This window comes from Schistocerca gregaria, chromosome 1 (genome assembly GCF_023897955.1).
Source record: "Schistocerca gregaria isolate iqSchGreg1 chromosome 1, iqSchGreg1.2, whole genome shotgun sequence".
NCBI lineage: Eukaryota > Metazoa > Arthropoda > Insecta > Orthoptera > Acrididae > Schistocerca > Schistocerca gregaria.
In genome coordinates, this window is record NC_064920.1 from 243858858 (window position 1) to 244435573 (window position 576716).

The 576716-nt window shown below is 43.8% G+C and overlaps 1 protein-coding gene and 2 pseudogenes across 1 annotated transcript; 1 reads left to right on the forward strand and 2 right to left on the reverse strand.

Moving 5' to 3' along the window:
* Window positions 1-15414: 15414 nt before the first annotated feature.
* Window positions 15415-414601, reverse strand: LOC126340731 (zinc finger protein 236). The gene is made up of 12 exons (XM_050001718.1): window positions 414357-414601; window positions 404763-405005; window positions 394949-395380; window positions 394456-394845; window positions 389996-390328; window positions 381681-381895; window positions 367044-367404; window positions 354308-354582; window positions 184576-184761; window positions 147056-147209; window positions 24386-25836; window positions 15415-18458 (listed from the first exon to the last, which is right to left on the reverse strand). The coding sequence occupies exons 1-12, from the start codon at window positions 414597-414599 to the stop codon at window positions 18323-18325; spliced, it is 4419 nt and encodes a 1472-aa protein (XP_049857675.1). The 5' UTR covers window positions 414600-414601; the 3' UTR covers window positions 15415-18322.
* Window positions 85466-85582, reverse strand: LOC126291487 (5S ribosomal RNA; annotated as a pseudogene).
* Window positions 380547-380664, forward strand: LOC126291357 (5S ribosomal RNA; annotated as a pseudogene).
* Window positions 414602-576716: the final 162115 nt, after the last annotated feature.

Sequence of the window (576716 nt, forward strand, 5' to 3'; positions counted from 1 at the left end):
TCTCGTTTCAAATCACGCTCCGGAAGTCGATGACCTAACCATGACTGACTTGTTTGGGTTCCTGAATGTACTCTCTTAACCCCACCAGAACGGCGCAGTCATCAAGTCCGATGTGGCACCGTGTACTTAATTCACTCTAATGGCTTCGTGAGCTAGTTATCAACTATCTTCTTCCCTTCCCCGCGGACTTTGCTGCACAGTTTTTGTTAGCCACTTCATTATACGGATTTCATGTTTCAATTTCACCTCCACTATGTGAGTCTATTACGTCTGTTTTTCACGTGTTATTCCTCCTGTGGAATATTTTGTAATAAACGATTATGTAAGTTACCGATATTTCAATTCAGTATTTAGATATGAATCCATTCAACCCTGTTGTCACTATTAGTTTCGACAATTACCACACACAATTTACTTGTCAGGGGCAACCCTTTTTCAATCCGTTTCTACCGCACACAGTTCATCAAACATCTGTCAGTCGGAGAGAGGCGATCTGCATATTTACCTTGTTCATTCGATTCAGATCAAAGGCAATGTTTAGGTTTAGCAGCAGCTCGCTGGAGTCTTGTAGTGTGTTTAACCGAGTGCTTGAAGTTCATCAGTTTGTGCTGTGCTGCTCTGGCGATAGTAACTTGCTCGTAAAGTTGTCCAAGCTGTCAAAATGTATGCGAGAGTCGAAAAGGTGCTTAAGGTTCTAATTTATGGCTATTGTTACCAAAGTGTTGAAGTAGCGGTGCTGAATGGAACCCTGATGGTGTGAAGCTCTCATGATCTATCTTTGGAAATGTTACAGCAAAAATCAAGAAACAGAAATATAAAGAATGAAATCCTCCGACTAAAAGAAAAGCAGCTGATGAGGAAAACGCAATGAAAATTTCACCAGTCTTAGCAAACAATTTAAATGTCGCTACAAAGTAGCTTGAATGTGCAATTGGAGTCCCCAAATGGTTTTTACGAAAACTGCAAATGGATGTATTCTTCTTTGCAAGTTTTATTCACTATTGAAGCGTCGTTTACAAACCAATAATGCCAACGTGATCTACTGTTCAGTTGAGAGTTCACTCCGTCTCAGAGACGTGGATAAACAATTAACTTGGTCTGTCGAAGTCTGGTGCGAGTTTTTCAAGAAGCGTGCTGATGGTCCCTATTTGCGACGAGGCTCTAAAAGGGTGCAAGCACAGACCTGCTGCCACTGTTATTGTAAGACTTCGCACCGGACATGAAACTATCTGTGTGGAACCAACATGGCGGAATTTCATGAAGTTCCGATAATTGGCGGCGCTATGCGTAACCTTCAAAATGGCATATGTAACAGAGGTGCATTAAGTTTCTTATGGCGGAAAACCACTTTTGAACAGTTCATTTCTAACCTAGAACAGAGATACGTAAGTTTTATTTGTAATGGTACGAAAATTATCAGCAAGACTAGGTCACTTGTTAACGATGAGTTCATATGTTTGGGAAGGCAGCAATAGAAGTCAATTCACGGAATGTGTTTTGCAGAGTACGTGAACAGGGTTGTTACTCTTATTTACCGAAAACGAGATAGTGGATTTACTCAGTGACAACGTAGAGTTATTCCGAAAGTATGACTGCTATACAGCGCAACTGTGCATCTGGTGTATGACTGTGATTGCGTATAGAGTAGGGGAAATAATACAGATAAGGTATGAAGTTGAGAAATGTTTACAAAATTATTTGAAGGTCCTGAATTTCTGTTTAATATTCGTGAAATAAAGGGGCGTGCACGTTGCATGGTAGCCGCCGATCACCCTCAGAGACCGCGCTGCCTGTTGTTAATACGTACTCTGACAGATGACCCCTCACTGTAAGTGAACTACTCGAGGTTTCTGTAACCGATAGCAATACCACCTGCATGTATTCCGACAAAATGCTCATGGAAAGTATCCACGAGTGTTACGTTGCGTTTCTCCCAGCTGTATGTAATGCGACACTTATGAACTCTGTTCTGAGCATTTTAAATGTGACTTGTCGTTGATAAAACAACATAAAATACAAAGAAAGGATAAGTGTGAAAACTATCTGGTACACGCTCTCGAAGATGCAGACGGTGATAATGATGACGAGGATGATTTTAGAGGACCCTTAGGCATTTGTTCAGGATTCTTGTTAAATCTGAAAATACGCATTTGGTAAGTCGCACAATGACGTGTCTTTCAAGCTATGATACGCTGACGAAATACTTCATACCACCCGTCATGGACGCAGCTATTAATCGTTACTGGAAGGCATAGACAACTAAGCCGAGGTCACATGAAACCACAAGCTGCGTATGACAAAGTATCTGTACCAAGAAACAATTTTCTGACCGCTAGAGAGGTAATAACGAAACCATCCACAGTACTCGGATCATTCCCAATAGATGACCTGCGTGGTTTAGGCTAACGTAGAGGTCTCTAAATGACGACTCGTATTCTTCCTGCCGTCGGAAGGTCTCGAAAGGGGTTCCCTCAGTCTCGGACGCTAAATCAGAACTTACTTCATCGCCAGTGTGGCGCCATATGTAAAGGGTTTGTTCCATGGTAGGTATTACGGCTTCTTTATTTTGTGAGCTAAAAACTAAATGTAGAGTGGTCAATATGTAACAGTGCTCTACTTGTTCTACATGAATGGCCGTAGGAGGATACTCACCAGCTACATACAGTAGTAGTAATAGTTATCATTTAAATAACTTTAACATTGATCTAAATATTATTTGAGGGTTCAGTAGAGGATACTTTCTCATCGTTGCAGAACGAAACAGTTATCAGATAGCAGCAGCTTCCTGACGACTTGTCCTGCTCAAAACCAGACATACACATTCCTCATCTCCTGTTCCCCTACTCCATGGTCAAAGTGCCTGTCATAAGTTGGTATCTTTTCATAACATCTCCTTCATCGATTGCAAGACCATAATCAGGGGAGAAAGACGTTCGTAAAAAAGCGAATCATATGTGGAACTAAAACATGGCAAAAGTTAGCGAATTGTGTGTGTGCGTACGCATATATATATATATATGACAGGGGGAAGGGCAGCTTTGGTCATAAATTTTTAAACTGTTTAGAGCAGATCGATACCACCTACTGTGTAACTAACTTCAGTGTAATCATATCGAAGTCATGATGATGGTTCAAATGGTTCAAATGAATCTGAGCGCTATGGGACTCAACTGCTGTGGTCATCAGTCCCCTAGAACTTAGAACTGCTTACACCTAACTAACCTAAGGACATCACACACATCCATGCCCGAGGCAGGATTCGAACCTGCGAGCGTAGCAGTCGCACGGTTCCGGACTGCGCGCCTAGAACCTCGAGACCACCGAGGCCGGCTGTCATGATGACATATCGTAAATAAAAGCGCACATGATACCACGCTGCTATTATAAATAACAAACCGTAACATCTGTAATGGCAACGTGGTACTATGGGCGATTTTATTTACGATGAGTCATCATCACTAGGAAATAATTGCACTGAAGATAGATAAACAGAAGATGACATCGATTTGCATTAAGAAAATTAAATATTTACGACCGATGAAGAGCCAAAGAATCTGGAACACCTGCCTAAAATCGTGTAGGGTCCCCCTCGAGCACGCAAAAGTGCTGCAACACGACCTGACATGGACTCAACTAATGTCCGAAGTAGTGCTGGAGGGAACTGACACCATTAATCCTGCAAGGCTGTCCATAAATCCGTAAGAGTACGAGGAGGTGGAGAACTCTTCTGAACAGCACGTGGCAAGGCATCGCAGATATGCTCAATAATGTTCATGTCAGGGGAGTTTGACGGCCAGCGGAAGTGTTTAAAAACAGAAGAGTGCTCCTGCAGCCACTCTGTAGCAATTCTGAACGTGTGGGGAGTCGCATGGTCCTGCTCAAGTCCGCCGGAATGCACAACGCATATGAATGGATGCAAGTGATCAGACAGGATGCATACATACGTGTCACCTGTCAGAGTCGTACCTAGACGTATAAATGATCCGATATAACTCCAATTGTACACGACCTACACAATAACAGAGCCTCCACCAGCTTGAACAGTCTCCTGCTGACATGCAGGGTTCATGGATTCATGAAATTGACTCCACACCGGTACATATCCATCCGCTCGATACAATTTCAAACGAGACTCGTCCGACCAGGCAACATTTTTCCAGTCATCAACAGTCCAATGTTGGCGTTGACGGGCCGAGGCGAGGTGTAAAGCTTCGAGTCGTGCAGTCGTCAAGGGCACCGGAGTGGGCGCTCGGCTCCGAAAGCCCATATCGATGACGTTTCGTTGAATGTTTCGCACGCTGACACTTGTTGATAGCCCAGCATTGAAATCTGCAGCAATTTGCGCAAGGGTTGCACTTCTGTCTCGTTGAAAGATTCTCTTCAGTTGTCGTTGGTCCCGTTCTTGCAGGATCTTTTTCCGGCCGCAACGATGTCGAAGATTTGATGCTTTACCGGATTCCTGATATTGGCGGTACACTCGTGAAATGGTCGTACGGGAAAGTCCCCACTTCATCGCTACCTCGGGAGATGCTGTGTCCCATCGCTCGTGCGTCGACTATAACACCACGTTCAAATTCACTTAACTCTTGATAACCTGCCATTGTAGCAGCAGTAACCGAACGAACAACTGCGCCAGTGACTTGTTTGTGTTATATAGGCGTTGCAGACCACAGCGCCGTATTCTGGCTGTTTACATATCTCTGTATTTTAATACGCATGCCTATGTCAGTTTCCTTGGTGCTTGGAGACGACTATATAAACATGTCACGTAATTAAGCTTGATAAAATAAAATACCGCTAATGAAAGCCTCTCACTCCGCCACAGTTATATGTGGCTAGTTGATCGCCGGCGAGAATCAGATAGACCACACGGTCACAAACTTAGTAAAAATTCATATAATTTTTGGGTGGAACTGTATGTGCCACAGGAAACTATACAAGTTCTACAACACTTATCCCATTCATGGTGAAAATGGTTGTTGCTCATTATTACTTTGCCTCTTTGTGCAATTACAAAATTTTTATTGGGATGCTGGAATGTACAAACTCGAAAGAGAACGACATAAGACTTACCACAAAGAATTTCAAGTCACTACAGCGACAGAAGTTTGGAGAGGCATTTAATCTCTCATTAATGTGTCCCTTAACTTACCCTCTCCTCCATGGCCCCCTCCCCCCATATTCGTTCCGAGAAGCTCCAACAGGGCCACCAACATCTCCACAATGCAGTGTTAGGATCTCTATCAATAGCGGTCAAGGAGAGTTGTCATGTGAACTACGTAATAAATGGTGCCTCTTATCCTTTGTTTTTAATGACGTTCTTGCTGCCAGTCACATATACATTCATGCAGAGTTCCACAATTCCTTGGAAGATGTGTCGATTTTGCCTCACAGATTTGTTATTTCAAATTGTGAAGTTTGATTTTACACACGCAACTGCGTCTCACAACAGTTTGTAAAATTAACATATGGAAGTGACTACGACAACTCACAGTGAAACTTTCCCTCCGTATGTTAAGAATGACTGAGCTGATAAAACTTCTACGTTACTTGATCTTCAAACTCCAAAGTGAAACTGAACGTACTGAGACAGTTTTCTCTTTACTTAGTTTGAACATTACTAAACTGACACGCAATATTTTAGCGCAAAGCAATCTGACTTTCAATAATCCCTACAAAAGAATAGCCCTGACTAACAATAACCTATACCCTTCATCACTTACCTCAGCAAAATCTTCGTTACTCGAACTACTCCAATACAGCGAGCGGTAACACTGCCAGCTAAATAAAAGATTCTAACTACTGTAAGCACTAACTACTGATAGGTATATAGTTCGTAAATTAAAGATTTTGGTAGAGAGCAAAAAATGTATTTACCCTAATAGTGTTCAAAAATCATAATATACCGTATATATAATTTCGTGACATCCAGTTTAATAGATTTCCTTTTTCTGACGGACACACGTCCAGATCGTCCGCTCATATTATCATCTCAAAACTCTGGCATCTCTCTCCCCACCTCCAGCTGCCCAACGCTACGGGCTGTTCACATCCAACTGTCCAACACTACACTGGCGAATAACTTCCAACAACGAGTCCAACCAGCCACAGACTGTACACAGCGCAGTCAACGATTTTAACACAGAGCGCTACGTGGCGAAACAGCCTACATACAGTAGTTAATGAAACTTTTTGTGCTCTGAAAATTGTCCTTCGTGAATTTGATGAGCTCATTATTTCACATAAAAGTGCTGAGTATTTCGCAGTAGAAAAAGTCTTCAGTGCGTGTATGTTACACTTCTCAGAAAAAGGTGGACGCACCTATTTCAAAATAATCTGTCGGGTAGAAATTTCAATGGCATATTTCAACGTGAGTTGTATTTGTTCTCTATAGAAATTTGTGTTCCAGTTTTAAATCAAGTATTAAAGGTCTACATGCAAATTTTGGTTTGTTATTTTGTGCTTTCCCTAGCCGTTTAAACATATCCTTTACATGCTATTTGTATTTGAATTGAAGGATAATGACAACCGCCTCTATGTTTCGTGTGAATATTGCTGTGTCTCATTTTATGTTGCGGCTATGAATGACTACATAACTTTCACAGGGCTATATCGTACAAACATGCCGAGAAGCTTTTGTGTGTTATTTTACACACTGAGGAGACAAAAGACATGGGATAGAATATGAATGCATACAGATGATGTGATAATGGCCGCACAACTGTAATTATCGGACTTTAAAAGTTGGAGCTGGACGCATGGGACATTCTGTTTCGGAAATCTTTAGGGAATTCGTAATTCCGAGATCCACAGTGTCAAGAATGTGCATGGAGAACGCAGAGACCGACGGCTTTCTCTTAACGACCGAGTGCAGCGGCGATTGATTAGTGTTGTCTATGCTAATAGACAAGCAACACTGTGTGAAATAAACCCAAAAATCACTTTGGGATGTACAACGAGCGTAGGGCAGTGTGGGGAAATTTGACGTTCATAAGCTATGTCAGCAGACGATCGAAGCGAGTGCCTTCGCTAACAGCACTACATCGCTTGTAGTGCCCCTCCTGGACTCTTGACGATATCGATTGGATGCTTGTAGTGCCCCTCCTGGACTCTTGACGATATCGATTGGACGCTAGATGCCTGGAAAACCGTGGTCTTGTCAGATGGCACACAATTTCAGTAGGTAAGAGCTGATGACAGGGTTCGACTGCGGCGGACCCCACGAAGCCATGGACCCAAGTTGTCAATAAGGCACTTTAAAGGCTGGTGATGGCTCGATGGAATGAGTTGGGCCCACTGGTCCAACTAAACCGACCACTGACTGCAAACAGTTATTTTCGGCTAGTTGGAGATTATTTGGAGGCGTTCATGGACTTCATGTTCCCACACAACGATGTCCAGTAGCTGGGTCAGAACTGTTCATTACTGGCTTGGAGATTATTTGGAGCCGGCCGGTGTGGTCGAGCGGCTCTAGGCGCTTCAGTCTGGAACCGCGCGACCGCTACGATCGTAGGTTCGAATCCTGCCTCGTGCATGGATGTGTGTGATGTCCTGAGATTAGTTAGGTTTAAGTAGTTTCCAAGTTCTAGGGGAGTGATGACGTCAGATGTTAAGTCCCATAGTTCTCAGAGCCATTTGAACCATTTGATTATGTGGAGACGTTCACGGACTTCATGTTCCCACATAACGATGTCGAGTCACTGGGTCACAACTGTTCATTATTTGGTTTAAGAATATTCTGGACAATTCGAGTGAATGATCTGACCATCCTGATCGCCCGACATGAATCACATCGAAAATTTAAAATAAACATAATCGAGAGGTAATTTCGTGCATAACATTCTGCACCGGCAGTATTTTCGCAATTATTGACGGCTATAGAGGCATCATGGCTCAGCATTTATACAGCGGGAGTCCAACGACTCCATGTCACGTCGAGGTGTTGCACCACGCCGGGCAAAAGGAAGTCCTACACGACATTAGGAGGTGTCCCATGACTTTTGTCTCCACAGGGTACTGTTCTTGAAATGAAAACATATGGTATGATGTAGTTCAGAACGTAGTTCTATGTGGAGACAGTGTTGGAGAAAAAGTTTTTTTTTTTCCTACCGCATCATAATTAGTTTGTATATTCAGACATTCAAGGACAAGAGATTATCGATGAATGTGATGGAGGGAGGTTAGCAGTGATGCTTATTCCATTACGCGGTAGGCAACTCAGCTTTTTTCCTTGTAGTAGTTTAACGTCGAGCTTCCGTTTCTATACACCACTAAGCATGTAATCAAGGATACATAGAAACATTTGTCATTGGTACGTATGTCTAGGCTTCCATCTTCTATGTTATTTTACTACTGAATTTACTCCTTGTGCTGTGAAACGAACTACGTATTGCATGTGTTTTGCTGTGTTAATTTACTCCTTTTTTTTTTTTACTCAGAATTATTTTTATCCGAACTGGGTGACTGCCTGAAAAGGCGCGGTTTCAGTCCCATTTGTGTATATACTCAGACTGTAGCCTGCGCCTATCGCGCTTAGTGTATGTAATGCCATTTGCAATTCATCTTCGCTGTCTTGTATCATAGCTTGATCATTTGCGAATAACACTGTGTTATTACGTACATTCCTCTATTATTCATGCGTGATGGTATTTTGTCTCTGTTCCACTCTCTGATCATGTCTTTTATACAGATATTGCATAATGTTAGTGGCAAGGTAAGCTCTTATTTTACTCCATAATTTGTATTTCAGGTTTTATGTCTTCCCACGTGTCAATTAGAATTCTGGCGTTGATATACAGTCTTCTTGCGATTTGGCTAAGGTGTTTAAGGACTCCTCTTTTTTCCATTATTACTGACAGCTTATCTGTGTGAACTATGTTAAATGCTTTTTCATAACCTACAAATGCTAGATGAGTTTCCACCTAGATATGCCGTCACCTAGGTGGAAATTCATCCAGCATTTGTGGATTATGAAAAATGGTTTGGCGGAATTCACGGAGATAAGCGATGGACGATAATGGAAAAAAGAGGAGTCCCTAAACATCTGTCCCGAGAACAGGTAGCCCATTTCAGATATTTCGGCCGTGACGTATCGTATGAACAAAATACGGACGTACAGAAAAGTTTAATAGTTACCAGTCTATATGTGGCACAATAAGGAGAACGCTTGAGCGTAAACAAGGAAAGAAGAGAACTGAAATTTTATAATGTCATGGCAGTTCCCACTTTATTATATGGGGAAGAATGCTGAACACTGGGAAATAAAGACTAACAGCAACTGTAAGCATCAGAAATGAAATTTCTAGGATCTGTGAAAGGCTGCACTAGAAAGAAAGCAGTAAGGAAACAATAAGGGAGGCAACTAAAAATCAAAAAACGCATCCAGTACAAAGAAAAACAGAGAGAAAATGTACTTCGTACCCCGAAACAAAGAGCTAAATTATCATTGGACTACAAATCATGGGGCGAGAGAAGTAAACAGTCTGATGTACGCAGCATGCCAATTTGTCTGCACTCACTGCTCCTGGTGCTTCTGCCAAGCCGTAGATGGAATTTTTTCATGTCTGTCATGTTCCAGAATTTACCTTTAACGTTATGTAAGGAAACCACACTGATTAAGTCATGACTGAGCCGTGGTAAAATTTGTTGTTTTGAAGACCGCGCCGCAGCGCGTAGTGTGAAGCAGTCGCCCTTCGTTTCTGGCAGTGGCGCCGCTATGGCAATCGGAACTCTGGTGTCTCCCTCTGGTGGGAAATGGAAAAGGTAGCCTGTTCACGGGCATTTAAGGGGCGCTATGAGCTCGGCAGGGGAGTTCGTCAGTCGCAGTGAGGCTAGGTCAGCCTCGCGTCCCCAATTGCTGGCCTGTCTCTCAGAAATGGTTCAAATGGCTCTGAGCACTATGGGACTCAACTGCTGTGGTCATTAGTCCCCTAGAACTTAGAACTACTTAAACCTAACTAACCTAGGGACATCACACACATTCATGCCCGAGGCAGGATTCGAACCTGCGACCGTAGCAGTCGCACGGTTCCGGACTGCGCGCCTAGAACCGCGAGACCATCGCGGCCGGCGCCTGTCTCTCGTTCGCATTTTTGCGGCAGTTAGTGTCTGTATGTCGTCGGAGTGCTAGTATGTCTGTCGTTTGGATCAAACTTTAAAGACAGAAAATGAGAGTCTTGCCACTCGGCCAGTAACAGAGCTCAGCTAGTGGTCGCCTAGTCGGGGCTGAGTTCCCGCATCTGACTCTGCGCCTGAGGCCGCCAGGCTGCTCGAGTTCCTCGGGCAACGGTCATTGGCGTTTGGATCGACCGGTTGGTCGGTGGCGCACTGAGACACAAGACGACTTGTCCGCCTTGAGCGGCGGCGCGTGTGAGGTCCCCGCTTGAGTCCAGTGGGCCGCGCCGTATAGAAAGTGGTAGTGGCTTCGCGATCGACACGAGAGCAACAGAGCCAAACCACGACGTCGGGCTGGCTGGGGCGAGCTGCGACGCCGTGAGACGGGAGATCGGCGCGCCTTCCTGCGTCCTTTGAAGCGGCTGGCAGCGGACGGTTCGGATGAGCGTTGGGGGTGCTGCGCCAGGTCTTCGCCAGGAATCGCAGTGTATTAGAAGTTAAGTGAGTGGAGATGTGTTGTTTCATTTACTTGTTAAATTCTCCTTGTTTTCTTGGTGAGGTCACCAGCCGCTTTGTTTTGGGGTCGTACCACCATTCTTCTCCGTTTGCCCACCCGCGGGAAGGTGGTTATTTATGAATTTGGTGGTCCGTTTTTCCCTTGTGGAGTAGGGGCGGGTTAGAGCAATCTGCGGTTCTGGTTGTTCAGTAATCCCCCTGTCAATCTGCCATACGTTAATAGCTGTCTCTGTCATGTTTGTCGGATTCGGTGTTAACGAATTTATTGCTTAAAGTGTAAAAGCCAAATTCGTGAAATGTGTTTTTATCTTGCATATCAGCTTGAGAGGCGGTATATATGTAATGTAGAGCATGTTTGTACATTTTATGTAGGACTGCATTTCATGGGTTTTTATTTAAATGGTAATTTTAGTATATAAAGTTGCTACCCTTCCACCATAAGAGTTTTCTTTTAAAAATAAGTTGCACTTTCAGTGGCAAGTAATTTTTTTTAAATGTGAGTGTTTTTTTGTGTGAGTTGTTAAAAGTTTTAGTTTACAGTAATCTTGTGTGTTGCAGATTTGCAACAGTGTTGTCTTTCAGAGGTTGTTGTCATCGGTCGTGACTACGGCCGTGTTAAAAGGGAGCGGCAAGCTTCTCAGCCCGAAAGCTCATACTGTCAAAAAAATAAAAAAAATTTAAAAAAATAAAAAAAATAAAAAAATAAAAAAATAAAAAATAAAATAAAAAAATGAAATAAATAAATAAATAAATAAATGTTATTTCTGTCTCTGAATAAATTAATACTTGATATTTAGAGAGTGTTTTCTGATTATAAGTTTTAAATCTTTTTTTGTTAAAAAAGAAAGGGCTTTTAGGAGTAAAATTTCCTTTAGCATAATGCAGCGCGTACAGCAACCGTGAAATGTACAAAAAATAAACCATTTTTTCAGCATTCGGTTGCAAGGTAATTTTTACTCGTTTACCTAGGTTTCCATTCCAGTAATGGAAACCTAAAATAAATCTTATAAGATTATGCGTCTTTATTGTTTTAATTTTTAATCTGTGACATGACCAGTGTTTGGCTCTAAAAATAATTTAATTTTTTGTTCTGAAGAAGATTCCATTATTGGAATGGAAACCTAGGTAAACGAGTAAAAATTACCTTGCAACCGAATGCTGAAAAAATTGTTTATTTTCAATAAAATTTCCATTTGTTGAAATTTAATTTGTTTTCATTAGTTACCTACTGGCAACTACTTCCACGCTCACATAGTGTGATTAAATGTGTTAATGTTCTTGATGAATCGTTAGTAAATAAAGTAAATTCTCAAGAAAAGGTTTTGGAAGTAAATCCACGGTTCAGTGACACTGGCACAAATCCTGGCGAGGATTTATAACGAGTTCTACCATCTATACACTGAGGTAACAAAAGTCATGAGATACCTCCTAATACCGTGTCGGACCTCCTTTTGCCTGGCGAAGTGCTGCAACTCGACGTGGCATGGACTCAACAAGTCGCTGGAAGTTCCCCAGCCTCTACAGCCATTCACGAACTGACCTGTCGACAATGTCCCATAAATGTGCGATGGGAATCATGTTGGGCAACCTGGACGGCCAAATAATTCTCTCGATTTGCCCAGAATGTTCTTAAAACCAGTCACGAACAACTGTTGTCTGGTGACACGACATCGTTGTGTAGGAACACGAAGTCCACGAATGGCTACAGATGGTTTCCAAGTGGCCGAAAATAACCATTTACAGTCAATAATAAGTTCAATTGGGCCAGAGGACCCAGCCCATTCCATGTCAATACAGCCTGCACCATTATGGAGCCACCACCAGCTTGCGAAGCGCCTTGTCGGAAACTTGGGTCCGTGGTTTCGTGGGATCTGCTCCACACTCAAACCCTACCATCAGCTTGCTGCGCCTAAAGGGTGGGGTTGGGTTGTTTGGGGGAAGAGACCAAATGGCGAGGTCATCGGTCTCATCGGATTAGGGAAGGAAGTCGGCCGTGCCCTTTCAAACGAACCATCCCGGCATTTGCCTGGTGCGATTTAGGGAAATCACGGATAACCTAAATCAGGATGGCTGGACGCGAGATTGAACCGTAGTTCTTCCGAAGCTGCGCCAAGAATAATCACAGGCGTGGATTTGGGAAATTCTTGTAAATTTCTCGCAGCTGTGGTTGGAAGGTAATAGTTAAGGGACAGATTGGCACATCGTATTGCAGGCGCGGGCAATGTTGATATTTTGCAAACGATTCTGCAAGACAGGTTTACGACACCGCCTACAGGCAACAAGACACGGCCCAGCGGGCACTGTATACAAGTATGAAGTAATCAGGGCAGCACAGAGCACTGACGTGCTGTGGAGAACCCGTAAGTCGCAGTAACAACAGCGCCTAGTGACGTGAGTGTGGGTGCCAAAGTGGCTGAGGAAAGCTGACGTTGTAATTATTAAAGAACACTCCACTTGTCCCCTCCAGAAGAAGTCAAAGGCATTGGGAAGAGATATACGAGAAGCCGAGAAGATAGCTCGGAGGCTCAAATCAGGCAGTCGTGTTGCCATTCTGCCCGCCTCTAGAACTGGAGAGATTGATGATTGTTTAAGTTGCGGGCCAACCACGACGACCTTTTTGTGGTGGATATCGGCTACCAACCGGGCCGCTGAAACTAGCTCCAACCTCCGCTGCGTGGGTGCGTCATAGCTGTGGCGGGGCGCGCCACACCTTGAGTTGCACCGGCGCGAGGAGCGAATGGGCTGCTGGCCTCCTCTCTCTAGGTGACGTCATCCGACGGGTTGCAAGCTGCCGACTGCAGGAGCGGGGCCTGGACGCGATCTCGAGGCCACAGTGGTGCAGAGCTGTCTGCGGTCACTGACAGCATTGCCCTGGGTGGACGGTCGGAGCTTCTAAGGCTTACTACAACGACGACTGCTTCCCTGCGACGCTCTGTATTGGGTCCCGGAGCCACGCGTGAGGGATCAGTCAGCCGTGTTCCGGACCACGGGGGCAACCAACACGAGAGGCAGCCACTTAGCCGTGGCCTCAGGAGGAGCGCTATGGCTGTGAGGATGGGCGACCCAACCCAACGCCGACACTGCTGATCCCGACATCGGCATCGGCGTTGATCCGCGCCCGCAGGCTTTGCGGCGCCATAGCCGAGTTCAGCGGCGGGCCCGTTGCGTACCCTCGATGACACTCTTGCCGGTGTTTCTCTGCACGATTAGGTTTGAGTCACCTCTCTCACCCAAATCGTACCTCTCTAATGTTCTGGCGTATTACAACCACTGAGCTCAAGGGGTTGTAACAATCTGGTGTCAAGAAGTGGTCGATCCGCTTTCCAACGCAATACGTTGTGTCGGAAAGATTCCCTCCACGTCCTACAGTACGTTTTCGTGAGAGAGTTGGTTTTGGTGAGTGGTGAGTGAGGCAGTGTCAGATGACGTAGTTGTTGGCTCAGTATAATGTGGTGCGGTGAGTCTGTTATTTGTGTTATTTTTTATGTATGCTCTAGTTGTCAGAGTCACTTGTGTGAGCAAGGATACAAAATGTTAAGAATTACTTTTGAGAAACCACAGGAACCGGTGGTGTTATTTTTGTTCAGAGGTAATGGTGGACGTGATAATTAAGTGCCAGTGAGGTGTTCATTTTGCACTTTGTCTGGGCACAAGTTGCCATGTACCAGAGCTGTAGCAGATGTTTGTTTGTTCTGTATGTAGGCGTTGTGGTCATCTGTGTAGTATTGTGCTGAGCGTAGACGTGTGATGATTGACAGGAGGAATTAATTTGTGTTTACGGAGGATGGTGGTAGCTAGACGTCTGCTAGTATAAGTCGATATGGGTGGACTTAGGCACACGCAATGCATTAAAAATCAAGTCTCCTTATGTCGAACTAACACATTCAAAAACGGCAGACAGCCACTCATTTCCCGTTCCAGCGTAAATTTGATACTTTCATGAATGGAGTCAAGATGCTCAACAAACTCCATCAATTAGTTATCGACATATCTTCAGAACACTGTTGGTTTTAAAGCGACAGACCTGAGCACTTTTTCTTCGAAATCCGCCAAAATTAGCTATCATGGGTGACTCTGTTCAAAATATTTCTTATCAAACAAAAAGTAAACCGAGATTAGTGTATGCTTAAATAATGCGGTTATTTTTTCCCACAAACTTGCTGCTTTCTTCGCAGACTATGAGCATAATTAAAATAAAAAAATTCTGTGTACTTAAATGTTAATTCTTGGAAGGGTGTATGAAATTCTTTTCGCGAAACTTTGTTGAGTAAATCTGGGGAACTAACATTTGAAGAACTGACCTAATGCGTCGACGCACATCGCACGCCGTGATCGTAAAGACAAGACCAAGCTCTGTCGGAGGAATACAAACAATCATTTCTCCCTTACTCAGTTTGTGAGTGGAACAGTAAAGTGAGAAAAGTGAATAAATAGCATTATTCATCATACACTATACAGCGACCTGCGTAGTGTGTGTGTTTGGTTGTAGATGGATCTACATTATGGCGAGATATTCGAAAAATACCTTGTAACGAGAATGAAATTTTCACCCTGCAGCGGAGTGTGCGCTAATATGAAACTTCCTGGCAGATTAAAACTGTGTGCCCGACCGAGACTCGAACTCGTGACTCAGGAAGTTTCATACTTTGTAACAAATTCCCCGAAAAAATTTCGACAATCAGATACTTATATTCTCAAAATCTTATTATATTATTAATTTTCACAACAGTTCATAGGAATGATTAGTCACGGGAAAGGAAATTATTATTTTAGACGTTTAGTCTATGTATTTAAACGTTTTATTCACAAAATTCTACATTTCATAGCAATGAATAACGAGCAATATGAAAGACACAATATTTAAAGGTTGAACTGTTACAAAATAGGTCGTTATGTTATTTTCAATTGGACTCTGTTGCACTTCGGCTAGTTGGCGATAGTCGTACGACGACAAGTAAGAGGGATCACGGCGTACATTGCTGTTGATCACTACTGGAATGTCTCCTCGGTGGAAGCTGAAAGGCCACTGCTTCTTCCAGCGCTGGAACACTTTTGAGAAACAGCTCTAGACAGGAGGCAGTGCTAGAAAGGCTGAAGCGCAATTGTTTGTAGCTGTCAACTGCAGTGACGACTTCAGGGAACCTTTGTAGTAGATGCGTTTCTATGAGCAGCCCGCATGCTGCCTATACTATTATGAATGAAAGACATTACAAAGACGGCGATAGAATATATATTACATGGAGTTCTGCCCGGATGCTGATTAGCCACAAAAGGTAAAATGAGAACAGCGTCAAAAATCCATTCTTTAGCAGGAAGTATCAAGTATAATAATTTGCGTTTACTTTAAAAGCTGAGTTTATAAACACTAGTGGCATTTTAACAACGATGTGCTATTCTGAAGATATAAAAACGACATACATTTCGGAACAGAGTTTGAGTTGTCCTTTGATATTCACAAACGAACTTTACCCCCTCCGTCTGAACATTTTTCTTAAGACTGTGCGTTATAAAACAAACCTATTTACCACTACCTCATAACCACACTTACTATTGTAAATTTAAACATGCAGTTGACTGACCAACGTCTGTTGAAGACATTCATATATATATGTAACACGTCTACGTTTTGATAGATGGAAGTCAAACATTTGCCGATTCATATGCATTTCATACGGAAGGGGCAGGTGCTGCCTGTAGCAATCGAGGTAGTAAAACAACGAAGGCCAATAGTTTGGGCGCATCCATCAATGAAATGGGAGTTCTATCCTGACTTACTTCAAGCGACACGGATTCTTGACTGATGGCATGTCGTCACGTTTCTATTCTAACTGACGCCTCAATTTTTGCACACAATGAAAGACAAATGAAACTTTCTGGCAGCAAGCGTAAATAAAATCTCTGTTCTGAGTATCTTCTGATATAGCTCGAATTATTTTTTTTATTTTCATGGATAGTAGATCGACAGCATACACAAGCCCCATAATTGATTGCCTCCAGCGTCGTGGAATGTCTTTGACACGTAACGTACAATTACCTAACGTTTCAGCCAGATATCGATTTCACGTAACATAGTGCAGCCAATACCGTAATTTTACGATTCATTTACTGCTAGACATACTAAATACACCTACTCGTGTTAATATCCCTGAGTCAGCAGAATTTTCGAGTCCAGTTCTCAGTCTCGTGTACGCGCCAAATAATAGTAAAGTTTATTGGAAAACGGGAGGTCACACAATTCATAGTGACATAGCAGGTTTCGTAGAGGATTGCTTCGTTTAAGTGACCCATCACACCTGATATATGGTGGTTTTCGTAGGTAATTTTGCATCATTTTGATCAAACCACACATCAGAGTGACTATACAGAGTATAAAACTAACTCGGCATAGACAACTGAATGCAAATGAAAAGTCTATATTTTAAGAATAAAGAATTAATTTAGTCATATAAAATCGTTAATTACCTCCAGTATATTCATCACTGGAAGATTTTAACGCCATATCAACCTTTACGCACAGTGAATGACTTGCATCAACGAAATTATTATTACAATATTTGTAATGGGGAAAAGTAGTTGGTTTTAAATGTCACCAATACCAATGTCTTTGTCTAGCAAATCCAATCTCAATACACAATTATAAATGGTGATTATAAACCAAATTAACTGGTATTCTATGAAGAACATCATTTAAAATCCTTAATTGCGTATTTTTGGCGTTCCATCAACATACCTCTTGGAATGCGTTTTTACACCTAACTAATCACGTAAATAGCGGTGTCTTAAAAAATAAAACCGCTTCTGAGAGAAGTGACGAAAATTGCTGCTCTCTTGTTTGAATAAGGCCGAGTGTCAGTCAGTACCGACGGCTCCGTGATATTTCTTATAAATTTGTGACTAGAAAGATGTTAGCCACGTTGACTTGAGAAGCAGGGTTTTTATTTTTTATTGGAAACATATGACTGAGTGTTTCTTTTTTTAAAACTGATGTAACAACCAGTAAGCAATACCTGCTGTATAGACGGCCTGAGACTTTCCACCTTAGACTGCACAGCCGATCAGAAAATAAGTATTTTTAATGAATGTGAAAATGGTTGTACCTCCACTTGATGCGTTATCCAGACAAATTTCGACATAAAAAGTGTTGGCACTGGCCACGAATGTCACAACCTCAATAAGACGACTAGATCAGACGTCGAAATATTCTGCACGCAGAATGGAGTCATCAATAGGGCGAGGAACCCCGCAAATAAACCATCACAAATCCCGCTAACCACTGAAATCACACGAGTTTCCCGTTTTCTGATGCAGAAATGACCGATCCAAACAACGACTTCAGTTGCGAAAAAAGAAGAAACTTACAGAGCCAATCCCTTTCAATGAAGTTTATTTAATATCGATGATATTTTCATTGCGGAGATTCACGTCTCCTTTTTTACGAAGACGGGCTGGCTTTGAAATATCGCTCACATAAAACTAATACACGCTGCTGTCGGCTGTAGTGCTCGACTGATAATGTTGCTGTTTCCCAGATATTTCTGTTTCGTATTGACTGACGGATCCCCTCGCGTGTTAACGAAGAAAATAAAGCAACGGATTGTCTTTCACTGCACGTACTCTGACGACGTGCGTCATGACGTGGGGACGTCGCATTAGATGTCACTCCTACGATGAGGTTGTTCGCAGCTTAGTGGCGTCACCGCTGGTCAGCTGGTTCGTCCGTATCGCTGTCTTCCACTTTGATGCCGCTGCTCGCTTGTGTCTCATTGCTTGATGCTGTGACAGGACGCTCCGCGTTGTCCATTGTGGTAAGGATCCTCGCAACGCCACTCCTGCATACATAGACGGTAAATAAAAAAACGTTAGACATATGTTTCTGTTGGTAGCGTTCTGTTACATAGATCAATAAGGAATTCAAAAATATACGTAGTTTACAACTGGGCACTCTTGACCTTTCCGTCACATGTTAGAAAACACTTCCAGCTAACTGGACAAACATTAAAGACCAGAAACAATATATGTAGTAAAAACAGTTACCAACCCCTAATTTAAAGATTTTTTTGTTAACAAGTGTTTTTGTTCCATGCCGTTACGAGATTGTGTTCATCATCAGCACTAGTGAACTTTGAGCTCGTATTTGAAATAATTTCTGATTCTGTCTTAATGAGCCTTTAGCTCTTACTTAAAAGCCGGCCGGAGTGGCCGAGCGGTTCTAGACGCTACAGTCTGGAACCGCGCGACCGCTACGGTCGCAGGTTCGAATCCTGCCTCGGGCATGGATGTGTGTGCTGTCCTTAGGTTAGTTAGGCTTAAGTAGTTCTAAGTTCTAGGGGACTGATGACCTCAGAAGTTAAATCCCATAGTGCTCAGAGCCATCTGAACCATTTGATATCTTACTTAAAACCACTGATGACTTTGTCTTGATGACCTTTCATCTCTTAATTGAATCAGGTTACAATTACTTCTTGGTGGGCCTTCAGCTCTTACTTTAAATAATTTATGATTTTTGCATTGATGGGCCTTTAGTTCATATGAAAAATATTTTGTGACTTTGTCTTAATGGATTCAGTGTAGATGTCTCCTGAATTCGAAACTGCATTTGAATCATTATTTGTGTAAACGAAAAGCGCTTGCTGCGCAAGAGACTGTTAAAGATGTGTCATATGTAAAACTGCATAATGACTCGTCATGGCTAGAGTCTAAACTTAATTTCAGGACAGGTTTTTACGGACCTGACGCTTATTTTGCTAAAGGTGTTTTCCACTAGTTCATTTCAAGGCTAGTGGCTTGTTCGCGGTGTCTGATGAGGAAGGCTAACCGCGAGTACCAAAATCCGCTAAGCTACAACTGTTCAATTGCTTATGTGTACTTCATCGATAGTGACCGAAATTTCGTAATTTTCAGAATGTTCATAGATAACTTGAATTTGAACTTTTAAAATCTCAGACTGCAAAGAGACTCATATATTATGCTCCTATGCAGTGCTTGCGATACAGACTGTACTAACAGTTCTTACAACATTGGGCGAATCACTGACTCGCAGAAGCGTGCGAGAAGAATACAGAAGCAAAAACGAACTCTCGGTAACAGAAATTGTGAAACGAACTGTAATTAAACTGTTTACAAAAATGTACGAGGCAGAAGATGATAAAACTGTGGTTATAAAGCAGTGACAAAATGAATCGGTGAACGATAATCTATAGTGACGGTGGTATAAATATGAGAGACGCAAATAAGTGCACATCTGGAATAAAAGAAACTAAACCTTAAATTTGTGTGTATTTCAAGTATTACAAGTAATTATACCACTCTAATAGTGTCGTACAATTGTTCAATGTCTCAATGCTGGAGTGCTGAAAACTGTCCAACAGAGACTGCTGTACCAAACCCATGAACCTTGCAATTTGGGGGGCAGGAGTCCCTACAAAGAGTCCTATTATGCCTCGGTTCATATCACCGCGTCACAGACATAGCAGGTCCGCCACGTGGTGCTCACTATTAGTTCTTCGAGAAAGGATCTTACCGGGTCTCGATTAATATAACTTCCAGTCCCAGACCTAGAACGTTCGCCACCTATCACCCAATCTTCCAGTCACTGGAAAACGACAATGAAAAGTAAGAAAAAAGCGAACGAAAATATTAAATGTATATTCATTGTATATAAAAATGACGAGCTAATGATTATGTTGCGATTTTAAAAATGTTGAGATTCTTAATTAGCAAATTATGAGGCTCAATAGGATATAAAATGAAATATTTATGACATTTTCCGCGTGTATGTAACTTAATCATTTAATGAGCAAAAATGTACAAGATCACATAGTTTTAGCCATGAAATATTTAAGATTTGGCTATGGGCAACAGTGTAGGCTATCACACAGAATAGTTGAACATATTTAGCTAAGTAGCTTGTTTAAGCTCATGTGGATTTCTTTGTTTACTTGAAATATTTAAGTTTAATTTGTGAGCAATTTTGTTTTCTCTCGTGGGTAGCGTAAGTGAACGTACATAGTTGAGCATCCTGTTAGACTCTTGTAACTTTCGCAGTGAAATATTTGAGATTCCATCATTTATCGAGGAAACAAAAATGGAAAACTTAAGTGTTGTGGTTCCTTCTGCACTGAGGCCAGTGAAACAAACTTTCACTGTCCCCAGTCCGGAGGGCTTATTGTAACTCCTCATATACGGCAGTAAGTCGTAATTTAAAGATTTTTTAATAATAGATTTAAGAAATTTGCTCCAAATAATTCGTCGAATGCGAATCACCTGCAATGGGTACACATGTATTACCCAATTACGACATACAAAAAATTGTGCCGGGCGAGGAGTCAATCTCATATTTCCCACTTATCGTGGGTGGCGGCCTTAACCATTACGTGCACGCTCCCTGCCCCGATGCAAACCTCCATATGCTGCTTTCCACTTCCTTATATCGTTGTCTCCCTCTACGCTCGCAAAATTACTTGCAGCTCTGGTAGAATGACAGTACCACAAGGAATCGAGACCTTTTTTTCATAGTATGGCTGGTCTCGGCTTATGAAACAAATATTCTTTGACAATCGATCAAGTGCAATGGCTATAGATGTATTACCCAATTGTGACTTGAGAATTTTGTGCCGTACAGGGACTCGAAGCGGAACATCCAGTTTATTATGAGTGGTCGCCTTAACTAATTCAGCTGTCCATGCCCGCTCACCAGACCGACTCAAAAGTCCATATGTCGTTATCTACTGTCTTATATCTGGGTTCGAGTTCACATCTATCACAAATTTTAATGTGCCACAATTGCAGCTGATGTAACAAAATTCGCATTTATCGAATAATTTGGAACAAATGTCATGAGACTGTGACACGGTCTTCGAACTAAGTGTAATGAGACTGGTGCTGATTCAACATTACCCACATGCTTGTTTAATATAAAATTTATTACATGTGCGAAATGGAAAGACAGAACGAACGGGAGAGAGGATTTCCAGATCAGAAATGATCGAAAAATGAGGCAATTCATATTTAATTGTAACACGAAGATTAAACAAAAACTATTTGTTATAATCGAACTGCAATGAGTAAAAATATACTTTATCTGATCAAAAGCATCCGGACACCCCTATGAAATGCGGAAATGACCACTAAATGTCACGAGAGACAGATTTGTGAGTAAAAGCTGGAGGGGAATGTTACAATAAGTAGGAAATCCGGGTTGAATCCCCGTTCGGCACAAATTTTTATACGTCACAGTTGGGTAATGAATTTATATGTGTTGCAGGAGGTGTTATGAAAATTGGAATAATATCCCATACAGATGCTGATTGTCAAATCATATGTACTATCCGGCAACTACATACATCAAAAAAAGTTTTGCATCACCCCGGTTCCCAGACCTCCTGAGATAGACGTTCACTGTGGATATTGTATTACAGACACAGTCCTTCTGACTGTTCAGAGATGTCACTAAACCCACCCAGAGTTGTAAACAACCACGCATTAGCAGCGCCTATTAGATGGAATGGGTCCGACAGTCGATCAGTTCCAGTTATTCCACCAGGAAGGAGGTACACGGCTCGTGTTGTCTGTAGTTCAACCATGCCTAGACGGTCAATACCGGCGTTCAAATGCTTCCGCATTGTTATTTTGTGCCAGGAAGGGCTCTTAACAAGGGAAGTGTCGAGGCGTCTCGGAGTGGACCAAAGCGATGATGTTGACATGGAGGATATACAGAGAGACAGGAATTGTCGATGACATGACTAGTTCAGGCCGCCCAAGGGCTACTACTGCAGTGGATGTCCGTTACCTACGGATTACGGCTGGGAGGAACCCTGACAGCAACGCTACCATGTTGAATAATGCTTTTCGTGCAGCCACAAGACGTCGTGTTATAACTCAAACTGTGTGCAATAGGTTGCATGATGCGCAACTTCACTCCCGACGTCCATGGCGAGGTCCACCTTTGCAGCCACGATACAGCGCGGTACACACGGGCCCAACATGCCGAATGGATCGCTCAGGATTGGCATCACGTTCTCTTCACCGATGAGTATCGTATATGCCTTCAACCAGCCGAGACGGGGCATACGACGATAAAAGTAGACTCGATTCCTTTTGGTCGCGTCATACACCCTGAGCTGTAATCAAGTAATGTTGCGAACTTAAAGGAGACGTATATAAGATTACGACATAAGGAAGCGGACAGTGACATGTGGAGGTCCGGATAATACCGGGGAGCGTACGTGGAATGGATGGCCGCTAGCGATAAGCGCAAAATCCGCCTTCAAGTGCCAGTCCAGCACAAATTTTCGTATGTTACAACTGGCTAATACATCTACAGCCATTCGCATTTATCGGATAATTTGTAACAATATTGCATACAGCTGCCAGTCTTCTACGTGGGTCGCACAGGATCAATAAATCTGAAGAACGAGATTTTTTCACCAGACCGTGTACAGCTTTTATTTTTTTTCGCATTACCAGTTTCAGGCGCTGTCCATTGCCAAGTGTGCCAGAAAAAATAGAAACACACAAAAACAGCTGAACACAAATAAGGTAACTAATTTGACGTACTATTACACAACGATAATATTTACCTCGAGTAACATACGTGGTACATCGTCGCCATTAATTTAAAAATCGCGTTTTACTCATAAGCGTCCTTATTTAAAATATGAAGGTACAAGACATGAAAGTGCTCAATAGAACAAAAGTATTATCACTTAAATGTCACGTCCAAATTATTTATATTTCTATATAAAACTTTTTTCACATAGCTATTAAGAGACAGATATATCTTTGAACTCATAACCAAGCGATGTGGAGCAGCGGTTAGCACAGTGGACAGCATTCGGGAGGACGAAGGTTCAATCACACGTCCGGCCGTACTGATTTAGGTTTTGCGTGATTTCCCTAAATCGCTCCAGGCAAATTCTGGCATGGTTCCTTTGAAAGGGCACGGCCGACTTCCTGCCCTACTCCGATGAGACCGATGACCTCGCTGTTTGTTCTCTTCCCACGAAACAACCCCCCCCCCCCCCCCCCCCAAATCATATTGATTGTTGTAAGATGCGTGTGCTTTTATCTTCTGAATGACAGTTCAAAATTTTCGATGCGAATTGCACTTTTGACAGTTCGTTGAGTGAGTGCAAACAGTATGTTTCCTAGGAAATATTGCAAGGTTTGTTTTCTTAGTACTTCTGGCTGGATGTAAAGTTTAAATAGCGTGGAAATACTTTTGTTCTCATAAGCTGTTTCATCTCATGCACCTTTATATTTTAGATGACGAAATGGCGCGCGAATTTTAAATTAATGACGACAATGTAACGACATAGGTTACTCGAGGTAATTATTGCGTTGTGTAATAGTACATGCAATTAGTTACATGATCTGTGTTCAGCTGGTTTTTACTACGGTGGGTTGCTATGTTTTCAGACACACTTGGGATAGGCAGTGCCTGAAACGGATAGTATGAAAAATAAAAAAAAAGAAATTGTACACAGTCTGGTGAAAAGTGTCGTTCTTCAAAATAAGCTGCTAACCGTAAAATCATATCTAATAAATTTAGTCTAAAACTTTGGTATCCTTGATTATCACCTGTGTCAGTATAAGAACGTGTTAATATTTTCTCATCCAGCTTTTTAACCTGCTGCATCCTGCATCCTCAAGGACTTCAAAATATATGGACCTGGCGATACCAGTAACAACTGCAGTATCTCATAAGAAAAAAAAGTAAAATTACTTTTGATTAGATGATACCTCTGTGGAACAGTACCTTGTCTGACTGATATAGTCCTGATGATCACTTGGCGTTCCACTCATTGGTGTTGTCAGCGAGGCCACAGATGTTGTAGCTGTCACTGAAGACTGGGCTGTCTTTTGGAGCGTCACACCCAAAGCTGGCCTCAGAAGTGGTGGAAACTTTTTTCCTGTTGCTGGAACTGATGCTGTTGCTTTCTGTAATTGGACGGCTTTCTGAAGTGGCTGAGATTTTACTATAACGTTTCTTGTAAATTTTGCCTGAGTCTCGCCTTTTGAAGAGATCGTAGCAGGAGTGATCAAAGATTCTTTGGTTGCTGGTACTGAGGACAATGTCGTCAAGGATAAAGGTCGTATTTTTTTACCGACAGAAACGTTGGATGCTAACTGTAGCTGAGGAGTACAGATGACAGATGGTGAGAGCTGGATCACAGAAGGTGTTAGGGTCCTGGGACTTTCGGCACGTACTGTCACTAGTGCTGGACTAGCAGTACCCTTGGGCTGAATGGTGGCTGCAGACTTCTGAAGGACGTTGCCCGGCTGTGACAGAATGAATGCTAACGGTGCCGGCTGTACCAGCAGCTGTGGCACCTGACAGCCAGTTGTGGCCCGAAACGTCTGCAGCTGAGGAACAGGCACTCCAACCAGTGGACGCGCAGCTGTAGCAGCCGTAGAATTTCTGATGGCTGGAATGGCTATTTTCGGTTGTATTTGTGTCGTCACCGTCGGTACCACCGGGATCTGAATCGACAGTGGAGAAATTTGGAGTGGGGGAGGTACCGAAGGAGTCAGTTGACGAACACTGCCAACGGGATGCTGTGCCGCCGACTTTGTCGCAGTCACGAGGCGTATTCTGTGCTTCGCCTGCGCCGTCTGGGATGTCGTCTGATGCCCTGGCGGTGAGCAGTTTGAAGCTGTTGAGGTAGCTGACTTCGGTGTCGAGGGCTGCAGTTTCCTTTTGGGCAGGGACTGCCCCACTGTTTGTTCCCCGGGTTCCAGCAGAGTCCGATCGTCAGAATGCAGTGTTGTGGGCTCTGATTTCACTTTCACAGACGAGACCTCTTCGTTGGCCGGCTGGGCAGTCAGATCACCAGGCTGCAGCTGTTTGAGGTGGTTGGCAGATCCACGAGAAGCGACGCAGCTCTCGGGCTCTCGCACAGTAGGTAGTGCGGCTGGGTTCGCCACTGGCGGGTCTTGAGAGCTGCCCGCGGACTCGGGCTGCCTCTTCCGCTTCCGCGGGCGACGCTCGAGTGGATGGTCGACGGAGACTGGGTCGTCGGCGCGCTGGTAGATGCCCGTGGCGTACGACGCGGCGCATTCGCTGTCGGGGAAGGCGTTGGGGTGCGCGGCCACCAGGTGCGCACGGAAGTCGGCCGCCAAGTTGCAGCCCAGGTCGCACAGGTGGCACTGGTACATGTACTTCCCCTGGTGCTTCGCGGTGCTCAGCACGTGTTTACGTAGGTTCTCCTGCGAGCAGAAACAGTTAGGGTTGAGAGATCGGTGTAAGAATAAGCCAAACATCTGAACACGTATTATCGTATTCTAGTATAAAGTGGCAGTAGATCACAGTACCATCAACAACAATTCAACACGGCGATTACTAAAATCTAAGATATCTTTGCAAAACAATTTGGGCATCCTGTTGAGCGCTATCTGCATAACAAATCAAACATTAAAAATGTTTAATGTATATTTTCGGGAATACGTTTGTCTCGGTAACCTACTGGGTGACCAGAAAGTCACTATAAATTTGAAAACTGAATAAATCACGGAATAATGTAGATAGAGAGGTACAAATTTACACACATGGTTGGAATGACATGGGGTTTTATTAGAACCAAAAAAATACGAATGTTCAAAAAATGTCCGACAGATGGCGCTTCATCTGATCAGAATAGCAATAATTAGCATAACAAAGTAAGACAAAGGAAAGATGATGTTCTTTGCAGGAAATACTCAATTTGTCCACCATCATTCCTCAACAATAGCTGTAGTCGAGGATTAATGTTGTGAACAGCACTGTAAAGCATCTCCGGAGTTATGGTGAGGCATTGGCGTCGGATGTTCTCTTTCAGCATCCCTAGGGATGTCGGTCGATCACGATACACTAGCGACTTTAGGTAACCCCAAAGCCAATAATCGCACGGACTGAAGTTTGGGGACCTGGGAGGCCAGAATGACGAAAGTGGCGTCTGAGCACACGATCATCACCTAAAGACGCGCGCAAATGGGTCTTTCACGCGCCATCTGTCCGACATTTTGTGAACTTTTTTTTTTTTTTTTAATGAAACCCCATGTCATTCCAAGCATGTGTGTCAATTTTTACCTCTCTGTCTACATTATTCCGTGGTTTATTAAGTTTTCAAATTTATACTGACTTTTTGATCAACCGGTACATAAGAGATTGACATTCCAAGATTACAGGCTAATGTACGTGCAAATACGCCGTTGCAAATGCGAAATTCTCGTACTTTAACAGCCATCAGAATGTTAACTGCAAGCCGAACGGTCTAAGGCGCTGCAGTCCTGGACTATGCGGCTGGTCCCGGCGGAGGTTCGAGTCCTGCCTCGGGCATGGGTGTGTGTGATTGTCCTTAGGATAATTTAGGTTAAGTAGTATGTAAGCTGTGGGACTGATGACCTTAGCAGTTAAGTCACATAAGATTTCACACACACTGAACATTTTTTTGTCGACTGCAAACATGCAAATGTGCATGCACTGTGTTGTACAGGTGCTGGATGTCAGTTCGTGGGATGGAGTTCAATGCCTGTTGCACATGATCGGTCAATACAGGGACGGTTAATGTTGGTTGTAGATGGTGCTAGAGTTGTTGTCTCATGATATCCCATTCGTGCTTGATTACAGTCAGATTTGGTGATCGAGCAGCCAGGGTAATATGTCGACACTATGTAGAGCATGTTGCGTTACAGCAGCGGTATGTGGGCGAGCGTTATCCTGTTGGAAAACACCCCCTGGAATTCTGTCCATGAATGCCAGCACAACAGATCGAATCACCTGACCGACCGAGAAATATGCAGTCAAGCTGCGAGGGATGACCACGAGGGACCTCCTGCTGTCATACGGGTTAGTACCCCAGACTATAACTCTAGCACGCAGATGGGTTGTTTGAAGGCCCTCAGCTGGGCTCCTCCTAACCAAAACACCGCCATCACTGGCGCCGAGACAGAACCAGCTTTCACCAGAAGACACAACAGACCTCCATCCTGCATCCCCGTGAGCTCTCTCTCTCTACGTATCTCGCTGAAATCGCAAATGGCGGTGGTTTGGGGTCAGTGGAATGCACGCTACAGGGTGTCTAGCTCGCTGTCCTTGAAGTAACCGATTTGTGGTAGCGCTACGTGGCCATTCGGCATCCGATCTTGTTGCAACCGCTCATTCTCAGTATCACCGCTGCCAGCAATCACGTACAAAGGCTCCATTCTTGCCTCATCTCTCTGCCGTATCGTAGAAGGAACGTTCAGCTTCTCGTAGCCGTATTACACGACCTCGTTCAAACCCAGCGAGGTACTCATATTGGCATATTTGCCGCCTTAAAATCATTCTTGACTGACATCAAATCGCCACCTCCAATCTCAAAGGTGCCTAAAGCTCACGACCGTTACGGCTTGTATTTAAAGCAAACGTAATTTTCATCCCTGTAGTGGCACTACTAGCGCCACTCTAATGCAACTGTCGGGAAATTTGAATGGACATAATCTTTCACATGTAGAAACACGCCTGCCTACGAACTTTCGTTTATGTCGCACAACTGCTTTAGGTCTCGCGATCTTTTTTCGGCCAATTTATTTGAACTCTACTTATCTACACTACTGGCCATTAAAATTGCTACACCACGAAGATGACGTGCTACAGACGCGAAATTTAACCGACAGGAAGAAGATGCTGTGATATGCAAATGATTAGCTTTTCAAAGCATTCACACAAGGTTGGCGCCGGTGGCGACACCTACAACGTGCTGACATTAGGAATGTTTCCAAACGATTTCTCATACACTAACAGCAGTTCACCGGCGTTGCCTGATGACACATTGTTGTGATGCCTCGGGTAAGTAGTAGAAATGCGTAAAATCTCGTTTCCGACATTGATAAAGGTCGGATTGTAGCCTATCGCGATTACAGTTTATCGTAATACGGAACGCCGCGTTGTATCCAAACGTCGTCGTATCACTAGCAGTCGAGATGACAATCATATTATCCGTATGGTTGCAACGAATCGTGCAGCGACGTCTCGATCCCTAACAGGCGGGGACGTTTACAAGACAACAACCATCTACACGAACAGTTCGACGACGTTTGAAGCAGCATGGACTATCTGCTCAGAGACCATGGCTGCAGTTACCCTTGAGGCTGCATCACAGACAGGAGCGCCTGCGATGGTGTACTCAACGACGAACCTGGGTGCTCAAATGACAAAATGTCATTTTTTCGAATGAATCCAGTTTCTGTTTACAGCATCATGATGGTCGCATCCGTGTTTGGCGACATCGCGGTGAACGCACATTGGAAGCGTGTATTCGTCATCGCCTTACTGGTGTATCACCTGGCGTGACGGTATGGGGTGCCACTGGTTACACGTCTCGGCCACCCCTTGTTCGCATTGACGGTACTTTGAACAGTGGACGTTACATTTCAGGTGTGTTCATTCCATCCCTGCGAAACACTACATATCAGCAGGACAATGCACGGCCGCATGTTGCAGGTCCTGTACGGGCCTTTCTCGATACAGAAAATGTTCGATTGCTGCCCTGTCCAGCACATTCTCCAGATCTCTCACCAACTGAAAACATCTGGTCAATGGTGGTGGAGCAACTGGCTCGTCACAATACGCCACTCACTACTCTTTTTGAACTGTGGTATCATGTTGAAGCTGCACGGGCAGCTGAACCTGTACACGCCATCCAAGCTCTGTTTGACTCAATGCCCGGGCGTATCAAGGCCGTTATTACGGCCAGAGGTGGTTGTTCTGGGCACTGATTTCTCAGGATCTATGCACCCAAATTGGATGAAAATGTAATCACATGTCAGTTCTAGTATAATACATTTGTCCAATGAATGCCCTTTTATCACCTGCATTTCTTCTTGGTGCAGCAATTTTAATGGCCGGTAGTGTAATAGGCTTATATGCAACCATTACCAGCAGCGGCAGCGCTGGTGAAACTGGCGACGCGGACCCGGCAGATCCCGCGGCCGGACGCTGGCTTGGACTGTACCTCAGATTAATGTAAGCGTGACTGGATTACCGCCGGTTCTCCCTGGACCTCGAGGAGCGGCGGACATCACTGGGCAATAATTTTTTAACGCCGCGCTGCGCATCAGACAAGCAGTAACAAGAAATTATATACTCGCCATTCAAATGTATATATCCGCGGCGGACGACAATCGCCTCGCAGGCAAGCGAGGGGCGTAAGTCAGCCTCCCACGCCGCTGGACGTGGACGCGTCGCGGCCGCTCTGGGGTCCCACACGATCGCAATCGGCCGGCGTCGAGTATAAGTTTATTACTTTATCGTTCCAGATACAGGTCGCTTAATGTATATCTGGCGTCCCGGGCTCTGAGGCTAACTAGTTAGTGAAAGGAGGGAGGTTTTCCTTAACCGAACCTGTACCGTACAGCACACGCGCAGGCAGCAGCTTTTTGTCACTGTGAAGGAGGTTGGGTCTGGGGCTGCACTTGTATGGCTGAGCTGGGTTGTTCGTGTACAGTCAGAGGACTAGCTGAAGACAACGGTATCACCTGTAGTCGAATAACCGCCAAGTTTCCTATGGCTTAAGGGGAGGTTTACTATCTTTGGCCAGAAAAAAGCATGTTCTTTGAGAATTTTTTTCTCAGGGTGTATTATAGATATCAATGTCAAATTTGGTCAAAATGCTAATTGACATTTCCTCTACAAACTGGATTTTTTTTCGACAGGAAATGTCGACTACCAAAGGAGGAAGTGCCGTCGGAACGAAACAAAATTTCGATGTTGACCTCCACGCGCGGTATGTCACAGGTCAGCCGGGTCGTCTGAAATCAAAATTGAGTTTATGTTAGCGAAGTATATATGATTCTTTAGGAGTTGTACCTCGCTTAAGTTATTTGGACCATAGGAAACAAAATGGCGGCCATTTTAAAAAAAAATATCGATTTTTCGACTTCGTTGGTCAAAGTAAAAATATTAATAGTTGATGGATCGGAATAAAGGTATACAACTCCTAGACAATTTAGTTAGCTTCGTCGGAAACAAAGAATCATGCCAGTAGGTTCAGTAGATTTGAAGTTACCATACCGCGTGATTTAAAAAAAGCGCCATTTCGAGAAAAACACGTTTGAAGTTTTGACTAAACACAAATGCAATATTATGCAACGTACGTTCAATCTGCTATTCCGGGTCCATAAACTAGTCCTTCCTCTTCCTCATAGAGGGCGTTCTGCTCGATCTGGGCCGTCCTGCGCTGCCCCAGAGCCACTCGTACGGCCGCTTGAATCCGGTGGTCGTCCGAATGCTTGGCGAACTGCGGCGAATAGAGTCCCAGGGTGACGTCCATCGTTGTCCTGGTCTTCAGAATTGCTGAATACCCTCCGTTGCAGCTGCTCACTGCCAGGAAAGTCGCAATACCCACAGCCTTCGCAACAGAATGCAAATGCTTGGGGGCTTACTTCCAAATACACGCATTCTAACTTTCATTAGAACTTTGTGCGTTTCCTCCCAAGCACCTTTACAATAACTCGTCCTCCGAAAGAAAAAAAAAAAAAAAAAAAAAAAAACTGGTGCGTGGAAAAGGCGGACTTCGGGCAGGTGCATTTCTTTGTTCAACCGCGAATAACAAACATTTCCGTTCCGTGTTCGGAAAAACCGTTTCAGGAGTGGATTCTAAACACTTGCATGGATGCAAAAATGCAGTTAAAATCGATTTTTTGAACCAAAAGATAGTAAACCTTCCCTTATGGGGCCAAAAATAAGGAAACAGTAATTTGTCGTATCTTTGTCTCTCCTCCTCTTCCCAATCCCGCCTGCCTGCCTCCCTCCCTCCTACCTTCCTCCCTACCTCTCTCTCCCTCTCACTTCCTCCCTCCCCCCTTTTTCTCTCTCTTTCTCTCTCCCTGTGTATCTGTTTCGGACTTACGTCAATAATGATACTGTTGAACTCTCTCTCATATTGATCAACAGTAGACAGAAATGATCGTCACTCACTCACTCACTCACTCGCTCCTTTGGTTTCTTTCAGACGTGACTATCAAGCGCCCCTCACACTATGTGCCTCCACTTCTCCATGTCTTGTCCCGCTTCCTTCCATTCAGGGATACGCAATACTCTGCAGTCTGAGCTCACCTCAATTTGCCATCTGCTTCTTGATCGTTCACGGAGTCTTGAGCTTTCCATCTTTGTGTCAGGTATATGACGGACCTTTGTGCCAGGATCCATTCTGAGAGCAAGGCCTGTTTATTGCAAACGTCTCGCTTTGGCGGTGTTCACTGCTTATAGTTGATCGGCTAACTTAACTAGTTCTTCAGTGGACTTCCAAATCTACCTTTGTATTGCTTGGTCCAACGTTGACCTAAAGATTATTCTGTACTCTTTACTTTGGAGGACTGAGAGTTGGAGCTCTTTTCTTTAATCCATGCTTCATACAGCATACTAGTCTGAAGATTGTGTGGTAGAATTTCAGGTGTGTCTTTCCCGTCAAGAGTTTGGAGAACAGAAGTTTCTGGAAGGGAAAGTACACTTTTTTTACGTGTCACATTAATTTGACCACCTATTAAAAATTCAACAACAACCTTTTGCAGCACGAACCGCTACGGGCTGTGCAGGAAGAGAGTCAGGAGTATTCTGGAATGTACGGATAGGAATGTGGAGGTATGCTGACCTCAGTGGTGTGGCGGCTGTGCTACGTTTCCAGGTTGAGGATCCAGGCAAACTCGCGCTGGTGCTCTTTGAACGACGCACGAACATTGCTAGCTGTGTGACATGTTGCATTATCCTGCTGGTAGATGTCATCATGTCGAGGAAAAACAGACAGCATGTACAGATGGACATGGTCCCCAACGACACATGCATACTTGTGTTACCGATGATGGTGCCACCAAATCGGAGTCACTAAATACAGTTTTCCGTAATTTCTTCACGAAAGAAGACGAAGTAAATATTCCGTAATTCTAATCCAGAACAGCTATTAGCATGAGTCACATAAAAGTAGATATCTTAGGTGTTGCGAAACAACTCAGATCACTTAAGAAAGGCAAGTCTTCCGGTCCAGATGGTATACCAATCAGATTCCTTTCAGAGTATGCAGACACAATAGCACCTTAATTATCATATACAACCGCTCACTTGACGAAAGGTCTGTTCCTAAAGACTAGAAAGTAGCACAGGTCACACCAATATTCAAGAAAGGAAATAGGAGTAACTCATTGAATTACAGACCCATGTCACTGACCTCAATTTGCAGTAGGATTTGGGAGCATATACTGTACTCGACCATTATGAATTACCTTGAAGAAAATGAATTATTGATGCATAACCAACACGGATTCAGAAAATATCGTTCATGTGCAACACAGCCAGCTCTTTATTACCATGAAGTAATGAGTGCTGTCGACAAGGGATCTCAGATCGATTCCATATTCCTAGATGTTCAGAAGGCTTTTGACACCGTTCCTCACAAACGACTATTAATCAAATTGCGTGCATATGGAGTATCGTCTCAGTTGTGTGACTGGATTCGTGATTTCCCCTCAGAGAGGTCACAGTTCGTAGTGATAGACGGTAAATCATCGAGTAGAAGAGAAGCGATATCTAGCGTTCCCCAAGGCAGTGTCACAGGCCCTCTGCTGTTCCTGATTTACATAAATGATCTAGGTTATAATCTAAGCAGCCCCCTTAGATTGTTTGCAGATAACGCTGTAATTTACCATCTAGTAAAATCATCAGACGATCAATTCCAATTAGAAAATGATCTAGAGAGAATTTCTGTATGGTGCGAAAAGTGGCAATTGGCACTAAACAAAGAAAAGTGCGAGGTCATCCACATAGATAATAAAAGAAATTTGATAAATTTTGGGTATACGATAAATCGCACAAATCTAAGGGCTGTCAATTCGACTAAACACCTAGGAATTACAATTACGAGCAGCTTAAATTGGAAAAACCACATAGATAATATTGTGAGGAAGGCGAAACAAAGACTGCGCTTTGTTGGCAAAACACTTAGAAGATGAGACAAACCCACTAAAGAGACAGCCGACATTACACTTGTCCGTCCTCTGCTGGAATATTGCTGCACGATATGGGATCCTTACCAGGTAGGATTGACGGAGGACATCGAAAAAGTGCAAAGAAGGACAGCTCGTTTCGTGTTATCGCGCAGTAGGGGTGAGATTGTCGCTGATATGATACGCGAGTTGGGTGGCAGTCACTGAAACAAAGGCGGTTTTCTTTGCGGCGATATCTATCCATGAAATTTCAATCGCCAATTTTTTCTTCCGAATGCGAAAATATTTTATTGACACCCAACTACATCATAATAAAATAAGCTCGAAGGGAAATATTTAGGTGTTCCTTTTTCCCACGCGCCATGCGAGAGTGGAATGGTAGAGAAATAGTATGAAAATGGTTTGTTGAACCCTCTGCCAGGCACTTGTGTGAATTGCAGAGTAGCCATATATATGTAGATGTAGATCCGCTGTGCTTTCCATAATGACAAAATCACCCAGGGAATGCCTTGACAACATTCCCCGTCCACTTCGATGCCTCGTCTGGCCTGCACACTCCGACGATCGTTACAGCTTGTTTTCTCCCTGTCGGATGGAGCACAAAATGTGATTCGTCTGTAAAGACCACCTCTCGCCACTCAGTAGAAGTCGAGTTACGGCACTGGCGAGCAAACTCCAGCCTTCGTCGCGGATGAACAGCACTCATCATGGATGCCTGTACCAGGTGCCTGCTGCGAAGGCCCATACACAGCAAAGTTTGCTGAACAGTAGCTGTGGAGGCATTATTGGCAGGCTCTTTGTTCATCTGGGCAGTCAGTTGCTCAGTGTCTAATCGGCTGTACACATCTCCGACGTTCAAAAAATGGTTCAAATGGCTCTGAACACTATGGGACTCAACTTCTGAGGTCATTAGTCCCCTAGAACTTTGAACTAGTTAAACCTAACTAACCTAAGGACATCACACACATCAATGCCCGAGGCAGGATTCGAACCTGCGACCGTAGCGGTCTCGCGGTTCCACACTGCAGCCCCTAGAACCGCACGGCCATCTCCGACGTCTTGCATCATAAATAAATAAATAATGTACACATGTCCGCAACCGTCGTTCACCCCTGTCTATGTCCCTCGGCGCCGGTTTTGAATAGCGCCATTTTTCCATGCATGGTACACATCAACCACTGCAGCCGGGGAGCAGTTTACATGGTTAGTTTTATGTGTGAAGGTCATCACATTGTTCTTTAGCCATGTTTTCCCTTTCTATGACTGTTAGCCTCCACCCTTGCTCCGAAAGCCAATGATCGTGCCCGTTTGGACGTCCGGTATATCGCTGTGTTTCCACATTACGACAACGACTGCACTGTTTTCCGCGTCCCCCGCCACGCTTTATATGCTACGCTGAACTGCAGCTGTTGTCACCTGCCGTTTGTAAGTGGTTAGTGCACGTTGACTTCGAACATAGGCGGAAGTCCCATTAATTCGACTGCACCGTGTATATACGCCAAGGTATTTGCCGCTGGAATTGTTCTTGAAAGAGTAGTTTTGTATGTGAAGGTCACGAAATTGTTCTGTGGTCATGTTCTCCCTTTCTATGTCTATCCTCTCTTTTATTTATTAATTTTTAAACCTATATTCCGGGTGGTTTCATTTACTTTCTTGAACAGCGTTTCAGTTTCACCACTGTTATTTCCCACTTAAAAATATTCCATCTGCATAGGTCAATATATGTGGCTGTTTGTCTTTGATGCTTCCATTTGTTGCTTGTTTGGTTTCTATCACTACTTTTTCCATGACAAGGATCTTGCTTCAGTCCAGTTTTGTTCTCAAAACAATTCGATAACGAGCCGTAGTACGTCACCTTGCTTACCGCCTTCTCAATACACGTTTAACTAGGCTAAAGAGTTTCTTACGGATTTCGAATTCTACCATGATTTCCTATACCGTTTCGGTGTGCACCGAATCGTAGGCCTTCTCAATGTTTATGAACATACATTGGATATTCTTGTTGTATTCCCACACATTTTCAGTGATGGCCTTGATGCAGAACATGTCATGGTTAGCACACTGCAAAAACAGGAAAAGAAAAGAATCGAAGCATTTCAGATGTGGTGCTACAAAAGAACGTTGAAAAGTAGGTGGAGTGATAAGGTAAGGAATGATAAAGTTCTCCGTAGAATCGGGGAAGACAGAAACATATGGAAAACGCCGACAAGAAGAAGACACGACGATAAGAAATATATTAAATCAGGAAATACTATCGTATCGGAATTTTGAGCTCATTTCCCTTCCTTGCAGAAAATAATAATGAATTAAGGATGGGACCGCCTTTTTGCAAATATTTTTCTTTTATTTTTTTAACTACAAATATGTAGATAATGTTTAGGTTACGAAATATGTTATATCGGATTTTGTTGTTATTTGAATTATATAGGCACCTTACGCTGCCATCCGAAATCAGCCACAGGTCTGAATTAGCACACCATGCCATCTGCAAACATGAAGGTTGCTAGGATATCGCCTGCATTGAATTTTTGTTTCCAATTCAATCTTTAAAATATATGTTACGGTAAAAATCGTGGCATATTCCAGTTTTGGGGCTTATCATTGCAGTCAACATTGAATTTGTGTTTACAATACAGTCTTTAAAGTATATGTTATGGTAACAATCGTGGCATATGCCCGTTTTGGGCTTACCATTGCAGTATTTGCCTAAAATGTTTTCATCTTACACAATGTGAACTATCCAATTTCTTGCTCCACAGCCGAAATAAAAGGAAGAAAGGAAGTTTAGCACAAGACTCGGGTGAGAACAAGAACAGGGTCCTGCCATTTTCGAGGGATCACTCTCGACATATGTCTAAATGGATTTAGGGAAACATGAATCACGATGGTCGCGTTTGTATTTGAATCCTAGCCCTTCCAATACGGGTCAACTGCCTTAAACGCCGCTTCACTCCCACGGCGTCACCAAAGTAAAGACCTCATTAAATGATTGCTCGTCTATGTGGTATGGTCCGAATAATGGGAATACATTTAGCAGTTATGTATGAATTAATCGTAAGAGAATTCTTCACTGTTCCCTACTCGTTTGCAGTGTCCATTAAAGACTGTTGTGGTTGAAGAAGCTGTCACACAGTGCCCATGAAACATTAGACGTTCGCATATGAGCTCATAGTATTCAGAATCACAAGACGACACGCAGAATAGGCGTATAGTACGCCTATCACAATTCGGTCTGTATCCCAGGGTACACCTGCTTCATTCCCCTGTTTAGTCGAATGATATTGCAACAACTTACTGGAAAGTTTGGCGGCACTGGTCTCTTTCCTCTATTAAATGACAAATTCCTTTCAGGAGAAGTTGGAGCAAGGTAACCTTCCAGTTAATGCGAAGCCTTTACGCAGGAGGAACGAACCAACAGTTCAATTACGCAGGAGGAACGAACCAACAGTTCAATTACGCAGGAGGAATGAACCAACAGTTCAATGCGACAATTTCCGTAAGCGTTGGGAGGTGTTCAACAAAGACCGCATGCAACCCAGTACCTACTGTCGGAGACGAAAGTCCTACTGAATCATGATCAGAAATTAGTCACTGAAATGATGTCTAATTTCACTAAATCCGTAAGAAAGCCACATCAGTCAACTAGCCACAATAGGTGTCACCACCCACTTCAGGCAAATGCTCGGATCGTTCCTTTGTGAGGGCGCGGCTGATTTCTTTCCCCATCCTTCCCTCATCCGATTGGGCCGATTACCTCGCTGTTTGGTCCCTTCCCCAAAATCAACGAACCAACCAACACTCCATCACAAAGGCCCAAGCGGTCCCTAGCTAGTCACTTCCTCCTCTGCTGTTCCCCTCGCATTTTAGGTCACTCTGGGTTGAAAGAGAACGGCCTTTCAGAATCACTCCGACCATCACGAGGATACTGAAAATGAAGTCTCTTCCAGAAAGAGTTTCATCCCTCACCTGCATATCTGCACAGAGTACCATAGCAGCACTCAGCTGTCGTCTTGTTAATTTACGGCTGACCGGTGGTGCTTGAATAATATTTCCACTGCGAATGTAAATAAGATCAGGTTAAATGGATAAATATCCTTGAACACAAGTCTATTAGCACGATGACTTGCTGACGCCCACGAGACACAATTTATCAGTACTGGTCCGCACAAGAAGATATCAAAGCACAGGGAGGACGCAATCTCTCCAGACACTGATACCATAGAGGCCTTCCCAAGGGCTCTGTCGTAGTTGCAGCTCCAACGATCCGGACCCGAGGCTGACCGACACGTGAATGCTACTGGACAACGGGGAAAATTTGAAGACAAACAAGACCTGTCAGAACATGGAGATTGCCGTTTCTGAAGATCTCAGTAAGCTAAGCACAGTTCTGGAATGCATTTAAAATGAACATTTTTAATTAACATCGGGAAAGAGGGTACTAGGAAATGCGAATAAAAGCTGCTATACATAATTTCATTGGGTAGGCGAAGAATCTGAGCTGGTCAGTCAAATGTAACGAATCGTTCAAGGTAGCTTGTGTTCAAGAAAAAGGTTCAAATGGCTCTGAGTACTATAGGACTTAACATCTGAGGTCATTAGTTCCCTAGACTTAGAATTACTTAAACCTAACTAACCTAAGGACATCACACACATCCATGTCCGAGGCAGGATTCGAACCTGCGATCTAGCAGGGGCGCGGTTCCGGAATGAAGCCCCTTGAACCGCTCGGCCACAGCGGCCGGCTTGTAGCAGGTGTTGATGCATCCATAAGAACAAACTCATGTCTACTAGGTTAACTAAGGTTATACATCAGTAGAAAGAAACTTTCGCGTAGATAAACTTACGAATAGAGACAAGAGAGACTCACAGATGATTGTTACCTGTAACAAGTCCATCATCGTGAATCTAAGTGTTAAATTTAATATGCATTTAGAAGTCAAAGTGTGTGTTAGAACTGCGTAAACAAACTAAGAATAGAACAGTTGCTGTCGACGAATCTCTGATGAAGTAAACAAATGCATTCAGTGATTCAAGGAGAACAATACCTAAACTAAAGAAAAACTGACATGCGGTGGAACAAGTCTACTCCATAGCTTACAACATTTTGACGTATGAAGAACATAAGCGCAAGTGCCATTCAGTATTCTTGTATAATGCGTGGACTTGGGTGAACGTTTAGTTACTTCCTCGAGCATCTCTCAAGCACTTATATCAGCTTCTGTGTGATCAATATTCAGGACTTAAGAAATGGTTCAAATGGCTCTGAGCACTATGGGACTTAACATCTGAGGTCATCTGTCCCCTAGAACTTAGAACTACTTAAACCTAACTAACCTAAGGACATCACACACATCCAAACCCGAGGCAGGATTCGAACCTGCGACCGTTGCGGTCATGCGGTTCCAGACTGAAGCGCCTATAACCGCACGGCCACACCGGCCGGCTTCAGGACTTACATGAATCATGTACAGTATACTTTAGGCTGTCCTGCACCCAAAAGAAGACGAACACTGAAAAATCTGTGCAGCGTTTGCACATCCGCTTTAATCTGAAGTTACTATAAAAAGATTACTGCTGAAACAAGCACGTTTAATGCTACCAATCCTACACGAACATGCCCCCACCTCTCCCTCCAAAGCTATACCTCCGTATCCAAGGAGACATAAGTAGGCTTGTTCTTCTTAACCAAGAACATCGAGACGACATTTACCCAGTGAGCCAGCTGTAGCTACAGTCTTCATGTTGTCCCTTGCTTTTTCAATTTAGGCCCCAACACACACACACACACACACACACACACACACACACACACCAGCTTCACGGCCTACCCTTGCCCCTTTCTGTTCCAGACAGCTTTTATGCACAGACAATCCCCTCCTCCCCCACCCCCGTTCCTCCCTTACACTTGGCGATCCGAACGTATTGCTCCCAATCCTTTCTTCCTTATCCTTATTTCCAACTTTCCAGTCGTTACAGGTGTACAGTGTTTACTAAAAGCTGACCTCTGTGAACTCGCCAAAAGCAGCAACATCATCTACATCACTGCATAAGCCATATCAGCACGATATGTGTTTCTACAGCAATATCACAAGATACCAGTGCGGATTTCACTGCTCCAGAGGAATTATTGCTATGGTCTCCTGTGAACGACAACTGTAGGGGAAGTGCACGGTACAACATAAGCCTTTGCTATTTGTGTTCTATGACCTAGAAAAAGCCATTGATACCATTCAAGCTTACTATGATGACATGTCTGAGCAAGATCTATACGAGAATTGAAACGTCTCACAAATTCCTTTTTACTGATGGGCTCAAACAAGGATGCGTACTGGACTGGCGCCAACGTTGTTCGCTCGGAACCTAGGAGCCAAGCTTTATGAGGTATTATCCGTAAACGGAGGGCTATCTGATCAGTCCAGACTGCATTCTCAAAGGTTCACAAGTCTCACTCAGTAACTGAACTACACTACGCTGACGACAATGCTTCTCCAGCTCACACACACGCAGAGCTTTAACTGTCTGTAAATTGTTTCTGTGCTGCATACAAAGGGTTTTGCCTGACCCTCAAAATCCAAAAAGCAGAGGTACTAGCACAGCTAGCTCCTGAAACTGAATTTCGAGATTTAAATATCTCTATTTCAAACACACCTTTGGAACGAGTAGAACACTTTCTCTTTCTAGGAAGTATATTATCAACTACTTTATCTTCGGAAAAGTACGTGGAGAACAGGATGCATGCCACACATGTTTCTTTTGGACGTCTCCTACAGCGGGTCTCCCTGAATAAAGATCTGACACTATGCACCAAACTGATACTGTATAGAGCAGTTGTTGTTTCTGTCCTGCTCTATGGGTGCGAAACCTAGGCACACTATATCCGTGATCTTAATAAACTAGATGGCTTCAACCAACAGAATCTTAGATACATTATAAACATCAAGTGGAATTACTCCGTATCAAAAATCACTGTTTTTGAGAAGGCACAAATGATTAGTGCGGAAGCCACCGTTATTGGTTCCCAACTCAGATGAATTAGGGATGGCCGGCGGATAAGAAACAACATACTTCCTCGATAGATTTTGTATGGCAATGTGATCACAGGTGGATGGTCCCGTGGTGCTTCTAAATCAAATGGCTCTGAATACTACGGGACTTCACATCTGAGGTCATCAGTCCCCTAGAACTTAGAACTACATAAACCCAACTAACCTAAGGACATCACACACATCCATGCAGCAGTCGCGCGGTTCCAGACTGAAGCGCCTAGAACCGTTCTGACACACTGGCCGGCCGTGGTGCTTCTCTGAAGCTCTATAAGTACCTACTCAATAAGAACCTAAAGAGTCTAAACCCCATTAATTGGAGCGTTGCAGCAGGTCGTAAACATTGACGCACAACTTTTGCAGCCGCTGTCTTACATTTTGAGCTGGAGTGTCGGAGGCAGGAAAATGTAAAACGTCAGAGATGCAAAGTTCGCCTGGTCCAGTCACGCCCACCACCGTCTATTATGGGTAACATACGAGGCGGCATGTTTAGGGCCCGGATTGGTCTTCTAAGCCAACATAGGCATCATTATACCTGAAATGCGCTGCAGTGATGGAAATGGAGGAGAAAAATGAAAACTCGACTGTGAGTATCAGCCGACGACGACGACGATCACAAAAATAAATAATTCCTCTATGTACAGGGTGATCAAAAAGTCAGTATAAATTTGAAAACTTAATAAACCACGGAAGAATGTAGATAGAGAGGTAAAAATTGACACAATGCTTGGAATGACATGGGGTTTTATTGAAAAAAAAAAAAACAAAGTTCACAAAGTGTCCGACAGATGGCGCGTGAAAGATCTCTTACGTGCGTCGTTTGGTGATGACCGTGTGCTCAGCCGCCACTTTCGTCATGCTTGGCCTCCCAGGTCCCCAGACCTCAGTCCGTGCGATTATTGGCTTTGAGGTTACCTGAAGTCGCTAGTGTATCGTGATCGACCGACATCTCCAGGGATGCTGAAAGAGAACATCCGACGCCAATGCCTCACCATAACTCCGGAGATGCTTTACAGTGCTGTTCACAACATTAATCCTCGACTGCAGCTGTTGTTGAGGAATGATGGTGGACAAATTGAGTAGTTCCTGCAAAGAACATCATCTTTCCTTTGTCTTACTTTGTTATGCTAATTATTGCTATTCTGATCAGATGAAGCGCCATCTGTCGGACATTTTTTGAACTTCTGTATTTTTTTTTTTTTTTTTTTTTTTTTTTTTTTGTTCTAATAAAACCTCGTATCATTCCAAGCATGTGTGTCAATTTGTACCTCTCTTTCTACATTATTCCGTGATTTATTCGGTTTCCAAATTTATACTGACTTTTTTACTACCCGGTATTTTAATCGCATTATTTTATTCTTTTTAAACTTTACAAAACTATATGACAAATTTTAATATCACGAGGCGGGAGAGAAGAGTATGTCTGTTCTCCGTCCTCCGTCGCCGCCACCTGTGGGACAGAATGAAGCGCATAATTAAAAAAGTGCGTTTAATCGTCGTCGTTAAGAGGACACGCAGCTCTTGTATTTGGCGCGTCTATGAGGCTGCAGAGCGCCTTATGACGGGCGAGCGGGCAGACACAGGTACAGACAGACGCATACCACAAGGCGGCCGCAGAACACGCCCCACAGCACGCGACCCGCATCACTCCTTATCTTGCGCCGCCTCCGCCAGTTTATTCGCAACAGATTTTATTTACAAGACACGGAGCGCTCAAAGACGCGGCCGCCGCGGCTTTCCTCTGCGGGAAAGCCAATTTTCCTTAACGATTTACTGCAGTTTCTCTCCCCCAGCGTTCGCACGCACCGCGCCGGCTGTTTTTAATATCGCCGAACGCAGCACGCGCGCTCGCATATTAGGACCTAACGCAAAGTAAATGCAGGCGTCAGGTAACGCTGACTCCCTCCCCCCGTGTAGCTGGTAGGTGAATGATTGCTGCGCAGTAAAAACACCTGGCTCTGACGTGGCCTCGACCGTATTTCACTCTAATTGTTAACTGATTGACGTCCGTATTCCTCTAATTTGCTTTGGAAGCGCACTGCTGTCCAATCTACGAAAGCGGTGTGCAACAAACGTTTGAGTACTCCCATAGTAATTTTGAAGCGAAGACAGTGGTAACATTAATGGATGGCCGGCCGGTGTGGCCGAGTCGTTCTAGGCGCTACAATCTGGAACCGTGCGACCGCTACGGTCGCAGGTTCGAATCCTGCCTCGGGCATGGATGTGTGTGATGTCCTTAGGTTAATTAGGTTTAAGTAGTTCTAAGTTCTAGGGGACTGATGACCTCAGATGTTAAGTCCCATAGTGCTCAGAGCCATTTGATTTAGAAACACCACGGGACCATCCACCTGCGCTCACTTTACCATACAAAATCTATCGAGGAAGTCTGGAAAACGTGTGTTTCAGTTTTCACAGTCTGTTTCACAGGTTACTCACTGATGGCTGTACCAGTCACACGTCAACGCTATGTGACTTAAAATCACCTACTGACGTTGAGTCTCACTAACAAGCTTTAGGAGACATGCTGCACATAATACTACACTCAGGCCACAAAAGTCATGGAATGCGTAATAATATCTTGTCGGACCGGCCATGGTATGTATTCAACAAGTCCTTGGAAGTTCTCTCCAGAAATATTGATCCATGCCGCCTCTATAGCCATCTAAGTTGCAAAAGTGTTGCCGGTGCAGGATTTTGTGTACGAACTGACCTCTCGATTATGTCGGGCGATCTTGGTAGCCAGATTATTCGCTCGAATTATCCAGAATGTTCTTCAAATCAATCGCGGGAAGTTGTGGTCAAGTGTCAGGGCGCACTGTCATGCATAAAAATTTCAACGTTGTCTGGGAACATGAAGTCCGTAAATGACTGGGCTGAAAACAGTCTTCAAGTGACCGAACATAATCAGTTCCAGTAAATGATCGGTTCAGTTGACCGAGACGATACAGTCAACTCCATGTAAACCCACACCATTATGGAGCCACCACTAGCTCGCACAATGCCTTGTGGGTCCATGATCTAGTGGGATCTGCGCCACGCACAGACCCTACCATCAGGTTTTAACAACTGAAATCGGGATTCATCTGACCAGGCCACGGTTTTCCAGTCGCCTAGGTTCAACCGATACGGTCACGATCGAGGAGAATCGCTGCAGGCGGTGTCGTGCTCTCAGCAAACGCACTCGCGACGATCGTCTGCTGCCATCGCCCATTAACGCCAGATTTCGTCGTACTGTCCTAACAGATACATTCGTAATACGTCCAACATTGATTTCTGTGACTATTTCACGCAGTGTTGCTTGTCTGCTAGGACTGACAACTCTTCGCAGGCGCCGCTGCTCTCGGTCGTTAAGTCAAAGCCGTCGCCCATTCGTTGACCATGGTGAGAGGTAATACCGAAACTTGGTATTCTCAGTACATTCTTGACACTGTGAACCTTAATCCTGAAATGCCTAACTATTTCCGAAATGGAATGTCCCATGCGTCTGGCTACAATTACTATCCGCGTTCAAGGTCAGTTAATTGACCCGCCAGGTTAGCTGAGCGGGTTAACGCCCTGCTTCCTGGACTCGGGTAGGCGCGCCGGCCGCGGATCGAATATGCCCGGCGGATTAATGACGAGGGCCGGTGTGCCGGCCAGCCTGTATGTGGTTGTTAGGCGGTTTTCTACACACCCCTCGGTGAATACCGGGCTGGTGCCCACATCCGGCCTCAGTTACACGGCTCGCAGACATGTGAGCACTTTCACACTATTCCATGGATTACACTACTCGCAGACAGCTGGGGAACACTAATTCCTTCCCGGGTGGGGGGGGGGGGGGGGCGGCAGGAAGGGCATCCGGCCACACCTTCAACTAACATTGTCACATCCGGTTAACCATGCCAACCCTGCGTATCCGTGGGAAAAGCGGCACACGTAAAAGACAGAAAAAAAGTGCATAGAGTGTTAATTTCGATCGCGCGACTATAATCACGTCGCGGGCCGCGGTAGCCGAGCGGATCTACGCACTTCAGTCTAGAACCGCGCGACTGCTACGGTCGCAGGTTCGAATCCTGCCTGGGCATGGATGTGTGTGATCTGAGGTTAGTTAGGTTTGAGTAGTTCTAAGTTCGAGGGGACTGATGACCTCAGATATTAAGCCCCATAGTGGTCAGAGCCATTTGAACCATAATAACGTCGGACACCTTTTCCCATGAATGACATGCCCCGACATCCCCGCCAATGCACTGACCTTTTATTCTTTGTGTAGTTGATACTACCACCACATGTCGCACATGTCGCTATCCCACGACTCTTGTCAGCTCAGAGTAATGGGGTCCACTTCCCACTTTCAGTTCATTATACGCCATCGCTTTTTCATGGATGCGATCAGATGTATTGAGTGTGGGAATGAGTAAGGTTAACAGTCACACACGGAAGTATGAGAGAGGAAAGCGCGAATAAAGAGAGTGTAGATAGGGAGAAACGAGAGGGAAGGGGGACACAGGAGAATATTATAAAAGATCACACAGGAATGAAACGTAGAAGTACATAGATGGAACTTCACCCAGTTTACTTCCACAATTCCACTGTGGACTTGGTATCCTTTGCAGTTTAGACATTACAGTTACAGTGAAATTACAACATCCTGTATTTGTAAGACGCGTTTAGAGAACGTATAGGAGGCAGCTTGAGTGCTAGCCGCAAGTGGCGTGCAGCTTCTCAGTCCAACTAATGTGAGTGAGTGTATCGCTCGTCGGACGAGGCTACACCGCGACGCAGCGAGGTCGCGACGCGGGGGACGAGGTCTCCGAGACCCGTTCTCTCTTGGCATCACAAATCTGCATCGGCCGCAGTTTCGCGAGTCTAGATTCCAGTCACAAGGAACACGGCTATCTGATTCGAAGGAGACAGTACATTGCTGGCGGAGACGCCTGTGGACGCTTCAGATGATGTTAATGTGAAATCTGTGCGACGTTCAGGCCGTAAGTTTTACGCTGTGCAAGTTTCTCGAGATCCCGTCTGGTACTGCAGCTTTCGTATTTTACCCGAGTTGAAAGATCCGTTACCCATGCTACATACCTCACCCAGTTGTCGCAAAGAATATCTCGGTGATGAATCCAATCTCCCTTTACGCGACAATTTGTTTGATTCCGCCTTCCTCTTGTTTCTTTTCATCTCACTAGACGTACCACGAGCAGTAACGTTATCAATAATTTGTCCGATGCATTCGACGATTATTTCTCTTTATGGTTTCTCGCCTCTAGCTCTCTCTCTCTAAATGCAAATAACCTACAAACAAAAGTCTCTTCACACACCCCCACCAAATTGTTCATTTACGTCGTAGAAGAAAAATGGGAAGAGAGATTAGGATAGAACGTTCTGTCGACGACGAGGTCATTAGAGATTTCAACCGCGCATTTGGGGAAAGATAGAGAATAAAATTGGCCGTATCCGTTTCAAAGCAATCAGATTTTCTCTTAATCGATTTGGAGTTAACCGTGGAAAACGTAAATCTGTACGCCCAAACGGGAATGAATAGCGGTCCTCTGGAATGCTTTAGTGGAAAACGCCTTTCCCGGAGTACCTCCCACCTAAATACTGTTGATGTTTCGAAACTATACCACCGATCCTTTAGTCTCAAATCAGTCCAGTTTCTCTTTCTGTCATTTACCAATATCTGCTCCACACGTTCAGGAACTTGAGTCGTTCGACTCAAAGTTCGACATGCGACTTGTCTTTGAGAGCAACAGGATTCAAATACTGCCTTAAACCTACACGTATACTGTATATTGTCTGACATATTCAGCGAGGAAAAATCATTGTCTTCATGCTTCCATATACACATTAATATATTTTATCGTAGTTTCGTGGTCACAACGGAAGATACAAAATAGAAGCACTAGAAACGTTACAGTGTTCCACGAATAACCATTCTCTAAATTTAGTAAAAGCAGTTAGCAAGAACATCGTTTTTCTTAAAATGATTTTCCCTTATTTTCCCTGAAGATCTCTGTTACACTTTTGTATGTTCTGTACCTACCTGTCACGATCCCTGTCCGGATAACTGTCCGTGTTTAAAGCGCAACTTCCGGGATGAGCCCACCCAACGAGGGCCAGCGAGCTTGGATGGTTATTCTTTCGGTGGTTTACTACATACATGAATAATTTACAGAAGAATGGAAAAACTGGTAGAAGCCGACTTCGGGGAAGACCACTTTGGATTGCAGAGAAATGTAGAAACACGCGAGGTAATACTGATGCGATGACTTCATTTACCAGATAGGTCAGGGAAAGGCAACCTTGTGCTTATAGCATTAGACATAAAGCAATAATTTGACAACGTTGACTGAAACACATTCTTCGAAATTCTGAAAGTAGGAGGGGCAAAATACAGGAAGTGAAAGGTTATTTCGAACTTGAACAGAAACCAGACGGCAGATATAAGAGTCGAGGGGAATGAAAGGGAGTGAGAAAGGGATGTAGCCTATTCCCGATGTTATTCAGTCTGTACATTCAGCAACCGGTAATGGAAGTCACAGAAAAATTTGGAGCAAGAATTTAACATCCAGAGAGAGAGAGAGAGAGAGAGAGAAACTTCGAGGAGTGCCGACGACACTGTAATGCTGTCATAAACAGCAAAGGACTTGGATGAGCGTTAGATTGAATAGACAGTGTCTTGGTAAGAGGATACAGGATGAACATCAACAAGAGCAAAACAAGAAAAGAAAATGTGAATGAATTAAACCAGGCGATGCTGAGCGAATTAGATTAGAAAAAAAGACACTGAAATCTGTAGAGGAGTTTTGCTGTTTGAGCAGTAGAATAACTGATGATGGCTGAAGTAGAGAGATTATAAAATGTAGACTGGAAATGGCAAGAAAAGTGTTTCTGAAGAAGAGAAAATGTTAACATGAGTGTTAGGAAGTATTTTCTGAAGATATTTGCCTTTAGCGCAGCCATGCATGAAAGCGAAAAGCGAATAATAAAAAGTTTAGACAAGAAAAGAATAGAAACTTTTGAAATGTGGAGCTACAGAAGAATACTGAAGATTACATGGGTAAGTCAGGTAACTAATGGGGAGGTAATGAATATAACTGGCGAGAAAAGATATTTACAGCACAACTTGACTAAAAGAAGGGATCGATTGATAGACCGCGCTCTGTGACATCAGCGTATCACTAAGTTAACATTGGAGGGAAGTGTCGGGGATAAAAGCTGGAGAGGGAGACCAAGAGATGAAAACAGTAAGCAGGTGCAGAAGGATGTAGTTTGTAGTAGTTATTCGGAGATGAAGAGGCTTGCACAGGATGGAGTAACATGGAGAGCTGCAACAAACCAGTCTTCGGACTGAAGACTGCAACAACAACATTCCTTCATCCCAGAAGCTGAATACCGGGCTGGTACACAAGTCCCGCCTCATTTACACGATTAGTAGACGTTTTGCTTACTTTCACATGAACAGCTGTACAGTCAGACCGTTGGAGTTTAGAAATGGTTCAAATGGCTCTGAGTACTATGGGACTCAAATGCTGTGGTCATCAGTCCCCTAGAACTTAGAACTACTTAAACCTAACTAACCTAAGGACATCACACACATCCATGACCGAGGCAGGATTCGAACCTGCGAGCGTAGCGATCGCGTGGTTCCAGACTGAAGCGCCTAGAACCGCTCGGCCACACCGGCCGGCTCTTGCAATGGGACATAAGCTGATATCAGAGAAATAGTAAAACACTGATAACAGTGTCGATGCTACAGGAAGAGTACCTAGCAGAATATTAAAGTACTGTGCTGCACATGTTAGCCCTCTACTTACTCATATTTGTAATTATTCCTTTAGGAATGATCAGTTCCCTGGACGATTAAAGTGCTCACTAGTGAAGCGGCCGTATAAAGTGCTCACTAATAAAGAGGCCGTTTAAAAAGGGAGAAAGGAATTATGTAGACAGTTTAACATCTATTTCTATGCCATCGCTGTTTGCTGAAGTTACTGAAAAGGTTGTGCACGTGTAAGAATAATTTGCTATCAAACGTACAGATCGATTTTACAAGTGGTTTAACAACTGAAAATGCTTTATTCTCTTTTCTCTGTGAGGTACTGGATGGAATAAACAAAATGTTTCGAACGCTAGGCATCTTTTTTGATTTAACTAAAGCGTTTGATTGTGTTGATCGCAAAATACTGCTCCAGAATTTGGACTATTATGGAATATGGGGAGCAGCTCACAATTGATTCATCTCTTACTTTAATAACAGGCACCTAAAAGCCATTCTCCTCAGCGTTAAGAATGGCTAACGTATGGGTTCTGAGAGAGACGTGGTTAAATGGGGGGGGGGGGGGGGGGAGGTGGATGCCCCACGGATCAATGCTGGAGAAACTCCTGTTCCTTATTTACATAAACGATATACCTTCCAGTATTACAGGTAATTTTAAAATATTTCCGATTGCTGATGACACTAGATCGGTAGTAAAGGATTTTGTGTGCAATGTTGGCACTGCAGTCAGGACATAAGTTCATTGCTTGTTGAAAATAAACCAACGCTAAATGGCAGTAAGACTCGGTTTTTACAGCTTCTAAAACACAATTCAACCAAACCCGCCGTTTTAATTTCATAGAATGGACATATGATTAGTGAAACTGAACAGCTCAAGTTTTCAGGCGTTGAGATAGTAAACTGTTATGGAAAGCTCACGTTCAGGATCTTGTTCAAAGACTTAATGCTGCCACTATTTGAACGGTATCTAAATTAAGTGACAGTTAGACACGAAAAGCAGTCTACGTTGCTTACTTTCACATACTTATGGCATATGATATTACTTTTTGGGATAACTCTGCACATTCTCAAAGGATATTTTTGGCTCATAAACGGGGGGTTAAGTTTTGTTAACAGTATCAGCTTCTTCCCACGAATTAGCAGCTTTCAGTCATTTAATACCAAGCAGACACCCAATCTTCATTTTGATCGCACTACCTTGACTCTTATGCAGAGAGGCGTGCAGTATACTGCTGCATCCGTTTTCGATAAGCTACCAAAAGAATTTAAAAATCTGAGCAGTAATCCACGCGCTTTCAAATCGAAAGTGAAAAGTTTCCTCATGGGTCACTCTTTCCACTCTGTCAAAGAGTTCCTCGAAAAATTAAGCTGATTCCTGTGTTATATTATTGACTGTGTTTACATTAACTTATGGCTTGTCTTTTTCGTGTTCATAAACGTGTTATGTCTGTTATTACTTTCATGTTGTAATTTCATGTACTGACACGTTCCATGACCTTGGAGATTTGCTCCTCAATTTGGTACTACGGAACTGGACGTGTAAAATAAAATAAAAAAGAAGCGAAGCGGCTGGAAGGTCTATTGTTGCATACATACCCAACAAGTTAAGTTTACAACATCGATAATCATTTCACAGCAGGTCAGCTCCACTACACATGAGGGAGAGTAGATGCGGGGGGGGGGGGGGGGGTTACTCATCGCGGCGCAACGTATAGACTCGGAGCGATAATCGACGCTAATCGCTGTCCTCAGACAGCAGCGCTCTTACGCGCTTTCGTTTTGGGTCGCGGCTGACAAGAGACGACCCGTAAAGTGCCAGAGTTACAGCGCCGACCTTGCCAAGAGTAAATGAATTCCGAATGAGAAAATACGCAGTCGGCGTGAATAATTCTAACCTCGAGAGTGATTTCTGTCCTTTCGCTTCTACTAGAAATGATGGTACTGAGAAAAATGGAAGGTAGATTACGAAGCAAGCGAGAACGTATCGGGAGGGAGGAGGAGGAGGAGGAGGAGGAGGAGGAGGAGAGAGAGAGAGAGAGAGAGAGAGAGAAGGAGGGAGAGCGCTACAGAGACGAGACATAAACATCTAAACAATTCAACTCAACATTCGGTATTCGGAGACACAGCTCGACGGCGAGATGGGAGTAGGCGGGGGCAGGGGAAGCGCGACGTGGCGCTTTATCGCCGGAGTTTTCTGAGCGTTTCGCGTGTAATCCGGCGCTGCCACGGCTGTCCTTTACTCATCATTATAGCGGGCTCGGGCCGCCAGCGAGCGACGCGGCCATCCTTCCAGCCGGCGCATTTGCGTCGCGCCGATGGACTTTATAGTATTGACGCCTCGAGAAACCTCCCATTTACCTTGGCGCGTCAACCATTTATTAGCGTAATGGCTATTGCGACCGGCGTTCCTGCGGCAACCTGAGATATACATTCTATTTGCGTTTATTTTTTTCCAGACGGCGGAGCGCCGGCTGCAGATAAATTCGCCGCTCCGCAGCCGCCGTCGCCGCAGTCGCTGCCCTGGACAAATCTCCAGTCCCACACTCCTCTCTGTCTCCGGCAATGACCCCTACTCGTCCTCCGGTGCGCTCCTTTGTGTGGGAAGCCACTCACGAGCAAAGTACTGCCAGCGCCCGCCGCACATGTTTCACGCCTAAAGAAACAAATACTACGACCAGTTTCTAAACTTATTATCCTACTGACCTTCCAATTAAAACGTACGATCATACGCCTTCAACGGCGTACCGAGGACCTGGTCTGCGGAGGGGGGCAGGGGAAGGCAACTCTAATTAGTTCCACGGAGGAAGAAGAAGTAGGATCTGGGTGCTCCTCTAAATAGTCAATATCAAACTATATGGTTCCAGACACCTTTCAAAATCTCAAACATTTATTATGTGTATATCCAGCCTGAAGGGACGAAGAAAATTTGTACCAGGACGGGACTTGAAACTGGGTCTTGTGAGCAGGAGCGCAAGGTTCGAATTCCGGCCTTGGTACAAATTTCCATTCGCCGCTTCAGTATGAATATACACTACTGGCCATTAAAATTGCTACAACACGAAGATGACGTGCTACAGGCGCGAAATTTAACCGACAGAAAGAAGATGTTGTGATATGTAAATGATTAGCTTCTCAGAGCACCCACACAAGGTTGGCACCGGTGGCGACACCTACAACGTGCTGACATTAGGAAAGTTTCCAACCGATTTCTCATACACAGACAGCAGTTGACCGGCGTTGCCTGGTGAAACGTTGTTGTGGTGCCTCGTGTAAGGAGGAGTTATGCGTACCATCACGTTTCCGACTTCGATAAAGGTCGAATTGTAGCCTATCACGATTGCGGTGTATCGTATTGCGACGTTGCTGCTCACGTTGGTTGAGATCTAATGACTGTTAGCAGAATATGGAATCGGTGGGTTCGGGAGGGTAATACGGAACGCCCTGCTGGATCCCAACGGCTTCGTATCACTAGCAGTCGAGAAGACAGGCATCTTATCAGCATGGCTGTAACGGATCGTGCAGCCACGTCTCGATCCCTGAGTCAACAGGGACGTTTGCAAGACAACAACCATCTGCACGAACAGTTCGACGACGTTTGCACAGCGTGGACTATCAGCTCGGAGATCATGGCTGCGGTTACCCTTGACGTTGCATCACAGACAGGAGCACCTGCGACGGTGTACTCAACGACGACCCTGGGTGCACGAATGGCAAAACGTAATTTTTTCGGATGAATCCAGCTTATGTTAACAGCATCATGATGGTCGCATCCGTGTTTGGCGACATCGCGGTGAACGCACATTGGAAGCGTGTATTCGCCATTGCCATACTGGCGTGTCACACGGCGTGATGGTATGGGGTGCCACTGGTTACACGTCTCGGTCACCTCTTGTTCGCATTGACGGCACTTTGCACAGTGGACGTTACATTTCAAATGTGTTACGACCCGTGGCTCTACCCTTCGTTGGATCCCTGCGAAACCCTACATTTCAACAGGATAATGCGCGGCCGCATGTTGCAAGCCCTGTACGGGCTTTTCTGGATACAGAAAATGTTCGACTGCTGCCCTGGCCAGCACATTGTCCAGATCTCTCACCAATTGATTAGGTTTGGTCAATGGTGGCCGAGCAACTGGCTCTTCACAATACGCCAGTCACTACTCTTGAACTGTGGTACCGTGTTGAAGCTGCATGGGCAGCTGTACCTGTACACGCCATCCAAGCTCTGTTTGACTCATTGCCTAAGCGTATCAAGGCCGTTATTATGGCCAGAGGTGGTTGTTCTGGGTACTGATTTCTCAGGATCTATGCACCCAAACTGCGTGAAAATGTAATCACATATCATTTCTAGTATAATATATTTGTCCAATGAATACGCGTTTATCATATGCATTTCTTCTTGGTGTAGCAATTTTAATGGCTGGTAGTGTATACTTCATAGTCAGTACCCACTCGTTAATTCACGACTACAGACAGCATTCATTACTGCCGAGCCTTGGTTTGAACGATGGTGTGTTAAAGTAAACGTCGACAAGTACGAGTCCTGTTCACACGCAAACCGAGACACCTGTGCAAACACCACCTGCAGACAAATAACACTACACACACGCCCAATACGTTTCTGTAAGAAACTCAGATATCTCAGTATCTTGAGTTTGAAGATACGCAGCTCCTAGACGTCTGCGCTGCCTGCACATCATACAGAACAAAGTGGTATGTATCATAATCAACGCTCCACGATACACAAGTACCGGACACCTTCACAGAGAATACCGTCTTGAGACTCTCAAGGAGGTATTCAGAAAACTTGCCACACATATGTACAAGAAAACGAGACACTCGAACAATCCTTTCATCCTTTACCTGGGTAACTACGACCAAAACCACTGGTGGAAACTCTGCCGCCCAAAGACATTACTACTTAGGGCAAATGAACCACGTATAGATAACACCAACACACAAACATGACAAATACTGGTGGAACCCTGCAGCACAGCAAAATTAACTGTCACAGCCAGGTGTACATTAGCCGGCATACTAAAAGCAAACAAATCCAACCAAAACCAGTACACAGTGATCTATTTATGACCAATCGACCACTTATGTAACAGTTTTGGTATGTTACAGCCAGAGACGTTGCAGTTGGCCCAGGAGACTTCGCAGGGGCCCAACCCAGCAGTACTGACCACCTAATCTATGACAACGGTACAGAGCATTAAACGATACCCAAAACTAACAATCACCCTACCCTTGCATGATCTGTTGCAGATAGCAATAAATCCGCTACTGCTCTTGCTACCCGACCAGACCTCGCAGACGTTTATTTTCCTTGGTGCTTGCATTTTTATCCTCTGCCCTTGAAACAGCTACCCTTCGTTCGCTTCTCGCCCAGTACCTATTTCCTCCATGCGACCGCGTTATTGGGTAACCCTACCCAGGCGCACGTATAACATCACGGCCCCACATCCTCGATTAGTAACTAACAAATACAGAGGTGGCGGTAGATCTTTAAGATGGTCACCATGTCGGTGTGGATGTGGTGGGGCTCAACCCCCCGTTTTCCTAAAACCACTCTGTCTACAGGACACAAGTGGCCCATCAGGGCCATCCGACTGCCGTGTCATCCTCAGAGGAGGATGCGGCTAGGAGGGGCGTGTGGTCAGTACAGCGCTCTCCCGGTCGTAATAATAGTATTCTTGACCGAAGCCGCTACTATTCGGGCGAGTAGCTCCTCAATTGGCATCACGAGGCTGAGTGCGCCCCGAAAAATGGCAACAGCGCATGGCGGCCCGTATGGTCACTCATCCAAGTGCCGACCACGCCCGACAGCGCTCAACTTCGGTGATCTCAAGGGGACCGGTGTATCCACTGCGGCAAGGCCGTTGCCACCCCTTTTCTCCTAAAAAAAAGGACACTAGTTTTGTTCAAATAGATATCGCAGTCTGTTTGGTGGGATAAGGGTTCGGCTACCGAAGATTCTTTTCTGAAGGGGACGACAGGAAAGGGTGCTATGGCGCCTACCATCTTCCTACTCCTCACTGGGGTTCGCCAATGCACAATTAACAATAAATTCATAATAATATTAATGACTTCTGCCGGGTTTGGACAAAAATACATGCCTAAACATAAATGCAAATGGTAGCCAAGCCTGCAGACTGCGCTGTTGTATTTGACAGCAGACGGCACCTGTGCTGTGTCCTCAACATGTTGCAAGTGTCAGCCGTGGTCAGAATAGGGTTCTGTGAATTGGTGAATGAAATATAACGGAGAGAGTAAGTGAATTCGAACGTGGGTATATTGTTGGTGCTTTATGGTGAGCAGTACCGTAAACAAGGCGGCCGAAGTGCTCGGTGTTTCAAGAGGTACCGTATCTAAGACTTACACCGAATACAACGTAAACGGGAAAACATCATCGGCTAAGTCACAACGCTGACCAAAGTTCGTGTTAAGTGTTCGTGACGAACGCTCATTGAAGAGGATTGTGAAGAAGAGCAAGAGAACCACAGCTGCAAAAGTCACTGCAGACGTGAGTGTCGCAGTCACATCACGGTCAGCGCCAGAACGGCACGGAGTGAGTCCCACAAGCAGGGAACTGCATGGCGAGCTTGGATCCCAAAACCACTTATCAGTGATTCAAATGTCCGCCCCAGGTAGCTGAGTGGTCTGCGAAACAGAATGTCAATCCTAGGGGCCCGGGTTTGATTCCCGGCTGGGTCGGGAATTTTCTCCGCTCAGGGACTGGGTGTTGTGTTGTCCTAATCATCATCATTTCATCCCCATCGTCGCGCAAGTAGCCGAAGTGGCGTCAAATCGGAAGACTTGCACCCGGCGAACCGTCTACCCGACGGGAGGTCCTAGTCACACGACATATATATTTAGTGATGCAAATTACCCTAACTGTAAGACGTAGTGCTTAAGCCAAAAAACCTGGACTATGGAGCAATGGAAGAATATTTTTTGGCCGGATGCGTCTTGTTTCTCGCTGTTTCCAATTTGTAGCGAGTTTACGTCGAAAGAATGAAACACGGCGGGGAAGAGTGACGACTGGAGCAGCCATTCTTGCTATTCCATGGTCCCCATAGTTACTCTGCAAAGTTCACGTCATCGCCAAGGTTTAAGTGACCATTTCGCTGACATGTCCATCCCATGGCCTCGTAGTGGTGGTGCTGTGTTCCATAAGAACAGGTACCCTGTGCACACAGCTCTTATCATCGCGTACTGGTGTTCTGAGCGCGAGGACGAATTTTAGCATCTTATCTGGCCACCAACGTCACCAGGTCTCACTGTCATTGAGCCTTTGTCGTCTGCTTCGAAGAGAAATGTGCGTAACGGTATAAAATTCGACTGAAAATCATAGTGCGCCTGTATTTATGTATTTATGTATTTCGAGACGGCTATGAGCTGTTCTGAATATCAGCTGGTGTCCTAGGCCGTATTAGCATGCTAATGTGCTGTACTTTTGGTGTTTCAAAACTTTGCTGACTTTCAAGTGAAATGTAAATCACATTCCACATCACCCTCTCCATCACTAAAAACTCGGGAAGACCTACATACAAATGGTAAAAGGTGCGATAATGTGGAAGTGTAGTTTCTTCGGTCCATCTGTCAAAGTTGCCCAAATAATAGTGGAAGACAGGCATACTGATAAAAGGCGTAATACTGTACTGAATTCTGGTTTTTCGTTGTTGTTATTGTGCCGGCCGGAGTGGCCGTGCGGTTCCAGGCGCTTCAGTCTGGAACCGCGAGACCGCTACGGTCGCAGGTTCCAATCCTGCCTCTGACATGGATGTGTGTGATGTCCTTAGGTTAGTTAGGTTTAAGCAGTTGTAAGTCTAGGGGACTGATGACCTCAGATGTAATGTCCCATAGTGCTCAGAGCCATTTGAACCATTTGTAGTAGTAGTTGTTGTTGTTGTTGTTGTTGTGGTGGTGGTGGTGGTGGTGGTGGTGGCGGCGGCGGGGTCCTCTTCAATCCAAAAAATGTTTTGATGCACCTCTTCAGTCAATGCCGTGCGAATTTCTTCATGTGTCTGTAATTATTGCAACTTACATCGATTTCAAACTAGTTGCTGTAATCAAGTCTTGGTCTTCCATTGAAATGTCCCCAAACTCCTCCCCGATACATATTCATTTCCCTACCTTAACGAACTAATTATTTATTCGTTTAATCTGATCTGTTGAGGGCCATCAGGCCTTCTCTTAACGCCGGACCATGGATTCACGCATACAGTACTTTGTTACATCAGAGTTACGTAACAAATAACAATTTTAATATGACAAATAGTTTAAAAAAGATTTGAATTTCTATAGTGACAATTTGAATAAATAATATTGCTATGAACTAATAAAGTTAATACTGGAAGTACTTCTACCTTTTCAGCAGCTGCCACTAATAATAATAATAATTATTATTATTATTATTATAGTGACAGATATAAAAAGAACTTATAGGTATACAAAAAAGCTAAGATTATTGAGAAATGGGGAGGGTCTGGTAGGATGCCTCAGAATGTGTCCAACTAATAGCTTCTTTTTCCCAGTTCATTTCAGTACCTCTTGATCAATTACCTGATATAGCCACCTTATCCTCAGCGCTCTTCTGCAGCACGATATTACTAACGTTTCTGTCCTTTTATTGTCTCTACAGTTTTTAGTCCATTTCTCCCTTCCGTATGGAATTGCGCTCCCGACAGATGTGTCCAGAAAAGACTTTCTACCACTGAAACTTATGCTGATGTAAATGGGAAATGTTACACAATGAACATTATTAATGAACGCTACCAATCTACTACTCCGGGATTTTCTTACCTGTGGGATATGTTGATTAAATTTCCATCCTTATGTGAGATTATTTTCAGTTTGGAAAAAGAAACATTCCTACTACAGAGGAGTATCATTACACGATGGGTACTGAATGTGTCTAAAGTTAGCGGAGCTTCTCAGGTGGAGGTCGCCACAGAGCATACCCAGAGGACGAACACTTGCAGCTTATTAACAATGTTTCGAACTTTGAGAAAGGTCAGATTATTGGCATCAGTATGAAATCGTACCGTCAGATGGCCCTGATCACTGAATGTACTGCAGTGGTTGCAGACGTTTGGTGACGAGATGGACTCAGAAGAAGAAGGGCAGGCAAGAAGGATAGGCACGGGTCGTTCCAGAAGGATAACAACTCAAGAAGATCGTGGCATAGTTCGATTGTCACTGACGAATAGATGGATGACAACAACTGTATTCCAGACATAGGCTGCAGGCAGTATTTTGCCACCTATCGTCGGGAACAGGTTACTAGAAACCGGGTTGATATCTCAACTTAAAATGCATTGCGTACTACTGACACCACATCACAGACAACAGTGACTTGCTTGGGACTGAGTCGTCATATGGAACACTGAGCGGCATTCTGTGGTGTCTCGCTTCTGCTTCTCGTCGTCTTGCGGTCGAGTTCTCGCTTCCCGAGCACGAGGTCTCGGGTTCGATTCCCGGCGAGGTCAGGGATTTTCACCTGCCTCGAGATGACTGGGTGTTTTCATCACCACTCATGAAAGTGGCGAGATTGAACTGAGCAAAGGTTGGAAATTTGTACGGGCGCTGATAATCGCGCAGTTGAGCGCCCAACAAACCAAACATCATCATCATCATTGCGTCTGCTTGTGCTGATCAGATCGTCGGTAGCGTCTCCGTAGACGATTTGTTGGACGGTCAAAAAAAAGCAGCGAATATCGAGACCCATACCTCTCGTACTGCTTGAGTTATCGTGCAAGAAGCTATTGGATATGACGGCTTGTAGTTCCTAAAGAGAGGCTGAATGCAGACCAGAATGGCAAACCCTCTTGTCATACCCTACATGACCAGATACCTAATGGCATATTCAAGCAGGATAATGCAAGACCCCGCAACGCAGTTCAAGCCTTGAGGAACGCACGGATCCTCGACTGGCTTGCCAGGCCCCTTAATCTGTGACCCCTTGAGCTCGTACGGGAATCGATGGAAAGAAGAATACTTTCATACCAGCCTGTAACCAGCTGTGTGATTCAGAAATGGCAAGTCATGCCCATTCATGCTATAACGAATACAAGACTCTTCATGCCTGTGGGCTTTACCATTATGATGTACATTAGTACAGAAAGGTATGAGAGTTTAATGATTGAATACTTGTCACGCAATGAACATCTCCACAAAGTTCGATTAATATTAGAATGGTGCTTCATAGTGTAACATTATCCACGTTCGTCAATGTACATTAAATGTTAACATAATTATCTTGTTAAGAAAAGAACTCTTTTTTATGCCAGTCTACAGTTTATACCCTCTATACTTCTACCTTGTCATTCTACTACCACCTTCATTGTCTGATTTCCTAGTCTAATTCCCTTAGCATTCCTTGTTTTAATTTAACTACGCTACATCGTCGTCCAATATTGATAGGAACAAAGAACTTCACTTTTAAATACGAGGTCATACTGAAAAATAATGCCTCCGAATTTTTTTATTTTGTTCTCAATATCAGTAAGGTATTACACTACTTGCATATCACTCGGTCCGCTTTCGCGATTCGCTGACGCCAAGTTGCAACCCAATGCCAGAAGAGAGCCTAGATATGTAGCGTGCAACATGACGCCGTGTGAGAAACAGCGTGCTGTAATAGATTTCTAAATGCAGCAAACGTTCGTTCCCACGTGGATCACCCTCTCCTTTAGCACGACACACTAGCACTGCAAGCTGTGTAACAATACGACACCTCGGGGTCACGGTTGTCGTGTAGCTCCTCACATGGTACCGACCTACATAACGAACGCCTTCGGGGACTTCATTTTGATAGTGATGAAGCAATGCAAGCAGAGGTGAGATTGTGGCTCCGTCAACGAGGCAAACATTCTACAGTGACGGTGTCAACAAACTGGTCTCTCGTTGGGAGAAATGTGTTCGTCGCCGAAGTGAGTATGATGAGAAATATGTATGTGGACATGAAGAATGAAGATGCAGAATGTTAATAAAGTTTGTTTTATTTGAAAAGCTTTAAGAGTTTTCATCTAAAACATTCGGAGGCATCAGTTTGCAGCACTTTGTCGAACATCTCACACTTGCAGCAACATCAATAAAATTTCAAGTTATATCAGATTACTGAATTAACCACTAACACACAACTAATTAATGAATGCATCATCTGAAGACTACAGATTTTTATTAATAACGCCAGTCGTTAAGTTGATTGTATGTTTTCCATATTTGTTGACACACGATACCCACCCGTAATCATGTATTTTGGATGTTCTATTTTTATTTGATTAGATTTCTGCGCCTGTGGTCAGGGGATACGAAATCAAACATCGAGGGCTGATTTAAAAAAGAAAAAAAAACCACAGACCTTTGATGTACAAAATACCAAAATAAAAGTTACACTAAAATAGCAATATCTTTCTAATTTTTGTCCGTTTTACGATTTACCCCTCTCTGGGTACTGTCTCTTCGTGTACCAAATTAATTATTGTTGGATGCCGTTGCAAACATTCCGTGTAACCGTTTCGCCTTATGAAAAAGATCTTCCACAGAAAGAAAGACGAAGATTCGTTGTAGAAGACGTAACTAAAGACTGAAGCTTTTAATCTGCGTCGGAGCGTCCGATACTTCTGAAACATTGCGGCGTCAGAGCCGAAAGCTGTGAGGGCGGGTAGTGAGTCGCGCAAGTATACCTCAGTCGGCAAAAGCATTGCCAGAAAAGGGGAAGATTCCTGTGTCGATGCTTCGACACACAGTTTTAATCAGTCAGTGAAGTACAAAACTAAAGACTAATTTAAATCTGCTTCTACTCTTTTAGAGAGATAAGGTGTAATATTTTTTCTGTTCACGAGAATAGTCTCTTTCAGTCATACAAAGACAGTACCGTAATGTAATTCAGATTGATCCTTACACCCTATTCTAAAGATATTTAATGATGTCTCACTAATGCTTTTCTTTAATCATGTAGGCTGAAAAAGCAGCCGAGATGAAAATATCGTAGTATGGTAGAGAAAGAAAGTATAGCAGATTGCATGTTGCTTTGGGTATCGAAATGCTCATCACGGCTATGATGAAGAGTTATTCGACGAAGTCTAATTTTTAATAGCTTTTAATAGGTATGTTCTTATTTTGGCAGTAAATGAACATCGTAAAAATTTCACGACAAGGTTGGCTGGAAGACCGCGAGAGATATGTTTGAAAAACTTCCCGCGGGTCTGCTCCTTTACCTCGCAAAACGCGGATGTTGTGTCTAAAGTGTAATTATTAAAGTGCATAAGACTGTGGAGTTAGTGATAATTACTAAAGATACCAGGCTGGCAGTCCACGACTATGCATAGCCTTCTCCTCTCGAATAGAAGGAAGGGGGCCACCACAACCTCCCTAACCAAAGGTCAGGTTAAGAACAGTATCACATTGCTTCATTGCTCGAGGAATTATTCAGAGATATTGAGAGATGATTCAGATTACGAAAGCATAGTCTAACGACCACAGCTTTCATACCCGTCCGATACTAACCAAATATGCGTGAGGAAAGCTACTTCTAATCGCCAGGATTGAAACATACTGTCACGATACGGAGAGCTAGCACACAAATGCATCTTGGTGACGACTCTCTTTAGAAAACGAGTAGGCCAAATACGTGTATCGACTATCTAATTACGAGGGCTTGTTGAAAAGTAAAGCCTCCAAACCATTTGCGTGAAAACCCTTAAAGCGTTTTAAATGTAGAACCAACTTTATCAACATTCTACATCTTTATTGTTCATGTCTACATATTTATTTCTCAACTTATTCACCTTGCCGAAGAACACATTTCTCACAAAGAGAGACCAATTTGTTGATACCGTCACTGTAGAATGTTTCGCTTTTCTGCCGGAGCCATAACCTTACCTCTGTCTGCACCTCTTCATCACTATCAAAGTGAAGTCTTCGAAGGTATTCTTTAAATTTTGGAAAGAAATTGAAATCGGATGGGGCAAACTCAGGACTGTATGTAGGATGATCAATGACAGTGAACCCAAGGCATCATATTGTTGGAGATGTCTCAGTGCCCGTGTGTGGTCTTGCATTGTCATGATGGAGGAGATGGCGCTCCATGTACACACGAACTCACCGAATTAGAGACGCTACTACAGCACGCTGATTCTAACGCACTGACAAAGTTACGTTACACACCGCCATGTTACACACTACAATTTGGAGCCCTCTAGCAGCAGCGGGCTACAAATATGAAGACATGAAGGATAAAGACGCAGAATGTTAAGAAACTTGTTCTATTTAAAAAGCTTTCACTCTAGAAATTCGGAGACATTACTTTTGAACACGCCCTCGTAGAATTGTTTCTTCCATCTACATCCGTATTCTCGAGGAAGACCAGCAGTCTTACTTTTGTAAGTCGTTCTCGTGATGCATCAGGGTGTTTCAACGCTGTCTGGTAGCTGATTACAAAACGTGTGACGTCACTGGCTGTATTAAAACGACTGTACGTGACACACTATGTTACGTACCACTACAACACATTGCATATTTCTCATTATAATTTTCACTGAAATGCAATTGGCAGTGGACACCATATTTCCTCAATTCTGTTTTGGCTCAAACGTCGACAAATAATCAACGAACAACTTTCACTACGAGCCGTGCCTCCATCAGTTCTCTGACTCAGAACTAGGCAATTACTGCCAATACAAAATTTCCTGAGAATTTCAACACACGATCCGCGGTCGACAATTTTTGGTCCTTTTTGGAGAGCATCTTATAACGATCTTTCAGACGAATGAACGTACGTACTATACACGCAGTTTATCAGATCTCATTTGATAATTGGAAGGTATACCTCTGTTACTACTTGTACATTTAATTAATCTTTAATACCACACTTACCTACGCCTGTCACCTTTGAAATTCCTCGTATAATTTATTTATACTATTGAATTTTTTGTACGAAGGTTAAAGACGAAATATCAGCTTATACAGGACAAAACTACTGAGATTTCTTTTCGAAAAACTTGAACACAACATGTGACGCTCTGCAGTGAGACAGCATCAGTGAAGCTCTACAGTCGCCGCTGTGAAGGACGTGTAGTTGTGATACGGAAGCTGACACGTTCGACAGGTGATTCAGACGGAGGGAGATAGCAGTACATCTGTCAAAACGAGTCTTAAGCCATTAATGGAACGTGCGACAAGGCAGCCAAGCCCCTAGATTTATGTCCTGTTTAAACAGTGGCTTAAAGTCATGAAGAAGAAACAAAACAAGTTATGTCCCCCCCTCCCCCTGGAGATGTGGAAAAAGGAAAACAGCAAACTAAACGTGTAACGGGATTGAAAAATAAACCGGCCACCACACATTTACAACATTTAACATAACACCTTCGTCTCTATTGTTCCTCCGCGCGAAGTGGTGCAGGGGTTAAATCACCACCCGGCCACCGTCATTTAGATTCGTTCGTCTAGTGATAGAGGTTATGTTTCCGTACAGGTTATCTGTTGCTTCGAACCAAATACTTTACTCTGTAGCACGATCAGCAAATGTCGATCACACGGTACTCTGTATTACTGAACAGCTATCCCGGAACGCAGTACCAGTTGAACGTTGCCTGTCTCTCAAGGAGCATAAAAATTTAATTTTGAATACCTAGTGTAATTTTGACCGAGTTAAAAAATTTACCTCGTTAATAATTGGTGGCGGAGTGTTTATGTCTGTCAGTAGTGGTTTATCTTGTAGTGAAGTCGAAGTAGACACTCCGTGCGAATTGGTGTGGTGGAGGTTATACTTAACAGCCGAATTAAGTTAATAATTGGCTCCTTCTACCGACCCCCAGACTCCGATGATACAGTTGCGGAACAGTTCAGAGAAAGTTTGAGTCTCGTAACAAATAAATACCCCACTCATACGGTTATAGTTGGAGGGGACTTCAACCTACCCTCGGTATGTTGGCAAAAATACTTGTTCAAAACCGGTGGTAGACAGAAAACGTCTTCCGAGATTGTCCTAAATGCTTTCTCCGAAAATTATATCGAGAAGTTAGTCCACGAACGCACGCGAATTGTAAATGGTTGCGAAAACACACTTGACCTCTTGGCCAGAGCTGATAGAGAGCATCATGACTGATACAGGGATTAGTGATCTCAAGGTCATTGTAGCTAGGCTCAATACCATTTCTTCCAAATCCATCAGAAACAAACGCAAAATAATTTTATTTAAAAAAGCGGATAAAGTGCCACTAGAAGCCTTCCTAAAAGACAATTTCCATTCCTTCCGAACTGACTATGCGAATGTAGACGAGATGTGGCTCAAATTCAAAGATATAGTAGCAACAGCAATTGAGATATTCATACCTCATAAATTGGTAAGAGATGGAACGGATCCCCCGTGGTACACAAAAATGGTCCAAACGCTGTTGCAGAGGCAACGGAAAAAGCATGCGAAGTTCAGAAGAACGCGAAATCCCGAAGATGGGCTAAAATTTACAGACGCACTAAATTTGGCACGTACTTCGATGCGAGATGCCTTTAATAGGTTCCACAACGAAACATTGTCTCGAAATTTGGTAGAAAATCCGAAGAAATTCTGGTCGTATGTAAAGTACACAAGCGGTAAGACGCAGTCAATACCTTCGCTGCGCAGTGCCGATGGTACTGTTATCGACGACTGTGCCGTTAAAGCGGAGTTATTGAACGCAGTTTTCCGAAATTCCTTCACCAGGGAAGACGAATGGAATATTCCAGAATTTGAAACACGAACATCTGCTAGCATGAGTTTCTTAGAAGTAGATACCTTAGGGGTTACGATGCAACTCAAATCGCTTGATACGGGCAAGTCTTCCGGTCCAGATTGTATACCGATTAGGTTCCTTTCAGATTACGCTGATACTATAGCTCCCTACTTAGCACTCATATACAACCGCTCGCTCACCGATAGATCTGTACCTACAGATTGGAAAATTGCGCAGGTCGCACCAGTGTTTAAGAAGGGTAGTAGGAGTAATCCATTTAACTACAGACCTATATCATTGACGTCGGTTTGCAGTAGGGTTTTGGAGCATATACTGTATTCAAACATTATGAACCACCTCGAAGGGAACGATCTATTGACACGTAATCAGCATGGCTTCAGAAAACATCGCTCTTGTGCAACGCAGCTAGCTCTTTATTCGCACGAAGTAATGGCCGCTATCGACAGGGGATCTCAAGTTGATTCCGTATTTCTAGATTTCCGGAAAGCTTTTGACACCGTTCCTCACAAGCGACTTCTAATCAAGCTGCGGAGCTATGGGGTATCGTCTCAGTTGTGCGACTGGATTCGTGATTTCCTGTCAGGAAGGTCGCAGTTCGTAGTAATAGACGGCAAATCATCGAGTAAAACTGAAGTGATATCAGGTGTTCCCCAGGGAAGCGTCCTGGGACCTCTACTGTTCCTGATCTATATAAATGACCTGGGTGACAATCTGAGCAGTTCTCTTAGACTGTTCGCAGATGATGCTGTAATTTACCGTCTAGTAAGGTCATCCGAAGACCAGTATCAGCTGCAAAGCGATTTAGAAAAGATTGCTGTATGGTGTGTCAGGTGGCAGTTGACGCTAAATAACGAAAAGTGTGAGATGATCCACATGAGTTCCAAAAGAAATCCGTTGGAATTCGATTACTCGATAAATAGTACAATTCTCAAGGCTGTCGATTCAACTAAGTACCTAGGTTTTAAAATTACGAACAACTTCAGTTGGAAGGACCACATAGATAATATTGTCGGGAAGGCGAGCCAAAGTTTGCATTTCATTGGCAGGACACTTAGAAGATGCAACAAGTCCACTAAAGAGACAACTTACACTACACTCGTTCGTTCTCTGTTAGAATATTGCTGCGCGGTGTGGGATCCTTACCAGGTGGGATTGACGGAGGACATCGAAAGGGTGCAAAAAAGGGCAGCTCGTTTTGTATTATCGCGTTATAGGGGAGAGAGTGTGGCAGATATGATACACGAGTTGGGATGGAAGTCATTACAGCATAGACGTTTTTCGTCGCGGCGAGACCTTTTTACGAAATTTCAGTCACCAACTTTCTCTTCCGAATGCGAAAATATTTTGTTGAGCCCAACCTACATAGGTAGGTATGATCATCAAAATAAAATAAGAGAAATCAGAGCTCGAACAGAAAGGTTTAGGTGTTCGTTTTTCCCGCTCGCTGTTCGGGAGTGGAGTAGTAGAGAGATAGTATGATTGTGGTTCGATGAACCCTCTGCCAAGCACTTAAATGTGAATTGCAGAGTAGTCATGTAGATGTAGACGTAGAAGTGTAATCTTATGTTAAAAGTTAGACACAATAATACAAATACTACAGTTACAAACTGTGTGAATTGTCTTGACAGAGGACACGCAACTACCTGGAGCTTATTGATCCAGTATCTGAGAATGAGAGAACTTTACACCTTCCAACAAACTTTACACATAATTTCAAACCATTACAAAACTGCTTCTCGCTGATACCCCTCCTTCGCTCCCTCCTCCCCTCGCCCCACCATACACAAACTGATGCAAGGAAAAAAGTTTACAGCTTACTATATTTTCACTATTCATGCAATAAAATTTAACTGTCTGAGATGGCGTTTTAATTGGTTAGTTCTTTAGTACCGACATACTTTGTACACAATGTCTACATGTATCGCTAAATATACGCTCTAAGACAAAAGAGACGACGCACCACAAAGAAATTATCCAAACGGGTTGGATATCGGTAGATGTCATGTATATGTGCATACTAACAAATGATTGCAATTTCAGAACAATTCGAAGAGTTATTCAAGAGAAAGGGGCTTCCCAAACTGAGCAAGTGAATAACGTGTTGGTAGGCCCCTGGTCCTAATGCAAGCTGTTACTCGACTTGGCATTCATTGATGGTGTTGTTAGGGATATCGTGCCAAATTACGTCCAACTGGCGCACTAGTGTCCGGCTACAGTGCTGGCCGAGGCGGGGTTTGGCAAGCCCGAAGGTGAACAGTAGGAACTCTCGGCGTGGGCGGATGCGGGCAGGCATTATCTTGCTGAAATGTAAGCCCAGGATGGTTTGCCATAAAGGACACCAAAATGGGTCTACAATGTCGTCTACGTACCGCTATGCTGTAAGCGTGCCGTGGATGACAACCAAACGTGTCCTACGACAAGAAATGGCACCCCAAACCATAGCTCCTGGTTGCCGTGCGGTATGCTCGGCGACCGTCGGGTTGTATCGTATCACTGTCCTGGACGTCTCCAGACACATCTTCCCTCGTCTTCGGGGCTCATTTTGAAGCGGACCTCATCACTGAAGACAATTACACACCAGTCAATGAGATTCCAAGACGAAGACATGTCTGCAGACGCCGCAGACAGTGGTAGGACAGAAAAATAACTGTCGCCGGCCATACATCCCGAGTAGCAGGAGTGTTGTTTTGCAGTGACATTTCTTTTCACAACAGGATTCCTTTGGTTGTCAGTTGCGGCACCCTTACAGCACAGCGGTAAGTCGACTGCATTCTACGCTCCGTTTTGATGTCGTTCATAACGAACGATCCTGGGCTTACAATTCAGCATGATAATGCTGACAGCACAAGGCAAAACTCTCTACTGTTTGCCTCGTGCTCCCCAAACCCTACCTTTGTCAGTAAGATTACCGATTTCTTCCTATCTGAGAACGTCTGGAGCACGGCCCTCCAATCAACTGAGCATTTAGAGGATCCAACGCGCCTGTTGGACATAATTTGGCTTTATATCGCTCAGGAAAACATCCAACAACTTCATCAATCAATGTGAAGCGGAATAAGTGGTTCAAATGGCTCTGAGCACTATGGGACTTAACCCCCTAGAACTTAGAACTACTTAAACCTAACTAACCTAAGGACATCACACACATCCATGCCCGAGGCAAGATTCGAACCTGTGACCGTAGCGGTCGCGCCGTTCCAGACTGAAGTGCCGAGAACGGCACGGCCACACCGGCTCGGAATAACTGTCCAGAGGTCAACCAACGCATTATTGACTTATTTAATTTGTGAAGCTCTTTCTCTTGAATAAATAATCGGATTTTTCTGAAATTGTAATCATTTGTTTGTCCTTACATGTACATCTACCGATTTCCGTCCTATTTTGATAATTTCTTTGTTGTCTGTCTTTTCTTTTTGTCTTGGAATGTACGTGTAAAATTTTATCATAGTGAGACACGTAGTTCAGGAAATAAAGACACCATAAACACTGGGATGCCTGAAAAACTAGCTTTTGCTTAAAACAGAGCGCAAACACCGAGATTATAGTCATCCGACGATTCATACTGAGAAGGGTTGGCAACTTCCAGTAAACTTTAAGCATAATTAAAAACTTTTCATAACATTCTCCTTGCTCTAGCAGCTGTAGCTGCTTGTTTCATACACAGTAATTTAGTTTAACCGCTGTTTTCCATGTAAGTCTGTGAGGAAGTCAACTGTACCTTTGTGTTTTACTGTTGGGACTAGTTTTTCCGAGTAAATTTTAGTGCACATCTTTGTGTGAGGCAATTTTTTCGTGTAGTTTTCTGCCGCCAGAAGCGCCACTTTACTTGATCCAGTTTGAATTTCTTGACCTTTGGATACAATGCTTCAGCAGGTAATGGAGCGGCAATCGCGGAAATGAGAGGACGCGCCTGTAGTTGTGGCAATTTGTCTAATACACAGTAATTTAGATTAGTTTCTGTTCTTCGCCTACTTCTGCGAATAAGACAATTGTATCTGTGTATTTTACTGTGTAGAATAATGTTTTTTGCGTAAATTTTAGTGCATTGGCTGTGTGTGAGCTGATATTCTCTGGTAGTATAGACTAAAGGCAGCGGAGCAGCACAACGCAAATTTCTTCCAGTGACTTCTTGAGTTAGTATTACATTACGATCAACGAATACTGCTCCTGTGACCAAATCGCCGCCGACCGGTGTGGCCGAGCGGTTCTAGGCGCTTCAGTCTGGAACCGCGCGTCCGATACGGTCGCAGGTTCGAATCCTGCCTCGGACATGGATGTGTTTGATGTCCTTAGGTTAGTCACGTTTAAGTAGTTCTTTTAGGGGACTGATGACCTCAGATGTTAAGTCCCATAGTGCTCAGAGCCATTTGAACCATTTTGAACCAAACCCCCTCAAAACCATGCTCGATGTTCTGTCTCCCAGATGCAATTATATTACATAAATTTTTCAACATTAACAGTGTTTTCTTTCTTTACACGGAACAAGAGAATCTGAATTTCTGTGTAGGTGTTAGGAGCCGAGAAGCACATGTCAAATGAGGGGTTGGCTGAACGATACTGCAGTCGCGAGCGCAAGTCGACCTGACGAGCGAATCGACTGCAGGTGTAGTCGGGTCGCGCCCGCGGCAGCAGGCACTCGGGTATCGCGACGGCTGCTCGGCGGGCAAAGTCAAACAGCGTATTTTCATGCATAAGAATGCCCGCGGCGCGGTGCCGTATCTGCCGCGCGAGGAGGCGCGCGACGCTAATATCGGCGCGCGAGGGATCTCAATATTGAAACTGTAAATTTCATTAACGACAACCATAACGATGTGTTCATACGGCTGCCAGAAAGGAATTTAGTAAGAGCGTCGGCGGTTTGCCGATGGCTGCGCGCGGCTAACGAAATGGCTGGCGCGGCGCGCTGTTAATCTCGCGGCCCCAACCCCCGCCCTGGGAGGCGAGGCGAAGCGGGGAGCAGCGCAGAGGCAGGCGTCTCGCGCCGGCGCTAAGGGCGCGATAAACCACCGCCCGCCGCCTACTTTGCATTTTCAAAGCATCATCCGCGCCTCCGCATTTCCGCCACACTTATTATAAATCTTTTTAATCTGAGAATTACCTAATAACTTGGGGATTGAATCACCTGTACACACACACAGACACGCGGAGGGGTAGCTCCGCGCAGACGCTACGGCCTGGCCGTTCTCTGCCGACGCGGCTGCTCGATCGAGGCGCTGCTTTGCAACGTGGCTTATTAAAGCGTGCAAGGTTCGCAACAAAAGGAGAGATTCCTCCATGCAATCCATTTTCAGAAGTTCGGTTTCTGATTCGTTAAGCCATCTACATTAGTAAGCGACTTGAGTTACCCAATCCCAAAAATGGTTCAAACGGCTCTGAGCACTATGGAACTTAACATCTGACGTCATCAGTCCCCTAGAACTTAGAACTACTTAAACCAAACTAATCTAAGGACATCACACACATCCATGCCCGAGGCAGGACTCGGACCTGTGACCGCAGCGGTCGCGCGGTTCCAGACTGAAGCGCCTAGAAGCGCTCGACCTCTCTGGCCGGCCACCCAATCCCAGTTGCATGTCACATGTCTCTTGGATCAACTATTGATCGAATTAAAAAAAAGGGTCATAATCTATTAAGAGGTATAATGTTACGATGGCAGCGGCCTTGTCGCAAGTGGATACACCGGTTCCCGTGAGGTCACCGATGTTACGCGCCGTTGGGCGTGGCCGGCACTTGGATGGGTGACCATCCGGGCCACCATGCGCTGTTACCATATTCCGGGGTGGACTTAGCCTCCAGATGCCAATTGAGGAGCTACTCGACCGAATGGTAGCGGCTCCGGTCAAAGAAAACCATCATAACGACCGGGAGAGCGGTGTGCTGACCACACGCCCCTCCTATCCGCATCCTCAACTGAGGACGACACGGCGGTCGGATGGTCTCGATGGGCCATTTGTGGCCTGCAGATGGAGTACTATAATGTTACGATGAAGGTATTGAGACAATAAGGCTCTTATTAAATTTAAAAACTGTATACAGGGTGGTCAGAAACAGTCTGAAGAGATTGTAAGCTTCTTTCAGGGTAGCCTATGCTGAGAAAGATAAAAATTCGATACGTCGTGTCGTTTTCGAGTTAACTAGCATTGAAGATAACCAGTCAAGCTCTTGTGCGTGTACGTTCAAGCGACCCACCACAGAGGGTGTTGCCAAAAGTTTCCTTTGTTTGGTTTCCCAAATCCGAACAAGAGAGCGATACGAAAATTGGACATGGGGCATCTGACAGCTGTAAGGATTGAACCCGATCCAAAGACTGAACTGTCTCGTGTACTATCATCTACGCTATGAGAACAACTGACACTCGTTGCATCTGCCGGGCAGCTTGAATACGCGCGCGCAGCTGTGTGATTGGCTAACTTCAGTGCTAGTTAACTCGGAAATGGCGTAACGCATCAGTTTTTTGTAACAATTATTTCTGAGCACAACATACCCTGCAGCACCTTACAAGCTTTTCAGACCAGGCTGTATATGTCTTGAGACAACTCAGCTCACACAGACTGTATTCATTTTATGTTTCAGAATGAGATCACTTATCTACTTCCAAAATACTTTGCACTTTACACGTAGCCGGCCGTTGTGGCCGAGCGGTTCTAGGCGCTTCAGTCTGGAACCACGCGATCGCCACGGTCGCAGATTCGAATTCTGCCTCGTGCATGAATGTGTGTGATGTCCTTAAGTTAGTTAGGTTTAAGTAGTTCTACGTTCTCGGGGACTGATGACCTCAGTATTAAGTACCAAAGTGCTCAGAGCCATTTGAACCATTTTACACGTAATTTCAAAACTTTTTCTCCCTGACAGCACCCTCACAAAACAGCTGAAGAAAAAACAATTCATCGCTTGCCACATTTTTGCCGTTCATTCGGTCACACTTCAGCGTCAAATGGCTCAATTCGCTCTGAGCACTATGGGACTTAACTTCTGTAGTTCAAAAAATGTGTGTGAAATCTTATGGGACTTAACTGCTAAGGTCATCAGTCCCTAAGCTTACACACTACTTAACCTAAATTATGCTAAGGACAAACACACACCCATGCCCGAGGGAGGACTCGAACCTCCGCCGAGACCAGCTGCATAACCAAATACTGCAGCGCCTTAGACCGCTCGGCTAAACCGGCGCGGCTAACTTCTGAGGTCATCAGTCCCCTAGAACGTAGAACTATTTAACTCTAACTAATCTAAGGAAATCACACACATCCATGCCCGAGACAGGATTCGAACCTGCGACCGTAGCGCTTCAACATCAGGAGCGTCACTTTATTTCTTCTTTGTTAGTAACTATATTCGCAACCCGTTTTGAGACAGTATCCGCATAAACCATAAAGTGTACCTGCAAAATTATGTCACTGTACGACTGACAGCTTACATGATACGATAATATAGATATTGAGATGAGCGAAAAAGTAGCTCTTCTTAAATTGGAGCAAAAGTTTCGGAGACGTCATTGATCCAGTGTTAGACAATGATACCAGTTAGCGACTTCCAACAAACTTTAATCATAATCTGAAGCTGTGGTACTTGGGAGTTGATCCTTCAATGCTCCCACTGCTGCATGTGCCGTTAACAGAGCGCGTATCCGTGTGCAGTGGGGCCGATCCACGCGCAGCGCCCCCCGCACTGGGCGCTATACGGCTCTGAGCACTGCATCGCTTGCCCATCATCGCAGCACCTTCTTGCATATTTATTCTCACCGACAAATTCTTAACACTTTGAGTTATCATTCACTAATATAAATCCTCTTACCCCAGTGCCACTCTGTTGTGTCCGCGTGCTTCATCCAGTTCCGAGCATTTTCACTAAAATTTGACTCACAGTAATTGCTTTTTAAATGAAGATCAGTTATATTGTACTTCTGTTAAATTTCACAACTATCACAGGGCTGAAAGGCATTGCCTTCTGAAAAAAAAAAAATGTTTACTATATACGAGTACAATGAACGGAAGACTATATTACGAGAATGATTTACTGTTTCAAATAGTTCATTTTTGTATGGTAGAGCTAGGATTTTGGTTCCACACGAAACACCAGTTTGTCTGCGCAGTAATGGTTCGACGTATTTGCATCTATGCTCCTTTGCAACTGAAGGGGCAGTGAACAAAAACGAGATAAGTCAATATTTACGAAACTTGAGGAAAAGTGATTTCAAAATTTCACGTGTGGTTACAGCAATGTTACATACAATAACTTTTATTTGGCAAATTAAACGCCTTGGGCGTATCGAATGTCGAAATAGCGTTATTGGCAACGAGTTTGTATCCAGAATCAAGTAATTTCCCAAAACTGTGGTCAAATATCACTCTCTAAGAGGAAAGAAACAGGTAAGTCAAATGAAACAGACGCAATAATTACATTGAAATAACGACTAAACAAATATCTGGTTGTGATAATACAGTGATAATACTCATATCACGTGTACACTGGCGGTAACAAAAGTCATGGGATAGCGATACGTGGCCGAGCGGTTCTAGGCGCCACAGTCTGGAACCGCGCGACCGCTACGGTCGCAGGTTCGAATCCTGCCTCGGGCATGGATGTGTCTGAAATCCTTAAGTTAGTTAGGTTTAAGAGTTCTAAATTCTAGGGGACTGATGACCTCAGAAGCTAAGTCCCATAGTGCTCAGAGGCATTTTAACCATTTTGATAGCGATATGGACGTATATAGGTGGCGGTAATGTCGCAGTACACAAGGTATAAAATGGCACTGCATTGGAGGAGCTGTCATTTCCAGTCAGATGATTTGTGCGAAAAGGCTTCCGAAGTGATTATGGCTGCACGACTGGAATTAACAGACTTTGAACGCGGAATGGTGAATGGAGCTACACGAATGAACATTCCATTTCGAAAATATTAGGGGAATTCAATATTCCAGCATCCACAGTGTCACGACCGTGTCGAGAATACCAAAGTGCAGTTATTGGCACTCAGCACGAAAAGCGCAGGGGCCGAGGCCCTTCACTTACCGACGGAGAGGGTTGGGGTTCGGTTGTTTGGGGAAGGGGACCAGACAGCGAGGTCATCAGTCTCATCGGATTAGGGAAGGATGGGGAAGGAAGTCGGCCGTGCCCTTTCAAAGGAACCATCCCGGAATTTGCCTGGTGCGATTTAGGGAAATCACGGAAAACCCAAATCAGGGTGGCCGGATGCGGGATTGAACCGTCGTCTTCCCGAATGCGAGTGGACTGTTGCCAGACATATTGCTTCGAGTACACGAAGCGCTAACGGTGGCGTTTTACACTCATCTAACTAATTTGATTGTTTGAATTATCGGACTGCACTGTCGTGAACCAAACTGGCCGAAATGTGTACTAGGAGTATGTATGTACTTACATTAGCTGGATGGCTAATATTACTCACTACATTTAACAGTCGAATCACGGAGGAACACAGTCCGTAATATGAATGAAATGGTACTCAAAGTGTTAAATTACAGTGTACTTCGAATATTCTGTAGTTTTGGAATTCCTAAAACTATGTAACACCAAAAAGAAACACCTTCCAGAAAGTTTTTTTTGGCTGATACATTTCGAAACAACGCACAACACACAGTCACACATTACACTGTTTACTGTTTCAGCCTCAATTCTTCCGCTTTTTCTTCTTACTGTATACTGCGCAACTTCTTATAGCCTAGTGTGGTGTTACTGACGATTCAACGGCGCTTTGAAAGTACCTTTTTTCCAAGCCACGATGGATTCTCTTCGTCTGGTCGACGAACTCTTGACGCCTTCCTTCCTTGATGACCGTCTTCTTTATTGATGTCAGTCGTACGTACTTCAGGAATGCGGACGTATGCAATGAGGAAACCAGCTTTCGGGCTCCTGAGTTGTCAAGCGGTGAAAACCAAGAGGCACAACGTCCTCCATTTCAGATAAAGAAACAGAAAAATCACTCTCCTTGCTACTTTCCACAAGAATACTTTCTATTCTTTAGCCAGACAGCACTCACTTGCACATTTTAAAACACAATGAAACAATTCAAAGCAAGCCACAAGACCAAAGAAGTCTCATTTTTGACATCTGAGTTACATCCAGGAACCAATAACAATACTACAAACCGCTCGGAGCGTTATAAGTAACATCGCATTGCCAAGTCGCTAGCTTTTATAAGAAAACCTCGAATCATATATGTATGACATTAGCACTGCTGGCACACTCAGATCCTATCAAATATATCGTGTGATCCCGTGATGATGTTACAAACTCTTAGACATGATGGAGAAGAGTAAATGTATCAGTTTGAGGTAAGGGACCCTGGGCCGGAAAGGTATAAACGAACAGCTGACAGTGGAATACATCTACCAGTACTGTTTTTGCTAAGGTTGTAGGGTAGGCAACTTTCGGAGGTGGTAGTGTGGACCAAAACAAGAAAAAAAAGTCTAGTAAATATGGGCTGAAAAACGCATACCTAAAGAGCTATAAACAGTAGTTTATTTCGAGACTGTGACACTTATATTCTATTGAAGATCTGTTAAAGTTTATATTTTAGAGCCAATATTTACTGGACATTTTTCTATTGTTTTGGTCCATACTAATTCCTCCAAAATTGTGAAAACCAAAGGGCCTGCAGTATAAGAGAGGTCTTTCACAATATCGAAGACGAACAACCGCTCACAGCTGTTAAGGAAAGAATTTAAGAGACTTTGTTTGCCAGACTTTTATTCTTGTTTTGGTCCATAGTCCCATATCTGTACGTTTCATGCCGTACAATCTTAGCAACAACAGTATCGGTACGCGTATTCCACTTTTAGACTATCAGAACGATTTTCTCTGGCAACGTTTGTCAGTATTGCGTGATTATTCGGATGTGTTTGACATAATTCAAACCTTACTGCTGAGACAAGTGCAATATTTCATCCAAAAGCGGCGACGATGGGCGGAGTATCTTCTTTAGTAGGTACACGTGTACAGTAAGTTGTAACATGTAACATGGTCAAAGCAGTATTGCATTTCTCGGTAAGGTAGGCCACGGGTGAAATTTGAGCTCAATCGAAAAGTTTATATTTCAAATAAATTTGTACTAATCAGGAAGATATTTCATACTGAATGCACAATCGCACAATCGCAATGACCTAGTAAACAGCTGGTTCCTGAGTTCTAGTTTACCGGAGCATTTTTCCTACTATTACCACATTACACCTGTGTTTTCGCTGTCACTTCTGGTATATCCTAGTGCTACATTCACGCAAGGAACGGGAGAAAGTTTATGCCTTTACGTCTGTGCACGCGCCTTGATCACCTTTACCTTTTCCTTACAACCCCTAGGTTAGACGTGTGATGGTGGCAGCAGAACTGTCCAACAGCCTTCCTCGAATAGCTGTTTCCTTCATTTACCCATAGATTTCCGCGAGAACAAAAAGGCAGTCTGTCGAAGATTTCATTTCTCTGAACATCTTTGTAGCATTTTCCTTATGGGATATGGCGACTTGTTACGATTCTGAAAGCACATCTCTGAATTCGTTCGTCTACTGTCATGGCTACTTGACACGGACCCCAGAGGATGGAGATGTGTCCTGTGCTCTGGCGTCTTGAATTTGTTTAGCTTTAAAGATACACTTTCGCAAAATCAATCGAACAACTCAGAGTCTCTTGTTCGCCTTCCAAACTGCTGATTTTGTATCTTCGTTCCGTGTAGTACCGCTTCTTCATTTTACCCGTAAAAATTTAAACCATATAGCAGAATTCTAAAATTTCTCACAAACCTTTCGATCATATTCTGTTTTGCCTCAGTGAAAAGAATAAAAAAAAAGGAATACCAAGGTTACAGCTTACAATTCCGTTACGTTGGATGAGCTATCTGTATAAGTACTGCAATGTATTTTTTGTTCTTGACCAATTCCGGTTGAAGAAATGTGGAATTTGTCGTCTGCCATTATGGAATGTTGCTGCTTCAGCGCCTATAGTTTCATAACGTTCTGATAGGTGATGGCGCTATACGCAGCCTTCCAAGTGGCTCTGTAAAGGACGTGCGTGACAGGTAGAGAGCTGTCATTGAGTTTCTTTTGGCGGAACACCAGAGCATCGCAAGTATTCATAGGCGCTTGCAGAATGTCTATGGGGACCTGGCAGCGAGGCGTCTGTCGTCATCGCAACAAGGTCACACAAATCTGCCCGATCTCCCGCGTGCCGGCAGGCCGCACACAGCTGTGACTGCTGTAGTGTTGGAACGTGCGGACACTCTCATTTGAGGTAACTAACGGATCCCAATCAAACATGTTGCTGCTCAACTGGAGCTCTCTATTGGTAGTGTTGACACACTCATCCACCATGTAGGTTGAGTTCCTCGCCGCCTAACAGAAGACCAAAAACATGACGGATGTCCTCCACAGGAACGAGTGCGTAGATAGTGAGGAGGTTATTGATGCAGCAAGACTTTGGTTCCGACGTAGACTAGTAGAGTGGTACCACGGAGATTATGTTAAAAAATGAGGAATCACGTGGTGTATTGGTATCCTGAATACAAGCAACATGCTTTCAGAAACAAAATTACCTGTACAGAAAGGTAGCTATGATTCGACATCAAATCAACTAGCCACCTGTATGAACTGAGGATGGCCTCCGAAACCAGGCGTGCCAACATAAGCCACGATTTTCAGCCAGCTGCATCCAGTACGTTCAGTTTCTGCCGACAGAGCCTTCACATTCTCTACGAGTCGAATGAACCCCCCCCCCCCCCCCCCCCCCTCCCTAGAAAGCACAGTGCACACTAACCTTCTTTCTGACCCAGCCCACTATTTTCCAAAAGACCTCTCGGGGACATCGGCCACAGTCCTAACATGTGAAGCATCCTGTGCTGGCTCCGTTATTCTTTCAGCAGTGGGCAATATCTCGACTCCGTTTTTGAGGCGTGAGAGAACGGCCTTGTGGCCGGAATCACTTTTCGCCTTCCTTCCAGAGATTCGTAACTCCAGCACTGTTCGACATTCACCCTCAGGGCGCAGCGGTATCAGGGAAACCAGGCATCGCAATGAGCTCAAGAGGTGCTAAAGCATTCGCCTCACGTGCCCCAACGGCACCATAGCCCAAGGCATAAACTGTCGACGCTTTGTACGGAACCTTCAGTGCACAAGTCCGACTTGTACTTAGTAATATTCATCATTTTGATGTGCAGCTCCTTGTATTGGCCGTGTTTGCAGTTAAAAATATTTTGGATTTGAGGTCCGCCAGTTATGCAAAACACCGTTTTTCTTTAACACCCAAACATGTTTCGGCACCACTGTGCCATCATCGGTGGGTTTCCTTTTTATTTTGCACTGTAATATGAACATTTATGTTAGAAGTTTGTAAGGTTATGTTAATATTTAGTAGAAACAATCGATCGCTTTTTTGTATATACCTTTACATTTGATGAATGTGAAATTTACAGATCGCTTTTATGTTGTAGCTTGTCATCTGTAACCAAACAATGTTGTTTAGAACGTTTTTTGGTGGGAATTAACCTATCTTCTGGAATGTAATTTAGTTACTCGCGATGTTTTCGCGCCTATATTCGGTTATTACTTACAGTTTTCCGTGGCCAGCACTCTCATTTCCCGCATTATGTTGACATGTAGTGATGCACACGCAAGTATAGCCGGTTTTATCACAAATATCTTGATGAAAACACTTTTCCACCTCGCCAAAACACAGTATGATCGCGGTTTGTTGTGTGTCCCAGCCCAGTCGATGTTCATTTGTTCACTAGAGAGTTCGGCGCTAAATTTGAATCTTGTTTGTGTTTTATCTTTGTGTGTGCGTGTGTGTGTGTGTGTGTGTGTGTGTGTGTGTGTGTGTGTGTGTGTGTGTTTTCTGTACGCTTCTTTAGCTTTTTTGCGTTGTCATTTTTTGTGGTATTTCTTTTGTGTGTGAATGGTGCGTCTTTGTGATTTTTTTTTTGTCTACTTTTCGTATGTGTGTGTGTATGTGTGTGTGTGTGTGTGTGTATGTGTGTGTGTGTGTGTGTGTGTGTGGACTTTATCTGTTTGTGCTGTCTTTATTTGTAAAGTTCCTTTAATGTGTTGAATAGTGTGCCCTTGCAGAGTGTAGTGTATTCGTTTAAGACCTGTTTTCCCTCTGCTATTGCCTTTTGTATATGGAAGTTTTCTTCAATGGTCAGTTTGCTGTATAGGCTGTGGCTGTGTTTTAGTATTCTTAAGTGTGTTTCTATTACAAGGTGGTCAGCGAATGTACTATGGGAGCTGTTGCTTTTTAAAGCTCTGAGATGTTCTGAATATCTAGTTTTGAAGTTTCTGCATGTTTGTCCTATGTACACTGACTGGCAAGTGTTGCATGTGAGTTCATATATTCCTGATCTGCTGAATTTATCCATGGGTGTTTCTTGTGTTCTGATCTTTTTCTGTGTTGTGTTCTCCGTCCGGTATCCTATTGGGAGCCCCTGTTTCTTTAATATGTTCCCTATTCTGTGAACAATCTTGTTATCGTAAGTGCATATATGCCATTTTGTTTTGTGTGTTTGTTGTTGCTCTGTTGTGTCTCGTGTGTGGTCATTGTTTGTGTTTAGTGTTGTTCGGTGTTGGGTGAGGATTTGGTTGTGTGTGGTATGTTCCTTCCTGTACTGCTTGTATATTTTTTGATTTAACTTGTCTACCATATGTGTTGTATAACCATTCTGCACTGCTATTTGTTTTATTGTGTTTAGTTCCTGTGTGTAATTCTGTTTGTTCATGGGTGTTCTGTTTAATCTGTGGAGCATGAATCTGAAGTTTGCTTGCTATGCACACTGGCCTTCTTTCTGACCTTGCCCACTATTTCCCAGAAGATCTCCGGGAAGATCAGCCAGTTCCACCATGCAAAGCATCCTGTTCTGGCTCCGTTGTTCTTTCAGCAGTGGGCAATATCTCGCTCCTGTTTTTGAGGCGTGAGGGTACGACCTTGTGGCTGGAATCAACTTTCGCCTTCTTTCCAGAGGTTCGTAACTCCACCACTATTCGACGTTCACCCTCATGAACGTGTTGATCAGCAGAGAGGGCGCAGCGGTATCAGGGAACCCAGGCAGCCCAATGAGCTCAAGAGCTGCCAAAGCATTCGCCTTAGGTGCCCCGACGGCTCCACAATCCAAGGCAGCAACTTAAAGTCTGTCGACCCTTCGTACGGAACCTTCAGTGCCCAAGTCCGACTTGCACTTAGTAAATTTGTTTTAATAAAAATAATAATCCAGACTGAGATTTTCACTCTGAAGAGGAGTGTGCGCTGATGTGAAACTTCTTGGCAGAATAAAACTGTGTGCCGGACCGAAACTCGAACTCGGGACCTTTGCCTTTCGCGGGCATGTGCTCTACCAACTGAGCTACCCAAGCACGACTCACGCCCGTCCTCACAACTTTACTTCTGCCAGTACCTCGTCTCCTACCTCCCAAACTTTACATAAGTTCTCCGCGAACCTTGTAGAACTAGCACTCCTGAAAGAAAGGATATTGCGGAGACATGGCTTAGCCACAGCATGGAGGGTGTTTCCAGAATGAGATTTTCACTCTGCAGAGGAGTGTTCGCTGATACAGACGAGGTACTGGCAGAAGTATACTTGTGAGGACAGGAGGTGAGTCGCGCTTAGGTTGCTCAGTTGGTAGAGCACTTGCCCGAGAAAGGCAAAGGTCCCGAGTTCGAGTCTCGGTCCGGCACACAGTTTTAATCTGCCACGAAGTTTCAAACATAATAATAATAAAAGAGAGCGAGAGAGAGAAGAAAAATTCAGTATTGGGCATCAGATTATTTGTCATGATTGACTTGTCCCAATAGCTGTGAGTTAATGTCGTCTACTCCAGAGATCTTATGCCCACTTACGTCTTTCGGGGCTCGGAAGCGCATCACGTTACGCGAGACACACGTCCAGGAAGACTGTCCGAACTGGGTGTGGCAGGGGCGCAGCGACGCACGCAGCCTCAGGCCCGCGCCTCACGCACGGCCCGTTTGTCCGAATAACAAAGTGCGCGGGGCTGGGAAGTCGCCGGCTACCTGCGAGATACGGCGGAGCGGAGGCGCGCGCCTGCGCACTAAACATCTGGCCCGGCGGCCGCCGTCCATCGCCGCGCGCCGCTCTAGCAGAGCGAGCAGCCGAAGCCGCCTGCGTGAAAGCGGCGCGTAAATACGGCGGCGGCCTTAATTTTACAAAGGAAAACCGCGAGGTTTTACGCGCGGGGGGATCGGAAGTCGGGCGGCCGCTGTTGTACCAGCGGGCCGTGGCGGCGGGGCCGGCCTCTGGCGCCACGCCGCGTCGGCAGGTAACTTATATTTGGTACAGGCACGGAACCGTGAGGGCCCGCGAGTTACGAGCCGGCGCCAGAATTACTGCCAATTAAACTGAGAGGCTGCGATTTACTGATTGGCGCGCCTGAAAAACAAGTTGGCAGTGAGTAGGTAGTAAAGTTCATATCACAAAGTTATTGCCGCCGCTCGAAGATACGTCAGGGCGGGCGGGCGGTTTTATTCTCGCGTCCTCTCGGTCCGCGCTGATTACGGAAATTAATTTTATTGATTGCGGAGACAGGTTCCCCGTGTCACATATCACAGGGGTGTCTCTTTTATTTTCACAAAAAAAAGGAAAAATCTCGCCAGAGAGGACTTCACGGGAGTGTACGAAGAAATTGTTTCTCGTTGACCTCTGGCGGCGGTGGTGCAAAGAGGGTAATTACTTCCTCGTTGCTGCCGGTTGTATATCGCTCTCCCGAAACCTTACAGTCTTACTAACGCCACGAACGAGAGAATCGTGCTTTCTAAGTGACGAAATCAGTAGTGATCCATACAGTAATAGGCAAAGGCCTTCCTAGACGTGACAAGATGTTTTCCTGTAAAAAGAAACTTTTTTTTTTTTCAAATCGTCAGGATGGTTTTGGGAACATAATTAGTCTGCATGGTCCAACTACTTTTGGCTACCTGCTGTTGTTGTTGTCCAGAGACTGGTTTGATGCATCTCTCCATGCTAGTCTACCCTGTGCAAGCCTCTTCATCTCCTAGTACCTACTGCAACCTACATCCTTCTGAGTCTGCTTAGTGTATTCATCTCTTGGTCTCCCTCGACTATTTTTACCCTCCACGCTTACCTCTAATAAGAAATTGGTGATCCCTTAATGTCTTAGAACGTGTCCTACGAACAAGTCCCTTCTTCTAGTCAAGCTGTGCCACAAATTCCTCTTCTCAGTATTCTTTTCATACCTCCTACCCATCTAATCTTCAGCATTCTTCTGTAGCACCACATTTCGAAAGCTTCTACTCTCTTCTTATCTACACTGATTATCGTGAATATTTCACTTCCATACATGGCTACACTCCATACAGATACTGTCAGAAAAGACTTCCTGACACTTGTATCTCTTCTTCAGAAACACTTTTCTTGCCATTGCTAGTTTAAATTTTATATCCTCTCTACTTCGACCATCATCATTATTTTGTTCCCCAAATAGCATTTACTACCTGAAGTGCCTAATTTCCTAATCTAATTCCCTCAGCAACACTTGATTTAATTGGACTACATTCCATTATCCTCGTTTTACTTTTGCTGAAGTTTATCTTATACCCTCCTTTCAATATACTGTCCATTCCGTTCAGCTGCTCTTCCAGGTCGTTTGCTGTCTCTGACAGAATTATAATGTCGTCAGCAAACCTCGAAGTTTTTATTTTTTTCTTTATGGATTTTAATTCGTACGCCAAATTTTTCTTTTGCCTACAAAGGCAATTACGGATGTCTCTTATATATATATATATATATATATATATATATATATATATATATATATATATATATATATGTGTGTGTGTGTGTGTGTGTGTGTGTGTGTGTGTGTCTGTGCAGAGTTTAAAAGAATCTTGTAAACAATAGATTTCAGCTAGAAACTAGCGATTCTCAATGCACTACCGTTTTTTGATCAATGTATGTAATGCCTTTTGGTAGGGATTTATCCATAGTTCATTGAATACGATAGCGCATTGACAATCGCCAGTTTCTTGCTGAAATCTAGATCTGCCAATAAAATTTAAAAAGGACTGCTGAAAGCTGAAATCTAGTATTTATAAGTCAATATAAGAGTGGCTGCATGCAACAGCCTTCTGAATCGAAGGTAACCTGATGGTTTAAAAGAATCGTTAATTGTGCTCGAGTGTGTTTATAAACATATATAACTGTAGCTACACACATGAGTATGTATATAACTTCTGATCAAAAATATCCAGACACCTATTAGCAGGTATTTATACGGGATGGAGGATGTCAACTCTTAATGACGTCTTCAGTCCTGCGGGGACCACGTTCAATGAATGTCTGTGAGGGAATGGTAGCCCGCGCTGCACATTACCGCAGATAACGTTCTCCAAGCATTCGCCACCCCAAAAACCTTCCATCGGGTCGCCACAGGATACTGCTAGTTAATCATTTTTAGTCATCCACTGTCCAGGGCCGTCTCTCTTTACACTTTGAAACGTCCCCTTTGAAAAATTATACAAGACTGTGCTTAAACTGAAACACAATATTTTTGGCGCAATGCAATCTGACTTCCAAAAATCCCTACGAAAGAATGGCCCTGACTAACATTAACCTATACGTTTCACAAATCACTTACCTCACAAAAATCTTCGGTAGTCAAACTACTGCAATACAGCGAGCGCCACTACTGCCAGCTAAATAAAAGATTCAAACTACTGAAGGCACTAACTACTGATAGGCATAGTTAGCAAATGAAAGATTTTAATAAAGAATAAACAATGTATTTACCTTAATAGTCATAATATATATAGCAGTTCATGACATTCAGTCTTACAAATTACAAAACTCCGCCATCTCTCTCCCCACATCCACCACTGCTGGCGGCTCACCTCCAACTGCGCAGCGCTACGCGCTGTTAGCATCCAGCTGCCGCTGCCCAACATTACAATGGCGAGTATTACAACAATGCCAACCAGCCACAGACTGCACACGGCACAGCCAGTGATTTTCATACAGAGCGCTACGTGGCGGCGGTGTTACCAATAAAAAAACCTAAACAGCCTACTTACAACTTCCTCAAGCTTCGCTTAGCACTCACTACAGAGACGTGTACCCCACTCTATTTAACTCCCTAAGCATATACTGTGACAGCCAGACTGCTGGCAACACTTCGCAACTCACGAGTGATTTCTACCGCTGATTTCATGCGATTTTTTTACTTCGACCCTCCTCAATGCTCGACGGTCCGTGTCCCTCAGTGGAAGGGGTCTGCGTGGTCTTGGTTTAGCTGTAGTAGGTCCTTGACGTTTCGACCTCATCATCACATCACCAACAGTCAATTTGGGAAGCTGTAGAAGAGATGAAATGCCCTGACGGATTTGTTAAACATGTGACATGCAATGACTAGTCCGTTTTCAAAATCGCTGAGCTCTCCTGACCGAGCCATTCTCCTAGTACTGCTTCTCTATTGACAGCACAGCATTCCCCGTAATATTTTTCACTGGTGGGGTCCGCCTCTTGTGCGAAGTAGAGGTCAATTCCACATTACATAGGGGTGACCGGATACTTTTGATCAGAAAGTGTATTGCCGTTATGTACCAACGGACAACGAGTTCGGGTTGCCGAGCGGTTCTAGGCGCTACAGTCTGGAGCCGCGCGACCGCTACGGTCGCAGGTTCGAATCCTGCCTCGGGCATGGATGTGTGTGATGCCCTTAGGTTACTTAGGTTTAAGTAGTTCTAAGTTCTAGGCGACTGATGACCTTAGAAGTTAAGTCCCACAGTGCTCAGAGCCATTGGAACCATTTGAACCAACGAGTTCGGATTTACGGAGATGTTGTCAAGGACAAGCAGCGAGTACCTTACTTTCCGTTATTAATTTTTATTGCTGTCAAATAAGAGAATAAATAATTTAATGGTTACATTGATTACCGCTGATTCGTCATTTTCAGTAGCCCATAAATACTTCTTGGCCGATGGGTGGCTCAGACCATGTGGAGAGTCCAAACAAAGTCTCGCTAGAGATCTCTAGTTTCTTTGGCTCCGTTCGAAATTTAGTAAGCTCCGTAATTTTTTCTCATAATTACTGAATAACAGTAACTGAAATGCAGATCAATTTCTTTGAAACTGAGATCTACCAGTATGGAGATTCAGGCCAACAAGTGCAACCTGTCTTCCTGGATCTCTGAAAATCGTTCGGCACCAGTAAAGTGGTTCGAATTTAGAACTATGCTCCCAGGTTTCCGAATGGCTCAAAAAGATCTCGATGTACAGAGTCCAATACATAAACATGAAACACGAGTGATTATCAGAAAAATGGATAAAACTTGAAAACCGTATGAACGTACCTATAAATAATTTACCAGGTAAATAAATAATACAAGTGACTCGCAGAAAGTGTTGATTTCAGCGCGAAAGTATCGACGCTGGACAATGCTAAGAGCTGAGATTATTGTCTCTTTATTGATGTACACGATCCTGCCGTATGTTGTAAATAACAACGTTTTCCGCCTGGAAAATTCTTATTCTTAGTTTGTTTCTGACTTTTATCCCAGACCTTTATGTGGTCGGCATGTTAACACTTCCTAGGTAAAGCAGCTATTCGGGAATGTTTAGTGGTAGAGGTTGTCGAATGGCTCACCTTTCGCTCACAATGGCCGAAGCGGAACCCGTTCCTTATGGATTGCAAGCAGTCGATATAGTCGTGGTGGAATTGGCGCTTATACTCTTCAGCCAGAGGTGTTGAAACCTAAAGTTTCTGGAGATATGTGGACAGCACCTTTGTAGTATGGCCATATGGAACAGCAACGCTTCCTGCATTTCTGGAACGCCTAAATTCCCTCCACTCGCTTCACCATGGAAAGCGATAAAAATGCAGATCTCCCGTTCTTAGATGTCTAGGTCCGCGGAAAAGACGAGGGTTCCTTGGGTCACAGTGTGTTTCGTAAGCCAGCTTCTCTTCTCTTTCTAAAAATTTTGTCTGCAATACCATTTGAAAATCTCAGTTCCGCCATGATCCATAGGCTGTAATAAGGAGGTTTCGTTGCGTGGAAGAAACATCACTTGTATGAACTCGTCCTTTTTGTTGAAGATATCTCATGATGGATGAGTTGGTGCGACACTTAGGAGCAGTAATGTCCCCCTCCGCCCTCTATTTTTGCCATTCTTTAACTGATAAGCTTTTACAGCACTCCTTCTTCAGGCCACGAGTGGCCTACCGGGACCATCCGACCGCCGTGTCATCCTCAGAGGAGGATGTGGATAGGAGGGGCGTGGGGTCAGCACACCACTCTCCCGGTCATTATGATGGTATTCTTGACCGAAGCCGCTACTAATCGGTCGAGTAGCTCCTCAACTGGCATCACGAGGCTCAGTACGCCCCGAAAAATGGCAACAGCGCATGGAGGCTCGATGGTGACCCATCCAAGTGCCTTCCACGCCCTACAGCGCTTAACTTCGGTGATCTCACGGGAACCGGTGTATCCACTGCGGCAAGGTCGTTGCCAAGCTTTTACATATTGTACAGAAACTTCCATAACCCATTCCGTGAAAATCGTACTCCCCATTTAGTCGCTACTTTGTGAGGTGTAAACAATAAGCATCGCAGAAGTATTAATGTGTTTGAAACAACGCCGTTTCTTACTTCAACTAATGATGAGCATGGGCATCCAATGGCTACCAGTAGCATCACGACAAGCTACAGTTTATTTCAGGACCAGGTGCTGCTAATCCACGACGTGAAGTAAGAGCTTTTCTTGGCAGAGAAGTCTCATTCAGCCCAGTTTCGTCGACATTTTAAATGTTTTCGAGAGCATAACCTTCTTCCCTCAGTAAGTCCCTTAGCTTAATTTTGAAAGAATCAGCTGATGGAGAATCAGCAGACAAGTTTCCTCCTTGTGTTAGAAGCTCAGGAATGCCGTGTATTGAGTTGAAGAATTTTAACAAGCCCCATTCTCACTTTAAAATTCGACGGCTCTCCAGATTCTCGTTACATTGAATCGCCTTTTCACATAGAATGGGAGCAGCGACAGGTTCTCTCTGCGGTCTCTTTTTGTACAATCCACTTGTAAACAGCATCATCCAGATCTGTGTACGTGGCGAGCTTCATAGTCTTACAACGTGTTGACATATCATTAGACTCAAGATTAGATATAAAATCTGTGATGCTCGTGCTCAGTCTTTTTTCTTTTCTTGTATCCTTGATCTTCGATTTACCAACCTTGTGCTCATTATATAACTTGGTTGTAGATGTACCTTCTCTACACTTATATTAATCTCGTATTTATAGACGTTTACATTTAGGTAACTTATGTCGCAAGTTTACCTTAGGTGGCAAAATTGACGCAAGTGATAGCAACAGATCGTAAACAGTTACTGCTGTCGGTAACTCGGCAATGGTGCGGAGCGGAAGACCATAGCGAGGGGACTGCGGCATGCGCTGGCAAGAGTTCTATTAAGCTGTCGTTCTGTTGGACCTGCGTTCCGATAACACTGCTCAACAGTCAAAACGCTTCACCGATAAAAGTAACAATTTCTTACTCATCTGATGGCACTGATAACGAATACGTCATTAGTTTTTGAAGACTGGTTCGGGTTTCGAGGAAGTACATTCTCACGGATATGTCCGAGTGCGCAAATAAGTGTTCAGGACAACTGCAGTTGTCTGCTTATTTAATAAATATCCGTCGTTTGGCTGTCAGCTACATCGCTATTCTTATCACTAGCACTATAACGCTAACAAAGGAAAATCAATAACCTTAACAGTGTTGCCAATAAATCTAGTGGATTTGGAATATTCCTCAGTGGGAACAATCTTCCTAAATTTGCGCAGATTTTTTTTGTCTGATATATTTTCCTTTTTTCTTCTTTTTTGCTAACCACGTTTTTTAATTTTCTACCAACTTTTTTTCTGTTATAAATGACGGCCCCTCTGCATAAAATAAAAAAAATATATATTCTGGTAAATAAGTATACTTTTTCGAGCTCAGGTTTTTTGTTCTCAGATCATGTATCATACTAATTTATTTATTTATTTTTTATATATTTGTTGAGATGAAATTGGACACCCTCCAGGAGAAAAAAAATTATCTGTAATTGCCATCAATAACAAACAGAATATAAAGGGAATCAAAGAAATTAAAGAAAACGCGCTCCTGGCAGAACAGAAAAAATGGCATCGGCGTCCCGCAAACTTGTGGGTAGACGCACACTGAATCCCAAAGCAGTCAGGCATGTCCCAGGCACGTCTTCACGAAGAATATTGCATTTTTCCTGTGCATTGTACCGAGTCCTGGTATTACACAATCCACAATCTTACTGAAATCACTTTCTCATACCTGGGACACCCCAGCTGCAGGGGGGGATCGGAGAAGGCACTACCCAAAAATTTGGCATAGTATTGACGGTATCGCAGATGGTGCACGAGAAAAGTAAAGCGATCTTGCAGGAACGTCCAAGAATAAAGAACACTCTTATCACCTTCGCAGAACAAATAAGGAATCGAGAGGCCTTTTATCCAGATCACAGCGTTGGTCTTCGTACGTGTCCTTCAGACATTTGAGTCTCAACTTTATCTGTGATGATGATAGGAGCTGATGAATTGAATTAATAACTGTGCAATGGCAAGGACCTAAATACAGGTCTCCTTGCTTACTATGCAGGTGTGCTAGCCATTACATCGTCGCAGCAGTATAGGTAGTCCAACGTCCTCCCTAAGCTGAAGATATGAACTGAAGTTTGTATTAGGTCCTGGATGTGGTACGAATTTTAGTTCGTTCCTTTCCTAAGTTTCTGTCGTTACTGTAGATTATATGGTACTTGAGCATATTATTAAATACTTGCTGAGATGAAAAACATATTTCTTTACGTTAAAAATGTGAAAGATAGCAATTTTTTTACCAGCTTTTGGTGGTTTCGCTTGAAATTAATAAGCGACATTGAAAGTCACGCTTTGGTGTTTGTATTAAAAACTTTGCCAGGGAAAATATGTTGTGTAGAGCTCTATTGTAGTTACGATTTGCATTACCAGAGATGGCCGTGGTGAGATAATAGGTTACTGTGTTGTGACACATATAGCATAAATGTGTTAACACTGCGCACAAAATTGATGTTTACGCTGACGTGACACTAGACCATCAAAAAAGTAATTTCGTGCCCAAAAGAAAAAGGCCTAACAGGACTTCTGTGTTTTTAGTGGTTGCAGTGAGAATTTGCACTTTTGAATATCATCGTAGTAACGTATTGTATGAGTGAGTTGTGTGTGTGTGTGTGTGTGTGTGTGTGTGTGTTTTTTAATCTATACTGAACAGAAATGTGTCACGGAAATATGTGGACAGTTTGGTTATGTTTGTGGTTAGGCAACATTTGCCAATCAAAAAAGAAACTTCACGTCAATCGTTAAGAAAACCTATTACTTGTGTTTTGGTTGTAAAGAGGGAGACTTGGACAAGAAGAGAGCAATATGCGTTAGTTGTAATACGTTTTCTACAAACTTGTGGGACTAGCCACTCGAAAAAGATCAAGCATGCTGTTTCCTGTACCCATGATATGGTGAGAGTCGAGTGATCATTCTTCATACTGCTGTTTCTGCACAATTCTTAAAATTAAGTGCATATCCAGAAAAAAGTGGACTATCACTTATCCCAGTATCCCTTCAGCTATTTGTCCTGTGCCACATTCTAAAAAACTGCCTGTTCCACAGCGTCTCACACCTTACTCCAGCGGTTCATTTGATGTAAAGCAAGACCCAGACAAACTCGACGTACTTATGCCAATTACTGTTGTACATTCTTCGTCATCCTCTGATGCTGAGTTCACAGCCAACCTATCATCATCTAATGGCTATCTGACCATTCAGTATTCAATATGAATATCCCTCTTGTGAGGGACCTGGGGTTCGTGCAGAACTGATGACATCTAGACTCAAGCAGAAATGGAACTTGCTGAAGATGTTAAGGTATATGTTTTCAGATACGTCAAAAGACCCTGGAACTTTATTTTTCAGTGGAAAGTGATCTACTGTACTGTAAAAATGTAACTGAGCTCATGAGTAAACCTAACACAGAACAAAATACCAATGACTGATGGCTGTTCATAGATGCATCGACACTGAAAGCTGTGTTTAGTGTACAATGGTAATGTTTTGCCACCAATTCCAGTCGGTTTTGCAGTGCACTTGAAGGAGACATATGCCAGCATGGACAAACTGTTGAGAGCTATGTACTGATCAGCCAGAAAATTATGACCATCGACCTACTAACTGTGTAAACCCGTCCAGGCGATAGACGCAAGGTGCATGTAGAATCAGTGAGTGAGTGGGCGGTCTATGTGTAGAATACAGAAGGCTCGCAATCTATCTGAGTTTGAGCGACGGTAGATTGTGATGGCCTAGAGCCTCAGTCGGTCTCTGTGGACGAGCGGTTCTAGGCGCTTCACTCCGGAACCGCGCTGCTGGTACAGTCGCAGGTTCGAATCCTGCCTCAGGCATGAATGTGTCTGATGTCCTTAGGTTAGTTAGGTTTAAGTACTCCTAAGTCTACAGGACTGGTGACCTCAGATGTTAAGTCCCATAGTGCCTAGACCAATTTGAACAATTTTGAACCAGAGCCTCAGCATGAGCATTTCGGAAACTTGTCGAGTGTAAAAGGAGTGCTGTGGTGAGTATCTTCAACACGTGGCGAAACCAAAGTGAAACCATGTCGAGACATCATCGGTTCAGACTTCAGTGCTGGTCATAGTACCAGTATGCATGAACATACACTGCACTGAACACTCCTAATGGTGGGCCTTCACAGCCGACGAGCCATGAATGCGCCAATGTTAACACCATGACATTGGCAACTACGACTGCAATGACCATCGGCACCGGGTGCAGTGCCAGAGTGTTGCATGATCTGATGAATCGCGATACCTTCTTCATCATGCTGATGGGTGGGCGTGAATCCGTTGCCTTCCAGGGGATCAGCTCGTTGATACCTGTACTGCGGGACAGAGACAAGTGGCTCCATTACCTATGGGAAATATTCACATAGGCATTCATAGGTGTACTGGAGATCGTGCAATGGACCATGGCGACCAAGGAGTATCGTACACTCATTGCAGAAAACGAACACCCATTCACATTGGCAGTGGCATTTTCTAACAAGATAGTGCGACTTGTCACAAGGCCAGGAGTGTGAGGGAGTGATTCGAGGAACATATGGGCGAGTTCTAATTGACGTGCTGGTCACGCAGTTCGCTGGGATGTGATCGAATGTAGCGTCAGAGCTCATCGCCCTCATTCCCGGAATTTACGGCAATTAGGTGACTTGTGTGAGCAGACATGGTGCCAGCTGCCTCCAGCGACCTCCCAAGACCTCCTAGCTTCCATGCCACGACGAGCGGCCGCTGTTGTCCGTGCCAACGGGCTATTAGGTAGGTGATCATAATGTTCTGGTGATCAGTGTAATAATAGTAAATACATCTGGAATATTTGTGGCCGCTTCAAAATCTGGCCTTATTTCTTGGCCTCCAGCTCGGTTGCACAAAATATTACTGCTTTCTGTGCGAATGGGATTCCCGAGATAAGGTTTCCCACTACATAAATAAAGATTGTCGCCGGCTGAGGTGGGCAAGAGGTTCTAGGCGCTAGTCTGGTTCGAATCCTGCCTCGGGCATGGATGTGTGTGATGTCCTTAGGTTAGTTAGGTTTAAGTAGTTCTGAGATCTACGGGACTGATGACCTCAGAAGTTAAGTCCCATAGTGCTCAGAGCCATTTCAACTATTTGAAGGACTAATAAGAAAAATTCAGATGTTGTACAAAGATTGTACCGGCTGTGCACAAATTGGGGAAGTACGATCGTCATGGTTTGAGACCAAGAGTGGAGAACAGCAAGGAAGTGCACTGTCCCCACTACTATTCATCACTGTTATGGATACTATAATGAAGAACGTCAAGGAGAAGTCAGGCGAACTGAATGCATTTGCCTTTGCTGGGGTGAAACTGAAGAAAAAGTACAGATCATATTCGATGAATGGAAGTCTCAGTTCATAACGGCAACATCAGCAACACCAAGACAGTGGTGATGGCAATCAACAGAGATGGACAAGAGCCATTTTTTTTAACTGCTCGTTTCCTCCTGCTTCCAATAGTGAGCAGGTGACTCTGACAAGGGGAAGGCCTCAGACACGGCCAGCCGATTCTGCTCAAATTTGGCAAGTCGCTTGTTTACAACCTAAAACGAAGGAACCTAAGATATTTTGGGTCAACACCCCCGCGTTTTTGAGAAAATCGCCCCTAAAGGCTATGACGTGCAATCGACTCAAAATTGGCGGTATCGATAGATAATTCTAAATAGAGCATTTTTCATTATAAGGTATGGTGTCCGAAAACGCATACGTTTCCAGACATCGAGGTAAGAATCTTTTACAACTGGCGCTCCTATCAATCTGGAACGCCGAGAAATAGAACTGCCTGCTTCCGGTAGTGCATTGATAATGCATCTGTCTTGCAACACTTTTACAAACCAAAACACAGCGTCGGTAACTTCCCGCTTGCCATCGTTTGTGACAGGCTTCCAACTATATATTACAGCGTTAGTCGAAGGGTGTACATCCTCCATTATTCAGATTATGCACCTGAAAGATATGACACAACAAACAATAACTTGTTACTACGCTATAAAGAGACGAGCTAATTACTACAAACTACTTACAGTACTCCTCATATGTTACTTACGGAAGAACACAGTATTCATTCACAAAACGTATTTCAGTCAGCGCATTAACGATGGGAAAATCACTACATGTATCCGCGACGTACGTGGCAGCCTAATGATGGAAAACAACTCTTTCCGATTGACTTCTATAAGGCTCGTGCTGGACACCTTCACTCTTCCAGGTTCACAACTATTATATGACGAAGAGGCAACCGGGACAACATAACTCTCCCCGCGTGCATTCCGTCCCGTGCCTCGCTGTAAACAAGCGTCGCGCGGTTGGCTATCTGTGATCCCTCGTGAGGAATTCCCAGCACTCTTACTCGGAGTTGTTTTCATGTGACAAGGCTTAAGAGTTTAATACTTTACTAACTCACGGCCTTTGGGCAATTAGTTTGCCTCATCATCATCATCATCATCATAATCATTTAAGACTGATTATACCTTTCAGCGTTCAGTCTGGAGTATAGCCCCCTTATCAAATTCCTCCATGCTCCCCTATTCAGTGCTAACATTGGTGCCTCTTTTGATGTTAAACCTATTACTTCAAAATCATTCTTAACCGAATCCAGGTACCTTCTCCTTGGTCTGCTCCGACTCCTCCTACCCTCTACTGCTGAACCCATGAGTCTCTTGGGTAACCTTGCTTCTCCCATGCGTGTAACATGACCCCACCATCAAGCCTGTTCGCCCTGACTGCTACATCTATAGAGTTCATTCCCAGTTTTTCTTTGATTTCCTCATTGTGGACATCCTCCTGCCATTGTTCCCATCTACTAGTACCTGCAATCATCCTAGCTACTTTCATATCCGCAACCTCAACCTTGTTGATAAGGTAACCTGAATCCACCCAGCTTTCGCTCCCATACAACAATGTTGGTCGAAAGATTGAACGGTACACAGATAGCATAGTCTTGGTACTGACTTCCTTCTTGCAGAAGAGAGTAGATCGTAGCTGAGCGCCCATTGCATTAGCTTTGCTACACCTCGCTTCCAGTTCTTTCACTATGTTGCCATCCTGTGAGAAAATGCATCATAAGTACTTGAAACCGTCCACCTGTTCTAACTTTGGCACTCAATCCGTTTATATTTCTTTCCCACTGACATTACTTTCGTTTTGGAGATGCTAATCTTCATACCATAGTCCTTACATTTCTGATCTAGCTCTGAAATATTACTTTGCAAACTTTCAATCGAATCTGCCATCACAACTAAGTCATCCGCATATGCAACACTGCTTATTTTGTGGTCACATATCTTAATCTCACCCAGTCTATTGTTTTCAACATATGATCCATAAATAATATGAACAACAGTGGAGACAGTTTACAGCCTTGTCTTACCCCTGAAACTACTCTGAACCATGAACTCAATTTACCGTCAACTCTAACTGCTGCCTAACTATCCATGTAAAGACCTTTAATTGCTTGCAGCAGTTTGCCTCCTATTCCATAATCTCGTAGAACAGACAATAACTTACTCCTAGGAACCCGGTCATATGCCTTTTCTAGATCTATAAAGCATAGATATAATTCCCTGTTCCACAATTAGTTTGCCTACCTTAGTCTTATCATTCCTTATTGATTTACTTACTTTATTAACCCTCCTACCCGTATCAATTGAGATACGGAAAAAAACAAACGAAAAAAATAACATCAGCTAGGTTTCTTCGAGATTCAAACCCGTGTTCTCCGATTCCCAGCCAGTTGTCTTGGCCGTTGCTCTATCGATGATGGCGGGGAGATGTGTTTACCATGTGGGTACAAAAGCGGCAGTTGTAAAAGCTTCTTACCTCGATTCCTGGAAACGTTGGCGTTTGCGGACCCCATACCTGATGATGAAAAATGCTCTGTTTACAATTATCAATCCATCCCTCCAATTTTGAGTCGATTGCTCGTCATAACCTTTAGGGGTAATTTTCTCAAAATTGCGGGTGTGTTGAGCCAAAATATCTTAAAGTCCTTCGTTTTAGGCTGTACACAAGCGACCTGCCAAATTTGAGCCGAATCGGTTGGCCGTGTCTTGAGGCCTCCCCCTTGTGAGACTTTGCAACCTGAACGCACATCATAAGGTGAGGAGACAGTGAACACGTAAAGTCTGGGGTGGCGGGACGCGCCCATTAGCGCTTCTGTTAGGGAGGCGGTCGCCTCTGCACCTGCGGCGCGCCTGCGAGGCGGCGGCGGCGGCGGCGGCGGCGGCGGCGGCGGCGGCAGGTCGGTGGGTGTCTGCCCTGACTAATGTGGGCGGCTTCCCCGGCGGCCGGGCTCCACGAATTATCGGCCAATTAGCATGTCCCGCGAGTGACAAAAAGAGGAGCCCCGGCCCGTTACTGTCCCCGCTGACGTAAACTATTCCGAGCGCGCCCGTCGCTAACTATCTTTACGGCACCTCACGGAATGATTATTGAAACTGCGATAGCTGTCCACGTACGCGGCCTAAGTGCTTCGGAAGAACGGCGCCGGCCGAGGCATTTCTCGCCGAGGTGCGACGGTAGGGGCGGCGGCGAGTCGGTACTCCGCTGCCCGCGCGAGCTTCACGCCGGCACTTTCCTCCTTTTGGTGCTCCGAGAGCTGCTGCGCTCCTCGTGGGCAACTGTAAATGAGTTTCCTTCCAATGACGATAAATTTGTTGGAGGAAACATGAAATCCGACAGCGCTCCTCCGAAGTACTACCAAGGAACGCGGACTGGTTCCCAACTGAGGTAGTAGCGGTAAAATTCCACCCGCGACGGAACACTGACGGGAAAAAGAAGAACAAAGAAAGGTAATAAATACTACAAAAAGGTAAAGCACAGGAAATTCTTTCGCTGCGATGCGAAGGTTAAAATTCCGATGATGCATCACGTTATCTGCCACTGCTTCCTGCCACTACTCATAAGGGAACCTCCCCATCGCACCCCCCTCAGATTTAGTTATAAGTTGTCACAGTTGATAGTCCTTGAAAAACTGAACACAGATCAATCGAGAAAACAGGAAGAAGTTATGTCGAACTGTGAAAAAAATAAGCAAAATATAGAAACTGAGAGGTCCATGCGCAAGATATGCAACATCAAGGAGAGAGTGAGCTCAGGAGCGCCGTGCTCCCGTGGTTAGCGTGAGCAGCTGCGGAACGACAGGGCCTTGGTTCAAGTCTTCCCTCGAGTGAAAAGTTTACTTTCTTTATTTTCGCAAAGTCATGATCTGTCCCTTCGTTCATTGACGTCTCTGTTCACTGTGATAAGTTTAGTCTGTGTTTTGCGACCGCACCGCAAAACCGTGCGATTAGTAGACGAAAGGACGTGCCTCTCCAATGGGAACCGAAAACATTTGATGGCAAGGTCATAGGTCAACCGATTCCTCCACAGGAAAACACGTCTGATATATTATATACAACACTGGTGACAGCATGTACGTCACATGACAGGAATATGTTGTCGACCAACCTAACTTGTACACTTGGCGATTGGGTAAAAAGATTCTTCTACCTTGCCCGATTTAGGTTTTCTTGTGGATGTGATAATCACTCCCAAAAAAGTGATTAAAACATAAGAGTTTGTCACATAAACTGCAACAAATGAATGCAACACTTTCGATGTTTGTTTAGGTGTAGCGACCCCATACTACGGCGCAGTTGCCTCGCATCGGACGGACGGACGGACAGATAATAATTGTCTGAAAATAAAAAAAAAATTAAACTTTTCACCCGAGGGAAGACTTGAACCAATGACCTCTCGTTCCGCAGCTGCTCACGCTAACCACGGGACCACGGCGCCCCTAAGCTCACACTTTCCTTGATGTTGCATATCTTGCGCATGGACTATGTTTGTCTATTTTGCTTATTTTTTCATAGTTCCACACAACTTCTTCGTGTTTTCTCGATTTGATCTGTGTTCAGTTTTTCAAGGCCTATCGACTGTGTCAACTTACAACTAAACATGAGGGGGGGGGGGGGGGGTTGCGATGGGGAGGTTCCCTTGTCAGTAGTCGACATCGCTATTGCATGGTTGTCCGCAGGGGCCTGATTTCTGATTTGGAGAAGCAGGCTCGAATCCTGAGAGCATTTTCATTGTCAGTGTTTGACAGACCTAGGGACGATGACTGTTTGTGGTGTTAGTGGTGGTGGTGTTGGTCGTTCGTCATCGTCACATTCTACACCATTTTCCTGGTTTAAATCGGAAACCTCTATCCAAAAAGAAGATAAAAGAACTTTGCTGAAAAGTGAAGCTATGTGTCCCCGATTGTATGGTGTACCTAAAATTCACAAAATAGATTTTCCTTTAAGACCCATAGTCAGTGCCACCAATTCTCCCACTTATGAAATAGCAAGATATTTAACAACTTGTTTACAACCATTTATTGGAAAAACGGACTCATATATAAAAGACTCGCGTCATTTTATTGAAAAACTAGAGGGACTAACTCTGGCCCCTGAAGATATTCTTGTAAGTTTTGACATTGTGTCCTTATTCACAATGATTCTTGTTAACGAAGTTATGATTTTCATAGCGGATATTTTTCCAGAAGATTTGACTGTTCTTTTGAGACACTGTCTCACATCAAGTCAGTTCCAGTGGGATAATGAATTTTATGAACAACTTGATGGAGTAGCAAGGGGTAATCCATTAGGCCCTGCGATTGCCAATCTTTACATGGAGAGATTTGAACAATCAGCTCTAGACAAAGCTAATAACAAACCATCTCGTTGGTATCGATATGTAGATGACACATTTGTGGTTTGGCCCCTTGGCAGAAAGGCCTTGGACGATTTCTTTGATTATTTAAATAAAATTCACCCAAAAATACAGTTTACCATGGAAATAGAAAAGGATAACAGAATATCTTTCTTGGATGTCTTAGTTATGAGACGGTCCGATAGAAGCTTGGAATATAAAGTTTTTCGGAAGGCAACACATACGGACAGATATTTACATAAAAATTCTAATCATCATCCACAACAAAAAAGAGGTGTCATAAAAAGTCTTGTCGATCGAGCGCAACTGATATGTACACCTGAACATTTGGATGCTGAAGTGAAACATCTGAAGCAGGCTTTCGAAAAAAACAGCTACTCAAAAAAAAGAGATAAATAGAATTTTGCGTCCAAGGAACAGAAGACCAAAAGATAAGAATGAACCACAACGACAGAAAAATACAGTAGTTCTCCCTTTTATTAAAAAAGTAACAGATCGGATCGGTAAGATTTTACGAAAACATGACATAACACCGGTCTTTAAACCAACAAAGAAAATAAGTCAAGTACTACGATCTGTGAAGGATGGACGCCCTCCTCTGTCGACATGTGGTGTGTATAAAATTCCATGTACCTGTGGGAAAGTTTATATTGGTACTACCAAAAGAAGCGTAAATACGCGACTGAAAGAGCATAAAAGTCTTTGTCGACTTGGAAAAATAGAAAAATCAGCTGTAGCGGAACATGCTCTTCAACCAGGAAACCACCAAGTGAAGTTTTCGGATACCGAAGTTTTATCTACAACGTTAAATTACTATCCACGCCTATACAGAGAAGCTATTGAAATTTATAAACATCACGATAATTTTAATAGGAAAGAGGAGGCTATGAAACTCAGCGATATATGGACAGTGGCTCTACAAAATTGCTAACAATTTTTACCTTGACAAGGTGGTAATCGATAGTCAACCTTATCTTTGCTATGGATTATCACTGCTCATCACGTGTCACCTGAACCACGCCCCCCTTTCTCACAATATATAAGTCGCTCTCAGACACCCGACCAGTCAGTCGGCAAGACTCAGCGGAGCAGCGCCTCTGAGGAAGTCCAACGCAGTCCTGGACGAAACGTAAGGAGCAGAAAAAGTTCTTGGACCACGACCTCACATCCCGGAAAGTATATCAACAGCCATAAATTAGGAAGTAAGGAAAGAATGATTAGACGCACAGAATGATCGGCAAAGTAAGGAGCGCCTAAAAAAGAGCATAATGAAAGGAAAAATAGAATGGTTTGGCACATATTACGACATTTACACCTATGTTCTGCAAATGAGTGCGAAGGACATGGCAGAGACTACTTTACAGAGGAACAGGTAGTGGAATTCCATCCTGTTCTATTCGCTTACGGAACGTGGGAATTATATATGCTTCAATGCTTCAAAGCGTCCCCGCACGGTGCAGTTAACGTCACCAAAGGAGCGATTAGTGGGAGCTGCTGTAATTCCTAGATTACTAACTTAATACCAGTTCTCGAAACTTTGTAGGCAGGCTTTCGCGAGGCCATATAGTTGACTTCAAACATCTGCCAGCTCAAACTTTTTCGCAACCCCCCCCCCCCCCCCTCCTCTCACCACCACTCCCCCCAACCCGTCACTGTGAGTAAAACCAGCCCTTCTCTGTACGCGTTCAATAGCCTCCCTTAATGTTGTTAGATATAGCTCGCTACTGAAAACATAAACAGTAGTTGAATGAATAGTAGCAGAAGGAAGGAATTGCAGGGACAAGTCGAGAAACGCGTAAATAACGATATGTGTTGCAGGAGTTATGATGAAATACAGAAGATAACCGTAAAGTGACAGGAGTCATCAAAATCAACATTTCAGTTAATGATCATAACAGCTACAGCAATACATAAATCAGTTTACATTTTGCTGAAAGGAAGCTATGTGAGAGGAATATAATTCACAATAGGAGCTGGTATAAAGATAGACGAAGAACACAATTTCCATACTTACCTTTCAATGTGATCTCATTAGTCAAGGAAATAGTATCAACTGGTCAACGAAGCTTTGAGGTCTCCCGGAATATAACAAAAATAAATCACGGAGCAATCTTTACCGAATAACTGTGGGCTACGACACTATAAAAGCAATAAAAGGCTCTTCAATTGAATGCTATGAAAGGTACTCTTGGGCTTCAAAGGCGCGTACAGAATTGTACAGGACGAGGCGCTCTTGATGATATTGGAAATAGGTATGCTGGCAATGGAACGACTGGTGAACTATGTTAGCTCAACAAAGCGCGAAGAGGGCAAGAATGAAATAATGCGTTCAAGAGCTACATTAAGAATGAAACAAAAGCATGCATCGGCAGCGAATGGCACGAATCTAGGATGAGTCAGGAATAAGAAGAGATTATTACTTCCTAAAAAAAGGGATAGATCTAACATGTTATTTATTTCGCCGACCAAGTGTGGAATTCAATATTTTACTGACATTGAGCTGTATACCAACATACTAATACTATATTAAATCACCAGACACACATTTGAATGAATTCCTCACTACACAGACTGAAATCAAAAGCCAGGACGTCTTTCGAAAAAATTGTCGGTAGTATAACGAGGATAAAGGTTTGTTACACAAGCAGAATACAGTGACCGATAAAACATCAACCACCGTACTGGAGATATAACTGTGAGGCGTCAAACAGAAATGAACGGATGCACGGAGAGATCACGTAGTTTATATCAGAGATCTGCGGACATCGATTATCTTATTGTCAAACGTTTCTTTATTTTTTTTATTCCAGTCTTTCATCACAATATAAATTCCTATAATGATGACCGGTTTCAGTCAGTAATGACAATCTTCAGATCTACACTATAAAAATTATATATACCTAGTGAGCAAGCTATCTTTCAACACAATACAGTATTTCATATCACAATATACTACCATACAAACTGGGAAATGTACAGATAAAATAAGATAAAGCGTACCTGTTCTACACCTGTCCTAATGTGATAGAGCTGAATTGGCATCGTCAAAACATATAAATGCACTCAGCACAGCATCGTTATATAGATCTAAAATATGGTGTAAAATAGGCCACAACGTCCACACAGTCATTTTGCATCTGCCGTTTTTGCACAAAACCTACTGAGGTGCAGTAGCTACCAGAAATCTGTTTGCCTACATCTTTCATAGATGTCGCTTCTGTGAGCTTAAATGTATTCTTATATATCTTATTGTGGTTGCTACAATGACTACACGCAATTGGATTTTAGCCCATCTACTTTTGTCAAAGGTCCTGATAATGATGTAATGTCACATTGAAACCAGTAGCTTAATAAAGAGATTAAAGTTTACGGCTGAAAGCGTACGGCTGTTTACGTCAGAGATGGTTCAAATGGCTCTGAGCACTATGGGACTTAACATTAGAGGTCATCAGTCCCCTAACTAACCTAAGGACAGCACACACATCCATGCCCGAGGCAGGATTCGAACCTGCGACCGTAACAGCAGCCCGGTTCCGACCAGAAGTGCCAAGAACCGCTCGGCCACAACGGCCGGCTACGTCAGGGAAATGAGTCGAACATCATAATAGGAGGAACAAAGACAAGAACCTCAACCGTAACATCCTTCTGGAAACAGCGTTAAGATAAGCATCGATGAGGACATCCATCCCGTCTACAGATCAGTATGGGAAAAATATGAACACATCTGAAACAATGCAGAAAGGAGGTACGTGCCACGACAGGACAGTACATTCCTGCTATTCCCAAGTTATGTGTCAATACTCCAACTTCTAACGAACCACCAATGAAAGAACATAAATCGCAAAACATGCGGGACACCAAAGTTTATGTCGTAAATCGTGACATATCACAGATGACTGTGTTCTTACACATTATGAACCATCTCAGGATGGTCGAACTAATTGAATTATCCCTCTGCCGAATTTTAAGCGGTGGTATCATCACTGTGTTCGTGAGATACCAGTCCCAACTCGCATCTAAGGGATGCGATGGAGACATCTGTTCCTCACTAGAACCTTCCATTATATACTTCCAAGCACTGTGAGTAGCCATTGATACAGTAACGCTCGATACTGTTTATACTGTTGCAAGCATTTGTGCGCGAAGGAATCCGTGTACTAACCTCGTTAAGTCGGACACCTATCGCAAGATACTATCCTGAAAGCGAACTGGATGGAACGGCATGATCTAAATCAAACACCTTTCAGCCGCCTAATTTCCAAACTGTGATTTCATTTGGCAACCCGTTTTGGCGATTTACTACGCCATCTTCACGCCCCCTGACCGACGTGTGCGAAGGTTCCTGCCTCGGCTCCGCTCAAAATACCAGGTGATCAAAAAGTCAAAATAAATTTGAAAACTGAATAAATCACGGAATAATGTAGATAGAGAGGTACAAATTGACACACATGCTTGGAATGACATGGGGTTTTACCTCTCTATCTCCGTTATTCCGTGGTTTATTAAGTTTTCAAATTTATACTGACTTTTTGATCACCCGGTAGGAGCCAGCATTCAAATACTGGTATTTTGACCGGAACCGAGATTGGAATCGTCCCACGCGTCGGTCAGGGGGCGGGATGGCGTAGTAAAATGCCGAAGCTGGTAGCCAAATAAAATAACAGTTTGAAAACTAGACGGCTGAAAGGTGTTTCATTCGACATCCTGCACCGAACAACCGAGTCCCACAACAATGTCTGAAAAGATGGACATACACAGAGACGACGTGAGTTCTGAAAACATAGTGAGTTTGATACTTCCAAAGACGAATATACATAAGGATTTAAAAAATCTTGCATAAAGGCGACATGAGAGCTGATTCACTATGGACATTAGTTACATAGTAACCTAAACATTTTTACGTACATTCTTTTGCTACCGGATGCAACGAGATATAAAAGGGAAGTAATTATGGAATACTGTCGAATATCATTTACATTGCTGACAAAAAGTAAAGAAAAGAAGAAGCTGAACGCCCTTGCTGAATATTCTTAAAGTCCTGCCATAACTTACCGCAGGTTATGCAAAGAGATGTTTATCTTTTCTTTTCGGGAAACGTAGAGGTGACATCGAGAGCACATTAGCCACTTTCAGGTCTTCGTCAGCTTTGCCACAAATGCTTTTCAGCAACTAAAAAGGCATACGAGATATATTCTGCTCTTCAGGTCGGTAATTGCAGAGCGCGATAAAAATGCACATTCCGAGACGATGACAATTAAAGTGAAATATAGGTCTCTATGAGGCCTTCTTCAGCAGTTAACTCCGCCGCAGATGTGCTGTGCAGTTTTCCGCAGCACTTGCTTTTCGGAGAGCCGAGGATAAAGCTGTTACAGACACTGCAATAACGTAATAAGAATATATTTCGTTGTCGTCCAGTACGCGCACTCTTTTTGTTCCGTGCGCCAGCGTGTTCTCCTCATGCAAATCGTGGGTATTTCCGACACAACAAACAAATTGAGTATATCGGTAAGCAGAATTTCTCAAGTACCGCGGCCGCGGCTAGTCAAGAAATCTCCCGCGCGACTGCCAACAGTTCGTTACTCCTAAGTACGGAGCGGCGCCGTGATGTTGGTTCTTATCGAGACACGACATACGACACCAGGCAGGAGAAGACGGTGCCTCGACGCGCCACGAGTGAGACACGTGAGGAATCGTTATAGGCTAGGAGGAAACGACTGTGACTGAAGCGGCAGTAAGAAACTCTTTCCTAACGGCTCAACGCCAAGTTTATCGTCGCAGGTCTCCTGCTCCCACGGGAGACCGCGCCAGTGCTCGAGGCAGCGTGAGAATACGCTCGTTGCCATTACCCACAGACTTCCTCTACTGTCCTGACCCTAAAATCAAGCAGTGCCCTAACTAAACGCCAAAGATTATTACGTGACGAGCCAAAAGTTGTCTAGATTCACGACCCTACCGCTGACGATTGGTCTCCTACTACTGACAGCGATGATGACATTCTCATTCGAGCAAGGCAGTACGGCCGTCATCAGGACGCGTGGAATTACTACCCCTCCGCTGATGTGAGATCTGATTTTGTTCACTGTCAGTCTCTCGCTATCTGTTACGTACCGGCAGTAAAAAGGGCGCAGCTGGGGACAGTTGCGGCTGTTATGTCAACTAAGGAAGAGAAGAAGGAAATAAGATTAGCGTGGAACGTCCCGTCTACGACGAGATCGTCAGCGACGGAGCACAAGACCAATTGGGAAACGGTGGAGAAGAAATCTACCTTGAACAATTTAGGGCACTACGAAAAACATAAATCTTAGTTACCGCTCAGGGATTTGAATCGCTTCCACTAACTTAACAATTAAGCCAAATCGCTCAGTCAATCACAAACAATAATCGCCAGACTTTTAACAGCGCTATTCTGACACACGTCAACGTATGAATACCTTGGAGGGACTTCTGAGAAATCACGTTTCCACACAGCAATGGGTGACTCCTCAGATTTGTGTGAAATGAAATTATACAGAAGAGGAATTAGTTAACTTTGTTGCTTAGTAAAGAAATGTTAGCACCGCTCAAAGAAATGAACGACGAAAATTGATAATGTTAGTACTAGTTAGGATCACCAGCACATCTGTGAAATTTCGCAGATATTTCAACACATTTACAATATCCTTTTGTAAATTTACAATTATTTACTAAGCAGAAGAGATAGGCCGAATTATTAATTAAATCATGAAATTAACAAATATAAGTACACAAACAGTACTTCGCATTCAACTGTAAACTATTTTGGAATTAATTGAGAGCCTGCTTTGCTAACATGTTTTCGAATAGAGCCAAATAAATACTTTAAGAATGCTAGTGTTTCGTCTTCTAACATTTATAATTGGTACAGAATGTAGCAACAATAGAATTTAAGTTATGAAACAATTACTGATTTCACCCTATAACAAAAGATACTAACTAGCAATAGTCAAAATGAATCAGAAAATCACTTATGTTTATAAAGCTAAGCACACAATTAGATCTGGTGTTGTATTCTTTAAAACTGATGGTCAACCTTTCTCTTTAATGAATTGCAGATTGTACTCACATATGTTAATTGTGACTAGTTAAAGGTGAAAAAAACGAATTGAAGGAGGCAAATGGCAAAACAAGAGGGGAAATAAAAATATCCCAGCTTGCTTTGTCACAGGCTGCCCTGCAAAGCAGGCCATTCCTATACAACATGCTGTTGTGCAGGGCAGTCTGTATGCTAGAGGCTGGAAAAACATATTTCTGCCAATATCTCCATTCCTCTTCGAACTAGGAAGTTATAAACACCGCAGTAGTGATAAAAGTGAGAACTGATGTTACTGTGGCAAATCTGGTTGAAATCGAGAGGGGGACTTCGGAGGATACCCCAGACATACACACATACGCATATGCACTCTGCTTCATATATAGTTAAGATCGCCAATATAATACGTTTGCCACAGAACACTTGTGAATATCTTTAAATACCTGCAAAATTTCACACGCATATGGGTTTAAGTATGTAGATGATTACCACCCTTCAGAAGGACCGCTTTAGTGTAGTGGTGTCTTCAGAGCCGATTAGCCTCAAGGATTAGAATATTAAGATGTTATTTTTGTGCCAGGCCGCTGGTGGATACATTTGTCGAATAATAATATTAACATTTTAAATTAATTAAAATGGCAATAAATTAGTAATTAACTAACTCAATATGATAAAATATATGTACTTTTAATTCTTATAGATGGTGAAATTAGGAATATTTTTTGGACTCTGCAGTTCTGTTATTCCAGTTGTGCTAAAACATTGGGATAATGCTGTAGCTTGGTTATACGTCTGTAACAAATGGTTGGTTGACAGAATGAGACCTTGGGAGAAGTACTCAACATTTTTTCATAGTGAGGATGTGTTCCAGTGTATATGGAGGGGCTTGCTGCAACATTAATTCTATGTCCACCACATGTGACAATTGCTACAATGATCAAGAGCTATGACTGTGACATATACACACACCGTTAGATTCTAGATCAGCAAAATACAAAATTTAAAAGAAACATTTGTTTGCAAGTGTGACCCAACTGATCTCTTAACAACAACAGTAACATTAATAATAAGGATAACAATAAAAATTATCATTATTGCTATTACTACCATTTTTGTTGTTGTTATACACAGATGTGAGACCAGCTCTGACAGCAAATCCATCACTCTGACAACACTCAGAAATCTAGTCAGTTACTACCTATATTTTCCACCTTATCATAGATGTGGATAAAATGGATGTACAACACCCGGTCTTCTGAATCACAGGTCGAAGAGGGCGTAGCATCCAGATGACAAAGGACCAGCTGTATGCTCCTTCTAACTTGATTTCGAAGCCACTGAAATTAAACCATGCGTGTGAAGTATTATTTTGCTCTTTCTCTCTTCTAAGTGCTTATCTTTTTCTGTCAATGAGCGTGCTTTGACTATTATCATTGTAAGTAACAGACTGCTGTGTATACAATCTCGAAGGCTACGTGGACCATTTCAACAGCGGAGGGTAAAGCTCTTATAGGGATAGTGAACTGATAAGATGAGAAATGAGGAGGTTCTCCGCAGATCCGGCGAGGAGACAAACATGAGCAAAACAGTGAGAAGGAGAAGGGATAGGATGGCAGGACGTGTGTTGAGACACCGTGGAATAGTTTGTACGAGACGAGATTGAGATGCAGTGGGTAGGGGAAGAAAGTGACTGGAATACGTCCAACAAATAATTAAGAAAGGTGAGTGCAAGTGCTATTCTGAGATGAACAGCACTTAGCACTGGAGTGTAATTCGTGGTGGGCAACATCAAACCGGTCTTAAGACTGATGACAAGAAAATGACGGAGAGAGGGAGGATGGGGCAGCTTTTGGGGACGTAGTACTGTTACTCACACATTGACCATTACGGTACAGTTAGCTGTAATTATTAAAGAAGTGAGCTCAAGTACTTTCAGATGTTGCTCAGGTAGAGCACTAGCGCCAGTCTGTACCTCTTGAAACCTAAGCAAGAAGAAATGTAAGCACAACATGTTGAGAAGTATGTTTTCTCATGAACTCGAGTTTCCGCTCATCTTCATGAACAGCGACAGCGATAGATTTCGCGTTTCACGGTACGTTAGTGAATTCAAAAACCAAATGTTGTTGTAAGTTACGTAAAGTGGAGTAACTCAAATCGCTAGTAATAGCAACAGCAGCAAGAAAAGGAAATCAGTATTAAACGTTAAGTATAGTTTTTACACGGCAGAATGAAAGGCGCCGAACAAACACCATATTTCTGGAGCATTTTTCTTTAACGAAACTTAGAAATAAATAGTTAATTTATTAGTACGGAGACTATGTTCCTTCAGTTGCAAATTTTTATTTAAGAGTTTAGATCTACGGAGACTATGTTCGTTCAGTTGCAAATTTTTATTTAAGAGATCAGATCTACGGATCTACTCCTGTAAGGTATCTTATTGCAGTGCTTTCGTAAGCATTCTTTTATTATCGAGACCGAATCACAGTGCATTATATATCATGGTTGTTGTAATAATGTAGTATTTTTGTCAAGATATTTTCACTGAAGCAAAGTATTGAGCAAGACATAAATGCCTTGCGGATAATGGGCGTGGAGTATACACCGAACAGATGTAGCAACCAAGCTTGAAGCATTCACAAATCCTTGCTTGTTAGTTATCAGCCCATGCGTGCATCTCTCGATTAGAGTGCAGCCAATACATAAGTCATGTGCAGCTCATCGTGTTTAGATTGTGAACGTTTGTAAAAATATGTATCAAACATAGTTTGAAACTGTTTACTCTAATTACGGAACCTAGTATTTAAAACATCGACTTATTATTCCGTTCGCATTTGTTAGTCTTTCGTGGTTTTCCTATTTTATTTTTCTTTGTTTACTGTGACGATACGTTACATACCAGAAAGCATACAGCAGTCCTCATTGATTTTACAATAACTACGACAGTAAAATATACAGTAATTATATGTAGTGGTTCAGTTATAGGTCGTCCTTCTTTGAGTGTTCCAACAATCTGCAGAGGAGTATCAATAATTGGTAAGTCAGGAATTTAACCTCACATCACTGTGTGGGAACTCTGGTCACGAATTTGTTAAAGTTAACACAATGTATCTCTCTGTTACATAATATACTGTACAAGAATCTCAAATCCTATATGACTTACATTAATGCATAAAAATTCTTCTTGCTGCATCTATTTCAACAGAAATCTTATAAAATTTGCGTCACTTCTGGCTTGCAGCCAAAAGCACGTCGCCGTGGCATTATTTCAGTGGAAACATATGAAAATGTGGCACAAACACACCGAAGAGCAAAAGAAACTGGTATAAGCTTGCGTATTTAAATACAGAGATTTGTAAACAGGCAGAATACGGGGCTACGGTCGCCAACGAAGCAAGTGTCTGCCGCAGTTGTGAGATCGGTTACTGCTGCTACAATGGCAGGTTATCAAGATATAAGTGAGTTTGGACGTGTTGTTATAGTCGGCGCCCGAACGATGGGACATAGCATCAACGAGTTAGCGATAAAGTGGGGAGTTTCCTGTTGGACGATTTCACGAGGGTCCCGTGAATATCAGGAATCCGGTATAACATCAAATCTCCGACATCGCTGCGACCAGAAAAACATCCTGCAAGAACGGATCAAACGAAGACTGAAGAGAATGTTTCAACGTGACAGAGCTGCAACCCTTCCGCAAATTCCTGCAGGTCTCAATGCTGGGCAGTCTGCGAATCATTCAACGAAACATCATTGATATTTGCTTTCGGAGCAGAAGGCCCACACGTGTACCCTTGATGACTGCACGACACGAAGCTTTACGCCTCGCCTGGGCGCTTCAACACTCACATTGGATTTTTGATGACTGGAAACACGTTGCCTGGAGTCTCATTTCAAATTGTATCGAGCGGATGGACGTGTACGGGTCTGGAGATAACCTCATGAATCCATGGACCCCGCATGTCAGCAGGGGACTGTTCAAGCTGGTGGAGGCTCTGTAATGGTGCGGGACGTGTGCAGTTGGAGTGATATGGGACCCCTGATACGTCTAGATACGACTCTGACAGGTGACACGTACGTAAGCATCCTGTCTGATCATCTGCATCCATTCATGTCCACTGTGCATCCGATGGACTTGGGAAATTCCAGCAGGACAATGCGAAACCCCACAGGTCCAGAATTGCTACGGAGTGGCTCCAGGAACACTCTTCTGAGTTTAAGCATTTCCGCTGGCCACCAAACTCTCCAGATATGAACGTTATTGATCTGGGATGCCTTGCAACGTGCTGTTCAGAAGAGATCTCCACCCCGTCGTACTTTTATGGATTTATGGAGAGCCCTGCAGGATTTATGGTGTCTTTCTCGCCCATCACTACTTCAGACATTAGTCGAATCCATGCCACGTCGTGTTGCGGCATCTCTGCGTGCTCGCTGGGGCCCTACACGATATTACGCAGGTTTACCAGTTTCTTTAGCTCTTCAGTGTACAATGTCTTCGATTTGCTGATTTATTATCTTAAAAAAATTATGAAAAGGACGTGAAGTATATGTTAAAAAATTTGTCTAATACCTCCTATAACCAAAAACTGAAAACAAACGCAAATAATAAAGTAATTCTGAAAGATAAAGCGAAGACACAACAGGAAAGTAAGGGCAAACATTAAGATAGGTAATACAATACTAATCCAAGTAAATGAAATTTTCTGCTTGAGATGTAGAATATGAGATGACGACAGAGGTGTAATGGATACCAATACAACCACCTTCATATAGAAACCACAGAACCATCCTGGACAGAAAGAAAATGGAATGAACAAATCTAAAAGAAATTAAAGAGAAAAGAACAGTGACTAATATTATACAGAGGAGGAAAGCTCAATTAATTGGTGGTCTAATTCGAAGTATGATCTTCGAACACTAAAGAAGGGGAAAAAAAGAAAAATCGCAAGGAAAAAAAGAGAATCACAAGGGAAAAAAAGAAAATCACAAGACAGGCCAAAAACATCCGTGTTAGAAAGTGTTATCAGTGGAATAAACACAAGTTACAACCAAATGGTAAGACAGGACGACTACAACAACGAAGCGTTGACTTTAGTGAATGATGATGATGTTACGAACGTAAGAGGAGAGCCCAGTACTGGCACAAGTGTAACGTGTCGCTGCTACAGCCAATCACAAACTGCAGACGCCGGCAGATGGACGGGAAAAGGGTGGCCTTACTTTCCCGGTGCAGAGCTTTATTGGAGGGCGAGCACTGTTATTTTACAGGTGTTCGTCCTTCTAGAACAACAGCAGCAGTTATAGTTACTGTAACAAATTATGGAAGATTTCGGCACGGCTTATCCCTCTATTTCCTTGTCTGTCTTTATCGTCCTCAGTTCTCATGTAGCATATAATTCTACAGCCAACTTTCACTTTTCTATAGCTCAGGCAATCGAAACTTACTGTGCCTGACTATAGCGGTACTTCACGCTATGTGCTTTCTGTGTATCGTTTGTTTTAGTTTCTGCAAGCTGCCTGTAGGTTTCAGCAACTGACTGCAGAAAGCTGTTCATCGCAGAGTTGGCTTGGTTTCGAGAAGTAAAGGTAATTTCTGATTGTTTTTAGTAATTTTGAACTAGAATGTGTTTGGAACATGCGCTAATATCTTAATATAGCTTACCCTGTCGAATAAATGACTGTTTCCTCACAACAGTACGGCGAAATATTTTTTCGATGTAGCACTGAGTCTACACTCGAGAACGACCTTCACTTTCACATTCACAAAGAACATTACAAGAGGAACAAGAGAGTGAAGAAGAAGAAGAAGAAGAAGAAGAAAACGAAGAGGAATATGATGAAAATAATGATGCATTGACAATGAAGAAGCACCCCACAACAAACCCTGTGGCAACACCAACGTTGCATGCCATACATCAACTTGAAACGACGATTAAAAGCCAGAAAACTCGTTTCAGATGTGGATTGCCTGGATGTAAGTGTTTCACAATTGTACAATGCACTAGATGTAAAATGCTCCCTTGTTTCACAGAAAAAAAGGAACTGTTTTTTGTAAGTTCATAAAAAATAGTACAATGGTCTATATACATAGGGACTTGAAAAAGAAAGTTACGCATGTCCGACGCCAAGATCATGCGCAAAACGGGTGCCGCATTCTCAGAAGACAGTACATATGGATTGAGTGTCTTGTACCAATTCTGGTTTTGCTGCCGTCCCTTAGCGGGAGCATGACATTGTGGGAGTGAAACGGCACAGCAATTGGAAACGCATTTCGAAATTGATGTACGCAGTACAGTACGTTTCCTGTGAGAAAAACGTCTAAATTGCACACAGGTTCACCGTAGAATTCTGCAGTAAATAGACCAAATGCACTCTCGTGTCCAGCCATGTTGAAAAGGTGCCAACAATTTGAACAAGACCGCAAAGACGAGGGAAGGAGGGTAATCGACATCCATATCTGCCGCAGACGACAATCTACATATACTCTGCAAGCCACCGTACGGTGTGTGGCGGAGGGTATTCTGTACCACTAGTAGCCATTTCCTTCATTGTTCGACTCGCAAGGAGAGGGAGAGAAAAACAACTGCCTATATGCCTCCTAATTTCTAGTATCTTATATTCGTGCTCCTTAGGTGCAATGTATTTTGGTGGCAGTAGAATCACGTAGCAGTCAGCTTCAAATGCCGGTTCCATAAATTTTCTCAGAATTGTTTCTCGAAAAGAACGTCGCCTTCCCTCCAGAGATTTCCATTTGAGTTCTCGCAGCATCTCCGTAACGCTTATGTGTTAGAAATAATTCCAAAGCCAAGATCGCTTAAATACTGTTTACTGGATGACCGGCTTCAACACACTAAAAGTGCCATAATCGGATCTGAATGTAGCTTAACTTTTGAAAATTATTTGGACATAACGATACATGAGGCAGACCAGCTGATACAAAATCATTGTCACAGAAATAAAAAATAAAAAACAACTGCTCTCATGGTCATTCTGTTCCATCAGATATATAAAACCGAAATCACAACATAAAACTATTTAGTACATGACCGCTGCTCGACTAACAACGGTCTGCCTCATGTATCGTCATATCCAAATGGTTTTTAAATGTTACGCTACATTCAGATCCGATGATGGCACCTTTAGTGTGTTAAAATCGGTCATCCAGTAAACAGTATTTAAGAGATCTTGGCTTTGGAATTATTTCTAAAACAGAGTGATCGCCCCACAACGCACTTTGTGTTCAGTGCTTACGTGTCATTCGAACCCTCCGGTAACAAATCCAGCAGCCCGCCTCTGAATTGCTTCGGTGTCTTTCTTCAATCCGACCTCGTACGGGTCCCAAACACTCGAGAAGTACTCAAGAATAGGTGTCCTATATGCGATCTCCTTTACAGGTGAACCAGTCTTTCCTAAAGTTCTCCCAATATACCAAAGTCGACCATTCGACTTCCCTACCACAATTCTCACAGGCTAATTCCATTTCACATCACGCACAGATATTTAAACGACTTGACTGCATCAAGAAGGACACTAGTTATGTTTTACCCGAACATAACCGGTTTTTTCTTCCTATTCGTCTGCATTTACTTACATTTTTCCACATTTAGATATAGCTGCCATTCATTACACCGACTGGAAATTTTGTCTTGTATCTTCCTACAGTCACTTAACTTCGACACCTTACAGTACATCACAGCATGATCAGCAAACATCCGCAGACTGCTGCCCACCCTGTCCACCAAATCATTTTTGTGTATAGAGAACAACAGCTGACCTATCACACTTCCCTGGGTTCTATTACTTAAGAATTCTTCGCGTCACTCACATACCTGTGAACTTATTCCATATGTTCGTACCATCATTAAGAAACGGCAATCGGGCACCTTGTCAAATGCTTTCCAGCAATCTACCGAGTTATAGCCACAGGAGCTTCTGAGAGTGAGGGGCGAGGCAATCGAGGAAATAATTCCAAGCCACCATAAAAACAATACTCATGGTGACCTCGTCACAGAGCCAGTAGCCGGCAGTACTCTATGAGACAGTCATGTAACATCCTGTGCACCATTTGACTGGAAAGGTTCGAAAATCGATTACAGAATAAATAACTATTTCAAAAAAGTGACTTGGTTGCAATTTTCTGTATTTATACTGAATAAACAGTCACTGGTTCTTAAATACTCGAAGTGTACAAGTTTCAACAACATGAAAAAAACTTTTCTTGGCGCTGTTTCGTCGCAAAACCGAGCAGCGGGTATACAAAGCAAATGGCTATACTTTTTGCTATATATTGCTGTGATACCGATGTCGAACAACCCTGAAAATTTTATTGATATGTGAATCCGTTTCCAAGACACAGAGGATCTAAGTTACCCTACTAGTGCCCATAAAATCCGGTGTGAGGCGAAAACGTAATTTATAAGGTGACGTAACACAGAGAAATGGGCTGAAAAGTATTTCCGTTATCGCTAGAAGGGTTCGTGGGAACCTCATGTCGTACTATTGGCGCACATCAAATATTTATGCGTACATAAAATTCGGTCAGAGGTACAAAAATAATTTTGCGTTATTTCAATTTCAAATTTTACTGAGCCTTAAAATTCTTTTCATATGAGTGACATGCCCTGTAATGGAAGGGAAAAGAAGGAAACCAGCAGAAAAATGCTCCTATCGGAGTACAAGAAAGGGGAACAGCTCCTGTTTAAAAGACTTTGACTGAAAAGTGGGGCACCAGATGCCTCATTTTGTCGTCTTCCGCACCTTTAACAATATGCCCACAAATTTTGGCATACAGACATATTAGCGCTTTTTTATACAGAGATAGAAGAAAACAGGGGAAACAGACGGAAAAGTAACAAATACTGGAAGACAGTTTACGGTGGTTGTTGTACAAAAAGAGCAAAGACGACATTGGCAATGCGAGGGAGAGAGAGGGACACAGTGGCAGTGGAACATCGTTGACAGTGACGGGACAATGCTAGGAAAACGGCGGGGGAGGCAGTGGTAGCGGATGAGCAATAAGGAGAAGCAGAAAGTGCAAGTTGGTGAGAGACAGTAATAATGAGAGACAGAGGCTTTGAGAATGACAACGAGGAAAAATGAAACATTGACAGTGACAAGAGAGCAGCAATGAGAAGAACAATACAGGAGAAACATGGTGAGACGAGACATTAGTAGTAGGGCAGAACGAAGACTGGCTGTGAGAGTGGAGACAGTGAAAATGAGACAGACAGAAAGAGATAATGACAGTGAGATGGGCTGACTGAGTGAGTCAGAATGCGCAAGTGGGGGTGGATGAGTATGAGCAACTTACAGCGATGGAATAGTGCGTCTGATCGAGTTATGGTTAGGTTCAAATGGTTCAAATGGCTCTGAGCACTATGGGACTTAACTGCTGAGGTCATCAGTACCCTAGAACTTAGAACTACTTAAACCTAACTAACCTACGGACAACACACACAACCAAGCCCGAGGCAGGACTCGAACCTGCGACCGTAGCGGCTGCGCTGTTCCAGACTGAAGCGCCTAGAACCGCTCGGCCAGGAAGGCCGGCAGTTATACACTCCTGGAAATTGAAATAAGAACACCGTGAATTCATTGTCCCAGGAAGGGGAAACTTTATTGACACATTCCTGGGGTCAGATACATCACATGATCACACTGACAGAACCACAGGCACATAGACACAGGCAAGAGAGCATGCACAATGTCGGCACTAGTACAGTGTATATCCACCTTTCGCAGCAATGCAGGCTGCTGTTCTCCCATGGAGACGATCGTAGAGATGCTGGATGTAGTCCTGTGGAACGGCTTGCCATGCCATTTCCACCTGGCGCCTCAGTTGGACCAGCGTTCGTGCTGGACGTGCAGACCGCGTGAGACGACGTTTCATCCAGTCCCAAACATGCTCAATGGGGGACAGATCCGGAGATCTTGCTGGCCAGGGTAGTTGACTTACACCTTCTAGAGCACGTTGGGTGGCGCGGGATACATGCGGACGTGCATTGTCCTGTTGGAACAGCAAGTTCCCTTGCCGGTCTAGGAATGGTAGAACGATGGGTTCGATGACGGTTTGGATGTACCGTGCACTATTCAGTGTCCCCTCGACGATCACCAGAGGTGTACGGCCAGAGTAGGAGATCGCTCCCCACACCATGATGCCGGGTGTTGTCCCTGTGTGCCTCGGTCGTATGCAGTCCTGACTGTGGCGCTCACCTGCACGGCGCCAAACACGCATACGACCATCATTGGCACCAAGGCAGAAGCGACTCTCATCGCTGAAGACGACACGTCTCCATTCGTCCCTCCATTCACGCCTGTCGCGACACCACTGGAGGCGGGCTGCACGATGTTGGGGCGTGAGCGGAAGACGGCCTAACGGTGTGCGGGACCGTAGCCCAGCTTCATGGAGACGGTTGCGAATGGTCCTCGCCGATACCCCAGGAGCAACAGTGTCCCTAATTTGCTGGGAAGTGGCGGTGCGGTCCCCTACGGCACTGCTTAGGATCCTACGGTCTTGGCGTGCATCCGTGCGTCGCTGCGGTCCAGTCCCAGGTCGACGGGCACGTGCACCTTCCGCCGACCACTGGCGACAACATCGATGTACTGTGGAGACCTCACGCCCCACGTGTTGAGCAATTCGGCGGTTACGTCCACCCGGCCTCCCGCATGCCCACTATACGCCCTCGCTCAAAGTCCGTCAACTGCACATACGGTTCACGTCCACGCTGTCGCGGCATGCTACCAGTGTTAAAGACTGCGATGGAGCTCCGTATGCCACGGCAAACTGGCTGACACGGACGGCGGCGGTGCACAAATGCTGCGCAGCTAGCGCCATTCGACGGCCAACACCGCGGTTCCTGGTGTGTCCGCTGTGCCGTGCGTGTGATCATTGCTTGTACAGCCCTCTCGCAGTGTCCGGAGCAAGTATGGTGGGTCTGACACACCGGTGTCAATGTGTTCTTTTTTCCATTTCCAGGAGTGTATATACAATTTTCCCTTGTAATGGAAGCTTACGAGAGTCAGAGACCAACTGAATGTTAAAAAGAGTGCAAATATGTTTGCATGCCAAAATTCGTGTGCAAATTTTTGGAAATGCTGAGGAAAGTAGGACTTCAAACGGGACGACTTGGAGCAGGATAGACACCACAAGAATTTTCAATTTCAACCGTCTATACTTTTAAAAATAAATTCATAAAACTTTGTCAGAATGACCAGAAAGGATTCAGAATTTCCCCTTACAGTGATGGAAGTTCAAAAATATAAGAAAATAATTTTTGTTACAATTGTATTTCACCTTTTTTTCGCTTACCATTATCTGCATTTGTTGCTATAGGTACACTTTTGTTCATAAGTAAGGGAGATTCTTCTATGAATTTTGCACAGAATACAAACTAAACTTACAGGTGAATGAAACTCTAGAATTTTCCAAATCTATTAAAAACTGTGGTAAAAATGGAGATAATTAACTATAGAATTTGAGTTTTTTCTAAGCATGAAGTTTAAAATGTAACAGCACATTCGTTTTTTCATAAATTAAATAATTTTTAGAGTTTCGTACACCTGTAAGTATGGTTTGTATGCTGTGCAAAATTCATCGAAGAATATCTCTTACTTATGAAGAAACGTGTACCTAGCCGGTCGGTGTGGCCATCCGGTTCTAGGCGCATCAGTCTGGAACCGCGTGACCGCTACGGTCGCAGGTTCGAATCCTGCCTCGGGCATGGATGTGTGTGATGTCCTTAGGTTAGTTAGGTTTAAGTAGTTCTAAGTTCTAGGGGACTGATGACCACAGATGTTAAGTCCCATAGTGCTCAGAGCCATTTGAACCATTTGAACGTGTACCTATATCTACAAAGGCAGCCAATAGAAGTGAAAAAATGTAGAACTTTCACATGTAAAAAAAATTATTATTTTGTAATTTTTTTGAACTTCCACTGCTAAGATTGTGAATCCTGAATCCTTCCTGATAATGCTGACAAAGTTTTTGAATTTATTCGTGAAAGTATAGACAGTGGAAATTAAAATGTCCTGTGGCGTCTCTGCTGCTCCAAGATGGTCCATTTGACGTACTTCCCCCCTTAAACAGTGCTTCATTAGGAGCACTTTCCTGCTCACGTTCTATGTGTCCCAGTATTTTAGTTATTCGAAACAATTTTTTAATTTCAGTATGTAGTCTCTTTTGCCACGCTTTGATGACCAGCATAAACTTTTCATTCACAAAATCTTACCTGAGGACCGAGGAGGCTAGTCGACCACCCGTGAGAGACTGTCCTCTATGCACGCTATGGACAATACCGAGAAGCTCTACTGCAGTTTCAGCATACCTACATAATTCAAGCCAGACGTCTCCAACGTAGTGTTCCTCAGTGCCCCAGAAACGCTTCCGGTATGCGCAGACAGGGAGACGCGCGCGCCATCTTCAGGCCGAATCTCAGCAGGCCCGCCGAGGCTGGTAACGACCTGGCGGACAGGTGAGGAGAAACACGGCCGGCGCAGACGCCTGCAGCGGCGACGACGCGCGACCCGGCGACCTCTGGCGGCGCGCTAACGAGCCTGCCGCTGCAGCCAGCTAGCTGAGCTAGGCCCTCGCGGAGCCGGCAGCCCGCACGGTAGCCGCCCGCCTGCTAATTGCCGCCTTGATTTGCTCCGGCCGCCTGCGTAATGACGCGCGCGCCGCCTTAAATCGACGTCGCCGCGCCTGGGCGGGGCGCCGCGCGCCGCTTTCCCACACGCGAGACGCCTCGGCGCCGCGTCGCCTACACGTGTCGCGCCGTATCTCTGCCCCTCCCCGTAACGAGAGCCCGCCGCCGGCCTACGTCGCCGCTAACTGATCCCGCCTTTTTCCCGCTGCCCCGGTGTCGTCCTTCGCGGTTTCAGAGCCGGGGTCGTAACTCGGACAGACGGACGCGGACCCCTTGAGGGAGGGTCCGACCGACGTATAAACCTGTCCCGCGTCGCGAACTGCGGCCGCAGCAGCGTTAATGAAACGATCTGATTACATCCGCCGGTCGCCGCATGGGTGGAGCCGCCACCGCCGGAGCCTCGCAGTAGCAGCCCAATATATCAGGGGCGCCCCGCGTCCCGTACCCCCCCCCCCCCCCCCCCTCCCAGAACAAGCCGCGCTATCTGCGCGCCGAGTGCTTCAATCGGGACACTCGGTGTGAGCTTAATTATGGTCCCGCTGCGTCGTTTAGTGTCGCTGCAGCAGAGGAAAACTGTACGCTCCTTCTCGATTGCTGCCAGAGACAGCTGCAGAAACTTTGCAGGAATGGCTGGGCGCAGGGAGAACAGCTGTGTAAGCCGGCCGCGCTGGCCGTGCGGTTCTAGGCGCTTCAATCCGGAACCGCGAGACTGCTACGGTCGCATGTACGAATCCTGCCTCGGGCATGGATGTGTGTGATGTCCTTAGGTTAGTTACGTTTAAGTACTTCTAAGTTCTAGGGGACTGATGACCTCAGATGTTAACCCATTAAGTCCCAAATTAATTTTTTTTTAAATTTACTTTTTTATTCCTTAATTATAATGTAGAGAGTGTAGGAACCACAAGAAGTACAAAAATAGCCAAAGAATATTTATACATGTTGATATAATGGCCGCCCTCAAAATAGGACACTGGGATCTAGCAGTATCGTATAGCATACTAAACTGTATTCTAGTCTCAACTATTTATTTCTTGTGAAATGGTACAATCCACTTCACACACAGTGTTACACGGCATTTAACACGATATGTTTTTAGTTTCCCGTTGCATTTAGGTCTTACACATCTTTTTTGCGTGCTTCTTTTGCCAATCATATGACCAGTTCCATCAAACCTGATGTCTGGTATCACTCTCAACTGACTTGATGGGTATTCCATTGGACGTCCAATATTCGGTCTTCCAGTGTCCAATTTCAAGTATGTAACTGTAACAACACGTCTGAAATCCAGTAAATTCTGTGCAGTTTTCCATCTACTAGTCTGTAGAAGAGCCAGGCATTTACGAGGGCCATTTCCAGCAAACGTGTAATAGGACCCAGTGCCACGTTTTCCCTCTAATTACCGTCACATATTTTTCTACTAACCATTCATGGTGGTCAACACCTCCCATGTACTCGTTATACGACTTCAAAACGGCTGGTTGTTGCATTTGTGGCTTCTTACTTGCCTGTCTACTGTACCGCGTAGCTGCTCCCAAAGGTTCAACTTGGTCAAAATTTGTATCAATTGTAACGCATCTGTTGTCGTGCCATGGAACAAATAAAACTTCACCATTCCTGTCGAACTGGTAGTCAGAGTTTCCTCGAACTGTCTTTTTTCAGTTCGTTGCTGCTCAGTAGTGGACAGTCACCGACTCGATTCTCTATGACAGTCCCAGTTGCTCAAAACACAATTTTCTCAGATGAATCAGAAGATCTCTACTAGTGAAGAAATTGTCAAAGAACAATTTTTCAATGCGGTCCAACATGTTTAGGACTACTCTTGATCCCAATAGTAGGTCATCCCTTGCAGATTCTTCTGGATCCTTTCCACAGTATAAATCAAATTTGAAACAGTAGCCACTCGCTCCACAAAGAGACCACAACTTACAGCCAAATCTAATAGGCTTACCTCGGATAAACGTCCATCTGGAACTTATTATTTAGTAATGGGTAACATATTAATAAGTATACTTACATAATACACTGTAAATTTCAAAGTAACATCATATCCTGTAATTTGTATATAAAAGAGGGGTCGTTACTTACCTCAGCAACAAAATCTGGTAAAATTACCACGTTCTAAAAAGAAAATACATCAGCAGTAGCAGCGTTTCATATTGGAGCTTGCAGCAATACAAATAACTGAAATGATAACACCAAGTCCCAGTGTCCTATTTCGAGTACACCAAATTTTATAACAATGGAAAACAACTGAGCTAATAATGCAAGTAGTTAAAACACATTGTTGACTATAAATAATCGCAAAAACATCTTAGCCACATATTTCAAATATTACTAAATTGTCCGTGAAGTAAATACCTGTAATAACGAAAAATGTGCCTTAGTACTCAATAAACAATTAATGGTAGGATTTATTGCTTTTAATTTCCTCTAAGCATACATTTGTTATAAAAAGCATCAACAAATGACTTAGAACAGTAATAGATGCAAACTAATAATTTATTGTGTATTTATTTAGAAATATGTGCTCTGTCCTCAAAATAGGACACTGGTATTTAATGGGTTAAGTCCCATAGTGCTCAGAGCCATTTGAACCATTTTTGAACAGCTGTGTAGGAGAGCACGTGCAGTGTTCGCCGTATCGTATGAAACGCATAGTCACAATCACATGGACTTCACCATCTATAGTCGTCACTTCTCTGCATTACAGAGTCGTTTTGCTAATTGGGGATTTTGTAAGAGGTCCATGAGTAAGGGATTTTTTGCTAGCGCACTCGAGCAGATGTAATTTCGATGGATTGCTCACGCACTGCCTGCGATATGTAAGCTATAAGAGAATCTCAGACCAGAGAGCAGTGTTGTATGCAGTAAGAGCAGTGTCAGTAGCAGTAGAAGTAAGACGTAGCTTGCAGTTTGGTGTATGGAGTTGGCTGGGCCGGTCGTGGGGAGCGATGGCAGGGCCTGGGCGATGTAGTATAAGGTAAAAGCAGCCTCGCGCATATGTACAATTGTTATATCAAGTCCCACGTAAATGTTTTTAAAAATTATCTTAATAATAATCTTTATTATAAAAATTAACTTTTGACAATCATTCATCTCAATTTTAAAAAAATGGTTCAAACGGCTCTGAGCACTATGGGACTTAACTGCTGAGGTCATCAGTCCCCTAGAACTTAAAACTACTTAAACCTAACTAACTTAAGGACATCACACACAGATCCATGCCCGAAGCAGGATTTGAACCTGCGACCGTAGCGGCCTCGCGGTTCCAGACTGTAGCGCCTAGAACCTCTCGGCCACTCCAGCCGGTCATCTCAATTTAAAGAATTTACTAATTTCTCCAATCCATGTTCATCCTGATTATTGTAAATAAAAAATCAGTTATTTCTTTTTATACGTCACATATCTATCGGCCAGTATTGCACTCGTCTGTGCCAGAAAAATTTCTTATAGGAGCAGATATATATGCCTTATCCGGCGACCTTATTGAGGTAAGAATTTTCAGTTTATTCAGAATAATCTTTCAGGGCCATGACGCAGCACTGCTGACGTCCAAATTTACCAGTTTAGATTCACAGTCACTTAATTATTGCAAGGTTATAAGTAAGCCACAATTTTATTGAGAGATTAGTCACATTTTATAATTCCAAGGTTACGGAAGTAAACTGTTGGTAGGTTACGCTGAATGTGAATTATATAATTATATTTTTTTCTGTTGGGAGGTTACGCTGAATGTGAATGCTATATATAATTATTTTTTTACTGTTGGCAGGTTACACTAAATCTGAATGACATATTATATTTTTTATCTGTTGGGAGTTTACAATATACTGCAAGAGGATAAACAGTGTCATATCGACATATAGCCGGAACTGGATTTCAAGGGACACACATCCGCATCAAAGCGGAGATAATAGATCTTTCACAGCATTGATTCCAATGGTTGAAAGTATACTTCAGTAAACACCAGGCAACTAGTAATATTCTGTCCATATTAGTGTTTTAGCTCCAAACACAAGAGGGCACTGAGATGGAGGGAGCATCGTCACGTAGTAGCCACCCTATCCTTTGTACCACCAAAGGCACTTCTTCCAACAGTGGAAGCAGCGTCAAATGGTTCAAAGGCTCTAACCACTATGGGACTTAACATCTGAGGCCATCGGTCCCCTACACTTAGAACTACTTAAACCTAACTAATCTAACATCACACATAGCCATGCCCGAAGCAGGATTCGAACCTGCGACCGTAGCAGCAGCGCGGTTCCGGACTGCAGAGCCTACAACCGCTCGGCCACAGTGGCCGGTGGAGGCAGCATCACCCACAGGAAGTGCAGATATACCTCGTCTGCAACATCTACATTTACATTATACTCCGCAAGCCACCTAATGGTGAGTGGTGGAGGGTACTTTCTTTACCGTTAACTGAGCCCTCCCATCCTGACCCACTAGCAAATAGTGCATGGGAAGAATGATTTCCGGTAATCCTGTGTATTGCCGCAATTTCTCGAATTTTCTCCTCTTGGTCATTACATGAGACGTACGCACGGGAAGTAATATCTTGTCTGACTCTTTCCGGAAAGTGCTCTCTCGAATAGTAAATTTCTCCGTGATGCACAACGCCTCTATTGTAACGTCTGCCAATGGAGTTTGTTGAGCATCTCTAGAGCGCTTACGTGCCGCTTAAACGATCCCATGACGAAGCGTGCCACTCTTCGTTGGATATTCTCTATTTCTTCTATCAGTACTACCTGGTAGGGATCCCAGGTAGATGAACAATACTCAAAAATGGGTCGAAAAAGCGCCTGATAAGCCACTTCTTTCGTGGATGAGTCATATTTCCTTAAGATTCTTCTTATAAATTTGAGTGTGGCATCTGCTTTTCGCCCTGTTTGTTTTATATCGCCATTCAACTTGGTCGCTCCGGATACTTACTCCTACATATTTTACGGCAGATACTGTTTCCAGCGGTTTGTCATCAATAGTGTTGCTATACAGTAGCGGATTTCTTTTCCTGTGTATGTACAATATGTTACATGTATTTACGCTCAGGGTGAACCGACAAAGCCTGCACCATCCATCAATTCTCTGCAGGTCATTCTGTAAATCGTTACTATCTTCTGTCGTTGCTATTTTGTTATGGACAACCGCATCACCTGCGAACTGCCGTAGAGAGCATCCGACGCTTTATACTGGATCATGTATACATATTGTAACCAGTAACGCTCCTATCACACTTCATTGGGGTGCACCAGAAATTAGCATTATATCTGTCGATTTTGTCCCGTTAAGAGTGACGTGTTGAGACCTGTCAGCAAGGAAGTCTTGAATCCAGTCGCAAATCTGCTCCGATAAGCTCGTATTTTTTTCGCTAAACGGCGATGTGGGACGGTGTCAAACGCCTCCCTGAAGTTAAGGAACACAGCATCAACCTGAACGCTATTGTCTGCGGCACTGTGGTTCTCATGGAGGAATAGAGCGAGCCGAGTTTCGCAGGATCTCTGTTTGCGGAATTGATGTTGATTTTTATACAGGAAATTTTCCTTCTCCAAGAACGTCATAATTCTTGAGCATAAAGCAAGTAATTCTACAACAAATTGACGTCAACGATATAGGTCTATAATTGTGTGCATATGTCCTACGGCCCTTCTTAAAAACGGGAATGACCTGCGCTTTCTTCCAGTCGCTAGTTCTTCGTTGCCCAAGCGATCTACGATAAATTACTGCTAAAAGGCGAGCGAGTTCTTTCGCATGATCTTTGTAGTGCCTTATAGATATCTCATCTGGTCCTGACGCCTTTCCACTACTACGAGATTGTAGTTGTTTTTCTGTTCCGCGATCGGTTGAGAGGAGGGATCGTGTTACGATCTTCCTCGATGAAACAATTTTTGAAGACCTAATTCAGTATTTCTGCCTTCTCTCTATCATCTTCCTAAACGGAATTAATAAATTGATGGTTTTGACCCACTTATTGATTTTACATACGACCTAAACCTCTCACTGCTTTCCTTACACTCATTTTAGCTTCGTTCAGCTTTTGTTTTTCAGCTGGAATTTTACTTCTCTTGAATTTCAAGTGAAGTTCTCTTTGTTGAACTAGCACTTTTCTAACAACGCTGTTAGACCATGATGGGCCTTTCCCATGTTACGCGGAACACATTAGCACAGGGCAATTCTTTGCATTTGTTTTCCAAATCTTCGTCCTCATCATCGGATATTTGACGCTGAATGCTCAAGTACTCTGAAATTTGTATCCTGTCAGTCGTGCTAAGCATAAATATCTTCCAATCTTTCTTAACATTCTTTGTCAGACCCGTTGTCATACATGAAAAAAAAGGGTGCAAATGGCTCTGAGCACTATGGGACTTCACTGCTGAGGTCATCAGTCCCCTAGAACTTAGAACTACTTTAACCTAACTACCCTAAGGACATTACACACACCCATGCCCGAGACAGGATTCGAACCTGCGACCGTAGCGGTCGCGCAGTTCCAGACTGTAGCGCCTAGAACCGCTCGGCCACCCCGGCCGGCTGTCATACATGCTATCACAGCCTTATGATAACTGGTACCTAACTCTAAGTTAACCGATTCCATAAGTTCAGGTCTGTTTGTTGCCAGGAGGTCTAATATGATACCCCTACGAGTTGGTTCTCTATCTGCTCAAAAAGTTTCGGACAAGACATCCGCAACAATGTCACACGAATCCCTGTCTCTGGCGCCAGTTTTGATATGACGACACACCCAATCTATACCCGGCAAGTTGAAGTGATCCCCTATTACAACGGTACGATCAGGAAAATTACTAATGATATTTTGCAAGTTCTGTCTGAAGTGCTCTACCATTAGAGCTTCTGAACCAGGCGGTCTATAAAAGCGTCAGATTATCATTTTTGACCAATCTTTAATGCTTAACTTCACCCAGATTAATTCACAATCGGAATCCATGATAACCTCGTTAGTTTTTATCGAATTCTTTACCGCAATAAACACGCCGCCACCACTGACGACTAACCTATCTTTAGGATAAATATTCCAATCTAAACTTAGGATTTCGTTATCGTTACCGTCCGGATTCAAACAACTTTTTGTACCTAATACTATGTGTGCTTTATAACCTTCAGTAAGCGATATTAATTCTGGGACCTTGCCTTGGATGCTCCTGCAGTTTACTAAACTCATATTAACCTTTTCCATCTCCGACGTGCGACGACGAACGTTCTCTGAGGACATTGTGGCTAATTTATCAGGCAAATTCTCTTTGTCTTTGATACCAAGTAGGGGAGGAGGAGGTTCTGTAACATAAAAAAGCCTCATGTGCACGCTTGACCTATTAAAGGAAACCAAAAAGAAAATGGCTCTTAGCAGTATGGGACTTAACATCTGAGGTCATTAGTCCCATAGAACTTAGAACTCCTTAAACCTAACTAACCTAAGGACATCACACAAATCCATGCCCGAGGCAGGATTCGAACCTGCGATCGTAGCGTTCGCGCAGTTCCAGCCTGATGCGCCTAGAACCGCTCGGCCACACCGACCGGCTATTAAGGGGAACATTGCAATTCTGTACCGGATAGCGTAGGTCGAGAAATTCGAAACCGATACCGTCGCAGAGTCGTTTAACTCTCTGTTTTGCACTTTTCACTCTACTCCAAACTAGAGTACCGCGATCAACACTGGTAAGATGGTACAAAAAGACAGCTTAGCCTGCACCCTGGGTGCGATGCTAATTGCCTTCACCAGATAAACCATCCGCCGGGAGGAGCCGAGGATGCCCTCACAACTCAAGCGGAAGGTGTCATACGTGCCGACATGTGCCACTACATGCAGCTGGTTGCTCTAATTGCGCTCGGTAGCTTCCGGCAGGGCCGGCTCCACATCACGGACGAGAGTCCCCGGCAAACATACCGAGTGCACGCTGCCATTCTTTCCCGCAGTGACTGCTATTTCCCTGAGGGGCTCCATCACCCGCCTAACATTGAAACTACCAATGACAAGCATACCCACAATCTGGACTTGTCAGGACTGGGTAGGAAAATCGTCCGCTGGCCCAACAGGAGAGGCATCTCATGCTGGTTCAGATTTATCATCAACACTGCATAGCACCTCGTACCTGTTGCTAAGGCGTAGGGAGCCTGCCGCGCGAATTACTCCTTTCGCCTTCCGTCCAGTGACACGCGCACCCAACACTGTCTGACACCCACTCTCGAGTGAGGACGGACCAGCTAGATGTTGCGTATCAGAAGATACAGAGACACCCGGGTCACCAGGGGATTTCAGAGGCACCAAAGTGTTGCATGTCTCGTCCCCTGCGCCCCGATGCCGCAGCAACTTTGAACATTAGGCAGAAGTATGCCGACTGTAGCCAACGCTGCTTCCAGCTGTTTACGGACTGGCTCTGAGCACTATGGGACTTAACTGCTGAGGTCATCAGTCCCCTAGAACTTAGAACTACTTAAACCTAACTAACCTAAGGACATCACACACATCCGTGCCCGAGGCGGGATTCGAACCTGCGACCGTAGCGGTCGCGCGGCTCCAGACTGTAGCGCCTAGAACCGCTCTGACACTCTGGCCGGTGCTGTTTACGGACAGCAGCCAATTCTTCTTGTGTCCGCTCACAACAAGCACAGTTCCTAGCCATAGCGTAATGTTTAAAAATAGATACAAGATCTCAAACGGCGCTATTGAGTTTGGAATGAATGCAAAATATAAAGAGGAGAATACAGAAACACTAAAAACTGCTCTGCAAATTTCTCACTATGTCCTGAGACGGGAAACTCTTAAACAGAAATAAATTTATCTACTGGCAGTACATGTATCAACAGTTACCTGTTACTAGAATCTCTGCTTACCCGAAAGCTGCTGTACGAGATAAGTATGCAAACTGGAATGCACTGATCTAAACTATATGCTATGTGCCAGCACGAGATTTAAACTTAGTGGCGTGACATGGCGGTCTGATGGTGGAAAAATTACACTAGGAAGCCGCCTTACAAAAGGATATGCATGCAAAAATAAAAACTTACAGTAATTTGCTATCCACTAGTCTACAACAGTATAATACACAGATAAACTACCCTCCTTTGGAGCAGCACGGAAAACAACAAAAACTAAACTAAATTATTGTTTATCAGGCAAATGCTGCTGCACGCTGTGGAAGGATGATGGATCCAACGAGGTGGTCGCCAATAATTCTTGCTCACACCTTGAAACTGAACCGATACTGACAGCTTGCTGCCACCATGCCGTGGTGATTCGCCATGGACCAAGGGCGGGTATTGTGAAGTGAGCCGAGGCATTAGCAGTTCGATTTACCTTTCCATGAATGTCCTCTTTGCCTCATACATCAATAGTGGTCAATTGTTTGGTTGTGACTATAGGGTATGATGGAGGGAAGCAATGCTGAGGAGTGCTCGCTTGGTTAGTGACAGACAGAGAAAAGCAATGCTGGAATGCATTCGTTCCGACGACGTGAGCTATCGTGCACTTGCAGTGGACTTCAGTGGTGAACGGGCGTAGCACGCTTGTGTTGCCGTGGTGCTTTGAAGTGCGTCACAGTGATTGCGTTTAGTGGCTTGCGGCGTACTGGATGGAAGCTTCTGCTGCACATCGTGGGAGGAGCCATAGCTTTTGTGATACGGTAGTCAGCTGGTGACTTCTCACTTTGATTGTGAATATTCTGTGGATCCAGCTTGATTTGTCCACTTGTCGCGGAGACTTTCTTTGCTTAATGACAGACTTAGAGCAAAATGCATTCTTATACTTAAATGTATGTATTTCCAAAAGTATTGTATCTAAAATAGTAAAACTTGAGTCTATCATGTACAACATAACGCTTGACATTCTGTGGAATTTTTGTCTGAAAATGTGCGTCGACAAACATTTGATAAGGATTTGAATTTTTAATTACCATTGTTTCTATAATGCACCTTTTCTCGTAAAGTAATCAGGTAACAAATCTTGAATTTCGCAGTTTACATCTCATAGAAGCCTAAAAAAAAAAACAAGCGGAACTGATTTTTGTTTAAGATCATAGCTTTTTTAAATTAATTTTTCATTTTTTTACCTGGGACTGCTCTGTTTTTATCAAATTTCAAAGGAGAACTTTCCTCGGATGAAGGATAACGGAAAAGTACTGCACAGGATTATTCAGTAAGTAATTCTTAAGAACCATGCCAAATTTCAGGATTTTAGCTTTTACAGTTCCTGAGAAAAAGTACGTTATAGCTTGAAAAAGTCAGTTTATGGCATTCAGCATTTAAAGTTTTTGTTTCAGTTTCTGACAATGTTGCTATAACTCTAGTAACTAATGCTGTCCATATCCATAATCTTTGTTCTCTTCCTCGTCTTCCTGGAGAAATCTCTTACCCTCCCTCCTTTGCCTAGCCAAATTTTGACTTTTTACTTCTGCTACCTGAACTTTGTCCAGTCACGCTTCATCGACGCTTCTCAGTAATTTCAGTGTGAATGCATTTGGATGGACGCCTTGTCTCTAGAGGCACTGAATCCTACTACATTCCCACTACTGAACACTAGACAGGCATCACATTCAGCTATCTTCACAACAATTGATGACACAAATACTGTTTTTGGACAACGCATCCATATAAGGAGATCATAGCTCTCATTTGTATTCTGTTGTTTTGCATGCACACATTTTTTATTTAATTCAGGATTGGTTAGGTACCTAAAAGTTAGTTTTATAACATCTAAAACAAACTGAGAAACCATGTTTGTGCGTGTATCGCTTCCCAATGGCTTCTGCCTGAAGATATTCACACCACGATATGAACTCAGTGACTTTGTCAAAAATTGTTCTTTCCATTTAGAAGCAGCATCTGTAAACACTGTTATTTTAATTTCCCTGTGTCTTTTGCACATGAAATTCGACTTTCCTCACCTTTTTGCATATGTGTCCACTGTTACGTCGCATTTAGAGAAAAACAGATTGGCATATGCAAAACTAAAAAGTGCAATACGTTTGTAGCACATAGTATTCAAAAAAAGTCATGTTGTAAACAAAGGAACACGAAAAGCTCATCTTTCTCACAGCATCCTAGACTCATCTGCAGTTCCTTTTGATTGTGTGAACGAAAAATTAAGCACAAAAAATTTCTAGCGTTGAGAAGGTGTGGATCGCAGCACAGAAAGAGGGAGTGTGACAGATGCAGCCGCCCGAACAAACTTTTTTGAAACATATCTCTAGCTAGAATACCAGTATGAAACTTTGCGATATTATTCTTAAAGAATCAATCCAATAAATTACGCAATAAAAGAAGTTCTAAATTTTTTGCAATTTTTCCCTACGTCTGGCTTTAATGGTGGGCGCTGATGAATCTCCTTGGGAAACTTATTGTGATGGAGAAAACTACCAGCTTTATCACACTGTCGTTGTTTGCCATTGTGAGTTTTTAAGGAAAAAAGAGTCAACGAACGAGGTAAGTGTAGTTATTCGGACTATGATAAAATATTTTTCGTGATACTGGAGAAGTACTTAAAGTGTGCTGAGTGAGGGCACGTTTGTACCGAGATTGTCACAGTGGTTAAATAAATATTTAATTGTTTAATACACTCTTTTAAGCCTTTGATAAATTTAAATGGTTATTTTGAGTCGGTTCCTTAATCAGCACGATAGTTGCTTAAGTCCAGGTAGTAAAATTTTGTTCATTTGTGTAAATCTCAACGGGTTCCTTTTAAACTATGTGTGTTCATTTGTTCCGAGCCTTACCTTATATTTGTTTTGTGTTTTCCAGGTAGCTTAATAATTGTAATTGTAAACCCTACAGCCTGTACTGATAGCGGACGAGCGCTATGTATGTCAAGGCTTAGTGGTCACTTGTTACTGCTATCTGCAACTATTCCGTCACCTAATGCCAGTAGCTACACCGGCTCGTTCTGGGTATAATGCCTCAATTTGCTATTCCGTAATGCTTGAGACAATGTGCAACCTTCCTGATGTGTAAAATTTAATTTCTTTAACCGGCTCAGAAAGATATTCATTTAATAGAATGTTCTGCTAGATTTTAACTGTCTTTTAATTTCGTTAAGGTCTTCCTATTTTAGTTTGGACACCAGTAAATTCCGTCACTGTGAGAAACATTCGGCTCGTAGCTGCAGTAGTTTTCTGGCGTTTAAAGTTAATTGAGCGTTTCAAGGTTTAAATGAGAAGTTGCGATTGAGTTTTCTTCTCCAATGCTTGCTTGTCTAAGTCCATTGTGGATGTGATCAATTAAAGATGTAATGAACATTCTGTTTATCCTCTGGGAAATTTTATCTGTAATAAATGTGTATTAAAGTATTTCGAGTTTATTTACTAATCCAGCGCCTCACTACTCCACCATCTAGGGACTGGGTATCACCACATTGCATAACGTTGACGATACCGACCCTCGTAAAGGGGGCGTCATCTGTGAATAGAAACCCGAGCGACGTGGTGGCCAGTGCGACGAACAAGCAACAAAACCGTCTCCACGGAGGCAAGTCCTTAGGCAATAAGGCTTGCAGAAGTTGCAGGTGAAATGGATAGTGGCAATACGTGGAGAATATCCCAAACAGTCTCGCTAGTGATATGGATAGGGGCAGTTCTCGTGGGGAATGTTCCCCACGATCATCTCGCTTGCCACGTGCTGGCGACCCACCTCCCTGGTGCTGACACTGGAGTCACTGTCTTTGTTATACACTTCAAACACATTAAAACTACGATAAGTAATTACATCACTATCATTGAAACTTTAAAGGTAACTAATTTCACTAATAACACCAAAGTGAACAACGGCAGCAGTCATCCAAGTGCTAGAAAGTGAAAACGTATCTGCTTTATTAATACCGAAATTCAGTACTCCTACGAAAACACAGGGCCCCACAGAAGCGTAAGACCCAGTGCCTTGCCACTTCACTTTATTCTTCGTAATGGCAGATCCTGTACTACAACATTATCAATAGCCTTACAAACAGTAGCGTGTGAGTGCCAGCTCCTCCTATAATGTTGCATACAGGGAGCCAACTCCAAAACCTAAGATATGCAAGTCAGCATTGCTTGGTACTACCCCTGGTGCAAAAATATGGGGCTGTAAACAGAAGGGCCCGCTATATCGTCGTCTCCTGACTTTGTGTGTTCCGTTTGTACGCTACGTTATTTGTCAGTTTGGTTGTGTCACACAGTTGCAACGGACACACGGGCGAAGATCAATGAGGATACTGCTTGCTGTTATTTGTTGTGGCTCACACATTCATTCACAATGGGAGACAAGTGCGAGACAGTGCTTGTCCCTTCAAATACTCTGACACAAATAAAATATCAAATATTACTCGTTACCACTATTAGAGACAAAATCTATGGACTTTGTTTTTTGCCAACAGGCAGAAAACCTAAGATAACAACTGTTGCTGGATACTTATCGGAAACTCTGCTGTCCTCCCTCGACTGTGTACAGACTTCTCATAGTTTTCACTGCATCAGGATGAATCTGTCCCTCTATTGTGACTGCTCCCGACTACTCGGCTGTTGTGCTGGCTGCTTCCCTGACGCCATACCTTCATGGTACTGACTCCAACTGCGACTGGCTTGTTTCTGTGTGCTCGTCATTCATATAATATTTTTTTGAGCGAGTTTCTCTAGCAGCGTTGCTTTCGCCTGGTGCTACCAAAAGGTCTTCCCGATTTCTGGAAACATCCACCCTCGATTGAAAATGAATATCAAACACGGTAGCCTTGCAACCATTTTCCCCCTCTCTACGGTTGTGCATACTGCTATTGCTTACAGATGTGTCAGCACCCTGGCAGCGAGTGTGGCTGCATGTTGACAGTTACGCTCGCTCTACTTTACGTCGGCCGAATACTCCGACTGCTTATATTTCTAGATTCTGAAACTCATGAGAGTTCTTGCATTAACAAGATTTCACTGGCATAACATCAGTGTACACTCTCGATTGGCCTGTAATATGCGCAGGTGAGTAAAATGTTAGTTGCCCGACCAGATTCCAGAATAAATGGACAGGCGCAGAAATAATCCAGTTGTACTCATACTGCTGATGAACTCGTTATTCTGTAATGTAAATACGTATAGGCCCCACAAACAGGACGTGAATGAAAACAACAAATATTGGTTGGGTTGTGTGGGGGGAAGAGACCAAACTGTGAGGTCATCGGCGTCGTCGGATCAGGGAAGGACGGGGAAGGAAGTCGGCCGTGACCTTTCAAAGGAACCATCCCGGCATTTGCCTGGAACGGTTCAGGGAAATCACGGAAAACCTTAATCAGGATAGCCAGACGCGGGACTGAACCGTCGTCCTCCTAAATGCGAAACGACAAAGATCCTATCCCATCCGGAGCAGTTCTAGGAAACAGATGACTCACGTGAGAAAGTACCATAAATAGTCAAAACTGCTAATGACTAGAACTTAGAAGTGAATGCTTTCGTAATATGGAGGCGATGACAGCTCCTTCGTCCTCGCAGTCAAATGGTTCAATTGCCTCTAAGCACTATGGGACAACATCTGAGGTCATCAGTCCCCTAGACTTAGAACCACTTAAACCTAACTAACCTAAGGACATCACACACATCCATGCCCGAGGCAGGGTTCGAACCTGCGACCGTACCAGCAGCGCGGTTCCGGACTGAAGCGCCTAGAACCGCTCGGCCACATCTGCTGGCTTTCATTCGGTTGTGACACACATGCTGGAATGGGTAAACCGCATGGAATATTCCAAATTCCTAATCCCTCTCCACTTATCGCAGTTCGTAGGGAACAGGCTGAAACGAATCAAATTCTAAAATAGATTGTATCTCAAACGCGCCCACCGTTAGGAACGGAAAACTGACCCCGTTCACTATAAAAACTTGAGTACTAAATGTCGATGTATGTATTTCATTTCCTTCGTTGCCATTTCCTCTATTACTTGTAACTTGTGCTACAGCACATCAGACCTCAGTTACAGCACTTCAGGGTGCAAACTGTGAAACCAGAGTGCCCCTGTCGATTAGAAACACTGTAAGGTTTGGAAGGTACTGCTAAATTAGAAAGGAGACGATTTTATGATCGACTCTGCAACGAAAGGTAGTTCTTGGCTATCTCGTCACACCCCTGACAAGAAATAGCAGTGAAATGGTGGAAATGCATAAACGCACGCACGCACGCAAACACACACACACACACACACACACACACACACACACACACACAAATAATCAAACGTAGCACTCCACAGTAAAAAAATATTTTGAGTCAGAAAAGTACAGATCGTTAATCTTCTTGCTTGATGACGCACCTGATGTGATCTTTTTTTCTTGTGTGCACGAGTGTCCATCTGCACACAGACTGCCCACGCACATGATGTTACAGTACTTAAGACGGAAAATTCCTGCGCTGTCAGCCTGCAGTCCAGATGACTTACACTTGTTACCAAAATTTGAGTAGTACCTGCGTAGAAAGACGTAAACATCTACGTTGAGGTTCAGAAAGTAATGATAAAGGACTGAGAAAAGAGTCGGAACGCTTCTGGAGAAAAGAACGCCTCCTGACTTCAGAGTTTGTACAAGCTAGTGGCGATAACGTGAAAAGATAACCAAAAATATATTCGACTGAGAACATATCACGTTAATACGTAACTATGGTGATGCAATGTTTGTTTTTCATACTTACTTTAGCTTTTCAGACAACCCTCCTAATCTTTAGTACCGTTGTTACTGTGTAAAGCAAAATAAGTAGCACTGCAAAAAGAAAAATCCTAAATATTAAAAGCAACAACAGGGAAAACTACAGCAAGCGACTCAAAAAAATCCGCATTGTTGACGTTGCAAGCGTAACGGGGCTTCTCCTCATTATGCTAAGTCGAATGTTCAGGCAATATTTTCAACTTTGAGGTTGCTATGACGAGGAGAAACCATGAATTTAAGATTCATGATTTCCTGAAATACTTCAGGAACACATTTTTAAATCCTTGTTTATTTTGTACTGCTTGATATAACTTCGGTTCCTCCACGTGTGGGCATATCTGGAAAGACTTGACGCAATGTGAAATTCCGTCGTAAATGACGATTGTGCCATTGATTTTCAAACAGGACCATCAGGCCGACCAGGTTTTGTCAAAGTTAAGAGGGAGTATTTTTGTCTCACAAAGACCATACGTCGAGTTCTTTATTCCTTCCGTTGTCACGCGGGAACGTCATAAGGAAGGTAGAATGTTTGGGGATGGCAACCGGAACGGATTGTTCTGCCGCTTTCGAGCATAGAGATGCAGTGCCCTCAGCATAGTTAATCGGCGTAACTCTTATTACTGCCTGCAGATGGTGACTTGTTTCTGAAGTTACTCCAGCGTTTGAAATTCTCTGCAGCGTCCGCAATGGCATGTGGGAAGTATCTCGTAACTGAAGATGAGCAACACCTCCCCCTTCCCCCCCCCCCCTCTCTCTCTCTGTGTCTCTCACCACACACAAAAACACACAAGAACGCGCATTCACACACACACACACACACACACACACACACACAAGCGCGCGCGCGCTCGCTCTTCTTCCTTCACTTCTCGTGCCTGAAGCGCATGCAAAGATATATGAACACACTTTCGTACAGTTTCGTAACGTCAGCAAGTAACAAAGTTTGTGAAATATCTTGCGCTTTAACTTTTTTTTAGTGTGAGCACATTAATTATCACTTGGTCTGTCGTCTCTTAAATTATTCCTTAGAATAACCGCTGATAAAAACAGGGCCTTTGAGCTTTACCTCTGACAAAATACTAAAACGGCAGAATGCATGATGTGGTGCCAGCTGCTGTTCTAGTTTCACCAGAAATATTCTACTCCTGTGATGAACACTATTTGTCTTACGCAGTTAACATACTCTCAAGATGTATCAGGACATTAAACAAACTTTGTAAAACTGGAACTCACGCAAACTCAATCGGCAAAAACGGAAATCTTACTGCGTCATTTTGTTGTCTGTCTGCCTACCACTCCGAATGTTCAAGCTGTTCAAAACCGTTTTTTAAGGAACAGGTAGACGTAACAAGTTAAAATTTACGCTACCTATTAAGGTCTAGTGAAGCTTCTAAGGCAATGTAATCAAAAGATACAGCCATTTATGCCACTTTTTTGACACGCGCTAACTCAGTTATCAAAACGTATAGGGTTCTTTCCGTTGGCCTATAATCATGAAATTTGGCAAGATGCAACTTTTCACTGTACAAGTTAAGGAAAAAACACCAAAACAGTGAATTTGTTCTTATATCACACGAAAATAATTTTCTCATTTGTTACCTGACAGTCAGTCTGTCCACCCGGTTATAAAACTCCTTTTTTTCAGGAACGTGTGGACGTATCAAGTTGAAATTTATGTCAAATACTGAGGTATATAGTCTCTTGGTGGTGTAATAAATGTAAACTTCTAAGCCAGTACAAGCAAAAGATACGGCCATTTACGTCACTTATTTTTATTCTAGCAAAGTGATTCATCAAAACCTATAGTGAACTTCCCGTTCCTCTAGAATCATGAAATTTGGCAAGAATGAGGGTGTAGTCGCAAAAGTGGAGGAAAAAATCCGAAAATTGTGAATTTGTAATTACATCACACAAAACAAACTGTCATTTGTTATCAGACAGCCTGTCTGTCCGTTCGTCTAGTAAGCCCCTTTTTCTCAGAAACAGGCACACGTATCAAACAGAAATTTATGTCAAATACTAAGGTGTACAGTCATTCGGTGTTGTAATAAATGCAAGCTTCTGAGTCAATGAAATGAAAAGATACGGTAATTTATGTCACATATTTTGATACTCGGAAACGCACTCATCAAAACTTATAGGGTACTTCCCGTGGATCTAGAATCACGAAATTTGTCTAGAAGCGAAGTTCTCACAGTAAAAACAAAGGAAAAAAATCCGAAAATTGTTAATTTGTAATTATATCAAACAAAAAATTGTTATTTGCTATCCGACTTCAAACTTGAAATCAAAACATTCTAGAAAGTCTTGGAATCTGTGGGAATGATCTTCTTCTGTAGTGGTCAATCCAAGGATTGGTTTGCAACAGCTACAATGGCAGCTTGTCTCCATTCTGTGCGTCTTTCAGCTTTTCTCTTCATTTCTTTATAGGTGTCACATCCCACATCTTTCACGATTTGATCCATGTACCTCAGTCGTGGTCTTCCTGTGGGTCTTTTTCCCTCGACATATCCCTCTGTGATTGTGTTCAGATGGCCTGTAAATTGCACTCTTCTTTTAACAATGAAACTCCAGAAGCTTCTCTTCTCACCTCCTCTTTCCAGAACCACTTCGTTTGTGACCTTGTCAATACATTTTATTTTGAGCATGCGTCTATAGCTCCACATTCCACAAGAATTTAGCTTCTGGTCTTCCTCTGTCCCGAGAGTCCATGTTTCACACCCATAGCATGCCACACTCCACACATGATTTCAAAATTTTTTCCTGATTTCAAGACTGATGCTTTTAGATGTTAAGATGATTTTCTTCTTGATAAAAGCAGCCTTTGCTTGAGCAATTCTGCTTCCCACTTCTGCCTTGCTCCTTCCATCCCTGGTAATATTACTGCCCAGATAAGTAAATTTATCAACTTGTTCAAGCAGTTCATTACCTACATGAACTTGGACTTTCACTTGATCTTTTTTGTCGCATGCCATTACTTTGTTTTTGCTTTATTAATTCTCAACTTTATCCACTCTATTCAGTAGGACTACAAGATCTTCTTCACTTTCAGCCAGGACAGCTATATCATCGGCATATCTTATATCTATTCGTTGGCCATGAACTACTACACCTGTCTGTGAATTTTCCCTTACTTTTTTTAGCGCCTCTTCAATGTACAGCTTCCATATCATTTTTCTATCTTTATAGTCTATTCCCACTTTTTCGAGTACCTCAAACATAATATCTTGCCAGTATTACTGTCGATAATAGTAAAAAATCATCGAATGGATGAACTGTCTATATTGGTTCAAATGGCTCTAAGCGCTATGGTGCTTAACATCTGAGGTCATCAGTCCCCAAGACTTAGAGCTACTTATGCCTAACTAACCTGAGGACGTCACACACATCCATGCCCAAGGCAGGATTTGAACCTGCGACCTTAGCAGCAGCGCAGTTCCGGACTGAAGCGCCTAGAACTGCTCGGCCACAGCAGCCGGCAACTGTCTAAACACGTCATTAATTTTTTACGGATCGCGCATCCTAATCGTACCTTGCAATTTTTTTTAAGGGGTAGATTGTTTTTAAAGCAATTGCTTATTAGTTATGTGGTTAAATTACGAGCTTTGCTCAGAGTATGCAATGTATCATGGACAACTCATAGTTATTGCTTACATATGAATTTCTGGATGCAGGACGGATTACAAGCCGGCCTTTTAACAGGTGATCAAATTAATGTGACACGTAAAAAAGTGTACTTTTCCTTCCAAAAACTTCTGTTCTCCAAACTCTTGACGGGAAAAACAGAGCTGAAGTTTAACAACACAATCTTCAGGCCAGCATGCTGTATGAAGCAGAAGCATGGAGCATAGCTTAAAGAAAAGAGCTCCAACTCTCAGTCCTCCAGAGTAAAGTGTACAGAATAAGCCGGGCGGTTCTAGGCGCTGCAGTCTGCAACGGCGCGACCGCTACGGCCGCAGGTCGAATCCTGCGTCGGGCATGGATGTGTGTGATGTCCTTAGGTTAGTTAGGTTTAAGTAGTTCTAAGTTCTAGGGGAATGATGACCTTAGAAGTTAAGTCCCATACTGCTCAGAGCCATTTGAACCATTTGAAACCCCCGCGTGGAGCCTCACGGCCAACGATGCCATACGCTAATTTCATTTTTCTAGCGTTCACAGCTCCACTCACTATCTTCAAATGACAAAATGACAATCTGTAAACTCAAATAGCGGCATTAACCTACAAATAAAATATGATAATCGGCAACGCAACCCACAGCAACTGGAATACCAACATGCAAAACAAAAACGCTATGAACTTATGCACCAAACTAATACATATGTTTTCTGTTTTCGAGAACATGTGCTTTTTCAGTTGAAAGCGCTCCTGAGCATGCGCAGTATAATTCCTGTTTAAAAGACAAATTCCTTTACGTTAAATCTGTTTGGAAGGTCTACGTTATTTTATTCTGGAGGAGTTTTCTTGTCACCATAATGAGGTTGCAAACGTGATAAAATATTTCGATCGACGTTTGTGTCCGGAAGACTCTTTTCGAACATGGAACTACACAAGTCACGATTATATGGCAGCCGAAACACGAAAATCTGTGAAATTGTCTGCATTTATCCGTATGCCAACAGTTTGTAACAGATAAAATTTCTTACAATGAAACGAATACCCCTAGCTGCATACAGGCGTTGATATACGTCAACGGGGAGAGTTGAAAATGTGTGTCCCGACCGGGACTAGAACCCGGGATCTCCTGCTAATATGGCAGACGCTCCATCTATCTGAGCAACACAGAGGATATTGCGACTACAGGGACTTATCTCTGGCACGCCTCCCATGACACCCACATTCCCAAATTTATTGTACCGCAATATATTCATAGTGCCCCTGTCCATTATACTAATTACTCGCGGCTTTTTGCCGATTCCCGTAAGAGTTCGGGCACTGTTTGTGCATCCGCATGGAAGAAGATGGTCAAATGGCCGGTGAATGGAGATGGACATGTGCGAAAGAACAAATACCATCTTCATATAGACAGGGTGGCGTACGAAATGCGTTACCAATTGTTTCTTTCACAATTTGCGACGCACATTAGATATGCCGCTGGGATTTCTGCAGCAGTACCAGCAGAGCTTGGAAAAACAAATGAGTTACGAAATGACGTGTAATTTACGATACTGCCGCTAGGAGACTAGTAAGCAGCAATGGCTGACAATGGAAGACTGACGACATAGCAACAATCGGAAATTGTGTTACTTTCTAATGGAACAAAAGGTCTTGTTGTGACTCAGAAGCGTTTTCGACAACAGTTTAACACACGATGGGTTCCTTGCAACCACAGGTTGTACGATAAATTTGTACAGGAAGAAACAGTATTGGAAGCGAAGCGACCTCGGCCTAAGACTGTTTGTTCACCGGAGAATATTTAAGTGGTACGAGTTGCTGTACAGAGAAGTCCCGGGAAATCGTGTAGACAGGCAGCAGTGCAATTGGGAATATCCAGACGCTCCATTCAACGCATTCTTAAAAAAGACCTCCATATGTACCCATACACAAGACGACCTGTGCACAGAAGCTCAGTGAAGAACACAAGCAGTAGAGACTACTGTTTGCCCAGTGGGCGGAGGATAGGGAAGAAACTCTCAACAACATTTGGTTTTCAGTTTCATTTAGACGGTGTGGTTAACAAACAAAATGTACGCTTTTGGGCCACTGAAAACCCACAAGTGCTTCATGGACGACAACATTATGCTCCGAGGATTACAGCGTGGGCAGCAGTTTCCAGTCAGTGACTCATTGGACCCTTTTTCTTTGAAGAAACTGTGAACAGCGAGCGTTATTTGAGCATGCTTCGCAATAGCTCCATTCCACAGCTTCTTGCTACTGCCTTGCCCTTCAACACGCAGTGGTTCATGCAAGATGGAGTAAGGCCACATACTGCAAACACTGTGTTGGAGTTTTTACACGACCATTTCGACATGCTGATCATTTCACTCAGGTATCCAGGTCGCTTCAATTACGGACAAAACTGGCCCCCCAATAGTCGAGACCTCAATCCATGTGACTTTTTTCTTTGGGGGTACCTAAAGGAAAAAATTTTCCCGAAACGTCCACTTGATTTAATAGAGCTCAGAAGACTTATTCTTCAAGCCTGCCGTGAAATTACGGCAGGCAGGTGCCGTAGGGTGATCACTAGCTTCAGTGTTCGTTTGAAGGAAGTTAGGAAACGAAATGGTGGACATATTGAGCATGTGCTGAGTTAGAACAAATCTCCATGGACGGCTCTTCATTGTAGTATATGTTCCTTTCAGATTGTATTGACAATAAAGTTGATATTCAAAAACAACATGGTAACACATTTCGTGCGCCACCCTGAAGATAAAATTTTTGTCTTCTGCGGGCCAAAAATAATTGAATCATGCTGAAAATTTGTTTCAGTACTATTTGTTGTTCGGAAATATGAAATGTAAAACCAGGATGTACGCAGTGCGACAGCACTGCCATTTAAATGCGGTGTGTTCCAAGTTTCCCCTTGTCGACTCTCCTCACACTCAGACAGCGTGGCGTGGTGGTGGGGGAAATGTGCAGCCAGGCGGAGAGCTGTGGAGACAGCGCCTACCCTGTGTGCTAAATTCTTGGCCGTAGCTGCCCTATACTATACGCAATATTAATTCAATTTTTTTTCGTGTGATATGGATCTGCTTTCCTTATTCATCTATATTCTGGATTCTGTATTTTTAGCTATTATGTTAGAGCGATCACTGTGCATGAAGCTTTAATATGTAGGAACTCTCGAGTTTCCTACCAGATTAGTTTCTCGCGATTAAGAAATTCCTTTTGAAACTCTCTCTCCTCTAGGGTTGGCACGTGGGAGACTGGCTCGCACGTGTCCCAGCGGTGGCTCCAACGGAAAAAGCACGTAGGAATGCGACACCCTCACTCCCAATTGTCCCGTTCCCGCCAAATCGGCACCACCACCGTGCGATCACGCAGGCACTCCAGCGAGCCCGCTATGTGTCAACAGGCCTGATGTCTCTTGGGATGACAAATTTTTATCTAGGTGCACCTACTTCCACAGAAATTAGATCTTTTTCTTGCACATTGTTCTCGCTTTATAGGGAGCAGGTCATCGAGACAGTGTGTGGAATACTGCGTGCACTCCTGGCATTTGTTTCGTTTCTAGAATGAAATTTCCACTCTACAGCGGAGTGTGTGCTGATATGAAACTTTCTAGCAGATTAAAACTGTGTGCCGGACCGAGACTCGAACTCGTGTCCTAAGCCATATCTCCGCAATATCCTTTCTTCCAGGAGTGCTAGTTCTGCAAGGTTCGCAGGAGAGCTTCTGTGAAGTGTGGAAGGTAGGAGACGAGGTACTGGCGGAATTAAAGCTGTGGGGAAGGGGCGTCAGTCGTGCTTGGGTAGCTCAGTTGGTAGAACACTTGCCAGCGTAAGGCAAAGGTCCCGAGTTCGAGTCTCGGTCCGGCACACAGTCTTAATCTGCCAGAAAGTTTCATTTGTTTCGTTGTTAGGTACAGATGTGGAAGGTCAGTTAGTTTCGTTAGACACTTACGAGTGCATTCAACTTGCCAATGGTTCTATACTCCATACTTCCCCGCAAGTCAGTTTGTAATTACGTGCAATTTGCGGCGTCGTGTAGTTGCGCTCTCTTTCCGCCGGTCGGCGCCAGCAGTATGGAAATAGCGCAGTAATGCGGCGCCTGCCGTCACGGGAGACGGCGGAGGCAGGCAGTCAGCGGAAGGCGGCCGGGCGCTGATTTGCTGACGGGGGGAGCAGCGAGGCGAGGCGAGGAGAGGAGAGGCGACCCGACAGCGGCAGCCGCCGCGTCTTTGGTGGCCAATTAGAGAGCGCGGCCGCACGGCGCGCAATTAATAAACGGCCCGCGGCTGTATTTCTCGGCTGGGCTCGTCAGGCCGCCTAATGAGTGTAACCTGTCCGCCGTCGGGCGTCCGCCGTATCGTCCCGTCCAGTCGCTGCCGGCTACCGGCCCGACAGACCCCCGCCGCCCGCTGCATCGCAAGGTGGTGGCTCAGACGCCTGCCTATCTCAACTTGTCCGCTCCCGCGCATTCCTCGCTACGTAGGTCACGGATGCAGCCAGCTATGACTGGGACTACTATAGCTTGAGCTGAGTTGTCCGCCATATTTTTCCCAAAATATAGGACAGTCATATATACGGAAGGGCAGAGAAACTGGTACACCTGCCTAGTATCACGTAGGATGTAGCCCCCCCCCCCCTCTCTCTCCCGAGCAAGCTGAAATTCCGCAACACGACGTGGCATGGACTCGACTAATGTCTGAAGAGGTGACACCATTAATCCTGCAGGGCTGTCCATAAATACATAAGAGTACGAGAGGGTGGAGATATCTTACGTTGCAAGGCATCCAAGATCAATAATGTTCGTGTCTAGGGAGCCTGGTGGTCGTCGGAAGTGTTTAAGTGCACAATGGACATGAATGGATGCAGGTGATCAGACAGGATGCTTACGTACGTGTCACCTGTCAGAGACCTATCTAGAGGTATCAGGACTCCCATCTGACTTCAGCTGCACACGCCCCACACCATTACAGAGCCTCCACCAGATTGAGTAGTCACCTCCTGACATGCAGAGTCTATGGATTCATGAGGTGTCTCCATACACGTACACGCCCATCAGCTCGATACAACTTGAAATGAGACACCAGGCAACATGTTTCCAGTCATCAACAATTCAATGTCAGTGTTGAAGAGGCCAGGCGTAGCGGCGGGGCGTAAAGCTTCGTATCGTGCAGTCATCAAGAGAACACAAGTGGGCCTTCGACTCTGAAAGCACATATCGATGATCTTTCGTTGAATGGTTTACACGCTGACACTTGTTGACGGCCCAGCATTGAAATGTGCAGCAATTTGCGGAAGTGTTGCACTTCTGTCACGTTGAACGATTAACTTCAGTCGTCGTTGGCCCGTTCTTGCAGCGATGTCGGAGATTTAATGTTTTACCGGGTTCCTGACATACACGGTAGACCCGCGAAATGGTCTTCGGGAACATCCCCACTTCATCGCTACCTCGGAGGTGCTGTGCCCCATCGCTCGTGCGCCGACTATACTACAACGTTGAGACTCACTTAAATCTTGACAACCTACCATTGTAGCAGCAGTAACACTTGTTGTCTTATAAAGACGTTGCCGAACGCAGCGCCGTATTCTGTCTGTTTGTCTACTTCTGTACTAGGATACGGATGCCTATGCCAGTTTCTTTAGCGTTTCAGTGTATGTTACATACGATTCACGATGTGGGTCGGAATTTCTAATTACATGCATTGAAGAATACGTCATAAATATGGGTGGCTGTGAAACGCACAAACTATTGCAAAAATGGTTTTCGCACGTTCACATTTCAAGCCACAGCGAATGATGCGCCGTAAACCGACGGAGAGAGCACTGGGACCAGATTCATTTGGTCCAAATGGCTCTGAGCACTATGGGACTTAACATCTATGGTCATCAGTCAAATGGCTCTGAGCACTATGGGACTTAACATCTATGGTCATCAGTCAAATGGCTCTGAGCACTATGGGACTTAACATCTATGGTCATCAGTCAAATGGCTCTGAGCACTATGGGACTTAACATCTATGGTCATCAGTCAAATGGCTCTGAGCACTATGGGACTTAACATCTATGGTCATCAGTCAAATGGCTCTGAGCACTATGGGACTTAACATCTATGGTCATCAGTCAAATGGCTCTGAGCACTATGGGACTTAACATCTATGGTCATCAGTCAAATGGCTCTGAGCACTATGGGACTTAACATCTATGGTCATCAGCCAAATGGCTCTGAGCACTATGGGACTTAACATCTATGGTCATCAGTCAAATGGCTCTGAGCACTATGGGACTTAACATCTATGGTCATCAGTCAAATGGCTCTGAGCACTATGGGACTTAACATCTATGGTCATCAGTCAAATGGCTCTGAGCACTATGGGACTTAACATCTATGGTCATCAGTCCCCTAGGTCCCCTAGAACTTGGAACTACTTAAACCTAACTAACCTAAGGACATCACACAACACCCAGCCATCACGAGGCAGAGAAAATCCATGACCCCGCCGGGAATCGAAACCGGGAACCCGGGCGTGGGAAGCGAGAACGCTACCGCACGACCACGAGATGCGGGCCGGTCATCAGTCCCCTAGAACTTAGAACTACTTATACCTAACTAACCTAAGGACATCACACACATCCATGCCCGAGGCAGGATTCGAACCTGCGACCGTTGCAGTTGCGCGATTCTGGACTGGTTAGCACACTGGACTCGTATTCGGGGGACTACGGTTCAATCCCGTCTCCGGCCATCCTGATTTAGGTTTTCCGTGATTTCCCTAAATAGCTTCAGTCCCTTTGCCCTTTGAAATGGCACGGCCGATTTCCTTCCCCATCCTTCCCTCACCAGAGCTTGCGCTCCGTCTGTAATGACCTCGTTGTCGACGGGATGTTAAACACTAATCTCCTGCTCCTCTTCCTCGCATTGGTTGACAAGAGGCTAAATCGCGACTGGTTGGACCACACTACACTCTCCAATCAGCTGATTACCTTTTTCTGAGTTCTTTGGCCCATTGAAGGCGTGCATCTTTATGTGCTGCTGTCAGGAGTGGCCTTTAGCGACGTACACGACTCCAGACGTGTTTTTCACGTAGTCTCTTCACAATGTTTGTTCGGAAACTCGTTGATATTGACCTTCATTCGCCTATAGCAACAATTTCCGTCGGATTTGAAATCGATTATCACTGACAAGGCGTGTCCAGTCATCGTCGGCTAGGGTCTTTTTACGGCCACTGCCCTTACGCAGTGTTACATGGCTGCGAGTGGTAGACCGTTCCTTCCAGAAAAGTCCGCGTTGGTACACCAGGAAACTGGGCAACTCCGCTCACGATGTGGTCGTGGGCACGATCACACAAAATAGCTTATTTGTGTCATTTCGTCTGTTAACCACATCGACCTGTCTTGCTGCGTTGGCTGGCGCATATATATAAGGGGCGATACAAAAGATTTCGTTCTAAGGCTGTTCAGTCCAGAATCGGTATACAAGTCAGGAAAAATCGCCGTGAGCAGTGAAGCAATAATCCCACCGACGTAAAAGGTTGAAGATGTTCGTTTAAAAAAACACATGCTAGCTGCATATCATCCTTGACCCTTCAGAGCCTTTTTTAAGTGCTCGAAGGCGTGGTAATCACATCGGGGTGAGATCAGGACTATAGGCTGTCTCCCTCTTGAGTTGGCGTAAGAGATGAGGCTGGTCATCCATATCGACTGGCGTCTTGTCCCGAATCGCGACCGGCTCGGAACTTGGCGCACCATTCCACAGAGGTAGTTTTCTGCAGATACGCTGCCCCAACGCGCTCTTCATTCTCCGATGGTTGCCTACCGGTGCCTGTCCTTTGGACGTCACGGAAAGAATAACGGCACGTTGGACGCATCTCGTAATAACGTCGCCACAGTTCACGTTTCCGCATTTACCGCACACACGTCAGAAAGCCATGAATGCCACACTAATCCCTTGCCTACATGTCCGTGCTTATACAACTGCATCGGAGTCGTGCTATGTTGCATATACTCTGCAGCAACGCCCTCAAACGGCAACTTTCTGGTAGTCCCTTATATCATTTTATCACTGTACTCCCATGACGTACGTCAGCAGTGGAGAGTCACATGACTGTCTGGTGCCACTCCTACACCATCTACAGCCTACCAATCCAACGAGTGTTGCAATTTTAGAGGTAGCTAATATGCTGTCTGGTGGTTGTACCAGTAGCATAGACAGTAATTCATAGACACTAGCTCTCTGTTTTTATTTGTCCCTTACAAATATAAAAATGTTTACATTACTGAGAGTGTAGGCTATTCGTCATGTAGTATTTATGTGTCACATATTTTTCCGATCTCGAACTGTGTTCTTTACCGTTCCAAGATTGATTAAAATTAATTATTCAGTGGCAATGAAACAGTAATTAAAAACAGACGTGCTCCTTGCGCTCAGCCGGAAGGGAAAGTTTGGCGGAGCTCGTACGCATCCTCACGGAAAACGACACACCCAAGTAATGCGCAAGGAACGAATGAAAATCGGATGGATTCTAATTTGACTGTACTGAAGTGGTGATGCACTGCTAAAACAATGGGCTCGCATTCACTAGGGCAGTGGTTTAAATCACCGTCTTGTCATCCATATTTCTCTATATATTCTTCCGAACTGATTAAGACAAAAGGCATGAGCCTATTTCCTTTCCTTTTTTCTTCTTTTGTTCTTTAGTATATCTGTCTTATGACATGTTTCAACTGGAAGCTTTCCGACGTGTCCTGTTCTGAGTATCTTTCGCCATCTGTTTGAATGCCTCCTCTCCTAACATTATCCATCATTTCAGTTCTCCTCCTATCTCTCTCTCTCATTCCGTGCACTTTTTCGTCGATAATTATTTGTTGCAGATACTAATTGCGCACTATGTGTCCGAGACAAGACTTCTTTCTCTTTCTGATCACTTCCACTAACCTTATTTCTTCCCCTATTTTCTTCATTCTTAAGTCTGTCAATCCATTTTACATTAAGCATTTTTCTCCATCGCCATATTTTAAAACTTCCTAAATTTCTTTCTTTTTACCTGTCCATGACAGACTGCTGTTGAACGCTACACTCTAGTCATAACATGTAGTAAATCTTTTCCTCGGATCAACTAGAATTCTTCTTCTTGTAACTGCTTCTTAAATGCTGTATTTCCCGTAGATATCCTTCACTTTATTTCTTCTTTACAGTTTTTACTCCATGTCATTAAACTTCCCAAGTTCAAAAAGGAAGGACTTTACTTGTTCTGTCTTTTTTCATGTCCATCACCAATTCAAGGTCCAATTCCGTCTCCAATGGGCTTGTTGTCGACACGGCATTAAACCGTAAACTTATAACATTGATGTCCACTAGCAATCAACCTATCTGGTAAGTAAACGTTTTTGCATCAGATCTCGTATTCAGTACTCTTCCCTACGAGCGCAAGACTACGTCTGCAGTTAATTACTCGCACTCTGCCAGTGTGTTGACTGATGTTGATCAGACTCGTAACAGCGCAAGGACACATGTCAAGACGGGACGGAAAAACAGCGGCGCATTAATAGAGTATAAAAAAAATATTTTCTTAGAGGCACGAGAAGACTCGTTTCTTAAGCGTCGAGTCCCGTATTCTTCACACTCCCAATCTTCCAAAATAGAAGATGATGCCATAAGTGATGCTCGGTAAACAACCGAGGAAAAAGGAAAAAGTCACTATTTCGCTTTGGGTAACATATACGGATTGACTTTTCGATGTATAAATCAGACAACGTACACATAACGCTGAAAGAAATCGAAGTGTTACATACCAGTTCTTAAGCAAACCAATATCTCTGGAGATGTCACTTTTTTCTGTAGCTCACAAATGACACGTCCGAAAAATATATAATTAATTCGACGTAAACATACCACATTACAAATATTCCATGAGCTGCTTCCTCTAAACACCTTACTCGCAAAATGCATGAAAGGTATCAACAATAAATCAAGCTCATGAAGGTCGTAACTTTTGGAAATATCGTATCTCCTATTCTATGCAGGTATCAGCGACGTATTGTCTACAGGGAGTAGGAAAACTCCCACGCGGACCTACACTATGTGATCGAAAGTATCCGAACACCTATTAAAGGATATTAATATGGGGTGTGTCCAACCTTTGTCTTTATAACCTCTCGAACTCAGATAGGGACACTTTCAGTAAGGTGTTGGAATGTCTGAAAAGGAATGGCAACGCGTTCTTGCTCAAGAGCCGAAACCAGAGAAGGTACTGATGTTGGAAGCTGGGTCCTGGAGCGAAACTGATGTTCTAACTCATCCCAACGGTATTCAGATGCGGTCACATTCAGGTCAGGACTCTTGGATGGCCAATCCTTCTCAGAATTTTTTTCCACAAACCACTGTCTTACAAACCTTTTTTTCACAAAACCACTGCCTCACAGCTTTATGACTGGTTGCAGTTTCATGCTGATAAGAACAATCTTAGTCTCCGTACTCCATGCATAAATTTGTTCACATCCTTCCATACTTAGCGTTTTCTTATGCACAATAGGGGGAAAACCATCCATCTGATTGCCACGGGGTGTGTGTAAACCAAAATACTGTAACAACTCTGAGTACAAATTCTTTGTGAAGCCATAGTATCACAAAATCTTTCTAACATGTTTTGTAAACATAAGAGTAAGTGATGACTTGCGTGCGAGTGATATTCTGTATTATGGAAGAGACACAATACCTGTAAGTAAACAATCAAAAACACTATTTCTAACATCAACATTTAAAAACCTTCAAAAATTCATTGTGTCCGATTTTACGACTGCTATTTAATTTATAAAAGACACAAGCGAGGTAGAAAATCACGCTTGCAAACAACACGAAACATATTCATGTAAACAAATGCACTTGAAAACGAGAATCATTTATCGAAACGCGTTGTGCTAAGCAGCAAAAAATAAGTAAATGTAGCAGCTTTCATTATTTAAATCCCAAATAACTGCTCTTCTTTTTAGGATGCAATCTTTCGCTGCCATTTTCACTGAAGGTAAGGTCTTGTGGATTGTTAGGCCACGCCACGTTCATCTTCAAAATTGTTCACTGGTCAACGTTCTGACGGCTCTGCTGGGATCTTATTCTGAAATCTCCAGTTGGCTGAACACCTTCGAAAATCAGTGATGCGTTCACTTGTAAAATGATATTTTCCCGCGCTTATTCAGAAGAGATGGAGTTATTGTGTAAAAGTCTTAAGACTACAATTCATGGGCAATTTTCACAGGAAATATGGCAATAACAGGTAGTGACAGAGAGGGGAAATGACTAGGGTGCGTGAGGAATACAGGTAACTTCAAGAAAGCCATCTCAGCAGCATGACAAGAAATTCTGATAAATTTTAGTTAATAGTTGATCCACATACCCGAATAACCTTTCACTTTCCGTTAAAGAAATATAAATTTTGCCTTCTGGTTACCGGTCCTGTCCATAGGATAGGCACAATATCTTATGTTGGTAGCTCCTTATATGGGACAGCCCACACATTTTCTAGCAGCCACAGGATGTACTGAATGGTTGTCAGCTGCTGTGACCTGTGTGGAAAAGGATGTGACATGGATTCTTTTGGGTGTGGCAACAAGTGGTTCCTTATCTGTCGCTGCCATATGTTGGTCGGCATGAAATCAGCCTAAACTACAGTGTACTTACAAGGCTGCTGCAGGTGAAGGTACAATGAGGGCAGCGAAAGGGCTTGGCCCCAGTGTGAACCCGCATATGTCTGCGCAGGTGGGAAGACACCCTCGAGCTGAACGAGCAGTGCTGGCAGCGGTGCGCGCGCTCGTTCAGGTGCATCTTCACATGCCTGAAACGCAACACACCAGCGTGCTGAAAGATTTGAATTGGTAGCGGTGCGCGATCTCATTCAGACGCATGTTCACATGCCTGAAAGGCAACACAACAGCATGCTGAAAGAGTAGATTTGGCAGCAGTGCGCGTTCTCTTTCAGATGCATCTTCACATGCCTGAAACCAAAAACACCAGCATGCTGAGAGAGTAGAATTGGCAGCGGTGCACAATCTCATTCAGATGCATTTACACATGCCTGATACGTAACACAACAGCATGCTGAAAGAGTAGAATTGGCAGCGGTGCGCGATCTCATTCAGACGCATCTTCAAATGCCTGAAACGCAACATAACAGCATGCTGAAAGAGTAGATTTGGCAGCGGTGCGCGTTCTCTTTCAGATGCATCTTCACATGCCTGAAACCAAAAACACCAGCATGCTGAAAGAGTAGAATTGGCAGCGGTGCACAAACTCATTCAGATGCATCTACACATGCCTGATACGTAACACAACAGCATGCTGAAAGAGTAGAATTGGCAGAGGTGTAAGATCTCATTCAGACGCATCTTCACATGCCTGAAATGCAATACACCAGCGAGCTGAACGAGCAGTGCTGGCAGCGGTGCGCGCGCTCGTTCAGGTGCATCTTCACATGCCTGAAACGCAACACACCAGTGTGCCGAGAGAGTAGAATTGGCAGCGGTGCACGATCTCATTCAGACGCGTCTTCACATGCCTGAAACGCAACACAACAGCATGCTGAAAGAGTAGAATTGGCAGCGGTGCGCGATCTCATTCAGATGCATCTTCACATGCCTGAAACAAAATACACCTGTGTGCTGAAATGCAGGGTTGGTAGAAGTGCACATACTTGTTCAGGTACATGCCTTAGTGCCTGGGACACGATACACACTCACTCACTGCAGATCAGTCAGAATAAGAAATAGAGTAACTGGCTATGTGATTGTAGTCAGAGGGAGATGACCAGTCTGTAGACAGCAGCTTCTGAATGCGGCAGAAATGTACACCAGCTTACAAAAGCTTTGAAATTTCCATTATATACGGGTATAAGTTTGGGGTGGCAAGAAAGTACGAGACGACTTCTGTGAATCAGAAGGCAGTATCTTTTATACATTGCAGTTGGCTTTCATTTCAACAGAATCAATAACACATAAGATAAAGTAAGACTTAACAGGTTGATTGATAAATGTGGATGTTAGCTAAGGTAACAGTTATGTAAACAAATACTGAAAACATTAAATAGTGGTGGAAAGAACCTATGTCTCTGGTCGGTCTGTCGTCAGTTGGACTCAGAAAGATAAAAAAAGACAGAATATTAATTAAGAAAAAGACAAAGAGAGAGAAAAAAAAAGACGGCAAGTCCATTGTTTTGTTCGAATCTGCCATACCTGAAGGAGGTATGCTATTTCGCACCAGTCCTAATGTTGAAAGACTATGACGTTGTTGTTTATTGTTTGTGATGGACAAAAAAATCAGCATGATACGTTTCACTGAAAAATTGTGTCGGCTGTTTAATGAAATGGAAATGCTTCAGCTGATGGCTATAAGACCCACGTAAACAAAAAGAATGCTGGATGGCTCAGTGTTAGTCGTGAAAAAGAGACCCTCGAACAGGTGGACGTATTCTGCTACCTGTGAAACAGAATAGCTAAAGAAGCAATGTGCACGTTAAACATAGTAGCAAATACTGTACAAGGCAGTTTCATATGAAAAATAAGTATTTGCTAACTTCAAAAAACGTAAGTCCTGATACAAAAAAATATTCACGAAAAGCAATACTTGGAGCACAGCTCTCTGTTAGTGGACTATGGAAAAAACAGATATGAAACTATTAGAAACCTTTTGGAACTTGGAGTTACAACAGGAGGTTGATAATCACATGGGTTTTTCAAGTAAGGAATGAAGAGGTACCGATTTACTTTCATAGTTACATGGGCCATATTTAATTACCTTTTTCGAGCTCCTGTGCGAAAGAGAAAACATTAGAGAAAGATACGAATAAAATGATAAAATAGAAGCCAACATTTTTTGTCAAATAACGTAACTTCAGATTTTCATTGAGTTGCTCTCTTGTAAACTCTCAATTCCGACGACAGCTCAGCTGAACTGACACAGATATGATGTGCAGCGGCGACTTCCAGCGCAATTCTTAAGCGAGCCCGCTTTGCGAGCATTTCTCTGCACACTGTTTCCACTAAATATTTATCGTCGACTACGATGAAGTTTTCGCTAGCAATAAATGCCAAATGGAATAAAAAGCGCCGCCGTTTCCGCAGTTATCTCACTGGTAGTCATAATAACCGCGAGGACTTATTTCCTAATTCCGAGACAAAACTAAATTTCTCCGCCCACCAGCGCAGCGAATTCAGCGTAATTTTTTTATACAGCCGCGTCAGTAAACATTCGCAGCACTGGGCGTTTGTGTCGATTTTCAATAACATTAGGACAGCGAGGCGAAGAATTCGTGTCTGGACGCCATTCCATAAAGGAAAAGGGCCTCCAATGAATTCTTATTTATCGGCTCCGCTACAGTTTACAGCAATGGGGCCGTAAATATGCGACCCAACTTAATGATAGCGACGGCTGTCGAAGACGAAAACACTGAATCGATACGCGGGCCTTTCGCCTCGCCTTCGTGGAAGTTCCTTGCCACCTAGTCAATCATTTGTCTTTAAACCTCAGAAAAAAAATCATGCAGAACACAGCAGATAACTTATTTCGGAAAACACAAAGGAACTGAGTGATCACTGAGTTCTGGTGTGTGGTCACGTAAGTGATTCTGAGAGATACAGAGTCTAACTGCAAGCAGCTTGTGGCTCGATCCCACAAACAGATGCACTTTTGAAAAGCTGCTGCAATAAAAAAAAGGCAGCGATGTCGTTGTCATTAACGGCTGTGCGTGACATGCAGTGGAAATTTTACTGTCGACTCACCGTGCACTATATAGTGGCTTGTGGAGTACACTCATATAGTACAAGGCGATTTAGCTCCTCCTACCAATGTCGTTTTATGCAATATGCAATCTTATATCTTTGCTTCAGAACCACGCGCGAGATTTTCATATTTTCTCGCTCAATGAAGATGTCCTTCCTGTAGGAAACTTGGATTAGTTAAATTTTGTTCAGGGTACCTTTTTGGCTGGAGGCCACGGTTTTCGAGTTATGCAAGAAAAACGTATAAAAATGACGTTCAAATATACACTCCTGGAAACTGAAATAAGAACACCGTGAATTCATTGTCCCAGGAAGGGGAAACTTTATTGACACATTCCTGGGGTCAGATACATCACATGATCACACTGACAGAACCACAGACACCTAGACACAGGCAACAGAGCATGCACAATGTCGGCACTAGTACAGTGTATATCCACCTTTCGCAGCAATGCAGGCTGCTATTCTCCCATGGAGACGATCGTAGAGATGTTGGATGTAGTCCTGTGGAACGGCTTGCCATGCCATTTCCACCTGGCGCCTCAGTTGGACCAGCGTTCGTGCTGGACATGCCGACCACGTGAGATGACGCTTCATCCAGTCCCAAACATGCTCAATGGTGGACAGATCCGGAGATCTTGCTGGACAGGGTTGTTGACTTACACCTTCTAGAGCACGTTGGGTGGCACGGGATACATGCGGACGTGCATTGTCCTGTTGGAACAGCAAGTTCCCTTGCCGGTCTAGGAATGGTAGAACGATGGGTTCGATGACGGTTTGGATGTACCGTGCACTATTCAGTGTCCCCTCGACGATCACCAGAGGTGTACGGCCAGTGTAGGAGATCGCTCCCCACACCATGATGCCAGGTGTTGGCCCTGTTTGCCTCGGTCGTATGCAGTCCTGATTGTGGCGCTCACCTGCACGGCGACAAACACCCATACGACCATCATTGGCACCAAGGCAGAAGCGACTCTCATCGCTGAAGACGACACGTCTCCATTCGTCCCTCCAATCACGCCTGTCGCGACACCACTGGAGGCGGGTTGCACGATGTTGGGTCGTGAGCGGAAGACGGCCTAACGGTGTGCGGGACCGTAGCCCAGCTTCATGGAGACGGTTGCGAATGGTCCTCGCCGATACCCCAGGAGCAACAGTGTCCCTAATTTGCTGGGAAGTGGCGGTGCGGTCCCCTACGGCACTGCGTAGGATCCTACGGTCTTGGCGTGTATCCGTGCGTCGCTGCAGTCCGGTCCCTGGTCGACGGGCACGTGCACCTTCCGCCGACCACTGGCGACAACATCGAGGTACTGTGGAGACCTCACGCCCCACGTGTTGAGCAATTCGGCGGTACGTCCACCCGGCCTCCCGCATGCCCACTATACGCCCTCGCTCAAAGTCCTTCAACTGCACATACGGTTCACGTCCACGCTGTCGCGGCATGCTGCCAGTGTTAAAGACTGCGATGGAGCTCCGTATGCCACGGCAAACTGGCTGACACTGACGGCGGCGGTGCACAAATGCTGCGCAGCTAGCGCCATTCGACGGCCAACACCGCGGTTCCTGGTGTGTCCGCTGTGCCGTGCGTGTGATCATTGCTTGTACAGCCCTCTCGCAGTGTGCGGAGCAAGTATGGTGGGTCTGACACACCGGTGACAATGTGTTCTTTTTTCCATTTCCAGGAGTGTACCTCCATCCCTCATCAGTCATAATTTCTAGTATGTTGTTCGTGACGCTTCCTCCTATCACTCACAAAAATTTCCGACTACACGAACCACTCCCGATATTCGACCTTTTTCGGTCTCTATTGTTTGGACTATCACGCCACGTGTTTTGCCACACGGTCTGAGGCGTCTTGCACGGCCCGTGCGGCTCCTTCCGTCGGAGGTTCGAGTCCTCCCTCGGGCATGGATGCGTGTGTTGTCGTTAGTGCAAGTTAGTTTAAGTTAGATTAAGTAGTGTATGAACTTAGAAGTTTGGTCCCATAAGATCTTACCACAAATTTTACGCCAGCTGTTTGGTCAGCTATCTCGTAAACTTTATTAATTTAAATGTGCCCGTGAAGGCAATAAAAGATAAGTGACTTTTGTAAAAGTCACGCTAAAACTACCTACGTCCAAAACTTGATTCAAACTTAACACTTACAAAAAAATGGTTCAAATGGCTCTGAGCAGTATGGGACTTAACATCTATGCTCATCAGTCCCCTAGAACTTAGAACTACTTAAACCTATCTAACCTAAGGACATGACACACATCCATGCCCGAGGCAGGATTCGAACCTGCGACCGTAGCAGTCGCGCGGCTCCGGACTGAGCGCCTAGAACCGCTAGACCACCGCGGCCGGCTAAACACATACAAGCATAGTAGCTGCGCAGTCAGAAGGCCTGACGAGTACAACAATGTAATTGTTTGTTTTATGCTCTTTAAATTCACAAAATAGTAAGATAAAATTTACACAAACGACAAATTTACAATTTGTAAATACTCGACGAAGCCGGTGGCATAATAAGACCAGTCAATGAAGTCCAAAAAAAAGGTCGAATGTGGGAAATAATTCACGCAATTGCAAATTATTCCACAATGGTAGGAGAGAATTAAATGAACAACATAGGAGAAATTCTGTCCTGTGGGGGCTGAATGTCGGAGTGGGTGTTCGTTTGGAGATCACCATCGTTTGTTTTTCTTGAATAACTTGAGAACTACGGTCTCTAGCGAAAACGTATCCCAGTACAAAGTTTACTACATTAAATTTCCTGTATCAAAGTTCTGTTCATTTCTGCCGATGGTCTGGTATTTATGTCGACGTATACTCTACATGCCCTTTAGTTGGGGAGGTATTCGCAGAGGTAAATCAATGGCCCAGTTTTTAACTCTGTGTAGAGGAAGAAAGATTTTACACTTAGTAGCGTCCTATTCGGAACGCTATCGGGCTATAAAACAAAATAAATGTCAGACGATGACATCATGAGGCCATGTGAGTCTTTGTCCGTCTTACGTGGCCTACCAAGGTCTTCTTCTTTGTGTATCTAAGAAGCTACTGAAGTTTGCACTGGTCCCCTGAGGCACATAGTGATTCCACGTGCTGTGGCCAGGGAGAAGAGGAAGTTAGGGGGGGGGGGGGGGAGGGAGAGAGAAGGCTAGATAACAGGTAGCCATGAAGGAAAACAGATATACTAAACCGTCAGATTGTCTTCTGAACCGAAGGCGACTCTAAAAGGAAAACTGGATCTTCAGTACCTAAGCTACCACACGGGTGCTCAAACTGGAAATACTTTAGAACACTATCCACCACAAACCTAAGGCTAATGAGAAAAGGAAACTAATGTCAAGCACGCGAAACACTGAGATTACTTAAGACCACACATAAACTGCCACAGTACTTGTCACTTTCTCCACAATTTTTCTAGTTATGACTAATTTCTTTCTTTTTCATTTCTATTGTTCTTTCCGTTCCCTCTCTCTAACTTTTATTATTACTAGTTCTCTTTTATTGTTATAAAAATAATTTTTTATCATATTTGGTAGAGGGCAGCTTCATATGTAAATTAGTAATGATTACATGTATATACACATTCGCGCTTATTAAATGAACCTGTAAGGATAAGATCTGCTATGTATTGAATCCTCTCTATTTCCTGTATCTACGTCAAAAATTACGTACCGTTTACTTAAACAATTGTTTCCCTTTCGTGGAAGATGGCGCTCTAATCGACAAATATGAATTATGTCTTTTTTTTATATTAAGAATCAGTCCATTTGACTCACATTTCATTTGCGACGTAAATTAAAGATTTGGTTTCCGACAGTTGACATTAATGTTCGAAATTTACTTCAGTGTTGCGAATTTGATTGTGCAGTACAATATGGTTAGCTGTTTCGACGTCTGCTTAGAAACTACGCTTAGCATGATCAAGGAACAACGACGTTGATGCAGTAGGTTTCTGTTCCCATCTGGATTCTTGGTACCAGTGAGTCCCCTTGCCTCTCACCACTGGGGAGCCTGATTTCGGTGAATGTGTGTAGTATTTATAGGAGGTGCGTCCGTCTTCATCACTTCACGGACATTTCTCCTTATTACAATGGTCGTGCTTTGTATTCTGCCGGTAGCTGGGTAGCGGCCAGCGAAACAGTTACGGCGGCTGGATGGAAGCACCCTGATAGCGGGATTCAAGGTGGGGCTGTTGATTAAATCTCGATATATCGACGTACTTTCAAAAAATATCAATATGTATCGACGAAACTTATACTCTGATACATCGTTATCGTAAAGGCTATATCGAGTGCCGATATAGTTGTTTTATATTATATGGTTCAAATGGCTCTGAGCACTATGGGACTCAACTGCCGTGGTCATCAGTCCCCTAGAACTTAGAACTACTTAAACCTAACTAACCTAAGGACATCACACACATCCATGCCCGAGGCAGGATTCGGACCTGCTACCTTAGCAGTCGCACGGTTCCGGACTGCGCGCCTAGAACCGCGAGACCACCGCGGCCGGCTTTTATATTATATCTTTGACGTAATTTGCGGTAAATATTTGAAACTGTTCCTCTGAAATTGTAGTAGAACATATTTTACTTTCGCTGTGCAAAGGAGTCTTAATACTTTTTGAGCTTTCATCGTATCCAGTCTCTCTCTTTGACTGTGTGAAGGAAGTATAGGTGGCACAAATAAAAAGTTCGGTTGCACTGGGGGGAGGGGGGGGGCGGCTTGAATGGACTAACAAGATTTCCAATGTGAAGAAATAGCACACCAGCTGCACTAAAAAAATATTTTTAACGAAACTAGTGAGCTATTTTTTCACATCGGCAGTTGCCGGAACTGATGAGCAAAGATGTAAATGACAAGAATGGTCTTTGCGATGGGCTGAGACATGTGAGGGTAGCTGCTGACGCAATCGTCGCTCGGCGCTACCAAAAAAAGCGCAACATTTAACTACGTCAAGCACTTTTGACACTAGAACTGCTAGGTCTCTGTCTTTTACAGAAATGAAAAAAAAAAAACAGGGAAGTCGACATGAAGTGTTCCGGACAAATCCAATACGTGACGAAACCGAAAAACGGACCCATCGACACCTTTCATTGTGCCACTTACATATAGTTAGCATTGTTAGCGAAGTTTTCCTTTTAATTGTTCCTCTAAGGGGGATAAGCAAGCTGCTAGCTTGTTGATGCACAAAATATCTAATAATAAATCAGTACTTAACTATACATCTCTAAAACTGTCAGTGTATTTACAATGTACAGTCGATATTTTTTCCATCGATATATTGAAATAACGAATGGCATTTCTTTAAATATCGATCTAACGGATATCAGACTTTTTAAAAATATCAACAGTCCTAGTTCGAGGGCATCCACCAAAATCAAGCATTATGTTGGTTTGGGGACTGACCACAATCAACGCTGTAGGATACGGAAAAGTACGTGATCATAAGAGTGGCTTATTTACCAGAAATGTCAATGTTAAGCCATATTTTTGTAGTGTACAATCACTTATGCGACACTCAGGTAACGATTGAATATCAGTATTGACCGTTAGAACACAAAGGTTTACATTTGCATCATAACTGATGAGTCAGTTCTCAGAATGAGATTTTCACTTTGCAGCGGAGTATGTGCTGATATGAAACTTACTGGCAGATTGAAACTGTGTGGCGGACACAGACTCAAACTCAGAACCTGCGTCTTTCGTGGGCAAGTACTCTACTAAATGAGCTACCCAAGCATGGAAGTTTCATATCAGCGCACGCTCCACTGCAGACTGAAAATCTCATTCTGGAAACATACCCCAGGCTGTGGCAAAACCATGCCTCCGCATTATCCTTTCTTCCACGAGTGCTGGTTCTCCAAGTTCGCAGGAGAGCTTCTGTGAAGTTTGGAAGGTAGGAGACGAGGTGCTGGCGAAAGTAAAGCTGAGAGGATGGTGCGTGAGTCGTGCTTGGGTAGCTCAGTTGGTAGAGCACTTGCCCACGAAAAGCAAAGGTCTCGAGTTCGAGACACGGTCTGGCATTCAGCTTTAATCTGTCAAGAAGTTTGCGTCTGTTCTTCAGTCCAGAAACATGTACACTTGATATTTGTCGGTTATATCGCCATCTGTCGCAAATAGGAAACAATGCAACGTAAAATACAAAACGGTCAATTTCGTATGTTAGGAAACTAAGAATCGATAAGGAAAAATGAATATTAAAATACGTGAAATGCAGCCTCTGTAAACTAATATGATATCACTTGAGCAACGTAGGACTTTGACTGCTTCACATAATCCTGGCATTGTGACTCGTCACGATCAAGAAGCTGACCTATTGTGGGCGCAAGCATGTACGGGGTATCCCATAACACAGCCAGTATTACCTGCACCGACACGTATGTAGGAATATTAACACCAGCACGGATTTAGAAAGCATCACTCGTGCGAAACTCAGCTTGCCCTTATCTCAAACGATATCCTGCGAACTATGGATGGCAACCAGCAGACTGTGTATTCCTATTTCTCTGGAAAACGTTTAACACCGTGCCACACGGCAGACTATTGACAAAGGTCCGACATTTGGATTAGGTTCCCAGACATGTGAATCGCTCGAAGACTTCTTACTATAATAAATAATTTCGATTGTGTATAAACTATGGTTTCAATCTGTGTGGAATGTTATATGTAGTACATATGAATTCACACAATAATGTTGGACTTTAGACAATACCTACAGGTGTTTCACATACGTAATGTCATTGTTAATATTGTACACTGTCATTAATGTCACCAGACGTTTTTAGTGTCATATGATCATTATGCTATTACTGTCATAACTATTTCTTGTATGATCCCATATCTAAGATGTCGCATATAAAGTTTGTTTCCTCTCCCGGCCTCTAACTAGAGCTCCTTTCTCCTCTATAGAGATAACACTGCTAGCTATAATTATGTATTAATACTGTAGTCGTATATTTCTTCTGCACATGTAACAATAACAGTCTTGTTTGTTTAAAGTTAATTCTGTAAATGCAGTGTCACGTGATTCAAGTCGCACATCTTTCGATGCATAATAAAAACCACTACAAAATGATTTTAAAATGTCATGGGCATGCTGTAGTTAGAATATTTAAGGAGGGGAATAATTGTTTCATATTAAAAATTAAAGTGGGAAATCGTATTTACTATAAGCCGTTCGCTACAACTAGTTGGTGTCCGAATACATTTACTTTGTAACGCGTCGCACGGCGAAAGCCGGTTCGACTCTTGTTGTTGACTAAGACATTTTAAAGTTTGACTAAACACTATATATCCATGAGATGTATGATCACTTTACGTGTCGCTACAATTATTCTAAGCATTTGTTTAGATAACAGTTTGTTCCATCTTTTTAATGTAAGTTCTCTGTACAACAGATCTCATCTGAAGAAATTGTTAAAGCGACAGGACATAAGGATGCTGCACTGAACATTGGTCGCAGGTTCGAATCCTGCCCCGGACATGGATGTGTGTGCTGTCCTTAGGTTAGTTAGGTTTAAGTAGTTCTAAGTTCTAGGAGACTGATGACCTCAGAAGTTAAGTCTCATAGTGCTCAGAGCCATTTGAACCATTTTGATCCAAAGTAACGAAAAACAATCCTGTAAGATTCGAATACAGCATTTGTAGTGAGCTGCTTGACACAGCAACTTTAATTATGTTGGTGTAACGCTGCAGAGCGATGTGAAATGGAACGAGCACTTCAGTCAGGTAGTAGGGAAGGCAAATGGTCGATTTATTGGGAGGATTTTGAGACCATGTAGCTCTATAAAGGAGACAGTGTATAGAACGCTAGTGCTACCGATTCTTGAGTACTGTTAGAATTTTTGGGATCTCCACCGGGACAGATTGAAGGAACACATCGAACCAATTCAGAGGCAGGCTGCTAGATTTGTTAGCGGTAGGTTCGAACAACAGGCAAGTGATACGTAGATGCTTCGGAAACTGAAATGGGAATTCGTGGATGGAAGAATATGTTCTGTTCTAGAGACACTTGAGATAACTTTGAGAATCGGCATTTGAAGCTCACTTCCGAACGATTCTACTCTGCCAACATACACTACTGGCCATTAAAATTGCTACACCGAGAAGAAATGCGGATGATAAACGGGTATTCATTGGACAAACATATTATACTAGAACTGACATGTAATTACATTTTCACGCACTTTGGGTGCATAGATTCTGAGAAATCAGAACCCAGAACCACCACCTCTGGCCATAATAACGGCCTTGATACGCCTAGGCATTGTGTCAAACAGAGCTTAGATGGCGTGTACAGGTACAGCTGCCCACGATACAACAGTTCATCAAGAGTAGTGACTGGCGTACAGTGAAGAGCCAGTTGCTCGGCCACCATTGACCAGACGTTTTCAGTTGGTGAGAGATCTGGAGAATGTGCTGGCCAGGGCAGCGGTCGAACATTTTCTGTATCCACAAAAGCCCGTACAGGACCTGCAACATGCGGTCGTGCATTATCCTGCTGAAATGTAGGGTTTCGCAGGAATCGAATGAAGGGTAGAGCCACGGGTCGCAACACATCTGAAATGTAACGTCCACTGTTCAAAGTGCCGTCAGTGCGAACAAGAGCTGAGCGAGACGTGTAACCAATGGCACCCCATACCATCACGCCGGGTGATACGCCAGTATGGCGATCACGAATACACGCTTCCAATGTGCGCTCACCGCGATGTCGCCAAACACGGATGCGACCATCATGATGCTGTAAACAGAAACTAGATTCATCCAAAAAAATGATGTTTTGCCATTCGTGCACCCAGGTTCGTCGTTGAGTACACCATCGTAGGCGCTCCTGTCTGTGATGCAGCGTTAAGGGTAAGCGCAGCCATGGTCTCCGAGCTGATAGTCCATGCTGCTGTAAACGTCGTCGAATAGTTCGTGCAAATGGTTGTTGTCTTGCAAACGTCCCCATCTGTTGACACAGGGATCGAGACGTGGCTGCACGATCCGTTACAGCATACGGATAAGATGCCTGTCACCTCGACTGCTAGTGATACGAGGCCGTTGGGATCCAGCACGGCGTTCCGTATTACCCTCCTGAATCCACCGATTTCATATTCTTCTAACAGTCATTGCATCTCGACCAACGCGAGCAGCAATGTCTCGATACGATAAACCGCAATCGCGACAGGCTACAATCCGACCTTTATCAAAGTCGGAAATGTGTTGGTACGGATTTCTCCTACTTACACGAGGAATCAACGTTTCACCAGGCGACGCCGGTCAACTGCTGTTTGTGTATGAGAAATCGGTTGGAAACTTTCCTCTTGTCAGCACGTTGTAGGTGTCGCCACCGGCGCCATTCTTGTGTGAATGCTGTTAAAAGGTAATTGTTTCCATATCACAGCATCTTCTTCCTGTCGATTAAATTTCGCGTCTGTAGGATGTTATATTCGTGGTGTAGCAATTTTAATGGCCAGTAGTGTAAATTACGCCCGAGGACCAGGAAGATATTCGAGATCTTGGGGCTCCTGCGGAGTCATACAGACAGTCGTTTTTCCCTCCGTCTATTTACGAATGGAAAAGGAAAGGTAGTGGTACAAGGTAAAATCCAGCTGGCACCACAAAGCGGCTTGCGCAGTATGCAGATGTAGATTGCTGCAGCGGAGAGACGGCATGACGCAGACGTCGGAGTCCGGGGCCCACGCCGCTCAGCCGGCCGGACGCTGCTGGGTCCGGAGTCGCGTCTCGGCCGTAATTATTCGCGAGGTGCCCTGCGCCCGCCGCCGCCGCCGCCCCTGCTGCTGCCGCTGGCTAATTGTTATCTATGCGGCACGTGGCCGCTGCAACATTCAGCAGCCGTGACGGAGCGCCCTGGCTGGGGCTGCCTGCCCTGTCTCTGCGCCGCTCGCTAGCCGTGCCCTCGCATCTCACACGCAACACACGCACGTCACAACGCAGCCGACAACCACCTTGTGTGACTGCCAAATCATCACTAGCACGCACTGATATCTTTTTTTTTTTTTTAAATGCGCTAAATATACCACCTACGCTGCTTTTATTCCTGCATACCGCTGGCTCTGCAACACCGTGAAGGTGGCATGTAGCAAACATCAAATTCGCAAGAAGTGTGCTACATACAAAATGGAAATGAAGTCCCGTGCTTCTTGACAGAGCGTAGGGGAACGATGCGGGAGACCTGCACCGCCGACTAGGCAAGGTCCTAGCGGAGGTGGTTTACCATTGCCTTCCTCCGACCGTAATGGGGATGAATGATGATGAAGACAACACAACAACACCCAGTCATCTCGGGACAGATGAAAATCCCTAACACTGCCGGGAATCGAACTAGAGAACGCTACCGCCAGACCATGAGCTGCGGACATTACATACAAACTATTAGTATTTCAGCACAAATACGAGAATCTTACCGCGATACGAGACACTCGAGGTAACGTCCCAGCATCGTTAGACAATAAAGGCAGCGCCTTTTTGCTGTGAGCACTCCTTCTCTATCTCTCACAATCTTTACCTTAAGAATTCTCTCATTATAAGAGTACTGAAGGGCCATCTCCTTTAATTATTAAAAACCATTCAAAAGCTAAGATATTTTTCATTCAATACAACCGGTTTCAACAGTCTTAAACATTTTTTTGTAGTAACACATGTCCATGTTATGCTGACCTCATGCATGACGTTCGTCATCGCTAAAATATTTAAACGCACAAAGCGCCTTGTCCAAACAAGGTCATGTAAAAGGTATCTGTGAGCAATATGTATATAGACATGGCCTTTGAACAAGATGCTTTGTGTTTATAAATATTTTAGCGGTGAGAAACGTTTATAATGTACTGATTTTTCTCCACTTGACTTCTTGTGCATGAGGTGCATCATAAAATGAATATGTTTCACCACGAAAAAATGTTTCATACCTGAAGACGACAGCCTGATAGTTGAAACCGGTTGTCTTGAATAAAAAAAATGTTTTGCGAACTTTCAGCTTGCGTCAGTAACTTCATTTAATCAGTGGAACGAAAAACCAGTAAAGTTTCAAATTTTTACTTTTTATTCATTCGCTGATTATTTTCGAGGCGAGACCCATTTTCAAATCATTATAACATAGCCGAAAACGGCGTTTCGAAAGATGTGTCCACTGTAAATAGTCGTTGCACATTTTTTATATCTTCGGAAATGCCATTTTAAGCCATGTTATGTGACGACTTGAAAATAGGACTCTGCTCGAAAACAATCACCGAATGAATAAAAAGTAGAAACTTGTAACTTGGACTGGTTTTTCGTTCTACTGAAAAATATTTTGTGCGGGCTTGTCATATGATTGACTTTTAACTATACCTTTTCTTCTGGACCTAGTTCTACTGATGATAATAATACACTGAAAGAAAAAATGTCGCAACATCCAAAAATAACATGTAGAGTAATGAAACGTCGGGAACGCTTTTGTCTAGGTAAAATACTTAAGTGATTACCACTGGGAGATCACCGGTTAACATAAGCGGAAGATAAGCCATTGCAAATGTGAAATGCTCATACATTGAAAACCGGTGTAACGGCCAGATGGTAGAATGCAAGCAAGAAAACGTGCATGCACTGTGTTATACAGGTGCCGGATGGCAGTTTGTGTATTAGAGTTCCATGCCTGTTGCACTTGGTCGCTCAATACAGAGACAGTTAATGCTGGTTGTGGATGAGTCTGGAGCTGTCGTCAGATGATGTCCAACACATACTCCATTGTAGAAACATTTGGTGATTGAGCAGACACTTTATTGTGCGTATTGGGTTACAACAGCGGTATGTGGACGAGCGTTATCCTGTTGGAAAACACTTCGTTCAGATGGCTTAGTGAGACCCGGCACCGTAGCTCTATAGTAATAATAATAATAAAAACCTGAGTAAGCGAATCTATAAGGAACTTAAACGGCTGTCAAGTGGCGTCCGCCAAGACCAAATGCAACGAACAATCACGAACAACACAGAAAAAAGTGTGAGAGCAACTATCTAGTAAGCAAGAGGCCCCATTTCGAATTCCAACTTTCCTCGTTGATTTCAATCAATGTCCACTCGCAGCCAATGTCTGTAATTCATTTGTGTGTTTAGTAATTACTAGTGACTCCCTTGGGCCTGGTTTTCAGAGCAAAATTTATCGAAGAAGGGCTTAATATTAAAAATAGACACTCTGAGTTTCTTTTTTATATTTAGCTGAGCTGTCTATTTTGTCTTCACAGTAGCCAACGCAGAGAATACAGTTTCGCAACGTTAGGGTGTTGAAAACGGTAATAGAGTATGAAGAACTCTTGTTTTCACTGCTGAGAACACCATACTACCACGACAAAAATTCAAAGAGCGATTTATTATTAAATTAGCTTTTGACTTCGCCATTTGTTGTGCAGTCTATGAAGATTTATTCTTCAGAAGCTGGGACACCTTCGGGAGGATTTGCGGGATACATGTAAGGCAGAGAGCAACGGAGGGCCGTCGATGCTCGGTTCATCAATGCAGCGGATCGGTGTTGCGGAATATCAGTAAATGTACTTATTCTTTGTAATTTGTAATGTTTGTTTCTTTAGTCTCAAAAGGTTGCTATCGATTTGCTGGCTCAATCGATGGGCCCGTTCGATTTCTCTGTGGATACTGATAATACTCGCATGCTAGCAGTAGTTAAGTGTACGTTGTGTTGCCAAATATTCGTGGGAAGTTCCACGAAGACAAAAGCAACAGTGAAATAACGTAAGACCTGCACTATGTACTCGGAATTAGCTAATATTAATGATTGAAACGTCGTAGTGACATAGTAAATTTCTAAACTCATCATTGGAACGTTCAAGCAATTAACTCCATTTTGTCATATTCACAATAAGTTATGTGCTGTGGACAGAGACCAGGTGTTTTAAGAGATGACATTCGAGTTGCCTTCAGTGAGCCACTTCGAATTTTGTCTAATCTTAGACCTAAATAGGTCACTACAGACAAACTTCCAGTAAAGCTTTCATTATCCTTTTCCAGACAGTTTGTAATCGTGTTAATAATCAATCATATGGGTTTTTTTACCTTCGATGTCACAAATGCTACTTTTAGCTTCCTTGGTGCCGAATACATGTTGTTCTATTTCAGCTACCAACAAAAATCATCTAACAATAAAAAATTGAAATGTATTGACACTGATTTAGATGTATATGGTATTCAAAAGCTATAACGCTAGAGGCAATTAATATGAAAACTTCCTGGCTTAATGAAAAAATCAGTCGCCTTGAATGGTCACCTTTATTATTCAAATATTTGGTTAAAAGTTAATATTTGTGTCTTTTTTGCTACTATACTGAAATGCAAAAATAACACGTTACACTGAAAAAACAACATTTATTACAATATCTAAGTATTTTATTACACTTTTTCTTTAGTGGGTCCATCGACAGCAACCGTCCAGTATATATTGTTATTGTACGAGGAAGTGAGGGTAGATGAAAATTATTGTTGAAAATTGGGTCGTGAATACTGAAAGGTTGAGAAACGCTGCTCCATATTTTTGTCGTAAGCTGTTGTTATACTTCCCAAACAGCAAAACTGTATTAGTATTGTATTTTACATGCTAATGCTTGCTATTAATTGTCTGTTCGATTTACGTTACACCTTTATTTCAGTATTTGACTTTATTTTCATTTTGTGGTTGTCCAAGGTAACAGACAAATATTTTAATACAGATTTCGTGTCCTTTTCATAATCTGATAAGACTACTGCTCATCAGCAAATTGAATACACTGTATTATCCACCATCAATTTTCGTCGCTTTGGTGCCGGTTTTCATATCGTTGTTGGTACTGCATTAGTTGTACATAAATATGGAGAAAAAAGACACCCGTTGTTATTCTACCTTAACAAAGAACTTCTTGTTTACCTATTTTACAGCCCGTCGTGGAGTTTATACCTATACACAATTTATCTGTCTTTTTACAAACATGTTTAGGTACCGAAAAACAACGCATTTATGCTTTGTAATTTTAGTTACTTGCCGGTAACTACCGACATGTAGAATTTCGGACTTTCAGGTTTTATATCTGACTAGCTGGTACCCAGTGCGTTGCTGCAGCAGACGAAATAATTCTGGAAATATCGTTTGAATTTTGAAAGAGTCATCTTGTTTAATTGGGAATGATAGAAAGGACGATATTTATTTTATTGTCGATAATGAATATATTTATTCAGACTGATGATATATAAAGAAGAAGTATCAAAGCTATTTATTTTATTTTATTGGCTTTATTATTCAAGTGCTTTATGGTAGACAACATTTTTTTTGTTTTTCCGCCTACATATAACTGACCAAGCACATTCAATCAATGGCATTTCAATGGAAATTATGGGAATGCGTCGAATAAGGACATTTTCTTCTTTTGACATTCCATTAAGAATAGTTGCCTTGATGACATTCGTCATCAGTTTTTTCACAGCGAGTGTTGTTCTATTACACAATTGGAGTGGATTAATGTTCCGAAACAGAATTATTGGCACACTGGCTTTTCGATTAGATATGACTCATATTTATCGGCATCTAAACCCATAAAACGCTGAACTATTTGTTTCTGTCACATTGAAACATCTCACTACTCCCATGCTCTTTCAATTACATTTTCCGGTAGGACATACGTGCTACCTCCTGTAATTTAATTGCGCTATGCCTATAACCTTCGCGCAAGTGCAAGCAGTAAGTTGACAAAGCCTTTTCTCAATCGCATTAACGGTATCGCAGCGCATAAGATACGAACAAAAAAAAAAAAGACACAGATTTTTATATATTAGATAAGCAACATCAGTATTTTGTTTCAGGTCATAATATTGACAAAACAACAGCGCTGCTGAGTTTTACGCGTTGCCGAAGAAATATCTGGTCAATAACTTCAGACTGGATGATCCTGGGTTCAGAAATGGCGCCCACGAAACATGGGGTCTCCGTCGGTGAAGAGACATTAAACGCTAATCTTCCTCGTGCAATTTCGCTGTCATAATACCAGGCTCACAGTCGCAACAGCAGCACATGCATCCGCGCACCTCAGCGGTCGACACTCGACACCCAGAACACGACAGCTTCACCTCCAAGCACCCCCTCACATCTATCCGACCAGGTCTGTTTCGGATTTACTTTAGATTACAATGTGGAAAGCAAATGAATTAGACAAATAATAATAACAAAAATAAGAATTATTATTATTATTATTATTATGGCTACAGTAATGGACATAGTTATGGAAAAACTTTATATACATAAAATTCGTAAATCAATGTTTGTTTATAATGTGATGCGTCACAGGTGGTTTGTGTATCCTCTGTAACTGTCACGAGACTGAATGGGTTTTATTTTGCTGTAACAGTAGTTGCTGTAATAGTGCTGTGTATACATTACACATTTTGACTGCCTACCGTACTACAAACTATTCCATTTTGTTTTATCGTATTACATATAAATTAGTATCATCGATGTTCGTGGGCGTTGCTCTTTCTTTGGTATGTTTAGTGAAATTCTGCAGTGGTTTATTCAACATCTCATTCGATCTGTTAGTAAAACACGCGCGTAATAAAGTGACTACCACTAAGCGAGTTAGCTTCGACCAGTCCCAGCAGAGTAGGTTGATTTTAATTGGCATATATTTAGACAGAGGGAAAGCTTTAACTTGGATAATTTCGTGCTGAATATAGTTTGTTTACATAGAAGAACTTATCATATTGCAATATTCCAGAGTCATTGAGGGAACTTGTTTGCTTATGTCGATGAGTATTAAGCATTATTCTGTTCAAAGTGGGAATATAATTCGATAAATTATGAGAACAGTCAGTTTGTACATACTTTTTAGTTATTTCGGGATTAAATGCTACAGTCTTTTACTCGTCTCATTAGCAAGCAATAGTGTTTCTTCCCCATTCTTTAACTCTATCCGCCAAATTTCACTTTTATTTAACAGGATAATTATAATACTGCTAGATTTTTTTGCGTGAACACGATCGTTAGTGGTAGGAAGATTAATTAAGGAGAGAATCCCAGATTCAGTACGGCTGGAAGCTGCGTCAGTAATAGAGCGGAAAGCTTTCATCTTATTTTGGATGCGCAGAAAACTCGGTTGTTCCAAAAACGTGTGACTAAAATGAAGACAGACGAAAAATGATTTGGTGTTACGCATAGGTACAGGCTATACGGGGTGGTCAACAACAGTCTGAAAGCTTGTAGGATGATGTTGAGTAGATTGCCCTGAGAAATAAAAGTTAAGAAAAAAATTCGATACGTTGCACCGTTTCCGAGGTAATTAGGATTGAAGGTGGTGTCGTTCTTCGTTTTGTTTCCTAAAACCGAACGAGAGAGCGATAAAAAAAATGCACATGGGCGGAGGTAAGGATCAAATACGAGCCAAGCGCTGAGCAGTCTCGTGCGCTATCATCTACGCCATGAGAACAACTGATTGTGTCTGGCAGACAGCTTGAATTTGCGCGCGCAGCGGTCTGATTGGCTAACTTGAGTTCTAATTAACTCGGAAACAGCACAACGTACCGATTTTTTTTCTTAATAGTTATTTTTCAGATGACCTACCCTGAAACACCCTCACAAACTTTTCAGATCGTTTCTGACCACCCAATATAAAACACATATATTCCCAAACGAAGCCCTGTCATTGTAACGTATTCGAAGATGTCTAGCCAGAAAGACATTGCGCAAATGTCATTGTAGATATGTCTTCAGAGAAATGGTTCTCAGTTCACTTTCCTGGCATCTGAAGATGTATACCCCATTTGCAGTCACTTGTGGAGCAATTATATCCGCTGGCCGCTAGGATAGCGATGCAGTCGTAGACAACCCCCCTCCCCCACTCTCTCCCCTTCCCTCGCGTTCTCCGCCCACGACGCTGACGCAGCTGCTGATACTTCGTCCAGTAGATCAAAGAAAACAGCTCGTTTTATATTAACGTCTTCGTATTAATCTCAAAGCCAGATATTTCTCGACATCCACTGCTCATTACATACTTCAAAGAAGCGCGGTTATGCAATTACTGTCTTAATGTCTTACACATCTTCTCACTGCACAAAGAAGTCATGCTTGTCAACTCTAGAATATAAAATACGATATCCCAAATTAAACGCCACGTGGAAGCTTACCAAAAATAATCAGTTGAATTACTTGATCTAAAACATAAAAAGATAAGGATATTTCAGATGGTAATACGATTCGTGAGAGACACGTGTCCAGTTCACTGCCAGTTTCCTGTCAACGCAGAAGCCGAATTTCTCATTTCAATCTCGGAATGTTCTCTGGGCAGAATGGCAAGTAACAAAACACATTATTGTGAGGTATAAGTCTAGCGTTTCGTCGATGTTCCTTGGTTCTTACAACTTTGTGTGGCAATCCACAGACTACTTATTGTAACTCCTCCCCACAAAAGTTTGTGGAGCATTTCTGTATCACTTCCACGCAGACTAAACAAGTCGTGCATCTCTTCTTTGAATCTTTTCTATCTCTTCAATTAACCCTACTTCATAATGGTCGAATCTGTACAAACAATACTTAATAACTGGACCAACAATGAGTTTGCAAGTGATCTCTATCGTGCGTGAGACAGAATTCCTTAGAATTTTTACAATAAGTATGAGTTCTTATCTAGTCTCTTCACCGCTAGGCTATGTGAGCGTGTTATTGTTGTTGTTGTTGTGGTGTACTATCCGACGACTAATTGATGCAGCTCTCCACGCTAGACTATCATGTGCAAGCCTTTTCATCTCTGCATAACTACTGCAACGTTCATCCATCAGAACTTACAGTGTTCATGTCACGTCTTCCTCTAAAGTTTTGTTCCCCACGTTTCACTATCAAACCGACCATATCTTGATACCTCACGATATGCCTTCTCATCCCTTCCGTTCTCTTAGTTAAGTTTTGCCATAAATTTCCTTTGTTCCCCAATTCCATTCAGTATCCCCTTATTAGTCATTCGATATACCTAACCAAACTTCATCAGTCTTCTGTGGCACTACATTTCAAAAGCTTCTATTTTTTCACCGAGCCGTTTGTTGTCCACGTTTCGTTTCTGTACAAGGCTACATTCTACACAGGTACCTTCAGAAAAGACTTTCTATCACTTAAATTTACATTAGCTGATAAGCAATTTTCCCTTTCTCAGAAATATTTTCCTTGCTATTGCCAGTCTACATTATACAACCTCTCAACTACGAAAATTATCAGTTATTTTGCTGCCCAAACACCAAAACTCATTTAGTAATTTTAATGTTTCATTTTCTAATATAATTCCTTCAGCATTGCTTGATTTAGTTCGACTACGTTCAATTACCCTTCTTTAACTTTAGTTGATGTTCATCATATATAAATTTCAAGTCGCTACCCACTCCGTTCACCTACTCTTTCAATTCCTTTGTCGGGTCTGACATAAAGTTTTTATTTTTTCTCACTGAACTTTAATTCTCTTTCCTAATTTATCTCCTGCTTACTTTGTATACAGATTGAATAACACGGATAGACCACAATCCTGTCTCACTCCCTTTCTAACTACTTCTAGCATTTCATGTTGCTTGACCCTTACAACCACAGACTGGTTTCTATAAAAGTCGTAAACAACTTTAGCCCCATGTATTTCGCCCCTTCCATCTTCAAAACTTCAAAGACTGTAGTCCAGTCGGCATTGCCAAAAGCTTTCTCTAATTCTGCAAATGCTACGAATGTAGGTTTGCCTTTGGTCCACCTATCTTCTGAGATAAGGCATGTGGTTAATGTTATCTGACATGCTCCTTATGTTCTCCGGTTCCCAAACTGATATTCCCCGAGGTCGGCTTCTGTTAGTTTCTCCGTTCTTCTACAAATAATTCGTGTTAATATTTTGTGACTCTGACTTATTAAGCTTATGGTTCGGTAGGATTCACCCATGTCAGCATCTGCCTTCTTTAGAATTGGAATTATTACGTCCTTCTTGAAATGTGAAGATATGTTCCCTGTCTCTTATATGTCGACATCCATATTAAACTGTTACTGACATTCATTCCTGGATACTTGAATATTGTGGCTGAATTCAGTGACTGATCGCTGATCTCGCAGTCAACGATATCAGAGCTCTCGTTTATTTACGCATGTTAAATTACATCTTTTTTCTATTGAAAGTTAGCTACCAATCATTGCACGAGGCGCTGATCATCAGTAAGTTCCTCTGCGTCTTGAAACAGGTTACCAATGACGCCACCTCCCGGAACACAATTGCATCGTCTGTGAGTTACCTTACAGGGTACAGATGTGACTTGTTAGGTCATTTGCTCGTATTGCAGAGAAAAAAAGATCCTATGACACTACCGTGACCTACACCGGAAGCAAACACCGCTTATCACGATGCCTCTCCACTAACACCGGCAATCTGTTTGCTAGGAAGTCTTCAGTACAGTCACTTCTGTCATCGGACTTGCCGTATGTACGTATTTCATTTAACAGGTTACAGTGGGAAAGTGTGTCGAAGACTTTCTGGATGCCAAGAAACACAGGTTAAACGTGAGCGCTGTTTATTACCTTGTAGATCTCATGAACGAACTGAGCAAACTGGGCACCATAAGATCGGTGCTTGCTTCTGTTTGGAGTTATGCGATCTCCAGAAAAATCACTGAACGCCACCACAATATACGGTATGAGACCTTATTGTTACTGAGCCACATATTTTTTTTTGAACTTTACATTAAGAACTCCGTATTTGTAAGAAATTTCTGCGCGGTGGAACGAACTTAATTTTCTCGATGACATTAATACGAAGAGAGTACTGCATAATTTACTGTACGCCAATTTGAGACAACGGGACAGCAGTGAAATACATTCGTACTGTGGCCTTGATGGCGCGAATGAAGATCGCCAAGTACTGAGTCTACATACGTGAGGTACAAGTATCAGTAAATTTATCAGTAAGTCCATTTGTTTCTCGATGTGGTGTTGGTGGGCATTGGTCTAGAATGTTAATATCACAGTGGGGAAATGGTTAGTGCTGGTTTCAGATATAATGTGTATAGGTTAAGCCTACTGATTACGCTATCACTAGTTAATAGGTTTCTCTATTTCTGCTCTAATAACAGCTTATTGTTTTCCATGTTTCTTGCAATTATTGTAGGTTTTTCCTTATTTGCTTTATAAAAACAGTTTGTAAATCATTTTTCTTGTAATTGTTGTACTGCATTACTACTACCATTATCTGTACCTCGATTTCCTACTATCACCGTAAGTCCATCTCCATCCGCGTATGCGCAACACGTGTCTGGCTGCAGTAGAAAAGAGGCCTGTCTGTGAAACGTTATCACATACGTTGAAAAATTAATACTGTAATTGAGAAAGTAATTCTACAATTACTTATTGATTGTTGCACTGTTTACTGTTGTAAAGCACGCATGACCCTCCATGGCGTCTAGAGAGTGGGTTAATATGCAAACAGAGTGGCATGTGATGCCATCTATGACAGGCGTTTGAGGCGCCAGACCACGTATGTAGTAAGTTTCCTTTAATTTACGTCTATGGTCACAAACTTTTTGCTAACAGATTACCGGTTTCGCTCGATAATGACCATCATCAGATGTGCTGCAAACATGGGGAAAACATAAATATGCTCGCCGATTGTCTACAGCTTTAAAACAATACATAGACCATAATGAAAAGTGCTACTGACAAATATATGCATTTGTGTGCTTTTAAGTATGAAGAGGCATACCTGTTTTATAAAAACAAAATCGTAATGTACTGCAGCCATAGTGGCATCGTCAAATGTTAAATGCAGAATCAGCACCAGCATCGTCAAATACATATAAATAACATCACATGCACGAGTCACGTTGTCAATAGCACTACTGTTCAAAACAAGCTGCCGTACAGAAGCCACAAGCTGTTTGTGTTGTAAGTTCACCAGATGTCGCTAATGTCGGCATACACTAGTTTCAATAATTAATTACACAGCGAAAATAAAAGGGGATACAATAGTTGACGTCTGTAATGAGCTTATAACGTATATAAAGCATTACAGTAATAAAAAGAGAAAGAAAAAGAACACGACAAATGTACGATTGTTAAAAATAGGAAGAGTTAAGAAACAGTAGTTGACATATACTCTAGTGCTAATATTCTAGATAGTTGAATATGAATATTACGTATTGCAACTCGACAGTAAAAGTTGTATTCGAGAAAGAAACAAACGAGTGCTTATCTCTGATAAATAATGAGGTGAGCCTCGAACGTAAATATTACTCTTTCTAGTCCTCTTAATTATTGCAGGAAGTTTCAGCTACCCTACGTCGACGTAGAGTTGGAGAGACGCTGGAGAGGAGTACTGCAAATAAACTCGCGACTTTCAACGGACTCACGAGCACAGCAAGAAATCTGCCACAGCTCTATACCAACACATTACCACACGACAATACACATACAAGGCGAGTTTAGTTTCTATGGGCATTTCAATATACAGTCAGAAAACCAAGAATGCATGCTAATTTTGTTCCTAAAACCATAAAATATCGTAAAAGTAACGATATAACATCTAGTGCAGAGAAGTAAATCTCGCCAACACGAGTACTCTAGAATGAATCTTCTGTTCTACAGTAGAGTGTGCGCTGTTTTGAAACTTCCTGGAAGATTAAAACTGTGCCGGGCAGAGACTCGGATCCTGGACGTCGGCAGCGGTGGGCACTGCTCTCTCTGACTGACATATCCATACGCAACTCAAAATCTGACCTCGCACCTCTATTTCTGGAAACTATCGGCTACCGTCCAAACATCACAGATCCCCTTGTGGTGCTATCACTCCTCCGAGAGAGGATATTCCGGGTAAGGCGTGTGGGATGTGAGGGCCTATACAGTCCAGCTGATAAGAGCATTGAACGGGAAAGGCAAGATTCTGTCTTTGAGTCCCAGTTCGGCACACAGTTTTAACATGCCAAAAACCATAAACGAGTATTGTAGTAGGAGTACACTACATCTTCCAAACGACTTGGCTGAGAATCTGGGAAAACTGGAAAGTTGTGGTAAGGTCTTATAGGACCAAACTGCTGAGGTCATCGGTCCCTAAGCTTACGCACTGCTTAACCTAACTTTCGCAAAGGACAACACACACACCCATGACCGAGGGAGGACTCGAACCTTCGACAGGGGGAGCCGCGCGGACCGTGACAAGACGCCCGAGACCGCGCGGCGAGAATGTGGGGCAGCCCGTTCTGGACAGTGGGCAGATCAGGCCTGCTATGACCTGCGGTCTACTCTTCTATATCATTGCCTTCCTTTGATGCCCTGCGGACACTAACGCAGTGGATTTTGCTGCAGGCTAAAGGTTCTCCGGAGAGTATGTCCCTTTAAGTTGACGATGTTTTCTGAATTAATTTCTGACGTGGTGTAAGAAACTGGCGATGGGTACCCTCAGACTTGACTGTTGACAAAATGGTTTACCGTCTACTGTCAGGTCTCCATTAGATAATTCATCGTTGGGAAAAAAGAGTGCTGGCCGGGGTGACCGAGTGGTTCTAGGCACTACAGTCTGGAACCGCGCGACTGCTACGGTCGCAGGTTCGAATCCTGCCTCGAGCATGGCTGTGTGTGATGTCCTTAGGTTAGTTAGGTTTAGTAGTTCTAAGTTCTAGGGGACTGGTGACCTCATAAGTTCAGTCCCATAGTGCACAGAGCCAGAAAAATGAGTCATGTTGAAAGGTCAACATGTGGCAGAGATCTATCACCGTATTTCGAGTTCGCTAACTGATTTTTTTCTAGGTGATTTTATGACTACATCTAGTATTGTTGACCAGATTAGTGTATGTAAGTGTTGACGTTGGTAGCCGTGTTTGTCTGGTAGTGTACTTACAGTAAAAGCAGCATACACACATTCGCGAGTGCACAGCAGAGCGACGCAAGTAGACTCAAAGAGCCTCACCGTTAACATCTAGGCAACGACAGCACGCAGCCGCGACTCCCAATTTTTGGCGCGTGTCTGGAGGAGGCGACCTCATTACCAGAGTGAGACGCGCTGGGGCGGCAGCAAAGTCTGCTGCCAGCGTGGTTCCCTGCCAGTGGGGATCTCCACAGCCCGTTGTTACAGCATATTCCGGGTCTTACTAAGTAAGTCCCATTTACTCACATAATGTTGCATTTACTTTCTTCCGTATTCATTTTCATGCCATTTGTATAGACAGTTTCTTATATCACGAAGATCGTCGTCGGATTGTCAAGAACTCGACTGTTAAGTGCACGAGAATACAGCATGGTATAGCCTAAAATGAGGGCATCACGAGAGATGCACATGTGTATGAGATACGTGGCGCACAAAGCCGCTGGCCGCTCGTTTCAGAATAGCTCTGCACCTGCGAGCCGCCCGTGAGTAGAAGACTTCTGGATATGGAGAAGACAGGCCGTGGATTGTTCTCTACTCCTCGCCTTGCCGCTTTAAGACAATGTAAATATTTTCAACATTTCGCGGCCCTGTCAGCAACTGTATAAATATTAATTTTAATAACCAACAGCCTCAGTTGTAATGTTTACCTAGATTTACCTAGGTTTCAGTCGGGATAACCCAACCTTATTCAGAATAAAAATAACTACCGTGTGGCCAAAGTGGACATCGTCAAGCTAAAACTACAAAGCCATAAATTATCGACAGACTGTAAAAAGTTACCTGAAGCTGCCTCGGCCCCACTTCGCCACTGCGATGCGGCAGCCACGAGTGCTGTACTGGAAATGACCGTAGCGTCATCAGGCCCGCCTAGGCCTTGCGCCTGCGCATAAACTGTGTGATAGTTACTTGTTGGGACAAGACGCGAACCTAATTCCTAACCTTGAATTTACTACTAAAGTGAAATAAAGGTACAGCTGAGGAAAAGGGCGTATATGTTATCCTGTACAGAACGTACTTAGATCAACTATCTTAACATTTATGAAGTATTCGTCGGTCATGATATGAGGAAGACATCACGTGCTTACAATGTATGACCTGTCTAGGAAAATTTTGTGCTTAAGCACGAAGTTTAATCACCTAAAAAGAACTTAGGAGTGAGAAGGATAATATAAAGCCAACATCGCCATTATTATGACTAGATCTATAAAAATTTGGAGAGGTAAATGTTAAGCACTTGCTTAGCTATGGTTACAACGCATGAACATCCTATTGACAATTGGTCATGATTGAAATTATGAACAAGTCTATATCTAATGTGTAACATCCGGCAATACGGGCCATATAAAATAGATGGTCATTATGCAAGATTACTATATTTGACCTGAAATAGTCTAGAATCAAGTAAAAAAACTAATGCACGTGCCTGATTGAGCCTCATGACGAAGTTATGGTTATGAGTGACAGAAAACACTAAAGTAGGGGATAATGTGGCGGCAATGGGGTACTCAATTTGCCTTCATGGGGGTGATCCACACGTATATTGTAAAAACTATGTGTGGAACACTGCCATCTTAATTCGGGCCTGGTGACCACTGCCATTCAACTTACGGAATGACAGCGCAATTATGTTTAAAGCTAAAGTGTGACTTGGCGAACATCGCTGTAGTCAACTCACTTAAAACTATTGACCGATAGAGGTCAATTATGGTCGAAGCTAAAATGTGTCTTGGCGAATATCGCCCCAGTCAACACACTTATAATAATTGACCGACAAAGGTCAATATGTCTTAAAGAACAAGTCTAAACTATAGGAGGATGATGGGAAAATGGTTAAATTATGATGTGACTTGGCGAACAACGCTCCACGCACACCGTTAAACGTCACTGAGTAAGAGCAATTCAAACTGATCTGGCTAGTCTCAACCAAAACTTCGTATCCAGTAGATTGTGACAAGGTGACGTTACCCTCCCTTGATACTTATATGGATATGACTGCCATTAATTATGTTAACAAAAAGTTATGTACGACTAGGTGATGTATATGGCAGCAGTGATGCCATCACCAAGTCATACATAACTTTTATTCTGAAGAAGGTTGGGTTATCCCCACTGAAACCTAGGTAAATCTACGTAAACATTGTAACTGAGGCTGTTGGTTATTAAAATTAATTCAAGTCAATATGTCATCTTCTGTTGTCTTTTAAGCGGTTATCAAACAGCAACAGTAAATATTTATTTATTTAATTGAATACTAGATAATTATAACTAATTATGACAATTTGTGTCAGTATACCTGTTAAGAGAGCACTTGTCACAAGCTACCAACCTGACTGTAGCCCAGCGTATCACCGGTCAAACTGGACTGATAGCTTGAGACGCCATTTCATTTCATAGCACACTCCCAGAAAACCGGGGTCTAGGGGTAGCGTCTTTGATTCATAATCAAAAATGTCTTCGATCCCGGGTTCGATCACCGCCACTGCCTCAATTTTGATAAATAATCAACATTGGCGGCCGAAGACTTCCGGCATAAGAAGTCAGCCTCATTCCTGCCAACGTTCTTGTCAAAGACGGCGGAGGAGCGGATAGAGGTTCAGGGCACTCTCTTGTCCTAGGGGTGGGAAATTGCCCCTAAAGGCGGAAGAATCAGCTACGATCAACGACATGAGGATGCAGAAGGCAATGGAAACCACTGCATTAAAGACACGTAACGTGTATCCACAGGACGTGTGGCCTGTAGTTGAAGAAGTGTCATGATGATCTCTCCATTGGCAAAAGATTCCGGAATTGTCCCCCATTCGGATCTCCGGGAGGGGACTGCCAAGGGGGAGGTTACCATGAGAAAAAGATTGAATAATCAACGAAAGGATAATGTTCTACGAGTCGGGGCGTGGAATGTCAGAAGCTTGAACGTGGTAGGGAAACTAGAAAATCTGAAAAGGGAAATGCAAAGGCTCAATCTAGATATAGTAGGGGTCAGTGAAGTGAAGTGGAAGGAAGACAAGGATTTCTGGTCAGATGAGTATCGGGTAATATCAACAGCAGCAGAAAATGGTATAACAGGTGTAGGATTAGTTATGAATAGGAAGGTAGGGCAGAGGGTGTGTTACTGTGAACAGTTCAGTGACCGGGTTGTTCTAATCAGAATCGACAGCAGACCAACACCGACAACGATAGTTCAGGTATACATGCCGACGTCGCAAGCTGAAGATGAACAGATAGAGAAAGTGTATGAGGATGTTGAAAGGGTAATGCAGTATGTAAAGGGGGACGAAAATCTAATAGTCATGGGCGACTGGAATGCAGCTGTAGGGGAAGGAGTAGAAGAAAAGGTTACCGGAGAATATGGGCTTGGGACAAGGAATGAAAGAGGAGAAAGACTAATTGAGTTCTGTAACAAGTTCCAGCTAGTAACAGCGAATACCCTGTTCAAGAATCACAAGAGGAGGAAGTATACTTGGAAAAGGCCGGGAGATACGGGAAGATTTCAATTAGATTACATCATGGTCAGACAGAGATTCCGAAATCAGATACTGGATTGTAAGGCGTACCCAAGATCAGATATAGACTCAGATCACAATATAGTAGTGATGAAGAGTAGGATGAAGTTCAAGACATAAGTCAGGAAGAATCAATACGCTAAGAAGTGGGATACGGAAGTTCTCTAACGCTGTAGATACAGCAATAAGAAATAGCGCAGTAGGCAACACAGTTGAAGAGGAATGAACGTCTCTAAAAAGGGCCATCACAGAGGTTGGGAAAGAAAACATAGGTACAAAGAAGGTAGCTGCGAAGAAACCATGGGTAACAGAAGAAATACTTTAGTTGATTGATGAAAGGAGGAAGTACAAAGATGTTCCGGGAAAATCAGGAATACAGAAATACAAGTCGCTGAGGTATGAAATAAATAGGAAGTGCAGGGGAGCTAGGACGAAATGGCTGCAGGAAAAATGTGAAAACATCGAAAAGATATGATTGTCGGAAGGACAGACTCAGCATACAGGAAAGTCAAAACAACCTTTGGTGACATTAAAAGCAACAGAGGTAACATTAAGAGTGCAACGGGAATTCCACAGTTAAATGCAGAGGAGAGAGCAGATAGGTGGAAAGAATACATTGAAACCTCTATGATTGGGAAGATTTGTCTGATGTGATAGAAGAAGAAACAGGAGTCGATTTAGAAGAGATAGGGGATCCAGTATTAGAATCGGAAATTAAAAGAGCTTTGGAGGACTTACGGTCAAATAAAGCAGAAGGGATAGATAACATTCCATCAGAATTTCTAAAATCATTAGGGAAAGTGGCAACAAAACGACTATTCACGTTGGTGTGTAGAATATATGAGTCTGGCGACATACCATCTGACTTTCGGAAAAGCATCATCCACACAATTCCGAAGGCGACAAGAGCTGACAAGTGCGAGAATTATCGCACAATCAGCCTAACAGCTCATGCATCGAAGCTGCTTACAAGAATAATATACAGAAGAATGGAAAAGAAAATTGAGAATGCGCTAGGTGACGATCAGTTTGGCTTTAGGAAAAGTAAAGGCACGGGAGAGGCAATTCTGCCGTTACGGCTAATAATAGAAGCAAGGCTAAAGAAAAATCAAGACACGTTCATAGGATTTGTCGACCTGGGAAAACCGTTTGACAATATAAAATGGTGTAAGCCGTTCAAGATTCAGAAAAAAGTAGGGGTAAGCTATAGGGAGAGACGGGTCATATACAATATGTACAACAACCAAGTGGGAATAATAAGAGTGGACGATCAAGAACGAAGTTCTCGTATTAAGAAGGGAGTGAGACAAGGCTGTAGCCTTTCACCCCTACTCTTCAATCTGTACATCGAGGAAGAAATGATGGAAATAAAAGAAAGGTTCAGGAGTGGAATTAAAATACAAGGTGAAAGGATATCAGTGATACGATTCGCTGATGACATTGTTATCCTGAGTGAAAGTGAAGAAGAATTAAATGATCGCTGAACGGAATGAACAGTCTAATGAATACACAGTATGGTTTGAGAGTAAATCGGAGAAAGACGAAGGTAATGAGAAGTAGTAGAAATGAGAACAGCGAGAAACTTAACATCAGGATTGATGGTCACGAAGTCGATGAAGTTAAGGAATTCTGCTACCTAGGCAGTAAAATAACCAATGAAGGACGGAGCAAGGAGGACATCAAAAGCAAGCTCGCTATGGCAAAAAAGGCATTTCTGGCCAAGAGAAGTCTACTAATATCAAATACCGGCCTTAATTTGAGGAAGAAATTTCTGAGGATGTATGTCTGGAGTACAGCATTGTATGGTAGTGAAACATGGACTGTGGGAAAACCGGAACAGAAGAGAATCGAAGCAATTGAGATGTGGTGCTATAGACGAATGTTGAAAATTAGGTGGACTGATAAGGTAAGGAATGAGGAGGTTCTACGCAGAATCGGAGAGGAAAGGAATATGTGGAAAACACTGATAAGGAGAAGGGACAGGATGATAGGACATCTGCTAAGACATGAGGGAATGACTTCCATGGTACTAGAGGGAGCTGTAGAGGGCAAAAACTGTACAGGAAGACAGAGATTGGAATACGTCAGTCAAATAATTGAGGACGTAGGTTGCAAGTGCTACTTTGAGATGAAGAGGTTAGCACAGGAAAGGAATTTGTGGCGGGCCGCATCAAACCAGTCAGTAGACTGATGACAAAAAAAAAAAGTACAATATTTCTGGTTGCACCCTTACAGTACAGCCGTAAGTCGATGATATTCTGCGCCCCGTTTTGTCGTCCTTTATGGCGACCCATCCTGAGCTTAAGTTTCAGTAAGATAAAAAGCCACCCGCACACGACGAGATTTTCTGCTGCTTGTCTACGTGCATGAAAAAACCTACTTTGGCCAGGAATGCAATTGAATCTCAATGTAGGCAAGTGTAATGTGCTGCGAATAGATAGAAAGATAGATCCCTTATCATTTAGCTACAAAATAGCAGGTCAGCAACTGGAAGCAGTTAATTCCATAAATTATCTGGGAGTACGCATTAGGAGTGATTTAAAATGGAATGATCATACAGACTTGATCGTCAGTAAAGCAGACGCCAGACTGAGATTCATTGGAAGAATCCTAAGGAAATGCAATCCGAAACAAAGGAAGTAGGTTACAGTACGCTTGTTCGCTCACTGCTTGAATACTGCTCAGCAGTGTGGGATCCGCACCAGATAGGGTTGATAGAAGAGATAGAGAAGATCCAACGGAGAGTAGCGCGCTTCGTTACAGTATCATTTAGTAACCGCGAAAGCGTTACGGAGATGATAGATAAATTCCAGTGGAAGAATCTGCAGGAGAGAGGCTAAGTAGCTCGCTAGGGGCTTTTGTTAAAGTTTCGAGAACATACCTTTACCGAAAAGTCAAGCAGTATATGGCTCCCTCCGACGTATATCTCGCGAAGAGACCATGAGGATAAAATCAGAGAGATTAGAGCCCACACAGAAGCATACCGACAATCCTTCTTTCCACGTACAATACGAAACTGGAATAGAAGGGAGAACCGATAGAGGTACTCAGGGTACCCTCCGCCACACACCGTCAGGTGGCTCGCGGAGTATGGATGTAGATGTAGATGTAGATCTCCTCCCAGTTGGAAACGTTTGAAGTATTATGAGCAGGGCCCTCCAACCAGCTCGAGATCTTGACGATCTAACGAACCAGTTGGACAGAATTTGACATGATATCCCTCACGAGGACATCCAACCACTCTGTTGGTCAATGACAAACGTAATAAGTGCTTGTATAAGGGCCACAGGCGAGCGACATGTTATTGACTTGCTCGATTTATAAAGCTCTTTGTCTTGAATAGAGCATCCAACTTTTGCGAAATTTTTATCATTTGTTTGTTCGTACATTTACATCACGTCTATAGATTTCCGTCCCATTCGCATAATTCCTGTGTGGTGCAGTTTTTCTTTCTTTTTTTTCCTAGACGGAGTCATAGAGCCCAAAACTTGTTGGAGAACACAGATATTCGAATAAACAGAACAAATAGTTCAGGACATTGTGTGTAAGTGGTAAAACGTTTGGCATATGGTAGGAACTCATCCAGCTGCTTCAGTCCCGTCAGAAGGGCTGATGAAAATAACAACAATGTTTCTTTCTTTTCCCTTTTGCTTTTCACATTTTTCTACACGGTCGACACTGTTATGGATCGGTTTTGGCAGCGTTTGTTCTGGTGCATTGTAGCAAGTGTAGATTACTTCAGGAGGATGAGCAGCTACTACAACACACACACACAGATTATTGATAATTTATTAAAACTTGAGCATGGCAAATATTTCACTCTGAAAACAATTATTGTCGTCATAGCTAACAGGTATTAGATACTGTCGCTGATATTTGTAACATCTAGCACTTCGGTTAGTGCAGAATGATAGCTTCTCATCAGAGTACAATTGTCTTTACCTTAGTGTAAAGTTCTGAATAACTGTTCTCTTAATAAACAGCCGGATCTATGCCGAGGCGATACTGTCGTCGTAAGCGATGATTAGAAGGCGTCGCTGATTACATAGAGACTGGGCTGAGCGGCTCTGTGCTCGTACATAAATATCTTTTCGGTTGCAGCGGCGTAAAGAAACACATGGGGGTGTTTCCACGCCGATGTCTCTCATTCGGTGATCATGACGTACCAACTTCTGCATGAGAAATTTTTGTGCGGATCACAGCACACAAATAGCATTGTGGCCGTATGAGCTTCTTGATGCCACCACTTCCTATGGGATGGAATTTCTATAGCCTGTCTGTGTATAATGTAGATCTCACATTCAACTAAGGTAACGTTTTATAAGCAGTTGCGTACTAAGTATCAGCGTCGGGGCGTTGGTACCAGTGCAATATTGACTCAGTTCGGTGTGGCAAACCTGCTAAGGATGGCCAGTTACTCAGCCCTCGTTTTTAATCCATGAGGCAGATTTGATCCAGCACCGGCTCGCTTCCCTGTGTCCTGGAAGCATGCTATTTTGCACCCTCTGCTATCCGGATGGGTAGATGAATGTAGTAATAACTATAATGATGATAATAATACTTTTTTCTCCCACATGCACCGTTACTATTACTTGCAAGTGTGCGGAACAAGGCAAGACTGGTAAATAAAATCCCCAACTCAACACTTGTGACCTTTGCAGCATACCTACGACCACATCTACTACCCTCTGTAGTATTCCCTAAAAATTCCACTCACCTGAACAGTATTCTAGTACGTGTCATGCTTTTGTTTTGCAAGATATATCTTCAGCAGACAAACTGCAAGTTACCAGTGCCATCACTATAAACAGCAAACGTCCATTTTCTTTACCAAAAACTATGCGTGTTTGATCATTCTACATCATACCTCCACACATTCCTACTTCCACGTACGGCCTTGATTCTCCATTGTACGGCAGTCTTTGAGCCCAGAATCAACATTTTCGCTTCAGTTTAGTTATTGCATATATCAGTACCTGAGTCTTCACCAAAGACGCCAACAGAAATTTTTCTTTCTCTCACAGCTCTTACAAAATGTGGTGTTACACATCGCCCGCCCACTGCTTCAGCAGACAAGTGGAACATAATGAAGGTGACGTCATACCGCGTGGTCTTGGAAGCAGCTGATACGATGCTACTTACAAGTACTAATCAAGCAGTCACTTTGAACACTGGCGAATCGAAGCTAATCATGGAGATGTAGGTGATCAGGAATGGTAGTACAAATATCATAACAATGGGAAGAGCCCTTTTCGACTCCTTAATGGTGATACAGTCGCATTCAAAGTTTACAAACCAACAAGACACGAATATTGAGCACTGACATCGGGAGGAATGAGCGCAATTGTGTTGTATACCAAGTGCACATATTATCAAGCATCAATCAGAACGAAGTTAGGAAAATCTAATCAATGAAATCCCTACAAGACTGAGACGAGCTGGAGAGAGGAATGCTAGTAATGAGAAGCAACAATGAGCATAACTGCGCACTGCCTAACTTGCAGGCCGTAGCATCTCATCGCGTTGTGCTGACGGTGGCCGGCAGTCATCCGTGAGGTCCTCTGTGATGCACACAGACGCTGAGTGTTAACTTCTGCATGCCACAGACAGAAGTAAGGCGGGGTGCTGTTTAACAACTCTGCCCCAGCAACAAACCAGCAGACCTGTTCCTGTCTTACCAACGAGTTCTGAGGGAACTCCCCAGATCTGTTAGGTTGTCACTACCTGGCTGGTCCTAACTGCGAACTACCTCCCAGTAATGTATCCCTGCACTCCTAGCGTCAATGTCCAAACCAAGGAGCTTCTCCAAAAGTCACTACCATATTGGTGACCACCAGTAATTTCAATTTGAGTGACGTTGCCTAACACTTAACATGGCCAAAAATTTTATTTCTGAGACTGAACTGAACTGTAATAGGTTACATGAAGTGACACATGAAAATTTGTATTGGAGTGGGGCCCAAACTCAGATTCCCTTTATCACAAGTAATCGCCTTACCACATAGGATATCCGAGCACAATTCCTCCAATGTCACATATCTATCTGTTTCTTCTAATAGACCATTAATTCATTTACCCACACTCACATATCTCGAGATTCCTGTGCAGGTGAAAGTAGATAGATAGATGTATGACATATGGAAGTTTGGGTCAGTCCAGGGAGCATGCTCGGACAGTCTAAGTGGTAAGACGACCGCTCGCGATAAACAGAAAGTCCGGGTTTCAGCCTTTGTCAAGCACAAATTTTCGTGTGCCACTTCGGGTGGTATTTCTATTCATATTACAGTTAAGTCGAATTTCAGGAATAAATTCAATGTTTGATATTGTAGTTCTTCATCAAAAGTAAGTAGGAATATTGTTAAGAAGTCTTCGTTTCACTCTCGTCTGGGAGTTACACAGAAAATCTAGAGGCAGGATTTTTTATATATTTAGCTTAATTTCCCAATAAAATAATTACAGTATCACGATAGGACCAAAGTTTCTTAGATGTTTGAGAGCGATGGTATGATGGGAGTCTGCTGCAGTAGTTATTGAAAGCTACTCTTGTGGCAGTTTCTGTTTCGATTTACATTTGATCTTCCTATCTCTGGCGTTCTGCTTCTCTTTTCAACTAACGTGCAGTAAGTTCTGCTTGTAAAGGAATCTTCTGATACCGTTTGAATTTCAAGGAGAAATCTACCTTCTTCAATTTTAGTGGTAGGTATACAACAACGTGACAAAAGTCACTGGAGACGCCAAATATCGTTCGGATTCCTTTTTCCCGGCATAATGCAGCAACTCTGTGTGACAAAGACACAACTCGTTGGAAGCCCGTGCAGAAATCATGAGCCAAGATGCTTCTATATAAATGTAAATGTCGTGTGACTAGGGCCTCCCGTCGGGTAGACCGTTCGCCGGGTGCAAGTCTTTCGATTTGACGCCACTTCGGCGACTTGCGCGACGATGACGATGAAATGATGACGATTAGGACAACAGAACACCCAGTCCCTGAGCGGAGAAAATCTCCGACCCAGCCGAGAATCGAACCCGGGCCCTTAAGATTGACATTCTGTCGCGCTAGCCACTCAGCTACCATCGCGGAGATGTTACCGGTGTAGGAGTTTGCGCACGAAGTGACCTCTCGATTATGTCCCATAAATGTTCGATCGGCGGCGAACTGTCCAGAATGTTCTTCAAACCAGTCGCAAACAGTTGTGGCTCGGTGAAACAGAGCATTGTCGTCCATAAAAATTGCATCGTTTTTTAGGAACATGAAGTCCATGAACGGCTGCGCCACACTCAGTTACTACCGTCAACTCTTGCCTACTTAAATTGGGACTCATCGGGCCAGGCCACAGTTTTCCATTCGTCTGGGGTCTAACCGATAAGGTCACGACACCAGGAGAAGCGCTGCAGGCGATATCGTGCTCTTAGAAAAGGCACTCGCGTCGATCCTCTGCTGTCAAAGCCCATTAACACCAAATTTCGCATCACTGTCCTAACGGATACGTGCATTGCATGTCCCACATTGAATTCTGCGGTTACTTCACTCAGTACTACCCTCGTCTGTTAGCACTGGCAACTCTACGCAAACGACGCTGCTCGTGGTCGTTAAGTGAAGACCGTCGGCCAATTCTTCGCCTGTGGTGAGAGGTAATGCCTGAAATTTGGTACTTTCGGCACACACTATGGATCTTACAATATGAATCCCCTAACGATTTCCGAAGTATAATATCACATGCATCTGGCTTCAACTGCCATTACGCGTTCAAATACTGTTAAATCCCGTGTCTACAGTCACATCGGAAACCTTTACACGTGAATCACCTGCGAACAATGAGAGCCTCGCCAATGCACAGCCCTTTGTACCTTGTGTACGCTGTACTACTGACGTCTGTATGTGTGCATATCGCTATCCCATGACTTTTGTCACCTGACTATATGTGTCTCTAGGTCTCGATGAGTTGTGCGCGCTAAGTTAAGCTGCAGCATATCTACGGGGTAATCTTCAATCCGTGTATCAGTGGCGGATAAAGGCTGGACAGTTGTGGTAACCAGGGTGCACGGCCAGCAGCGGAAACCACGTACCGGACGAGCTGCGACTTGGTCTTGGTGGAGAAGTTGCAGGCGTCGCAGTGGAAGGAGCGCTCGTCGGAGTGCGTCCGCCGGTGGAAGGCCAGCTCTGAGAGCGACCGGCAGCGGTACATGCAGCCGGGGTGGTCGCAGGGCACCGTCTTTCCAGAGTGCACCTTCTCGTGCTGCTGCAGCGTCGTCCTGTGAGGACAAGGAAACCTTCATTGTGACACACACACCACAGGGTGAGGGAGGGAGAGAGAAGGAGGGATTAAGAACAGTTATGGTGCAGAGGGGAAGTGGGAAGGAGACAGTAAGGGGGAAGGAAGAGAGAGAGAAAAAGAGGGAGAGACAGATAGGAAGTGAGAGAAGGGGAAATACATGCAGAGTAAGGGAAGAAGTATGGAGAGAGAGGGGGACAGAGAGAGAGAGAGAGAGAGAGAGAGAGAGAGAGAGAGAGAGAGAGAGAGAGAGCAATTATCAAAGATACTCGCACAGGTTTCAGCATGATATGCACTACTGGCCATTAAAATTGCTACACCAAAAAGAAATGCAGATGATAAACGGGTATTCATTGGACAAATATATTATACTAGAACTGACATGTGATTACATTTTCACGCAAATTGGATGCATATATCCTGAGAAATCAGTACCCATAACAACCACCTCTGGCCGTAATAACGGCCTTGATACGCCTGGGCATTGAGTCAGACAGAGCTTGGATGGCGTGCACAGGTACAGCTGCCCATACAGATTCAGCACGATACCACAGTTCATCAAGAGTAGCGAGTGGCGTATTGTGACGAGCCAGTTGCTCGGTCACCATCACCCAGACGTTTTTAATTGGTGAGAGATCCGGAGAATGTGCTGGCCAGGCAGCAGTCGAACATTTTCTGTATCCAGAAAGGCCCGTACAGGACCTGCAACATGCGGTCGTGCATTATCCTGCTGAAATGTAGGGTTTCGCACGGATCGAATGAAGGGTAGAGCCACGGGTCGTAACAGATTTGAAATGTAACGTCCACTGCTCATAGTGCCGTCAATGCGAACAAGAGGTGACCGAGACGTGTAACCAATGGCACCTCATACCATCACGCCGGGTGATACGCCAGTATGGCGATGACCAATACTCGCTTCCAATGTGCGTTCACCGCGATGTCGCCAAACACGGATGCTACCATCATGATGCTCTAGACAGAACCTGGATTCATCCGATAAAATGACGTTTTACCAATCGTGCTCCCAAGGTCGTCGTTGAGTACACCATCGCAGGCGCTCCTGTCTGTTTTGCAGCGTCATGGGTAACCGCAGCCATAGTCTTCGAGCTGATAGTCCATGCTGCTGCAAACGTCGTCGAACTGTTCGTGCAGATGGTTGTCGTCTTGCAAACGTCCCCATCTGTTGACTCAGTGATCGAGACGTGGCTGCACGATCCATTACAGCCATGCGGATAAGATGCCTGTAATCTGGACTGCTAGTGATACGAGGCCGTCGGGATCCAGCACGGCGTTCCCTATTACCCTCCTGAACCCACAGATTCCATATTCTGCTAACAGTCATTGGAGCGAGCAGCAGTGTCGCCATACGATTACCGCAATTGAGAAAGGCTACAATCCGACCTCTATCAAAGTCGGAAATTTGATGGTACGCATTTCTCGTCCTTACACGAGGCATCACAACAACGTTTCAGCATGCAACACCGGTCAACTGCTGTTTGTGTATGAGAAATCGGTTGGAACCTTTCCTCATGTCAGCACGTTGTAGGTGTCGCCACCGGCGCCAACCTTGTGTGAATATTCTGAAAAGCTAATCATTTGCATACCACAGCATCTTCTTCCTGTCGGTTAAATTTCACGTCTGCAGCACGTCATCTTCGTGGTGTAGCAATTTTAATGGCCAGTAGTGTAGTAATTTCTGACAGACAAGTAGCTGCTATGGCCTGTTTTATGAAGCTTGAAATTAAAGATACACTAGATCATCGAAGGTATTCAGATACCACAACGTAATGTGGATTTGATCGCGAGATGCCACGAGAGGCGGACACATCAGTAGAAAAGGAGGCGAGGAGTAATGTGCTGTCAGCAGAGGACAGCAACTGTACAAATGGTCGGTCAGATGATTATGATGATGTTTGCACGTGGGGCGTTCAACTGCGCAGTTATAAGCGCTTGTACAAATTTCCAACCTTTACTCAGTTCAAACTCGCCACTTTCGGGAATGATGATGAAATGATGAGGGCAACACAAACACCCAGTCATCTCGAGGCAGATGAATATCCCTGACCTCGCTGGGAATCGAACCCGAAACCCCGTGCTTTGATCGGTCAGGAAAAATTAGAAACTTTGAACGTCGATTAGTCACTGGATATGTCTTGAGTAACATATCCATAAGAGACATTTCAACCCTTCTCAAACTACCCCAGTGAATTATTGGTGATGTAACCGGGAAGCGGAAACGCGTAGGAAGAATCACAACTAAGCCAGCACCAGGTAGACCCCATGTGCTGAAGGTCGGGGACAGTCGATCAATGAGGAGGAAGGCTGCAAAGAAATAGGATGAAATCAGCAAAAGAAATTCCTCTTGAGTTCCAAAGTGCTACCAGTAGGCCAGCCAGCACAATTACTGTTAGAAAAATAGGTTCAATGAAGAAGCAGCTCCTCATAAACCACACATTTCTGCAGACAATACTAAGCGATGCTTGAGATGGTATAAGCCGCAAAGGACGACGCCAGTACACAGTGGATTACTGGAAACAAGTGATTTGAAGTGATGAATCACGCTATACCTTGTTGCAATCCGACGAAAGGGTTTCAGTTAAGCGAAATCTTGGTGAATATTACACTACGTGATCACAAGTATCCGGACACCGCCCAAAACATACGTTTTTCATATTAGGTGCATCATGCTGCCACCTACTGCCAGGTACTCCATAACAGCGACTTCAGTAGCCATTAGACATCGTGAGAGAGCAGAATGGTGCGTTCCGCGGAACTTACGGACTTCGAACGTGGTCAGGTTCTGGGTATCACTTGTGTCTTACGTTTGTACGCGAGATTTGCACACTCCTAAACATCTCTAGCTGCACTTTTTCCGATGTGGTAGTGAAGTGGACACGTGAAGGGACACGTACAGCACAAAAGCGTACAGGCCGACCTCGGCTGTTGACTGACAAGAGACCGCCGACAGTTGAAGAGGGTCGTAATGTGTAATAGGCACACAACTATCCAGACCGTCACAGAGGAATTCCAAACTGCCATCAGGATCCACTGCAAGTGCTATGACAGTTAGGCGGAAGGTGAGAAAACTTAGAGTTCATGCTCGAGCGGCTGCTCATAAGCCACTCATCACGCCGGTAAATGCTAAACAACGCCTCGCTTGGTGTAAGGAGCGTAAGCATTGGACGATTGAACTATGGAAAAACGTTGTGTGGAGTGATGAATAATGGTACACAATGCGGCAATCCGATAGTAGGGTGTGGGTCCGGTGAATGCCCGGTGAACGTCATCTGCCAACGTGTGTAGTGCCAACAGTAAGATTCGGAGGCGATGGTGTTACGGAGTGGTCCTGTTTTTCATGAAGGGGCTTGCAGTCCTTGTTGTTTTGCGTGGCACTATCACAGCACAGGCCTACATTGATGTTTCAAACACCTTCTTGATTCCCACACTGAAGAGCAATTCGGGGATGGCGATTGCATCTTTCAACACGATCGAGCATCTGTTCATAATGCGCGGCTTGTGGTGGAGTAGTTATACGACAATAATATCCCTGTAATGGACTGGCCTGCACAGAGTCCTGACCTGAATCCTAAGAACACCTCTGGGATGTGTTGGAACGCCAGCATCATGCCAGGCCTCACTGAGCGACATCGATACCTCTCCTCAGTGCAGCACTCCGTTTAGAATGGGCTGCCATTCCCCAAGAGAGTTTCCAGCATCTGACTAAACGTATTCCTGCGAGAGTGGAAGCTGTCATCAAGGCTAAGGGTGGGCCAACACCATACTGAATTCCAGCATTACCGATAGAGGAACTTGTAAGTCTTTTCAGTCAGGTGTCCGGATATTTTTTATCACACAGTGTATGTGCCGTCTATATAGAGTTAACAGTGGAGTACGGAGGAGGTGGTGTAACGGTATGGTGCTGTTTCCCATAGTTAGAACGTAATTTCCTTATTGCGCTTAAGAAAACGCTAAAGCAGTAAGCACTATGGGACTTAACATCTGAGGTCATCAGTCCCCTAGACTTAGAACTACTTAAACCCAACTAACCTAAGGACATCACACACATCCATGCCCGAGCAGGATGCGAACTTGCGACCGTAGCAGCCGCGTAGTTCCGGACTGAAGCGCCTACCAGTAATGAAGGAAAAAACTAAAGGTTTACTAAGAAATGACTGCAAAATGTAATATCTAATAGCTTCCATGGGCCTGAGAAATATTTAAATAACTCACATTGACACTCGTCTACTACTTTGTTAAACAACGTGTATATGTGTTTATGTATTTCAACTAGAGAATACTTCTGCTGCTGTTTTGATTAGTTCAGTGTAGTTGTCAACTTGTGGAAGTGAGAACAGTAATGATTGTGTTTTCAAACATCATATTTTCTGAACTATATTTCATACAATGCTTTATTGTTGTAGGTACATTCAACGACATGTGTGGATACTGTCCTCGAAGTAAGTTGCGAATAAAGTTAGTAGTAAAGAAGAAATAAATTAATATTTGACGTCATATCTGGTGAACTATGTGCTGTACAATGATATATTGTTGTGGATAAATTCAGCGGCCTATGACAATACTGTACGCGAAAACTGCTGCGAATAGAGATAGTAGCAACGAAGTACTAAATTTAAACGCCCTGCGTGATGCGGCAGTTTTTCACGCATCGCGGTGTTTATGACGTGAGATCTGCTGAACTACGTGTTGTACATTGATATATTTTGCTGGTACATTCAGTGGAGTATGTGTGTCTGGGAAATGTGTCGTGAATGCAGTTAGTCATAAAGAAGTAATAAATTAAAAGTCTTGCTTCATGTGGCAGTTTTACTGCGCGAACAGCGAAAATGCAGTAAACGATAAAGTTTTTTCTGTTCATCAGTCTGTGGGGATTGTTAGTGGCAAAAAGTTTCGTAAAGGTTTGAAATTATGTGTATGTGAAATGAAAGTAGTGGACTGGATTCAGAATATACACTACTGGCCATTAAAATTGCTACACCAAGAAGATGAGGTGCTACACACGCGAAATTTAACCGACACGAAGAAGATGCTGTGATATGCAAATGATTAGTTTTCCAGAGCATTCACACAAGGTTGGCGCCGGTGGCGAGACCTACAACTTGCTGACATAAGGAAAGTTTCCAACCGATTTCTCATACATAAACAGCAGCTGACCGGCGTTGCCTGGTGAAACGTTGTCGTGATGCCTCGTGTAAGGAGGAGTAGTGCGTACCATCTCGTTTCCGACTTTGATAAGACCAGGGCGTTCCTCCCGTAGGTTGACAATATTTCGTCGTAATTAGGCACAATCTTATGGATACAGTCATCTTCCTCCCACCTACATAGAAGCCTGCTCTTCTCGTTACGGCAAAGGATGATTTGGGACTGCAGAGGGCCGGGATTTACAGAATACCTTGCCAGTGTGCAAAGCCCACACCGACCACATGACGCGCACATGATCGCCACAATCGTTCTTCGCAGTCCAGTAAGTTAGCCACAGCCGAGCATTGCATCTCCAAGGGACACTTCATGGATTATTCTGCTACGGAAATGTTGTCCTCGACGACATCCTTCTGGGATTTGAGTTATTTAGGAATCGCTGAAAATACGTTTGGCGCAAGATCTTATTAATCGTGATGGCGGCTTTCAACTGGGCAAGGCGTAGGACCTGGTGATTTATTTTATTTATTCAGAAAGAGAAAATTTTATGGTTAGTGCCACGTCTAGCGACGAATTTTTAACTCGGCATGCCCGTATTCCGACAGAGAGAGCACATGTATTATCGCCAGTACGCATGCGCCTGCGCGCCACAGATGGAGCAACATTCGAGGAGAGCGCAAAACTCGACAGGGGTCGCCCATGCAACGGATGCCTTAGCGCATGTGTCTCTGGGTCAATTTTTGGTAGAAAGTTATATGCATCACTACAGCAAGCGTCCGGGATAACTCTTTTCCGATGCCGCGAGAAGATTCTAGGCACGTTATCAGTTTCTGACGTCATCCAATGGGCGCAATGATATGTAAGTGATGGTACTGGTTGTACGGCAGCAGTCGGAAAAAAACCATGCCGTCGCAGGCATGGTGTGAATCGAAGGCGACCTACGATCTACAAAACAGCTGTGGGCGTCGAGACCGAATATGAAATGAATGTTGATCCTGCCAATATGGACCTTCTGTTTCCCGTGGCGGACATGTCAATTTTGCGCTTAGTAATGTTTCTGTCGACGTTGGCCAAGTATGACTTTCCGTCGCCATTGTCCTCACTGACTCAGCTCTATATTCACTGGCTACGACTTTGGGGATCTTTCCACCCAGAGATGTAATTGGCTATCGCACCTTCATGATAAATGAATCGTGGGCTGCCACGAGGACCAATTTACTAATTTATGTCTGTTCCTACAAGACTAACTCGCCTGAAGATGGCTGAATGGCTGTCAGCCGAAATATCACACCAATATTCAGGAATGGTAGTAGGGGTAACCCACCAAATTACAGGCCCATATCGTTAACGTCGATATGCGGCAGGATTTTAGAACATATATTGTGTTCGAACATTATGAATTACCTCGAAGGAAACGGTCTACTGACACACAGTCAACGTGGGTCTAAAAAACATCGTTCTAGCTGAGTGCTATTGACAAGGGATTTCAGATCGATTCCGTATTTCTGGATTTCCGGAAGGCTTTTGACACTGTACCACACAAGCTTGCTCGTAGTAAAATTGCGTGCTTGTGGAACATCGTCTCATTCATGTGACTGGATTTGCGATTTCCTGTCAGAGAGGTAATTGACGGAAAGTCATCGAGTAAAACAGAAGTGATATCAGGCGTTCTCCAAGGTAGTGTTATAGGCCCTTTGCTGTTCCTTATCTATATAAACGATTTAGGAGACAATCTGAGCAGCAGTGTTCGGTTGTTTGCACATGACGTTGTCGTTTATCAACTAATAAAGTCATCAGTAGATCAAAACAAACTGCAAAACGATTTAGAAAAAAAAAACATCGGAATGGCGCGAAAAGTAGCAGTTGACCCTAAATAACGAAAAGTGTGAGGTCATTCACATGAGTGCTTAAAGGAACACGTTAAACTTCGGTTAAACGATAAATTAGTCGAATGTAAAAGCCGTAAATTCTACTAAATACCTAGGTATTACAATGGCGAACAACTTAAACTGGAAAGAACACATATAAAATGTGGGGAAGGCTAACCAAAGGCTGCGTTTTATTGGCAGGACGCTTAGAAAATGTAACAGACCTGCCAAGGAGACTGCCTACACTATGCTTGTCCGTCCTCTTTTAGAATACTGCTGCGCAGTGTGGCATCATTACCAGGTAGGACTGACGGAGTACATCGAAAAAGTTCAAAGAAAGCCAGCACATACGTGAGAGAGTGTCACAGAAATGATACAGGATTTGGGCTGGAAATAATTAAAAGAAAGGCGTTTTTCGTTGCGAAGAATTCTTCGCATGAAATTCCAATCACCAACCTTCTCCTCCGAATGCGAAAATATTTTGTTGACACCGACCTACTTAGGGCGGAACGATCACCACGATAAAATAAGAGAAATCAGAGCTCGTACGGAAAGATATAGGTGTTCATTCTTTCGGAGCGCCATACGAGAATTGTGAAGATGGTTCGATGAACCCTCTGCCAGGCAGTTAAATGTGATTTGCAGAGTATCCATGTAGATGTATACGTACATCGTGGAAAGAATTTAACGTACTCCGTCTGTAATACCGAAATTTTATGGAATACTCTTTACGCCGGAAAAATTTGAAGAATCACATCATTATCATTGCACGACATAACACTGTGTGAACCGTGAGAGAGAGACAATTAGTTTCATCTTGGCCGACAATGCTGATGTATCGTCCCAATCCGGAATGAAGAGATGAGATGAAGACAGAATCAGATTCAGACTAGAAATCTACTCTGTAGGAATCAGCATGGGTTTCGAGAAAGACGATCGTGTGAAACCCAGCTCGCGCTGTTCGTCCACGAGACTCAGAGGGCCATAGACACGGGTTCACAGGTAGATGCCGTGTTTCTTGACTTCCGTAAGGCGTTCGATACAGTTCCCCACAGTCGCTTAATGAACAAAGTAAGACCACATGGACTATCAGACCAATTGTGTGATTGGATTGAAGAGTTCCTAGATAACAGAACGCAGCATGTCATTCTCAATGGAGAGAAGTCTTCCGAAGTAAGAGTGATTTCAGGTGTGCCGCAGGGGAGTGTCGTAGGACCGTTGCTATTCACAGTATACATAAATGACCTTGTGGATAACACCAGACGTTCACTGAGGCTTTTTGCGGATGATGCTGTGGTATATCGAGAGGTTGTAACAATGGGAAATTGTACTGAAATGCAGGAGGATCTGCAGCGAATTGACGCATGGTGCAGGGGATGGCAATTGAAACTCAATGTAGACAAGTGTAATGTGCTGCGAATACATAGAAAGAAAGATCCCTTATCATTTAGCTACAAAATAGCAGGTCAGCAACTGGAAGCAGTTAATTCCATAAATTATCTGGGAGTAGGCATTAGGAGTGATTTAAAATGGAATGATCGTCGGTAAAGCGGATGCCAGGCTGAGATGCATTGGAAGAATCCAAAGGAAATGCAATCCGAAAACAAAGGAAGTAGGTTACAGTACGCTTGTTCGCTCACTGCTTGAATACTGCTCAACAGTGTGGGATCCGTACCAGATAGGATTGATAGGAGAGATAGAGAAGATGCAACGGAGAGCAGCGCGCTTCGTTACAGGATCATTTAGTAATCGCGAAAGCGTTACGGAGATGATAGATAAACTCCAGTGGAAGACTCTGCAGGAGAGACGCTCAGTAGCTCGGTACGGGCTTTTGTTGAAGTTTCGAGAACATACCTTCACCGAAGAGTCAAGCAGTATATTGCTCCCTCCTACGTATATTTCGCGAAGAGACTATGAGGATAAGATCAGAGAGATTGGAGCCCACACAGAGGCATACCCACAATCTTTCTTTCCACGAACAAAACGAGACTGGACTAGAAGGAAGAACCGATAGAGATACTCAAGGTACCCTCCGCCACACACCCTCAGGTGGCTTGCGGAGTATGGATGTAGATGTAGATTTAGACAATTAGTTTCATCTTGGCTGATAATTCTGATGTATCGTCCCAATCCGGAATGAGAAGATGGGGTTAAGAGAGAATCAGATTCACGGCGAGACTAGAAACGACTAATTCCATCGGAGGGACAGTTCTCCTTCCTGGCAAGCGACGACTCAGTCTGCAATACTGAAATGTTATGGAATACTTTTAAAATTCTGAAGATGGCAGTTATAAGAGTAGAGGGACATGAAAGAAAAGCAGTGGTTAGGAAGGAAATGAGACAGGGTTGTAGCCTGTCCCCGATGTTATTCAATCCCTATATTGAGCATGCAGTAAAGGAAACAAAAGAAAATTTCGGAGCAGGTATTAAGATCCATGGTGAAGAAATAAAAACTTTGGGGTTGGCCGATGGCATTGTAATTCTGTCAGAGACAGCAAAGGACTTGGAAGAGCAGTTGAACGGAATGAACAATGTCTTGAAAGAAGGATATAAGATGAACATCAACAGAAGCAAAACGAGGATAATGGAGTGTAGTCGAATTAAGTCGGGTGATGCTGAGGGAATTAGATTAGGAAATGAGACACTTAAAGTAGTAAAGGAGTTTTGCTATTTGGGGACCAAAATAATTGATGATGGTCGAAGTAGAGAGGATATAAAATGTAGACTGGCAATGGCAAGGAAAGCGTTTCTGAAGAAGAGAAATTTGTTAACATCGAGTATAGATTTAAGTGTCAGGAAGTCGTTTCTGAAAGTATTTGTATGGAGTGTAGCCATGTGTGGAAGGGAAACATAGACGATAAATAGTTAGGACAAGAAGAGAATAGAAGTTTTCGAAATGTGGTGTTACAAAAGAATGCTGAAGATTAGATGGGTAGATCACATAACTAATGAGGAAGTATTGAATGGAATTGGGGAGAAGAGGAGTCCGCAGCTCGTGGTCGTGCGGTAGCGTTCTCGCGTCCCGCGCCCGGGTTCCCGGGTTCGATTGCCGTCGGGGTCAGGGATTTTCTCTGCCTCGTGATGACTGGGTGTTGTGTGATGTCCTTAGGATAGTTATGTTTAAGTAGTTCTACGTTCTAGGGGACTGATGACCATAGATGTTAAGTCCCATAGTGCTCAGAGCCATTTGAACCATTTTTTGAAGAAGATGAGGTTTTGGCACTACTTGACCAGAAGAAGGGATCGGTTGGTAGGACATGTTCTGAGGCATCAAGGGATCACTAATTTAGTACTGGAGGTCAGCGTGGAGGGGAAAAAAACGTAGAGAGAGTCTCCAAGAGATGAATGCACTTAGCAGATTCAGAGGGATGTAGGTTGCAGTAGGTACTGGGGGATGAAGAAGCTTGCACAGGATAGAGTAGCATGGAGAGCTGCATCAAACCAGTCTCAGGGCTGAAGACCACAACAACAACAACTCTTTATGCTGGGAAAATGTCAAGAATCATAGCATTATCACTGCACTACATAACACTGTGTGTGTGAGAGAGAGAGAATTCGTTTCATCTTGGGCGATAATTCTGATGTATCGTCCCTGTCCGGAATGAGAAGATGGGGTTAAGAGAGAATCAGATTCTCGGCGAGACTAGAAACGGCGAATGCCATCGGAGGGACAGCTCTCTTTCGAGGCAAGTGACGAAAGCACGACACACACACAAAAAAAAAAAAAAAAAAAAAAAAAAAAAAAAAAAAAAAAAAAAACTGAGAAGGTAGGAGGCGAAGGCAACGCGCAGGGAAAAATACGCGGCGGCCCGCCCCAGCATACGAAAATATTATGTAATGCCGGCAAATAAATACAGAAAAAACGAATTGGGGCAAAGGAGAGCAGAGAGGAGAGCAGGGCAGAGCCTTTTAGTTTCCTGCGGCCGGTTTTAAAGGCTCACGCCTCCCCGGAATTTATGAAGGCACGTGCCAATACTTCACGGTGCGGGCGGCGCGGCGCGGAGCGGAGCTTGCATATATCCATCGCGCCGGCCGCGTCCGCCCACAGAGCGAGCGCGGGCCAGCCGGAGGCAGCAGGCAGCTACGGCCTCGGCCAGCCTTGATTTCTTGCGGCCCTGCTACGCCGGGCGCGCACTGCTGCCCCAGCCGCTCGCGGAGACCGCTCCATGACGGATGGGGCGCGCGTCCCCCGCCCGCCAGCGCCTGAAAAACAGGCGCCCGCTCTTAAGCACCGCGGCCCAAACTTATCTCCCTCCCCCCTCCCCCCCACTCTGCCTCCCCCCCCCCCCACCACCCGCCCCTGACACCGCCCCCGTGCTCTCTCCGACTGGGGGGGATAACGTATACAACTACATCTCACCTATATCATGTATTTCATTTCCAACATGAAGGGTTTTCTCCTTCCCGGCTAAAGCAGGCGCATATATCCGGGTGATATATAGGACAAGCACACACATCGTCAACGTCAACTTCCAAACGACTTCCATTCCATAAGAAACGGGCTGACGCCGCCGCCGCAGCCGCCTCGTCCGCGCTGCGCGGCCCGGCGACCGCCGCTGCCGCTAACTTATAGACGTACAGAGGAGCGTAATCCCGCTCATTAGCATATTTAATTGACGACTACGGAGCCGGTGAAATACGCTCGCCTGCCGGTAACTCACGCGGACGTTTATGCGCAATCGCGCGTCGCCCGCCAGCGCCGGACGCGGCCGCGTCTGCTCTGTGGACGGAGCGGACGAGGGCGTGCTGGCTGTCCCCGTATCTGCCGCGGCCGACGTATATATTCGCGCTCCTGACTCGCCCGGGCTTAAATTTAGAGGCGAGCCGACTTGAGTCAGCGTTAAGGCGCTGAATCTGTATTGAGAAAACTCCGGCTCCAGTCCGCCTCCGCCTGTCCCAACAGTGCAGACGCGGACGTTATAAAGGACAACACCAATAAACAAACACTCACCGACCTCATAAAACATGTCGACCATATGTGGCTACACTACTCGACCGCCAAGAATTCTCGTTCTCATTTAGTGTTCCGACTCAGTTGCTCATTTTTAATTACATGTTTCAATCACTCAGGATCATCTTCAGATCTAAGTAGCTGCGTCAGCTACCCGTCTTCTCTACTTAGAACCACCTATTAGACTACTGCATATGATCCCGACTGGGAAATAGGTAATCTAGTTAATGAAGTGCAACTGAAACTCAGCAATAAATGAGAATTATCTTCGTGTAGAAATAGTGAAACAGCCGAACAGTTGCAAACTGGAAGGTATATTAAACCCCTTCACCATGGTTTCAGCATTTATAAAAACTTCTTCAGAAGGAGAATATGAACAACCTAAGCAAGTTAACAGTGATCATATGTATAGATACATGTATAGACAGGGTTATTCATATCTCTTTACGAATACAAACACATATTCAGACTTACCGGATTACTTAAGGGCGGTAGGACGTCAAACGGACCGACTTGAAGCAAAAGAGGCACCACAGAACATTTTAATTTCCACTGTCTATACTCTTACAAAAAAAAAAAAATCATAAACTTTTGTCAGCATGACCAGGAAGGATTTAGAATTCACACTCATAGTAGTGGAAGCTCGAAAACATAACGAAATAATTTTTTTTACTTGTGAAATTTCATCTTTTTTCCACTTACTAATGGCAGTATTTGTTGCTATAGGTATACTTTTCTTCATAAATAAGAGAGACTCTTCGATGAATTGTGCACAGCATACAAACCATACTTAAAGGTGTATGAAACTCTAGAATTTTAGAAATCTATTAAAAACTGTGGTAAAAATTGAGGTAATTTGTGTTTTCCTAAACATGAAGTTTAAAATATAACAGTTCATTCGTTTTTTCATAAATTAAATAAATTCTAGAGTTTCATGCACCTGTGAGTATGGTATGTATGATGTACAAAATTCATCTAAGAATCTCTCTAACTTAGGAAGAAAAGTGTACCTATAGCAACAAAACCCAGCCATTAGTAAGAGAAAAGATGATGAAATTTCACACGTAAATTTTTTTTATTTTCTTATGTTTTCGAACTTCCACTGCAAAGAGTGTGAATCCTGAATCCTTCCTGGTGATGCTGACAAAGTTTTATGAATTTATTTGTAAAAGTATAGACACTGGAAATTAAAATGTCCTGTGATGCCTCTCCTACTCCAAGTCGGCCCGTTTGACGTCCTACCCCCCTTAATTCTAACTCGTCAGCGTTGTAGACATTTTTATCCACCAACAATGAAATACGTTTCCTCGTTGTAGCTAAGGAGCAGTTTTCGCTCATGAATACCCATTAAGTGCGAGTGAGATGACCACTCGTGTTGGGCGATGAGCTGGATCTATAGTACAGAGTCTCTTGGCACATACCAGCCACCGACAAGGGAATTCCTTTTATCTACCAAACTTTCCTAGTAATCCACATATGTGTTCATCATCTCGATACGTTCTGGATGCGAACGTTATCACTCATCTCTGAACGGCAGCTGTTTCAAGGAATATGGCATCACCTCTGTGACCTCTCACTATCTATATTTAGTTCAACAGTCCTAAGATTTTTAACTTCGCTGTGCTGCTCTGCCGAGCGGGGTAGCCGTGAGGTGTAGGGCGCCTTGCCATAGTTCGTAGCGGCTCCACCCCGTCGGAGGTTCGAGTCCTCCCTCGGGCATGGATGTGTGTGTGTGTGTGTGTGTGTGTGTGTGTGTTGTCCTTAGCGTAAGTTAGTTTAAGTTAGATTAAGAAGTGTGAAAGCCTAAGGACCGATGACCTCAGCAATTTGGTCTCATGGGAATTTACCACAAATTTCCATTTTTGTGCTGCTCTAATACTGTCTAATTACTAATGTTAGTCCCATAGCTATGCATCCCGAGGTTGGACAATGGTTGGTCGTGAGTCTAATGGGTGCATAACGTTGAGAAAAGTTAGGAAGCGTGAAAGAAATTTTCCTGTGAGAGACAGTTTTTTTAAAAAATTTCATTTCATTTTTGATTAACTAATTTCGCCCCCTTAGGCAATATCAAACGACATCACGTCCTGATATATAAAACAATGTGGAAACAACGACATGTAATGGCGTCTCTAATAGAAATGTAACACAACTATGGTAGGTATGGATATTACAAACTCGGATATCAAGTTAGATACGTAGAACAAAAAGAGTGCAATCCACATGTGGGTTTTTCCATCACACCAGCATACTTGTACATCAGCATAACCAGCGTATCTCTTAAAAACAGACATGGCGTGATTGACATCTTAAAATCAGTACAATGAATGTCAAGTATACTGTATGTTTTCAGTTGCACCATGCTATTAGACGACCTGATATTGGAAAATCTGTTAAGGGAAAAGACCCAGCCTTGCATTCCACGAGTGTCCACGGTCAAGTGAAAGTTTTCTACACCTGTAGTTTGCAATCTGGGGCTGTAAAGAGCCACTGGCGATATCTGAAAAAAACATTACTCTTTTAATCCATTGATATAACAGTTACGAAAGCAAGAACACCTACGACTGAAATGTCCTGATCAGTTACGCAGTAACGTACAAATGATTAGGATTTCAGTAGTACAAGTGAGCTCTCATTTCACCATGGAAGAACGGGGTACAAAATAACAAGGAGGAAATGGGAGGAACTGAAAAGGAAAGAAGGAGAGGAAAACATGGTTTAAATGGCTCTAAGCACTATGGGACTTAACACCTGAGGTCATCAGTCCCCTATTCTTAGAACTACTTAAACCTAACTAACCTAAGGACATCACACACATCCATGCCCGTGGCAGGATTCGAACCTGCGACCGTAGCAGCCGCGTGGTTCCGGACTGAAGCGCCTAGAACCACCCGGCCACCGCAGCCGGTGGAGAGGAAAAAAGAGGAGGAGAGGAGAATAAGAAAACAGAAGAAAAAGAAGACAAGAAGAGGAAGATAAACATACAGACACGAAGAAGAAGAAGAAGAAGAAGAAGAAGAAGAAGAAAAAGAAGACTAAACATGTACGAAAAAAGAAAATAGGAGTAGTAAGATGAAGAGGAGGAGGAACAAGAAAAAGAATGATTAGAAACAGAAAAATCAGGATTGGGAAGAGAAGAAGAAGAGGAGGAGGAGAACGCGCAGTACGAGGAAAAGGAGGGCGAAGAAGCGATTGAAGAAGAAGCAGAAAAGGAGAAAGAAGAAGAGTACGAAGAGGCGCAGGAGGGGGAGGAGACAGAAGATGACAGAAAAGCAGTTTATAATGTAGCTGGCCGGGCCAGCTGGCTGCATCACATTACCTTCGACGACTACACTGCCTGACAAAAAGCTGAAGCTCCCAGACGACATGGTCGGATGTCAGTGTGACTACATGCGCGTACAAATCATCGGCGGGTATGTAAATGATCGGATCTGCATTCTTCTGGGATGGGTAGAACGGCCACCAGAGTTCATTTATGTTGTTCATGTTTAGTACTGGTACAAGAGCTTGGTAGGGTATATAAGGGGCGCAAACAACGTCAGATGTTGGGTGATCACCGTGGAGGACCTGAGGATGCCACAGCATACGCAGGGCCTGACAGTTGGAAACGAATTCATTGTGGGTGGAATAGTGCAGTATCCAGATGTGTTGGGCATTCAGATATGGCCGTAAGCTGATATTGGATTGTGTAGGCACATGAGAGGATCACGGCTTCAATAATCACGTCCGAGAATAGGTAATGGACTCCCTGTAACATTGTGTCATCCTGCATCATTGGACGGAGACTACCAGCAGCTGGACTGGAAATTAACTACCATGCGTGGGCTGCTATTAACACGACAACACAAATGGTTACATTTGGAGTGGTACCATGGTTGGGAAGCATGGAATGCTGATAAATGGAATCACATTGTTTTCAGTGGTGTATCGCGATTCTGTAATACCTCAGTAGGGCGAATATGGCGACGACCTTCGAATAGGTTCCATTCTTCGAATCTTTTGCGTAGGTTCAGTGGTATTAGTCCTGCCACCATCACGTCGGAAGGCACTAGGTATGGCATCAGATCACAGCTGGTATTGACTGAGGCAACTCTCACGGCACTTCCTACACTCTCATGTGATGCCTCTCAAGCGATAGTATCATGTGCCGCTTATCAACACAACAATGCTCATTCACACGTGGCATGTGATCCCATGTACTGTCTGCGTGATGTTAGGTACTTTCTTGGCCAATATGATCTCTACATATAACCCTGATAGAACATATGTGGGGTCTGCTCAGCTCAGATATCAACTCCATCCCAGTGACAGTCTCCAAGGTATCAAGGACCAGCTACAAAAGTTTTGAGTCAGCTTGCCTTTGGAGAGAATACCGCGACCTTATGACACCCTATCCCAGTGGTTCCCGACAGGTGGTCCGTGGATCCCCAGGGGCCCGCCAGCTATGTCAGAGGGGTCCGCAAGATGCTATTAGAATACAAAATATATTAATTTCGTATGATAACAGATTTTTTTGTTATGGCCGCTTCCTACATAAGCAGAGCTTTAGCGAACGCTAACTTCTGCGTCTAGCGTCTTCCTAGAGCCAACTGACACATAGAAACCGTATAAAAAGACTCTTTAATGTAGCTTTTTTAGGTCCATCATCATCGTCATCATCATCAGGTTCTTGATACTGTGATATGACAAGGTATCAATCATGTTCGATGAGTGGGAGTCCTCGAGAAAATTTCGTTGGGAACCCCTGCCCTATCCATACGAATCAGTGCATGCATCCAAGCCAAATAGGATGCAATATCTTACTGATAATTACATTCAAATTGCCAACTTATTTGCAAATCTTCTTTGTAATCACTGAAATAATCCACACAACTTCTCCACTCTCCAAGTTCTATTTTTGTTCCCTTATCCTCTTCCTGGTGCTTAAGTTTTCTTTTTTTCTCTTTTTAATCAGGCAGTGTATTTCAAACTGTGCATGCCTATTGTTAACACTAGTATTTGGTTATTTAAGCAATGCGTAGTGGTGTAAATGTTCTCAATGTTTCAACGTGAAATATTGTGTAATTACTCATATTATATATAATGTAGATCATTACTTTAAGAAACTACCTCTGTTATGGGAGAAATGTTTTGAAATGGTGTCGTGAAATTGAATTTCGCAGCATGTTTGTCTTCCCTCCTGCCCACCCAGCCAGGACAGCAGTGCTCAGGCGCTCAAGTCTGCCAGAGTGTGCACCTGGCACCATACGAGCAGCAGCAACAGCACCGCTTCCAGTTTTCTTCGGGCGGCACAACACACGAGAAGGCAACCACTTCCATGCCCCTTAGATGGGGTTGCCTGCCTTTAGGCGCTAGAGCAGCCATAAGGCTGGATGGGTGTTGAAGTCTCATACAGGCATATTTTTGATTTGCTCAAGAAAGACGTGTCTGTGTGGCACTGTGTGTTGCTGACTGGGCTGTCCTATAGGGAAACTGCTGTTTTATTGACGCACATCTTAATCTGGTATATCCATGTCATCACACCACATGAGGGTGTGAAATAATAGGGCTGAAGAAGCATAAACGCCCTTTGCTGCTTGTAATCACGTTCAAATACTGTCTAATTGTTTTGAACAGTCCCTGGTGATTCCGCCCTGTATCCAGAGCAAACATTGCAGTCGCACTATACTCGGAAGGGGTCACATCGCATTCGGTAGGATTGCAGCCCCACGATGTCAATGGAGAAGGGTTGAATTGTCCAGGAGTTGGCAGCAGTCTTGAACCTTGTCAACAACGTCGTCGCCTGTAGCACTGTGAACTGTCATTTTCGACCGTAAAATGTGTGGGAATCGTCGCACCAAAGGAAGGAGACGTCTCTTTGTCGCCCTTTATACCACCCTCTATGGCCTTTTCGTGTTTATTCTGAGCAGAGGTGTGTCTGAAATGTTTTCCTCGACCATCCATAAGGAAACAGCGTGATTTCAACACCAGGCACCGTAGTTAGCCTCCATCACAGAAGCATCAAAAGAAAGGATGAAACGTGAGTAAAGGGGATGTGACGACCTTGCCATCGTGCGAAACTTTCACGGTGGCGCTAGAGAAAGCCAACGTGACACCATTAAATCACCTTACATCTCAAATGAACTTCTGAGCTCTGGCCGCCTGCTGTTTGAAGCGCCGCCGAGTCAGATGATGACGTCACAGGGTGCCACGCTTTGCAGTATAGCAGAGGAAGATTCTAGACACCTTTTAGCCAAATGCGTCGCAAAGGGAGAAAATTATTGGGTTTCTAAAAAGTGATAATTTACTTTTGCTGCCACGTTCCTTATTATGAAACTTTGACTGTGCAGTATTACTTGCCACAGATAACCTAAAGAACACTGTTCGCAGGACAGTAGGATGTTCTCCTCTCTCTCTCTCTCTCTCTCTCTCTCTCTCTCTCTCTCTCTCTCTCTCTCTCTGTGTGTGGGGGGGGGGGTGTCTGTGTGTGTGTGTGTGTGTGTGTGTGTGTGTGTGTGTGTGTGTGTGTGTGTCTGTGTGTGTGTCACCTGTCGTAAATAGCTATTAATTTATTAACCAGCTCTATAACAAGTTGAAAGCATATTGTTCCATCAGAGACAGAGAGATACTGGCTACTTAACAACGGCAAGTCCAGATCGGGCACGCATATGGTACAGACGACAAAGAGTGGCTAATGAAGCCTGTTAAATCCGCCTCGCGACCGCTCCGCCTGCCTAAGCAGATTTATGAGGGCAGCGTGGCAGTGCAGTGAGCCCGCAGACGTTAGCGAGCAATAGGCGCATAAAACTCGTTAATGGCATCTGGAATGTGTCCCGCAGGTTTCGAAGGCGCCATTCACATGGCGGCTTAAAAGTGAAACGACGTTGTTACTGTCAGCTAATGACGCCTTATAGACTCAGCAATATACGAACGTTACTGAATAGTAAATTGCGTGCGCAGTTGACGAAACTCGACTTCAGGCTCAGCACATTCGTGATGAAAGGATCCTGGCATCGCTAGAAGACCAAAGCTAGCACAGTGGTGCCATAATCTAGCTTTCCGCATCTGTTTCCAAATTTTGTCTCATTCTTCGATTTCTACAAGTTAAAACTGTCTTTTCGTGGCGACAGAATATGAACTTTTAGTACTCTCTTGTTGGATATCTCTGACAGAACACTACAGGGTTTAATTACACGAATTGAGGATCGTACAAACATACCGCCGTTTGAGTCTCTTACAGATTCCCGTATGGAGGACATAGTGATAGACATCTCAGGGGTTGTGAAGCAGCTGAATGGGTTGAAAATAAATAAATCGCCAGGTCTTGATGGGATTCCAATTGGGTTTTACAGAGAGCACTCTACTGCATTGGCTTCTTACTTAGTTTGCATTTATCGCGAATCTCTTGCCCAACGTAAAGTTCCGAGCGACTGGAAAAAAGCGCAGGTGACGCCTGTATATAAGAAGGGTAGAAGGACGGATCCTCAAAATTACAGACCAATATCCTTAACATTGATTTTTTGCAGGATTCTCGAACGTATTCTTAGTTCGAATACAATGAATTTCCTTGAGACAGAGATGATGCTGTCCATGCATCAGCACGGCTTTAGAAAGCATCGCTCCTGCGAAACGCAACTCGCCCATTTTTCACATGATATCTTGCGAACCATGGATGAAGGGATGCCATATTCCTTGACTTCCGGAAAGCGTTTGACTCGGTGCCCCACTGCAGACTCCTAACTAAGGTACGAGCATATGGGATTGGTTCCCAAGTATGTTAGTGGCTCGAAGACTCGTTGAGTGACTGTAGGAGGATACAAGATGACATGGTCTGGATTTGTGATTGGTGTAAAGAATGGCAACTAACTCTAAATAGAGATAAATGTAAATTAATGCAGATGAAAATGGATCACGAAAACACTAGAAGGGTGGCCAATTTAGTGGGAAAATTGATATGCCGTCCAAGAATAGTTAACCTAGCGCCGGAATGAGCAGAGAGAGGCACACCATGACTAGATTATACAAAACAGACCATAAAGAACCAGTACCCCTCCCCTACCCCACACACCTCACGGTTCTTTTAAGAATAAAAGTTCCATTCATAGGCGTCAACTAGGGTGGTAGGGGGGGGGGGGGACAAGAGACATGAGGGTGCACTTAACCCCTCCTGGAATCCGGGTACAGACTTCTCACACAGGCAGAACACGGTAAGTTAAGCCTTTTCTTCAGCATGGCTGTGATGTCGGTGTCGTCCTGCATTCAGGGCGGATGTGAAGTTTTCCTTGAAGTCCAGAAATGACTACAGTAGTAGTCACGAAAGTGACAGTACAATGTCTATAGCACACTGTATCTAATTTATTTTGAAAGTAGTAGATACATGTAAGTGCCCGCATCTCGTGGTCGTGCGGTAGCGTTCTCGCTTCCCACGCCCGGGTTCCCGGGTTCGATTCCCGGCGGAGTCAGAGATTTTCTCTGCCTCGTGATGGCTGGGTGTTGTGTGATGTCCTTAGGTTAGTTAGGTTTAAGTAATTCTAAGTTCTAGGGGACTGATGACCATAGCTGTTAAGTCCCATAGTGCTCAGAGCCATTTGAATACTTGTAAGAGATAAACAATCATAAGTGAAATGCACAGTTCCTTTCATGGCACAGTAACAAAAAAGGCGTTTGTATTTCCTGGATGGAAGTTGGTGTAAAGGCTCTCACCGTCCTGTTGTGTAATAGAATTGTTAGTACGTTTTCCAACCCAAGTTTTTCGTAACTACGACAAAAAGTCTCTTCGGAATTGATTTTGTTGGCGTTTGTAGTTCTTGCATTGAAATTGTCGCCCACTCACTCACACTGTTCAGCTCACATCCGACCTTAAATTGCCTTCCGGTGCGATTAACACGCCTTGGAAATATTCTCCGAAAGGTTTCCTACAAGATCCATAGCCGGGCACCGTGCATGCCAGGGAAAGACATCGATATCTTCAAACAAATTTTGGTTGTAGCAGAAACACGCACACATGCGTTATCTTGTTGAAGCATTAGACTTTCGGTCCCTAGGTCCTCGTACATTCTAATCAGTTCTGCTTCTAGCATCTCATTGTATAAGTTGGAGTTCGTTGTAGCTTTCAGTCAATTAATGCATCATATACCTTTAGTGCAGAAGGCTGTCCAAATCATAACACTCCCATCACGAAAATTTCTGCACATTCTTACCTGCTGCTCTATTATCAGGGCACGCCAATAATATAGGAATCCATCCATTCCGTGTAAAGTAAACTCCTTTTCATCACTAATTGCCACTTTATTCCATTCTGAAGACAACGACATATATTTATCAGCAAAGTCCAATCTAACTGTTTCGGTTTGAATGTTAGAGCGGCCCTGCGGTTCTAGGCGCTACAGTCTGGAACCGAGCGACCGCTACGGTCGCAGGTTCGAATCCTGCCTCGGGCATGGATGTGTGTGATTTCCTTAGTTGAGTTAGGTTTAGTTACTTCTAAGTTCTAGGCGACTGATGACCTCAGAAGTTAAGTCGCATAGTGCTCAGAGCCATTTGAATGTTAGAGCGCATTCCTGCAGTCGGTTCTTGAATGTAGGATGTTTGTCATTTGACATAATTTGTCGCACAGGTCCGGCAGTTACTGACAACTGTAAATAGGCGACAAGATGAGAAGAATACAGGTTTGCAGCAAAGGGAACCGTTTCAGTGCCTTAAATAATTTTCTACTTAGCCCGTATTTTCTAGTCTGTCCATATCGTGAGCCCAGTAGAACAAAATAAACAGTCACTGTACTTGAACGATTCAACTTCTTGGCTATTTGACGATTAGAGAGTTCCGTTTGCTTGTAAGCACTGATTTTTGCTTTTCCATCTCATGATAATTTCTGTTTGTGTGGCATTGTCACAATCATGGGTTATGTACACAACATGAATTGTCACTAATTGGGTCTGCTTCCTCTCTGTAGTAAAGGCACATACGGACACGCAAACACCACACAGAGCCGACTGCCTTTATACCGAGTTCCACCCCCTATCATCCCAATAATTGATGTCTTATTATACAGGGTGTTCAGAGAGGAGAGACCAGTATTTTACATAGTGATAGTATAAGTAATTCTGAACAAAAATTGTTATATGAACATAGGTCCGCAAATGCTTCGTTAGGGAGGTATGGATATTGAAAGGAACTTTAATTCTGAAAAATTGATATGCACAACGTGAACGTATATGCAATACAACGGGACGGTAACGTGATTTTCTTGAGAACAATGTTACAGAAAAGTACAGTTATGTTACACATTTTTACATAATGTTTATTTACTTTGCATTTAGTACATCATGCATTACAACACGCATGTTGAAAAAGACGTACCCCATCTTCTACAAACGGCTTTAACACTTATCGTACAGATGTTGTACAGTCCACAGAATAGGTTCGAACATGCCACCACGAATGGCAATGCGCTTTTGAGCTCTAGTGATAACATGTCGTGTTGCTTGTTCAATTGCCTGTAGTTACTAATCAACTCAGCAGCGCCCAAGATGCGACGAAGCACTTCATCTCGTGTATTTACTTTTACTTTGTGCGCCTCTGATTTCATCCAACCCCATAAAAATAAATCTAAAGACGTAAGGTCATGTGATCTTGGAGGCCAGTTAATAGCACCACCATGACCAATCCAGCGATTAGGGTAGGTGAGGTTGAGATGATCCCTCACACGTAAGGTAACATGTGGAGAGGCACCGTCATGTTGAAAGTACATTCCAGTTCGCTTGGCTAAAGGAACGTGTCCTATAGTTCCACAAATGAATTTTCAAAAAAAATGCATGTACCTCTCTCCTCTCAGTCGCTGGTTGATAATAAATAGACCAATCAAAACGTTAGCGATCATGCCGCACCAAACATTTATGGCAAAACGAACTTGGAAATTGCTATCCACTGAAGTTTGTGCGTTTTCCCGTGACCATCAATGATTATTGCGTGTGTTGTTTATTCCATGTCGTGAAAACTGGGCTTCGTCAGTGGATAGTATGTATGGAAGGAAGTGACCCTTCTCAATTGCCCAGTGACAGAATTAAAGTCGCTGGGCATTGTCGCCAACGTGGAAACTTTGGACACGCTGTATGTGAAATGGATAGAGGTTTTCCGCATGTAATGTTTCCCATAACGTGTCTGTGGGACATTCATACGCAGGGACATTCTTCGTATGCTCGTACCGGGACTTCGCTCAACACTTGCGATAATTTCTTCCTGTTCTTGCAAAGTTTGTTGACGTGTACGCTCGGACGAAAAATATCTACTTAGAAGAGAACCTGTTGCACGCGAAGTGATAAACACTTCGGTAAACACCCTGCGATCACATAATCGTCGAGTCGGAAAGCGCCTGTGGTATTCTTCTCTTGCAGCGGTACACTACCGTCGCAGAAGCTATAAAGTACACCATATGTGCGTATTCCTCATTAGTGTAGACATGTGGCATTGTTAGCAACGCTTGTACGAGCACAGTTAACACCATACACTACACAGCTAACCGAACCGTCGCAGGTACACAATGTGGCTTACATGGCACAACCTCGAAATCAACAGGTGATTATACTACGTGCGTCACATGACCATAATACGTGGTAGGTTGCATAGCGTAAAGATGGTATGTACCCGTGCATTGTTTGCAAGATAATCACGTTACGGTCCAGTTGTATTCCGTATACGTTCGCGTTGTGCACATCAATTTTGCAGAATTAAAGTTCATTTCAATAACCGTACCTCCCTAATGAAGCATTTGCGAACCTTTGCTCATATAACATTTTTTGTTGAGAATTACTTACACTATCACTGTTTAAAATATTGACCTTTCCTCCCCAAACACCCTGTATACTGCACTACTGACATCAAATACGATACCATACGACTGCATTTGTCGGTATACTGGAGCTCTTATTACTGCATGCACGCAGTGCACAACTACTTCAGAAGACAATGTTAATTTTTCTACAAATATCCATGTATTTATACTGATTCCCACTACTGTGTTCCAACATGCTAACACGTGAATTGTCGCACCAAGTGTATCTGCCCAACATCCGTCCCCATTTCCCACAATGACATTCCCTTATCCTACTGCCGAACGACTTAATCACAAGTGTTTATTAAAAATTACCATTTGTCTGTGGTCAAAGGACAACCGTCTCTGTGTACTGAACCAACATTCAGTCGTCCAATTGAAGAGCGATTGTAGCAGACTCTGAAGAACACTGCTTTGCTATATCGTGGAGTACAATATTTAAGCTATGGACCCAAATACATCAATTGAAAAGAGAAAAATCGTATTTTCTGCACTAGAAGAAAGGAAAAAGTGTGAAAAATTAAGGTGGTGAAGGTCTCCACTGGAAGAAATTGGGTCTTCTCGAACTCCAGGGGGTAAAACACAGCACAACAAGCTATCACCCTGGTTCAGTTCTTGGCCATTAAAACTAAATCGCAAAAGACAATCTGTGATTGTTTTTGGATTTTTCTCACATTCATCTCGTCGAATGCTGGCCCTTGTTACACATTGCACGAACAACAAAAAATGAAGCTTTAAAACATTCAATTTTAATTATGTCACTTTTCTTTCAAAAATAGAAGACATGAAAATGGAATAAATCCAACAACATGGTCAAATATGAAATTTATCAAGCTAACACTGTTATACACGGCAAAAGTTGAATAAACAATTCTAAAACTTATTTTCTCTTTCTTCCCTTCGAGGAGTATTAAATAGAGACATATTTGGTAGTTATTTTAATTAGCAGTTGCCGGCCGGTGTAGCCGAGCGGTTCTAGGCGCTTCAGTTTGGAACCGCGTGACCGCTACGGTCGCAGGTTCGAATCGTGCCTCGGGCATGGATGTGTGTGACGTCCTTAGGTTAGTCAGGTTTAAGTAGTTCTAAGTTCTAGGGGGCTGATGACCTCAGATGTTAAGTCGCATAGTGCTCAGAACCATTTGAACCATTTGAATTAGCAATCAACAGAGATTGCTCAAGTTTTTGGTATCAAAAACAACAAATTTAAAATCTTGGCCACCACTTGCTGAGGACTGCCCACGTTCTTATATATAAAACAGCTCCTTTGTAAGAAAAGAAAGTGTTTCGCACATCTCACTGTTTACGACGTCATATCTAATAAAATTTTACAGGTGCAGTCAATGGTACAAGTGTGTACCATCTGCAGAATTTGTTGTCAATATAGTTAATAGTAAGGATGTAATACTCGTAAATTATAACGTCATACCAGATGCTGTATTTTACTGAATTAACACCGATAATGCAGTAACTAAACAACTTTCCCTCTTTCATTAACTCGTGGGGTGAGGGTGTCAATTGGAAAAAAATCGATATGGTCAGAATTATTTGTGAAGTTTATCGGAAGTCGATAACCGTTCTCATTATCAAACTCTGGGTGAATACAGTCTCCACAATGAGTGCATCATGTTCAAAAATGGTTCAAATGGCTCTGACCACTATGGGACATAACATCTGAGGTCATCAGTAGCCTAGAACTTAGAACTACTTAAATGTAACTAACCTAAGGACGTCACACACATCCATGCCAGAGGCAGGATTAGAACCTGCGACCGTAGGGCTCGCGCAGTTCCACACTGTAGCGCCTAGAACCGCTCGGCCACCGCGGCCGGCTGTGCATCATGTTATGATGCCTCAAAACATACAGGGTGTAACGGGTATAAGCGCAGATACTCTCATATATGGTACATTAATATGTACACACATTAGTGTGTTGTCCGTTGTTTTTTTTTTTCTATGCTTCAAAAAGCTTTCCCACAAACACAACACAAACTTTACTATCTGATGTTTTCTGCAAGGCCGTAACTGCACCATTAAGTGGACTATGTCTGTCAGTATAGACTAACCCTTTTGAATCCACGTATCCACACATCAACATCTTACCTGCAAACCAGGAGAAAATAATCATGAATGGCCTGTTCTTGCCATATGTACTTGCAGGTACTAACCAACCTAGAAACACACTACTCCTAACAGCTATAATTATTAGTCTGAAAATGAAATAATGTTGTTCAGTACACTGTCCTCAGTCATCAGTAGAAATATCTGCACCTATACCCCTTACACCCTGTACCTACATCTACATCTACATTTATACTCCGCAAGCCACCCAACGGTGTGTGGCGGAGGGCACTTTATGTGCCACTGTCATTACCTCCCTTTCCTGTTCCAGTCGCATATGGTTCGCGGGAAGAACGACTGTCTGAAAGCCTCCGTGCTCGCTCGAATCTCTCTAATTTTACATTCGTGATCTCCTCGGGAGGTATAAGTAGGGGGAAGCAATATATTCGATACCTCATCCATAAACGCACCCTCTCGAAACCTGGCGAGCAAGCTACACCGCGATGCCCAGCGCCTCTCTTGCAGAGTCTGCTACTTGAGTTTGTTAAACATCTCAGTAACGCTATCACGGTTACCAAATAATTGTAATATTTGATTTACTGTGTTAATTCTTTGACGTAATATTATACCCCTTACTGCGTAGATAATGATGCCACATTAAATATTTAAGTTCCGTCAACAGTTACATGAAAATCTGAAAATTTGAGTTTTGTTTACCCTAGAAGCCGTCAGACTGCAACTAGGACAGGAGACGTTTCTAACCATTTAGTATCACAGATGTTAGGTAAAAATGAGTAGATTAGGATAAACAGGAAAATATGGAGAGCAGCAGGTAACACCAATTACTTTAAAAAAAAGAGGGTGATCTACAGCAGTGTTCCAAACAGGTGGTCCGCGGACCCCCAGGCTTCCGCGAGCTATGCCAGATGGGTCCGCAAGATGCTATTAGAATAAAAAATATATTAAATATATTTCGTATGATAACAGAAATTTTGTTTTGGCCGCTTCCTGCATGAGCAGAGCTTTAGCGAACGCTAACTTCTGCGTCTAGCGTCTTCCTAGAGCCAATTGATACTGGCACACGCTAGCGCAAAACTAGAATTTGATAGAGACAAATAGATCTGCTGTAAGCCGTTAGACTGCGCGCGCTCCTTCTTTGCAGCTGATAACTGACAGTCAGTTTACACAGAAACTCGCATTTCAGACGACAATCGGCCATTGTTAATTTATTGCCAGTGCTTTCACAGACCGTGTTGTTTACGTATTCAATATTCTGTATTAAAGCAGTAGTGATTGTAAAGCGTTGTTTTTCGCGGAAGCTACAGTTCGCGTAGTTAAAAATGGACCGTCGGTTAAAGAGTGGTTCGTTGAAACGAGAAAGTCCTACAGATGAAGAGGAAGATAATGCATATGATGTTTAAGAAAAGTCAGTGACTCTCGAACCGAAGTTGTCAGTGTCCATTGAACCTAAATCGTCGGCGTCCCTTGAACCTAACCCTTCCTAGATCAGTGTTAAGCTTGCCGGAAAAATTAGAAAATATAGCTCTGATTATTTGGAAATCGGTTTTAAGTTCACTGGACCTGAGTAACAGCCTAATCCGTAATGTGTAATTTGCTATGAAAGCCTTCCGAATGAATGTATGAAACCAGCAAAACTCCAGCGCCATCTTGAAACAAAGCACCCAGAGTACGAAAGTATGTAATCAGATTTTTTCAAAAATAAATTAGGAGAGTTTAAAACATCTCGTAAAACAATTACCAAACACTGTGGTGCAAATGTAAATGAAAATGCAACCCTTGCGTCTTACGAGGTGGCTCAGCTTGTTGCTAAATGTGGGAAACACTACACAACTGCTGAAGAACTTATACTCCCATCAGCAAATACCATTTTGCAAGAAGATGCTAGGTGATACAGCTGCTGATGTAATAGGAACTGTCCCGCTCTCAAATAATACTGTTCAAAGACGAATTACTGATATGGCAGTTCACATCGAAGAAACATTGCTGGCTTGACTTGCATCAGTGACATGTACGCTCTGCAATTGGATGGAGGCACAGACATGTCAAAAATAGCTGCAATGTTGGTGTTCGTACGGTTCTTATGGGAGGACCAAGTGTTCGAAGATTTTCTTTTTTCATGCGAACTACTGCATACAACAGCAGACGATATTTTTACTGAATTAAAAAATAATTCCAATGAAGACGACGTCACCTGGAAAAAATGTGTAGGCTTGTCGACGTATGGAGCAAAGTCAACGGCTGGCAAAAAAACAAAAAAAAAACAGGTCTTATAGCTCGTATCAAAGAAGTAGCCCCTGAGGTGAAATGGACTCACTGTTGTATCCATCGTGAAGCCTTAATAGCCAAAAGATTGCCTGAACCTTTGCAAAAGATACTTAAGGAAGTAGTTCAAATCATCAACTACATTAAAACTCGACATCTGCAATCCAGATTCTTTTCTTTGTTGTGTAAAGAGACCGTCAGTGAGCATGAGCAACTTCTTATTCATACGGAAGTAAGATGGCTTTCTCGAGGTAGGATCTTGTCAAGATTTTTTGAACTTAGAGACGAGGTTCGTGTCCTCCTTCTTGACACAAAGTACGCGGATTTTTTCACTAACTTCTCTTGACTTTGCTCAGTTGCGTACTTAGCTGGTGTGTTTGAACACTTGAATGTGTTAAACTTGAGTTTACAAGGAAAAAATGTAGACATGTTCAAAGTTGAGGATAAGATTAGTGCTATGGTAAAAAAATGTCAGATCTGGGCGTCAAGGATAGAAAGCGAGTCACTAACTAACATTTCTACTTTAAAACAATTCTTGGAGGCATCACAGGGGAGTTTGCCTGACCAGATCAAGATCAATATAGCTGAGCATCTACGCAACTTAGCCACCACTTTTAGAGAGTATTTCCTTGTACCTGACCATGACGACAGATGGATTCGAAATCCCTTCAGCTGTGAGGAAATAGACAAAATCCAAGGCCTCACTGAAGAAGAGCATTTTTTCACATAAATAATACCTTGTATGAAATTAGTGTTTTCTTATTTTTCACACATGTCTACTCAATGCAATCTCAAGTGTAGTACACTTAAAAGACCAATACATTGTTTTAATTTTTTCCTGTCATTTTCAGTTCACACACAATTTTTATTTTTTTAATGAGTTTGTTATACTAAACACCCAGATTTGGAGACAAAGATTTTGAGCAATAATCAAAAATATAACAATAAAATGATGGCTACATTGAATACTTTTAAGCTCAATATTTTTTCAGTATTGAATATGTCCATGTTTTTTTTAAATACCAAAAACGTATAAAAAGACTCTTAATTTGGCTTTTTTAGGTACTTGATAATGTGATATGACATGGTACCAATCATGCTCAATGAGGGGGTCCTCGAGAAAATTTTGTTGGGAAACCCTGATCTACAGGATGAACATTAATAAAAGCGACAAATTGCAGGAACGGAACGTGACTGGAAATAAGGGAAAGAAGGTCCTATGAATATGTGTCCGGAAATGTATCTTGCCACGGTAGATGGCGCTGACGAATAGAAGTTCCTCTGACCACGTGCCATGTTTTCCTCGTGTGTTGCTGGCAGTGTGATTGACGCATCGTATAGACAGATGAAAGAGCAGAAAGGCGCCGGTCTGTACGTACACCAGATCTGGAGGACCAGATTCTACAGGATACGGAGACGAACCCAAGTACGAGCACCTGGCAAGCGGCCCTCCAACGTGGTGTAAGCTAAAGTAAGATTATGTGAATCCCGCATGACAACCGTTGCTATCCTTATCACCTGCAACGAGTGTAGGCATTGTCAGCAGCGGATTTTCCTGTACGGGAAGGATTCTGCCGATGGTTTTGGCACCAAACCATCACAATTATGGGACTTCTGCCATCTGTCCTCTTTCCGACGTAGCAATCTTTATCAGAATTGGTATTATCAATCTGCATAATCGTCGTCTGTGGGCTACAGACAATCCTCGGGGAATGGTTGAGGAGTCTCAGCTGCATCGGTCCGCCTTCAGTGTGTGGGCAGGGATTCTTGGCGAACACATATTTCTACCTGTTATTATTTCACAAGGCCTCGACGGAAGAACGTACCTGGATTCCTGCAGAATGCTCTGGTTCGGTTGCTTGAGAATGTGCAGTACGCAGCTCTGAGTTCCCTTATTTTATCATGGTGATCGTTTTTCCCCATATAGGTCGGTGTGAACAAAATATTTTCGCATTCGGAGGAGAAAGTTGGTGATTGGAATTTTGTGAGAAGATTGGTTCAAATGGCTCTGAGCACTATGGGACTTAACTGCTGAGGTCATCAGTCCCCTAGAACTTAGAACTACTTAAACCTGACTAACCTAAGGACATCACACACACCCATGCCCGAGGCAGGATTCGAACCTGCGACCGTAGCGGTCGCTCGGTTCCAGACTGAAGCGCCTAGAGCCGCTCGGCCACACCGGCCGGCCGTGAGAAGATTCCGTTGGAACGAAAAACGCCTTTGTTGTAATGATGGTCAGCCCGAATCCCGTATCATTTCAGTAACACTCTCTCCCATATTTCGCGATAATACAAAAAGTGCTGCCCCTCTTTGAACTTCTTCGATTTACTCCGTCAATCCTCTCTGGTAAGGACATCACCACTCCCCCAGCTCCCACCCCCACCCCGCGCAGCATTATTCTAAAAGAGGACGGACAAGTGTAGTGTAGGCAGTCTCCTTAGTAGACCTGTTATATTTTCGAAGTGTCCTGCCAATACAACGCAGTCTTTGGTTAGCCTTCCCCACAATATTTTCAATGTGATCCTTACAATTTAAGTTGTTCGTAATTGTAATTCCTACGTATTTAGTTGAATTTACGGCCTTTGGATGTGATTGATTTATTATGTAACCTAAGATTCCTTTTAGCACTCCTGTGGATGACCTCACACTTTTCGTTATTTAAGGTTAAATTCCAATTTTAGCACCATTCAGATATCTTTTCTAAATCGTTTTGCAATTTGTTTTGATCTTCTGATGACTTTATTAGTCTGTCGTGACATGGATGCGATGCAGCTCTGTAGTGTTTTCCGAGATTATTTCTGGTCGTTGCACGTACACGGGCCATTTCTATATACATGTTCATAGGGTCTTTTTATCTCCATTGTCAATCAGGAATCCGTTCCTGCAGTTTGTTGATTTTATTAATGTTCACCCTGTATTGACAGGAAAATGAGACTTTTGAACACAACATTCTATGGCGGTAAGATGTGAAAGATTTTAAATCAGGGAAAGAAATATCTATGAGTATTTGAAAGCTGGTATATCGAAGAATTTTAAAAATTACGTGGGCATGATAATCTACTAAATAGAGGAAGAATACGAAACACTATATAAAAGAAGCCGCAGGCTAATGTGACATCTGCTACGGAATCCAGGTGCTTCTCTCAACAATTTCTGATCGCATGTAATCCGTTAACGTGCGGTCTTTTAATTTTAAATCAAAATGACGCAGCAGTGCAGGCACTATCACATATGTAAAGTGTTTGTGGCGATGCTGTCGACGCTACCTCCGCAGAGAGGTTCACTTCCCTCGCGAAGAAGCCGACGAACATTAAAAGCTCCTGCAACCCGCAACACTGGCCGCTGTTGGCTTCCCGGTGGGAGAGGAGGTTTAAACACCGAGGAGGAGACAGACCTTTCGTCCTTTATCCCTTCCCGAGAACAGGATTAAAGGGTCACCATTTAGGCGGCAGTTTCTCGGTGTCTGGGAGCGGATTAGCCACACTTCTAGGCTCGTACCCTTTTCTCTTCGCCTCCAACAGCAGCGAGGTTTTGTCCGAACCTCAGAAGCTCCATTTGGGACGTCACCTTCGATAACATTTTGGTCTGTACGATCATCTTGTTTAGTTTCTCGATTTAAGCTTTTTCGTTATTTCATTTTGACACTATATCACTTGTTTCAGAAAGTGTGCCAAATGAAGCATCAGCAACGAAACAAGTAAATATTTCCCGACGTCACTGTCTAGTCTGCGAGTCTTTATAAGCATATGGCAGAGGGTACTTGAAATTTTACCAAACACGGGGTGTATCAAAATTAGCAGCGAAAACTGATAAAATAATATAATCAAACGGTTTACAGTAAGCGTTGCCCCGGAAGTGGGAAGTTTCCGAGATAACTGAAATTACTTCGTCAGAGGATTGATGAAAAAACCAGTGACATGCAGTTGTTCTTATCGCGGACCATCTACATCTACCTCTACATCGATACTCGGCAATGCACCTCATGGTGCGTGGCAGAGGGTACAGCTGCTAGTCATTTCCTTTCCTGTTCCACGAGAACAGAACGAGGGAGAAATGACTGTTTCTAAGCCTCTACATAAACCCTAACTTCTAGTATCTTCTCTTCCTTACGCGCAATGTATGTTGGAGGCAACAGAATCGTCCTGCAGTCATCTTCAAATGCCGGTTTTCTAAATTTTTTCAATAATGTTTCTCGAAAAGAATATCGCCTTTCCTGCAGGAATTCCCATTTGAGTTCCCGAAGCATCCGTAACATTTGCGTATTGCTCGAACCTATCAGTAAGAAATCTAGCAGCCCGTCTATGAACTGCTTCGATGTCTTCCTTTATCCGAACTGGTACGCATCCCAAACACTCAAGCAGTACTCAACAACAGGTTGCGCTAGCGTCCGATATATTCAAAATATCGACAATGAAAATGACCATCACTATCTAGATTCGCTCTACTATCCTCTCAGTCACCTGTTGTCGGTGAAGAGTGACGAAGACAGTTTCGCAAAGCATATTTCTGATAATAGATTTGCGAAAATTAAGAAAAAAAAGTGTTCCACTCATCTATAGATGTTACTGAAGATGGACGAGAGCCGAGATGGAGAAAGATAGGGCAGAAAATCGGAGCAGCATTTTGTAAAGAGGAATCACGGTCTCCCACTTCAGTGATCTACAGGAAATGGTGGAAAACATAATGAGGGAATTTCACACCGCTGTATCCGGAATGAAGCCTATGCCTTAATTCAGGGGTCGTCGAACAGCTCAAGAGCCAATACTGAATTTGTGGGTCGGCACTTCATGCCACGTATGTATCGATATTACATCCAATTGATAAGTTACATAAATTAGTATGTTATGACCCTCAAATAGACTAGCTCTAGTGAGGGGGTAATAAACTGGTCCTACATCAAGTACTGATCGTCCAAAGTCGCACACATTCGGAACACTTCGTGACGACTGATCTCTGTTTCAGATTTCTGCCACCCTCAGAAACCCCAAAGTTGTGGCATTGTAATTGCCTGATGAAGTGTTGTTATGTTGCCTATGTTGTTAGGAGATGACTAACTGATTAATAGCAGTAATTGTACATATATTTCAATGCATTATGCACTCTTAGACATAATCACGAATGTTTACAAAATGTTTTGAATGTTATTTTCCTACTGCTCACTGCGTTCTGTTACAACAACCTTAATTATTTAATTGCTCCTTGCGCCAAATGGGTACCGCAGTTGAAGATGACCATCTCTGTAATCAGAATTCATAAACCCATGTGTGTCAACATTTATACCAGTGGTTTACAAGATGGAAGGGAGGAGCAGGCGCAACCCCATGTGGTCGTGGTGGATGGGGGGATGGGGGGGGGGGGGGGGGGGAGGGGAGGACAGCTTGAGATATTTATGGGGGACACGCAGACAATTCAGAGGAAATCAAAAACATGCTACCAAGTCCTCTGAAATACTATAGTTTTCTACTACTCTGTGTCTGAAAACTCTCTTTTATGGAAGTGTGAATTGCAGATCACTGTCAAAGTTCTCGAAAGAAGCAAATAAATAAACATGGGTGGCATTAGATTTTCAGGAGTTGCAAACAAGGGCACCAGATAGAAAATGTAGCAACTGATCGGTACGAGTGTCATATGCCCGTGAGTTATCGTTGCTGGAAGACAAACAATGCAACATCCGAATACGAATGGCAGTGCCTGTGTTATTAAGATGAACATTGTATCGTATTTCTTAATAACAGAGGCACTGCAATTTCGTGTTTATTTGCCTATTCTCACGTAAAAAGGGAAATGAAGATTTGAATCCCGACCCGAAAAAATTTTTGACTGTCGATATTCCAGTATACAACCGAAGGTGGTTCATATTCATAACCGCGAATACATTTCCTCTAATAAAGCATTCCTCCCTCTATCATTGTCCAACCCTGCAATTGCTGCGTTACGTGTCTCTTGGCCATGAGGTAAGCGGCCAACTTTACTTAGCTCACAGCCGAATTTCCCACCGTTAATTAAAATTAACATTACTCTCTCTTTGAGTATTTTTGTTTGTTACTGAGCGGGAAATATACACTCTTAAGAAGCCCTTAACGTCAGTTGACCTTTCAGGATTCTGCTGTTAGTTGCCAGATGCATATTATCATAGCATACGGCTGAGAACCGCGAACCGTACATTTAATTCGGGCCGCAATTTGAAGACCACCGCATTAACCAATGCGCAAGTCAGCTGCCGAGACATCGTTACATCTGTCTGCCACTATAGGGTGGAATACCCGAGAGCAGTTCAGAATTATCGTAGATCTTATAAACCTAATATCTCGCAGTACTCAGGGCAACAGATATTTAGATACCTGCCAGTTTCTTGCGGATTATACTCTGCCTAAAAAAAAAAAGTAAAGTGAAGCTCACAGAAGCTGAGCGGGTAACGAAATCAAGCTTCACGCGCTGATGGAGTATGGGATATTATTGCAGTGAGTAAAAAACCGAGTCGAACTTGTAAAGTACTTGGTGGTATCAGCCTATTCATCAGTTCGACGTTATATCCCCTCCGTCCTGCATGCATGCACTCGATCGGCTGGGAAAGGTGTCAAAAAGCTGACGTGTCTTCTCCTGGGGCAAGGTAGCCCATAGGCCACAACTGTTGTAAATCGTACTTGATATCCTGGGTGCTCAGTCGGAGTTCACTTCCGAGCTGGTCCCACACAGGTTCCATTGTGGACAGACTGTGGATCTTCTGGCCTCAGGAGAACCTCACCATCACGCAGGCATTTCATATAGATACGTGCCATGTGTGGACGAGGATTTTCCTTTTGAAAAACGGCATCACTGCACTGTCGCATGAGAGCTAATACATGAGGACTCTGAATCTCCACAAGGTACCGCTTGCGGCGAAACAAGTACTGCATCATTGTGAGAGATACAGAGGCGAGCGAGTGTGCCGGACATACCCCAGTTGACTTGCTAGTAGCGTCAGGTCATCGTAACGCGCCTGCGCTAGCATACAGAATATTGCGCCACAATCTAAGCATGAAACTAAAATTTGAAGTAACTTTCCCAAACTTTGTGAGTGTGTGCTTCAGTATACTAATGTTAACACTGTTAAGTCTCAGAATAGTCTAATGAATATGTTTCGTTGAAAATATTATTTTAAGAAAAAATAAGTGGCGCTAAATAATGCAACTAGAAAGCCAAAAATTGTTCAGAATTTTCAAATGCATGTCAGTCAAAAGTTACAAGTCTCAACTGGATCGGTTCAATATTTTGGTCAAAATCGGCGCTCTTACGAAAAATTGTAGGCGGTTAATATTAGACGAAAATTCGTATGATAGAAAGTTCTAATTACAGCACCTGATTACATGCATTAAATAGTACAGCTGAACCAAGTTTCAAGACTTTAGTTGGGTTGGGTTGTTTGGGGGAAGAGACCAAACAGCGAGGTCATCGGTCTCATCGGATTAGGGAAGGATGGGGAAGAAAGTCGGCCGTGTCCTTTCAAAGGGAACCATCCCGGCATTTGCCGGGAGCGATTTAAGAAAATCACGGAAAACCTAAATCAGGATGGCCGGACGCGCGATTGAACCGTCGTCCTCCCGAATGCGAGTCCAGTGTGCTAACCACTGCGCCGCCTCGCTCGGTCAAAACTTTAGAGTAAATAACAATCAATACAAGGACTCTTAAGGAGGTTCCGTTCCAAAAATTCTAGCCGGCAAAGTTTAAATGCAGTTGAGCTCAAACTATCTCAGTTACTAAAGCAAACGCAACATTAATTATATAAAAATTATGAAGATTGTTACACGACAGTTATTAAATAATAAGTGTCCGAGAAAGTGGTCATTTAGATGCTGCTGCCTGCGCCTACAGTGACTGATAGCAGAGGTTCTCACTAAAAAGAGCAACATGACGCGATCGATGGGCATACTAGAGATACTGCCCAATAAATCAAAACTTTGTCGGATTTTAGCTGTGAATTCCATTTCGCGCCCTCTCTTTCTTACGTTCTCGCCGATTGTGTGCACGTATACTTCGAACGATATTTTCTGGGTGCTCGCCATTTTTGTCAGGCGGTGTAATTTAAGTCTTTAAGTAACGTAATGGTGGTGGTGGTTAGTGTTTAACGTCCCGTCGACAACGAGGTCATTAGAGACGGAGCGCAAGCTCGTGTTAGGGAAGGATTGGGAAGGAAACCGGCCGTGCCCTGTCAAAGGAACCATCCCGGTATTTGCCTGAAACGATTTAGGGAAATCACGGAAAACCTAAATCAGGACGGCTGGAGACGGGATTGAACCGCCGTCCTCCCGAATGCGAGTCCAGTGTGCTAACCACTGCGCCACCTCGCTCGGTAACGTAATCTACTTGCTTTTATGCCTAGGCCTCAACCAAGAGTACTAAGTCTTCACACCGCGCATTTCGTTTACGATCGTCTGCTGGAATGGCTCCCAAATTTTGTTTCAAAGATTGAGTTATAAATATGCCGACATCGTAAACGCAGCTTAATTTAATAACCTGCACGACAAGCAAATGTTATAAACCTTTATAATTACTCATTACTTTTATACTGCCTGATATGATGGCTTTGGTGTAAGATACCATGAAGCGAAGTAGCCACGAACGTTTGCTTCAGTGCAGGCCATAAAGGGTAGCTCTAAAACAACGTGTTAACTTTATGCTTTAGCGTCTCCATTAGTTCGGGAAGAAGCCTTTTAAATTCATGTAAACATCTTACTTGCGTTAACAACTTCAATTTTTTGGAAGCTCCACAATGTCTCCACCCCCAGTGTAGAGATTCATATCGCTAATAAAAATATTCTGAGCACTTCAAAAAGAAATATTGAACAAAAAACAGGCTGATCTTGGCTTCACTCTTCATATGATGGGTGAGTATCATTTCTTTGAAAGTTATGTGCAAGTGTACTGAACCCGTCCTCAGGTGGGATGTGCTACCCATCGTCAAGCATGTCAAACATAGTTGATGCAAATTCAGAAACGAGCTGGTACATCACACGGAACATGTCCCTCAGCTTCACAACTTTCTCCAGCAGCAGTTAACAGCTATATCTGGTGCGCAAAGTCAACCGGAGTGGCCGTGCGGTTCCAGGCGCTACAGTCTGGAACCGAGCGACGGCTATGGTCGCAGGTTCGAATCCTGCCTCGGGGATGGATGTGTGTGATGTTATTAGGTTAGTTAGGTTTAATTAGTTTTATGTTCTAGACGACTGATGACCTCAGTAGTTAAGTCGCATAGTGCTCAGAGCCATTTGAACCATTTTTTCGGTGGGCAAACCGCACTGTTTACCAAAATAGGCGTGCGTATATTAGCTGTATTAGTTGTGTTAAAGACAGTCTTAGATGAGCGGAGAAAATCGCGAAGAGATTGTGGACACGTCGACGGACTGAGAAACGAATTTCTGCACACATTTAAAATTTTGCATTGGCTTCCCTTGTGAGTCATAAATCCCAGATACGTGGGAAAGCGCCTAGGCTCGGCAATACTTATTGTGGTAGTTGTTACTGTTAACACTGTAAAAACAATGCTCCTCTTTAAAAATGTGTATTAAAACCAAAGAGATGGAGTATTCTGTCTTTGATTAAAACATTAATTTGCCCCATTGTCGACATGCTAACCCCACTATTCTGTCTGTAGTGTACACAGTAAAGAACTGAGAGGCATCAGCCACTGGCGTAGACACCAGTTTTGTAGTATATTGATCCACGTTTCCTGGCGTCACAAACTCGAACACACTCACCCCTGAACGAAGAGCGCTCTTATTTATGACTGACGTCGAACATTCCAGAACATTCTTCTATTTAATTAACAAATAAGTCTCATATTCAGTTAGAAAACGGGAACGAGAATAAGAAATATTTGCAGAAATTAGATCAGCACGCTTCGACATCCTAACGCGCACAGCTATCTACTACACTATAGTCATCAGTTATTGTATGAATCCTTATCTTTGATTTTGCAATGACCTGAAGTCTTTAAATGCCAATATGTACTTACCTAATATTTAACTACAAGTCGTATCAAAAACGAAGCTTTCTCGAGAGGTTCTCAGTGTGCCAGCGCTTTGAAACAGTATATATTCGCAGTACCTACGTTATAATATAAAGACGATCAAATACAGGCTTCAAATATAAACAATATTGTCCAATATGGCGTCTCTTAAGTTCTGCTTGTGACGTAGAAAACAACCACGCGTCTCAGTGGCCACGTCCCTATCCACGAATGAAAAATGTGAAGTGTCTCATTCTGCCTTTCAAGTTTGGAACGTTTGACAAAGTGGAAACGTTGTAACGTCACAAAACGTGTCCATTTCCACGTCCTCATCCCATTTGAGAATCGCTTAAGTCCGTACTTTTTGCCAAGTCTAGTGTGGTATAAATCCAGTATGGGATCGATGAGACTAGTTTTATTTTAAAAGAATATGATATTCGGTGTACCAGTACTTTAAGAGTTAACGAAGTTTCAAATTTCAAAGAGCAATTAATAACGCATAATTTCAATATGACGAAAATCCTGCAACGTCTAACATATTCGGCAATCTTTGACAAGCTGAAAGAACTGAAGTGGCGAACGGTTGAAGACCGACGCAAATTATCCTCTGAAAGCGTACGTGGTTAAATTCCAATAACCTACTTCAAGTGATGAATCTAGGAATATACTCCAACATTTACGCACTGCTCTCGTAGGGATCTAAGAGACAACGTTAGATTGATCACTGCGAGAGAACAGATACGAGGGTAATCCCAAAAGTAAGGTCTCCTTTTTTTTATAAGTACAGAACTCTGTCTGTGTGTCAGTTGGTCACACTGTTATGAAGAGTGCTTCACGCGCTGTGTGTAAACATGCGCACGCCGCGGTGAGGCGCTCAGTCTTGGCATGGCAGCCGTTGAGAATGGAGCTCCCGTTGGATGTTACCGCCAAGTGCGAACTGCGCGCAGTTATTCGGTTTTTGAACGCAAGGGGGACTGCGCCGATTAAAATCCATCGCCAATTGACGGAAGCGTATGGTGAGTCGTGCACGGATGTCAAAACTGTTCGTAAGTGCTGTAGAGAGTTTGCAGCTGGTCGGACCGGAATTCACGACGAACAAAGGAGCGGGAGACCGTCAATTTCTGAGGAGACAGTGTTGAAGGTTGAGAAGAGCATGCGTGAAGATCGGCGTTCCTAAGGTTTCCCGTAGCACCACTCACAGAATTTTAACGGAAGCATTGAACTACCGGAAGGTGTGCGCAAAATGGGTGCCACGCATGCTGACCGAGGACCACATCCGGCAACGAGTTGATGCTCCCCGCGCATTTGTTCACCGCCTTGCAGCCGAACAGAACAACTTTCTGGGCTCAACTGTCACGGGTGACGAAACCTGGGTGGTGACGAGGTGAAAGAAGAGGTTCATAACTTTCTGAACAGCATGGCGGCGATCTGGTATGACATGGGCAATCAAAAACTGCCACAGCGTCTACAAAAATGCATCGACAGAACTGGTGATTATGTCGAAAAATAGCTAAATGTTGAAGCTGTAAACTTATGTAAACCATTGTAGAAAGAAACAGCTCTATGTACTTATAAAACATATAGGAGACCTTACTTTTGGGATTACCCTCGTATTTAAGCAATCATTCTTTCCGTGCTCCGTACGCGATTGGAACAGGACAATACCCCCTGCGATGCAATTCACAGTGGTCTGCAGACTACATATGTTGATGTGCATGTAGAACCGCGACTGGGTTTCATGGCAGGAGCAAGAAGTTGCCTAACTAGAAGATACCTCTGTGAACTGTGGTTGAAATGAAATGTATGGATGTCGTCACCGACTACAGCGAATGCCTTACTCTTATATTACAGTTATTTCTTTATTCTTATAATATATCTAACTCTCAGTAATTTAATTCAAATATGAGGTCTGATGCAGTTCTTAACTGGTATCCTCGTAGTGAAGACTACTTTCGGTATAGGAAATGGTTTCAGGCATTTATTTGTAGACGCTTTTCATTATCCAAAGGGGCAAAACAGGTCGACGTAACAAAGAGACAACGTGGCGAGCTTAGTGTCTTAAGCCTTTCTCTGAAGGCCCCAGGTGGCTGGGTATACAGCTGGAAAGGAACTTATTGCGCAGTTTTTGTGCCGGGGCGTCATCTGGGGACGATGAGGCCAATATTATCTCTTTAAATAGCGTCACCTGTTTCTCCTAGTACCGACACTATCGCCATGGAAAACGACATACACTATCTGACAAAAGGCTTCTGGGCACCTGTTGGTGGATATCAATGTGGCATATGTTCATCCTTCGTCATTGTCACGACTTTGCCGGGGTTACTTTAAATGAGGTGTCTGAATATCTGTGGAGGAATAGTAATCCAAACGTACTCAAGAACCAAAACCAGAAAATGTAGTGATGTTGGATGCTGGGGTCTGGAGCGAAGACGACGTGCACCAACGATGTGCTCTTTTGGGTTCAAGTCAGGACTCTGGGGAGGCCAGTCCATGTCAGGAATGTTAATGTCCACAAACCACTGCATCACTGAGGCTGCTTCATGGCAGGGCGCACTGCTGTGCAGATGCAAATAGTCAGTGTCCCCGAATTGTTCCTCTACAAAACGCAGTAAACTATGTTTTAAAATGTGTTCACATTCTCCCGCATTTAGCGTTTTCTTGGTTGCTTGGTTGGTTGTTTGGGGAAGGAGACCAGACAGCGTGGTCATTGGTCTCATCGGATTAGGGAAGGACGGGGAAGGAAGTCGGCCGTGCCCTTTCAGAGGAACCATCCCGGCATTTGCCTGGAGTGATTTAGGGGAATCACAGCGTTTTCTTGAGCGCAATGAAGGGACCACATACCCTAACCACGAAAAACACCTCCTTACTGTAACATCAACTTCTACTTATTTCACTGTTGACATCACACATGATGACAGGTACTGTTCTCTAGCCATTCGTGATATCCAAACCCTTCCATCAGACTGCCACAGGGTACACCGTGATTAATCACTCCAGATCTCTCGTTTCCAGTCACCTACGGTCCAGTGGAACCGCTCTTTACCCCACTTAAGGCGTCGCTTAGTAATGACTGCAGAATTTTTGTGAGGCGGCCGTTTTGACCGAGCGGTTATAGGTGATTCAGTCCGGAACTGCGCTGCTGCTGCGGTCGCAGGTTCGAATTCTGCCACGGGCATGGCTGTGTCTGATGTCCTTAGGTTAGTTAGGTTTAAGTAGTTCTAAGTTCGAGGGGACTGAAGACCTCGACTGTTAAGTCTCATAGTGCTCAGAGCGATTTGAACCAGTTTTGAGCAGAACTTTGTGCCTTATAAGCAGCCGCTCGACCATTCAACCCCAATCCTTTTAACTTCATACACACAGCCACTTGTTAAATAGACTGCTGGTAGCACTTTGGAGATCACGAGTGATTCCTTCCAGTGATTTCATGAGATTTTTTCAACGCCTTTTTGGTATGCCCCACGGTCCCTGTCCGTCAGAACATGTCTGCTTTTCCTTGGTTTACGGATGTTTGTTCCATCGCGTTTCCACTTCACAATAACGTTACCGACAGTGAACTGGGGCAGATTCAGAACGGTTGAAATGTCCCTCATGGATTTGTTAGACAGGTGACACCCAATGACTACAGTCCGATTAAAATTACTTGACAGCTGACGTCAGCCACTTGCCGCTATAGTGTCGCTGCCGGCTACCGCCCTGTTATGTACAGGCGACACACAGACACGCCAGGTCTCTTCACAAATGTTGTTAATGTGAAATGCGGAGCACTGTTACAGCCGCCGCGAGGTATGACGGAAATGGGAGATGCTTTGTCGACAGCTGATTTTAAGTTGCCAATGACTAAACTGCGACAGACAATGCCTTTTGTAGTCCTGAATTTAAACACGTGTCCTAACCTAAACATAATCTCGTCATATTCAATGTATCCGAAAAAATGACGGTCAACAGTCAGCAGTAGAACTAAAATGACGGTAGCTTTCTTCATGGCGATTAAAGCTAACTTCTATGGGCTAACACAAGACAGAAAAATATTAGTTTCAACGATAAAAAACAATGACTGTTGCAGTAGATACACCAAATAGCTCCTTATAATGAGTAAGCTTTGTTTACAATTACGACAGACTGTTTCGGCTTTATCGCCATTTTCAAGTACCTGACATTACAATTTTGATGAGAATAGTTATCGATGTCAATGACATTCATATTAAAGTAGCTCTCTTGTACTCACGTCTAGATTGATGTGACGCCCATATTGCGTCGTTAGTGGACTGTTTGTAACTGTCACTGCTTTAATAAGTTCGTAAATGTTGTTGTCAGAATGTTAAAATCAAATGTTACTTACAACGTGAGAGCTATTTGACAGTTCCGCTATTACGACGCCATATGTTTACAAAGATTTTGCAGATGAACAGCGATAATATTTTACTACCTAAAATATGTTAGATTATCTTTGGTTCTTGTTTCTGTTACTTTCGATTTATCGATTTTCGTGTTCAAAAAGTTCAATAAAGTTTTTAAGGTAGTATTTGTGTCTAAATTCTGTATGTTCGTTTAATATTTACTGTGGGTATTTTCTCGTGTACATATAAATTTCTAATTCCTCAAGAATGTTCACTGCAAAACCTTTCGGTATTTTGTGCAGAATCTGTACTGCATTTTCGATCGTGTCAGCAGTGTGAAAAAATAAAGTCAGTTAACCGAATATAAATAATAACGAAAGTCTTTAGATTTAGAAATGAAAACATTCTCCATAAAATTTTTACGAAATTGGAAACTACCTTCTTCTAAAGGATATGTTGCGCTAACCACTGCGCTACGACACTACGCTGTATATAAGTGTTACATTTATGACTATTGCACCCCAGTAGCAACGATGATTTGCAGCCATCAGGTATTCGAATTCATGTAATGTCGTGCAGAAATTATTTGATGTACGTTAATCTCCGTGATTATAGTCATTTTTTCTGTTTTCCGTCGTTCCTTATATGATTCAAAATTGATGGATGTGTTTTCCGCCTATGAAACTAATTGAAGGCAGTTTGTTTATTGCCATACGCGTTTAACTGCTTTTACTTGTAAAGCATTTTCAGTGGCCTGTAATACATGTTTCTTTTTTATACATATAATAAATGTTTCAAGTGGCAGTTACAATATGTTAGTACGTCACATTTCGTTGTCTTTTTCTCTTACTTTTCAGGTAAGAATCAACTTTTGTAGCACAAATTTTGTGACGTGAAATTATCGTTCGCAGTTACTTACGATTTACAGCACTGTTAGTCCATGTGTGTGGTCCTCGAGACGTGTTCATGAGTCTCCATGCTACGGTTCGCCGATTTCTGGCACTATTTCACCCACAAGTGATGCAAGCGATGAATCAGAAACAGGCCAATGAAGATGCTTCCCAAATAAAAAAAAGCGAAACGCGTATGGCAATAGACAAACTGCCTTCAATTACATGCATACACGGAACATACATCCATGAATGTGTGGCTATAATAGCTGCATACGTGACAATGAATCCCGTCCACTGCGGAGGACTCCAGTAATTCTTTGTTAGTGCTCTGTATGAAACACGTATATATCGTTGGCATCGTTGCTTGCGTGCGTGCTTACGTGTGTGTGCGCGTGGTGTGTGTGTGTGTGTGTGTGTGTGTGTGTGTGTGTGTGTGTGTGTGTGTGTGTTTCAGTGATGAGATACGAAATAAAAGGGCCAGATCCAGGATCCCAACACAATGAGAGGAAAGACCCCACAGTGTGAACCAACCAACTACAGGGCATGAAGTGTCAACTATCAAGTAATTTTAATCGGACTACACCTACGTTCGATGACACTGAGCTCTCCACATAGACCCATTCTGATGTTACTACTTCTCTACTGAGAACGCAATACTCATCGCCCCATTTGCACTGGCGGATTCGCCTCTCATCTCGTGGTCAATTATACATTACACCGCGATGTCCGGGTATTGAAAGTCTCAAATCATAAAAGAGTATGAACGAGATAAGTAGCCGGGTAGCCTACATCAGCCCCCACCCGAAAAGACAGAGGAGGGTTGAGTGCCGTCAGAGTGGGTGTGTGTCCCCGTATCTCCGTCGCAACCCTCTCAGCTGCACAGGGGACGCGCAGCAAATAGCTGGAGGCCTGCCGCAGCTAAGGACCTCACTCCTAGCGGCAGACAAACTGGTGTTGCTCTCGGCCTCCGTTGCGATCGGGCTGGTTTGATAAATCTGGTAAATTTCCACGAAAGAATGTAACATATTTTTTGCGCCTCCATGTTCGTCTGAATTGTTCAGTGTGTCAACCATGAAAGAAAATGGAAAAAACGGAGTTGCGCGCAGTTGTTAAACATTTTCATTTGAAGGACTGGACCGTCGCGCAAATCAAAACTCGACAAAGTCCACACGTATTCTTCACTATGGCTGAAGAGCATTTGCTTTTGGATTAATGAATTTAAACGTGGTCGGACAGGCACCTAATAGGAAGAGGTGTCCGGCCGTCCAACTGATGTCACCACAAAGGAAGCCGCTGCCAAAATCCATGATGTGGCAATGCAAGACCGTCGAATAAAAATGTTTGAGAACACTGAGACATAGGCATCTCAACTGAAAAAGTGCATAATATCCTACACGGATAATTGGCTATGAAGAAGCTGTGCGTAAGGTGGGTGCAGCGATTGCTCACAGTCGACCAAAGGCGCATCTAGCACAAGATTTTAACACCACGTCTGCCGTTGTTTAACCTCAATCTGCAAAACGTTTTGAGGCGATTTGTGACTGCTGATGAAACCTAGATCCATCTTTATACACTATAGTCAAAACGGCGGTGAAAACAGTGGACAGTAGCAGATTAAAGTACGCCGAAGAAGGAAAAGCCCAGTTTGTCAGTTGATAAGATGATGGACCTTTTTTTGGGGGGGGGGGGGATTTCCAAGGAATAATCGTCACATATTACTTGGAAAAGGGTAGAACAATTGTCGGATCCTATTATGCTTCAGTTCTGGATCGTTTGAAACTTGCGTTGGTTGGAAAAAAGACCAAGATTGTCACGCGATGGGATGAAAAAGCTGGAGGATCGCTGGACCAAGTGCATATCCCTCAAAGAAACTATGTTGAGAAGTAAAATGAGTTGTTCACGAAACACACATTCTTTTCTTGCTTGTTTATCTGACTTATCAAACCACACTAGTAGCGGCTGACATGCTGCTTGTGTTCTCGTTTTCCGTAACAATCATGATCATTCTTCCCGTAATTTCTTAAGAGCTATGAAGAAACCAGGATTTCTAGTCTACGTGGGTTCACTTTAACCATGGCTCCGTCTGCCATGTTTTCTGTTGTCTGATGAAACCAGCAACCCTAACCAAATTTCTTTAAAAATCGAAATCCAACGTATAAAACAACAAGTTTTTCACACATCGTAGTGCTTATGACGCATATATCCTAAGCTATACGTCGTACAATGATATAATTTTGCTGTTAAATTCAGTGCTGTATACTACTTGATCAAAAGTATCCTGACATGTCACTGAAAATGACTTACAAGTACGTGGCGCCCTCCATCAGTAATGCTGGAAATCAGTATGGTATTGCCCCGTCGTTAGCCTTCATGACAGCTTCCACTCTCGCAGGCATACGTTCAATCAGGTGCTGGAATGTTTCTTGGGGAATGGCAGCCCATTCTTCACGGAGTGCTGCACTGAGGAGAGGTGTCGATGTCGGTCGATGAGGCCTGGCACGAAGTCGGCGTTCCAAACCATCCCAAAGGTGTTCCATAGGATTCAGGTCAAGACTCTGTGATGGCCAGTCCATTATAGTGATGGTATTGTCGTGTAACCACTAGGCCACACGCCATGCATTATGAACATGTGCTCGATCGTGTTGAAAGATGCAATCGCCATCCCCGAATTGCTCTTCAACATTTGGAAGCAAGAAGGTGCTTATAACAACTAGGTAGGCTTGTGGTGTGATAGTGTCACACAAAAAAACAAGGTGTGCAAGACCTCTCCATGAAAAAAACTACCACACCATAACACCATCACCTCCGAATTTTACTGTTGGCACTACACACGCTGGCAGATGTTCACCGGACGTTAGCCATACCTGCCTGCCTTCGGATCGCCATATTCAGTACCGTGATTCGTCAATCCGCACAACATTTTTCCACTGTTCAATCGTCCAATGTTTACGCTCCTTACGACAAGCGAGGCTTCGCTTGGCATTTACCGGCATGATGTGTGGCTTATGAGCAGCCGCTCAACCATGAAACCCAAATTTTCTCACTTCCCGCCTAACTGTCACAGTACTTTCCGTGGATCCTGATGCAGTTTGGAATTCCTGTGTGATGGTTTGGATACATGTCTGCGTATTATGGCCTTCTTCAACTGACGGCGGTTCCTGTCAGTGAACAGACGAGGTCGCCCTGTACACTTTTGTGCTGTACGTGTCCCTTCACGCTTCCACTTCGCTATCACATCGGAAACAGTGGACCTAGGGATGTTTAGTCGTGTGGAAATCTGAGGTACAGACGTATCACACAAGTGACGCCCAATCATCTGACGATGTTCGAAGTCCGTGAGTTCCGCGGAGCGCCCCATTCTGCTCTTTCACGATGTATAATGGCTATTGATGTCGCTGATATGGAGTACCTCGCAGTACGTGACAGCACAATGCACCTAATATGAAAAACGCGTGTTTTTGGAGGTATCTGGATACTTTTGATCACATAGTGTATATGAATCTCATCTGGCGAATGTGTTCTGAATAAAGTTAGTAGTAAAGAAGTAATAAATTCAAATGTCATGTTTGAAGTTGAAGTTTTACTTCATGAACAACAAAAATGTGCTAGTCTACAAACTTTTTTTCTGCTTTCATTATTTTGTCGGGTGTGTCAGTGAGAAAAAGGTTCGAAAAGTTTTTAAATTATCTGCAAAGTGCTTGGGAAGTCGGCAAGGGCTCTGATTCTCAAATGTTAGATTAAATCAGTCTGAATAATCTGAGAATCGTGAGTTAGCTGCTTCAAGACACGTATAAAGAGTCCCTAATTTTAATGCTTATTATGTTAAATCTTTAAAGTGAGATTATACCACTTCATTAGGAGATTGCGAGTGCTGTTTAAATTTTCAAATGTGGTCAATAATTACAAGAAACAAAGAATATTAATTTTTTGCCCCTGAAAACCGTTAGATAGTCTACCTGCAATAGAAGCCGGATAACCGAGGCACCATTCTAGCTTTTTAGTAGTGTAGATTACCTCACAGTGTACGTGAACTATCATTTCAGGAACCTTCATACCAGCACTTATCTATCCACACTTCACTGCCAAAGGACTTCGTAACTTTAGAATGAGAAATTTAATGGCATTAAATAAATGAATGCTTCGCTAGTACATGAACTTCTGCAACATTCGTCCCGTATCGAAGCGATCGCTGCCACCATCTTCCGCAGGTAAGTGCAGAAGAGTAAATTAGGGCACCGTCGATATGCACTGCAGTTAACATGGTACTTCTGCCACCAACTGACGGGCAGCACCAGTCTTACAGACGTGACAGAGATAGATAAGCTGTCAAGAATGTACCAAGCGAGATGGATTAAGTTTGATTTCAGCTACATACATACATCGCAAGCCACTCTACCATGTGTGTTGGAGGGTACTCGTGATATACCATATTTCTGCATGACGTTGGTCACGGGAGAAACTGTCGCAAGAGGCAAGCGGAAAAAACTGATCAACGGTATGTAGAAAATGCTTATTTACGTGAATTAATGAGGTACGCAGTTGTATTTTTATTTTTCTCCGAGTAAATATTTTTGTGAAATATGTTGTAAAGGTTGTAGATAAAAAGAGGGACAAAGATGCTACAAGCTGTGGCTGCAGAGAGTAGCCAGCTACGATGAAACTCCATGGCAGCAAAGAGTAAACTCAAGGCGCGTAACTGATCGATGCACACTTCGCAGATGCCCGACGCATACAACGAAAGCATTTTTTCGTTTGTCGAATTTTTAGTGGTTGCTGGACAATAGTATAGGTCTTATGACATTACAATATTGATCTTGATATAGTTAAGTTGATGAATCGAGTTTGGTTAAGTCAGTTTGAAAGCTTGTTTTTGATTGCTTCCCAAAGGTTTTCAGGTCATGCCAAAATTGTCTGTCTGTAGTGACTTCAAGCGGTTATAAAGAGTAAGAAGTATATATTTTTCTTTTACAAGTAGGTAACTGAAGAAATTCGAGTCATCTGAAATTCAAGGATAGTGTATTGTTAGGGAATATTATGTTTGTAAAACCTCAAAGAGTCAAAAACACACCATTTATCGACAAGTAGGCTGTAATTGTATTTGGAGTCTGGAGTATAGTATTATGGTTGCCGCAAGTTTCGATTAGTTTCGGCGAGAATTAAACGTCCTGTACAAAACCATCTCTAGTGAGAATGCTTACTGCTTCGTAGTGTGTGAATGATTTGTGGATATTCCTTGAGTGCGTGTAACATGCTCAAGAGCAGTTTCTGTAGAAAGCCACGGGGCCTAGGGGTAGCGTCTTTGATCAGTAATCAGAATGTCCTCGGTCTCCGGTTCGAATCCCGCCACTGTTTAAGTTTTGAATAAAAATCATCAACAATGGCGGCCGAAGACTTCCGGCATAAAATGTCACCCTCATTCTCTCAAAGGCGTTGTCAAAGAGGGCGGAGGAGCGGACGGAGGTTCAGGAGACTCTCTTGCCCTTAGGGTGGGAAACAACCGCTAAAAGGCGGGAAATTCGGTAATTATCACCGGTATGAGGATGCATTAAAAACATATAACGGGTATCCTCAGTACTTGTGGTTTGTAATTGAAAAAGTGTCATGATGAACTCCCTATCGGCAAAACATTCCTGGCAAGTCCCCCTTTCGGATATCCGGGAGGGGACTACCAAAGGTAAGGTGAGCGTGAGAAAGAGATTGAGTAACCAACGAAAGAATAACGTTCTACGATTAGGGCCCTAGAGTGTCAGATAGGGAGGATAGAAAATCTGAAAGGGTAAATATAAAGGCTCAATCTAGATGTAGTGGGAGTCAGTGAAGTGAAATGCAAAGAAGACAAGGATTTCTGGTCAGATGAATATAGGGTAATGGCATCAGCAGCAGTAAATGGAATATCGGGAGTATGATTCGTTATGAATAAGAAGACAGAATAGAGAGTGAGTTGCTGTGAACAGCACAGTGATAGGGTTGTTGTAATCAGAACGGACAGCAAACCAACACCGACGACAATATTTCAAGTATACATGCGATCGTCGCAAGAACAAAATGAAGAGATAAAGAAGGTATATGAGGATATTGAACGAGAAATTCAGTGTGTAAGGGAAGATGAAAATCTAATAGTCATGGGGGATTGGAATGCGATTGTAGTGGAAGGAGTAGAAGAAAGGGCTACGGGAGAATATGGAATTGGTAGCAGGAATCAAAGAGAAGAGAGACTAATTTAGTTCTGCAATAAATTTCAGTTGATAATAGCGAATACTATGTTCAAGAATCACAAGGGGGACAGGTAAAGTTGGAAAAGACTACGAGATAAAGGAAGTTATCAGCCAGATTACACCATGGTCAGGCAGAGACTACGAAATCAGATATTGATTTGTAACGCGTATAGATTCAGATCACAATTTGGTAATCACGAAGAGTATGTTGAGGCACGAAGAGCATGTTGAATTTTGAGAGATTAGTCAGAACGACTCAATGAGCAAAGAACTGGGATACGGAATGAAGGAATTAAGAGATACGCTTTAAGAAATGAAGAGATACGCTTGAAGATCTCTCAGGCTACTGACAGTGCTATAATGAATAGCTCATTAGGCAATTCAGTTGAAGAGGAATGGACATATCTAAAAAGGGCAGTCATTGAACTTGTAGAGAAAAACTTAGGTACAAAGAAAGTAATTGCAAAGAAAGCATTGGTAACAAAAGAAATACTTCAGTCGATCGACGAAAGAAGGAAGACAAAAAATGCTCAGGGTAATTCAGGAATACAGAAATACAAGACACTTAAGAATAAAATAAACAAGAAATGCATAGAAGCTAAGGCGAAACATCACCAGGAAAAATGTGAAGAAATCAAAAGACAAATGATTGTCGAAAGGACTGACTCAGTATATAAAAAAGTCAAAACAATCTTCGGTGAAATTAAAGGCAAGGGGTGTAACATTAAGAGTACAATAGAAATCCAAAGTTTAGTTCCCAGCGGAGAGCGGATATGCGGAAAGATTACACTGACGGCCTCTATGGGATGGATGATTTCTCTGATGATAGAAGAAAAAAAACAGGTATCGATTCGGGAGATAGGGCATTCAGTATTAGAATCAGAATTTAAAAGAGCTTTGGAAGACTTAAAATCAAAAAAGGCACAAGGGATAGATAAAATTCCACTGGGACAAGTGGCAACAAATTCACGTTGGTCTGTAGAATATATGCGACTGGCGATACAACATCAGACTTTTGGGAAAACATCATCCATATAATTCTCAAGATTTTCCCATGCAAGAGCATGATTTATCGCACAATCAGCTCAAATGCTTATTCAACCAAGATTATGACAGGAATAAGAACCAGATGAATGGAAAAGAAACTTGAGGATGAGTTTGACGAACAGTTTTGCTTCAGGCTTTAAAGGCACCAGAGAGGTAATTGTGATGTTGCGGTTGATAGTGGAAGCAACACTGAAAAACAAATCAAGATAAGTTCATAGGATATGTCAACCTGGAAAAAGCGTTCGTCAGCGTAAAATAGCGCAGGATAGTAGAAATCCTGAGAAAAATACGGATAAGCTATCGGGAAAGTCGGGTAATATACAGTATGTACAAGAGTGGAAGTCAAAGAGAAAAGTGCACGGATTAAAAAGTGTGTGAGCTTGGTATGCAGCCTGCTGTTCAGTCTACACCTCGAGGAAGTAATGACGGAAATAAAAGAAAGGTTCAAGAGTGGGATTAAAATTCAAAGTGAAAGAACATCACTCTTAAGATTCGTTAATGCCATTGTTATCCGCAGTGAAAGTCACAAAAAAATTATAGGATCTGTTTAATGAAATGAACAGTCTAATGAACAGAATATGGATTAAGTGTAAACCGAACTAAGACGAAAGTAATGAGAAGCAGGAGAAATCAGAGTAGCGAGAAACTTAGCATCGTAATTGCATATCACGAAGTAGGTGACGTTAAAAAATACTGCCACCTAGGCAGCAAAATAACTAATGACGGACGGAGCAAGGAGGACATAAAAATACATGAGGATTGGCACAAATGACATTCGTGGCCAAGAGATGTCTGCTAGGCGTTAATCTGAAGAAGAAATTTCTAAGAATGTACGTTTTAGAGCAGAGCGTTGTATGGCAGTGAGACATGGGCTGTGATAAAACTGGAACACAAGAGAATAGAAGCATTTGAGATGTGGTGCTACAGAAGGATGTTGAAAATTAAGTGGACTGACAAGGTAAAGAATTGTGATGTTCTGGCAGAACCGACAATGATAGTAATATATGGAAAATATTGACAAGAAGAAGGAACAGAATGATACGACGTTCGTTAAGACATCGGGGAATAACTTCCATGAAACAAGAACAAGCTGTACAAGGCAAACACTGTATAGGAAGGCAGTGGTTGAAATATATACGGCAAATAATTGAGGACGTATGTTGCAAGTGCTATTCCGAGGCGAAAAGGTTGGCACGGGAGAGGGATTAGTGGCGGTCCGCATCCAACCAGTCAGAAGACTGAGGACTCAAGAAGAAGAAGAAGAAGAAGAAGAAGAAGAAGGAAAAAATCCTTTCTCAGGGAATAATTTTAAAATTTCGTGCCGCGAGCATACTATAAATTAATCTGTGACGATATGCGCTGCTCTTCTTTGGACCTACTAAGGTAGTATTTCAGGTCAGTCTGTTAATGATGATAATTCAAAGTCTTATATTTAGTGTGCGAGGAAGAACGTTGGAATCTCAGCTGCAGACCTGTCCATCGGCCAACGACTGTCTGATTGCTTCAACCTGGCTATATAGCAGGATGAACGTGTGGGTTGCGGTCACGCATGCGCAGTCCGTGGGAGGAACAGTAACACGGACATCTGGGAACTGGCTGCAGGGGCGCATTCATCGCCGTCCGCGCCGCCCTCCGACAGACGGCGTGCAGTGTGTGTGACCCACACGCCGTACATTTCCATCCGGGCTCGCGCGGCCATATTTCTGACGTTCGTTGCGCACGGGGCAGAACGTAAACCGCGTGCGACGAATCCAGTGGGAGAGGAAGTGGCGCTTGTCTTTATTTGCACCAGTGTACCGGCACTCTTTGTTTGCACTACATGTCCAACGCTGATCCATCAGGAGCTGCTCTGAACCTGTTGCTGCCCAACCTCGATGGAGCTTTCCTTCATTTCTCTGTGACAAGTTCGCCAGCCCCTGCACTCATTCAGTTTTAGGATGTCAGCGTTCAGATGAAACGGTGACGATATCATACACGCGCCGGAAGAAAAATGATGATATCGTTCTAGATGGTGATTCTACGTTCACATCGTTAACTTCTAATACACTGTGAAAATGAATTAATGTGCACATTTTTGAAACCCTGTAATTTTCCTCCACTGCGACGCAGAAATTTTAAACTCGGCTGAAAGGCCCCTAAAACCAGAAGAAAAGCGATGATATCGTTCTAGATGGTGATTCTACGTTCACATCGTTAACTTCTAATACACTATGAAAATGAATTAATGTGCACATTTTTGAAACCCTGTCATTTTCCTCCATTGCGACGGAGAAATTTTAAACTCGGCTGAAAGGTCCCTAAAACCCTCTTCTGAAATGGTGCACAAGTGTTGCGCACTGCGCCGTTACCCTCAGACCTTACTTACCTTGCACTTATCGCGAATCTCTTGCCCAACGCAAAGTCCCGAGCGACTGAAAAAAGCGCAGGTAACGCCTGTATATAATAAGGGTAGAAGGACGGATACTCAAAATAACAGACCAATATCCTTAACATCGGTTTGTTGCACGACTCTCGAACATATTCTCAGTTCGAATATAATGAATTTCCTTGAGACAGAGAAGTTGCTGTCTATGCATCAGCACGGCTTTAGAATGCATCGCTTCTGCGAAACGCAACTCGCCCTTTCTTCACATGGTATCTTGCGAACCATGGATGAAGGGTATCAGACGAATGCCATATTCCTTGACGTCCGCAAAGTGTTTGACTCGGTGCCTCACTGCATACTCCTAAGGTACGAGCATATGGGATTGGTTCCCAAATATGTGAGTGGCTCGAAGACTTCTTACGTAATAGAAGCCAGTACGTTGTCCTCGATGGCGAGTGTTCATCGGAGGTGAGGATATCATCTGGAGTGCCCCAGGGAAGTGTGGTAGATCTGCTGTTGTTTTCTATCTACATAAATGATTTCTTGGATAGGGTGGATAGGAATGTGCGGCTGTTTGCTGATGATGCTGTGGTGTACGGGAAGGTGTCATAAAAAAATTAAAAAAATAAAAAAAATGTTCAAATGGCTCTGAGCGCTATGGGACTTAACATCGATGGTCATCAGTCCCCTAGAACTCAGAACTACTTAAACCTAACTAACCTAAGGACATCACACAACACCCAGCCATCACGAGGCAGAGAAAGTCCCTGACCCCGCCGGGAATCGAACCCGGGAACCCGGGCGTGGGAAGCGGGAACGCTACCACACGACCATGAGATGCGAGCGAAAATGTCGTCGAGTGACTGTAGGAGGATACAAGATGACTTGGACAGGATTTTTGATTGGTGTAAGGAATGGCAGCTAACTCTAAATATAGATAAATGTAAATTAATGCAGATGAATAGGAAAAAGAATCCTGTAATGTTTGAATACTCCATTAGTAGTGTAGCACTAGACACAGTCACGTCGATTAAATATTTGGGCGTAACATTGCAAAACAGTATGAAGTGGGACAAGCATGTGATGGCAGTTGTGGGAAGGCGGATAGTCGTCTTCGGTTCATTGGTAGAATTTTGGGAAGATATGGTTCATCTGTAAAGGAGACCGCTTATAAAACACTGATACGACCTATTCTTGAGTACTGCTCGAGCGTTTGGGATCTCTATCAGGTCGGATTGAGGGAGGACATAGAAGCAATTCAGAGGCGGGCTGCTAGATTTGTAACTGGTAAGTTTGATCATCACGCGAGTGTTACGGAAATGCTTCAGGAACTGGGGTGGGAGTCTCTAGAGGAAAGGAGGCGTTCTTTTCGTGAATCGCTACTGAGGAAATTTAGCGAACCAGCATTTGAGACTGACTGCAGTACAATTTTACTGCCGCCAACTTATATTTCGCGGAAAGACCACAAAGATAGGATAAGAGAGATTAGGGCTCGTACGGAGGCATATAGGCAGTCATTTTTCCCTCGTTCTGTTTGGGAGTGGAACAGGGAGAGAAGATGCTAGTTGTGGTACGAAGTACCCTCTGCCACGCACCGTATGGTGAATTGCGGAGTATGTACGTAGGTGTAGATGTAGGTGTCGCTACATGCGAAAAAACATGTAACTGAGATCAGTGATATTACATTGGCACCAAATTTCATCAAAATTGTGCCCAACGCCACCGTGGACGTCTCACATGATGAGAAGGTCGTCAGCAGCACCCTCCCCTCCCCTCTTTCTCCGCCTTATCCTCATCTCAATCCTTCTCTTCACACCTCTGCGGTGGAGGTCAGAACCGTGATACCCAGGTTTGAAATCACGCAGTTCTCTTATGGGTGGCCAAAGAAAATATTTCAGACACACCGCTGCTCAGTATCGACACGAAAAGAACTCAAGAAGTGGCGTAAAGGATGTTAGTAAAACCATCCCTCCCTTTGGAGCTTTCATTTACAACATTTTACCGTCGAAAATGGCAATTTGCAGTGCAATGTGCAACAGATGTTCTACACAACTGTTGATATTGCTGACACCTCCAGACGATTCGCTAAGGGCATCAGCACACTGAACGTGATCTGGCCCCTTTAGGAATGCCGGCCGCTGTAACCGAGCGGTTCTAGGCGCTTCAGTCTGGAACCGCGCGACCACTAAGGTCGCAGGTTCGAATCCTGCATCGGGCATGGATGTGTGTGATGTCCTTAGGTTAGTTAGGTTTAAGTTGTTCTAAGTCTAGTGGCCGATAGCCTCAGACGTTCAGTCCCATAGTGCTTAGAGCCATCTAAACCTTTTTGGAGCCTTTTGCAGTGTAGCGTGATATAAGCTTTAGTTGGCATGCACGATGGAACCATCTTGCATTGCTCAAAACCGTTCGGCAGAATATTAATATGATACAGAACAGTAAAGGGTGTCGATTTGTTTTTTGCCCTTCTTTTACATGATATTGGGGATATACGACATTGATACATGTGTGAATAAAATGGAGGAGGGTCCCTCTAACCTGCCCCCACCCCCTCCCAGCTTGGGAACACCCTCTCTGTTACCTGAAGAGAGAGAATGCTTCACCGATTCCTGAGCGCCTACGAGCAGGCAACCCCATCGACAGTCCTCAGAATCTACCTACACACAAACAGTCGCTACACCGGCAGTGTAGCGCCACTCAACTGTTAGGTGTCGTAGGGGTTACCTGCTCGCAGGCGCCTAGGAATCGGTCAAGTGTTGTCTTTGGATAAGTACATTTCTCAAGTGCCCAACAATGGTGCATGCCTGGCACTGAAGGTGTTGCCAGACTGGAGAGCTTAGGGGTATCTTTAGCCATTTTATTGATACATGTGTCAATGTCACAAGCCACAACCCCAAGATCGCAGAGCACGAGGACTTTAAAAAAATTGCAGTTGTAAGTAGGCTGTTTAGGTTTTTATGTTGGTAACGCCACGTAACGCTCTGTATGAAAATCACAGACTGTGCTGTGTGCAGTATGTGGCTGGTTGGACTCATTGTTGGAATATTTGCCATTGTAGTGTTGGGCAGGTGGATGTGAACAGTGGGTAGCGTTGCACAGTTGGAGCTGAGCGGCCAGCAGTGGTGGATGTGGGGAGAGAGATGCCAGAGTTTTGAGAGCGGACGATCTGGACGTGTGTCCGTCAGAAACAGGAAATTTGTAAGACTGGATGTCATGAACTGATATGTATGTTATGACTTTTGAACACTATTTAGGTAAATACATTGTTTGTTCTCTATCAAAATCTTCCATTTGCTAACTATATGCCCATCAGTAGTTAGTGCCTTCAGTAGTTAGAAAATTATTTAGCTGGCAGTATTGGCGCTCGCTGTATTGCAGTAGTTCGAGTAACGAAGATTTTTGTGAGGTAAGTGATTCTGAAAGGTATAGGTTGTTGTTAGTCAGGACCATCCTTTTGTAGGGATTATTGAAAGTCAGACTGCGTTGCGCTAAAAAATATTGTGTGTCAGTTTAGTGATTATCAGAATAAGTAAAGAGAGAACTGTATGAGTACGTTCAGTTTTACTCAGCTGTCTTTGTATCAAATAGCGTAGTTTACCAGCACAGTCATTCATTATCGTGTATATGTATCCTATCTCTGGCAGCAATGGTGGCTCTAACCCTGCTAGGCATGGAGCCGACACTGGACTTGGATGTTAATCACAGTGGCTGGCGAGTAGTGCCCTAACATTCTCTCGGCAACGCCTGATGATATATTTTTAGTGTGAAAGAAGTCAGCAGAATGTGCTGGCCAGGGTGACGGATGAACACCCTCTGAATCCACAAAGATCAGAAGAGCACGGCAAGATGCGATTTGTATTATCTATTTGAAATGTAATGTCACTGAGACCTCGAAGGTAGAGCACAGCCACCGGATGTATGGAATTGAGCATGGTTGTCCTGAATCGATTCTTTATTCGCATGGCAGTCGTGGGGCTCCAGAAATGCGAGCAGCAGTATCGTGTAACGATATATCTCACACTCGACAGGCAACGATCCTTCCGCTGTCGAATTTCGAGATGTGCTCTTCTATCCTTCTTGTACGACGAGTAAAATGATGTTATGACAAATAAACAACATTCAAACGCGATTTCTGAATGAGAAACACATTACGAAATTTTTCCTTATACATTAAATCTATATTATGTCTACCTACTTTATTCGGTATCGCCGAAATGCTAACCTTTCGACGTAAGAGAAACTAAGACCTCAGTCGCAGTTGGACACTGAAATAAATCCTGTGGCGAGAAGTGAAAATTTGTGCCGGGCCATTACGCGGCAGTGATCTTAAACGCTTCGGCTATCCGAGCACGCTTTTAGTCCACCCCAAATTCTCAGCTGGTCGCACACTACGCATGTAGTTTCCATTGCTCATTATCCTCACTGCTTTACCCAATTCCCGCTAGAATCTGACATAGTGTGCATCCACACTCATGATATCTTTATTCGCTGTCAACACAAGTGTGTAAGCGTGCTTCTGCTCTTTCGGACTTCCCGAACAAACTCGCACCACACACATATTATGATATATATGCACTTAACGGCATTATGTTGTGAATACACTCAGGTGAATAAAGACATAGGACAACCATATGCAAATATACAGATAACTGTAGTATCTCGTACCCTTGGTATAAAACGGCGGTGCACTGGCGAAACTGTCATTTCTACTCAGACGATTCAGTGAAAAGGTTTCCGACACCATTACGGCCGCATGGCGAGAATTAACACACTGTGAACTCAGGATGATATTCGGACATACAATTTCCGAAATCGTTCGGGAATCCAGTATTTCGATATCCACAGTGGCAAGAGCGTGTCTGTACCGAAGAGACAAAAGTCATCGGATAACATTATACAAATATACAGTATACGCGACAGTATCGCGTACACAAGGCATAAAATGGCAGTGTGTTAGCGGAGCTGTCAATTGTTCTCAGATGACTCATGTGATACATTTTCCGACGTGATTATGATCACATGACTGGAATTAACAGACTTTGAACGCGGAACAGTAGTTGGAGCTAGACGCATGGGGCATTCAATTCCGCAATTCGTTACGGAATTCGATATCTCGAAATACACAGTGTGCCGAGGCATCTCCTCTCACCCCGGACAACGCAGTGGCCGAGGCCGATGGCCTTTGCTTACCGACCGACAGCAGCGGCGTTTGTTTGGAATTGTGAGTGTTAACAGACGAGCAACACTGCATGAAATATGATATCAATGTGGGATGTAAGAAGAACGTAATCGTCGGGGCAGTTCAGCGAAATTTGCCGTCATTGGACTATAGCAGCTCACGACTCACGTGAATGCCTTTGTTTACAGCACAACATCGCCTGTACAGCCTCTGTTCGGCTCGTGGCCATTTCACCGGGAAACAGTGAACGGTGTCTTGTGAGAAGAGTCCAGATTTCAGTTAGTAGAAGCTGATGGTAGTATGAGTGTGGCACTGACCCCACGAAGCCATGGTCCCAAGTTGTCAAAGAGGCACTGTGTAAACTTGTGGTTGGTCCATAATGGTGTGAACTGTGTTTATGTGAAATGTTCTGAGTTGTCTTGTCCAACTGAACCCATCATTGGATGGAAATGGTTATGTTCGGCTACTTGGAGACCACTTGTAATCATTCATGGTCTTCATGTTCCCAAACAACGATGGAATTTTTGTGGATCACATTGCGCCATGTCACCAGTTTGAAGAACGTTCTAGACAATTTGTGCGAACGATTTGGCTACCAAAATCGTCCGACATGAACCCTATCTATCATTAACGGGACAGAACCGAGAGGTCAGTTCGTGAACAACATCCTGGACCGGCAACACTTTCGCAATTAGCGACAGCTATAGAGTAGCAGAATGGTTCAACATTTATGCAAGGGACGTCCAGCGACCTGTTGAGTCCACACCACATCAAGTTGCTGCGCTACGCCGCGTGAAAGGAGGTCCCACACGATATAGGAGGTATCCCAAGACTTCTGACACCTCAGTGAATATGTGGTCACTGTTTCAGAAACTACCGGGTAATCAAAAAGTCAGTATTAATTTGAAAACTTAATAAACCACGGAATAATGTAGATAGAGAGGTAAAAATTGACACACATGCTTCGAATGACATGGGGTTTTATTAGAATAAAAAAAAAGTATTGCTGGACGCGTGAAAGATCTCTCGCGCGTGTCGTTTGGTGATGATCTTGTGCTCAGCCGCCACTTTCGTCATGCTTGGCCTCCCAGGCCCCCAGGCCTCAGACCGTGCGATTGTTGGCTTTGGGGTTACATGCAGTCGCAAGTGTATTGTGGTCGACCGACATCTCTGGGGATGCTGAAAGACAACATCCGACGCCAATGCCTCACCAAAACTCCGTACATGCTTTACAGTGCTGTTCACAACATTATTCGTCGACTACAGCTAATGTTGAGGAATGATGGTGGACATATTGAGCATTTCCTGTAAAGAACATCATCTTTGCTTTGTCTTACTTTGTTATGCTAATTATTGCTATTCTGATCAGATGAAGCGCCATCTGTTGGACATTTTTGAACTTTCGTATTTTTTTATTTTATATATATATATATATATATATATATATATATATATATATATATATATATATATATATATATATATATATATATTTGCTACTAATAAAACCCCATGTCATTCCAGGCATGTGTGTCAATTTGTATCTCTCTATCTACCTTATTCCGTGATTAATTGAGTTTTCAAATTTATACTGACTTATTGATCACCCGATATGTCTGTTGTTTCTGACATATCTAAAAGAACAGACACCACACATATAATAAGCTAATCATTTGCATATCCAAGTACGTCATTTGATTTTTGTTGCATACTGCCTCCATGGTGGAGCGATTTTAATTGTAAAAAGTGTATATCGTCACAAAAGTGCATTCTAGCTTTTCTTGTCAGCTGTACCCAACGCAAACCACAATCCACTGAGATGACATATTGTTTGCCTTATTAAATAACACATTTTGTCCTCGTTTTTTGGATGCTGAGGTGCGGACAGCCGTTGATATGCGATATGGCTTTTTCATATTTGCTTACTGAACAACTCAACAGAGATGACTAAGAATCTACTTTGAAGTAAACTGTGTCATGCGGTTTATGGATAACACGCTGTGGGACTGATCAATGATTTGTAAAATTTCGAGCATAATAATACCAAAATTGAACACAAATATATATTGTTTCCCTACTACCAAAAAATCTCAAACGTGCTGTCACCAAATTTGTGCTATGCATGTGCCGAATGTGATCTACATCTACATCTACATCTACATGACTACTCTGCAATTCACATTTAAGTGCTTGGCAGAGGGTTCATCGAACCACAATCATACTATCTCTCTACTATTCCACTCCCGAACAGCGAGCGGGAAAAACGAACACCTAGAACTTTCTGTTCGAGCTCTGATTTCTCTTATTTTATTTTGATGATCATTCCTACCTATGTAGGTTGGGCTCAACAAAATATTTTCGCATTCGGAAGAGAAAGTTGGTGACTGAAATTTCGTAAAAAGGTCTCGCCGCGACGAAAAACGTCTATGCTGTAATGACTTCCATCCCAACTCGTGTATCATATCTGCCACACTCTCTCCCCTATAACGTGATAATACAAAACGAGCTGCCCTTTTTTGCACCCTTTCGATGTCCTCCGTCAATCACACCTGGTAAGGATCCCACACCGCGCAGCAATATTCTAACAGAGGACGAACGAGTGTAGTGTAAGCTGTCTCTTTAGTGGACTTGTTGCATCTTCTAAGTGTCCTGCCAATGAAACGCAACCTTTGGTTCGCCTTCCCGACAATATTATCTATGTGGTCCTTCCAACTGAAGTTGTTCGTAATTTTAACACCCAGGTTGATGTGGTTGTTTAAGTGCAGTAGTGAAAAATTTTTTAGTCAGCAAGCAAAGAACCTGCAATGATTCTTCAAGACAGTGTATCCATTAAGATATAGCCCACTGATAAAGTATGACGTGTATAATACGTGAATATTACTTAGTTTATGTGCAACCACTAATCCGGAGGTCTAGGGGTATAGTATTTGACTACTAATGAATATATCCTTAGTCCTCAGTTCACTCCCAGCCACAAATTTGATATCGAATAGAGAACATCCAGCAATGGCGTTCGAAAACTTCCCCTACAAGGAGTCACCTTGCTGTTGCAAATGGCCTTGTCAGACAAGGTGGAAGAGCGGATAGAGCTTAGGGGTGGGAAACTCCACCAATGCGGAAGAATTAGCTATGATCAAGGGCTGAGGATACAGAAGGCAATGGAAACCACAAAATTAAAGATGATGACGATGATGATGATGATGATTGGTTTGTGGGGCGCTTAACTGCGGGGGCATCAACCCCCGTACAAAGTCCCAATTTTTACATAGTCCAGTCTTGCCACTATTACGAATGATGATGATGAAATGATGAGGACAACAGAAACACTCAGTCCCCAATACATTAAAGAAACATAATGTGTATGCATAGAAAATGTTGTCCGTAACTGAAGAAGTGTCATGATGATCGCGCCACTATTAAAAGATTTCGGATTAGCTACCCTGAGACGAAGAGCAAGCAATGACGGGGTGCATAAAATCAGTTTGAAGGCGGATAGCACTCACCCCAAAAAATATACAGAGTAGTCATTTTTCATTTTAGTGTTCTAGGCAGGTCTAATTAAGTGTATATGTTACAAAACTGACTTATTACGACAAACTATGATTATCGTTATCAATTACGAAAATCAATGAAATTAATTAATTGAAGTCCAACAGGTGAAGAAACTAGTATTGTTCGATTTCACTATTGCAGATAAATCAATGGAAAAGCAGCAAGTGTTAAATATGAAAGAGCGACAGGAAGTGGAAAGACAACAAAACACCAAATCTACGAAAATTAGATCCCAGACTGAGATTCTCTGGAAAAAGTTTATGGAAACGTCGCTCATCCACAAAAGAAGTGGAGACAAAGAGCTCATGGGCCTGGGATTCTTACAGGCACGATTAATACAGGAGACAGCGGAGATGCACAGAAGAGCGGCTCGTTACTTTTAGTAAGCGCGAAAGCATTATAGAGATATTCATTAAATTCCAACGGCTGAGGCTATAATGGAGGCGTGGTGTTCGACGGAGCGGATGACCGTTACAATTCCGAAAGCGAACGTTCCGAGAAGAGGTGGGCAATACATTATTTCCTCCCGCGTATTCTATACTACAGCAATATCCGCGAAAAGCCTCATGGAACAGCACAAGTTCCATGAGGCTGTTCACAGATGACGCAAATGTATACAGAGAAGTCGTGACGTTGCAACACTGTAGCGAAATGCACAAAGATCTGCAGTGGTTCGACACTTGGTGCCAGGAGTGGCAGTTGATTCTCCACGTAAGCAAATGTAACGTATTGACTGTTCAAACAAATTTCGAGCTTGCAGCCGGTCGTCGTTCAGTACATCGCATAAAATTCACAACAAATGTTATGTACTGCGCATAAATATTCAGAAAGACCCACTGCTATATGATTAAGGATACGTAAGAAGCAAGGTGACAAGAGTCATGGGATAACTGCTGTTACCGTGAGCGACCTTCTTTTGTCCAGAGTAGTGCACCAACTCGACGTGGGATGGACTCAAGTCGCTTGGAAGCCTCTGCGTAAATATTGCACCATGTTGCCTCAATAGCCGCGCAGAATTGAAAAAGTGTTGCTGGTGCAGGATTTTGTGCGCGGTCTGACCTCTCGACTGTATCCCATAAACGCTCGATGGTATTTATGTCTGGCGATATGGGTGGCCAAATCATTAACTCGAACCGTTCAGAAAGTTCTTGAAACCAGTTTCGAACAACTGTGGCCCGGGGACATGGCGCATTGTCACCCATAAAAATTCTTTTGGGAACATTAAGTCCATGAATGGCTGCAGATCGTCTCCAAGTAGTTCAGTTGGACCAGAAGACGGAATACATTCCGTGTAAACACCGTCGATAGGCTTATGGAGGCACCGCCAGCTTGCACAGTGGCTTGCTGACAACTTGGGTCCAAGACTTGGTGGGGTCTGCGGCACACTCCAACCCTACCATCAGTTTTTACCAACTCGTCCGACCAGGCACAGTTTTCCAGTCGTTCAGCCTCCAACCGATACGGTCACAAGCCGGGGAAAGGCGCTGCAGGCGATGTCGTGCTATTAACAAAGACAGTCGGGTCGGTCGTCAGATGCCATCGCCCATTAACGCCAAAATTCGCGGCACTGTCCAGACGGATACATTCGTCATACCTCCCACATTGACTTCTGCGGTTATTTGCCGCAGTTTTGCTTGTTTGTTAACACTGACAACTCTATAAATACGCCGCTGCCCTCGGTCGTTAAGTGAATGCCGTCGGCCACCGCATTGTCGGTGGTGAGAGAAAATGCCTTAAATTTGGTATCCTTGTCCCACTTGTGACACTTTGGCTCTCGGAATATTGAACTCCCTAAGGAATTCAAAAATGGAATGTTCCTTACCTCTACCTGCAAAGCCGGGCGTAGTAGCCAAGCGGTTCTAGGCGCTTCAGTGTGGAACCGCGCGACCGCTACGGTCGCAGGTTCGAATCCTGCCTCGGGCATGGATGTGTCTGATGTCCTTAGATTAGTTAGGTTTAAGTAGTTCTAGGGGACTGATGACCTCAGATGTTAAGTCCCATAGTGCTCAAAACCATTTGATTTTCTAGATGCAACTACAATTCCACGCTCATACTTTGTTAATTCCCGTCGTGTGGCCACAATCACGTCGGAAATTTTTTCACTGTAAAAACCTGAGCACAAATGACAGATCCGACAATGCACTGCCCTTTTTTACCTTGTGTATGCATTAGTACCGGTATCTGTGTATGTGCATATCGGTATCCCATGACTTTTGTCACCTCGGAGTAATTTCGAAGTTCTGAGAGCGTACATTCATAGACTACTTAGCCGATATATTGCTACCTCCTAGGTATGTGTCGCGAAAAGGCCATGAAGGTAAAATTAGAGAATTTTGAGGTCAAGCTGGGGTGGCGGAAAGAACAGTGATACATAAAAGCACTCTCCGCCACACACCGGTGGTTAGCGCAGTATAGATGTACATGTAGACACATTTCGCGAAATGACAATGATGGAAACATAAACAAAAAAATGGTGCCCTTAGCGACAGTTCTTCCCAACCGCGATTCGCGAATGGAACAAAAGAGGGGAGAAACGTAGCTGTTACGAGAAGTACCCTCCACCACACACCGTGAGGAGGCTTGGGGAGTATAGATGTAGATGCGGATATAGATGCAGACCGCTTTTAGTGGCCCAAACTGTGCGCTTAGTGCATCACATAGGTTTCGGTAATCTATCCCATATTTTGTAGCTTATATCTACCTTATTTTGTAGCCTATACGTAGACTAAAAGATCACAGGACAATTTTTTGCGATCTAAGATAGCAGAACAAACTCCTGGCGTTTCCTCGCCTAATAACGGGACTCCCCGTGCTGATGAAATAGTATCGGCGACTCCTCTGGCTGGCTCTGAAAAATGCGGCAGCTCTAATTTCAAACGCGTCAGCCGGCCCCGCGCTGCGTTCCCGTGAAGTAGCCGCCGAGTAATTCAGAAGGATATTTTCGGCTTCTGAGAGCGGCCGTACCTGTTTCCGATAAGCAACAGGTTCCCCGCTACTCAACAAGTTCTGTCGCTGCAGCGCCGAATATACTACCCGGTGATCGGCGAAGCGCACGGGGTCGTAACTTCCCGAACCAATATAGCGGTTGAAGCTTATCTTCATAATACATCGTGAGTTTCACGACTACTTTTAATTCACGAGCGCTAATAAACTGTCGCCTTAAAAAGTAAAACAAATATGAAACCTTTTCCAAGTTCAAATTATCGTTCTGTGCTGCTATGATGGAAGGACACGATATTTCTAAATGAACTCACATCTGTAAACCTTTCATTATTTGTACCCCCCGCTTACTGTGACTGGTTGCTGCTTTCGCTCGTAACGGACTTTTCATGCGAGTTGAACTTGAAAACACATACAAAAATGACAGTTTTACCGTTGCTGCTACCATGCTCCAGCTTTGGTTACAACACGTTGCGCAAGCTACCACGACACACAATACGTTTCAGGGGAGAAATCAACGGATACTGAATAAACTAGAGATACTGTTTCGTGAACGCGCTTTTCAAATAGTTGCAGAAATGTTTTCTTGAATATATACTAACAGCGATGTTGCATAGATTTGCGACTGCAATGTTGAAAATAGATTAATCTACAAGAACCAACATGGAAAAATAAAAATGGAAAACAAGTTCTAAGTGCTTGGATTAGATAGGGTAGAAGATATGGAGGTGGTTTTGCGTCCCTACTATTCCATCTATACATTGGATACGTAATGACGGAAATAAAATAAGCGTACAAGAGTGGGACTGAAATTCGACAACGATAAGAGTCGCTGATGACGTTCCCATCCTCATTTAAAATGACGAAAAATGTCAGTACCTGTTGAATGGAATGAACGGTCTTACGAGCATTTAATATGGAATGATAGTACAGCGAAGAAAGACGAAAGCAACGCGAGAAAAAAAAAGTCAAATGAAGGCGTGGAATGGAACCACATTCAATGGTATCGGTTATTCTTCACTGACGAGTGCAGGATTTGAAGTGAAGTCTTCTAGGTTGTTAGACCAAGTCATGTTTCTTCTACACTATCGATAATTCGACAGCTCTGCTTGGATCTTCTTCAGGGGCTTCTAGCGTTCACAGCTAGCTGAACACTGTCAGAGACCAGTGCTTCTTTCACTTCTAAAAGAGGGGTTTTCCCGCGCTTATGCTAAGAATGGGTTCAAATAGTTCTGAGCACTATGGGACTTAACTGCTGAGGTCATCAGTCCCCTAGAACATAGAACTAGAATGAAATTTTCACTCTACAGAGGAGTGTGCGCTGATATGAAACTTAGAACTACTTAAACCTGACGAACCTAAGGACATCACACACATCCATGCCCGAGGCAGGATTCGAACCTGCGACCCTAGCGGTCGCGCGGTTCCAGATTGAAGCGCCTAGAACCGCTCGGCCACAGAGGCCAGCTGAGAAAGGGGGGGCGGTACTAATAAGATACTCCCTGCTAATATTGGTGAGCCATCGTCACTGGATGTTTAGCAAAATATTGTTGTCGTGCGGCAGAGGTGGCTTCTTGGCTGTTTTTTTGTATTCCTGGTGCATCCTGTCTAGATATTTACTTCCTTCACGGGGGCAGGCACGATGCTGCAAGTCTTCAGGCGTGTTCCCTATTGAAGCTACAATCGTTCTTGAAAATCTCAATCGCTTATCGTATTTCTCTTCCATAAATTTATACGGAAAAAATAATGAAAGGGAATGGACGAATGGGAAACTCGTGACTTTCAACCGCACAGGACCCTCTGGGAATGCAATGGCGAACGCTGAAAATTTGTGCCAGACCAGGTCTCGAACCCGGATGCTCCGATTCAGTAGAACGGTTGCCTCAACCGCCTCGGCCGTCCAGAGATGCTTTGAGGCCGACTCAAATTTCCAACTTATCGCAAACAGCAATTCAGCGTCCTTCGTTCATTAACATTCCACTCGCAAATTATTGATTCCCGTAAGAGTCCGGACGATATTAGTGCATCCTGAAACAATGAGTGGTGTCTGTTCTGTCGGACATGTCCTCAGATACGATGTATAACATCAGTATCTTGGCCACCGTTCTACCGATGTTAATCTACCGCTGATTTCAGACACGCTTTTAACAACCCGTGGCGTACGTCCTCCGTAATGAGTTCTTTTACAGTCCTACCCGTTTCACCCATATACACTCTGCCACAGCCACACATCACTTCCCAGGCTTCCGCAGTATAGACGTTAATGATATACATGAGCTTTGTCTTGGAAAAGTCTTGAGTTTATCTTCAGTGGCAACGGCCACGAAAGAATTCAGGATTTGTTTGTCGCCCGATGCTCGTCGTTAAAGAGTGCGGAGGCAGCCAGGTACCAACGCACGGCTCAAGTTTGCAGTCCCAAGCGTTCAGCAGGGATTTGGGTCGGTCATGTTTCTAGTTGGTTTCATGTATGGATGTCGGACGCTTGTCATCCCCATTGCCGGTAATCATAAGGTTGTGGAGTATCCTCCAACGTATTTCCCAGCATTACGAGGCCTATTGGGAAAGTAAGGTCCGATCGGTCGAAAAATAGACCATCGTGAAAATAAAAAATGTTTTATTTGCAACAGTTAACTGCATCTTCCAACTACTTCTGCACATAGTCGCCGCTCCGGATTTAGACATTTGCCGTAGCGTTGTACCAACTTTCCAACACCCTCATCATAGAAAGAAGCCGCCTGTGCTTCCTGCCAGTTCCCTACGCTTGTCTACAGCTCGCTGTCTGTGCCAGAAGGTTATCTTCGTAGCTAGCGGTTCATTTGAGGAGAGATGAAACGCAAGGAGAGTCAATTAAGGGCAGTGTTGTGGGTGATTCAAATGGTTCGAATGGCTCTGAGCACTATGGGACTTAACAGCTGCGGTCATCAGTCCACTAGACTTGTTGTTGTTGTTGTGGTCTTCAGTCCTGAGACTGGTTTGATGCAGCTCTCCATGCTACTCTATCCTGTGCAAGTTTCTTCATATCCCAGAACCCACTGCAACCCACATCCTTGTGAATCTGCTTAGTGTAGTCATCTCTTGGTCTCCCTCTACGATTTTTACCCTCTATGCTGCCCTCCAATACTAAATTGGTGATTCCTTGATGCCTCAGAACATGTCCTACGAACCGATCCCTTCTTCTGGTCAAGTTGCGCCACAAACTTCTCTTCTCCCCAATCCTATTCAATACTTCCTCATTAGTTATGTGATCTACCCATCTAATCTTCAGTATTCTTCTGTAGCACCACATTTCGAAAGCTTCTATTCTCTTCTTGTCCGAACTATTTATCGTCCATGTTTCACTTCCATACATGGCTACACTCCAATCTATACTCGCTGTTAACAAATTTCTCTTCTTCAGAAACGCTTTCCTTGCCATTGCCAGTCTACATTTTATATCCTCCCTACTTCGACCATCATCAGTTATTTTGCTCCCCAAATAGCAAAACTCCTTTACTACTTTAAGTGTCTAATTTCCTAATCCTATTCCCTCAGCATCACCCGACTTAATTTGACAACATTCCATTATCCTCGTTTTGCGTTTGTTGATGTTCATCTTATATCCTCCTTTCAAGGCACTATCCATTCCGTTCAACTGCTCTTCCAAGTCCTTTGCTGTCTCTGACAGAATTACGATGTCATCGGCGAACCTCAAAGTTTTTATTTCTTCTCCATGGATTTTAATACCTACTTCAAATTTTTCTTTTGTTTCCTTTACTGCTTGCTCAATATACAGATTGAATAACATCGGGGAGAGACTACAACCCTGTCTCACTCCCTTCTCAACCACTGCTTCCCTTTTATGTCCCTCGACTCTGATAACTGCCTTCTGGTTTCTGTACAAATTGTAAATAGCCTTTCGCTCCCTGTATTTTACCCCTGCCACCTCAGAATTTGAAAGAGAGTATTCCAGTCAACATTGTCAAAAGCTTTCTCTAAGTCTACAAATTCTAGAAACGTAGGTTTGCCCTTCCTTAATCTTTCTTCTAAGATAAGTCGTAGGGTCAGTATTGCCTCACGTGTTCCAACATTTCTACGGAATCCAAACTGATCTTCCCCGAGGACGGCTTCTACTAGTTTTTCCATTCGTCTGTAAAGAATTCGAGTTAGTATTTTGCAGCTGTGACTTATTAAACTGATAGTTCGGTAATTTTCACATCTGTCAACACCTGCTTCCTTTGGGATTGGAATTATTATATTCTTCTTGAAGTCTGAGGGTATTTCGCCTGTCTCATACATCTTGCTCACCAGATGGTAGAGTTTTGTCAGGACTGGCTCTTCCAAGGCCGTCAGTAGTTCCAGTGGAATGTTGTCTACTCCGGGGGCCTTGTTTCGACTCAGGTCTTTCAGTGCTCTGTCAAACTCTACACGCAGTATCGTATCTCCCATTTCATCTTCATCTACATCCTCTTCCATTTCCATAATATTGTCCTCAAGTACATTGCCATTGTATAGACCCTCTATATATTCCTTCCACCTTTCCGCCTTCCCTTTGCTTAGAACTGGGTTTCCATCTGAGCTCTTGATATTCATACAAGTGGTTCTTTTATCTCCAAAGGTCTCTTTAATTTTCCTGTTGGCAGTATCTATATTACCCCTAGTGAGATAAGCCTCCACATCCTTACATTTGTCCTCTAGCCATCCCTGCTTAGCCATTTTGCACTTCCTGTCGATCTCATTTTTGAGACGTCTGTATTCCTTTTTGCCTGCTTCATTTACTGCATTTTTATATTTTCTCCTTTCATCAATTAAATTCAATATTTCTTCTGTTACCCAAGGATTTCTACTAGCCCTCGTCTTTTTACCTACTTGATCCTCTGCTGTCTTCACTACTTCATCCCTCAAAGCTACCCATTCTTCTTCTACTGTATTTCTTTCCCCCATTCCTGTCAATTGCTCCCTTATGCTCTCCCTGAAACTCTGTACAACCTCTGGTTCTTTTAGATTATCCATGTCCCATTTCCTTAAATTCCCACCTTTTTGCAGTTTCTTCAGTTTTAATCTACAGGTCATAACCAATAGATTGTGGTCAGTGTCCACATCTGCCCGTGGAAATATCTTACCATTTAAAACCTGGTTCCTAAATCTCTGTCATACCATTATATAATCTATCTGATACCTTTTAGTTTATCCAGGCTTCTTCCATGTATACAGCCTTCTTTTATGATTCTTGAATCAATTGTTACCTATGATTAAGTTGTGATCTGTGCAAAATTCTAACAGGCACCTTCCTCTTTCATTTCTTTGCCCCAGTCCATATTCACCTACTACGTTTCCTCCTCTCCCTTTTCCTACTACCGAATTCCAGTCACCCATGACTATTAAATTTTCATCTTCCTTCACTATCTAAATAATTTCTTTTATTTGATCACACATTTCTTCAATTTATTCGTCATCTGCAGAGCTAGTTGGCATATAAACTTGTACTACTGTAGTAGGTGTGGGCTTCGTATCTATCTTGGCCACAATGTATTCACTATGCTGTTTGTAGTAGCTTACCCGCCGTCCTATTTTCCTATTCATTATTAAACCTACTGCTGCATTACCCCTATTTGATTTTGTGTTTATAACCCTGTAGTCACCTGACCAAAAGTCTTGTTCCTCCTGCCACCGAACTTCGCTAATTCCCACTATATCTAACTTTAACGTATCCATTTCCCTTTTTAAATTTTCTAACCTACCTGCCCGATTAAGGGATCTGACATCCACGCTCCGATCCGTAGAACGCCAGTTTTCTTTCTCCTGATAACGACATCTTCTTGAGTAGTCCCCGCCCGGAGATCCGAATGGGGGACTATTTTATCTCCGGAATATTTTACCCAAGACGACGCCATCATCATTTAATCATACAGTAAAGCTGCATGCCCTCGGGAAAAATTACGGCCATAGTTTCCCCTTGCTTTCAGCCGTTCGCAGTACCAGCACAGCAAGGCTGTTTTGGTTAGTGTTACAAGGCCAGATCAGTCAATCATCCAGACTGTTGCCCCTGCAACTACTGAAAAGGCTGCTGCCCCTCTTCAGGAACCACACGTTTGTCTGGCCTCTCAACAGATACCCCTCCGTTGTGGTTGTACCTACGGTACAGCTATCTGTATCGCTGAGGCACGCAAGCCTCCCCACCAACGGCAAGGTCCATGGTTCATGGGGGGAGGCACTAGAACTTAGAACTACTTAAACCGAACTAACCTGAGGGCGTCACACATATCCATGACCGGGGCAGAATTCGAACCTGCGACCGTAGCAGCCGCCCGGTTCCGGACTGAAGCGCCTACAACCGCTCGACCGCCGCTGCGGGCGTGGCTAATCAAAGACTTCCCAACGAAAACGCTGCAGTAGCCCCTTCAGAGTGCGGGCGAGAATAGTCATGCACAAGGAAACGTATGTCAGTTATGTTTATGTGGACTGCATGACACGAGGCGAAATGTCACACCAGGCACTCACACTTGGTGGGAGACACTATCGTTGTAAGCATCTTTACGTGCTCACTGTGCGCTCAAAACTGGAAAGAGCCATGTGACGCGATCTACGGGCGTACTAGAGACACTGCCCAACACATCTGTGCAGAGCTTCATCGGATTTTCACTGTGGTTTCCATTTCGCATCCCATCGGACCTTACTTCTCGAACAGACCTCGTACAATCAAAGTTTCGGAGATCTGTTCGTGTTTTATTTCCATAATGTAGCAGTACACCGCAACCATTAACTGGGCGCCCTCGCCAAGGAGGTAGGAATCAACTGACCAGTATGGACTACGGTGTCAGCTAAGATGAACCCGATTCAGCACCCTCGTAACCACTTGGAACTTGCACTGTGCCGTACCCACGCTCAAGAGTAGCCTCATCGGGGAGGGCAGCGGGGTTGAGTAGCAACGTATCGACCAGCTCATGGGGAGCATTCCAAGTAGGATGTGTTGCAATGCACTGGGTGGAGTAGCGAGGCATTGAATGTTACCCAGCAGCAATTTATACACTGATGTGACAAAAGTCATGGGATGGCGATATGTACACCTACAGATGGCGTTAGTATCGCGTACACAAAGTATAAAAGGGCAGTGCATTGGCGGAGCTGAAATTTGTTCTCAAGCTGATCCATGTGACAAGGTGTCCGACGTCATTATGGCTGTACTTTAAACGCGGCATGGTATATTCATGCGACATCCCATTTCGAAAATTGTTTGGGAATTCAATATTCCGAGGTCCACAGTGTCAAGAGTGTGCTGAGAATACCAGATTTCAGGTATTACCTCTCACCATAGGCAACGCAGTGGCCGACAGCCTTCACTTAACGACCGAGAGCAGCGGCGTTTCCGTACAGTTGTCAGTGGTAACAGACAAGTAACACTGCCTGAAACAACCGCAGAAACCAATGTGGGACGTATGATGAACGTGTCTATTGACGTTAAAGGGCTATGGCAGCACACGCCCAAAGCGAGTGTCTTTGCCAACGGCACGACATCGCCTGCAACGCCTCTCCTGGGCTCATGACCATACCAAATGGTTCATTTGGCTCTGAGCACTATAGGACTTAACTACTGAGGTCATCAGTCCCCTAGAACTTAGGACTACTTAAACCTAGCTGACTCAAGGACATCACACACATCCATGCCCGAGGCAGGATTCGAACCTGCGAGCGTAGCCGTTGCGCGGTTCCAGACTGAAGCGTCTAGAAGCGCTCAGCCACACCGGCCGGCTATGACCACATCGGTTCAGCCTTAGACGACTGAAAAATCATGGCCTGGTCCCGATTTCAGTTGGTAAGAGCTGATGGTATGATTCAAGTTTGGCCCTGATCCCTTTTTGTCAAGGACACGAGTAGTCAGCAAACCGTTGTGCAAGCTGGTCATGGCTCCATAATGGTGTGGGCTATGTTGTCGTTGAATGGACTGGGTCCGCTGGTCCAATTGTTCCGACCATTGACTGGAAATGTTTCTGTTCGGCCACTTGACTTTACGTTCCCCAACAGCGATAGAATTTTTATGGATGAGAATACGCCATCTGAGCAGGCCACAACTGTTGGCGATAGGTTTGGAGAACATCCTCGACAATTTACGTGAATGATTCGGCCAACGAGATCGCCAGACATGAATGCCATCGAACATTTATGGCTTATAATCGAGACATCAGTTCGTATAAAAAATCCTGCATCGGCAACACTTCCGCAATTATAGTCGGATATAGAGGCAGCATGGCTCAATATTTCTGCAGGGGACTTTCAATGGCTTGAACAGTCCATCCCACGACGAGTTTCTGCACTACGCCAGGCAAAGGGGGGTCCAACACGATATTGGATGATACATCAAGACTTCTGTCACCTCAGTGCATTTCCCAAATGAGTAACAGACGAATGGGTCGGTAACGAATGCCCAGTGGTTTCAAATGCAGTTCATTGCACGTCGCCTAAGTAACACAGGATGTGAAAGTGAAATCGAAATGTGGGAAAACCACAGCTAAACTAAGACGAGGTGGGCCTCATGTACAGAACAGCAGGGGCCGTTCAGAATTGGAAATGGTGATTGTAAAACATCGAATGAAGTCAACGTAAGGAATCACTGGTGAGTTCCAAAGTGCTGCTAGCAGTCCATCTGGGATAACAGCTGTGCCAAGCGACGCTTGAGGTGATGTAAAGAGCTACGCCACTGGACAGCGGGCGTCTGAAAACCAGTCAGTTGGAGTGATGAATCACGTTATTCCCTGCAGCATACCGATGGAACGGCTCGAGTGTGGCCAATGACTTGGGAACGTTGCCTGGTATCATGTGTAGTGCCAACAGTGAAGTATGGAGGAGATGGTGTTAGGTTATGGTGGTGTTTCTAGTGGTTCGAGGCTGGTCCCCTCACTGCGCTTAAGAAAACGCTACATACTAAAGGATTTAAGCACATTTTACACTGCTGCATAGTGCATGCAGTAAAGTTTGGAGTCTATGACTGTGTCAGAATGACGATGTACACTGTTATAAAACAGTATATGTGAGGCAATATTTGTGGACAGTAACATCCCTGAAATAGGCTGGCCTGCCCATAGTGCCGACCTGAACCAAATGGAACACCTCTGGGTTGAGTTAGATCGTCGACTTCGCGCCAGACACCCAGCTTCCATCACTAACTGCAATGTCACAATCAAGACATAGACGGGACAAACTTCAGAAGTAATATAAGGGTAGAGAATATAGCTGAAAGATGCAGACTTATCAAATCTAGCAGGTAACATAGAAAAATATCGACACTTGAGATGGTGAAATATTATTAAATGACAGCACAAAAAAACTAGGAGATAATAGACTAGATGGGGTAGCACATGGGATGTGTCATCAGGAGAGAGTCGCACAGAAATGCAACCAAACGAAGCAATTGAAACCGGGAGCAGCAATAATGTGAGAACAGAAAACCAAAGAGGAACTGCGGATATGTTTCATTCGTCTCAATGTCAGGAACCACAGGCACTGATGCCTGTAGGAACTAACAGGAGACGATTCCTATGGCTTTCGTTTAGAGGGAGTGCTTGATTTACTGCAACTGGCATTATTCAAGACGGCGACTCCAATTCTGATCATGAGGGACCCAGTTTTGAAGAAAAATTATCTGAAGTAGAGCAGTCTAGTTTATGCAGTTTAAATCTACAAATAATTGTAGCAGATTTAAATTTCAATTGTTAAATTTCAACTGTCTTTGTTTTCATTGTTTGGATATATGTAATTTTTTTAGTCATTATTATGAGTTAGTCTTTTCGAACAGAACCGAGCAGATTTTATATGAACTTTAGTCTTGCAAAGTCACACACAATCCGTGTCGTTTTACATCAATCATGTATTTTGAAATAGTTTATTGTATGTATTACGTTGCAGTAATAGAGATAATTTCGAGTTTCATGTTTCATGATTAATTACAATAGTTGCGTGTGGAGTTCTGTTGGCTGTAGCTCTTCCAACCGCACAAGGAAGGCTGGTATAATAGCATCACTATACACAGTCACATCTTACTAAGGTGTAGCTAGGAGTCGAGGTAGTTCCGAGGCGGTCGCAAGTCATATGTGCGAAAATGTATTACCATAATTAGTTAAGAAAATACATTTCTTTCCCTTTTTTTTACTTGAAATTCTCCTATGACAATGGACACAAATGAAGGATTTAGACTGAATGTTTGGTAGTGGAGAAGTAGGAGAAGTCAGTATGGGTCCAAGACCCGAGGGACGGACAGCTCGATAGTAGAATTATTAAATCGTTTCAAAGCAAAACTCTCTAACTGCTACGTAACTGTTGTTTCCATCATGCAATATTTGCAACCTGCTTTCAATTTTCTAGATGCTAGTAGCAAATTTATGTGAAATAACTAAAAAAATGAAATAAAATAAAAAGATCACTAAATATTTTGGTTTCGGATCTTGAGGAAAAATCGGCTCCGATTTCTCCACAGACATTCACACACCTCATTTAAAAGGTACGGCGCAGAGATTGTAAAGGCGAAGGGCAGACACATCTCATATTAATTCCCATTAATAGTCTAATCATCACTAGGGGGATGATTTTCAGATAACAAACTTTCCCGTCCCCATAAAACAAAACCAGTCACGATGAGAAAGACGACAGCTGCTACCCTACACAGTTACACAGGTTTAAGGTGCTCCCTATGCCATACTGCTAATTGCGCCTGATCGAATAACCAATCCCCTACTCGGGAGCTCGCAACTGTTACACGAGAAACATCAAACAAGGCATATCACTGAGAGCGAATGATACGGCGTTGCATTTCGACAGGGAATGTATATCGCACGATGATATCAGAAATTAGACAACACTACGAAATTCTCAAGACGTAAAGACGCCCGAGAGTTCCAATATAGGCACTGAGTAATCCGCTAAACAGGAAATCATGTAAGAAGGTAGACATAACGAGCTGCTGCCAGCGGAGACAACACAGGTGAGACTTTCTTGTGTTCGTCATCGTAATTAAAGAAACGCCAATTCAAGTGTTTAACACTGTCTGCAAGACACTGAATGTACTGCATCTAGTCATAATGAGACATTTATGGCATACGTAATAAGGGATGCCTCTTGTACAAATGAACAAAAAAAAACTTAAGTTATATGCCGAAAAGTAATTTTGTCTTTGGGCGAACAGCTGGACTGCTGAAGGCCACATACAACAACAAAAAAGTCATCGTATAAAGATGACGAACTGAGTGGCCAAAAATCATGAGAAGATAGTGGACCACATGTCAGACATCGATTGCGAAGTCTATGCGATGCTTTCATTATACTCCTGGTACAAATGAGTTCCTGACAGCCCACATTCAGAAACGGTAGCGATCTGATAAACAGTAAATCGGCGATCGCTCCATGTAGGCTTTGCGAAGGCGACGTCACGTCCTTTCGACAAACACTGCTGCAGAGACACTGCCTCTGCGATAGTGAAAATCCATCATAAACACCATTTACCTCGTAACTCCTGTGTAAACTCTAGTATGCTATGAATCCTGCCTCTTACACCGTCTATCATCCCACGTTGGAAGTGGGCTAACTCGCAACGTGCTGCCATGTTCATTATACAGCTGTCTATAACAGAGGGGACAACCCTTCCAGTGACTTCTGGCCACGCCATTTATAATACAATACAACCCAATGACAGAGAGCTCAGAAACACGAAAATTGTATTTGAAATGAAAGTGACGATAATTTAGACCCATGAATAGTAACTTGTGACTGTAGTGACCTTGAAAGAAAGCCATCTGTCGCACTCACAACTTAAGCACATAAAAAAAAAGTTTTTCATCTCCTCGGTTCTGAGAGATCCGCAACCTGTACACAAAATTGGAACAGAGATCAACATAAACATCATTTCCGACCTTTTTGTTGCTTATTAAAATACACACCGCATATTGCACCACCACACAGCGAGACCTTCAGAGGTGGTGGTCCAGATTGTTGTAAACACTGGTATCTCTCATACAAAGTAGAACGTCCTCTTGCCTTGATGCCTGTATTCGTCGTGGCATACTATCCACAAGTTCATCAAGGCACTGTTGGTCCAGATTGTCCCATTCCTCAACGGAGATTCAGCGTAGATCTCTCAGAGTGGTTGGTGGGTCCATAAACAGCCCTTTTCAATACATCCCAGGCATGTTCGATAGGGTTCATGTCTGGAGAACATGCTGGCCACTCTAGTCGAGGGATGTCGTTATCATGAAGGAAGTCATTCACAAGATGTCCACGATGGGGGCGCGAATTGTCGTCCATAAAGACGAATGGCTCGCCACTATGTTGCCGATATGGTTGCACTACTTGTGGCTGCACGAAAAGCATTATTCTACACGATAGCGTTGCTGTCAGGGTTCCTCCGAGCCATAATCCGGAGGTAGCAGTCATCCACTGCAGCAGTAGCCCTTGGGCGGCCGGAGCGAGGCACGTCATCGACAGTTCCTGTCTCTCTGTATCTCCTCCATGTCCGAACAACATCGCTTTGGTTCACTCCGAGATGCGTGGACACTTTTCTTGTAGACAGCCCTTCCTGGCACAAAGTAACAATGCCGACGTAATCGTACCGCGGAACTGACCGTCCAGGCATGGTTGAACTATAGACAACACGAGCCGTGTGCCTCCTTCCTGATGGAATGACTGGAACTGACCGGCTGTCGGACCCCGTCCTTCTAATAAGCGCTTCTCATGCATGGTTGTTTACATCTTTGGGCGGGTTTAGTGACATCTGTGAACAGCCAAAGGGTCTGTGTCTTTGATACAATATCCACAGTCAATCTTCAGCAGTTCTGGGAGCGGGGTTCAAAAAAATGGCTCTGAACATTATGGGACTTAACTGCTGAGGTCATCAGTCCCCTAGAACTTAGAACTACTTAAACCTAGCTAACCTAAGGACACCACACACATACATGCCCGAGACAGGATTCGAACATTTGACCGTACCGGTAATGTGGGTCCAGACTGTAGCGCCTAGAACCGCTCTGTCACTTTAGCCGGCTGGGAACTGGGGTGATGCAAAACTTTTTTTGATGTGTGTATAATACTGAATGTCGTGCACGTGTACTTAAGTCTCTAGAAATCCGCCTGTTTAGCTGAGTGGTGACGTGCTTGCCTACCATGCAGCGAGCCCGGGATCGATTACCTGCCCAGTTGGAGACATTATCCGCCCGTGGACTGCGCCTCCCGGCCAACAATGCCACACGACCATTTCATTTCATTTGTCCCTGAAAGCACGACTATCTTTGTCACGTTCGGCAGTATGGCATGAGGAAACTCTTTGAAGTCCCTGTATCTGCCAGCCAATCTGGCAGGTGGGCTGGGACAGAACGGTGTGTTTGAATAGACAAAGAGAGAGTCGCGTGGAGTCTAGTTGGGCGCTGCGGTCTGGAGTGGCCACGTGCGGTAAGATGCTTCATAGTTGTGTAACATCTGAGAACAGCTAAGGCCAGAGTCTGCTCTTCACTGGCAGACTTCGTGCTGTTTATCTGCGCTTATTTTCTGGTTCGTATTGCAAGTCTAGGCGTTGTGACTTTCACTGTGTTTTCAGAACTATAGTGAGTGCTTTCTGTGTTGAGATGGTACGTTCATGGCTTTGTAAGGGGTGTGATTTTCCAAGCACACTATGGAATCGTGTTTCCATTAATCCATCCGAATAAAAGAGAACTTAAACTCGTCACATTTCCATTTAATGAGCTTCCTTAAATATTTTCTAAGGCTGTTACTTAGTTCTAACATATCACGTCTTGTGGCTTTCTGTTGCACGTACATGTCTGCTCAGTGTGCTGTAGTATTAGTTAACTGTAGGAGCGGTGTGAAGATGTCTCGCAATACAATATGAAACAAAAATGTATGGCACAAATTGCAGGACACAGTCCTCACACGTAGGCGCAGAATTTATGTTATATGAACATGGGTCGGGAAAAACACACAAACAGAACGCACCAGCGTACCAGGTGCATCTCTTTGTAACAGATGTTCAATATGTCATCCGTGGGCACTGAAACATACATCAATCCGCCGTCCCAGTGAATCCCGGATGCGCTGATGTGTCCGTGGAACATTGCATATAGTCCCGAAAGCTTCCGTAATAGAAGCACGGGGCTCTGAACGTCTTCTGCTGGGACTCCATGCACGAGAGCTTTGAAATGCCTCCAAAGTAAAAGTCCAGTGAGTTTAGGTGCGGAGAGCGTGGAGCCCAGGCAATAGGTCATTTCTACCTACCCATTTGTCACCGAATCTGTTATTTAGGAGCCGACGGACATTAATACTATAATGTGCAGGTGCTCCATCGAGCGTGAAGTACGTTTTGTCGCACAACTAAAGGCGCATCTGCTGACAGATCAGGTAGAACATTCTCTACGAAATTATGATAAATGTATCCGCTGAGTGTGGGTGAAACAAGTTGACGTCTTACCAAACAGCCACAAACAATGCCGGCCCAAACACTGACAGAAAATCTTTGTTGATGTCTTCCTTTTAACAGTTGCGTGAGGACATGCCGATTTTGACCATTTACAATCTGGTCTCACTGAAAGGACGCCTCATTTGTGAACAGCACCCATGCACAAATCGTTCGCAGAAGAGTACCCGCACAAGAAAATCAGCTGCTGATAATGCCTGCACGCGTCGTAAATGGTACGGGCTCAGCTGATCCTCGTCTAACACTCGCCAGACAGTCATGTGGTCAACGTTATGTTGCAGCTACATGTCTTGCAGTGACACTAGGGTCGTCTTCAACTGCATCAAGAATTTGTGTCTCCCGTTGCGGTGACCTCGTCTTTTTAGGCCTCCTCCGGTAGCAAGTATCAGGCTAAAATGCCCTATGTTCTGCAAGTCGTCGATCAATGGCTTCAGACGTTTTCCTGTCCGGACACCTTCCTCCTGCAAATTTTTTGCGGTAGAAACGTTGATCGCGAGCGCCATTGCCGCCAGCTAAACCAACCGTCAAATAGGCATCTTTGTGTACATTGCCATTGCACGCGCCAAGTCCACATCAACGCTACGTAGCAACTCGTGTGCTTACAGCGCTCGTACTGATTGCTGAAACAGTTGATATTGCCTGCAAACAAGCAGTGATGTACGTCGCATGGCCACAAAACTTATAAAACAAAACACTGGCGGTGCGCAACGTAACCAGACGTCACCAAGAGCTTACCTTCCCCACGCTCCTAACGTTTTGTTCTCGTGTGTGTACCATGAGTGAATAGTTGGACAAAATGAGTTGGCCCGCCACTGTGGCCGACCGGCTCTAGGCGATTCAATCCGTGACCTCGCGGCCGCTACGGTTGCAGGTTCGAGTCCTGCCTAGGGCATGGATGTGTGTGATGTCCTTAGGTTAGTTAGGATTAAGTAGTTCTAAGTCTAGGTAAGGGACTGATGACCTCAGACGTTAAGTGCCATAGAGCTTAGAGCCATTGGAACCATTATTTGAAAATGAGTTGTAACATGGAAACAAAGTGTTTACAGAGACATATTTATATAGTATAAATCCTTCGTCTACGTGGGAGGAATGTGTCTGTCAATTTGTGCCGTACATTTTTGTTACACTCTATATAAATGGTAATAATGCCTACATAGTACTAGGGACAGAAAGCTGACTGAAACCACATCTAATAGCAATGAAATTCTGAACTCCAGTTGGAATGTATATCTCAGAGATGGGTTGAACTCTGATGTTTCAGGGGTGTTAACAGCCACACAGATTACGACATTACCTAATGAGATTAGTACACGTTCAAAATGTAAAATAATTTGGTTGAAGATAAGTGTTAAAATGTGGCTCAAACATTGTCACTGGAAGCTTTCACAGATCTCCTGTCTCAGCAGCAGTAGTGGCGGAACATTAGCGGGAAAATTTGGAAAATGCTTAGCATAAATTTCCAGTTCCTGTTGTATTTTTACGTGGGAATATCAATATACCAGCTATAGACTGGGAGATTCAAGTGATTAGACACAGAGAACCGCGTGAAATTATTCTGAGTGCCTTATTCGAAAATTACATTGAACAGTTAATCAGAGAACAGACCCATGAACATCTTAGACCTGCTGGTGATAAACAGATCAGAACTATTCGACTCATTTAGTGCAGAACCGAGGATCAGTGATCGTAAGGCCGCCGCAGTAACACTGAATACGGATATGATACAAAGGCAGGTAGCAACATCCTTCTGCTTAGCAAGAGAAACATGAAACAGATTACCTGGCGGGTCAACACGAAACTTTCATCACCAGCACTGACAAAGTTGAGCCTCAATTAACGAAGCTCAGGAGCATTGTACAATAAATTTTACACAGGTATGTGCCGCGAAAGTTGTGAGGGGTCGAGAAGAAGTACCGCTGTTCGACAACCTTGTTATAAGACTGCTACGAACGCAAAGACAGCTTCACTGCAAATTTCAACTTAAGAAAAGCCTCACCGATAAACAAAAACGAGACGGAGCAAAAACTGATTGGAAAAAGGCTCTGGTCATTCCTGTTTTCAAGAGGGACGGTCGAACAGACGCAGATAATTACAGGTCTATGGTATTGTCTCTGACATCTGACAGTTGTAGAATTTTGGAAAGCGTTTTATGCTCGCCTACTGTGTCATTTCTGGAGACCGAAAAATTCTTCTGCAGGAAACAACACGGGATTCGAAAACAACGACTGTTTGAGAGCCATCACGCCGTTTTCGTCCACGAGATCTAGAAAACAATAGGTACAGGCGCCCAGATAGATGCCGTGTTCCCTGACTTGCGGGAGGAGATCGATATAGTTCTGCACGGCCGCCTAATAAACAAAATACGGTCGTACGGAATATCACACAAATTGTGTTATTGGATTGAAGAATTTCTACCAAACAGAACACAGCATGTCATTCTCAGCGGAGACAAATCCTAAGATGTAAAATCAACTTTGAGCGTACACCACGGAAGATAAATCCTAAGCTGAAAAATCAACTTTGAGCGTACACCATGGGGGTGTTATGAGAAATTACATTGCATGAGGCTTTTCAGGGACGATGCTGTCGCATACAGAGAAGTCGCAACGCTAGAAAATGGTACCGAAATGGGGGAAAACCTGCAGAGGTGGACACTTGGTTCAACATAAACAAATCTAACTCATTGCGTATACGTAGACAAAAAGATCCATTGTTTTGTAATGACACGGTTTCGGAACAATCGCTGGAAACAATTACTTCCATAAAATATCTAGATGTATGCATACGGAGCGATCTGAAATGTAACGACCACATACAATTAATCGCGAGTAAGGCATATACTACACTGAGATTCACTGGAAGAAGCCCGAAGAAAAGTAGTTAAAGTGAAATACCTTGGTTACTTACTAACATTTTCACTTTAATAATATGTTTACGTCGTTTAAAATCGTTGTGAGGCAGAATTACAGTTAAATGGACATTTTCTCACGTCACGTTTTGGTTGTAATGCAGCATTACCTCAAGGAAATTTCATCACATACGGGAATAAAAAGTGAACAATAATGTACAAAAAATCTATTATAATGTGAGCTGTCCATCTGATGAACCTGTCGCTTCGAAACCAGTAACGGCGTTATTTGTAAAAATAACTAGCGCTATGAAAAGTGGCAGGTTGCTGTTATTTTTCTGCAAGAATCATTCTGTATTTTGTACACAGCCAAAGACTCAAAATTTTAGTTTTCGACAAAATAACACTGAGAAAACCTCAGAGATCAGAAATTTTATAAGCTAGTGAAGACGTTATTGAAATTTATCCGGACGCCAGCAGTGTAAATATAGGTTAAATATTGGTAGGAGGTATTGGTTAAAAACAGTCTTGGTTGCAATTTTATATTTTTTTATTTTTCAACGACGCGTTTCGCCTTATTTAGGCATCTTCAGGTTACTTGTTCTAGATGGACGCGAGAGGCACCGAGATCTGCACAATCTGGCCTAGGCTTCAGTACTGGCAGACGAAGCTGTGGCGCATTATGTTTACTACCTGAGCCCCCATCTTACTGTTACTCACTCCTGTGAACGGGAACGCGTTATGCAGGTCTCGGTGCCTCTCGCGTCCATCTAGAAAAGATAACCTGAAGATGCCTAAATAAGGCGAAACGCGTCGTTGAAAAATAAAAAATATAAAATTGCAACCAAGACTGTTTTCAACCAATACTGTTAAGCACTGGTTTGCTGTTATGCCACATATGGACTGGAAGAATTTCTATTGGTAGGAAGTATTGGAATGTGCTTGAGATGGCACTCCATGCGAATATTGCTGCACAAGAAAAGACACTCGACAGCAGAATACAGATAGCTTGAGTATATTTGAATGTGCTCGAGATGACATTCCATGTAAATAATGGTGTAGACAAATAAAAACTCATCGAGGATACGTGTAGGGACAGCGTTCCATGTTCCTCAGCGATGCTGCTATCACTCTCCGCATCAACTCTTTTGTTCGAGTCATACCGCTGCACCCTAACTTGCTCGCCCATTCCGATCTGTCCGCCCTCACCCTTTCATTTCCTGTTCCCCGTCTCCTCCTACAGTCCCTCCATCCCTCCTCCCATCCCCCCCCGCCCCCCCCCCCCCCCGACTCCACCCCCTCATCGCGCGCTGGCGAGCCCCTCCTTCCACGCACGTCCTGCTCCGCTTGACGGTTCGCTATATTTATTCCGTGGGCGTCAATGAAATATCGTTCTCATCATAATGAACCGAAAGGCGGGGGCCGGAGAAAAGGAAAACACAGGCTAGTAATTACTATTTATCACTCGCTGGAAACTATATCGAATCATGCCAATCTGCAGGCGCGGCGCGAGGTGAGACGAGAAGCAACAACGCCGCCGAGGTAGAGTGGGTGGGGGGAGGGGATGGGGGGAGGAAGACTGAAGGGCGGGAAGGGGGAAAAAAAAAGGACGAGAGAAAAATCCAAGCAGTGGGGATTTATTGCATACTTTTAAGCCCGAGATGGTCGTAAATTTGGAGGTGGCGGTAGTGGCGGCGGCGGCGGTGCAGGCCGCAAGCGGAGATGAACTGCGCATCGCATCGCATCGCCTCGCACCGCGGCAGGCAGGCGCGCTTGGCCGGCGGGCGGCGACAAGCATTGTTCCAGCGGCGGGGGCGGCAGCGGTCAGGCGACGCCCCGGCTGTCGGGGGAGCTCCTCCCGACCGCTGTCTCCAGTCGCATTCTTTCCCAGTTTCTCTGGTGCAGAATATATCGCCATGCACGCTACCGCTCTGTTAATTCGCGTCTTCAAGTCTGCCTGTAGAGTATCTGACTCTAGCGTTATACCTCTTTGCACCATTATCTTACTTTTAGAACCTGTTACGTGACTTAACCGAAATATTTAGGTGTCTGTTTGGACCAGCGATTCAGTTTTAGCGCTCGCATAGAAGTCGTAAGAGAGGGAGAAAAATGGTGCAAAATATAATGAGCTTAAGCAGACAATTGTTGGATACATTATATTATCCTGCAATGTCTTCCTCAGCAAATCTCACGTCTCTTGGAACCGGCAATGAAAGCCTGTGTGCAATATATCTGTGACGTTTGACTTTTCGATTATACTGGATGGGAAAAATAAAACTGCCTCAAAAAATATTACGTACGCCTTACGGTACGCAACCCAACTTAAGTGCTGTTCTCATTTTAAAAAAAAGGTAAACGTCGTGTGACTATGGCCTTCCATCGGATAGACCGTTCGCCGGGTGCAAGTCTTTTGATTTGACGCTACTTCGGCGACGTGCGCGTCGATAGGGATGAAATGATGATGATTAGTACAACACAACACCCAGTCCCTAAGCGGAGAAAATCTCTGATCCAGCCGGCAATCGAACCCGGGCCCTTAGGACTGACATTCTGTTGCACTGACCACTTTTTTTTTAATTCTCATTTTGTTAGTTTTCGTTCGTTGTATCTGCTCGAGGCGGACGTCGCAAGACACCCGTTTCCTTTCGTCGTTGATCCATTAACTCAGTTTATTATTATTATTATTATTATTACAGAGGGCAGCGAACCCCCTGACGTAACACGCTGAGTTACCGTGCCGGCGTCACTCAGCTACCGGGGGCGGACGCTGTTCTCATTGAGGTGATGTGATATGCGATATGAAATGACGCAATAAACAAAATGAAATTATATGGTTCCCAAGACCTTTCCAAGTATCAAACATCTATGATTTGTACCAAGGCCGGGAATCGAACCTGAGTCTCCTGCTCACTAAGCAGATGTGTTGACCACTACGCCACCCTGGCGCAGTCGCTTTGCAAACTAGCACGGCCCTAGCATGCATCCCTCCTCAATTCAAATTCCCATTCATGTCTCACATCATCTGGTTTTCCTCCTACTGCAATGAAAGTCATGTGACAAGATTGTTAAAAGTGCGATACTTTTGTTCCCAAAGGAGCAAACAACAAGCAGTAAGGTAGAGCAGGTGGCGATAGCATTGCATGTGGTGCACTACTCGACAATCCGCAGCTCGTGGTCTTACGGTAGTGTCCTCGCTTTCCGTGCACGGTATACCGGGTTCGGTTCCCGGCGGGGTCAGGGATTTTCCCTGCCTCGAGATGACTGGGTGTTATTATCTTCATCATCATCATTCATCCCCATTACGTTCTGAGGAAGGCAATGGCAAACCTCCTCCGCTAGGACCTTGCCTCGTCGGCGGTGAGGGTCTCCCGCATCGTCCCCTACGCTCCTCGGAGTATGGGACCTCATCAACATCACTTACTCGAGAGTCGAGAATGGTATGGCTGTCCGAGCGTTAAAAACAATTTCCATACATTAGCTACATTTCGTACACGGTACTGTACGACCTAAAAGGCACCAAAAATGGCATGGTTTCAAAATATAATAGTGAAAAGAAAATCAGTTTATTATCATGCTGTCATGTCAGACTATAAGATGTGAAAAAAATTAATTTTTTATCCAATATTTTCCTCAGAATCGAATCAGACAAACTACATAAGGGAGAACACAAACGAATCCAAAAAGAATGTTTTATTTTTTTAATTTAAACACTAAAATTGAAAGCTTGACAGGAGAACTACCTTCAGAGGCGCATTTAACAATGGTTTATCTACATAAAGGAATTTGTTTTAGGCACATCAGATGGCTTGCAGCTTCCCTTCCCGTGATACAGCTGTGAGGCACAACGAGCATTCCGTGCTTTGTTCTTAGTATGAACCAGTTAAATCGCTTCAGCTACGTTTCTACACACCCCACCGATGCTGGTTCCTTGTGGGTCAAACTGCGAGTTGCATCACGCACCGTATCATCCCAGATGCATGTGATGCAAACTGGGTTCCCTATATTAAGACGCATTAAATACTTTCTGGGACAATTTTATTTTGACCATAGTACGTTTTACCATCTTGTGCACATCTATACTGGTTAGATGCAGAAAAGCGAGGAGATTTCCACACACGTGTCCCCTCCACCGTATTAACAGTGTACTCGTATACCATCCCCCATATCTCTAATAGGTCTTAACGCTCTTGTATGAGCAACAGACAAGAAACACTCTGTCCCCATCAGAGAAAAGTCCGTTCTCCACTTAATCACTTAGACGCCTTCTCTAAAAATTTACCAGTAGCACCAACTAGACTCTGAAATGGACTCTAAAATGGACTGAAATAACTAATAACATACGTACTAAAACACAATAATGTCTGCCTTTGTTCTGTACACACCACATACCCCATTACAACTACACTGATAAGATGGTTCAAATGGCTCTGAGCACTAAGGGACTGTGGTCATCAGTCCCCTACAACTTAGAACTACTTAAACCTAACTAACTTTTGGACAGCACATAAATCCATGCCCGAGGCAGGATTCGGACCTGAAGACTGAAGCGCCTAGAACCGCACGGCCACACCGGCCGGCACACTGATAAGACAGAACATGCCCACCGCGACGTCGGATTCTGCGGGCACCTGAGGCGTTAACAAAAGTATGTGAGCGGAGACGGGAGGTCACCCTAGCGAAGATATGGGCTGCAAATGGGGAAATCCACTTATACAAGCGACTCTCACAAACGGTAGATTATTACTAAGCATAGCCTGTGAACAAATATCTCAAAAACGGCGAATCTACGGAAAGAGGTACAAGGACAGTGAAACTACGGAGACGGGCTAAATGGTTGAACGTCCACTACTCTTCAGAGAACTTGAGTTACGGAGGCTTGTCTGATCTGTAAAGTAGGATAGATGGTGATCTGTGACATCTCTGCCGAAAGAGCACAATGCTGGTGGACGCACAAGTGTTTCGGAGCACACCGTTCATCGAAAATTGTTGAATACGGAGCTCTGCAGAAGACCACCCCTACGTGTTCAGATGTTGTCCCAACGACATCATCAATTAAGATTACAGTTGACACGGGACCATTGGAATTCGACCGTCGATCAATGGCAACGTGCGGCTCTTCGGGTGAATCACATTTTGGCTACACTAGGTCGACGGTCTTCTCCACAAATAAGGTCATGGAGGTGAACGACGTCTCAAAACGTGTAGCGCCTCACGAGCACAGGTTGGTGGGAACAGTATTATACTGTGGGAGACATTCTCCTGCGCTTGTATGGGACCTGTGGTAGTAATCGAAGAGACGCTGACAGCTACGAACCACCTGCATCCCTTCAAGCTTAGTGTCTTCCACGACGGCAATATCATCTTTCAGCAGTATAACTGTCCGTGACGTGGGGCCAGAACCGTGCTACAGTGCTTTGAGGAGCATTATAGTGAACTCACGTTGATATGGCGGCGACCAGATTCGCCTGATGTAGATCCTATGGAACCCATCTGGGTCGCTATCGGTCGCCATCACCGCGTGCGCGAATCAGCGGCTCGTTATCGACTCGAATTAAACGATTGCAGACATCTAAGGTCGAATAGCCTCCACAAACTTGTTAATAAACTGTCGGATCCCTGATACTCAGAATCAGTGATGTATTTCATGCCATAATGTTTTGGCTCATCGGTGTAAGTAATTTTCTTGCCAGCCAGAATTCTGTAATTTACCAAAGCTCTCAATTGCTCCATTCTACCTAAATTCCTCTCCCTTAATACTCGCTTTCAGGAAATATAACTTTTGTACAGCTATTAATACATTTTGTACTTGCTAATATCACTATTTTTACTGTCTGCGGCAGCAGCAATAACATTATAAAGGGCAGCAGCAAAATACATTTTGTACCTGCTAATATCACTGTTTTTACTGTCTGCAGCAGCAGCAATAGCAGTATCAAGCGCAGCAGCAGTAGTACCATTGATGTTAACGCTATTGGTTCTCGCTCAGTACTGTTATTCACATTGTTATTAGATACATTCATTTTATTTCTATTAATACTATTTTACTGCAACTAAGGGCATTAAAACTACTGCCATATGTCAAGTATCTAAGATGTACAGAGTACTCTACATGTAAACGCTGGTCCAATGTAAGAGAAGACCTTAAAGGTTCAACCTGATGATATTAAATAAGTAACCAAATAAATAAATAAAAATACAAGAGTATTATAGATGATTGAAGCGATTTCACAGATTTACTGTAGTTATATTATTTGACATATTGTCACAGGGCTTTGCAATCACACAGAAAAACTCAGAAAGTTTTTCCGTCATGTTGCAAGTGCCCATATGTGCCCCTCTACCGATTCTACAGATATCGAGTCGATTTTTGCAACGTTCGGCACAGCATGTCCCTCTCAACCTATTCAAAGGCACTGCTGATGAGCACTCGCAGTTCTGGTAGGCTTGGTAGAGGATGTGTAAACACTGAATCTTTCACATAGTAACCCCACACCGAAACATCGCATCGGATTAGGATGGGAGAGCGTGGCGTACATGACATGAATTGCTGACCATCAATCCAACGACGACTCAGTCATCTATTTCTTACGTGTTTAAGAATTCACGAACATCATTATGGAAATAAGGTTGGTCAGCAACCTGCTGGTCTCCAGTTGGGGCACGAGCCAGTTTCCCAGTGTGTCCAAGTGACCTGTAACAGTCTTTTCGTAGAAAAGGACCATAAACTGTAAACCGCGAGACTGCACAGAACACATTAACTATTCGTAAATCTCGAATGTACTGTACGATAGTGTGGGGATTTTCTGTCCACCTGATTCACACATTATGCCTGCTCATTGCTCCATTCACAAAAAAATGTTGCGTCATTACTCAAGACGAGTTTCCCATAAAACCTATTCTCTTCGATAAACTGTTGCAACTATGCAGAACATTCAAAGCATCTAACTCTGTCATTGGTCAGGGTTAGCAGTAATTGCAACCGATAAGGGTTCATCTTTAGTCGTTTCCTTAAGCTCTTCCGAATGATCGGTTCGGCTATGTTCATCTTTCTACTTGCTCTGTTCAAAATGGTTAAAATGGCTCTCAGCACTACGGGACTTAACATCTGAGGTCATCAGTCCCCAAGAACGACTTAAACCTAACTAACCTAAGAACATCACACACATCCATGCCCGAGGCGGGACTCGAGCCTGCGACCGTAGCAGTCGCGCGGTTCCGGACTGGAGCGCCTGGAACAGCTCGGCCACCGCGACTTGCCCTGTCCGTCGACTTGTGTAGACTAATTGCAAAACTCGAGTGAAGTTATGGAATCGCTTCAATCATTTGGAATAACCTTGTATCTAAGCTGCCAATGCAATTAGTGGGTGGTCTCAAATGCTGCAACTGGTAACGCCAGTACAAGCAATGGAGAGTGCAATAGTGCGTGGTGCTGAGGCTCAAGCCGTCAGGAGCTTTCAGCAGCGTATCTGCGAGGCACTCCTAGTAGTGTGCGTAATATGCCCACTTAACCTACAAATACGAACACAAGCAGCCACGTGCTGGTTGAAGATGAACGATTACTACCATGCACAGAACGTCAGAGCAGTGCAGACCACAGAGTAAAAACAAGAAAGAAACCGGAACTGTATCCTTTGCCAGGAATGCTGGTATGGCGCGAACATCAGACAAAGGCTCGAATTATGACACTTGAACTCCTCAAGAGAGACATCCACTTTCTGACAGACCACTTTCCATATGCTGCTTACTTCTCAAGATCAGAAGGAAATAAAGAAACGAATGTGTCTGTGGAGAAGAGTGGGAATATCCTTTGTATGCGGACTTGGCTAGTGCTGGACAGCAATAACTCATTCAACATGGAACCCTATACGTGAAGGATACGCTGTACCATGACTCTGCCTGGCAGAACCTCGATAACATTGCTGACGCATTAATCAAGAAAAGCATGGCAGGTATACCATCGTCTGAACCAACACGCCCCCTCCGCTCTATGAGAACTGTAACGCCGCGGAAGTGCAAGCCTGTGCACCCATGGAATCCGAGAGACGGAGTTGAAGCGAGTCCGTATGTAATGCTCCCTAAACAGGAGATGTCCCCTTGAGCATAAGGAGCAGAGGAGGAAACTGGACTGACAAAGACTGGAGTTTGGTCTGAAATGGAAGAAGATTTTAGATTCCTTCATAGCGTATCCTGCAATTCTTGCGATCTAATGCACGGAGAAATTAGATTGTGGCCTTTCTTCTCTCTCTCTCTCTCTCTCTCTCTCTCTCTCTCTCTCTCTCTCTCTGTGTGTGTGTGTGTGTGTGTGTGTGTGTGTGTGTGTGTGTGTGTGTGAGAGAGAGAGAGAGAGAGAGAGAGAGAGAGAGAGAGACAGAGACAGAGAGAGAGAGAGAGAGAGAGAGAGAGAGAGAGAGGAGAGAGAGAGACTGAGACTGATTTCCAGTCACAGAACCCACTGATCACACTGGTACTCAATCGCGCAAAATTCTAAGTTAAATAAACGAGTAAAGTTAATTTCAAAAATGCAGATAGTTATTAGTTACCTCCACAGAGATGAACATCAAAGCAAATTACCCGGTGCAGGCGAAAACAAAGGAAATACCTGCCGTAAAGGTGTATCCTGAGACACGTGTACGATTAATGTCAAATATCACTTGCACCGTTGCAGGTTGCGGATTAGCAAAAGATACTAGATGTAATTTCTCATAGAGAGACATTAACTTCCCACATATTACGGAACTACGCGCCATTTTTGCCAGTGAATAGTGCCGAGCTATAAATCACAATCGAAGTTGACGTTTTTATCGATGGTCGTGAGCGATCTGCCTTTGCGATCGAAGAGGTAATAGAGTGCACAAGTGACCTTTCACTTGCACAACGTTGCGTTGTTACATCTTTGGATGACTCATAGTGGGAATAGCGAGACAACTGCGTGACAAGTCCCGTTGATCTCCACAGATATTCAGATTATATGAGTGTTATTTCTGTCTCCAGCAAACACATACGCAATACTCTCACAACAGTTCTAAGCTATTGCTTAAAACACAGCATGTGTGCTCAAGACACAAAATGCACAGAAAACCTAAATGCTTTATATCATCTTAATTTGTCACTTTTGTTAGGTCTCTACTTAACTGTTTACTATAAAGGAGGCCTATCATTAAGACGATGAAATTACATTTTTGGCATTATTTTTTTATCTTTTTTAGGGCTCATTATATACTTAGTCTTGTCAATATGGGTAGGCACTTACAGATTTAGAGTTACAATTCTTTGTGGTGAGCAGAACGGCTGCTAGAGTACATTGATGTTGTTAGTTTTTAGTGTTGTTACTAGGCCAGATAGCGTGTATAAGGGGAGGGGTTGGGGGGTCGGGTTGTTTGGGGTAGGAGACCAGACAGCAAGGTCATCGGCCTCATCGGATTAGGGAATGACGGGAAAGGTAGTCGGCCGTGCCCTTTTAAAGGAACCATCCAGGCATTTGCCTGTAGCGAATTAGGGAAACCACGTAAAACCTAAATCAGGATGGCCGAACGCGGGATTGAACCGTCGTCCTCCCGAATGCGAGTCCAGTGTGCTAACCACTGGGCCACCTCGCTCGGTGGTATATGAGGGAAGTGAACAGCATCAGATATTGAGAGAGCACTATCGAGGACAAGGAGATGCCACACATTCGTATGAGACAGCTTTATCAGCAACTGACATTATAATGGGGGTCTCAATGTGGGTCTGTGGCCGGATGTTCGAATCGTACAATGTCCGGATTTGTAGGGCATTCGCGTGTGACAGTGGCCCAGTGTTCGAGTGCATGAGAACGCGATGGTAGGCATAGTCGCCGGCAAGGTTCCGGTCTATCACGTCTGAGCACATCGTAACCCCTTCGTTTCTGCATCTGTCATCGAAGAATCGTTAGTGGTCTCCCTACAATATTCTGCCTCATCGCACATCATTGGTCAGAGGCAAACAGCATCAGAACTAGGGAATTGCCATAACGTGCATAGTCCGTCTTAACACCACAACATAAGCGGCTGCATTAGTGCCGTCACCGGGAAGCATTAGTCTTCGGTGGGTTGCGACTGTGTTACTCCTGGTGTAATGGTGTGAGGAACTATCGGGTATGACTTCAGGTCACAGCTGATGGTGACTGAAGGAACTCAGACGGCACATCGCTACGTCACGTACATCTGTCCTTGCGGATTACTTATGCGAAAGTATCCTGGGGCCATTTATCAAGAGGGTAATGATCGTCGATACATGGTGCATGTCTCTATTCTATGAACTATCTACGTGATGCTGAGGTAGTACCCTGGCAAGCAAGGTCTCCAGATCTGTACCCGACATAACATATCTGAGACCATCTCGAATGTCATCTCAATCGCAGTGCCAGTATCCAGCACATCAAAGACCGATGACAAAAGTCGTGGACCAGCTTGCCTCAGCAAAGGGACAATGCCTTCACGACACCCTTCTCAATCTATCAAGTGCACGCACCCGTCGTAGTGATAAGTTGGCTCATACTGCCAAATTCCTTGTAAATTTGACTCAATTTTGTAATCAAATACCCTCCCTTCCTGAGAAGTTTCACTTCATTTCCTCTTATCGTTCTGGATACTTTAATTTTGTGTCAGGCAGTGCATTTTTGCAGCAAAAAATGAATGTCGTCTTGCCCCCAGCTTGTACAAGCTTTAGTTTTCAGACTGCCTCGGTGGCTTATTTACTCAAGGAGCCCCTCAATAGTAACCAACAACTCTCACGCTAGACCACGGAGGCGGCCAGGAAAAATATACACTCCAAAAAAAGGCGACAAAGCTGCATTTTTAAGATATGACTTTGGCTTAGCCACAACCAGCAAATGCAAGCAAGATAACGAACGGAAAAACAGGTTCAAACGGCTCTAAGCACTACAGGACTTAACATCTGAGGTCATCAGTCACCTAGACTTAGAATACTTAAACCTAACTAACGTAAGGACATCGCACACATTGATGCCCGTGGCAGGATTCGAACCTGCGACAGTAGCAGCAGCGTGGTTCTGCACTGAAGCCCCTAGAACCGCTCGGCCACAGCGGCCGGCTGGAAAAACAGGCACATGGATTTCAGCGCCTTAAGCACGACAAGGAAATGCGTCCAGTGGCGTTCATCGCATTGTCATCAACTTCTCTGACAAGGATCTTGACGAAGTCACCATCTCAGTTCTGAGTAAAGGTGTGAAGTTTGGTCTAGCTCCACGTAGGCTACCAGTTGCCAAGATTATTAGTGGAGAGGACCAACCAGTGGGTGATCTTCCTCAGGAAGAGGCGGATGAGGTGAAGTGCGGTGTTAGCCAGATTTTAGCAAGGTGGAGAAACAAAGACTGGATTTGTTAGAGGAAGATGAAGAGTTAGTCATATTACCTACTGGCGATGGAAATTCTATGGTTATCATTGTTGCCATAACGAAATGTTCCCGTTATTGGAGAAAAGGACATACTGGATTCTTAAGGAGAATCCACATTGACACTGAACACTAGAACTCTGGCCTTTCCAATGAACATGTGAAGGTCACAAGCACGTAGGCCAACCAGGTTGTATCGTCTACCTAAAATAGACAATTAGCAGAGCGGTCTAAAGTGCTGCAGTCATGGACTGTGCGGCTAGTCCCGACGGAGGTTAGAGTCCTCCCTTGGGCATGGGTGTGTGTGTTTGTCCTTAGGATAATTTAGGTTAAGTAGTGTGTAAGCTTAGGGACTGATGACCTTAGCAGTTAAGTCCCATAAGATTTCACACACGTTTGAACATTTGAACATAAAATACACAAACTTGAAAACTTGAGAACAATCGTTTTTGCTATCGTCTCTCACAAATACAGGCTGGCAAAGAACTCAACTAAATTTTTGGCACCCATAGTTAGCCACTACAGACACAATATTAATAAATGTCGAAAGTTTGTAGGAACTGTAAAGTTAATGAGGATAGGCCCAAATGAAATCATTGGCAGGTTCGACTTGATCTCTCTTTTTAAAAAGATACCAGTAGAAGAAACATTAAAACTATCGGCCGATCACTTATCCCCTAATATTTTAAAATTGTTTCTACATACCATGATGATCACGTATATTTTGTATGGTGGAAATTATTATGAAATTATCGACAGGACAGCTTTGGGTTTCCCAGTGTCCCCAGGCATAATGATTTCTTAAAGGAAGACTTTTAAGATCGATCACTGCTCACTGTCTCACTCCATCCATCCTGCTGTTTCTGGCACATTTTTGATCTTGTCACGTGACAGTGAGGCTCTGAAGCAAGTCGTTGACTATATGAATGGTACACGCACAGATACACGATTTACAGCGGAGATGGAGGGTGAAGGAAGGTTGCCTTTCTCAGATGTGTTAGTCGAACGGAACTCAGACAAATGACACGGAATTTTATGCACATATGAACCTCTGTCTCACCGGGTGCAACTTTCACCATCGAACCTGCTGAACACGTTAACATAAACAACCAGGACTATTTTGTATAGGGAACATCTCTTCTCTGGCGTTATTCATCTTTCGACGGTGTTCAGAAGGAACGGGATTCAGTCTGCGACATTGGGCAATCTATGTCGAGAAAAGCAAGGCGTAATGTCGTTCAACCAAGCCAGGAGCTCAACACATAGTGCAACTGCATTCTACGATGCAAGAAGTAATAGCGGTAAAGTCTTAAACAGAAAGGGAATCGGACAGTCTTCTGGCCACCCATAAATATTAAATTAAACACCTCTTATGGATAATCTCTATCTGAGATGACCAGGGATTTATAATGTTCATTGCTAGAGCGCAATTGTGTGGGGCAGTCATACGGACTATAGCCAACCACTGTGTTGAACATCAGTCTAGCCAAAAACAGGATTATGTTTGGACACGCGAGGATTCTAACACTACGAACTACCGGAACTCTGTTAGTTTTTAGGGAAGCAGCAGGAACTGAATGGTAGCAGCTTTAACAGAGACAGCGGCTACGCGCTTAGTAACACATGTAAGCGTATGCTCGAGAAAGAAACATCACAGAGGAAGACATCATGCAGTTTATCACCTGAAATCAGTGGTGGCGCCGCAAGCTACGTTGGACAGGGAACAGAAACGTAATCTATCCATGCAGAGACCGCCACCGCAGCTTTCGCTATCTCCATGATGACATCATAGCGCATCCGACCAATCAGATGTCGTTCTTTGAGCATAAAATAGAAGCCTCGCCAGCTTTATGACAGTTACTAGCTCAAAGTTCTACAGGACGTACCTTCAAAGTGCAACGCCTGGCGCATCCAATACAATAGTAACCAGTCACAGCTATTCCACTTGCAGTGCTGCATTTAAGTAAAAATACAAAAGGAAATGTTTCAAGGTAGATTTAACACCTTACAGTGACGATGGACACAGTTATCAAAAGCTTGTAATTTTATCTTAATCAGATGTGATCATTTAACAAAGAACTTTGTATGATAATTTTTTGCCCATAACAAGAAAAAAAGTACTCGTGCTTGGAAGTTAGTCTGTATTTAAAAAAACTGCCCCAATTAAATTCTAATAAGTCAGAAATAACTGTCATTGTGAAGAAATCAAAAAAGAAACAATTTAACAGTTATCAAGGAAGAACTGGTGACATATTAGAAGTTCCTTATCAGAGGCGAACTATTTAGTTTCACCTGAGTGTTGTATGTAGATGCAAGCCGAGTTGGTGACACTTCGCTCTCAGCTCCAGGCTGTGATGGCTTCGCTTATACATCTTGAGTCTGCAGTTGATGGGCACCACTGTTGTGAGCTGGCCATGGGGATCCAACGGACGTCCAGCACATCTGAATCCTCTGATTGGTTCTCACCGGCTGCCAGCCCAATTACTGCTCGAACTGAGGTTGACCGCTCACCTGTGGTCGAGTGGGAGGTCGCCCCAAGGCGTAGTAGGCGGCGAAACACTCCCCAGGGGGCCACACCTAAGGTCTCCTCAGTTAGTCTGACAAACAGGTTCCAGGTGCTGTCTGTGGCTCACACTGTCGCTGAGCCAGATGCCAATGCCTCTCCTGTTTCAGAGGAAACCTCTCAGCCTGCAAGATTGAAGCAGTCACAGAGGGTGAGATTATTGATAGTTGGGAGCTCCAACGTTAGCCACTTTATGGACCCCCCTTAGTGACATGGCTGCCAAGACAGTCAAGAAAACCAATGTGCACTCAATATGCACACTACGTAGAATCATTCCAGATGTGGATCGGATCCTTCCAGAAGTCATGAAAAGCACAGGGTGCAGCCAAATGCAGGCAGTGGCTCACGTCGGTACAAATGATGTGTGGATCAGAAGAGATTGTCTCTCGTTTCGAGCGGGTAACATAAGTGGTTAAGGTCGCAAGTCTTGCTTGTGAGATCAAAGCAGAGCTGACCATTTGCAGCATAGTCGATAGGACTGACTGCACACCTCTGGTACAGAGGCTCAAACGATTCTGCAACCGTTTAGGCTGGAAATTCCTCAACTTGCGCTATAGTGTGGTTGGGGGTTCGGTTTCCGCTGAATAGGTCAGGAGTCCACTTTACGCGGGAGGTGGCTACACGGGTAGCAGGGGCTGTCTGGCTTAGACTGGCAGGTCTTTTAGGTTAGAGGGTCTCAGGAAAACACAAAATGGGCGTCAGTCACAAAGGGTGCAGGCCGAACACAGAAAGAAGTAAATACGGGAACTGTCGTAGCTGTGTTGGGAAAGTACCAGAGTTCCAAACGCTAACAGGAAACACTGATGCTCGAATCATTATGGCCACTGAAAGCCGGTTAAAGCCGCAGATAAACCCAGACGAAACTTTTGCGAAGAACTTGACGGTGTTCCGAAAGGATAGGCTAAACACGGTTGGCAGTGGCGTGTTTGTTGCTGTTAGAAGTAGTTTATCTTGTCGCGAAATTGAAAAAAAAAGTTCAAATATGTGTGAAATCGTATGGGACTTAACTGCTAAGGTCATCAGTCCCTAAGCTTACACACTACTTAATCTAAATAATCCTAACGACAAACACACACACCCATGCCGGAGGGAGGAGTCGAACCTCCGCCGGGACCAGCCGCCCAGTTCATGACTGCAGCGCCCGTAGACCGCTCGGCTAATCCCACGCGGCCCACGAAATTGAAGTGGGTAGTTCCTGTGAACTGGTATGAGCAGAGGTCATTGTTGGCAGCCGGAATAAAATAATAATTGGTTCGAAACTTCCTGGCAAAGGCAAAGGTCCCGAGTACGAGTCTCGGTCGGGCACACAGCTTTAATCCGCCAGGAAGTTTCATATCAGCACACACTCCGCTGCAGAGTGAAAATCTCATTCTGGAAATAATTGGATCCTTTACCGACGTCCCAATTCAGATAATACAATTGTTGAAAGGTTCAAAGAAAAGTTGAGTTTGATTTCAAACACGTACCCGACTCATACGGTTGTAGGTAGTGGTGACTTTAATTTACCCTCGATATGTTGGAAAAAATGCATGTTTAATTCCGGAGATACGCACAAAGCATCATCCGAAATTGTGCTAAACACATTCTCTGAAAATTATTTCGAGCAGTTAGTTCAAGAGCCCACGCGAATAGTAAAGGTTGTGAAAACACACTTAACCTCTTCGCAACAAATAATCCTGAGTTAATAACGAGCATCAAAACGGATACAGGGATTAGTGAACACAGCGTTGTCATGGCTAAACTGAATATTCTAACACCCAAATCCACCAAAAATAAACGAAAAATATACATATTCAAAAAAGCAGATAAATATTCACTTGACGCCTTCCTGAGAGACAATCTTCACTCCTTCCAAATTAATTACATACGGGTTGACCAGATGTGGCTTCAATTCAAAGAAATACTATCGGAAGCAATTGAAAGACTTATACCAAATAAATTAACAAGCGACGGAGCTGATCCTCCTTGGTACACAAAACGGGTCAGAACACTGTTGCAGTAACAACGAAAAACGATCGCAAAATTACAGAGATGCAAAATCTCCAAGATTGGCGATTACACAATCTCGAAATTTAGTGCGAACTTCAATGCAAGATGCTTATAATAGTTTCCACAACGAAACTTTGTCTCGAAAACTGGCAGAAAATCCAAAGAGATTCTGGTCGTATGTAACGTATGATAGTGGCAAGACACAGTCAATGCCTTCTCTCCGCGACAGCAATGGAGATACTATCGAAGACAGCGCAGCCAAAGCAGAGTTACTAAACACATCCTTCCGAAATACCTTCACAAGAGAAGACAAAGTAAATATGCCAGAATTCGAATGACGAACAGCTGCCAATATGAGTAACGTATAAGTAGATATCCTCAGAGTAGTGAAGCAACTTAAATCAGTTAACAAAAGCAAGTCTTCTGATTCAGGCTGTACACCAGTTACGTTCCTTTCGGATTATGCTAATGCAATAGCTCCATACTTAACAATCATATACAACCGTTCTCTCGACGAAAGATCCGTACCCAAAGACTGAAAAGTTGCACAGGTCACACCAGTATTCAACAGAGGTAGTAGGAGTAATCCACTAAATTACAGGCCCATATCGTTAACGTCGATATGCAGCAGGATTTTGGAACATATATTGTGCTCGAACATTTTGAATTACCTCGAAGAAAACGGTCTACTGACACACAGTCAACATGGATTTACGAAACATCTTTCCTATGAAACACAACTAGGTTTTTATTCACATGAAGTGTTGAGTGCTACTGACAAGGGATTTCATATCGATTCAGTATTTCTGGATTTCCGGAAGGATTTTGACACTGTATCACTCAAGCGGCTTGTAGTAAAATTACGTGCTTATGGAATATCAACTCAGTTATGTGACTGGATTCCTGGTTTCCTGTCAGAGATGTCACAGTTCGTAGTAACTGGCGAAAAGTCATCGAGTAAAACAGAAGTGATTTCTGGCGTTCCCCAAAGTAGTGTTATAGGCCCTTTGCTGTTCCTTATCCATATAAACGATTTGGAAGACAATCTGAGCAGCCGTAATAGGTTGTTTGTAAATGACGCTGTCGTTTATCGACTAATAAAGTCATCAGAAGATCAAAACAAATTGCAAAACGATTTAGAAAAGATATCTGAACGGTGCGAAAAATGGCAGTTAACCCTAAATAACGAAAAGTGTGAGATCATCCACATGACTGATAAAAGGAATCCGTTAAATTTCGGTTCCACGGTAAATCGGTCAAATCTAAAGGCCGTAAATTCAACTAAATACCTGCGAATTACAATTACGAACAACTTAAATTGGAAGGAACACATAGAAAATGTTGTGGGAAAGGCTAACCAAAGTGCGTTTTATTGGGAGGACACTTAAAAAATTCAACAGATCTACTAAAGAGACTGCTTACACTACGCTTGTCTGTGCTCTCTTAAAATAATGTTGCGTGGTGTGGGATCCTTACCAGATTGACTGAATACATCGAAAAAGTTCAAAGAAGGGCGGCAGGTTTTGTATTATAGCGAAATAGGGAAAAGAGTGTCACTGAAATGATACAGGATTTGGGATGGACATAATTAAAACAAAGGCGTTTTTCGTTGCGGATCAATCTTCTCACGAAATTTGAATCACCAACTTTCTCCTCCGAATGCGAAAATATTTTGTTGACGCCGACCTACATACAGAGAAACATTCATCATGATAAAATAAGGGAAATCAGAGCTTGTACGGAAAGATATAGGTATTCGTTCTTTCCGCGCGCTATACGAGTTTGGAATAATAGAGAATTGTGAAGGTGGTTCGATGAACCCTTTGCCAGACACTTAAATGTGATTTGCAGAATATCCATCTAGATGTAGACGAACTTAACGAGCTAAAAATACTTTTAAAACTCTTCATTTTACTGGCATAAACAGGCTACCACTCCCATCTTCATATGACTACATCTGTTTCAGCATACTGTTATAATTGTCAGCAGCATACCGTATGCTTCTGTAATTTGTTTTAAGTAATGGAGTTTTGTTTCGTTTTAATCCTTATGCATTTCTGGGGGGAAGCACAAAGTGTTTAAACGTAAACATCACGCACATATTACACAATTAGCTGTTTAACTACGGCATACGAACATTTTCCAATATTCTTCCTGACAATTACAGCTTCAGGATCCAGGAGTAGATGACATTCTGTCAGAAATACTGTTAGTCTTGTGAGCATCAGCCACTACAGAACTATTCCATCTGTGTGCAAGATGAATGAGACAGGCAAAATATCACCAGACTTCAAGAAGAATAAAATAATTTCAAATGCAAAGAAATCAGGTGTTGAGAAGTCTGAATATTACAGAACAACCAGTACAATAAGTCATGACTGCAAAATACTAATATAGATTCTTTATCGAAGAATGTAAAAACTGGTAGAAGCCGACCTCGAGGAATATCAGCCTGGATTGCGGAGAAAGGAAGGAACACGCGAGGCAATAATGATTCAACGACATCTCGTCGAAGATAGGTTAAGAAAAGGCAAACCTACGTTATCATCTGTAGGCTTATAAAAAGCTTTTGACAACATTGACTAGAATACTCTCTTTTCCAACTTCTACAGAAACCAGACGACTGCTAGAGGAGTCGGGGGGCATGAAAGGAAAGCAGTGGTTGAGAAGGAATTGAGATAGGCTTGTAACCTGTCCCCGGTATTACGCAGTCTGTACGCTGAGCAAGCAGTAAAGGACGCCAAAGAAAAATTTGGAAAAGGGATTAAAGTTGAGGGAGAAGAAATAAAAAAATTTCTGTTTTGTCGACGACACTGTAATTCTGTCAGAGGCAGCAAACGACTTGGAAGAGCAGTTGAATGGAATGGACAGCGTCTTCAAAGGTAGATACAAGATGAACATCAACAAAAGCAAAAGAAGGATAATGCAACGAAGTCGAATTAAATCAGATGATGTTAAGGGAATTAGAATACAGATTTAAGTGTTAGGACGTCTTTTCTGAAAGTACTTGTCTGGAGTGTAGTCATATATGGAATCGGAACATGAGCGATAAACAGTTTGGACGAGAAGTGAATAGCCGCTTTTGAAATGTAGTATATAAAATATGTGTGAAATCTTATGGGGCTTAACTGCTAAGGTTATCAGTCCCTAAGCATACACACTACTTAACCTAAACTATCCTAAGCACAAACACATACATCCATGTCCGAGGAAAGACTCGAACCTCCGTCGATACCAGCCCCACAGTCCATGACTGCAGCGTATCAGGCCGCTCGGCTAATCCCGCGCGGCTTGAAATGTAGTGCTGCCAAAAACGGCTGAAGTTTAGATAGGTATATCATGTAACAAATGAAAAGGTACTGGATAGAATTGGGCACAACCTGACTAGAAGAAGGGATCAATTGATAGTACACTTTCTGAGATATCAATGGACCATCAGTTTAGCATTGGAGGGAAGTGTCGGGGATAAAAATCGTAGATGGAGACCAAGAGATGAATACAGTAGGATGATTCGAAAGGACGCAATATTTATTCTGCAGTAATTTTTCTGAGATGAAAATGCTCTCACGGGATACTGCAGCATGGAGAGCTGCATCAAACTAGTGGGTTGGGTTGTTTGGGGAAGGAGACCAGACAGCGAGGTCATCGGTCTCATCGGATTAGGGAAGGACGGGGAAGGAAGTCGGCCGTGCCCTTTGAAAGGAAACATCCCGGAATTTGTCTGGAGCGATTTAGGGAAACGACGGAAAACCTAAATCAGGATGGCCGGACGTCCTCCCGAATCATCAAACTAGTCTTCGGACTAAAGACCACAGCAGCAACAACACGAATATCGGAGCTGTCAATAAGTTCCAATAACAGGGAATAATGTGGTCTAGATGATGGTGTTTACCTCTACTTTGCAACAACGCAGAAGCATTCTGCAATGACTTCAGGAAATTCTGACCGGTTGCGCTAAGGTCACTGATAAGCGAGTGGCATTTTTGTACGGTCCTCAACACGATGGTAAAACTTTAACCCTCGATTTCTCCAAAACGTTTGAGAATCTCGACGTACTTGACCCGCTTTTGTTAAACTACGTATGTACTACAATCGTGCGAAAGATGAGCAAAATGGATGACCTTTTGACTGCACTGTATCGCAGTCTCCAGTGGAGTCTGGTAGCAGAACGCAAGCAAGTCAGTCTTCAAGGACGAAACCACTGGACTCGGACGAAGATCAGGAGGCGAGATGGGATCACAGAGATAAAGATGGAGTAAGAGAAGCGAGAGAGAGAGGGGAGGGGGAGAGGGAAAAGGAAAGGATGAGAGAGTGGCACGGTTCGATTAAAAGCTCGCGAGTGATTGGTTAATAAGGGAGCCATTGTTGAGGGGCGTGGACCGCTGAGTTACGGCGCCGAGGTATCCTCGAAGGACGCGCAGGGCAGCCGGCTGTCGGGCAATGCATCACGGGCGGCGGGATTACGGGCCTAAACTATTTATCCGCGTCATTAACAGCTATCATTAGCGCCGCACAGATACTCGTGACACTTGTAATATTATTCTTACTCCCGCCATATTTATTCGCCTTTGCCCGTGGCGCGAGCGCTTACCGGACAAAAAGAGGCCCAAAACTGGGAGCGAGGCAGTCGGAAAAGCGCTCGGCACTGCTTCCATCTCTCCCGGGGCACGACACGGCTGTCCGCGAGACAGCGCCATATGCCAATAATTTAGGTTAAGCCCCCAATTAAAGGCACGCCTCTTTTTTGTGGCGACGAGATCGGCTTTAAGATGGTATAATAAGAAATAGAGGACCAGTGACAAGAAGAGGTTGCTGGTATGTGTACGGGCGTGTGACGCCAGTACGGTGACGTCAAAGACGTGAGCGGCGTGGGTGGAGGGGCGAGGGAGGGGGGGGGGGGAGGGTAAAATTTACGGCGCGTCACGTGCTGAGGGCTGGTGCCAGATGTCCGGCGCAAGGGATAGGAGGACAGGTGCGCGCTGTGCTTCATTCCGTTACGCCTAGGAAGACATCACACCCCTCATTAGTGGAACAGGGCGCTCTTGCACTATTCCCACAGATCTTTGTGCGGTTTTGTGAAACCACGTTTCTTCTCTCTCTCTCTCTCTCTCTCTCGCTTATCTTTAAGCAAGCATAATTCAGTCTTGATCTGCAGAGAAGACCTCAGTGAGCCCGTGGGGACAATACATCGCCTGAGGCCAGGTGTTGGTAATAAATCTGTTGCGACGTGTAACAGTGCATGAAATAGGGGGAAAAAAATAAATGACGACTGCACCGCTATGTAGGCGTCTGGGAAAAGAGCACCCTCGGGGATATTTAGTGCGGTGAGTTAACTCATTATTCGAGGAACGAAAGAAGAGAGAGGGAATTGGAATGAATGGTCAGACTTCGGGAAAAGTGAACGCTAAGAACGAGAGAAATGTAATGCAGGATAAAAAAGAAATAGCCACTCAAGGAAGAAGAAAGAACTTCATAAGTACTTTTAGTTGCCATTCAAGTAGAAGTGTATAGCGTCGTATTCCAAAGTCTTATTCATGGCCTGATTCCAGGCCGGTTAGTGTGCGAATTAACGCAACGTTTGTGGGACACGGAGAGACGAGCCTGAGACGGATTAAGGACGAGAGCTGGTGACCCCAACAGCCTGATGTGATCTTAGGCGGTTCTCCACATCCCATCAGGTGAAATCAAATGGTTCTAAGCACTATGGGACTCAGCTTCTCACGTGATCAGTCCCCTAGAACTTAGAACTACTTAAACCTAACTAACCTAAGGACATCACACACATCCATGCCCGAGGCAGGATTCCTACCTAAGACCGTAGCGGTCGCGCGGTTCCAGACTGTAGCGCCTAGAACCGATTGGCCACCCCGGTCGGCCCATTAGCTGAATATTAGACTGGTATCAATGTCCCACCTAAGATACACACTGCGCAAACATTTATAAAACGTTCTCAAACTTGCATATGGGATTTACTGTAGTCACAGAGATTAGCGGTACACAGATTCTGTCATGGAGTTTGAACAGGAGACTGATGACAATAGATATGGAGTCTCTTTACACCCATAATCATCATTATCTCTAATACATGATTTTCCTGCAACAATCGTTCTTCGCTGCAACTTAGTTTTTCGCTTACTTGTTAACCTGAGTAATGTACACAGTGTTCCGCAACGTTTCGACGATTTCAGATATGAGTAACAAACAAACTAGCCGTAAAACAAAGTTGAACATTTTACACAAGATACACCATTTATTCCATTTTACTCATAAACTACTACACTGATGAGCCAAAACATTATGACCGCCTGCTTAATAGCCTGTTGTCTGTCTTTGGAACGGAATACAGCACTGTTTCTGCGTATCAGGAATCCGACAGTTTGTTGGTGGGTTTTTGGAGGTATGTGGTATTAGATGTCTACGCACAGGTCATATAATTCGCTTAAATAACTTATTTGTGCACTCGGTGATGGCACCCGATGGCGACCGCGATGGGTTCCATAGGATTAACATCACGCAAATTTGGTCGCCTATATATCAACGTGAGTTCACTATACTTTAAATTTTGTGTTCTGCCTTACGGCCGGTCTTGTCATGTGGGAAGCCTCGTCAGAGAGGTCCACCGCATGAACGTCTAGGAAAGTGATTCCAGTGGTGGCTTCCCGTTGCCTTCCACTGATGTTGATGAAATGATAATGAGGACAACACAACACCCAGTCCCTGAGCGGAGAAAATCTCCGACCCATCCGGGAATCGTACCCGGGTCCCTTGGCATGACAGACCGCCACGTTGACCACTTAGCTATCGTGGCGGATAGTAATGCTGCTCAAACCACGGTAGCACGGTTCTGCTCCGAGACGCGGACACTTACACTGCTGAAGGATGACATGGGCTTCGGGGGAGACATCAAGCTTGAAGGGATGCACGTGGTTCGCAGCTGTCGGCGTGGCTGCGATTACTACCATAGGTCCCACGCAAGCGCAGGGGAATGTCTCCCATAGCATAATGCTGCTCCCACCAGTCTGCGCCCGTGGCGCGGTGCACGTTTTGAGCCGCCGTTCACCTCGATGACTGTGTGGAGACGACCATCGACCAAGTGTAGCAAAAATGTGAATCAGCCGAAGAGCCGACACGTTTCTATTGATCGACGGTCGAATGTCAATGGTTCAATGCCCATTGCAGTCATAAATGACGAGTTCGTTGCGTCAACATGTGAACACGTAGGGGTGGTCTGCTGAGGAGCTCCGGCTTCAACAATGTACGAACGGTGTACCCCGAATCAGTGCACCAGCATTGCGCTCTTTCGGCACAGACGCCAAAGATCACCCTCGATAGAACTTTACAGAGTAAACGTTCTGTCGGCCGAGCGGTTCTAGGCGCTCAGTCCGGAACCGCGCGACTGCTACGGTCGCAGGTTCGAATCCTGCCTCGGGCATGGATGTGTGTGATGTCCTTAGGTTAGTTAGGTTTAAGTAGTTCTAAGTTCTAGGGGACTGATGACCTCAGATGTCCCATAGTGCTCAGAGCCAGCCATCCACGTTCTGTGAAGAGTCGTGGACGTCCATGTAGTTAGCGCCTAGTGGCAGTTTATTGTCATTCTACCTCTTCCTGTAGATTCTCACGACAGTACCACTTGAACATTCGACGAGCTTTGCTGTTTTCGAGATGCTCTTTCACAGGCCGTCCTTTGTCGAAGTCGCTTAATTCAATGGAATTCCCCATTTGCAGCCTACATCTTCTCGAGGATGATCCCCCGTCCGCTTACACACTTCTGTTACCGCGTTAACTGCCCCCAACGCCACCAGGCAGCATCCAGCGACGCGATGGGCAGTGGTCATGATGTTTCGGCTGATACGTGTACATCGGACAAATGACGAACATTCGCGGCTACACAATACTCGAGGTGTTTCACCCAGATTTTGAGAGCAATTCTGGAAATTTCATTGTGAATTCGATCTTTTAAGTGTTGCAAGCTTCTCGGTTGCTCGGAGTGCACTCTCGCCTTCAAATACCCCCATAGGTTAAAGTCGGGCCATTCGACAAAAGCGAGTTTGAAAATTACCTGGTTACCAAACGCTTCACGAAGGTCTTGCGAGGTCTTGGTGGATTTGTGTTGCGTCTTACCGTCTTGTTAAAGCCAGTTTTTCGTAACGAAAAATGAGGGTTTGCCTGTAAATTGTTTTTTTTTTTTTTTTTTTTTTGGGTTATCAGTCTACTGACTAGTTTGATGCGGCCCGCCACGAATTCCTCCCCTGTGCTGCTAACCTCTTCATCTCAGAGTAGCACTTGCAACCTACGTCCTCAATTATTTGCTTGACGTATTCCGATCTCTGTCTTCCTCTACAGTTTTTGCCCTCTGCAGCTCCCTCTAGTACCATGGAAGTCATTCCCTCATGTCTTAGCAGATGTCCTATCATCCTGTCCCTTCTCCTTATCAGTGTTTTCCACATATTCCTTTCCTCTCCGATTCTCCGTAGAACCTCCTCATTCCTTACCTTATCAGTCCACCTAATTTTCAACATTCGTCTATAACACCACATCTCAAATGCTTCGATTCTCTTCTGTTCCGGTTTTCCCACAGTCCATGTTTCACTACCATACAATGCTGTACTCCAGACGTACATCCTCAGAAATTTCTTCCTCAAATTAAGGCCGGTATTTGATATTAGTAGACTTCTCTTGGCCAGAAATGCCTTTTTTGCCATAGCGAGTCTGCTTTTGATGTCCTCCTTGCTCCGTCCTTGCTCTCAAACCATACTGTGTACTCATTAGACTGTTCATTCCGTCCAACAGATCATTTAATTCTTCTTCACTTTCACTCAGGATAGCAATGTCATCAGCGAATCGTATCATTGATATCCTTTCACCTTGTATTTTAATTCCACTCCTGAACCTTTCTCTTATTTCTATCATTGCTTCCTCGATGTACAGATTGAAGAGTAGGGGCGAAAGGCTACAGCCTTGTCTTACACCCTTCTTAATACGAGGACTTGGTTCTTGATCGTCCACTCTTATTATTCCGTCTTGGTTGTTGTACATATTGTATATGACCCGTCTCTCCCTATAGCATACCCCTACTTTTTTCAGTATCTCAAACAGCTTGCACAATTTTATATTGTCGAGCGCTTTTTCCAGGTCGACAAATCCTATGAACGTGTCTTGATTTTTCATTAGCCTTGCTTCCATTATTAGCCGTAACGTCAGAATTGCCTCTCTCGTGCCTTTACTTTTCCTAAAGCCAAACTGATCGTCACCTAGCGCATTCTCACTTTTCTTTTCCACTCTTCTGTATATTATTCTTGTAATCAGCTTCGATGCATGAGCTGTTAAGCTGATTGTGCGATAATTCTCGCACTTGTCAGCTCTTGCCGTCTTCGGAATTGTGTGGATGATGCTTTTCCGAAAGTCAGATGGTATGTCGCCAGACTCATATATTCTACACACCAACGTGAATAGTCGTTTTGTTGCCACTTCCCCTAATGATTTTAGAAATTCTGATGGAATGTTATCTATCCCCTCTGCCTTATTTGACCGTAAGTCCTCCAAAGCTCTTTTAAATTCCGATTCTAATACTGGATCCCCTATCTCTTCTAAATCGACTCCTGTTTCTTCTTCTATCACATCAGACAAATCTTCACCTTCATAGAGGCTTTCAATATATTCTTTCCACCTATCTGCTCTCTCCTCTGCATTTAACAGAGGAATTCCCGTTGCACTCTTAATGTTACCACAGTTACTTTTAATGTCACCAAAGGTTGTTTTGATTTTCCTGTATGCTGAATCTGTCCTTCCGACAATCATATCTTTTTCGATGTCTTCACATTTTTCCTGCAGCCATTTCGTCTTAGCTTCCCTGCACTTCCTATTTATTTCATTCCTCAGCGACTTGTATTTCTGTATTCCTGATTTTCCCGGAACATGTTTGTACTTCCTCCTTTCATCAATCAAACGAAGTATTGCTAGTGTTACCCATGGTTTCTTCGCAGCTACCTTCTTTGCACCTTGTTTTCCTTCCCAACTTCTGTGATGGCCTTTTTAGAGATGTCCATTCCTCTTGAACTGTACTGCCTACTGCGATATTCCTTATTGCTGTATCTATAGAGTTAGAGAACTTCAAACGTATCTCGTCATTCCTTAGAACTTCCGTATCCCACTTCTTTGCATATTGATTCTTCCTGACTAATGTCTTGAACTTCAGCCTACTCTTCATCACTACTATATTGTGATCTGAGTCTATATCTGATCCTGGGTACGCCTTACAATCCAGTATGTGATTTCGGAATTTCTGTCTGACCATGATGTAATCTAATTGAAATCTTCCCGTATTTCCCGGCCTTTTCCAAGTATACTTCCTCCTCTTGTGATTCTTGAACAGGGTATTCGCTATTACTAGCTGAAACTTGTTACAGAACTCAATTAGTCTTTCTCCTCTTTCATTCCTTGTCCCAAGCCCACATTCTCCTGTAACCTTTTCTTCTACTCCTTCCCCTACAGCTGCATTCCAGTCGCCCATGACTATTAGATTTTCGCCCCCCTTTACATACTGCATTACCCTTTCAATATCCTCATACACTTTCTCTATCTGTTCATCTTCAGCTTGCGACGTCGGCATGTATACCTGAAGTATCGTTGTCGGTGTTGGTCTGCTGACGATTCTGATTAGAACAACCCGGTCACTGAACTGTTCACAGTAACACACCCTCTGCCCTACCTTCCTATTCATAACGAATCCTACACCTGTTATACCATTTTCTGCTGCTGTTGATATTACCCGATACTCATCTGACCAGAAATCCTTGTCTTCTTCCACTTCACTTCACTGACCCCTACTATATCTAGATTGAGCCTTTGCATTTCCCTTTTCAGATTTTCTAGTTTCCCTACCACGATCAAGCTTCTGAGATTCCACGCCCCGACTTGTAGAACCTTATCCTTTCGTTGATTATTCAATCTTTTTCTCATGGCAACCTCCCCCTTGGCAGTCCCCTACCGGAGATCCGAATGGGGGACAATTCCGGAATCTTTTGCCAATGGAGAGATTGCTACGCACACGTTTCATGTTCTTAGGAGCTGCGACGGCTTGACTTTTGATTCGATGCAGTGGCAGTTGCACGAAAGTAACGAAAGTTACTCCCCCAGTTAAGTAGTGTTCCTCGAACAGGAAATGGATATCGCGGCTGAATCGTGAAATGCTAAAGAAGGACACGTAGCACGCCCACGACAGATCTGCCGTGGTTAACTAACATTCCGTCGCGCACGCATGACGTAGCCTCGACCAGTGCGACATAATACCTGTACGTGACACTCCACACGAGCACTGCATGGCGCCACTGTTGTTGTATCTAGTTTTTAGCGGGCGGTATTCAAATTTCATATCGTCAAAACATTGATAAACACGCCGTATTAGAACTGCACATGTCCGCCTGTGGTAGCTGAGTGGTCAGGACGACGGAATGTCATACCTAACGGCCCGGGTTCGATTCCCGACTGGGTCGGAGATAGTCTCCGCTCAGGGACTGGGTGTTGTGTTGTCCTTATCATCATCATCATTTCATGCCCAGCGACACGCAAGTCGCCGAAGTGGAGTCAACTCGAAAGGCTTGAACCTGGCGAACAGTCTGCCCGACGGGAGGCCCTATCCGCGCGGCATGTGTATGTGAGAACTGCTTATACTCTCAATCGCTTCATATGATTATTTTGAAGTTCATGGGGATGACCTTATCCACTAGAGACAACCCAGCACTTTCTTTCTATAGCACACTGCACCTGTTTTCTTACTTTTTTAGTATGCGCTCTTCTGCTTCGATTATCATCTATGTGCAGGGGACTATTTCCTGAGCTTATATTCTGTTCTGTATTTTATTTAAATTTTTTGTTTTCATTTCCTCTCTCATTTATCAATATTGAACAGATGTCATTAGTTGGTGATGCTTATCTTGTGATGTAGTGATGAACAAACACAACGCTTATCATTCAAAAATTAAACCACGGGCTTTTGTGACACACATATAATTTACATTAAGTAATGTGTAAGCTTAGGGTCTGATGACTTTAGCAGTTAAGTGCCATAAAGTTTCACACACATTTGAACATTTCTTTTGAAATGGTATTTTCGTATTTGCTTGATTGTGGCAGCGTCAGAGAACGAACCTACAGCACGTTTCAAGCAAAAAGTGTTGGAGTATAAGGGACATGGCGAAGACCACAAACAAGTAACAGAGGAAGTAAGTGAAGTTTTGTATATATGGAACCAAAAAACAAATGAAATGTGAGGCAGATTTTACAGAGTGGTACTGCATCAGTCCACAATGCAGGCTTGTCCCTAGTAACCCCTGTCCTCCATGGGATTATGAATTTATATACATAGAATACAGAAGGCAAATAAAATGTTCATCCGGCCCACAGGGAGTTCTGTTTGGTAAAAAGTGTGGGAAGTAGCACCGAAAAGGAACACCTTGAGTGCGAGGTCGCAAAAGGCCAACGATGTTTACGGCATTTGACGTCCCATATACAGTCTATCGTGTGACCACGATATTGGCCGCTAATGGAAACAGGGTCTCGGACTGGAGTTATCCAATGGTGAGCACATGGTGACCCTAGTTGAACTGACAAACTGCCTGTTGGCTTCTGTCTCGGGTTCTTCGCCCTACGTTCATCTAATGATTTTACTGACGTTTCGCCAGCACCAGTGGCTGGCATTGTCAAAGCTTCAACCTCCATTGCCGGTGGTGAACTGGAGCCCAGCTCGCGGAAGCAGACTATATGTACCTGGCGCGCCAATGTCCGAGGGCTTCTCCGCGGTCATTTCCGGTGCGGTTCTCCTCTTGCTACCTGCGACGGTCGTTCGCTGCAGTACGGGTAGCCAGGATCCGTTTACCTTAAGGCTTTCCTCTTTCTTGTTGAAAATGTTTGCGTGTTTTTGTATTTCTACAGCTTCTCTGAAGAAGCGCGTGTGACGGCTTTCCCCTTATCGGCAGGCAGTACCAATATATTCTTGTCGGCGTTGAGATTCTTAACGGCTTGCACCTCTTCTTTCTTCAGGTTGCAAGCTGGGGGTTTTGCTCGGCGCAGTATCCTGGCTGTTTCAGTGCGTATTTCCTGCGCCCTTTCACAAGGAAGGGTCCGATTAGTCGCTTCAGTGTTGGCAATGATGTCCTCCATAGGTACAGTTCTCGGGATGATAGCGAAATTCCCTCCTTTTTTGAAGAACAGACACTTCCTCTTCGGTCAATTGTCGTTCAGTGAGGATGAACACTGTGTGTGCCATGTCGGGAATCGCCTTGTCTGTCCGCTTCCGACATCTTTCAAACTTTTTCTTCTGCCGCTCGGTGCAGCGCTCGAGTTCGTTCTGCTGCTCCTGTGAGTGATGCTGTCGATCTTGTCCCAGTCGTCTCGATGCATTCTGCTACTTAGTTGACAGAAAATGTGCAAAAGTTCCTGATCCGTTCTTGCCAAGTCTCTCCGTGTTGTTCAAATGGTTCCAATGGCTCTGAGCACTATGGGACTTAACATCTGTGGTCATCAGTCCCCTAGAACTTAGAACTACTTAAACCTAACTAACCTAAGGACATCACACACATCCATGCCCGAGGCAGGATTCGAACTTGCGACCGTAGCAGTCACGCGGTTCCGGACTGAGCGCCTTAACCGCGAGATCACCTCGGCCGGCTCTCCGTGTTGTGATTTCCCTAAATCACTCCAGGCAAATGCCGGGATGGTTCCTCTGAAAGGGCACGGCCGACTTCCTTCCCTAATCCGATGAGACCGATGACCACGCTGTCTGGTCTCCTTCCCCAAACCAACCAACCAACCAATCTCTCCGTGTTGTACGAATTCTCTCACGAAGAAAAGTTCGTTCCATTCTGTCGAAGATACGATGTGCTTGGGCGGTGGTGAATAGACGCTTACATTTCAAGAACTTCGGTGTAGCACCTTCTTCTCGTCACCAGAAATGACAGCGGAGAAACCCTCGGACGTTGGCGCGCCAGGTACATATAGCCTGCGGCCGCGAGCTCTGCTCCAGTTCACCGCCGACAATGGAGGGTGAAGCTTTGACAATGCCAGCCACTCGTGCTGGCGAAACGTCAGTAAAATCATTAGATGAACCTTGGCCAAAGAACCCGAGACAGAAGCCAATAGGTAGTTTGTCAACAAGTGGCCACGAAAGCCTTAACCATTTCGTAGCTGAACTGCTTAGTCAATTAGTTCAAATGGCTCTAAGTACTATGGGAATTAACATCTGAGGTCATCAGTCCCCTAGGCTGAGGACTGCTTAAACGTAACTAACCTAAGGACATCATAGACAGCCACCTGCGACCGTAGCACCACCGCGTTTCAGGACTGAAGCGCCTAGAACCGCACGGCAACTGCTTATTCGACGAGTAATTCACAATAATGCTGTAGTGCTATAGTGCTAGAAGTGTTGAGACAAAGCACAGCAATGGTACTGATGCACAAACCAAACATACACTATATCTACAATAACAGTAGCCGAAGTTGATATTTCGTCAGAACGCACCCCACGGAATTTCGCAGAGTGAAAAAGAACTGGCAGACGAAATATTAGCGGTTCTGCAAGATAAGTACGCGGAATGTGTGGTGTCGTATATGTTGAGCTGCGGGGACAATGTACTTGAGGAGTACGGTCATGACGAATGAAAGTGATACCGAAACAGGTGTCGAGACATCTAGTTCATCATTCGTGTTTGACGGGAAGCCACAAACCCAATCTCTAGTGAAACTTAGTGAAGGGCAGTCGTTGTCCATGGAGCGGATACCAAACATAATTACGTACAAGGAAGATCATCCTCAGCGTAGCAAAAAGATAGTTATGAACAGATTTCGCACCAATATGCCCGTGTAATGCATAAGAAAAACTACGGATATTCAATGGATCAAGGGAGGAAAGACGCACTTGCTACTTAAACTGGTATTTGCACGTTTCATGGATCCTCGATAATTTACAGTAGTTTCCAGTCATTTTTTGCTAATAGTGTAATCGAACACTAATGGATCTCTTTGTCTAGTTACGCATATCACTTTGCCTTTATTTACATTGACCCAACTAACTCTCCATGCACCTATCACGGGTGATCCGCAGGTCTTTCTGTATATCGCTACTGATTTCTGGAGTTACAGCCTTCCTATCGCCTCCGAACAATTTTAAGCAGTTTCAAACGCTATCCACTAGATCACTTATGTATATCGTAAACAGCAACAACGCTATAACACTCCTTCAGGATGCGCGCGCAGGCCGGCCGGAGTGGCCAAGCGTTTCTAGGCTCTACAGTCTGGAAACACGTGACCGCTACGGTCGCAGATTCGAATCCTGCCTCGGGCATGGATATGTGTCCTGTCCTTAGGTTAGTTAGGTTTAAGTAGTTCTAAGTTCTAGGGGACTGATGACCTTAGCAGTCCCATACTGCTCAGATCCATTTGACCATTTTGATGATCGCGCGATTAAGTTTACATAGGCATCCTAGGACAGTATAATACATCTACATCTACATGACTACTCTGCAATTCACATTTAAGTGCTTGGCAGAGGGTTCATCGAACCACAATCATACTATCTCTCTACTATTCCACTCCCGAACAGCGAGCGGGAAAAACGAACACCTAAACCTTTCTGTTCGAGCTCTGATTTCTCTTATTTTATTTTGATGATCATTCCTACCTATGTAGGTCGGGCTCAACAAAATATTTTCGCATTCGGAAGAGAAAGTTGGTGACTGAAATTTCGTAAAAAGGTCTCGCCGCGACGAAAAACGTCTATGCTGTAATGACTTCCATCCCAACTCGTGTATCATATCTGCCACACTCTCTCCCCTATAACGCGATAATACAAAACGAGCTGCCCTTTTTTGCACCCTTTCGATGTCCTCCGTCAATCCCACCTGGTAAGGATCCCACACCGAGCAGCAATATTCTAACAGAGGACGAACGAGTGTAGTGTAAGCTGTCTCTTTAGTGAACTTGTTGCATCTTCTAAGTGTCCTGCCAATGAAACGTAACCTTTGGCTCGCCTTCCCGACAATATTATCTATGTGGTCCTTCCAACTGAAGTTGTTCGTAATTTTAACACCCAGGTACTTAGTTGAATTGACAACCTTGAGAATTGTACTATTTATCGAGTAATCGAATTCCAACGGATTTCTTTTGGAACTCATGTGGATCATCTCACACTTTTCGTTATTTAGCGTCAACTGCCACCTGACACACCATACAGCAATCTTTTCTAAATCGCATACGTGAATACATACGTGAACGAAGTCGCTTACAAAATTCTCTTCCCACTAATTGCTGAATATTTTTTGATGGTTTATTCGATGTGCTCAAAAAAGTTACGTGCGAATGGAAGTGTGTGTGTGTGTGTGTGTGTGTGTGTGTGTGTGTGTGTGTCGCGGTGCACCTCAGTTCTCAAGACTGTGAGAGCGGATGTTCCAGAATTACTCATGTAACATGCTTCTTACTCCAAAACACATACCATCTAACGACCGCGACGGTAGACTTTCGAACTTATTCCATGGGGTGCGTCATCCGTGAATGTAAATTGAAGGGGGAAAAAGCAATAGCCACCGTACACTCTACGTTGGCTTTGTACAGATTTAGATGTAGGAGATTAGCTACAAAATTTACTTGCCCGTTTTGCGCTGTTGGTAAGATAGTAATAATCCACTGGTCGTGTGTGTGTGTGTGTGTGTGTGTGTGTGTGTGTGTTTGTGCGAGCGCTCGAGTGTGTTAGCCCCTGGTCGTTGTACACCGTACCGACGCGTCATAGGTAGGATAGCGAATAATTTGGTACTTGCGGCCTAAGTATTGTTTGAGGCCCAGTTTCTCCGCTTTCTACTGGACCTCAGAGCGACGTTATGTGAGCCCCCAATATATGTCAGCGCCTAGCGTTACCAGCTGCTTTCCGGGCGCTTTGAAAGGTCCCGCTACGGAGAACAATGGAGCATTTTCGCTCGGCTCGTTTTTGGACGGGCGCCACGCCGCAAGTTGGAACGGAGCAGATATGGGCGGTATAGCGCTTCTTCCAGCAGCTCACTAGCAGCAGCAGCCACAACAAAAGGAGGAGCGGGCACGCATTACCATGACAACAGCCAATCAACAGCGCGCTTACAGCTGCTAATTATGTCGAAATGAAATGTAGCGCAGCGCCCCCATAAATTCCGGAGACCGCGCGCCTTCATAAGCCAGCCGCCGCCGGCGTAGCCTCCGTGCAGAAGACGCGCCCGCCGCGTCGCCGTACATCCCCGTTAGCGGCGTTAGCTAGCGGCCTCGTTAACCACCACCGACGATTAAGGGCGATGCTGCCTCGCAGGGCTGCCCCCGGACCAAACGGCCGGCGTGCCAGATTAACACGGCTAACTTACGGCCGAGATATGAAGGCCGCATATTAAAAGGTGTTCCGCAGTTAGTACGCGCGCCTCCATCCGCCGGCAACGTCTCTTTTGCTGCGTGCGCAGCCCGCGGCCGATTTCCCCTGTCTGCCCGAGTTTCGTGGCGATGGCGCTATTTCTAGGGCTGGATTTCGGTAAACTGAAGCCTTCGATCCCGCTTTGCCGGGAACTGCCACCTTTCAACTTAACCTAGACCTCGCGCTACGCTACAGATCAGTATGTATCTAAAACGGAGATTCTATATTCACACTCGTCAGCTTCACCAACTCAGAATCAAGTCGTCACCTTTCAACATAACGCAGGCCTCGGTCTACGCAATAGATCGGACTCTCATTTCAATTGAAATTTTCTGTTCATATTCGTTGCCTTCGCGATCTCAGAACAAAACTGTTGTATGTCATTATAATCCAGATCTGAGGCTGTTATACGGAGCAGTCTGTCATAACAACCGACTTGCAAAAAAATAATATACACAAAAAACAGATATTGCTAGTGTTAGATTCTCGTTCTGTTTGCACCCGATTGCCATCACGCGTCAGATCATTATGACATGAGTCAACACTGACGTCCTATCCTGTTCCTTTGATTCCATATCGACGTACCTACTACCCCCAATATCAACTATAAATTGTATTTGTATCCTATCTCTTCTTCTGTTATTTTCATTTAAGGCTTCTTCTACGTTCAAATTAATTATTACTGAGTGCCGTAACAGTCGTTCCACCGCCCAGTGCCGGCCGCTGTGTCCGGGCGGTTCTAGGCGCTTCAGTCCGGAACCGCGCGACTACTACGGTCGCAGGTTAGAATCCTGCCTCGGACATGGATGTGTGTGATGTCCTTAGGTTAGTTAGGTTTAAGTAGTTCTAAGTTCTAGGAGACTGATGACCTCGGATATTAAGTCCCATAGCGCTCAGAGCCATTTGAACCATTTTTGAACAGACCAGTGACCAGTGCTGGTAAGGCTAATCTTACAGACACCTTACCCCACGTGCTCTTCTTAGCTCCTCATTTTCTACTTCATCTGCTCACTAATAACTCAGCGATAGCACCTTATATTAGAGTCTTGTAAGTCCATGATAAATAACAGACAAACACAACACATCTGGAATCTTTCAACTCACATTACAAGCCTGCAACTCAGTTTGTATCGGAGAAGCAGGTACAAATTTCAGCATCAGGTGCACTGAACATCGAAGGGCTCTTAACAATAACAGAATTTTTTCTAATTTGGAGAGCACCTTATGGAATGTATGGACATGTACATATCAAGAGATATCAAGCCGGACGCTTTGACCCAGCGGTTCTAGGCGCTTCAGTCCGGAACCACGCTGCTGGTATGGACGCTGATTCTTGTCCTGCCTCGAGCAAGGCTGTATGTGAAGTCCTTAGGTTAGTTAGGTTTAAGTAGTTCTAAGTCTAGGGGACTGTTGACCTCGGATGTTAAGTCCCATAGGGCTCAGAGCCATTTGAACAGATATCAACACTGACCTACAACTCCTCAAATGCAGCTACAGGCTTCCACAAAAACATATAATAGGAACAAATTACCATATAGCAGAAAGAAAAGAAATAATGAATGCAGTGGAAAGTTGTTCTCGCCTGTCAGAAGATCAAGGCACAAACACACACACACACACACACACACACACACACACACACACACACACACACACACACCACATACTAAGCGTACTGTCATTATAAAATTCTAAATCCGCGCTCAGAATACATAAAACAAGATGCCGGAACAAGTGAATGTCTCGTGAACAGTCGCAGTGCGTTTTAAAGGCCCGGTTTACCTACCCTTTGGAGGCACGAAAAAGCAGAAATAAACAAAAAAAACTTTGTACACTAAATTTGCATACACTGCCCGCAGACAAAGGACAAATTAACAGATGAGTGTTGACAGAAAAATGTATTATAATGACAGTTCAAATGGTTCAATGGCTCTGAGCACTATGGGACTCAACTGCTGTGGTCATCAGTCCCTTAGAACTTAGAACTACTTAAACCTAACTAACCTAAGGACATCACACACATCCATGCCCGAGGCAGGATTCGAACTTGCGATCGTAGAAGTTGCACGGTTCCGGACTGCACGCCTAGAACCGCGAGACCACCGCGGGGGGCTATAATGACAGTACTACAATCTAACATTACTAAGCAGAAACATACAATAGTTTCGTTTTAGACCTAACACTTTGGTAAATATTGCTGCAAATGTCAGATAACCACATAAAACTGACTATGTGATAGTAAGCCACATATTTTTCTGTTCATAATTTTATAAACGTGAAACGCATAATCTCAAAATTTTATGTTTTATTACGCAAAATTTCTTTACATGTTACACGTCAAAAATGGTGAAACTTCACTAAAACATTATTGTGTGTTAAACAATAAGACTGTGTGTTTGCTAAAGTCAGAACCATATTTCCAAAATTAGAAATTCAGACATCTGCTTCTCTTTTTTCCAAAGGTTTCTTCAACTCTCGTATGCTCGGCATCTACCTATCCCATGGCTCTACATGCTTCAACATCATTTCAGTTCTCCTCTAGCCGTGCTGCTTAACTATTTTGCACTTTGTGTCCCTCTCATTTCTACACTTCTGTATTCCTTTATGCTTTTTCATTTGCTGCGTTTTTATGTTTTCTCCTTATTATTTCATATTTTATTCAAGGATTTATGCAAGGTCTCGTCCTGTTGCCTATCTGATTCTGCGATGCATTCGCTATTTCATTTGCTAAAGCTACCAATTCGTCTTCTATTGTACTCCTTTCCCCCGAGGTCAATCGTATCCTAATAATCTGTCAACACCCTTTGGATCTTTCATATTATCAGAACACATCTCCTTCATTTCCTATCTTTCTAGAATTTCTTCGGTTTTAATCTGCAGTTCATAATAAATAAATTATGGTTAGAGTCCACATCTCACACTGGAAATGTTTTGTAGTTTGCAATCTATTGTCGGAATCTCTGCCTTACTGTCGCATGATAAAGCTGAAACCCTTTGATGTCTGCAACTCTTTTGGATGTGCAAAACTTTCTTTCATGATTTTTAAAGCAGGTGTTTGCCACGATCTAGTTCTAATCTGTGGTAAACTTTTCAGGGAACTCCACCTTTAATTTCTTTTCTACCAGTTCGAAGTGGACTGCGGTAGTCGTCGTGGGGTTGTAGACCACTGCGGCTGCGGCGGGAACGGAGCCTCTCCATCGTTTCTATGTCCTCGGTTAACGTTGTTGTTCTGGTCTTCAGTCCAGAGACTGGTTTGATGCAGCTCTCCGTGCTACTCTATTCTGTGCAAGCCTCTTCATCTCCCAGTACCTACTGCAGCCTACATCTTTCTGCTTAGTGTATTCATCTCTTGGTCTCCCTCTACAATTTTTACCCTCCATGCTGCCCTCCAGTACTAAATTGGCGATCCCTTGATGCCTCAGAACATGTCCTACCAACCGATCCCTTCTTCTAATTAAGTTGTGCTACAAACTCCTCTTCTCCCCAATTCTATTCAATACCTCCTCATTAGTTATGGGATCTACCCATCTAATCTTGAGCATTCTTCTGTAGCACCACATTTCAAAAGCTTCTGTTCTCTTCTTGTCTAAACTATTTATCGTCCATGTTTCACTTCCATACATGGCTACACTCCATACATATAATTTCGGCAACGACTTCCTTACACTTTAAACTATACTCGATGTTAAGAAATTTTTCTTCTCCAGAAACGCTTTCCTTGCCATTGCCAGTCTACATTTTATATTCCCTCTACTTCGACCATCATGAGTTATTTTTTCCCCCAAATAGCAAAATTCCTTTACTACTTTAAGTGTCTCATTTCCTAATCTAATTCCCGCAGCATCACCCGACTTAATTCTGTCTCTGACAGAATTACAATGTCATCGGCGAACCTCAAAGTTTTTATTTCTTCTCCAAGGATTTTAATAGCTTCTCCGAATTTTTCTTTTGTTTCCTTTATTGCTTGCTCAACATACAGATTGAATAGCATCGGGGAGGGGCTACAACCCTGTCTCACTCCCTTCCCAACAACTGCTTCTCTTTCATGTCCCTCGACTCTTATAACTGCTATCTGATTTATGTAAAAATTGTTAATAGCCTTTCGCTCCCTGTATTTTACCCCTGCCACCTTCAGAATTTGAAAGAGAGTATTCCAGTCAACATTGTCAAAAGCTTTCTCTAAGTCTACAAATACTAGAAAAGTAGGTTTGCCTTTCCTTAATCTTTCTTCTAAGATAAGTCGTAGGGTCAGTATTGTCTCACATGTTCCAACATTTCTACGGAATCCAAACTGATCTTCCCCGAGGTCGGCTTCTACTAGTTTTTCCATTCGTCTGTAAAGAATTCGCTTTAGTATTTTGGAGCTATGACTTATTAAACTGATAGTTCGGTAATTTTAACATCTGTCAATACCTGCTTTCTTTGGAATTGGAATTATTATATTCTTCTTGAAGTCTGAGGGTATTTCGTCTGTCTCATACATCTTGCTCACCGGATGGTAGAGTTTTGTCACGACTGGCTCTCCCAAGGGTGTTAGCAGTTCTAATGGAATGTTATCTACTCCTGGGGCCTTGTTTCGACTTAGGTCTTTCAGTGCTCTGTTAATATACAATACAGTGTTCGGTTAATATACAATACAATACATGCAATACAATTGCGTTACTGCTTGATAGTTCGCGCTTTCTGTTAGACTGTGTTGTGAAATAAATTTTTTTCGCAAAAAATTCATTTTTCAGGTTTTATAAATAGGTACTCGTACTCTGTACATGGGTACAAGCTACAATCGAATAACTTCATTGCTAAGGAATATATAAATAGACAGTGACACGTATAGGAGAGTCACCAGCGACGACCAAAGATAATCAGAACCTACCCGTTGAGGCTGGCGGTTCGTTTGAACGATTGGGCGGACAGGAAGCACCTGCAGTGGATTGAACAGCGCGGGAGCAGGCCGGCGATTACTTGCTATATCCGCGTCAGCGGGGGGCGCCGGCCGCCTGAAACGCCACGGCCGCCGTGGCGGGCGGGATGCGTTGCGACGCTAAGGCGGATTGATAGAGCGCCGTCCGTCAGGCGGCGCGGCCTCCCGCACTCGTCCCGGCCATCAATCCGGCCGGCGGACGCACGCAAAGCCGCCGCCAAGCGCCACCTCCTCCTACCTCGCGCACGTGACGTGACAGCGTCCGTCTTTATGGCAGATCTGTCACGCCAGCTACGCTGCCAGCTGTTCGTGAGGCGTGAATGCCCGACTCACCGTACACAGGTTCCGGAAAGCAGCTTAACGTTTCGGCAGAAAATACTCTGTCCAGTCACATTAATGTGACCATACCTGTCAAAAGCCTGAATAACGACCTCTTGCAGCGCGGATTGCTGCGAGACATGCAGGAAGACAATGTGGTTCCGGAAAGTAGCGACTGTTACGCGGAGCTGAGCCGACTGGAGCGTCGAGGCTAGCCGGACTAAGTTTCTCGGCTCGGTATGGTGTGAATAGCCCGATCGAGATAGTTCCACAGATTCTCGTTTGGTTTTAAATTGGGAGAATTTGGTAGCCATAGGAGTATGGTTAACTCATCCTGGGTCTCTCCGAACCACACAAGCTGTACGACACGTTGCATTGTCCTGTTAGAGGACGTCATCGAGCCGAAGAAAAAAAAAAAAGCTGCGTCTGGTCAAGGCCACCGCGCGGCCATGGCGTACGTCCTACCAGTCATGCAGGCGGGATGAGGTTCTCCTCACTCGCCTCCGCATCGGGCACAGTCCCTTAACGCATGGTTTTTTACTCCGGCGGGAGGATCCCCCAAACTGCAGTGCTTGTGGCGTCAAGATTACTGTCCGCCAAATTTTACTTGACTGTCTTTTATTCTCTGACCAGAGAGCGGTGGTTTCCTTACCACCGGATTTGCCCTCCATTTTGCAAGACGACTCAACGACTGTGGTTAAGGTCTTACGGTTTTGTGTCCTGTCCAATTTGTTGCCTCGGATTTTAAGGAGAGGATTTTAATGTGCTGCTGGGTGACTGGCTCACCCAGGTTTTAGGTAAGAGGTCCGCCAGTCACTATTACCTACTTGTTTCACTTCGATTTCTGTTCTCTTTTCCTTGTGTTTCCTTTCCTTTTTTAGTGCGTTTCTTCTCCTCTTCTTTTGCCTCTGTATGTGAGGATTTGGAACTGCGTCAGGTCTGTGTCTTTTAGCCGTTCTCCTTGTTCGCTATCCGTCTTCGTCCCTTCACCGCATGTGTTCCTGTTTCTATGCGTTTGGGCGCTGATGACCATGCTTTAGCGCCCGAAAACCTCAAACCACACACACACACACACACACACACACACACACACACACACACACACACACACTGAAGAAAAACAAACTGCATTTAAGGATGGAAATAGTCTCCAAGGATAGGTTTATACTTGTGGTGATCCTTCATGCTTTCCAGAATGATGAGATCACCCAGGGAATGCCCCGAAAACATTCCCTATACCATTATTGCTACAGGTTGTTTGCTTCCAGACGTTTCACGCCGTACACTCCATCGACCATTTGTCCTAGGAGGCGCAAAACAACATTCACGTGAAAAGGACACCTGTCGCTACTCAGCCGACGCCCGATTGCGGCGCTGGCTTGAAAATTCCAGCCTTCGTCATGGGTTAATGAACCAGGCGGCTGCTAAGGAGACGCAAACGCAGCAACGTTCGCTGAACGGTCACTGAGGAGACGCTGTTGGTAGCCGCTTGGTTTATGTGGGTGGCCAGTTCCTTAACAGCTGCACACGTCTATTCCCCAGTACACATTTCCGTAACCATCGTTCACCCCTGTCATCTTACGATATTGCAGTGCCTGTATTATTCTGAATTACAACTCAAAGCTCCTTTGGACATGCATGCAGAAAGAGAGTCAAAGAGGTTCTGGAAGGTACCGAGTGGGATGTGCAACCATGCAGAATCTAGTGCTGTGGCCAGCCGGGCTAGGTTTCTCGGTTGAGGATCAACAGCGCGAACAGACCGATCGAGGCGGTTTATGTTTATCCGCCGATACCCGGAAAGTGACTTTCAAGTAAAATGTCTCTCCTGTCCGAGAGTATACACTCAAAGAAACTGGTATATCTGCCTAATATCGTGTAGACTCCCGCCCCCCTCCCCCTCAAGCACGCTGAAGTGCCGCAACACGACATGGCATGGATTCGACTAATGTCTGCTGGGGGGGGGGGGGGGGTAGATACGCTCAATAATGTTCATATCTGGGGGCTTAGACCAACGGACGTGTTTAAACTCAGAAGAGTGTTCCTGGTGACACTGTGTAGCAATTCTGGTCGTGTGGGGTGTCGCATTGTACTGCTGGAATTGCTCAAGTCCGTCGGAATGTACAAGGGACATGACTGGATGCAAGTGACCAGACAGGATGGTTACGTACGTGTCAGCTCTCAAACTCGTATCAGGGGTCCCACATCACTCCAACTGGACACGCCCCACACCATTACAGGGCCTCCACCAGCTTGAACAGTCTCCTTCTGACATGCACTACACGTCCATCCGCTCGATACAATTTGAAACGAGACTCGTCCGACCAGGCAACATGTTTCCAGTCATCAACAGTCCAATGTCAGTTTCGCGAGCCCAGGAGGGGCTTAAAATTTTGTGCCGTGCAGTCACCAAGGGTACACGGTTGAGCTTCGGCTCCGAAAGCCCATATCGATGAAGTTTCGATGAATGGTTCGCATGCTGACACTAGTTGATGGTCGAGCACTGAATTCTGCAGCAATTTGCGGAAGGGTTACACTTCTGTCACGTTCAACGATTCTGTTCAGTCGTCGTTAATCCAGTTCTGCAAGATCTTTTTTCCGACAGCAGTGATGTCAGATGTTTGATGTTTTCCCGGACTGCTGATATTATGTTTTCCCGGACTGCTGATATTCACGGTACACTTTTGAAATGGTCGTACGGAAAAATTTCCACTTCATCGCTACCTAGGAGATGCTGTGTCCCATCGCTCGTGCGCCGACTATAACATCACGTTCAAAATCAATTAAATCTTGATAATCTGACATTGTAGCAGCAGTAACCGATCTAACAATTGCGCCAGACACTTGTTGTCTCTTATAGACGTTGCCGACAGCGCCATATTCTACCTGCTTACATATAGCTGTATTTGAATAAGCATGCTATACCAGTAATGTGCCGAAGTTGGGTGGCTACAGCAGTGTACAAGATGGCTTAGACAAGATTTCTAGTTGGTGAGATGAATGGCAGTTAACATTTTTTTCTCTGATCATCTGTCTTCCGACTCTTTTGATGCGGCTGCCATGAATTCCTCTCCTGTGCCAACCTCTTCATTGCAGAGTAGCACTTGCAACTAACATCCTGAATTATTTGCTGGATGTATTCCAATCTGTGTCTTCCCCTACAGTTTTTGCCTTTTGCAGCTCCCTCTACTAACACTACTTAACAGTTGTCCTGTCATCCTGTCCCTTCTCCTTGTCAGTGTTTTTCACATATTCCTTTCTTCTCCGATTCTGCGCAGAACCTCCTCACATTCTTCACATTATCAGTCACCAATTTTCAACATTCGCTGTAACACCATATCTCAAATGCTTCGATTCTCTTCCGTTCTGGTTTTTCCACAGTCCATGTTTCACTACCATACAATGATGTGATCCAAACGTACATTCTCAGAAATTTCTACCTCAAATTAAGGCCTACGTATGATACCAGTAGACTTCTCTTGGCCAGGGATGCCCTTTTTTCCGGTGCTAGTCTGCTTTCGATGTCCTCCTTGCTCCGTCCGTCACTGTTTATTTTACTTCCTAGGCAGTAGAAATCCTTAACTTCGTGTACTTCATGACCGTCAATCCTGATGTTAAGTTTCTCACTGTTCTTATTTCTGCTACTCCTGATTACTTTCGTCTTTCTTCGATTTACTCTCAGTCCATATTCCGTACTCATTAGACCATTCCATTCAGCAGATCATGTAATTCTTCTTCACTTTCACTCAGGACAGCAATGCCATCAGCGAATCCTATCGTCGATGTCCTTTCACCTTGAATTTTAATTCCACTGCTGAACCTTCCTTTTATTTTCCATTATTGCTTCTTCGATGTGCAGATTGAACAGTGGGGTGAATGGCCACATCCCTGTCTTACACCCTTTTTAATCCGAGCACTTCATTCTTGGTCGCCCACTCTTATTATTACCTCTCCGCTCTTGCACATACTGTATATTACCCTTCTCTCCCTATAGCTTACCCATATTTTTGTTAGAATTTCGAACATCTTGCACCATTTTACATTCGAACGCTTTTACCAGGTCGACAATTCCTACGAACATGTTTTGATTTTTCTTTAGTCTTGCTTGCATTATCAACCGCAACCTTCCCTAAAGCCAAACTGATCATCATCTAAAAAACCGTCCATTTTCTCTTCCATTCTTCTGTATATTATTCTTGCCAGCATCTTGCATGCATGAGCTGTTAAGGTGACTGTTTGATAATTCTCGCACTTGTCGGCTCTTACAGTCTTTGGAATTGTGTGGATAATATTTTTACCAAACTCAGACGGTATGTCGTCAGACTCACACATTCAACACACCAACGTAATAGTCGTTTTCTTTCCACTTCCTGTTCCTTCTTCTATCATATCAGACAAATCTTCCCCGTCATAGACGCCTTCAATATGCTTTTTCCACCAATCCGCTCTCTACTCTGTATTTAGCATAGGAATTCCCGTTGCACTCTTAATGTTACAAATCTTTATTTTAATTTCGCCGATGGTTGTTTTGACTTTTCTATATGATGTGTCAGTACCTTCGACAATCATTTCTTTTTCGAATTCTTCACGTTTTCCGTGCAGCCATTTCGACTTAGCTTCCCTGTACTTTCTATTTATTTCATTTCTCAGCGACTTGTGTTTCTGTATTCCCGAATTTTCCTGAACAATTTTGTATTTTCTTCTTTCACCAGTCAACAGAAGTATTTCTTCTTTTACCAATGGTTTCGTCGCAGTTACCTTATTTGTATCTATGTTTTTCTTTCAAACTTGTGTGAGTGTCCTTTTTAGTGATGTCAAAATGGTTCAAATGGCTCTGAGCACTATGGGACTTAACATCTGAGGTCATCAGTCCCCTACAACTTAGTACTTAAACATAACTAACCTAAGGATATTATACACATCCGTGCCCGAGGCAGGATTCGAACCTGCGACCGTAGCGGTCGCGCGGTTCCAGACTGTAGCGCCTAGAACCGGTCGGCCACACAGGCCAACCACTGAGATTCTTCGGGAAGTCAAATGGGAGTCTGTGGAGGAAAGGTGACATTCTTTTCGAGGAAAACTATTCAGAAAATTTGGAGAACCGGCATTTGAAGTTGACTGCAGAACTATTCTAGTTCCTGCAACATACATTGTTTGTTAAGGACTACGAGGAAAAGATACCAGAAAATTGGGCTAATACGGAGGCATATAGGCAGTCGTTTTTTGCTCGCTCTATTTGCGAGTGGAACAGGATAAGAAAGATTAAGTATTGGCACGGAGAACCCTCCGCCACGTCCGGAGTATCTATGTCGATGTAGATAGAACTACACGCAGGAAAACACGGTACAGCTTAACAAACGTTTCAGGATAGCTTTACTCAGTACATAAGGGGCCATATGTTCGCTGTCTCAAATCAGCTAACGTTCCAGTTTACTATTGCAGCAAATACAGGCCGTAGATAGTGAACATTTATGTGAATGAATGCTCGGTCCAGTGTAGTCTTTCAGAAAGAAGCAGCGCTGCGAAAGAAAAATAGCTGCACTCCACATACACGCAGCAGGCACGGGGGAACTTTAGTACGAGACTTGATGTACGCGAAAGCACACAACGTGCGCTTTAGCGACAGCGCCGCGCCGGCGCTGATACGCGCGAGGCGGTCGCGGTGGCGGCGGGGCGCGCGCGTTCGGCCAAGTATTTACGTTGGAGACACGGCGGAATTACAAAAATGTGCTTTCTAAATAATTTCCGACCGGCGACAGCTTTCCACCTTCATTTAGTGCGCGCAGACGTTATTACTGCGACGGGGCGAGGCGCGTCGCCGCGATGTAGGGGCGCACAATATTCGGCCGGCGGAAACATTGCGCAAGTGGGCGCATTCTTACTGTAACTTGTGTGTCGTCGGTACACAGGGGTAGGGGTGCGGGTGCGGTGGGGTGGGAGGGGGTGGTAGATTAAAAAAAAAACAAGGCCGCTGGCGCTGCGGCCGAGAAGCGCCGCTGCGAGCCGGAGGGGACCCATTTTTTTACATCATTTAGCGGCGCCCAATATTTTAGGCGGAAACAGGAGCAATGTCGGCATAAAGTAAACCGCTAAAGCCAAACAGCTCTCGCAATATTCTATCTGGCGGTAGTAAATCCCGGGGCGGGGTTCTCGTCACGGGGAATGAGAGGGGGACCTCTGGTTAGCCAAAGAATGGCACTCGGCAGCGGCGACGGCGGCGGCGGGCGGCGGCGGCGGCGGCGGCAGTACGCTACCGTCGTGCGAGCGCGCGGGAGATATATGGCGTTTCATATAATAAAACAGGCTTGCGGTTAAGGGCCGCGCACCGCAGCGGCAGCGGCGAGCAGGACAAAAGCGAGGCGCTCCGGCTTACGGCCACCGCAGCGCGGCGCAGCGGCGATCTATGGCGGCCTCCTCCGCCTCCAACGCCGCCGCCACCGCCGCCTCCGCCAGCGGCGTCATCCACCCAGCTCCCCCGCCCCCGCAGCGGTCGCCGGCGTTATTGCGCTAAACACGCGCGCCGCAGTTATCGATAAGCGATGGCCGGCGCCACCACCTTGCGGGACGTGGCGTTTCTAATGCAGCAGCAGCAGCCCTGGCGGGTCGGCTTTTGTTCCGGCCGGCCGGGCCGCCAAGGTGGCCGGCGCTAACAGCGCGCGCTCCTAGTTGTTCCGTAAGAAATATCGCGACCGCAGAGACCGGCGGGCGCGGCAGCTTTTCGGAAGAGATATGCTTAAACAGTTAGGAATGCGATAGGAGTGTGCGCGACGTTTTTATTTTTGAGACAATATTCATTACTCACTTTCTCCGGCCGCTCTCTGTCCCGCGCCGGAATTCAGCTTCCGAGCAAAGCCGCAAGAGCGCGAAAAGACCATTACCGTTATCTCTCGCAGTCAGTCTTGGCCGGCAACTTTCGGCGCAAATATTACACGTTTAGTAATAAAAAAGTGTCCAAATTATGTTTCCAGACCGCCTTCCTTTCTTTCCATATTACATGGAAAAAGTATCCATACTATGTGGAAAAACAGGAAAGCGATCTGGAGACTGAATTTGGACACTTTTTTATAAGTAACGATCGCGCTAAGACCACGAACAGTAATACGTCCGGATAAATTTTGTTGGTAATGTTTACAGCGTGAAACGTCAAGACAAATGAGTCGACTAAACAAGTTACGGAGTGCGCGTGGAAGATAAGCAAAGACTGGCTTGGATATGAGTGAGAGGGGGACGTGGAGGGAGAGACGGAATAAGTGATAGAAATACCACATGGTTTTTCAGTTTTCTTATCTCGTATATCTTGGGAATAAAAATCACTTCCTAATTACGCTGGTTCAAATGTTCAAATGTTTGTGGGATCTTATGGGACTTAACTGCTAAGGTCATCAGTCCCTAAGCTTACACACTACTTAACCTAAATAATCCTAACGACAAATACACACACCCATGCCCGAGGGAGGACTCGAACCTCCGCCGGGACCAGCCGCCCAGTCCATGACTGCAGCGCCCGTAGACCGCTCGGCTAATCCCGCACGGCAATTACGCTGGTGATCTGTCCATAATTTTGTCTTAGGTGTGACAAGATAACACTATGCATTAGACTGTGATTCGAGCCCATTGTCCGTTTTTCGAGGACAGTATGAATACCAACTACTGTGTTAAGATCTCATTCTGCCCCACCTCTTCAATTTGTCAGATACACTGGTCTGCAAAACCTACAGACGAAAGTAACTTTAGCACGATGTGTCAGCTTGAGAATTTTGGACCGTACATCAAGAGAACTCTTACACTACAGTATGGTGCAGCACAGAAGGTAATTGAGAGAAGTACTCAGTAACACGTACAGAAAGGACACTTTCATTCGGAGACTGTGATTACACTGAAATCACCACCATTCATGATGGTCCCTGGACGTTACAAAAGGTAGGACACGGTTCTTAATAGAGTGTGTCATCATTACATACAAGAGTGCATGCTCTGTGCACCTGTGCTGGCTGTGCTGGCGTAACCTGGCGGCAGCACTCCGGTCGGCAAAGATGAAGCGCAAAACGATAGGCAGCCGCAGGATCAAGCGCCTCTATCACGAGAGAGGCCAGAGACACACCGACAAGCAACATGCCTGCAACGCCCTCTCGACAACAAGTATTTAGGCCGCCACCACTGACCGGAGGGCCTCAGTAACTCACACTCCAGTTTGGCCACGTCTTATGATGTGGGGAGGCATAATGTTGATCTCCAGACCTCTCACCGGTCAACGTTATTGTGGCACTGTACTCCTTCCCCCTGTGCGTCTTTTCAGAAACATATTTGGTCCTAACTTCACTTTTATGGTTCACAATGAGTGACCGCATGGATCAACGAATACAGAGAAACCTTTGGAATGAGAGGACATACGGCTCGTTCACCCGACATAAATCCCATGGAGCACGAGAGGGATGGGCAGGACAATGGCATGCTCATTCGTTGTAGGATTCTACTGCATTATTGGTGTGGAGCCTCCATAGTTCCAGCATCAGATAAAACGGAGCTGACGCATTGAGAGGCCAACAGTTCGAGGTGAACAGTCTCAGTCACTACAGAGGTGTATAGGAAAGATATAAAAGAACTTGGGGGCACGAGTCCACCGTAGGTCCTGCCGCCCTCTCTAAGTCCACTGGGACAAACTAAACTTCGTTCTGCATTCAGATCTCAAGCAGAGTATTGAGTCATTTATTTTATTCAAAGAAATGATCCATCATAATATTCTCAGAAAGGAACGCGTACTGTTAATTATTTCCTGGAATATTTTGATAACCTCAGTAATTTTTGTGCTGATTATTTCTCCGCGATTTCTATTTTAAGGTAATTTCTGGTTGTTATTTCAATTAATGTACACTTCGTTTGATAATGTTAGTGTTGGAGTTTAGTATTAAGCTGTGACTGTTACAGATTAAATGACAAACAAAATACAACGCATGCAACCACTACCAGTAAGAACGTGGAGTGTTTTATTTGTTGAGAAGTTCATGTTATCTTGAATTAAACAAATAAAAAATAAACTGAGTGGAAGCGATCAACTTGAAAGAAACATGCATCTCTTCTGCAGCTAGAAAGGCACGCAGACACCCATTGCATATGCTACAGCGTCATTCCCTCGTCACATGTGACAGCTTATCAGTGGTGATAATATGATTTCACAGATGACAGAAACGATTACCTTGTGACTGGGATGCTCAACAGTGCCGTTATCAGCGACGTCATTAAAATCCTTAGACGCAAATGTGCCGAAATACATAAGAGAGTGGCACAATAAAAAATAAAAGATTTGGAAAATCTCCCGTCCATTCTTAATATTTCATAGCAATTTCAGCTGCTGCGCAGAACTATTCATCCCTATAGCAACGAAGCAGGGTATCTGTCTATAGAGGCAGGCACTGTGGGACACAGTTAACCAAGATCGTTAAATTTACAGGACAAAACTGATAGAGAAACAACTAAAGGAAATTCATTTTAGAGCTATGTACAGGCAAAGTTTTATGTTTATTGGTCTCCTAGGTTCATTCTAAATTTTGTGTTATTTGTGCGTTCATCGAAACGTACTATAAGAATTTACGACTACAATAATATTTGCATTGAAACGGCGTGTCTGGGAGTACTACCAACACGAAGCTTTTTGTTAGCCTCCTGTGGCAAAAACAACGTATGTCTTATTCCCATTTGCGGCTGGACGCTGTAACTTTCTTAAATAAAAACAGGATTCAAGTTTCGATGGAAGTATTTAGGCTGTGTGAGTGCGTTATTTTGTGTTAGCAGGCGATACAGTCGCATACAAGGTCACGCCATCAGAATAGTCTTGCGAACGAAAGGTGAAACAGGAGATTAAGGATACCCGGAGCAAATACTGACATCTCAGTGTAATACTGGTACATTGCGCGCATATATGCAATTTCCCAAAACTTCCCCAAATCATTACATATACGGCTAGGGTTAATTTTGTCCCGTACCTCCCCATCCCAAAGTAACGCTCTATTAGTAATGGCATCAATGGGAAGCGAAACACTTGTATCATAATTTCTGATTACACCATCACCGATCATTAACAGGTGACAGTCACAATTGTGAAATGTCTAGCAGTATCAATGCGAAGTGATTTAAGCCGGATCGACCCCATAAATCGAGTTGTGAGAGAAACGAGTGCATACAAGAGGGTGATTATGGTAAATATCTACGAAAGAATGCAATATTTTTGTTCCGCCTTCATGGTTGATAAGCTCGATTATTCCAAGGATCGTGCAAGGATTTTCAGCAATCTACAGTGTACGGTTCATTGTTGACAGCTGTCTGAGTTGGTCAGGGTGTCAACTGCAACTGAAAATGGAGAAAACCGAGTCTCGTGCTGTTATTAAACATTTTCATTTGAGGGGTTCAACTGCCACACAAATCAAAATAGAACTCGATGAATTTCACGCGGACTCTGCAACGCCACGGAAGACCATTTACCGTTAGATTGATGATTTTAAACGTGGTCTACAAGCACAAAAAAGGAAGATCGCTCTGGCCGTCCAATTGAGGTGACCACAAAGAAAAGCATTGACAAAAAAAACGACTATGGTAATGTAAAACCATCGAATTAAAATTCGTGAGATATCTGAGACTACAGGTATTTCATCTGAGCGAGTGCATAAGTCGACCAAAAGCTTATCTGGCAGAACATTTCAACACAATGGCTGGAGATGTTTAATCGCAATCTGCAAGACATCTTGCGGACTCTGCACCATCATTGAAGACCATTCAATTTTTGACTGTTGAATTTAAACGCGATCGGACAGGTGTGCGTGACTTTTGTTGAAACTTGGATCCATCGTTGCACACCAGAGTCAAAATGGCAGTCACAACAAAAGACAAAGACTGGTAAGAGTGCACCGCAGAGGGCAATGAAAATTTTGTCAGCTAGTAAGGTGATGGCCACGGTCTTTTCGGACTGCCAAGGAATAATCCTCGTAGATTACTTGGAAAAAGGCAGCACCAAGTCGAACCCTATTATGCTTCATAGCTGTATTGTTTCAAACTTGCATTAGCTGAAAAATGACCAAGGTTGACGCGCAAAAGGTGCTCCTACATCAGGATAATGCACCATCCCACACATCAGTGACACAATGGCGAAAGCGCATGCATTGAGTTTAGAAGTAGTTTCTCGTTCACCCTATTCACGAGTGAAACTTTGGTTTGCTGGGAAGAAATTTTCATCAAATGAAGTAATAGTTGCAGTCAACGAGTGTATTGCAGAGTTTGACAGAACAGCTTTTTCCAATGAGATGAAAAATCTGGACCAAGTGCCTACCCCTCAAAGGGAACTATGTCGAGAAGTAAGGTGAGTTGTTTACTAAAGGAACTGTTCTTTCTTGCTTTCTACCAGACTTACCAAACCACCGTCAATCAGTGTAAGAATTTGGCACAGTGTTTGGCCCTGTGAGTCCTTAACCGCTTTCTACCGATCTTGATGCCTTATGTCGCCGGCCGGTGTGGCCGAGCGGTTCTAGGCGCTGCACTCTGGAACCGCGCGACCGCTACGATCGCAGGTTCGAATCCTGCCTCGGGCATGGATGTGTGTGATGTCCTTAGGTTAGTTAGGTTTAAGTAGTTCTAAGTTCTAGGAGACTGATGACCTGAGAAGTTAAGTCCCAAAGTGCTCAGAGTCATTTGAACCATTTTTTGGTGTCTTATGTCCATGATCGCTCGAGAATCTGCATCTGACCACATGTGAGTGGTTCATGATACATACACCGAATCATTAAAGAAAATAGTACAGGAATACGCATTCAAATACAGAGATACGTAAGCAGGAAGAATATGGCGCTGCGGTCGACAACGCCTATATGAGACAACAAGTGTCTGGCGTAGTTGTTAAATCGGTTACTGCTGCTACAATGGCAGGTTATCAAGATTTAAGTGAGTTTGAACGTGGTATTATAGTCCGCAAACGAACGATGGGACACAGCATCTTCGAGGTAGAGACCATTTCAGGAATGTAGCGTGAATATCAGAAATCCGGTAAAACCTCCGATCTACGACATCGCTGCGGCCGGAAAAAGATCCTGCAAGAACGGGATCAACTAAAACTGAATAGAATCGTTGAACGTGTCACAAGAGCAACCCTCCAGCAAATTCCTACAAATTTCAATGCTGGGTTATCAACAACTGTCAGCATGCGAACCATTCAACGACACATCAACCATGTGTCGAAGGCCCACTCTTGTACCCTTGATGACTGCACGACACAAGGCTTTACGCCTCTCCTGGGCCCGTCAACACCGACATTGGACTCTTGATGACTGGAAACACATTGCCTGGTTGGACAACTCTCGTTTCAAATTATATCGAGCGGATAGACATGTACGGGAGTGGAGACAACCTCATGAATCCATGGACCCTGCACGTCAGCATGTGGTTGTTCAAGCTGGTGGAGGCTCTGTAATGGTGTGGGGCGTGTGCAGCTGGAGTGACATAGGACCCCCGATACGTCTAGATACGACTCTGACAAGTGACACATACGTAAGTATCCTGTCTGATCGCCTGCATTCATTCATGTCCAATGTGCATTCCGACGGACTTGTGCAATGTCAGCGGCACAATATGACACTCGAAACGTCCAGAATTTATACAGAGTAGCTCCAGAAACAATCTTCTGAGTTTAAAGACTTCCGCTGGCCACAAAAATAAAAAAAATAGTTCAAATGGCTCTGAGCACTATGGGACTTAACTTCTGAGGTCATCAGTCCCCCAGAATTTAGAACTACTTAAACCTAACTATCCTAAGTACGACACACACATCCATGCCCGAGCCAAGATTCGAACCTGCGACCGTAGCGGTCGCGCGGTTCCAGACTGTAGCGCCTAGAACCGCTCGGCCACTCCGCCCGGCGCCACAAAAATCCCTTGACATGAACATTATTCAGCATATCTGGGATACCTTGCAATGTGCTGTTTAGAAGAGATCTCCACCTTCTCGTACTCTTACGAATTTATGGATAGACCTGCAGGAGTCATAGCGTTAGTTCCCTCCAGCACTTCTTCAGACTTCATTCGTATCCATGTATGTCGTGTTGCGGCACTTCGGCGTGCTCGCGGGGGCCCCACCCGACATTAGGCAGGTATAGCAGTTTGGCTCTTCTGTGTACAAAGTGTATACACCAGCACTCTAGAGAAGCATAACGCAGTAGTGGGTGACATATGTTGGAGTATTACGATGTCGTCACACGCGCGGACGACTGTAATTGAAACCCACTGGTATACAAGACATTCGATCTAGTCCGAATAAGAACACTTCAGTGCCTACGCACTCGCGTACAACAATGAAAGAGCACGATGGGGACCGGCACCGCCTTGGGGGACAACCCTACAGCTCGTAAAATCCGAATGGCCGCTGCCGAGATCTCCGGCGGGCGATATTATCCTAAGGGAGCGGCTAACAGCCCGCCAGAGCGGGCGCACCCCGCGCTCGCCGATGGCGGAAACCCGGGGGCCGTGGGCAGGCGCGAACAGGTAGCGAACTGTTAAACCGCAGCTATCAGCACTCTGTTAGCGCACCGCACCGCCTGGCAAATCATTACGAGTTAATAGTTTGCGCGCCATCTCTTTCAGCGCTTCGCGGCGTGCAGCGGCCGTTTTACGGTTACAGACAGTAAACGTCGCTAGTATTTGTGTGCCGCAATTTACGGCGCTTTAAGTGCGCACTCTGGGATTTTCTGCGGTGAGTGCGGCCCGCGCCTTGCGCTCCGTCGGCTTCCGTTGCGTGCCGCCGCGCTGCTTGTGCCCGCTAGCGAGCTTTGTGTCGGCGACAGCTAGCGACGTCAAGCGAGGGCCTACCAGAAAATTGTAGGCAAATACTTTGTTCGTGACTGACCTTCTAACCTATCAGCTTTGAACTACACAATTGGTCATTAAAAGTGCAGCAGCATGAAGTCGGGAAGCAATAGGCGTCAAATTGGCATGTAGGGTACTAAGTGCTTGGGTGTACAAATGACGCCTTTCTGTTCTACCGCACATAGCAGTTTGGCGTATAGTCATCAAATTTCTGTTTATAAGGAAACATTACGCAGCGGATTACTCACTCATAAATCGCATTGGGTGTTTGTTAGAAACTTGTCTCAATCCCATGCAGGATCTCAAAAGTCCACTTGACTAGCGCCCGAGAGGATAGACCTGGCTGCACGACCCGTATAAGGGGTAACAAAAGGAAAACCGAACACTTCTCTCAGCAGAATCGTGGAATGGTTCCATTCAAAAGTACGCAGAACATGTGTTAAAATATTTAGCCCACTGAAATACGATTGTTCCGACAGCCCGAGGGCAAAAAGCAAAGCCAATATTGATAACATCTCAGGTCTGTCCCACCAAAGAAATCAAAATCTGTTTACGCACGATGCGCTATGGCCATAATGATACTCTTCTTCGACTGCAGGGGCTCTGTGCTCGTCGAGCTATTCGAGCGTGAAATCATAATCAACGCACATCGCTTTGAAGACACTTTGCAGAAACTGCAACGCGCCATAAAGTCAAAACGTCCAAGAATGTTGTCGGACGGAATCGTCTTGATGCCCCAACACTATCAATCTGACGAAGGATACACTTCACCAACTGGGTTGGAAACAGTGCAACACTCTCTGTTCACTCTAGATCTCTCATCGTGTGAAATTCACATCCCTGGTGACCTGAAGAAAGACATTCGTGGAGGGCGGTTTCAGTCGGACGAGAAAGTGCAAGAGTGGATGCGGTTGTCCATCCATCAGCGGCCGAACGTGCTCTGCGAAACAGGAACTGATGGTCTTATCTCCCAGTGGGTTCAATTTCGTAAGGTGTGTGGTGATTATTTTTGAATGAAACCATTCCATGGTTCCAGTTCGGCGGGTATGCAGTCTCCATTTGACTGCGCTCATATCATGACTCAGCAAATGGACTTGGTCGCAGCAAGCCAAGTACCCACACGGAGAGTACGACGTCGTATGGAGCACCACGGGTCGCCAGTCCAGTGACGATTGTTCTGGGTTTTCCTGAGCGCAGAAGGGCATGAGATGAGTGGACAGTGGTGGGCCAACTGTCGCACTGAACACAGGAGTGGAACCGATATATCTTCCTAGAAGAATATCGGTTGCATGGGAGAAGAAACGTTGCCAGACTACATTTGTCATTATCGTGCTGGTACACTACCTGGTGTAATTGTATGGTGTGCTAGTGAATGCTCAACACTGTCGTCTCTGGTGCGCACAGATGGTAATTTAAACAGCAGTGCTACATTTCTGACATGTTAAGCCCGTTGGCTGCACCCAACATCGAGTTCTCCGGGATGTTATCCATTTATATGATAAAGCAAGCACATGTTCTCATACCGTCCAGACCGACTCAATAGAGTGGCTATTTAACTGTCGTCCTGGCCACACATTCTTCATATCTCTCAACCGTTGAATTCGTCTGTATAAGGGTCAGCGAGACACTGGCACCCAACCATTCGCAACACATGAGCTCTTTCATAGAGTGGAAACAGCAAGGAATGACCTGCCTGCACCTGTTACACTTTAGAGCCACTGTTGCTGCCAGTGGCGGCATCTCTGTGTACTGCAATTCACATGTTTTATACCCACAAATCAGATACAAAAATGTAATCCTATTTTCTTGCATACTGTACACGAACTATAACTACGGTTTCGTTATCAGCTATCCTTCTGACCAGCAGTGCATATGCCTCTGACGGTCATGAAACAATTTGTAATGGGCATAATGTCTAATAAATTGATTTACGACATATAAAGAGAGGCTGTCTGGAGCATATGACAGGAACAATGAATCTTTGCTGCGGAAAGTTCTTCATAAAATAACTAGTAGACCATGGAATAATGTTATTGGTAGAAACAGAAGACCAATCGTCCATGATGGTCCTGAGAACTGCCACAAAGCCACTTCTTAATTGGTGAAAGAATGGCGACGCTGTCCATCAGCACAGAACCCAAAATTGCCAAGCATCCCAAAAAAAAAGTCTTTCCCTTTGCAGCGCAGTGCGTGCCAGATCAAAACTGTATGCTGGCCTTTGTGGTCAACGCTATATACGACACAGCTGTCCAGGTACGACTCAAATCAAATGGCTCTGAGTACCATGGGACTTAACTGCTGAGGTCATCAGTCCCCTAGGACTTAGAACTACTTAAACCTAACCAACCTAAGGACATCACACACATCCATGTCAGAGGCAGGATTCGAACCTGCGACCGTAGCGGTCGCGCGGTTCCAGACTGTAGCGCCAAGAACCGCTCAGCCACTCCAACTGGCCGGTACGACTCTCAGGCGGTTTTCTGTCATACTGAAATATAGGCAGAAACAAAGGGAGAGAGTATAAAAGAGCTGCTGCTGGTGGCCGGTAACGATAGAGTTCGCGCAGGGAACGGGTGACCAGAAACGAATACAGGAAACGTTTTCGGAAAACATGGTAAACCCGTATATCGAGTAATCGAAATTGAGAAATGTGAATACGAAAGGTGGAGCTCAGAATAATTGCTGGCGTGTAGGCAGTTGCTCCACAGACTGAACGAGGGTGGGAATGACCAGCGAACTGCCGCGGTATTTATCAGCGGTATTACGTCCGCAGCCACGTCCACCCCACACGCCGTCTGTGCCCTCCTCCCAGCCGAGCGTCAAGTAGGTGTCTATACAGTGCAAAGATCTCTGACCGCGCGTCTCTGTCGATACTCGGACTGGGCTTGGAATAGAACTCATTGTCAGACTCAAAAATCACAGCTGCGCGTCTGCCATTATCCCTCTGCTACCTTCCACACGTCACAGAAGCTCCACTACGCTTTTGCTGGATTAACAAGTGTGCCAGGAAAAGTGAAAATAACGTTCTCTCCACAGCAGAATGAGAGATTCACTCAGGAAACAGCTCATATGCTGTTGTTAAGTATTTCTCGCAATAACCCTATTTAGTCTAGAAACGCATGCAGAAGATCTTCTGTGAAGTATGGACGGCAGGTGAAGAGATATTAACTGAACTGAAACTGTGTCGCCGGGCCGCGAATCGTGATTTGATATGTCGATTGGCAAATGCAATGCTGTTGAACGGAAACGTTCTGGGTACGAGTTCCGTTCAGCACACAGTCCCAGAAAAGCTGCAAAATGACTTCAGTAGGGTGTGGAAGTGTAGCTATGTTTACGACCGCCAAAGTCACATAACATTAATAAATAAACGACTTTTATTGCTTATGTGGACTTCGCATTACTCCTTTAGGACTTCCGTCCATCATATGGTGCATTCTTTGCATTACACTATCACAAAACATAATGTAAAATACATTAAAGACATGGTACGATGTCAATAAAACTTCTTACACATCGGTCGGTGTGTAATTGATTAGGGTGGCAATCCCTTCTGATACGTAGAACTGGCACTAGATTGCAGTACTACTGTACGCGTTTAGTGTTGTTACCACACCGGGTACGGTATGTAAGAGGAGTGAATAGCGTCAGATGAGTGATCATTGTGAAGGACGCGGGGATGTCGACTGAGACAGCGTTGTCAGCACATGACAGACTTTCAACAGGGCCTCACTGCGGGTATCCATTTGGACCCGCTGGGCCAATCATGCACTATCCAGATTTCAAAGGTACTCGGTCGGTTTTGACAATGGTCCACTTTTTTACTGCATGGGAATGTGAGGCCAGGAGTGGTCAACAAGGCCACGGTCGACCACTTGTGCCGGCCGGTGTGGCCGAGCGGTTCTAGGCGCTTCAGTCTGGAACCGCGTGACCGCTACGGTAGCAGGTTCGAATCCCGCCCGGAGATGGATGTGTGTGATATCCTTAGGTTAGTTAGGTTTAAGTAGTTCTAAGTTCTATGGGACTGATGACCTCAGAAGTTAAGTCCCATAGTGCTCAGAGCCATTTGAAACGTCCCCTTAGAAAAATTCGGTGTACCTTGCCAATTTCTTTCATAATTTCCGAAGTGACCTGTGTTATTATTTTGTGGCTGTTCCGTATTTCTATGTCCCTCTTCCCGTATTGGAGCGCGAGTCTCCTCTGAAATATGCAATTCTTGTATTACCTGTGTCAGCTGATCTTGTACTGCCCGGTTTTCTCTTTGGTGTTGCATATTAATTTGATTCTGATTTTGTTTGAATTTCCTAATTTGTTCGCACTCTTCTGTGTCATTAAAGACTACCGGTTTTGTGTCATTCTGATTATCATCTACCTTCGTAGATAAATTATTTAGCTGATCCGAAAGTTCAATTACTTTCTCTGATAATGAACGAATTTCCTCCATGTGTCTTTCTGAACCAATTTTCAGAGTATCTACTGTGTTCTTTAAGTTTTCTTGAGTTTTTGCAAGTTGTGTAACCAAATCGGTAGATGCAACTGAGTCAATTTTAGCTTGGTTTTCATGAACAGTAGTTTGCAGTTCTTTTATGGCTGCTTCGTGACTCTGTGATGCATTTTCATGCTGCGAAAAAATAGGTTGAAAATGCTCACAAATCTGGGTTTTTACGTCATTACAGACTTTTTGACATTTCGATTCAATGTTATGTAACTCAGTAGTTAAATCTTCACGTGTTTGTTCAAGTGTGGTGTCTAACTTTTGAAGCTTTTGCTGTGTTTGTCTCTGATTTTGTTCAATTTGTTGCATTAATTGCAATAATAATGTATTAGTGTCTGGAACCTGTTTCTCTATGTTTTTTGGCAGTGCATTTTCACCGGCAACATTCACATTTTGACAAGCAGAAAATGTGTCTTGACTCATTTGAGAAAACGGTGAGGACCCAAAACCTAAGTATACAGTATTTGCAATATTGTGTTCTGTCATTTCAGATTCTTGAGGCGAGCTGTTGCCGACCGAACGATCGATAATGGTTCCCTGTTCACTACTTGTTTCATTGTCTACACCATTATTTGCCGCCCGCTCCATTTCCCTATGCACAGTTACCAAATTACTACTTCGAATGTCTGTTAATTCACTACACAGTGGTGCTGGTAAGCTACGCTCGTCGTTACTATTATTTCTCAGTTTACTTTGGAGCCTAGTGTTACGTTTTTCACACGCCATTATTCTCACAATATTTCACACGATAACACAGAAAAGCACAATTTGAAGAGCAAAAATAAGAGAACACATTAACATAGCACTGAAAATAATATCTAGTTAATTGCAAGCGCAGCTGCGAAATACTTGGTGCAAATCTACATCCATGACACAACTGTTTTACTGTACAACAATGAAAGACTGCAACTGCAAAGGAGATTCTCTCTACAATTACGTGCTAGCAATAAACAATAGCTACACTAATTACACAAACTACAAGGAAAAAATCAGAAGATTCTAGTGAGGTATCCTCGGCTAAGGGACGACATATGAAACGTCCCCTTAGAAAAATTAATGAATTACTGTGCTTAAACTAATACACAATACTTTTTAGTGCAACGCAATCTGAATTTCAGTAATCCCTACAAGAGAATGGCCCTGACTAACATTAATCTATACGTTTCACAAATTACTTACCTCACAAAAATCTTGGTTACTCGAACTACTGCAATACAGCGAGCGCCACTACTGCCAGCTAAATAAAAGATTCAAACTATGGAAGGCACTAACTACTGATAGGGATAGTTAGCAAATGAAAGATTTTAATAGAGAATAAACAATGTATTTACCTTAATATCGTCAAAAGTCATAATATATATAGTAGTTCATGACATCCAGTCTTACAAATTTCAAAACTCCGCCATTTCTCTCCCCACATCCACCACTGCTGGCGGCTCACCTCCAACTGCGCAACGCTACGCGCTGTTCACATCCATCTGCCCAACACTACAATGGCCGACAACAATGCAAACTAGCCACAGACTGCGCACAGCACAGCCAGTGATTTTGATACATTGCGCTACGTGGCGTTACCAATAATAAAACCTAAACAGCACACTTACACATTTTTGACCACTTGTGATATCCACAAGGCAGGATCACCGTACTTTGCACGAAGCACATGGTAACCGCTTCACATCTCCACCTGACGTCCTTCGACAAGTAATGGAAACCTTGAAACGTTTTGTGTCTTTACACACCATTCATCGAACACTAGCAGCAACCAGAGTAGGGGATTACCGTCCCATGCGTAGGCTGCCGTTACCACAACACAAACGGCTGCGTTTGGAGTGATGTGAGTGGGAAGCACCGACTGCTAGTGAATGGCGGCGTGTTGTCTTCGGCGACGAAACTCCATTTTGAACTATCCCGCATGAGCGTCGTCAGCGAGTATAACGGTGACATGGGGAGAGGTTCCATTCTTCCACTGCAGAGAAGAGGTACAACGGTGACGTGGTGTGGGGAGCCCTCGAATATGACTTCAGATCTTAGCCGATAAAGACTGAGGGAACTCTAACGGACCAATGATATGTCGGGGACATCCAGCGTCGTCCTGTGTTACCTATCATGCAACATTACCGTGGTACTATTTTTGAATAGAACAGTGTTCGTTCACAAACGGCACTTGTCTCTACGGACAGTCTGCGTCATCCGCAGGCAACCCTGTGGTGAGCAAGATCTCCAGATCTCTCTCTGATACAACTACTGTGGAACCAGCTTGGTCGTCACCTCCGTCCGAGTGCCAGTATTCAGGATATCAAAGATTAGTTACAACAGTTACGGTCCTGCTTGCCTCAGGGCAGGACACAAGAGCTTTAAGACAGCCACCCCAACTACATAAGTGCATACATTCGAGCCAGAGTGGAGGAAAGGAGAACGTCTTACTGATAAGTGGGCTCACTCAGTCAAGAGTCACTGAAATAATATCCCATACCCTCACAAACTGTTTCATTTCGTTTCCCCTTACATGAGCTTTCCTTTTATTTTTCAGGTTGTACTGAATAAGTCCTATCCTACCTTAACTTACTGTAGCAGTCTACTTACAGTTGCTGATGTCTGTTCTTCGTTTAACTGTGACAGGTGGACCCACTGATTGTGCAAATCCAGTGCAACAGTGAAGTCATATATCACTGCTGCGGGCGGAGGTAGGTACACATTAGTCACAGTCGCGGACAGACAAGAGTCGCTATGACTCACAGCGTAATATGACACGGAAGAAATAAATATCTCCAAGCGATCAGTCAATAAGAACGGACCGTTCTCTATAAACCCTTGATCCATGATGCTTCGTAGAAAATTTGTGGTTCGCACATCTGTCGAAGATGTTAAGTACTGCTAAGTTAGCGACATAGAGAGGTTGATTCAGCAATGAACTTGAAGTCTCCTCCCCTGTCTCACCCACGTCGGGCTTGTGCTGCCTCTCTAAAGATTGTCGTAGACGTGAGGACGTTAAAAGCTTAACTTTCAAACATGCGCTTCAGAGGGTATTTTTGCTCGACATAGGTAATTTACAGTTGTAAAAGAAAACCCTATTTTCCACCTTGGCTATTATTCAATCACAGTCATGTATATTACGTGCTCAGCTGATTTCGGCGCTGTCTCATTTTTAAGTGTTACACCCAACCGATATATAGCACACTCATGTTCATGTAAAAACAGAACACTTTGAACGACTACAGATAGGGAGTTAATATGCACAGGACAGGTACATTAGTATGTTCTGCAGAAATGATTAGCATTTGAACCATGTCGGCCAGCAGGTACATAGGTAGCGTGGCGCAACACCGACTACCGGTAGCATGTGCCTGCGGCTCTCGTTGACGCTATAATGGGTCAGTGTGACTTGGGCAGACGTATAGGATGCCACTCATACGTATGCTCCAAACCTACCGTCGAATCACAGAGTTTGAAAGAGGGCGTATATTGACACGAGAGAATGTGATACATCCATCAGGGAAACTGTTGCTCGTGTGGGACGAAGTCTTTCGGCGGTGCAACGGGTGCGCGCAGAACGGTTCAAGTAAGGCCGTAGAATACGACGAGATGAGTCAAGTCGCATCACCCAGACAACCCGCCGAGAAGATCGACACATCACCCGAATGCCATTGCAGGACAGATCTGACACCTCCTCGGCTCTGGAGCAAGAGTGTTACATTGGAACACATCGTACACTATCAGGGGTTACAGTCAGTCACCGTTTATGAAGGCATGGGTTACCTGCGCGTCGTCCTCTTTTCCGCCAAACTTAGACGAATGTGCAGAACATGCTAGACGGCAATGGTGTCTGGAATGACGTCACTCGGGACAGGGATGGCATCAGATAATGTTTCGGACTAATCTAGGTTCTGTTGGTTTGAAAATGATGGCGGCATTTGGGTTCGCCGCAGACAGTGGTAGCGGCATCACAGTGACTGCATTCGCGCAAGATATACAAAAAAATTGTTCAAATGGCTCTGAGCACTATGGGACTAAACAGCTGTGGTCATCAGTCCCCTAGAACTTAGAAGTACTTAGACCTAACTAACCTAAGGACATTACACACATCCATGCCAGAGGCAGGACTCGAACCTGCGACCGTAGCAGTCACACGGTTCCGGACTGCGCGCCTAGAACCGCGAGACCACCGCGGCCGGCGCAAGATATACAGTGCCAGCACAAGACGTTATGGAATCGGGTGCCGTTTGGTACAACCAAAAATCATGCATGAACAGGGCACTGGGACCAGTGTGACCTACGTGAATGACGTCCTGCGACCCGTAGCCATACCCTTTCTGCACAACACCCAAGACGCCATTTTTCAGCAAGACAATGGACGACCACATGTTGCTGTAGGAAAACGTGTGCCTTCTTGGGGTCACAGGATATCAGCCTTTTGCGCTGGACCGTCAGATCACTAGACTTGTCTACAATAAAAAATATGTGGGATTTGGTGAACCAATGTGTGCAGCGCTGTGGCAATGCCAACCACCACAGATGAACGTTGGAACCAGATGAATACAGCACGGACGGCTATATCACAGACGCCATTCTCGCCTTACACGCGTCGATGCCGTCACACATGGATTTACAGAAGAATGGAAAAACTGGGTGAGGCCGACCTTGGGGAAGATTAGTTTGGGTTCGAGAGGAATGTAGGCTCTACTTCTTAGAACATACGTTGAAGAAAGACAAACCTACGTTTATACGAGATCTTCATTAAGACCTTGAAAGCCAAAGGGATGTCTACAGGCCGCAGTGGCGTCCTGTGTCTTGTGGTGTTACGTGGATGCGCTACGGAGGGGAGTATGGTCTGCACTTTGGCCGTTTTGCCGGATTTTCACAACGTGGAGCCGCTTCTACTACGACAAACAGTTCCTCAAGCGGCACACGAGGCTGTGTGGACCAGCACCACGTACAAGTCCTCTAGCCGAGGAAAAAGGCGTTGACAGTACCTGGAATCGAACCCGGGTCCTTCGAATGGCGCCTATCTCCCCTGACCACTCAACTACAGAGATGGACCACCTATGTTTATAGCATTTGTAAATTCAGAGAATGCTTCTAACGCCGTGCACTGTATGAAATTTTGAGAGCAGGAGGGACAAGAAAAAAGGACTGATAGGTGATTTACAACCTGCACAGAAACCAGACTCCAGTTATAAAGAGTAAAACACGCGAAAGGGAAGCTGCAGTTGAGAATCGGGTGAGACAATCTTGTGTTATTCAATCTGTGCGTTGAGCAAACTCTGAAAAGGGCTTTAAACTCTGAGAGAGTAAGTAAAAGCTTTCCACTGTGTCCATGACACTGTAACTCTGTCAGTGACGGCTAATAGCTTTGAAAACAGTTGAACTGAATGTACTGGTATGGTGTCATGAAATAAAACTACAAGATTAACATCAACAAAAGGAAAACAAGAGTAACTGATTGTAATCGAATTAAATCAGACGATACTGATATAATTAGATTAGGGACTGAGACACTACAAATAGAACATGAGCTTTATTATTTGGGCAGGGAAGTAACTGATGATATCCAAAGAAGGAAAGATACAAGCTGCATTCTGGGCACAAATGAAAAGCATTTGCTGAAAAGAAGAACTTGTTAACATCTAATATAAATTTAAGTGTTAGGAATTATTTTCTGAGGGTATCTGTCTGAAGTGTAGCCTTGTACGGAAGTAAGACTTGAACGGACGATAATCAATTCAGACAAGAAGAGAACAGAAGCTTTCTAAATGTGTCGATATAGGAAATGTAGAAAATTAGATAGGTATACCGAATAACAAATGGGCAGATGCTAAATGGAACTGGGGAAAAAAGAAACTTATGGCACAAATGAACTAAAACAAGGGATCGGTTCATAGGACGCCTCCTGGAACTCACTCGATTTTTCCCTAGTCAATTTTTGGAACCTTATGTGCGATACGGTAGCTAGATATGTATTTTATTTCTTCACATTATATTTGGAGTCCCAGTATTCCTGCTGGTTCTTTAAGAACTCCCGTTTGTTTTTTTGCAGTTTAAATGATCTGGAATAAGATCTTCAGTTCGTCTGCAAAACCTAAGTTGTCAGATCTAATAATATTTCTTCCTATTTTGATTGGGTCGTCTATTTTAAGCTCTGGTTTCAGTTTCCTCCACTCTTGGATTAGTTTTATAAATCGCACTTGAAATGGAATGGAGAAAGTTCATCACCTTGTCTCACTCCTGCTTTAATTTCAAAACTTTCCAAAATCGTTCCCCTGAATTGTACCATTTTGTACCACTTAATGTTTCGAGAGGGTGCGTTTCTGGATGAGGTATCGAATATACTGCTTCCCCCTACTTATACCTCACGAGGAGATCACGAATGTAAAATTAGAGAGATTAGAGCGCGCACGGAGGCTTTCAGACAGTCGTTCTTTCCGCGAACCATACGTGACTGGAACAGGAAAGGGAAGTAATGACAGTGGCACGTAAAGTGCCCTCCGCCACACACCGTTGGATGGCTTGCGGAGTATAAATGTAGATGTAGATGTTTCGCTAGTAGCTATATAGGTTTTGAGGTCCAGACATTATTCGTTCAAAATAATACGATATGGTCAACCATTAGCAACAGAGCGCGGTGTCGACGTTCAGAAGTAAAGAAGTGAAACTGAAAATCATCATACTTAAACATCACTAATATGTGGGGGCGTCGATTGGTAATTGGAGGGGCTCATGAAGTCCAAGTCATTTCCGCTAACTACCAAAGTATAATCTTCCCCTCTATAGCTCACCGTAAAACAATTTATTACGAACTAAACATCACAGTACATACTCCCACATGTCTCTTTCCTGACAGACACAAGCCCATTGCCCTTCCGTGATTGATTGACGAAAATGGATAGAGAAGCTGCTAAACCGCGTTTAGTTGTGATTGGTAGAAAAGTGGATTCCACGTTTTTGAATTACACTTTGCACGGAAGAGATTAAAAATGCAGATTTTCAATTTTTTAGGATTTGGGAAATTTATATTTTATTGCGAGGGGTGTTCAATAAGAAATGCAACACATTTTTTCCTAAAAGCAGGCTGGTTTTATCCAGGATTCCAGTACACCTTAGTATTCCCCACTCTTTCGGCTACAAAACCCTATTTTTCAAATAATCTTCGTTGAATGCGACGGACTTGCGCCAACTTGCTGGGAGGGTACGTATGCCCGCATGCAGTGCCCCATGTGAAAGAAAGCCTGCCCAAGTAGTGCGTGGCGTCGCAACATGGCTTCTCATGCAGTCTAACTTGCCTCCAACAGTTTCATGGAACAGTGCTTGTGAACAGTCGTGCGATTTGTTTCACGTCAGTTTACGATTATAGTGAATGGTGTTCCTGCTTTAGTGTACGTGATTTTGTTATTTACTTTCTGTGCACCAAACTGGTGTCCTGTTTTTCTTGCCTGTAAAAATTGAGTTGCCTGTAAAATGCCATTTCGTTGCTCTGTGCAGAATTGTAGAGGAAATCACGACAGTGGACCAAAAGTAACAGTATTTAAACTTTCCGGAGGATGAAGCAACGACGAAGGAATAGCTGTCACGTATTCGCAGAGATAACTTTACTCCTCCTTCAAGTTCAGGGATGAGTATTTGTTTTGTTCAGTTCTTAAAAGAGGTTAAATGTGTTCACAAAGAATAGGCAGTGTGGAAAGTCAGCGACATTTTGACTAACGTATAAGACTGTAACTGCGTTAAGTGCCGAAGAAAACAATGCTTCGTTTTCTTGTCTTGGCAATTCTGCAGTTTAGCTGGTTTAGGTTATATGAATTCTGTATTCCGCAGGTTCAAGCAGTATAGCCTAACCACAGTCATGCGTTAAGTAGTTTAATACCTCAGTATATCTTTATACTTTCTCTTTGTGCTGTTTGTTGATAGGAATAAAAGTCGGTTTATGCTAAAGTATTTGCACATAAGATACAGACAATTTTCGATGTATTCTGGCTCTAGTATTCAGTTCTGTTTTTTTTTTTTCTGCTGTATTTAGATAGTTGACTGTTCAAAAACAAGGAATGTGGTATACCCAGAAATTGAAAGTCAAGTAAAAACAGCATCTCATTCACTTATTTTTAATAAATTATTGATGTGAATTTGAAGTTCAATACAGGGAATGGAAATATCAGTGAATACAGTAAGCTTCCGACTTTACAATGCGCAAATAAATATTTTGCTTTTAAATCATAGTAAAGGATAAATGAATGAGTAGATGAATAGATTAATAGGCCATCAGAAAATGCAAAGGAAGAAACTGTGAAAACACATGCAGAAAAAGTATACAAATTCTTACTGTCTGGGTCTGGAATTTCAGACACATACCCGTGGCCTACACTGCTGTCTTATAGATACACAACTAAAGTACTTGAAAACAAATGTGTGCTCATGTTTGGCCTAACGGACAGCACATAATTCGTAATGTGTTACCTTCATTATACTGTCAGTATATATATATATATATATATATATATATATATATATATATATATATATATATGTGTGTGTGTGTGTGTGTGTGTGTGTGTGTGTGTGTGTGTGTGTGTGTGCGTGCGTGTGTGTGTGTGTGTATGTGTTACCACAGTCAAAAGAAACTTTTAATAGAGCAGAGACTGAACAAAAATCCCACGTCTCTAGTGAATGTATGAGCAACAACGCAAAATTATATTTAAAAAAAGTCGCTGTTTTTGAATTATGTTACACACATTAGTCAATGTTCGTAATTATTGATGGGGCAAGTATTTTCTTCATTTCACCATCTGTTGAAGAGCTTGTTGCCTTGACGTATGACTGCATATGTTGTGACTTTGTAGTGCTACTGTTTTATGGAGTTACTGTGCCATGGCCACATTTATCACTTGAGTATTTCTCTGTATTTGAGGTGGGAGTCTATTTGTATTTTAGGACTAGAAACTAACTTTATACACATAAATTGTTTTCACACTATCAGTATTGTCATTACATTCATTTTACGCACCTTATTATTTTTTATTCATTTTTAATTACTGGTATGCCATGTTCACTTCCACAACGATGATGTTATTTGGGAAACACAAATTGTGGATGAAAGAACTGGCTAGTTATTAAGTGCTCCCCTTTGAAAAATACGTTTGAAACTAGATGCAGTTCCATCACTATTCACAAACTGTTCTTCCTACCTTTCAAAGGAAGAAAGGAAACGTGAAGGGCCAGAGGAGAAAAAGTACAGGCTTGAAAACGGGCAGTTAGCTGCAGCATAAGAATATAGTTCAGCTTCCCAGAAGTACTGTAAAGACACTTTCAGCTTCAGTTCCTTAGAAGAGTTGATGTTACGTAACAAGGAAGTGGAACTGCAACACGAGTGGAGTGTGATTAAAAACAACTGATTTTGTGTGTTTTTTGAAGTTAACAAGAAAACCAGCACCATTCATGACACAATCTGTCGTTGTAGATAGTAATTTAAATGTTTCATTATTTAAGAAAGAGGCGCTAATTAAGACATTAGTAAAAAGGTCTTTTCCTCTAATTATAAATAATGTCCATGATACTGTCAGTGTACTGCAAGTGTTTTCAGAGACAGTATTGTGGAGATAGTGAAAGACAGTCTAGGAGTGTTAAAAAGCCATGTTCAGGAGTGTGAAAAGGAGATGGTAGACTTTATATATTAACAAGTTGATCTTATAAATGCAAAAAATTTAATCATAGATTTAGTTCTGCATTTGGGATACTGTGTAGTTAGCTATTTTCGATTTCCACTCATGCTTATAAATTTTTACGTAGCAGTTCATTGATGAAAATACCACATCCAAGCACTCTGCGTAGGATATGCAGCAGATTTAATGTGAATTCATCTCATGAAAGGCTTGGGGGAAGTAATTTCCTGTCGTATGCAAGACAGAAATTCCACTACTTGAACAATGGTGATGTCAATGTTGTTTTGAGTGTAGATGAAATTCATCTAAATTCTTATTTGGAATATAGAGCGGGCAGCGCTTTGGGCATGTCATATAACTCGGTACATCCTGCAAAGTCAGCACTAGTATTTATGTTGCAGAGCGTCAAATCTGCGTACAGTGATGTTGATCATATTTTACCAGAGAAAACCATTTCAGCTAAATTATTATGTGATGTGCTACTGGCCACAATAAATGACCTTGGACTAATAGGTTGTAGGTTTTTTGTGTTGTAACTGACAACTTTTCTTTGTAATTGATGCCATAGACATTGTCAAATGCATAAGAAACATGTTGTTGAACCAAAAATGATGGTAAATATACGTTTTATCCTCAGTTTCCATTTTAAAAATGAGTGGAAGGGGATAAGTTTTCTGTAGCTTCTTTTAAAACATTGAAACAGATTTATGACATGGATTTCAGTTCTTTAGTAAAATATTGTCACACATTTTCTGTCAAATCACTTTGCCACACGTAATTAGAGAAACAGAACATGAAGCTGGTGTTTTCCATCGACATGTGTCAAAGGGCCTTGAAGTAGGTAGTGATAAATTTGATTTCAGATATGGATCATCAACAGTGGAATACATTCGAATAATAACAAAATAGTTTGATGTCCTGAATGAGAACTCCGTGTTTAAACGGAAACACATGCAGAATCCTTATATGAATCTGGTGACAACTGATAGTGTATGTATGCAGTTTTTGCTAGGTATTCTAGACTGGCTTGACATATGGAAAGCAAAGGGTCTGCCACGTGGGTTTCTTACAAAAGAAACATTTTATGTTATTCAGCATACAATACACGCCAGTCTGGAATATTGTACCAAGGAGCTAGGTATGAACTACTTACTGATAACTAAGCTTCGAATATATGTGCTTAAGCGGTGTTTCCTAAAGTACAGACAGCTTGCAGGTTCCCAATATAATGTTTCAGTGACACAAGTCTATCAAGTAGAAAAGAAGCCTTGTATTGAAACTGTAATGCCATTAGTTTCCTGTTCTCGTTCCTATGGCAATATCACAGTAGGGGCCATAAGAATTTTATGTTTTCCGAAGTTGATGAAACACACATTAGACATTGAAGTCAGTGTAAATGTAGATGATGTTCTTTCAGTGTAAGACATTGCAGGTTACTGTGCTAATGCAGTAATTAAGAAGCTAAAGTGTTAGAGTTGCCTTATTGAAGTTGTGATTCAAAAGGAGTTGGCAACAGATGAACATTTTAGTTTGACACAAAGACTTGACCATGCCAGACTAAAATACGCATTAGACATTATTTTCAATATAACTGTCTACACTTATATTGTCATCATCAAACTTCTCAAAGAACATGAAAGCGATTTTCTTGCCATATGAATCAATGTGCTATTACCTGAGCAGTAGCACTTGCTAGAAAATGACTCTTTATTGTATGACAGGCTTTGCTGCAATGGACATTCATCCCAGGCAATAATGCAAAGTGTTGTTTGGGTTGGTGTCAACATATTTGTAATAAATACTGTAAAAAGGTTAATGGAAAAAAATTTCAAAAACACTCAGCAAAAACTGCGACCTCCTACTACGTAATTTTGAAATTTTTACCTTGCATTCTTTTTAAATCATTAATACAAAACCTGTCATCAGTAATACTGCCACATAAACAAATGCTTCTTATTCTGAACTACTTAGGTTAATCTGAAACTAGTCAAGCAATAAAACTTACCAAATTGCAACTTATGGCTGAGAGTTATTATAAATATTTTAAAATACAGTTGCTAACAACTATCAACAGTTCAACAGTGATAGTCTAACTCGAAATTTTTATCGAAGGTATTAATCTTTAATGGAAAGAATCTTCCACTAATTCTTTCTCAGTTGAAGTTTGGGTGGCAAACCATACACAGAGGGCATAGGGGAGGGGGTGCAGCAGGCAGAGAGGTCCAACAGCAATCTTTTTATAGTATATGAAACCTAACACTCATTTCACTTGGTCTTCCAAGTATGACTTAAACCATTTGTTTGCTGCACATCTTATTCATAGTATTTCTAATTTGGGTAATAAAGTTTTGGATCATCTTCCTTTATCACTTTAAGAACAATTCATGCAAACTTTGCTATAGCAGGTTCCATTTCTTTCACAAGCAAGGTTAATTTGTTTTGGTGATTAATTATAGTTCCCATTCTTCTGGAAATGGAAGACAAGAGCGAAATTGGTCTACTGTTTTCTACATACTCTGATCTTCTTTGTATAGTGAAGTTATTACTTTAGATTGCGACACACGTGAGAAATCTGCCAATTTGTAATGATTCCTTAATTCTTACTGTTGAAGTAGCTATATAGTATTTATGCATTCTTTAAAAAGGCAAAATTTGATTTCATCTACTATCAGAATTTTTAATTATCATACTACATATATCACATCTTTCTATGTTGTTTAATATCTGACCCTGGAGTCTGAAGATTTCTCCTTAATTTCTTTCCAGTCTGCAGTGATGCCATTCGTTTCACTAATTGCTTTGGGTGGTTTATTTAAATATATCCCTTCTTTATTTGTGAATTCAGATGTTTCTGCCTCACATTTGGTGTCTACTATTTGGAAATATTCCTAACTGATTTGTTTTTGCCTGCAGCAGCAGTAAATTTCTGTAAATACTACTGCAGTCTCGCTAAGTGTTTCAGACAGTTTCTTATACTTTTAATCACCGATGTATTTTTCTTTCTTATGTTCCAGTGGAATGCAGCCTTTTTGGAACTGCTTATTCAAAGTTAAGTCTAAACACTGACATGAATTTAAGAAGCATTTTGTTCATATTTGCTTCTGCCCCCACTTTGTCACACTCTCCATGTCCTAACTGGGACTTAAACTTTCATATATTTCATTTCGAGATGACCTTTTTATGTATTCAAATTAGTAGTATTTTCAACATAACTTTTTTCTAAAGTCTGACAGAAATGATTTACTATACATAGAGTTTGAAAAAAATATTGCTAAGTCTACAACTGTTGATAATGGCCCTTAGTTGAAGAACATGATTCACTTTCTCTTGTTTGACTGTTTGCATGTGAAGATATATAGCACCACACTTAGGAGGTGGTAAGATATGTCAAAACCTAACAAAATATGTATGTAGATATAACTAACTTCACCTGATCCCTTGCATTGATTTTCACATCACAGCAAATGAGTGTGATAATGTCTGGGCTAGATACCTTGCCTACATTCTGAGTATTCAATAAAAGTTCAGATTACTACTAGGGTATCAGTACATCCGAAAAAATGATTTTTTTACAACCTGTGATGCATTATATGAACAGATGATAAATCAAAATGTTTACTCCTACTTAATGCAATATAGGCGTTTCTATGCATAATTAAAATACCTGTCCTCATATAAATACAAGAACCACCACCTTTGAGTTTAAGGTTAAAAATACGACTTCATATACTTTCCTTCGCACAAGTAGTCAGTGATACAAACAACTGAACTAGTGTTTCTGTATGTTGTTGTTAAACACTAATTTGTATAGTTTTATGTTTAGCTGAAAGACTGTTAAGAATCTAGTCTTACTTAATGTGGTGGCTTCCCCTTCTTGGATAAAAATTCCGTCAAATGGAGTGTAGGCACAGTGTTTTAGATTGCACATTTTACTTGCTGTTGTTTCCTCTTGTTTGTGGTGTTTCTCTGTCTTCTACCAATGTCATTGTTATGAGTGCTGATGTACAGGCTGTGTCAATTTCCTCTTTTTCCTTCTGAGTTTACTAGTTTTCTGCAGCTGTCGTAACTGTTGTTCTCTCAACATTTTCTTCTGTAGATCATGTTTGTGAACATTTTACTGCCATTACAAATGGAGAAGATAGTAGGGAAGGGCTTTGCAGTACTTTGATGGCCTTCTTTATGTACGATGGTTGGCAGGTCTCCTCATGTAATGGTAATATATTTGAGAAATAGATCTCATGTCTATAGCATGCACTATTCAGTGCCACTAATCCTCAGGCTGACTAATGATTGAGCTCTTTCATTCAGATGGTTGCTCTGTGCCTTAAAGTGCTTTCTTTCTGGCTCATCTATGCTGAGAAAGAAAACGTTTGAGGTGGAGTAACAGGTATGCCCTCCTGTTGACCTTTTGAATATCTTTGTTTATGAAAGTATATTAAAAAAGCTTAAATCTATCACAATTTGCTTTTCACCAACCTAACCTAAGTAATATGTCCAGATCAATACTTGTGCATTACTTAGCATGTTCCAAGACCACTTCATATATTTTTGGCATGTAACATACACTTACAGGTTTTGAGTACTTGCAATTTACAGGGTGCTCTACTATAATGTTTATATGCATTGTCATTTTTTAATACAGTGCTTTCATATGCATTTCTCCTACACAAAACATTGTGCTGCAGTGTTTCATTTGCATTCTTTTAGTGTCCCAGTTACTTAAAGAGCTTCCATTACTACCCTGTAGATAATAAAATAGCAGGTTATTAATTAATGTTGTTGAAAATTTGTCATTATTATTCCTAAAATTATGAAAGTTTTGTCTCAAGAATGCGTTTGTTTTGACTTAGTGTCCATACGTCTTAATTAATTTGTACCTGCAGAGTATTCATGCTACACATCTATAATTTTCTATTGTAAACAACTATAATCTAAAAATTTTCTCATTCCATGTGTTAGCGATTATTGACAACAGGGGTGTATGGAAGACGAAAAAAAAGAAATAAATAAATTTATTCATACACAGAATTTTTCTACCCTCATTTGCATTCATTCATATGAGAATGGTCAGTAGATGCAACTTGTGTTCCACTTCTAAACAACGAAACAGTTTCTGATAGATTACCAGTATATATAGTTTGGGATGATGATCTGATAACGTATTGCAACTAAACAGAGCTGAACCACCACACCCAGCCCCTTCCCCCAACTTACAGAAGGAAGAAGTATCTAAGCCAATAGTCAGTGCACCCCAAATGTGATGCCAGATGTAGGTAACTGTTAATTTTTCACAATTATTTCATCACAGGTCACAGCACTTCACAAAGCTACTTAACACATGAAACGACAGCCAACTTCGTAGTTGAAATTTATTTACATGTAATCCACGCAAACAGTGTTTCAAAAGTATGTATTTCTTAGTACAGTTTTAAAAATGAGAAAACATTATTTCTTCAAATGTGTTAAGTTAAGAGCAGGGAAATTCTAACCTGGTAATCTGTATTTTGAGACGTAACATCACTTGAATACATTAATTGAAGTTTATTTAACTTAAGGAGAAAAGAGAATTCACTGAAATTTGTAATGGCCTAACTAAAATTTCTTGCAATACCATTACATACTCATCTTGCGCCAGTGAGATTTTTTTAATGGAAAAAAAGGTTTCTTAGGGAAGAAGCAGAAAGTGCGAAGAGAAATCATATCAATCATTTATTACAATTGTATTTCATTTAAAAACTATTAACAGGACAAATTTCATCAAAATAAAATAGCATCAATACAAGCTTGATGAATGGTGGACTAAAAACATATGTAGAACATTTCTCTCATGGCAGTGTTGGTTTTTGAAACGACTCATACAATTGCTTGTAAGCAGTATCCCTGTATAGGAGGTGCGTTTTAACTCACATGTATATTCACTCACTAGGTTTTAAAATATATTTTGCTACTTTCCGTAACATAAGGAATAAGCAGAGGCAATAACACTGAACAAAGTCCATAAGATGTTAGCCGCCAATATGCTATTTTGCAAAACGCCGCCCACACCATTAGACCTGCGTCAAAATGATGCAATATTTAATTGAAAATCCCAAAAAAAACTAATAGAAATTCACGGGAGCATACGAAAAGCTTACGCGGTTGGCTTTCAATCAAAATTTTTTGCCATTAAAAGCTGTCTTTCATAGCAGTTACAAAACGGAAGTATGGTGAGTGGTGGTTAACCACAAAAGATAAATCTGTCCTGTTACAGACGTTTAGGTATGTCCTTATGAAATCTACAATTTATACTACAGCGAATGATGTAGCACTTACAGTTTAGAAATGATACTGGAAAAAGAGTACATTGGCTGTAAATACTTTTACTTTATATATATGACGATCTTTGAACGGCTAACCAGACTGTGATCAAACAAGTCGTAACGATCGCCATTTAAGCTTTAAAATAAAATACAACCAAATCGGTCGATTCATTTGGGAGTTCTGGTGCCTCAGATATTGAAAGTTACAACCACGAGTTTTTATATAGAGGCTGAAAAGTATATAGAGATAATTTACAGTCAAAAGAACTGAGTCATTTAAGGAAGGAAATCTTGTAGTTCATGAGATAGATTTATCAGACTTCTTTACGAATTTTCGATATCTGGATTCCCTTACAGTATATTGCTGTGGCCAAACGGTGTGCGGGAGCCAGCACTAGGCTCTTTGTGTGACTTCACTGACCGGCTGCGCAGTCTTTCCTCTATGGTAGGGGAGGGGCGGGGGGGGGGGGGGGGGGGAGATGCCGCATGGCACTACCTTACTCACCGACGTCAGAGCCGATGTCTTGCTGCATCAGTAACCTCCCCATCATCAACATACTGCTTCTCGCGAAGTGCATCCTTCATTGGGCCAAACAGACGGAAGTCGGAGGGTGCGAGATCCGCGCTGTAGGGTGCGCATACTTACGTCTGTGCTTGTCATGGAGGATGTGAAGTTGGTTTGCATTTCTGTAGTGAGGAACTCGCTTAAGTTGTGTCTTCAATTTCCTGGTTGTAGGACAGCGCCCTTCAGTGTTAATTGGAGCACCATGAGGGAAGACATCAAACAGAATAACTCTTTCAGATTCCCAGAAGACCGTCCCCATGACTTTACCGACAGCGGGCGTGGCTTTGAACTTTTTCTTCGGTGGAAAGGTGGTGTGGCAGCACTCCATGGCTTGTCGTTTTGTATCCGCTTCGAAGTGATGAGTCCATGTTTCATAGCCTCTGACGATGTTCAGCAAAAAATTCTCACTATCAGCCACGTAACGCGTACAGACGGCCCTTCGTTGCTCTTTATGGTGAGGCAGTGAGGAATCCAGGGGGCACACATCTTTGAGTGCACATACAGATGGACGAGTGTGTCAGCACAACCAATACAGACGTCCAGTTGAGCAGCTAAGTGTTTGAGTGTGATGAAGGAAGATAGAGAGAATGTTGTCTTTCAGCCTCAAAATATGTAAAGGTTCAGTGACATTTAGTGGCTATAATATATCAATAAACGTCAATTTCTTAGGAAGGCATCAAAACGGTTAATACTGTTTACGCGCAGACTTTTCGTCCGCCTGCTTGTGTGTCTACCGGGCGAGGTGGCGCAGCGGTTAGCACATTGGACTCGGACTCGGAAGGAAGACCGTTTAAACAAAAGTCTTGCCATCCTGATTCAGGTTTCTCGTGATTTCTCTAAATCGCTTCAGATAAATGCCGGGATGGTTTCTTTGAAATTGCACGGACGACTTCCGCCCCCATCCTTCCTTAATCCGATGGGACCGCTGTCTGGTCCGCTCCCCCCAACCAGCCAATTTGTCTGTCTAAGTCTGCCTGTCCATCCGAATACAACTCAAGATTGTCATGTTTAAAATAAAGTGTTCTTAATTACGGGTTAAAAAGTTTGTTAATACACTTTCTGAATCTAGGTACTACATTTATCTTTTGAAATTAGAGGCGAAAATGATAACACTATGACGCACTACATCGAGTTTAATTAAAATGTCTTGAAAGCTGCCAAATGGCAGAGAACGTCCATTATTATAACGGATAACATTTTGTTTCATACAACCTAATAGGTATTTTAATGGTATGAAGCAAAAACACGAACCTATCAAATAAATTTAATTATTTACAAATTATAGGGTAAACATCAAGCGAGGGAGGGGGCGGGGGGCGTCCCAGCAAATCTCACCAGGTGGGAGAGTATGGCGGTTCAAATAAAAAAACAAAAACAAAAAAAAACCTCGCGTAACTAATGGACGCTCGCAGTGTAGTGAAACGTGGAATTTCAAGCTGCGACAGCACCAGCACCTCGTCCACGTTCCTTTTCATGCTCCGTGAGAGGACGGCTTTAGGCGTAGCAGCAGTCATTCTAGAAGAAGCGCTCGGACCGTAGCTAATAACAATTAAGGGTGAAAATACACGAATCTGGTGAAGCTCGATGTGGGAGAGTTCTTACGCGTCCCTGGAGACGACTGGCCCGCGTCTTGTGAATGTACTTGGCGCCGAGCGGTGTTTCTGCTGCATGGGGCATCGGCTCTTGTGCAAGCCTGCGAACGGAATGGCGCCAGTGGAGTGATACGGCAAACACCATCGTCGGAATCGCTGTCCCAGTGGCATCCACAGCTACGATACCACTGCTTAGGTTGGCACTACGACAGACGCCGACGACAGCGCCCTCTAGTCGGCGCTGGAGAGCTCTACTAGCATCGCTACAGATTCTACCCCACTACATCACGTGCAGACAACCAGGACACATCGCTTCAACTTCGCACCATCTTACACGTTATATAATATGTTTGCATATGTTTATCCACTAGTAAAGGTGCTTAAACCGTATTTGCAGTACCAAGACATTAGTACCTCATCCTGTTCCTGTTCCTTACCCACGCGCCGCCTCCCAGTCGGGATACAAAAGTCCCAATCGCAGTTTTCATTGGCAGTATTCGGCCGGTGTGGAGAGGATATGATGACCTGTTACTGATGACCAGGCCCTAAGACAGTCCTCTCTGAAGTGTCTCATAGAATGAAGGACTTGGTACATTGACCCTTCTGTGGGGTGGGTACGTTAAGCTGGGAGAGGTTTGGAACTTTGTGCGTAGTGATTCTTCAGCATACAGGAATTTCTGCGGAGCCTGGGGCTCTTGCTGGGATAACCGCCTTTTCGTAGGTAGCCAACGACTGTGAAAGCATAAAGCTACTTGAAATGTATTGGGCTCCGCAAAAATATACACATTTTCCATAACTGAACAACTGTCACCACATTGCACGCAACAATAATGAAAGCTGAGCCACAGAATGGATGTATGGGTTTAAAATTGTTGGGTGCTAAACAGCGCTTTAAGATGGTGGTACCGGTGTATGCACAATCACTCTTCGCAGAATGAAAAGCAAAAACCATGTGGTTCAAATGGCTCTGAGCACTATGGGACTTAACTTCTGAGGTCATCAGTCCCTAGAACTTCGAACTACTTAAACCTAACTAACCTAAGGACATCACACACACCCATGCCCGCGGCAGGATTCGAACCTGCGACCGTAGCGGTCGCGCGGTTCCAGACTGTAGCGCCTAGAACCGCTCGGCCACACAGGCCGGCAAAAGCGGGCAATGTCGGGCTCCCCTTCTGAACTTTCCCGACGCATCGGACGAAAAATGGAGTCTGCACACTAGCCATCGTATCCTGGGCGGACTCTACGGTATGTAAAAAGTATCACCTCCAGCCCCCTTCTCCCCCACCCATCCCTCCACCGCTCGTAACGAGTCTTGCAATAGCTCGCGGCGTACACATGTAATGGTGGAGAGCATTTTTTTTTTGTTTTTTATTTTTTCGGTACAGACTGGACGCCACCGCCATCAAGTTTGGGGAAGAGGCGACCGCGTCTTGCTGTCCCAAGGGCGCAGCAGCCAGAGACTGCAACGCCTTTGCGGCCGGCTAATGGCGGCGGGACGGATACAGAGTAATGGATGTTGCGTTTTATTTGCCTCGAGCATACTTAACGGCGCGCTGCCCGCGCTAATGTATCAGCTCGATTGCCGGCGCGTCTATAAGCTGCGAAGATCTAGCGATTTATTATTTTGCACATTAGGCCGTAAATAAGGAGACGCTTTAGCCCTGCCCTGCGCCGTGCCGTCCTGCCGCGCCCGCTATCGTTGCCACAAATTACGGCGGCGGAAGAAAAGACTCGGCCAGATACTAATCGAAGTATCCCGTAGATTCTCCGCGGCTGACTCTAACTCTCGCTAAATGACGCTCCGGCGTGAACGGCTGGCGGTGCGGGTGGTCATTAAAGCGGCGACCTGTGGGTGCGAGACCGCGTTCTAACGCCCGCGCCGCCCCCTTCGCCACACACCGCTTTTACTTTCTGACAAAGTGAGAGACCGTAGGACGTAAACCACATCTGGAAATTTCATTACGATTCACCAAAGCTGCGGTGCATACCAGATAAATGTCGTTTAATTATGTGATGAACTCAAAGATTACCAGGAATCTTTCAACTATTGCCACGCAATAGTGGGTGTTGATCATGATGGTGTTGTTGTTGATGATGATGATGAGTTATCGCGAGCACATGGTGGTCTTTACAGGTTGATCAAAGCAAGGGGACAATGTTGGCTTCCTATTATCTTCCCTCGTTGTATGATTAAAATCCGCCTACCAAAACACTCCTCCGTGTACTAGCAGATGTATGGACAGCCAAGAAGGCATTGGAGCATATCACACTTCTTGGTGGATCATAGCTTCTTGTCTGAAATGATTCTCTTAGTGCTCTCTTGCCAGCAGTTAGAATATCTCAGATGGTCCAGGTCACTAAGCACCTGCTGCTTAGGCACAAGAAAAACGTAGACTTCTGCTGGGTTCCTAGACAAGAGGGAGTGGAAGGGAATGAAGAAGCTGACAGAACAGCGAAAGCAAGCTGCCAGGAAAACGCCAGAGTTCACCTTGTTGTTGTTGTGGTCTTCAGTTCTGAGACTGGTTTGATGCAGCTCTCCATGCTACTCTATCCTGTGCAAGCTGCTTCATCTCCCAGTACTTGCTGCAACCTACATCCTACTAAATATGCTTAGTGTATTCATCTCTTGGTCTTCCTTTACAATTTTTACCCTCCACGCTGCCCTCCAATGCTAAATTTATGATCCATTGATGCCTCAGAACATGTCCTACCAAACGGTCCCTTCTTCTTGGCAAGTTGTGCCACAAACTCCTCTTCTCCCCAGTTCTATTCAATACCTCCTCATTAGTTATGTGATATACCCATCTAATCTTCAGCATTCTTCTGTAGCACCACATTTCGAAAGCTTCTATTCTCTTCTTCTCTAAACTATTTATCGCCATGTTTCACTTCCATACATGGCTACACTCCATACAAATACTTTCAGAAACGGCTTCCTGACACTTACATCTCTACTCGATGTTAACAAATTTCTGTTCTTCAGTAACGCTTTCCTTGCCATTGCCAGTCTATATTTTACATCCTCTCTACTTCGACCATCATCAGTTATTTTGCTCCCCAAATAGCAAAACTCCTTCACTACTTTAAGTGTCTCATTTCCTAATCTAATTCTCTCAGCATCACCCGACTTAATTCGATTACATTCCATTATCCTCGTTTTGCTTTTGTTGATGTTCATCTCATATCCTCCTTTCAAGACAGTGTCCATTCCGTTCAACTGCTCTTCCAAGTCCTTTGCTGTTTCTGACAGAATTACAATGTCATCGGCGAACCTCAAAGTTTTTATTTCTTCTCCATCGATTTTAATATCTACTCCGAATTTTTCTTTTGTTTCCCTTGCTGCTTGCTCAATATACAGATTGAAAAACATCGAGGAGAGGCTACAACCCTGTCTCACTCCCTTCCCAACCACTGCTTCCCTTTCATGTCCCTCGACTCATAACTGCCATCTGGTTTCTGTACAAATTGTAAATAGCCTTTCGTTCCCTGTATTTTACCCCTGACACCTTCAGAATTTGAAAGAGAGTATTCCAGTCAACATTGTCAAAAGCTTTCTCTAAGTTTACAAATGCTAGAAACGTCGGTTTGCTTTTCCTTTATCTGTCTTCTAAGATAAGTCGTATGGTCAGTATTCCCTCACGTGTTCCAACATGTCTACGGAATCCAAACTGATATTCCCAGAGGTCGGCTTCTACCAGTTTTTCCATTCATCTGTAAAGAATTCGCGTTAGTATTTTGCAGCTGTGACTTATTAAACAGATAGTTCGGTCATTTTCACATCTGTCAACACTTGCTTTCTCTGGGATTGGAATTATTATATTCTTCTTGAAGTCTGAGTTCACCTTAACGTCCTCCAACAGCAGGGCCAGCCACGGCGTGCCAAACGGCACGAGACGGTAGTGTGTACGGAGTGCGAGCAATCCAAGGTTCGGCCTGTTTCTGAAGGTCTCGGTACAGCGCGACATTTCATATAGTATTGCGGAGTGGCATTTTTCGGCCGGCTCAACCTCTGTTCAGTTCGGCAGAATCACAGCGCTGTTTTTTGCTCTTTGCTATTTGTTCATTGTATGACGGACGTCCACAGATCTAGTTTCTGTTTGCACAAAAAGAGGCAGTCTAGCGATCTATCGTCACCAGCCTTTAGAAGTGAATGTGAATGACAGAAGAGAGGCATGAGAATTCTTAATATCTGTTATGAAGTAGTATAATCGATATGTACTAAGTCTGCCACGATAGCTGAGTGGCCAGCGTGACGGATAGCCGTCCTACGGGCCGGGTTCGATTCCCAGCTGGGTCGAGAATTTTCTCCACTCAGGGACTGGTGTTGTCTTCATCATCATTTCATCCCTATCCGTCGCGCAGGTCGCCCAATGTGGCGTCGAATGTAATAAGACCTGCACCAAGGCGGCCGGACCTGCCCCGCAAGGGGTCTTCAGGCAAATGACGCCTAACGCTCATTTCCATTTCCATCGATCTGTGCTGCAAATTTGCTATGATACGACGTTACAGCACCATGCAGAGATAATTAAAAGACCTATTTTATAATGAAAGAACAAAACATCTGATTGATGCCAACATCATATTTAAAGTACCAGGGAAGCAGGTTGCGTAATAGTAATAGGCTTAACATCAGAAGAGGCACCAATGTTAGCACTGTATAGGGGATCACGGGGGAATTTTATAAGGGGGACTATACTCTAGACTGAACGCTGAAAGGCGTCTTAAATAATGATGATGACGATGAGAGCAAAAGATTACGACTATCGACAGATGTGGTTCGTTATTTTGTGCACCAAGAAACGTGCAAAATTTCACGGACGTCGAGCACATGAAGAAACTGAATTTAATTTCTGGAGTTCCATGGTTTTCCCACAGTCGCAGCACTTTTCGAGGAACTGAACGAAGAGTATGGAGATTTTTTATGTTACTGCGAAATACGTTGATTAAGTCAAAGGCATGCCTGGAAAGACATTACCGGAAAGTACGCTTATTAAGTCAAGAGACATGCCTGGAATGATTTTTTGGTTTAAAATCCGCTATTGTTTAATTTATGAAACCAAATGGAGAGGAGGAACAAATATTAGAACATCCGGAACGGATTGCAGACTTCGTGTTTTAAACGGACTTCAATGGGCACTGCAAAGTGAGAAATAACGTATTTCTGATATAATACGGATGCATTTAAAAACAAAATCGCATTTCAGAAGGGACAATTCTAACAAGAAACACAAACCAGTTCTCTCAGCTATCAGACATTAAAGAAAGTACGGGGTATGAAGAATTTTTTGTGGCCTTTGTAAGATTTACAAGGACGGTTTTTCAAACGTGTTTGAGGAAACTGCCAATATTACCTCTTTCTTGAACTGTTTGTTGAAAGCGACTCCGTGCTTGTGCAGATGTAACTGATGGATCTAGAATTTAATTCCCCTTTTGAAGATAAATCTTTTTACGTTAAGACTGTCCAAGACACCCATATCGTCTTCCTCAAGCAGAGTTTCGGCGTATCCATAGCGAGTATAGAAGTGTCATAACATATTTTCACCAAAATATGGGCCGGCTGGAGTGGCCGGCGGGTTCTAGGCGCTACAGTCTGGAACCGTGCGATCGCTACGGTCGCAGCTCCAAATTCTGTCTCAGGCATGGATGTTTGTGATGTCCTTAGGTTAGTGAGGTTTAAATAGTTCTAAGTTCTAGGGGACTGATGGCCTTAGAAGCTAATTCCCATAGTGCTCAGAGCCATTGGAACCATTTGAATCAAAATGTGCGTAGAAGGCTTTTTTTGCTATTGTGAATGTAAATGAGTCACGATTACGTGGAAACCTGAATACGTAAATCTGTGACATTGTCTCCGTTTGTCTGTATGCCGACACTTCATACCAGATAAAAATAAATAATAGTAACACTGAAAGATTGTTTCGGTTGTGACCTGTGTTGTTGACTAATATGAAACCAAGTCATATACAGAACGTCTACATTGCCATTCAAATACAGCGCGTTCGCCGGTTACCTCTCTTCCTCCTCTTCGCTCTCAGACAGAGCGGCTTGGCAGTGGGGGAAATGTGTCAAGGAGCGCTGTGGCACGCTGGCCAGGGCACGGTGTGCGAGCCAATTCTTGGACACCCCTGTTCAAACGGTTAAGTGGCTCTAAGCACTATAGGGCTTAATTTCTGAAATCATTGGTCCCCTAGAACTTGGAACAACTTAAACCTAACCAACCTAAGGACATCACACACATCCATGCCCGAGGCAGGACTCGAACCTGCGACCGTAGCAGTCGCGCGGTTCCTGACTGAAGGCACCCCTGTCGCACAGGATATCGTGTCGTGGGTTACAACGAGAGGGGTGTCTGAATGGGAAAGACGGTGGTGGGAAATGGCCAACGACAAGCTACGTGCTATCAGACCATCTATGCGACCGTGGCGCACTTCCATTCAAACTCAAGAAGATATGAAGTGGTCCTCACGCGGCCGTGTCTCGGACACTGCCCAATGACACATGCTTATCTTTTGCGCCACGAAGACCCACCGGAATTCATTGTTTGCGGCGTCACACTCACGGTGCACTAGTTTTAACGCCGTGTTTTTTGTGCGCTGAGCGGCGAGAAGAGTTTGGTTTACCGAGACACATCAGGTTTAGGCGCTGACGAAACAACAGTAAGAAAGTTGTCGACTTTTTGTGAGGCGTCAGGACCCATTCCCTATTTAATAGGACGACGGGTTTGATGTGTTTTTGGATGGTTGGCTGTTCGTATTATTTTCTCTGTAAACCAAGCATCTTAATGCAAATCCATTGTTATGTTAATACCATTAGCTTATGACGGCGGTGTGAATAGATATTCCGGAGACTGTGTGTGAAAATTTTTATGACCGAGGCTGCAGTTATATGGTTTTTGCCGGCCTGTGTGGCCGAGCGGTTCTAGGCGCTACAGTCTGGAACCGCGCGACCGATACGATCGCAGGTTCGAATCCTGCCGCGGGCATGGGTGTGTGTGATGTCCTTAGGTTAGTTAGGTTTAAGTAGTTCTAAGTTCTAGGGGACTGATGACCTCAGAAGTTAAGTCCCATAGTGCTCAGAGCCATTTGAACCATATAGTTTTTGCTTTTCATTCTGTGAAGAGCGATTATTCATACACCGGTACCACGATTTTAAAGCGCTGTTTAGCACCCAACAATTTTAAACCCATACATCCATTCTGTGGCTCAGCTTTCGTAATTGTTGCGTGCAATGTGGTGACACTTGCGATAAGAGAAACGAGGTGGACGCCCTGCAGCCTTCCTAAAACGTTTTTACAGAAACCATTCCACTAAAAAAAATTACTTACATGTTACTTTAGCTTTGAACGTCAGCTAGATAATGAAGTGTTCATTATTTCGTTAATGATCAAAGTTATTGCGATATCCGCATTGAAGTAAGACATTGCACGAAATTCAAATTAGTTTGCAATGAAAAATACTGCTGGGGGAATTAGATTAGGAAATGAGACACTTAAAGTAGTGAAGGAGTTTTGCTATTTGGGGAGCAAAATAACTCATGATGGTCGAAGTAGCGAGGATACAAAATGTAAACTGCCAATGGGAAGGAAAGCGTTTCTGAAAAAAAGAAATTTGTTAACATCGAGTATAGATTTAAGTGTCAGGAAGTCGTTTCTGAAAGTATTTGTATGGAGCCACGTATGGAAGTAACTCATGGATGATAAATAGTTTGGACAAGAAGAGAATAGAAGCTTTCGAAATGTGGTGCTACAGAAGAATGCTGAAGATTACATGCGTAAATCACATAACTAATGAGGAGGTATTGAATAGAATTGGGAAGGAGCTTGTGGCACAACTTGACTAGAAGAAGGGATCTGTTGATAGGACATGTTCTGAGGCATCAAGGGATCACCAATTTAGTATTGGAGGGCAGCGTGGAGGGTAAAAATCGTAGAGGGAGACCACGAGACGAATACACTAAGCAGATTCAGAAGGATGTAGGTTGCAGTAAGTACTGGGAGATGAAGCAGCTTGCACGGGATAGAGTAGCATGGAGAGTTGCATCAAACCAGTCTCAGGACTGAAGACGACATCAACAACATGATTGTGCTTTTGGTGCATATTGCATAACACAGGGTAGGGCAAATATAAATGACCCAGAGAACAGAGTTTCAGGATGCAAAAAATACAGAGCGGGGGGAAGGAAATACATTACTAACCTGACTATAGTAGATGCTGAAAGTGATCATTTTCCAACAGAAAGGAGCACCCGGTCATACAGACGGAGCACATTTACGCAATCTTCACACCTGATAGAGTTGTTGGCAGGGGTCATTCTCATCGCGGCCTTACCTGGGCACCCAGATCAAATGATCTCAGTGTGTGATTATATTGTATGGGGAGCCCACAAGTCTAAGGTCTGTCGTAACAAGAACTGCAGCAGAACATATCGGATGATGCTGCAGCAATTCCAGCAGTCCAGCTTCGATCTGCTTTCAGAAAATTGCTGACCAGGGCCCAAAAGTGCCAAGAGACAGATAGTGGTCACGTGAAATATCTGCTATAGTCAGGTTAGCACCACATTTCTTTTCCTCTATCATGTTTCTTTGTTTCCTGGAATTGTTATTTGCCCCACCCAGTATGTTGTTGTGTATGAAATTCAGCTAAAATAGCCGGCCGCGGTGAGGGAGCGGTTCTAGACGCTTCAGTCCGGAACCGCGCGACTGCTACGGTCGCAGGTTCGAATCCTGCCTCGGGCATGAATGTGTGTGATGTCCTTAGGTTAGTTAAGTTTAAGTAGTTGTAAGTTCTAGGGGACTGATGACCTCAGATGTTAAGTCCCATAGTGCTCAGAGCTATTTGAACATCAGGTAAAATACTGAATTTTTCGTTAAACTTCGATAGAGGTCTATCTCTCACCACCGAGCGAGGTGGAACACTGGTTACCACACTGGACTCGGATTCAGGACGAGCGCTGTTTGGCTGCCGAGGTTTAGGTTTCCCATGATTTTCCTGAATCGCTCCAGATGTCTTTGAAAGTGCACAGCTGATTTCTTTTCCCATCCTTGACACAATACGAGCTTGTGCTCTGTCTCTAATGACCTCGATGTCGATGGGATGCTGAACTCAATTTTCCTACCTTCCTTCTATCTGTCATCAGTCTCAAGATAATTGATCTTATGTAGCTCACTCATCTGCGATTGCGATAAACCCAGAATGAAATATCCATAACATTCCTCGTATCACATAACTGGTTTGGGATATCTAAACGAGATCTTGGCAGATGCCCACGCAAAGAGGAGAGTTTTTTTTCCATATGGGTACTAAGCGAGATTTGATGTTTTTCCACTAAGTACAGATTTATTCGACGAAAGAATGTAATTTTTAATGGACATCGATAACTGGCCCAAGCAGAAATGCTGTGGATTTTAGAACACCATTAGTGAAGATATTACACGTTAATTTTTGTACCGAGGACGTGTTTTTCCACAAGCTATGATCTCAGTTGCTCTTAGTTCCTCACTTAATAAACATGTTAGTGAAGTGACATTTGTAAACTCCGGTGCGTTTTGGCAAAGAAAGCAAATTTTAACATAGCAACAAGAGAAATGTATTTTTTTCTCAAAATTCGTCCCTCATGACGCTTCTCAGAAAGTTGGAAACTGTTAACAAGCCAGGCGAAAATAAATCGCTTCTTTGTTGCATTTCCAGGGGAATTTCACCAAAGCAGGGGAGTCAGTTGATGTTTTTGAATGGTCACCATGCAAGTGTGGGCGTAGAGATGCTCCACTTAATATTTACAGAAAAACATGAGCGTAGGGTTCAGTTTAGAACGGCACTTCCGCTCCAGTGCTTGGTATTTCCCACACAGCGCACCGACCGCCTGCTTGTAACGCCCACCACTTCCGCACTGCCCACGGTTGCCCTTCCGACTGCGCGTGTCCAGGCCACGTTATTCACAGGAATTCTACTGTTCAGTGGCATTAGATTATAGCTGTCAGAGGTCCTGATTTTAGCGTGATGTTGCGATTTCTTGAAATGTCATGACCCGTTCTGCATAATCCTTACACGGATTTTCTAGTGTCTCGACTTCTGGACACTGGTAACAATTCGAAATATAACATGTATACTCTTAACAAAAGGTAGAGTACGTGAAATTTCCGCACCTGCTTGAATTATTGATGAGAAACAAGACTTTTTTTACTTTTTAATTTCTCTTGTGCGTCTGTTAAAAGTTTTGGTAAATGGAAATGAGCGTTTGGCGTCATTGGCCGGGAGGCCCCTTCCGGGGCAGGTCCGGCCGCCTTGGTGCAGGTCTTATTACATTAGACGCCACATTGGGCGACCTGCGCACTGGATGAGCATGAAATGATGAGGACAACACGACACCCAGTCCCTGAGCGGAGAAAATCCCCGACGCAGCCGAGAATCGAAGCCGGGCCCCTTAGAATGCCAGTCCTGTCAAGCTGACCATTCTGCTATTGGGCCAGACAAAGTTTTGGTGAACTCTGTTGTTGGTTGAAGAAATATCTCCAGACTTCATGGTGTAAAGCAGGGGTGTACTGACTTGGTAGTGAGCCGCAAGTCTCTAACTGTGACTACGTCATGACAGCAAGCATAAAATAATGAAAACCATATACATAAATTATCATGCAGATTTTAAAAAAATCCCTATTTATCCGCTAAATGTATTTGTGTGTACTAAAAAGGTTTCGCCTATTCATGCTAGCCATCTTCAGTGGTCTACAATACAAAGAAAAATATTTAATTATACATGCTTAGATATGAGATTTGTAGTGATTGTTGGCAGCTCAGTTAAATCTAGCTATTTCTATTCACAAATATATGGTTGTGGCTTTCACTTACGTTTATCTCCTGTCCTCCTAATGCATCCATCTGCCTTTCTGCATGTGCCGATTGTGCGTAGTACAGGCTACTTAGCCGGCCGCTGTGCCCGAGCTGCTCTAGCGGCTTCAGTCAGGTACCGCGCTGCTGCTACGGTCGCAGGTTCGAATCCTGCCTCGGGCACGGATGTGTGTGATGTCCTTAGGTTAGTTAGGTTTAAGTAGTTCTAAGTTCTAGGGGACTGATGACCTCAGAAGTTAACTCCCATAGTGCTCAAAGCCATTTGAACCATTTTTTTCTGATAGCTTTCCTAGTAGCTTCGGTCAGTTTAGGTCGCATTGTGTTACCTGTACGTTGAGTGTCTTGCATACCTATCGGACGTTACGTCATAACGATCGGCTTTACGTATGCGACCAGTCTGTTACTAGAGTCCCAAAAAACTGAAAGTGGTGAACAGTCTAGTAACTGAGTGAGAATATGTAAAGGGTCAAGTAACCAACGAAACATTTTTTCCTGAAAACTTAACCTACTGTCTGTTATTGAAGAATAAAGAGAATTTATAGCGAAACTGAAACTATCAATGTTTAATTCACATTTTACTCGAAAATTGTTGATTCGTTATATGAAACAGAGGGATGTTGTAGTAAAAATATGGAAAAAAGATACAGATTATCATGTAGCGCTAGTTAAAAACGCAATTTCCTCAACAAAAAAATTAAAAAAGAACGCAAAACCAAAATATATCACACATCGCTTAAATATTTCGACGAACTTATGTTTCTGTTATTGATACACAGCTTTTGCATTTATCAGTAATATCAGGGAGCTCTTGCTTTTGATAGTGTTGAGAACATTCTACTGAGTACAAAATAACACCAATAAATATTAATGCTCATATGTTTGTGCGGGCAACGGCCTTGCCGCAATGGATGCACCGGTTCCCGTGAGATCACCGAAGTTAAGCGCTGTCGGCCGTGGTCGGCACTTGCATGGGTGACCATCCAGGCCGCCATCCTCTGTTGCCATTTTTCGGGGTTCACTCAGCCTCGTGATGCCAACTGAGGAGCTACTCCACAGAATATTAGCGGCTTCGGTCAAGAATACTATCACAAAGACCGGGAGAGCGGTGTGCTGACCCCACGCCCCTCCCATCCGCATCCTCCTCTGAGGATGAAACGGCGGTCGGATGGTCCCGGTAGGCCACTCGTGGCCTGAAGACGGAGCGCTTTTTTTTGTGCATGTAAAGAGCAAATGCATCAAAAGTAATTGCTTTGGTTCCACAAAAGCACAGAAGTTACACGATCACCTAATTTGTATTAGTTATAAAGGCAATTTATATTTTTTTAAGGATGTAAGATACACAATGAACTAACATTGAATGCTGTGCAGTTCTAATGAAATGAAAACAAACAACCAAAACAACGAAAAACTAACAAAACAAAAAGAAATGAGAGGTCGTTGGCCCCCATTTTCTATCTTTCATGTTCGTTTATATTTCCTTTCCTACTATTGTACCAATACTACCGGTAATCCTTCCATTTACTAAGTCATTTATGTAGAGTACTAAAACTATCGAAACGTAGTTTTGGCACAGAGCAACTCCAGTCAAAATACTTGGCGACTGCTGCTTCAGAAGTGCGGTTACATTTGACAAACATTTTTGATACATGAGGGTTTGTTTGACAAATCTGTGGACAGCAGACAAAGAATTTCACACACAAGTTTGATGGTCTACAAGGGTCCTTCGTACTGTAGCACTCGTAAATGCGTGCGGCCAGGCCGGCGTACTCACTTGTCGTAGAAGGCCTTGCCGCACTTGGCGCAGACGAAGTTCCTGGGTCGGGGCGCGTGGAGGCGCGCGTGCCGCCGCATGGTGACGGCGTTGGCGGCGCGGAAGCCGCAGACGGCGCAGGGCGCGGCCGGGAACTTGGAGCGCGCCAGCAGCGCGGCGCGGCTGGGGTGCTCGCCCGTGTGTACGCACAGGTGCGAGCGCAGCGCCCGCTTGGACACCACGGCGCCGCACTCGGGACACTGCAGCTGCGACTTGGACGGCGCGCCGTGCAGCACCTGCGCACGCGGGCAGCCGCCTCAAGTTCGGGTACAATTCCAAGCTTCCGACGGCTTCCTCCGTCGGCGTCAGCAGAAGCCATCTCTGACTGTCGAACACTTCATAACCGATCTCTCCACTGATGTTTTTATCACAGAGTCATACTTCGAAGCGCGGGCACTGAATACTCGAACAGTCAAACATAACCTTGTGTTTACGTAACACGCCGCGTTCCGGACTATTAGGAACCGGTAAAAAGAAATTCAGTACAGATACCAGTTATGCGCTTAGCAATAGTTTCCACAACTAAACTTTGTCTCGAAACCTGGAAGAAAATCCAAAGAGATTCTGGCCGTATGTGAAGTATATTAGCGACAAGAAACAATGCCTTCTCTGTGCGATTGCAGTGGAGGTACTATCGAAGACACCGCTGCCGAAGCAGAGTTACTAAACACAGCCTTCCGAAATGCCTTCACAAAAGAAGACGAAGGAAATATTCCAGAACTCGAATCGAGAACAGCTGCCACCATGAGTAACGTAGAAGTAAATATCCTCGCAGAAAAAAAACAACTTAAATCCTTCTGGTCGAGACTGTATACCAATTGGGTTCCTTTCCGAGTATGCTGATGCAGTAGCTCCATACTGAACAATCATAACAAGACTGGAAAGTTGCACAGGTCACACCAATATTCAACAAAGGTAGTAGGAGTAATCCACTAAATTACACGCCCATATCGTTAACGTCGATATGCACCAGGATTCTAGAACATACACTCCTGGAAATGGAAAAAAGAACACATTGACACCGGTGTGTCAGACCCACCATACTTGCTCCGGACACTGCGAGAGGGCTGTACAAGCAATGATCACACGCACGGCACAGCGGACACACCAGGAACCGCGGTGTTGGCCGTCGAATGGCGCTAGCTGCGCAGCATTTGTGCACCGCCGCCGTCAGTGTCAGCCAGTTTGCCGTGGCATACGGAGCTCCATCGCAGTCTTTAACACTGGTAGCATGCCGCGACAGCGTCGACGTGAACCGTATGTGCAGTTGACGGACTTTGAGCGAGGGCGTATAGTGGGCATGCGGGAGGCCGGGTGGACGTACCGCCGAATTGCTCAACACGTGGGGCGTGAGGTCTCCACAGTACATCGATGTTGTCGCCAGTGGTCGGCGGAAGGTGCACGTGCCCGTCGACCTGGGACCGGACCGCAGCGACGAACGGATGCACGCCAAGACCGTAGGATCCTACGCAGTGCCGCAGGGGACCGCACCGCCACTTCCCAGCAAATTAGGGACACTGTTGCTCCTGGGGTATCGGCGAGGACCATTCGCAACCGTCTCCATGAAGCTGGGCTACGGTCCCGCACACCGTTACGCCGTCTTCCGCTCACGCCCGCCTCCAGTGGTGTCGCGACAGGCGTGAATGAAGGGACGAATGGAGACGTGTCGTCTTCAGCGATGAGAGTCGCTTCTGCCTTGGTGCCAATGATGGTCGTATGCGTGTTTGGCGCCGTGCAGGTGAGCGCCACAATCAGGACTGTATACGACCGAGGCACACAGGGCCAACACCCGGCATCATGGTGTGGGGAGCGATCTCCTACACTGGCCGTACACCTCTGGTGATCGTCGAGGGGACACTGAATAGTGCACTGTACATCCAAACCGTCATAGAACCCATCGTTCTACCATTCCTAGACCGGCAAGGGAACTTGCTGTTCCAACAGGACAATGCATGTCCACATGTATCCCGTGCCACCCAACGTGCTCTAGAAGGTGTAAGTCAACTACCCTGGCCAGCAAGATCTCCGGATCTGTCCCCCATTGAGCATGTTTGGGACTGGATGAAGCGTCGTCTCACGCGGTCTGCACGTCCAGCACGAACGCTGGTCCAACTGAGGCGCCAGGTGGAAATGGCATGGCAAGCCGTTCCACAGGACTACATCCAGCATCTCTACGATCGTCTCCATGGGAGAATAGCAGCCTGCATTGCTGCGAAAGGTGGATATACACTGTACTAGTGCCGACATTGTGCATGCTCTGTTGCCTGTGTCTATGTGCCTGTGGTTCTGTCAGTGTGATCATGTGATGTATCTGACCCCAGGAATGTGTCAATAAAGTTTCCCCTTCCTGGGACAATGAATTCACGGTGTTCTTATTTCAATTTCCAGGAGTGTATATTGTGTTCGAACATTATGAATTACCTCGAAGAAAACGGTTTATTGACACACAGTCAACATGGGTTTAGAAAACATCATTCCTGTGAAACACAAATAGCTCTTTATTCACATGAAGTGTTGAGTGCTATTGACAAGGGATTTCAGATTGATTCCGTATTCCTGGATTTGCGGAAGGCTTTTGACACTGCACCACACAAGTGGCTCGTAATGAAATTGCGTTCTTATGGAAAATCGTCTCAGTTATGTGACTGGATTGGTGATTTCCTGTCAGAGAAGTTACAGTTAGTTGTAGTAGACGGAAAGTCATCGAGTAAAATAGAAGTGATTTCTGTCGTTCCCCAAGGTAGTGTTATAGGCCCTTTGCTGTTCCTTATCTATATTAACGATTCTGGAGGCAATCTAAGCAGCCGTATTCGGTTGTTTGCAGATGATGCTGTCGTTCATCGACTAATAAAATCATCAGAAGATCAAAACAAACTGCAAATCGCTGTAGAAAAGATATTTGAATGGTACGAAAAGTGGAAATTGACCCTAAATAACGAAAAGTGTAATGTCATCCACATGAGTGCTAAACGGAATCCGTTAAACTTCGGTCACACGATACATCAGTCTAATCTAAAAGCTGTAAATTCAACAAAATACCTAGGTATTACAATTACGAACAACTTAAATTCGAAGGAACACATAGAAAATGTCTTGGGAAAGGCTAACCAAAGACTGCGTTTTATTGGCAGGACACTTAGAAAATGTAACAGACCTACTAAGGAGACTGCTTCCACTACGCTTTTCCGTCCTCTTTTAGAATACTGCTGCGCGGTGTGGGATCCTTACCAGGTAGGACTGATGGAGTACATCGAAAAAGTTCCAAGAAACGCAGCACGGTTTGTATTATCGCAAAATATGGGAGAGAGTGTCACAGAAATGATACAGGATTTGGGCTGGAAATCATTAAAAAAAAAAAAAAGGCGTTTTTCTTTGCAACGGAATCTTCTCACGAAATTCCAATCACCAATTCTGAATGCGAAAATATTTTATTGACACCGACCTACATAGGGAGGAACGATCACCCCGATAAAGTATGGGAAATCAGAGCTCGTATAGAAAGATATAGGTGTTTATTCTTTTCACGCGCTATACGAGATTGGAATAATAGAGATTTGTGAAGGTGGTTAGATGAACCCTCTGCCAGGCACTTGAATGTGAATTGCAGAGTATCCATGTAGATGTAGATGAATGCATGGAAGCGTGCACGTGACAAACACTGGATAGAGTGCACGAACTCACTGTATTGGCAGTAGGGCGGTCGTTATTTTCTCGAATTTCGTGTTTCTTCACGCACACTCCTTAGCTTCATTCCTTTTGTCTTAAGAAGAATTTTAGGACCTAATTTGTTCCAACAGAAGACGAGGAACTCATGCCGCAGTGGCCGAGGGGCTGCGTCATATCACTACGTGTTCCTTACTACTGCTTTGTGATTCACTGCTGTCATGTTCCACAGTGAAATTTTCACTTCAGCGAACTGTGCGCTGATATGAAACTTCCTGGCAGATTAAAACTGTGTCCCGGACCGATACGAGAACTCGAACTCAGGACCTCTGTGACCGCATAATTGCGTTTAACAGACTTTTGTTTCCGTCTTGTTTGTTTTGTCATCTTGAAAGGGAACCTCTCCTGGAGCAGGACGGCGGGTAGGGCAGCGGTTGACACCCGATGCCTGGCTATCCCGCCGTCACGACTGCCGCGACGAGCGTCCGAGCCGTCTTCTCGTCTATTGGTAGGGGTTTCTCCCCCATTCCGTCCTCAGAGGATCAATATACTCCAGATATCTTCTTCAATAACAGCGTATCGTGCCCGGAAAGCTCCAATGTACAGGAGGGTCCGAAAATAAAGAACCTAAATAACTAGCGGAGTGGGTCCTGTACTTTGGGTGCCGGCTGGAAGCCGCATGTGTCGTCATCAGCACGGATCAAAACGCCTGTGTGCCTCACGAAGTATTCAGTAAAGGGCCATGCCTTTTAGCCAGTTAACGGCATTCCTCCTGGTTGTTGGAAAATATACTCTGCCGGGGCGCAGTACATCATCAGGGGAGACAGACTCCGGTAATCTCCGCAACACGAATGCCGGCGTGAGCAGCGAGCAATGGCCAGTCGCGTTACGGGTCAGGCGGTGCGCATTCAAATCAACAACTGAGCACCTCAGACACACGGGGTCGTCCGTCAGATGAATGGACTGTAGCCGCTGACGAGTAGCGAACACAGCCACGTTCCACAACGAACGCACCGACGTAGGTAGGAAAGGCGTGTGGACCGCACCTCACATCGTGTTCCAGCCAACATAGGGGTGCCGTTGAGCGACCACATTGATGGGTTGTTTCTGTTAGTAAAGGTGATAATAGTCTTACGTGCTGGGCATCCGTGTTACAGAAGGTCCACTGGTAAGTAACTGAGGTCAATCAAGAACTCGCTGATGTGGGTGAGTGGCGGTCAGATATGTTCCACGGAAACCGGTTGATGTAGAGAGCACAGTGCCACTTCAGCTATCATGGTGCCCGTCAGACCGGCGCGGGCAGAGGTCCACCTGCGACGCAGTGCTCAGATACAGCTCTTGCACACGGTTATATACTCGAATTAAACGATACTGCCCACCCGCTGCAGCAGTGTCAGGGTGGCGCATCGGACTTCAAAAACGAGGCCGGTGCTCACCGAATGTCCGTATACTACTTGAAATCTATCGGCCATTGTAACCGTCAAGGCAAGGACGTCAGCGAAAGGGTTCATTTTTGATACGTGTTGACGTAACGTGTTCGTAGGAGCATGTAAATTCGACGCAGTTTGTTGCTCTGTAACACAGCGCGTGTCTAGTGTAGTAGTCTGCGGTACGTAGCTGTCGCTGTGCGGTGAAAACTGCTTAGAGAACGGCACCTCCAAATTTTTGAGTGCGGGCATTTTGTCAAAAGGCACCGCCGTTTTTTGGGGGAGCCCCCACCTGCCACATTCATGTATTTCGTCAGCCGACTGAGCAACCAAAGCACGACTCAAGACCTGTCCTCACAGCTTTACTTTCGCCGGTACATCGTCTCCTATCTTCCAAACTTCACAGAAGCTCTCCTCCTAAACTTGCGGGACTACCACTCGTTGAACAAATTATACAGCGGAGACGTGCCTTAGCCACATTCTGATGAATGTTTCCAGAATGAAATGTTCACTCTGCAGCGAAGTAATCACTTTTCTTCAGTCAAGAGTTTGGACATTTTGAATAAGTTAAGCACAGACTTAGATTTCTTAAACAAGGTTCCTCTTCCTTGGGAAACAGACACTTCCTATCTTAGTGACAAACAGGCTACAGAAAGTCAGAAGGTATATAATACGGCAGAAAGTGAAGGTAATGTAAGACTTCAATGGACCACTAACAGTTGAAAGCAGTTAATCCCACATATTAGCTGTAATAAGCAGGATGTAGTTACCTGATACAACTTCGCGGCACTGCGGCATGGGTTACTCCTCTTCAGTTAAACCGTAAAATTCTTCTTAACGTAAAAGGAAAAAACATAAGGGGCGTGCGTGAAGAAACACTAAATTCAAAAATAAATAAATAAAAAGGAAAGCCCAGAGTAATCGATAGAGGGCGCCACATCAGTATGCGGTATTTTCATGATGCCATGATTAAGTAATTCAGTCAATCAGATGTCGCCTTTTTTGGCATAAAATGGGAGCCTCGCCAGTTTCACGAAGTCATGCATAGCCCCTGAAGATAGTGATGGAGGGAGTTATGAGAAGCTTGCGATCTTATTAGAATTCGAGGCGGCAAATTTACCGAGAATTTTTATCCAAGGACTTCGTCGCGCAAGTCCTCATAGCCACAGCTACTCATTCGGTTGCAGTTTTACGCATCGACTGATTCAGCCATCCGTTATTTCAGTGAAAATAGTCTGTGGGAGTGACCGAATGACAATAGTCAATATAGTCTGCTGTAGTTTTGCATATTGACTAAATTATTCATTCTTTCTTTTCAAGTGAAAGCAGTCTACAGACTTTCAGTCGACTGAACTATATCTTTGTTGTTTCAACGGTAATCCATTTTAGCAAGTTAGTCGACTGAGATATCCGTTCATTCATTCATCTGTGTGAAAGCTGTCTGTTGTACCTTCACTGGTTAAAATCATACAGTGCTTCATAACAGGGTACACATACTCCTAAAGGGAACACATACATCCTGAGGTAGCTGAAGAGATCTCAGGGGGTTCATCATAGTAAAAATAAGCATTTATACATGTTCATTTAAGTATGCACTGAAAAGACTAATTCTTCTTTTTATTATTTAAAACCGATTAATATACTGCTATTAATTGAGCAATTAATGCATTACTAATTAAGCAGATGAATCGCTGGGGACATAAAAATGAGTGTAAACTTTCCTTGAGGTGCTAGCAACGAAGAAATTAACATTGTCAAATTTTGTTGAATTAGGGAAGTTCAAAGAAAAGTAACGAATCGTGGCACTAGGTGCTTACAAGGCAGTTTGATTAAGCCACCAAACAACAGAAAAAATGTTTCCTCTATGGTTCCTGTTCGTGTCCCCTCAGAAACAGAATTATGGGTGATCGAAGTGAACTGGCGGGTAGAGATATACACGGCTTGAATAAATTTAAATAAAACAGTAATTGTTTATTTATTTAAACACAAACTTACAATGTAGAAACAAATATCAAAGTTTTAAAACGAACCAAACGCTGATATTCAGTGACAGAAGACCGAGAAACGTGTATTGAAGCAAACAAATACAGAAATTTAAAAAACAAAAATAGTTAATTTTTTATAACTATATTTTTTATTTACGTTATTCTAAAATAAGGTACGCTACTTTTCTATCGAAACTCCAGTGGCGGATCATGTATGACTGGAAAGGCTGGACAAGTATATAAGTGAAAATACTTTTACCCATTGAATGAGATAAAACATACATATAACAGACCAACGACTTATCGTTGTAGATAAGTAGAAGAACGACAAACATACTGTTGTTGCATTCATAGATGTAAAGTAAGCGTTGGACAATGTTGACTGAACTACATTCGTTCACATTTTCAAGGTATCGGGGATAAAATGAAGGGAGCAAAAGATTATTTACAACTTGTACAGAAACAAGATTGCAGTTACAAGAGTCTAAGGACATGAAAGGGAAGCAGTAGGTGACAATGGAGTGAGACATGGCTGCAGCCTATCGCCCATGTCACTCAATCTGTACACAGATCAAGCCGTGAACGAAACCAAGGAGAAATTTGGAATGCTTAAAGTTCAGGGACAATACACAAAAACTTTGACTTTTGCCGATAACACTGTAATTTTGTCAGAGATGGCAAAAGTCTTCGAACAGCAGTTGTACAGGATGGATAGTGTCTTGAAAAGGGGCTTAAGATGAACATCAATAGAAGTGAAACAAGGGTAATGGAATGTAGTCGATTTAAATCAAGCCAAGCTGAGGGAAATAGATTAGGAAACGAGGCACTAAATGTGGTGCTTGAGATTTGCTATTTGGGCAGCAGAATAACTGGTAATAGCCGAAGTAGAAAGGAAATAAAATGCAATAGTAAGTAAAGAATTTCCAAAAAACAACATCTAATATAAATGTGTTAGGATGTCTTTCCTGAGAGTCTTTCTGTGAACTGTAGTCTTTCATGGAAGTTAAACGAGGACAATAAGAAATTCAGACAATAAGAGAAAAGAAACCTTTGAAATACAGTGCTGCAAAAGAATGCTGAGATGTCGATGGGTAAATATAATAAGTGATGAGGAGGTACTGAATCAAATTGGAAAACAAGCAATTTATGGCTCAGATTGGCTAAAAGAAGGGAGCAATTGATAGGATACATCTTGATGCATCAAGGAAACGTCAATTTGCTACTGGAGGGAAGTATGGGAGGTAAAAACTGTGGAGGGAGATGAAGTAATGTACACAGCAAACAGTTTCAAGTGGAGGTTGCAATATTTATCCAGAGATGAAGAGACTTACACGAGACTGTCTAGCGTGGTAAGCCGCATCAAACCAGTTTTTGGTCTGAAGGCCACACCAACAACAACATCAACAAATGATGTAACCGTCGTAGACTAGGATCAGTCGGTAGTCGCACATCAAGTGAAACCACTGAAACGCGAAGACTGAGTGAAAAACATACGTACAGCTGATGTGGGCACAGAGATTAGCTTAATTTATTTGATTCATGTGGCTGGAAAAACCGGATGAACGAAAAAGCAGTCAACTGGCCAATCGGTTGTTAAAACCAGCCGGTTGTCCCTTCCCTGATTCCGAGACCTAGTCGAAAGGAACACTTTACTCGTTATGTCAACAGCCGATGACTATTATAATCTGTTAAACTCAACTTAAAAATCTTTCTACTGCAATGTCGCTTTTTCCAATTACGATCTCGCATTGTGGAGGACGGAGGTTCAAATCTCTGCCCACTCATACACATTTAGTTTCTCTACCTGTACTAAGGGTTGTACAGGACGTAACAAGATGGCGCCATACAGCTATCCTCCATCGCGTAATCTGCTTCGCGTGTCGCACATCGCTAAAGCCGGTCAGCGGCAGCTACCGTTGAGGTGGAAGCGGAGGCGAAGTCTGACCTCAGGAGAGACAGGAGCTGGTTAACGTGATTTCCGCTTTGTATTAAAACGCACGTTTACTCTCTTGTCCATATTCTAATTGTGTTGTACTGTCTGTATAATACATAAATAAAAATTTCAATATTCACGAACATGTTATAAGGTAAAAACGGAGTTCCATGTCCAGTGAATAACGACACATTTAAAATTTCAAAAATAAAACAAATGACTCCTGAGAGGAAGCCCACTTATATTCACATAACCTTGAGTATTACAAAAACTATTTCTGTTAATTTAATAAGGAAGCCCCGTAACCCAGTCTAGGGTCCAACAGATACGGTCACGAGCCCAGGAGAGGCGCTGCAGGCGATGTCGGGCTGTTACGAGAGACTCGCGTCAGTCGTCTGCTGCTGTTGCCCATTAACACCGAATTTCGCCACAGTTCTCCAACGGATACGTCCGTCATAGGTCCCTCATTGATTTCTGCGGTTATTTCACACAGTCTTGCTCGCCTGTTAGCACTGAACAGCCTACATAAACGCCGCTTCTAACAACCCTACCACAACAAAGGTCAAAAATTAATTATTATTGTAGTGTTGCTCACGCAGCTAAATACTGCATTTTCGGGCAACAACAAAGTTGAATTATGTGGCAGGTGTCATTAGAGCACAGTTAATAAAGCCATTTCTTGAAATAATGGATAAACTAGGCACTCATCTTTTCGTGTTTCCCACGCTGATCTCGTTGTGAACTCATGACTCAATCGTCGAAAATCTAGGATGTGATGATTCCAAGCTCGGATGCAAAGAGGCCTAGGTGTTAGTCTGCGATATTCAAAAAGCTTTACAGATGTGTTTCATAAGCCATTCTTGAAGATTAAACTTTTGCAAGTTAGGACAATGGTGATGTAAAGAAAGTAATCAGCACTCCGAATTTAAGTTACACTTCTTTTTTATTACTTTTGTTGCAATGTCACGTAACTCGTTCCAAAACACCACTTCACAACATAAAACATACTTTAAAATATATTCCTCACTGGTAAAGTTCACATTTCATAAACTGTCTACAACTTGCGTCTTTTTAACATGACGACCAAAGTTTGACTCTCTAATAACCGCTTACGCGCCCAAAAATCAGAGTTACAAGTACGTCAAAGATCATAGTGACAAAAGAAAGAATACACATAAGAATAATATCATTGCAATATATACATATCGATGTATCGAAGTACCTCTACAATAACGAAATCAAATCTGAATGTTGTCACAGAAATATGTTCACTATTTTACAGGAACACAGTAGAATATTGCTGGTATCGAGAGGTTGAGATGAGTGCCGCAAAGGTTACGTAATTCAAGTACCATTACACGCTGCTGTCGGTCGTTAAGCGAAAGCCGTCGAGTAATGCGCTGTCGGTGGTGAGAGGTACTGTCTCTTGACACTGTGGATCTCGGAGTATTGAATTTCCTAACGATTTCCGAAGTGGAATGTCTCATTCGTCTAGCTACAACTACCATTGCGCCTTCAGATTCTGTTAATTCCCGTCGTGTGGCCATAATCACATCGCAAACGTTTTCACATGAATCAACTGGCTACAAATGACAGCTCATCCAATAATCTGCTCTTTGATGTCTCGTATACGCAACACTACCGCCAGTTGTATGTGTACACATCGCTATCCCACGACTTTTGTCACCTCACTACAGTGTGGATAACGCTTTCACTTATGATATCTTTTTTCCGCGATCCTATTTTGGTTTAAATAATGCCTAACGGTACCCGAAGCTATGCTCAAGTTACCGTGGAAAACGTCACGAAAGTTCCTCTAGTCCTTTGGAGACTAGCCTGTTCAAAAAGACAAGCAAACAGGCACGGCAGTTTTACAGATTTATTATTAGTATGGAGAATGGGGGGAATAAATACAGTAGAAGAAGAATGGGTTGAGAGATGAAATAGCGAAGGCAGCAGAGGATCATGTAGGTAAAAAGACGAGGGCTGATAGAAATCGTTGGATAACAGAAGAGATATTGAATCTAACTGATGAAAGGAGAAAATACAAAAATGCAGTAAATGAAGCAGGCGAAAAGGAATATAGACTTCTCAAAAATGAGATCGACAGGAAGTGCAAAATGGCTAAGCAGAGTGAAGAGTTTGACACAGCACTGAAAGACGTAAGTCGAAACAAGACCACGGGAGTAGACAACATTCCATTAGAGCTACTGCTAGCCTTGGGAGAACCAGGCCTAACAAAACTCTACCATCTAGTGAGCAAGATGTATGAGACAGGCGAAATACCCTCAGACTTCAAGAAGAATATAATAATTCCAATCCCAAAGAAAGTAGCATTAGACAGATGTGAAAATTACCGAACTATCAGTTAAATAAGGCACGGCTGCAAAATACTAACGCGAAGTCTTTACAGACGCATGGAAAAACTGGTAGAAGCCGACCTCGGGAAAGATCAGTTTGGGTTCCGCAGAAATGTTGGAACACGTGAGGCAATACTGACCCTACGACATACCTTAGAAGATAGATTATGGAAAGGCAAACCTACGTTTCTAGCTTTTGTAGACTTAGAAAAAGCTTTTGACAATGTTGACTGGAATACTCTGTTTGAAATTCTGAAGGTGGTAGGGGTCAAATACAGGAAGCGAAAGGCTATTTACAATTTGTACAGAAACCAGACGGCAGTTATAAGAGTCGAGGGGCATGAAAGGGAAGCAGTGGTTGGGAAGGGAGTGAGACAGGGTTGTAGCCTTTCCCCGATGTTATTCAATCTGTATATTGAGCAAGCAAGAAAGGAAACAAAATAAAAGTTCGGAGTAGGTATTACAATCCACGGAGAAGAAATAAAAACTTTGAGGTTCGCCGATTACATTGTAATTCTGTCAGAGACAGCAAAGGACTTGGAAGAGCAGTTGAATGGAATGGACAGTGTCTTGAAAGGAGGATATAAGATGAACATCAACAAAAGCAAAACGAGGATAATGGAATGTAGTCGAATTAAGTCGGGTGATGCTGATGGAATTAGATTAGGAAATGAGACACTTAAAGCAGTAAATGAGTTTTATTTGGGGGAGCAAAATAACTGATGATGGTCGAAGTAGAGATGATATAAAATGTAAACTGGCAATGGCAAGGAAAGCGTTTCTGAAGACGAGAATTTTGTTAACATCGAGTGCAGATTTTAGTGTCAGAAAGTCCTTTCTGAAAGTATTTGTATGGAGTGTAGCCATGTATGGAAGTGAAACATGGACGATAAATAGTTTAGAGAAGAAGAGAATAGAAGCTTTCGAAATGTGGTGCTACAGAAGAATGCTGAAGATTAGATGGGTAGATCACATAACTAATGAGGAGGTATTGAACAGAATTGGGGAGAAGAGGAGCTTGTGTCACAACTTGACTAGAAGAAGGGATCGGTTGGTAGGGCATATTCTGAGGCATCAAGGGATCACCAAATTAGTATTGGGGGGCAGTGTGGAAGGTAAGAATCATAGAGGGAGGCCATGAGGTGAATACACTAAGCAGATTCAGAAGGATGTGGGTTGCAGTGGGTTCTGGGAGATGAATTAGCTTGCACAGGATAGAGTAGCATGGAGAGCTGCAACAAACCGGTCTCTGGACTGAAGACCACAACAACAACATGGAGACTGCTCGCAGAAGAGACGAGTAACGCTCGCCAGAGGTAGGCTACTCACCGTGTGGAATAAGAGATCGACCCGCGTGGAGCAGCGGTAGGGGCACTGGGTGCACGCGTGTTCTTTGAGTAGCCCCTCCGATGCCTCGGACTCGACAGCGACTGCCGTGGACAACGGGTCGCAGTCTGCGGCAGAGGCAGGCGGAGCCCCGGCCGCCTCCTCTGGGGCCTGCTGAGGTTCCTCTTCGACTTGCTGAGCAGGGTCCGCGTCTGCCACGGCCGAAGTCGCCGCCGCTGCTTCCGGCTGCTCCTGGCTGCTCTGCTCTGCAGCGGCGCCCTGCGTGGGGAACGCGCACGCCTTGTCGCGCACGTGCCGCGCCAGCTGCTGCGCCAAGGCGAACTTCATGCCGCACATCGCACACCTGGAACAGCGCTCGTTGTTCTTCTTCCATTCCATATCCATCAAAGTCTAAGCTGGGATACACGTGCGGACTCACACTTGTGAAATACCTCAATTATTCGAAAATGAAGCAGCGATTAGTGTGATTAATCAATTATTCCAAAACAGTCTTAATCACATTTATTATTATTATACCACCAACCGGTTTCAACCCGACGTAGGGGTCATCTTCTGGGCGTTTACACTGTGAAATTATAAGTATCTGTCAGAAAGATTGCATTATACAACAGCTAAAATTACGTAAATTTGGACTATGTTACCCACTGGTCGACTGCTGGTGGTGTCACTCCGGTAACATAACGGCAGGAAACTGTGCGAGACTAGCCCGTGGTCATGGTAGCAGCTGGTGAGTTCGTATGACGTTCTCGCTACACAGTCTTTTTTTTTTCCTTCATTGAGTTTCAATTCCCCCCGAAGGGATCGGGCTGGCAGCAGCTTAGTACGCTGCTCTACAGCCTACAGACATTTTTTGAAAACGGAAGAAGAAAAGAAACAAGGAACAGGCGATAAAACGGTTACTTAAAGTGTAAAATGGCGGAAAAATGCGGAAAGTTAAAACAGAAAGCAAAGAGGTTGGCAATGTTAATAAAATACACAGGAATCAGACAAGTAACATAGTAGACCCACAATTAAAATCACATGGCGACAGTCTGGTTTCAGTTCGCAAGAAATAAAAAATCACACCCAACGACAGTATGATGGCCATTCGCAACACTTCCCAAAAGACACACAACACGGGACACGCACTTTAAAACACTCACTGTAAAACACTGCATTAAAATGGCGGCACAGAGATGACACTCCCGAGCCATGGGCTGATGGGGGGGGGGGGGGGGGGGGAGACCTGGAGGACAGGTAAAACCAAGCAGGGAGGAGAGGAATAAACGAAAAGGGGGGAGGGGAACCAAGGAGGGAGAGGACTCATAAGGGGGGAGAGGGGCAGGGCAGATGCGAGAAAAATGAGAAAAGGCAGAGGAAGGAAATGCAAAAGGACTCCGGGGAGAGAAGGGGGCAGAAAGAGGGGAGGTGGTGAGAAAAGAGGATGGAAGGGGGGAGAGGGAGCCTGAGAAAAGGATAGAGGAAAGGAGGGCGAGTGAGGATCAGAGTTGACAGGAGGGATAAATGGAGGGAGAGAGGGCATCATCAGGGAGGGGGGTTGATGAACGCCACCTTGCGAAAGGAGATGAAGGGTGTAGACATGCAGGGTAAGGGGGACACAATAGTGAAAGCGTGCCAGAGGGCTGGAGTCGAAGAGGAGAGGAGCAACCAGGGGGTGAGGAGGATCAAGGCGGCAGGAGGTGTAGAGTATACGGATATGTTCGAGGAATAGGTGCTGCTGGGGGAAAGGAATGAGGTCATAGAGGATCCGCATGGGGGACAAGAGGCGTATACGGAAGACGAGGTGGAGTGCATGACGCTGAAGGATCTGGAAGGACTTATAGAATTGGGGGGGGGGCAGATATCCAGGCGTGACTGGCATAACAGAAGATGGGACGGATTAAGGATTTGTAGGTGTGCAGGATGGTAGAGGGGTACAACCCCCATGCCCGGCCAGAGAGGAGTTTGAGGAGTTGGAGGCGGTTGTGGGCTTTGGATTGGGTGGAGTGGAGTGAGGGATCCAGGTGAGGTGATGGTCAATGGTGAGTCCAATGCAGGTGACGGTGGGGGTGACGCGGATAGGACGGGCGCAGACGGTAAGGGAGAAATCCATGAGCCGGAAGGAGCGTGTGGTACGACCTATGATGATTGCCTGGATCTTGGAAGGATTGATTTTCAGGAGCCACTGGTTACACCATGCAGGAAAAAGGTCAAGGTGATTCTGGAGAAGGCGTTGGGATGGTTGGAGGGTAGGAGCTACACAGACTAGAGGGCGCCTTATATACGCTTTATAATCCATGGCAACGGCGTCCTCATCACATGGAGTAGAGGGCGTTGTAGTCCTTCCATATTAGCCGTTTATGTAACTTGCAAGAGGTGTACTGGAGGGGGGGTTGGGGCATGTCTGCCGTGTACAGGAGGTAGAGGAGAGTCGCTGCACAGACTAGAGGGCGCCTTATATACGCTTTATAATCCATGGCAACGGCGTCCTCATCACATGGAGTAGAGGGCGTTGTAGTCCTTCCATATTAGCCGTTTATGTAACTTGCAAGAGGTGTACTGGAGGGGGGGTTGGGGCATGTCTGCCGTGTACAGGAGGTAGAGGAGAGTCGCTGCACAGACTAGAGGGCGCCTTATATACGCTTTATAATCCATGGCAACGGCGTCCTCATCACATGGAGTAGAGGGCGTTGTAGTCCTTCCATATTAGCCGTTTATGTAACTTGCAAGAGGTGTACTGGAGGGGGGGTTGGGGCATGTCTGCCGTGTACAGGAGGTAGAGGAGAGTCGCTGCACAGACTAGAGGGCGCCTGATATACGCTTTATAATCCATGGCAACGGCGTCCTCATCACATGGAGTAGAGGGCGTTGTAGTCCTTCCATATTAGCCGTTTATGTAACTTGCAAGAGGTGTACTGGAGGGGGGGTTGGGGCATGTCTGCCGTGTACAGGAGGTAGAGGAGAGTCGCTGCACAGACTAGAGGGCGCCTGATATACGCTTTATAATCCATGGCAACGGCGTCCTCATCACATGGAGTAGAGGGCGTTGTAGTCCTTCCGTATTAGCCGTTTATGTAACTTGCAAGAGGTGTACTGGAGGGGGGGTTGGGGCATGTCTGCCGTGTACAGGAGGTAGAGGAGAGTCGCTGCACAGACTAGAGGGCGCCTGATATACGCTTTATAATCCATGGCAACGGCGTCCTCATCACATGGAGTAGAGGGCGTTGTAGTCCTTCCGTATTAGCCGTTTATGTAACTTGCAAGAGGTGTACTGGAGAGGGGGTTGGGGCAGGTCTGCCGTGTACAGGAGGTAGAGGAGAGTCGCTGCACAGACTAGAGGGCGCCTTATATACGCTTTATAATCCATGGCAACGGCGTCCTCATCACATGGAGTAGAGGGCGTTGTAGTCCTTCCGTATTAGCCGTTTATGTAACTTGCAAGAGGTGTACTGGAGGGGGGGTTGGGGCATGTCTGCCGTGTACAGGAGGTAGAGGAGAGTCGCTGCACAGACTAGAGGGCGCCTGATATACGCTTTATAATCCATGGCAACGGCGTCCTCATCACATGGAGTAGAGGGCGTTGTAGTCCTTCCATATTAGCCGTTTATGTAACTTGCAAGAGTTGTACTGGAGCGGGGGTTGGGGCATGTCTGCCGTGTACAGGAGGTAGAGGAGAGACGCTGCACAGACTAGAGGGCGCCTGATATACGCTTTATAATCCATGGCAACGGCGTCCTCATCACATGGAGTAGAGGGCGTTGTAGTCCTTCCGTATTAGCCGTTTATGTAACTTGCAAGAGGTGTACTGGAGGGGGGGTTGGGGCATGTCTGCCGTGTACAGGAGGTAGAGGAGAGTCGCTGCACAGACTAGAGGGCGCCTGATATACGCTTTATAATCCATGGCAACGGCGTCCTCATCACATGGAGTAGAGGGCGTTGTAGTCCTTCCATATTAGCCGTTTATGTAACTTGCAAGAGGTGTACTGGAGGGGGGGTTGGGGCATGTCTGCCGTGTACAGGAGGTAGAGGAGAGTCGCTGCACAGACTAGAGGGCGCCTGATATACGCTTTATAATCCATGGCAACGGCGTCCTCATCACATGGAGTAGAGGGCGTTGTAGTCCTTCCGTATTAGCCGTTTATGTAACTTGCAAGAGATGTACTGGAGGGGGGGTTGGGGCATGTCTGCCGTGTACAGGAGGTAGAGGAGAGTCGCTGCACAGACTAGAGGGCGCCTGATATACGCTTTATAATCCATGGCAACGGCGTCCTCATCACATGGAGTAGAGGGCGTTGTAGTCCTTCCATATTAGCCGTTTATGTAACTTGCAAGAGGTGTACTGGAGGGGGGGTTGGGGCATGTCTGCCGTGTACAGGAGGTACAGGAGAGTTGCTGCACAGACTAGAGGGCGCCTTATATACGCTTTATAATCCATGGCAACGGCGTCCTCATCACATGGAGTAGAGGGCGTTGTAGTCCTTCCATATTAGCCGTTTATGTAACTTGCAAGAGGTGTACTGGAGGGGGGGTTGGGGCATGTCTGCCGTGTACAGGAGGTAGAGGAGAGTCGCTGCACAGACTAGAGGGCGCCTTATATACGCTTTATAATCCATGGCAACGGCGTCCTCATCACATGGAGTAGAGGGCGTTGTAGTCCTTCCATATTAGCCGTTTATGTAACTTGCAAGAGGTGTACTGGAGGGGGGGTTGGGGCATGTCTGCCGTGTACAGGAGGTAGAGGAGAGTCGCTGCACAGACTAGAGGGCGCCTGATATACGCTTTATAATCCATGGCAACGGCGTCCTCATCACATGGAGTAGAGGGCGTTGTAGTCCTTCCGTATTAGCCGTTTATGTAACTTGCAAGAGGTGTACTGGAGGGGGGGTTGGGGCATGTCTGCCGTGTACAGGAGGTAGAGGAGAGTCGATGCACAGACTAGAGGGCGCCTTATATACGCTTTATAATCCATGGCAACGGCGTCCTCATCACATGGAGTAGAGGGCGTTGTAGTCCTTCCATATAAGCCGTTTATGTAACTTGCAAGAGGTGTACTGGAGGGGGGGTTGGGGCATGTCTGCAGTGTACAGGAGGTAGAGGAGAGTCGCTGCACAGACTAGAGGGCGCCTGATATACGCTTTATAATCCATGGCAACGGCGTCCTCATCACATGGAGTAGAGGGCGTTGTAGTCCTTCCGTATTAGCCGTTTATGTAACTTGCAAGAGGTGTACTGGAGGGGGGGTTGGGGCATGTCTGCCGTGTACAGGAGGTAGAGGAGAGTCGCTGCACAGACTAGAGGGCGCCTTATATACGCTTTATAATCCATGGCAACGGCGTCCTCATCACATGGAGTAGAGGGCGTTGTAGTCCTTCCATATTAGCCGTTTATGTAACTTGCAAGAGGTGTACTGGAGGGGGGGTTGGGGCATGTCTGCCGTGTACAGGAGGTAGAGGAGAATCGCTGCACAGACTAGAGGGCGCCTGATATACACTTTATAATCCATGGCAACGGCGTCCTCATCACATGGAGTAGAGGGCGTTGTAGTCCTTCCATATTAGCCGTTTATGTAACTTGCAAGAGTTGTACTGGAGGGGGGGTCTGGGCATGTCTGCCGTGTACAGGAGGTAGAGGAGAGTCGCTGCACAGACTAGAGGGCGCCTGATATACGCTTTATAATCCATGGCAACGGCGTCCTCATCACATGGAGTAGAGGGCGTTGTAGTCCTTCCGTATTAGCCGTTTATGTAACTTGCAAGAGGTGTACTGGAGGGGGGGTTGGGGCATGTCTGCCGTGTACAGGAGGTAGAGGAGAGTCGCTGCACAGACTAGAGGGCGCCTGATATACGCTTTATAATCCATGGCAACGGCGTCCTCATCACATGGAGTAGAGGGCGTTGTAGTCCTTCCGTATTAGCCGTTTATGTAACTTGCAAGAGGTGTACTGGAGGGGGGGTTGGGGCATGTCTGCCGTGTACAGGAGGTAGAGGAGAGTCGCTGCACAGACTAGAGGGCGCCTTATATACGCTTTATAATCCATGGCAACGGCGTCCTCATCACATGGAGTAGAGGGCGTTGTAGTCCTTCCGTATTAGCCGTTTATGTAACTTGCAAGAGGTGTACTGGAGGGGGGGTTGGGGCATGTCTGCCGTGTACAGGAGGTAGAGGAGAGTCGCTGCACAGACTAGAGGGCGCCTGATATACGCTTTATAATCCATGGCAACGGCGTCCTCATCACATGGAGTAGAGGGCGTTGTAGTCCTTCCATATTAGCCGTTTATGTAACTTGCAAGAGGTGTACTGGAGGGGGGGTTGGGGCATGTCTGCCGTGTACAGGAGGTAGAGGAGAGTCGCTGCACAGACTAGAGGGCGCCTGATATACGCTTTATAATCCATGGCAACGGCGTCCTCATCACATGGAGTAGAGGGCGTTGTAGTCCTTCCGTATTAGCCGTTTATGTAACTTGCAAGAGGTGTACTGGAGGGGGGGTTGGGGCATGTCTGCCGTGTACAGGAGGTAGAGGAGAGTCGCTGCACAGACTAGAGGGCGCCTGATATACGCTTTATAATCCATGGCAACGGCGTCCTCATCACATGGAGTAGAGGGCGTTGTAGTCCTTCCATATTAGCCGTTTATGTAACTTGCAAGAGTTGTACTGGAGGGGGGGTCTGGGCATGTCTGCCGTGTACAGGAGGTAGAGGAGAGTCGCTGCACAGACTAGAGGGCGCCTGATATACGCTTTATAATCCATGGCAACGGCGTCCTCATCACATGGAGTAGAGGGCGTTGTAGTCCTTCCGTATTAGCCGTTTATGTAACTTGCAAGAGGTGTACTGGAGGGGGGGTTGGGGCATGTCTGCCGTGTACAGGAGGTAGAGGAGAGTCGCTGCACAGACTAGAGGGCGCCTGATATACGCTTTATAATCCATGGCAACGGCGTCCTCATCACATGGAGTAGAGGGCGTTGTAGTCCTTCCGTATTAGCCGTTTATGTAACTTGCAAGAGGTGTACTGGAGGGGGGGTTGGGGCATGTCTGCCGTGTACAGGAGGTAGAGGAGAGTCGCTGCACAGACTAGAGGGCGCCTTATATACGCTTTATAATCCATGGCAACGGCGTCCTCATCACATGGAGTAGAGGGCGTTGTAGTCCTTCCGTATTAGCCGTTTATGTAACTTGCAAGAGGTGTACTGGAGGGGGGGTTGGGGCATGTCTGCCGTGTACAGGAGGTAGAGGAGAGTCGCTGCACAGACTAGAGGGCGCCTGATATACGCTTTATAATCCATGGCAACGGCGTCCTCATCACATGGAGTAGAGGGCGTTGTAGTCCTTCCATATTAGCCGTTTATGTAACTTGCAAGAGGTGTACTGGAGGGGGGGTTGGGGCATGTCTGCCGTGTACAGGAGGTAGAGGAGAGTCGCTGCACAGACTAGAGGGCGCCTGATATACGCTTTATAATCCATGGCAACGGCGTCCTCATCACATGGAGTAGAGGGCGTTGTAGTCCTTCCGTATTAGCCATTTATGTAACTTGCAAGAGGTGTACTGGAGGGGGGGTTGGGGCATGTCTGCCGTGTACAGGAGGTAGAGGAGAGTCGCTGCACAGACTAGAGGGCGCCTGATATACGCTTTATAATCCATGGCAACGGCGTCCTCATCACATGGAGTAGAGGGCGTTGTAGTCCTTCCATATTAGCCGTTTATGTAACTTGCAAGAGGTGTACTGGAGGGGGGGTTGGGGCATGTCTGCCGTGTACAGGAGGTAGAGGAGAGTCGCTGCACAGACTAGAGGGCGCCTGATATACGCTTTATAATCCATGGCAACGGCGTCCTCATCACATGGAGTAGAGGGCGTTGTAGTCCTTCCGTATTAGCCGTTTATGTAACTTGCAAGAGGTGTACTGGAGGGGGGTTGGGGCATGTCTGCCGTGTACAGGAGGTAGAGGAGAGTCGCTGCACAGACTAGAGGGCGCCTGATATACGCTTTATAATCCATGGCAACGGCGTCCTCATCACATGGAGTAGAGGGCGTTGTAGTCCTTCCGTATTAGCCGTTTATGTAACTTGCAAGAGGTGTACTGGAGGGGGGCTTGGGGCATGTCTGCCGTGTACAGGAGGTAGAGGAGAGTCGCTGCACAGACTAGAGGGCGACTTATATACGCTTTATAATCCATGGCAACGGCGTCCTCATCACATGGAGTAGAGGGCGTTGTAGTCCTTCCGTATTAGCCGTTTATGTAACTTGCAAGAGGTGTACTGGAGGGGGGGTTGGGGCATGTCTGCCGTGTACAGGAGGTAGAGGAGAGTCGCTGCACAGACTAGAGGGCGCCTGATATACGCTTTATAATCCATGGCAACGGCGTCCTCATCACATGGAGTAGAGGGCGTTGTAGTCCTTCCATATTAGCCGTTTATGTAACTTGCAAGAGTTGTACTGGAGGGGGGGTTGGGGCATGTCTGCCGTGTACAGGAGGTAGAGGAGAGTCGCTGCACAGACTAGAGGGCGCCTGATATACGCTTTATAATCCATGGCAACGGCGTCCTCATCACATGGAGTAGAGGGCGTTGTAGTCCTTCCATATTAGCCGTTTATGTAACTTGCAAGAGGTGTACTGGAGGGGGGGTTGGGGCATGTCTGCCGTGTACAGGAGGTAGAGGAGAGTCGCTGCACAGACTAGAGGGCGCCTGATATACGCTTTATAATCCATGGCAACGGCGTCCTCATCACATGGAGTAGAGGGCGTTGTAGTCCTTCCGTATTAGCCGTTTATGTAACTTGCAAGAGGTGTACTGGAGGGGGGGTTGGGGCATGTCTGCCATGTACAGGAGGTAGAGGAGAGTCGCTGCACAGACTAGAGGGCGCCTGATATACGCTTTATAATCCATGGCAACGGCGTCCTCATCACATGGAGTAGAGGGCGTTGTAGTCCTTCCATATTAGCCGTTTATGTAACTTGCAAGAGGTGTACTGGAGGGGGGGTTGGGGCATGTCTGCCGTGTACAGGAGGTAGAGGAGAGTCGCTGCACAGACTAGAGGGCGCCTTATATACGCTTTATAATCCATGGCAACGGCGTCCTCATCACATGGAGTAGAGGGCGTTGTAGTCCTTCCATATTAGCCGTTTATGTAACTTGCAAGAGGTGTACTGGAGGGGGGGTTGGGGCATGTCTGCCGTGTACAGGAGGTAGAGGAGAGTCGCTGCACAGACTAGAGGGCGCCTGATATACGCTTTATAATCCATGGCAACGGCGTCCTCACCACAAGGAATAGAGGGCGCTGTAGTCCTTCCATATTAGCCGTTTTTGTAAATTGCCCCAATGTTTTCTACGTAAATGTACGAATAGGTATATCATAATACAAGACGACACCAGTTTTTGTGTGTCACAAATTGTATTACTTTATATTATGGCACATAATGTAATATACTTTTACGAATTTTACGAGTTGACTACGGAACATTTGTTATTATTTTATAATTTCCGTTTTCTGTTATTTACTGTCACTTAAATTTATGTTTAACCAAGGTGATTAGTAATTACTTATAATAAACTGTATTAAATGCCGTTGATCACCGCTGCGGGTGTTGCCGTCTATTCAGTGATCTCAGTACGCTATTTAAGCCCACACGAAGGGGTAGTCTCGCATAGTTTCCTGCCGTTATGTAGACAGGAGTGACACCACCAGCAGTCGACCAATGGGTAACATATTTCAAATTTATGTAATTTTAGCTGTTGTATAATGGAATCTTTCTGACGGATACTTATAATTTCACAGTGTAAACGCCCAAAAGATGACCCCTACGTCGGGTTGAAACCGGTTGGCGGTATAATAATAATAAATGCGATTAAGACTGTTTTGGAATAATTGATTAATCATACTAATCGCTGCTTCATCTCCACAACCATGTTGTCCAAAAATCTATGTGATATATCTGCTGCACAAGCTGACAGGTCGTGTAAATGACGCGCGGGGTAGCCTTGCGGTCTCAGGAGCCTTGTAACGGTTCGCGCGGCTGTTCCCGTCGGAGGTTCCAGTGCTTCCTCGGGCATGAGTGTGTGTGTTGTCTTTACCGTAAGCTAGTTTAAGTTAGATTAAGTAGTGTGTCAGCTTGGTCCTACAGAATATACCACAAATTTCCAAATTTACCGTATAAATGAAACTCTCATGCTGTATGCATATTTTGCTTTTTTCAGTTCCCGTCTGACATATGGAATTCTGCTATGCCGAAACTCATCTGTATCTAAGGCCGAATTTACATGGCAAAAAAAGAGCCCATCATATACATTGCGCGGCTCACACCAGGAGAATCATGTAGACAAGGAAATGCATATTATTACAGTGGCTAGTTTATATATTTGTAGTTGTCTACTATACACCAAAGTGCCAACGGCCTTGCAGCAGTGGTAACACCGGTTCCGGTCATATCACCTAAGTTAAGTGCTGTCGGGCTTGGCTAGCAATTGGGTTGGTCATTGTTCGGGTCTGCCGAATATTGTTCGCAAGCAGAGAGCACTCAGCCCTTGCGAATACATTTGAGGAGCTGGAGCTACATCTACATCTACATCTACATCTACATCATACTCCGCAAGCCACCTAATGGTGTGTGACGGAGGGTGCTTTCGGTACCACTATCTGATCCCTCCATCCCTGTTCCACTCGCGAATAGTGCGTGGGAAGAATGACTGTCGGAATGCCTCTGTATTGACTCTAATTTCTCGAATTTTCTCCTGGTGGTCAATACGCGCGATGTCTGTGGGGGAAGTAATGTGTTGTCTGGCTGCTCCTGAAAAGTGCTGTCCCGAAATTTCAATAGTAAATCTCTGCGGGATGCACAATGTCTGCCAGTGGAGTTTGTTTAGCATCCACCTAACACTCTCTCGCCAGCTAAACGATCCCGTAACGAAACGTAACGTTCTTCGTTGGATCTTCTCTATCAGTCCTACCTCACAGGGATCCCAGACAGATGAACAATACTCAGGAATCGGACGAACAAGCGCCTTATAGGCCAGTTCTTTCGTGGACGAGTTACATTTCCTTAAGATTCTTTCGATGAATCTGAACCTTGTGTCTGCTTTTCCCACTATCTGTTTTATATGGTCATTCCACTTGAAGTCGCTATGGACAGTTACGCCTAGATATTTTACGGCAGACGCTGTCTCCAGCTGTTTGTTATCAATAATGTAGCTGTACAGTAGTTGATTTCTTTTCCTATGTATGAGCAATATATTAAATTTATTTACGTTCAGGGTCAACTGCCAGAGTCTGCACCATTCATCAATCCTCTGCAGGTCGTTCTGAAATTTCTTACTATCTTCTGGCGTTGCTACTTTGGTATAAACAACTGCATCATCTAGGAATAGCGTTAAAGAGCGTTAGACGCTTTCTACTAGATCATTTGTATATATTGTGAACAGAAACGGTCGTATCACACTTCCCTGTGGTACTTCGGGTATTACCTTCACCTCTGTCTATTTTGTTCCTTTAAGTGCGACGTGCTGAGTTCAAAAAATGTTTCAAATGGCTCTGAGCAGTATGGGACTTAACATCTGAGGTCATCAGTCCCCTAGAACTTAGAACTACTATGAACCTAACTAACCTAAGGACATCACACACATCCATGCCCGATGCAGGATTCGAACCTGAGACCGCAGCTCTCTTAATGGCAACTAATCCTGGGCTTACATCTCAGAATATAATGCTCACCCGCACACGGTGTCAGTTTCTAAAGCTTGTCTTCGTGCTTGCCAAACCCTACCTTCGCCAGCAAGATCGCCACATGTATCCCCCATATGGAACGTTTGGAACATTATGAGCAGGGCCGTATACCATCTTGGGGTTTTGAGTATCTAACGTGCCAACTGGACATAATTTGGTACGCTATTCCTCCGCAGAACATCCAAAAACTCTATCTGTCAGTGCCAAGTCTAATAACTACTTTCATAAGCGCCAGAGGTGGAGCAATGAATTATTGACATGCTCAGCTTATAAAGTTGTTTCTCTTGAACAAATCATCCAATTTTTGTGAAACTGTCATCATTTGTTTGTCTGTACACGTAAATCATATCTATCGATTCTACCGATTTCCGTCCCATATGCATAATTTCTTCGCAGTGCGTCTTTTTTCTTGTCTTAGTGTGTATATTAATGACCTTGCAGGCAATATTAATGATAAAGTCAGTTCCTCTTCAGACGATGCAGATATCTGTAGTAAAATTCAGTCTAAAAGAAGCTGTAGATTATTCAGTCAGATCTTGATAAGATTTTATTGCAGTACTAAGATTGGTAACATGCTTTAAATGTTCAGAAATGTACAATTCTGATCATCACAAAACGAAAAAGAATATATCCTATGACTGCCATATCATCGAATCACACTTACGTGGGACTCGTATCAAACAGGACTAACAAAGGATACTGAAATTATACAGAGAAGTGCACCAAGAATGGTCACAAGTTTGATGGATCGTGGGAGAGTTCACAGAGACGCTGAATAAACTGAACTGGCAGACTCTTGAAGATAGATGCAACGTATGCGGAGAACATCTACTTAGAAATTTCCAAGAATCAGCTTTAAATGATGAATCTAGGAATATACTACAACTCCTATATTATCGCTCTCGTAGGAGTCGTGAGGAAACCATTAGCTTAATTAGAGCTCGCACAGAGGCATTTAGTCAGTCACTCTTCTCGTGCTTTCTACTAAAATGGAAAGGAAAGAAACCTTATAACTAGTGAAATAGGAAGCGCTATCCGCCATGCACTTCTCAGTAGTTTGTAGAAAATGAATGTGCTAAGAGCTTTCCATAAGTAATGCAACACATTTTTTTCGGCGGAAATAATGTCAAGTTTGTTCGGGAACACAGTGGAACATTCCCGCTTCAGCTCCTATACTTTCATGGAGTTCTTATAAGTGCCTGTATGTAGCCTTCAAAATGGGGTCTGCAACGGAGGTGCGTTCCAAGCAGAGATGTGACGCTGGGATTCTTTCGGCGGATGACAAGAGCTTCGCAGATATCCATGTTCCCTTGCAGGATGTCTACGGAGACTTGGCAGTCGGCGAAGGGTCCATCATCATTGCAAGAGGTCTGTCCGATCTCCCGCGTGCCGGCCGGCCGCTCACAGCTGTGACACCTGCGATGTTGGCACGGACAGACACTGTAATTCGAGGTGATCCACGAATCACAATCAAACACCTCGCTGCACAACTGGTCATCTGTGATGATAGTGTTGACCCACTCGTCCACCAATTGGGGTACTCCAAGACGAGCGCCCACTGGGTTGCTAACAGTAGACCATAAAGATCAATGAAGAGCAATCTGTCTTGAATGTTACGAGGCTGATAGTGACAAGTTTTTGTCCAACATCATAGCATGCAATGGAACAATGGCAGTCCATCGAGTGGCGCCACACCACCTCTCAATCGAAGAAAGAGTTCAAAGCCGTTCCCTCAGCTGGTAAAATCAGAGCGACGGTCGTCTGGGATTCTGAAGGAGCTATTCTGTTTGATGGCAACGGCCTTGGCGCAGTGGATACACCGGTTCCCGTCAAATCACCGAAGTTAAGCGCTGTCGGGCATGGTCGGCACTTGTATGGGTGACCATTCGGGCCTCCATGCGCTGTTGCCATTTTTCGGGGTGCACTCAGCCTCGTGATGCCACTCGACCGAATAGCAGCAGCTCCGGTCAAAGAAAACCATCGTAACGATCGGGAGAGCGGTGTGCTGACCGCACGCCCCTCTTATCGGCATCCTCAGCTGAGGATGACACGGTGGTCGGATGGTCCCGATGGGCCACTTGTGGCCTGACGACAGAGTGCTTATTCTGTTTGATGTCCTCCCTAATGATGCAACTGTCAACATTGTACTGTGCTATTTACAAAAAAACTGAAGGAACGGCTTCAACGCTTTCGTCATCAAAAATGCAAATGAACTCTTGCTTCTACATGACAACAAAGGACCTCACATAAATCTGCACACCAGAGAGGTGCTCACAAAACTTCATCGGACTGTTCTCCCTCACCAGCCCTACAGCACGGATCTCGAACCTTGTGACTTCTGAATGTTTGACCCAATGAAGGGTGCACTCAGCTGGAAGCAGAACGTGGACGATGTAGAGGTTATTGATGCAGCAAGCCGTTGGCTCTCACGTCGATCAGAGTGTGGCAACATGCGGCCGTACAGGCACTCCCAGCAAGGTGGCGTAAGGTCGTCGCATTGAACGGAGATCATGTTGAAAAATAAGATTTTGTAGCCATAGGAGTGGGGAGTATTATGGTGTACTGTAATCCTGAATGGAACCAACCTGGTTTCAGTAAAAAAAAGTGTTGCATTACTTATTGGACGCCCCTCGCTTCTGTACGTAAGACCCCACTCACGTACCGAGCGAGGTGGCGCAGTGGCTAGCACACTGGGCTCGCATTCGGGAGGACGACGGTTCAATTCCGCGTCTGGCCATCCCGATTTAGGTTTCCCTAAATCGCTCCAGGCAAATGCCGGGATGGTTCCTTTGAAAGGGCACGGCCGACTTCCTTCCCCATCCTTCCCTAATCCAATGAGACCGATGACCTCGCTGTCTGGTCTCCTGTCCCGAAACAAGCCAACCCAACCCACTCGCGTGTAGAGGCCAGAGTGCAGAGTACTCACGCGCTCATGAGGTGAGGGTGGACGACGCGGATGTGCTGCTGGAGGCTGGGCAGCCCGTCCACTGTGAGGGGACAGTAGTGGCACCGGCGGGGGCCCGCCAGGTGCCGGATGGCCGTGTGGCGGTGCCGCGTGGAGCGCCGGTGCGCCAGCGCCTCCGCGCTGCTGCCGAACTCCAGCGAGCACGCCGAGCAGAAGAACAGCTCCCGACCGTGCGCCTGCGCACACAGACACCGACACCTGCGTGGTAGGCTTTCTGGCGTAACACCACCTGCTACCTGAGACGAACTCCTCCCCTTGGGCGGCATTGTCAAACAATAGATTCATACGTTATTAACAGATATTTCCTCAACGGCTGTCCCTGAGATAACTTACCGGTTAGGAGTGTTTTTATTAGTGATATGCCGTCTTCCGCGAAAATATTTTCTGTTTCAGTCCAGTCCCTTTCGGAACTATCACTCCACTCTCACGGACTACAACTGAGTGTTATATTTGTCTCCTTAGTTAATGACTCAGTAGCAAATATACGACATAGTCGCTAGTTTCCTGCGAAAAAGCCACTCAGAGAAAACACAATTAAGCTGACGTGAACGATACACTACTGGCCATTAAAATTGCTACACCACGAAGATGACGTGCTACAGATGCGAAAGATACTGTGATATGCAAATGATTAGCTTTTCATGGCATTCACACAAGGTTGGCGCCGGTGGTGACACCTACAACGTGCTGACATGAAAGTATCCAACCGATTTCTCATACACAAACAGCAATTGACCGGCTTTGGCTGGTGAAACGTTGTTGTGATGCCTCGTGTAAGGAGGAGAAATGCGTACCATCACGTTTCAGACTTTGATTAAGATCGAATTGTAGCCTATGGCGATTGCTGTTAATCGTATCGCCACATTGCTGCTCGCGTTGGTCGAGATCCAATGACTGTTAGCAGCTTATGGAATCGGTGGGTTCAGGAGGGTAATACGGAACGCCGTGAGGGATCCCAACCGCCTCGTATCACTAGCAGTCGAGATGACATGAATCTTATCCGCACGGCTGTAACGGATCGTGCAACCACGTCATGATCCCTGAGTCAACAGATGGGGACGTTTGTAAGACAACAACTACCTATCTGCACGAGCAGTTCGACGACGTGTGCAGCACCATGGACTATCAGCTCGGAGACCATGGCTGTGGTTATCCTTGACGTTGCAACACAGGCAGGAGCGCCTGCGATGGTGCACTCAACAACGAACCTGGGTGCACCAATGGCAAAACGTCATTTTTTTCGGATGAATCCAGGCTGTCTACAGCATCATGATGGTCGCATCCGTGTTTGGCGACATCGCGGTGAGCTCACATTGGAAGCGTGAATTCGTCATTGCCATACTGGCGTATCACTCGGCGTGAGGGTATGAGGTGCCATTGGTTACACGTCTCGGTCACCTCTTGTTCGCACTGACGGCACTTTGAAAGTGGACGTTACATTTCAGATGTGTTACGACCCGTGGCTCTACCCTTCATTCGATACCTGCGAAACCTTACATTTCAGCAGGATAATGCACAACCGCATGTTGCAGGTCCTGTACGGGCCTTTCTGGATATAGAAAATGTTCGACTGCTACCCTGGGCAGCACAGTCTCACCAATTGAAAACGTCTCGTCAATGGTGGCCGAGCAACTGGCTCGTCACAATACGTCAGTCACTACTCTTGATGAACTGTGGTATCGTGTTGAAGCTGCATGGACAGCTGTATGTGTACACCCTATCCGAGCTCTGTTTGACTCAATGCCCAGGCGTATGAAGGCCAGAGGTGGTTGTTCTGGGTACTAATTTCTCAGGATCTATGCACCCAAATTGCGTGAAAATGTAATCACATGTCAGATCTAGTATAATATATTTGTCCAAGAGTACCCATTTATCATCTGCATTTCTTCTAGGTGTAGCAATTTTAATGGCCTGTAGTGTAGTTCCCTCCCGCCGGAGGTTCGAGTCCTCCCTCGGGCATGCATGTGTGTGTTGTTCTTAGCATAAGTTAGTTTACATGGTGTGTAAGTCTAGGGACCTATGACCTAAGCAGTTTGGTCCCTTAGGCATTCACACACATTTGAACTTTTTTTTAAATGATAGTTGTTCATTTGCCCACAAAATATTTGTCTCCAGCATCGATGAAAAACTTTCACATTCAAATAATGTAACACTTTTATGGCTGTATTACACTACAATTTGTGAATCTAAAGCATATTAAAGAATAAAAGCTCTTAATATTACTGTTTACATAACAGGTGAGGTGAAATAAAGTTATTCAAAAATGGTTCAAATGGCTCTGAGCACTATGGGGCCTAACATCTGTGGTCATCAGTCCGCTAGAACTTATAATTACTTAAACCTACCAGAGGCAAGATTCCAACCTGCGACCGTAGGGGTCACATGGTTCCAGACTGAAGCGCCTAGAACCGCTCGACCACGCCGGAAGGCAAAGTTATTCAAATCAGTTACAGTTAAAAAAATTTATATTGCTTCACATGATTTGTCATGCTTACTAGAACAGTGTCTGACTAAAACTACTTGTCACATTTTTTTTTACTTCTATTGACAAATACATAATTTATATATTTGACTGTTGCAGTTGTAGTTCCAAAACGCGTTGGACTCATACAGCAAAACAAAATAATTTAAATGAGTATGGCGTATTACTACTGAAAACATTCCTAAATTACTCGCCACAGTTTTTGCTATTTCTATTGATACGTATATAATTTATACATTCGAGTATCCTGTGAATCAATATTATCATGGCGATATCCTAGATGAAGTTCCAAAGCATGTTGGACTATAACAGCAAAATGAATTATTTTTACTGAAAATATGTACTATTAATAAAAATATTCCTAAATTAATTGTCACGATTTTTCCAATTTCTGTTGATGAATACATAACGTATACATTCGAATATCTCGTGAATCAATATTATCACAGTAGGGCAGGAGTTGTTCCAAAAACATTGGACTAAAACATTAAAATAAAATGTTTTCACTGAAGATGTATTGCTAGAAAACATTTCTAACCTATGAGATTTCTAATTTACAACTAACTCTGAAGAAGGCACATTGACATATACAGTAAACTTACAATATTTTTTACACTGTGCAAGTTAGAAGCTAGATATATAGATAGACAGGTAGACAGACAGATAGATTGAGAGATGGATTTGCTTTTCCTGCCACACATCCATAGTCAGGACATGCTGTAAGACGCGCAGTACGTCCTAAAACCAAATGCATAATACATATTTACAACAGAAGAGGTACGCAAATTGTAATTCCACATATCCGCAGGGAAAAATCCTCAAGAAAATAGAACACACCAAAAATCTAAAACATTTTGCCATTTAAAATTTTAAACCAAAATTGTCATAAACTGGGCAATGCACAAACAGCTGCAACGCGTACTTATACAGACTGCATTACTGTATTGCAGATGTGCAGAACACACATTATTAATAATACATATAACAATAGTACTATCAAATCAGTTATCAAGACTCGTAAAAGATCATGCACTTTAAATACCTAGTGTCAAGTCACCTCAAACTGTGAAGCCCATTCTGAAACCCAGCAGATACGCAGGCTCAAGTAGAGACAGGTGACAGTTGACATCTGAGATAAATATAAATTCCAACATATATGCAGCATAAATACAAAGAAAGAGAGTCGCCAGTTAGATCTACAAAGAAATTAGTCAATGAGGTAGGCGATGGACACCGATAAATCACTGAGGTTTTGTACTTTAATAGTCGCTAAACTTCTTATGGCTGTATGCAAGTTTTAAAAAGAAGTGTTACTGCAAGATGAAATCCTATCTGCGCTAAGTAGGTGACTTCTGATCTTTAGACAGGGTGTCACAGGAGCAATGGTCAACATTATGAATATGACAGGAACAATCATTCGAAACAAAAAAAGGTCTTGTAAACGTGGGCACACTTTAACAACTATGAGCACTTTATCTTCGATACGTTAAAACAAATCCCTTCTGCCGCAAGTTCTTTGCTTTCCATATTTTGAGAGGGTGTAGTGTGGACCACAACAAGAAAAAGCGTCTAGTAAACATGAGCTCTAAAATATCTTATCAGCTACAAGCACACGTTAGTAGGGAAGATGTGTTTCACTGTAGCGAAGATCAACAAGTGCTATTATTTCTTAAAGTATGCAATTTAAAGACCCTGTTTATACTTTCATTACTTCGAATGAGCGTTTCTGTCATATCCTTGCATATTCATCATTTCTTCTGAGAAGCACTGATTACACTACCCTCATTTCTAGTATTTATTCCATGAACTGAACTGTTAGTTTCAAAAACATATGTCTAATTTTTGGCAAATTTCATTAAATAATAAATGTACTGGGAAACAGTATTTAGTTACCCAGTTCATTGAACAGGCATCTGCAATACACTCTTGAATTTACAACACAAATAATTTATATTACACGATAATGCACCCGCACGACTTTAGCCTGAAATGATGAGCTACCTCACATATGTTCCCATATTTTGGAAGGAAAATACACAAAGTGTGCTAGCTTTTTTTATTTTTATTTCACATACACTCCTGGAAATGGAAAAAAGAACACATTGACACCGTTGTGTCAGACCCACCATACTTGCTCCGGACACTGCGAGAGGGCTGTACAAGCAATGATCACACGCACGGCACAGCGGACACACCAGAAACCGCGGTGTTGGCCGTCGAATGGCGCTAGCTGCGCAGCATTTGTGCACCGCCGCCGTCAGTGTCAGCCAGTTTGCCGTGGCATACGGAGCTCCATCGCAGTCTTTAACACTGGTAGCATGCCGCGACAGCGTGGACGTGAACCGTATGAGCAGTTGACGGACTTTGAGCGAGGGCGTATAGTGGGCATGCGGGAGGCAGGGTGGACGTACCGCCGAATTGCTCAACACGTGGGGCGTGAGGTTTCCACAGTACATCGATGTTGTCGCGGAAGGTGCACGTGCCCGTCGACCTGGGACCGGACCGCAGCGACGCACGGATGCACGCCAAGACCGTAGGATCCTACGCAGTGCCGTAGGGGAACGCACCGCCACTTCCCAGCAAATTAGGGACACTGTTGCTCCTGGGGTGTCGGCGAGGACCATTCGCAACCGTCTCCATTAAGCCGGGCTACGGTCCCGCACACCGTTAGGCCGTCTTCCGCTCACGCCCCAACATCGTGCAGCCCGCCTCCAGTGGTGTCGCGACAGGCGTGAATGAAGGGACGAATGGAGAAGTGTCGTCTTCAGCGATGAGAGTCGCTTCTGCCTTGGTGCCAATGCTGGTCGTATGAGTGTTTGGCGCCGTGCAGATGAGCGCCACAATCAGGACTGCATACGACCGAGGCACACAGGGCCAACACCCGGCATCATGGTGTGGGGAGCGATCTCCTACACTGGCCGTACACCTCTGGTGATCGTCGAGGGGACACTGAATAGTACACGGTACATCCAAACCGTCATCGAACCCATCGTTCTACCATTCCTAGACCGGCTAGGGAACTTGCTGTTCCAACAGGACAATGCACGTCCGCAAGTATCCCGTGCCACCCAACGTGCTCTAGAAGGTGTAAGTCAACTACCCTGGCCAGCAAGATCTCCGGATCTGTCCCCCATTGAGCATGTTTGGGACTGGATGAAGCGTCGTCTCACGCGGTCTGCACGTCCAGCACGAACGCTGGTCCAACTGAGGCGCCAGGTGGAAATGGCATGGCAAGCCGTTCCACAGGACTACATCCAGCATCTCTACGATCGTCTCCATGGGAGAATAGCAGCCTGCATTGCTGCGAAACGTGGATATACACTGTACTAGTGCCGACAATGTGTCAATAAAGTTTCCCCTTCCTGGGACAATGAATTCACGGTGTTCTTATTTCAATTTCCAGGAGTGTATTTCTGATAACATCCGCATTGCATATAAATAATTCTTTACGCTTTTCCTGTGGTATGCTCGTCCCTGCTGAATTTATCATCAAGTTGTAATCCCAAGAATTTAATACTGTCAACCACTTCATTTGCTCATCATCACAATATAGACATAAGCTGAGTGAAAGAGTCTTATAAGTTTTGAACTGCATATAATGTGGGTTGTCGGAAGTTTAGCTAAGTGGAGGCAGACAAAATATGACAGCTGAACAGCAGAATGATTTGTTGCTCATGAAAATGTAAAATAAAAGTCCTACTTTCTAAAGAACTTTATACACCTTATCACTTCGCAAGATATTACCTGATCCAAGCTCGTAGTTTCCTAGTGACAGAGAATAAATCTGTCTACAACCATGTTCCGATGTTCTCATACAGTTAAATTACCATCACCTAGTGTACTCATTATACCATGTGATAACTGAAATGACACAGAATTCGTATTGGTACAAAGTCGCTTGTAATCTAACAAAGATTTATTTGTATCCAATCACTATTCGTGTTTTGTATTCACACTGTATTCTCTGTGTAAGCTACTAGCATCAAATCAGCTTATTGTTTCATTAATACGACTTCTGGTTAGTCTAGTGGCTTCGTTCTTTACACTAATTGAAATGTCAGTTTGCATGACGACACAAATGTGTTGCTTAGGAGGGCCTTCCTCGACCACTGTATCCCATTTTTTAAAACTTTCTACACACAATCATAGTACTAGCTGGACTGCTGCTAGCACTCTGGTACTGATGAATGACTCCTTCTGCCGATCTCATGCATTTTTTTTTTTTTTACAAACACCATCCACAATGTTCTACACTCCCTGTCTGTCAGTACATAGGGTCTGCCTGATCTTCATTTTGCCTTAATTGTTGCTACGCAATTCCACCTCACAGCCACATCACCACAAGTTGATCTCGGCAACGTTACGAGGGTTCAAATGTCCCTGATGGATCTGTTACTCAATTGACATCCAATGACTAATCTAATACCGTCAGGATCACCCGAATTAAGTCGACTACATTCCATTGTCCTCGTTTTTCATTTGCTGATGTTCATCTTATACCTTCCTTTCAAGACACTGTCCATTCCGTTCAACTGCTTTTCCTAATACTTTGCTGTCTCTGACAGAATTACAATGTCATCGGCGAACCTCAAAGTTTTTATTTCTTCTCCACGGATTTTAATACCTACTCCGAATTTTCTTTTTGTTTCCTTTACTGCTTGCTCAATATACCGATTGAATAACACTGGGGAGCGGCTACAACCCTGTCTCACTCCCTTCCCAGCCACTGCTTCCCTTTCATACCCCTCGACTCTTATAACTGCCATCTGGTTTCTGTACAAATCGTAAATAGCCTTTCGCTCCCTGTATTTTACCCCTGCCACCCTCAGAATTTGAAAGAGAGTATTCCAATCAACATTGTCAGAAGCTTTCTCTAAGTCTACAAATGCTAGAAACGTAGGTTTGCCTTTTCTTGATCTAGCTTCTAAGATAAGTCGGTCAGTATTGCCTTACGTGTTCCAGTGTTTCTACAGAATCCAAACTCATCTTCTCAGAGGTCGGCTTCTACGAGTTTTTCCATTTGTCTGTAAAGAATTCGCGTTAGTATTTTGGAGCTGTGACTTATGAAACTGATAGTTCGGTAATTTTCACATCTGTAAACACGTGCTTTGGTTCAAATGGCTCTGAAAAATATGGAATTTAACATCTGTGGTCATCAGTCCCTTAGTACTTAGAACTACTTAAACCTAACTAACCTAAGGACATGAAACACATCCATGCCCAAGGCAGGATTCGAACCTGCAACCGTAGCGGTCACACGGTTCCAGAGTGAAGCACCTAGAAACACACGGACACTCTGGCCAGCTCAACACCTGCTTTCTTTGGGATATCGTTAGTATAAATACTGTATAGTTTGGGATCCAGGACAGATCTCTGGGAGGACGATGCTTCAATCCCGCGTCCAGCCATCCTGATTTAGATTTTCCGTGATTTCCCTAAATCGCTCCAGGCAAATGTCGGTATGGTTCCTGTGAAAGGGCACGGCCGATTTCCTTCCTCGTCCTTCCCTAATCCGATGAGACCGATGACCTCGATGCCTGGTCTCCTCCCCCAAAACAACCCAACAGATCTCTGGGGTACCCCTGCTTCTCTTGGCTTAATGATGCTTTTTCACTAGTCTGACGTAAGAAAAAATTTCCTAATGCCTAAGAAAGATGTCAGAATTTTGATTATGTGAAGGGGATATCTGATTAATGTAGCTTCTGTATTATGCCATCCTGTCAAACACGAGCGAAGGCCTCCTCCACATCTAAAGCTTTCTGTATTACAGCTGCAGTGGTGGGGCGCGGCTCACCTTCTTGACGTGGCGCTGAAGCTCGGCCCACGACTGGCAGCGCAGGCTGCACTGGGCGCAGCTGCGGAGGCACGGCCTGGCCACCCTCTGCATCAGCCGCAGCGCGCGGTAGTGGCCGCGGCGGCGGGCGTGCGCCAGCAGCTGCGCGCGCAGCTGGAAGCGCCGGCCGCAGTCGGTGCACAGTGGCAGGCGGCGGCGGCGGAGCTCGACGGGCAGCGAGCCGGCGGCCGCCGCCACCAGCTCGGCGTGCGCCTGCGAGCGCAGGTGGCCCAGCAGGGCGGCCGCGCTGCCGCACGAGGCGCGGCACAGCGAGCACCAGTAGTCGCCCTGCAACTGTGCGGCACCCCTCTCACGTCACCACCTAGCCCTGTGTTCGTCACTCACACAAATATTGTGAACAAAACGTACCGAGTTCATTAATTATACTGAAGCGATAAAGAAACTGGTATACGCGTACATATTCAAATACAGAGCCGTACGGTTCAAATGGCTCTAACAAGGGAACTTCACCATTGCACCCCCCTCAGATTTTGTTATAAGTTGGATAGGCCTTGAAAAACTAAACACAGATCATTCGAAGAAACAGGAAGAAGTTGTGTGGAACTATGAAAACATGAGCAAAATATACAAACTGAGTAGTCCATGCGCAAGATAGGCAGAATCAACGATAGTGTGAGCTCAGGAGCGCCGTGGCCCCGTTGTTACCGTGAGCAGGTCCTTGGTTCAAGTATTCCCTCGAGTGAAAAGTTTACTTTCATTATTTTCCCAAAGTTATGATCTGTCTGTTCGTTCATTGACGTCTCTGTTCGCTGTAATAAGTTTAGTGTCTGTGTTTTGTGACCACACCCCAAAACTGTGCGATTAGTAGACGAAAGGACGTGTCCCTCCAATGGGAACCGAAAGCATTTGATCGGAAGGTCATAGGTCAACCGATTCCTCCGCAGGAAAACACGTCTGATATATTCTATACGTCATGTGCGTCACATGGCAGGAATATGTTGCCGACCCACCTAACTTGTACACTTGGCGAATGGGCAAAAAGATTCTTGTGACTCTCCCAATTTTCGTTTTCTTGTGGATGTGATAATCACTCCCAAAAAAGTGATGAAAACATAAGAGTTTGTCACATAACTGCAACAAATGAATTGTCTGAAAATAAAATATTAAACTTTTCACTCAAGGGAAGACTTGAACCAAGGACCTATCGTGCTGCTCACACTAACAACGGGGCTACGGCGCTCCTGAGCTCACACTATCCTTGATGCTGCCTATCTTGCGCATGGACTACTCAGTTTCTATATTTTGCTTATTTTTTTCATAGTTCCACACAACTTCTTCCTGTTTTCTCGATTGATCTGTGTTCAGTTTTTCAAGGCCTATCCACTGTGCCAACTTATAACTAAACCTGAGGGTGTGCGATGGGGAGGTTCCCTTGTAAGCACCATGAGGCTTAACATCTGGGGTCATCGTCCTATAGACTTAGATCTACTTAAACCTACCTAACCTAAGGACATTACACACATCCATGCTTGAGGCAGGATTCGAACCTGCGACCGTAGCAACAGTATGGTTCTGGACTGAAGCGCCTAGAACTGCTTGGCCACAGTGGCTGGCTAGCTGCGCGGGCTAAGGCATCTTGTCACTGTCCGCGGGGTTTCTCTGTCGAAGGTTCGAGTCCTCTCATGAGCATGGGTGTGTGTGTGTGTGTGTGTGTGTGTGTGTGTGTGTGTGTGTGTGTGTGTGTGTGTTGCCCTAGCATAAGTTAGTTTAAGTTAGACTAAATAGTGTGCAAACTTACGTACTGATGACCTCAGCAGTTTGGTCCCACAAGATCTTACCCCAAATTTCCAAATTTTTTCAAATACAGAAATACGTAAACAGGCAGAATAAGGTGCTGCGGTCGGCAACGCCTATATAAGACAAGTGTCTGTCGCAATTGTTAGATCTGTTACTGCAGCTACAATCGCAGGTTATACAGATTTAAGTGAGTTTCAACGTAATGTTGTAGTCGGTGCACGAGCGATGGGACACAGCATCTCAAAGGTAGCGATAAAAATTGGGACATTCCCGTACGACCATTCCACGAGTGTACCATGAATATCAGGAATCAGGGAAAACATAAAACCTGCCATATCGCTGCAGCTGGCAAAAGATTCTGCAAGAGGACCAAAGACGACTGAAGAGAATCGTTCAACGTGACAGAAGAGCAACCCTTCTGCAAATTACTGTAACTTTGAATGCTGGGCCATCAACAATCGTCAGCATGCGAACCATTCAACGACACATCAACGATGTGGCCTTTTGGAGTCGAAGGCCCCCTCTTGTACCCTAAATGACGGCAAGGCACAAGACTTTACGCCTCGCCTGGGACCGTCAACATCGACAACGGACACTTGATGACTGGAAACATATTGCCTGGTTGGACGAGTCTCGTTTCAAATTGTATCGAGCGAACAGACGTGTACGGGTATGGAAACAATGTCATGAATCCATGGACCCTGCACGTCAGCAGGTTCCTGTTCAAGCTAGTGGAGGCTCTGTAATCATGTGGGGCGTGTGCAGCTGGAGTGACAATGGATCCATGATACATCTATATACGACTCTGACAAGTGACACATACATAAGAATCCTATCTGATCACCTGCATCCATTCATGTCCATTGCGCATTTCGACGAACTTTGTCAATTCCAGCAGGACAATGCGACACCCCATACGTTCGTAACTGATACAGAGTGACTCCATGAACACTCTTCTGACTTTAAACACCTCCGCTGGCCGCCAGACTTCCCAGACATGAGCATTATTGAGCATATCTGGGATGCCCAGCAACCTGCTGTTCAGAAGCGATCTTCACTCCCTCTTACTCTTACGGATTTATGGACAGGCCTGAAGGATTCATGGTGTGTGCCAACTCTCTCTAGCACCACTTCAGACATTATTCGAGTCCATGCCACGCCGTGCTGCAGGACTTCTGTGTGCTCGTAGGGAACCTACATGACATTGGACACATACATCAATTCTTTGGCTCTTCAGTGCATACGTACTGGGTTTGTCCGTAAGTTCGTAGCATTTTCCATAAATTTACTGAACACAACAGTTACATGTAACAGACACTGTGGTCGTCCAATGCCTATGCTAGGATAACGTTTCGATTCCGCAACTGTATAAATCACGTGGTTTTGAGGCGAAGAACTCATTGAGCCGTGTTTGGAATTAAATTGAGATAGATTCTGTTTACTCAGACTGAGTAATACTCATTCAAAAAGACTTCGGGCTTGCAGCCGGTCGCCGTTAGCTTCCATCCACAACATTTCGACTGTACAACTGCCAGCCATCCTCAGGTGAGCCATTGAAGACTGACGAAGACGCCCTCCGTTCCGTAATATGTAGCGTGCAGCGAGTATTACGCGCATGCGTCGAAATCATATTGACAGACGAACTACACCGCCCGCCAGCAGCGCCCTCGCTGGTGGAACTGCAGAACTCAGCTGTCTTCGGCGTTGTCAATTGCTGCGGCCATCGGAGTACTCTGACTCGACATCGCTCGATTAGAATGGACAGCATGTTCTGCAGACATGAACCTTATCGAACATGCCTGGAATAGATTGAAAAGGGCTGTTTATGGACAACGTGACACACCAACCACTCTGAGGGATCTACGCCGAATCGCTGTTGAGGAGTGGGACAGTATGGACCAACAGTGCCTTGATGAATTTGGGGATAGTATGCCATGACGAATAAAGGCGTGCATCAATGCAAGAGGACGTGCTACTGGGTATCAGAGGTACCGGTGAGTACAGCAATCTCAACCACCATCTCTGAAGGTCTCGCTGTATGGTGGTACAACATGAAAGGTGTGGTTTTCATGAGCAATAAAAAGAGCGGAAATGATGTTTATGATGATCTCTATTTCAGTTTTCTGTACAGGTTCCGGAACTCACGGAACCAAGGTAATGCAGAACTTATTTTGATGTGTGTATATGGATTCTTTAGGAGTACACATCTAACTGAACGTCCCACATGGTTTGTAACTCCCACGGAATTTGCCTTTGATCTTGATGGTGAAAACCTGTTGCTCACTGTGGGATGGTGAAAACCTGTTGCTCACTGTGGCATGCCATATTTCATTCTGTGTTCATGGTGCAAGTTAAAGGTTTGTTTTGGAGCATTTCTTGAATTTTGATGATGTCCATTTTGTGTAGTGCAATACAAAGATCCTGTAGAAGGGTGATCTCTACATCTCCTGGACACTCCTTTCCTGTTGTCATTCTGATGCACATGGTGAATCATTAGCAGCTAATATTTTTTATGTCATAATTGTTAACACAACACTTTCGAAAGAGCCTTACTAAAGACTAACTTAAGAACCTGCACTCAAGGGATTCCTTGTCAGTCGTGCAGTACAATAAAAGAACTACTACACACCACAAACCTAGAAGCGACAGTTGCAGCGACTTACCTCTGTATCGCGCTGATGGTGCTCGCGGGAGCGGACGTGCTGCTCGAGATCGTGGGCAGTGTTGAAGTAGAAGTGGCAGGGCTGGCAGCGGAAGGGCGCCAGCCTGGCGATGGCGGGCATGTGGCGCAGCACCAGCTGGCGGTGGAGCTGTGGTGCAGATGCGGCGCCGCGCTGCCAGTGGTAGTGCGACAGCAGGTGCTGGCCCCACTGGTGGCGCTGCAGCCGCGCACGGCACGCCTCGCACTGCGCCAGCCGCTTCTGTCGCTGGCGCTGGTTATGCTGCGGCCGTGGCTCCTGAGCAGCTGCTGGCCTCTGCTTGGCGCTGGTGGCAGGTGGCGGGGGGCTCGAGGGGGCCACGGCTTGCGATGCCGCCTGGCGGTCTGCCTCTTCCTGCACACAATATTTACTGTCATCATGTCTCTCCAGACCAGGAGTGGAAGTGTCGGCACTTGCTTGCGTGCTGAGGGGAGATTAGAACTGTTGCAGTGTGTACCTGTAGGCGGCGGCGCTTGCTGGGCGCCCAGAGGTGGCTGTTGATGTAGGCGGCGGTGCGGCGCACGACCCGCTTGGCGCGCGGCCTCTGCTGCGGCTGCAGCTGCGGCGGGCGGCTGCTCTCCAGCTGTCGCTCGAGCAGGGTGCGCTTGAAGTGCAGCTCGGACTGCAGGTGGCGCTGGTAGAGCGCGCGCGAGCTGAGCCGCCGGCAGCAGGCGCCGCACCAGTACTGCACAGTGCTCCCCTGCTTGCGCACCGCGCGGCCTCCGGGCACCCACTTGCCGCTCGTGTGCCCCGGCGGCGGACCACCGCCCCCGCCCTCTTCCTCTTCGTCGTCATCTTCTGGCTCCTGGCGGCTCCTCGTCTGCTGCTGCTGCTCTTTGGGTTGCTCGGTCTCTGGCCACCGACCGCTGGCGCTGCTGCCACTGGAAGCCTGCAGACGACGTTTACGTGTAAAAGTACAACCGACAATGTAAAGGATTCCACAACCAGCGACGATCTGAATAAATTATATCTGGAAATTAGACCTTCTCGTTTTGAAACTACGAGGGGCGTTCAACAATACAACACATTCTGTTTTCTCAGCCAGTTTCGGTTGAAAAAGGCGGATTTTACTGTGGGACATAGTGCAATATTCCCAAATCAGCCACAATAGTTTCATGAACTTCCAATAGGTGGAGGCACCATATGTAGCCTTCAAGCGTCTTTAATGGAGTTGCGTTGCAAGTAGAGAACTGTCGCTGAGTTTCTTTTCGCGGAGAAACGGAGCATCGCACTTATTCATAGGCTCTTGCAGAATGTCTACAGCAAACTGGAAGTGAACAAATGGACGGTGAGTCATTGGGCGCGGCATCTGTCACCATCGCAATGAGGCCTCACAAGCCTGCTTCATGTCTTGAGTGCCAGCTGTGACGTCTGGACTCATCCAAATTGATAAACGGATCACAATCAAAGACGTCGCTCCATAATTGGATGTCACCGTTGGTAGTACTGATACGCTCGACCACCAGTTGCAATAGTTAGAGGAATGTCCTCGGTGGGTTCCTCGCTGTCTAACAGAAGACGACAAAGAGCAACGAAGGGCCACCTGCCCAGAATTGCACGCGTGGATGATGGGGAGTTACTGATGCAGCAAGAGGTTTTGGCTCTGACTTCTATCAATGGAGTGATACCATGCAGGCATATGGGCCCTCCGAGGTAGTTGGCGTAAGACCGTCGCACTGAATAGAGATTATGTTGAAATAAAGGGTTTTGTAGCCAAAAGAGTGTTGGTGCGGTGGAATCCGGTTGCATAAAAAAGACCGGTGCTTTCTAAAAGAAACGAGCCGGAGGCTGCTAAATGAAAACCGCTGAAAGGATCATAATGTCACTGCCCTCGGACGAAGGTGAGGTCCCTATAAGAGCACTGAGGTCCCAAACTTGCAGCTGTCCACTGCACGCAGTCTTATTGAAAACAGTGAAATGACGGCTGCAAAAGGCGCTCCCTGACGCCGGAGGAGTGCATAACGCGGAAATTCATCGAAGGATGGAACAAGTGTACAGAGGGCACCGTATGTTTGTTTCAAGCGTCAAGAAGCGGCACAATCGATTCAGGAAATGACAGTTGTCGTTGGCCGATGATGCACGGTCTGGAAAGCCACACTGTAATACGAGTACAGCAGAGGTCAGACTTAGAAAGGAAAGCGTTTGTGCCATCTTAGAGGGCAGGTTTAAGTTTCGCAGAGTATTCGCCAAGTGAGTGCCACATAGTCTTCAACAAGCACAGAAAGCCTACTAGATGGGACTCTCTCTCTTCAACGTTTGCAGCGCTATTTTAAGAATGGCAATGGCTTCCTGTCAGGAGTGATCGATAGAGACGAGACATGATGTTATTATGAAAATACAGCTCTCTCGACGAATGTCGATGATGAAGTTTACTCGCGCTGTCAGTTGAGTCAGGGCGTCGTTCCGCGACAACGTTTCGACAAGTTTCCTGCCCGTAGTTTCCAGATAAAGATGCGTTTGGAGATAAATAGTGCGAAACTTTTCGAAATATAGCTACTGAACGACGTCCTGACACGGCTGATAACTCGAGAAAACTTCATCATGATGTCATCACTTTGAGTTAGAGTCAAAACGACAAAGTCTCCAATGGAAGCATGTAAAAAAAATAAAAAAAAGAAACGCTATCCACACAAGTGCGGAAAAAGTTACGCTCACCTTCTTCCTTGATCAAAAGGTGAGTGCGCAAAGATACTTGTAAACCCTGACTACCTTTCCAAGCTGATCAAACTGAAACAACAGCTGCAGCTCACCTTAGGGTTTATTCTCCTCCAGGCCAATGCAAGGCCCCATACAGAAAACGTAGTTAAGGAGCTCTTGCAGACATTGAAACAGGAGGTTCCTAGTAGCCGTTCACACTGTTCGGATCTGTCCTCCTGCGATTATGCCACTTTTGATGAGCTAAAGAAGGCTCTGAGAGCAAATGTCCTCAGACGAGGACGCCAAGTAGTGCGTTCAGAACTGGTTCACAGTGCAGCCCCAGGAATTTTACAAGACCGCCACTCACCGTCTTGTCTCGCAGTGGGACAGATACCACAACAGTGCTGGCAAGACTTTTGAAATAAAGGTACAGGTTTCGTTTACAAACCTCCATCTCGACTTCTTTTTTTGTGTCCCACATACACAAGTGTTAAAGAACTCAACAAAGATAACATAATCCCACCATCAACCTAAGAACAGCAGGTGTGTGACCGACCCTAATGGCGCTGAGTCGACTGCAGTACGCGCGGGAGAGGACGAAGAAACATCGGATAGTTTTGTGGTAGTTCCCGAAGATGACCGATACTGCCTCGCCTAATGACATAGCTGCGTGCTGGGCTTGTACGGACATGCAGCACTCACCATGATAAACCCACTACTGAAGTCTCAGAAAGCGCAGATGCCATATGTTTCCTCTACTCACTACTACTCTGCACTGCCTTTTGATTTGTCCAGCCTTCTTGTTTCCTTAGCCACGTGGAAGGAGCACGTATCTTTTGGATCGCACTCAGCCAGAGCTCGCTTGCATGAAGGCGAGCGAGGGAACTGCAACCTTCATTAAGCCATGCCGTGAGAAGAGCTGATGGTGGGGATTTTTTTTAAAAATATATACTGTGAAGTTTACAAATAATATGCAATCTAAGGACTAACACAAACTGAAGCCCCCCCGGAAAAGGCACAGCGGGTAGGCGCCCTGCCTGCCGTAACCTAGTCATATATGTGGGGCAAATCGTGGCTGCCAGCTCTTTTTAACACAATCTAATGGACACAGAGGTGGCCTTCTTGTCATTCGGGGGATGATTACGTCTGGTAACTGGGTCGAGGACGCATACACATCATCTCAGTAAAAAATGGTTCAAATGGCTCTAAGCACTACGGGACTTAATATCTGAGGTCATCAGTCCCCGAGACTTAGAACTACTTAAACCTCACTAACCTAAGCACATCACACACCTCCATGCCCGACGCAGGATTCAAACCTGCGACCGTAGCAGCAGTGCGGTTCCGGACTGAAGCGCCCAGAACCGCTCGACCACAGTGGCCGGCTCATCTCAGCAGTCACCATTCCTCCTGGACAACATGGGCGAAAGCAACATTTTAATGGGTCTCGTGTATGGGAAGAATGCTGTCCTAATTTGTCATCTGCTCAGCCCCCTATAGGTAGTGCTTTATCAGGTGAGATTAGTTCTGTGAAGATTCCTGAAACAGAGAGCCTCAGACCTTGCTCTCGATCTTGTCGAAATGGGCATTTGTTTACATCCTCAGACTGCCGAATGGCTCTTCTCCTCCCCGCTCAAGCTTTCGCACGGTGGAGATTTTATTTACTTCCTCTGTGATTATTGTCTACTTATACATAATACGTCGTGTTTACAACTTTCTTTAACATACTGCAATTGTCTAGAAAGTTGTGTTTCAGCATAGTACTAATAATAATAAAGTAATAGTGAAAGTGTTGTTAGTAGCAATATTAATTGTTATTACTGTCAATATTAATTGCGGGAATATATGTATAGTATTGCCTGAAAATAAAGATAATGAAATTTTAAAGAGACGAATCTATGTTACTAAAGGGCTGAAAACACCTCAGTACAGGTTTTGGTTGCATCTCTAACGGCTTCCAGGGGCAATTAAAATTTGATTTATGTACTGTGTTTAATATAATTACTGACCAAATTTAAAATTTTAAAAAGTTGTTAAAATCTGCTCATTAAGAGGTATAAACTTAGGTCAAAGGTTCAACACAGTAAGTCAAATGTTTAAGTTAGAAACTATGCGTATGTCGTGAGGCAGAGTAACTAAAGGCACGCAAATTACCCAGACTATATTCATCAAGCATTTCAGAACGAGAGCGTTTAGCGACTTCCAACAAACTTTACACTCTATTTCAAATCTTTTCGAAACTTTTTTTCGCTGAGGCATAGCACAAAGTAATGAAATGAAAAAGTTTGTCCCTTACTACAATTTTGCTGTTTAGGCAATAGAACTTCAATGTCAGAAGAGTTCTAGTCTTTAAAATACCATGGCTGGAGGTGTCACTTGTAAATACTACACAGATAAAATTGAACAGTAACCAACATTACAAAGCTTGTTCTTAACCCCCTGCCTGCAAGGTGGGGTGGAAAACCACACGCCCGCTCTATTTTTCTTAGTGCGTATGTGGGATATAGCTCAGATCTCATCCCCAGCTAGTGTATCCTTCTAGCCCGTCGCTCTCACAGTACTGGAGCGATCTCCTGCTCCGTGGTACGTACTATCCGGATGGGGTTTCACCAGACTTGTCGTTAACGCCCTTCCAATCCACCATGTGGGTAGACGGTTATGCATGTATACGTGCAGGGTTTCCCTCCTAAAAGTTGCGAGGCGCATTTTCTCTGGTGTTTCGGCAGATGTTTGTAATTTATTCTTTGCAATGCCTAGCCGGAGTGAGCGTAGACAAATACTGCTCATCACATCGTCCATTCGACACTCAGTGTCGACGGTAAGCGGCCCGCATTGCCTGTTACCACCATGCAGCAGCGCTGCGCTTTTGTTGCTGGAGTAGCGGTAGTAATTCCTGTTTTTCTGTCCTTGTCAATGCATATCGACGAAAAGAATATCGCGCTACATTAATTTGGGCACGCTCTACCGAGTGGGTATGAAAAATTCCACTCTAAGAACATCACTTTCAGAACAATAATGTTGTTAACACGGAGCAAGCCGCCACTTACCGCAGACAAAAGGCGTCTTATGAAAGACGTGATGGCCGGTATTTGTTTGTGCTGACTCTAGCTACACATTGCAGAAATAAAATTGTAAATAGCTGACGAAACACTAGAGCAAATGCGCCTGTTGTCTATTAGTAATATTCTATATTCAAGGATATGACAAGAACGATCAACCTAAGAATAAATTCTGCTTAACATGAGCTATGAAAAGCATGCATTAAGATCTATGAGCACTCCATTCTCTATACTGCGAAACAAATCTCTTCGATGTTTTGGCGGAGGTAGTATGGACTAAAACACGAAAAAAAGATCTAGTGAAAATGTGCTCTAAAATGTATACCTTAAGAGCTATTACCACCTGTTCCGTAGAAGAGGTTTGCTTCACAGTAGCGAAGATGAACAATTGCTCATAGCTCTGAAGGTATACGTTTTAGGGCCCAAGTTTACTAGACTTCTTTTGCTTCGTATGATCATCCCTATCATACGAAGCAAAAAAAAGAAAAAGAAAAAAAGTTCCTATGTCCGCTTCCGGTAGCTGATTGGTCGGCGCGACCGACTGTCAATCCTATCCTAAGAGCCCGGGTTCGATTCCCGGCTGGGTCGGAGATTTTCTCCGCTCAGGGACTGGGTGTTGTGTTGTCCTAATCATCATCACTTCATCCCCATCGACTCGCAAATAGCCGAAGTGGCGTCAAATCGAAAGACTTGCACCAGGCGAGTGGTCTACCCGACGGAGGCTCTCGTCACACGACATTATTATTATTATTATTATTATTATTATTATCGTTCCAATGATATTCCCGAAGCCAGACCATTCCTTCTGGGACGCCCTGTACACAGACTGGAATTGCGTCAGAGCACGTTACTGGTCTACCTCGGCTGTTTTAGAAGCCATTCGCAGAAAAGCAACTGGACTGTTTGCAGAACTGTATTACACTTCATGTGTTACCCAGTTCTGTTTGACGCGTAGCTCCCTTTCCCTGTCGCTGAGATGCAACTGATGTTCTGCCCGCATAGGGCTTTTATGCTACTGCGTGTTCCAACTATTATGGCGCCGTGATCCTGGTTCCACATACATATTTCTAACACATCAGCCGCATTCATATCTTTCACATCACTGAAAACACTTGCTATCATGTCATCATTCACATTCATGCAACTACAGTGATGCTATTCAGGGTGGTCCAAAAGCCCGGAAACACCTCCCTCATAAATCCAATCGGTATAACAGTCCCTACACATGAGGAAGGGGAGGTGGAAAACCTTACAGGCCATTTCACTAACATGGTGGCCGTCTTCAAAGCTGTCATCTTGGATTAAGGTCAAAATTTCCAATGAAAAACTGGTCATGTGACATATCGGAGAGGTAGAGAATTTCACCAGAAAAACGATGACGTTGTTATTTTGAACACAGTTTTATTCATTCTAGAGTTATAACTACACTCCTGGAAATGGAAAAAAGAACACATTGACACCGGTGTGTCAGACCCACCATACTTGCTCCGGACACTGCGAGAGGGCTGTACAAGCAATTATCACACGGACGGCACAGCGGACACAACAGGAACCGCGGTGTTGGCCGTCGAATGGCGCTAGCTGCGCAGCATTTGTGCACCGCCGCCGTCAGTGTCAGCCAGTTGGCCGTGGCATACGGAGCTCCATCGCAGTCTTTAACACGGGTAGCATGCCGCGACAGCGTGGACGTGAACGGTATGTGCAGTTGACGGACTTTGAGCGAGGGCATATAGTGGGCATGCGGGAGGCCGGGTGGACGTACCGCCGAATTGCTCAACACGTGGGGCGTGAGGTCTCCACAGTACATCGATGTTGTCGCCAGTGGTCGGCGGAAGGTGCACGTGCCCGTCGACCTGGGACCGGACCGCAGCGACGCACGGATGCACGCCAAGACCGTAGGATCCTACGCAGTGCCGTAGGGGACCGCACCGCCACTTCCCAGCAAATTAGGGACACTGTTGCTCCTGGGGTATCGGCGAGGACCATTCGCAACCGTCTCCATGAAGCTGGTCTACGGTCCCGCACACCGTTAGGCCGTCTTCCGCTCACGCCCCAACATCGTGCAGCCCGCCTCCAGTGGTGTCGTGACAGGCGTGAATGGAGGGACGAATGGAGACGTATCGTCTTCAGCGATGATAGTCGCTTCTGCCTTGGTGCCAATGATGGTCGTATGCGTGTTTGGCGCCGTGCAGGTGAGCGCCACAATCAGGGCTGCATACGACCGAGGCACACAGGGCCAACACCCGGCATCATGGTGTGGGGAACGATCTCCTACACTGGCCGTACACCTCTGGTGATCGTCGAGGGGACACTGAATAGTGCATGGTACATCCAAACCGTCATCGAACCCATCGTTCTACCATTCCTAGACCGGCAAGGGAACTTGCTGTTCCAACAGGACAATGCACGTCCGCATGTATCCCGTGCCACCCAACGTGCTCTAGAAGGTGTAAGTTCAACTACCCTGGCCAGCAAGATCTCCGGATCTGTCCCCCACTGAGCATGTTTGGGACTGGATGAAGCGTCGTCTCACGCGGTCTGCACGTCCAGCACGAACGCTGGTCGAACTGAGGCGCCAGCTGGAAATGGCATGGCAAGCCGTTCCACAGGACTACATCCAGCATCTCTACGATCGTCTCCATGGGAGAATAGCAGCCTGCATTGTGCGAAAGGTGGATATACACTGTACTAGTGCCGACATTGTGCATGCTCTGTTGCCTGTGTCTATGTGCCTGTGGTTCTGTCAGTGTGATCATGTGATGTATCTGACCCCAGAAATGTGTCAATAACGTTTCCCCTTCCTGGGACAATGAATTCACGGTGTTCTTATTTCAGTTTCCAGGAGTGTAATTATGTGTGGTGGCAGCGTGAGTGTTACGTACCGAAAAGGCATCAAATGGGGTTTTAAACGGTGCAAAGTGCAAATCCCATCCCTGACATGTTACATGGGTTTAAATGTTAGGTAACATTTACTCATGCTCGCGTTTTAACCGTTATTTCATCATTTATAGGTTACGAAAATTTCATTAACACACGAAGAACGCATCAAAACCATTGTGATGTCAGGAGAACAAAGCACAGGGGTAATTGCTGAGAATTTCAAAGATCGCCACCCGACCAGTCACCCACTTGTCACAGTGCAGTTGTCAAGTTTTGGACATCGGAAGTAAACCTAAAGTTGGAAGACCAAAATCCGCCATAGATAAATTAACAACAGGGAGAGTGCTGGCATCATTTAGCAAGAATCCAAAAAGGAGCATTCGGTGCCTATCGTAAAAATGTGAGGTAAGCCGTATCTCAATTCTGCGAATTTTATCGCACTACAAATGGCACCCGTACAAAATTCAATTCCTTCAACACCTCCATGAGGATGAAACAGATTGCGGTTACAGTTCGCAGAATGGGTGCCACAGCAACTGCAAATAAACCCTCGTTTTCCCTATCAAGGCACCGTTCAGCCTTGAAGACAATTTCTTTATCAATATTGAGGCGAACAAGCAGAATCACATATACTGATCGGACAAAAATCCGGACTGATGCATCTAAAATGTTCGGCTTGCAAAAAGTGATGGTATGGTGTGGTGTTTGGAGTACCCAAATGCTGCGATGGTTTTTTTTATAGAGGGTTCATTGACAGCCTACGGTTATCTATGGTTGTTGGATGAAGAAGTGTTTCCTTTGCTGTTAACGGAGGACGGGACATTTCCGGAGTTTTTCCAGCACGATGGATCCTCACCGCTATGGGGACGTAGTGTGCTGGAGCACCTCGACGTGCAGTCTCTCCAAAAATGTTCTGGTCGTAGGGGTGCAGTGGAGTGGCCATCACGATCTCGAGATTCAACTCCTTTGGATTTTTATTTTATCTGTGGGGTCATGTCAAAGTTCTGGTTTATGTCGTGGAGGTACGGGATCTATTTCATCTTAAGCAGGTCACTGTTGATGAGGGCGATCAAATTCAGCCCGGCGTGTTGGTCAAAGTCCATCAGGACTGGGTTTGGAGGATAGCATTAACATTCCGACATATCGAACCGTATCTGTGACTACTGGTGTTCTCTCGGGAGTGTGTAACTTCGGCTTAATACCTTTTCGGTACGTAACACTCATGCTGCCAAGAGTATCATTGCTGCCACACGTAATTAGTCATAATTTGGCAACGAATAAAGCTGTGTTCAAAATAACAACGTTATCGTTTTTCTGGTAAAATCCTCTATTTGTCTGATATGTCACATAACCACATTCCATTGGAAATTTTGAGTTGACTTCAAGATACTGCCTTTCAAGAAGGCCGCCATGTTGGTGACATAGCCTATAAGTTTTTCCCCCCTCCGCTTCCTTATGTGTAGGGACATAGTTTTACTGTTTACTACTCCGTTTGGATTTTACAAGGGTGTTTCTGGACTTTTGGACCACCCTGTCCATGATGGGGTAGATTTTGTAAAAGTATCGTTCCCTGGCATATTTGTCTTTCTCGTATCGGGAGGTGGGTGGATAGGAAGGGGGGAGGGAAAGATGTTAACGACGTTGTGCACCTTCGTGAACGATTGGTGATTTACTAGAAGTGGCTGCGATACGTACCTCCTGCTGGTGAAGGGGAGGTGAGCCCGGTCGGTGTTCCTGGGGTGACAGCTGCGGCCTCCACTTGCCGCCGGTGAAGGAGGGCGGCGGCTCCAGCGGCGGCGGGGGCGGCAAGGGCGCCGCGGCGCCGCCCCCAGCCCAGGCGCTGGGCCGCCACTTGCCGCCTGTGTGGCCGCGGGGCGGGCACTCCTCCTCAAAGTCCGCGAGCTCCTCTCCGTCACTGTACTCCTCCTCCTCTTCCTCCTGAAACAGCACATCGCGACAGTTGTGTGTGCACGATGTCTGCATAAAAAATAACACGACTCGCCTTTTAACAAAGAGCACTGCCCTCCAATTTCAACGGTATACGGTCGTGTCATCTGACATCCCATCTCTACATTTCCGCTGCGTGTTCACCCGCCGATCACTCAGTCAGACCCTGGCCTCCTATTGTGTCAGACCGTGTATTCGCAGCCCGTCGGAAATGTTTGGAAGAGCAACCCATGAATGTGGAATTTAGAGTGGAACTTGTAAATACCGTAGCAGAGGTCTATTCTTTATTCAACACACAAAGGAGTTAAATAATTAGCTGCCATTGTACACCGATTTATATCAACGGGGCAACTGGAAATTTGTGCTGGACCGGGATTCGAACCCAGGTTTCCTGCTTACTGGGCAGATGCGCTGAATACTACGCCAACGCGGATACAGTGGTCACTACAACCTCACAGACTACCATAATAAGCATCGCGTCAGACCCAAATCATCAAAAAATGGTTCAAATGGCTCTGAGCACTATGGGACTTAACATCTGTGGTCATCAGTCCCCTAGAACTTAGAACTACTTAAACCTAACCAACCTAAGGACATCACACACATCCATGCCCGAGGCAGGATTCGAACCTGCGACCGTAGCGGTCCCGCGGTTCCGGACTGAGCGCCTGAACCGCTAGACCACCGCGGCCGGCCCCCAAATCATCAACTTATACCACACACTACTGATGCAGATCGAGCGAGGTGACGCAGTGGTTAGCAGACTGGACTCGCATTCGGGAGGACGACGGTTCACACCTGCGTCTGGCCATTCTAATTTAGGTTTTCCATGAATTCCTTAACTCGCCTCAGGCAAATGTTGGGATGATTCCTTGGAAAGGGCAGGGCCGATATCCTTCCCCATCCTTTCCTAAACCGATAGGACAGATGACCTCGCTGCTTGGTCCCCTCATCAAAATCAATCTAACAACCCTTGCTCATTGGCCTTATTACTCGCGGCATGACACCAATTCTTTTAAGAGTTCGAGCTTTTTGAGAAACTGCACTGAATTTTTTTATAGATATGTAGAAAGAACAGATACCACACATATACAGGGTGTTACAAAAAGGTACGGCCAAACTTTCAGGAAACATTCCTCAGATACACGTACGACGTGGAACTGGTGAGCGTTGTGTCATAGAGCGCATTCGTGCAAGACACATTGGCCTCACACTACGCCTTGTGGTCTGGGGTACGATAAACTACAACCCTCGTTCACGTTTGGTGTTTCTGGAGGGAAGGCTAACCAGCGTTCGGAACGTGCAGATTGCTGTTGGAACCTTTCTTTTGCATTCATGCAACAAGCAGGTGATGTGTTGTTCCAACAGGATATTGCTCGGACACACACTGCCCATTATAACGATACAGCCTTCCCCAAAATTCATAAGAAATGTCTGATACAGCCTTTTTTATATGCATCCGGATCGTTATCGTACAATTCAGTGCTTCCTACGGCCTTGTATGTGTGTCTTTATATATATCATTCTGTCCTATTTGATAAAAAGACTTATATTCATTGCGAAGGCGTGTGGAATGTTCCGGAAGGACATGCGTTGTCATAATTATCGGTGGATTGTCGTCATTGATAAAATTATGTATCTATACTAAATTAAGCAACTAATCAAGAAACTGAAGTAATAAGTCCTTAGAAATAAATAACTAGAGACTGCAGAGATGTTAGTATAAGAAATCAATGCTTGTAATTAACAAAATGGTAATCTAAAAAACCAGTAACAGAAGACGTCACTTTCTTGAGAAACAGCTTAAAAATTATTACCAAGCGATGTATTTTCATTTGTTATTTATTTCTATGTCTTCCTCTGTAATTAATATTCTTTGTAATTACATTTCTAATTAACTCTCCAATTGTTTACATCTCACAGTTTTCCAATCTGCAGAATTTGAGACCCTATTTGTGCATTTTATGTATGTAATCGGATAAAGCACGAGCTCTGTACTACCGCTGAATATTAGTAATCAAATCCAAACTGTAATTAATTAATTACGTAACTAAAATAAAATGACAGACATTATTGTAATTAAAGTTCAAAATCATTTTCTTATGGTAAACTAAAAATATTCCTATAAAAGATTGTCACTGAATATTGTATTTTATACATTACTCGGCTGTAAGATCAGTTTCTTTACGTTTTGTAAATTTTAATTGTAACATGAAAATTGTACAAAATTAATAATGCTTTATTTTGGAAGTTATTGTTAAAATTCTACATAAAGCGATGCTGGGAGAAGTCAGTTTTGAAGTTACTTTTGAAAGTCAAAGAGATCAGTAAAGTCTGTCGGTGTTTTGTTTACATGACGAATGTGCACTTCAGATGTCAATTAATGTGAATAAATTTTGTGAAGGAAGAAAATTTCACATTCATTCATCAATGGACCAGGCAGGAGAAACTTAAGTAACATTCAACATGAAACTCAGCGTGGTCTGCAAAGCGGTGCAGCAACTTCTCTGGTCAGCACGATCTCCAGACTTGACTCAATCGAGCACGTGGTGGGACGAGAAGTGAGTCACGCGACTCGCCAGCCAACAACTCCAACAAAACTACGTGAACAGGTCGAGCAGGCGTGACATAACTTATCCCAGGACAGTATTTGTCCACTGTACGATCGACTGCATTGCCACCTGTGGTGGCTACATCACGTACTAATATGGGTGTTTCAGCATAGGTCGATAACTGGTACCTCAGAACCGCTTGTGCTATTGGTCTACAAATTTAACCATTTCATGTGCCCCATATGCACTGTTGCAACAATAAATCTTGAGTGAATTGGAAACGTTTAAAAGAGTGTACTAATTTTTCCGGCAATGTATCTACGGAAATCTTTTGAATTACTCCCATCCGTAAATGCCGCACACCTGAATGATTTTCCTATGATGTAATTGAGCCGTGCTCACTCCCAACCATGTTTTTCGTGAATTTGGCGGTCTACCTGTGTTTGGTTTCCCGCCCTTGTTGCGGTTACGCTGTGGTTCTTCTTCCTTCTACGTGTGGCAGCAGCGATGTGTATCGATATTTGGACGGTGTACCATCTTTGGTTCTGTGCATATAGTTTCCGGCTAGGGGGTCTGTCGGCGGTCGGTCGGTTGCTGAGCACCAGGGAAGTTATCTCTGCGCGGTGCAATCGGCTGGGTCCGCTGGCAGTCTCTGGGCAGTGTCGGAGTGTGTGTGCAGCTGTCCGATCGCTACGAGCTTTGTGGTTCACCGACCCAGGACGTCAAAGTTGAGCAGTGGTTTCAAGTACTCAAGCCATGTCCATTCATGTTGCGTGGTTCGATTCGGTGGTTCGCTGTTGCGATAGGTTTTCCTGTGAGTAACACTGAGTGTTTGTATTGCTGAAATTTAGCCGCCGTGCGGTGGAATTAACTGTTTCGGTTGCTACAATTGAAGTGTACCCGCGGAATTTTCTGCCCTGTGGCCTCTAGTGTTCCGGTTACCTGCCCTGGTCACTATCGTAATTTCAGGCAGTGTCCTTTCCTCACCTGTTGTCGCTGTCCTACACAGTGTATAGTTTTGACAGCATAGCATAATGATGCCCGTAACATTTTGTGTTTGAATTCTCATGTACCGATTGGTGGCAAGGAAGACGTTTGCAGGTCGGTCCGTGGCTTTCCCTTGGTTGGGTTCCGACGGATCAAGTGCAGTTGGGCTCACCACCTGTCTCACCTAAGTGAACGAGGGCAGACCGACCCCTCTGGAGGCTTCTGACTGCTCTTGTCTTTACTGTCTTTCTCAGCCATGTTTAATTGTTTGTTTATAATGTATGATAGTCAATGATGCAAGAAAATTCTTGGTTTTACTGTGTTTCATGTAAGTAAGTTTGAACTGCGGCAAGTGGATATTTGCTGAAAGGTTATTAGCATTGTGTTGTCTTTTCTTTTAGTCCGGTTTCAGCTACTTAAAACTTAAGGCATATGGTTATATTTCTTTTAAAATTTTGGAAAATTACTTGTGGGCCTTCAGCCTTGGAACCTTATTCTTAATATTACCTTTCAACCTTAAACATTGCGGCCTTCTGCCTTTGAAAGGTTATGGTAATTTATTTTAAAATCTCGAAAATTTTATTGTGGGCCTTCAGCCGTTTGTATTGCATCTTGTTTATATTTGTCTATCCACTCTTGCCTTGAGGCTTTCAGCCGTGCTGTATATATATAATTGTAACTGCCTGGTTTCAGTCACTTAAAATTTGGCTTGTTGATTTTTACGATTTCTTGTTTGGAGGTCTTCCGTCGTGAAAGATTTGTAGTTTGAAACTCGTAGTTGTAAATGTGTTATTAAACTACAAGAAATTACAATTTTGAGGTGAAACTGACCCCAACCTTATTTGGATCTTTCTACAACCCTAGTCACCTGTTCTGCCCAGCGGGTTTAGAGGGCGTATCAGTAATTTTCTCCAAGCTGAAAGTACATTTCAGATTGAGCTATCCAAGAGCGGTTCACGAACCGCCCTTACAGATTCACTTGCACCAGGACCTCTCCGCTACCTTCGGAATCATACAGAAGGTAGCCTGTGTATTTTGCGGGACTAGCAATCCTGAAAGCAGTGGTAAAGAAGAGAAGTGGCTTAGCCACAGCCTAAGCGATTGCTTCCACAATGTTTCACTCTGCAAAGGAGAGTGCGCCGTTCCAAATGCGCGCGGACTCCATTGCAAAATGAAACATTCGTATTGAAAACTACAAGTCACTGATCACAGTGCCACTAAAGCAGAGTTATTAAACACGGTTTTCCGAAACTCCTTCACCAAAGAAGACGAAGTAAATATCCCTGAATTCCAGTCAAGAACAACTGCCAAGATGAGAAACAAAGAACTAGATATCCTCCGAGTAACGAAGCAGCTTAAATCACTTAATAAATGCAAGGCCTCCGATCCAGATTGTATACCAGCCAGGTTCCTCTCAGAGTATACTGATAAAATAGCTCCATATTTAGCAATTATATACAACCACTCGCTCACAGAAAGATCCGTACCTAAAGACTGGAAAATTGCTCAAATCACATCAATATCCAAAAAGGGAAGTAGGAGTAATCCGCTGAATTACAGGCCTATATCACTAACGTCGATCTGCAGTAGGGTTTTGGAACATATACTGCACTCCAACTTTATGAAGTACGTCGAAGAAAACGATTTATTGACACATAGTCAGCACGGTTTCAGAAAATATCGTTCTTGTGAAACACAGCTGGCTCTTTATATTCAAGAAGTAATGAGTGCCATCAACAGGGGATGTCAAATTGATTCCATGTTTTTTAGATTTCCAGAAGGCTTTCGACATCGTTCCTCACAAGCGTCTTCTGACCAAATTGCGTGCCTACGGATTATCGCCTGAGTTGTGCGACTCGATTCGTGATTTCCTGTCAGAAAGGTCACTGTTCGTAGAAACAGACGGAAAGTCATCGAGTACAAAATAATTAATATACGGCGTTCCCCAAGGAAGTTTCATAGGCCCTCTATTGTTCCTGATCTATATTAACTACATAGGAGACAATCTGAGTAGCTGTATTAGATTGTTTGCAGATAATGCTGTCATTTACGGTCTTGTAAAGTCATCAGATGATCAAAACGACTTGAAAAATGATTTAGATAAGATATCTACATGGTGCGAAAAGTGGCAGCTGACCCTGAATAAGGAAAAGTGTGGAGTTATACACATGAGTACTAAAAGAAATGAGCTAAATTTCGATTACGCGATAAGTCACACAAATCTGAAGGCTGTAAATTCAACTAAATACTTAGAGATTACAATTACAAATAACCTAAATTGGAACGATCACATAGATAATATTGTGGGTAGAGCAAACCAAAGACTGCAATGGCAGAACACTTAGAAGGTGCAACAGGTCTAATAAAGAGACTGCTTACACCACGCTTGTCCGCCCTGTTCTGGAGTATTGCTGTGCGCTGTGGGATCCGCATCAGATGGGACTAACGGATGACATCGAAAAAGTACAAAGAATGACAACTCGTTTTGTATTATCGCGAAATAGCGGAGATAGTGTCACAGACATGATACATGAATTGGAGTGGCAATCATTAAAACGAAGGTGTTTTTCGTTGCGATGGGATCTCCTCATGAAATTTCAATCACCAGTTTTCTCCTCCGATTGCGAAAACATTCTGTTGGCACCCACCTACATAGGGAGAAATGATGATCACGATAAAATAAGAGAAATCAGGGCTCGCACAGAAAAATTTAAGTGCTCATTTTTCCCGCACGCCTTTCGAGAATGGAACGGTAGAGTGACAGCCTGAAGGTGGTTCATTGAACTCTCTGCCAGGCACTTTATTGTGAATAGCAGAGTAATCACGTAGATATACAACAACTGCAGTCTTTGCTCTCAACTGACTGATGGGATTCCTATTCGGTTTTACAGAGAGTACTCTACTGCATTGGCTCCTTACTTTGCTTGCATTTATCGCGAATCTCTTGCCCAACGTAAAGTCCCGAGCGACTGGAACAAAGCCCAGGTGACGCCTGTATATAAGAAGAGTACAGACCAACATCCTTAATATCGGATTGTTGCAGGATTCTCGAACATATTGTCAGTTCGAATATAATGAATTTCCTTGAGACAGAGAAGTTGCTGTCCATGCATCAGCACGGCTTTAGAAAGCATCGCTACTGCGAAACGCAACTCACCCTTTTTTCACATGATATCTTGCGAAGCATGGATGAAGGGTATCGGACGAATGCCATATTCCGTGACTCCCAGAGAGCGTTCGACTCGGTGCCCCACTGCAGACTCCTAACTAAGGTACGAGCATATGGGATTGGTTTCAGAGTATGTGACTGGCTCGAAGACTTCATAAGTAATAGAACCCAGTACGTTGTCCTCGATGGTGAGTGTTCATCGGAGGTGAGGGTATCATCTGGAGTGCCTCAGGGAAGTGTGGTAGGTCCGATGTTGTTTTCTATCTACATAAATGATCTTTTGGATAGGGTGGATAGCAATACGCGGCTGTTTGCTGATGATGCTGTGGTGTATGGGAAGGTGTCGTTCAGTGACTGTAGGAGGATAAAAGATAACATGGACAGGATTTGTGATTGGTGTAAAGAATGGCAGCTAACTCTAAATGTAGATAAATGTAAATCAATGCAGATGAACACGAAAAAGAATCGTGTGCTGTTTGAATACTCCATTAGCAGTCACGTCGATTAAATACACTCCTGGAAATGGAAAAAAAGAACACATTGACACCGGTGTGTCAGACCCACCATACTTGCTCCGGAGACTGCGAGAGGGCTGTACAAGCAATGATCACACGCACGACTCAGCGGACACACCAGGAACCGCGGTGTTGGCCGTCGAATGGCGCTAGCTGCGCAGCATTTGTGCACCGCCGCCGTCAGTGTCAGCCAGTTTGCCGTGGCATACGGAGCTCCATCGCAGTCTTTAACACTGGTAGCATGCCGCGACAGCGTGGACGTGAGCCGTATGTGCAGTTGACGGACTTTGAGCGGGGGCGTATAGTGGGCATGCGGGAGGCCGGGTGGACGTACCGCCGAATTGCTCAACACGTGGGTCGTGAGGTCTCCACAGTACATCGATGTTGTCGCCAGTGGTCGGCGGAAGGTGCACGTGCCCGTCGACCGGGGACCGGACCGCAGCGACGCACGGATGCACGCCAAGACCGTAGGATCCTACGCAGTGCCGTAGGGGACCGCACCGCCACGTCCCAGCAAATTAGGGACACTGTTGCTCCTGGGGTATCGGCGAGGACCATTCGCAACCGTCTCCATGACGCTGGGCTACGGTCCCGCACACCGTTAGGCCGTCTTCCGCTCACGCCCCAACATCGTGCAGCCCGCCTCCAGTGGTGTCGCGACAGGCGTGAATGGAGGGACGAATGGAGACGTGTCGTCTTCAGCGATGAGAGTCGCTTCTGCCTTGGTGCCAATGATGGTCGTATGCGTGTTTGGCGCCGTGCAGGTGAGCGCCACAATCAGGACTGCATACGACCGAGGCACACAGGGCCAACACCCGGTATCATGGTGTGGGGTGCGATCTCCTACACTGGCCGTACACCTCTGGTGATCGTCGAGGGGACACTGAATAGTGCACGGTACATCCAATCCGTCATCGAACCCATCGTTCTACCATTCCTAGACCGGCAAGGGAACTTGCTGTTCCAACAGGACAATGCACGTCCGCATGTATCCCGTGCCACCCAACGTACTCTAGAAGGTGTAAGTCAACTACCCTGGCCAGCAAGATCTCCGGATCTGTCCCCCATTGAGCATGTTTGGGACTGGATGAAGCGTCGTCTCACGCGGTCTGCACGTCCAGCACGAACGCTGGTCCAACTGAGGCGCCAGGTGGAAATGGCATGGCAAGCCGTTCCACAGGACTACATCCAGCATCTCTACGATCGTCTCCATGGGAGAATAGCAGCGTGCATTGCTGCGTAAGGTGGATATACACTGTACTAGTGCCGACATTGTGCATGCTCTGTTGCCTGTGTCTATGTGCCTGTGGTTCTGTCAGTGTGATCATGTGATGTATCTGACCCCAGGAATGTGTCAATAAAGTTTCCCCTTCCTGGGACAATGAATTCACGGTGTTCTTATTTCAATTTCCAGGAGTGTATTTGGAAGTAACATTGCAGAGCAATATGAGGTGGGACAAGCATGTGATGGCAGTTGTGGGGAAGGCGGATAGTCGTCTTCGGTTCATTGGTAGAATTTTGGGAAGATGTGGTTCATCTGTAAAGGAGGCCGCTTGTAAAACACTAGTACGACCTATTCTTGAGTATTGCTCGAGCGTTTGGGATCCCTATCAGGTCGGGTTGAGGGAGGAAATAGAAGCAATTCAGAGGCGGGCTGCTAGATTCGTTACTGGTAGGTTTGATCATCACGCGAGTGTTACGGAAATGCTTCAAGAACTCGGGTGGGAGTCTCTAGGGAAAAGGAGGTGTTCTTTTCATGAGTCGCTACTGAGGAAACTTAAAGAATCAGTATTTGAGGCTGACTGCAGTACACTTTTACTGCCGCCAACTTACATTTCGCGGAAAGACCACAAAGATAAGATAAGAGAGATCAGGGCTCGTGCAGAGGCATATAGGCAGTCACTTTTTCCTCGTTTTGTTTGGGAGTGGAACAGGGAGAGAAGGTGCTAGTTGTGGTACGAGGTACCCTCCGCCACGCACCGTATGATGGTTTGCAGAGTATGTATGTAGATGTAGATGTAGAATTCCGACGCTTCGAGGAGTGCGTCGTCAACCACTGTTAATGGGTTAGAAACAGGGGTAACAGCGCCAGTAGGGAGTGCTGCTGGTGGATGAGTACCTCGTCTGTGTCGCGGCCGGCGCGCTCGTTGCTGCCGGCGGCGGTTCCGGGCGCGGCTGAGGCGGCGGCGGCCTTCTTGGCGGAGCTCTGCAGCTCCAGCGAGGAGAAGAAGTCGTCGGCGCGCAGCTCCTGGCCGTGGCGCGGCGGGCAGCCCGCCTTGCGGTGCTGCACGTAGTTGTCCAGCCCCGTGATGGTCGCCCGGCACTTGAGGCACAGGTGCGTGTCGTCGTCCTCCTCCTCCATCCGCGCTGCTCTCTGCCAACACACCACCGGCCTCTGCAGTCACAGTCACACACCTGGGGGGCATTGTCATTCCGTCTAAACTTCCGCACCCTCTCGAAACCTGGACAGCAAGCTACACCGCGATGCAGAGCGCCTCTCTTGCAGAGTCTGCCACTTAAGTTTGCTAAACATCTCCGCAACGATTACCAAATAACCCTGTGACGAAACGCGCCGCTCTTCTTAGGATCTTCTCTATCTCCTCCGTCAACCCGACCTGGTACAGATCCCACACTGACGAGCAATACTCAAGTATAGGTCGAACGAGTCTGTTGACGGAGCTGTCGTTTGTACTCAGGTGATCACGTGAAAGGTTTCTGACGTGATTATAGCCGCACGATGGGAATTAACAGAGTCTGAACGCGGAATGGTACTTGGAGCTAAACACGTCGGCTATGGCAGCAAACGACCGACATGAGTACTTTTGCTAACAGCACGACATCGCCTGTAGCACCTCTTCTCATCTCGCCCGCATCTCGTGGTCGTGCGATAGTGTTCTCGCTTCCCACGCCCCAGTTCGCAGGTTCGATTCCCGGCGGGGTCAGGGATTTTCTCTGCCTCGTGATGGCTGGGTGTTGTGTGATGTCCTTAGGTTAGTTAGGTTTAAGTAGTTCTAAGTTCTAGGGGACTGATTAACATAGCTGCTAAGTCCCATAGTGCTCAGAGCCACTCTTCTCATCTCGTTACCATATCTGTTGAACCTAGACAACTGGAACACCGTGTTCTTTTCAGTTGAGTCCTGATATCAGTTGGTTCTCAGGTTTGGAGTGTGGCGCAGACCCCCGAAGCCATGGATCCATTTTGTCAACAAGGCACTGTGCAAGCTGGTGGTGTCTCCATAATGGTGTGGTCTGTGTTTACATGGAATAGACTGAGTCCTATGGTCCAACGAAACCGGTCACTGACTGGAAATGATTATGTTCGCGTACTTGGAGACCATTTGCAGTCATTCATGAACTTCATGATGAATTCTTCTGGATGAAACTGCGCCATGTCACCGGGTCACAACTGTTCGCGACTGATTCGAAGAACATTCTGGACAATTCGATCAAATGATTTGGCCTCACGGGTCGCCCAACATGGATCCAAAAAGCTGTTCAAATGTGTGTGAAATCTTACGGGACTTAACTGCTAAGGTCATCAGTCCCTAAGCTTACACACTTAGTAACCTAAATTATCCTAAGGACAAACACACACACCTATGCCCGAGGAAGCACTCGAACCTCCGCCGGGACCAGCCGCACAGTCCATGACTGCAGCGCCCCAGACCGGTCGGCTAATCCCGCGCGGCAACGTGGATCCCATCAAACATTTATGGGATATAATCGAGAAGCCAGTTCGTGCACAAAATCCTGTACCAGCAATACTTTCGCAATTATGGGTGGTTATAGAGGCAGCACCGGAACTCCTTTACTTGTTTTACAAGAAATGGTGTCATATCTCTGCATTCGTCCTACAGGACACAGAATTCGCCTATTTTCGTTTACTCTATTCTTCAGTCCAGTCCCAGTGGCATACCTGCCATCCGATTTCCGAACAGAGAGCACCATCACTCGCGACCTTGGAGCATTATCAGCATATAACGGCCGCAGTACGCTCACATCTATGCCGACCGTTCTGCATCTGAGGTGAGTGTGGGATACACCTTCATTTGGCCTTCTAGGGGCGCCTACCAAATGCTTGCGCTACTACCTGAATCTTCTATTACACGGCGGAGCTACTGGCCATCAGGGAAGCTGTTCGCTATGGTACCCGGACATTTCAGTTCGTCCTGATACTTACGGACTCTCAAAGTGTGCTGCAGAGACTGCAACGTCCCGCATTTGATAAACAGAGCATTAGGTACCTTCTGGACGTATTGACGGCCATAAGAGAGGTGCAGACCTTGGGCACAGCCGTTCAATTACTCTGGATTTAACGACAGCATGCCATTCTTCATAATGAAACTGTTGACCGCCTTGCCAAAATGACTATTACAGAGAGACAGTTATGCCGAACGCCGGTGTCTTATACGGATCTCACATCGACGATACGCAAGGCTGCTTATGAGGCTTGGAAGTGTGAATGGCGGCATGTCTCTCAGCACTGTAAGGGCGGCCCCATGGCGGCCATACAATCTAACAGCTCTTCTCGACCATGGTTCGCCTCGGTGCAACTTCGTTGAGTTCATGTGAGTTCTGTCATGCGCATGAGGCTGGGACACGGGTGTTTCCCCGCTGACCTACATCGGTTGAACTCTGGGCACTGCGACAAGGACACAGCGGCAGTAGCGGACCTTAACCACGTCACATCATACTGGAACGTTTCAAGTACACGACTGCACAGTCAGACTTATAAGAAAGTGGATGCCAGAGGTTACCCCCTCCTCACCAGTGTTCCAGTTGTACGCCACCATTTTGATAAATATAACTTGCTCACAGACTATTTGAAAGGTACCGGCATCCACATTATATTTATGAGTTGCCAAAGTCTTCATTTTCACATGGCATCAGCCCTGTTCGTAATCCGGTGCGTAATTTTGTGTTTCAACAATATAAACGACTTACCATTATGTAGTAGCATGGAGTGGCATCTGTAGGACATTACAGGTGTGGGTGAAAACTGGAAATCATGACACACTCCTCCTCCGCCCCGACCGTCTCGTGAGCTGGGTCTCCTTTGGATTCGTTTTCATGGCTGTTAATTGTCGACATTCATTTTAGTCACTTCAGGATCGACTTCCAATCAGTCACAAACTGCTTTATGTCTGCGGAATACCTGCTCAGGTGATGTTTTGGTCGTGCAAGTGAGAGACGACTGGAAACTGTTACATGATTATGGTGTCTGAAGTTTTAATATTATTTTTTGGAGTATTCATATGAACTCCAGCCACTTTCCATGGAAAATAGATGTCACTATTGATATTATACCACAAGCACATAATATATGACAATATATGTAATGACATAGGGAAATCCTGGAAAGATAAAAGAGACTAGGGTTTAGTGCCTTAATGTTGCCATGGAAAACAAACAAATATTTCCGATTGTTTCTTTCAGGTAGATGCCATAGTCATATAAAATTTCTTGTCTGTAATTACTGTTTTTGGACTACTGAGGCATTTCGCCTACAATGCCATTTTGAAGCGGTAGTTGTGCGTGAGGACAGGAAGCCGGCCGCTGTGCCCGAGCGGTTCTAGGTATTTCAGTCAGGAACCACGCGGCTGGTACGGTCGTAGGTTCGAATCCTGCATCAGACATGGATGTGTGTGATGTCCTTAGATTAGTTAGGTTTAAGTAGTTCTAAGTTCTAGGGGACTGATGACCTCAGATGTTAAGTCCCATAGTGCGTTTAGCCATTTGAACCATATGAGGACAGGTCACCAAGCTGTCCAGCCAACAATATGTAGCAGTCAATCATATAACTTAACGACAAGAAATCCTCTTGAAGTTGAAGCTCAGTCTTCTGCCGGAGTTTTCTTACAAATAAATTTGTTTTTCGATAGGTTCCTATTTGAGCAGACAGATCTCTTTTCTTTCCACCGCAACGTGTTTCACCGAAATTACAGTTTCATCGGTGGGTTCTTTTATCTTTCTTTCCATTAAATAATGCAAAACTGCTTTTTACTAGCTGTACATGTAAAGCTTCAATCTTACGTACAGGATTCACAAATCTGAAAAATAATTAGAAAGTTTAAATACGCTATTAACACATATTGTGGTTTCTGCGATTTTAGGTCTTTGCGTCATAGCTGTTTGTGTTTTACATTTTATAAACACCTGCAGCCTTAGAAAACTTAATATAGAAATATTCTGCCCTCGCACAACTGTCAGACTATTCAAACCCACACATATCAAAATACACGCACACACAAAAAACACGCACACACAAAAAACACGCACACACGAAAAACCACGCACCCGGAGAGAGAGAGAGAGAGAGAGAGAGAGAGAGAGAGAGAGAGAGAGACAGAAAGAGAGACCGCTCTAAGCCTAAGGCAAAACAAGATTCGAAACTCTTCCCTATAAGACATTAAACTGTTCACAAACTTTTTTTCCTAACTTGGAAAGTGTCAGATAGTGTTTAAAAATGCAGTTTCACATGGAAACCTGTAAAAGAGTAAATACATTACGCCATCGCCCCCCCCCACCCCTACCACACACACACACACACACACACACACAGACACACACACACACACACACACACACACACATATGAAAGGTTCCAGATAAAATAATGTTAACCACAACACTTTCACATTCGTAGCCATAAATTTTGAATATTGTGTTATGTACGGCTGTTGACAGCAAACTTTAAAAGCTATAGCGCAAAGTACAAAGAAAATAAAAAAACGCTGATGATAGCCCAGAGTCAGATAAACACGTCCTCGAAGAAAATAGAGAAAAAATATGTTTGTTCATGGTGGAACGTATTAGAAAACAATAAGTAATCATCATAAAATTGGTACGAAAACAGATTAAAAGTAGTAGGATAGAAGAAGACATTGTTGACTGAGAGTTAATTGAAATACACTCCTGGAAATGGAAAAAAGAACACATTGACACCGGTGTGTCAGACCCACCATAATTGCTCCGGACACTGCGAGAGGGCTGTACAAGCAATGATCACACGCACGGCACAGCGGACACACCAGGAACCGCGGTGTTGGCCGTCGAATGGCGCTAGCTGCGCAGCATTTGTGCACCGCCGCCGTCAGTGTCAGCCAGTTTGCCGTGGCATACGGAGCTCCATTGCAGTCTTTAACACTGGTAGCATGCCGCGACAGCGTGGACGTGAACCGTATGTGCAGTTGACGGACTTTGAGCGAGGGTGTATAGTGGGCATACTGGAGGCCGGTTGGACGTACCGCCGAATTGCTCAACACGTGGGGCGTGAGGTTTCCACAGTACATCGATGTTGTCGCCAGTGGTCGGCGGAAGGTGCACGTGCCCGTCGACCTGGGACCGGACCGCAGCGACGCACAGATGCACACCAAGACCGTAGGATCCTACGCAGTGCCGTAGGGGACCGCACCGCCACGTCCCAGCAAATTAGGGACACTGTTGCTCCTGGGGTATCGGCGAGGACCATTCGCAACCGTCTCCATGAAGCTGGGCTACGGTCCCGCACACCGTTAGGCCGTCTTCCGCTCACGCCCCAACATCGTGCAGCCCGCCTCCAGTGGTGTCGCGACAGGCGTGAATGGAGGGACGAATGGAGACGTGTCGTCTTCAGCGATGAGAGTCGCTTCTGCCTTGGTGCCAATGATGGTCGTATGCGTGTTTGGCGCCGTGCAGGTGAGCGCCACAATCAGGACTGCATACGACCGAGGCACACAGGGCCAACAACCGGCATCATGGTGTGGGGAGCCACCTCCTACACTGGCCGTACACCTCTGGCGATCGTCGAGGGGACACTGAATAGTGCACGGTACATCCAAACCATCATCGAACCCATCGTTCTACCATTCCTAGATCGGCAAGGGAACTTGCTGTTCCAACAGGACAATGCACGTCCGCATGTATCCCGTGCCACCCAACGTACTCTAGAAGGTGTAAGTCAACTACCCTGGCCAGCAAGATCACCGGATCTGTTCCCCATTGAGCATGTTTGGGACTGGATGAAGCGTCGTCTCACGCGGTCTGCACGTCCAACAAGAACGCTGGTCCAACTGAGGCGCCAGGTGGAAATGGCATGGCAAGCCGTTCCACAGGACTACATCCAGCATCTCTACGATCGTCTCCATGGGAGAATAGCAGCCTGCATTGCTGCGAAAGGTGGATATACACTGTACTAGTGCCGACATTGTGCATGCTCTGTTGCCTGTGTCTATGTGACTGTGGTTCTGTCAGTGTGATCATGTGATATATCTGACCCCAGGAATGTGTCAATAAAGTTTCCCCTTCCTGGGACAATGAATTCACGGTGTTCTTATTTCAATTTCCAGGAGTGTATAATTAACTGCCGCAGCAGCATCGGTAATAGTCATACAGGCAAATACCTCCCGGATTGTTCAGCATTACGTGAGGAACCTAGGAACAGACTAGAGCTCTCCCTGCATTGTTCCTGTAGGGGCAGTGAGTACTTAAATAGACTTGTCGCAACGTACACAGAATCAGCTTTCCCACGCTTCATAAGCGGATACAATGGAAAGATACCCTTAACGCAGCTCTCAGATTGGCGACTTTGTCGCGGCGGGCGATTCAGCTGCGGTTCAAATGCTGCAATGCGCGACTAATGCGCCCCTGAGTCGCGCGATTGAATGGCCGAGCACGCGGATGAACCGCGCGCCAGAATCTCCGTGGAGAGAGCTGTCTGTGTGCTTGTGCGAGACAGTTACCAAACGGATTCTGACGGGGAAGTGTTGCTTTTCGCTTTGCCAATGAAAAGGAAATACAGACGTCACCGATGTCAACGAAAATACTGGATACATCCTATGCCGACCACTCGAGAAAAACACGGAGATGTTTTTTTACACTTTATAAGGACTTTGCCCCTCCCCCCCCCCCCCTCCCCATGAACCACGGACCTTGGCGTTGGTGGGGAGGCTTGCGTGCCTCAACAATACAGATAGCCGTATCGTAGGTGCAACCACAACGGAGGGGTATCTGTTGAGAGGCCAGACAACCGTGTGGTTCCTGAAGAGAGGTAGCAGCCTTTTCAGTACTTGCAGGGGCAACAGTCTGGATGATTGACTGGTCTGGCCTTCTAACACTAACGAAAATAGCCTTGCTGTTCTGGTGCTGCGAACGGCTGAAAGGAAGGGGAAACTGAAGCCGTAATATTTCCTAAGGGCATGCAGCTTTACTGTATGATTAAATGATGATGGCGTCCTTTGGGTAAAATATTCCGGAGGTAAAATAGTCCCACATTCGGATCTCCGGGCGGGGACTACTCAGGAGGACGTCGATATCAGGAGAAAGAAAACTGGCGTTCTACGGATCGGACCGTGGAATGTCAGATCCCTTAATCGGGTAGGTACGGTAGAAAATTTAAAAAGGGAAATGGATAGGTTAAAGTTAGATATAGTGAGAATTAGTGAAGTTCGGTGGCAGGAGGAACAAGACTTTTGGTCAGGTGAATACAGGGTTATAAATACAAAATCAAATAGGGATAATGCAGGAGTCAGTTTAATAATGAATAAAAAATAGGAGTACGGGTAAGCTACTACAAACAGCATAGTGAACGCATTATTGTGGCCAAAATAGATACGAAGCCCACACCTACTACAGTAGTACAAGTTTATATGCCAACTAGCTCTGCAGATGACGAAGAAATTGATGGAATGTATGATGAGATAAAAGAAATTATTCAGGTAGTGAAGGGAGACGAAAATTTAATAGTCATTTGTGACTGGAATTCAAGCGTAGGAAAAGGGAGAGAAGGAAACATAGTAGTTGAATATGGATTGGGGCTAAGAAATGAAAGAGGAAACCGCCTGGTAGAATTCTGCGCAGAGCATAACTTAATCATAGCTAACACTTGGTTTAAGAATCATGAAAGAAGGTTGTATACATGAAAGAACCCTGGAGATACTAAAAGGTATCAGATATATTATATAATGGTAAGACAGAGATTTAGGAACCAGGTTTTAAATTGTAGGACATTTCCAGGGGCATATGTGGACTCTGACCACAATCTATTGGTTATGAACTGCAGATTAAAACTGAAGAAACAGCAAAAAGGTGGGAATTTAAGGAGATGGGAGCTGGATAAACTGACTAAACCAGAGGTTGCACAGAGTTTCAGGGAGAGTATAAGAGAACAATTGACAGGAATGGGGGAAAAAATACAGTAGAAGAAGAATGGGTAGCATTGAGGCATGAAATATTGAAGGCAGCAGAGGATCAAATAGGTAAAAAGACGAGGGCTAGAAGAAATCCTTGGGTAACAGAAGAAATATTGAATTTAATTAATGAAAGGAGAAAATATAAAAATGCAGTGAATGAAGCAGGCTAAAAGGAATACAATCGTCTCAAAAATGAGACCGACAGTAAGTGCAAAATGGCTAAGCAGGGATGGCAAGAGGACAAATGTAAGGGTGTAGAGGCTTATCTCACTAGGGGTATGATAGATACTGCCTACAGGAAAATTAAAGAGACCTTTGGAGAAAGGAGAACCACTTGCATGAATATCAAGAGCTCTGATAGAAACCCAGTTCTAAGCAAAGAAAGGAAAGCAGAAAGGTGGAAGGAGTATATAGACGGTCTATACAAGGCCGATGTACTTGAGGACAATATTATAGAAATGGAAGATGATGTAGGTGAAGATGAAATGGGAGATATGATACTGCGTGAAGAGTTTGACAGAGCACTGAAAGACCAGAGTCGAAACAAGGCTCCCGGAGAAGACAACATTCCATTAGAACTACTGATAGCCTTGGAGAGCCAGTCCTGACAAAACTCTACCATCTGGTGAGCAAGATGTATCAGACAGGCAAAATACCCTCAGACTTCAAGAAGAATATAATAATTCCAATCCCAAAGAAAGCAGGTGTTGACAGATGTGATAATTACTGAACCACCAGTTTAATAAGTCACAGCTGCAAAATACTAACGCGAATTCTTTACAGACGAATGGAAAAACTGGTAGAAGCCGACCTCGGGGAAGATCAGTTTGGGTTCCGTAGAAATGTTGGAACACGTGAGGCAATACTGACCCTACAACTTATCTTCGAAGCTAGATTAAGGAAAGGCAAACCTACGTTTCTAGCATTTGTAGACTTAGAGAAAACTTTTGACAATGTTGATTGAAATACTCTTTTTCAAATTCTGAAGGTGGCAGGGGTAAAATACAGGGAGCGAAAGACTATTTACAATTTGTACAGAAACAAGATGGCAGTTATAAGAGTCGAGGGGCATGAAAGGGAAGCAGTGGTTGGGAAGGGAGTGAGACAGGTTTGTAGCCTTTCCCCGATGTTATTCAATCTGTATATTGAGCAAGCAATAAAGAAAACAAAATAAAAGTTCGGAGTAGGTATTAAATTCCATGGAGAAGAAATAAAAACTTTGAGGTTCGCCGATTACATTGTAATTCTGTCAGAGACAGCAAAGGACTTGGAAGAGCAGTTGAATGGAATGGACAGTGTCTTGAAAGGAGGATATAAGATGAAGATCAACAAAAGCAAAACGAGGATAATGGAATGTAGACGAATTAAGTCGGGTGATGCTGATGGAATTAGATTAGGAAATGAGACACTTATAGCAGTAAATGAGTTTTATTTGGGGGAGCAAAATAACTGATGATGGTCGAAGTAGAGAGGATATAAAATGTAAACTGGCAATGGCAAGGAAAGCGTTTCTGAAGAAGAGAATTTTGTTAACATCGAGCGCAGATTTTAGTGTCAGGAAGTCCTTTCTGAAAGTATTTGTATGGAGTGTAGCCATGTATGGAAGTGAAACGTGGACGATAAATAGTTTAGACAAGAAGAGAATAGAAGCTTTCGAAATGTGGTGCTACAGAAGAATGCTCAAGATGAGATGGGTAGATCACGTAACTAATAAGGAGGTATTGAATAGAATTGAGGAGAAGAGGAGCTTGTGGCACAACTTGACTAGAAGAAGGGATCGGTTGGTAGGGCATATTCTGAGGCACCAAGGGATCACGAATTTAGTATTGGAGGGTAGCGTGGAAGGTAAACATCGTAGAGGGGGACCAAGAGATGAATACACTAAGCAGATTCAGAAGGATGTGGGTTGCAGTAGGTACTGGGAGATGAAGAAGCTTGCACTGGATAGAGTAGCATGGAGAGCTGCATCAAACCAGTCTCAGGACTGAAGACCACAACAACAACAACAACAACGACTTTGGAGAAAACTACGTAAAATTCTTTAACTACATAAATAAAATGTTTATTTTACATATACATTTATTTTTAAGGTAGGTTTAACAGTAATTTGTTCCGATGTATAATATTTATATGCGATAAACCAACTCTTTAATATTTACGCTACTCGGAGAGTAAATCAGAGACAACTGATGAATCCGATGATGTAGGTGAAAGTATGGTATCCCGATTTGATGTACTTGGGGTTGGATGGATGGATTTAAATAAACAGATACAGTTACGTGTGGAGTGAACTGAAAATTTGTTTTTGAGTGAACTCTAAGACCTGTTCTACTTACACAAAATTAAATTACTTCAAATTTGGCGTTCATCTTCAGATGCTGTGGCACAGATTTCAAATCATCTAATAATAACAGTACATAATATTTATCAGCGTCTTCTGCTTCAGGCTTTTATGAATTTTTTTCTTTATGTTTACTGAAACGATCACCCCCCCCCCTCCCCCTCTCTGTCATAACTTGTTTCATACGAAAATGCTGAGGATCAGAATCATTTCCTGCATCAGTATGCAGTCTGCTAGGTTTAGTGGAAACTACCGGTGAAAGGAAAGGTAGCACATCAAAGAATATATGTACATACATTTTAATTAAACAGGAGAACCACTTTTTGAGGCTTTCCTCTTGTTGAGTTAAACTTGTCAAAGTCTCGACATTTCTCTGAGTCAGATGAGCCTCTTTCATTCTGCTCCATCGGGGATGAAGCGTTTGTTCTTGAAGACAACACGCAATATCAGTCCCGTGGAAGTAATTTGACAGAGAAAAGAAAAATTTATAATTATAGTATGTAACAGGATGGGATTGTCAATGTTTAAACCAAAGAATAAAATGGATATTTTGTCATTTGCTAAGTTTTGAATTCACTTTGAAAAAAATCCAAAATCTTGGAAGAAGGTCCTTTTCTTGAGAAATGGTTCATTCACATGGTCAAGTTGCGTTTTTAATAGTGTTTCAAGTTGTTTCTTTTTTTTCAAATAGTATTGTAGCTCTAATCGAGATAGGCCAACAAAATGGTTTCACTGATCGTCAAGCCTTTTCAAAATTAAGAACAACAGGCTCCGAAAATAAAAAGTCCTTGTTACTTTCACTACGTTAAAACTCAATACTTGGCGTCATTTTACATTTCACAACGTTGTTAGGAAAATAACAACAGCTGAACTATGAAGAGCGGAACGTAGCGCATTGCGCGTTACGTATCCGATAGATGGCATGCGAAGATGATCAAGATTGAAAGGACATTATTCGAGGAACAGAGCCGTTTCAAAAATTACGTCGCTGTAACGAAGCCACAAAGCCACATTTACAACGTAAGCAACAAAGCCTTTTTTCATGCAGACGGATATACTCACGTGCGCATGTATAGAATCTAGCATAGTTCTTAATTCATTTTCCGGCCGCTGGTGTCCGAGCTACTCCAGGCGCTTCAGTCTGGATCCGCGCGATCGCTACGGTCGCAGGTTCAAATCCTGCCTCGGGCATGGATGTGTGTGATGTCCTTAGGTTAGTTAGGTTTAAGTAGTTCTAAGTTCTAGGGGACTGATGACCTCAGATGTAAAGTCCCATAGTGCTCAGAGCCATTTGAACCATTTTGAACGAACTGACTTCTCGATTATATCCCATAAATGTTCGATGAACCATTCTTAATTCATTTTGTCAAAAATGACTATATCAGAGGGTTTATTTCCTAAACCATGAACAGATGTTTTACAAATCTCCTTGCAAGCATTACGTTTTTCTATCTTATTGCTGCGATCCTTATTTGCTGAGTTTCAAATTACAGGACATCATTCCACATCAATGATGAGAAGTTCCAGGTCGAAAGTCATTTTTGAAGCAGAAAAGAGCAAAAAATTCTGTAAAACTACACGTGATTTACAAAGCGCTAAGAAACAATTGCAACACAACTACGCGAGTCGGTAAGTGTTTACCCCCGATCTCAGTAAAACCTCCCCGTCTCCTCTATATCCCTTTTGTTACGCAACCTTCCCTTCTACAATAACCTATGAAACCTTCCCCTAGGATTTCTATCTCTTGCTTAATAATAACAAATTAAATCTTCTCTTTGAAATTAATTCTCTTTCTCAATAATAAAAAATGCATTCTTCGCATACAAATTTAAATGCTGCTTATTAAAAGTGATTTGCTGATTATTTCGACGAAACATAGGATGTGTCGTCACCGTGACCCTCAGTCGTTACCTGCGATAACCCAAAACTGTTCCTTACCTTTTTTACTGTTACTGTGTCGCCATTTTACTGCTACATCTAACTGCGACATGAATATACTTACTCTGTTTTACTATACTCTATTAACTGCTGGGGGGCTATCATAATAAGTGGATATATTTATTACCAAAGCAGATGTTATTCTTTAATAGCAAAGCTGACGTTATTCTTTAATTAATTTGACTAAAGTTACGTAATTCATAGTTAAACTTTTTCTTGACAACAATAAAATTTTGCAAAGTTTTACGTTGATGGTTTTTGGAGTGGATTATGCAATATTGCTGGCAAAAATTAATTATATTCTGAAAACGGTTCTCCAAAATATTTACTGTTAGTAATGAAATGATTTTACAAACGTTCAAATGGGACTTACTTTTCACAATACTCTTACAACTAGCACTGTGCAAACATACCTTCAGTAGTCCTGAGTTTCTCAAAAAAAAAAAAAAAAAAAAACGGCCAGTGTCGCCGAGCGGTTCTAGGCGCTACTGTCTGGAACCTCGCGGCCGCTACGGTCGCAGGTTCGAATCCTACCTCCGGCATGGATGTGTGTGATGTCCTTAGGTTCGTTAGGTTTAAGTAGTTCTAAGTTCTAGGGTAATTATGACCTCAGAAGTTAAGTCCCATTGTGCTTCGAGCCATTTTTTTTCTCAAAAAAAAAATAATTCAATAATATTAGTTCCTCTTATGATAATAGTTAGCTGATGTATCTGTACATCCGTTTATAATCTCTTGTTCATGATAGCTGGTGGCTGGCAGGCACACCGCTCCTCTCAACCTCTCGTTTCAGACTGCTACCGAATCGCTTCACATCTCATTTACTACTGACTTCCTACGAACACTAAAGTGCGGTCTCTCTCGCCAACAATGTTTTGCGGTGCAGACAATCCCTGCTACCATTACAAAATGTATAAATGCGCGGTCTTTCCCGATCTTTTCTTAAAATGTATGCATACGGGGTCTCTCCCGCCCTTTTTGAAATTATATCAATGTGCGGTCTCTCCCGCCAACAATACCTTGGTGCAGACATTCCCTGCTATCACAATTATTTCCAAAATGACAAATATTAATTATTCCTACTTAATCCTATTAATAAAATATAAACACATTTCATAAATTGTGGTTTGACAATAGACAATAGAAATATGTACGTCTTACATCTGCAACCGCACTGATTGCCAGGATGAGCCGCGTGGTCTGAGGCGCATTGCAACGGTCTGTGCGGTTGCCCCGCCGGAATTCGAGTCCTCACTCGGGCATGGGCGTGTGTGTTGTCCTTAGCGTAAGTTAGTTTAAGTTAGATTAAGTAAGCCTTGGGACCGATGACCTCAGCAGTTTGGTCCCACAGGAACTTACCACAAATTTCCAAATTTTCCAAAAATTGCGATCACCGCGACCAGCCGCTGAGACAGGCGAGTGCACAGTGCGCCGTGTGGTCAAATCGCCAGTGCGTGAGACCTTGTGGCAACTGCGTGTTAGTCGCGGGAGCAAATCCCCCGTGTGTGAGCGTCGTGATACGTGGTAAGATCGCAAGTCCCCTATGCTATGAACACTTTTCGTTTGCAGAGGACGAATGCAAATTTGGCGTGGGTCCTCGACGTGAGTACAGAACTGAGCTGACGGCCTCGGTCAGTAGGCTCCTCGGGAAGGTGCCAGCCGCCTCTCGCAGCGGCAGAGCAGTCGTGCGCTTGGCAGCGGTGCGTGCGGAGCACACGGCAGGTGCGGCGATGCGCGCAGATAGGCTGGCGAGCGAGTCCTGTGGCGCGTCTTGCCTAATGATTTGCGAGCCCGCGCGCCAGATGGCTGCCGCGATACGGCACGCCGCTGGCCTCCCCCTTCCCCTCCCACCTGCGCCCTAACTCAGCCGCCACAATTAGGGCGGCGCCGCCCATTGTCCGCCGCCCAAACAAAGCAGTGCTGCGGCGCGACCCGACCCCCCAAGCCAGCCAGCCAGCATTAAAATATCGGCCGCCGACTATTTATCAGAATTCGAGCTACCGGATTTAAGCAACGACCAAATGCAGGTGGGCGTGAAATATACTGCTCGGAGGATTTCACGCAGGCCGGGCGAGGACGCGCTCCTTCTGTCGCCTGCACACGCTGCCGCGAAATCACGCGCTGGAACGCCGGCTTAAGCGGATCCCCTCTCTCTCGCCCCCGTGGCTTTCTGCTGCCGCCTTCTGCTGCCCTGCCACATCCACATACGCGAGAGGCGCCCGTGGTCTACAGCACGAGAACGGAAGATCGTGAAATGTGACAACAATTGCAAGTGCTGAGAGGACTTCCTAATGCAAATGAATCTATCACGGTTCCAGAGACCTTTTCATGTCTCAAATATTTATGAAGATCGCAGATGTCTGAGATTTGAAAACGTCTCTGGAGCCATATAGTTCCACTTGATTAAAGCAGCAATGTCTGGGTTTTAGGCAGGATCGCCCATTTCGTTCGATGTTGAGGAGTCATTCCCATACAGTTGGAGAGCCTGTGCAACGCTGTTCGGGTGTACAGGGGTATGCAAAATGGAGGCATGAATGGGTTGAAAAAAATGGCTCCGAGCACTATGTGACTTAACTTCTGAGGTCATCAGTCCCCTAGAGCTTAGAACTGCTTAAACATAACTAACCTAAGAACACCACACACATCCATGCCCGAGGCAGGATTCGAACCTGCGACCGTAGCGCCTAGAATCGCTCGGCCACACCGGCGGGCGCATGAATGGGAATTTGGTTTGAGGAGGGAGATGTGCTAGGGTATTCTAGCGATAGCAGGGTCCGGGCCATTAAGGTTTTGATTTCCCGTATATTATCTAAAACATTCCTGTTGAATTTGATGAATCCTAGGACCGTTACAAGGCCACGATGTTCGGATCGAAAATTTACTGCAGACTTTGTACATTTAATAGTCCATTGAGACAATATAATGTGACGTTGTGCTGCGTAGGCGATTTCGAGAAAATCGCAGAAGTTTTACGGGTCAATGATGTACCGATGTGTCGAAACCCTGTGCGTGACTTAGAGACCGTTACGTGGTTAATGTTCAAGCCCCGTAATAGGTGAATCGCTGGACCGAGAACAGCTCGATTTTTTTATTTTTTATTTTACAGTTTCCTACACTATTTCATACATATTACATGTGAAATGTAATATTATGAAAAGACACGTCTATTTGCACGAACATTCGTTGAGTTTCCAATGTTATTTGGGAGCTTAGTAATTTTTATTACTACAAAAAATATTATGCGACTTTTATTTCTGTAGACAAGTCAAAAACTTTATCAAGCATTTTCAAGCTTGTTCACATTTGATTGAAAACGAACGAGAAATTTTTTCTCATGAACGTGATACTAAAATTCAGTCTATCGTACATCGTCAATTTTCGGCACTGATATTTACGAAAATGCGTTACGCGTGGTTTGCATCCAAATTGTCGGAAGAAAGATAAATTTTCCAAATTTCAACGAGCTTTGTTTTTCCTTAGAAACTCCGAAGAGTCCTTTTTCATACGGGAAAATTGCATTCATTCGAAACAGCACGTGCGGTTTTATTTTATCTTTTCTGTGTTTGTACGAAAAATATCATCTTGCAACTAGTAATATCGAAAGCGCATCCGACCATTAATCGTACATTACCCTCATATTCCGGCATACTCTAACTTATTGCATTACTGAACAAATTACATCTTTATTTATTGATGTTTGATTTGGACTTTCCAAGTCTCTTCTTCGCCCTTGAAAACAGTGTCTGCAGAACGTAGTGTCCAGGTGAAAATCAATTCTAGGTACCTTACCCGATTACAGATTATGGGATTTCATAAATCACGACAGGCATACATTTTCAGGAAACTTTGTGTGTTTGGTCATCTACTTGTCGATAGTTACAGTATTTGTTGTGATAATAAAAATTAGCAAACAACCAAATAATATTAGGAATTCAATAAACATTCACGCAAATAGACATGTCTTTTCATCTTATTACCTTTCAAATGTAGTATTTATTAAATAATATGATTAGCGTTGAAAAAACAAAAAATGTAACTTGAGCGGTACTCGATCCAGCGATCTACCGATTACGGAGCTGTAACTCGAATGACATGACCGCCGCCATTTTGTGTTCAAGGTACCAATGCATCTCTATGTCATTGACGCGTAAAACGTCTCTTGTGATTTTCTCGAAATCGCCTATGTAGTACGCCTTACTACTCGCAAATTATATTGTCCTAATGGACTACTAAAAGTGTATAAAGTTTGTAGTAAATCCCTGCTCCGAACGTTGTGGTCTCTCCTTGTAAATAAATAGGTGTAAACTAGATACAGACAATGACCAGCTATTGTTCCCAAGTGTCACTATAAACGTGTAAATAGACGTATACGCCAAACATAGGTACCGACCGGTATTGTACTTGGCGTCACCAAAAAACTTGTACCTACAAGTACAAGTTAGTAATACCTCTGAATTTTTATGTAAAAACTTTTAAAGCTTCTTATATAAAACAAACGTTATTGAGATTTAACACCTTTAGTCGTCATGTCTGCATATTTATTTCTCAATATGGTCACCAAAGCGGTGAACATATTTCTCCCAACGACAGACCAGTTTCGCGATACCAACACCGTACAATGTTTGACTTTGTTGACGGAGCCACAGCCACATATCTGCTTGCATTGCTTCAACAGCGTTACAGTGAAGGCCTCGAAGGTGTGGTTCAAATGGCTCTCAGCACTATGGGACTTAACATCTGAGGTCATCAGTCCCCTAGACTTAGAACTACTTAAACCTAACTAACCTAAGAACATCACACACTTTCATGCCCGAGGTGGGATTCGAACCTGCGACCGTAGCAGAAGCGCGGTTCCGGACTGAGGCGCCTAGAACCGCTCGGCCACAACGGCCGGCTCGAAGGTGTGCTTTAAGTTTTGGAAACACATGTAAATATAGGACGGGGCCAAATCGGAACTGTACGGAGGATGATCCACGGCAGTGAACCCACGGCGTCGGATTTCTGGAGAGAGGTGAGGGTGTGATCGAACTCTTCCAACTTGAAACTCGATTACAGGACGTTTTATTTCACGCACCGAACGTAGTTACGTCAAACACCGGTATGTCACACACTACAAGTAGAATTCGGAGCCCTCTAGCAGCAGTGGGCTCGGAATACGTAGACATGAAGAATAAAGACGTAGAATGTTAATAACGTTAGTTCCATTTAAAAAGCTTTGAGAATTTTCACATTAAAAGTTGTTAGGTATTTCTTTTCAGTACGCCCTCGTTTATATTAGATTTAGATAATGACAATTCTAAACACAGAAACGCAGTTAGGCTACAACTCTTAGGATAAACAAAGTAACAAAGGAAAATTAAAGGAGACTGGACGTCAATGGCCCGCGGAAACATTCCGACGATTTCACCTTCAGACGCCAAAGTGGCGAAATTAAACTCCGTTGTATCCTTTATCCTATCATCTGTTTCTTTTTCTATTCTTAAAAACAACTATTATAATTTCCTATTTCACAATTCGTGTGTATTTTTGTTAATCCAATTGGAATAAGCGTCACATAAAGAATAAAGAAATAAAATAAAGACAAAGTCCGCCTCAAGTGCTCAGGGACGGACAACGGTGGGGGGGGGGGGGGGGGGGGGGAGGGGGAGGCAGCTTGAGAAGGGGAAATGGGGATAACTTGATGGCAACCTCAGTCCTCATTGTCGATCACATCGGCTAAGAGAGATGAACGGCCTGCAGTAAGGAGGTAAGTAAGGTGAGACCAAAAATACAACAGTAATCAAAACAAAAAAGAACAATCGTAGCTTGTGCTCTGCTTTTAATACTATTATTATTGTTATTACTATTACTGGCAGTAGTAGTACAAAAAGTCAGTATCATTTACTCAGATTCTCACTGTACACACTCAAACCATATACCACTATTTTTCATACTGAAATTATTATTTCTTAGGCAGCTGTAATGTAAAAAAGGTACTGCATGTGTGAAACCGTGATCCGATGTAGGAGAGGGCTTGATGGTCCTAATAAGAACTTGTTAAATAAATAAATAAAGATGTAGTCATCGATGGAACCTTGCAGTCTAATTTTCCTTCCTTTCCTCTGAACTTTGGTGGATGTACTGTGCTTTTGCTATTTACCTGATTAATAAACCTATTGAAATAATACATTGCTTGTTGTTTCCCGGTGACTGATCCGGGTTTAATCTGAAAGAGGCCCATCAAAGGCGCGGTACCTGCTAAAGCACTAAAATGCTGCTAAGGTAAAATGTGTTAGAAGCCCAATTAGCTTAATGTACACGAACGAGAAGTTCCTGGTTTCAGTAAGTAGACTAATATACACGCAAATCGGAATACCTGCAGTGTGAATTTCACGTTAAACGCTACAGAGCTTTAGGCTGATTTGATGACGCCCCTCATTACCGGCATTCTGTCGAGGATAATGTTACTGTTGTAATGACACAGTGGCTGCCTCCGCTCTTTACTCCTGGTGCTGGCAGTAGCGCAAAAATCCTAGGTCCGATTCCTGATTGTTTGACACGAATTATCTAAAATCCAACAAATATTAACAGAAATATGCATCGAAGATCCTCATTTCATATTAGTGGGTATTTATTCGAGAAACGACGAAAATTAACGAGAATTCCTTTCATCAGGGCAGAGGAGTAACGACAGAGTCTCGCGCATGATACGTCAACTACACACTGTGCTTTCTCTTGTAAACGCTGTTTGACGGACTCGGGCTTCACTTTATGCAGGCAAAAACGACAACACGAACGGCTAAAAGCCGGTAAAATTCAGAATTACTCCATTTAAGATTGATGCTGGTATGACTGACTGTTCAGTAGTGGTGTCGGTAGTTAGAAATGACGACCGTCTGTGTGTGTGTGTGTGTGTGTGTGTGTGTGTGTGTGTGTGTGTGTGTGTGTGAAGGCTAAAAGCCAGTAGTAGACCACTTCTTAGGTGATCCAGCTGTTGATATACGTAACCTCCTTCGTCAGCACAGTTTAGACTAGAATTTAGATATTGGGCACAAAAGTGGCGACGTGGAATTTTTGCTACCAAACTTCCTAGCATTTCTCTATTTTAATACGCTAAGCGATTTAAAAGAGTGGTAATCTCATTCGGACTTAACACAAGCATTAGTAGTGTGGTTAATTAACAACACTTTTAGACCTTCTTTATTCCACATTTTACGTCCTGCTTTGCTACTGTAATCCTGTCGGAAAAGGTCCCCCACGAAACAAATTTTTGTCACAAAACAATTGTCAGCTGCTGGGAAGCGGCCGTTAACTCTACCATAATTCCTCCGAATGGTCCCTTCAGAAAGCAACAGCCTCTGAGCTCTCTCATTAATTTATAATGCCTGTATGAAACCGTTCCTGGTGATGATAGAAAGACTGGTTGTTTTGGCTGTTTCAGTCGATGCATTTCATCCAGTCCTACCACTAATCACCTATCTGTAGCAATATGTGCTCATACATTCTATTTCTTTGATTCCTCGCCAATTTTTTTTTACCATTCATATATTTTACAATATATTCATTCACTGCTCGATCAGTCCCTCAGATCTTCAAGAGCTTCGTGAAACATTACAATTCAAAGGATTCAGTCGTTTCATTTTTGTCTTCTCCATTTTCACAATAGTTCCAAACATAGCTTTTCATGAATCTCTTTCAGTACAGTTATTATCAAGTTACCAGGAGTGGTATCAAAAAGCAGTAAACGAAAATATTGTACATAAATACAAGAAATATGTAAGTTCAATAACGCATGAGATTTAATCACGGACGTTTCCAGTCATGTCCGCTGTTGTTGCTGTTGCGGTTTTCAGTCAGAAGACTGGTTTAATGCAACTCTCCACACATTTCTGTCCTTCACCTCCGAATAACTGCTACAACCTACATTCATTTAAATCTATTTGACAACTTCATGCCCAGGTCTCCCACCACAATTTTTACTCCACGCGATTCCCAACGTTACCAAATTGACTATTCTCTGATGTTGTAGGACGTACCCTTTCTACTAATCCCTTCTTTTAGTCGAGTCATAAATTTCTTGTTGCCCCAAATTTGATTCAGTATTTCTTCATCAGTTAATAGATTTACCCATAAAATCTTCAACATTCTTCTGCAGTGCTACATTCCAAAAAATTCTATTCTCTTCTTGTCTCAATTTCTTATTGCCTTCGTTCTACTTCCATACAAAACTACAGTCCATACGAATAACTTCAGAAAAGGTTTCCAAACTCGTAAATCGTAAATTTATATTAAATTTGAACAAGTTCTTCTTTTTCAAAAATGTTTTCCTTGCTGTTGCCAGTCTTCCTTTTATATTCTTTCGGCATCGGCCGCCATCCGTTATTTAGCTGCCCAAATATCAGAAGCCATTTTCTGCTTTTACTGCCTCATTTTCTAACCTATTTCCCCCAGCTTGACCTGACTGAATTCGATTACTTTCCATGTAAGTCTCAAAGTTTTTATTTCTTCCCCCTTTTCCTTGGTTTCATTTATTGCTTGCCTCGTTATCGACGGGACGTTAAACACTAACAACCATCTTATTGCTTGCTCGATGTATAAGTCGATTAACCCTCTGCTGTCTTCGTTATCTCAGCTCTCAAAGACAACTATTAGTCTTCTGTTGTCCTCTTTTCCTCTCCGCATCCTCTAGTTCCTCCAATTTACTCATATTTCTCCTCAGTGTCCTACTTGTTTACGATTTCTTCAGCTTTAATCTGCAGTTCCTGCATCCAAACAAATCTTACAGTGTTAATCTTACTGTGGACTTTATAGCGTAACATTTTCTTCGCACGTAAGATATGTAAAGCACAGAATCAGAGGTTTCACATAAATCACAGAATCACATAAAATCAACCTCTTCTAATAACAAATTGGTGCACTGAAACTAAAAACAGGAATAAAGTTGTTAACAACTCTAACATTATCCTGAAACATTCCAGCAATATATCGAAAATTACTGAGAAATATGTCTGTTCAGATGGACAGGATAAAGGCTAGAAAAAATAAAACTCAGTTGTTTCTCCGCCCCTAGCAGCATTTATACCAATGGAAAGTAAATAATAACATTTCTTGCTTCGAGTTTAAAAAAACTCATTCTCTTTTCATACTTGCTCGCTCAGGTAACTGGAGCAGTCTAAACTCTATATAGAAAAAAACTTAAAAACGATAGAATCAATAGCGCAAATTTACTTTGTAAGCATGCGCAATACGTTCAATGTCTTATACGAATTCTGCTCGATGTTTACCTGTGATAATCGTATGTTATTTCCTGAGCCGTACTACAAACAGTACTCTGCGGAACTGGACTTACTACGTGAGTAATTCACCAAGTAGAAGATTCTGACGTAAACATAACAAAAATGACAGCAAGGGGTAAGAGATAGCGTACATGTCGCCCGTGGGCCTGGTTGAACTTGAGTGATCGTTGTAGAAATCATTCAGCTTGCAAATGAAAAGAAAGCGCCTAGCCTATTATTCTCCAATGCGCCAATGGATTACCTTTGCACAGCAAATTAAAAAAAAGTAGTAAATAAAATAGTTTGTTAAACGAATACATCAAATTGCATCCTGTGAAACTGGTGGATTCATACGTGCATTACCAGCTACCGATGACAAGTATTTGAAGCAATTTCTGCTGAAAATATTTTAACTTTGCGATACACATCATTTTTTCAATGACAGGTACTTATTTGCAAAATTCAAAATCCGGTGTGGGTTTCTTTGAATATACACAGCTGTTGCATTACACTTTCAATACGACTTCCACGGTAGCCTCGTCTTTCGTAACAGATTCGCACAACAACAATGCACCGCCTATGCACAAGCACATGCACAAACCTATGCACAAACAAAAGGTTTCCTACATTTATCATCCGTTTTTTTAGCTTTAAGTTTACGATACTCATCTGCCGTTAAAAATCTTATTCTCCTAACGTTCTACAGAAGGCATTTGTAGTTTCCAAATCTATTTTAGTCTTGAAAACGACTTCCGCAAAGACCTCGATCCATTGGTATCAGAAATAATTTTTATCGCAACGGAAAGAAAATGAATCGTTATACTGAAAAGTGTCGTATTCGGTAAAAGCAACGAAGGAAATGAGAAGCGTTCACTGCTTCATCTTCACTTCTACAAATGAAAATAAGTATAAATGGTTCCCAATAAGTGACTGCATTGCATAAAGGTAACTGCGAAATAACGCCACCTTTCCATATTTAGTTAGCAGCAAGGAATAAGGTCTGGAGGCACTAATATAGGTGTGGCGCGATATGGGGAAATTTTTCTTGAGTGACGGCAATGCCATTTACTGCAGGAAATACAGAGTGGCTGCGTAATTCAGTTAAGACTTCCGGAGAGTAATATAAATTTCTGTAGTCTTGAGAGTGGTACTATTGAAACCTCTAGAACAGTACTTAAATCTGACGTTTTTCTTCGATGTGCACGGCTAACAGAATATTAGATTTTCTGTTAGGAGCTCTTCACAGCGATTCGCTGTCATATCGGGATAATGGCTATTGCAGCCATTGCTGCAGAATTACTATGAAAATATGCGGTATGCAGTGCTTTTTCCATATAAAGATGTACGATATCGAGAGCTCTTTTAGTTCCACGGGAAAAGTACAGCGCGCTTACCAAACAGACAGACACAAGTCTGTAGAAATCAGAGCTATACTATTAGAAGATTGCCATATTCACTTATATGATGTAACGATAACCACTGGACTATTCACAAGCGTCGATCCCATCATAAGCCTGTCAATAGTCCCAGAGAGTTTCTTTCTTCCTCCTTGGTACAAATGCAGTAATGAATTTCTTATAGTTAACATAAGGACACTGCTACAGGCGATTAAATTACTTTTCTTTCGAAGCGGCTAACTGGAGTTCTACGATCACTACAATTGTGAATCTAAGGAAAATTAATTTTTGTTTTCAACTAATGTAAAAATGAGATGGAGTAAATGACCACCACAGTCACTGTACATTTGTTTTTGACATGGTTTTGCATCGACAAACGAGTAACTGAAATCGGATCGTGTATCACAAGTATATCACGAGTTCACAGTACACTGTACTGGATAGAAGAACAATTGATTAACGAACCACAAGGCTGTAAAGTGATGAAATCGCGAATATTTGAATACAATGTTAGGACAGAATACCAATTGCTTATTTAGTTAATGAACATCAATTAACGTAAAGTGTTATGGCAGTTATTGAGGACGTTGCGAAAGAAACGTCTTCTGTAGTTGTAAATGGACCGAGCGAAGATTTATCTGTTAAGTTATTGTATAATAGATTATAAATGCCACACTTTTTTAAAAACTGTTGCAGACACCTGGACTCTCCATCTGGTAATCTAAAATAGGTCCCCTAGACTTACAATTACTTAAACCTAACTAAACTAAGGACATCACACATATCCATGCTCGAGGCAGGTTTCGAACCTGCGACCGCAACAGCTGCGCGATTCCGGACTGAAGCGCCTAGAACCTTGCTAAAAAGGAGTAGAAGGATCTGACCTCTTATAAATCTTTTAATTCTTCTTAAACTGTGCTCTATGAGCAACTAACTTTTTATAACTGCGTGCAAGTTATTGAAAACTTATGTTCTTGAAAAATAGACAAATTTCTAGGCGAAAGGCAGTGACTTAGGACCTTCATGTAGACAGTTTTTATTCCTACTATTTATTCCGTGGATGGAGTTGTTGATTTGAAAGCCAGATAGATTATTTAAATTCGGTTAACGAGTAAATGTAGCCGGCCGGGGTGGCCGAGCGGTTCTAGGCGATACAGTCTGGAACCGTGCGACAGCTACGGTCGCAGGTTCGAATCCTGCCTCGGGCATGGATGTGTGTGATGTCCTTAGGTTAGTTAGGTTTAAGTAGTTCTAATTTCTAGGGGACTGATGATCTCAGCTGTTATGTCCCATAGTGCTCAGAGCCATATGAACCATTTTTTTTGAGTAAATGTACTGAAAAACAACAGTTAGGGAACACAGTTCTCTGAACATCGTTCTGGAGAACACCATACTTAAGTAGTACTATAAGCTTTCGGACTCTCTTAAGTGGTTTAGGCAGTCTCGTGAAATGTCCCTACCAAGTCGAATTATTAGCAAGTCGTTATACCAAGTATTTAGCTTTGTCAACTCCTTCTGTCTGCATGCACTGGGTGCAAATCTCATCTAAGTTCTCAACTGGATATAGTAGTTTCTTAAAAAACATGTGATGAAGCAAATGGTTCACACTGATACAACCATTTAGTGGCTATCTAAGCAGAATACCGCCTCTAATGACCCCATTGTCGACGGGACGATAAACCATGATCTTCTTTCGAAGAGAATAAGGTTTTTGCACAAATAACGTCTACTGTTCAGGGGGAGACGGAGGTGTGGGGGTGAGAATGGAGCATTTCTCTCATAACATTAAAATCTCAATACAGACTTCGTTGCAGCGTAAGGTATCAATGTACATGGAACAATGTCGCGAATCTGCTTCGATCTTTTCACGAGGTCCATATAAAATTACGTATTTTTATTATGCACACCTGTTTTCATGGTTTATAGTAAGAACGTCCTAAAGTAAATCATAAATTCTCAAGAAATTTTGTGTTTTGTTTTATGAATGAGCTATACACACCGTAAATACATATTTTGCGTACATGTTACCGTACTCAGAAGCCAGAACTTGTTTGGTGTTTTAAATCAGTTTGCACAAGTTGGAACATTTTTACTAGGCATAGCTTTAAATGTTATTGTTTCTTTTGCTTGAAAGAAACCGCAGACAGAAAATAACGAATGAGAATCAGTTTATGACAATCGGTGACATACTCCGGATGTACACTTGACGTGTACGAGCTTTTCGTGTCGTTCTGAAGCGCGTAGGTAGAGCGCTCACGATTCCGACTGAGTAACGTGTCGTTAGTATGCTAATTCATGTTTACAAGAACGACGACAGGAAGTAGATAGGCGGCGGCATTCATTAAAATTTAGCGGATTCGTTCGAGGAAACCTACACAGCCCGTATATGGTGTGTTCTGCAGTCGCTACAAGTGAACAATGGACTCTTTAGTAACCACAACAGCTTGTGCTCAGCATCTCTGTAATTTAAAGCAAACAACAGGCACTACATAATATGTGTCTGCAGTACCTCAAGTAATAGAGTATTATTGGCACCAATAGGGTGTTGGTAGAGTGAAATATACAACGTGAAAGAAAGAAATCCTTGGTTCAAAATCATTTAACACCTTCCGTTACGTGTACGGAGAGCGACAAAATTCGGACCACAAGATTAGTACCTGTCAACCACTGGAACAACATCAGTGCGCTATGACACTTCTTTCTTCTCATAACCAACATGCATTTATTCTACATCAATTAATTGTTTAGTCTCAGAGACGTACTGCCAAACAATGAAAATTTCCAAAAAGTCCTGCATTAATAAGAGTTCATTTCCTTATCTAGATCACTTATGTGTCATTCCACAAAAACTGTGCATGTAAAGAGAAATGAGACTTATATACCTGACCCGGTCACGTTTATTCGGGCTACCACTGACGTCCTGAAATCATTCCAAACAAACGCCAGATGGTTGCTGCTCCGAGTCTGGAGAGAGAGTCTGTAAAACGCTATGTTTGGAGCGTAGCGCAATATAGTAGGGTAACGGTGACGATGGGGAAGACAGAGATGAAACGATTAGAACTATTTGAAATGTACTGTTACAGAAGACTATTGAAGATCAGATGGACTGATCGAGTAATAAATGAAGAAAGCCTGCAACGAGTAAACAAGAAGAAATATAGAGAGCAACCAATGGAAGAGATGGAATGACTGGGCACGTACTATGGCATTAGTTTTTGCTAAACACTGTAGGCGGAAGGATGTTGGGAGGAAAGAATTTTAGGGTCACACCATCTCCAGCGATGGGAAAGACCCACCGTGGCTTAATATCCGTGTTAGAAAACTGCGTAAACAAAGAGAGACTCATCACAGAATCAACACAAGTCGACGCCTAGCAGACAAACAAAAGCTGAACGAAGCGAAAATGAACATAAGGAGATCAACAAGAGAAGCGTTCAATCACTTTGAAAGTAAAATTTTGTCAATCTGTCTGGTCTTACGTAAAATCAGTAAGCGGGCCGAAATCATCTGTTACGTCACTCAGTGACCATACAGGCAGCGAAACGGAAGAGAAGATAGAGAAAGCAGAAATAATGACTTCGGTCTTCCCAAAACGTTTCGTCAAGGAAAATCGTAATATGGTCCCTCCTTTTAATCGACGAAATGGCAGATATTGGGAAAACCGGTCGCGGAACAGAAAAGCAACTACAATCGCTTAGTAGTGAAGAGGCATCAGGACCACGTAAGATTTTACAAAGATTATGTGAAAGAACTTGCTCCCCTTCTAACAGCAGTTTGTCGTAGTTAGCTATAGCAACCAAGCGTACCTAGCAGTTAGAAGAAAGGGCAGGTCGTCGCCGTTTTCAAGAGAGGTCGTAGGACAGGTGGCCATTACACATCTGTGTCGTTGACATCTATTCGGTATACAACTGTGGAACGTGTTTTCTTTTTTTTTCTTTTTTTTTTGTTTAAGAATTATGACGTTTTAGGAGAATGGAAATCTCCTCTATAAAAATCAACATGGAGTCAGCAATCAGAGATCTTACGAAAGTCAGTTTACTATGTTGCTCCATGAGATCCAATAGCGCTCTGGTTCATCCCGTGTTCCTTGACTTCACGAACGCGTTTGACATCGTCCCACGCTGCCGTCAAGCGGGGAAAAAGAAGATTACCGAATATTGGACCACTTCCTCGCAGATAGAACTCAAAATTGCGCTTTTAACGGAACAAGATCGACAGATGTAAAGGTAATTGTCGGGGTACCCCACAGTAATGTGATAGGACCGTTATGTTTACAAAGTATATAAAAAAATGGTTCAAATGGCTCTGAGCACTATGGGACTTAACATCTGTGGTCATCAGTCCCCTAGAACTTAGAACTACTTAAACCTAACTAACCTAAGGACATCACACACATTCATGCCCGAGGCAGGATTCGAACCTGCGACCGTAGCAGTCGCGTGGTTCCGGACTGAGCGCCTAGAACCGCTCGGCCACCGTGGCCCGCACAATGTATATAAATGATCAGTAGAAAGCGTCGGAAACTCTTTAAGACTGTTCGTAGCTAGATGACTCGGTTGTGTTTAAGAAAGTAGCAACACCAGAAGATAGTACAGATTTGTAAAACGACATACATAAAGATTGATGAATGGTGCAGTCTCTAACAACTGACCCTGAACGAAACAGAATACACCGTAAAATATCTAGGCGTAACTATCTAGAGAGACCTTAAGTGGAAAGACCATATAAAACAGATAGTGGGAAAAGCAGACACCATACTCAGATTCATCGGAAGAATCTTAAGGAAACGTAACTCATCCACGAAAGAAGTGGATTATGAGGCGCTCGCTCGCCCGCTTCTTGAGTATCGTTCATCTATCTGGGATACCTACCATGTGGGACTGATAGAGGAGATAGAGAAGATCCAACGAAGAGCGGCGCGTTTCGACACGGGATCGCACAGTCCGCACGAGAGCGTTACAGTGATGCTCAACAAACTGCAGTGGCAGACGCTACAAGAGAGGCGTTGTGCATCACGGTGTGATTTACTATTGAAATTTGGAGAGAGCACATTCCGGGAAGAGTTGGACAACGTATAGCCTCCTCCCTCACACATCTTGCGAAATGACCACAATGAAAAAATTGTAGAAATTAGACCCAATACAGAGACTTACCGACAGTCATTCTTCCCACGTGCCATTCCGACTGGAAGAGCGAAGCGAAGATCAGTTGGTGGCACCAGAAATCCTCCGGGACACACCGTCAGATGGCATGCGGAGTATTGATTTATATGTAGATACGAGTATGTAAGTAGAACAGCTACGCTGTTATGAAAACTACAGGTGACAGGCGACAGGACTACATCAAACTAGCTTCAGTGTTAATTACCGAAACAACAATATAAACAAATTCTTACTGTGTATGTCACATTAACACTGCTGTAAGGTGGTCATGTCACTTACATTTTTGAAAGTTACCGATGTGCACCATAGAGTAAGTATCTCTGGAGTGAGCATTCACATGTGCAGAACAGATTTTGTGTTGTCAACATACATTGCCGGCTGGTCACGTGTTCTCGGAAAGTCGTGTGTTTGTCCGTATAGTGCCCTGTATATTTAGAATGTCACTACATCCCTAGTACAGACAGATTCTTTTTGAACGTGTCGTGGATTATTAATATATGTTGCGCAGACATTTTAACAGTATCCATTTGATACCAGGAATAAACCAGCTACGTAACTTTTAAGGGCAAATGATATTACATCCTGCTTCTTTGCGATAGGTGTCACAGTTCAGATGCACTCGAATTTTGGTAGTTTTCGCTATGATACGGCACTTTATAGTATTACAGAGCCTGACGTACATTTATGCAGTGATAGTCTTGCAAAACGACTTGATAGTACGCTAGTACTTTTGCAAGTGTCCAAAAAACACCGAATTTGCCACACATTAGCGATTATATCCCTGCTAATTCGTCCTTTTCTTCTGCTATTTCTGCGTATTTATTTTCTCGTTTTTGCGACGTAAAGCACAATTTTTCTTACTGGTGACACTTTGAAGTATTTATTTAACGCATTTTACGTACTTGTTCCCAGTTTATTAAATAAATAGTAGACTGTGTAATCTATATACATAATAGACAAGTCACTGACAAATGCATGGAGGATAGTATTTGCTGAAACAACTAACCATTCCCTTTCCTGTTCCACTAGCAAATTTACGAGAGGAAGCGATTGTTTGTAAGCTTTTGTACGAGCCGTAATGCGAGGGCTATCCACAAAGTACATTACGTTTTGGAATTAAGAATAAATAAAGTATTGGAAAAAAATTTATTATATACAGATGAAAGACACACTTAAATACTACTTTTCTACATAGTTGCCATTTAAATTAAGGCACTTATCGTAGCGATGGACGAGCTTGGAAATTCCTTCGTCGTAAAATTCGGCCGCCTGCGCCTTAAACCACGTGGTTACCTCTTCTTGAAGCTGTACGTCGTCATTAAAACGCTGCATAGCCAACCACTTGTTCATTGCTGGGAATAAGTGGAAGTCGCTCGGTGCCAGGTCCGGACTGTACGGCGGATGAGGAAACAACTCCCACTTAAAAGATTCGATAACTTCAAGAGTGGCATTTGCCGTGTGGGCCCGGGCGTTGTCGTGAAACAGCAAGATCTTTGAGCCCAACATTCCCCTGCGCTTGTTTTGTATTGCTCTTCTGAGGTTGTGCAGAGTTTGGCAATATCTTTGAGAGTTTATTGTAGAGCCTCTTTCCGGGAAATCCACAAAAATCACACCTTTTCTGTCCCAAAAGACAGTCGCCATCACCTTCTTTGCCGACATTGTCTGCATGCATTTCTTGGGTTTTTTGGGGAATTTGTGTGCCCCCACTGCATTGACTGCAATTTTGTCTCGCCGTTCACATGCTTAACCCATGTTTCGTCACCAGTAACGATGCTATAGAGTAATGAGTCGCCATCTTTCTCGTAAGCGTCCAAAAACGTTAACGCTGCAGCCATTCGCTGATTTTTGTGAACCTCTGTCCAGATTTTTGGTATCCATCTGGCACAAAACTTGTGGTAACCAAGCTTTTCTGTAATGATTTCGTGCAATAAACTTCGTGAAATTTGTGGAAAACTCATAGAGAGTTCCGTTGTTGTGAAATTACGGTTTTGACAGACAGCGGCATCGACTTTTTCGACAAGTTCGGCAGTCACTATGCTGGGTCTTCCACTTCGCTCTTCGTCGTGAACGTTAGTTCGGCCATTTTTAAATTTTATGACCCATTGACGCACGCCTCCTTCAGTGATTGAGTTGTCCCCATACACTTCACAAAGCTGCTGATAGATTTCTATCGGTGTACAGTTTTTTGCAGTCAGAAACCTTATTACAGCGTGCACTTCACACTTCGCGACATTTTCAATTAACGCTGACATTTCAAACTGTCACAAGAAGTCAACGGAGTACAGCACGAACCTCTCACTAGCACGACAGGATGCCGACTGAGCGGCGGAATGCCATGACACCAAGATGGCCGTTCTAGCCCCACCCCTAACGGACACAAATGAAAAAGTAATGTACTTTGTGGATAGCCCTCGTATCTATCATATAGTCATAAAATGGTAGAAAAATAGGTCTACAGAATCAAGCCTTAATTATAATGCGTCTCGAAATTTTTAATCATATACAGTGTGTCTTAATAACATGATAACTATAATTAGAGCTACATGGTATGTACCCATGAAAAGTTACTATCACTCCTTTCACATATTTTTCTTTGCATCCGTAGCAACAACAGTAGTTCACCATCGCTATTACACTATCAACAAACGGTAAAACACAGCAAAAACTTTTGATATTATAAACTTCAAACGCTGCAGAAAGCACACACGCACAGCGAAGTCCCGAAAACACGTGACAATCCTGGTTTAATGTTGACAACATCCGCAGAACGCAACCCTCACTCCAGAGATATTTACTCTATAATGTGTACGTTAGATATACAGAGATACACCAAGTTATATTACTGTTAAACAATCTTTGGTATTGTTGTGGCACAGTCTTTGCCTCTGCGCAGTCTTTGATATGTTCTTAGCTGAAATGTGGTAGGTGACGAACATATTCAGTAGTGCAGTGTTGACTTGTAATTGTATCTGTTAGATGAAGAACGATATACTGAAAAGGACAGTAAGCAAGGATGAATGTGATGTATATATCAGGAGGCGAAAAGGCTATAAATTTTGTATAATGTTGTTATTTTTTGAAGAGCAGAAGTTTGAGGTAAGACTGCAACACTGCGCAGCTAGGAATCACTATTGTCAGCTCGTTAACTTGCTCAGAGCTGAGAGAAAGACCATTCTACTTCCCTGAATCACGCTTTAAAATATCAACTAATCAAGTTGTTTGTTTTTTATAGAAATTCGCTGTTAACACTGTATCCTTTTAAAAATCATTGTTCGTTTTGTTAAGTAGAATATTGGTCAGTCCAGTGTTATGTGTGAAGATCACGCGAAATTTTGCTCTGTAAATACATAAAACTGCAACCAGTCACTCTTTTGAATAGTTATTTATTATTCCTTGAACCGGTTTTCGAACCTTTCCAGATTCATCATCAGATGGTTTTCTGGGAGTTACATCACTATTCCTAAATGGTGGGTGCTAGAAATAGTGACGTCACTTCCAAAAAACCATCTGATCGTGAACTTGAAAAGGTTCGAAAACCGGTTCATGGGATAATAAATAACTATTTAAAAAAGTGACTGGTTGCAGTTTTACGTATTTACACTCAATTAACAGTCACAGGTTCTAAAATATCCCTAATATATAGGCTTAATTTTACCCTGTCTTGTTGAATACATACTTCATTCTGAAATCGTTGCCTTGGAATATCACTTCATAGGAATAGTTACTCTGCCCATTCCACTATTTAAACAAGGTTTATAATTACGCATTACCATATGGTAAGCAACAGTTTGAATATTTATTTAGAAATAGAAATCTAGCTTAGCCACTAGCTGCTTTATGTTTGGTGTTGTGCTTTCGAGAAATCTGCAACAGTGTTGTCAGACGCAAGTACAATGGAAATTTTGATTAGGACCAGACAATTGTTTTACTTCAGTTTCGCATTTAATATAAAGACATGTTGTATTCAGTCCAGTTTCAATTTGGTTCAAATTAGTTTCCGTTTAGTCTAAGGTTACCATACGAGTTTAAGTTGGAGAACAGTTTGTGGGTGCATAGTGCATAGTTTTTGTAATACGTAGATTTTTTTAATAGAATGGGAGGCAATTCTGGGCTAAATTTCATACAGAAACAAATATAGTGTGCACGTTAAACTGCAATTATTGTTAAATTCATTTTGGTCTTTCACACGACCACGTTTCATTTCTGTAATTTTTTCTTTCTACGAGTTCTCGAGATATATATATATATGACGAATTTTCTAATCGTATGTCACTGACAAGAATTAAAAATAAAAAAATCACCGCACAGACGTATTCTGAGTGTCACATGTTGTTGATTAACCTAATCAGAATAGGCGGTTCTGGCAGTCTCTTACTTCGGACCCGGGTTTTACACACACAAATTTGCTTATTTCTATTTCTGCGTATGCATTTTAAGGGAACCAGGATAATAGAAAATCTCATTTACGAAGACACTGAAACAATTACTTCAATTTCATGTCTTGTATTTGGCGTAAAATTTAGCGCTGTATATATTACGACTCTATTCACTCGTTTATATGTGCGTTCCATGTGATTCACTGTTGAGCTCTAAAATACTGACTCAATTCGAGTTAAATTTTTGCACGTAGCGTGCAAGCCTACTCAGCTAGCGAAATGCGACGCGGCTTATGCTGCAATCTAGCGGCACCGTTGAGAGTTAAGGTAGCAGTGAGTGCAGAGGTGGTTTCTGCCTTACTCTCAGTCCTTCGCTGTGGCAGTCCTGAACTATCGCCAAGCGTAGCAAGTTTTATGTCTGTTATCTCGTCTGAAATGAATAATTAAGATGAAAGACCTCTACAGTTTTTCGTTGACTACAAAAATATGAGTTACAGAAACAGGAGGAACGTTACAGCTAAAGTGATGATGACAGCAATATTAAGCAATATTATAGTCACTGAGAAAACAAACGAACTCCTTGCAGAGATAGCAAATGAAGCTCTCAAGGAAATTTATGGTTGGTCAATAAGCAAAAAAGTGACATTGAACGTAAAGAAAGCTAATATCGTGAATTTGAGTTTGAAGAGTAAAAATGACAATGTTAAATTAAATATAGATGGCACCTCTATAGACTGTATAACAAATGCAAAATTTCTAGGAATGAATATTGATTCGCAGTTTGATTGGTGTAAACACACAAAGCTACTTTCAAATAGAATGTCATCAGCATGTTATGCCCTTAGAATCCAATAATCAGTGTAAAACATGCAGTGTCACACTGTTCATATGTGCACTCGATTCTTAGCTATGGCATTCTTTTTTGGGGAACAAATGCACAAAATATGAACACAATTTTCAAATTCCAGAAAAGAGCCATAAGAATCATAACTCATAATGGTAGTCGAGCTCTTTGTAAAGATCTGTTCAAAACACTGGAGATTTTAGCTGCTCTGTGTCAATACAGTTACCAGTCAGTTGTGCACATCAAAAATAACATTGGTAATTACTGCACAAACCGTTCTGTCCATGACCATGGAACAAGAGCTAGACTCAACTTACATTTGCCAGGAAAAAATAAACATAAAACTCAAAACAGCATTTTCTACCGAGGAATAAAACTGTACGATAAATTACCAAAAGAGATAAAAGAAATTACAAAAATACACCTACTTAAAAACGCAGCTATAAAGTACCTGTTATGCAATACATTTTATACATTGAAGGATTACTTAGATAAAACAGAGTAGGGGTTTGGTAAAAAAAGAGTTATACAAATAAATAATAACAATAATGATTATAAAACATCCAATATTCCACATAACGCTTTCATACTATGTTTTTTTTTTCCTTCTTTCTTTCTTTTCTAGAAAAACTTACCCCAAACTATGATTTGCACAATGCTAAAACCTCTTCCTGTTTTTGAGCTCAACATCTCACTCATTATGGAGGGATGCTGACTCAGTTTTTCAGGATAGCAAATAGAAAGTTTTGGTACAGAAAATGGTCCACATATCACCAGTGTGTTTGTGTTTGTGTGTGTAGTGAGTGAAGTGTTAAGAAACAATGTGTGTATAGTGTGTACATTGACTGATAGTGAGATATGGGTGAACAATGTGGCATTACATTATTTAATAAGTTATTTGTAAAAAAAAACTATTCCATACCAGGAGTAAATCTAATGATTGTCTCCAACTAAAAGTCTGTAAATATATGTGTGTACGAATTAGCTGATTTTAAATTGGCCTAAACTTGTAAATACTTTGACATGTCCTACATCCTTACAAAAAGAGATCTACAGATGAATAAAGCTACTACTTCTGGTGTTACTACTGCTACTACTACTACGTTATGTTACCAAGAACACATATAACAAAAAATGCCTCTCAACAGTCAGAAAACTGAAACACTACAAAATAGCCACACAGCCGCAAACAACGAATGTTAGCGAAACTATATTTAAAACAACCAGTACTTTAACAATGCCCCGTTACTCTAAATAGAAAGAAGGATAATCAGAACACGTATAAATAAAAAAATGCCAAAAAGACATAAAAATTTTATGTGACGTAGCATGTGGAAACTGCTGGATTTGGACGGGTTACTCCTATAACTGAAATATCAGATCTGAAGATGGTTCTGAATGAACCGAAACCGATCATATGAATAAAAATATTTGCAATCAAGACGGTTTTTAAGTAACATTATAAGTCAGAATAAAGCACTTACACTGCAGCTTCAGACACTCAAATCGCTTTAATACTAATTGTCATATTAAAATTGTTATTTCTTAGGGTAACTATGATGTAAGAAAGGTACCGTATGTGTAAACCCCTGGTCCGATGTAAGAGAGGGCCTAATGACCCTAATCAGATCACGTTAAATAAACAAATAAGATTAATAAAAATAATAAATGGTTTGAATAAACCTTGTAGATAAACTGTGGACTATGGCAGGACAGACAAGAGCCGCCGTTAAAAGACACGAACGAAGACGATACATCCAGCGAGTTAGCGCAGTGGTTAGCACACTGGACTCGCATTCGGGAGGGCGACGCTTCAAGCCCTCGTCCGGCCATCCTCATTTAGGTTTTCCGTGATTTCCCTAAATCGCTTCAGTCAAATGTCACGATGGTTCCTTTGAAAAGGCCCAGCAGATTTTCTTCCCCACCCTTCCCTAATCCGACGGGGTCAATGACCTCGCTATTCGGTCCCCTCCCCAAATCAACCAACCAAGACGACAAAATAAAATTTGGTGCCCACGTCGTTGCGATGTAATATCATCAGTGCTCATCATACTGTGTAAAATAGTCCAACACATTTCTGTGGACGTTACATACGGAGATTGAAGTAGCACGATCAAATGTTGGTAGTCACTTTTGGATACCTGTAGCAGCCAGTGAAATCTCTAAATAACGTTCATACACTCATGTAATCATATATAACAGCTGTAATGTCAAATGAGTTTAGTCATAGCTAGTCTTGTTCAGTAATATCGTATTAGACCAAGCTTCAACATCTAATTCGGTATTTAAACTGTAGCAATGTTCGGAAACATCGATATACCAGTACATCACATTTCTATCCCCTAATAACTACCACGTGATTCAAATATATCATCTCCACAGCGTCAGAATTCGAGATATTTATTGGAGTTGCCACAGTAACAACAGATGTGGCAACCGCTTCCCAGTAAAGTCAGGCCTAAAGTGCCCAAATCATCTGACAGTGCCCAAATCATTTGACAGTACCATTTACAACCTGCGTCCACGATTTTTTGTTGTATTTATTTTAATACCTGTATCCTTCTACAGCTATTGCCATCTATAATTTCATTCAGTACCATGGAATTTTATCTCTGATACCTTAATACTTATCCTTTCATTCTCTCCCTCCTTATAGTACGTTTTTCTCACATACTTTCTGCGTTTCGATTCTCATTGTTTCAGGTTTCCCACAGAAAATGGTGCACTACCATACAATGCCGTGTGCGAGACGCTTAGTCTAAGGAATGTCTTCGTGTTGAATATTAGTAGACTTATTTTAACGAAAAAATTCCCTCTTTGACTGTATTAGTCTGCTTCTTATATCTTCCATGGTTAGTTCGAGAAAATATTGCTTCAAAAGTAGAATAATTTCTTCATTTCGCCTACTACGTGGTTCGAAATTTTGATGTTGAGTTTAACAATAATTTCGTATCTGTTAGTCCTCATTATCGTGTTTTTCTACAGATTGCTTTCAGTCTATATTCTGTGCTCATTAGACTGTTCATTCCACTCAAAAAGTCCTGTAATTCTTGTTACTTTCGCTGAGGAAATTAATGTTGACATCTATTCACCAAAAATTTTATACTACTCTTTAATGCCCCTGCTCCATTACTTCTTCAGGCTATACGGTGAAGAGCAGAACACGAGATGTAAATAACTGCCAAAACGTCAGTTAATTTAGATTATGTTCTGAATTATTCTCTAGGACAGCTTTGGTTGAACATCTGCTTAGCTTGTCATTCAAAAATCCTATTTTGGGAAGTATAACTCTGTAAATAGTTCATCTATTAACATACTTTGTTTCAAGTAAATTATCTGCTTTTCCAAGTAATACCGCATTTGTATTTTAAATTCTTCTGGGCCTACAGTCTTATACATGTCTTGAAAGGACAGTATAGATACAGTAAGACAAAACGCTGCTATATTGAGAGATTTATTATTGAGATGTTATTTTCTGGTGCTATGTATTTATTTCGGCTCCATGGCCATTCTCAAAATTCCTGCAAACATATGGTGTTGTTAGTACATACATCTATGTCTGTCCGTAACTGATAACTATTTTGTGTCTATCTGTTGTAGTACATCGTTAACGAATTCAGTGTCTAATAGCTTGTATTGCTGCGTATCTTAGATGTATCACAGACGTATTTGTTATTCTCTAGTTATGTAATGCCTCAGTATTGGAATTTGTTGCTGAATAATATTCACTAACACATATTTAATACTTTGCTACGTTTCCATTGACAGCTAAATCAACGATCTTATATGGTTACATAGTTGCCTTATTTATTTATGGAGCTATATGTCGTAGCAGTAAAGTCTTTGTTCATGAACTTAGCTCTCGACTGAAACTTACGAAAATGTTAAATAGACTGTAGCAAATACTGCTCAGCAACAAATTCCGCTACTGAGGCTTTACGCACCTAGAGAATAACAATTATTTCTGAGCTACACCTAAGAACGAAGCAATTCACGGTATTAAACACCAACAGTGTTAACGGTGTGCCATGTAGATAAGCACTGCAACTGATATACAGAAAACTGTTATTTGTTACGAATAGACGAAGAACAACTCTGTATGTTTGCAGGAAGCTCGAAAATGGCCATGTAACCAAAATAAGGGAATAGCATCAGAATATAACGTCTTAATAAAAGTCTCATTCGTGGCTCTTGTGAACCCGCTGAATAAAATCAGCCTGTAAGGCGGCATTGTTTCTTCAGCAATTTGTGTTCGTATTGCCAGGGATTCTTTCACCTTCAGAGGTCGATTGTACTCAAATGCAGAGTTTTACCGATAAATTAACTTGACGGGTGAGGCAATAGACGCATCTTCGTATTAAAATAAAAGTTCTCTTTTATTCATTCGAGCTGGGATACTGTAGTGTCATAGGAATATCGGGGTGCCGTCCGCCTGCTTAGTTGCGTTGTAACGTGCTTGCCTCCCATGCAACGGGCCCGGGTTCGATTCCCTACCGGGTTGGAGATTTTCTTCGCTCGTGGACTGTGTGTTGTTTTGTTCTCATCATCACTTCATCCTCATCGCCGGCACGCAAGTCGCCCAATGTGGCTTCGCCAAACTTCCCCGATGGGGTCTCCCGGCCTGCAATGCCATACGATCATTTCATTTTTTATAGGGGTGCCAAAGAAACGTTGGCACCTCGCAACTAAATCAAGGAAGAATATAATCGCTGCACGCCGGACAGAAGCCATCTGTAGCCATGCCTCCTAAAACTTGTCTTGGCCACCACAGAGGCTCGTCTCTTTACGGCTGAGCAGAGAAACTCTCAGACCCAATTCGCAGTCAACGACCAATACGACAGCATAGCCTTAAATTTGTCATCAGTACTTTAAATAACTCAGGAAGAAATCACTGTGAGCGTTGTGTCACTTATTCTTCAAGTGAGGATGCTTGTGAACTGGACTGTGTCAAGCGACACTTAAATATTCAGAGACAGTTGTAAATATTGGAAATGGATTGTAAAAAAGTTAAATAAATCTTCATATTTACATTACAATAAAGTGAACCAATATTTTATCTGTTGTAGTTCTGCTCTGTCTCTTCCCGGAGCAAACCAACGAATCAACCGTTCAGCCGGCGAGTGTAATTTCGTACAGTATAACAGATACTTCCTTTAATTATTACACCCAAATACTGAAACAATGTGACCTTCTCAAGGCGTTTACCATTGATTTTATAATCGTATACTATCGGTTTCTTTCCCTTAGTGCATTGTCTTTAAAACAAGCTTACATTCTCTGCACCAAGTTGAAATTTTGTCCAGCTCTTTCTGTACCTCCTTATGTCGCCCAACGCGATACTTCCTTGTATCCTCTATAAACGATAACTGTTTGCAATGTACCATACAGGCATAGCCGAGGTCAAGGCCAATAATTTGATACCAGACGACTGGTGGTCTAGCAAGCTATCTCAAATTGTCCTACAAAAATCACCTAATCTACAGCGCACGCACCTCCCCCGAGATTTTCTATTATCTGTCGCTCTCTTGATGCAAACAATTAGTTCTAGAGGAAAAAATGAGCAAAAATTTCATTGTAGGAAATTCAGTATACTCGTAGTTTAACTTTATACTAGGATACGATTTTGTTAGAGGCCTTGACTTTTGAGACATTCAAGAAGAAAGTAAAAAGTGAACTTAGAAGCACCCCCCCCCTTCCCCCCACACATACACACACCACCGATCAGGATTTCTGGTATGTTACTCGTGCAATCCGACTTACCACAGTACTAAAAACTGCGGCTACGCGAATATATCCCACGTTTGACCTTTTTTGGTGTTGACTGCTTGGCTATAACGGATCGGACTACTCGGCTTTTTGTTAACGTTCTTAATTTAAAGTTCCGCTTGAAGAAAATAAAAGAAAAAAGTCTTTTGTAAACGTTATGCAAAACTAGTTACTTTTGCAGTTCCATCTAAATTTAGAGGCACAGTAATTTTCCAGTACGAAAGCCGGAAAACAAGTTTTTAATACAAAATTTTGAGAAATGTCAATTTTACAATTTGTATGTGCACGAGTAAACATCAGGTGTAATAGCCTAGTCAATCAAAATCAAAAAAGATCTAATACGATAAATAATTCACGTAGACGTACGTTTTTTGCACACTGGTAGGAGCGAGATGGGTATGGTACGGGTATGGAGACAACCTCATGAATCCATAGACCTTGTATGTCAGCAGGGGACTGTACAAGTTGGTGGAGGCTCTGTGATGGTGAGAGGCGTGTGCAGTTGGAGTGATATGGGACCCCTAATACATCTAGATACAGCTCTGATAGGTGACATGTACCTAAGCATCCTATCTGATCACTTGCGTCCATTCATGTTCATTGTGCATTCCGAAGGGCAGTTCCATACATCCATAAGAGGTACGGAGTGACTCGCCAGACATGAAAGTTGTTGAGCGTATCTGGGATGCCTTGTAAGGTGCTGTTCAGAACAATCTCCACCCTCTCATACTCTTATGGATTTATGGTTCAAATGACTCTGAGTACTACGGGACTTAACTTCTGAGGTCATCAGTCCCCTAGAATTTAGAACTACTTAAACCTAACTAACCTAAGGACATCACACACATCAATGCCCGAGACAGGATTCGAACCTGCGATTGTAGCGGCGCGCGGTTCCAGACTGTAGCGCCTAGAACAGCTCAGGCACTCCGATCGGCTAGGCAGGTGTACCAGTTTCTTTGGCTCTTCCCTGTACATGTGAACATACAGTCAGTGGACGTATCTTGGAACTCGAAAATGTGGTAGTGTGGAAAGACTTTTGGGAATCTGGGTAGATCATATCTACGTGTTCTTCTGTATCTTCTTACCGTGGGTATGTAAATGATTTTTTTTTCTTTTTTACATTCACGTGCTGTTAGAGAGAAGTTTCTTACCTGCAGGAATGTAGAGCTTAGGATACTGCAAAAGACCAACGTCAGCGAAGTTGGTCTGTTATTCCGGCATTCGTTCTTTCTACCTTCTTGTAAACACATCTAAGCAATCACACGGACTAATTACGAGAGTCACAGGTGGTAGAGGTCACTGTAGGCAAAATGCGGTTAGAAAAACGTCCTGGTAAATGTGATCTATTCCGTTGCCTCTGCAGAATTCCTAACCGGCGCACATCAAATTCTAAAACAAACTTTAGACAAATATTGTGCGAAGTGCGGAAAGCCCCGCCGGAGATGGCAGGCAGAAGTCGGTGTGGCGCCTGCGGCGCGCGTTCGGTTCCGATTGTTTGTAAACGCCGGCCGGGCTCTGACTTCCTGCGGACGTGGCCGCGTCACCGTCTCACGGCCCGTAGACGCAACATGGCGGCGCCCGCCCGGAAAGACGTCACCGCCGGCGCCTCCCGGCGCAGATAAGGCAGGTGCCCGTCACCTCGCCCTCTGCCGGGATCGACGGCCTGCACGTGCTGCGCTAGCACGTCTCCCTCCAAATGCACACTGGTTTTAAGCTGTGTTCTTTCCTGTGTCGTCGTACCTCTCCACCTTATCAGTTGTCGATGTCCAAATGCAGATTAAAACGCAGTGGAATGGAACAGTTCGTCGCAAAGACTTGGTAACGTAGTTACTATGGTTCTTGATACTCCATTACCACAGTACACATACACCGAAAATGATGTGACACGTCCAAATCCTGCGCTTGTCAAGCAGTTCTACTGTTCCAGGCCGCGGCGTTTTTCATGCTTCTTTGAAAATATACATTTGAACTTCGAAGCCGAATAAGGGAAGAACTTTAGAAAACACAATAACTTTTACTTCTATGTATTGTGTTGTATGTTAACCGGGGAGCTAGAAACGACGGAGAGGCTCCACCCCCGCCGTAGCCGCAGTGGTCCACAACCCCACGACGACTACCGCAGTCCACTTCACCCCTCCGCCGCCCCACACGGAACCCAGGGTTATTGTGCGGTTCGGCCCCGGGTGCCCCACTACGTCTCACACCAGACGAGTGTAGCCCCTATGTTTGCGTGGTGGAGTAATGATGGTGTACGCGTATGTGGAGAACATGTTTGCGCAGCAATCGCCGACATAGTGTAGATGAGGCGGAATAAGGGGAACCGGCCGGCATTCGGCGAGGCAGATGGAAAACCGCCTAAAAACCATCCACAAACTGGATCACCGGACCTCGACACAAGTCCGCCCGGCGGATTCGTGCCGGGGACCAGGCGCTCCTTCCCACTCCTGAAAGCCGTGAGTTACACCGCTCGGCTAACCGAGCGGGCTACCTTTTACTTTGAGAAATATGTCTCTGTATGAGATTGGCGATGTACCATCAGGCTTTCGGAAAAACATTACCCACACAGCTTCGAAGACTGCAAGAGCTGACAAGTACGAGAATTATCGCACAATGAGCTTAACAGCTCATGTACCCAAGTTGCTGGCAAGAATAACATACAGAAGAACGGAAAAGAAAATTGAGGATCAGTTAGATAACGGTCAGTTTGGCTTTACGAAATGTAAAGCAAACAAACAGGCAGTTCTCACGTTGCGCTTGATAACGAAAGCAAGACGGAAGAAAAACCAAGACACGTTAATAGAATACGTCGACCCAGAATGAGTGTTCGACGATGTAGAATGGTGCAAGAAGTTCGACATTCTGAGAAAAGTAGGAGCAAGCTTTAGAGAAGACGTGGTGTACAATATGCACAAGAACCAATAAGACTGGAAGACAAACAAGGAAGTGCTTTGATTAATAAGGTTGTAAGACACGGACGCATCTTTCGCTCGCAACTATTCAACATTGAAGAAATAACGTCGGAAATAAAACAAAGGTTCAGGAGTGGGATTAAGATTCAAAGTGAAAGGATATCGACGCTAAGATTCGCTGATGACATTGCCATCCAGAGTGAAAGTGAAGAAGAATTACGAGATCTGTTGAACGGAATGAACCGTCTAATGAGTGCAGAATATGTACTGGCAGTAAATAGAAGAAAGACGAAAGTAATGAGAACTGTCGGAAATGAGAACACTGAGAAACTTAACATCAGAATTGGTGATCACGAAGTAGATGAAGTTAAGGAATTCCGCTACCTAGGCAGTAAAATAATCCATGATGGACGAAGCAAAGAGGACACCAAAAGCAGACTAGCATTGACGAAGATGGCTTTCCTGGCCAAGAGAAATCTACTAGTATCAAATTTAGGCTTTAATTTTAGAAAGAAATTTGTGAGAATGTACGTTTGGAGCACAGTGTAGTATGGTAGTGATATATGGACTGCGGGAAAACCGGAACGGAAGAGAGTTGAAGCATTTGGGATGTGGTGCAACAGAAGACTGTTGAAAATTAGGTGGGCTGGTAAAATAGGGGACGAGAAGGTCCTGCGAAGAATCGGCGAGGAAAGGAATATAAGGAAAACACTGACAAGAAGAAGGGACAGGATGATAGGACATCCGTTACGATATCAGGGAATAGCTCCCATGGTACTAGAGGGAGTTTCAGAGGGTAAAAACAGAAGAGGAAGACAGAAATGGGACTCATCCAATAAAAGCTGAGAACGTAGTTTGCAAGTGCTATCCTGGGATGAAAAGGTTGGCACAAGAGAAGTATTCGTGGCCGCATAAAACCAGTGAGAAGACTGATGACTCAAAAGAAAATAAAAAGTACTCCTTGTGATAAAATGCATTGTTTCAAGTGCTTGTGAACGTATTGGTCATGGTAATGTATTACCACAGCATCATCTGCAAACAGCCTCACGGAACTGCCATCGTTCACCTGATAATTTGTATATACCGTCCGTCCAAAAGGTTCCAAGACTGATTTCGTCCCTGTCGTATAGGTGACGTCAGCGCAGTAACTATGGTGGCAGCTGAAACTAGAACTTAATTCACCAATGCGGTTTTTTCTATTGAACTTCCCGCACGCACTTACATTTCTAACGGTGCAACTGCGCGTGCGTGATTTCCTAGAAACTGTGCCCGTGCGTACAATCGCATTCTTTTCCAATGCTGGGTGGAAGTCTCTTGCAATGTTTAGTGAACGACAGGCAACTGGGGCCCTTGTGTGTTTCGTTGTGTAGTGTGTTGTGGTTAAGCTTTAAGAGGATTTGTGTGCAATAGCCAGCCGGGGTGGCCGAGCGGTTCTAGGCGCTACAGTCTGGAACCGCGCGACCGCTACCGTCGCAGATTCGAATCCTGTCTCGGGCATGGATGTGTGTGATGTCCTTAGGTTAGTTAGGTTTAAGTAGTTCTAGGTTCTAGGGGACTGCTGATGTTAAGTCCCATTGTGCTCAGAGCCATTTGAACCATTTTTGGGTGCAATAATTTCTGTTGACTCCAAAGAAAGCATACCGTAATTTCTAGATAACTACAGAGAACGAGAAGTCATGTGGAATGCGGCTTCTAAAAATTATTTGAATGAAAAATTGGGATGTGATGCCCTGAGAGTGGAGAATTAAATGAATAGTCTTCGAACCTATCACAATAAAGCATAAGTATAGCAGTAGAAAAACAGAGAAGAAGAACCTGATAAGCTCTTGAAAAGTGCGTATGAGACCTATGGGTGAACATTCATAAAATGGCCACTTAATAGCAAGACAGCTGGAAAGCCTGGCATCTAAACAAAAGGAAAGGTGGCATGTGTAGAGCTACTCAATAATATACTGGAATTTGAAATTAACTGACATTGAATACAAAATCGGAAAACACAACCTGCATTGTAGCGGATTGTGGGATCTACAGCATTACCGAATTTGTGGAGTATAAGGCTGTTAAAATATATGCAATCTCTTACGATCCAAGTTGCATAAACAACCTTTTATAAAATAAATTAGGAAAATCAATTAAGCTTCACAAAATACCAAAGTATCTCTCGTAAGTATTTCTCAGTTTTGGGAACAATCGGTGAAACGCTTTGTTTCGAAATACGAAATAATTACCTCAAAGTTATATTCAAGTCACCCATTGTCAGCTACTGAAATGTTACTGTCAACCTTATCAGCGCAATTTCTCAAGCAGACAATCTTAAATCTCGCTGTTACCTCCTACTAAAGTTGCCAAACAAAACGCCGCCATCACTTTGAGTTTCTCGTACTTCTGTTATTTAGATACTGCCTTGCCCACGGTCGCCTTAAGTTTTTTTTTTCTGTCGCCTTTCATGACACTAGACGCAGCACAAACTGCCGAGCAAAAAAATTTACGTATAGCAGACTGCTTGCACAATGAGGTAACGTGTGAACACGAGAACACATACCTATGCGCGTTCGTTCCACTAATTTTTGTGCATACCCTTTTGTTTCCGTGCGTCAAAGATTGCGCAATAAGAAAGAACATCGTGTAGACGTATCTTAACTTTAAAGAACAGACGTACATTCGACCAGACAGTTGTGAGCAAGCAGCGATAAGCACTGGACGTGCAGACATAGTGTATCAGAGTTGTTGTGTCACAGATCTTGATCTTTGAATCAAGTGTTAGTGACATTTTCCAGTATATTTTGAAGAAAAGAAAAGAGTGTGCAAAGTTTGTCCCCGCACACATTTACTTTCGCACAAAAACAATGACGCTCAGTCGCCTACTAGGACTTGACTGAAATAAAAAACGGGGACAGTTCTTCTCTGTTCAAAATTGTCACGGGTGGCAAGACTTGGAGTTACCAATATGAACCTACCACAAAGCGACAAAGTGTAGAAATTCACATGAAGAGTCAACGCTTTGACGACATAACAGATATTCAAACCAATGTGACGCGCGAGTTGAACAACATCCAAAAGAAGAACTTTTCGGACAGTTTCTTACCTTTACATGAACGTTCTGTACACTGCACTCAAGTGGAGGGATACTATGAAGAACACCAGAAGCACCTTAATGTTTCTATTTTTTTTAACAACCCAGTCTCGATTCTTTTTGACCTGACGGCCATACAACGCCCTTTTTGGTTATTCCTGAAGTTACTTTTCCATTTGAAGACCTCTCCTCTTTAAACAAACGTGGGAACGTCCTTTCTACTAGACGGGTTTGAATGCAGTCACAAAGCTTGTCGGATACTGCGTAGCCTCGTATCTTGTTTTCGAAGCGATCTGTATCGACGGTATTCCATAAGTCACGTAATACAGCATGGGCACAGGTAACACGCGAACCTAAAAAGTATCCCAGAATTCTGCAACAGATTAACATCAGTGATTTAAGCCTATAATAGTGGGAATATGTGCTAGGACATCCTCTGAAAACTAGTATGACCTACGCCTTTTTACAATCATTTGGAGCGCTTCAAGATCAGCTTGCTTCCTGTAAGTTGAGCAAGTTGAACTAATCGCAGTGGATAGTGAGAGGTGACGAAGTAGTCTCTCTGAAACGCATGGCCAGATGTTTTCAATGGGTAAGAGTGAAACGAGTCCCTGTAACCGTTTCATGATATTTTGATTGGTTTCCCTTGCTATACCATCTCATATTAATAACTCTGATTTTCGGTGCGCTTCTTAACCTAACCTGGGAGAAGACTGAGCAGTGGAATAATTATTTCAACCATAGATAACGTTATGATACAAACATCTTTGATGTGCATCAGTTTAAATATATTTATGTATGTTTAACTATTATCCATTGCTTCCCACGTAATCCACACGCCTGTTTTATATAACTTGTATCATTTGTTCCTATGTTCCCTACGTTCTTTCCTTTTCCTCCTCTCTTGCATGAAAGACTGAGTGAATGTGCGTTCCTGCTTGTATTTCCCAGGAGGTTGTAGTGTAGCGTTTTACGTCAGCTACCGAGACAGTTTGACCAACGCCGAGTAGTTTGATGGAATTTTCTCATTTTCAGAGAACTGAAGGGCAGTCTGTTTAAATGTTGAAAACCATTTAACAGCCAAGATCTTACATTTTTTTTTTAATTTAAAGCAGCCGGTTTCAATAGATCATGCTGTCATCTTCATGTCTTAAAATATTTTGTTGTAAAACAAGTTCATTTTACGCTGACCTGATGCACAAGATGTCCAGTGGATAAAAATAGCACATTATAGAAGGTTTTTCATCGCTAAAATATTTTAAAACGTTTTATAATGTGCTGTTTTATCCACTTCATATCCTGTGTGAGAGGTCAGCGTACAATGAACATGTTTTACAACAAAAGATTTTATGACCTGTAGTCTGTTGAAACCGGTTGTCTTAAATAAAATATATTTTATGTGATCTTGGCTGTTGAATAGTTTTTATCGAGTAACTTGACCGAGACAAAGAGTTTGGTCCTCTGTGTGGAAGTCATTCGACTGTTGTTAGATTGGTGGAGGAAGGGACCCCTTTGGTCACTTCTGTTTACCCGCGCGGTTCTCTGGTCAGCAACAGTGCCAGCGCACTCTGTTGCTGGGTTTTGGTGAGTGAACATTGTCGGTCAAGACCGAGCTTGGTAATTTAGAATCGTGTTGAGGGTGGATAAGTCTTCGGCCTTACTGAAGGACTTAATCATCCTCTTTTGCAATTCGATTTTGGAAACATATTCCATTATTTATTTAGATTAGGGAATGATAGGATTTCGTTGACTTATTGATTTATTCAGAGACTTGCTTTACTCCATTGGAACTTCGAGTTGTGAAACTGCGAGATAGGTTGTGAGACTTCAGTTGTGTGTTTGTGTGTGTGTGTGTGTGTGTGTGTGTGTGTGTGTGTGTGTGTCATGCTTTACCTTCAAATTTTATTCGAGTTTTCTTTGTATCCTCTAACTGGTCCCTTTTCCCCACTGGGATAAGTTGTATTCACATTTCCTTCAATGATTCTTCAGTTTCATCATTCTTCAGTTTCATCTTTACCCAATTCCTGTGGTAATCTATCGTTACACTGAATGCAAGATTTAAACTGTTTTCCACTTAAAATTAATCCAGGATTCTGATTTTCTAAAACTTGCTTTTTTCGTATTCACCACATGTTACTACGAACTGGTCGAATCCTCAACTTTCCCTACTCATTGTTTAATTGGCACTACTGCATTTCACTTAATCTTTGCTTTATCAATTTTCAACTTCTATGATAATACATGTGCTTGCCACCCTTGTTAAGTTATTCAATCACGTGTATTCTTTCACTTGTTTTTGCGTGTAAATATATTTGGTAACACTTATTACAACCCATATTTGTGTTTGTTTTATTTATTGCCAATAGCAGATTAGTCGGTAGGAAACTCTTCGCCATAATGGTGTCTACGGTGATGGTGTAACGTCTACCTATATTTCATGTTATCTCTATGAATCCAGTTATGAGTGTGCTAATCTATTCTTTCCTTTCCTTGGATTTCATATGTGATTCAACAAACAATAGCCCTTTCGGCATCTATAGTGATTTCAGTTTAAGGTAATCTCGTGAATAAATCAGGCACCTGTAACCGTTAGCTTTAGGTTGTTCTTTCTTGTATGTTAAAGCCAGTTTTTATGCAAGTAAATGTTCATTGTAAACATCCCAATTTGTCTCACCACATAGTTTCCTTAATTTTTCTTACCTATACTTCATAGACACCATCATAAACATTGCCAAAACGCATGACAGGCTAAGTAAGTGTCTTGTATTTTGTTGAGAAATTACTCGAATTACTTGAAATGTGCTGTAGGTGGTAATGGTTTTAATGGCAACGAAAAACGTCTATAAGACATCGACAAATTAGGATTATATCTCCTCTCCTCCTCCACAGAAGGGTTCGTGATAGATTACTAGGTGTGGTTGAGTGTAACGAGACTTAGCTTCGTAAGTGTTTCTCAATGAGACTGTAGTGTGGCTGTATTGGTTTATTACTTTCAATCGTTAAGTTGTGCTAGTTGATGTTATGACCTTATAGCATAGAGTGCTATGAATGGCTTGACCGCTCACGAGAAAAACAAAGCAAGTGAAAGGACTTGATTTCGCTGAAACTTCGCTCAGTAGAAGAGGGGTCAGAATAAGCGAACACGTGTCTTGGATTATGCGTAGATACTTCACTGTATCTGAGAAAACGACGCTCAAAGTTTTCGAGGTACTTTATGTACCTCTTAGCGAGTAAATAGTTGGGCCGAAGGAGAGGCAAACTGGCTAGCACCGCGGCTTCATACTTTCGTGCCCCATGTTAGAAACCCTATTATTACTGTTATTTTTATTTTTGTTCTTCATTTATCTACCCATGCCCACGAATGTTTTCCAGTGTACTTATTCGTCTATTGTTGAATAAATCACAAAAAAAACGATAAATGTATGTAAAAATTATTTGAAATTATTTTCTGTGGAATTGCTATAGACTATCTTGGCTCATAATCAACTGCAAGCGCCATTTTCGGAAACGTGATCCTTATGCGCAGTTTATCGCGAAATTATTAATAATGGTCGAATCTTCAGAAATTTTAACATTTCTTTCCTGAGTAACATGTAAGTGATGAAATGTCGCTGAGCAAACCTCACTTCGTGCGATGCTCGTGCTGCTGCGAATTTTGATGTTAACAATGTTTCTACGATCTGTATTATCCAAGGCAATGCACCAAATCTTTCTGAAGAACAAACATAAGAATAAAATGTAAGAATTAAAAATTGTTATAAGAATGAAATTTAAGAATACGACAATTTAAAAGATTATAGCTCCTGAAAATACCATGCACACGTAAAATATATAATAAATGAATAAAAGCTACTGCGAAGACCAGTTGTAATTTTGCAATTAATATGGCGCGCTTGTGTTCCCTAACTAGATCAGAAACATTCTTGTAGTAACCTTCTGCGGACATAGGTGGAAAAAAGGAAAAAATGAAATGAAATGAACAGAAACAATAATCGGGGTACGAACACGGTACGCTAAGGTGAGAGACCACGATGGTAGTCACCATGCTACCAGCTGGACTGAGCTGAGTAGGTACTAAAAGGCATCTAAAGTACTCCGAAAACTTTGACGGCAGTTTTCTCAGAAACGGTAAAGTAACCACAAATAAGCCGAAATACGTGCTCGCTTATTTTGGCTCCTCTTTCACTGAGCGAAGACTCTGGGAAATCGGATTATGGCACTTGCCGTGTTCTCCTCGTCAGCAGACAGTTTTATTTTTTCAGTTTTGTCTCAGCCAGCCACACGCATTGCAACCTACACACACTGGCTACTTTTGTATTATGAACCACCTTCATATAATCAACTAGCTATAGATAACAACCACTTTAAGAGCTCTAGAGAACGTGCTGGACAAGATAACTGTCGAACAACCTCTATATCGAGGTGGGACAGGACAACACGGGAAACATGTGATCTTGCATTACCTTGTTGAAAGAATGTCACAGAGATCTCTTAAGAAAGGGCACGGCCATTAACCTTAACACTTCAGGAACGTAACGGCTGTTATCCAACTTTCAAACCTAATGTGGTAGCATGTAAGTAATTGCACCCCTACACCATCACTCCAGGTTCAGTCCCCGTATCACGTTCACAAATGCAGTCTGGCAACGTTCGATCTGCCTGGAGCTTCCACACTCCAAGTGGTCCGTCTTGATGCCGTTTCTGCTGTCATGTAAAGTGCAAATCCAGCAATGGTCGCCTTGCTGAAAGTCCGTGAAGCTCTATACGCTCTCTGTTCGTGTGGATACTCTTCGTACTACAAACAAACCCATTTCATGTTGTCCTGGACGGCAAATATTCATCAGAGAGAAGAATAACGTCTTGAGTGCCCCAGGGGGAGTGTGATACGGCCGCTCTTTTCCTCTATACACATTCACTATGTGACAACACGGTGAGCAGAAATCTGTGACTTTCCGCTAATGGCGCTGTAGAGTACCGTGAATACTCCGTCGCTGAGTGACAGTAGCAGCATACGGGATGACTCAGACAGAATTTATTTTTGGTGTGATGCATGGTAGTCTCTCTAAATCTGGGAGAATGTACGTTAGTGAAGATCAGTACCAATAACAGTCCTGTAATTTTAGACTACAGTACTGGTGACGTGGTGTTTCGCACAGTCACGTCGATTAAAGTCTAGGCGTAACGATGGAAAGTGATATGAATTTGAACGAGAATGTAACGTAGAAAGTAGAGAACACGAATGGTCGAGGTAGTAAGGAAAGTGAATGGTCGACTGTGGTTTAATGGGTAAATTTTTGGGAAATTGTAGCTCATCTATGAAGGAGGCCACGAATAGAACGCTACTGAGACTCATTCTTGAATATTGCTCTAATGTTTCGGATAGCCATCAAATCGAATTAAGGAAACACATCGAAGCAGTTCAGAGGTGTGCTACTAGATTGCTTACAGGTTAGTTCGATCATAACGCTAGTATTACGGAAATGCTCAGTGAACTCAATAGGGGATCCCTGGAATGAAGACGACGTTCTGAGTTGCGTATAATATTAGGCATGTACATAACTTTTACTTTTGGACGTCCAGTTACACCCCTCTCCAGCCCTCTCTCTCTCTCTCTCTCTCTCTCTCTCTCTCTCTCTCTCTCTCTCTCACACACACACACACACACACACACACACACATTCATGCCCGAGGCAGGATTCGAACCGCCGACCGTAGCAGTTGCGTGGTTCCGGACTGAAGCGCCAAGAACCGCTCGGCCACCGCGGCTGGCGGTGGTCGCACTTGATTAGCCGAGAGGTCTAAGGCGCTGCAGTCCTGGACTGTGTGGTTGGTCTCGGCGGAGCTTCGAGTGCTCCCTCGGGCTTGGGTGTGTATGTGTGTTCGTCCTTAGGATAATTTAGGTTAAGTAAGTGTAAGCTTAGCGACTGATGACCTTAGCAGTTAAGTCCCATAAGATTTCACACACATTTGAACATTTTTGGCTGGCGGTGATTACCGAACGGTGCATGAATGATTTTGAAGATGACTTCATCCCCGTTGTTCAAAATTACCCTGATTTCGACAAAATGTGGTTCATGTAAGACGGAGCTCGACCCATCGAAGCAGGAGAATGTTTCATGTTCTGGAGGAGCTCACTGGAGACCGCATTCTGGCTCTGGAGTACCCACGGGGCACTGGCATGAGCCTCGATTGGCCGTCATATTCTCCGGATCTGAACACATGCAACTCCTTTCCGTGAGGCCTTATTAAAGACAAAGTGTACAGAAATAACCAGAAAACAGCTGAACTGAAAACAGCCATTCAGGAGGTCAACGACAGCATCGGTGTTCAGACACATCAGCTGTCACGCAGAATTTCGCTATTCATCTGCATCACATCATCGCTAATGATGGCAGACATACCGAATATGTCATAAACTAAATCCGAATATCTGTAGTGACGTCTACATGTTGAATAAAGTTTGTGTAAGCCGTAGTTTGTAACTAATTTATGTTTCTTTTCATACTGTTCAATAATTGTCACCCTGTACCTAGGTGTGCATGTACATTCACGGTAAGTGACATGCCTGTAGGATCTGCACAGATGAGAGGATAATATACCTGTCCTCTCGCGTGGTGGTTGCGTGAGGCAGCATGAGATTCTCCGTGGTGCTTGGTATGGCCCAACTGAACACCTGGGCTACATACTCGCATCGCAGTCAAAGCGTTACGCCCGACAGGAACAGCAATATCACGGAATAGTAAACCACAGTTTGAACAGACCACGATCCTGTCCCTTCTTACACAAGGCATAGCACGGTTTTCTCACAAGTAACATTGAAACGCTACTTATGAATGAAAAAAAAACTGCATAATTGCTCGTTGCATACACATGGCGTTACCGCTACCTGCTTTCTGTGGTTCCGCTGAAATGCTAGCCATTTACTTATCCAAGCGTGTAGTACACATGATACATTCCGCTTTCATGCTTCAGTATTAATGACCAGCAAAGTACACAGAGATTAATCCCGTAAGACATACTGTACTGTCCAACGTAGTTTGTCATAACCAACTGTCCCATGATCGAACCTGTCCTTCAGCACACCTTGGAAATCGTTGTAAAGCGAGGCGATGCACGAAGCGCAGCGACCCCAATCAGGAAGTTTTGGCTGGCCGGGAGGAAGTAATAAGCCATAAAACATCCGTCGAGTCACGAGCTGCGACGTCACGGTTGCCGCTCTCTGGCAGGGTACGGGCCAGCCAGCCTCTTGCTCCTCAAGGCATTTCTTTCTGCACCTGCTGGCACACTCCTTCTGTCTCCGGCGTAAGTGTCGGTTTTCCGGTATTGTGAGACCAAATTTTTCATAGGTGTAGTTTATGATGCAAGACATGGTACTGTCAAGAAGCACGTTACATCGAGCACCATGTCAGCGCTTTCTAGCAATTCTAGTGTGTTTCGATTTTCTAGTGCCTAGCTAGTTACAGGAGCGTTCAGTATTGTATTGTGTTGTACTGTATGGAACTGGGGACCTAGAAACGACGGAGAGGCTTCGTCCACGCCGTAGCCCTCAAGTGGTTCACAAACCCACAACAGGCTACAGCAGTCCACTCACCCCACCGCCGCCCCACACCGAACCCAGGGTTATTGTGTGGTTCGTCCCCCCCCCCCCCCCCCCCCGCCGCAACGAGCATTCTTGAACGGCCGTGGCGTCCTAATAATGTAGTGACGGTGTTGGACTGCGAAGGGGGAGATCCGAGTTCAGGTCTCCAACTTTTTTTTCCACAAAATTATGAACTTTCCGTCCGCTCATTCATATTTGCGTGTAACGTCCGTTTGTAACAGCGGCGTGTAACGAAATGACCTCGCAACGTATGTACCTCCTGTTCGTTCTATACAAGTACCACACTTTATGATTCTTGCGTTCCGTTTAGGAAGTTTTGACTCTTGAATTCCTTCGTTGTGACATAGTTCACACCCGTTTATTTTTGTTGTTCTCATTTCTGTGAGAGGTCTACGCGCCATCTCACCTGCTCTCACTGTTCGTCACATTTACTTGCGACGGTTCAAAAAAATGGTTCAAATGGCTCTGAGCACTATGGGACTTAACATCTATGGTCATCACGAGGCAGAGAAAATCCCTGACCCTGCCGGGAATCGAACCCAGGAACCCGGGCGCGGGAAGCGAGAACGCTACCGCACGACCACGAGATGCGGGCGTGCGACGGTAAAATAGCCTTACAACATGACTCATATTCTACAACCAATGTATAGTATGACAATTGTGAAGACTACAGAAGGAGAACAGACACGTCAGTGACCGGATGCGTTTGTGATAAAAACTGGGCACGAGGGAGGCTTGAACACTGATTTCCCGCTTTGCAGTCCAACACCGTGACCAAAGAACCACTACGCCGTCGTTGTCAGAAGTCTCTCGATGTTTCTGGTTTTGCGCTTGGACCGTTCACTGTCTCCGTTTCGCTTCTATTTCATCATTTCAATACACTTTCCTCTTGTTTTCATGCTTGATCTGTGTTCAGTTTGTGACGGGCCTCTTCAGCACTAGATCTGAGGGGGTTGCGATGGAGAGTTTCCTTTGTAAATGGTCAGCATAGGGCTGGCATTCAGTTCCCCGGTATTATCAGAGGTTTTTCGTAGATGCGAGCATTGGAATGCAGTCTACTCAGCCTCGTGATGCCAAATGAGGAGCTACTTGTATGAGAAGTAGCGGCTCCGGGATCTGCTAAACCGCCAACGGTCGGGAGAGCGATGTGTTGACGCCACGTCACTCCATGCTGCAGACGAATGACGTCATGGGCATAGGATAACACGGCGCTCGGTCTCTCCCGATTGGTCCATCTGAAACCATAACGGCGGGACTTTCTTCCTTGCAGAGCCACAAGTCGAATACCTTAAGATAGGCTGTTTCATCTGCATCTACGTCTACATGGATACTCTAAAAATCACATTTAAGTGCCTGACAGAGGGTTCATGGAACCACCTTCAAAACTCTCCATTATTCCAATCTCATATAGCACGCGGAAAAAATGAACACCTATATATTTCCGTACGAGCTCTGATTTTCCTTATTTTATCTTGGTGATCTTTCCTTCCTGTGTAGGTCGGTGTCAACAAAATATTTTCGCATTCGGAGGAGAAAGTTGGTGATTGGTATTTCGAGACAAGATTCTGTCGCAACGAAAAACGCCTTTCTTTTAATGATGTCGAGCCCAAATCCTGTATTATTTCTGTATTTCTGTGACACTCTCTCCCATATTTCACGATAATACAAAACATGCTTCCTTTCTTTTAACTTTTTCGATGTACTCCATCAGTTCTATCTGGTAAGGGTCCCTCACTGCGCAGCAGTATTCTAAAAGAGGACGGACAAGGGTAGTGTAGGTCTGTTACATTTTCTAAGTGTCCTGCCAATAAAACGCACTCTTTGGTTAGTCTTCCCCACAACATTTTCTATGTTTTGCTTCCAATTTAAGTTGTTTGTAATTGTAATACCTAGGTATTTAGTTGAATTTACGGCTTTTAGTTCCCGTGTTCGATTCCCGGCGGGGTCAGGGATTTTCTCTGCCTCGTGATGACTGGGTGTTGTGCGATGTCCTTCGGTTAGTTAGGTTTAAGTAGTTCTGAGTTCTAGGGGACTGATGACCATAGTGCTCAGAGCCATTTTTGAACGGCTTTTAGATTAGATTAATTTATCGTCTAACCGAAGTTTAACGTGTTCCTTTTAGCACTCATGTGGATGACCTCACAGTTTTCGTTATTTAGGATCAAGTGCCACTTTTTGCACCATTCAGATATCTTTTCTAAATCGTTTTGTAGTTTGTTTTGCTCTTCTGATGACTTTAGTAGTCGATAAACGACAGCGTCATATGCAAACAACCGAAGACGGCTGCTCAGATTGTCTCCAAAATCGTTTATATAGATCAAGAAAAGGCAAAGGGTCTATAACACTACTTTGGGGAACGCCTGAAATCACTTCTGTTTATCTGGATCACTTTCCGTCAGTTACCACGAACTGTGATCTCTCTGACAGGAAATCACAAATCCAGTCACATAACTGAGACGATATTCTACAAGCACAAAATTTCACTACGAGCCGCTTGTGTGGTACAGTGTCAAAAGCCTTCCGGAAACCCAGAAATACGGAATCGATCTGAAATCCCTTGTCAATAGCACTCAACACTTCATATGAATAAAGAGATATTTGTGTTTCACAAGAACGATGTTTTCTAATCCCATGTTGAGGAGTGTGTGTCAATTGACCGTTTTCTTCGAGATAATTCATATTGTTTGTGGAACAATTTGTTATCTTAACAAATTAATGACATCACTGTAACTTTAGCGTAGCATCAGATGTTGAGGGTCTACTGTGAAGGACAAGGACGTGCCACGTACTCGAGTGAGACAGGCCTCGTTGCGGGTCTCAATGTGGTCGGCTGCCCATATCGGGCAATATCCATAATTGCGATGCGTTCGGATGTGGCTTTGGTCCTGTGTTAGAGTGAACGGGAATGTGAAGGCAGACATACTCGTCGTCAAGGTTCCGGTCAAGCATGGCTGATCGCCACAAGGGAGGATCGGCGTGCTGTGCACCAGCCACATTGTAATCCCTTCCCACTTGTACTTGCCATCCAAATAGTAGTAATGGACTCCATGCAGCATTTTGTCTCATCCCGCACCATTGTCGGGAGACTAATAGCAGCAGCACTAGTTCAACTACCGACCCATGCGTTGGTTGTCGTTAACACCACAACACAAACGTCTCTGACTAATGGTACCCTGACGACGCAGAAAGCATGGACTTCTAATGAATGACATCACACGCTGTTTAGCGATGACTCGAGGTTGTACTCCGCCCCAGATGACTCTCGTCGACAAGTACGGCGACGAGCTGGGGAGAGGCCCCATTCTTCTGCGTTTTGGGGAGGCGCAGCGACGTCATGGTGTGAGGAGCTATCGGGTATGATCTCAGGTCATAGCTAGTAGTGGTTGAGGGAACTTCGATGGCGCAGCGGTACATCACGGGCTTCCTGTGTCCTCATGTGTTACTTCTTATGCGACAGTTACGTACCGTCACTCTTCAGCAGGACTATGACTCTCGATACAAGATGCGAGTATCTATGAACTGCCTGCGTGATGCTGAGCTACTCCTATGGCCAGCGAAACACTCAGATCTATCTCCGATATAACATGTGTGGGACACAGCTCAGGCGTCATCTCTGTCCCTTTGCCAATATCCATGATGCCAATCAATAGTTACAGTAGTTGCAGGAAAGCTTGCCCCGGCAAAGTACACAACAGCTATACGACACCCTTCCCAACCGAATTAGTGCATGCATCCAAGTCAGAGCGAAAATAAGGTCACAATGATAAGTGGGCCCTTACTGCCAAGGTTTTTTTTGTAAATTTAACTGGATTTTGTAATCACTGCAATGACGTCTTCTACCCTTCGGAAACCGTCATCATTTCGTGTTCCCCCCGTCTGGGTGCTTGGCATTTTTTTTTTTTTTCATTTAGTGTAACTTCTGTGCTCGCAAGCTTTTGAAATGACGAGACTTGCATGCCAAGACGATTTCATTAAGTTAATTAACGTAATTTGCATATGGATATCGCTGATTTTTGAGCAGCGGAAGAGGCAAGAAACCTCAAAAGAAAGTCTGCGCAATTCGCCACAGGTTCGTTTCGTCAGCGAAGGAGAATCAGAAAGATTGTGAACAATCTGGGGAGGGAGTCGCTAGAAATAACGCGATATCGGGAGAAACCTGCTCAAATAGTTCCAAGCATTCACGTTCCCGAACGAATCAAGGAATACATTACGTTCTTCAACACAAAAATCGTATAATAACTAGACGCTGTAACTTCAGAAATGGAATGAGAACAGCAATAATAACACTGATACACTATATGAGTTACCCTCCGCCACATACTGCACGGCGGTTTGTGAACCTTAAGATATATCTGTTGATAGATACAGATTTATAGATGAGTACACATCACAGAAAACAATAGTTCGTTTAATAACTGAAGGAGTACAGGGTAAGTATAAAATCCTTGAAACGTGTAAAAAATTGGTAGCCCCATAGGTACATACCGTAGTTTACCGATTATAATACGCTTCGGACTCAAGCAAACACTTAATATTCAAGCATTAATTTTTTTAAATAAAATTTTACCATTTTTATCATTAGACTGCAAAGCGAGGTTTAAGAAAATTATTAGTTTGTAAAACAGGGCTGACCTTCAAAATCCGTGAAAATTGTCATCTGAACTTTCTTCTTCTTTTTCTTGTTTTTTTCTTCCTCTTCGTCATCGTCGTTGTCCTCTTCATATAAATGATGGTCTTCACTGTCGCCGAGAGCGTTACTTGAGCCGCACTCCTCCCACTCTAGGCTACGACTGTTTTACCCACCAACACACTTGTTTCATTGCAGGTCGTTTTAAAGCTCCCTTCGGCGTGAATTCATGTTGGATTGGATTCACCATCCATTTGTTCCGTTTCCCTCTCATATACACTGTAAATGGTTTATTTATCGAGGCATGAGGAGGTTGCAATTCTGAAGTAAATCCTCCCAGATTAACAGCAAGCTCTCTATTCTCTCTTTCACAGAATTTTTGAAATGACTACTAAACTGATCTAGCACGAGAACAGAACTCTTCTTCAATAAAGCACCTTTCCTTCTCTCCCACACATCGTTAACTCGTAATTTCATACCAGCCTCGTCACTCCAACCCTTTCATGTACGTGAACACCAATACCTGGCGGTATTTCAGAATATTTTGACAGTGCTTTGTGGTTGAAAATGGTCACTGGATTAAATTTAGTGCCGTCAGCATAACATGGAAGGACAACAAGGATGTACTGCCTGGCGGTAAGGCGACCATGGACTACGACAAGATGAGTACGACTGTCAACGCTGATACCTCCTCGTACCATCACGGAACCTTGGCCGAATGTCTTCAAACACCACAAGGGTACCTTGGCCGAATCTGTCGATTTCTTGGCCAACATTTGGCAAGTACGCCTCTAACACCTGTCTCTGCACACCAACACGGCCATCATATTGCCTCGAAGGAAATCTGGACTCGTCTGTGAACAAGGGCGTCTACATCTAAATCTACATGGTTACTCTCCAAATCTGCATCTACATGGATACTCTAAAAATCACATTTAAGTGCCTGGCAGAGGGTTCATCGAACCACCTTCACAATTCTCTATTATTCCAATCTCGTATAGCGCGCGGAAAGAACGAACACCTATATCTTTCAGCACGAGCTCTGATTTCCCTTATTTTATCGTGGTGATCGTTTCTCTCTATGTGGGTCGGTGTCAACAAAATATTTTCTCATTCGAAGGAGAAAGATGGTGATTAGAATTTCGTGAGAAGATTCCGTCGCAACGAAAAACGCCTTTCTTTTAATGATGTCCAGCCCAAATCCTGTATCATTTCTGTGTCACTCTCTCCCATATTTCCCGACAGTACAAAACGTGCTGCCCTTCTTTGAACGTTTTCGATGAACTCCGTCAATCCTATCTGGTAAGGATCCCACACCGCACAGCAGTATTCTAAAATAGGACGGACAAGCATAGTGTAGGCAGTATCTTTAGGAGGTCTGTTACATTTTCCAAGTGTCCTGCCAATAAAACGCAGCCTTTGGTTAAGCCTTCCCCACAACATTTTCTATGTGTCCTTTCCAATTTAAGTTGTTCGTAATTGTAATGCCTAGTTATTTAGTTGAATATACGCTTTTAGAAAAGACTGATTTATCGTGTAACCGAAGTTTAACGGATTCCTTTTAGCGCTCATGTGGATGAACTCACACTTTTCGTTATTTAGGGTCAACTGCCAATTTTCGCACCATTCAGATATCTTTTCTAAATCGTTCTGTAATTTGTTTTGACCTTCTGATGACTTTATGAGTCGATAAACGACAGCGTCATCTGCAAACAACCGAAGACGGCTGCTCAGCTTGTCTCCCAAATCGTTTATACAGATAAGGAAAGGGCCTATAACACTACCTTGGGGAACGCCAGAAATCACTGCCGGACGGTGTGGCCGTGCGGTTCTAGGCGCTTCAGTCTGGAACCGCGTGACCGCTACGGTCGCAGATTCGAATGCTGCCTAGGGCATGGAAGCGTGTGATGTCCTTAGGTTAGTTAGGTTTAAGTAGTTCTAAGTTCTAGGGGACTGATGACCACCGATGTTAAGTCCCATAGTGCTCAGAGCCATTTGAGCCATGTTGGCTGTGTGTCAATAGACAGTTTTCTTCGAGGTGATTCATAATGTTCGAACACAATATATGTTCCAAACTCCTTCTGCATATCGACGTTAACGATATGGGCCTGTAATTAAGTGGATTACCCCTACTACCTTTCTTGAACATTGATGTGACCTGTGCAACTTTCCAGTATTCGGGTTCGGATCTTTCGTCGAGCGAACGGTTGTATATGACTGTTAAGTATGGAGCTAATGTATCAGCACACTTCGACAGGAACCTAATTGGTATACAGTCTGGACCTGAAGACTTGCTTTTATTAAGTTATTTGAGTAGCCTCACTACTCCGAGGATATTTACTTCGTCTTCTTTTGTGAAGGCATTTCGAAAGGCTATGTTTAGTAACTCCTCTTTGCCCGTGGGCAAAGGGGAGAGGGGCGCTGCCCTCCTCCTCCCAGAGTCGCTCAGGGGAAGGAAAAAATTTAGTGTAATGAGGTGTTTTTCTTCCACGAAGATGATTCAAAATTCGGCATTACGTAGGTTTTTAACAGGACCGCAACTGCAGCTGTTTTATGACTACTTATTAGTCGCCACTCATTTTCCTAAATATTTAAATACTCCATACACCAGGTACAGCCCTTCCCCCTTCCTTCCCCCGCTACAGACTATCGCACAGGCCTACTTTGACTGCGAATAACACGTTTCGCCAGTGACAAAGCGACATCTGACTTGGGAACGGCAGAACTGAAGGCGAAATCCAAAATGTTGTGTCAAACGCGGTACTCGAACAGGATATGTCGGTCGTAAGGTCCTTCTTTATAAACTGTTCATTACAGTCTGATCGGACACAACCCTTCTGAGATTGTCTTGCAGTGCTCTGGAGGTATCCGTTTGACGCCGCACAGTAAAGATGGCCAGAGGTCGGTGGGGTTGTGGTGCGTCGACGACCTTGCCCAACTCGCCTTCTGTACTTATCTGTCTCCTTGTGGCGTGTCCACAACCTATCGGTGAGGTACTGTAATCTGCAGCAGCACGAGCAAAAGTCCATCTTTTTTACATCAAACAGACCGTCCTTGCAACTTTAACTGCATTAAGATGTCGCACTGCATGCGCTTGACTGAATGCAGCGTCCACAAATGACAACTGGCATCTGTGTATCTCACTAGAAACCACTAGGACATTCGTACTAACTTCCTTGTGAGTGGTCACTTGATACTTTAATGCATAAGGCATCCAGCAGACAGCGAAAGGTTTTATTTGTTGCATACATACAAAGGGAAGATCTCCAGCAATGCAGTAATATCACAGGTACAGTGTGTATCAATACAGGTTTAATATACCGGACGTTGATACATGTGCTCCCCTAATTCTTTTGAACAGTCTAGGGCAAGTATGTGACACTGGAAGCACAATATGTTTTTAGGAGCATACCAGCATGTTACAGGAGGTTACTGGAGGATGTGAAGACAAGCATCCAAAGGTGTGTTTTTGCTTCAGGGCTACGTCCCACCTCATTCTGCACGGGACGCAGTCACACATAGTGCCTCTTTGGGCTGTGACATTTTGCGTCAGCTTCACCCTCTCACCTCCTCCCTCCCCCCCTCGCCACTAATCCTTTTCCTGACATCTTCCTCTTTCGACAGAAGCAGAAACCATTTGGGACGGCCATTTCCAGATTGACGACGAGGTGATTTTAGAAATGAATGTGTTGTGAACAGCTACACTACTGGCCATTAAAATTGCTACACCAAGAAGAAATGCAGATAATAAACGGGTATTCATTGGACAAATATATATTATACTAGAACTGGCATGTGATTACATTTTCACGCAATTTGGGTGCAGAGATCCTGAAAAATCAGTACCAAGAACAGCCACCTCTGGCCGTAATAACGGCCTTGATAAGCCTGGGCATTGAGTCAAACAGAGATTGGATGGCGTGTACAGTTTCAGCTGCCCACGCTGCTTCAAAACGATACTACAGTTCATAAAGACTAGTGACTGGCGTATTGTGACGAGTCAGTTGCTCGGCCACCACTGACCAGACGTTTTCAATTGGTGAGAGATCTGGAGGATGTGCTGGCCAGGGCAGCAGTCGAACATTTTCTGTATCCAAAAAGGACCTGCAACATGCGGTTGTGAATTATCCTGCTGAAATGTAGGGTTTCGCAGGGATCGAATGAAGGGTAGAGCCACGGGCGTAACACATCTCAAATGTAAATTCCACTGTTCGAAGTGCCGTCAATGCGAACAAGAAGTGACCGAGACGTGTAACCAATGGCACCTCATACCATCACGCCGGCTGATACGCCAGTATAGCGATGATGAATACACGCTTCCAATGTGCGTTCACCGCTGTGTCGCCAAACAGGGATGCGACCATCATGATGCTGTAAACAGAACCTGGATTCATCTGAAAAATGACGTTTTGCCATTCGTGCACCCAGGTTTGTCGTTGAGTACACCATGGCAGACGCACCTATCTGTGATGCAGCGTCAAGGGTAACCGCTGCCACGGTCTCCGAGCTGATAGTCCATGCTGCTGGAAACGTCGTCGAACTGTTCGTGCAGATGGCTGTTGTCTTGCAAACGTCCCCAACTGTTGACTCAGGGATCGAGACGTGGCTGCACGATCCGTTACAGCCGTGCAGGTAAGATGCCTGTCATCTCGACTGCTAGTGATACGAGGCCGTTGGTATCCAGCACGGCGTTCCGTATTACCCTCCTGAACCCACCTACTCCATATTCTGCTAAGAGTCATTGGATCTCGACCAACGTGAACAGCAATGTCGCGAGACGATAAACCGCAAACGCGATAGGATAAAATCCGACCTTTATCAAAGTCGGAAACGTGATGGTACGCATTTCTCCTCCTTACACTAGGCATCGCAACAACGTTTCACCAGGCAACGCCGGTCAACTGCTGTTTGTGTATGAGAAATCGGTTGGAAACTTTCCTCATGTCAGCACGTTGTAGGTGTCGCCACCGGCGTCAGCCTTTTTTGAATTCTCTGGAAAGCTAAATATTTGCATATCACAGCATCTTCTTCCCGTCGGTTACATTTCGCGTCTGTAGCACGTCATCTTCGTGGTGTAGCAATTTTAATGGCCAGTAGTGTAGAATGCAGACTTCTACAACCTAGCTCTGCGCCAGTGATCCATCACTGTGAAAAATATGTGACGTTCAAACAAGAATATGTAAGGAAAACATTCATTAACAAGTATCTTCTGTTTCGTTTTCTCAGCCTGAGGAACCATAAAATTCTCGCCGTGCTGCGTTCAGGGGGCACATTACGCGAATGGTAGCCTCTGTGTGAACCGCAGTGTCCCGCGGCTCGCGCGCTCGGCCGGCCGGTGCATGCGGACTGGTAGCGCCTGAATTATGTATCGGAGCGCGCGGCACCCCGGAGCACATCACTCTAACAGCGCCGGCGTCAGTCAGCTACAGTGAGTGACACGCGCTGTCGATGGAGCCGCCCTCGGAGGTCGTTGAGCGCGCCTCGCGGCTCTCGTCACCGGTTAGCGGCGCATCAATCAATCAGCCCAACACGCTGCCACGCGGATACCGCCCGGTACCCCGTCCTCGAGAGCCATCGTGTCCCGTCTGTGTCTGCGGCTGACGCTGCGTCCATTCCCAATTACATCTCTAACATCGCCGCCTCGAACGCAGCGTCCCCGAGCGCGACTGCTGCACCGCCTTCTTTCGGTTCGAATGACGGCAATTACTGGAATGAGATGTTCACTCTGCAGCGGAGTGTGCGCTGATAGAAACTTCCTGGCAGATTAAAACCGTGTGCCCGACCGAGACTCGCACTCGGGACCTTTGCCTTTCGCGGGCAAGTGCTCTACCATCTGAGCTACCGAAGCACGACTCACGCCCGGTACTCACAGCTTTACTTCTGCCAGTATCTCGTCTCCTACCTTCCAAACTTTACAGAAGCTCTCCTGCGAACCCTGCAGGACTAGCACTGGATACTGCGACGTCACGGCTAAGCCACAGCCTGGGGGATGTTTCCAGAATGAGATTTTCACTCTGCAGCGGAGTGTGCGCTGATATGAAGCTTCCTGGCAGAGCTTCTGTAAAGTTTGGAAGGTAGGAGACGAGATACTGGCAGAAGTAAAGCTGTGAGTACCGAGCGTGAGTCGTGTTCGGTAGCTCAGATGGTAGAGCACTTGCCCGCGAAAGGAAAAGGTCCCGAATTCGAGTCTCGGTCGGGCACACAGTTTTAATCTGCCAGGAAGTTTCACGGCAATTACTGCTTGCGCATGCCACGTAATTAACCCTTTTTTCTGTCAACAGCCTGCGACACACCACGAGTAACTGCGAGTAACTCTATCTACATGTATGATGCACAAGGATTGTACGTTTTTATTACCACAGGGTTGCAAACAGAACCCAGAGTCTGTTGCTTGAGCCGGTGACAGTGCACAGATCTCACAGTTGTGCGCGCGAGCTACATGGTAGAGCACTGATCTCCATTTGAAGCGTGTGTTTGTACGGTGGATGGGAAGAAAATGGTTCAAATGGTATTAGAACAAATAAGCCCTAGGTCACAAATATTAAGTCAAAATTGACCAGGTTTCGACGCTACTATGGGCGTCGTCTTCAGAATTAGACTAACTGTTCTAAAACATATTAAGTATATAATATATTAATAAAATTAAAGTTTGTACTGACTGGAAAAAGATGCAGTACTTACAAGTCACATGCTAAAAAGGATCTAAGCCGGAAAGGCGACGCCATGAATAGTTGTAAGTAAGATGGCGAGCCGCTAAGGGCTGCTCGTACTTTAGTGAACAAGTACGAGCAGCCCTTAGCGGCTCGCCATCTTATTTGCAACTATTCATGGCGTCGTCTTTCCCGCTTAGATCTTTTTTAGTCTGTGACTTGTAAGTACTGCATCGTTTTCCAGTCAGTACAAACTGTAATTTTATTAATGTATTATATACTTAATATGTTTTAGAACAGTTAGTCTAATTCTGAAGACGACGCTCATAGTAGTGTCGAAACCTGGTCAATTTTGACTTAATATTTGTGACCGAGGGCTTATTTGTTCTAATATAATTTTGACACGGTCACTGAACATTAGCAGCTATGTTCAAAGTTTTATGGTTCAAATGGCTTCGAGCACCATGGGAGTCAACTTCTGTGGTCATCAGTCCCCTAGCACGTAGAGCTACTTAAACCTAACTAACCTAAGAACATCACAAACACCCATGCCCGAGGCAGGATTCGAACATGTGACCGTAGCGGTCGCTGTCTCACGGTTCCAGACTGTAGCGCCTACAACCGCTCGGCCCCTTAGGGCGGCTGGATGGGAAGAGGGAGGGGGGCCGGGTCGCAGTTCATTTCATTCCAAAAACAGGTCTGATGCAACTCTCCATGCTAGTGTATCCTTTCGCGCATCTTCATCCCTTCAGAACTACTGCTGCCCACATCCACATGAATCTATACACTGAGGTGCCAAAAGTCTTGGGAAGAGATATGCACATATACGGACGGCGGTGGTATCGCATACACAAGATATAAAAGGGAAGTGCATTGGTGGAACTGTCATTTGTAATCAGATTATTCATGTGAAGAGGTTTCCGATGTGGTTATCGACGCACGACGGGAATTAACAGACTTTGAACGTACAATGGTAGCTGGAACTAGACGCAACTGGAAATTCCATTTCATAAATCGTTAAGGAATTCTGCATTCCGAGATCCACAGTGTCAAGAGTGTGCCGAGAATACCAAATCTCGCGCATTACCTCTTGCCGCTGACAACCCGGCAGTCGACGGCCTTTACATAAAGATCAAGAGGAGCGGCGTTTGCGTAGAGTTGACATTGCTAACAGACAAGCAGCACTGCGTGAAGTAATCGCAGAAATCAAGGTGGGACGCACGACGAACGTATCAGTTAGAACAGTGCGGCGAGATCTGGCATTAGTCAGCTATGGCAGCAGACGATCGACGCGAATGTCTTTTGCTAACAGCACAACATCTCCTGGGCTTGTGACCATATGGGTTGGATCCTAAACGACTGAAAAGCCGTGGCCTGTTCATATGAGGCCCGATTTTAGTTGGTAAGCGCTCATGTTATGGATCGAGTGTGTCGCAGACCCCATAAAGCCATGTATCCAAGTTGTCAACAAGGCACCGTATAAGTTGGTGATGGCTCCATAATGTATACTATGTTTATATGGACTGGACTGGATCCTCTGATCCAACTGAAGCCATCACTGGCTGGAAATGTTCGGCTACTTGGAGACCATTTGCTTGCACTCATGGACTTCACGTTCCCAAACAACGAAAGAATTTTTATGGATGACGATGAGCCATGTCACTGGGTCAGAATTGTTCACAAATTGTTTGAAGAATATTCTGGACAGCGTGAATGGTTTGGCCATCCAGATCGTCCGATATGAATCCCATCGGACATCTAAGGGACACAATCGACAGGTTAGTTCGGGCACAAAACCCTGCACTGGCAACAATTTCGCAATTCTGGGCGGCTGTAGAGGCAGCATGGCTCACTATTTCTGCAGCGGACTTCCAGCGACTTCTTCAGCCAACGTCACGTCGAGCTGCTGCGCTACGCTGGGAAAGAAGAGGTCCGGCACGATATTAGCAGGACAAGTTAGCTGATGGCGCCAATGCACTGCTTCCTGGACTCGGGTAGGAGCGCCGGCCACGGATCGAATCCGCCTGGATGATTAACGACAGGGGCTGGTGTGCCAGCCAGCCTCGATGTGGTTTTTAGGCGGTTTTACACATCCCACTAGCTGAATACCAGGCTGGTCCCCATGTCCCGCCTCAGCTACACGCCCCGCAGACAATTAAAACGTTCGCACTCTTTCCTGGCTTACACTAGATGGAGACAGCTGGGGTACACTAATTCCATCCTGGGGGGTATGGGGTGGTGACAGGAAGGGTGATGTGGCCACCCTCCGACACTAACATCGCCAAAGCCATAGTAACAAGGCCAACCCCGCGTTGAAGTGGGTCATAGGCCCACAAAAATGATGATGATGATGATGATGATGACACTTCTCTCCATTACCAAGTAAGCAATCATTGATGGCTCACAATGTGCCCTACCTTCCTCTACTATCTAAGGCCTTAATTTATCCCACGAGCACGTAACAAACAACGTAACTACAAGCAACCTCCTAAACGAATATCAACCAAGTTTCCCCAAACATCACAGCACATCTGCCTTAATAAAAGTAACAGATGACCTGAAGGTTGCCATGGATGCACAAGGAGGGACTATCATGTACTTCCTAGACTACAGCAAAACCTTTGAAACTGTCGACTTCAACATTTTACTTGCTAAACATAGCAGACTAAATTTCTCGCAAGGTTCAGTGTAATTGTTTCTCTCATAACAGACGTCTCGCCAGCAATGCCTCATGTCTGACACCATAAACCCATAATGGAGGAAGGTAGTATCAGACGTCCCCTACGGTTCTCTAATACATCCTATACTTTTTTTTACTGTATGTCAGTGCTGTACCATCAGTTTTGTCCTACTGCAAACACCACACGCACGCTGATGACCTCCAGTTGTATCTAAGTGCAAAAGCAGTAAACCTGAAGGCAGGTGCTGAGAAACTCAATACCGACATGTTCGCACTGTCAAAATGGGAGCAGGGTAGAACGTTAAAAACCCAAGCGATGCTGGCTGGTCACTGTAAGCTCATTAGCCAGATATACCGGGAATCTGCACCTTCTTTAACGCTAAATGGAACAGATATCATCATCTCTCCCTCAGCAACGTACCTAGGAGTAATAATAGCTGAAAATCTAAACTGGACTCAGCACGTAAGCGCAAAGTGCTAGAAGGCACCACCACCTCTTCCACAAAAATGTGAAAAGCTCTTTCCCTCGTACATACACTTGTGCTTCCGTTTATTGATTACAGCGATGTTATCCTACAAGTCGTTTCTCAGGATATTTCACTGTTCCTGCTAAACCTTTCAGGGCTCAAGTTCGTAGATTGCGAACTTCAAGAAAGATTACAGAATGTTGGGTAAATTGAAAGAAGAGGTGGGGGAGAAAGGAAAGAACAGGGAAAGGACAATTGATACCAGTTGCGTCAGGACTTTGTGCGGCATTAGCGGTGACAAGTGAAAATCAGTCCGGACCGGGAGTCGAAGCCGGGATCTCATGCTTGCCGGGCACTTGCATTAAGCACTGCGCCACCCGGACACAGCGTGTAGCGCAACTACGCAGACTCTCTCGGCACGCCTCCCAGCCGGCCCACCTTCACAACTAGCACCACCTGTCCACAATCCCTGTCCGTGTCCTCCAAGTTCCCTGCTTTGAGATTCCCGCAAGAGTTCAGACGTAATAGTGCATTCGCACTGAATGTGGTGGATCCATTTCCCACTGACGCAAATCAATTTATGAATGGGTGGCGCCTGTTCTTTCGGACGTCTGAAAGAACAGACACCTCGCCTTCATATAATACAGACTGTATCTTAGACACATCCCCGCTTTCATGAGAGCCATAGATGTGGATGAAGACCACCATATTCGCTAAGCGAGGGAGCATTTTTGCCGAAGAAGTAAACCAGAAACCTGCAACTTCCGGATATAGTTACACCGCATTTGGAACACCGATCAAAGTGGATCTGATTATAGACTAGCTTCTTGTGTGGCACTATCTAAAAAACGGAAAAAATCAAGAGTTCCCTTGCTCCAGTCTGTACACAGTTCAACTCAGATGGTCCAGACCTACTTTCGCCAAATGTGTTTATAATAATTCTGCATTTTGTTTTATTCATTTGGTCGAGGAGCGTCATGTACAGTTTTAAATTCTGATAGTTGGCAAACTAAGATCAACAAAATTCTAATCAAAGAGGTACAGCTTCTAAACACAATTGGAACACTGAATTCCTGTTCGAGCCAAGAGACTTCCCTTGTTAGAATGACGGCTTCGCAACGATTCAGCGTTGCGTAACACTGGCCTACTGTCCTTTCACACAAAAGAGGGCGTTTTTGGGCCTAGTGCGCTCGGCCTCTCTGCCATTTAAATCACTTATTACGGTTCCGCTGTTCTACAAGTCCCCTTATCATGGCGCGTTGCAGACCATTACTTCTGAGTGTTTCGTTTTTTACAAACAGTAGTGTAGAAGAAGAAACAGGTGCAAGAAAAAGGACTTGTTCAGTAGGTGAAGAAACAAGTCGTCGTGATGATGAAGAAGGCGCGGGAGAGGGGGTCGCCAGCCAGCGCTGTCGCCATACAGCGGCCGCAGACGAACCGCGCTCTCCATTGTTGCTGGCGCGTCCGCCGCACCGGGTGATTGATTGATTGGCTGGGAATCGGCTGCCAGAGAGGCGAGTGGCGCTGCAGCAGAGGCAGCTGGCCTGGCCGACACACCGCTTCCTTTTTCCCCCTGTCTCTTTCTCTCTCTCTGCCTTCTACGGTTGCTCTTCTTACGACTCCTCAGCCTCTCCCGGGATGATGGATCCATTACTTTGGTCCTGTCAGGAGATCCAGGCCGGTAATTATTAGAAACCTCGGATATATCTAGCAGGAGAAATTAGTTTTCGCGGTCATCTCGTAAGGACGCCTGCTTCCACTCGTATCTACCGGTGGAGCGCGGGACGGTGGAGAGGGGAGGAGGGGGGGGGGGGGGCGGATGGCCGCTTCAGCGGCGACGAAGCTGCTCGGCAGAAAAGGAATTATACGAGGAGCCAGCGCTGCCGGCAGATGATGGAACGCGTCCGATGGCCGCCGCGTCGATACGAAAAAGATTCTGCCAATTTTAACGGCGCCCCAACATCTGCTGCTGCTTCTGCTGGCGTTTTCACCATCGCACTCTGGGCAACAACCTCCTGCAGCGACACATTTTTCTTGCCAAATTTCACAACTGATACGCATGACTTCTTGATGATACTGAGCTAGTTGCAAACTTGTTAAGCAAATCTGTTCCTAATGCATAATATTCAAACGTAATTTAACGCACACTAAGTGTCCAAAAATCTTTGGTAGGCACTGGATGCGACATACGGTCGACGGCTGCTGAAGCCATTGCGATGCAATTGTGCCCATGCGGTTCTGGTGGAATGACTTCCTGGCACCCCACATTCACATCGGCGGCGAGCTGACTCACACATAGTAGGCCATCGGTCACCCCGTATGGTTCTGGGGAGTTGAAGTGACACCCGATCGTCAAACACATGTCGTCGTCCTCGACATTGTTGGCCTCGGAAACTCGAGTTCATTTGCAATTTCCATCGTGCTGCCATCTTCACTACAAACATGTATACCAATTGGATTCTACACAGAGTACGCAAAAGAACTTGCCCCCCCCCCCCTTCTAACAGCCGTGTACCGCAAGTCTCTAGAGGAACGGAAGGTTCCAAATGATTGGAAAGGCGCACAGGTAGTCCCAGTCTTCAAGGAGGGTCGTCGAGCAGATGCGCAAAACTATAGACCTATATCTCTGACGTCGATCTGTTGTAGAATTTTTGAACATATTTTTTGCTCACGTATCATGTATGTCGTTTCTGGAAACCCAGAATCTAATCTGTAGGAATCAACATGGATTCCGGAAACAGCGATCGTGTGAGACCCAACTCGCTTTATTTGTTCACGAGACCCAGAAAATATTAGATACAGGTTCCCAGGTAGATGCCATTTTCCTTGACTTCCGGAAGGCGTTCGAAACAGTTCAGCACTGTCGCCTGATAAACAAAGTAAGAGCCTACCGAATATCAGACCAGCTGTGTGGCTGGGTTGAAGAGTTTTTAGCAAACAGAACACAGAATGTTGTTCTCAGTGGAGAGACGTCTACAGACGTTAAAGTAACTTCTGGCGTGCCACAGGGGAGTGTTATGGGACCATCGCTTTTTACAATATATATAAATGACCTAGTGAATAGTATCGGAAGTTCCATGCGGCTTTTCGCGGATGATGCTGTAGTATACAGAGAAGTTGCAGCATCAGAAAATTGTAGCGAAATGCAGGAAGATCTGCAGCGGACAGGCACTTGGTGCAGGGAGTGGCAACTGACACTTAACATAGACAAATGTAATCTATTGCAAATACATAGAAAGAAGGATCCTTTATTGTATGATTATATGATAGCGGAACAAACACTGGTAGCAGTTACTTCTGTAAAATATCTGGGAGTATGCGTACGGAACGATTTGAAGTGGAATGATCATATAAAACTAAATATTGGTAAGGCGGGTACCAGGTTGAGTTTCATTGGGAGAGTCCTTAAAAAATGTAGTCCATCAACAAAGGAGGTGGCTTACAAAACACTCGTTCGACCTATACTTGAGTATTGCTCATCAGTGTGGGATCCGTACCAGGTCGGGTTGACAGAGCAGATCCAAAGAAGAGCGGCGCGTTTCGTCACAGGGTTATTTGGTAACCGTGATAGCGTTACGGAGGTGTTCAGCAAACTCCAGTGGCTGACTCTGCAAGACAGGCGCTCTGCATCGCGATGTAGCTTGCTGTCCAGGCTTCGAGATGGTGCGTTTCTGGATGAGGTAGCGAATATATTGCTTCCCTCTACTTGTACCTCCTGAGGAGATCACGAATGTAAAATTAGAGAGATTCGAGCGAGCACGGAAGCTTTCCGGCAATCGTTCTTCCCGCGAACCATACCCGACTGGAACAGGAAAGGGAGGTAATGACAGTGGCACGTAAAGTGCCCTCCGCCACACACCGCTGGGTGGCTTGCGCAGTATAAACGTAGATGTAGATGTAGACTTCTTGATGATACTGAGCTAGCTGCAAACTTGCCAAGCAAATCTGTTCCTAATGCATAATATTCAAAAGTAATTTAACTCACGACAAGTGTCCAAAAATAATGGGTACGCACTGGATGCGACATCCGGCCGCCAGCTGCTGAAGCCATTGCGATGCAATTGAGCCCGAGCAGTTCTGGTGGAAATGACTTCCTGGCAAACCCACCTTCACATCGGTGGCGAGCTGACTCACACAGAGTAGGCCATCGGTCACCCCGTACGAGCTGAAGTGACACCCGATCGTCAAACACATGTCGTCGTTCTACGCGACGATTTACGCATGTGGAGACATGGTCTTTCCGATACTGACGATACACCCCTCGACATTGTTGGCCTCGGAAACTCGAGTTCATATGTAATTTACATCGTGCCTCCATCTTCACTACAAACATGTTTATAACATATCGCTCTACACTAGTGCCGTACATCGCATTTACAGGGATTGGAGAGCAATACGCAGACACCACGAGGAATGAGTGCTTCAACATAAAGGCAGATGTTAGCCAAGCCTGAAGGTTGCTGTCTTCTATTTGACCATGAACGGTGCTTATGCAATGTCCTCAATAGGTTGAAAGAGTAATTAGAAGTCAAATAGTGTACCGTGTAGTTGTGAGTGCATTATTGGTGCGAACACGGGGCTCACAACCCGAACCACACGCCACTGTTAAGCAGCAATGAAGGACTGGGTCCCTTACTTCGATTGCACATAAGTCATTAAGGTCAATCCAACACATTTATTTCAAATAACATAAATGAAGTACATATGAATCTGTCTGACATTAAACAGGAATCAAAAAAACGATATCAATATCAGCTGATTTAGTGCGTGAAGCGCGAATTGAGCCAATAACCAGATAAACTAACCTATTCACCGTAATTCAAAAGAAAAAGAAAAACAAAATTGAATCAATACACCCCACTGACAAATATCCAAAAAACCTTACAATACTACTCAAAAGAATACACTGAAGTGGGGAGCAGTCATTCATCCGACATAACACTTCAAAATGAGTTCGATAGCACAGCTGCGTGCCCCAGAAAACAGCAAGACATTAAATACACTTCATTTGACGAATAACAAACACTCATTAACATTACACCACTCCTGTTTGAACTGCAGTGTCCCAAAGAAACAGGCGCTTATTCTGAAAGAACATTTTTTTTTAGTTATGTTTAAATTGCAGCATTAAGGAATTCCAAAAGATGTCCAATCGAACTCCCCTGCTCCCCTTGCAGTTGAGGCACAAATCTTTCCCATTTATAGGCGGAGGCAGAGCCAGAAGCAAAGAATGCTACAAAAACACAGTTTTGCTGTGAAATCGTACAGGACAGCCGGAAGCAGTAACAGACAAGGCGTCGGCACCCACAAATAACACAGGCTAAGAGTCAGGCTGGGAGCACATCCTACGAGAACTTCTTCACACTACGCTCACCAAAAAGTGTGGACATTCTGGCCGACACATCCGCTTGCGGTGGCTGCCAGAAGGACGAAGCAACCAACAGGCCCACGCCGTGCTTCTCACACAGGCACCTCAATTTCTACAAACATCTAGGCCAACACCAACTCCGGACTCCCCTCTCACTGCGAGGCTTGGCACAGTTTATATAAAATGCCTTCCAGGCAACCAGTAACAGCCGCAGGAGTTTCACGATTAGCAAACAGCCCCAGCGTAATAGACATCACACATGTGCTTACGCCAGAGCTACAACTCCGCCAGTCACCGGCCGCTCCAAACCGACTGTCTCTCGCCATCCGGCGCGCCCCAGCCGAAAACGCAAAGATGCTCATGCCCGGTGACACGCCAAAGATAACAAGCCGATCGCTGATGATCGACCAGCGATCTGGCTCAATTATGTCGGAGCCAAGTGAATTCGAAAGTAGGCAAATTGTCGGTGCTCGTATGGTGGGTGCTTCCGTAACAAAGGGAGCTGAAGTGTTCGCTGTTTCAGGAGGCACCGTATCGAAGCTGAAAACAACGCCTAAGTGAATACCGGGTGAGTTTAACGCCAAGAAAGCCCCCATAAGGAGGTAATTTCAGGGCGAGCTGGAACTCCAAAATCACTCATCAATGACGCAAATGCCATTCACGGGAAAACTTTCGTTAGCCACCAAACTCCCCAGAAATGAACATTATTGAGCATACCTGGGGTGCTTTGCAATGTGAGATCTCCACCACCCGTACTCATGGATTTATGGACAGACCTGCAGTATTCATGGTGTCAGTTCCCTCCAGCAGTACTTCAGACATTAGGCGAGTCTACGCCACGTCGTGCTGCGGTACTTCTGTGTGCTCGCGGGAGCCCTACACGATATTACGTACGTGTACCAGTTTCTTTGGATCTTCAGTGAAACTTGTACGTTTCGTGTGTAATTAGATAAAATATAAGAATTGTAGAGTACTACATTGACACCGAAAAAAAGAAATAACAGTTTCCAGAATGAATAGTACCTTGACGTTATTCCGGATAATGGCATAATTATTCGTGACAGGTGGCAGCGCTGTCGTCAACTGCGAGGCGCAAAAGGCTGCCGTCAGTACTCATTGTACACCACAGTCGCCTGGAGCCTCGCAACACCGAGAAGTTACCATAGATACGCAAACAAAATCGCTTCACATAATTGGTTACGCCAGACACGAGAAGCAACCGTAGCTAGCCACGTTCACTGTCAGGGATCCTCTCTCGCCATGCGGACTATTGTTTTGGATCTTCGTGGGAGAGGTATGTGAGCTGTTTCTTATGTATAAACTCCCGTAAATTATGCAAAGTTGTTCATTTCTCAGTTACTTAATTGGAGACACCTACCCAGAAGCGTGTGGCACCCGTTTTCCCTCTGCTGACTGCGGCGGCAGAGTCTTGGCGGCACTGACTTCAAAAGACATCCAAAGCATTTGGTATTAACCCTCAACCACTGCCCACAATCCACAGGTACTGGTCGATGCTGGGTCGAAGACGCGTCCCTCTCGTCCGAAGGCGACCCAGGTCAACTTAATATGACTTAATCCAAGTGCATATCAAGTCACAAGTACAGCTCATTATGTGTACATCAGATCATTCTGAGACACTTCAGGAGTGACGGAGTGGTGTAATTTCTTCCCAAAGTACAAGCCGCCTATGGCGCGCTGAAGTGATCGTACATTTGGTTCCTGTGTTGTTCACTAGTAAGATAGGATGCAGAAGACTCACTGAACCAATATCATCACACATAAAACGTTCTCCACAAGAGAGTATTCCATCATTTTCCTGAACGGTATGCTTTTGGGAAGTGGAGTCCACTCCATCACGTAGTTTCCAAAGTATTCGTTCTTTCAACTGCCGCGGTGACACCTGTCAGCATCAGGCTCTTCTGCACGTTTATGGTAGTGGCGAATTTCCCCGAGTCGAACTCACGATCGACCCTTGACACGAGACTACTTGCTCTTCTTCTTGTAGCCTATTGTAAGTCACTGGAAGAACGAAGCGTTCCTACTGACTGCAAAAACGTGCACGCCTTTCCAGTTTTCGAGAAGGGTTGCCGAACAGAGTCCACTTTTGAGACACGTTTTATGGTCGAATATTATTACCTCTTTAGCAATCGATGAGATTTCCGCAAACATCTTATGATACCAAGCTCACTCTGCAAGAAGGCAGTAGGAAACGGCGCTGAAATCGATGGTTTTCCTTGACATCTGGAGAGTGTTAGATGCATTTCAGTGCTGTTGCCCAGTCAAAAACAACACGAGCGTACATAATATCCGACAAGTTTTACACATTGAATTTAGGAGTTCCTAAATAGTTTGACAAAAAAGTTTCAATAAACTTCCTAGTTTACTTGGCTTTTCGTGCAGAGTTGGCTCCAGTTCTTCTTGTGTAGGGGTCTGCTTCTTGAAGCTGAAATTCTCACATTTTAGGTCATCATGGTTGAATTGATCTAAACAAATTTGAAGATTATTGTTGCAGAATTTTTGTTGCTAGGTTACTATATTTTGTCGCATTTTAGTATATCATACAGTCTATTGAATTTTCACATTAACAAAGCCGAAATTATATTGTTCGCCCAAAATACAAAAAAACGTCCGATCACATCACAAGCATGCTTACTACTACCTCACTCTGCGGTAATAACCACATTCCAAAGAGTTCACTGTTTTTCTTGACAAATGAATTTATATTAATTTCGATTATTATTTCAAAAATTAATCCAGAAATAAACGTAGTAAACAGTACTAGATTGCGTAATTAATAAAAGAAATTTGAGGTGTGCCAAATAATTCGTAATTTCAAATGTTTCCAAAATAATAATAATAATAATTTTAACTGTACATTCAGAGATAGTATTTATCGAGTGTAGCATCCAAAATAAAGTAAGTCCTTTTCATAAATTTTTGCTTGAAATATAACGTAGTGTGCATAACTTTACATGAAATTTTCAGAAAAGCAGCTGAGATAATATTGACCTGTCCAAAATTCGAAAAATAATAGTGGTATCGACAACAATTTTTGAAGAATAGTAATGCTAGAGGAGGATGTCCCGTTGCAAGATTTAAACGTATCTTCACGCGTATCCCACGGGAGTGTTATATCATTCGTTACGGTTCATAAAAATGACCTGGCGGTTACCTATGGAACTCCATGAGGCTTTTTGCGGATGATGCTGTTTTGTACAGAAACGTAAGACGCAACACTAGCAAATTGTAGTAAAATGTGGTGAGATCTGCAGAGGATCGATGCATGGTGCACAGGTTGTCAGTTGAACTTCCGCGTAACGGAATGTAACATATTGCGCATAAATCCCGGATGGTACGATTACATGGTTGCCGAACAGTCACAGAAGGAAATCAGATCCACTAAATCTCAGGGAGTATGCGTACAGACTACTTTAAAGTGGAAAAAGCATATAAAACGAATAGTAGATAAGGCAGATAGCAGACTGAGATTCACTGCAAGAATTATCACGAAATGTACTCCACACATGAAGGGTCGTTCGACCGACACTTGAATACTGCTCGTCCTTCTGGCACCCGTTCTAGGAAAGATCGATAGAGGAAATAGAGGAGGTAAAAAGAGAGCAGCGCGTTTCGTCACTGATCGTTTGGTAAACGAGAAAGCGTCAGACAAATCCTCAGCCAACTCCAGTGGAAGTTGTTGCTAGAGACGAGTTCTGCATCGTGGTGTATCTCACTGTCAAAATTCTGAGAGCGCACGTTCGTAGACGTCAACCAATATAATGCTTCCTCCTGTATAAATCTCGCGAAGAGGCCACGAAATAAGGTTGAGAGTTGAACCCAATGCAGACCATTCGCATATCGAACAAGATAGGGGAAAGCGAAGTGGAATAGAAAGTACCCTTCCCCGTGCACCATATGGTGCCTTGCGGAGTATACACAGTGTATCACGAGAAATGTTCAGTGTTAAAGGATATGATAGGAACGATCATTCGGAGCAGAAAGGTCTAGTAAACATGAGCTCTAAAATGCATAAGAACTGGAGCACTACTTCGTCTTCGACACTGTGAAAAAAAATCTCTTCTACTAAGAGCTCTTTGTTTTTCCATATTTTGGAAGGAGACAGCATGGTTCAAAAAAAGAGAAAATGCTGTAGTAACCATGGGCTCTAAAATGCTTGCCTTTACCTTACGAGCGGTGAGCCTTTGTTCAGTAGAAGAGATGGGTTTCATACTAGCGAAGATAAACAGATACTCGTAGCCCTTAATATATGCACTTTAGAACCCACGTTCACCACACCTTTTTTCTTGTTTTGGTCCATACTGCCACCTCCCAAAACATGGAAAGCAAAGACCTCGCAGTAGAAGAGATTTGTTTTAAAGTATCGAAGCCGAAGAATTGCTCATAGCTATTAGGGTATACACTTTAGGGCCCATGTTAACTAGACCATTTTTGCTTCGAATAATCGGTCATGTCGTATCCCTGGACATTAACCATTTCTCCTGAGACACCCAATGTGTGTATAAGGGGCGTTCAAAAAGAAACGAGCCGGACGCATAATTACAGAAACCAGTACCTGCATGTTAGAAGTATTGACCCTGGCTGCTGAGACACTTGTCCCACTGTGACACAAGGCGGTGAATGGCTCTCTCTTAAAATTCCCTGGCCTGCGATATCAATTCCACACGTACAGCTGGACGCAGTCGTTCGTGGTGAATCGTTTGCCCCTCAGGTCACAGTGAGACAAATGTCTCAACAGCCAGGGTCTATGCTTCTAACATGCAGGTTCGTTTACTTTTGAACGCCCCTTATAGATCTAAAATTCCGTAGCCTGTTCGGCCTCGTATTTGGATAATTCTATGTCTATTGGCGAACACGATACAGCCGCCTTCAGACGCTCTTTTGTGGCCCGTCTTGCCTCTCCTACGCTCTACTGACACCCAGACTTACTAATCCCTTTACACGGAGGGCTGACGTATTCGGCATGGCAGCAGGAATGCTCGCTCTACTACACGCACACACACACACACACACACACACACACACACACACAAACACACTACAGGCAAAAAAATAATGAAATAAAAATTTTAAAAAATTAAATAACTCACACCCATTCACCTGCTCACACACTCACTCACTCACACACACACACACACACACACACACACACACACAACCACACATAAAAAGCACAAAATGACAGATACGCCTCATAAAGATTCAAAACTCCCGCCCAAAAAACATTCAACTGTACAGCTGTCCGCCATCTTGCTTCTGCAGTTTGTAAACAGTGACATAATAAGTTAGCGCAGGCCTTCACAATGAAGATAATGGAGAAACCAACAAAAGTAAGTGAAATACATTGTAAAACAAACAAATACACAGTCTTCCACACAGTATTAGTTAATGGTAGGCTTGACCGTAACATGCATAGTCATAAATTGTCGAAGTAAATAACTGTTTTATATTGAGTTCTGTATAGTTGCAGAAGATAAATTGTGTAAAGAAAAACAACTGCCTTAAATTATATAAAATCTCGGAAATCCACGGCATGTATACACATAAAAAATTGTCTGTTTTTCAAATATGTAAATACTGTGTGAATAATATGTAAATAATATGTAAATACTGTGTTAATAACTCAATTTTACATGTGTACAAGTGGCAAAAAGCATTTTTACTGTTTTATAGACCGTAACAAAAAAACCACTGATGATGATGAAACTTCAGCGAAACATGCCTGCGGAATGTAAAGAAAAAAAAATAAATTGTCTTTCGCTCAAGGCGGACCTTCTCAAAAAACAAATCTATTTACAAGCAAACAAGGAGAGAAGACTTTCAAACTCAAGATGGTAATGTCTAATTAAATTGCCCATGAGTGCGTATAATATCTACAGAACTTGTGTCAAAAATTTATTTTGCACATAACAGAAAAGTTGAAAAAAGATGTTTTCAATTTATTTGTATCTAATTCCCGTAAGATTCATTTCAGGTCACTTTGGGTTTAATAAATGCATTGACGTCACGTTAAGTATTTTTAAATGAAACATATCACTGCCGCATCCCGAAAAATACTCGGAAGAAATGAACTTTCCCAACTAAACAATGTAGAAGAGTGTGCGTTGCCAGAAATTAGAATCTGTCTCTTTTGCTGTGCGTCGAAGTTCTACAACGGTATATGGCGATCCCCGTTGGCTTTGACGTAAGTTATGCACTCGTGTGCTGTCACTGATGCGGTTATAAATCATGCTTTCACGATCCAAAGTGTCCATACGACTCATGGCAACGCATTAAGGGAGGTAGGACGTCAAATGTGTGTGAGATCTTATGGAACTTAACTGCTAAAGTCATCAGTCCCTAAGCTTACACACTACTTAACCTAAATTATCCTAAGGACAAACACACACACCCATGCCCGAGGGAGGACTCGTACCTCCGCCGGGACCGAAGAAGCACCACAAGACATTTTAATTTCCACTGTCTATACTTTTACAAGTAAATTCATAAAACTTTGTCACCATGACCAGGAAGGATTGAGGACTCACACTCATAGCAACAGAAGTTCAAAAACATAACAAAATAATTTTTTTACATGTGAAATTTCATTATTTTTTCAATTACTATTGGCTGCATTTGTTGCTGTAGGTACACTTTTCTTCATAAGTAAGAGAGACTGTTCGATGAATTTTGCAAAGCATACAAACCATACTTACAGGTCTGAAACTCTAGAATATACTTAATTTATGAAAAAATGAATGAGCTGTTACGTTTTAAACTTTATGTTTAGAAAAAAATTAAATTTTGTAGTTAATTATCTCAATTTTTACCACAGCTTTTAATAGTTTAGGAAAATTCTAGAGTTTCATACACCTGTAAGTATGGTTTGTATTCTGTGCAAAATTCATCAAAGAATCTCTGTTACTTGTGAAGAAAAATGTACCTATAGCAACAAATGCAGCCAATAGTAAGCGAAAACATGATGAAATTTCACATGTAAAAAAAATTATTTTGTTAAGTTTTTGAGCTTCCACTGCTATGAGTGTGAATCCCGAATCCTTCCTGGTCATGCTCACGAAGTTTTATGAATTCATTTGTAAAAGATACTCAGTAGAAAATAAAATGTCCTGTGGTGCCTCTGTGCTCCAAGTCGGCCTGTTTGACGTCCTACCCCCCTTAACGTTGTAATCCTGGGAAAAGTGTCCTGTTCTTTTGAAACTAAGAAGTTGAAACACAGTTGGTATATAACTTGAATATTTTATTACTATGTGAGAATTTTGAAATTGCGATCTAATACTACGAAACAAGCTCCATTCGCAATAATAATCTGAGATGAAAACAGAAGGGTAACAGCTGCTGGATCCCTGACAGTTTTTCCCCGGTATTGGCCACTCTCTGGCAATAAGTAAACATGCAATGCTGGCAACTTTCTTTGGAAGTGTATTATGGAAGTCACATTTATTAATAATTTTTGTAGAGCTCCAGACGAACTCGTGTTCGGAGAGTGCCATTTCATTAAAGTTTGAAGCGATGAGACGCTGTGAAACTTAAGTGCGACTTGATTAAGCAGACGCCCGCGGACTTGTGGACTCGCTCTAATATTAAAACAGGCAGGTAACAAGGCGGCTGCCGGCACATTCTGTCTGTGCGCCTCCCACTTGCTGTTTCCGCACGAAGAGGCAGTGACTCTCTGAGCGCGGAAAGGCCTCGTCTAAGAGTGGAAGACCTGTCTGTCACTTTGCCTGCAGATTCAGGCCTGAGGCGGACCATCAATTACGCCTAATATTCTGTCCGTCCAGTTCGGACCTCGTTAGGGTCTCAGTATATTTCTACCGCACGAGGTAGCGCAGAGATTAATTAATTGACTGATTCGTTGTTTTACTTAACCTGATCAGATTAGGGCCATCGGGCCATCAGGCCACGGTTTCACACGTACACAATTTTTTTTACCTCATAGTTATCTAAGAAGTAACAATTTTACCCCGACCGGCTTTGCGTGAGCATTAAGTAGTAAAAAAAAAAAAAAAAGGAACTGACAAGAATTCAACGCTCAACTTGAAGAACAACGTTCAGCTGAAGACGAGCCAAATAAGTAAAACAACAACGATGAAAATGAAGGTAAAAAAAGACGCCCGCTTCCTGGACGGGGAGGTGCACCGGCCACGATTTGAATCTGCCCGGAGTATTAACAACGAGGGACGGAGTTCCGATCAGCCTCGATGTGGTTTTTAGGTGGTTTCCCACATCCGACTAGGTGTATACCGGGCTAGTAACCACGTCCGCCTCAGATACACGCCATCAAATATTCAGAAAATGTTCTCCTATTCCACATACAGTTTACTCTAGATGCTTACAGATGTGGTACGCTGATGCCGTAAGGGGGGGGGGGGGGGAATGAATAGGGGATTGATGGCCTTACGCGTTCAGTCTCCTTAAAGACATATCAGCACGAGCAGCAGCTACAGTAATTATAATATGATAAATAGTAATAAATTTGTACTAATAGATTTGAATGCATGGAGAGAGAACGTGAATAAACGGTTCTAAGAACTATTAAAGTCAGCAGTACTGCTGCTGTCGCCGCTGTAATAATAATAATAGTGGCATACACAAAACGTGTTGATGAGTGTACAAAAGTGATATCCATGGAGGGTTCTATTGGAAAGAAATTTAGGTAGACTACACCAGCTAAGAGTACTGGAATGAAGAATATCGGGTTGGAAAGAAGGCTGCAACGGAATAACAGGTCGGAACAGGAAAAAAGATAAATATTATTGTTGCTTCACTAAAAATGTCATTGTGACGTTAGAAATGTCATTCAGTTCACTGACACAATGAGCCAGACACAGAGGAATTAATTACATTTAGCTGCTAGTGGGCATTGATTTACATCAGTGAGGAACTTGAAAATTTGTGCCGAACTGGTAATCTTCTGCTTACTGGGTACAAGCTTCGACCGCTATGTCATCCAGACACAGTGATCATTGCAACTGAACAGACTATCCTAGCACGCCACCAAGCAGACACTAATTTTCAACTTATCCACATACCACTGACGTAATGACCCTCCCATCTTTACTCGCGGCGTTCCGCCGATTCCCGCAAGAGTTCGAGCGCGATGTGCATCACCATGAAGGGATCATTGGCCAGCCTCGCCTTAATTACATAGGTGATGTCTGTTAAGAGAATATTGCGCCTGCTTCTGACTCTATCGAAAATCACCATTCTTGCTAAAACTTGTTAAGTCCGGGCCCACCAACAGTAAGCCGGCCGGGGTGGTCGAGCGATTCTAGGCGCTACAGTCTGGAACCGCGCAACCGCTACGGCCGCAGGTTCGAATCCTGCCTCGGGCATGGATGTGTGAGATTTCCTTAGGTTACTTAGGTTTAAGTAGTTCTAAGTTCTAGGGGACTGATGACCATAGAGGTTAAGTCCCATAGTGCTCAGAGCCATTTGAACCATGTGAACAGTTGGGGAAATTTACGATACATTGAGATAAATTGGAATAAAAACTTCTTCAGTAAACATACGCAGCGAAAGAAACATAGCCACAAACAACGCCAGCCATTTCGTAAAATTTTACATCAGTCAGAATTTCTCTCAAAGACACTCCCTGTTTCACAAACATTTCAAACAGCTCTGTATATGGCAAAATAGCTGACAAGACTAGAAAAGTTCGATAAATTGTTCGTTTATGAGGGTCTTTCAAATGTTCCAAACTGTAGCACCGTCCTGCACCTCTAGAACACGCCTCTAACAGGTAGCGGAACAAAACTCTCTTAAGAATGAAATTTTCACTCTACAGGGGAGTGTGCGCTGATATGAAACTTCCTGATAGATTAAAACTGTGTGCCGGACCGAAACTCGAGCTTCTGTAAAGTTTGGAAGATAAGAGACGAGGTACTGGCAGAAGTAAAGCTGTGAGGACGGGGCTTGAGTTGTGCTTGGGTGGCTCAGTTGGTGCACCACTTGCCCGCGAAAGGCATAGGTCCCGAGTTCGAGTCTCCGGCACACAGTTTTAATCAGCCAGGAAGTTTCAAAACTCTCTTTAATTAAACATATGCAGCGAAACATCGCCACAAACAACACCTGCCATCTTGTCAAATTTCCGGTCAGCCATAATTTCCCTCAAACACATCAAACACCCCCTGTGTCTGTCAAACTTTTAAAACAGCGCCACACGCGGTTAAACAGCTGACAAACATAGAAAATTTTACAAACTGTTTGATCTTTTATGGGGCCCTATAGAATGATCCAAATTGTGGCATCGTGCTGCGCCTCCAGTCCGTGCCTATAACAGGCAGCGGCCAGCCGGTGGCGCGGACCGGTGGCGACACCCCGGCCAGCGGCGTGTTGCGGCGTGGCCTGCGCTAAGGAGGCGGCTCGCCGACGTGTCACCTGGGAGGGTCAGCGCGCCCCGCTCTCAGTGTATCGATTGGCCGCGGGCGACGCCGAGCTGCCCGCCCCTCCTTGGGGCACCTCTCACACACACAGCCTCCACTGCCACCTGCTAAACACCCGCTTCCAGCCCATGTGTGGCTCGGGTTGCTGGTTTCAACTCCTCCCTCTTCTGCGTGTGCTGGAGCGATGAGGAATTACTCCTAAAACGACTTCTACACCTACTTGCGGAAGTCGTACACTTCCAAAAACTCAAAGTTACGAAATGTTTTTTCAGTCTTGGTATACCTACTGAGGTGACGAAAGTCATGAGACGGATCCTAATATATCAGACCGCCTTTTGCCCAGCGTAGAACAGCAACTCGACGTGGCATGGACTCCACAAGTCGTTGAAAGACCCTTGCTGAAATATTGAACTATGCTGCCTTTATAGCCGTCCAGTATTGCGCAAGTGTTGCTGGTCCAGGATTTTGTGCACGAACTGACCTCTTGGTTATGTCCAATAAATGATCGATTGTATTCATGTCGGGCAATCTGAGTGGCCAAATAATTCGCTCGAATCCTCCAGAACGTTCTTCACACCAGTCGTGAACAAATGTTCAAATGTGTGTGAAATCTTATGGGACTTAACTGCTAAGGTCATCAGTCCCTAAGCTTACACACTACTGAACCTAAATTATCCGAAGGGCAAACACACACACCCATGCCCGAGGCAGGACTCGAACCTCCACCGCGACCAGCCGCACAGTCCATGACTGCAACGCCCTAGATTCGATCGTTCAGTGAGAGCTGTAAGTCACTGCATTGTCCGTGGTGAGAATTAATGCTTGCAATGTGGTATTTTCGGTACACTCTTAACTCTGTGATCTTGGAATACTGAATTACCTAACGATTTCCGAAATGGAAAGTCCCGCGTGTCTAGTTCTAACAACTATTCCATGTTCAAAGTCTGTTAACTCCTTTAGTGCAGCCGAAGCACGTTAGAAACCCTTTCACGTGAATCACCTAAGTATAAATGACAACACCAATGCACTGCACTGTGCGATACTTCCACCTACTTCACAGGTGCATACCGCTGTCACAAGACTTTTGTCATCTCAGAGTACATCGAAAAACCCACGTCACAGTACCATAACACGCTGATCACGAATGGCGTAGTCCAATGGTACAGTGGTATATCGCATGTTAATTGGCTTACAGCAGCACCAGCAGAAATGTTGCAGCAGTTTCAGGCCACTCCAGAGGACTTCGTTAGCTGGGATGTAAAATTTTGGATTCCCTCATCTAGCGGCTTCCTATTTCAATGTGTACTAGAACTGAAGAAACGAACAAAAGTTTAATTAAGTATTTTTATCTTTTTGAGGTATGTCTGTATGGTTCCATTCAACTGCACAACTGGCTGACGTCGGAGCCAACGTCCTGCTCCATCAACAACCTCCCCATCATCCACGCACTGCTTCTTGCAGAGTGTAGTCTTCATTGGGCCAAACAGATGGCAGTCAGAAAGAGAGGGATCAGGGCTGTAAGGTGGATGAGGAACAGCCCCATTAAAGTTTTCGATCTCTTCTCGGGTGCGCAGATTTGCGTTGTCATGGAAAAGGAGAAGTAGGTTGGTAACACCTCGAATGAGACTGTCCGCACGTTCCAACGCTGCAGGAGTCACACCTGTGGGCTGCAAGAAGGCACGCGGGAGATCGATCAGGTTTCTGCGACCTTGCGATCATGAAAGATGCCTCGCACTCACTATGAATATCTGCCATGCTCTGGTATCCTGCCAAAAGAAACTGAATGACAGCTCTCTCCATGGCACGCACCTGCGTTACAGACGCCAGTTTGAAGAGTACATAAGGCGCCGCCACCTATCGGGATTCATGAATCTATAGAGGCTGAACCATAAATATTCCCACAGCAAATACTGCGTTTTTTTCAACTGCAAGTGGTAGGCAAAAATTGCGTTATGTGTTGCATTACATATTGAACACCCGTCGCATCACACGTATCCAACAAATTTAAGTAACGGATCATAGAATGAAGGCTTTCACTACCGGATGACACAGTTGCTGGTAAAATTTTCGGGATGTGAGGTCGTGGTCCAAGAAACTCTTCTGTTCCTGACTTTTAGTCCAGAAGTGCGCTGGACATCTTCAGAGGCGCTCCTCCACTGAGTCTCGCCGACTGACTGGTCGGACGTCCGAGAGCGACATATATACTGTAAGAAAGGGGGCGTGGTCAAAGTAACATGTGATAAGAAGAGATAATCCTTGTCAAAGATAAAAACTTAACTATCGATTGTCGTCTTGTCAAAGAGAAAAGGGTTGTAAACTGCACTCCATTGTTTACTCACTGAAATAACGTCATTACCCCATTAGGCTGTAAAGTTTCATTCTGTTATTCTTCTTGTTCTGGGTGCTTTGTCAAGCAGTGTATTTATATCTTTATGCACTTGTAAGTAGGCTGTTTAGGTTTTTATATTGGTAACGCCACATAGCGCTCTGTATGAAAATCACTGGCTGTGCTGTGCGCAGTCTGTGGGTGGGTGGCATTGTTGTAAGATTCACTATTGTAGTGTTGGGCTGTTGGCTGTTAGCGGCGCGTAGCGTTGCACAGTTGGAGGTGAGCAGCCAGCAGTGGTGGATGTGGGGAGAGAGATGGCAGAGTTTTGAAATCTGGAAGACTGGATGTCATGAACTGCTATATACATGACTTTTGATCACTATTGAGGTAAATACATTGTTTGTTCTCTATCAAAATTTTTCATTTGCTAACTATGCCTATCAGTATTCAGTGCCTTCCATAGTTTGGATCTTTTATTTAGCTGGCAGTTGTGGCGCTCGCTGTATTGCAGTAGTTCGACTAACGAAAAATTTTTGTGAGGGAAGTGATTTGTGAAACGTATAGGTTAATGTTAGTCAGGGCCATTCTCTTGTAGGGATTACTGAAAGTCAGATTGCCTTGCGCTAAAAAAATATTTGTGTCAGTTTAAGCACAGTCTTGTATAATTTTCCAAAGGGATGTTTCATATGGCGACCCTGCCAGGATACCTCACTGGAATCTTCTGATTTTTTTCTTGTAGTTTGTGTAATTAGTTTAGATTTTGTTTATTGCTAACAAAAAATTGTAGAGAGAATTTCCTCTGTAGCTGTAATTTTTCATTGTTGTACAGTAAAACAGTTGTGGCATGCCAAGTAGATTTGCACCAAGTATTTCGCAGCTGCACTTGCAATTAACTAGATATTATTTTCAGTGCTACGTTAATGTGTTCTCTTATTTTGCTCTTCAAATTGTGGTTTTCTGTGTTGTTGTGTAAAATATTGTGACATTAATGGCATTTGAAAATCGTAATACTAGGCTCCTAAGTAAACTTAGAAATGATTGTGAAGACGAAAGCAGCGTGTTAGCGCCACCATGTAATGAATTAACTAATGTTCAAAGTAGTAATTTGGTAATTGTGCATAGGGAAATGGAGCGGGCTGCAAATAATGGCGTAGGCAGTGAAACAATTAGTGAACAGGGAAACATTATCGATCGATCGGTCGGCAACAGCTCGCGTCAGGAATCCGAAATGATAGGACACAATCTTGCAAATACTGTAGATTCAGATTTTGCGTCCTCACCGTTTTCTCAAATAAATCAAGACACATTTTTTGCTTTTCAAAATGCGAATATTGCTGGTTCAAATGTACTGCCGAATAGCACTGAGGAACATGTTTCAGACACCAGTGCACTGTTATTACAGTTAATGCAACAAATGGGAGAAAGGCTACAAAAGTTAGACACAACGCTTGAACAAAATCAGAAACAAATGGGACAAAAGCTTCAAAAGTTAGACACAATGGAACAAAATCAGAGACAAACACAGCAAAAGCTTCAGAAGTTAGACACAATGGAACAACACCAGAGACAAACACAGCAACAGTTAAACACAATGTAACAAAAGCTTCAAAAGTTAGACTCAGTGGAACATATGCTTGAACAAACACGTGAAGATTTAACTACTGAGTTACATAAAATCGAATCGAAATGTCAAAAAGTCTGTAATGACGTAAAAACTCAAATTTGTGAGCATTTTCAACCTATTTTTTCTCGGCATGAAAATACATTACAGAATCACGAATCAGCCATAAAAGAACTGTAAACTATTGTTCATGAAAATCATGAGACCTTGCAAGCTAAGATTGATTCAGTTGCATCTGCCGATTCGGTTACGCAACTTGCAAAAACTGAGGAAAACTTAAAGGACACAGCAGATACTCTGAAAACTAGTTCAGAAAGACACATGGAGGAAAACAGTTCATTATCAGAGAAAGTAGTTGAACTTTATGATCAGCTAAATAATTTATCTACGAAGGTAGATAATAATCTGCATGACACAAAACCGGTAGTCTTTAATGACACAGAAGAGTTCGAACAAATTAGGAAATTCAAACAAAATCAGAAACAAATTAATACGCAACACCAAAGAGAAATACGGGAGGTACAAGATCAGCTGACACAGGTATACAAGAATTACGTATTTCAGAGGACACTCGCGCTCCAATACGGGAAGAGGGACATAGAAATACGGAACAGCCACAAAATAATAACACAGGGCACCTCGAAAATTATGAAAGAAAATGGCAAGGTACATCGAATTTTGAGACGGAATCGCCGAAACGACGTAATAATGACCGACATGCGACTCACCGACATGATGATTTTGACTATAAGCTGTTCATTACTACACGTAAATTCAAAACATTTAAGAATTCTGGCAACGACATTCATCCACAAGCATGGCTTCATCAATTCTCTCATTGTTTTCCTCCCAACTGGTCATTGGAGCACAGATTACAATTTATGTGTGGCTATTTAGAGAATGAACCAGCCGTAAGAATACGATCGGTCATTCACGATTGCCACAGTGAAGGAGAATTTTACCATGCCTTCCTCTAAGCATATTGGTCTCAAGCCACACAAGACCGAGTAAAACATGGCATCATAATGATGAAACATTTAGAACAATCTGAATTTTCCAGTCTTGTGAAATATTTTGAAGACATGTTGCACAAGAATCAGTACCTGTCAAACCCATACAGCCCCTCAGAACTCATCCGCATTTGCTTAGTAAAATTACCTGAACATTTACGATATATTATTTTGGCAGGACGTTGCAAAGACGAAATTGAAGCTTTTCAGGGACTGTTACAAGAGTTGGAAATTGACACTGACAATCGCGGAACGCGAAAACAGGAACACAACATTTGCAGGTCACATCCGTCACAATTCCGCGATGAAAGAAATAATAACTGGACACGACAAGGCTGTTTTCACAACACAAATCGTGACCAAAACAGACACCACCCGTATGACAACCGTTGGCAGAGTAGTAATAATTACAGGGAAACATCATCTCTCCGCGGTAGTGACTATCACAGAGACAATCAGAGAAACAGACAATATGGGAACCAAAATAATTCTTATCAAGGGAGACAGAATAACTTTAGACGCAACGGTCCAGCGCGCAGTTACGATTCAGGGAGAAATTCTCCACCACGTGTCCGACAAGAAAGAAACTATGGAATCTACCGACATGACGACAGACGATGTGATCGTAACGACAGACCTGAATTGCATCAGAACTGGCGGGATTCAAACAGGGCGGGGCCCTCTCGACAAGGTGAATTTGTAGAAGTTAGGTCTTCTAATCCCAATAACGGCGCGCGCCAACAAAGAGACAATGACTCGCACCGCAGGCAGCCACGTGCGCCGGCTGGCTCAGAGAAAAATAACATAGACGCAAACCTTGAGAAAAATTCCATTATTCTTTACCGACGTATACCGCATGATAATTGCGTTCAAGTTAACTCTGAGCACTAGGAAGAATAAAGGATTGTGCTACATTTCACATGGAAAACCATTTATTGAAAGATAATCTGCTTTTAACTTGTTCTTTGCCATTTAACTTTTTACTTTACAGTACTAGTATGCTTTGTCAGACTTAGAATCTGTTATCATGCAACAATGTTTTGAAGCTAACTATCCAGTCTAGAACCTGCGGAACATACAGTAATTACCACTGCATTGTGACAATGAACAGAGGACACAGTGTTACGGTATGTGTACATTCTTGCTTGATAGTTGCACGATTACTAACGACTATAAGGCTTACATACTTAGAACATGTACTGCTAATGAGATTTTAATGCAACATTTTGGTTTACTTGCATAAACATTTCTTATTTCAAGTAGTTTTTGTGACATTAAAGATGACTTAGTATTTGGTTTATTTGACAGCTACACGATTTTATCACGGCGCTACTAATGAGTGATAATTTACAATGTTGCTTTTGCGGTGTTTCTGTTTTATATCTACACAGTCTTTCTGAATTCTTCTGGAAAGGAAAACATGTTCTGGTAGTAACTTTTGTGGTATAGCTACAATGAGACAGCATTTTCTGTAGCACAACAATACGTTACAGCACAGTACTTTCTTTATGACGGCAATAAGCGTAATAACTAAGATATTTATACGCAAAGCAATTCACTTCGTTTATTACGAGGTAAGTACATTGACTTCTGCAGAACGTAGCTTTCGGAGGACGATAACTACGACACTTCCACAGAATTATCTTACAACAAGACGCACATTTAGCGCTACAGGACACGAATTTGAGTGATTAATTTTGTACTTGAACCATTTATTTTTCAAGATTTTTGAAGTACAAAGGTTTTTCCGTGATACATTTCATTCCATTTCTGTAATCTGTAACACCTGAGGGTATAATTACATTAATCCTCAGGGGGGTACACGCCTACTTTGTGTACCATGTGTGTGGCAAGCACAAGGAGCCCTAGCTAATATGGTATTTGCTTATACAACTTTACACATCAGTACCATATTTCTCTAACACATAAATTACACAGCTATCTGATCATCTAACTGCGAGAGACAAACATTTATTTTACAACATCAGTGACAGATGTTTATGTAATTACACAGTTGGATAACTTCACACTTACGAAATTGTATTTTGTCTGTACTTTCTGAACTGTTCATAGTTTTTCGGAACCATGGTGATACTATGAGAGATTTGAATGATGTTTTTGGTATGGTATCATGATTTTTAAAGTACGTTTGAGGTATATGACACTTTTGACATAAGCAGAGAATTTTTTTAGCTTTTGAAAATATTGGAGGAAGCTACGACGATTTTGAGATTTGTCTGAGGTTTTATGATGTTATGATGACGATGTATATTACGCTGTTGCGGTATGCTGATGCTATATGAGGAATTTGATTATGCTAGGTATTTATTATGATGAAATATTGAAGAAGTGTCTAGGAATATGTATATGTGTAATAAAGCAAGGAATAATAAGTAGTGGTTAGGGACGATGGTTTGTGAAAAAGGATGTTGGAAACCGAGAAATGTACTTTAAGAGTTATGAAATGTGTGGATATGCGTGAATGTATCACTATGCTGGCGAAAATTTTTTGGACACTGTTATATTTATAGGATTTTGTTTCTACACATTTGTAACGCAAATTCTCGACCTGTGAAATTTTTATATGAGACTGCCACTGTAATGCAAACCGGTGTCGTAAATATTTCGGTAAGAACGTTAAGTGACCAGCTGCACGTAATGCGTCGTGGGCACCCAGCTGCGTGACAGTCGCCTGTAAAAAAGCATTAGTGTGTGCCTTTCAGAGGCAGAGGTCAAAAAAAAGAAGGCCATTATCCTCGCTATTGACATTCCTTTGTAGAAAGCATCGCAAATACGACACACTCAAACTTCAAAACATATGATTATACTGTGGAGCTCTTAATTTATGATATTTACTAAAATGCCTAATGAAACGATGAGAAACATTTCACGGCTATCGTCTTGCTAGTTGAAAGATTTTTTACTGCACTATGAAACGCCATATGGCTAGTGAATGACGTTTCACGCCTTGCTTTGTCTATTTTGTTTAATATCTAGTTTCTAGCTGCACTGCAGCATTGGTTAATATAAAATTTTATAGATGTACTAATATAAATATTTTCTGTCTACAGATCCAGTATATAATAATAATGTGATATACTTCCAAAAAAATGAGGGAGCACAAAAAGACATTTCCCTTCACAGGAACTGCATACATAATTTTCTTTTCAAGTACTTGGTAATTTATTTCATAAAATAAGTTTTTGTGGTGCACCACTTTAATGACATAGATATTAATATGTGAATAGACATTTCCCTTTTCTGCATTGTTGTCTTTACTGTAATATTTTTTCTGCTTGAGCTTTGTCATGTTTAGATATAAGTTATTGCATTTGCTGCTGCTGTTTGCCAGGCATAGTGTTACTGAATTTCACTTTGTATTACTCTGTTAAGCCAGTTTTACTACTGATTTATTTTTCTTGTTGCTGTTCATTGCTTCATATTAGTTGTAATGTTGCATTTGCTTTGCTAAGTCCTAATTGCTGCCTTTTTTGCCAATTTGCATTTTTTTGTCATTTGCTGTTTGTGTTAATTGTTTTGTGCTGCTGCATTGCGTCGTCCCTTAGTTTAGCATCTGAGCTCAGTAGGTTTAAGTTAGCTTAAGAGGGGGTAGACTATATAAGAAACTAACTATGATTAATTGGAAGAAAAGCATTGAGAAGCTATAAGAAAATGGTTTGACCAAAAAAGTAGTGTACAGTGGAGAAAAACTATTTTTGAAAGAGGATGTGAACAGAATACAGAAAGCATGTTTGGATAGGATTTTTTTTTGGCTGGAGCAAATGTTGAAATAAGAGGGACGATCTATGGAATGAAGTTTTGGGTTGGACTGCAGTACCAAATGTTACCCTGAAAACAAACCCTGTCCTTTCCTTTTGTGTTATCCCACTATGTGTTTGTGTACCCTTGTGTATTTTTTTTCTTCCTGTCTCTGTGTACTGTTTCATAGAATTTTGTCTCTTCTAATACTAAGCTACATTCACTATGATGAGGAATACTGTTATTCTCAAATATAATTTGCATTAATAACATGTTATTTACTTGATAAAGATGCTTACACATTATTTATTCTGTTTTGTTCTAATGCTCATATGTGAAGTTGATGTTTCAAAAGTTATTCTGATCTTTTATGTATGTACTTATGTCGTAATTTTTGTAACACTGATGTGTTTGTTATTTCGATTCTTTTGTAAAGCCTGTATTACTACAGATGTTATCTGTATTTTTATGTTCTTTAATGATGTATTTTGTACCTTTGTTATTGTATTCTTATGTTATAAAATTGTAATTGACACTAGTTCATCAAATTAAGTAACTTGTAAGTTACATTTCACTGCACACGTTTGTGTTGGTCATAGTATATGGACAATACATGAGAAGTAGGGACTGATAGTGTTTGCACGTGTGTTAATAATTCAGCAAGAGACTGGTTAACAGCATTGCTGGTTCTAAGGACAATTAAAAAGAAAAAAACTTTGTGAGTGCACACGTGGTGGTTCAAGGACTTGCGATATTGTCTGCAAGACTCTTCGATGGTAATTGTGCACCTGCACAGTCGCAACAGGCTAGCCATCTCTACAAGGACTACAGTGGGTCTACACCTTTGATGACTCACCAATACCATTATTTCTGCAAGGACTGCAGTGGGTCTGCACCTCTGGTGGCCCAACGATACCATAATCTCTACCAGGACTACAGTGGGTCTGCTCTGTGATGACCTACCTACCAATAGTCTTTAACTTCGACTGATTCTGCTGTGGGTTTGCTCTGTTATGGGCCATTGCCTGTCAGCATGTCAAGAGTCAGCACAGTCTTTCCGTTGGAAGGACAACACTACTTCTTCAAGACTGCATGGAAATCCACTACTTCTGGGTGCATTTTCTTTTACTGCTCAGACTTTGAGAAAAAAAAACACTGCAATTTTACTGTGATGAATGATCAGGACTGTCTTTATGGACTGTGAGAAACTTTTAGGTTTTCACCAACATTGTATCAATAAGTGTGTGCATTTGATTTCTTTGTTATTTTAATTATAATTATGAAAAAAATTTCAAATCTGTATTGGCCAGTGCCCAAAACAATTTGTAAAATTTTTTGTGGGGAGCATGGGGGCTATGTAAGTAGGCTGTTTAGGTTTTTATATTGGTAACGCCACATAGCGCTGTCTATGAAAATCACTGGTTGTGCTGTGCGCAGTCTGTGGGTGGATGGCATTGTTGTAAGATTCGCTATTGTAGTGTTGGGCTGTTGGCTGTTAGCGGCGCGTAGCGTTGCGCAGTTGGAGGTGAGCCGCCAGCAGTGGTGGATGTGGGGAGAGAGATGGCGGAGTTTTGAAATCTGGAAGATTGGATGTCATGATCTGTTATATTCATTATGACTTTTGATCACTATTGAAGTAAATACATTGTTTGTTCTCTATCAAAATCTTTCATTTGCTAACTATGCCTACCAGTATTTAGTGCCCTCCGTAGTTTGGATCTTTTATTTAGCTGGCAGTTGTGGCGCTCGCTGTATTGCAGTAGTTCGAGTAACGAAGATTTTTGTGAGTTAAGTGATTTGTGAAACGTATAGGTTAATGTTACTCAGAGCCATTCTCTTGTAGGGATTACTGAAAGTCAGATTTCGTTGCGCTAAAAAAAATATTGCGTGTCAGTTTAAGCACAGTCTTCTATAATTTTTCTAAGAGGACGTTTCACACTTATTTCACCTAGAAAAACTTAGGGCTTCAGTCCCACCCTCACATCTAACCAGGCATGCTTAATGAGTCAAAATTACAATTTGTTTAATACATGAGTATTACAGTAACAATAAAAATATTATTATTACAATGAAAAAATCTATAAGTAATGAGTATACATGGAATTTTAAAATTTCAGACTTATTAAAATTAAGCATTTCCTCATTATGTACTTGTCGAGTGTGACTATCGACAGTTAACAGAAACGTGTGCCAAAGGTACACAAGGAATTAATGTGGGAAAGAAGGTGGCTCGTCAGAGAAAGTGCGAGAAATAATAGGGTAAGACTGGCAGAATAAATGGAAGGACTAAAAATGACATACAAGGACATGAGAAAAGCATAGGTAGTTTAGAAGAAAAACAGCTGGGATGTGCTGACAGGAAAGCTACGCCGGTAATAACAGATAAAACTTGAACCACCTCCTGAACAAAGATTGCCCTTGGATAAGTCTAAAGTTATAGGGTAGCGTGTTCCACAGTCGTATGACCGAAATGGAGACATTTAGTATTACACAGGAACAGCTAAGAATATGAGTAGTGAAGTAATTCCGACCAGCGTCAAACACTAAACAAATCTGTCTTTGAGTGCTATTTTTACTGCAATTCCATTGTGTCGCGGCCCATGACAATTAAACATCAACTTCAAGGGTCTCAGCAAACAAAAGATGTAAGCAAATATATGCAAAAAATCACAGTTCATGCCTTTATTTGTAGATTGCCTTTATTTTACTTAGTTATGTAATAAGACAGTTTACCGATAAATAATAGTCAGAAATCTACTAAAAATTCTCAGCACTACATGTAGATAACAGGTTTACTTCGTGATTAAATAGCTAAGCCTTGTTTTGGATACTCCTAATCCGAAAGACATACATACAATCGGAGTAAGAAAGCCTCTTGCTCTTTGGCTGAAAACTGAATTTTGTCACTCAAATTAGGCGCTGTTCTTCCGTTGTGTACGGAGCTAAAAGCTTGCGATTCTAAGACTCTCGGCCATTTGTAAATGAGTGAGAGAAACTGCTCAAACCCCCCTTCCCCCAACATCACCAGAAGTATACCCACATCACTTATCTAAGTATGCCACTACTCAGCAAACACACTGCACTTTGTCAGTATGCACAAGAGCAAGGAAAAAATAAGAAGCTCTTCTGAAGCGATAGACAGCGACGAAATCAGCATTGCCATGATAAAGGATATTGCAGATTGCTTAGTAACAGTCTTGAGAGACTCATTTAATTTTTCCCATTACCGAAAAGAAGTATAGTTCGAGATATTTCTAAGAACGAAAACCCACAACTGCCTTGTGATCTTACTGGCTGTATCCAAAGGCTTAGAATATAATGTTCACAACTAAACTACTGAACACATACGCTAATTAAACTTACATGGCAGTTATCAGTCCGGTCTTCCTAAACACCATAATGCTAACACTGCCCTCATTAAGAAAACCGCTGAACTGAAATACGTCACAGACAACCGTGAGGATACATAATGATTCTACTAGATTTCAACAAAAGCATTTGATATTCCAATTCTGACACACCGCTCCGAGAAATGTACAACTTACATTTTCATATAACCCGCTGATATTGTTTGAAAAGTACTCGAGAATTATACAACAGCGTATTGTCTGTAGGAATGAAAGGTCGTCCTGAAGCACATTTTCTATGTAGCGCCCCAGGGGTCAGTGCTGTGTCCACTATTGTTCCTCTCGTACGTCAAGGACATCTCGTCGATTCTGTCCTCCTGTAAGTATCATTTATTTGCCGATGACCTGCATCTTTACTTATGTATCAGAACTGAACATACCAATACTACTACTGATCAGATAAATACAGATCTGTCTTCAGTGGTCAGACGGGAGCAAAACGACTTAAACTAAATGCAAAGAAGTTTCAAGTTATTTTAGCATCCTGCGAAACTTTAATTAGTTATCACTTCTACGAAAAATTGCCTCCTATTGTTCTCGACGATATCACAATGCTACACCAGAAAATTGTGAAGAACTTGGATGTAGCTTTGGATTTGCGTATCAGCTAAATGTGTGTGAAATCTTATGGGACTTAACAGCTAAGGTCATCAGTCCCTAAGCTTACACACTACTTAGCCTAAATTATTCTAAAGACAAACACACACACACCCATGCCCGAGGGAGGACTCGAACCTCCGTCGGAACCCGCGCTGCAGTCCATGACTGCAGCGCCCTACGCCGCTCAGCTAATATATATATCAGCTAAGCAGATAATACAATATACAGGAGCAGCAAGATTTTCGTTTGCCTCAATGACCTCGAAAAGTTTCGAAACATTAACTGCCTGAAATAAAAATTAAAAAAAAAAAAAAAACTTAAGCACCCGGAAGACACCGTCAGATGTCAGTGTAGTTTCGTATAGGAACAAACCATCGCGGGAATGTAAATGATTAGAGCTGCAGTTCTCTGTGACAGGTAGAACGGCCGCCAGAGTGCAACAGTGTTGTTTGTGTTTAGTGTTGCTACGACGCCTGATAGGGTACATAAAGGGTGTGAAAAGCATCAGATGTTAAGTGATCACTGTGAAGGACACGGAAATACAACGTATTCGTGTGAGATAGCGTTATCAACTCCAGACAGGGATTGAAAGGGGCGTCATTGTAGGTCTCCATTGGATCGGCTAGTCGAATCGTATACTCGGATGTGACAGTGGCCCTATGTTGGACTGACAGGAAACGTGATAGCAGACGTAGTCATCACAAAGGTTTTGGTCGACCACTCCCGACCACCACAACAGAGGATTGCCGTACTGTGCATCAGTTACATCCCAACCCATTCACATGTGCGCCTGCCATACTCCCTGCTTCTGTGTCATCCCACACCATTCGCCGTAGGCCAGCAGCAGCCACTCCAGCGAATTACCGTCCCATATATAGTACGCTGTTAACACCACAGCACAAATGGCTGCAGGAAGCATGAACTGCTTATAAATCATATCGCACTGTGTTCAGTGGTGGCTCACGGTTATGCACTACAGCGGATGAGTATCGTCGGTGAGTATGGCGGCAACCTGGAGAGAAGCTCCAGTCTTAGAATGTTCTGGAGAGACACAGCGGTGTTACTACTGTTTCGTTGGTTGGGTTGGGGGAGGGGGCCAAACAGCGAAGTCATCGGCCCCGCCGAATTAGGGAAGGGTCAAATGGCTCTGAGTACTATGGGACTTAACATCTGAGGTCATCAGTCCCCTAGAACTTAGAACTACTTAAACATAACTAACCTAAGGACATCACACACATCCATGCCCGAGGCAGGATTCGAACCTGCGACCATAGCGGTCACGCGGTTCCAGACTGAAGCGTCTAGAACCGCACGGCCACACCGGCCGGCGAATTGGGGAAGGATGGGGAGGTAAATAGGCCATGCCCTTTCAAAGAAACCAGCCTAGCATTTACCTTAAGTGATTTAGGGAAATCACGGAAACCCTAAATCAGGATGGCCGGACGCGGGTTTGATCCGTCGTCCTCCCGAACGCGAGTCCATTGTTACTCCTGGCGTCATGACATGGGCAACCATCGGGTACAACTCAGATCACGGCTGGTAATGATCGAGAGAATTCTGAGGGTGCAACGGTTTGTCACGGAGTTCCTGCGTTCTCGCGTGTTATCTCTAACGAGACAGTAACTTGCTGTCATTATTCAACAGGACAATGCTCGTCCACACATGGCGCTTCAGTCTGGACCCGCGCGACCGCTACGGTCGCAGGTTCGAATCCTGCCTCGGGCATGGATGTGTGTGATGTCCTTAGGTTAGTTAGGTTTAAGTGGTTCTAAGTTCTAGGGGACTGATGACCTCAGATGTTAAGTCCCATAGTGCTCAGAGCCATTTCGTCCACACATGGCGCCTGTGCCTACGAAGTGTCTGCGTGACGCTGAGGTATTCCCCTGGTCATCAGGGTCCCCAGATCTGCCTCTGGTAGAACATATGTGCGACCAGCTCTGATGACGATTCCGTTACAGTGCTAATACCCAGGAAAATGACCAGATACAACAGTCGTGGGCAAGCTTGCCCCAGGAGAGAGGAGGACAGCTTTATGACACCGTGCCCCACCAAATTTGTGCTTGCAGCCAGGGCAGAGCGGGTGCAAGGTCAGACTGATAAGTGTAGTCATACTAATTTCTTCGTAAATTTTATTTTATTTTGTGATCACTGAAGTAACATCACATAGCCTCTCAACCTGTGAAATTTCATTTTGTTTCCTCTTCCCCTTTCCGGTGCTTCTCTTTCTTTGTTAGGCAATGTCTTTCCACAAGATATGGTAAGTACACTTGTATTTTCGTTTGTTCTGTTAATCGAATGCAGCATGAGCAGTGTAGAATCTAGGCTGTTAAAACCGACCATGAATTACATCTGGAACACCCGTCTATTTCACCATTCCAGTACCTCGAAGCTACCAAACGCTGCGTCTATTTCGTCGATTCCTCTGTGTGCTGGTATAACACCATCTCACATCAGGGCTTAAGCACTTGTCAACTCGCCATAACCGCAACACAGGATATCATATACAGGGTGAAGCGAAATACGCGCACTCGGGTTTCGCAGCGAGACTCCTCACGCCAGCGATAAAAAAAATGTCTGTCACAAACTTTCGTCCGGCGACTACATCCGACAGAAAAAGAGCGTTAAAGAGTGGCAATCTGGCAACACTGTAACCACATGTATGGTAACTACCTCCATCAGCACATACTAGTTACGCTGCACAGTTGGTGCAGTTTAGGGTTAGCACGCAGGTGGTCGAGGGTTCGATCCTGGGTTGGACCTCATTTTTTTTATTTGTTTATTTCATTCTGAGATTCCACAGCAATCGCTGTTTACGATTATGATGCCAGATACCGTACCACATGGACTACATTTACCAAATAAATAACTTACACCTCAATCCAGGATCGAACCATCGACCTCCTGGATGTTAACACAAAATTCTAGCCACTGCACCAACTGTACATCACGACAATTATGTGCTGACAAAGGTGTTTACCATACATGTGGTTACAGTGTTGCCAGACTGTCACTCCGTAACGTCCTTTTTCTGCCGAATGTAATCGCCAGACGAAATTTTGTGACAGACATTTTTTTATCGCTGGCATGTGAGGAGTCGCTCTGCAAAGCCCGAGTGCGCGAATTTCGTTTCACCCTGTATACAAGGTGTCCCAGGACGAACAGGAAGTATTCAGGGATACGACAGGAAGGATCGATCGAAGCCAAAGAGAATAGTAAACATAGGCTCTAAAACGCATACGTTCAGAGCTAAGGAAATTTCTTCATTTTCGGTACTGTTAAACAAACCTGTTCCACTGAAAGCTCTTTTTGTCTTATTTGTGATGAGGCAGTATGAACAAAAACAAGAGAAGATTGCATAGTAAACCCGAGCTCTAAAATGCTTTCCTTAAGAGACTAGAGCACTTGTTTAGTAGAAGAGATGTGTCTCATATTAGCTCTAAGGCATCCATTTGACGCCTATGTTTATTCGACATTTTTTTTTATTTGGTCCATACTATCACCTCTCAGAACATGGAAAGCAAAGAGCCTGCAATTTGTTTCATAGTATGGAAGATGAAGAAGTGCTTAGAGCTCTTAAAGTTTGCAGTTTAGAACCCATGTAAACTTGACTTTTTTGCTTCGAATGATCATCCCTGTCTTACCCCTGAATGTTGACCATTCCTTTTGCGACACCCTGTACATTATCGTAGCTGCGTTTATTTACAATGCAGAAACTTACACAAAATCGCTCTCTGTTTGTGCTGCCCGCCTCTGGGTTGAGCTTCCCCGCACTCGACACTCAGTTCAATGCCATGGTGCATCTCTCGCCCACTGCTGCCAGTTGTAATGGGACACACTCCTCTGACATTACCTTTCCTTACAGAAATAGCCGATATCAGGGATATTACAGGTGAACATTATTTCGGCTGTTTCACTGAAAGAATTTCATACGATTCTGTATAAGTGTGTTGTATTTCAGGCTAAAGCGTATAAAAAGAAATTAATTTGTTACAATCGATATTTACTAGCTCTGTTTGTATAGCTAAAACTATTCTTCTTTTAGAAATATTTGAAATTACGAAATATCTGGCATACTTAAAATTCATATTATTAATTGCACAATCTAATCCTAATTATTAAATTTGTTTCTGGATTCATTTACAAAATAATGATACAACTTGGTGATGATTCTTCTTTTGTCCGTCAAGTTTGCAAATTCTTTTGTTTTGTGAACTCTTTGGAACGTGTTAGTACAGCAGAATGAGTTAGTAGTAGTAGGCATGGCTCTGATGGAAACGGACGTGTTTTTAATTTTGGTAATAATAATGTAATTTCTGGTTTTATGAAAATGGAGGTTGTGAAATCAGTGTGATATAGAAGAATGGGACAAAATTTAAAAAGTCATAGAAACAGAAAGTACTTCGGCAATTTTTATGTCAACTGGAACCTACAAAGTCAAAATGCAGCCTCAAGCGCCTACCCCTAGACGTAATGGAATAGATAACGAGAAAATGAAGATACGTAAGAAAAGTTTTTGTATATCTTACACCTATCAAAGCTTCTGAAACTAATGAAGAGACTGAAAATTTACTGGAGATGTGTGGGAGGGGAAGTATACACAGTGCATCCTGTTTAAAGGAGTTGTGTTCGAGACCCGATCTAGCATAAAGTTTTAATTTACCAGGAAGTTACAGATAGGTGCACATTCCGCTGCAGACGGAAATTTCAAAATACACTACTATTTTGAACTTCTTCAGTTATAAATATTGCTACATATTGTAGTCTCTTTGCAACAAGTGCGTCTGCATGGCCTAATGCAAATTTCGTAGAATGTCTGGTTCGATATAAGCGATGGACTGTTAGGTAGATTCTTATCTACACACAAATATGTGTTTGTCTGTATGTTCGGAACGCACAATTTCGAATAGGAATGGGTCGATTTACGGGCAGTTGTTTCACAGTAGGGATAGGAAAAGCCGACCAGTTAACCCGATACCAGTATTTAGTTGTGGATAATCGGTATTTGTTTGGTGTTCGTTATAACCAACAACCGGCAAAAGACCTAAATATCAATTAGCCACAGCAGCAGTGCTAGAATTTTTGGTTTTTAAATAAACTTTTAAAAAAACGTAAAAATTAACAATTCATTCGCACTTAACGATAAAAGTAGGAAGTAGCTAATCTGCTGCCTGTGTCTACACAATACGGCTTTATCTACTTGTGGCCCTTGAAAACGGACAAATTAACATTAAAAACAGATATCTTCAACCTCAGTTTTAGCTCTTTAGCACTGATTATCCCTAAGGCGAAATAGTGGTGCGATGCTTCATTACAACATGATTGTTGAGCGGAGTTTCAAAAAGTTAGAATCAATAGGAGAGTACTGGTGATTCTTTGTAATACTGAACCACTTATCATTTGTCGAGAAAAGCGGCGAACAGTGGACCGGCTAAGTTTTCTTTTATTTGCCTATTTAATTTAATATTTTAGTTCTGTGTATCTTTAAACTGACAGTCCAAATTTTTCAATCTTTGATAGATTTGTGCGGTTATTACAGGAAATAGTGAGAATAAAAACCCGGAAGTCGGTTATTTGGGAAACTGGTTATTTTGAGCAGATTCAGATAAAACTAACTTGGTTAAAGAATAAATAAAACCAAGATATGACCGGAAACAGATTGTTCATTGTCAAGTTAAACTGGTGTTGAAACAAAACATAACTGAAATCCGGTTCTTTTCGCAATAACCTTGTTTCATAGAATAACCAACATTACTTACATATTTTACAACTTCAATGTATCGGTGTTCCGTTGAAACCGACAGCGAGAATGACAATCGACAGTTTAAAAATTGTCAGTTGCTTTTTGAACACGCTATTCTGGCAACAACAAACACCGATGTCAATGCAATCAAATGCGCCATCCATGAACGAAATGCTGGCGAGTCAGCAATTGACAGTATTTTAAGTTATCCAATCGAGAATTGAATTCCTTGGATTTTCCTGGTGTCCCACCAAATGCATTGTCAGTCGAAGTCGCGGGCACCGGTATTTATTTCGCCTAACATTAATCCCACTCGATTGTGCAATGGAACTAGGCTCGCCGTCACGAAACTCATGTCAAACTTCATTGAAGCAGTACTTATGAAGAGCCGGTCAAACGGAGAAGATGTTCTCATTCCACATAGTCCTATCTATCCCACCAACGTGCCATTTCATTTCACACAACTACAGTTCCCTGTTCGTGAGCAATCGCTTCAAGTGTGTGGATTAAATCCGGAAAAGCTATACCTTTCACATTGTCAGTTATGTGTTGCATGCTCAATTTGCACACGACAGAAAGACCAAAAATATAAGGGTTATTACAAACGATTGAAGCGGTTTCACAGATGTGCTACAGCTAATTATTTGACATATTGACACAGGGATTTTCACACACATAGAAAAGCTCAAAAACTTTGTTGACTTATTTTCCTGTATTGATTCTTTAGATATCAACTTCATAAACCAGATCTTTCCACGTTTGGCGCAGCATATCCTTATCGAGCTATTCAAAAGCACACAAAAAAACACATGGGGCTAGGTCGGGAGAGCGTGCAGTCATGATGTGAACCGCTGATCGTCGACCCCCACAAATTGGTTTCTCAATTTCCTGTTTAAGAACACAGGAACATCACGATGGAAGTGGGGTCGAGCGCCGTTCTATTGGTAGATGAAGTCCACGTTATCGGTCTCCAGTTGTGGCATGAGCCAATATTCCAGCATGTCCAGATACACGTTTCCCGTAGCAGTACAATAAACTTTAAACTAGGAGACTATACAAAACACATTAACTTTTGGTGAATATCGAACGTACTGCACGATAACATGGTGATTCTCTGTCCCCCAGATGCTCGCACTATACCTGTTTACTGTGCCATTCACATAGAATGTTGCTTCGTCACTGCAGATGAGTTGTTTACAAAATCCGTACTCTTCTATAAGTTGTTGCAACTCTGCGAACATTCAAAGCGTGTGACTTTGTCATCGGGAGTCAGGGCTTGCAGCAATTGCACGCGGTACGGTTTGAGCTTGAGTAGTTTTTTTAAGAACTTCCACACGGTCGATTGTGATATGTTCAGGTATCTGCTTGCTCTGTTCGTCGATTTCTATGGTCTACGGGCGAAACTCGCCCACACGCGATCAACCGTTTTCTCATCCATTGAGTTCCCCTTGCAGAGGCATCCTGAAGCTTTAAACTGTGCATACCATCGCCGAATGGAGCTGACAGTTTATTGATTTTTATTAAACTTTTTTTCTAGAGTGTCACCGCACTGTTACGGCAGACAGAAGTGAAAGCATTTCAGGCAAAGCATATGCTTTCTCTGCACCTGTCATCATCTTGCCTAACTGCTTACTCCTCCGTTCAGCGTTGCGGACTGAGTTCTCGAAATTTCCCACAGCAGACAATAGACTTCTCCAAAATTATAGCATTTCAGTAACTTTTCACGAAATATCTTAGACCTGCCTATTACTTTAAATTATTATTTGTTAAGAGTGTTGGCAGCTTGAATAAGTGTAGCTGAGTGTTCAGAGCCACAAAACTGTCGTACAACTCAAAACATTATAGTACATAAACTTAATCTTTTATAATTTGTAAATAAAAAGACATAGTCTGACCAGAAAATTAAAAGAAACGTGCTCTATGATCGCCACATTTGCTTTCTTTATGGGTTTTTCATTACTCTATCGATTTACCATTGACATATCACCTAGATCTCACTTCGCATCTCGACAGCTTTATCCACTGCACTACTGGGAGCAAATAAAATCCGTGTGTGACTTTCACTCACATCTCCTGGAATCTCTTAACCGCAAATCTACCATTACTTACATTTTGTAGTAACAAAATATGAAAGCATTTGCGAGAGATACTCAGTATTTGAAACAGCTTATATTTATATGTCGTACTTAATAATATAAGACCCACGAAATAAAAGTTTCAAATCAAACGACGAAGCCCAATACGGCGTCTCCTCAAAGCTCGGTACGACCACAAAGGTCGATAGACATCTCGAATGTCATGGAGAGGTATAACTGCGGCGAACCTACCGTCTCCCATGAAACGAAACGTGTGCCGATGAATCTGAAGGATCTAGTGGGTATCTAGAAAACGGAGTATGTGCAGTTTCAACTAAAATATGGCAGTAGCAATAAGCCAACACAAATAAAACACTTTTCGCAATACCGAAATTATCCTCCCCAGAAACTTTCCCAAAGTTTTCGTTTCTCCAAAAGTCCCCCCCCCCTCTCCCCCCAAAAATGTAATTTGTTCCAAAATTGCGAAAAGGTCTCCAATCTGAAGACGCTGCCTCTACTCTTGTGGCATAAATCTGAGCACGGTGAGTCACTTCACAAATGCTCTTAATGTGTAACCGGAGCAATGCTCCAAGTGGCCACTACGATTTATGATGGAAATGCGAGATCCTCTGTCGACAGCTGACTTTAAGTGACCAATGATTGAACAGCGGCTTAGGTCGCTTTTTGTAGCCTTAACCTAACCACAACCGCGTGTTATGCAACGTATCTGAGAAGGCCTGGATCAGCAGTCTGCGGCAGAAGTAAAATCACGATCTCTTTGTTCAAGGCGTTTAATGAAAGGCTCTGCGAGCATTTAACCGGTAAAAGCAAAACTGCAGTTTCTCGCTGTCATTGGCTACCTAAAGCTATCCTCACGCTGACTACACAGGCTGCGGCGTTACCAATCGATGGGCAGTCCTGGATAGCATCTGCTTGCATATCATAGGCGACACAATCGGATTCCACACGAAAAAAGAAGACACGAAGAAAAAAAGAAATAACTAAGACAATACGATGATAAAAATGACTTGGTAAAGAAAGGAAGGAAAAAACTACATTTAGACTAATTAATTGAATAAAAATAATAAAACGTTTTGATTAGATTTAGAAAATTAAAAATTTCATTGCATGTGACGAAATTTGAACTACAACCTCCCACACGTCAGGTTTATACGCTAACATTTGCGCTGTGCCCTTATATTGCAGAAGATTGTTGCATTTGTGACTGACTGCAGCCTTCAAAAAATAGGCTTCACGCAGTGTCATGCGGAACTTTAACGTCAGACGATCTACGTGATTACTTAACCATACATGTGACGCTGAGTCGCCTCTTTTGAAACGTGTGTATTTCGTTAGCAGCGATGGTGTGTGCGCGCGCGCGTGTGTGTGTGTGTGTGTGTGTGTGTGTGTGTGTGTGTGTGTTGTTTTTGGTGTGGTTGTCATGTGCGGCGAAATACGAAATAAAGGGACCAGACCCAGGATTTGGGATTCAAACACACCAAGAAAAAAAAAACAAAACCGGACAACGAATTGGAAGTAAACTGTGTGGCAGTTTGGTAATGGCGGTCGGTTCGGACGTGACGTAGAGCGCTCTAATTGGAGGGTAGCAGCTGCAACGTGTGAGGTGTCAATCATTAGGTAACTATTATCAGACTATAGTATAGGGATACGAAAAACTGATTGATTAATACCGAAACCGATATTTTAGTTTCTACGATCGATATTTTTCGGTATTTGTTTGGCCTCGGTAGTAAGAAATGGATTTTTTTTTATAGCGATAATATCGGTTACTTATAGCAACAGTGTTAAAACTTTTTGTTTTTAAATAAACATATTGGTAAAAACGAGTAATTTTTACTCGTAAAATTACTTGCCCCATCTGGTCTATACGGAAGTTTCTCACTATCGGCGTCGGACATTACTTGTAATACAGAACGGCACCACCCCTACCGTGGAAGTATTTTACGAAGTGTAGCGTCAATGAAGTAACGATAAAAAAAAAAAGAAAGTAGCTAATCTGTTGCCCGTGTCTGCATAAACGCCTTTATCTACCTGTAGCCCTCGAAAACGGACAAATTAACACGAAAAATAGAGGTCTTCAGCCTCAGTTTTCACCCTTTAGCACTGACTATTTCTAACGGCCAAATAGTGGTACGATGCTCGATTACAGCATCATTTTTGAGCAGTGTTTCAAAAAGTTAAAATCGATAGGAAAATACTAATAATTCTTAGAAATATTGAACCACCTACCACTTTTCGAGAAAAGCAGTGGATTGGATTGGATTGGATTGTTTGGGGTAAGAGACCAAACAGCGCGGTCGTCGGTCCTATCGGATTAGGAAAGGACGGGGAAGGAAGTCGGCCGTGCCCTTTCGAAGGAACCATCTCGGAATTTGCGTCGAGCCATTTAGGGAAATCACGGAAAACGTAAATCAGGATGGCCGGACGCGGGAGAAAAGCAGTGAACGGTGGAATAAGTGTTCCTTTATTTGTTTGTTTAATTTAATATTTTGATTCTGTGTATCTTGAAACTGAAAGTCAAAATTTTTCAGTATTTATTCGATTTCTGCGTTTAGTGCAGGAAATGATATAATAAAAAAAAGAAGTCTGTTATTTCAGAAACTGGTTTTTTTGAGCAGTTTTAACATTCAGGTAAAACTGATGTGGTACAAAACCGACATAACCGAAAGCCCGTTGTTTCAGTGGCGACCGCCATCCCTGCTATAGTAAAAAAATGGCTCTGAGCACTATGGGTCATCAGTCCCCTAGAACTTAGAACTACTTAAACCTAACACAAGGACATCACACACATCCATGCCCGAGGCAGGATTCGATCCTGCGACCGTAGCGGTCACGCGGTTACAAACTGTAGCGCCTAGAACCGCTCGGTCACCCCGGCCGGCTGCTATAGTAAATCAATAAATAAACACAAAAAAGGCTAATCGACCGCTGTCGCCTGCTTATCGGCATCTCGAGACGAAAGGCGACCCTGAAGTGAGGATGTTTACATTTTTATAGGCCGGAGCTGCTGTGTGGTGTGGGCGCGCGGATACTGGCTAGGCTACGCTAGGTCAGGCCGCGAGGACCAGCGACTCGATCCGTGCTGCTCGGCTGTGCGCGGCGCGGCGCGGCGCGGCGCGGCGCGCCAAGGCCCGCCGTCTAATCGATGCGGTGTCTGCGCCGCTTTGCCTTACCACTCGCCACCCATTACGCACCTTAATAGCTTTCCTGTAAGGGGGAGACCCGGCCGCGCCCGCCTCGCAATACAATGGGGAGGGGCGGCGCGGGGGCGGCGGAGGCGGAGGAGCGCCGGGGGCGGCGGAGTGGGGGCACCGCGCTGCGACGCCGCCGCCGCCCCCGCCACTCGATAAAAGTAGGATTGCGTTCAAGGGAATGCGTCCGAGCCCCGCCGGACACCGGGCCCCTGGCTCTCCAGAGCGTCCGAGGTACGAAAAGCCACGCTCTGCCGCACAAACAGCGATATCCTGCCACTGCTCATTTATTTGTATCGAAAGACCAACATAATGATCATACACAAGGTTTACAACGGGTAGACATTTTTGTATAAAAACTTTTATCTCGTAAGCACAACCGATTTACATTGGTGGGAACAAAAATCGCAGAACCAAGAGGGAGTTGTGCCACGAAGTTGATAGGCGTGTTTCTTCATCTGAAAGAAGATGTCTCTAAATTTCAGGCCACTTGCATAAGAGTGGCGGTACCAGCGCCACTATGAGAATGCAAATCACGAAATCACGTCTGCTTTAAATACTCGCTGTAGCGGTCGTGAGCGTTAGTTACCCTACTGGCCATTAAAACTGCTACACCAAGAAGAAATGCAGATGATAAACGGGTATTCATTGGACAAATATATTATACTAGAACTGACATGTGATTACATTTTGGCGCAATTTTGGGTGTATAGATCCTGAGAAATCAGTACGCAGAACAACCACCTCTGGCCGTAATAACGGCGTTGATACGTATGGGTATTGCATCAGAGCTTGAATGGCGTGTACAGGTACAGCTGCCGATGCAGCTTCAACACGATAAGACAGTTGATCAAGAGCAGTGACTGGCGTATTGTGACGAGCCCGTTGGTCGGCCACCATTGACCAGACGTTTTCAATTGGTGAGAGCTCTGGAGAATGTGCTGGCCAGGGCAGCAGTCGAACATTTTCTGTATCCAGAAAGGCCCGTACCGGACCTGCAACATGCGGTCGTGCATTATCCTGCTGAAATGTAGGGTTTCGCAGGGATCGAATGAAGGGTAGAACCACGGGTCGTACACATCTGAAATGTAATGTCTACTGGTCAAAGTGCCGTCAATGCGAACAAGAGGTGACCGAGACGTGTAAGCAGTGGCACCCCATACCATCACGCCGGCTGATACGCCAGTATGGCGATGGTGAATACACGCTTCCAATGTGCGTTCACCGCGATGTCGCCAAACACGGATGCGACCATCATGATGCTGTAAACAGAACCTTAATTCATCCGAAAAAGTGACGTTTTGCCATTCGTGCATCCAGGTTCGTCGTTGAGTACACCATCGCAGGCGCTCCTTTCTGTGATGCAGCGTCAAGGGCAACTGCAGTCATGGTCTCCGAGCTGATAGTCCATGCTGCTGCAAACGTCGCCGAACTGTTCGTGCAGATGGTTGTTGTCTTGCAAACGACCCCATCTGTTGACTCAGGGATCGAGACGTGGCTGCTCGATCCGTTACAGCCATGCGGATAAGACGCCTGTCATCTCGACTGCTAGTGATACGAGGCCGTTGGGATCCAGTACGGCGTTCCGTATTACCCTCCTGAACCCACCGATTCCATATTCTGCTGACAGTCATTGGATCTCGACCAACGCGAGCGGCAATGTCGCGATACGATAAACCGCAATCGCGATAGGCTAAAATCCGACCTTTAGCAAAGTCGGAAACGTAATGGTACGCATTTCTCCTCCTTACACGAGGCATCACAACAACGTTTCACCAGGCAACGCCGGTCAGCTGCTGATTGTGTATGAGAAATCTGTTGGAAACTTTCCTCATGTCAGCACGTTGTAGGTGTCGCCACCGGCGCCAACCTTGTGTGAATGCTCTGAAAAGCTAATCATTTGCATATCACAGCGTCTTCTTCCTGTCGGTTAAATTTCGCGTTTGTAGCACGTCATCTTCGTGGTGTAGCATATTTAATGGCCAGTAGTGTACCTTTGAGACTCGACGTGGTGATCTGATGTTGGCCAAGAATGTCTCTAAGGCGAAAAAGACGTCAGTACAAACTCTTCAGTGAGTTTGGACGAGATCGAGTAACAGGGTTACGAGAAGCTGGATAGTCCTTTGCAATACTGCGAGTTGACTTGGCAGGAAAGCAGCCAATGGACCTGATTGTTGGCATCGGTGTTGACGACAAAGTACAGTCGCAAGAAGACTGGGCTCCGGACGGTCACGTGGCGCTACCGAGGGGCTATAGATCTGGTGCATCCTGTTCCATCAGCAGCAGCAATTTGAACAGCATTTGGCGGTATAGTCACGCAAAGAATTGTTACAGATTTGTTACTTCAAGGACAGCTTCGAGCCAGACGCCCTGTAGCGTGCAAACCACCGCCATTTGCGACTTCAGTGGTGTCAAGCCAGATCTCGTTGGAGGGGACGGTGTGTTTTCTGATAAAAGCTCCCTCGGCGCCAGAGATGTTAGTCTGTTGGTTAGAAGCATGCGTATCTTGTAAAATTATTTTTGACAGCTTTTTGGACAATTTCGGCTCCAGCGAAGCTATATGTTTACTATGGAATTTCTATACCGTGGGAAGTCAGTAACTACGATTAGTTTTTCAGAGACAGTATTTTGTCGTTTTTACGCATGGAGGTAAAAGAAGAGGGAGTTGTCATTACGCCACAGACTTGAAGCCGACTTCCACTATCTTACACAGCCCAAAATATTAGGTCCAGTGCATTTATACTTACATGGTTCGCCACAACGATACTTCCCTGTGATTTCACTCTGACGTGTCTGTGTCCAGTTTCAACAGCTGAAGATATCTACCGACTTTCGTGGTCATTTCCTAAAACAGAATCTGGTGCTCCGACTGTGTAGAGACGTAAACGTAGGTGTTTCATCAAAAATGCCAGCTTGCGTCGTTTACCGATATGATAATCTGCCCGATCGTAATCTAAGGTTTAAAGGAATCATATTTAACCAAAGGAACAATCCTTTTTGCCTTGTTTCACAAATTTTATTATAATTACTGCACAACCTAGGTTTCAGGTTACAACCCCATTTACAAGCACGTCGCTGATTAAAACCATGATAAAGCAAAGATAAACATGATAATAATGCAATGTATCGATCCTTGGCTTAATGTAAAATTACTTCAACAATCGTATTTTTGACAAATTAGATGTGCAATTATACAATTCAACAATTACACAAATATATCTAAACATACCTAGAAATAAAGTTATCATCAGCCTGGGACTTCATCTACTGATCAACTGAGGTGCCAAGCTTTACATCTACCTAGGAGTTGTGATATCCTCTAAAAGAGGTGAGTAATTGAATTGGGTTTGCTCACTTAATAACAGATGTGGAGACAAATGTGGAGATTAAATGAGCAAACCTAATTCAATTATTCACTTCTTTTAGATGATATCACAACTCCTAGACAGAAGTAAAACCTGAGGCCTCAATCTATCAGTAGATAAAAAAGTTCTAGGCTGATGACAACTTTATTCCTAGGTATGTTTAGTCGTGTTGTTATAATTGCTGAATTGTGTAATTTCATATGTAATTTGTCAAAAATGGTCATTGAAGTAGTTTTACATTAAGCCAAGGATCGATACATTAAGAAGTTGAGAAGATTATTTTTGCCTTATCATCATGTTTATCTTTGCTTTCTCATCTTTGGAATCAGTAATGTACTTGAAAATGGGCTAATAGCCCGAAACCTAGGTTGCACAGTAATCTCAACACAATTTGTGAAACAAGGCAAAAAAGAGTGTTTGTTTAGTTCATTTACAATGTTTCACCAAGACCTAACAGTTGATTCAATTAAAAAGGAATCACATTTCAGTTATAAGTGGAGCCGCTCAAGCAATATTTTCTTTTGTACAAATGAATTATAGTTGATCTGTTCACTTTTATTCGTTCCTGTGTTTTTCATTACCTTCAAAACAGCAAACCCTCCGAACACGAGCCACACTGTATTAACGGTCTAGTCTCCGCACAACTCTGCGTTACCGCGCTGATTGTTGGTGCAGCATCCACGCCCTAAATTCCTCCGGCCGATAATTATTCATTGTTCACATTTCCTCCATCTTTAAAAACTACTGTATTCTGGCTAGAACAGCAGTCATTTGTGTGTGAGTTTCGTGCGCATGAGTGTGTGTATGTGTGTTTGTGTGTGTGTTTTGCTTCCCTGAGAAAAGGGTTTGTCTGAAAACTTATGGGCATACTCTTTTTCGTCGTGCCAGCCTGATGCTCGGCGTGTGAGTGGCAACCATACGCTTCACAGTACATTTATTCCCTCAGGAAGTCTGTTGTAAATAGTCCACTGCACTCCAACGGGAGCAATGATGTACATAATGGCAGTGTCAGAAAAAAGTGATATTCATTACGCCACATTAAGGTTGTCTGTAGCACAAAGAGGGGTTCTCAAAACTGAAATCAAAAGTTTTTATCACTTATCTAGTGATATAAAATGCCAAACAGACAGCAAAGTAAAAGTTGAAGCTAAACTGAAAACATTTCTCTTTCCAACTCCCCTTATTCCGCAGTAGACTGTCTGTTACTGTAATGTATGAATGACGATGGTCAGGAATCCCTAACTAACATGTCCATCTTTAATTAAAAAACAAAAGTACTAATAAAAGGTCAATATGGAGGCATATTTACAAAAAAAAATGATGTTCTTATAAAGCGACTCGTTCCACATCGTTACGAGTTATCGTGCAAATGATACGTGGAACATCAGACTACCTAACTAAATACTGGTACCACGAAGCGTGGTATACATTTACGTACTTGGAGAACCTCAAAATGGTACCACGAAGTGTGGTATACATTTACGTACTTGGAGAACCTCAAAATGAAACCCAAAAGTAAAACGAAGCAGACGCTCAAAGTAGACGCACTTTCCAACTGTGATACGTTTGTTTATTCCTGAGAAACTGACAGACTTACTGTCCAGAAACAATCCATCTGAAAGTAAATAGTCTACTGCTGCAAAGGTAGGCCTATATGTTACAAGGGTTAGGCTAGCATTACTTTGAAAATGATTTGCGTACCTGTCAAAGCAAAATATACATTTTACGGAGTCTAAGCGTTTGAGACAATCTCCCGAATCATATTTCTAGGATTGCATAATTCTGGAACATGTTTAAAAAAATTATATCGCTATTTTACGTTGTAAATCACTATTATTGGTCAGATACTGAATGACACATCGTAAGTAAGATTTCAAAGTGCGAAGATGTGCAAACTATAGCGGAACTAAAGCATTCAGATTCTAAAAAAACAGGAGCTCTATTCTGCATGGAGGCATACCTCTAAACAACTCTGTTTTATTGCCTTTTCAAAAATCGTTCACTTTGTTGACATGCACAAAATACGGTAGCATGCCTTGCTTCTTTCTTCGCTACACCCGTTTATGGGTTAGCAAGGAACACGTAGGTAAGTGTTTTGCATATGGAACATTAAAACTGTTGTGCGAACAAGCTGACTGCCGAAAAGAATTTTGGGAAGATGTGGTTGATCTGTAAAGGAGACCGCTTATAAAACACTAATAAAACCTATTCTTGAGTACTGCTCGAGCGTTTGGGATCCGTATCAGGTCGGGTTGAGGGAGGACATAGAAGCAGTTAAGAGGCGGGCTGCTAGATTTGTTACTAGTAGGTTTGATCATCGCGCGAGTGTTACGGAAATGCTTCAGGAACTCGGGTGGGAGTCTCTAGAGGAAAGGAGGAGTTCTTTTCGTGAATCGCTACTGAGGAAACTTAAAGAAACAGCATTTGAGGCTGACAGCAGTACAATTTTACTGCCACCAACTTACATTTCGCGGAAAGACCACAAAGATAAGATAAGAGAGATTAGGGCTCGTGCAGAGGCATATAGGCAGTTATTTTTCCCTCGTTCTGTTTGGGAGTGGAACAGGGAGAGAAAATGCTAGTTGTGGTACGAGCTACCCTCCGCCACGCACCGTATGATGGATTGCAGAGTATGTATGAATATGTAGATGTAGATGTATACTGAACGCCCCTCGTACATTCTCAGGCGAGAATGACTAAACCGTTGCCTCAAAACCACGATTTTCTAAAACCATTAAAACAAAATATCCCATACGACACGACACTTCTTGCAATAATTTTTAATTTTCTGCTCCTTTTGTGTTAAAATTAACTTTTTCCTTATTGTTCTATCTCTTTCAGGACTGACGCGGAATCAGGTGGTAGTGACGTTTCAGATGTTCATACACGCTTCGTTCTACAGCAACACGCAAAGGTACACTCTTTAACAGTGGACGAGGTAATTTCGGTAACGGAAGAGACGGACGGAGACCAAGTTGGTATCGCACGCAGCGAAACGTAGGCGCAGAATACTGCGGCAGTCATTAACGAGTTGCACGTTCGATAAAAATCCATTCGCTGGCGCTCTCGCGTTTACACGACCTAAACGCGCAGATGGATCTGGAACACCGTACTCCGGTCGGAAGCACCCGGTCGTATAATGTATACGGTACAAGTGACGCAAAGTTCGACCACCCGCTGTGGCGAAGTCGGATTAGTTAATGCCCGCATGCACGTAATGAAAGTACCGGCCCGGACGCCGGTTTGCGAATGCGCCCCGGGTTTATTGCATGTCTGGATCGGTGTCCGCAAGAACAAAGTTTTAAATAGCGGCGGCGGCGGCAGCAGCGCCAAGTTAGTACAAGTCAGAGCGACGTCAGGGCGGACGTAAGTAACGGCCGCGTTTGCGTGCCCGCGTTCGGATGACGAGACGCCGCTGCGATAATGGCCGTACGGCCCCGAGGCCGCGTCGCGTCGCATTGCCTTGGCAGGGCCCGGCTCGCGCTGCGTCACAGCAGTAGGCCGACCAGCACTGGAGACAGATTTACAGATGGCGCCACCCTTCACCACACAACTCTCGGCAAACTCTCCTCCAACTCCCCCCGAATTTTTGGGTGTAGTGTGCATACAGATAAAAACTTGAACTACACTGAAGACCCAAAGAAACAGGTACACCTGCCTAATATCGTGTAGGGCCCCGAGCACGAAGGAGTGCCGCAACGCGAAGTAGCATGAACTCGCGAGGGAATTGACACTATGAATCCTGCAGGACTGTCCACAAATCAGTAAGAGTACGACACGGTGGTGATCTCTTCTGAACAGCACGTTGCAACGCATCACAGATATGCTCAATAATGTTTTTGTGTGGGGAGTTTGGTGGCCAGCGGAAGTGTTTAAACTCAAAAGAGTGTTCCTGGAGACACTACGTAGCAATTCTGGACGTGTGGGGCGTGACACTGACCTGCTGGAATTGCCGAAGTCCGTCGGAATGCACAATGGACATGAATGGATGCAGGAGATCAGGCAGAAAGCTAACGTACATGTCACCTGCCAGAGTGGTATCCACACGTATCAGGGGTCTCACATCACTCCAACTGCACACGCCCCACACTATTACAGAGCCTCCACAGCTTGAGCAGTCCCCTGCTGACATGCAGGTTCCATGGATTCACGAGATTGTCTCCATACCCGTACACGTCCACCCACTCGATACAATTTGGAACGAGTCACGTCCGACGAGGCAACATGTTTCCAGCCATCAACAAACAGTCCAATGTCGGTGTTGTCGGGCCCAGACGAGGCGTAAAGCTTTGTGTCGTGCAGTCATCAAGCGAACACGAGTAGGCCTTCGGCTTCGAAAGCCCATATCGATGAGGTTTCGTTCAATGGTTTGCTCGCTGACACTTACTGATGGCCCAGCGTTGAAATCTGCAGCAATTTGAGTAAGAGTTGCACTTCCGTCACATTGAACGACTCTCTTTAGTACTCGTTGGTCCCGTTCTTGCAGGATCTTTTTCCAGCTGCACCGTTGTCGGAGATTAGATGTTTACCTGGATTCCTGATACTTACGGCACACTCGTGAAATGATTGTTCTGGAAAATCCCCACTTCATCGCTACCTCGGAGATGTGCCCCATCGCTCTTGCGCCGACTATAACACCACATTCAAATTCACTTAAATCTTGATAACCTTTCATTGTAGCAGCAGTAAACGATTTAACAACTGCGCCATACACTTGTTGTCTTATATAGGCGTCGCCGACCACAGCGCCGTATTCTTCCTATTTACATATCTCTGTATTTGAATACGCACATGTCTGTCCTAGTTTTCTTTGGTGCTTCAGTGTACAACAAGAATATTAGCTGCTCAAACAATCGTGATTGATGGGATACATACGTCCCACTATAGCAGTGTTTCCCAGACTTTCTTAGACCATTACACTGAGTGTAATCAAATATTAGTCAGTACCCCCAACCAACCCCTCCATCCCCTACCGTCTGTTGCACCCCTCTCCCCCACATTGTCACCAGTTTCAGCATCTAACGACACTGTAGAAATAAAGACTTTTCTAGGAACACTTTTATTGTTAAAATAATGGAAGATGAGTGAAATTGTGTGTGTGTGTGTGTGTGTGTGTGTGTGTGTGTGTGTGTCAGAATGAAACACTTTTATTGTTAAAATAATGGAAGATGAGTGAAATTGTGTGTGTGTGTGTGTGTGTGTGTGTGTGTGTGTGTGTGTGTGTGTGTGTGTGTCAGAATGAATGACAAAGGAAATCTTGGTGCATCGTAAGTGCTACCCGTGACTCTTTCTCAGATCAGAAAGCTAACTATCCACAGAGAGGGTAGATATTTGTTCTAAGACATACTTTCCCTGCATTAATTCTGCATTCTTGTTTGACCTGCACACTGCAACTGCATTTAAAAAAATTTTTAAAAAAGTTCAGATGTGTGTACAATACTTTCTGTTTGCAAATCAATTGATGGCTGCACTCGTTACTTCAGAACTGGCAGAAATTGGACGACTTCAGGCTGTTAATACTTTGTGGATAACTAGTCCAAGAACCTTAATAATAATAATAACAGTGTATACAGCACTATAGTAGTCCTTACAATGTTACTGCTGTGTCAAGCTGTCAATCAATTCATTTACCTGTTTCTCATCGAGTAATGAAGCAATTTCTTACCTACTGCAGGGACTATCTACAACTTGGAGCAGACATTTTCTTTACATATTTAGCGCTTGTCACGTGCAAGTCTCACTTTTATCATCAGCGATGTACGAGACAAAGCACAACATATGTGTGCCGTGTGTGGACTAAGTGAGGGACCTATGACCTACACCGCATTAATACTACTAAATCAGAAAATGTAATTATTGATAACTCTTATAATCAATTTTAGAGTCTCAAAATTGAGATAATAGTAATGATCTTTGGAAAATAATTTAACATCGTGACTGAAACAGAACCGAATCGTTTAGCTTTTACCCCTAATAAAATTTTATTTTACCCGTCAAGCGTAATTATCCCAGGTATGGAACCACTCCACTAAAGTAATGAGCAGCTCTCAGCGTTGGGAAGTCTACATCTCATATCTGTCCAGCGACAGCACGCAGCGAGGTGTAGTCGAAAATTGGAGAAAAATAGGTACCATGGGATGGACGTATACAAGGCTGTTAGCGATCAAATGGGAGGGTTAGTGTTTATTGTGTGTCTTTTTCACGGAAATCAGATAAAATCACTATCTTGTTCATTCCAAGAATTAATGAAGTAACTAATTTTGTTTTCGTATACAGGATGTTTCACAATTCACTTATACATTTTTAGAGGTTGTAGAGGGGTCTTAGTAGATCAAGTTTAACGTAGAAACCCCTGCCCTGAAACGTCATCCAACGTCAGCATTATAGATGTCTGCGCCTGTAAGTGTATGTGTGTATACAGTGTTCCTGTTTCCACCGTGCACAAGCTCTAGGGACTGATCGATTAGAGGATACGGACCAAAAAAGATCTCAATGAACTTACGTCCGGAAATGCATGGTTTCCATGTTAGAGACCATTTACTCAATCATACTTTGTTACAGAGACTGCGGTCTAATAAGCCGCAGTTACAGTATGAATGGTTTCCTCATATAGGGTTGACCTGTTCCTCATACGCCACGACCTAGCGCCCTCTCCTACCATAGTAACTGTTAATGTTTTGTCCAGTTCACTTCTCTAGCAGATTAACCTCGTAGTGTATGTGATACAGCGTCGTACACAATGGTCCCGTACTCGAATCGAGAGCTTCCCGACATGGAGTTTACTTACGGAAAGGCAAATGGCAACTGCTGGCAGGCAGCAAGGTTGTATCAGGACACCTATCCCCGCCAACAACAACCACAGCGTTCGATGTTTGCAAAAGCGTTTAGCCGTTTGTCTGAGAGAGCGTCGTTTCAGGAAGCAGGAAATCATGAAGTACGTACCTGAAATGTCCGGACACCAGACTTGAAGGAAAGTGTGATTAACACTGTGAAAGACGACCGCCGTGCCAGTACCAGGCAGTTGGCAGGCCACTGCAGGGCAAACCAGAGGACGTGTGAAACTTTCTCTATGACAATTGTTACTTACAACAGGGCTTACTAGCGATAGAATTTCCACATCGGGAGCAGTTTTGTCACTGGTTTCTTCATCAAGCAATCACGATTCCGGTATTTGTGTCATCCATCCTGTTCACAGATGAGGCCACCTTTACAGAAGTGGTATGTTAATCTTTCATAACAGTCATCTATGGGTCAATACGCAGGAATCCCATGGTATGATGACAGCATCGGTGTAGCCAGAATGTGTGGGCCGAGGTAACTGGCGACCGTATGTATTTTGGAACCAATCTTCCTTTCACATCGCCTAACAAGCCGGAACTATCGCCGTTTCTTGCAAGTAACTTTGCCTTTTCTGCTGGATGAAGTGTCATTGATGATTCGAAGTATTATGTGGCTGCTACATGACGGTGGTTCGCCGTTAAAGTACGGACGCATATCAACAGTGTCTTCTCTTGTCTCAAGTATCGAGTATGCAGAGTCCATTCCAGATGTCGAGACACTGGAGAGGCTTATTCATGTTGCCTCTGACACTGTTCGGATGTAGCCTGGCCGATGTCAACGTGTGGGGGCAAAACTTGCTAAGTGCGAACACGCACACGTTGAAGGACATGGAAATCATTTTCAACACACACTGTAACTGTGGCTGCTTGGTAGAGTGCGTATTAGACCGCAGACTCTGTAACGATGTATGACTGAATAAATGATTTCTAGCATGCATTTCCGGCCATAAGATCGTTAAACATTCTTTGTTCAGTATCCTCTCAACGATCAATTCCTAGAATTTGTACACGGTGGAAAAAAATCACCCTATATACAGGGCGGTTCCATGATGATATTACAAACTTCCAACGTTGATGGAGAAGGATAAATGTATAAATTTGAGGGACGGTTCCTAATTCTAAAAGGAACGAGTCGAAAGTTAAAAGTGAAAATCATTCTGATACATCTGACGGTGGAATACATTTAACGATACTGTTGTTAAGAACGGTGTAACGGCGTGGTCTCAGGCGCCAGGCCATGGTTCGCGCGGCTTCCCCCGTCGGAGGTCCGAATCCTCCCTCAGGCAGGGGTGTGTGTGTTGCCCTTAGAGTAAGTTAGTTTAAGTTAGATTAAATAGTGTGTAAGCCTAGGACCGATGACCTCAGCAGTTTGGCCCCATAAGAAGTTACCACAAATTTCCAAATTTCCAAAGAATGTTGTAGGAAACTTTCAGAGGTGGTAGCATGTAGCTTTACTGTAAGGTTAAATGATGATGGCGTCCTCTTCGGGAAAAATATTCCGGAGGTAAAATAGTCACCCATTCGGATATCCGGGGAGGGACTACTCAAGAGGAAATCGTCATCAGGAGAAAGAAAACTGGCGTTCTACGGATCGGATCGTGGAAAGTCAGATCCCTTAATCGGGCAGGTTTAGAAAATTTAAAAAGGGAAATGGATAGGTTAAAGTTAGATATAGTGGGAATTACTGAAGTTCGGTGGCAGGAGGAACAAGACTTTTGGTCAAGTGAATATAGGTTTATAAATACAAAACCAAAGAGGGGTAATGCAGGAGAAGGTTTACTAATGAACAAAAAATAATGAATAAAAAAAATAGAAGTGCGGGTAAGCTATTAAAAACAGCTGAGTGAACGCATTATTGTGGCTAAGATAGGCATGAAGCCCACGCCTACTACAGTAGTACAAGTTTATATGCCCACTAGCTCTGAAGATGACGAAGAAATTGATGAAATGTATGATGAGATGAAAGAAATTATCCAGGTAGTGAAGGGAGACGAAAATTTAATAGTAATGGGTGACTGGAATTCAAGAGTAGGAAAAGGGAGAGAAGGAAACATAGTAGGTGAATATGGATTGGGGATAAGAAATGAAAGAGGAAGCCGCCTGGTAGAATTTTGCGCAGAGGACAACTTTATCATAGCTAACACTTGGTTTAAGAATCATGAAAGAAGGTTGTATACATGGAAGAAACCTGGAGATACTAAAATGTATCAGACAGATTATATAATGGTAAGACAGAGATTTAGGAACCAGGTTTTAAATTGTAAGACATTTCCAGGTGCAGATGTGGACTCTGACCACAATCCATTGGTTACGAACTGCAAAAAAAAAAAAAAAAAAAAAAATCGCTCTGAGCACTATGGGACTTAACTTCTGAGGTCATCAGTCCCCTAGAACTTAGAACTACTTAAACCTAACTAACCTAAGGACATCACACACATCCATGCCCGAAGCAGGTGGTGGTGGTGGTGGTTAGTGTTTAACGTCCCGTCGACAACGAGGTCATTAGAGACGGAGCGCAAGCTTGGGTTAGGGAAGGATTGGGAAGGAAATCGGCCGTGCCCTTTCAAAGAAACCATCCCGGCATTTGCCTGAAACGATTTAGGGAAATCACGGAAAACCTAAATCAGGATGGCCGGAGACGGGATTGAACCGTCGTCCTCCCGAATGTGAATCCAATGTGCTAACCACTGCGCCACCTCGCTCGGTTGCCCCTAGGCAGGATTCGAACCTGCGACCGTAGCTATGAACTGCAGATTAAAACTGCAGAAACTGCAAAAAGGTGGGAATTTAAGGAGATGGGACATGGATAAACTGAAAGAACCAGAGATTGTACTGAGTTTCAGGGAGAGCATATGGGAACAACTGACAGGAATGGGGGAAATAAATAAAGTAGAAGAAGAATGGGTGGCTTTGAGGGATGAAGCAGTGAAGGCTTAAGAGGATCAAGTAGTTAAAAAGGTGAGGGATAGTAGAAATCCTTGGGTAACAGAAGAAATATTGAATTTAATTGACGAAAGGAGAAAATATAAAAATGCAGTAAATGAAGCAGGCAAAAAGGAATACAAACGTCTCAAAAATGAGATCGACAGGAAGTGCAAAATGGCTCAGCAGGGAGCCTAGAGGACAAATGTAAGGATGTAGAGGCTTATCTCACTAGGAGTAAGATAGATAATGCCTACAGGAAAATTAAAGAGACCTTAGGAGAAAAGAGAACCACTTGTATGAATACCAAGAAATCATATGGAAACCCAGTTCTAAACAAAGAAGGTAAAACAAGAAGGTGGAAGGTGTATGTAGAGGGTCTACATAAGGGCGGTGTTCTTGAGGACAATATTATAGAAAAGGAAGAGAATGTAGATGAAGATGAAATAGGAGATATGATACTGCGTGAAGAGTTTGACAGGGCACTGAAAGACCGAAGTCGAAACAAGGCCACAGGAGTAGACAACATTACATTAGAACTACTGACAGCCTTGGGAGAGCCAGGCCTAACAAAACTCTACCATCTAGTGAGCAAGGTGTATGAGACAGGCGAAATACCCCGGACTTAAAGAAGAATATAATAATTCTAATCCCAAAGAAAGCAGGTGTTGACGGATGTGGAAATTACCAAACTGTCAGTTTAATAAGCCATGGCTGCAAAATACTAACGCGAATTCTTCACAGACGAATGGAAAAACTGGTAGAAGCCTACCTCGGGGAAGATCAGTTTGGATTCCGTAGAAATGTTGGAACACGTGAGGCAATACTGACCATACGACTTATCTTAGAAAATAGATTAAAGAAAGGCAAACTTACGTTTCTATCATTTGTACACTTAGAGAAACCTTTTGACAATGTTGATTGGAATACTCTCTTTCAAATTCTGACGGTGGCAGAGGTAAAACACAGGGAGCGAAAGGCTATTTACAATTTGTACAGAAACCAGATGGCAGTTATAAGAGTCAATGGGCATGAAAGGGAAGCAGTGGTTGGGAAGGGAGTGAGACAGAGTTGTAGAATATCCCCGATGTTATTCAATCTGTATACTGAGCAAGCAGTAAAGGAAACAAAAGAAAAAAAACGGAGTTGGAATTAAAATCCACGGAGAAGAAGTAAAAACTTTGAGGTTCGCCGATGACATTTTAATCCCCTGGAGACAGCAAAGGATTTGCAAGAGCAGTTGAACGGAATGGACAGTGTCTTGAAAGGAGGATATAAGATGAACATCAACAAAAGCAAAACGAGAATATTGGAACGTAGTAGAATTAAATCGGGTGATGCTGTGGGAATTAGATTAGGAAATGATACGCTTAAAGTAGTAAATGAGTTTTGCTATCTGGGGAACAAAATAACTGATGATGGTCGAAGTAGAGAGGATATAAAATGTAGACTGATGTGGTGCTACAGAAGAATGCTGAAGATTAGTTGGGTAGATCACATAACTAATGAGGAGGTATTGAATAGAATTGGGGAGAAGAGGAGTTTGTGGCACAACTTGACTAGAAGACGGGATTGGTTGGTAGGGCATATTCTGAGGCATCAAGGGATCACCAATTTAGTATTGGAGGGGAGCGTGGGGGGAGACCAAGAGATGAATACACTAAACAGATTCAGAAGGATGTAGGTTGCAATAGGTACTGGGAGATGAAGAATCTTGCACAGGATAGAATAGCATGGAGAGCTGCATCAAAGCAGTCTCTGGACTGAAGAACACAAGAACAACAAAATAGAATTGCTGACATTGTCGATTTTTTAACAGTAAAACGTAGGGATATGAGGAAAAATACAGAATACATGAAAGGTTACGATTCAGTAGAAAGTAGTTAATAGTCATTGCAGTCTATGTTAGTGGAAATAGTTTAGACCCAAACTGACAGACGAGACAAAATGATTTGCGAAAAGTATTTTGTGGCGTTGGCAATTTTAAAATGCGTTGATAAGTGTTATTGCACTTTCTCAGTGAAATCGTGAATATATGAATGTAAAAAAAACTGGACAAACTTTTCTACGAATTAACGATATTCTGTTTTCAAAGATTTGAAAGAGGCAGTTGACTGATATTCGCTGGTAACCGTAAAACGTGAAAGTAATTTTTGCAATATGTTAATAAGACCGCAAATAATTAAAAACACTTATATTCAAGGATACCTTTTTTTAAGATCGTAAGTTATTTCATTTTTAAAGAAGCGAAAAAGAGAGTTGGCCGAAATTTAGAGGATGATTCAGTGACCACTATGATGCGAGAAATGGACATGCAGCGCCTCATAAACACGAAACTGAGTGCGCGATGTTCTTACAAAGTTGATTCTATTTATCGCGCGTTTATCAAATCCAGGAAACATAGTTTGAGGTCGTAATGGACTTATGAAAAAAAAAAGAGCTACGTTGCCGCCGAGAGTAGCAAAGTGTATACGCGTCCTCAGAACTGCGACCGCTACGGCAGCAACTGATTTCAGCAGCGGCGGATTTTCTGTTCTTGTTTTCCACGCCGCGTCAGGGCATTACGGCTGGAAACTGCTCCGACATAAAACGCCATACGTCGTTACAGTTATTATACGCGCACTGTAAAACAGTTCCACCTGAAATTGTCCGCCGGCGGCTTCGGCGCGCGGAAGGATACATTTTCGCATGTTAACGAGACATTAGGGTGCGGAATCGCTAAAAACAACACCGCGAGCCGCGTCAGTGCGAAAGAGAGAGATAAATCAATTACGTTTGATACGCGGGGCTCGAGTCTCTCCACCCCCGCACTCGCCTCACTTTTTTTTTATACGGCACTCTGTGTGTGTGTGTGTGTGTGTGTGTGTGTTATTTTTTTAACGGCATCGCGGCATACGAGTCAATCCGGTTTCAATTAGTCTCCGGAGACATCACAAGGATAGCCGCACAAATAAACCGCAGCGGCGGCGGCGAGAGAGCGAAAACGGCGGCCGGGATTAATTCACGACGGCTGACATAATGCCTGGCGTCGCCCGCGCCCCGCCTGTCGGCCTGTCCGTCGGACGCGTCGCGACGCCGGCGCCGCCACCTGCGATTTATCGCGGCCGGGGTTACGCTCGACCGCTCGGTCGTTAGCGCACCGCGGCGCCCTCTATCTGCGCCGTGTCAACCCGCGCGGCGCTCCCGCGCGTATCCTGCTGTTTGTTTTAAGCGCGAATACCCCGCGTCGATCGGCCGAATCGGCATTAGTCTTTCCGCTGTCCGCGTTACTGCGCGTCCTATTAAATTCCTGCACGGGTTCGCCTCGTTGTTAACGTTCGTCAGAATTACTCGGCGCAAACCTGCGATTAACTTAGACTGTCTGCCTCGGTAGCGGCGCCGTCCGCACAGCGGATTGCTAACCGAAGGGACCTGCGTTCGATTCACGGCCGGGTTGGAGATTTTTCTCCGCTCGGGAAATGGGTGTTGTGCTGTCTTTACGTTCGTATCGTCGTAATTCTCATTTCGCTATTGAGATGGATGTATGGTGTTGTGTACACAGTTCCGCGAGGTCAACGCCTACACAACTTTCCCACTAGAGCGCACCCCGCTAAGCACAACAGCGCAGGCGCAGCGCTCGTCCGTCTCCGCACTACGAGATGGCGCTGCCTTAGAGACGGACCAAATTCTGCTTCCGCCGAACCGCGTATTAATATGTAACGCAGCCAATGAGATTGATGCTAATGTAGAAAGTTTTCTCCTCGTGGATCACACTCGCGCGAGGTATTATAACTTGTGTACAGACATCCGATTAGTCAGTCTGCATTTGTCTGCACCAGTCTGCATTAGTCTGTTCCACTCTATAGTCAAGTTTCAGTCTGCACCTAATAAAATTATCATATTCCTGTACATAGCCATGAAGATAAAAGAACAGACACTTTGTCAAGTATCAGAGATATGTGAGAATAAGATTAATGTACCGAGACCAAAGGAACTTCAGATTGCCAATTGTAAACAGCAGCCAGAATCAAGTTACGGAATGTCTACGCTTTTTTATTATTTTAATAAATGTGTGTGGAAATTAATCAAGTTCTGTTTAAAGTTGGTCAGCATCAATCTGCTGCTCTAAGAGTGCAAGTGGCATTTCTATCGTCTGACCTAACAGCAGAAGATAAACACGCCACGATAAGACATATTGCTGACACTCGCCTACTTCGTTAGAGCGAAAAGTCAAGTAATCTGATGGTGTGTATACCGAAGGTCTTACAGTACGCACACCACATACAGGTACGTCCCGAAGACCAGTATCATAAACACTTACACTGCCAACTTGGTCTATATAAGCTCTTTCAGAAGTTAGTGGTTTGGGAATTGAATACACACCTGGACTGCAGCGTACTGATACGCTTCCATCACAACAATCCCACAGAAAATATCATTTGTCTTATTAAAATTTAATCTTCCATGTTAATAGTTCCTCTTTTCATTCTAATTTTGTTAGAGGCGAGAAAGACATTTCAAATTCAGTTCAACGAAATGGACATTTTCGTGAAAAGACGTTAAAGATTTAAAAAAAAATTATAATAAGGGTAATGGACTGGTGTCGAATGTAATCTCGACAGATGTATGTAAAACCAACGAGGCTAGAAGTAGTGCAGACTGACAATAAGAAGAAAAGCGATTCTGGTAAAGAAAAATACAAATTTTAAGTGTTGGTAACCCTCTCATGAAACTATATCTTACGACCGTAGCCCTTATATGGAAGTGAATCAAAATTGTTCAAATGGCTCTGAGCACTATGGGACTCAACTGCTTACCCCTATAACTTAGAACTACTTAAACCTAACTAACCTAAGGACATCACACACATCCATGCCCGAGGCAGGATTCGAACCTGCGACCGTAGCAGTCGGGAAGTTAACCGTGTGCGATAAAAAGTACAGGTAATAGGATACTAAGAGTCTTTGAAATGTCGTGCTACAAAAGAATTCTGAAGACTGGATTGGTAGACCAGGTAACTAATGAACTATTACTGATCGCAACGAGAAGCTGACGTATTTTCGGGAGCACGCCAAAGGGGTGTTATAACGCCTCCCTAAAGGCGCGTAATGACACTCAATTGGGAGGGGGAGGTAGAGCTTATACATAAAAGGCAGTGTCCTGACTGAGTACTGACTCATCATCGCCCAGCCCAAACCAGTAAGAACAGATATGGAGAAGGTGTTATACTGTAGGCGTTGTTTAAGAAGTCATTTTTCGAAATTCCTTCCCTAAGGGGGTGAAATGGGAAATGACGTATTTTTTTGAAAAATGTCGCTACTAAGGCAATTTTGAAGCTAGACCTAAAAAAATTTGTATTTGGTTTCTAGGTGGGAAATAAAGAAATACGTGTCTCAGAATTTTTGGAAATTTAGGCCTATGGGGGGAAATAGCCAGTGAAACTTTTTTTTAAAAAATACATCATTATTAAAGAACTACTAAAGTATTTTTAAAGCTGCATATATGAACATTCGTATATGATTTCATGGTTACAAATTAAAAAATACGTTTCACTGTTTGTAAAAATCGATCACCTACGGGATGAGATCTTTTTATGAACATATTTTATTATGAAAACATTTTTAAAACTGAATCTATCACAATTTAAATTTGGCTTCTCAGTTAGAAATTAAAAGAAATATATGTGTCTGACTGCTTTTGGAAATTCAACCCATATTGGGATGGTACGGGAGATGAACGTTTATATGGAAATTTTTCATTTTGCATGCATTTTAAGCTAAATCTATGAAAATTTGTATTTGGGTTTTCTGATATAAATAAAACATACACAAGACACTGATTTTGAAAATTCAATCCATAGGGGCTGAAACGTTTTATGAAAATATTTCACTGCGAAAGTATTCATGAAGCTAAATTTTTGAAAATTTGTGTTTGGTTTCTCGGCAAGACACGAAAAAATACCTGTTCCGTAGTTTTTGGAAATCCAATCCATAAGGAAGTGAAACAGAGTGATTCACTGACTCATCACTGCCCAGCTAAAACCGCTAAGAATATAAACTTGAAGTTTGGACAAGTTGCGGATCTTATACTCCAGGCATCGTTTCAGAAGGTATTGTCCGAAATTCCACTAATAAGGAGCCGAAAGTCTTTTTGAAAGTATATCGCTATTAATGGAATTTTGAGGTTAAAACTACGAAAACTGGTATTTGGTTTCTCAGTCAGAAAATAAATAAGTGTTTCGGAATTTTTGGAGATTTAACCACTAAGGAAGTAAAATAGTGGGTGAAAGCTTATCTGAAAATAATTAATTACTAAAGAACTACTAAAGGATTTTCAAGGCTATATCTATGATAACTGATATTTGATTTCTCGAGTAGAGATTTAAAAAAATCGTGTTTCAATGTTTCTGGAAATTAAACCCCTAAATGAGTGGAGTTGGGAAAGAAAATTTTAAGTGCATATTTCGTTACGTTAAAAAATTTTAAAGCTAAATTTATAAAAATTGATATTTCCTTCTCGGTTAGGGGATGAAAGTTGCTGTGGAAATATTTGCAAAAGAACGCAAAAAGCATGATTAAAGAAAGCTTTGGACTCCAGCTACCAGAATCGCTTTTTGGTCGGAAGTACATTCGGAGAAAACCATGATTATATGACCTTAATTACAATGTAAAGCTTAAGTTTGTTAACAACATAAAAAATTCGATTAAATAAAAGAAAAAGAAACCTCTGCAGGCAGTACAGTTTACGCGAGCGCTAGGCTAGTGCATTGACAAATAGGGCCACACAATGCATTCAATAATTAACTCTTCAATACGGCATTAAAAACTATTTTAGTAATTACTGGTGATTGCTTTGGGTCTGGTTCGCAAATTTAACTTTCCCGAAGGCAGCACTCTCCTTATGCATTCCATCATCTTTTTGCACGCTGCCTCCAAGACAGAGAGAAATAGTGAGCCATCGATTCTGGGTTTGTCAATGTAGCGGATCGATGTGGCGAAATAACAGTAAATTTACTGATTCTCGGTTACTGGTAGTATGTAAGGTTTGTACCTGCATAGCTTTAGCGTTTATATTGGTACCGTATGAGGAAGTGAGGGGGGGGGGGGCGGTGGCTGAGCGGTTCTAGGCGCTTTAGTCAAGAATCGAATCCTGCCTCGGGCATGGATGTGTGTGATGTCCTTAGGTTAGTTAGGTTTAAGTAGTTCTAAGTTATAGGGGACTGATGACCTCAGATGTTAAGTCCCATAGTGCTCAGAGCCATTTGAACCATTCTGAAGAGGGGGGGGGGGGACTCGGGGGAGGGGGATGTCGAGGGGGCAATGGGAGCGACGGTGACAGGGGGGGGGGGAGGGGGGGAGGGAGGGAGTACTGAGTGGACGAACGATGTCTAAGAGACGAGTGGGGAAAGCACGATGAAAATTGGGTCGCTAATACTGAAAGGTTGAGTACTGCTGGTTTACAATATTTAGGGCGTCCTTGGAAGAACAATCTGTATCCACGGATATGACACGGACGATCATTCGAAACAAAAAAGGGCTATTAAATTTGGGCTCTAAAATGCATACCTCAAAACTTACGAGCACTTCCGTATCTGACCTACTATGAAGCAAATATCTTCTGCTACAAGCTCTTTGCTTTCCATATTTTGGGAACAGGTAGTATGAACAGGAAAACAAGAAAAAATAAGAAATGTTTAGCAAACATGAGTTCTAAAATGCATGCCTAAGGAGCTGTGAGCACTTGTTCAGTAGAAGGGATGTGTTTACTGGAGTGAAGATGAACGAGTGTACACAGCTCTTAAGGTATGTATTTTAGTGCTTAGAATGATCGTTCCTATCACATCCATGAAAAGTGACCATTCCTTCTGGGACACCATGTATACGCAGAAACTTTAGAAAATTAGGTACACATGTGGTTTCAAGCTGAGACCACTGAAAACAAAGAGCGGCGCATTGACAGAAGAGGGTACACGTAACGAATTCCCTAGAGATACAGCTCTTCTCCGGTGCGGATAACAGGTGCATCAACGTGCGCAATTGAAATAGCGTGGCTGCTGGAAACTTTCAGGCTGAAGTACGTGGAACAGTACATCCTTGCTTGTGAACAAAACGTCTAAATAGTATACAGATTCACAGTAAAATTCTCGCGGTTTACGCACTAAATGCAATGACACGACCAAAAATAGTGAACTGGTACCAACAATTCCACCATAGTCGGCCAGACATCTACATCCATATCTATGTGACTACTCTGCAGTACAGAAATAAGTGCCTGGCAGAGGGTTCATTGAACAACCTTCAAGCTATTTCTCTGCCTTTCCACTCTCGAACAGTGCACAGGAAGAATGAACACTTAAATCTTCCCGTGCGTGCTCTGATTTATCTTATTTTACTATGATGATCATTTCTCCCTGTGTAGGCGAGCGCCAATAAAATATTTTCGCGTTCAGAGAAGAAACTTGGTGAGCGAAACTTTTGGAAAAAGTCTCGCCGCAACGAAAATCACCTTTGTTTTAATGAATGTAACCCAAAATCTCGTGTCATATCCGTGGCACTCTCACCTAATTTGCGATACTATAAAACGAGCTGCCCTTCTTTGAATTTCTTCGGTGACTTCCGTCAATTGTATCTGGTACGAATTCCATCCCACGCAGGAATAGTCCGGGAGAAAAGGTGATGCTGATCCACTACACAGACCACATCTTGCATCATTCGATTTTCATCTTTTCGGCAACCTGAAATAACATGTAAGTAGCCTGTTTATGTTTTTTGTGTGTTGGCAGCGCTATAAAACTGCATTAATAACTCCGACAGCGCTGTGCACCCTGTGTAAGAGACTCTGTGGCTGGTCGGACTCGCAGTTTGAGGTGAATAGCCAGCAGTGATGGAAGTTGGGAGTTAATAGTTAGCAGTGATGGAAGTAAAAGTTCTGAAGTGTTAGCACGAGCGGACGGTCTGGACGTGTGTTCGTCATGTAGAATTAATTATGTTGACGATTATATAACTTTTGGAACTGGACTTCACGGGCGATTATATAATTTTTGAAGTGGATGTCACATGATTACGGTAAAATCTGCAAAATACATTGTTTGCTCTGCCACAAAATCTTTCTTTTGCTAACCACATGCATATAAGTAGTTAGAGCCTAGAGTAGAGCCTTTTATTTAGCTGGATGTATTGGTGCTTTTCTGTGAGGTAAGTGACTTATGAAGTATATGGGTTATTGTTAAGATTTCTTCTAATTCAGGGCTATTCATTTGAGTGGAGTCAGATCGCGTTAACCTTGAATATTGTGGGTAATTAATGAACATGAGAATTTGAGTTGTATTTGTCAGATAAAATTCTGTAAGTCAGTGTTGAAAGCCGCGTGGGATTAGCCGAGCGGTCTGAGCCGCTGATGTCATGGACTGTGCGGCTGGTCCCGGCGGAGGTTCGAGTCCTCCCTCAGTCATGGGTGTGTGTATTTGTCCTTAGGATAATTTAGGTTAAGAAGCGTGTATGCTTAGGGACTGATGACCTTAGCAGTTAAGTCCCATAAGATTTCGCACACACATCAGTGTTGAAATGAAATAATACTGACTAGCAAAGTGACAGTACGCCAGTTTCACTCAGCAGTTTTAGAATTAAATAACGTAGAAGTTTCACCTTCTCAGTTATTGAAGTTTAATAAAAAAATATTAAACTAAGAAGTTTCGAACTTCTGAGGGGGAGGCGTGGGGTGGGGAGGGGAGGGGGGAAGAAGAGATTTTCCAACGGTGAGGACGTTCTTCACACAGCGGTTCTCCAATGTCCCCATGCAAAGGAGCGGATTTCTATCTTCGAGAAACTGAGCGATCGGCTAAACATCCGACCGTTCAAATTTCCTGGGAGCTTAAAACTGTGTGCCGGACCGAGAGTCGTACTCGGGACTTTTGTCTTTCGCGGTCAAGTACGCTACCGACTGAGGTACTCAAGTACGACTCACGGGCCGTCCTCACAGCTTCACTTCCGCCAATACCTCATCTCTCATGTTGCAAACTTCTGCTAGGAAGTTTCATACTAGCGCACACTCAGCTGCAGAGTGAAATTTTCATTCCGACCGTTGTTTGCGAAGGCATGGTGACGTTGTTGAAAAATACACTCATGTATCTGCGTGTCACTTTGAAGAGCAGTGCATCATTCAGTTAAAGTTAGCTCAGTTGTCATAATAAAATGTAACTTACTTTTTGAATTCCCACCATATAAATGAGCTGGTAGATGTCGTCGGAACTTAATGAGGCTGTTCGCGGACCATACTGTCCTCTACATCTATACTCCAGAGACTATTTTGAGTACCACTGTCAGTTCCCTCCTTTCCTGTTCCAGTCGGGAATAGTTGGCGGGAAGAAGTATTGCCAGTTACCCTCCGTGTAGGCTCGATTGTCTTTATCTTTATTTTCATGTGCTTATCGCGAGATATACGTAATAGGAAGTGTAGCATTTGTTGGCTATTCTGGAATCGTGATGCTGAACGCCTCTCTTGCACCTTCTGCCAAAGGAGTTGGTTGGTTATCCCTGTGACACTTTCGTGCTTATTAAATGAACCTCTAACGAAACGCGCGGCTCTTCTTTGGAATTCTCTATTACCTGTATCAGTCCTATCTGGTACGAATCTCATACTGACGAACAATATTCAAGTATTGGTCGAACGTGTGTTTTGTATGCTAGTTCCTTTCTTGATGGATTACAGTTCCTGAGAATTCTTCCACTTGATATACACTCCTGGAAATTGAAATAAGAACACCGTGAATTCATTGTCCCAGGAAGGGGAAACTTTATTGACACATTCCTGGGGTCAGATACATCACATGATCACACTGACAGAACCACAGGCACATAGACACAGGTAACAGAGAATGCACAATGTCGGCACTAGTACAGTGTATATCCACCTTTCGCAGCAATGCAGGCTGCCATTCTCCCATGGAGACGATCATAGAGATGCTGGATGTAGTCCTGTGGAACGGCTTGCCATGCCATTTCCACCTGGCGCCTCAGTTGGACCAGCGTTCGTGCTGGACATGCAGACCGCGTGAGACGACGCTTCATCCAGTCCCAAACATGCTCAATGGGGGACAGATCCGGAGATCTTGCTGGCCAGGGTAGTTGACTTACACCTTCTAGAGCACGTTGGGTGGCACGGGATACATGCGGACGTGCATTGTCCTGTTGGAACAGCAAGTTCCCTTGCCGGTCTAGGAATGGTAGAACGATGGGTTCGATGACGGTTTGGATGTACCGTGCACTATTCAGTGTCCCCTCGACGATCACCAGAGGTGTACGGCCAGTGTAGGAGATCGCTCCCCACACCATGATGCCGCGTGTTGACCCTGTGTGCCTCGGTCGTATGCAGTCCTGATTGTGGCGCTCACCTGCACGGCGCCAAACACGCATACGACCATCATTGGCACCAAGGCAGAAGCGACTCTCATCGCTGAAGACGACACGTCTCCATTCGTCCCTCCATTCACGCCTGTCGCGACACCACTGGAGGCGGGCTGCACGATGTTGGGGCGTGAGCGGAAGACGGCCTAACGGTGTGCGGGACCGTAGCCCAGCTTCATGGAGACGGTTGCGAATGGTCCTCGCCGATGCCCCAGGAGCAACAGTGTCCCTAATTTGCTGGGAAGTGGCGGTGCGGTCCCCTACGGCACTGCGTGGGATCCTACGGTCTTGGCGTGCATCCGTGCGTCGCTGCGGTCCGGTCCCAGGTCGACGGGCACGTGCACCTTCCGCTGACCACTGGCGACAACATCGATGTACTGTGGAGACCTCACGCCCCACGTGTTGAGCAATTCGGCGGTACGTCCACCCGGCCTCCCGCATGCCCACTATACGCCCTCGCTCAAAGTCCGTCAACTGCACTTACGGTTCACGTCCACGCTGTCGCGGCATGCTACAAGTGTTAAAGACTGCGATGGAGCTCCGTATGCCACGGCAAACTGGCTGACACTAACGGCGGCGGTGCACAAATGCTGCGCAGCTAGCGCCATTCGACGGCCAACACCGCGGTTCCTGGTGTGTCCGCTGTGCCGTGCGTGTGATCATTGCTTGTACAGCCCTCTCGCAGTGTCCGGAGCAAGTATGGTGGGTCTGACACACCGGTGTCAATGTGTTCTTTTTTCCATTTCCAGGAGTGTATGTCCGCCGTCTCCTTAACGCGCGTTTAATTTTCCATCTGAGATCACTCCATACTTTATGAAACTAACTGCTTCTAGTGATTCTTCTGCTATCGTGTAATCATAAAACACTGGGTATTTCTGTATTCGCAGAACGTTAGATTTGTTTATGTTGACGGTCAATTGCCACTCCCTACACCAAATGTCAATCCCCGGCAGGTCTTCCAGAATTTCCTTAAAATTTTCTCACGACTTCTCTGTGAATAACAGTATCATCCGCAAAAAGCCTCCTGGAACTTCCGGCGTTATCTGCTAGGTCACTTATATACCACTGGCCATTAAAAATGCTACACCACGAAGATGACGTACTACAGACGTGAAATTTAACCGACAGGAAGAAGATGCTGTGATATGCAAGTGATTAGCTTTTCAGAGCATTCACACGAGGTTGGCGTCGGTGGCGACACCTACAACGTGCTGACATGAGGAAAGTTTCCAACCGATTTCTCGTACACAAACAGCAATTGACCGACGTTGCCTGGTGAAACGTTGTTCTGATGCCTCGTGTAAAGAGAAGAAATGCGTACCATCACATCTCCAACTTTGATAAAGGTCGGATTGTAGCCTATCGCGATGGCGGTTTATCGTATCGCGACATTGCTGATCGCGTTGGTCGAGATCCAATGACTGTTACTAGAATATGGAATCGGTGGGTTCAGGAGGGTAATACGGAACGCCGTACTGGATCTCAACGGCCTCGTATCACTAGCAGTCGAGATGACAGGTATCTTGTCCGCATGGCTGTAAGGGATCGTGCAGCCACGTCTCAATCCCCGAGTCAACAGATGGGAACGTTTGCGAGACAACAACCATCTGCACGAACAGTTCGACGACGTTTGCAGTAGCATGGACTATCAGCTCGGAGACCATGGTTGCGGTTACCCTTGACGCTGCATCACAGGCAGGAGCGACTGCGATGGTGTACTCAACGACGAACCTGGGTGCATAAATGACAAAACGTCATTTTTTCGGATGAATCCATGTTCTGTTTACAGCATCATGATGATCGCATCCGTGTTTGACGACATTACGGTGAACGCATATTGGAAGCGTGTATTCGTCATCGTCATACTGGCGTATCACCCGGCGTGATGGTATGGGGTGCCATTGGTTACACGTCTCGGTCACCTCTTGTTCTCATTGACGGCAGTTTGAACAGTGGACGTTACATTTCAGATGTGTTACGACCCGTGGCTCTACCCTTCATTCGATCCCTGCGAAACCCTACATTTCAGCAGGATAAAGCACGACCACATGTTGCAGGCCCTGTACGGGCCTTTCTGGATACAGAAAATGTTCGACTGCTGTCCTGGCCAGCACATTCTCCAGATTTCTCATCAATTGTAAACGTCTGGTCAATGGTGGCCGAGCAACTGACTCGTCACAATACGCCAGTCACTACCCTTGATGAACTGTGGTATCATGTTGAAGCTGCATGGGCAGCTGTACCTGTACACGCCATCCAAGCTCTGTTTGACTCAATGCCCACGCGTATGAAGGCCGTGATTACGGCCAGAGGTGGCTGTTCTGGGTACTGATTTCTCAGGATCTATGCACCCAAATTGCGTGAAAATGTAATCACATGTCAGTTCTAGTATAATATATTTGTCCAATGAATACCGGTTTATCATCTGCATTTCTTTTTGGTGTAGCAATTTTAATGGCCAGTAGTGTATATACTGTGAAAAGCAAAGGTCCTATAACACTCCCCTGGAACACGCCCGGAGTTACTTTTACTTCTGACGATTTCTCCGTTGAGAATGACATATTGTGGTCTGTTTACTATAAACTCTTGAATGGAATCACAGAGTTGGTCTGATATTCTGTACGCTCATATTTTCTTTATCAGGAGTCAACTCGGAACTATATCAAATACCTTCCGGAGGTCACGGAACAGGCACCTACTTGGGCTCCTGTATCGATTACTTTCCGGCTCTCGTTGACGAACAGATCGAGCTGTAAGATTGCAACGTCCGAAAACTGTGGCGAAATGCAGGAAGATCTGCAAAGAATTGATGAATATTGTTCGGACGGGCAACTGACATGGTATGTCAACAAATGTGTATTATGTAATAACAAGTGAAGAGATTCATTACTATTGGATTATACTGTCGGCAACAAATCACTGAAAAAGACCTTAATTCAAATTGTAGTTCGGCTGCAGCAGTCTACAACTAAATGTAACTTTCTACAGATTCCAGCACACCAAGGAACCCAGGAAAAAAAATATAATTTGGCCTCTTCGCAAAGCATGCAATGGACAACCGGTTCTCGTTCATCTCTGGTTTCCATGCATCCAACTTCATCCGTGATCTTAAAGCGAGGGCATGCATTGTACGAATGGGAAGAAAAACGACGGCACGGAGATCGATAGTACCATAATCAGTAACCTGCACTCCAATCCAGCACCAGTATGCGTTTCCATAGCAACGACTTCCCCCCGTCAGATCCGCAGGATAGTTATAAGAGACCCAAAACTTGTCATGCAGCCCAACACCAATAATAGTTGGTTAAACCATCCCATCTTTTCGACTGAGGGGTGGTGCTATTCTTAACTGGATACTAGCCAAGTTGAAACACCAATTTTCCACTGGTGTAATCAGTATTGTCCCATTGTAAAATAAAAACAACATACAGAAGCATCATTAGTTTCTTAAGAGTTTGTTATCAGCAGCAACAGGGAATGCGACAACTTACAGAATCGTCACGGAATTTACAAGATTTGCAAGCCGCACATGTAAGAAGTGCATATTCCCAAGGGCAGCTTTCGTACAATCTTATGAACTGTCTAAAGGCGACAGTGCCTCGTCTATGTATTGTTCGATCTTCGTCTAAAAAAGTCGTCTAATAACAAAAACATTATGCAGCATTTCATTTCAGAACTTTTATCCCCCATTGTTTAGAAAAAAATATCATTTACTAGCGGCGACGATAATGTGTTATCATCAGCTATTATTTGCTTTATAATTCTTAGCGCAGTATTTTTTCTTACCGTCTCAACTAATAAGGGCCGGCCCCTGTGGCCGAACGGTTCTAGGCTCTTCAGTCTGGAACCGCGCTGCTGCTGCGGTCGCAGGTTCGAATACTGCCGCGGGCATGGGTCTATGTGATGTCCTTAGGTTAGTTAGGTATAAGTAGTTCTAAGTTCTAGGGGAGTGATGACCTCAGAAGTTAAGCACCATAGTGCTCAGGGCCTTTTGAACCAACTAATAAGGTACAGGCTGCATCGTGTGTGTAGCCGCTTGTATACAGCGTAGTTAGAAACAGTCTGAAAAGCTTGGAAGGGTGTTGCAGGAGGAACTGTGCTAAGAAATAATCGCTATAAAAAGGATTCGATGCGTTGCACCCTTTCCGAGCCATTTAGCATTGCTGTTAGTCAATCAAGTCAATGCGCGCCTGTCAGAGACAGTGTCCTCAAACTGGTTTTTCGTTTGGTTCCGTCAAACTGAAGAAACGCAGCTGTTTCTTAACTAACTTAAATTTATCACTTCCGAAAAAGGTACATTTTGACTGATAATGAGTTTTTGAAAAAATGATAACTCACGGGCCCATATATGTCTGTGTATTACAGCCATAATTCATCTTTATGAATAAATACGAACATTGAAAGTACGTCAGTTTTATACACAAAGAAAAACCTTGTTTTCCAGTTTCACGATTCAAATCATAATGGAACCTTCATCCTTGGGTGTTACATTTTCGATTACTGCTTTTGTGCTGTTATCTGTAACATCAGTTTACTGTACACGCTGGTCTTTGGTATCTTGGTTGCACACAAAAAAAAAACAGTTTTTTTTAATCATCTGTGATGACTTGTGAGAAAAATTGTACTTTCATTAATACTGACCTAACTTGGCATAGAAACGCATAAACGAAGTAATGAAAATGTACCACACGTTTGTACCACACGCTTCTCTTCACGGGACATCCGCAACTATCTTCATTGTCACTGATAAAATCCGCTACAGTAGCAAAAATTATTCTAAAAAGGAAAGCGCCACTCGCTTGCATGAAATATGCCCCTTCTTCAGTTGCATATTAAAATTTGAGTCCACGTAGGCTGCATAACTACAGTTAAAATATGGAAGAGAGTCAGTGAGGTTCTGGAAGGTACCGAAAAGGATGTGGAACCATACGAACCATAAAGCCATGGTCAGCTATGCTAGGATTCTCGGTTGAGAGTCCATGGCGTGAGCAGCCCGAACGAGGTAGTCCCACAAATTCACGATTGGGTTAAATCCCGAAGAGTTTGGTGCCCAACGTGCCAAGGAAAAATTAGCTTTATGAAGGGATGAACATGGTCCCACAGAATAGATGCATACTTGTGTTGATCCATTGTGCCTACCCAAATGCAACGAAAACATTCCCCAGACCATAACGCTCCACTCTCCCTAGGCCCTTTAGACGACTGTTGCAGCGTATTTGCTTTCGGACGTTTAATGCCCATGGAGAATAAAACGTGATTCGTCTGAAAAGACCATCTCTGGTAACTGAGTGGACGCCTAGATAAGGTACTGGCGTGCAACTTCCAGTATTCGTCCCTGTGAACTGCAGTCACAATGGGTACATGAAACAGGCACCTGTTGCGAAGGCCCATACGCAGCAACAATCGCTAAACGCTCGCTGAGGAGAAACTGTTGGTAGCCTCTTGGTTCATGTGGGCTGTCACTTCCACGTCTATTCAGCCGTACACATCTTCGCAACGGTCGTTAACCCATGTCATCTATGGCCTGTGATGCACCACTGTCGTCCCTGCGTCGGTTTTGGATAGAGCCATTTTGTCATGCACAATGTAGTTCAACCATGGCGCCAAGCGATCATTTTACAAAATTACCATTTCGGAAACATTTCCATGGCCCGAAAGCAAATGCTTTTGTTCATTTGGACGTCAGATAACGCACTCCGTATCAGCAATATAGCGAGGACTGCATTTTTTACCACATTCTTCCCCTACCAGCTTTATATACCCTCCACTGCGAAAGGTATGTGCTGAGATTCGATCAGGATAGAGCCAGTGAAAAATGTCGATAGTTCCCAACCGCAAGGTTGGACGAGTAGTACATCTTCGAGTAGTAAGATCTTTGACAGCTAACAGAGCTAGGTGCACGCGGTAAAAGTTGGTGAGGAGATGCGCACAGACAGCAGACGTATTTCAAGTCGGAGCTAGATGCCTGCAGGAGGCAGCCGGGTCGTGACAGCATCAAAGTAAGAATTGGCGCTGCGCACATAATAAGCTATATACTGAGCGAAACTCGGCACATACCTGGGGAAACTAGAAAGAATAATTAATAAATAGGTTTTCTTTGGTTAAATAATGTCTAAAAGCTAGATAGAAATCCCATTGTTGATGCAATAAGCGTTTTGCGAAACTTTCTCGTAAATCCATGCTATAGAAGTTTTTTTTAATTTTTCACATGTGCCTTAAAAGTTTGAACAATAAATATTTTTTTGATAAAATTATAGTTGCATCTCACACCTTACGTCGTTCTCTGCGTCCTGTGCTTGCATTGAACCAAAAGGTACATTAAAGTAAAGTTCCCAGGAGTGAAGCTAATAATTTCATTTATCAGAGTGAAATAATCTACATGCCACTGCACAGTTGGCAAATTATTCAGATTGGGACAGAATTTTTATTAAGTAACAAACAGGGTCAAAATGAGTAAAGTTATCTAGAATGACAATTTTATGCCATTGCATTACGGCTGAGTTGAATATATGTTTTATTATCAGCTTAACGGGAAGAAGTGCACGAGCTAAGTCCACAGACGCAGTCAGATGCACGAAGGTGATTTTCATTTATTTTTACCACTAAACTTTCATGCAGTCAGATGTGTATTTTGAGTATCAATTTTCCAACAATATTGTCATGCAGTCAGATAAAGTTCAGTTTAGTTAAATACGCAGTCAGATGCAAGTTTTATTAAAGACTAAAGCAGTCACATGTAGTTCAGTCTAGTTTAAATAGAGAATTTTTATTAACAACACTATCAACTGTTAGTGTTGCCACCTGCGTCTGGCAGTACTTATTGCACGTTAACGTCGAACAAGGGCGGTGGTCATATTAATGCGACTGGACCGTCTAGTTAGCCATTAATAATCCATCTCACTAAACTCTACAGCAGTCTTAAATTTCGAAGTAAATACTAAAACTGTATTAACGTGCGCTGTATATGGTGCATCGAGCCTTTCTCTATGTAAAGACTAGAATTACCGTCTGGTCACGTGATCACCCCCTTTTCCTTACTGCATCGTCTACGTCTCTACCAACCCCGCAGCTCACAATGTTGGTTTCTATCTTTGCAACAGGTTTCCATTCGTTCCATACATCATCATTTTCGCAACAGTACGTCTACTGACCTAACTATCGATTGGTTTTACTATGTCCGTGCAATCTGTTCGAAAGGAGAATAACAAAGTTATATTGTAAACTAATAATGTTATATTGAAAACTAATAAACACCACTTCGTCAGTGACGTGAAAATCAGAAAAATTCAGATGTCAGGAGTTATTATCACAGTTGTTGACAATAACGAACTACATCTCGCAGACCTCACTAGGCGGCAACACTGGTAGTAGGATACGAAATGTGTCGATAAATAACGGTTGTGGTGTCCAGGTCGGCGCAGCTGACGCGTTTCGTGATAATGATTCCACGTCTGCCGCAACTTGCGTCGCAGGTTGTATCGCGAGCTGTCAGCTTTCGGAATCAGCCGGCCACCAGTTCGACGTAACGTAGTGTAATGTGGATCAATGTCCCGCAATATTTTCCGCCTGCCAGTGCGAATCTCTTTCGGCGTTAATCTCTTCGGAAACAGGCACTAATCGCGATGTGACCCTCACGGCAGCACAGCGCCATTTTTAATGAGATTCTCCCCCGCCACCGGAGCGCGGCGCATCACATGCTGATGAAATTTAGAAGGCAGTACACGACACGTTCACTTTAACTGAAAGAGAGTTTCTCCGGCCTATCACTACTCATTCGCAAATCTAGCGTAGTTTGTGAAAATAGCAGCAGGACTGAGCAAGGATGAGGGTGACATGAAGATAGGTTATGAAATGAAAATAATAAGACAATAACGGGTACTCCAGTCTTGCTGCGACTTCCGATCGCTCTTATTAGTCGTAAGCTACAGAAGTGGCTCGTATTTACTTTAGGTATTATAACATTAGGGAATAAATTCTATGGTACTAGATAGAGCAGTGATTTCCCAATCTTTCTGGTACCATTACCCCCGAACGAGATCAGATAATATCCAATACCCTAAGCAAAGTTTGGGACGCAAATGGACATAGCTTGGGACGTAAATTGACATTAAATTGTAAATAATTAACATTCGTCTTTGAAAATCACAAATGATTTTCAATTCTTAGCTAATGTCCAAACAACTAAAACTACCATGCTCTCTTAAGTTTTTCACTGCACAACGGAATATCGTTAATTCAGTTCTAAGCTTTTGTTTCTGTTGCTACCGTAGTCGAAGGTGTTAGTTCACACCTGTATGTTGCGAACGGAATCGGTGTTCTTAAGAGTTCATCCACTAATAATAATTACTAATCACCGAAGTTTCGCTAAATTAATACTTGTTCCGTTCCAAGGATATCTGTTAGGTTTGTGTTGCCTTTTTGAGATGCAAGAAATCGTGCTTTCGCACGAATTTCATTATCCGAAAATATTCAGTCAGTCACAGAATTTGACCTAAAATCCCAGATATTTCCTTGCCAGTTTTCCCTATTAGAAAAACTAGTTGCTATTAGAATTCATGATGGCGAGCAATAACTCCTAACACTGGTTGGACAGCAAAAGAAATAAACAGAAATTTAAAATGGTCTCGAATGCAAATGACTCTTTACAGTGAGGCCTAGCCTTTTAATACGAAAACCATTAAAACTTCAAGGGCTACTCAGTGACACACGGACAGATGCACGTTGCTTATTTCTGGGAAAGAGAGGAAAGCAGAAAAATGGGTTAGAGAACAGACTAAAGTCGAAGATGTAATCATGATAGAGATAGAAAAATGTGGGGTGGACAGCAGACAGGAAGGTGGGTGGTACACGGCCAAACGAAATTCTCTTATGGTTTCCAAGAAATAACCGAAGACTGAGAACAACAATCGGAAGTTAGGTAGGTAGGTGGGAACAGAAAATAATCAGGAGACGCAAGGATTCGTATCGCTCAAAGCCGCAGTGCATGGAAATATCTAGAGCAAGCCTTATGCAGCAGTGGATGTCAAATGGCTGATGATCAACCTCCGTTACATATCAGAGTGTACCTTTATAGTAACAACAGCGATTATTTTCAAAAAATCATTTTGAGTGGTTATTAAATCATCAATGAACCCCTTTTGGTTGTTCCCCTAAGAAATTTTAATTCTACCTCTTACGGGGTAATTACTTCTAGGTTGGGAAGCACTGAGATAGAGCCACAGGTGGCAGCGGAAGAGCCGAGTTATTGAGAATGTCTGAAATTTATTTTAAGAATATGGGGGGGGGGGGGGAGTGGGAATACTTTATTAAATGGTTCAAGTGGCTCTGAACACAATGAAACTTAACATCTGAGGTTATCAGTCCCCTAGAACTTAGAACTACTTAAATGTAACTAACCGAAGGACATTGCACACATCCATGCCCGAGGCATGATTCGAACCTGCGACAGTAGCAGTCGCGCGGTTCCGGAATGAAGGGATTAGAACCGCTCGGCCACAACGGCCGGCCTTTATTAAAATTTAAAGACCTGCTCGAGGTCTGGCGTAAGGTGTTTCCTTTTACAAGACATGATGTGGGTTGAATTACTGAGACTCGAGACCGTTCAGAGCAAAGTTTCAAACCGTAGGAACATGTCCCTACGCGTAAGAACTTTTGGCTCTTTTTTCCATAATGTAAGGATGTAGCGACGGATTTCCGATCTCTCTGTAAAACGTAGGGACTTTTTGTCCAAGAAAGAAAAATTACAAAATAAGAAACTAAAAAAGAAAAAGTTACAAAATTGTATAAATTTAAACGGTTGCATATGTCCGTCACCATTGCATAAGGAAAGTAGGCCTATAAAGACCTACATCAGGAACGAAACGAGGTGTAGAAGGGAAGTATTACAGTCCCCGTCTGGAGAGGGTACGTGAGAGGGGACATACTGACAGGTTTCTTGCTTAGCCCTTCTCGTACCGATGAGCTGCAGCCTCCTAAGGTCAAATTTCGCACGGAAGTAAGCTTTATCGCTACATTTCCCTAAGCAGAAATTCTTAAATCTCGCTATGACCAAGCTTCCTGGAGAAATGCAAACAAAACGTCAGCGTCACTTTGTATATCTCGTACCTCCGCTGTTTGGATACTTTTTTATCCATAGTCGGCTTGTGTGTGTACGTTTTCCATCGCCTTTCAAATAAATGCAGCACAAAGTGCCGAGCAAAGTAATGGATGGGCAGCATACCACTTGCCCAATGAGGCAACGATTGGACAGGAGAACGCCTAAGTACGTGAGTTCTTTATGTTAATTTTTGCGCATGCCCTTTTGTTCCTCACGACGAAAGACGCTTCGTGTGGACACACTTTTACGTTGTCAAGTGCTTAGTGTTTCACCACGAGCTGCAGGTTAGTGGAGGGCGTAAGCAGGGACTCGAGACCGATGGTGTTAAAATGTAAAATGGTGTACAAAAAGCAACTGCCGCGTTCTTATTTACCTCACAGATGTGCATGAACGTCTATGTAACATACTTTTATGAAACACTGATACTTCTATGCGTCATTTCAATCACAGGAAGCGTTCGGTAAGAATGAAATGTGTATGAAATACTATGGGACTCAAATGCTAAGGTCATCAGTCCCCAAGCTTACACACTACTCAACCTAAATTATCCTAAGGACAAACACACATACATCCATGCCCGAGGGAGGACTCGAATCTCCGCCGGGACCAGCCGCACAGTTCATGACTGCCCGCATCTCGTGGTCGTGCGGTAGCGTTCTCGCTTCCCACGCCCGGGTTCCCGGGTTCGATTCCCGGCGGGGTCAGGAATTTTCTCTGCCTTGTGATGGCTGGGTGTTGTGTGATGTCCTTAGGTTAGTTAGGTTTAAGTAGTTCTAAGTTCTAGGGGACTGATGACCATAGATGTTAAGTCCCATAGTGCTCAGAGCCATTTGAAGTTCGTGACTGCAGCGCCCCTGACCTCTCGGCTGATCCCGCGCGGCTCGGTAAGAATCATGAGCTGCCTAAGTTATTAGACCTACGCAACATCTTGAGAATCTTGGCAGTGGTACTGGTTTCAGCGCTTATCATGCACCAGCTTTGTTTCACCATTATACAAAAATGAAGGTCAGCATTCAGGTGCGAATTTTTATTTCTTCAGATACGTGTTTCGCGGTTACCCAATACAATAATTTGGAGATTAAGACTTTGTGAAAGCCCAGACTACTCAACTGAAGAGATAAAAATTTGCATCTGACAGCTAATTTTCTTTCTTTGTATAATGAGTACCATGTATTCCTCGTCGAATCCTTACTCGCATCCCTGGGCTTCCCAAGAACCCGATAGTCTTAGATAAAGGAAACGGACAATAAAATTTTTTCTCGACAGAAGCCTACAGTGGAGAGTAACTGGAAACAGTGCGTCAGTTCCAGTAGAAAGAGCCCATTTTGCTGCGTCCGTTGGCGCCTTTAGTAAGAAGCACAAAATGATGTACTGCCGTTACATAGCATACAGCCTAACCGCAGGAAGCTTCCCAAATAACAATGTGACTATTTTGTTTGAAAACAGTGACTGTTCAGTGAACAAAATTGTTCATAAAGGGATAATGTTACTACCCAATACGTGATTAACTTTTGACGACGAATATGTCTGCGCTCGCGCTCCATTCAGCCCACATTCGAGCCGCTATCGCATCCGAACGCCCCACAACAAGGGCTGTAGACAAAACATCGAAATATTTTGTATGAAAATATGTATACATGTCGGCGACTCTGTTACCCACGTATATATAGATATCAAAATAGAAATACTGAGTGCCAATATTTTTATTTTACATCAGTAAAGTTTTGAAGTTGTTCCTTTAGAAATTGTAGTAGAACATAATTTTACTTTCACTGTGTGAAGGAGTCTTACTGCTTTTTGAGCTTTCATTACGTCAATCTTTCACTTTGACTGAGTGGAGCAAGTATATGTGGTACAAAAGAAGAAGAACTCCGATTGTCCTGGGGGCTGGGGATCTGAATGGAATTAAAATATTTCCTATGTGACAAAACAGCACACCAGTGGCGTTAAAAAACAATTTTAACGCAACTAGTGTGCTACTTCTTCACATTGGCATTCTTCAAAACCAGTTGCCGAAAATGATGAACAAAACTGTAAATGATAAGATGGGGCTTCCGGGTGGACAGAGACTTATGAAGTGAAACGCTGACGTAATCTACTTGCCCACTGATGACGTGTACGCGCACGAATGTTACATTGACATCCGACCGTGTCTTCTGTGTGCTTCACTTTTTTTGTCAGGCAGTATCTATAGATATCACCAAACATTTGGCCTAGGGTAAAAAAGACGTTAAAATTATATTATTTGACAAGCTGCTAACGCAATCTGCAGATTTAAATCACCGTATTATTAGCTGCTAACAATGCCTTCACACTAATGAGTAACAGCTGTACTGATCTCACTACATTCTGAAGCAAACGATTTCCCTTGCGGTGGTAGACGGCAGCCACTGATGACGTGGCTAGTGTCCTACTCCACGCTGTACGCGCAAGGGTGATTCAGTCCGTTACAGCCGATGAATGTGCCGTCCAAACATTCCGTGACTGAAGCGCCCTCGGAGCACTGTCACGGAAACTTCCTGTGACACACGCCACAGTCACGTCACGGTCGCGACAGAATGTTCGGAACTATTTCGCTTGGTACTGTCCCTGATACTGCAGCCGCATATACATGCGTAGGTGTACTTGTGTAAATTCAGCTACTTGATCAGCTATTTACTCTACAATCTAGTGGCTGGCATTCAAACATAAGGCGTGTCTGGCAGATTTACGCTGCGCAACACAATTAAATGGTCACATTTTCGGAACCCCGTGATTTTCTCCCATTGCGACGCATCAAACATAAAGGCTTCTACACATACGGTAAAAAGGCCACAGCACAGAAACTCATTTGAGGTGTAACGAGGACCAATGAAGTCACACTGGCACCAAACGTTACCACAGTTCAGTCCAGCATCACCATGGACGCGTCACACGATGGGAAGGTCGTCATACCCCCTTTAACATACACTCCTGGAAATGGAAAAAAGAACACATTGACACCGGTGTGTCAGACTCACCATACTTGCTCCGGACACTGCGAGACGGCTGTACAAGCAATGATCACACGCACGGCACAGCGGACACACCAGGAACCGCGGTGTTGGCCGTCGAATGGCGCTAGCTGCGCAGCATTTGTGCACCGCCGCCGTCAGTGTCAGCCAGTTTTCCGTGGCATACGGAGCTCCATCGCAGTCTTTAACACTGGTAGCATGCCGCGACAGCGTGGATGTGAACCGTTTGTGCAGTTGACGGACTTTGAGCGAGGGCGTATAGTGGGCATGCGGGAGGCCGGGTGGACGTACCGCCGAATTGCTCAACACGTGGGGCGTGAGGTCACCACAGTACATCGATGTTGTCGCCAGTGGTTGGCGGAAGGTGCACGTGCCCGTCGACCTGGGACCGGACCGCAGCGACGCACGGATGCACGCTAAGGCCGTAGGATCCTACGCACTGCCATAGGGGACCGCACTGCCACTTCCCAGCAAAAGAGGGACACTGTTGCTCCTGGGGTATCGGCGAGGACCATTCGCAACCGTCTCCATGAAGCTGGGCTACAGTCCCGCACACCGTTAGGCCGTCTTCCGCTCACGCCCCAACATCGTGCAGCCCGCCTCCAGTGGTGTCGCGACAGGCGTGAATGGAGGGACGAATGGAGACGTGTCGTCTTCAGCGATGAGAGTCGCTTCTGCCTTGGTGCCAATGATGGTCGTATGCGTGTTTGTCGCCGTGCAGGTGAGCGCCACAATCAGGACTGCATACGACCGAGGCACACAGGGCCAACACCCGGCATCATGGTGTGGGGAGCGATCTTCTACACTGGCCGTACACCTCTGGTGATCGTCGAGGGGACACTGAATAGTGCACGGTACATCCAAACCGTCATCGAACCCATCGTTCTACCATTCCTAGACCGGCAAGGGAACTTGCTGTTCCAACAGGACAATGCACGTCCGCATGTATCCCGTGCCACCCAACGTGCTCTAGTAGGTATAAGTCAACTACCCTGGCCAGCAAGATCTCCGGATCTGTCCCCCATTGAGCATGTTTGGGACTGGATGAAGCGTCGTCTCACGCGGTCTGCACGTCCAGCACGAACGCTGGTCCAACTGAGGCGCCAGGTGGAAATGGCATGGCAAGCCGTTCCACAGGACTACATCCAGCATCTCTACGATCGTCTCCATGGGAGAATAGCAGGCTGCATTGCTGCGAAAGGTGGATATACACTGTACTAGTGCCGACATTGTGCATGCTCTGTTGCCTGTGTCTATGTGCCTGTGGTTCTGTCAGTGTGATCATGTGATGTATCTGACCCCAGGAATGTGTCAACAAAGTTTCCCCTTCCTGGGATAATGAATTCACGGTGTTCTTATTTCAATTTCCAGGAGTGTACATGTCACCCCTTCTCTTTAAGCCTCTGCGGTACAGGTCAGACCAGCGACGCGTAGCGCTGAAATCACGCAGGTTTCTTGTGGGTGGCCGAGGAAAACATTTCAGTCAGGAATACTTTCTTCACAATATCTGACATTGTAAAAGGCGTGCAAGTCAATGAAAAAGGACGTGCGTTTCGTTCTCATTCACTGGCACGCCTTTTAACTGCTGACATCCTACGACAGTGAAATTACAATTAAATCAATACCGTTAGCTGCTGACGGATGTTGATATACATCAACGGGGACAGTTGAAAATATGTGCCCCGACCGGGACTTGAACCCGGGATATGCTGCTTACACGGCAGACGCTCTATCCATCTGAGCCACCGAGGACACAGAGGATGGTGTGACTGCAGGGATTTATCCTTTGCACGCTCCTCGTGAGACCCACATTCTCTGCTTAATTTCCACACACTACATTCGTAGTACCCCTGTCCATTACACTTACTACTCGCGGCAGACAATCTTACCGAGTCCCGCAAGAGTTCGGGCACTGCGTGTGCATCCAGCACAGAAGAAGGAGGTCAATGGCCAGTTAGTCTTAACTATATATGTTCTTTCGGACAGGCTAGTATACGTCATTAGAAGATCAAAACAAATTGCAAAAGCCGGCTGGATTGGTCGAGCGGTTCTAGGCGCTACAGTCTGGAACCGCGCGACAGCTACGGTCGCAGGTTCGAATCCTGCCTCGGGCATGGACGTGTGTGATTTCATTAGGTTAGTTAGGTTTAAGTAGTTCTAAGTTCTAGGGGACTGATGACCACAGCAGTTAAGTCCCATAGTGCTCAGAGCCATTTGAACCAAATTGCAAAACGATTTAGAAAAGATATCTGCATGGTGAAAAAACTGGCAATTGACCCTAAATAATGAAATGTGAGGTCATCCAGATGAGTGCTAAAAGGAATCCCTTAAACTTCCGTTGCGCGATAAATCAGTCTAAGGCATCCAATTCAACTAAGTACTTAGGAATTACACTTACAAACAACTTAAATGGGAAAGAACACACAGAAAATGTTGTGGAGAAGGCTTACCAAAGATTGCGTTTTATTGGCAGAACACTTAGAAAATGTGACAGATCTTTTAAAGAGATTGCCTACACTACGCTTGTCCATCCTCTATGGCAGTACTGCTGCGCGGTCTGGAATCCTTATCAGATAGGATTCACGGAGTACATCGAGAAATTTCAGAGAAGAGCGGCACGTTTTATATTTTTGCGAAAGAGGGGAGAGAGTGTCACTGACATTATATAGAATTTGGGATGGACACCCATCAAAACAAAGGTGTTTTTCGTTGCGGCGGAATCTTCTCACCAGCTTTCTCCTCCGAATATATTGCTGACGCCGACCTATATAGGGAGAAACGGTCATCATAATAAAAAAGGGGAAATCAGAGGTCGCACGAAAATATATAGGTGTATTTTCTTCCGCTCGCTATTCGAGAGTGGAATAATACAGAATTATTGCAAGATTTGCACAGTATCCATCTAAATGTAGATGTAGACTAGGAGTATCCCCGCAACTGTGTGCAATTCGGCATCTCTTTTGCAAATCCCAGCGGATGATTTCCTTCTTCTCGCTTACTTCCGTTGTCTCTCGCTCCACAATTACAACACACATAGTTACTCTGGAGACTGATCGATAATTCCTTCACCAATTTGGCCCTAACGGATTTTACTCGCATGCAGTGGTTTTCGCCGGTAAGATTCATTCATGAATTTTTGGAGTTACCAGTCTTTCGACTTGACCGAAGCGTCGTCCATCTTATCCCAGCTCGTGGTCATATCTTCATCTCAACGTGATTACTAAGACCAACATCCTGTATAATTTGGGATATGCATTCTAGCCTTGAAACTACCTTCCACCGCCCGCTAATGTTTCTGCGTACGGTAGCACATGCCCCACTAACGTGGTCCTTCTTCCAGTTACAGTTTCTCTTCACCTACTCTTTTTAGCACTTCTCCATTTCTAAATTTATATATACAGTTAATTTTTATCATTTTTCAGTAGCACCAGATTTCAAATGCTTCCAGTTGCTTCTCCAGATGATCGACGCTCCATGCTTCACTTCCGTACGACGCTGTGCTCCAAACGTACTCCGTCAGGGGCTCCTGCCTCGTTATGTTGATCCTTAAACATCATTGCGTATTAAGTACTCCGGCGCCTTCCGTTTCTTTCCACAGTTCTTTATAGCCATGGTTATGTAATTATTCCATGATTCCTTTGAAATATGTCAGGCGAACTCTGCACTGGCTCCAATTTCTTCCTTATACGTTTCCAACTAAGCTAGTTTGCGACCCTAATATCTTCATTATCAACGGAAGGTTAACCGATAGTCTTAACGAAGGGAGGGAGATAGGGATGGCAGTTACAGCTGAAACAACGAGTTTTCGGTTATATCGAATTTTTTCATCACAGATTTGACTTGACTGTTAAAACAGATCAGAATGACCGGTTAATGAAACAAACGATTTTCGATTTATTTTTATTACCATTATTTCCAGCAATACACATAGGCTTCCTACAAAGATTGGAAAATTCTAATGAAGTTGAAGGATCGATATGAGGTTGAGGCTGCAGCAGGAATCGTTCTCAGTGCCACCAGTAAAGATGGCGAAGACGAAGAAGACGGGAATGGCGATAGTGAGAGCGAAAATACACAAGTTGATGACCTTCCTGCTTCGTCACTTTTGGACGGTATCAGTTTTTCGTCCTGAAGCAACCACAAAATTAAGAGTTCACTTATTATTCGAAGTTTATAGCACTGTAGTAAAATTATAGGTACATCGATCAAATTTGCCTTCACTTGCAATGAATTTTGTGGATGCGTTCTCCTTATAATGTGTCGCAAGTTTGTTGTGCTTCCTCTGGTTTCAAATCTTTTCGAGCAAATGGAGCACTGTGCTTCACAGCTAGCGCACTTAGTAAAATAGTACCAACCTAGGGATGGTACGACTCTGCAACGCAACTGATGTCCGATAACGACAGTGAGAAACAGCGCTTGCTCCCTGCACGTACCGTCTGATAGGCCACGTCACATAGCAACATGAACATTATTGTCTCAGCAATGCTGTACCGATCCTTATAATATGTGCTTATTGCTAGGTTCTGACTGTTGGCGTCGTTACTAAAATAGCACTGGTCGCTTTACCCGTTTCCTATAATAACCCAATATTTCGAAGCAATGAAAACTTTACGAATAAATATTACTCGGTCGTAAAAAAGATTTGATTTGAAAACCAAAAATTTTAGCACTGCTGCTGCGGCAAACTGATATACCTGTTTTCTACACGGTTATAACCGAGACCAAAGAAATATCGAAAAATACCGGTTATTCAGAACTAAAATACTGGTATTGGTCTTAACCGATAGGTTTTTCTCAACCCGAGAGGGAGAGAGATGGGATATGGTGGAGGGAGGAGAGAGACAGAGAGAGAGAAAAATGAAGAGTACGGCTGAACGTCCCGCTGGAGCAGAAGGGCTGTTTTTGTTTTTTGTTAAGGACCAGGAAGAAAATCGGTCGTACCCTTACAAAGGGGTTGTCCCGACATTTGCAAGCAGCGGTTTACAGAAATCATGGAAAACCCAAATCTGGAAATCTGGATGGTCGTAGGAGGATTTGAACCGTCTTCCTCCGGACTGTGAGTTCTGAGAGAGAGAGAGAGAGAGAGAGAGAGAGAGAGAGAAATTTAACTTCTTATTACTGAAACATATTTCCTAGTATGTCTCTCGTTTCCTGTCAGTGTATGTGTGTGTGTGTGTGTGTGTGTGTGTGTGTGTGTGTGTGTGTGTGTGTGTAGGTAGGTGAACAGGAGGAGGAGGAGAGGAGAGGAGGGGAGGGGAGGGGAGAGGAAGAGAGAGAGAGAGAGAGAGAGAGAAAGAGAGAGAGAGAGAGAGATAGAAGGGGGTGGGGAAGGTTAGGAAGGAGCGAGGCAGAGAGTGAGTAGATTGGAGGCACAAGAAAGGCAAGTGACGTGAAGCCATGCTGTAACTGACACATTCCCCACTCTTTTCTATTGCATTTAACGAGAAGTTACGCGCCCCGACCACGAGATACGTCAGAAGAGAAAACCAAATGAGCCGTTACTGACGTAATCAGATTTACAGCCAGGGCTCTGTCTGTAGCAGACTTCTTTAGATAATTTAGCATTTCCTATCATATGAACATGCATTTGCAACACTAATGTTGTGGTCAGGTTCTAAAAAAAGCTAATCCTTATCCCGCTTCACTACTTCTAGCTCTTAATAATCGGCCTCGCCCGCAAGAGACCAGTACGGTAACATTTCACAGAGTGCGACGAAGGATATCGAGTTACGTTGGACTCGAACTGTCACATAAATTGAATTTCAAAACAGAAATTTACCTTACTGTGAAAGTGTCTTATCGGTATTTCACAAGGTTAAGCGCTGGTCCTCTTTGAAATGAAGGTCATGTTTGATCGAATACTTCGAGGCGGAGTATTCGGTGTCGCGAAGAGAGACGTCGTAGACTTAATTTCAAAGACTCCTTTTCTGGTGTTTGGTTAATATCACAGTTTAGTACTTGTTTTCGTGAAAGTAAATCGATTCAGAGAGGTATAAAAAATTCGTCCTGGATCCGTAATCGAATATTTGAGACAGCAAGTTTAGATAGCCGTTAGTGCTGGTTTTCAACACCTGCCTAAATAAATTGTACACATTATCCCTATCGACCTTACATGCCAAACAGATGCGGACTCACAAAGAATTGCCGCAGAGATTAAATTATTGCCATCAGTGGTTTGTATCTACTAGGGTGCACCATGTAAAACCAAATACAATAGCAGCCCTTGGCGCAGAAATTTTTATATTCATTTCACTAAATAAATAACGTGATAACTTTTCAAATAAAAGATCAAATCCAACGGTAAAAATATAAATTCTTTCCCCTTACTCCCAAAGTGTCAATGAAAATATTCGATGATAACACCTTCATAAATGAAATCTTTTGAGGTGTTTACCGTATTTATCTTTGGCATGTCCTCAGTTTTCTGGGATGCACAGCCTCTCCTCCCGTGTTTTACTGAAGTATTCCGAGAAGACTTTATTCCGTCGGTACGTCGCGAAAATCTGTCAAGTAATGTGACGACCCACCAAAACCCTGAATAACTACCTTTTGCAGCTCGATACGTGCGGGAAGAGCGTCAGTGAAGTTCCGGAAGCTGCCGACAGAGATGTGGAGCCGCGGCAACTCCAGTACCGTTTCACGCCGTACACAACAATGGCCATCTGTCTGATGAAGCAAAAATCTTATGGGATGTTTACCGCATTAAACTTTGGGATATCCTCAATTTCCTGGGACGCACAGTGTCTCTTCCCGTGTTTTACTGAAGTATCCCGAGAAGACTTTATTCCGTCGGCAAATCGCGAAAATCTATCAAATCTGTGCGACCTCCTGTCAAAAGTCTGGATAAATAATTACCTTTAGCAGTGCGAGACGTCCAGAAAGAGACTTAGTGAATATTTATTTATTTCTAATTTCTCCTACCAGTCACTTTTTATTTTATGTTCAATGTAACATAATACAACGCGTTTCGAACATGTTATGTTCATCTTCAGGCGTTTATACATACATACAGAGAAATGTTACTTAAAAGAAACAGTCTTAAATTAGATTAATCTAGAACTCTTTGTCCATTGTTTGTTACTGTAGCGGCTGGTGTGGCATTTGGAGGGGGGGGAGGAGGGGGGCAGTGTATGGCTAGAAATCGAAATCAGTGATGTCTCTTGTTGTTTTCTTCCTTCTGGTTGACTATGTACGATATCACAGCCTGTGTAGGATGCAGATAGATTTGCATCAGTTATGTGTTACATATCATACATAGTCAACCACAAGGAAGGAAACCAGCAGAAGAGAGTACTGATTTCTATTTCTAGCCATACACTGCCCCCTGCCCCCCCCCCCCCCCCCCCCAAATGCCACACCAGCCGCTACGGTAACAAACAATGGACAAAGAGTTCTAGATTAATCTAGTTTAAGACTTTATTTTTAGGTAACATTTCTCCGTATGTATGTATCTATGTATAAACGCCTGAAGATGAACAGAACATGTTCGAAACGCATTGTATTATGTTAGATTAAAAATAAGATGAGAAAGTGACTTGTAGCAGAAATTAGAAATAAATAATTATCTCAGAGAGTCACGGTTCACAAACATAGCCATTATGGCCGAAAATAATTAAGACTTAGTGTGGAGCCATGCTAAGTCCAATACCGTGTGCGTTGCAACACATTGGACGTCCAGTTGCGGTATTGGCGTACATATTCCAGCCTTCGTCGCCGACGAACAGCAGTCAGCGTGGGTGCATGAACCAGGCGGCTTCTGCCGAGGACCATACGCAACAACGTTCGCAGAGCGGTCGTTGAGGAGATACTGTTGGTAGCCCATAGGTTTATCTGGGCGCTCGGTTGCCCAACAGTTGCGCGTCTATTCGCCCTTACACATCTCCACAGCCGTCGGTCACTCCTGTGATCTATGGCTTGTCGTGCGCCAAACTTGCCTCGGCGCCGGTTTTGGATAGCACGTTTTTTCCACGCACGGTATACTTTAACCATGGAAACAAGCGAACAGGTTACAAACTTAACCGTTTCAGAAATGCCTCCACCCTTAGCCCGAGAGCCAACTGACTGTGCCTTTTGGACGTGAGCTACATGGCACTGTTTCTGTATGTAACCTCCGCTGCCAGTGCTGCTACTGCCGTCTCCGAATGGTTATTGTGCATTAACATGGCCGGTGGTCACATGAAAGAGACTGGACCGTGTACGATGGGCGTTCTGTAAGTAATGAACACTTTTCTTTCTTTTCCTTGGTCAGTTTCAGTTGAAAAAACGCGGACTTGTGTGACATGATGGATGAAGTTCCGATAGGTGGCGGCGCTATACGTAACCTTAAAAATGTTTCTGTAACACAGGTGCGTTCCAAGCAGGGAGCTATCACTCAGCTTTGGCGGAAATCCAGAGCATTGCAGACATTCACACGCGCTTGCAGAATGTCAACGGGAACCTGGCAGTGAACAAAAGCACACTGAGTCGTTGAGTAAGGCGTCTGTCATCATCCCAAAAGGTCACACTAACCTGTCCCATCTCCCGCGTGCCGGCCGGCCGCACACAGCTATGATTCCTACAATACTGGAACGTGCGGACACTCTCATTCGAGGCGATTCGACGGATCACGATCAAACACATCACTGCGCAATTGAACGTCTGTTGCACAAGTATGCACACCCAGGAGGAGCTCACAAAACTTCACTGGACCGTTCTTCCTCAACGAGCTTACGGCCTCGACGCCGGCCGGGATGGCCGAGCGGTTCTAGGCGCTACAGTCTGGATCCGCGCGACTGCAACGGTTGCAGGTTCGAATCCTGCCTCGGGCATGGATGTGTGTGATGTCCTTAGGTTAGTTACGTTTAAATAGTTCTAAGTTCTAGGGGACTGATGACCTGAGCAGTTACGTCCCATAGTGCTCAGAGCCATTTGAAGCATTTTGAACGGCCTCGACCTCGCAGCTCTCGACTTCCATCTGTTCGGCCTAATGAAGGATGCACTCCGCGGGAAGGAGTACGTGGATGACCAGTAGAATGGTACCATGCAGGAATAGAGGGTGGGGTGACGGCGTCTCATTGAACTGAAATTATATTGAAGGCTTTGTAGCCAAATGAGAGGGGAAAATACGGTGTACTCGCATCGTGAATAAATCCAACGTGCTTTCACAAAACAATGAGTTACTTATTGAACGCTCCTCTTATTATTACCTGAAGAGATGTTCCATGAATTTCACAGTGCAATGGTTTTTCTGTTTTATTTACAATACTTAATTACATCGAAAGTAGAAGAGCTAGAATTACTAGGCTTGTAGAAAGTCTCTTGCAGTATTGGTCACTGTCTTTTCGTTGGTAATAATGGTTGTTAATGAGGCACTGCACTGGTATTTGCTGCTAAATAACAGAACACATAAGAATGGGAAATTACTAATTCAGCTCAGTTCACCAATTTCAGTTCACTTGGAGCCTTCTAAAACATATAGCTCTTTGGAGGCTTGAAGAATCTGCCTTTTGTAGAGCGGAACCAGGGTAATTATAGTAAAATTGGTTTCCAGCAAACTTTTTCCATTTGCTGTATTGCTGAGGCACCTTCAGATGTTCAACCAAAGCAAACGCAAGTTGCAAGATTTCTTTTTGGTTGGGGCCATCGATGCGCGGAATGGCCGAGCGGCCCCTCCCGCCGGAGGTTCGAGTCCTCCCTCGGGCATGGGTGTGGGTGTGACGTTCTTACCATAGGTTAGTTGAATTAGTGTGTAAGTCTAGGGACCGATGACCTCTGCAGTTTGGTCCCTTAAGATTCAAACGGTTCAAATTGCTCTGAGCACTATGGGACTTAACTTCTGAGGTCATCAGTCCTCTAGAACGTAAACCTAACTAACCTAAGGACATCACACACATCCATGCCCGGGGCAGGATTCGAACCTGCGACCGTAGCGGTAGCGCCGTTCCAGACCGCAGCGCCTAGAACCGCTCGGCCACTCCGGCCGGCGGTCCCTTGAGAACGCACTCATATTTGAACATTTTTGGGGAGCATCAACTTCTTAACTAAATCTTTCATATAATACGCAAGGTGTTTTTCAATTTCTTTATCAAAATTGTTCTTGAATCTATCCGTTTGAGGAGTTAGTGTTACAGAATTACCTTGTTCAATTCCTCTCATCCTGTCTCGAAGTGTGCTTCGAAGTACGGAGAACACTTCAGCTGCCTCCCTCGTTGCCACTTCGTTACACATAACATTGCTCACAGCCATTTTTATGCAATTTTCATTCCATCTTCTTTTTTCCCAGTTTCCGACAAATCAGCCGGAAAATAAGTAAGAAGGAGCAATATGAAAATTGGAATTACTTCCGGTCGATACTGAAAGACGTGGGCCGGTACCTCACGACAAACACACCATAGGATCTATTCATGTTGTACGTTATTTTTATAGAAACTGTCCTGAAACTTTTGTTAGCTGTCAGTCCTTACATAACATAGATTTACCAAATATAGCGATGGAATTAATTACTTATCTTCAACAGAGGTAGAACAGACGTCGAAAAATCTTGCATGCACTAATAGTTCCAGCAGTCACCATAAAGAACCTTAAACAGACGAAGCACTGAATAGAGGGACTATCTGTAATGGTACTTTCAGAAGCTGATGTGCTTACTGACGGGATATGGAACTTCCCTTTTTGCCTTACAACATGGTCATGGATACTGAAGTTCGTATTTATGTGTACTGTAGACAGAACAACATGACTAGCATTAGGACAAGGCGGGATATGTGTCTTCATACAGCCAGGCAATCCATTTCGTAGAAAAACTGGTCAATTTGCGAGCCAGATACAGCCGACAAAAGCCGCTCGAACGTGCTGCGTTTGTGTGTATCTCTTTGAAGCACACGTAACATAAGCAAAAGCTAGGTCGTTGTCTGAGCGTTCAGCAGGACGGTAGGGATCAAGTTGGCGCGTTCTACGTTGGATGCCACGGCTCGTGTGGCGTCTGCTTTAGGGAAATCACGGAAAACTTACACGTGGATAGCCACGTGGGCATTTGCACGTCTCACCTGCCAAATGTGAATCTATTGCGCTACCGCGCTAGTTGGAAGGATGTGTCATGCCCAGATATTTTCGGTTCAAAGACCCTTACTATACGCACAATGTAACACGACGCATTCCGCGGGGGACACTGGGTTTGCAAGCACGCAATCGCTGCCTAGCACATGTGATGCTGTGTGGTAATGAGTTGAGAGGTGAAGTGGAAAAGCGGGGGTGGGTAAGGGAGAAAGGCTTTCTACAGAATCCAGCGACTGTGGAAGCGACAAACAACGTTAGCTGTTATTCAGCACACACAAGCAACGTACCAATATTGCTTAACGCAGTGTGTTGTCAGATTGTTGGTGCAGTCGGAAACACAACCAAATCCGCTGTGCAACAATATCAAACATCTTTTTCCTTCGGTTTAACGCACACTGTATGAAGATTTTTCTGAGAATAAGCTAAAACTGCGTAAAATGTTTTTTCCCGAACACTCGCCTCCCCTCCCTCCGATGTTTCTCTGTTACTGCTGTAAATGTACATGTGAAGCTTCTAAGAATTAACAGGTATGATAAACAGAATGTGAATGAACCGAGGTAATTGGGTCCTATAAACCACACCATATGTATTTGACAATGGGTACATTATTATAAAAATGTAATATCAAGCGTCCTAGTTGCCTAGTTTTAGGCTTAATATTCTGCAAAAATGTGAGGACTAAGCATTGCGATCAGTCGTAACCGGAGTGAAAATGAATTTCATACTATCGCTGAAAACGTTTTTTATCACTTATAAAAAGGAGTCTTCTGCTGCAGACAAATAATTAATAAAACAATTTTAACTCCTTAACTATCATGGGGTACAGATAATTATATTGTGTACTAACAAAACAGCGTATCGCTAATAATTAAACTAATGATGTAACGAGAGAATCTATGGAAAACAAATATTAACAGACAAACAAGCTTTCATTAAGTGAACACGTGATTATAAATTTGGGAATAAGGTCGTATGGTTTTCAAAGAAATATGTAAACAGTGTTAGCATCACAGATTATAACTCAAGGCGCCAAAGATGCGAAACTATCTGAAAATTAAAAACAAAATAGCGCTATTGTTTACAGAGTACTCATCTCTATCTCTGTGTAAATGAATATTCAAGTCTTCATAAAGCGCTGGTCCGTCAATGTCTCTATCAACACGCAGACTTTTAGTGCCCCTTTTCTACACTCACGCGGGATTGTCTTCGGAAGCAGAGGGTACGTGAGTAATGCGATTTAAACACTAGAAGTTTACTTTACTGCTTTGCGCTTTAACCATAAATTTACAATGTAAGGAATAAAGAAGTGTTGTATTTCTGTCCAGAATTCATGGAATAACTGAGCTTGAAGTTCTTTCTCTACCTATAAGCGGGAAAGACAGAAATTAGTACTTCATGCCAGAGTATAAATAGCACAACAGTTTTCCAGCAGTTGCATATATCCACATGCACACTGTATTATTAAATTACTCTTTCCTTGTGCAGTAGTTACCTAGATGCGTCACGCTAACGAACGTGTTGTTTTATGTTTTGTTCCGCTGAAATTCCGCGTGCAATTTGTTGAGAAAATGAATTAAAAATAAGAAATTTCTAAGTGTGTGTGTGTGTGTGTGTGTGTGTGTGTGTGTGTGTGTGTGTGTGTGTGTGTGTGCAGAAGACATAATAGTATCAAAATGTGTGAAACAAGTGAAATGTAGAATTAATGGGAACGAATAATATTACTGCCGAGTCCATAGTTTTCGGGGATCAGTACAACTCTGATACGCTTACAGCAATTTCAGCCAAACTTGCTACACATATGACTTACTACTCAGAAAAAAACAACGTAACAACATATTGTGGCCTAGAATGTACCCACAAATCCAGGGATGGAGATGGATGTAGGGATGACGTGTAAGTATACCTCTAGAAAACTTGGAGGACTTTCAACAAAACTTAGTACACACTGGCTTACTATCTAGGAAAATAATACTTTAGGTGTAAGACGCGTCTAGCACTTCTATCCCGTGGGAGTCGAGGCAATGATGATAACGTTTTGACTTGTAAGAGTAATCCTGGAGCACTTTCAACTAAAATTGAGACGTACATGTTTCAGTACCGATACAAATAAATTATTTGGATAAGACACATCTTACTCTAGAGACAGATCTCATTCCTTTTCCTATTTAGAATAAGAGTGTGGGGAACACGTAGCTAAGTAACGCCAAGTAATCAGCTAATTTTTAAGTAAATAAAGTTCAGTTAATTGGTACTCGATCATAAAAATGATCCGTGTGACAGGATTGTAAGGTATATTGATCAGAGGTTGAATCGGAAATCACCTACTATGGGCGTTATCAAACGCTTGAATTCGGCAATATTTGTTGTACATATACGCGTAATTGCTACTTTTTGTGAGGAAAGTATTAGAAATTTATCTTACGACGGATACTTCCATTCACTGATTACATATGGAATTACTTTCTAGGGGAATTCCAGACAAAGAAATAACGCATTCGTTGACAGAAAGGATTATATCTGATGGCCATCTTCGGCAACTGTTTAAAAAATTAGGAATGCTAACAGTAGTCTCATAATACAATTACTCCTAAAGGAAGTTTCTTGTGATGAATCAGGCATAATTAAAAATACGAGCAGATTTCATAAATTTAACACTGGCAACAAAAGTAGTCAGCAGTATCTATAACTTAACCTTGTTATTGCACTTGAAAATGTTCGAACACTTGCCTTTTGAGTTAAGATGCTGCCAAATTATAAAAGTAAAATCAGACTAAGTCTGATACACTATTTTAAGTACATTTTGTTGAATGTTAAGGAAAATTATGTTGCTGACTGTTTTACACAAGCTTACTTCACTTGTAATACATACAGTACTTAGTTTGACAATTGTTGCTCTGTTGTGATGCGATTTTCAAGTCTTTCGAAGGTTCAAACTTTTACGAGCCTGTTGAATAACATACGAGAGTGGCAAGCGTCAGGCATCAGCGTTAGCGTAAACAGTCATAAATTTCCTTAATCGTTTGCAGAACGCCTCTACATTCTTGCAGGGCCAAAGATAACGATCGTTTCGTGAATACTGCACTTTTCTCCTCACTCTCTACTACTGCAGCAGTTGACAGCTCCGGTACTCAAAACTCAAGTGTCTGTGTCAGCGAAATTTATCAACAGTGCTCGGTGCAAGTCAGTACTACTTTCTTCATGCTTTCATTACGGATACACTGCCAAACGCAGTCGTCTTACCAATGACGACGAAGACACATATGTGCAAAGACTTCACTGCGATAACTTTTTAATACGTTCATGAACGTATCAATGTCATGATCCCTTGCTATTTTCTCGTCAAGAATGTACCATTATTATTACAAATTAACAGTCGAAGGGGGCATGAAAGCATTTGAGTAATTCATTATTATTGTAATTGTTCCTTCCGAAGCAACATGATTCATTTTAGCGATGCAAGTGTTATGCTGTCCTCACACGAAACGTGGGACCAACGTGGTCGAGGAAATGGTAGGATTGGTGACGTCAAAGCAAATAATTTCACATTTCAGAGCATTTTCAAGCACGAAAAGCAGAATTAGACACAATAGTTTTTTGTTTCGCTGAGAGGAAAGTGGTCAACGATAATCAGAACTTAGGAGACGCCGTACTGATTACGCCTTTTGCAACTGGTCGGGTTTATGCTATAACTTACATCTTATGAATATCTGTCGTTTCAAAGAATCAGCACATTGATGATCTCTGAAAACGCTTCGTTTCTGGCACGGTTTGTTACAACAGAGTGACGGGAAACCGCGTAATGGTGGTAAAGTCTTTTCGTCTTTGATACTTTTAGTACTGCAACTTCCGAGCTATGAATGTATGCCGCTTTAAGATTTCGACACTCTAAACTCGTCATTTTTGGTACGATTTGCTGTATTCAAACGTCTATTAATAGTAAACGGTGATTAAAGCCTTGAGGACTTGACAAGGTCACAGAGACTAAAAGTGACATACCTTAACTGCAGCGTACTGGACAGATGCGTGCACTGCGGGGTGAAAGATTGCTGATTAGCACCCAACTTCCCACATATATTTTTGTCAAATTCATCTTTTCTTTAAGATTCCAAGACTCTCGTCAGCTTGAGGCAAATATGATCTGCGAAATTCGATGTTAGCTGTAGAAGTGACCCCTCTGTTCAGGAACGAGATTAACCTGGAAACATCGACCAATGAACTTCGAGATTGTTGTCTACACTGCTGCCTTACTCACTGGCAACTCAGTATTTACACAGAAGAGCCATAGAAACTGGTACAGGCATGCGTATTCAAATACAGAAGTATGTAAACAAGCAGAATACGGCGCTGCGGTCGGCAACGCCTATACAGGGTGAATTACTAACTATTGCCACCAAGAATGACTCCGAAAGTATGATAGGAGCTGAAAAGTTTGTAGGACAAAAGTTGCATCGGACAACAGCGGCCATAATTTGACGTTGGTTTTATGTTGCTGGGTGGGGTCTTGTCAGAGACATGAAGGTCAACTTTGCTTTTTAAATGGGATGCTATAGTTTGATACTTATTTTCTGATGGCGGCTATCGAGAAGAATCCAATGATATGTTACAGTAAGGTCTTTGAATATCAACGAAGGTCATAAAGGTGGCATGAAAGTTCATTTACAGAAGGTGTTCGAAGTGATGACCATTGATATCAATGCAGTGCTGCAATCTTCTATCATGGATTGGGTGGTATTCCTTATCATATCAGCACTTATCGAAGCACATGCTCTAACAATTACCTCTCGCATATCTTCAGGTGTAGTTGGAACGTCATTATAAACAATGTCTTTTACGAATCGCCATAAGAAAAAATCCAGATGCGTCAAGTCTGTCGAACGACCTGGCCACGACAAATCTCCTTCGCGTCCAATCCAACGATTTGGGAATTGTCTCTGCAACTCACTCCTACCCATCAGCGAAAAATGTGCCGTACACTCATCGTGTTGATGTCACATTCTGTTCCTTGTTCCTAAAGGTATTTCCTCCAACAACAGACCAAATACTTCTTGCAGAAATGTGGTGTACTTCCTACTATTAATATTTCCCTCGATGAAACAGGGGCCTATAATTCTATCCTCCAGAATCCCACACCATACATTCACGGTTTTTGGTGTGCAATTTGCCGCAGCCAACGTGGATTTTAAGTTGCCCAATAATGCATGTTATGCAAATTAACATTTCCATGGTTCGTGAATGCAGCCTCGTCAGTAAATCAAATCAAATTAATAAATGTGTCATGCCTCTCAATCTAACGTTGAACCCATCGGCAGAATTCAATGCGACGCATACAATCCGTACTAGTTAATTCTTGGTGGAGACTGATATGGTAAGGATGATATTTATGGTGATGCAGAACACGGAGAACACTACTCTGGCTCACCCCAGATTCACTTGCGATTTGACGCGAACTAACACAAGGATATCGAATCACAGCGGCAAGAGTACCAATATCCGTTTCCTCGTTAGCAGCTTTCCTTTGTTGGATATGTTTCCGATGCGTTAAAGATCCAGTTCTTCTCAATTTGTCATACACATATTTAAATGTACGACGTGTAGGGTGAGTACGTTGAGGATATCTTTCAGCGTATAAGTTTCTAGCTCTCACTGAATTTCGTTGGCGTTCTCCGTAAATGAGAAGCATATCGACTTCTTGTTCGAAGGAATACATCATTCACATTCCCTTGAATCGACCATACTAGTCTTGCCGTTCTTATTAGTGTTGTATTGCGAAACCGTCGATGGTGTTCACATGTCAATGGCACGTTAGATGGATGATCCGTATTCGGCGAATATTTACTATTTGCATGATATACGAGAGAGAACTGTCAGAGAATGTGCTTCGATAAGTGTCGAAGTGATAAGGAATACCACCTAATCCACGATAATAAAATTGCAGCACTGCATGGATACCAATGCACATTACTTCGAACACCTTCTGTAAATGGACGTTTATGGCACCTTTGTGATCTTAGTTGACCTACAAAGACCTTATTGTTACACATCACTGGATTCGTCTCGATAGCCGCTATCAGAAAATTATTACCAAACTGTAGCACTCCACTTTAAAAAATCAAGTTGACCTTCATATCTCTGACGCGACCCCACCTACCAACAAAAAAATCCAACGTCATATTATGGCCCCTGATGTCCCATGAAGCATTTGTCCCACAAACTTTTCAGCTACTATCATACTTTCCGAGTTATTCTAGGTGCCAATAGTTAGTGACTCACCCTCTATAAGACAAGTATCTACAGCAGTCATTACATCGGTTACTGCTGCTACAATAGCAGGTTATCAAGAATTAAGTGAGCTTGAGTGTGGTGTTATAGTCGGCGCACGAGCAATGGGGCACAGCATCTCCGAGATAGCAATGAAGTGGGGATTTTCCAGTACAACCATTTCGCGAGTGTACCGTGAATATCAGGAATCCGGTAAAACATCAAATCTCCGAGATCGCTGCTGCCGGAAAAAGATCCTGCAAAAACGGTACCAATGACGACTGAAGAGAATCGTTCAAAGTGACAGAAGTGAAACCCTTCGTCAGCCTGCTGCAGATTTCAATGCTGGGCCATCAACGAGTGTCAGCGTGGGAACAATTCAACGAAGCATCATCGATATGGTCTTTCGGGGCCGACTGGTGTTCCCACGATGACTGCACGACACAAAGCTTTACGCCTCGCCTGGGCCCGTAAACACCAACAGTGGGCAGTTGATGACTGGAGGCATGTTGTCTGGTGGGACGAGTCTCGTTTCAAGTTGTATCGAGCGGATGGACGTGTACGGGTATGGAGACAACATCACGAATTCATGGAACTTGCATGTCAGCAAGGAACTGTTCAAAGCTGGTGCAAGCTCTGTAATGGTGTGGAGAGTGTGCAGTTGGAGTGATATGGGACTCCAGATACGTCTAGATGCGACTCTGGCAATTTAAACGTACGTAAACGTCCTGTTTCATCACCTGCATCCATTCGTGTCCATTATGCATTCCGATAACTTGGCAATTCCAGCAGGACAATGCGACACAACAAACGTCCA

What these genes read in the sequence shown, in the direction of transcription:
- LOC126340731 (XM_050001718.1), bottom strand. Translation starts at nt 414,599, where the DNA reads ATGGAGGAGGAGGACGACGACACGCACCTGTGCCTCAAGTGCCGGGCG. An exon ending in ACCATCAGCGCGATACAGAG is followed by an intron (nt 390,329 to 394,455) that starts GTAAGTCGCTGC and finishes GGTGCCGCACAG; the next exon opens with TTGCAGGGCGACTACTGGTG. An exon ending in GACTATATCAGTCAGACAAG is followed by an intron (nt 18,459 to 24,385) that starts GTACTGTTCCAC and finishes CTATGTATGCAG; the next exon opens with GAGTGGCGTTGCGAGGATCC.